Source organism: Monodelphis domestica, chromosome 1 (assembly GCF_027887165.1).
Source record: "Monodelphis domestica isolate mMonDom1 chromosome 1, mMonDom1.pri, whole genome shotgun sequence".
Lineage (NCBI taxonomy): Eukaryota > Metazoa > Chordata > Mammalia > Didelphimorphia > Didelphidae > Monodelphis > Monodelphis domestica.
Genome location: NC_077227.1, coordinates 114,895,990 through 115,472,705, shown reverse-complemented (window position 1 = coordinate 115,472,705; position 576,716 = coordinate 114,895,990). Strand labels below are relative to the sequence as shown.

General features: G+C 39.8%; 5 protein-coding genes and 2 long non-coding RNA genes across 28 annotated transcripts; 3 read left to right on the top strand and 4 right to left on the bottom strand.

The window, feature by feature from the left end:
• The first annotated feature begins 15,288 nt into the window (after nt 1–15,288).
• Nucleotides 15,289–27,957, top strand: LOC103105164 (uncharacterized). The gene is made up of 4 exons (XR_460426.3): nt 15,289–17,040; nt 17,418–17,531; nt 24,846–24,896; nt 25,591–27,957. It is a non-coding gene; the product is annotated as an uncharacterized LOC103105164 (long non-coding RNA).
• Nucleotides 27,958–138,142: 110,185 nt separating this feature from the next.
• BTRC (beta-transducin repeat containing E3 ubiquitin protein ligase) lies at nt 138,143–337,577 on the top strand. 13 transcript variants are annotated; one of them, XM_007479150.2, is made up of 15 exons: nt 138,143–138,377; nt 202,852–202,959; nt 244,966–245,043; nt 255,708–255,797; nt 292,665–292,896; nt 301,705–301,891; nt 307,490–307,586; nt 308,188–308,325; nt 308,798–308,916; nt 310,130–310,379; nt 310,900–311,018; nt 313,509–313,619; nt 315,572–315,650; nt 319,816–320,008; nt 332,955–337,577. In XM_007479150.2, exons 1-14 carry the CDS (start codon nt 138,330–138,332, stop codon nt 319,975–319,977), a joined length of 1,818 nt encoding a protein of 605 aa, XP_007479212.1. In that variant the 5' UTR covers nt 138,143–138,329; the 3' UTR covers nt 319,978–320,008; nt 332,955–337,577. The 13 variants fall into 13 exon arrangements, with proteins under 13 accessions (XP_007479212.1, XP_007479206.1, XP_007479205.1 ...); XM_007479146.2 differs by lacking the exon at nt 202,852–202,959 and adding an exon at nt 205,978–206,036 and having other exon boundaries at nt 138,241–138,377; XM_056805186.1 differs by lacking the exon at nt 138,143–138,377 and adding an exon at nt 138,457–138,474.
• On the bottom strand, nt 248,196–252,522 carry LOC130455492 (uncharacterized). Its single transcript, XR_008913496.1, has 3 exons — nt 252,137–252,522; nt 249,188–249,358; nt 248,196–248,841 (listed from the first exon to the last, which is right to left on the bottom strand). It is a non-coding gene; the product is annotated as an uncharacterized LOC130455492 (long non-coding RNA).
• Nucleotides 337,578–352,872: 15,295 nt separating the features above from the next.
• On the bottom strand, nt 352,873–372,409 carry LOC103103159 (uncharacterized). Of its 4 annotated transcripts, XM_007479140.3 has the most exons (9): nt 371,293–372,409; nt 370,971–371,022; nt 369,600–370,617; nt 367,250–367,402; nt 364,988–365,129; nt 363,075–363,211; nt 362,842–362,943; nt 360,203–362,601; nt 352,873–353,096 (listed from the first exon to the last, which is right to left on the bottom strand). In XM_007479140.3, the coding sequence occupies exons 1-8, from the start codon at nt 371,366–371,368 to the stop codon at nt 362,476–362,478; spliced, it is 1,806 nt and encodes a 601-aa protein (XP_007479202.2). In that variant the 5' UTR covers nt 371,369–372,409; the 3' UTR covers nt 352,873–353,096; nt 360,203–362,475. The 4 variants fall into 4 exon arrangements, with proteins under 4 accessions (XP_007479202.2, XP_056661117.1, XP_056661128.1 ...); XM_056805139.1 differs by lacking the exons at nt 370,971–371,022; nt 371,293–372,409 and having other exon boundaries at nt 369,600–370,955; XM_056805150.1 differs by lacking the exons at nt 352,873–353,096; nt 370,971–371,022; nt 371,293–372,409 and having other exon boundaries at nt 353,881–362,601; nt 369,600–370,955.
• A 4,926-nt stretch (nt 372,410–377,335) lies between these two features.
• Nucleotides 377,336–386,796, bottom strand: POLL (DNA polymerase lambda). Of its 6 annotated transcripts, none has more exons than XM_007479137.3 (9): nt 386,664–386,796; nt 385,076–385,213; nt 384,029–384,326; nt 383,705–383,834; nt 383,019–383,336; nt 381,696–381,869; nt 381,130–381,258; nt 378,599–378,767; nt 377,336–378,265 (listed from the first exon to the last, which is right to left on the bottom strand). In XM_007479137.3, the coding sequence occupies exons 2-9, from the start codon at nt 385,185–385,187 to the stop codon at nt 377,901–377,903; spliced, it is 1,695 nt and encodes a 564-aa protein (XP_007479199.1). In that variant the 5' UTR covers nt 385,188–385,213; nt 386,664–386,796; the 3' UTR covers nt 377,336–377,900. The 6 variants fall into 6 exon arrangements, with proteins under 6 accessions (XP_007479199.1, XP_016281393.1, XP_007479197.1 ...); XM_016425907.2 differs by lacking the exon at nt 386,664–386,796 and adding an exon at nt 386,572–386,633; XM_007479135.2 differs by lacking the exon at nt 386,664–386,796 and adding an exon at nt 386,238–386,614.
• On the top strand, nt 386,684–411,615 carry DPCD (deleted in primary ciliary dyskinesia homolog (mouse)). Its single transcript, XM_001369748.4, has 6 exons — nt 386,684–386,817; nt 394,051–394,131; nt 399,111–399,235; nt 399,468–399,601; nt 410,941–411,043; nt 411,293–411,615. Exons 1-6 carry the CDS (start codon nt 386,754–386,756, stop codon nt 411,395–411,397), a joined length of 612 nt encoding a protein of 203 aa, XP_001369785.1. The 5' UTR covers nt 386,684–386,753; the 3' UTR covers nt 411,398–411,615.
• A 922-nt stretch (nt 411,616–412,537) lies between these two features.
• On the bottom strand, nt 412,538–549,143 carry FBXW4 (F-box and WD repeat domain containing 4). 2 transcript variants are annotated; one of them, XM_001379156.5, is made up of 9 exons: nt 548,603–549,141; nt 536,665–536,760; nt 531,043–531,228; nt 530,426–530,558; nt 523,702–523,796; nt 434,935–435,000; nt 414,224–414,364; nt 413,546–413,687; nt 412,538–413,342 (listed from the first exon to the last, which is right to left on the bottom strand). In XM_001379156.5, exons 1-9 carry the CDS (start codon nt 548,938–548,940, stop codon nt 413,226–413,228), a joined length of 1,314 nt encoding a protein of 437 aa, XP_001379193.1. In that variant the 5' UTR covers nt 548,941–549,141; the 3' UTR covers nt 412,538–413,225. The 2 variants fall into 2 exon arrangements, with proteins under 2 accessions (XP_001379193.1, XP_007479195.1); XM_007479133.3 differs by lacking the exon at nt 434,935–435,000 and having other exon boundaries at nt 548,603–549,143.
• Between the last annotated feature and the right edge of the window lie 27,573 nt (nt 549,144–576,716).

Genomic DNA, 576,716 nt, shown 5'->3' with positions numbered 1-576,716 from the left:
ACATAGAATAGAGCACTTGAGTTTGACTTTAAAGGATTAGTAGTCATTCCCGCTTCTAAAGGGAGTGAGAGGATATTTCATGCTTAGGGAGCAATGGAAGTTGGAAAGTTTAGAGCTTTTTCCAAGTACAGTATGTTCTAGGGACAGCAAGTATCTCAGTTTGGCTAGAACATAGAATAATTATTTTAGGGAGAAGGTATGAGATAAGCCTGGAAAGGCAGAGTGGACCAGATTGAGATACCAAGGAAAGAATTCAGAACTTTACTTGGTAATCAATAGGGAATATTTTTTTAACAGCTTTTTTGCAGTAGGGAAATTAATTTGGCCCCAGCATAAAGGGTAGATTAAAGAAGGGGGAAAAGAAGGAAAGACTTGTTTAGAAGCACTAAGGGCCTAAAATTGAGTAGTAGCAATGAGAAGAGTTAAGTAGGTAGGGTAGTAGTTCAGTGGATAAAGCACCAAGGCCTGGAGTCAGGAAAATTCAAATTCCTGAGTTCAAATCTGGTCTCAGCTACTTCTTAGGTGTGTGACCTTGGTCAAGTCACTTAGCTCTATTGGCTCCTGTTCCTCATCTATAAAATGAGGTGGAGAAGGAAGTGACAAACCACTGTAGTATCTTGGCAAGAAAACCCACAGTCAAACATGACTGAAAACAACTGAATGACAACAAAATGGGAAAAGAAGTCAGGGCTGGCCTATTGGAAAATGACTAAACAAATTGGAGTATATGAATAGATGTATAGGGTTGTATTGTGCTCCAAAAAATAATTAATGTAGAGTTCATAGAAGTATTGGAAGATATAGAGCAAAGTAAGTACAAATAGGAAAACAATATATATTGATAACAATTTAGAAATAAACACAATACCATGTAATTGTAACGAACAAATTTAGCCCCAAAGATGAGAGGAGAAAATATTCCTTCCTCTTTTTTGGTGCAGAATTAGGGAGACTATGGGCATGGAATGGGATATACTAACAGATTTTACTGCTGGATTGGTTCGTTGCTTTACCCCTTCATTTTTCTTTCTTTTGTTTGTTTGCTTTGGTTTGGTTTTGTCACAAGAGTTGGTTCATTGGGTGAGGGAGGTTTATATTAAGGAATGAAGGTGATATAAAAATAAAAGAACCCATAAGATAATTTTTATTAAGAAGTCTGGGAGAGGGATATTGCTGAAGCAAGCATGAAGGAACCTGGTAAGTGCTTGGATTCATTTGTTCTATTGTTTATTCATTCAATATATATTAAATATTTCTTTTACCTCCTCTTTTCTTTTCTTATTTATCTTATTTAGCAACATCAGTACATTTTGTAAATGTTAAGGTTCTAAAAGGATACTTGTTTCTTCTCTCCTGATAGCACTTAATTGTTATATAGACCCCTGATTATTAGCTCAAATACATTTTCTCTTTCTGGGCTTCTCTTGACTCTTGTATTTGTATGTGAAAGTTCCTACTCAACTCTGGTCTTTCACCCCGAATGTTTGAAAGATCTCAACATTAAAGATCCATTTTTCTCTCCAAGCAGAATTGTACTCATCTTTGCAGGGTAAATTATTCTCAGTTGTAAGCCTCTAGGTTTTGCCTTTTGTAATTTTGTATTCTGGGATCTTCATTTACTTACATGATCTTGTAAAGTACTGACTCTGATTTCTTGGGTTTTAAATGTTTTCTTTCTGGTAGGTTGCCATATTGAAAGTTCTGGATTTGGTTATAATGTTCCTAGTATTTCTCCTTTGAAAAAATTTTCCCCCAGAGATGGTAAATTCCTTTCCCCCCTATTTTACCCTCTGTTATAATAAAACTAATATATTTAATTTACAATTTCTTAAAATAGTATCCAAAATTTTTAAATTATGGTTTTGGGGACTCTTAAATTAATAATTCTTGACCTGTTTTCTAGGTAGTGTTTAATAGTATCTACTTTACATTTTCTTTTACATTTTCTTTTTTTTTAAACCTTACCTTACATCTTAGAATCATTACTATGTATTAGTTCTAAGGCAGAAGAGCAGTAAGAGCTAGGCAATGGGGGTTAAATGACTTGCCCAGGGTCAACCAACAATGAAATATCTGAGGTTAGATTTCAACCCAGAATCTCCCATCTGTGGTCCTGGTTTTCTATCCACTGAGCCACCTAGCTGTCCTCTCTTCTGTATTTCCAATTCTTTGATTTTGTTCTAATATTTTTTGTTGTCTCATGGAGTGATTGATTTCTTTTTGTCTGTTCTAATTTTCAGAGAGACCATTTCTTGGATAAGGCTGATCACTTTATGTTCCAAGTTATTTATTCTTCCAATTCTCTTCTCCTGAGCTTTTATTTTATTTTAAAATTTCTTCCTTTATTTCTTTTAGGTATTTCTGAAGATCTTATGAAAAACACATTTTTTCCTTTTGGTCTCTGCTTTCAGTTTCTCTCTCTCTCTCTCTCTCTCTCTCTCTCTCTCTCTCTCTCTCTCTCTCTCTCTCTCTCTGTCTCTCTCTCTCTCTCTCTCTCTCTCTCAACTTTCCTGGTCAATTATTTTATTGGGGAAATTCTCTATAACAATTTTAACCCATGATTTTAAATTTTTAGAAAATGTTTTAGATTTGGAAAAACTCAGCATTCTTTAGTCAGCTTTGCATTTCCAGAGTTCTTATGGAAAAGAAAGCCTACCAAAGAACAGGTTGTTTTCCGCAGAATAGTGACAGGTGAAAAACAGAAATGGATGATTAGCAGAGAATTCTTCCTTTGGCGTCAACATAGCCAAGGGCAACCGTTGCTTCAGTGCCTTCTTCATTCACTTCTTCAAAAGACAAGTAGACAGTCTGGGATGTAGAACCTTCTCTGGTTCTTGGCATTCCAGATAAATCTGCCTTCCCACTGATGAAGCACTCTGATAGACTCTGTGCATTAAATCTGAGTCGAGGTTACAGGTGTTTTCCAATTTGAATTTGTGCTCATGTTCATGGACATCACTAGAACTTAGATTTTCAGGTAATATTCATTCTTTCAGCCTTTCAGACTGAGCTACTTTTTAATCTCTTTCAGGCCAGTGGAGTCAGCCTCAATATCATCTGTCAACAGAATGATTATGCTCAACTCCTTGCTCTTGCAAGGAAGTTGGGTCCCTCAATGTAACCACACAACTTCTTTTTCTGATGACATCATTTCCACTGATCTTTTTTTTCCTTTCTTGTTTAATATAAATGATACATCAATATAGACACTGGATCAAATTTTTCCTCCCAGTTTACTTGAAATAGATGGCATATACTAGCACTAGTTCAATTAAACTAGCAACTGCATCTCAAGCCAACAGCTGTGGAATTATATCTTCTTTTTAATCTTTGAAGCACTAGTTAGCCTCCTTCCTTGCATCTTCTGAAGCATGCTGAAAGTGAGCAGTGGCCAGGTCAGTCTCATACAGTTTCTGGGTAGAAGTCAAGAATTTTGAAATAATATTGTAAATCTGCTCTCCAAATAATAGATTAGAAAATTTCAGATGGGGTGCAGCTGGGTGGCTCAGTGGATTGAGTGCATAGAAATGGGAGGTCCTAGGTTCAAATCTGGCCTCAGACACGTCTGAGCTGTGTGATCCTGGGCAAGTCACTTGACCCCATTGACTATACCTTACTACTTTTCTGCTTTGGAACCAAGGCATAGTATTGATTCCAAGATGGAAGGTAAAAGTTATTATAAAACAAATTTCAGATGGAGGAAGTACCACATTTGTCAATAATATGTAGGTTCTGAAATTTTGAATGAACTTCATCAATAGTATGAAAATTAAAAGTCTTTAATATTGGGCAGCTATGCTCTCTGTGGATCCCTAAAATACCAGGGCCAGTGCAGGGAAAATACAAAATAGAGAAAAGAAGAGATTTATTTTTGGATTGGTTTTATCTAATACCCTTTAGAACGCAATAGCAAAATGGATATTTTGTGGGACAGCCAGGTGACTTCCTGAATAGAGAGCCAGGCCTAGAGATGGGAGATTCTGTGTTCAAATTTGGCCTCACACATTCACACACTTCCTAGCTATGTGATCCTGAACAAATCACTTGCCCCTAATTGCTTAGCCCTTTACCCCTCTTATGCCTTGGATCTGATACTTAGTATCAATTTTAAGACAGAAGTTAAGATTTTTTTTAAATGGATGTTTGCCAAACTCAATTATTTCCTGGCTTAATGTGGGTCATTATCTGGATAGACAAAACTGGACAGGATATTTACCTTTCCTACAACATATTCTCCGAACCTAAGAACCAGCTCATATAAAACCAAATCCTAAAATAAAACAATAAATAAACTAATGTGAAAGACAGTATGCTTTGATCTGCTACTGACTCCAGCAGTTCTTTTTCTAGAGGTGGATAGCATTCTTTGTCAGAAGTCCTTCAGAATTGTTTCAAATTGCTGAGAGTAGCTAAATCTTTTACAATTGATTTCTGTTACTGTGTATGATGTTCTCTGAGTTCTGCTTGTTTTGCTTTGCATCAGTATATGTAGGTCTTTTCCTACTATCGTGCCTTCTATAATCAGAAAGCTACCTTACTCTTCTAAATTGGGTTTTTGGAATCCCATTGTATCTATAATAATTCTTCACATCCTGCCTTAGCTCTGAACTGGGAACGAAGAGCCTGTCAAAGCCAGTCTCTGATCCCATGCTGCAGGGTAGTTACCCCTCCTTGGTCTCAACCTGAATTATTTGGGTTCTGCCAGTGATTTCTATCTCTCAGAGTGGAAACCTAAATCGACCCTTAGAATGCTGGTGTGTTTAAGCCTCTTCTCAGATCTATGAGGTTCAAAATCCTTATGATATCTCAAGACAGAGTTTTAGGGACCACAGAAGTTAACCCAGTCAGACTTAGTCAAGTTGCTGCCACGCCTGTTTTCTTCTAAAGTTCAAGCTATGAGTTTTCAATCACCCTGGAGCTTTGTGGGAGCCCCCTGCTCTTGTTGCCTCTGCATACAGAATCTTGTAGGATATAAGGATCTCTGATACATCTCTGTTTGCACTGGGATACTTCTTTCTTGTTTGCCTGTGCTGGCACTGTTTTTTTCTGGTGGGCCCCTTTTCTTATTGCCTATGGGTTTCTTAATTGACTTGTTATGCAGTTCTGGAGTGGATGAAGTCACTTATTGTAGTTTTTCATGGGATTTCTTAATCATCATTTGGTCTGAGAATATTTTTAGTTTTTACTAGAATATTTATAGAGAAGTTAATCTATTTCCATTCAAGTGGTCATCTTGACTGGAAGTCCATATAATGATCATTGAAGTAATGAGAGTAAATGACATCAATTTGTCTATTCAACAAATTATTTTAAACATATGCTGTATGCCAGTGACTGTCTTAGGTTCTAAGTATATAAAGATAAAATAGCTCTTGACCTCAAGAGATTTAAATATTTATAACATTTTGACAACTGCATTTTAATATCATTTCTTTTGTACTCCTATATATTTTAGTTTATGCACTTAAAAGCATCTGGGATAGGTTCCATAGACTTTACCAGGCCTCATGACACAAAAAATTCTGATTTGGAGTATTAGAGTTATATAAATTTTGCACACATACTTGTGACAGTTCATGCAAGTCTTCCTAGGTTTCTCTGAATCCATCTATCTATTCCATCTTTTTTTAAATGATAATATTCCATTATATAATGTTACCCAATTAATAGACACTATTTTGTTATTACTTCTTGGCTGTAAGGGAAAGTAGCTCCTTTAAATAGTTTTAGACCATATTCATTTAGTCTATATTAGTCCATATTATTATATTTAGTTATTTTCCTGGGTCTTTCTGAATCAGAGGTTCATAGTTTAGTGACTTTTGTAGTATAGTTTCCAACTGCTTTCCAGAATTGTTAGACTACTTCATAATCATTGATAGCATTACAAAGAGTAGTTTCTTTTGAATGGCATAAAATTATAAAGGGTTGAAGAGAGAATGGATGGAGACAAAGTGGAGGCATAGAATGAAGACAACTTTTAAAAGAAAGTTGTCCAGAAATGGTAGCTGGATAGATTAGCAAGGTTAAAAAAACCTTGTAGTTAGAACAGGAAAGAATTAAGAATGTTTATAGGCGAATGGGGGAAAGCCAATGGCAAAGGTGAAATTGAAGATCATAGAATCTTAGACTTGGGGGCAATCTTAGGGATCATCTAATCAACATATATGTACTTATACTGTTATACAAATATTCTCAAGTAGATAACTACTCTTCAGTTGAAGATCTATAGCAAATCTACTTACTACCTTCCAAGGCAACTTGTGCCACTTTTGGATAACTATAATTGTTAGGAAACTTTTCCTTACATATGCATCTTCTAGTTCTTCCCTCTGAAGAATATGGATTCAAATATCTATGTGACTTTGAACAAATTAATTAATCTGCCTGAGCTTCAGATACTTCAACTATAAAATGGGAAGGGAGGGTGGACTACTTTCCTTCTCATTGTAAATAAATGTGTATAGTCAAACAAAACAAATTTCACATTGACCATGTCCAAAAAACCCCCAAACAAACCATAAGTTCCAATCTGCACAATAAGTCTAGCACTTCTCTTTCTGAAGGTGGGTTACATGTTTCATCATGAATCTTCTAGTATTGTGGTTGGTCATTGTGCTTGATTAGAATTCTTAAATTATTCCAAGTTGTTTGACTTTAAAATATTAAGCATTCTCTTGTTCTACTCATTCCATTCATCATTAGTTCATACAAGTCTTCCCAGGTTTCTTTGCAACTATCCCTTTCATCATGTCTTATAGCACAATAGTGTTCCATCATGTTTATAGACCATAATTTGTTTGACCATTCCCTAGCTGATGGGCACCACCTCTAGTTCCAATTCTTTGCCATTGCAAAAAGAACAGTTAAAGATATTTTTATATGTCCTTAGTTTGTTTTGCCTAGGATTCCCTCCTTTAATCTACTCTCCCACTTATTCTCTCTCTCTCTCTCTCTCTCTCTCTCTCTCTCTCTCTCTCTCTCTCTCTCTCTCTCTCTCTCTTTCTCTCTCTCTCTCATACTCAAGGTGATTGGATTTGATGGCTTTTGAGGTTTCTTCCAGGTTCATCTAGCTTTTAAGGTTCCTTCAGCTCTGAAATTGCTTCCAAATCTAAGATTCTATGCTCTTCAATTTCACCTTTGCCATTGGCTTTCCCCCATCTGCCTACAAATAATCTTATTTCTTCCCAGTTCTAAAAAAGAAGTCTTTCCTTGACCTTGCTAATCTATCCAGCTACCCTATGCCTCCAGAGATCTGTGGTCTCTGCATAGCAACAGTTTCTTGACTTTCCTTCTCACTCAACTCTTCTAATCTCTTCTTCAAGGCTTTCCCTTCTGATCTGATTTTCCAATGGACTTGCCTTCTCTTCCTCCTACCTTCCCAAGCAGCAATGCTTCTCTCCAAAGGGAATGAGTAATCATCTTTGTGCTACTCCCTCTGGTGGACTGAAAAGATAATGAGACCCCAAAGCTTATATTTGCACTAGATAATGCCCTAGGTCTCTATCACTGATATCATAAATTTAGAGTGGAAAGAATCCTTAGAGGTCATCTTGTCCAACTTTCTCATTTTACAGAGAAAGAAACAGAGATTAAGGGATGGGAAATGAGTTAAGGCCACATAGTAAGTGGCAATGGTTTGAACTCAGTTCCCCTGACTCCTGATCTGTCGCCTAGACCAGATACCCTCTCTCCTGAAGAAGTTTGATCCTCCACTCTTCCTCATAGAAATCCCAGCAAATAGCAGTGGCTTCCTTCTTCATTGCTCCTATCCCCCTTATTTGGGGATATGGGATTCCTAATCATTACCTTTCAGGCTCTCCAGTCTGCCCTACTTTCATAATTCTATTCACTTTCTGTTAAGACATTGACAACGAGGCAGCGATCACCTTGACCTGCAAAGATACTGTAGACATCCCCAGAGCAAGGAAGATGATGAATTCAAAACCAAAAACCCATATTAGAATTCCTTCTTGTATTATTTATTTATTGTTAAACTGTTACCTTCGATCTTGGAGTCAATACTAAGTATCATTTCCAAGGCAGAAGAGCAGTAAGGGCTAGGCAATGGGGGATAAATGACTTGCCCAGGGTCACACAGCTAGTAAGTGTCTGAGGTCACATTTAAACCCAGGACCTTCCTGATTCCAGGTTTGGCTCCATATTCACTGAGTTGCCTAGTTGTCCCATCTTGTATTATCTTCATATTACTATATTACAAAATTGATTTTAGAGGCACATTTCAGGCTTTGGGGAGCCATTTGGGGTAGTTTTCTCCCAGGCAGCAACACTCTGAGCACTGAAATCTCTAGTTACAGCTCTGCTTGGTCTCCCATTCTTTCAGCATCTTGGTTGCCCTCTTCAATCAGGGATTCTTAACCTGGGGATCCATGAACTTGTTAAGAACATTTCAATAACTATATTTTGATATAATAATAACCCTACATGTGGCATTTTACACATTTAGAAACAACATTCAAAGGGGGAATCCATAAATTCTCACCACACTATCCAAGGGTTCCAAGACACAAAAAAAGGTTACAAACCTTTGTTCTAGCTGTTTTCCAGCTTGTAGGAAACCTTCCTGAAACATATTCAGAAGTAAACTTCTGAACCTCCAGATGTGGAGAATAGAATATAGTTGGGGTTTTTTCCCTTTCTTGGATTGGGCATTCAACTAGGTGGTTCAGTGGATAGAGAGCCAGACCTGGAGTCAGGAAGGTGCTCGATTCAAATTTGACCCCAGACATTGCCTAGTTGTGTGACCTTGGGCAAGTCACTTAACCCCCATTGCCTAGACCTTACCTCTCTTCTGCCTTGAAAGAGATACTTAGTATTGATTCTAAAACAGAAGATAAGGTTTTGAAAATATAAAATATAATAATAAAAATGCAGCCCAAGACCATAAGCTCTTTTGATGGCCATTTCTTGCTCACTATAACTCATATTAAATTCATGGATCAAATGAAATAATATTTGTAAAGGACTTAACATAGTGCCTAGCATGTAGTAGGTACCATATGAATGTTTTCTCCCTTCCTTTATGGTCTACTATAATCAATGATGTGCTGGTAAAAGTTTAACAACCAGCTGGAGGGAGGGGAAAGTCTTGTGAAATCCTTATTCAATCTGCATTAACATCTTCTCCACCACTTTCTTAAGTCTAGACAACTCAAAGCAATAAATCAAATCCCTGAATTGTAATGTCTGGTGATTCCTGAGATTAAAAATGCTTGAACTGAAAATTTAACAATTGGCTCTCCTGAGTCAGTATGAGTTGGCTCCAGCATACCCCGAGAGATTACCCCAAGATTTTTTTCAAGTGAACTGGAGAGAATTCTATGAGAGGGAGGCAATGGATGAGAGGAAGAGGGTGACTTCCGAGGAGAAGAGTGGAAAGATAAAATGGGGTAGAGAAACCAATGCCTAGGGCAAAGAGGATGTTCAGAGCTTAGGCATGAGGTGAATATTAGCAACTAACTCAAGTCTCTATGCTATTTCTTCCATTTCTCCCCACCCCATTTCTCTATCCCTGCTACAATTTCAATCAATGGTCCCCAGGCTGATTGCCCTCTGCTTTTTTTTTAATCCTCACCTTCCACCTTAGAATCAATACTGTGTGTTGGTTCTAAGGCAGAAGAGTGGTAAGGGCTAGGCAATGGGGGTCAAGTGACTTGCCCAGGGTCACACAGCTAGGAAGTGTCTGAAGCCAGATCTGAACCTAGGACCTCCTGTCTCTAGGCCTGGCTCTCAATCCACTGAGCTTTTTTGCTGCCCTACTTTAGCCATTGATAGGCTAATGATTTTAGCCATGTTTAAATAGGATGTTCCTGTCCCCCCCCCCCCCATCTGCCCAGGCTAGGATGATGATGATAACTAACATTTATATAGTGCTTACTATGTGCCAAGCATTTGCTAAGCACTTTATGAATATTATTTCATCTGATCCTCACACCAACCCTGGGAAGTTGCTGTTATTATCCTTATTTTACTGATGGGAAAATTGAGGCAAAATGAATTTCTCAGGGTCATTTATCTAATAAGTGTCTGAGTCTGGATTTGAATTTAGGTCTTCCTGACTCCTGACCTGGTGCTCTATCCACTGTGCCACCTATCTAGACACCATGAGCAGAATCTTAGAAATCACTTCCATTATGGACCTCTCTCCAGTCTCCAAGGTTTCAAGCCCAAGTGACTGTCGGGATGGTGGTGCCATTGAGAGAGATGAGAGGGGCAGCTAAGTGGTTCAGTGGGCAGAGAATCAGATCTGAAGACAGGAGGTTTAAATTCGGCCTCAGGTACTTCCTAGCTATGTGACCCTGGGCAAGTCATTAAACCCCAGTTGCCTAGCCTTTGGTGCTCTTCTGCTTTGGAATTGATTTTAGTACCAATTCTAAGACAAATGATGAGGTTGTTGTTGTTGTTGTTTTCTTTAAGGAAAGAAGGAAGTAAGAACAGGTTTGAGAGTAATGAGATGAATTCTAAATATGAATTGGAAGTGCCAGCCGGAAAGGCAGGTGGGGAAATCCTGTAATCAGATGAAAATGTGGGTCTAGGGTTCAGAAATAAGTTCCAGGTTAGAATGTTGCTTTCACAGTCATCCACATAGGTTTAGGTATCAAATCTTTCATTTTAAGGAAGCCATGGGTACATATGAGCTCACTGGGGGAGGAAAGTTGGAGAGAGAGAATGGAGAAGATTAGGGATGGAACCTGAAGGTATACCCACAGAAGAGGAGGCAATATTGAAAGATGAATCAAATGTCAAGCAGATAGCTTAGAGGCACCTGACATTTAAAGCTTTCTATAGCACAGGCAGCTAGGTGACATGGTGGATAGAATGACAGTCCTAGAGTCAGGAGGTCCTGAGTTCAAATTTGACCAAAGACACCTGCTGTGTGACCCTGGCAAGTCACTTAACCCTGCTGGCTTAGGTTTCTCATCTGTAAAATAAGGAGAGAAAGGAAATGTTGAACCATTTCAGTATCTTTGCCAAGAAAACTCCAAATGGAGTCACAAAGAATTGGATATAACTAATCACTTAACAACAATATGGACCCTATACACCTTTCTAGTCTCGTTTTACATTTTTCTTTTCTTTTTAAATCCTTACTTTCTTTTTTTTAATTTTTAAACTTTATTTAAATAATTTCAAATATTTTTCCATGATTACATGATTCACATTCTTTCCCTCCCCTCTCCCCTAGAGAACAAGCAATTCCACTGGGTTTTACATGTCTCATTGATCAAGACCTATTTCCATATTGTTTTTCCAATAGGGTGATCTTTTAGAGTCTGCATCCCCAATCCATCAAACCATGTGACCAAGCAAATGTTTTTCTTCTGTGTTTCCACTCCCACAGTTCTTCCTCTGAATGTGGATAGTGTTCTTTCTCTTAAGTCCCTCTGAATTGTCCTAGATCATTGCATTGCTGCTAGTAGAGAAGTCCATTACGTTCTCTTGTACCACAGTGTATCAGTCTCTGTGTACAATGTTCTCCTGGTTCTGCTCCTCTCACTCTGCATCAATTCTTGGAGGTTGTTCCAGTTCACGTGGAATCCTTCCAGTCCATTATTCCTTTCAGTACAATAGTATTCTATAACCAACAGATACCACAGTTTGTTCATCCATTCCCCAATCGAAGGGCATCCCTTCATTTTCCAATTTTTTTTTTGCCACCACAAAGAGCGCAGCTATAAATATTTTTGTACAAGTCTTTTTCCTTATTATCTCTTCAGGAGTATAAACCCAGCAATGCTATGACCAGATTAAAGGGCAGGCAGTCTTTTAAAGCCCTTTGGTCATAATTCCAAATTGCCTTCTAGAATGTAAACCCTTACTTTCTTTCTTAGAATCAGTACTATCTGACACAGAAGAGTGATATGAACTAGGTAATTACAGTTAAGTGACTTACCTAGGGTCACACACCTAGGAAGTATCTAAAGCCAGAATTGAACCCAGGACCTCCCATCTCCTGGCCTAGTACTATGTACACTGAGCTACCTAGTTGCCCCCATGTATTCTTTTTCTACTTAAATTGGTCTTCTAACTATTCTCCACCTCTTCGTTGCATGTCTTTTCCCAGGCAGCCCTCATTTCTAATATATCCCCTTCCCTCTCTCTCTAGCTTACTTTGAGGTAAAATTCAGGTACCGCCTCTGATTGGAGACATTTCCTGATATCCCCAGTGACTAATTCTATTTTCCTCTTGAAATCATATTGTGTTAATTTAAATATATTTTGTAATTAGTTACATTCGTGCATGTTGTACTCCCAACTCCTTGAAGGCAGGACATTTTTTCTTAGGCAAACAGTTAAGTGACTTGCCCAAGGGTCACACAGTTATTAAGTGGCTGAGACTGAATTTGAACTCAGATCTTCCTGTCTCCAAGCCTAGCATTCTATCCACTGTGCCCCCCAACTACTCCATCTATTTAATTTTGATATAGTATCTCTAGCATAGGGTTTTGTAGATAGTAGGCATTTAATAAATGTTTGTCAGATTGAATTACATTAAATTGAGTTGAGAGAAAATCATATCTGGGAACCCAAGGGGAAGAATTCAAGAAAGGGGCTGCCCCCTCTCCAGTGCTGAATGTTGCCAGACTTCCCAAAGGGAAGGAAAGCTAACTTGTGCATGGACAGGGCAGGAGCTGGACTTTGAGGAATAGGGGGAAAGAGAGAGAATTTGGAGATGTTTAGCTATCTATCAACAGGAGAGAGAAGGGAAGGGAAAGGGGCCATGGGTGTTGGGGGTTGCAGAGAATAGGACTATCAAGCCTGTTTTGGGCCCAGGATTTGGAGGGTTGGGGAACCAGACAATTGGGGCTGATGTCTTTGGCGCTGCAAAAAGAACTGCTGGGGGGAGGACCTCAGGGATGATCCTGGCCTCCCTCAGCAATCAAACCAAAGGACAAAGCAATAAAGACAAGTAATATACTGGGTCCCCTTCCCAGCCTGCCTTTCTCACCTGGGTCACTGGGGGCCACACAGCAATAAGTCTAGACCCATGAGAAGACCCTGGGGATTCACCCCACTGCCACTACAGAGCAAGGGGCTCCACACTAAGCATTCAGGAAATAAAACTAAGCCCCAGGAAAAAAAAGGAAAGCATCCCTGCCCCTCCTCCTCCATCTCCCTCTGATCTGGAAGTCTTCTGGGCTGTCCTGGAAGACCCTAGTCCAGGTTTCCCTGCATTTCTACCCTCTACTCCCAGGTTCTGAGGGCAAAAGGGGGTGTCTATTAATAAGCCACTGGGGGGTGCACAACTGGTATCTGAGGAGAGACTCTCTTGCTGGCATATATGCAGACACTAGCACTCACGCACTCATATGCAGACAGCCACATACAAAGCTGAAAGTTTCACAGCACAGTGGAATGAATACTGACCCTGGGTAACCTTGGGCAAATCATTTGCCTTCCCTGGGTCTCAGTTTCTTCATCTGTAAAATGAGGGGGGAGGACTAGATGGTCTCTGAGATCTGTTCTAGATCTATGGAGGTTTTGGGGAGAGTGAGGAAGAAGTCAGGAGAACTAGAACTATGATTTCATTGGTATAGGGAAATTCCAGTAAGGAAACTCCCTTCACCAATGCAGACCAATGCTTTCTCTGCATCTTATAGTCTTATACACTTACTTGATAGCTGAAGAGGTTATGTGACTTCCCCCAGATGACATAGCTAGCATGGATTGGAGTCAGAACTTGAATCCAGGTTTCACTAACTTCGAGGCCAGTTCTCTATCCCCTGTCCCTTGCCAGACACATGTCTCTTATATCTCAATGTGATTATATTTGTTAGATATAGTGACTGAACATCCACATTCAGCATTGAACATTTGCCCAGTTATATGGAGAATAAAGAGATGTGTTTGAAACCGATCCTGTTGCTATTAAACTTCCCATCTTGTTGGAGAGGAAAGGCAGCACTCAGAGGAGGGAGCAATCACCAGGGGCTTTTTCTGTTTGGCCAGTAGGAACTTAGGGATTTTACATGTCTGAGATTTGATGGGAGCAGAAAAGATGAGGGGAGGACAATTTCAGGAATGGGGAACAATGAAAGATAAGGCTGGGAGAGGAGGTTGAGACCAGGATGTAGAGGCCCTTGGATGCCAGGAGAGGACCATGGAAGATTCTTTTTTTTAAATCCTTACCTTCTTAGTTTCAGTTCTAAGACAGAAGGGGGGTAGGGCTAGGCAATTGAGGTCAAGTGATTTGCTCAGATTCACACAGATAAGAAGTGTCTGAGATATGATTTGAACCCAGGTCTTTGAGACTTTTAGCCTGGCTCTTTATCCACTGTGCTATTTAACTGCCCTTGATCATGGAAGATTCTTGAACATAGGAGGAGGGAGGTGATGTAAGCTTGGCTCTGTGATAGAGTAGAGCACAAGAACGCAATGATAAAACACACATACTCATATTTTTGTTTCCACCTAGAAGCACCTGTGAAAAGTAACAGCATGAAATAATTCCCTACAGGAGCTTTTGCAGATCAAGAATGAAGATCTAAAGTCTTCCAGGCCTGAAACACTCCAATCTCAGCCCTGAAGTCAGCTGTGCCCCTCCACCATCACCACCTCTATTGCCCATTTCAGCTCAGTACGGATTACTGGGGGAAGAGGAGTAGAAGGGGAAGAAAAAGGTGGAAGGACAGGGAATGGGGCTACCCTGGGCCACAGAGAGAGAAAATGCCCAGAAGACTGAATCAAGGAGACCAACCAAAGACAAAGTGTGGCCCCAATCAGACAGGAAGAGCTCCTTACTCTTGGAATTTCTCTTCCTTCCTGTTGTAGTAGAAAGACCCTGAGCATAACTTTAGTGATGGGTCCAATTCAGTTAACTGAGCAATCAAAAATGTTTATTAAACATTTACTTTGTGCCAGACATTGTGGCACGTGTATTTAGCAGGATGTGTGGATCAGCATGTATGTACACAGGAATATATATTTACCTATTTGTCTTTAGGTGGGGTGACCAGAATTATCCAAACAAATCCACTATTTACTCAATTAATCAATAACATTTATTGATCACTATATGCTGTGGCAGGGACTTGTAGACAGAAATTGAAAGAAAATAGTTCCTCCCTCAGGGCAATTACATTGTATAGGTGGGATACAATGTATACATATTTAGTAAATATAAAATATATAATAACTAAATACAAAGATATCTGGGATCTATGATGCGAAAGCACCAATGGGAGGGAGGGCAGGATCAGAAAAGGTTTTCTGGAGAAGGTGGCGCCTGAATTGATCCTGGAAGAGAATTAAGGATTCCAAGAGAAGGAAGATCATCACAAGTATGATGGTATAGGTTGGGGTGGGGGTGGGGGGGAACAACCCATGCAAAAAGGCAAGGGCATGGGGATAGAGAATAAGCCAAAACACTTTGTATTTTATCTTACAGGCAGTAGGGAGCCAATGAAGTTTCTTGAGCTGAAGAGTGTCACAGTCAGATCTATAAAAGAAAAGAGAGAAGGATTATCTCCCCTGCCTGAGCCTTTCAGTTCAAATCCCAAAGAGGAAGTTATATCATGAGTGATAATGTTTAAAGAGTATTGTAATTCTTCCCTACCATCCCAATGGAAACCTATTTACAAACTCTCCTAAAAAAGAACCTTTTATTAAAAAGTCACCAGTTTCCTAACAGAAAAATTCTCAAAATGGAGGTGAACAAAACTAGAGTGTCCTCTCCTGCCTTCTCCCCCGAAACAAGTCTTTTTCCTAAAAAGAAAGATACCCTGCTCAGGTAGCATTCCAAAAGTCCCATACCTCTTTTCAGGGCCAGGGTTATTTTATGAATAATTTATTTGGGACCATCTGGCCTTCATGCCAGAGGTTGGAATGGTGGGGAGAATTGAGTGTAACTAAAACAAATTAGGGATTTGGGGAACCTCCTATGGGCTTAAAGAAGGGGCTGAGTGGAACAGGATGTATGGTGTTGCTAAGGCACTAATACAGAAGCCATGAAGAAGAGGAGGTTTGTTGAGGTTTCCAGTTCTGTGTGTGTGTTTGTGTGTGTGTGTGTGTGTGTGTGTGTGTGTGTGTGTGTGTGTGTGTGTTTTGGGGATAGGAGGCAGGCAGGAAATACCAGTTCTGGACTTTTTCAGCTTGGGAAACTCCATTCCTTTTCTGTGATTCATGGAGAGAATCTAAGAGTGGGAGAATTAAAAGAGAAGGGGCAGTGGTGGGTGGAGAGGGTGTGAGAGCATCGAAGGGGTAGGATGCAAGTCTTGGCTCCTGATCCCTGTAGACAGCTGCCAGAACATGAGAACATCTTAGCATGGCTGCCACCAAGCAAGGGTTTGAACGTTGGCAGCTGAACCACTAGAACTGTGGCAGAGAGGTCCTCCTTCAGGTAAGCATTCATTTATTATCTTTGTAGGTGGTACAGTGGATAGAGCACTGACCCTGGAGTCAGGAAAGCCTGAACTCAAATCTAGCCCCAGACACTTAATAGCTGTGTAAACTTGGGTACCAGATTGCCTCAGTTTCCTCATCTGTAAAATAAGGATGAAAACAGTTCCCAAGATTGTTGTGAGGATCAAATAAGATAATATTTGGAAAACACTTAGCACCATACATGGCACATAGTAGGCACTATATTAATCATAGCTATTATTGTTATTATCCACTTAAATCTCCTTCATGCACAAGTATCTTTGTGCACACTCATCTATACACCTATCCTAGAACCAAATGGAACTTTCCCAGGCAAAAATCAGGAGTGTTGCAGGTTGCATATAGTCCAGAGTGTTTGACCCCTCCCAACTGCCCCATACCAACCTCCCTGATTAACCTCTCAGAATTGGTCAGCAATTCCAGGATCCCTCCTATGAGGCAGAGAATTCCTCAGAGTGGCTGTCCCAGGCTCCCTCTGACCAACAGTCTTAGAATCTACTCGAAGGTTCTCCCTATATTTACTTCTACTGATTTTTCCGTTTTCTCGTTTGAGGTCCAGCAAGGCATTCCTCACTTCTCTTCGCCCCTGATTCAGTTGGAGGATTTCTGAGCAGTGAGGATGCTCTAGGGATTTTGGTGAGTACAGACCTTTCCCTCTTCTACTTAGGCAGCCTCAATCCTCCAGATGCCTTGAAACTCTCCCAGCTTCTCCCAAGTATCTTATCGGCCCCTAGGGTTTGGGTTAGACCATCATTCTACTCTTGCTCTGGTCCAAGATACAAAGCCAAAGGGCCTTAGAGGCATCTAGATGAACTCTCTCATTTTCTAGGCCCCTTCCTGTACAGGCTGCCAGAGTGATCTCCCGAATGCACAGCTTTAATAATATCATTTCACTATTCAAACACCACCAATGGCTCCCTGTTGCCTACTGACTAAAACCTAAACTTCTTGGCCTGGCATATGAGGTCCTCCACAAACATGGCCTTAATCTACCTTCTTATATCCCATTTTAGGAATATAACTGAGTCTCTCAGAGGATTTAAGGAAGGAAATGACTTTGGGATATACAGTCCAAGTCTCTCAAGTGAAAAAACTGAGGTTCCAAGAGGCTAAGTGACTTATCCAAGGTAAGTGATGGTGGGAAGATTTGATCCCAGTACCTCTGAGTCTAGAACTGGTTAGTTCTCTTTCCTCTGTACTTTGATGCCCTTATTTGAAATTGGCTTGAAAACAGATAGCACAGTGGGTAAAGTGCTAGATCCAGTATTTTTCAAACCTCAAAACACTCTATATAAATGCTAGCTAGTAAGCAGGGTACCAGGACATACCAGCTAGCTGTCTCTTCTCTCTCTCCACACTTATTTTATTCTCCCTCGAAGCCACACCAGCATGAGGCAGGCTCCCTTCCTTCTTTTCCTAGATAACTGTCTGCCTCCTTCAGTCCCTAATTGGATATGCTCAATCTAATGTCTGTGTAGCCCAAGTTATGCCCAAGTTATCAGCAGGGATCCCCACTCTCTGTCCCTAGGAGTCACCTTGGCCCAGGTTTATCTCAACCTCACCCATCACCCCTTACCCTTAACCTAAAATGAGAAGCAGTATAGGGGGCAGCTAAGTGGCACTATGGATAGAGTGCCAGGCTTAGAATCAAGACTGGAGTTTAAATCTGGCCTCAGACAATAGCTGGGTTACTATGGGCAAATCACTTATCCCTCTTTGCCTCAGTTTCCTCATCTGTAAAATGATCTGGAGAAGGAAATGGCAAACCACTCCAGTATCTTTGTCAAGAAAACAGAGAGTCAAAGAGTTGGATACAACCAGGGATCAAACAATGATGACAATAACATGGCGTAATGAAAGGCTTAAACTCAGAAGAGCTGGGTTCAAATTTCATTTTTGTCACTTGCTTTCTGACCATGGAAAAATATTTTAAGTCTTCTGAACATCAGTAGTCCCAACTATAGAACACTTACACTAAAGTCCTATTCCAATGCTTCATCATTAGGTGAAGATGACTATGGGCTCTTGAAGGTAAGCCATTGAAGTACAAATTCTGAGAGGTAACATCAAAGGTATTGAATAAAGACTTAGCCTTGTCATATGAAGCTCAGTCTATTAACTTTGATGAGGTCCTTCACCAGAAAAGTAGTCACCAGGTTTTTTGATTGACTGATTCAAGAAATTAATAAAATTCCCCTTACTTTGTACATGGAAGCAGTATATACATAGTATATACATAGTATACATAGTATACACATAGACACATATATTGTACACACACACATATATTAGGAGAAAGAGTTTATTACTCTTTCAATAATTTTTCAGTTGCATCTGTGGCCCCATTTGAAGTTATTTTTTATGGAAAGATACTGGAGTGGTTTGCCATTTCCTTCTCCAACTGATTTTACATATGAGAAAAACCAAGGCAAACAGGGTTAAATGACTGGTGTCATACACATAGTAAGTGTCTGAGGCTGGGTATGAACTCACAGAGAGGAGTCTTCTGTTTTTTAATATGAAATATTTTCATTTTTTTAAAGTTTATTTAATTAATTTAGAATACTTTCCCATGATTACATGATTCATGTTCTTTTCTTCCCCTCCTTCTACCCCCACCTCTTGTGGCCAACAAGCAATTCCACTGGGTTTTACATGTGTCATTGATCAAGACCTATTTCCATAGTATTAGCATTTGCATTAGGGTGGTCGTTTGGAGTCTATATCCCCAATCATATCCCCATTGATTCATGTGACCAAGCAGTTGTTTTTCTTCTGTGTTTCTACTCCCACAGTTCTTTCAAAAAGGAGTCTTCTTGAGACTGCAAGCCCAGTGCTCTATTCTTTGGAAACATCTAACTGCCCTAGTGAAAAAGGTACTCACACTAATGAAATTGGGGATCTTGGTGATGTAGTAGATATTATTCAGTTGTTTTTTCAGCTGTGTCCAACTCTTCCTGATCCCATTTGGAGTTTTCTAAGCAAAGACACTGGAGTAATTTGTCATTTCCTTCTCTGGCTCATTTTACAGATGAGGAAACTGAGGCAAACAGGGTTAGATGACTTGCCCAGAGTCACACAGTTAGTAAATAGTGTTTGAGGTCGTCTTTGAACTGACCCAGTACTTTATCTACTATGGCACCTAACTGCCCTTAAGATAGAGCACTAGAATGGAACCTGGAAGACTCAAGTTCAATTTCTTCCTCAGACACTTACTAACTATGTGATCATATGTAAGGATATGTAAGGCACTTAATTCCTCTAGCCTCAGTTTCCTAATCTACAAAATGGGAGTAATAATAGCACCTACATTACAAGTCTACTGTGAGAATCAAAAGAAATGATAGACAAAAAGCACTTAAAGCACCTTAAAGCTCTATAGGAATACTAGTCATCATCAGTGCTATTAGAAATATTAAAGCCTGATATTTGAGAGGCAGCATGGCAGAGGAAATAGAGCTGACACAGAAGTCAGAAAGACCTGGGCTCAAAGGTCACCTCTGACCCAACTGACTGTATAACTCTAGATGGGTTTTTCAACCACTCAGTGCCTCATAGTCAAAGCGCAGATGCTGGTCAGCATTGAAAGGAGTTTTCCCCTGAAGAATTCCTTGTACCAACAAATTCACAAGTCCAGCTCCCTACCCTCCAAACCTCATGAATCTGTCTATACATCTTTCCCTCTGTCCAACCATCCATCCCTCTATTATATGTCTACCTGTCCATCTTTCTGTCCAACCATTCATCAGTCCATCTATTTATCTATCTGACCGCTTGTCTGTCCATATATCTGCTCAACCATCCATTCCTCTACTTATTATCTGTCTTCCCATCTTTCTGCCTAACCAACCATCCCTCTGTTATTTAAGTGTCCATCTGTCTGTCCAACCATCTATCAGTCCATCTATTTATTATCTGTCCATTTGTCTGCCTGTCTGTCTGCTAAACCACCCATTCTTCTATGTATTATCTGTATTATCTGTCTGTCAGCCCATCTTTCTGCCTAACCATCCATTATTTAAGTGTCCATCTGTCTGTCCAACCATCCATTAGTTGATCTATTATTTGTCTATCCCTTTTTCTGCTCAGTCACCCATTCCTCTAATTATTATGTCTGTCCATCTTTCTGCCTAACCATCTGTCCTTCTATTATTTATCTGTCTGTCTATCTGTCCAGCTGTCTGTTCCATCATCCATCCATATATTATCTATCTATTTATCTATCTTCCTAACTCACTGAAAAAACATTAATCAAATGCTACTTAGATGAGTAGTTATTGTTGCTGTTGCTGCTGTTAGCATGAGGCTGCCCCAATCTTCCTGTTTCAAAGCTCAGTCACTATATCAGGTCAACACTGAATGCTATTTCCTTAGCTGAAAAACACCTGGAGCTCTGACTGAATTTGCAGGGCAGATGGAGATGATACTGTCAATGTCTGTGTACAGCCTGAGCTTGAATAATGATTGGGACTTTCCTGTGTCAAGTAACAGGAACCACCGTCTTTCCTAATGGTCTCATTCTTCCAGTATCTTCAACATACATAATAGCCAGACTGGAGAAAGCCTTGTCCTGGGGGCCAGGAGATTGGATGCCACTCCTTAGTTGTCACTAACTTGGACACGTCTTGTTCTCTCTATGAACCTCAGTTTCTTTGTCAATATAATCAGGAATTAGTGGCATTGGCCTCTGAGCCCCTATCTAGCCTATACACTCTCTATTTGGGGGGGGGGGTTGCTTGTTTTTTTTTTTAATTTTTATTTAATTAGTTAATTTAGAATATTTTCCCATGGTTACAAGATTCATGTTCTTTCCCTCTCCTCCCTCCACCCCCTCCCATAGCTCACAAGCAATTCCACTGGGTTTTACACTGTGTACAGCTAGTGTTTGAGGCCAGATTTGAACTCTGAAAGAGAAATCTTCCTGATCCCAAGCCCCAATGCTCTATCCACTGAGTCACTAGCTGCTACTACAATCTATAGTTTGATGATTTCAGAAGCCCATTGCTACAGTTTTGCAATTTCCATAAAACCACACAGAGAGTAGCAATAATGGATAAAATTTCCCCTAAGGAAAAGGGTGTATGTGATCCTTTATATCTTATCTTTTTGTACCTCAGCTTTCTGTGGGCCTCAAATGGAAGAGACAAAAAGAATTGACAACATCAGGTTGGCATTCGTTGCCCCAGATACTCATGGCCAAGCTGTTCCTTTCTTTTCCCACTTTGGCCATCATATTGAGCTCTCAAACAAACAAAAAAGTCCCCAAAGCATATCTGGACACACATATGCAGAATCACATGGCTGGAATCTGTTCCTTAGTCACATACTTAGTCCTTTACATCCAATCATTGCTGAGCTCCCAGCCTGTGACAGAAGGCTGACTGCAGGTGGGTTCCTCTAATCTTCCCACTTAGTGACCTTCCTCAACTCATTACAGACCAACTGAAACCCCAGACAAGAAATGTTCAAACTTGGTTGCAAAGAGAAACCGTTGGTTTTTAGCAGAATGTTATGTATTGTCCAATTACTACCCCACATGCAGAAATTTCCCTCACTGTCTAGGTTGAAAATTCCTGTTAAAGTTCAACTTTAGATTGACCCCACTCAGCAATGATTGGCCATGAAGGTCTAAGTATGTGACGGAAGACTTCAGTGGGGAGAAGCCTTCCCACTTGGAGAACCTTCCTGGCCACAGGTATTTATTATTATTATTTTATTAAAATCCTTACCTTCCACCTTAGAATCAATACTGTGTATTGGTTCCAAGACAGAAGAGTGGTAAGGGCTAGGCAATGGGGGTTAAGTGACTTGCCCAGGGTCACACAGCTAAGAAGTGTCTGAGGCCATATTTGAACTCTGGACCTCCCATCTCTAGGCCTGGCTATCAATCTACTGAGCTACCCACTGCCTCTGCCACAAGTATTATTAAGCAAGCTTGCTATGTGCCAGGGATTGTGCTAAGCACTGGGTGTACAAAGAAAAAGGAAAACTAGTCCCTGCCCTCAAGAAACTTATATTCTAAGAGAATAGATTGGAAGGTTGTAAGTGACAACAAGGCATACAGGAGAGGGTAAAACCAGGTTTCAGTAGAAAAGAAGAGGTAATGAGACCTCAGGGAGCTGTACTGCAAGTTAAAAGAAGCAGAAGAGGTGGGTCTCCTGCTCCCAGAAAACTAATTAAATAAGGAGAGGAGGAACACCATTCAAAGTCAGTTTCTGGTCCATTAATTGGGTAGAGTCTATGGTTATTCCTGCTTCCATTTATTAAACTCATGTTTCTGATACTGTCACAGCTATAAATGGCATAAGTATAAATTTTCATTCATTTAAAAAATATTTATTATGCACCTACTATGTGCAAAGTCTTGCATTCCCCAAAGCTGTGGTAAAGAGAAATGTGTAAGACACAGGCTCTGCCCTCAGAAAATCCACATTAGTACTATTGTTATGAAAAATGATGAATGAATAAAAAACACATTAAATATTAGCCTAGTGAGCAGCTAGGTGGCACAGTGGATAGCATGCCAGGTCTGGAATCAAGAATATCAAATCTTCCTGAATTCAAATCTGGCCTTAGACACTTACTAGCTATGTGACTGTGGGCAAGTCTCTTTCTCCTGTTGACCTCAGTTTCCTCATCTGTAAAATGAGCTGGAGAAGGAAATAGCAAATCACACTACTATTTCTGCCAAGAAAATCCCAAATGGGGCCATGAAAAGTCTCACATGAATGAAAACAACTGAACATCAACAAATGAGCCAAGTGCTGGGGATATTAAAAAAAAAATTCAACAGTCCCTATCCTCAAAGATCTTATGTCCTAATAAGGGGAAATAACACATACAAGGGAGTAACGGCCAGGGAGAAATATCTTGATATTTTAGTTTGGGAAGTCTTAGGGATGGTGAGTGGAGCCATAGAGGGATTGATTGGCATATGACTTCTCCAGTGGGAGTATTGATTAGATTGAAACTGATGGGGATGGGGGTTAAAGGAGAAAGGGAAATGAGATAAGGTATGTGATAAGGTTCTTTTAAAAATTAGTAGTAGTATTCATCCTAAGATAGAAGAACAGCAAAGGCTAGGCAAGTGACTTGCCAAGGGTCACATAGCTAGAAAATGTCTGAGGTCAAATTTGAACCCAGGACCCCCTGACTCCAGGCCTAGCATTCTATCCATTGTGCTACCTAGCTGCCCCTAGGTTCAAAAGAGAAAGGGTAGCTGGGTGGCTCAGTGGATGGAGAACCAGGCCTAGAGATGGGAGGTCCTAGGTTCAAATCTGTCCTCAGACACTTCCTAGCTATGTGACCTGAGCAAGTCACTTAACTCCCATTGCCTAGCACTTATCACCCTTCTGCCTTGGAACCAATACATAGTATTCTAAGACAGAAGGTGAGGGTTTTAAAAAACTGATGATAAGATTCAAAAAGTTCATCAGTAGTCAAATCTGATAGCAAGATGGCCAGGGAATAATGTGGTAAGTGCTCTGATCAATGCACAAAAGTGGAAATTGAGAAGATGTAAAGTCCTATTTACATCTGGTTAAGAAGGAAAATAATGAGTTTTGAAAGACTTGTTTAATTATATCAGTTATGGCCAATTCTTCTGTGAACTCCAATTGGTATTTTCTTGGCAAAAATACTGAAATGGTTTGCCATTTATTTCTCCAGCTCGTTTGACAGATGAGGAAACTGAGGCCAACAGAGTTAAGTGGCTGGCCCAGAGACACATAGCCAGAGGCTAGATTTGAACTCAGGTCTTCTGACTCGGGGCCTATCCGTTGTCCCACCTAGCTGTCCTTCTGGAAGATCAGTTGGAGTCTCAATAGAGAAAAAATAATCCATAGGAATTTGAGTCATAGAGTACATTGGCCAATTTGGAGAATAAGACTTTATAGAAGTCAACCTATATATTAGATAAATTAGATTAATCATTAGATAAATCATAGCCTTTCAGGTCTTGTCATCTAAAATCTTAAGTTAGACTGCATGATCTTTAAGATCTGTCCAATTTTAAATCCTATGAGATACTTAGTCACATGTTTAAGGTAGGTTACAAAATTGGAAAGCTGGAGGCCCTTTAATATCAGCCCAAGGGGCTGGATGCCATTCAATAAGAAATGGGGGGCCCTTGAAGATTTTTAAGCCAGGGAATGATGCAATCAAAGTTGTACATCAGGGAATTCTGGCATCCTGTCCAATATGAGACTTCATCTATAAACTGAAAGGGTTGGACTAAATGACCCTCCAACCTTCATCCTGTGATTGCCAGATGGAGATGCTGGTGGTACAGAAATCAAGTTCTTGCAGGACTCCACGAAAAAAGTGATGAAAGCCTGAGTTAAGGTGGTTCACTCGGGAGAGACAGAGGACAAGAGGTTTGGGAAAGTACTGCTTGGTCCTCTGAACAATAGTAATGGTCTTTTCTCATTTATAATGCTCAGGTGTCTGGTTTCCAGGAGCCCTAGGACACAGGAACCAAGGAGACTGCCCAGGTAATGGGGTCCTTGAAGAGTACAAGGGAGTGACTCTCCAGTTGGATAAAGCTATGGTCGGTAATTCAGAGCAGGAAGGCTAGGCAGCCTGGAGTGAGGGTGAGGAATTGAGTTTGAGTACCATCACAAAATGATGCTGAAGCCCTGAACATCCCCTAGGGGAATCTGCTAGAGCAATTTTTCATCATCCAGGCAAAGAAAGCCTAGATAAACAAAATCCCAAGATAATTAGAAATTCTCCTAGCACCCACAGAATATGAGAGCCAAAAGGGATATTATGTCCTTCCAGTGAACTCAGGTAGATACTCTATTGGGGTACACAGACACAGATAGGGTATCTGACATGGATATTACTTTATATTATGAGTTTTTCTTTTTACATCTGAGTCCTACCTCCCCAAACAAACCCCGAGTTTCCCAGGGCCAGGTGTTAGATCTGTTCTCTTGTCTTCACCACCCCCCAACTCCTAGTCCATGGCTGGGCACCAAGCAGATGATCAGATAATGGCTGAGGATCCAAGTTTGACTCAGCTCTAACACTTATAATCTATATGACAGAACAATTCATTTAGCTGTTTTGGACTTCGGGATTGTTATTACTGTTGGGTTTTGTTTTGTTTTTATCCATAAAATGATGGAGTTGGAATAAAAAATACTTATGTTGATTTCCATTTCTATTTTCTACCCTTTGCAGGTTTGTCCATATCTATCCCTCAAGTTCTGTCTAAGCAACACTGATGACCAGAGAGGCCTGCAGCCCTATGTCTGTCCTCTCTTCTATTTTCTTGCCCTGTTGCCATTGTAGGAACTCTTTATGGTGCTCTGTTGGACAGAAGAGGGTAAGGTAGGGAGGGGGCTGAGTCTCTGTGTTCAGTGGTTCATGTAGGATAATGGGGCTGAGAAAGGACCTTGATTGCACCCCATCTCAGCATGCTAAAAATCCTATCAGTGGACAGTTTAGCAAATAGGATGTAACTTGTAGAATAGAATATGCATTCAACTAGGAATAGACAGGCAGATTGTAGAATTATGTAGAATTCATAGAATTATGAATCTCAAAGTTAAAAGGGGCCATATAAACCTTCAGGTATGGTCACCCTAGCCCATATCCTCTGGAATACCCATCACAGCTAGTCTACCTAACATTCTGAGAGCTTTCTTGTAGCTCTCTTGACGTTGCATGAATAAAAGGGATCGTCATTTTCAGAGGAAGAAATGGGTTCAGAGGGGGATGGTGATTTTTGAGATTTCATACAGGTGAGCAGAGTATAACTGTTATTCACACTCAAATCTTTGGACTCCAGTGTTCTTTGGAGACTTCCTAGTTTTTATCTGACTATACCATTAACAGTCAACTACTTTATTAGAATGTAGACCTGGGTACTAGTCCCATACCTACCATCCATTGGCTCTGTAATCTTGGACAAATCAAATAACCTCTTTGAGCTTCAATTTTCTCATTTGGAAAATGGGAATAAAATGGACTGCCTGTTCTGTCCTTGTTATGTTAAGTGATCTAGAGGAAAGGTCCAAATACATTGGGTTGATCCCCTATGGAGGATTTACCAGAGGACATGGGTAAGATCAGGGTAGGGTGAAAGAGTATCTGTACAGATCTGTTGACTTATCTAAGAAAACCCCATCCTAGTTATTTCATAGGAGTGTAGAGAATGTAAAATGAGATTAGAAAAAATGCTTTGTAAACAACATAGGTTACTATATACTCACTGTCTACCTGTGATATGGTGTTTGGATCACCTCAATTCAGTAAACGTCATTTAACCTTTGACTCCAGGTAAGGAGTAGAAGGAACTAAGTAAGGAACTACCCTAAGTATTGAGGATACAGAGTCCAAATGGAAATGGTCTTTGGTCTCAAGAAACTTACATTCTACTAGATACCAATATTAATAATGATTTTAGAGAAGAGTAAAGAGAGGAAGATGATGCTCTGAGGGCTTTTAGCTTCATACTGTCCCAACAAGTGTCTCAGGGAGCTCTGGAGAAGGAGGGGTTGGCATCAGTGGGACTCTGCTTTGAGACTCTAAAGTAATTACAGTTTCTCTGTGGAAGCTAGACTCCTCAAGGGGCCAAAGATTAAGTGACCTGGAAGGATTTCCTCCTCTGAGTCTTCCCCACTCATCTCAGGGAACAAAACAGTCCCCATCACAGATCCTCAGCCCTTGGGGTAACTTCTTATGGAATGAATGAAGCCCTGTGCTTTAACAACATGCTTTGCCAAGTCAGGGTTGTGGGATGGATTCATGGTCTTGCACTGGCAAACATGGCGCACTGTCCTAGAATTAACCATTCTTAGGTCACCTGAGTTCAGGAGAACACAAACCATGGCTCAGGTCAGGAAGGAATAATGGACTTCGGCACTCCCTCCCCAACTATGCCTGCTTTATCCAAGACTGTTTCTACCTTTGGTTATGAAGACTCGAGTTTAAGCTCCCTTATTCCCTCACTGACCTGGCCTAACCACCTTTGTTTCTTCAGTGATTGCTATATTCCTCAGTAAGTCAAGAGAGGGGGTCAGGGAAGTAGGGCCACATATCCAATACGGAAAAGCATGGATTGACACAAAAAGGAATCTTTGGTTGGGGATCCTTTGGGCTTCAGGTATTCCCATTTCCTGGAGTCCTGTATCTCAGGAAAGGTGGAGCTTCCCCTATATCTTCCCCCATGGCTTGTTTCAGGGTGACTTCTTTGTCTCCCTCCCCCAGCTCCTCTCCCCATGTCCAGAAGGGAGGGAAGACCAGATCCCAGCTAATGCTTCCAGAAGGACAGGACAGGATGATGTGGGGGAGAGAAAAGGGGAACAGAAAATGAAGGACAGCTTTGTTCTGTAGGATTAATGAAGTGGCTTCCAGGACTAATAGCCCATTTACCAACATCTCCTCCTCTGCCTCTCCCCTCCCAAGGTAACCTGTGGCCGCAGCCCCCAACCTCCCGGAGCTGTCTTTCAGCTAGCTCCACTCCAGCTTCTTAGGGAGCTGAGAGAGGGAGAGAAAGAGAAAGGTTGTTAAAGGTCTCTAGTGGTGGGAGCTCCCCCTTTCCTTCTCCTCGATTTCATCACCCCATCCCTCCAGGCACATGCTACTACCCCCATCCTGACCCATCTCCATGCATGGTGTTCAATTCTAAAGCTGCTTGCTTGCTTGATCATTGTTAAAGCGAAAGGCATAAGAATTTTCAAGGAAGGGGAAAGGTAAGATCAATATTAGGTGGGGGGCAAGGGGAAGGGTTTGTGTTATCACAAGTAAGGTAGAATTAATATCACGGGGGAGGGGGAGCGGGAGTAAGATTAACACTCTCAGATCATCGCGGGGACTTGGCTTCCTCTCGTGCCTCAGAGCCCTCCTCTGTACATATTCCCCATTCCCTAGTCCCCACTCCCACTTCCCAGCCTCGGTCTCTGCCTCCTACTCCTCCCCAATAGAACGAGCCAGAATCGGGATAAACAGTAACTAATTGGATTAGGAGCTGATAATATTGTTGACCTTTCTTAATGGTTTGCTTGGCTGCCTTTCCACCACACAGAGGCTTAATTTTATGCAAGACTCCGTGTATATGTGTGTGTGTGTGTGTGTGTGTGTGTGCGTGTGTGTACGCGCGCGCTTGTGTGCGTGCGCGCGCTCTCCGGGGGTGATATGCAACCCCTGTTAACCTCAGAATAAAATGGGCTGAGCTTCCTCCAGTCATGCCCCCTACGGCAGGAGCACACACAAATACATATGCGCACAGCTCCACACAAACGCACATGCAAGGTACACGCCGGCCAGCACTCATTTACACTCCTATCCATATGGCCCGCTGCGGACACGAATCCCCCCACCCTTCACCTCCATATTTGCATTCATTCAATCAGTCTCTACGTCTTTTTTCTTTTCTGTCTGTCTCTTCCTCTTTGTCAGGCTCCAGTAGTCTCTGGGTCTTTCTGGATCTCAGATTCTGGTCTCTGACTGGATCGAAGAGAAGAACCTGGAGGACTGGGGGGGTGGGGGGGAGAGAGAGAAAAGGGAAAGGGGAAAGGTTCAGAGGGGACAGAAAAGGTACCAAAGAGGGGAAATTGAAGAGGGAGGGGAAGGATAAGGGGAAGGGAGGGGAGAGGGAGAAAGATAAGGAGAGGAGCGGAGGGGGCCGCTGCCAGTACAGAGCAGATGTTGCCGCTCCGCGGATGAAGCTGTTAGTGTGAGTGGAGTTTCTGGAACGGTAATTAGCAGAGCCCTCATTACCCTGGCGGAGCCGATAACGCGGAGGGGGAGAGGGGCCGACATCAGGGTAATGGGGAAGAAGGGCCATTGAGGAGCTGGAGCCGCGCCTGGGACGGGCTCCGCTCGCAGCTGGAGCCGGGGAGGGGGGCTCTGAGCCAAGGGTGGAAGGCGAGATGAGAGCAGCGCTAGCAGTGCCGCGAAGCAGCTGTGAGTGGCGCGGTGGGTGACCCCGGGGAAGGGGGGGCGGGAGAGGCGGGAAGCTCAGCACAGGAATGAAGAGGTGGGGGGCGGGGGCACCACCGCAGCAACTCGGGCGGGGCCATGGCGCGTGGGGAGGGAGGGGCGGGGGTATGGAAAGGGGGTGGTTGGTATGGGAGGAGTGAGTAAGTAGCTCACGTTAAATAATAGGTTTTCATCCATTATCTCCTCCTATCCTCACCACAAACCCTGGAAGATCATCAGGGCATGTATTATGCCATCCATTTTGCAGATGAGGAAACTGAGGCTAGGAGACTTGTTCAAGATCTCATAGTTAGTGGCCAAAGGCATTAATGGAACCTGGTCTCTTGCCTCAAAGAGAGGCTAGTTCGCATTTTCTGCATCTTTTTTTTTTTACTTCCTGGGAAGGGGTGGTATTGGGATTAAATAAGAAAGGGAAGCACAGAGTAGAGAAGGGGGTGAGGAAGCAGAATTTTCAGAGAAAGAATTCAGGAAACTACTCTGTCCCTTGCTCCGGGCTTCAGGATACAGTCTTTGGTTGGTCTCAGTGCTTCTTTCTCTTAGAAACAGCAGAACAGGTCACAGTAGGATTGTTGCCAACAATCAGGCTCTTCTCCCCCACCCCAAGATCCAGGAGGCCTAGCCTAAAGAGGGGATCATTTTATGTTGGGCCCTCAGGAGCTAGAAAAAGCCCACATTTAGACTTGGTTGACCATCTTCTTTTAGGGGAGTCATTGGCTTTGGGTCCTTCCCAGAACCTTGAAAAGGGATGGAACTCAAAATAGGCATCCCTCTTTAGTTTTTCCACCAAACTTTGCCCACATTTCTCCTCTCTTTCCCTCTCCCCTTGCCATTCCCAGAAAGATGGGAGGCCCTTCTTCAGGTTCTGTATCAGCAGTTACACCATCCCAGTTCATTATCTGTCTCCCTCCATTTCCAACTCTTAAGCCTCTCTGTAGTAGCTCTCTGGTTATCTCCTTTGCATAAGCCCAAATTTTCTAAATTTAGGCTTCCAGAGGGACTGTGGCCTATTCTCTTGTCTCCCCCAGAGAAGGTAACCCAGGACAGGACACAGCTGGAGCTCAGAGTATACTTGCTCAGCACTGCTTAAGGGAGGGCCCACACACAGCGGTTTTTGCAAACGATTCCCAACCTTTGCTTCGGTCCTTTGGCCCAGGGCCCAGGAGAAAATAAACCAGACAAGAGAAATCCCTCTGTTGTTTCTCACCATCCCCAAACTCACCTCATTGCCCAACTCACACACACAGAATTCCATTTCCAACGTGTCCTTCTGTGAGTTCTTGGTTTTGTTACTGGGAGACACAAAAAACACTGGACATGAAGTCAGAGGACCTGGGTTTGCATCCCAAAGTACCTACCAGAGTGACTGGCTAGACAAGTCACTTTCCCTCTCAGGGTCCCAGTTGCATCATCCATGATTGGATTTATACCAAATCTCTAAGGTCCCTTTCAGCTCTAAATCCTAAGGTATAATTCTCTTGCCTGAGACTTCTTTTCTTCCTCTTAGTTCTGCTGCAGAAGGATAGGGAAGACAGAGACATCCAACCATCTCCCATCCTAGACTTTTTCATGACTTCAGAGTCGACCTCCCCTCTTTTAGGCCACTGGGGTCATGGTGGGGGTGAAAAGCCCTTGAGAGATGCCACAATACCCCCTCTGAGCTGGGCTACATGGTAAGGGAGGGGTTAATGGGGAGAAGATGCATCAGAGCAGGAGGCTCCTGCCTCCAGCCCCCCCCCCCCCCCACTCCTCTCAGTTGCTGACTCTTCCTTTTTGTTCAGGCTGACAGGGAGCACCTGGTGTGCTCTGCACAACAATATTGTTCATGCCTCTCTCCCTCCCTCCAGCCCCCCAGGCTCCCAGCCCCCAGTCCCATCATCCCCCCATAATCCTCCCCCTCCTTCTCCCTCTTCCCTATGCCCTCTCCCACCCCCACTCCCCCTGCCACAGGCACAGCGCCCGCAGCGTCTCAGGAAACACAACATATGCTGTCATGAATGTGAAAATGTGGCCTCTTCATTCATGGCCCTGCTTGCCCCTGGGAGGGAAGGAAGGTCAAGTGGGAAAAATTACCATCCCCTTTCCAATCTGATCTGAGTCCCCATGAGAGGCAGAGAAGGGAAAATAGATTTGCCCAATGATGGGAGGGAAGGAGCTCTGTGAGATCAGCTCTTCCATTTCCCCCTCCCCAAAAAATATTGGGGCAGAAGCAAGGAACCTATAGCAAAAGCCTTGCATCTTTCAAGATTTCATTTTCTCTTTCATCTGGTCTGGGGGTGGCAAAGCCCCACCATTCCTTTGTATCCATAAGGAATGGATTTCCAGTAGGCAGTTTGAGGAGGTTCTGAGGAACCACTTTTCTCTGTGCTTAGGCACTTCCTCTAAGGCACTGCTGGGTGTATCTTTTTCCAGTAGTCCAGGTTTCTTAGGGGGATGGGGAACAGGGTGGTAGTGGAGGTGGAGTTGGGTTTTCTTTTCATCCTTGGTGAGTAGAGGGTACCTGGAATTTGGACATAAACCCATTCACCCGGCATTCATTCCAGTCTTTCTCCATCTGTTCATTAGGACTATGACTGAAGGATCACAAGAGTAAGCCAGGTTGAGGCAGAGTGCAGGGAGATAATTGGATAGGGAAGCACCAAGAAGCTCAAACATCAGCCTTATGGAGGCAGAGTGTGTCTTTTTTCTTGGACTGTGCTTTTTTTGTTCTGTTTTCCTAGACAGGCTTGGGGGACTGGTCTGCCCCTCCCTGCACCTGTCTCCCTCACAGAATAAGGGAGCCCAAGGGATGGGTATACAAGAGGCAGAACAACGTCCAGGAACAAGACCAGACGAGAGGGGCTGAAGACTGGACAAAGGCCTAGAGTGGAAAAAAAAGTCAGGACCCCTGGATTCTCTGCCCAACTTTTCCCTAGAAACACTCCTTCCTTCCCCGGGTTATGATGTGCCTCCTTCACCTCCCCCCTCCTTCTGCCTTCATGCTGAGGATGCAAGAAACTCTGAATGAGAACTGTGGTCTGATTCAGAGCTTTCAGCTTTCTAAGCAAAAGGCCTTGTCCAGCTGAAACACCAACTCGGCACCTCCATTCCCATTTTCTGAGTCTCCAAGCACTTTACTGAGTTTAACTGGCCCTCCCCCACTGATACTCACCCCCCCTTTCCCACCCCAGCCCCTGAAATCTGCCGCCTGGGCACCATCCCAGCCTCTCCTGGTGTGTTTTCTCTGTTTCATTATCTGCTCCGGGCACCAGGGACGCCAGCACCAAAATTAAAACAATAACTAAGCCAGAAGTGGACCCAGCGGCCCCTTCGCCCCTCACCCCGGCCAAGAAGCCCACAGATGCATCCAGAAAGGAGAAGGGGGAGTGACCAGGGCCCTCAACATGCCAGGGCACCTTATTAACCCTTTGTCCCTTGTAAAATAACTAGAACTTTCTTGGGTGGGGCCCTTCTCCCAGACTGAACTAGTGTGCCTACCTGATAGGGACTCTCTGGGTCACTGTGAGAACCCAGCCATGATGTCCGTGGACTCCAGACCTATGTTAGCTCCTTGGTCCCAGAATGATTTCGAATGTGCACTAGGACACAAGGGGGGGACTGTGGAAGCAGGGATGCCTGGCCTCCCAGAGGATGCTTGAATCATTCCTTTGTGGCCCAGACTGTCTCCTACCTATGACCCATTCATGGAATAAGAACCATAAGTGGGGACACATCTTCCTGCTCTTCCAGAACACGTTAGACAGGGACAGTGGGATCATAGAGCTCTGGGACGAGCTTGGCTAGGATGGAGTCGGGCAGCTTCAAAGCCACCATCTTCAACACTTCTGGAAGACTTTGGGGGGAATCTATGAGCAGGGCCTAGAAATTCTTGGCTCTGTCAAAGAATGGTTCATTCTCTGATCCTCCAGCTAACACTTTCACGGTCTGTAGATTGGGCCTTGCTAGTATGGCAAGGATAGGAATCCATCCGTTATTACAGTGCCCTTTTCCCCCTCCCCGTACTGGTCTGGGTTTGAGAATTGGACGGAGGCGGGAGGTAACCAATAAAACTGCTGAGGCTGGATAGAGATTTGCTTCCTTCAGAGGCAAGCCCCAGGAAGGACCAACCGGGATATATATGCCTTTATATGAGAGTTTTCCCTCTCCTTCTGGCTCCAAACAGTCTCAGAAGCAGAGGCGCTCCCTGGCCTGTGATGGCTTTGGTTGAATTTGTAATCTGGGGCATTGATCCAGGCCCATCTATAGCTGATTGTTTTCACACGTGACTGTCACATTCCTTTAATTTCCATCCAGCTTGGAGGTTTGCATGACAAGATACGGCCTCCGCGGGAAGAGGTCACTCACCTCTGACCAGGATATAATTGGAAAAAGAAGGTCATTGCCAGCTCTGCGTCTGACAGATCAGCTCCCCTTCCATTTGTCTCAAGAGCTGTGTAACTGTGCCCCCCTCCAATGCACAATGAACTATGCATACAATGACATCCGCAGGAGGACACAAAGCATAATGGGGTGTCCACACGAGGACAGGACACTCAATGACACAAATGGCAACATGTACATAGGATCCTCCCACACCAAGACAAAGACACACAAGAGCACGGTACACAATGACAAGCAAAGCAATGACAGAGAAACACAATAACGGATACAATAACAAACACAATGACGAACACCCCCACATAGGGACACACTTAATGAGACATATACAAAATGACATGCACAGACAAAGCACACACGATGCTAGGCAATTTGTCTTCCCCAGAGCAGATACTGGGGAAGTGTTCTGTGGTGTTCCTAATAATGAGTGACATACACAATGACTCTGCACACAAAACGACATGTAGATGGGATGACAGACATGAGTGCAGGATAACAATAGCTAATATTTCTAGGATGCTTCCCAGAAGTTATTTCATTCGATCCCCCCAGAAGTCCTGGTCATGGCTCTGGTTTTATGGATGAAGAAACTGAGGTTCAGAGAGAGAGGGAAGGAGGCACCAGATTATAAGCATCAGGGCCAGGATTCAAATCTGGGTCTCCTTGACTCTCTTTCCACACCTCCTCCCGATGCCTCAGGTTCATCTTGGAACCTCCACCCAGCCTTCTTGCATCCGAAGGAAGATTTCCTCCTTCGTCCGCCCCTATATCTCCCCACCTCCGGACCAAAGGCGGCAGAGAGAAGGAGACACTTGTCCCTAGTCTAGCGATCTGGAAGGGGGAAGGTTTTGGTCCGCTTTCGGCTGTGGCTTCGTGCATAAAAGCCGCCGCCCCCTCCTCTGTTTTGTCCCAGTCCTGGGCATCTCCAAGTGGGGCAGACTCAGGCCGGGGTGAAAAGGGAAGTGGAGTGAATCACTGCGCGGACAACGGCCTCGACTGGACCAGGCAAAGCAGCTCTCAGCACGGCCTCTCAGTCTCCTTGTCCCAGGCACTCGGACCCCTTCTGTGAATGGTACGGGAGTGGGAGAAGGGGGCAGGTCTATGGCACCCCCGGCTGCCTGTCTCTCCTGTCTCACGGTTCCCGGCTCTGCGCCGGGGATAGGGGGTCCTAGTGGTCCAATTTCCTCCTCCCTCTCCCGAACCTGGTGCAGGAGGGTAAAAGGTGCCCGGGGATCCATGGTGAGAGCATGGGGCCGGGCCGCCCCCTAGTGGTTCGAAGAAGTCGGACCAGGAAGAAGTAGTTGTGGTTCTCCCGGGCGGTATAGGAGGGCAGCGGTCACTGCAGGGTCAAACCAACCTACTCCTGGTTCCTGGACCCCCACCCCGCCAGCTCCGGCAGTCCGGGAGGTGGCATAGGTGAGATGCCCAAAGGCTGGTTGCTCTCCCCTGGCGGGTCGCCCATTAGGTATCCCAGTATCGATCTGCCTCTGAGCAGAGGGTCCCCGTCCATCATCCCTCTCTCCTTCAGTCTATGACCCCTCCCCATTGGGATTGGGGGCAGCGGCGGAGGCCAAGGTCTCCAGAACCCAAATCCTTGCCCCACGTACTCAGCACCAAGGACAATAACCAAGAGTAATTAAAGCCGAACGCTCGCTCGGCTTCGGGGCCAGGGCCCGGGTCCCAGCGAGCAGCAAACCGTACTGCCCAGTCTATAGCCACCCCGCTCTTGCCTTGGGAGCCCCCTCTCCGCGCCTCGGGAGCGCTGGGGTTGAGCTGCGCCTGTCCTATAAATCCACACATAATTCTCTCCTTTCCTGTTCAACTCAAGAAAATGAACGTGTTCGGCTGTTTCTGGGAACCCGGAGGAGGGACCGCTCTAAATTCACCTCTGATTGAGGCTGAGCTGAAAATCATTCGGCTCGCGCGCCCACTCCACCAGCACCCGGGGAGGGGGATTCGGGGGTGGGAAGGAGTTGGAAGGGGGTAGCCTGGACACGCGCACGCGCGCGCGGGGACCCACACCAGGCCGCGCGCACACACGAAGGCAGGCGCGGGTATATAAATATCTCCGGCTCTCCCCAACGCGGGGCAGATTTATTCCGCTGCCAAGCCTGCAGAAAATTGACTTGTTCATGGAGGCGGCTGTTGACACATCACCGGGGGGAGGGTTAGGGGAGAAGCAGCGGCGCCGGCGCCTCCATTATACGATAATGTAATCAGCAGTGTGCGAAATGACTGCGCGCAAAATAGCATCGCTGACATTTATATTAGAGGATATTGATGGCAGGAGCTGTGACCGCATCACTCTGCCGCCCGTTTCCTCGGATTGACACAGGAGCCTCTTGTTGGCTCTCTCTCTCTCTCTCTCTCTCTCTCTCTCTCTCTCTCTGTCTCTCCCTCACCCCCTGCTTCTCACCAGCTCAGTCTTTGATCTGTCTTTCCTTTTTTCTCTTTTTCCTGCCCTCCTTATCTCCCGTTCTCTCCATCATCATCCTTCTTCATTCATCCCGAAAATGTTTATGGAGTGCTTTCTATATAGACAGCATTGTGCTTCTACCCACTCCCCTTTCTCTCCTTTCCCTCCTCCTTTCCCTGTCCTTCTCTCTCTCTCTCTCCCTCCTCCCTGCACCCCCCTCCTTCCTTTCTCCCTCTCCTTCCTCTCTCTCTTTTCCCTCCCCTCCTCCCCCTCCCCGGCTCAGTAGCTTTGCTGCTGTCACTGCAGATAGATAATTGAAAAATGGGCCTCCCCTTTGCAGCCAGCAGGAGTGGTTCAGGCAGTTACCGCCGGGGTTACCTACTCCATCTCAGGCCTCGTCTCCAAAAGAGATTCCGAGGAAATTGGATTTTCCATGGATGTTTTATTCGGGCAGAGGCTTTAGTATATATAAATACAGGCGAGGAGGCCGAGGAGGCAGGGAGCGAGGAGAGCCAGGCTGAGCGAAGAGAAGAGCGTACTGCTTGCTACCCAGGCAGCTTGGGGAAGGCAGGCGATGGATAGGGAGGTGGGCTGGTGCTTCCATCTGGAGATCAATGCTTTTTGGTCTATGATTTCTCCCTCATCATCAGGGGTTGAAAAGGTTAACTGGGCCTTTGAGAACCTGCCTCAGGCATGGAAAGTGTTGCAGGGAGAGGAGGGGGCGGGTAGTGGAAGGAAAGAAGGAGGGGGAAAAAGGAAGGGAGGGAGAGAGGAGAAAGATAATATACATAAAATGTGTTACAAAGGAATCAAGCCTACAAAGCCAGAGTCTTTAGCACATTCGGGGTGTATGGGGGACCAAGAGAACCCAAGGGGGGGGTAAAGGACAAAAAGAATAGTAAGAGAGGAAAGGAGAGATGGATACAGGGGGTGGGGAACAGTGAGGATGGGGACAAAGAGGTCAGGAGAGGGGAGAAAGATGATGTGTAATAGGGGACAGGGATGAGAACTGAGAGATGGGAAAGAGGAAAAGGAGACAGAAAGGATAAAACAAATGGAAGAGAGATTATAGGGCCAGAGGTGGCAATGGGGAGGCAGAGAATCACAGTAGAGGTTGTGGATAGGATAGTTAGGATAGAGATCCTTCACTCCCAGTAGGATAATAGAGAATGAGTGAGTCTCTGGGATCTACCTTGCTCATTCACCAAATGAAAAGAAAGAAGCCCAGAACTCCTGCCTTGAACCTGGGTCTGAGACCCAGACCTAGAATACGTTGTCCAGGAAATAGTCCCCAGCCTGGAACACTCTGGAAAGCAGTGTCCAATCCCTCATCAAGCAATATTCCAAGTACCTTTATTCTCTTCCTTATTTTCATATTGTCCTTGACCTGGTTTCTGGGATATAATGGTAAGAGCACTTCATTTGGGGTCAGAGCTTTTGTTCCCAGAAAACAAGTTACCTGTATGTGTAAACTTGCCACCTCATATCTCTGGATCTTAGTTTTCCCTTCCTTGAAATGAGAGGACTGACTATATGCTCTCTGTAGGCCCTCCTGGCTTAAAATCTGTGACTCCCCCCCCCACCCCCCCCCCCCCCCCCCCGTTCAAACTGTTGAGAGGCCAGTAGGGATTGGACAAAGCACATAAATCCTAGGTCAGAACAGTGCCCAAAACAAGGTCCTCCAACTTCAGGTTTAGAAGAATTGGAATTAATCCTCTCGTATTTATTGAGCTTCAGTGTTCTATTGTGTAAAATGGGGTCAATATCACTTACCTCACAAGTATGTTTAGAGAATCAACTAAAAATAATATAGGTAAAGAGAGAAGGGGGAGAAAGGGAGGAAAGAAGGCAGGAAGGAAGGAAGGGAAGAAGGGAGAGGAAGGGAGAAAGTAAACAAAGCAAGGAGGGAGAGAAAGAAAGGGAGTGAAAGAAAGAGGGAGGGGTAGAGGGAAAGAAAAAGGAAAAGGAGGAAGGAAGAAAGGAGGGAGAAAAGAAGCAAAGCAGGGAGGGAGAGAAGGAGTGAAAGAAAGAAGGAGAAAGGAAGGAAGGAAGGAAAGAAGGAAACAAGCATTTATTAAGCCTCTACTCCTAGGAGTCTACTCATAGGGACTACTCTTCGTCCCAGGCACTATGCTAAACACTTTACAATTATTATCTCATTTGATTCTTTACATTTTAGTAAATGACAGATATTACCATCCCATAATATATCTTTACATTTCTCTCATAACTATCCTGGGAAAAGCAACATAGTCCTTTTATCATTTCAGCCCAGGTCTATGCTCCTCTCCATTCCCCCTATCCCCCAATCTAGGTCAATTCCTGGACAAATTTTCCTTTCCCTTCAACCAGTTAGTTGAAGCAGACACATGGAAGTGTGAGTAGATCCATGAAAGCTGATCCTCAGTCTCTGTGGTCCCTATGGAGATGCAGGAAGTAGGGGCTCCACATACTAGGCTTAGTGGGGAGAGGTGTGATGGTTGGGGGATGAGGGTATCTGATGTCACCATAGCCACCATTAGGGTACAGAGTCAGTAGCTTCATGTCCATATACTCCATCTCTCCAAATATGGAATTTAGCAATTTGAAAGGAGAAAGTGGAACAGCCTGGGATGGGAAGAAGTGGGGGAGGGGATGTGTGTGTGTGTGTGTGTGTGAAATTATTAGGAATATTTGAACCTCCCTAACTTCAATGCCCATCATGATAAATTTATGTTTAAGATAATTTTGTCTTGTGAATCTGCATTGATAGAAATCTTAACTGACAGAGAATCTGAGGGAGTAAATGGGACTAAGACAGGAAGGCCTGTTGCCAAACTACTACTCCTAAAACATAGGTCTGATCATGTTATTCATCTGCTCAAGAAGCTTCAGTGGCTCCCCATTGTCATTAGGATAAGGTACAAATTTCTCTATTTGATACTTCAAGACCTTCACCATCTGGTTCAAGTCTATCTTCTGAAGCCAATTTCAAAATACTCACCCTTGTGAACTCTTTGGCCCTAAATGCCCAACTCTAATTGGTTTGTCTTCTTGTTATTCTCTGTTCAGGACACTATCTCCCTCCTCTGTGGCTTGGCACAGGCTGTCTGCTATGTCTGAAGGGGTCCCTTATGGCTCAATTTAAGTGTTCCTCCTCCAAGAGCAACTTATCTTAAACATAAATTTATCATGATGGGCATTGAAGTTAGGGAGGTTCAAATATTCTTAATAATTTCACAATTAAAACTCTGCCCCTTAAATCACTACTTTATTTCATGTATATCCTATATTTGCTTTGTGAAAATGCCATGCCTCCCTCGGGGGAGTAAGCTCCTTGCAGTCAGGGACTCTGCCACTTTTGATTTGGTAGCCCCAGCACTTAGCACTATGCGTGCCACATAGTGGGTGCTTTTAATATGTGTTTATTGATTGATGGATTAGGCCTTAGCCTCCTGACCAGTTTGTCTCCTCTGCTTCCCTAAGCCAGGTAAGTGAACAGCAGAGGCTTTCAAACAGGAAGAGAGAGTCCACCTCTGACAAGAGGCAGGAGCTGCAGTGACAGTGATGTGAGAGCTTGAGGGAAAGATGGCATCACCACTGAGGCCATATGTCCACCAGAGAGACTAGCCCCAGATACTAGCTGAGAACCACAGGTGAAGTAGACAGCTAGTGAACAGGCTTCATACAGAGTGAGCCAGACAAGGAGAAATGGGTCAAGAACAAGGACAGGATAATAGAACTCAAAGGGGCCAGAGCTCTCAGGAGAGGCCTGATGCCAGGTCAGCACAGAAGAGTCAGAACTGGGGAGGGTTTGGGGCTAGGGAGAAATGCACTCAGGACAAATGCAGCCACTGAGGATGAGCTGGAACTATATTCAAAGGAAAGACCCTCGGTAATGGGTCTTCCTAACCCTGATGGTGCTACCATTTCAAACATATTGTTGCTGATGTTCAGTCCTGTCTGATTTTTTGTGACCCCATTTGGGGTTTTCTTGGCAAAGATACTAGAGTGGTTTGCCAATTCTTTTTCCAGTTCATTTCACAGAGGAGGAAACTGAGGCAAATAGGGTTAAGTGACTTGCCTAAGGTCATGCATACCTACAAATGTATAGATACATAAGTATCTGTGTTCAGATTTGAACTCTGGAAGATGAGTCTCAGGAAGACTCTAGGTCTAGGGTTCTATCTATCGCACACTGAGCTGCAATTCAATCATAGCCCAGGCTAGAAATAGGTTCCTTTCATTAAGCCTCTAATCTAGGTCTGCCAGTAGGGAAAAGGAACTTGGGGCTTAAGCATCCTGTACTTATACTCATTGATTCCATCAATAGCTTGGCTTGAATTTTGAATTTAAGAATCCTGTACTTTATAAACTCTCCCTGTTTCCATACTTTTGTGTGACTATTTTTTTAATAGCACAAGAGCTTGGAGTTAGAAGACCTACATCCAATTCTAGACTTTTCTGCTAATTAGTCCCATGCCATTTTGGACATGTCATTTCTTTTTTCTACTCTGATTTGTTTTTTCATCTGCAAAATAGGGATTCCTATCTTACCAACTTCATAGAATTCTGAGGAAAACACTTGATAAACTGAAAGATGTTAAAAATGGGCTACTCTTGTGCCTTGTGTTTCTTAGTCAATGTTTCTCCTGAAAAACTTGAACCCAGTCTTTGCTCCATGAATATCATGGTTTTCTATCATCTTCAAGGTTCCTCCCCTTCCCCACCCTGAAAAATCAATCAGAGGGCCAGAGAGCCCCAAGGATATCTGCATGCTTCTCCAGTAAGAGGTGAGAGAATGGAAGATAGTATATCGAACAGGGACCAGGGCAGCTCTGGATCAAAGGTGGGTAGGAGGTGAAGAAGCTGATTAAGAAGATGGGTTTTCCAAACTGATTGCTTGTCAACTCCAGGAGTGGGGAGGGAAAAGGGGAGGGAGACAACAAGAATCATTTAACTTTGGAAAACTTATGTGGAAATCTTTTATTAAAAAATATATATATATATAGTTTTTAAAAACGGGTTTTGAGGATGGGATTCTTTCCTCCTCTGCTCTAGGCTCAGGAAAGAGATGGCCCTTTTGCTTTCCAAGGCCCAATTCTTCTACTTGTACCTTTTATCTCATTACTTCTTGTCTCTTTTATGAGTTTGTCTCCTTCATTATCTTTCCCCCCTCAGCTTTGCTTTCTTAGTTTTCCTTTTAAACATCTCCAACCATTTATTCTCAGTCTTCTTTGCTGGATCATCATTTATAAATGAGTGAACCCCTGAATTTTGTCCTTTGGCCCTTTCCTTTTCTCTTTTCTCTCCTTTGATGGTCTTATCATCTCTGCTGCTTGAATTGTTCCTCTTAATGCAGATAACTTACAGATCTATAAATGCAGTCCTCATTTTTCTCCTGAGTTGGAGAAATCACCTTTTGAATGTTGGTCTGGGTGTCTCGTAGGTATTTCTTTTTCTTTTCTTTTCTTTTTTTAAGAACCCTTACTTTCTGCCTTAGAATCAATATTAAGTATTGGTTTCAAGGCAGAAGAGTGGTTATGGCTAGGCAATGAGGGTTAAGTGACTCTCCCAGAGTAATACAGCTAAGAAATATGTGAGATCAAATTTGAACTCAGGACCTCTTGTCATCTTCAGGTCTGGATTTCTATCCAGTAAGCCACCTAGCTGCCCCCTCTTAAGCTCAATATTTCCCAAACAGAATTCATTATCTTTCCCACAAAACCCATACCTCTTCCTAAATTCCCTTTTTCTGTTAAGGGTACCACTATTCTTCTGTCTTGTCCCTTGGATTTGTAATTTCAGTTATCCCTGACCCTTCACTTTCTCTTATTTCCATGTATTGCATGTACCAACCCATATTGGTACACTATCTCTCCTGTAAGTGCCCCTCCTTCCATTGACATTTAACTTAGTTCAGCCCTTGTGTCCTCTCACCTAGAATAGTTCAATAATTTCTTCACTTATCTCCCTGACTCATCTCTCATCTCCCATTCATCTTCATTCAACATAGCAACCGAAATTAAAATGACTAAAGCATAGGTCTGACTTATAGTTATGTCATTCTTCTGCTCAAGAAACTTCAGTAATTCCCTATTCCCTTTAGGATAAAGTATAAATAGAATCCTATTGTTGGTATTTAAAACTCTACAATCTAGTGCAAAGCTCTCCTTCTTTACTGATTTCACATTACTCATTGCTCATGCACTCTACAGTCCTGCCAAAGTGGCATACTTGTTATTCCCTATACATGATATTCCTTCTCTGGCCCCGATGCTTTTGCACAGGCTGTCTCCATGCCTTGCATGCTCTCTCTCCTCACCTTTACTCCATAGAAACTCCAGCACCCTTAAAGTTTGAGCTGAAATAATCCCTTACACAAGACCTTTTCTGCCCCACCTCCAAAATTCCATTATATTTGCTTAGTATACATTTTATATTTATTTATCTGTGTGAATGTTATTTCGTCTTAGCAGAATATTAGTTCCTTGGGGGCAGGGGCTGTTTTTACTTTTGTCTTTGTATCACTCGTGCCTAACATATAGACTGTACCATAATATAGAATTTACCCAGTAAACTGAATTGATTCGAATTGGAGTGAGCCTTGGGAAAGAGAGCCTTGTGGCTGAGGATTAGATGAAGAATACCTCACATATGTCACTCCTCTATAACCATCTATAACCATCAGGACTCCAGGATTCCATTGACTCCTACCTATCATTCAGGACTAGAGCCTCATCATCCCCTGATGAAATATGTCATTTCCCCCAACTCTCTTCCTCTTGCTCAGGAATGCTTATCAAATCAACATTACCATTGCCATTCTCAAGGATATAAGACCCTGCTACATTATGGCTCCATTCAGAATTTGAATTGTAGACTACTTAGGATGAATTTCTCTTCTCTGGTCACCACTCCTGGCTTTCTTATACATATCCATATCATTTTCGTACCTTGAATACCCTCCAAAACCTCCATTCTGTTGTTAATAATTTGCCCTTCAAGAATCAGCTAAATTGGGAATTGTAGCAAATTTTCCTGAAAAGGGTTTGTTATCAATGCTATATAAACAGTTAATAGATATATATCTATATTTTTAATTATATCTATCCATATCTATCTATATATCTATTACCAAAATCCATTCCCCAATAGAGAAGTAGTCAAAAATATGAAAAAACTTCTCAAAAGAAGAATTGTAAACTATTAACAACCATATGAAAGAATGATCTAACTCACAAATTATATGAGAAATGTATAAGAGAATAACCTTGAAGATTCATCTTATACCCTGCAAATTTGGCAAAAATGACAAAAGATGGAGGGAGATGTTGTGGGAAGATAGGCACACACTAGTGGATGTACATATATTTTGGAAAACAATTTGCCATTATGCAAATAAAATAACTAAAATTCTTATAACTTCTGACTCAGAGATTCTGTCACTAGACTTATACCCTCAAAAGGTCATTGATAAGCAGAAAGTCCCAATATACATTAAATATTTATACTAGCACATTTTGTGATAGCAAAGAATTGGAAACAAAGTAAGTGTCTGTCGATTAGGGAATGGGTAAACAAACTGTGGCATATTAATATGATGACGTATTATTGTTCCACATGAAATGAGTAAGGTGATAAATACAGAAAAGAATGGAAAGATTTATATGAACTGAAGAAGAAGAAATAAACAGCCAAGAAAACAATATACACAATAACTACTGTAATGTCAAAGGAGAAAACAAGCACAAAGAAAATTCAAAAGTGAATGTTGTCAAACTAAAAAAATAATCATGGACAGAAAAATTAAATGTGAAAAGATACTCCAGCCTTTTGCAGAAGTGAGAGATCTACTAATGTTGCCTCTTGCACATATTTTCATATTTTTTCAATGTATTTTTTACTTATGGGGGTGGTTTGTTCTTAAAAATACTTGCTATATGAGATGACTCTGAAAGTAAGAAGGAGAAGGAAGGATACTGGGGAAATTAGACTTCAATAAAACCTATTTCAAAAAATAATCTGGCTTTCCTGTTATTCCTGGTTCCTCCTTGTGGAAATTCCTCTCTCTCTCTCTCTCTCTCTCTCTCTCTCTCTCTCTCTCTCTCTCTCTCTCTCTCTCTATATATATATATATATATATATATATATATATATAATTAAATTTTTATATATATATATATAAGTTTAATTTTCTTGTTTCTCACCCTCCTTATACCCCCCCCCCCATAGACTGTACACTCATTAAGGGCAGGGATTGATTCTTATCTTTGAATCACCAGCATAAATGTTTGTTAAATTGAATCAAATTGTATTGTAACATTCTGCCCGGCTGTCCTGAGTCTCTGCCAAGAGGAAAAAGGTAATGAGCTGCTATTCCTCTTCCTATTTTATACCTACTCTCTATAGTATCTAGGCTGATGAATATACATAGGTATTTTTATTTTTCTTTCTCCTTTTTAGTTGAAAATCTTTTAAAATGGGGCAGCTAGGTGACTCTTCTGCCTTGGAACCAATACCTAGTATTGATTCTAAGATGGAAGATAAGGCTTAGGGGGAGAAAAGAGAGTTCAATTCTTTAGGAGAGGGTAAATAGGAAGAGATATTGAAAATCATAATAAATTTTTAAAGTAATCAATCTTTTTTTTCTAAGAAAGGGCAGCTATTGAGACCACTCAGATGTTTACAGGGGACAGGAACAAGAAAGTAAAACCCAAGACTTCAAACATCTATATGAAAATCTACAAAGTATAGATAACCAGCAAAATGAAGTAGTGATACTAAAGCTATCCCATAAATTCTGAAAGATTTGGTTCTTGGTGGGATAAGTACCATAATTGGAATATGGCTTAGAATGGGTATATCTTTTTCAAAGGGGGAATAGTGAAGGAGAAGCATCCCTGTGTGGGGGCACATCAGAGAAAGCCTATAGAGCAAGAGTGAACTCTAGAGAAAAATAAAAATATGGCTGGTCTGGGAATCCTCCTTAAAATCGAAATTCTAAGAAGAACTAAATAATCAGAAGCAGAAGCTACATGGGTGGAGGGTACTTCCAGTGTGATAGGTCCAGCAGTGAAGTGAACTTTCAGGGTGAAGAGGTTTCTGTGGCATGGTAGAAGAGGTCTGGAGAGTTGGGAGTACCTCCTGGAGAGGAAAATGGAGAATAATCTGTGGTATAAGTAAAGAGAAAAAGGGATCAAGAGTGTGTATAGAGGGTTTGATCTTGACAAGAAGGACACTCTCTTTATCTGAGCCTGGAATGAAAGAAAGGATAATGGGGGGAAGATATCTTGAGGTAGAAGGGAGAAGAAGGGTACCTCCTTTAGGTCTCAATTTTTTTTTTTAAGTATGAGGAAAGCTTCTCAGCTGAAAGGGTCTGTGAAGAGAGAGCAATAGGAAACTTGAGGAGAGACAAGAAGGTTTGGAAAAGCCATCATGGAATAGAGTGGTAGATGAATTTTTGAGGAAAAGACTGCTGTTCTGATGGCCCAGTTGAAATGTTCTTGTTTAGCCATATCTGACTCTTCATGATCTCATTTTGGGAAGAATTCTTGGCAGAAATACTGAAGTAGTTTGCCATTTCCTTCTCCAGCTCATATTATAGGAACTGAGGGAAATAAGGTTAAATGATTTGCCCAGGGTCATACAGCTAGTAAGCATCTGGGGCTGGATTTGATCTTCTGAAGCTGAGTCTTACTGACTTCAAGCCTAGCGCTCTATCCACTGTATCATCGAGCTGCCCCTAGTGGAGATTAGATAACATAAATGTGTAGCAGACCCAGACATCCTGGTTTGGTGATTATCTCCAACTCTATTCAGCAGTATTTGAATAGAAACAAAAGAAACTGATTGTGGGAGTAATCCAGGATTGGGGTTCCAAGGGGGTAAATGATGTAATGGCCTCCTAATTGCTATCTCTGCTTCCCATTCTCTTCCCCTCTCCAATCCATTTTCCACAGAGCTGCCAAAATCATCTTCCTAAACACGGGTCTAACTATATCATTCCCCTGCTCAGTAATCTTCAATAATTCCTTATTGCCTCTGGAATAAAATATCGAATCCTCAGCTTGGCATGTAGAGCCCTTCACAGTAGGACTCCAGCTTCCATTTCCAGATCTCTTGTATATTCCTTCCCTTCACTGACTCTCTGTTCCAGTCTGGCATACCTGCTATTTCCTAAAATGTATTTCATCTTCTGACATCTGTCTTGGCCTCCAATCCTGGAATACATTCCCTTTTCACCTCTTTCTCTCAGAATTTTTAGCTTCTTTCAAGGCTTACCTAAGTCCTAATACCTCATACAGAAAGCCTTTCTAGATTTCTGTAGTTCCTGGCATTCTTTCCCTCCTCAAATCCTGTTGTATTTATTTCTATTTAATAGTCCCATTTCCCTAGAGAATGTAAACTCCTTGAGAGCAGGAATCATTTCAAAATTTTTATCTTTGTGTCTTCGAGATATAGCCTAGTGCCTTGCATTTAGTTAATATATTTAATAAGTGTTTGTTCAGTTTGGGAGTGGGAGTGGGACCAGACATCGACCTGACATCTCTAGAGTTAGGGAGAATTGGGTGGGGAGCTAGAATGGAAAGACTATGAATCCTAGACCAATGAATGGAGATAACAGTGGAAATTCATTCCCCTTTCTGCCATGGCCATTCCCTGATCAGGGACTCTATAGCTTGTTGAACCACATTCATTGGACATTGAGTCCACTCCTGCTTCCTGTTTCAGCAATACATTGATCTTTGTTTGAGCCTCAGTGAATCACAGCTTACAAAATCTGAGCTCTCCCATTTATTGGCTAGGTGACCTTGAGCAAATCACTCGACATCTTGGGGATTTAGTTTCCTCATCTACGAAATGAGGTGGTTGGACTGGCTAATTTTTATTTCCCTTTTTGTTTATCTGAATTATTGTCCCTTGAGGGGTGACAATCTATAAATCACTAAAGGATCCTTAGAGCACTGCCTGCTGGGACTTGTAGTTTTCATGACTTATATCTTCTGGAATTAATGGCAGCTTCCTTGCACCCCCCCCCTTTCCTTTCATACACTGATTAGGTTGGACAAAATAATCGTAGTATGTAGAGCTAGAGGGTTGGAAGAGACCACAGAGATCCTCTCTCCTCATTTGATGAGGAAGGATAAGGAAACTAGCGACCCACTCCAAGTCATATAAGTATTAAGTAGCAAATATAGGAGCATTTGAATCTAGGACTTCCAATTCCAAATCTAGTACTTTTTACACTAACTATGCTCTCTCTATTCCTTTCCCCCATTCCCTCTCCATATTGTTATTCAGCCATGTCTGACTCCATTATATCTCCCGTTTTAGGCACATATTTATTCAGTCATTTTTCAGCTGTATCTGATTCTTCATAACCCCACTTGGGGTTCTCTTGGAATAATTTGCCTTCTCATTCTCCTGCTCATTTTACAGATGAGGAAACTGAGGCCAGCAGGCTTAAGTGACTTGCCCAGGGGCACACAGCTAGAAAGTATCAGAGACCAGATTTGAACTCAGGAAGAGGAGTCTTCCTAATACCTGGCACTCTAACCACTGTACCATTCAGCTACCCTGCCTCCCATATGCCCTCCCCTTTTAGAAGTGGAGTTAATAGCAACCATAGCATAAAGAAAGATCATAAGCCTGGAGGTTAGTTCTGCATTCTAGTTCTTAATTCTGCCAATAACTTACCTTCTGTCTCAGAATTCAGGACTAAGCATAGTACATAAGTACTAAATATCTATTATCTCTGTTACCTATATATAGGTAAACAGGTAGAAAAGAGGTAAAGGACCAGGCAAAGAGGTTAGGTGACTTGCCTAGGGTCACATAGTCAGGAAGTGTCTAAGACCAGACTGGAATCCAGGACCTCAAGTCTATGTCTGGCTCTCTAGCTGTTGAGCCATGTAGCTGCCTCCTCGACCAATAACTCTTCATTTGACCTTGGATAATTCACTTTCCCTTTCTTAGCCTCTATTTCCCCATCTGCAAAATTGTGAGGTTTAGGCTAAATAATTTCAACGTTTCCTTCCAGCTCAGATAGTTTATAAAACGTTGAGTAAAATTGTCTTTTTTTAAACCTTCATGAAGCTTGCATTTTTGTCAGTGGGAGGGAGTAGGTGGGTCCCTATCTCATCCAAGCTAGCAGCAAGAGTGTGGGGAGCCTGAGGCAGAGAGCCAGCTAACTTGGTTTAATATCACTCACTTCTGCCTCGGCAATCTATCACAGGGAATTACTGATGGGGCCTCCGGGGAATCGGAAAAGGATAGATGCAGGCTCCTTATCTGAGGCTCTTTGCAATTAGGGATTTCAGATCAAGCAGAGGGAGATAACTTTGGGGTGGGCGAGATAGTTAATGAGCAGAAGACAAGAGAATAGTCCTTATTAGGGCCCAGGAGTTAAATGAGGAAGAAAGACATGGAATAGGCTGCTTCAGGGAAAAGAGGCTTTCCTGATTGAAACGTGGAGGTGCTCTTTGTACCCTTTTTCAGAAAATGAGGAGAGATTTTTATTTCATCTTGCCCTCTGAGCCCAGGCCTATCACCCTATCTACTTTTGTTTCTATTCATAGTTTCTGTAATCAGGGGCTTGGCATCTGCTTTGGGCACAGTGGTTTATATGACTATAAACCTGCAAAGGGCAGCCAGAGTTGGCAAGGGATTGATAAATACCAGAGACAAGCCTGCCAAGGTCAAAATGCCCACCCCAGCCTCACAGAACTGCCCTTCCCTTGGCTGCTGAGATGGATCCTCCTTCTTATCCTGGGGGTAGAAGGGGCCACAGAGGTCCTGCCACGGGGTCCTGCAGAAAAATCAGTCTGAGAGTTGCTCCTTGAACTTGAGGTCAGTCTCTAGTTTCTTCTTTGCCTTGGACCTCAGGCTCTGTCCAATTAGCAATTTGGAACTAAGCAGAAAGGAATAATTCTTCTTCTGCCCTGTGAGGAGCATCAAGTCGCAGGAGGGAGGGAGGAAGGAAGACAGGAAAGCAGGATGTTTCAGATGACAAGCAGATCTTGACTCCCAGGGTTTGAAGGGTGCAAGACATGGACTAGGGAAAAATTAAGTGTGGGGACAATCCAGGAGAGCTTGCAGTGTGTTTTCCCAACAGTCATGAGAAGCATGAAGAAAGGAGGGAAATAAGCTTGTACTAGAGTTTGGAGTAGATGGCATTAATGTTGTAGAGAAGAAGCAAGTAAAAAAGAAAAGTGTAGGGGGCAGCTGGGGGTCTCAGAGGCCTAGAGATGGGAGGTCCTGGGTTCAAATATGGCCTTGAACACTTCCTAGATGTGTGACCCATGGCAAGTCACTTAATACCCATGGCCTAGCCTTCACTGCTATTTTGCCTTAGAGCCCATACACAGTATTGATTCTAAAATATTATAAGGTAAGAATTTTAGAATTTAAAGAATAAATTAAAAAAACAAAAACAAACAAACAAAAAAGGCTGAAGTGACTATGATAAGAAGGAATTCCATGGACTTAAAAAAATCCCTTACTTTCTGTCTTAGAATCAATAGTGAGTATTGGTGCCAAGGTAGAAAAGCAATAAGGATCAGGCAATGGGAGTTAAATGACTTGCCCAGGGTCACATAACTAGGAAGTGTCTGAGATCAGATTTGAACCCAGGATCTCTCATCTCTAGCCCTGATTCTCTATCCCTTGAGCCATCTCACTGCCTCTCCATGGACTCTTAGAATGTCAGAGTTATCTCACAGGTAGGGGGAAATGACTTGCCTATGAACCCAAGTCACTGGGGACAGAGGAAGGGCGAGGACATGGGTCTCCTGACATCTACCTGGTTGAGTGTTCTGTCCATTATGATACGGATTCAGGTATGGAAAGGGAAGAGACAGAAAACCCTGCCCAGACCAGAAGCGATGGGAGCTGAGTTGTTGTCCTCTCCCCAATAGCCCTGCAGGAAGTTGAGAGAGGAGACAGGACTGAGAAAGCAGGAAAGACACCCTGGCCACCAGCTGCCTTGTTTACTTAGGCAGCAGGGGCAGAGGGAGGAGAGAGCTCTGTATAGCTCCCTCTCCCACACCTGCTTGGGTACCACTGTGGACCCATGGCTGGGAGCTTGGGCTGGAGAAGCGGGTTGTGGGCTAGTATCACCAACACTCCTGTTTTCTATTTCTAGTCTAGTCTCTCACATCCCAGATTCATCCCAATGAGGGAGAGGGCTCTTTACAAAGCCCTAAACCCCTTCTTCCTGTTATCTCGAACCCTTATGTCCTCATTCTCCTGCTCTGCCCCTAGCCTCACTCCACACTGTTTTCCTTCTCTCTCTTGGCTGTCTCACTCACTCTACTAGGTTCATTCTCCCCCTAAATCCACTCCCTAGCCCCATTTCCCTATTGATCCCTCCTTGGTACTACAGTTGAACTGGGTCCTGTATCTGCTGATTCAGTTACCTGGGGCTAACAAGAAGCAGATGTTGGGGGGGGGGGCAACTGGGTGACTCAATGGATTGAGATCCAGGCCCAGAGATGGGAAGTCCTGGGTTCAAATCTAGCCTCAGACACTTCCTAGCTGTATGATGCTAGGCAAGTCCCTTACCACCCCCACCCCCCATTGCCTAGCCTTTATCACTCTTCTGCCTTACAACCAAAACATAGTATTGATTCTAAGGCAGAAGGTAAGAGTTTTAAACAAAAAAAGTGCTTATCCAAGAACACATATAATCCAGATTGAATTCCTTGTCAATTCCAGGAGGTGGGGAGGAAGAGAGGAATATGGATCCATATAACTATGGAAAACATGTGGAAATTTTTTTAAACCCTTACCTTTCATCTTGGAATCAATACTATGTATTGGTTCCAAGGCAGAAGAGTAGTAAGGGCTAAGCAGTGGGGGTTAAGTGACCGACCCAGGGTCATATAGCTATGAAGTACCCAAGGCCAGAATTGAACCCAGGACCTCCCATCTCTGAAAATTATTTTTAAAAATTTTTTAATAAAAGTGATTATCCAGCCTTCTTTTGAAGGTCCTTGGGAGAAGGTCCTTGTCTTCAAATAGAAACTTATTCCAAGTATGGATAGTTCTAATAATTTTTTTAAAACTCTTACCTTCTGCCTTAGTATAAAAACTAAGTATTGGTTCCAAGGCAGAAGAATGTTAAGGGCTACACAATGGGGATTAAATGATTTGCTCAGGTCACATAGCTAGGAAGTATGAGACCAGATATGAGCCCAAGACCTCCAGTCTCTAAGCCTTGCTCACTATCTACTGAGCCACTTAGCTGCTTCATTAGCTCTAATTATGAGTAAGTTTCCCCAATATTCACTTTTGAAACGTTCCTACCCTGAACCCACTGCAACTCCTGGAACCAAATTCAAGAAGGCAAATTCCTCTGCAAAATGCTTTGTTTAAACTTTGAAAGGCCATTAGAATATCTAGTGTTATTATTAATAATAGTAATTATTATTAATTAGATACAATTTTCATATTCTCCCTACCAAGCCTTTTCTGGAGAGGCTAAATACTCCCAGTTCTTCCAAATCCATTCTCTTATGGTATAGTCTCCAGGACTATCATCTTACTTTGAATTCTCCAGCTAGGGAAATTTCTCCTCACAATCTTCTTTAATTTTCTGTAGCATTTCCCATCTCCCTTCTCAACCCCAATGAACTTTGCTGATTGGCCAAGGAGAAATGTTAGGGGAAAACCTTTAGCAACCACTTTTTCCTTAAGCTGTTTGTGGCAGAAGAGAAAGAAAGCCCCTCTCTGAATCTGTGCCCAAAAGCAAAAAGAAGGGGCAAGAGCAGTGTCCAACTGGCTGATGGGAGTCTGATCTGAGACTAATGAGACAGAGAGTTGAGTAATGCAGCAAGGCTTTATATTGTGGGAAGGGAGAGCAAGGGAGGAACCCCAAACCAGTAGGTGGCTAGGGGTTTCCATCTGGGTGGAGAAGGGGGCAATCTTTTATAGGGTGGTTGTCTGGGATGAGGTAACCTGGGTTGTCTCTATTGGGCAAAGTTGGGGTACTTGTGTCCAGTTGATCGGATAGCCCTAAAGGGGTTGGGATCCTGGGTCTCTGGGAATGGGAAGGTCTCAGACTTGATGGTCAGTGATGTAGAAGGTCATTTGTCTAGGTCTGACAGGGAAATCCTGATGTTCTATCAGATTTTGCTGGGGCTTTGTCTCATGGTTTGGACAGGTACTAGGGTGTAGGGGGGCTATTGGTCTCAGCAGGGAAGGGGGGAAGTGGAAAATGAGTTTTGATCCTATGATCTATCAAGCAGGGCTAGTACTCCAGACCTGTGGCACCTTCTTACTGCCTTTATTTTTAATATATGAAATTCAGGAACTAAGGAAATGCTCCAAAAGAGATCAGATCCACTTGGGTACAATCTAATATTAGTTCTGCAGCTTAACCCTAGATGGGTGGTTAGGAATATTGTAGTTGGGGAGATGGGATGAGGGGGTGGGAAAAGGGAAGAAGAGCTGACGTGTTCATATGTAATCCCAAAAGCACTTGGTGTGGGGCTAAATTTTTGTTGTGGCCTCAGGGTCCTTTGGCTTAATGAGAAGTTAAACTCTGGGTAAGGTGACACTGGGGAATGGGTAAGGTTAAGGGATCATAGAGGGTCCATTTACTTGACTCCCTTCTACTAATCCAGTCCTGTGGAGCCAAAAAGACAAGATAAACATTCAGGGCCATTTCTCAAGAAAATCACAGATCTCTTTCTGAGGAAGGGAAACTGTGAAGATGGGAAAGAATGTTAGGAATACATTCATAGCATCCCTCAAGGTCAGCCAATTTGCTACCCCCAGTCTGTGTAGAGCCCTGAGGGAGGGGCAGTTCTAAAGGGCAGATAGGGAGAGGGGCTCCCAATGGTGCCCAGGCTGAAGTGAGGAAAGACATGTCTTTGAAGAATTTGTGCTCACTTTAATTTAGGTGTCAGAACATCAAGTAAGAAACTTTCTGAATTATTTGTCCATTTACTTTTTTCCTTCCAAACCCTTACTTTCCATCATAGAATCAATACTGTGTATTAGTTCCAAGATGAGTTCCAATTAGTTTCACCAGAAGAGAAGTAGGGCTAGGCAATGGGGGTTAAGTGATTTGCTCAGGGTCATACAGCTAGGAAATGTCTGTGTCCAGATTTGAACACAGGACTTCCCATCTCTGGGACTGGCTCTTAAGCCACCTAGCTGACCCCACTTACTTTTCTGAGGAAGTGTAGATGAATAGCTCCAAGAAGTAGAAAAATACTTCTAAGTTTGGAGTCCTGAGAGCAGAGTCATTCTGTATATTCTGAAGAAAGCTTCCCTGGACCCTTTTAAGGATCAATGGAATTCAACTTACCTAACTCCAACTGGGAGACTGAGCCAAGGCTTAATGGGTGTCTGCCCACATGGAGAAGTGGAGGAAATTGGGAGGATAGTAGGGGAGAGGCTAGGGGGAGATCTCTGGGGAAAGCTAAAGGTGGGGTAAGACTTTGGGGGAATATGGGAAGTATCCCTTCTGTCCTTTCAGTTAAGGGAAAGGTAGCACAGGAACATCAGAATGGCCCCCAAGGGACCAGCTCTCAGCCCAAAATGTCATCTCTGAATGGGCTGTCACAATATATCACATCCAAGAAGCACACAAGGGTAATCCAAAGGTGTGAATCAGTAAAAATGAAGGCAGTGACCTAGTTTTGCCTAAACATTATACTTCCAGCCTTAGCATAATATGAATTTAATAAATGTTGTTGAATGAAAGACAGGATTGCCCATGATCTTGTCCCTGGCATTCCACAGCCATTAGGATTGGGGTAAAGTTCTGTAGTGCTCACACACAATGATGACTTGCTTTAAATTGTATTGCCTTGGACTTGTGTTTAATCATTCAGGTCCACACTAATCCTTTCAAACAATCCCTAGTCCTCCCAGCCAGGTACACTGTAAGAGAAATCAAAACCCAAATTCTGGACCTTTAATCAAAAAGGAAAGGGGGCAGAAAAGAAACCAGCACTCACATCTAGGGATGGGATGTGAGTGGTCCCAGGGAAAGACTCTGAGTCAATATTCTACACATTTATCTAGTCTTTAATTCCTCCATGAATGAAATTTAGTACCATATAATAATTAACATAGGAGCCATAGATTTTTCTCCTCTTGACCTGGAAGGCACTATGAGGCACTCTGTATCTGTGAGGAAACGGGGAGACAGTGTATCTTGTGAGCCCAGTCCAAGGGGACATCCCCAAGTCTTGGTGTTTGCTTTGTTTTAGATAATCCAAGATGTCTAGAAATGAACTGAGAGTTTGGAAGGCTTGAAATGGCAGCCTGAGACATCTTGACCTGAGATGCCAGCATACTGAAAGATAGAGGTGGGGGGTGTAGATGTAAATAGAGATAGAGGGATGAGGATGGGGTTGGAGGGATAGGAAGGGAATGAGGATATGAACATGGGAATGAGGCTAGGGATGACTTTCTCTGGACAGTAGAAAGATTTGGGGGAAATCTTATAGACCTAGCTTCAGAAATTGAATTGGGATTGAATAAATAATAAACAACAACAACTAGCATTTATATAGCCCTTTAAGGTTTTCAAAGCACTTTTTTAAAAGAAGAAACATGCCTTTATTTTTCTATATTATTCATTTTTGTAATAATCTTTTAAAACCCAAACCCCAAATCATAATCCCATGTAAACAAGTGATAAATCATGTTTTCTTCTGGATTTCTACTTTCACATTTCTTTTTCTAGGTATGGATAGCATTCTTTTTCATAAGTTCCTCAGAATTGTCCTGAATCATGTCATTGCTTTTAGTAGCAAGTCAATTACCTCTAATCATCCCACAATGTTTCAGTTACTATGCATATTGTTGTCCTGGTTCTGCTTATTTCACTCTGCATCAGTTCATGTAGGTCTTTCCAGTTTTTATAGAAATTAATCAATCCATCATTCCTTATAGCACAATAGTATTCCACCAGCATCATATACCACAATTTGTTCAGCCATTCCCCAATCGAGGGACAATCCCTCATTTTCCCATTTTTTGCCACCACAAAAAAACAGTCAAAGCATTTTCCATTTATCATCTCTTTGAATCTTTTTAATTATCTTGTGAATCAGGTGGTAGTCTTGTCCCTATTTTATGGATAAGAAAACTGAGGCTGGGAGAGGTTGAATGATGACCAGAATCACACAGCTAGAAAGTTTTTAAGGCAATTTTCAAACCTAATAGGTCTTCCTTCTTTCCTTCCTAATTCCTCCAGGTCAGGAACTCTATCTTCTATTCCACTGCCTCCTGGTGGGGGAAAATAAAGCTGACTGAAGGAACTTCTCTTGGACTGTTGTCCTGGAATGTACCTGGAAAAGGGAAGCTAGTTCAAGGGAAGTAACAATAATTCCGATTTATGCAATGCTTCAAGGTTTATAAAACTCTTCCCCACTAAGTAGACTCTAAATGATCACTCTATTGCAAATATTAATAATATGGAAATAGGTCTTGATCAATGATACTTGTAAAACCCAGTGGAATTGCTTGTTGGCTATGGGAGTGGTGAGGGAAAGAATATGAATTATGTAACCATGGAAAAATATTCTAAATTGGTTAATTAAATTAATTAATTAAAAAACTATTCCCCACAACACTTTGTTGCCTTGACTTATTAGGTAGATAGTTTACATTTCATCATGTCCTTTTTTCACATAGGAAAATTTGGGTTTGTAGAGGTTAAATGACTTGTGTATGGTCACACAGGTTAATGTTAATGGTTAAGAGTTAGAATGGAGATCAGTTATTATGTAACTTCAAGTCTAGCATGTTTTCTACTATATCACTCTGACTTTCCAGGGTGGCTAATAGACTGGGATTTGAGTGACTTCAAGGACAATATTTTTTACTTGAAACTGAAGTAGGCAGAAAGAATCTTATTTCAGTAACCAAAAGAGCTTTTAAGGGAAGCCTAGTAGGAGTGGGCCATGGGGATGAAAAAGAAATAAGTAATGAGAGGAATGGGAGTTATTGTCCCTCTGCCTCTATATCTTTTTTCTAACCCTTGTGGGTGAACCATTAAATCTCTGTCCAGAGATTTAACCCTGCCCCAGATTCCAAGAGCAAACTTGACTTTTGGTAGATGGGATATAATGAGAATTTCTCTGTCCACATTGAGTCAGTCTCCTGCCTGTTGTCATTCATCCTTGGTGGCTAGCCTCCCAGGACACTAGACCTAGCCTCCCAGGAATTAGATCCCTGCCCCAGTGCCCCAGACACTTAGTGCCTGGTGATTGGTTCCTGACTGAGATTTAGGTCTCTTGCCTACCCACTGGGATAGCTCATCTGCCTGGACATCATTAATGGTTTTGGATTCTGCTTCCCTTGTAGTAAGTGTAATCAGTGCTAGTCTACCATTAAACTAGCCTTGTCTTTTATCAATAGCCAGTCACCATATTTAAAGCCCCTGAACATACTCAACCTGTGTCTCAGTCTCCACTTCCTACCTACAGGTCTTGTGGACCCAGGGCTCCTTCCAGTCCTTCACTTCTGGAGTTTAGATTATGTCCCCTCCTCCAACTCAATTCCCCTGCCTGATCCTTCTCTGCTCCCCACCCCAGGCTCCTAGATTGCAACTTCCAACCTGGGATTCCCTTTGTCTTTTCCAATTTTCAGTTCCTCTCTCTAGATGATTGGGCTATTCCCATAAAGACATTTTCCTTTTATCTCTTTCCTCTCTGTCTCCCTCCTCCCTCCCTCTCTCTGACTCTCCATTTTCTTTTTCTTTTTTTTTAATCTATTTCCGCCCTTCTCTGTGTTGTCTCTGTTCTTTCTCTCTCCTCCCCACCCCCCATGGAATCCTCAGGGAGGTAGTGTATACTTGTATTTGATCCAAATTTTCTCCTTTATTGCAATTTTTTTTTCCAAGACGCAGATCCCAGTCCCTGCCTAGTGGGACCACAAATCACAGCTTCCTTTTGGGACAAGAATGGAAGGAACTAAAGGAGCCCAGACAGGATCACATCCCTACATACTCTGAGATATACTGAAATATGGAGAGAGGGGAGAGAACACATCTAGGGGGGTAGGGCCACACCTAGGGGGAGAGGGAGGCTATCTGGGGAGTAGAAGGAGGACTTCAAAGGGTACAAGTTTGGGGAAAGGGGTCAGAAGGCTGAAGGAATGGAACGAGGATGGCCCAGGCATGGCAGAGAGGAGGTGGGGGAGGACTGGAACCGCCCGGGGTGTGTAAACGCTGAAATATGGCCCCCTTCCAGCCCCTGATGGGGTGGGCTCCTGCCTGCCCTCATGCACATTCATAACATTCAAATTTATGCCGTAATCTCCTCTCCGCCGCTCCATATGGATGAGCCTTTGATGGGTGTTTCAGTTTATGGGACGCACCCAGCCCGCCGCCAGCCCGCCCGCCCATCGCCCCCAACCACCGCAAAGACGGCTCCACATAATTGACATCGGCAGATTCTTTCATTATACAAGATTTAGCATCTGCTCCGGATCGCTCGCTCCCCGCTCCCTCCCTCACTGGCTCGCTCCCTCGCTCCTCGCTATAGATGACTTTTCCCTGCGCTTCCTATTATCAATTCAAATTAGTCCCATTCCCCAGCCAGCCCGGTGACAGTGAGGGAGCGGCAGGCCCGTAATGGCCTCCTCAATTATTCAGGTCCAGTTAGGCCAGGCCAGGCTGGGAGAGCTGGGGAGAGCCCCCCACTTTCGACCTAGAACCACCACCACTACTGCCTCTACCACCTTGGGCCTGGGTCTGTTGTAGGGCATATCAGGAGCGGTCTCGGGGGGAGGGGAAAAGATAGGAGGGGCCTAGTGAAAAGAGAGGAGAAGAGGGTCCCGGGGGCTTTCTTCCCCCTAGTTTTGGACCCACCCACTTTGGTCTCCCAAAAGTTGCTGTTTGGAATGGGAGCAAACTCTTCATCCCTTGCCCCCACAGAACTTCTGAGCCTTCTGGACACTTTCCCCCTCATCCCCAGCAGTCCCAGAGGCCAGGACAGAAACAAACTCCCCCTCCCCCCACTCCCCACCCCCCACCCCCAGCCTATGATTTGGTCTCTCAGAACTTAAAGAGATGGGGATCAGGATGGAGAAAGACAGAGAGATAAGCTGAGGAAGATGGTGAGAGATGCTGCCTTAGAAAAGTCTCTAAAGGGCCCCCCAGCCTGGGACTAATATTACTGGAAAAAGGGCATTGGGGATTAGAGTTTAGTTTCACTTAGGTCAGGGCCACCCACCTGTGAGCTGCTGTGGTCTAGCTGCCTCTGAGCATTAACACCAACTTTCAGCAGCTGTCCAGGGACCTCTCCATGAAGGGTTGCTGGCCAGAGCCTACTGGAAGGTAGCAACATCTGCTAAGTCATTCTTTATCATTTCTTCATCTCCCCAGCTATCTCAAACTATACCACTTGGGTCCCCCACCCCACCCTAACTTACTTACCCTTGGGTTCAGGAGCAGAAAAGGGTCTCAAGGAAATCAAGCTGCAGACTTAAGGCTCGTTATCACAAGAGACAGTGGAAAGAGCGCTGGATTTGAAGCCAGAATATATAGGGTTAGGTCCTGACTCTCCCACTTACTAGCTAAGAGACTGGTATGGTGAGTGAGATCCCAGGAGCCCCTCTTCTGACTCCTGCTCCGGTGGAGGCATCATGAGGTAGAGGAGAGGACCCTGGATCCCCAGTCATTGCTTCATTATTCAAGTTCCTATTCTGCTACTTGTTGTCCATGTGAAGTTATCTTCCCCACCCCTTTGAGCAATGGTTTCCTCATATTGTGTGTGTGTGTGTGTGGGGGGTGTTAAGTTATCTCAAAGATTTTTTCCAGTCTTAAGTCCTATGGTCTTTGGATCCTGGGAGACTGTCCTCAGAAAGCCTGAAATGGAGGGAGGACATCTGATCAGTACCCATCTTTCATTTTCTCAGTGATCCTTTTCTTCTGGTCTCAGGGATAGGGAGGTCAGGACAGTGGAGGCTCTAAGACTGACCAAGAGGAAAAAAAAAAGGAGGGAATGGACTGGAATGAATCTCACCTTTCCAGAGGTTGTTTCTTGAGGGAAGGGCATAAAGATATTTGTACCCTGAAGGGGGGATCAAACACCTGTGTTCTGGTATAGCCAAGTGCTCCTCTCCCTTCCCCCACCCCCTCTGCTTCATGTTCACACTCTGTCCAGCTGGGCCAGCATATAATCTCTCTCTCTGTTCTACATTCCTTCCCTCAACCTGGCCCCCCCAAATTCCTGTTTGGTCACCCTATGTCCCCCAACGCCACCCTCTACTAGGCCACTTCCCCTAGACTCTCATAAACCCCCCTTCTTATACCCAGAGGCGCCGACCCCAGACTTTGCCCTGCCCAGATCAGTTACCCAGGCGGTAATCCCTAGCATTTGGGGGGAGGAGGCGGGCAAGGATCAGAGCTGGCATAGGGGCCAACATGTTCCCGCCCAGTGGTGATGGATTACTAGGCGCCTCTCCCACGCTTGGTTTCTCTAGAATCAAAGGATTCCTGTGTCTGATCAGATTTACCCAAAGTCACAGACGTGTGGGGCTTTCCTTCCCAAGGCAACAGCTGGAAACAGCCCTAAATATGATTAATTAACACTGTAAAATCTCGGACACAATTAAGATTTATGTCTGGGAGAGTGGGGGATGGGGATGGATTATAGTTAATGTGACTGGGGCCCAGAAGTGTGATCAGGATCCCAGGGCAGATTCTGACCATCAGTGGTTATGATTATACAATGTGGCTTTATCTCAAGACCATAGTCCCACACCCAGCCTGGACAGAGAGTATACCATTCATTCTTCTATCCCTGAGCCAGACATCTTAGCACTTCTCTGTAGATAGTTTTCTGTTTACCCCAATCTTTTAAGCTACTTAGGGTTGGCTCTTGACCTCATAGCACCATAGTTCTTCTGTGCAGAAGTTTCATACTGTGTTCCAGAAGTCTCTGAAAATATTGAAACGTCTTAAGAATTCTTTTCAAGTAAAAATTCAAGATGTCTCTGAATTCCTTAATCCCCTCATGCCAGGACTGGCCCATACCTAAATCAAAAGTCTGAAAATGATGGGAAAACCAGACAACTCAGGGTCTATAATGGATAAATTCACAAGGAATATTTTCCATCCTTTCAACACCTCTATTTCCTCCTCAAAGATGGCCCCTCTCTTCTGTAACTCTTTCTCATTGACAGGGAAGCCAGTGTCAACTTGGACTTCTTAAATCCCAGAGCACTGGGCCCTATCCTATACCCTAGGTGCCAATTCCCAATAGGTAGGGTGGTGGGGTGGGAAGTGTGAAGAAAAGGCAAGCAATTTCAGGAAGCCCTTTTGTAAATACATATGTCCAAAGATAAAAAAATATTTCCTACTAGAATATTCAACTATTCATGATGCTGGAGCAAAGCAGGAGTATGGATAATAAAAAAAAAAAGCCCACAATCCAAATGCAGGAGTTGCATGCAGCCCCTCTGGAAAGAGAAAAGAGTATCTGCCTCTCTAGCAATCTTAAAATCAAGAGTTGGGGGCAGGACAGCAGCAGAGAGGAGAGAAGAGAGTATCCCAGGACAGTAAAGATACTTGGATAGAAGATAATCCCAGAATCCAGCCTCCTATTAAAAAAAAAAAAGAGGTAGCTCTTGGGGGTTGCTTAATATCCTAGCAACCATGAGTGTACTAATTCATCCTCTCCTCTGGTGAGGGCCTTCGTATAAAATTTAAAACACAAACAAGCAAAGACAAGTTTTCTCCCACTGGAAAAAAACACTGAAAGTTGCCATGTAAGGACCCTAGATAAACTCCCAAAATGTAATTCTCAGCCCAATTCTCTACATTCTGGGCAAAGTTCGATACTGGCATCCCCCAAATGATGTTTCTTTGGATCATTTTTCCTCTACTCAGAATTCCTTCTGGGTCCCATGTCTCAGTCTCCACAGATTTAGGTAAAAGGGGTCCCTAATTCCTTCAAGGTAACAATACATATCAGCTACAGATCAGCCTTTATTTTGCTTGATAGAATTTGCAGAAAATACATAGAGGACTCACAGTAACCCATAATTTATCTGTATAATTCTCCTTCATTGAATCCCATCTACCCCTGGAAAAGTCTTCTAGATTTCTAGTGCTCCTCAGGAATTCCCCTTTCTGAAGGCTAGGTCTCAGGACTCTTGAACTTGGAATTCCTAAAGCAGCAGACCTATATCTGGTACTGCTTAAGAATTCCTCCTATTACCTCCCACATCCTACTTTCTCTAGAAGGCTGGAATCTAAGAGCTTTTGTCCAAAAGGCTAATGCTGCCCAGGAAGTACTATTTCTCTCTCTAGGAGCCTGGGTCCTGGAAATCTCCAAACTCGAGGTTGTTAGAGGGGCAGCCCTGAGGCTGCTACTGTCAAGGACCCTCCCCCCCCCAGGCTGTGTTCTAGAACTGCTCCAGAATTTAGCATTGTCCAGAACTTCCTCTACTCGTTTTTTCTCCAAAAGCCTGGAGTTCAGGAACTCTCCATGCCCAAGTCCAAAACTCCAAGAGGAGGAACTTTCTTCTACAGACACATGGTTGAGAACCCATGGATATGCCATATGCCTCTGCCCAAAGGCAGCCATTTAGGAGATCCTGGAAGTCAACTCTGTACAGATGAAACCACCCAACCCCAATCCCAACTCAGATTTACTCTTAGTTCTGCTGCTGAATAGACTGTCCTTCAAAAAGGGGAGAAAGAGCAAACAGACCCTAAAGGCTTAGTGTTTCAACTGGTACTTTTTTATAGGTTCAGTACAAAAGAGTACAAAAGACCCTCAATGGCCCAAGCCAAACATCTTAGCCCCAATTGAGGAGATAAAATTTGAGGCCCAATCATAGCCCCACCACCTTGTAAGCACAAGTTAATGGAGGAACTCTTTGATTCCTACAAACTCCTCCACATACACCACATGAAGGGAAATTTTTCTCTGTTTTATCCTGAATCTTTATATCTTATACTCTTGTAGGCATGAGATGGGGGAGAGGCAGTGAAGGACTAATATTATAAAGCTCACTTTCCCCACATATAAGATCTGGTATAGAGGAATGGGGCAAAGGATGAAGCAACCTCACAATCTAGAATCTGAAGGTCAGTGACCTAAACCCTGGACTTTCAGACTAATAGACCAGACCTTGAGGAGGGGCTTGATGGACCTAAGACATATGAAAGGTCTTGAGGGGACAGAGTCCTCCATATAATTCTGCTTCTATAAAGGGGAAAATGGTGAAGGACATACATACATTATAACATATGGAAGTGCAGTAAAGTTCAGAGAGGCTACAGAATCAATATGCTCTTCATGGTTTTGAAAACTCAGAGTCCTTTCTCTCTTCACCTACCCTGGCCTTCTATGGAGACATAGATGGCAACTTAAGGACCTTTCCTATGACCTGGTGTTTCTGGGAATTATCCCTACAAACACCCTAGAATTCCCCCTTTACCAAACCATCATTGATAATCAATTTATTAAGTTTACTTAATTACTATGTGCCAGGCACTGTGAAATAGTGAAAAGAAACTGGGATCGTTTCCTTTGAACCTTGTGACTCGATCATCTTCAAAGCCCTATTTCACAAGAATGGAGAGGCTGAGACTCTGGAGATGCCAATGTGGTTACCTGTTCTCATTTTTAACCAAATGTCCTTTCCCTCCATGCCTCCCTCCTTCATCATACACCTATATGCTATATAGCAAGGAGCCAAGGGAGAGAATGGGTAGACAGGCAGAAAGTGGGAAGCCTAGAACACTGGTAGATGAATGAATAAGATGGATTAAGAATAGGTATCAGCAGGTGACAGAAGCTGCAGGTACTGGTTAAAGTGGGAGAAACAGATTTGAAGACTTTAGGGGGGAAAATAACAGCACAATCTTTTCTTTTATCACAGCCTGTGCCTAGGTACAAATGCATGCATATATATATATAGAGAGAGAGAGAAATATATATATATATATATATACACATATATATTACAGACAGTTCTCACTTTACACAAATTCACATTATGGTAATTCAACTTTACATAAAGAATCCTGAAAGAAATCCACATTCTAAAAAACCCCCTTTGTTAACTTTAATTTATAGTATTATGCTCTCTCTCTCCACTCTTGCCCCCTAGCTAGATGCCCAGAAGTCTCCCGATCCCCTAAAAGAAAACAAAAAATTTTAAAGCCTCCAAGTCAAACAGAAGCCCCATGCTTAGTACCTTATGCTTAGTGTCCACCCTCCCCACTCTGGCTGTGTCCTTCCTCTAGGTCCCTAAGTGGCTAGCCATGGATTCTGAGGGTTCTTCCTCCTAATCTCCCTTCTCTCTTCTCTGTCCCCAGCCCCAACAAGTCCTTGAACCATGTGCTGGTCCCCTCCATCCATAGACACACAGCCCCCTTCCTGACTTGCTCCTTCCTCACATCTGAAAAATAGTCCATTTTAGGTAAAGCTAGAATTATCTCTGTGTGTGTGTGTACATGTGTGTGTCCTTTATGTATGCCTTGGATGAATCATAAGGTCTCTACATGTGGTGAATGCCTTTGCATGTGTTGGTATGCTTCCACCAGTGTTAGCATCCTTTTCTAACATTAACATGCCTTGGAGCATATCTGTGTGACTCTACTAAATGTGTTTACATATCTCATGTTTCTTGGCATCTCTGTTCGGGGTCTAAAGTTCCATCTATGACCTGGGATGTGAAGGTCACAAAGAAGGAGTAGAATATGAAAGTGGAATCACATAGGAGGTATCAAGAAATAACATATTTACATTCCATGTGCCTGAAGGAAGTCCTAGGGAGGGACTGTGGAGTGGTAGGGCCTTCTGAAACAGATGCATTCACAGGTAGAAATGAAGAACAGAGTCACCATAAGACCCTGGAGTCAAGAAACAGGCCACAAGCTATTATTAATATCACTTCTGAGACCAAAAAACAGCAAGGGCTAAGCAATCAGGGTTAAGTGACTTGTCCAGGGTCATATAGCTAGGAAGTGTCTGAGGCCAGATCTGAACCCAGGATATCCCCTCTCCTGTCCTGGCATTCTATCCATTGTACTATCTTGTTTTCTCCAATATAGTCATTCTTTTTTTTTCTTCTTTTAAACCCTTACCTTCCACCCTAGAATCAATACTAAGGGAGATGGTAAGGGTTAATCAATGGGGGTTAAATGACTTGCCCAGGGTCCCACAGCTGGGAAGTATCTGAAGCCACATTTGTACTCAGGACCTCCAATCTCTAGGAATGAGCTATTCAGCTTCCCCCAAGCTAGTCTTATTCTTGAGAAACATTAGGGATCTCTTTGGGACATCCTTCATCTGAGGGGGAGACAAGTTCCCTCTCCCCTCCTCCTAATCTTCCCTTCTCCGTTCCTAAATATGATGCCACAAAGGGACTGCCAAAGAATTCACATGGATGATAGGAGGCAGACCCCAGTCTTATGTTTGGATTGGGACCTGAATGAGAAATTCAAAATGGAGAGAATGATGGCCCTTTTCCCAACCCACCTCCTGGGACCTCTCTTCTGTGAGCCTGGGAACTGAGAGACACTGGGAACCATGCCAAGCTGTTCCTCAATGCTTCTCAGTTGGTGTCTCCCTACCTCATCCTCCTCCATCACCATCCATATGTGGTAGGGAGGTCATCTGCTTGGGGATGCTCAAACCCTGCCCAAAACAACTCTTAAGGCTGCCCTTTCTTCTTCTGGTTTTGATCCTCATCTGGCTCAGGCTCCTTGTCCTGTCCCTGAGCCCCCTCCAGCTCTCCCCTTTTTCTCCCTCTTCTCTTCGGGATCTAGCTGTGTCCCGTTTGGCCCGGAAGTTGACCTCCGGCTCTCTCTGCTGCACCTTCTTCGAGCCTGTCTCCTGTTTCAAACTCCAGCTCCAGCTTCTGCTCCATCTCCTGCTTGGTCTCTAGCTCCAGCTCCGGCTCCCTGCTCTGCTTGCTCCAGGCTTCTCCCTACTGAAGAATTATGTAGCATGAAGCAGCCGCCACCATCTTGAACTGGCAGTGAACTTTGCTTTCTACATATAAATACAGATAGCAATCACACCCCAATCAGCGCAGAGGCTTCGGGGCATCATCTCAGCAACTCTAACTTTCCCATTACGATAATGTGATTTTCACTCAGTCTATAATATCACCAGCCATGAATAAAGCAACTGGCTCCTTCTCTGTCTCTTTCCCTCCCTCTTTCTTCTCCTCCCTCCTTTTTTCCCTCCCTCCCTCCTCTCCCTATCCCATCTCTCCCCTTCCCTTCTCTATCTCCCTCTCTCTTTCTTTCCATCTCTCTTGGAGGCAGACTCCATGTCTCTAATCTCTCTGTCTCTCCATCTCTGCCTTTGCCTCTGTCTCTCCCTCTGGGGCTCACACTCCCTGCATACTAATGAAAGGGGCTTTGCTGCCCCCCACAGCTCCACTCCTCTGCTCTGCTCTGCTATCATCTGCCTTTGCCTGAAGGTGAGGGAATCCAAGGGGTGGGGGCTGCATGGCTCCTGGGGGGCAGGGGGAGGGCTTGGAGTTCTCTCTTCTTCCCCTTCCTTCTCCCATTTCCCCTCTGCCTCAGCAGGCTGAGTGGGCTAAGTCATGCAGGTAGGGCATTATGGATGTTGGTGAGAGATGAGGACATTGTCACTGGGGGCCAGGCTTGGATTTCTCTCCCCCCGCCCCAGTAGATTTCATTGTGGGACCATGGAGGAGAGAGGAAGGAAGGTGGCCCTTGGAGACCCTTACCTGTGGACATTCCAGCTGGACTATGATTCTTACTCAAATCTTCACTGAGTGGCTGGCCCTGGTCATCACATGATTTGGAGACCAGAGAGAAGGAAGAGGAGATACAAGCAATCTTTGCTCCCAGGAATCTCACAATATGGCCGAGGAGTCTACTCTGCCCCCTTTCTTGTCCAAAGCACCTTGACCCTCCACTTTCCTTTCGCTCCTCTGAGTGCCACTCCATGGCACTGACCTTGGGGGAGAGGGATGCTGGGGTCTCTAATCACATCCTCTGCAAAACAGTGAAAGGGAGCCTGAAGAGTTAAAGTGGGGGAGGTGCTGGTGTGCATACGTGTGGAAAGATATAATAAATGGGGCATATCTCTTTTAGGGAAAATTATTCTCTTCTGGGTGATGGGAGTCATTATATGACTTTTGATATCTTATAGGCTTTAGAATTGGAAAGGACTTGAGAGATTATGTAGTCCAAAACCCTCCATTAAAAAGAACAACAAACCCTTACCTTCTGTCTTTGAAATAATAATAAGATTCTGTTCCAAGGCAGAAAAACAGTGAAGGCCAGGCAATTGGGGTTAAGTGTCTTATCTAGGGTCACATAACTAGGGAGTATCTGAGAGCAGATTTGAACCCGGGATCTCCCATCCCCTCTAGCTCTGTATCAAATGAGACATCTAGCTAGCCCTGAATCCATCATTTTACAGATAAGGAAAGTGAAGCCCCAAGAAGTGTTATGACTTGCCCAAAGTCATACAATTAGTAACAGAGCCTAGATTTCAACTTAGGTCTTCCATCTTCACCCTACCAACTTACTTCCACTGTGAGGGGGAGTGGGATGGTGATTCCTTTTGTCCATTTGGAAATATGTGGGAAGAGACCAAATCTTAATGGTGCTTAGAGTGGAATGTCAACAATGGCTGATAACTTTGGAATAGATTATTACACCTAGCAAGAGATTTTCTCCAGGTGTCCAGATAGAAATGGAGATCCAGTTCAGTGGTGAGGGAAATTTTTTTGAGGCTGAAACAAAGGGGAAGTCTCCATGGTGGGGATGCTTTCTGAAAAAAAAAAATAAGCCCCTATAGGGTACAGAAGCCCAAGTCCTTATAGGTTTGGGAGTTGGGCACAGCATTCGTAGTTGATCCTTCTGCCCTTTGCCTGCCTCCACCTCCATGGTAATATTCCTGTAATTTACTCTTGTCCTTATGAGTAGTTGCTAAGAAAAACAAACTGATTCTTAAATAAGTAGCATAAAAGGGAGAAGTTCAAAAGGGACTTAACTTTGGAGTCAGATACAAACAGTGGTGGTCAAAGGACACTAAAGAGCAGGATGTGACTGAGTCCTGAGGGGTTGGTTCAGGGATTAAATGAGCAGAAGATTTGGAATACTGATCCATGGATTCAGATACATGGAAGTTTTCGAACTTGCTGAGAAGACCCTAGAACCTAAGGCAGCTTTTTTTCCCCTTGGGATAGATGCAATTCCACAAACATTTATTAAGACACCTATTATATGGAAGGCACTGGATGTTCCATAAAGATAAGGGGAAATATATATGTATGTATACATTTTATATATACATATAGGCATATACACACACATATGTGCATATATATTTAAAACCCTTTGCACAGGGTCACACTGCTAAGAAGTATCTGAGGCTAGATTTGAACCCAGGTCCTTCTGACACTATATTCACTGAGCCACCTGGTTGCCCCTCAAGGAACATATATTCTTCCAGCTAGCACACAGCATATATACAAATAAGTATGATACAAGATAGCATATGAAGCCTTTTAGTTTATTCAGCTACAAAATGCAGAGAATCATCCCCGCTCCTCCTTGAACACTGCCTCGAAAATAAAGAAGAGCACTAAGAAAGCTCAGATGTCCTGCCCCTATAATCAGCACTGCCATCATACACAGGAATATACCTAAGGTCAATCCAGTAAGGCTTACTTTCCTACCATAATAGGACCAGATGTTAGTCAATAAATATTTATCAGGCACCTACTCTGTGCCAGGAATTGTGCTAAGTGCTAGAAATACAAAGAAAGATAAAAGACTGTTCTTGTTCTCAAGAAGCTCATAAACTAATGGTGGAGACAACATGAACACCACTACATACAAACAAGTTATACACTTGGATAAATGAGATATGCTGAGAATAAGGATAAATGAGGACCAATAAATAGAGGTGGGCAGCTAGGTGGCTCAGTAGATAACAAGCCAGACCTGAGGATAGGAGGTCCTGTGTTCAAAATCTAGCCTCAGACACTTCCTACCTGTGTGACCCTGGGCAAGTCACTTAACCCCAATTGGCCAGTCCTTACCACTCTTGGAGCTGATATTTAGCATTGATTCTAAGACAGAAGTAAGGGTTAAAAAATAATGAACAGAGGGAAGGCACTAGAATTAAGAGGAGTCAGGAAAGGTTTCTTATGGAAGATGGAATTTTAGCTGGGATTTGAAGGAAGCCAGGGAAGCCAAAAGGGAGTTAGGAGGAGGACACAGTAGTAGATCTTTTGGGTCAGGTTTCCTCTAGCAATAAACATATAACAAAGTTTCTCATCTTGTTTAAGTACAAAGTAAGCCCAAACTTTTCTGCAGAGCCCTCTAGGCAGGGTAGATTTGGGCAGGTTTGATATCTCAAGAGATAGACAGAGGAGAGGCAATGGGCAGGGATACCTTTCTGGATATGATGCTCATTTGGTCTCCCTTTCCTAGAGGCAACAGTGGATAAAGCATTAGACTTGAGTTCAAATCTGCCTTCAGATACTTTTCTAGCTGAGTGACCTTAGGCAAGTCACTTAACCCCACTTTGGCTCAGTTTCCTCATCTATAAATGAGGATAAGAACAGCATCTACCTCCCAGAGTTGTAAGGATTCAGTGAGATAGTATTTTTTTAAAACCCTTACCTTCCATTTTAGAATCAATACCGTGTATTGGTTCCAAAGCAGAAGAGTGGTAAGGGCTAAGGCAATGAGGGTTAAGTGACTTGCCCAGGGTCACATAGCTAAGAAGTGTCTGAAGGCAGATTTTTTAAAATGTGGACATTTTATTTATTTAATTAATTTAGAATATTTTTCCATGGTTACAAGATTCATGTTCTTTCCCTCCTCTTCCTCCACCCCCCTCCTGGAGCCAATGCACAATTCCACTAGGTTTTACATGTGTCACTGATCAAGACCTATTTCCATATTATTGATATTTGTACTAGGGAGATAATTTAGAGTCTCCATCCCCAATCATATCCCCATTGACTCATGTGATCAAGCAGTTGTTTTTCTTCTGTGTTTCTACTCCCACAGTTCTTTCTCTGGATGTGAATAGTGTTCTTTCTCATAAGTCCCTCAGAATTGTCTTAGATCATTGCATTGCTGAAGCCAGATTTGAAGCTAGGACCTCCCTTCTCTAGACCTGGATCTCAACCCACTGAGCCACCCAGCTGCCCCCAGAGTGTGATAATATTTGTAAAGCATTTAGCACCATGCCTGGCATGTATAGTTGCCATATAAATGCTTTCCCAAGTAGGCTATATTCCAGAAGAAGCAATGCTTAGCTCCTGAGATCAGCCACACATTTGGAGGACTTTTCTTATGGAAGGCATTACATATGGAGGCTGGGTTTGATATGGGTTTGAAGTCAGAGGACCTGGATGGCTTTGCCACTTACTATTTCTATGACCTTGGATGAGTTAATTTACCTTCACTTGGACCTCAGTTTTCTCATTTTAAAAACAAAGAGGTTGTACTAGACTTTTTTTTTTTAGACAAAGAGTTAGGTGACTTTCCCAGGGTCCCACAGCTAGTGTCTGAGGCTAGATTTGAACTCAGGAAGATAAATCTTCCTCATTCCAGACTCAACAGGGATAACCCTGTGCTGTCCAGATGCCCTTTGTACTAGACTTTTAAAATCCTTTCCTGCTCTAAATTTATGATCTTGTGATATTTGTGCCTGTGTGTAAGTGAGACCTAGCTCATCAGCCCATTTCTTGCCTTTAGAGGCATTTCTGGGTCCATTTCTTGGGCCACTCAGCTCCTATGCCCATGATGGCAAACCTATGACATGCATGTCAGCACTGACATGCATAGCCATTTTTGCTGATACGTGGCCGCATATAGCTGCATACAGAGAAGTATGGGGCCTCGTGCCAAGAAGGACGTTTTTTTTTCTCGAAGTGACGCACCACCCAAGTTATGCTTGATTTTTTTTGACGAATTTTGACATACCAGGCTCAAAAGGTTGCCCGTCACTGTCCTATGCCCTATATGTGGGTAAGGAGGAGGAGATACTGCTGTTTGGGGTAGGCCTGCATTTCTTTCTGATGCACTTTCAAAATCTACTTATGAGTCCCATCAAGACCTTGGAAACAGGCAGGACAGATGAAGGCCTGTCATTAGATGTGATGAGCAGAAGACTCCAACATCCTGGCCAGTCATTGCTGCTATGTTCTGTGTCAGCACCTTGGTCAGGGTACCATTGGCCAGGAGCTCTACTCTGCTGCCTAGATATTTCCAAGTTTGGTGAAATGAGGCCCATCTCTGCATCTAGTCTTCTGCCTCTTTCATCTAGGGTAAAGAGAATAGGGAAATTAATCCTTTGCTTTTCAGTGTTCTGACACTGGTTGCCAGCGAGTGGGCTTGGATCTTTGGCATTTGCACTAATATGTGCCACACATACCAAAAGAAGTTAAATAATTTATTTCTACAACACAGCCACTTATTATTGTCACTTATTATTGTTCAAAAACAATAACAGTTCCCATTTATAGAATATTTTAGGGCTATTATCTCTTTGTAAGTTCTCTCTCTCTCCCAAATCACCTTAGAAGTACTTACTTGGGCTTATCTTGTATCCCTTTCTTCCACCAGAATAATGTAAACTCCTGGAGGGCTGGAATTGCCTCAGTATTGCCTTGGATCCCCAGGACTTTCTTTGTACACTGTAGGTGCTAATAAATCTTTGCTGATACGTTCTTTGGGGTGGCAAAAAATTAGAAAATGAGGGGATGCCCTCCAATTGGGGAATGGCTGAACAAATTGTGGTATATGTTGGTGATAGAAAACTATTGTGCTCAAAGGAATGATAAACTAGAGGAATTCCATGGAGACTGGAACAACCTCCAGGAAGTGATGCAGAGTGAGAGGAGCAGAACCAGGAGAACATTATACACAGAGACTGATACATTGTGGTATAATCGAACGTAATGGACTTCTCCATTAGTGGCAATGCAGTGATCCTGAACAACTTGGAGGGATCTACGAGAAAAACCACTCTCCACATTGAGAAGAAAAACTGTGGGAGTAGAAACAACAAAGAAAAACAACTGCTTGATTACATGGGTTGAGGGAATATGGTTGGGGATGTAGACTCTAAATGAACATCCTAATGCAAACATCAACAACATGGAAATAGGTTCTGATCAAGGACACAAGTAATACCCAATGAAATTGCACGTTGGCTGCAGGAAGGGTGGGTGGAAGGGAGGGAGGGAAATTTTGTGATTATTGTAACCAAGGAATAATGTTCTAAATCGACTAAATAAATTAATTCAAAAAATAAAATAAAAATAAATCTTTGTTGAATCACATTGAATTCGATTCTTCAGATGATCCCAAGAGGTAGCAAGAGAAACTAGAAGAAATACCCCAGAAGGAAGAGGAATGCTGACTGCTTGAGTTCCCTAGACAGTGTTGGGTTGATGTAAAGGAATTGGAGCCTAGGTCTTGTGAACTTTTTCCAGACATTCTGATCTTAGTCTAAAGTGTAGAGGCAGCTAGATAGCTCACTAGATAGGGTGCCAGGTCTAGACATGGGAGGGACATTGGCTCAAATTTGGCCTCAGACACTTTCTAGCTATGTGGCAAGTCATTTAACCCCATTCATCTAGTTCTTGCCTTCCGTATTAGAGATGTTACTAAGACAGAAAATAAGGATGAAAAAAACCCCAAGTATTTAAATTAGGAGCATATTGTAAATGCTTCTCTGCTTTAGAGCAGGGGCAGGAGATTTTCACCTTTTTTGCATCATGAGCCCCTTTGGCAGTCTAGGGAAACCTGTAGATCTCTTATCAGGCTTTGTTTTATTATTATTTAAAAAAATTTTAACCCTTACTTTCTGGCTTAGAATTGATACTAAGTATCTGCTCCAAGGCAGAAGGGAAGTAAGGGCTAGGCAATTTGGCTTAAGTGACTTGTCCAGGGTCACACAGCTAGGAAATGTCTGAGGCTAAATTTGAACTCAGGACCTACTGTCGTCAGTCTTGGCAGTCCATCCACTGAGCCACCTAGTTGTTCCAGAAGAATGTTTTTAATAGCATAAAACAAAATATACGAGATGGCAAAGGAAATAAATTACATTATATTGAAATAGTTATCAAAATATTTTAAAAAACAAATTCACAAACCCCTGGCTTAAGGTTTGTTTTTATTCCCTTTGTTTCATTATAAAAATTCTGTTTGTAAAGTGAAATACTCATGTATTAAACACTAATACAAAGTTATTAAACATTTATTAAATCTAGCTTTTCTTGTCAGGCACTGTGCTGGGCACAATAAAATAAACTGTCAATAAAAGAAAGACAAAACCCAGCTCAACAGAACCAAAGAGAAAAGGTTTTTTTCATACAATCCATTGGTGTTCCAGTATGATAGCAATAATAGAACTTGGACAGCAAACTATTCCATCTCCCAACTCTGAGCATCTTCACTGGCTGTTCCCCATGCCTGGAGCTCTCTCTTTTCTTATCTCTGCCTCCTAGTTTCCCTGACTTCCTCCAAGTCTCAGCTAAATCTAGCCATTTATTTTTTTAAGAAAGCCTTTTCTAGACCTCCTTAAACTTACTGCCTCCCCCTTCAATTATCCTGTTTATTTTGTATTTATCTTATTTGTACATTACATGTTTGCATGTTGTCTCCCAGGCAGATTGTGAGTTCCTTGAGCACAAGGATTTTTTTTTACCTTTCTTTGTATCCTCAGAGCTTACCATGGGACCCAGCACGTCCCAGGGACTTAATAATGCTATTTGACTGAATTGATTGAATGCTAGGGCTGATGAAGAATAGGACAACCCCCCCCCCCAAAAAAGGGGAGGACCTTGGTTAAAATTGCTTCCTTCCCAACTAAGCTGTTCCTTCATACTCAAGTCTCTGCCTTTTGAGGAAGGATGCAGGTGGGGAAGCTGCTTGTGAAGGATCCATTCCTGGGCTTTAGCCCTCAATGATCCATAGTCACCCTCTCTGCTCACAGAAAGCTCATCCCAGAAAGGTCACCTATTGTTATTTTCTAAATTTCCCTGATCATTGATCCTCTTCTAATTCAGAGGCTTCTGGGCTGTTCCAGGCTCCCCAAATCTTATATGTCCACCCCATCTTAATTACACCTTTCTTAGCAATGCTACCATCTCTTGCTGCTTGTCTCTTTACTTTCTACCATTTACCTTCACAGTTACTAGTCATAAGAGTATTATTCTAGTATTTGTTTACAAAAAAAAAGAACTTCATGAAGAATCCATCAAGGTAAGGTGATCAGAAATTTACCTCTTAAAGTCCTGGGAAATACACATCAAAAAAAAAATTCATCCAGTTCTAAAAGTACCTAAATTTTCTCCCTAAACTTTAACTGGTTTCCTAGACTGACATGACCTATCTCTAGATCAAGAATATTAATTAACAACAAATCTCTTCCAGAGCAGCTAGGTGCTTCAGCAGATAGAGAGCCAGGCCTAGAGACAGGAGATCCTAGGTTCAAATTTGCCCTCAGACACTTCCTAGCTACAAGGCCTTGAGCAAGTCACTTAATCTCAGTTGCCTAGCCCTTGTCACTCTTCTGTCTTAGAAATGATACTAAGACAGAAGGCAGGGGTTTTAAGAGAAAAAAGTATATTCTCCCTCTACTTCACATCTCAGCTCCAAATTTATCATTGAAGGTTCCCTGAGTGGAGCTATGACTTCCACCTGAAACTGGGGGGAATGGGTGGGATGGGAAGGGTCTCTGAGGGTGCCGGTCAAATTTCTTCCTCTTCCTCTACTCCTCATCCTCTGGTACTCAACACAGTTTCCCTTAATAGATGTTTATTGTTTGATCTTCACTGACTGGTGATTTTGGATCTCTTCAGTGTCCCTTCCTATGGAAGAAATTCATAATTGAATTTGAATTAGGGTTAGCCCAGACTTCACCAGCCTCTTTCCTACTGTCAACAAACAGACATCTTGAGAAGAAAAGAAAAGAAAACCTCACTCAAACCAATCAACACACTGGTAATTTTCTCAATTCTCCTCCTCTCAGCAAAACTCCTTGAGAAAGCTTCCTATAGGAATGTCTCTACTTCCTCTCCTCTAACTTTCTTCTAAACCCTTTGCAGTTTCACTATTGACCTTATCATTCAACTGGAACTGCCTTCTCCAAAGTTACCAGTGATTTCTTAATTACCAAGTCTAATGGCCTCTTCTCAACCCTCATCCTTCTTGGCTCCTCTTGACAGTTTGATGTTGCTAATCATCTCTTCTTGGTTATTCTCTCCTCTGTAGATTTTCATATCACTACTCTCCCCTAGTTCTTTTCCTATTTTTCTTTGTTTTTTTTGTTCTTTTATTTTATTTATTATTGTAATTTATATTATATTTTATTGTTCTTTCTCAGACTCTTTGCTATATCTTTATTGATGTCATGCCCACTAATGGTGGATATCCCCAAAGTAGGTATATGTCTTGGACCATTTTCTCTTTTCCCTATCATCTCACTCAGTCATCTCATCAGTTCCCAAGGGATAAATTATTATCTCTATGCACATGACTTCTATATCTATTTATCCAGCTCTAGTCTCTATTGAACCAGTCTTCAGTTGGCTTTGACACACCTCACGTTGGATTTCACTGTTAAACTCAAAATGTCCAAAAGAGAACTCATTGTTTTCCCACCAAAACTCTCCCCTTTCTAGGTTCCATACTTCTAGAGAGGGCTCAATCAGCCTCCCAGGTTCACAACTCAGACATCTTTGGGTTTTTTTTCAGCCATGTATGACTTTTCGTGACCCCACTGGGGCTTTTTGGCCAAGATACTGGAGTGGTTTGCCATTTCCCTCTTCTGCTCATTTTACAGATGAGGAAATTGAGGTAAACAGGTTACTTGTCCAGGATCACACAACTAGTAAGTGTCTGAGGCCAGATTTGAACTCATGTCCTCCTGTCTCCAGGGCCAGCATTCTGTGTCACCTAGTTGCCCCATTGCATCTTTGATTCCTCACTATTACTCATCCCACATATTTAATTCATTCAATTCAATCTTATCATTTCTACCTTTCCAATATCTTTGATATATATCCCATCTCTGCACTTGCATAGTTATTTCCTCTTGCCTACACTAATATAATAACCCTCTAATCCAGGGGTCCCCAAACTTTTTATATAGGGGGCCAGTTCCCAGACCCTCAGACCATTGGAGGGCTGGACTATAAAAACCTAACCCTAACCCTAACCCTAACCTTAACCAGGCAGCAGTATACACAGTGTGGAATCCCCTCCTCCAGATCACTGCTCACCATGCTGACATCTTCCATTGTGCAGCCACATAATCCTTTGCGTGGCACCTCATCCTAAGGCGCCACGCAAAGGATTATGTCACTGGAAGCAGTACTATACATGAGCGACGCCGCACTTTGCAGCACCACCACATACAGTACTCCTCTCAGTGACCACCAATGAAAGAGGTGCCCATTCTGGAAGTGCAGTGGGGGCCAGATACGTGGCCTCAGGGGGCCACATGTGGCCCACAAGCCATAGTTTGGGGACCCCTGCTCTAATCCTTCTCCCTGCCTCATCTCTCCCTGCTCCAGTCCATCCTCCACTCGGCTTTTTCTAGGTTGACCATGTCATTCTGCTATTCAACAAACTCCAGTGGCCTTCAGTTACCTCCAGGATCACATAGAAAGTTTTTTGTTTTGCATGTAAAGCTCTTTACAACATGGTCCCCTTTCTAGCTTTCCAAGTCTTTCTATTTTACTCCCCTCCTTGTACTCTGTGATTTAGCTACACTAGCCTATTTGCTCACTCACACTCAAACCTCCTCTTTCTCTCCATGCCTTTGCTCTTGTCCTCATGCCTGGAATGCTCTCCCTCCTTAACTCTGACTTTCCTTGGATTCCTTAAAGATTCAGCTCAATCTCATCTTCTGCTTAGACTCTTCTCTGGCCCTCTAGCTGCTACTGGTTCACCTCTGAGATCACCTTCCAAATACTCTGGATATATCTTGTATGTATTTTGTCTGGGGATGTATGGGGTGCTCATAGAGGACTAGCACCTCTGGTGTGAGCGTTTGCCGAGTCTTTTTCAGGGCTGCTCTTCCACCTTTGGTGTCTATCTCTCACCCAGCTCTCACCTGTAGCTCCAAGAAGCTATAGTATTTAAGCTGCCACACCCTGGTAAAACTGTCCCACCAGATGGACTAAACCGGGTTGAGAGCAACCAACAGTTAGGAGGAGTGTCTACCCCAAGTATGTGAAGACTTCCCCTGATGGAAAGGGTGGATTAAAACAATTTGTTCCAATGGCCATGAAGGAGGCTGAAGTAGGTTCCATGGAGCTCCTAGAGCTTGGTCAGATATAGCAGATGCTAAGATCATCCACTGCGTCCCAGACCATGATCAGACTTTTGTACTGGACTTTTGATGATTATGGAAGAGAGTGAAGCTGTTGACTTTATGGAACTCTACCTCACTTAAATCCAATTCATGTACAAGTCAAGACCACTCAGTGATGTCACTGGTTGCCTTTGAAACAAAGGAGGAGCAATGATATGCCTTGGGTTTACCTGGTTATTTATATGGTATCTCCTCTATTAGAATGTGAGCTCCTTGAGGGCAAGGACTTTGTCTTCTTCTGTATCCTCAGCTCCTAGTACAGTGTCTGATACATAGTGAATAAATACTAGTTGATTGAATGAATAAATGAAGGAATGAAGCAGCAACCTTCAAAGGGTCTGAGGTCTTGGACCACTTTCCCTTCAATTACTAGCTACAGGAGAGTCAGAAGTGCCCCCTGGGCTCTCAGATGCACTGAATGCCAGGAAAATAGATGAGATAAAAACTACATCTGCTAAGCTGTTTCTTACTCTGGGGCTCATCTATGTGTAGTCATGGTATGTATGCATATTTGGGAGACTGTGCAGAATAGGGATGGTACAGTGGTTCTGGATTCAGAAGACCTTGGTTCAAAACCCACCTCTGACATTTAATACCTTTGTGACTTTGGGCAAGTCAATTCCCATCACTGAGCTTCTTTTTCCTGATTTGTAAAATGAGGAAGCAGGCTCCAATGAGCTACGATCCTCTACTCTGTCCTGTACAACCACTGTGTGTGTGTATGTGCCTCCTTCATCTTCCCTGGACCCAAACAAAGGTGTATCTCTGTGGGTGTTTCTGCTTATGTGTTAGAGTAGGGGACCCATGGGAATAGGGAGGGTTTGGGGGCACACGCATGTGTGTGTGTGTGTGTGTGTGTGTGTGTGTGTGTTTCCAAATGCTTGGCTTTTTTCAAAATGGCTTAAAGCAGTGCTGTCATTTACGGGGTTTAAAATGTCACAGTAGTGCCCGTGGGGAGGCAGGGGAGATTAAACTGCAAACAGTGAAGGTTATAGATGACGTTTCTGGTAGTCTGACAGGCCAACTCAAATGATGCTGCACTTTAGCAATCATTTTAAAACAGACACACACACATGCGCGTATATGAATACACACACAACCAATCATCTCCCCATCTTTTAATGGCATATTCGGAAGGCTAAAGAAAGATAAAGTTCCATGCCTAGAAAGCTACAGTTCTGCTTTCTAAAACCAAGATTTTCTTGGGTTTTGTATGCATGTGTTTTGTCTCTGTGTGTGTGTGATATTTGCCTATATATGAATGCCCCAATGACTCCCTGTCTCCTCTGTCAAAACCTGACTGCAGACTCTTCTCTCAGAAAGATTTTCTAGAATTAACCCTCCCCAGTCACAGACTGCCAGAGGTAGAAGATCAGAGACTATCTACCAGGGGTTCTTAGCCTAGGGACCATTAAAAATTTCATTTTGATAGCTATATTTTAATTTAATTGGTTTTCTTTGTAATTCTATACATTTTATTTTATGCATATAAAAACATTATCCTGGGAAAAGGTCCATGAGCATCACCTGACTATCAAGGGGATCCATGACATAAAAATGTTAAGAGTTCCTGGTCCAAGCCAAACCCCTCATATTATAGAGGAGAAAAATGAGTTCCTGAGAATGAAAATGATTTGCCCACAGGCACTGGGTGCATTAGCACCAGAGTCAGGTCTAGAATCCAGGTCTTTTGACCCTCAGGCCAAGGCAGTTTCCACTAGACATTCTTCATGATTGGAGGTGCATTCATCACGCATATCTGTGGACTCCTGTTTGTAGGTTGGCTTTTAACTAGTCTGAGAGCCATTCCTGAGGGCAGCGATTGAGTCCTCCTGCCTCACCTGGGAAGTCTAGGAAGCCCTAAGCTCTGATACAGTGTCCAAAAGTCCTAAAAATTAGAGTTTGGCAAATCTGATTGATCCTATGTAGTCAGGAAGTCAGTCAAGTGATATTTATTAAGTGCCTGCTATATGCCAAGCTGTTTAAGTACAGGAAATGCTTGAGCACAGGTCATACAATGGTCAAAATGAGACTGAGAGGCAACTAGGCAACTAGGATAGAGAGCTAGGTCTGGAAATGGGAGGTTCTGACCTCAGATACTTCCTACTTATGTGGCCCTGGGCAAGTCACTTACTCCCAATTGCCTAGTCCTTGCTGCTCTTCTGCCTTGGAACTTATATTTAGTATTGACTCTAAGAAGGTAAGGGGTTAAAAAAACAAGACTGAAGAAGGGTAGGACCAGCCCAACCACATGGAGACAAAACCAGTGAAGCAAGCAGCTCTTCATTCCAGTTTGTGTTGGGTCACATTAGTCTAGAAGATTTAAGAACCTAAATAAACAGAAGAAGGAAAGGGAGGACAATGCTAAAACTGGCACTGGGCAACCAGGGTTCTACTTCAGATGCTGGTGTTATGGGGGCCTGATTTCTTTTTCTAGTGGAGCAAGCTTCTCTAATTCCAAGTACCCTACCACCTCCCAGTCAGCTCTGTTCCCTGGCCCTGAACTACCACCTACCCAAACTGCAGGGTCTCATCACACCTCTCTCAGGGAGCTCTCCTAGGAAATGTGAGGAATTGTCCTGCATTCCCATCCCTCTTACATCCCCAGGCTAGGAACCTGCAATAATGGGTCCCACAAATCCAACGTGTTGGATCATGCCAAAGGAGCTTGCAATTCAATTCACTGGCCATTGCTACCCCACCCCACCCCACCCCTTCCCCCAAGTAAATTTAGTCTTGTTCTCTCCCTGGTCATTACCCTCTTCTGCCCTCCCTTTCCACAGTGCCCTCTGAGAACCTCTACCTTGCAAACAGTGAAAAGATTTTTGGATATAATTGGTAAATGGGTCAACTAGTAATTATTAAATACACACTAAGATGTGTCAGGCACTGTACCAAGTGCTGGGGATGCAAAAAAAAGAAAAAAGAAAAAGAAAAAGACACTCCTTGCTCCTAAGGAGCTCAGGCTCATGGGGAGGGGTGGGGGCAACAAAATGCAAACAACAGAGAGATATACAAGATAAACTGAAGATGATTAATAGTGGGAAGGCACCAGAGGAATTGGGAAAGGTTCTTGTGGTAGATGAGATTTTGGCTAAATGGAGTGAATCTTGCTTTTCCATTTCTCTAGGCCTCAGTTTCCTAATATGTATAATGAAGAGGTTGGGCTAAATGACCTCCATGGTCTCTCTCTGCTTTAAGTCTACAATCCTGTAATGGTAGATCTCTTGCTTTCATATACCTTCCATCTTCTCAGTTAATTTGTTTTCTTGTGGCCATTATGGTGCCTTCTTCTGATCCCACATCTCCTGGTACTCTCTCTAAGGTGTTATACTCTTTCTCTCATATCCAGGAGGGCAAGTTGGCATCTTTTTTTGGCTCCCCATGGCCACACTGAGGTTCTCCTTCTGCCACCCCTGCACAGCAAAGACCTCTCCTTTCAAGTTCACACATCCTATCCAAACTCTTTTCATTATCATCCATCTATAGACCTCCACGTTACTCTCTCTTCCTCTCCCCTACTCCATCATAAGCTCAGGACCTGGTTCTCAGTCTTCAACTCAGCCCCTCATAACCTGTCATTTGGTTGGGGTTTTTTCCAGAGACTTGAGGATTCTCACAGTTGGCAATCATTTAGCAACATCAGAAGAATATTCATGTTAAAAGGTGAGCCTCGGTTTCCTTATCTGTTGGATAACTGTTGGACTAGATGATCTCCAAGCTTCCTTTAGCTCTAAATCTATGGTGCTTGTTCCAAGTAGGCAGAAATAGCTGAAGTTCCTCTGGAGTTCTTAAGAGCAGCTTCTAACACCAAAGGAATTCTACTCTAGCTCCTCTGTTTATCCTCATCTGCCCATCTTGAGATCATTATTTGCAGAGGCATCTTGGGTCTGTTTACTTTAGTGTATTTATTAAAGGCTCTAGTGTCCTTTGTCTAGCTCAGTATAAAGCAGCAGAGGCCCCGCTTTCTTAAAGCTCAGGAGAGAACCAATTTCCCGGGTTGCAATTTACTCGTGTGTTTATGTATTCAGCATTCATTTCTTCAATATGGGTGCGGCTTCGTTTCCCAGAACCAGCACAAGATGGGGACCCAAGGCTGGTGAGGAGGTGGAAGAAAGTGGTTCCTTTTGGGTGAGTATTTTATCTGTACTTTGTACATTATTAAAAGACCCCTTAGTTAAAATCGGGGGGGGGGGTGGCTAGGATCCTGAGTTAAATTGAACACAATGATGGACTATATTAGCTAGATTATGGTATGCCAGGGAATGAAGACCCCCATGGGTTACTCCACCAGTATGTGCATCACTGACAGGTATGGCAGAGGGACAATGACACAAGCCCAAAATCGAAGAGAAGGTTTGATCACATTTGGGAAATGACACAGTGCATCTAATGATTCTGGATTGCTCCCTGCCACAAAAGCCCATCTTTTTTTTTAAAGCAATAATAGTCCACCAGTGATGCTCTGTGGCTCTGAATCACAGAATACCACAGTCTCAAAAGACTGGTCTCAAAATTGCAGGTGACCCAAAGGGCAATGAAGAGATGTGTGGTGAGTGTAAGTAGGTTGCTTCATATTACCAATGATAACTTGTATTCAGTAAATATAAAAGACATTGTCAAGGACAATGGCATCTAGGTAATACAGTGGATAGAGCACTGGCCTTGGAGACAGGAAGATACAAATTGCAATCTGGTCTCCGACATTTACTATCTGTGTGACCCTGGCCAAGTCATTTAACCCTTGCTTTCTTTTCCTCAAATGTGAAAAGGGAATGATAACAGAGTCTATCTCACAGGGTTATTGGGAAGAGTGAATAAGATAATATTTATAAAGCACTTAGCTTAGAAGAGTACCTGGTACAGAGCAGACACTTAATAAATGTTTATCCTTCCTTCCATATTTATGTAGAAAAGGAGGAGGGTTGATCACATAATTCGAGTCAGGGATGATAGATGGGCAGCCTGAGTTTTGCACTGGTGCTCAGGAAAGAACCAGAGGAAAAGATCCATTGTGATGGGTAAGTTCTCGGAAGGACTTGTCTGTGGACAAGAACTACACAGGATGAAAGGCCATGGATGAGTTACAATGTGTACTGGTGGAAGGAGATCGTGGATCCATGGAAATATGAAAATATGAAATGAACACCATAAGTCATCAGACAGTTTCTTGCTTGGCTGATTGTAAGCCTAGAGTTGGATGAATGAATCAATAAGGTTGATTGAGAAGGTAGGATAGAGAGAAAAAACCCTGGGTCATGATAGAAGCAAAGTCACCTGAGGCCATGAAGGGATTTGTTTTTCTTTAAAACTCTTAACTTCTTTCTTAGAAGGCAGAAGGGTGGTCCCAGGTCCTCCTGACACCAGGCCTGGTGCCCTATCCATTTGTGCTACCTAACTGCCCCATACCTCTGAACATTTGTGTGTTCTGGGCAAATCATTTAATTTCTTTGTGCATTAGACTACCCCCTAAGCTTTGCAGGAAGCTAGTTTCCCCTACTGTAGGGTCAGGAACATCTTCATGGTACAGCAGAGTATGTGTGTATGTGTGTGCATGTGTGTACAAATCAGCAAACATTATTATTTATTAAGTGCCAGGCACTGTGCTAAGCACTGTGATAGTGGTAGTAGTCAGGATTTCCAATATTTCCTTTTATTCAATCTTAGTTTGAGGGCTGGGGAGCCAAGTGCTAGGACATTTTCCTAGGCTAGTAAGTTTTCCCTTTATCTGCAAGGTCAGCTTAATTGGCAATAAGGATCTTGATCTTCCTTGCTATAACTAATAGTTGGCACCACTCATGATCAATAAGAGCTAGAGATTCTCAAGCTCCATTCTCCAGTCACCTGAAATCACCATCCCATAGTTTATGAAATGCAGGTCTCCATAGTAGCCAATTAATGTCAGAAAATGACCCAAAGGCTCTGATGTCAAGAAAGGAATAAGGAATGGCAACCTCCACTTCACTCCTTCCTAGCTCTACAGAACTGGTCTTGGCAGAAAGGCAGCCACGTTAGAGAAAAGAGTATCCCTGAGCAGCATGAATTTCTGGTCCTGGGAACAGGGAGGAAGGCCTTTTATACAGTAGTGTCCTGTAGTATCCCTAGGATCCCACATATTCTGCTGTTCTGCTCAAGGACATAAGAATGTACACCCAGAAGGGATGCCCAAGTTTGGATCTTGACCCCATTTACTATGCCCTATGAGAGAAGAAATTCTAGGGGAAGTAAGTGACAATTCTCCCTTCTCTGTGGGTCTTTAAATAAGATTTAAAGGGGAAATATGTGAGGCTAGAGTAATGGAAGACCTCATTACTTGTGTTCAAGACTCACTTGAATCCTTTCTGCCCCATCTATCATGGGTAGAAACATTTAAAACATAAAAACATACTCTTTAAAAGGGAGAGTTTGGGGGAAAAAGGGGGAAGATCCAAATAATGACAGAACTATAGGTACGTTCTCAGGAGACTGGCAATCCTAGGGTCATGTTGGCAAACCTATGGCACATGTGCCAGAGTATACCATAAGGGGCTATTGCCTTCTCCCTCTCCACATGTACTGAGGACATTTCTTACATGACCTGCCCCTCTGCCCAGTAGCCCAATGGTAGTACTTCCTCCCTCCCTTGTCTGGAGTAAGGCAGGGAGCTCACATGTTGAATGAGGATGCAGTTTGGGCACTCGGTTTCTAAAAGGTTTGTCATTAGTGTCCTAGGGCATTGTCTCCACTGGTTCATCCATCTCCATCTCTAGCATCTAGCAGATTATCTTTCCATATATGATCATAGACATAGACTCATTAGAGCCAGTATGAGCATTTACACCTTGGAAATTAAGGCTTGATTTATTATTTTGTTCATTGTCTTGACTTAAGAAAGTGATAGAGGAAACCTCAATAATTCATAGTAAACTTAAAAGCATTCCCAGTAACTATTTTGTTTTTTTTTTAATTCTTTCAGTTTCATGTAGAAACAATTTTTGACAATTGTTTTCTGACATTTTAGGATTCAGATTTTCACACTCCCCACACCCTGCCCCAAGTGTCTGTGTTAAGGCAGGAGCACCCCAAACCTGAGCCTCTGGATGGCCAGTCCATTACTAATCTGAAAAATCATATCCAAATTACAGGCACAACTCACTTAATCTCAGAGTTGAAAAGGACTTACCTCAGTCATTACCTGAACGAGACCCCTCTACAACAAACCAAGTAAGAGTTTGTCAAGTCTTTTCAGGAAGGCTTAGTGTGGGAGACACCACACAGCCAGAGGCATTTCATTCTACTTTTGGATAGCTCTAATTTTTAGGAAGGCTTTTTTCCCATCAAGCCTGAATCTCTTTGCAAAATGGAGCCCTGCTCTTGGGAAGTATATGTGGGGAGTGAGGGGCATCAGGGGGAGGGTTCAGAAGTATGCTAGAAGGCTCTGGAGAGCCAAATGTTAAATTTTTGGTATGAGCATCTACACTTTGGAAAATGGCAAAAGCTACAAATCAGAGTTTGATATTGTTTGATTATCGAAACTTACACAAGTGATGGAGAAAATGTTCAAAATACAGATTAAACTAAAAAGTTTTCTTCTTTTTTAATCGGGAGAGCCATTTGTTAAACTCTCAGCACACCCCTGGTATGAGAGAAAGAGAACACTAGATTTCTGCTTGCTAAATGTGTACTCAAATAATGGCAATAAGTCACTTACATCTATGTAGCCTTTACAGTTTATGAAGCATTTTCCCACAATCGTCCCATAAACAATATTTACCCTTCAAAGTTATCTCTCCCTTTATAATTTTGCACCTTCTATATTTTCTCATTTGATCCTCACTACACTTCACCTATGAAGTAAACAGGGAACATATTGTTTCCATTTTACAGATGGGAAAACCAAGGTTCAAAAGTTATTTCCCCAAAGCCATTTAGCTATATAGTGCTAGAGCTGGGCAAGGCTTGCTTCAAGACCAGGTCTTCATTTGCTTTTATACATTAGTTGAACACAGAGAAGGTAAATAGGTAGAAAACCTTCCCACCTGTTTGGAGCGGGGACATTGGGTGGCCCTAACTTCCAAAGTTCCCTTTTACAACCTTTGTTAGTGATGGAAGGATGGGGGTGGAGAGGAAGGGCACAGTAAGAATGAACTATGAAATGCCCTCTTTGAAGCCAAGGAAGACTCCAAAAAGCTTCCTACCAATGGTGTGCTGGTAAATGTTTAACAATCAGATCTCTGAAAAAAATGATGCCTATACATCGCATTCTTAAGTGCAATCTGCATTATTAACCATTTTCTCCACCATTTTCTTAAACCTAGATAATCCACAAAACAATAAATGAAACTTAATTTTTAGTACTTTTTTATTTTTGAGGGATAAATGCTCACATTGTAAATTTAATAATCAGCTCTCATTGAGGTAAGAACAAACTCCAGCACACTCTTGCCTCTAACCCAGAGGACTACCTAAGAATAGAAGGAGGTCTCATTGGTTATCTTCCCAGAATTTCCTGGGCCTCTCTAGGTGGCTCTAGATTCCTTACCCTCTCCCCTAGAAAGTGGAGACAGTGACCCTAATCCCCCACAGTGTAGAGGACAAGATGGGGTGATCCAGGACTGGAAAGAAACCATTAATGACAGATGTATCGGATTGTCCAAAAGACAAGGGGCTTCCCAGGGATTACTCTGTCTGCTCTCAGCCCACCCCAAGCTGCCTAGGAATAAAATCTATGTATATCTCTCCCTAGGCTCCAGTGCGGGGGGGGGGGGGGGGGGAAGAGCTGTCAGGAGGCCCCCAAGGTCAGCAGGGGCCCTACAGCAGCCAGCCCACCCCCAGCCATCCTCAGGGGCTACCAGCTGCCTGAGGAAAGACTTGTGTTTGAGGAGGGATTAATGGAGGGTAAGGAAAGAAAGGCTAGTGTCCCCTGGAATCTGGGTTAGGGCAAAAGCTGAAAGCAGAGGAGCCTGCTTCCTCTCAGAACCTACCACTCCTATGTAAATTGGCTCTTACAGACACCAGAGCTTTGGGGAAAGGGTGGAGGGGCAGAAGGCCACTGCACACCAGTCCAAATACCTGGGCTGGCCTCAGTCCCCACATTCAGCTCACTGCATGGCCTTTTTCTTCACTTGGCCTTGACAGGGGACTGGAAAAGAGGAGGGGGCAGGGGTGAGAATGGCATTTGCCCCAGCTTCTCTCTTATAACACTGGCTGGTCACAGGACTGTGAGGGACCCACCCTGGTGGGATCTGGGCACAATGAAGCAAAAGCCCAAAGCTGGGACATAAACAAAAGAGAGCAGTTCACTTGTCTAGGATCAGAAAGTTAAATTTTGGTAGGTCTTTTAACCAGTTACAAAACATTTTCCCACAATATTTCCATAAACATTAGCCCTTCAGAATTATCTATCCCATCTCATTTGATCCTCATCACTTAATAAAGGCTATTGACTGTTTTCCCACTACTTATCCTATGAATAGTGAATAGAGTGCTAGACTTGGAGCCAGGAAGTCTTGGATTCAAATCCCACCTACGACACTAGCTGTGTGACCTTTAGCAAATCACAACTCTTCTTAGGTTATCAATTCCTCATCTGTAAAATGTCAGGGCTGGAATAGATGTCCTCTAACTACCCTTCCTTCTAACCCTTAACCCAGGATCCTATGAACCCATAGTGGGAAATGGAGTAGGACCTGGGTTGGGTGCCTATGTTTTGAGGGGTGGGGGGATACCCTATTCTATTTCTGCTTTCTGCTTTTGAGGCTGATGTTAGGAAGCCGGGGAAAGAAAGGGAGTCAGTTGACTGAGCCACCTGGCCCCTGGGGGTGTAGACCCCGCTGAGGGGGGCGGGTTGTCCCGCCCACCTCCCCCCATTTCTTTTTCATAACCTTGTGACCTGCACTGTCTGGACCCTGTTCGTCTTGCTTTGAGCCAAAGCTAGGGGGAAGATTGGAGACGGAGTGGAGAAGAGGAGGGGGGAGAAGGGGGGTGCAGAGGAGGGGAGGGGAAGAAAACCCGGCAAAGTCAATTGCAGAGTCTGCAAGGTGCGAGGCAATCATCGGAGCGGCTGGTGAGCTGGGGTCACTCAGTAGTGTTCACATCAGGGTGAAATCCTTTCAGCTCTTCTCCAAACCCCTAGTGAAAGACAATCAGGCTCGCTGTCACCGAGCTAATTCTGTCTATATAAAAGCAGTAATGAAATTCACGGCAGGATTACCCTCTCCATCCAATGGGCCATCGCTGTGGTGACATATCTCTCTTATTGCCCGAATGTAACACACCATCTAATTTACGTCGTGTAGCGAGCAGGAATGAAATGTTCATAAAGAATTGCTGCATCTCGTCACCTTAACTGCGGCCCGGGGCTCTGAGGCATCTGTCAGGGAGAGGAGTGCGAGGAGGGAGGGGGGCAGAGCCGAAGCCGGGGGCGTGGCGTTCCGTCGGGTGGTTGTTCCTTAATAGGGCTGGGTGGTAGAGGCAGAGGGGGAGGGGGAGAGCGGCTGGGGAGGGGAGGACAGAGCCGGGAAGAGGTTGGATTGGGGAAAAGGGGGCGCCGGGGGCAAATTAGTACCCGAGAGGGTGAGTCTGGAAGGGCTCTCGGTGTGTGGTTGACTGTGCAAGCGAGTTCGAGGGGAGCCGAGTGGGATTTGGTCAGAGGATTGAACCGCTAGTCACTCTCTTGATTAATATCGCAAAGGTTCTTGGTTAAATTCCTCCACACCCACTCTACCCCAAGCTTTAATAGGTTTATGGGGTACCCTCTTGGCTCCCTCTAACTGGGGACGGAGAATGGGGCACTAGGTCTCCCATGGGAGAATGGTGGAAGGAGGGAGGACTACCTGAGCTCCCCAGTCTGGTGGTCTATCCTGCTTCATTGCTGGGAGAGAGGAAAGAAATGCCAGGTCCAATGGTAGCCCCATATTCCCTGATTTGCTCCTCCCCCTTAGCTGAACCACCCCCACCCCACCCCCAACGCTCCAAGGAGAAGTGTCTGATTCTTCCAGGGCCATGGGCTCTTATTATCCAATTCTCCCTCAAAATAGCTCAGCCACCTTGGGAATTTGACTTTAATCAGGAAACTTCTGTTTTCTGCTGAATACTAATCTTTCCTAGCCTCTGGTCTACATTTGGGTAAGTCAGTCATTAATTAAGCGCTCACTAGTCACTGAGCTAAGCACTGGGCATACAAGGATGAACAAGAAAGCCAGTCCTTGGTCTCAAAGAGCTTACAATCAAATAGGGGTAAGCAAGGCACAAAAAGAAGCTAAAAAGTGGTGGGGGTGGAGGTGAGGTACTAAGTATAGGACATGATGAAGAAATCCTAGGATGAACCTGGACCTAGAGGGAACTCATAAACTCCCATACCTTCTTACTTACTCTAGTAAGGGCCTTTAAGGTGCAATAAACTCCCCCCAACCCCATCAAGGTTTTTTTCAGATATCTCTGAGTTGGTCTATGGTAGGGGTGGGGAGGGCTGAGTAGGGAAGAATATACAAATATACAGAAACTTGTCCATGTGTCTTCATATGTAAACTGAGCCATGTTCCAGTGTTCTCTATTAGGTCCTTTCTTCATAGGTATACATATATACGGCTGTAAATAAACTTTGGCATTTGTATATGTCCAATCCCAATTTTCAGTTATGGCACATGGATATATCACATGTACACACTTTTATGTGTTGATTTGATTATGTGATGAGGGGATCTTAACCCCCCACCAATATACACACACATGTATGTTAGCATATATGAGTAACTGTGATTCTCAACCTTTTTGTGTCATGGACTCCTTTGACAATTTGGTGAAGTCTGCAGATACCTCTCGAAATAATGTTTTTAAATGTATCAAATAAGATGCAGAGGGTTTCAAAAGAACCTAATTAAGCCAAATATAGTAATCAAACCATTTTTATAAAAAAATTAAGACTCCAGGTTAAGAACATTATAAATCTATATAAGCAAATGTGTTTGGGTCCATTTGTGTATCTTGTTAGATGAATCTCTCACTAGCCTTTTATTTTGCTTTGTATTTCTCTTCTCCCCTTTCCCTTCATTGCCTACCACCCCTTTACAACTCAACCATTTCCAGCTCCCATGAAGGAAGTTTCCATCCTGGAAAGTTGGCTATATATTAGTGTATTCTCTATCTTGACCACTTTTCCCAAAAACTCTGTGGCCTGAACCTGAGTGGTTCTTTTTTTCTTTATTAAACACCCAATTTGCCCCCTCTTCAGCTCCCCTTCATTCACCAAAAGGCTTTCACTGGGTCAGAAAGACAAATTTTTCCATCTTCTTTCCTGATTGGTAGTTGGATAAACAGAATTTGGAGGTCCCATGGAAATCCCTGGTGTCATCCAATAAGATGACTTGAGGTGAAGGTATTCACCATGAGGGCACCATATTACTCCCACTCTCTCCAGGTAAAAGGAGTATCATGCCCATCATAGATACATAGGACTTGTTCCTATTTAGAATGACCCTCAGGGAGAGGTTCCTAAAGCCCCATTCCTCCCCTCTCTCAGGTGTTTCTCTTTAAACTCGTTTTTGGTACAGTAGATGACATCTTTCCAGTCTTCTCTGAGGGAATCTCCCATCTCTTTCTCCCATATATTCATTCCCTGCATTCAATCAACCTTCTCTTCTCTTGATCCCTAAATCCTAACTCCTTCAACATGATTCCAGATGGCCAACCCTCCAAGGTGGTAATAATTTCTGTGGCTCTGCTAGCAGTTGACATTCTAAACCTGACTCCATTGGGGTAGATGCTGTGGGTAAAGTGAGATGTCATCCAAGCTGTACACTGAACATGCTGTGTGTCTGTACATGTGCACACACGTGAACGAGAGAATGAGAGAGAAAACACAATGACTTCACAAAATCCAGGTACTCTGGAGTCAGTCTGAGCTTGAGGCTTAGGTTTTTATTGTGCCATGCACCTATGGGGCTGGGATTAGTGCTGTCTTCAAAGTTAGTTTTCTGTTTCATTGCTTTCTTACATGACCTGGAGAGAATCAGATGGGAAATGGCAAAGTTCCTTCCAGTGAACCAAACAAACCAGAGGAGTGGATGGTGGGGCAAATAGGAATCAAGCTTGACTGTGGAATTTCCTCATTTTCCCCCACCAAAGAGCAAAATGCTCCACAGATGGTTCTTTTATCTATTACTACATAACTGACAAAGCAGATCTTCAAGCAAGCAGGCGGTCGGAATTCTCTGGGAGAATAGATTCCAAAGTGCAAGTTTGGATTCTGCAGTTCACCTATTCGACTTTGAACAGGGACCTTCTCTGTGTCTTGATCTCTCCATCTGCTAAATGGGAATAAATAATCTTTGCTCTATCCCAGGGCTGTTCATCTGTACATACTGACTTACTTGGAAAACATGTTACAGAAACAAATTTAAATTGTGGCTGTTCCTATTCTGCTTATGAGTTAGGGGGCTAGTTAAATTCCTGGGTGGGGTAGTTAACTATATTCTGGTCTCTGGCTCCAGTCTGTACCCTTAATCCTTGCCAGCTAGTTTGCAAGTCTGGGCTATTGGCTATTTGAAGGACTGTTTGAGTGTATAAGCAAGTATCAACACAATTGGAGAGAATGCTCAATTTGGAATCAGAACTTGGTTAAAAAATCCCCCTTTGCTACTTATGAACTGCATGATCTTAGATCATTTAACTTCTTTAGCATCCTGCTTCTTATAAAATGAAGACACTGAATTAGATAACCTTGGAAATCCTTTCTAGGTCTTATATTTTAGGATCCTAAAGGGGGAGAAAAACCCAGCCCCACTCTAAGGTACTAACTGTCCCCTTGGTATCTTGGTTGTAATTATTATTAGCTGGGTCCTTCCAGCTTCTTCAGAACAGCTTGATTTATATATATACATTTGCCCTGTGGTTTAAAACTACATGAGTTTATGACACCATAAAATATCTAACTTACTTAGACCAGGTGATGAGGAAGTGGTATCTGGCCTATGGTCTGGGTTGAGTTATTCCAGAAAATAGGAATCAGGTGAATATTCAGGCAGCTAGATGGCCTAGTGGAGAGTTCTAAGCCTAAAGTCAGGAAGAAAAGACAAGTTCAAATGCAGCCTCAGATATTATGGCCTTGGGCAAGTCGATCAAACTCTGCCTCAATTTATTAATCTGTGAAATGGGGATAATATTATCACCTACCACCCACCATTGCTGTTGGGACTGAAGGAGGTAATATTTGTAAAACACTTTGCAAACTTTAAAGCACTACATAAATGCTAGCTATTATTTAAAGAAAAAGACAACGATTCCTATAAAATGTAGATCATTTCTATGACCCATCAGGTCCTTCAAAGCCAAAGACTATCTATTTGGTGGTCATTTTATTCGGATCAGATCAGGGACCGTCTCTGGTAGATCAGGTTATATTCTCTGGTAATTTGCAGAGATGTGTAATTATTCTGTAGTTAGTAATTGTTCACTAAGTAAACCCTTGGTGTAGTTACCATGTAAGTCAACGGTATTTACAGGATATTTTTTCTGCCTGTAACTCAAAGCCTTACCGAAACAAATTGGAATTGCCTTCTGGAGGCCGTTGTTATAAATTACAGACCCAACATCTGTCCACATCTGCAATGTCTAGACAGCCTGTCTCAGATACAAGCAAGAGGGAGACACACACACACACACACACACACACACACACACACAGAAGGGAGAGAGAGAAGTGAGGAGTAGCAGAGGGAATCTAAGATTGACAGATTTTTCTCTTCAGGTGTTTACACAAATAGATCCCACATTGACCTCTGAAAGTCGTTCAAACCTTCCGCCAGCCAAAGTCAAGTCCTGATGAACTCAGCCCTGGTATCATCGCCTTCTGGAGGAGTGTGGGAATGCAGGTGCTCCAGTGTGGATATCGTCTAGGTTCTGAGGGAGCCTCCCAGGCCTCTGTGGAGTCCTGGGAAACCGCCTTCCCAGAAAATATCCCCTTCTTGCCCAACTCTATGGAAACGCGAGTGCAGTGATAGATTGTGGCCAGGTTCAAGGAGAGCTTGACACATGGCAAAGCCAGCTCCCACCGTCTCCCAGGCTCTCCCCCACCCCCACCCCACCCCCTACCTCCGGAATCTTACTCCACCTTGCTCAGCTTTTCTGGGGAAGGCACTCAGATGTCTACCCTTCCTGTAGTCCCTCTCCTGCACCCACGATAAGGAGCCCTGCCCGTCAGCTGAGTGATTGTATTTTTTTACAGTTCCTAGCACAAACCTTCTCATTTATATGTAAAGCAGCCATTAGTCATAGCTCCGTTCCCACACACTGCCTGATGTACAATCACATTTTGCAGCGGATGAATCTTTCCACACAGCTGCTCTGCTATGAATAATCCGTCCTCGTGCCCATAAATCAGAAAAAAATCATGCACCTCGTTCGCCTGATCCTTACACAAAGTCATATATTTTACATGAGGACGAGCTAAATATTCATGAGTCTTTAAAAGCCTTTTTTTTTCTTTCAAAGGCACTTGTTGGGGTTGTTTTCTGCTCTTGGGGAGATTGGGAGGTTGTATTTGGGAGAGTAAAGGATTTTTTATGTAAAAAAAAAAAACAACCCTGAGAAAAGGTCCAGACCACCTCCCTCTCATCCCCCCCCCCCCCAGATAATCCAAGAATGGTTTGTCCATTAAAAATTCAATTTTAAAAGTTAAAAAAAAAAAGATCTAGACACTAGGACTAAAAATAGGAGAGATACTCAATTGTTGGAGCTAGGTTAAGTACAGTTTATGGACTAGATGACCTCATACCGACGACTTGTAGAAGGGCTGAGTCTGACGCCTTCACTGTGGGTCATATGCACAATAGTCTACGGAGAGTAAGGGCAGAAGTGCCCAGTGAAGACATGGACCAATGTCCAGAGTCCAGGCACTAAAAGCAGGCTTCTTAGTCAGGTGGGAGGTATAGAAATGGTAGGGAGAAGATGGCTTGAGGGAAGGAAAATCAGGTGTCAAAAGGAGAATAGGTAAAAGACAAGGCTTTAACCATAGATGTTACTGTGGCTTGTAAGTACTTTAGATGACTAACTCCCATCACTTGCCCCCTCCCATTCCCTCTGTCCATCTTCAGCTCCTTTCAGGCCCATTTTCTCACAACTGGTCACTCCCCCCCCCCAAATCCAAAGCCCTCGCCAACACCATGAGAAGGAGAGGTATAGTGGGAAATACCTCTGAGTGACAGGATTTAGAGATCATGTAGTCTGCTCTTCTCATTTTACCATTTCCTCAGAAGGGAACTTGAGTTTCAGAGAAATTAAAAGACTTGTGTAAAATCACAGAGATTGTAAATAAACACTCCCAGGATTCAAGACTGTAGAGGGGTCTCTCAGGGCTTTGCTTAGCCCTGGAAACACACATGGGCTGGCAGGAAATCAAAATGTCTGCTTCTTTTAACAATGATGAAGACAGGGGTGACTAGGTAGCACAATGGATGGAGAGCCAGACCTAGGGTTGGGAGGTCCTGGGTTCAAATTTGACCTCAGATATTTCTGAGCTCTGTGACCCTTTTCAATTTCTTAACTCCATTTTCCTAGCTGGGATCCTTCTTTCTTAGAATGGGTACTAATACAGAATGTAAGGAGTTTAAAAATAATAATAATGATAATAATGAAGATATCTTGGACTCAGGAAAATTTCACTTGGAGGAACTCAAAACACTTTCATAACCATCATAATGAGATAAGAGGAAAACAACTTTTGTTCTCTCCATTCAACAGATAAAGAAACTGAGGGGAAATTATGATAAGTTACTTTCCTGATGTCATATTAATGAAATCAGCACATATTAAAACCGTGCAAGGTTCTATGCTGGCACTGGAAATAGAAAGACAAAAACCAAAGGAACAATTTGTCCTCACAAAGCTTACATTCTCTGGGAAAGTTTGCCAAGTGATTTTGATGGGGGGAGGGAGTCATAGGATCATAGATTTAGAACTGACAAGTCCTTAGAGGTTATGTAGACCTACCTTCCCATTTTAGAGATGAGGAAGCAGACCAAAAAGGGTAAATGGACTCACCTTCTTTCTACACTGATAAATTATCTCAGTTGAAAATCAGGACACTGTTAGGCAGGTGTTATTCTATTTTACAGATGATGAATTGAGGCTGAGTAGTTAGGTGACTTTTCTTTGGGCATATAGCTATTAAGTGTCAGAGGTAAGATTTGAACCCTAATCTTGACCCTCTCTACACTGCTCAGAAAAGTACTGCCTCTGGAGAGCTGGATGTAGTAGCTATAATTCAGCCTTAGCTACTAATTCTGATTTTGTGTCCTGAGCTCTTTTTATCAGACCTCTGGGCATGGCCTGGAGCCCAGGGCCCAGTTTTCTTTTCCAGTCTTTCCCTAGAGATACCAGACTGGTTCCTCCTTTTTTTCCCTCCTGCTTCCCCTATTTTGTGTGTGTGTGTGTGAACATTCAGACAGAATTAATCAAAGAACTGCCAGATAGGAGGGAAAAGTCCAAACATTCACAGATGGCAGATCCGCAAATTTAATTTAAAATCATTCTTTATTATCCAAAATATTAAAATTAAAGCAATAATGCCCAAAGGAATGCACAGATTAAAACCCCCAATGTTTCACAGCCTCTTCCTCAGGGGGTCCCCAAAACACTGAGTGAGAAAGCTTTGAAAAAGAAGGCTGGAGAGCACAAGGAAAGCAGCAGCTGTAGATCATGGAGCCAAACGCTCAGTGACTGACCCAATCAGCTTCACTTAAAGCCAAACACCAACTGTTTCATTTGCAATTAATGATTGCCCCAGCAAATTAAAGTGCATAAAGTCATCACACAGAATCATCATATTAGAAGACACACAGCAGTCACAGGTACCTCTTCCCTGGCATCCATATAATGTGATTACCTGGTTGATTCAGGCCCAGAGATTTAATTCTGCAAAACATCTTGTATCAAATTTTTATATTCATAAAAATACAAAGATCTTTTCCCTGCCTCTCTCCCCCGCCCCAACACACACACACACACACACACACACACACACACACACACACCCTCTCTGTTCTCCCTCTTTATTGCCGCCAGGCGGCAGGCTCATCAGACACAGATTCCATGTTTGGGGACAAAGTGCATCTGTCAGCATGAATCACATTCTTGTACCACCCCCAATTCTGCTCCTTAGGTAGCCTTCCTTTCTGAGCTGTAGACCCTCTTTCAGCTTCTTTAGGACAATTAACCAGGATTCACCTTTGCCTAGGATTCCCAAAGTGGGGGAGGGAGCCTCAGGTACTGGGGGGTCATCTCCCTTGAGGCAGAGTTGTTATCTTCCTCACTTTTCAGAGGACAAAACTGAAGACCAAAGAAGAGTTAGGCATCATTCACAGTTTGGTTACTGTTGCCACTGCTTTAGCTGACCAGTCATAGGGTCAAGAATGTCAAGTTGGAATGGACATTAGAGGTCATTTCGTTCAGCCCCCTGGCTTCACAGATGAAGAAACTGAGTCACTGAGCTGTTTAATGACTTTCCCAAAATCACACAGGTAGGATCAGAGCTGGGATTTGAACAGAGATTCAGACTCTAAATCCAGGTCTTTTCCTCACCTCAATGCTAGAGTGATTTAACTTAGTCATCAACGCGGTGATCAACAAGGTAGGCGAGTTTATCATTTCAAATTCTTACTCTCTTTAAACTAAAAATGTTAAGTATTTTGAAGCCCAAGTTATTTTGAAATAATTTGTTAATCTTTTGTTTTGAAATCATCTACATTTCCCAATATATTCCTCCCTTCCCCTCCCAAGGAACCTTTCCTCCTAACAAATAAAAGGGGGGTTGGGAGGGATCAGGCAAAACTAACAAGCAGAGAGAAAAAGTCTGACATTGTATGCAATTTTCCAACACTCATAATCCCCCACCTCTACAAAGAAAGTGGGTTTGGCACCTTCTTATATCACTTCTTTGGAACTTACTTTGGTAGTTATGATTTCACATGCTGAGCTTTTATTGTGTTGTCATTCTTTTCATTAACATTATTGCATTTATTTCCATATCAGATTACTTCACTTTGCATCAGTTCATACATCTTCCCATGTGAAACCCAAATTCTTGACTCTCATTGACTTTCAAAATGACACTGTCTCAAGACATTTTAAAAAATCACAAGCAATTTGGAGGGCGGGTTTTCCCCATCTTTATTTTTTTACTTTCTTCAGAATCTAGCATATGGCCTTACACAAAGTAGGCACTTAATAAATGTTTGTTGAATTGAAAAAAAAATCACAAATCCCTATCAATGCAAGGACAATATACTTTCTTATTTGCTTACTTAGGTATTTGCTCTTTCTGGGTTCTAAACTCTGAAGGCTAATTCCAGTGCTTAAAACCAAACCATCAACAACATCATGACTGAACAGCTGAGCAACTCTGAAAGTCTGGTTGTTGAGTTCATTAATGGAACTGGCTTTTCTTACTGGAAACTTACTTTTCTTATTGACTTAATGGAAGTCACTTTCTTACTAGCATTTGTTTTGTTATTTTTTAAAACCCTTACCTTCCATCATAGAATCAATACTGTGTATGGGTTCCAAGGTAGAAGAGCTGTAAGGTCTAGGCAATGCGGATTAAGTGATTTACCCAGGGTCACACAGCTAGGGTGAGTCTGAGGTTCCATTTTAACCCAGTACCTTCCTGACTCTCAATCCACTGAGCCCTCTAACTGTCCCTTGGCATTTATTTTAGACCTTTACCTTTCCATCTAGCCCCTTCTGATTTTGGGAAGGATACTTGATTAGGTGCTGCTATTCTTGGCACATGCCCTAACTTGGAGCTTTCAGGTTCTCAAATACCTGCCCTCCGCCCTTTTTTTTCAATGCTTGGTTCAATCAAAATGGGCTCAGCTAATAAACATTGTATTGGCCCCTAGATTAACCAGCCTTAAGGGTTTCATGGAGATGTGTTACACTTTTCAATTTTTGTACAATTAAGCTAATAACAAATAATATTGACAAATAAACCACCATAGCTGGGAGCCTCAAAGACCAGCTTAAAACTGGAGAAAACTTTCTGCACCTGCCTGTAGAGACCAGTTGGGAGACAAATACAAATCTCACCTCCTGAGGCCAGTGCTATTTGAGCTGTAGGGAGAGGAACTGACATCTCAGAAAAAAGTGTGGAGATCCTTAACTTTGGTCATTTCCACAAAACTGGAGTATCATAGAATAATGTTAGAAGCAGTTTTGAATACCTAGTATGACTCCCTTAATTTGCAGATGAAGAAACTGAGACCCAGAAAGGGGAGATGATTTGCCCAAGTGCCATATCATTTTAATGGCATGGTAAGGGATTTGTAATTTCCCCTGACTTCCCAGAATCCATGCAGGAAAAGTTCCAAGGCAATTAAGTTTGCTTTCTCCTTTAAGATAAGCATTTCAACTGAGATAAACCCTATGATTTTATGAAATTAGCTCTGGTTTGAAAGAAACGAGAGTGGAAGTAAGTCTTCTAATTACAGTAGGAATTCACCCTCAGAACTGGTACCATGTTGGAATTGTGGTGCCGAGGACCAGACATGTGACTGCCAGTATTCAGGGAAAAGTGTGTAAGTCTAGTAGAGTTATTTTACAAGGGGATTAAAATGTTTGCAGCCTCATAGATGTTTTTAGTTCTAATTGTAAAGCCTACTTAAGTAGAAACAATTGAAGAAAGGGTCAAATGGAAGAGAAAAGCCAAAAGGGGAAGAGATCTGTAAGACAATGTCAGGATAAAAACTCCTTACCTGTATTTAGATTCAGGTTTAGTGCCAGGATTAATAATCAGGATTTATATAGCTTTAGAATCTTGTATTTTGATCCTGATGCATCATCATCATCATTATTATTATTCCTTTCCCTCCTTCCTATCTTTCTCTTTCTTCCTTCCCTCTCCCCCTCCCCTTCTCCTCTTCCTCTTCCTTCTCCATAGAATGGAAGAGTGCAACCTAGACTCATGTTCTACCTTTTCCAATAACTACCAACTCAATGACTTACTGAGTGTTTGTTTCTTCATCTACAATGGGGACTAGATGATTTCAAAATTGACTTTCAGTTTTAACAGTATGTTTAACTACTAGGTGGTGGGAATAGCTAATTACTCAATCCAGTTTAAAAAAAAGAGGTTGGGGGGAAGGAATCTGGGTCCGGAGGAGTCCCATGATAACTTGATACCCAGTTTGTGGGAAGTGCTGAAAATGTTCTATGCTCTACAGTTCTCAGAAAGTCAGTGATAATTTTTTCCTTCAGCTCTATCCCTCTTTATAGGATAGTGCTCAATTATAAGGAGTATGTGGATTTGTGAATTTACCCAATTAGAAATCAGTCCTTCCCTGCTCACTGGCAAACCCTGCCACCTTCCCCAACTTTCTATATTTCAGAGAAATTTAGTAACATGATCTTGACATAGTGGGGTTGATTATTTATCAATGAACTGATAAGTAAATAAGGCTAGGGACAGGACCTATGCTTTTATTGATATAAAGGATACCCAAGTAAAGATAACTTTTCTCTTACAGTATAGGTCAAAACATTCTTTGCAACTTAGAATATTACAAAATTACCCAGTAATGAAAGGGTAAGTAACTTGCCTAGGGTAACACAATTGGTATGTATCAGAGGTAGGAATTAAATCCAGGTCTTCCTGAATTTGAGGGTCTCTCCTAATCAACTATGTCATTCTGCCTCTCAAGCAAATGAACAGTATATAATAACAATAAGACAATGCATAATAAACATCTACCAAGTAGCCATAAATCTAATGATCTCTGAGAGCTGAGGGCCTCCCAGGCAGCACAAAAACTGCTTCAAACCTTAGAAGTCTAGATTTCCAATTTGGAATCTTCGTGGGCAGGTCTCCTGGGGTTTGGATCAGTTACGTGACTAGATTACTACAGTATAGGTATGCACAATATGAGTTAGAAAAATGAGGCAAGTTCCTGCATTTAATGGAACAGGTTTTTTTTTTCTTTTTATAAAATTTTATTTTTTCCAATTACACATGGAAACAATTTTTGACAATTGTTTTCTGACATTTTAGGATTTAGATTTTCTCCCTCCTTCTCTGAGATGGGAAATAGTCTAATATAGGCAATATCAATATTTTCATTCAATACATATTTCCATACTTCCCATGTTGTGACTGAAGACACATCACACATCCAATAAAAATTCATGAAGGAAATAAAATGGAAGATGGTGTGCTTTGATCTGGAAACAGATTCTAACAGTTCCTTCACTGGGTGTGGATAGTGGGTTTGTTGTTTTTTATCATGAGTCTCTTGGAGTTATCTTGGAACCTTGTTTTGCTGATAATTTAGTACTTCCCAGTTGATCATCATGCAATATTTCCGTTACTGTAAAATGTGTTCTCCTGGTTCTGCTCACGTCACTCTGTATCAGTTCAAATAGGTTTTTTCAGGTTTTTCTGAACTCATCCTATTCATTGTTTCTTATGGTGCAATTGTTTTCAATTCCAATCATATACTACAGCTTATAATGGGACAATTTTTAGAATCACAGGACTCTGAGCTCTTGATGGATTATGTCAGGGTACCATTCCAAGCTGCATTCCATTAGCATATGGTCTCTTATATCTTTGGTGTTGGTTTTTTCCCTGATCTTAGACAAGAGTATTTTTTTCCTTTTAAACCCTTAACTTCTCTCTTAGAATCAACAATAAGTATGGATTTTGAGGCAAAAGAGTGGTAAGGGCTAGGCAATTGGGGTTAAGTGACTTGCCCAGGGTCATATAGCTTAAAAGCATCTGAGGCCAGATTTGAACTCAGGACATCCTATCTCTAGGCCTGATTCTCCATCTACTGAGCAACGCAGCTGCCCCTTAGGCAAGAGCATTCTGAGACAAATTCAAAAAGCAATCTCATGAAGTGCTACCAGCTCCTAGGAGAGTCACCAGAGCAGTAATTTCTATCACCAGTGGCTATGGCTGGAGAGGGGTCCATAACCTAAGGATGGCATCAGTTTCCCTTCATAATGGAGAGAAAATATGGACTCAGCAGAGGTACAGACCAGAGCCACCACCAAGTAGGGAGCTATACATACTTTTGTCATTTTTGTTCAGTCATTTCAGTCTTGTTCAACTCTTTATGACCTTATTTGTGGGTTTCTTGGCAAAAATATTGGAATGGTTTGCAATTCCTTCTCCAACTCATTTTCAGATGAGGAACATGAGGCCAACAGGGTTAAATGACTTGCTCAGGGTCACACAGCTAGAAAGTGTCTTGAGGCCAGATTTGAAATCAGGAAGATGATTCTTCCTGATTTCAGGCTCAGTGCAGAAGTACCCCCTTTTCAAATGTGTTCTCTACATTTGTGTTTCACTAACCTTGTATTTTAACTGTGAGTCTAGAGATTTCTGGGTAAACATGGTGGCAGTCTAGACACAAGACTTGTCCTCTCCTCAGCACCCACCAATATAGAACTACCTCAAAAGACCAAAAAAAAATTCATAAGAATGAAGAGACTCTACAGTAGAGTGCAGAAATGAAGGTACATGGGATTTGGGCATTTCCACACTATAAGGGGGTAAAAAAGCTCCCACCAAAACACAAGCTGATCTACCCTCCCCCACCCCACCTATGAAGCCAGAGTCAGAGCCAGCATGCCAGAATTAGTGAGTGATCAAGGGGCACCTCTAGAGTGAGTAAGGAGCACCTCTAGATCCTTGGCAGCTGAATAAGACCACCAAAGACCTACCCCTGACAGCAGCTACACCTGAAACCCCAGCAGGCTGAAGAGTGCAGACCGTGGGTGCTCACAGAAAGATAGCACAGAGAAGGGCAGCAAACAGCAGAAGCTTAGGAGATTTGAGAGCTTACCTCAGGCAAAATCCTTACTCCTTAACTCCATACACAGAGAGCCAGCCCATCTCACTCAGATTTCTGATGAAAAAGGGAAGGAAAAACCTCCACAATTATGGCAAATTGTGCCTAGGAACAACAATCTCCCTCCAAGAAAAACAAAAAGAAGGCATTGACCCTGGAAAATTTTTATGGAAGAAAAACCCAGGCTAAAGAGGAAATAGAGGAGGAAATTCAAATAAATACACTAAAACAATCCCCCCCCCAATGGAAAATGTCCACAAGCTCTTGAAGAATTTAAATTGGAGCTTAGCAAAAAGATGGAAGTCTTCTGGCAAGAAAAGTGGGAAATAGTTCAAAGAGAAAATAATAGTTTAAAGGACAAGAATTCCCAATTGGAGAAACAGCTAGAAGCCACAAAAAGCAGGATAGACCAAACTGAAAAGGAAAACCAGTCTTTAAAGACCAAAATTAGGCAACTGGAAGCCAATGATCTTGCAAAACAACAAGAATTAATAAAGCAAAGTCAAAAGACCGACAAAATAGAAGAAAACATAAAATGTCTCTCTGAGAAGATGACAGATCAGGAAAACAGAGCAAGGAGAGACAATTTGAGAATCATTGGTCTACCTGAAAAGCCAGAAATAAACAGAAATCTTGACATCATACTACATGAAATCATCCAAGAAAACTGCCCTGATGTTCTTGAATAAAGGGGGAAAATAGACATTGAAAGAGTTCATAGAATACCCTCTACACTAAATCCTCAAAAGACAACTTCCAGGAATGTAATTGCCAAATTCAAGAGCTTTCAAGCTAAGGAGAAATTTTTACAAGAAGCCAAAAAGAGACAATTCAGATACCAAGGAGCACCAATCAGGATCACATAAGACCTGGCAGTGTCCACACTAAAAGACCACAAGGCCTTGAACATGATATTCAGAAAGGCAAGAGAATTGGATCTCCAACCAAGGATCACCTATCCATCAAAATTGACTATATATACTTCCAGGGGAAAGTATGGGCATTCAACAAAATAGAAGATTTCCAAGTATTTGTAAAGAAAAGACCAGAGCTAAGTGGAAAGTTTGATATCCAAACACAAAGATCAAGAGAAACATGAAAAGGTAAATAAGAGAGGGAAAGGGGGGGAAATGTTTTTTTTTTTAATTCAAATTTTCTTCTTGAAGGACTACAATTAGATCAAATTATATATATTAATATATGGGGTAAATGTTATTTGTAACTCTCAAAAATTATATTCACTATTATAGTAATTAGAAGAATCGTTCACAGGAAGAGATTGGGGTAATAAGTGCTATAAGATGATATGCAAAAAAAGAAAAAGGGAGGTGGGGAATCGGAGATGGCATCAAGAGATACTTGAAGAAATAAAATAAATAGGATAATTTTTATTACACAAAGATATGCATGGGAAGGGGAGGGAAAGAATACTTTTATAAGAAGGAGAGGAAGAGAGTATTAATAGGTAATACTTAAACCTTACTCTCAGTGAAATCAGTTCTGAGAGGGAAGAGCATCTAGATCCATTGGGGTCTTGAATTCTATCTTATCCTACAGGGAAAGTGAGAAGGGAAAACTAAGGGGGAAGGGAGTAAAAAAGGGAGGGAAAGAGAGGGGGTTGGGAACTTAACAAACCCTAAAAAAACAAGAAGGGAACAAAAAGGAAGGGAGGGGATTAGGGGGATTGATTAAAAGTAAACCACTGGTTTAAAAGGATATAGCAAAAGAAGAAAGGACAGAACTAGGAGAATATATCAAAATTCTGGGGAATATACAAGTAACAATCATAACTTTGAATGTGAATAGGATGAACTCACCCATAAAATGAATACAAATAGGAGAGTGGATTAGAATCCAGAATCCTACCATATGTTGTCTACAAGAAACACACCTGAGGTGGATAGACACTCACAAGGTTAGAATTAAAGGTTAGAGCAAAATCTATTGGGCCTCAACTGATAGAAAGAAGGCAGGAGTTGCAATTATGATATTTGACAAAGCCAAAGTAAAAATAGATCTGATTAACAGGGATAGGGAAGGTAAATACATCCTGATAAAAGGGAGTATAGACAATGAGGAAATATCAGTAATCGACATGTATGCACCAAATCGTATAGCATCCAAATTTCTAAAGGAGAAACTAGTGGAATTGAAGGAGGAAATAGATAGTAAAGCTACAGTAGTGGGAGACCTCAACCTACCACTATCAAATTTAGATAAATTAAATCATAAAATAAATAAGAAAGAGGTAAAATATGTGAATGAAATCTTAGAAAAGTTAAGAGTTAATAGATGTATAGAAAAAAAATAGGAACAAAAAGGAATACACAGGGTACATTTACAAAGATTGACCATGTACTAGGTCATAAAAACATGGCAAACAAATGCAGAAAAGAAGAAATAATAAATGCAACCTTTTCAGATCATAACACAATAAAAATAATGATCAGTAAGGGTACATGGAGAGCCAAATAAAAAATTAATTGGAAATTAAATAATATGATTCTCCAAAATCTGTTAGAAAACAAATCATAAAAACAATTAATAATTTCATTGAAGAAAATGACAATGATGAGACATCCTTTCAAAATCTATGGGATGTAGCCAAAGCAGTACTCAGGGGAAAATTTATATCCCTGAGTTCATATATTAACAAATTAGGGAAGGTAGAGGTCAATGAATTGGACATGCAAATCAAAAAACTTGAAAGTGAACAAATTAAAAATCCCCAGAGGAAAACTAAATTAGAGATCCTAAAAATTAAGGGAGAAATTAATAAAACCAAAAGTAAAAGAACTATTTATTGAACTAACTTTGAGCCTACTCTCCCTGGGGGACCTTGTAAGAAAAAAATGTACCCCCAGCATTTATGAGAAAATATATTGTACCAATTGCTCCTGTTATCCCTTCTCAGTAGATTCTTTTTCAATAACCTAATGGAATTCAACTGGATGATTTTTAATAGGGAGCACACACTGATGCAGGATCAGAAACAACAGTATGACAATCTCCAGATCCTGAGGATTATCCCTAGAACACTAAGAATAGCAGTAGCTGCTTTCTGAGGAACCCAGTCTACTAGCCTGAGTGACCATTTGGGGGGGGGTCTCAGAGGGAATGCTACATAGAGAAAAAAATAAGTGAACCCAGGAAAAAGCCTTGGGTAACATCTATAGTTAGTTGATGTGACATAGATGAGGATACAGCAAAGGTGATTGAGGAGTGACCAGAAAAGAGAAGAACTAAGAGAGAGCAATGTCATGAAAACCCAGAGAGAAGAGAACCTCTTGGAGTATTCTCAATAGTATCAAATGCTACAGAGAACTCAAGGAAGATGAAGAATGAGAAAAAGCCATTAGCTTTCATAATTAAGAAATCATTAGTAACTTTAAAGGAATGTTTCAGTTAAATAAAGAGGTAGGAAACCAGATTGTAGAGGATTAGAGAGAAGAGAAGGTGGGACACTGACTTCAGACACATTTTTTCAAGGAGTTTAGCTGAAAAGGGGAAGAGAGATACAGGACAATAGCTAACAAGGATAGAAGAATTTAGTCAGAGTTTTATTGAGTAATCTTGGGCATTTATAGTAATCAGAGTATAAGAGAGTAATTGGATTCAATGGTGCAAAGAACAGAGAGTGAGTGGGGAAGGTGCAAGAGGAGAAAAAACTCAAGATTCCAGTGAAAGAACAGAAGCTGAGAGAACTCCAACTACTTCTTCACTTCTTCAGCTGGGAGCCTGAGAAGCAGACCTTCTAAGCTGGGAGGAAGCTTGGATCTCTCTGGAGATCAACTGCTTTCCCTTTAAACCCCTGAATATCTCTCACTCAGTTTAAGATATTGTATACTGGGACTTTGAAAAAAGCTGACTACAGAAGAATCCTCTCTCCAAAGGTTTATTCCCTCTTCCCTCCCTAACTTGTCCTAGCCTCTAAGACTCAAGCTAGGTAGCTCAGGAGCAGAGACCAAACCAGCAACTGACCAGAAGAGAGTTTAAGGCCAAGAGCCTGAACCCCAAAAGTTTGGGGGGTCTGTCTGCCAGTCAATAGGGCTTCCTGTTTACCCACTTTCCTCACCTGACACCCCTACCTCTCCCTTATCATGTGTGAACCCAATTAAAGTATCTATTACTTAGAATCAGGTCTGACTAGTTTTTGATAGTAGGAAGGGGGGTAGAAGATTTGGGGAGAACCATACCTCTCCCCAAAGAGGAGGATTAACTTAGGATCCTAGGGACCCAAACAATCAGATTCAAGGAGCAATCCTCTCTCCTAGGCTAAGGAGCAACCCCAGATCTTGGTAGGGAAGTGACAGTTGGTGTATGTGAGGGACCCAGAGGCAGAAGAGTCCATCCTGCCTCTTGTGACTGTGAAAAACATGGTTTTTCAAGACTGTGAATTGCCAAAACTGTAAAAGATAATTTTAGTGTCTTGATTTTTATAAAAAATAAGTGGTCGCCATGGGAAAAATTCCCAAATATGAAATACCCAAGTCAGCTGGGTTTTATGGAGATTTTAATTAATATAAATGAAGGAATTAAGGGAAGGGAGAGAGACAGAGTAAGAGGAAATAGTAGGAAAAGGCCTAGGCCTAAGCCTTAAGAGAGACTAGTCAGTCTTTTATCCACTCACCACAAGATTTTTACCAAGCAAAACTCCTACTAAGTTCAGAGATCCAGCTCTTCCACACTAACTCCAAAACTCTTAATTCATCCGAACTCTCATTAAGTGGTTCAGACAGCTCCTTTTAAAGAGAAATTTCTCTTATGTCACCTCCCCTAAATTTTCACATCTACCAATCAATCACAGTAGACGTTTTCCACAGGACTGTCCATTCTTAATTCACATCTTCTTTTGTTATCACCTTCCCTGAGTAGACTAAAACTTCACACATCTTACTAAGCTTGCCCTTTGTAAGTTGCTTGAACTTTTAGTGATTAATTTAACCTTTATAGGTACTTAGTACCCTTTTGTATTAGATCTAAAAATAGACCTAGCTTAAGGGTTTTTGCTTCACTATAAGTATGAGTTGGAGATTTTCATTGTTCAGTAAGGAGTTTGCAACTTTATCTTCCCCTAAGGTAAGTATGGGTGGAGTGATGCAAAGTTCCCAATACATTCCTGATCAAGTACCTTCATTTGTTACAATAAGGGAATAGCCTTAACCAAATGTTCTAAGGTAGAGTCTGAGCAGTTTTAAGATTCACACTCTCAACAATAGCTAAGACCAAAAGGGAAGGCAATGTGTCATCTTACCAAAGCTTATCCCTCTAGTTCTTAATCTCCACCTCCCAAAACCATTCTCTAAGGAGACATACTCCTTCTCTCAGGGAGACAAGGTTGGGTTACTTTCCCCAAAGGGAAGAGAGGGAAAGATCAATCTCTTCCCCCTCTCCATTCCCTCAACTGTCTCTCCATTTCCTCTCTCTGTGTGTATGTTCCCTTCCTGGCTGTAAATTACAAGAGAAAGATAGAAACAGAGAGAAAAAGAGAAGGAATAATAGTAGGAGCAGTCTTCTGGAGATGTAAATGGTTGAGATCAAGAGTACATGTAAATGGGGCCCATAGAAGGCTCAGTGGATAGAGAGCCAGGCCTGGAGATGGGAGGTCCTGGGCTCAAATTTGACCTCAGACATTTCTTAGCTGTGTGACCCTGGACAAGTCACTTAACCCCAATTGCCTAGCCCTTACCATTCTTCTGCCTTGGAACCAATACCTCATATTAATAAGAATTTGAAGGGGAAATAAGAGCACGTATGAAAAGGCTGGCCTTACCAAACAGAAAGACCATCTTTGTGTGGAAAGTGGAATAAATGGGAGATAGTAGGGGATAATTTGGGGGGAGATTAAAATAAGAAGAAAGGAAAAAGCATAGAGCTTGTATTGAATGGGAAAGGGTTTGTCTTTCAGTGAAGTGTGAAGTGAGGTCTTCAACTGAGAGAATGGAGTGAAGTAGTGCTATAGAAAGATTGACAGGAGAAAAGAGGGTTTCCAACAGCCTTTGTGGTTAGTGTGTAGGATAGGCAATCAAGTAAAGAGGAGTAGAAGGGTTGTCTTACTACAGGAGGGACTTAATTGAAATTAAATAAATTTATAGAAGAAAAAAGTCAGTACAGTTTTATGACTTCCTCCAGCTTTTTCAATATTATATAATTAGGAACAAAAGAGGTAGATAGTGAGAATAATCCAGTTAAGTTTTGGCAAGGTAGAAATAAAAATAGGACAGTGAGCAAGGGATTTGAGAGTAGAAGATAGTACAAGGTACAAAGTACCAATCAAGATTGGGAAAGGAGAGTGTGGTCAGAACAGGGTGATGAACTGGGAAATTGTTGAGGAGTGGAAGGATTTGAGGTCATTGTAAGGAAGTAATAAAGTATAAGGAGAGATGGAGGTAAAAGGTTACGATCAGATAAAGAAATGTAGTTCTTGAACACAGAAGTAGAATGCATGAGGGTGATGGAAAGGTTAAGGATATGACTCTATCCCTGTGTATAGCTGAGGTGGAAAAGAGATGAGAGTTGAGTAGATGAAAGAACTGCAAAGTTAGGGTGCTTTAGGGAATATCAACATTTAAATTAATATCCTAAGTATTAATTCAAGAGTTGAGATAAAGAGTTTATCAATGAACCAGGCACAAAGTATAGATGATGTCCTGTGAAATGGTAGATAATTTCCATTGGAGTCTGAGTTGAATTAGATATTTTGAACCTATAAGAAGAAGTTGCTGTGATTTTAGTAGAAGTATCTGGAAATGACAGTGGAAAGCAAGAAGTATTTCAAGTCCTCCAATGGAACCAGTATGGGGTGGAGGCAAATTTAGAGAAGGTTCAATCAGTACTAGAAAGGATGATCAGAAAAGTACTATAATCTAGGGGGAGTCAAGGATAAGTAAGTACCAGAAGATGGAAGGAACAAGAGAGGAAGAGGACTACAAAGAAAGGACATTAGTTAATTATAGTAAGGGCATTTCAGAGGTTATTGCAGAAGGGATAGGTGATCTGGAGTGGGACACTGGTGGGGTAGATAAAAATGAAGGACTATCCAGTAGAAGTTAAGAGATGTATAAAGATGAGAATTTAAATTTTAACTTGAGGCTTTTACTTCATTGAAAAGGGAAATAGATTTGACAATTGAGAGATCATTGGTAATAACAAGACAGTAAGATAAAATTTGAGAGATATTTACTTCTTTGATACATTAACAAAATGGAGAAAGAGAAAACCAATTACTTGAGCATATAGTTTTTAAAATTCAGAAAATGAACAAATTAATAATTGTCAAATGAACACCAAAATTTAAATTCTAAAAATCAAGAAAGAGATAAAAAGAACTTAAAGCAAAAACACCATTGAGCAGGTAACTATGCTGATTTTTCTTTTACAAAGACTAATAAAGTTTATAGAGAAGTCATTAGGTAATTTGATAAAAGAAAGAGGAAGATGAAAAGAGATATATGAAGTGAGAGAAGAAACTAAATTAACAAAATTTTGAAGGTGGAATTAATAATGAATATAGAATAAAGAAGTTAACAGAAATCATTATATTTAATTAAATGCCATCAAAATTGAAAACTTGAACTGGATAAAATCTATTTACAAAAATATGAAATACCCAGATTAACAGAATAGGTAGAAGAGAATTTAAACAGGGAAATCTCAGAAAGAGAAATTGATGAAGTCACTAATTACTTGTTCCCCTTGTAAAGGGGAGAAAAACTGACTCAAATCAATATTTGATCAATATCAATATTTGATCAATATCAATATTTAAGAACATATAATACCTATGCCACATAACCTGTATAGAAAAATAATAGGCACCATACTGAACTCTTTCTATGAAGCAGATATTGACCTGCTATACCAACCAGATAGAATAAGGCAGAAAAAAAAAACTAGAGGCCAAGATCACTAATGAATATTGATGTAAAAACATGAAACAAAATATTAGCAAAGATGCAACAGCAATTTATTTTAAAAATTATTCTCTATGACCTGGTCATATTTATACTATGAATTCAAGAATGATTCAACATTAGGAAAACTATAAACATAATAAATCATATTAATAACAAAAATAAATGTTATGTGATTATATAAGTAGATCTAGGGGGAAACTCTTTAACAAAATATAGCTCATATTAAAATTATCTAAATAAAAGGACTTTTCCTCAATATGATCAAAAAGTATCTTTCTTTTTAAAAAAATGATATTTATTGATATTTTCTATTTCTTACACCACCACAGTATCTAATGTAACCCTTTCACTTGCCCTCCCAGAGAGCCATTCCATGTGACAAATAGTATTTTTTTAGAAAGAAAATTCAGCATAACTGATTCATATGTTCAAAAAGTCCTAGAACATATACAATATATAACATCTGTAAAGCTCCCACCTCTAAGAACTGGTAAGTTAAGAATATTTTCTTCATTTAAGTCCTCTTTGGTCTTTACAGTTTTGTTATATTTAATTTTGATTTTTTTGGTATCTCATTTGCTTACTAACTCTTTTTTTTTAACCTTTATTTCTGTCTTAGAATTGATACTAAATATAGGTTCCAAGGTAGAAGAGAGGTAAAGGCTAGGCGATCAGGATTTAGAGACTTGCCCTGGATCATACAGCTAAGAAGTGTCTGAGGTCAAATTTGAACCCATGACCTCCTGTCTCTAGGCCTAGCTTTCTATCGACTGAGCCATCTAAATGCCTCTTTGCTTAATTCAGTCCTCATCAGCTAATACAGATCTTTTCATGCTTCTTCATATTCTTCTCATACATAATTTATTACAACACAGTAGCATTTGTATGATAGTTTGTTTGGTCATTCTCCAATCAATAGGCATCTACTTTGATTCCAATTCTTAGTTACCACAAAAAGTAATCCTATTATTATTTTTTAACATATGGGGACTTTTTTCTCATCAATGACTTCTGGTGAGGGGAGCCTTATTATTATTATTATTATTATTATCATCATCATCATCATCATCATCATCATCAAAGGGTCTGGACATTTTAGGCCTTCATTTTCATAATTTCAAACTATTTTTCAAAATGTTTACACTATTTCAGAGCTCCGCCAGTTATGTACTGAGCCTTTCTTTTCCATAATTCTTCCAACCTTGACTGCTGTCAATTTTTATCATTTTCGCAAATTTTGTAAAAGCTCCAGGTGGTACTGTGAAACCTCAAAGTAATTTTCATGGGCATTTCTCTTATAGAGATTTGGAGCAATTTTTTCACATGGTTTTGAAATATTTACAGTTCTTTTGAGAACTGTGTCTTTACATCCTTTGACCATTTATCTACTAGGGAATCACTATTAGTCTTATGGATTTTTATTAATTATTTATGCATCTTATATATCAAATCCTTATCAGAGAAATTTGATATAAAAGTTTTCCTTCTATTTGACCACTTCCCTTCTTCTGCCAGATGCATTAATGGTGTCTATGAAAAAGCTTTTCAGTTTCAAGTAATCAAAGTTATCTATTTTATCTTTTGTAATTTCCTCTATTTCTGATTTGGTTAAGAATGCATCTCCTACTCCAAGATGGAAAAGGTATATGATTTACTTATCTTATAATTTTTTAATGGTATGATCTTTAACATTAAGGTCACATATCCATTTAGAATATATTATTGAATGTGGAATAAGATGTTGGTCCAAGTCTAATTCCTGCTTTCTAGTTTTCCAAGAAGTTTTTATCAAATAGGGATTTTTTTCCTAGATAATTTGTTTTCTACTTCATCAAATACTCGGTTATTGACTGCTTCTGATTCTTCCTTATCAAATCTCTTCCACTGACTTATCTCTACTTAACCAGTACCAGATGGGTTTTTATAAATTTTATCTTTTTTTATTCCAATAACAAATTTACACATAAGTTTTCCAAAGTTATATGATTCATATTGTCTCTCACCCTCTTCTCTCCCCACTCCCAGAGCTGACAAGCAATTCCATTGGGTTATACATGTATTATCACTCAAAATACATTTCCATATTATTCATTTTTGTAAGAGTAATCTTATAAAACCAAAACCCCAAATCATATACTCAAGCAAACAACTGATAAATCATGTTTTCAACTGCATTTCTATTCCAACAGTTCTTTCTCTAGAGGTGGATAGCATTCTTTGTCATAAGTGCCTCAGAATTATCCTGGGTCAATCCACTGCTATTAGTATCAAAGTCTATCACATTTGATTGTCCCACAATATTTCATTTACTGTGTATAATGTTTTCCCGGTTCTGCTTATTTTACTCTGCATCAGTTTATGGAAGGTCTTTCCAGTTTTTTCTGAAATCATCCTATTTATCATTCATTATAGCATAATAGTATTTGATCACCATCCTATAATACATTTTGTTCAACCATACCTCAATCGGGGGGATGTTTCCAATTCTTTGCCACCACAAAAAGAGCAGCTATAGATATTTTTGTTTCCAATTCTTTGTGTAGCAGTCCACACCTATATATGGACAAGGGAAACAGTTAGAATGTAAAGACTGTCTTAGAAGAGAGCATGCTCAGTCTTGCGCATGGCTAGTAAAGCCTGTTGACCCTTGATCCCAGCTTCCCCCAGGTTAGGCGTGAAATCAGGTTTCTTTGTGTTCACCTGGCTAAGACAAACCACACCTATACCTTGTCGTTAACCAATGATAATCATCCCTATGTATTGTGTACATTTGCATCTCAATGGTAATAAATAGGAGCTCCACAAAAGGCCAGCTCTCTTTGCTGTATCACCTCTCACTTATCTCTGTCATTCCTGGAACTTAGCCTCTGGCTAAGCTCACTCTTTAACTTCCTCTCTCTATCTTTTCTTGTTATCTTTCTAATCCTTATGCCCAAGTGGTCTGGATTTAGAGTATTCACTCTAAAAGACTGGGTTTTCCTCTCAGCTAATCTCTATACTCCTAGATCCACATATTGTTGATTTAGGACTGCTTAGTGGTATCATGTCCTCTGATAGCTAAGTAGTCGGGGCTTTCTGTGGAGCTCCATTGTCAAATATTACGTGTGTGTCTGCCTGTTTCTTGTCCATCTCCTCGACTGTAGTCCTTCCCCAAGGGCAGCTTTCTATCTTTCCTTTCGTGGGAAGGCTGTGGGCCGGCCTTCCTGCTTTACTTTGCCACCACAAAAAAGTGCAGCTATAAATATTTTTGTGCAGATAGGTCCTTTCATTTTTAAACTATGTTTTATCTCTTTGGGATACAGACCTAGTAGCGGTATTGCTGGGTCAAAAGGTATAGTAGTAGTAGTAGTGGTAGTCTCTCGGTGACCGAGAATGACGATTGTTTTTGTGCATTATCATCTATTGATGTACCCTCATGTGGCTTTGGGAGTCCAAAGACTGGGGCGCAGAGTTTGTGGCACACGGGGCATGGGACGCCAGTTGTTACGGGAGGTGCGGTTGTGGCCTGGTGTCGGCATTCACGCGCAGCGGCAAGACGTTGACGTCGCTCATTTTCAAAGGTGGTGGCGGCATGCTTAATGTGGTTTCGCCAGATGCTTTTGTCAGAGGCAGAGAGTTCTAGTTGCTTTGGTGTCATGCCAGCCCACTTCAAGTTTGACTTTAGCTGATCCTTGAATCTTTTCTTTGGTCGGCCTTGTTTCCTGGGTCCAGCTGACAGTTCACCATAGAATACCTGTCTTGGTATTCGCTGTGGGTCCATGCGGATGACGTGTCCAGACCATCGTAGCTGGGTTTTGAGGACCATGACTTCGATGCTGGTGGAGTTGGCTCTGTCGAGGACTTCCTGATTGGTGATTCGGTCCTGCCATTGGATCTTCATGATTGACCAGAGGGAGTGTTGGTGGAATTGCTCCAGCTGTTTCATGTGCTTATGGTGTCCATGTCTCACAACCATACAGGAGCGAGCTGAGGACCACTGCGTTATACACTTTGAGCTTCGTCGCAGTGCTTACACCTCTGTGTTGGAGGACTTTGGAGCGCAGCCGCCCGAGTGCCTGGCTGGCCTTGTGGATCCTGGCATTAATCTCGTGGTCTAGGGGCCCGTTGTTGGTGATGGTGCTGCCCAGGTACTTGAAAGTGTTGATGTTAGAAAGCTGCGTGCTGTCGATTGTAATGCACAGCTGGTTAGTTGGCCTCCCTGGTGCAGGTTGGAACAGCACCTCTGTTTTGCTGAGACTGATAGTCAGGCCAAACAGTTTTGTTGCTGTAGAGAACCTGTCCACAATGGTTTGAAGATGATTTTCTTGGTGGGCCATGAGAGCACAGTCATCTGCGAAGAGAGCTTCCAGGATGAGTCTCTCTGTTGTCTTTGTTTTTGCAGACAGGCGGCGAAGGTTGAATAGTGAGCCATCCAGTTGGTATTTGATATAGATGCCCAGGTCTAGATCCATCACAGCATGTCGTAATACTTGGGTGAAGGATAGGTTGAATAGTACCTGAGCGAGAACACAGCCTTGTTTCATGCCATTGGAAATGTTGAAGCGATCGGAAGTCTCTCCACCAGATAGGATTTCCCCTGTCACGTCGACATGAAAGAGCTGGATCAGTTTGACGAATTTTGCTGGGCAACCAAGCTTGCTAAGGATCACCCACAATGCGTTCCTGTTCACTATGTCGAACGCCTTTGTCAGGTCTATGAAGACAATGTAGAGACTCAGATTCTGCTCAAGGCATTTTTCCTGCATTTGCCTCACCGTGAAGACCATGTCAATGGTGCTACGATCTGGTCAGAAGCCACATTGTGATTCAGGCAGGTTCTGCTCTGAAATAGATGACAGGAGTCTGTTGAGTATAACATGGGCGAGGATCTTTCCAGCAGTGGAGAGTAGTGAGATGCCTGTAGTTGTCACAGGCTGCTTGTGCACCTTTGTTCTTATATAGGGCTACGATGGAGGCATCTCTGAGTTCTGGGGGCATGTCTTCCTCTTCCCATATGCTGGTCAGCACTATGTGGAATGCCTGGAGAGCCTTTCCATTTAAGGCCTTGTACACCTCGGTTGGGATCCCATCTTTACCGGGTGCCTTGCCTGCACTCATTTGTTTAATGGCTTTTTGGACTTCCTCTATTGAAGGAGGGACGTCAAGTTGTTCAATGGTGCGGTTTTGGGGGATCTGGTCAAGGGTGCTTTGGTTGACTGAAGAGGGTCAGTTGAGAAGCTGACTGAAGTGTTCTTTCCACCTGTTGCTGATGTCTTTTTTATCTTTTATTGAGAGTGTCACTGTCAGAGGATATCAAGGGAGTGGTGGTGGGTTTTAATGGCCTATAGACAGTCTTGAGGGCAGTGAAAAATTGTTTGTAGTTTTTTGTATCAGCAAAGTGCTGGATTTCTTCTGCCTTTTTTTCCCCACCATTGGTCTTGCATCTTCCTGATCTCACACTGCACCGTGGCTTGGAGAGACTTGAATCTGTCCTTTTTAGAGCAGAGTTTGGGTTATTTTGCCACTCCATAAAGGTTTTGTTCTTTTTGCTCAATAGGTCTTCAATAGCAGTGTTGTTCTCGTGGAACCAGTCCTGGTGGTTGCGTTGTTTGGGGCCTAGGACTGCCTTTGATGTTTCCTTCACTGCATCTCTGAACTGGTTCCATTTCTCGGTTGAGCTTCCAGAGAGTGGTCCCTTGGCAGACAGCTTGTCGTTCAGGCAGGACTGGAATGTTTGCAAATAAGATGGATCTCTAAGACAACTCACATTGTAAAATGCGCGAACTGTCTGGGCATGTTTTATATGGCGAGGCACAATGCGCATTTGAAGAGTCGCTCTAACCAATCAGTGATCTGTCCAGCATTCAACTCCTCTCATGGATCTGGTGATCTTTACATCCTGGATGTCTCGCGGGCATACAATGATGTAGTCAATGAGATGCCACTGTTTTGATTGTGGGTGCATCCATGTTGTTTTATATTTGTTTGCCATTCTGAACACAGTGTTCGTGATGGTGAGGTCAAACTCTGAGCATTTGCTGAATAGCAGTAGGACGTTGTTGTTCATTTTGCCCATTTGCTGAGCACTCCTTTCCATCTTTCATGGTCCTGGCCAATGCGGGCTTGAAGTCTCCCAGTAGTATCAGCTTGTCATTTGTGGGCACTGAATGCAGGACGGCACTCAGGTCAGAGTAGAACTGCTCGATGGTCTCCTCTGTGCTGGTCAGTGTTGGGGCGTATACGCTGATGACTGTGGCATACCGGTCTTTGCTGAGAGACAAACAGATCTTCATGAGCCTCTCGCTGATGCCCACAGGCAAGTCTGGCAGCTGTTTGAGCAAACTGCTCTTGATAGCCAGGCCAACACCATGGATTCTGTCTTCATTTGAGGCTCTACCTTTCCAGAAGAAGGTGTATTCAGTGGTGGGTTCGCTGAGTGATCCCTCTTCTGGCAAGAGGGATCACTTCTGGTCAAAAGGTATGCATTCTTTTAAAGCTCTTTGGGCATAATTCCAAATTGCCTTCCAAAATGATCAGATCAATTTACAACTTCACCAGCAATGCATTAGTGTCCCAATTTTGCCACATCCTCTTCAATATTTATTATTTTCCTTTACTGTCATATTGGACAATCTGCTTGGTATAAGGTGGTAACTCAGAGTTGTTTTAATTTGCATTTCTTTAATCAAGAGGGATTTAGAACATTTTTTTCATATGATTATTGATAGCTTTGATTTCTTCATATGAAAACTGCCTATTCATATCCCTGGACCATTTGTCAATTGGGGAATGATTTGGATTCTTAAAAATTTGACTTTGTTCTTTATATATTTGAGAAATTAGACCTCTATCAGAGAAATTTGTTATAAAAAAGTTTTCAAAAATCCTTCTCTGCTAACACTTTATAAGGTTTTTTTTTATTTTTGTTTTGTTTTTAAAACCCTTACCTTCCATCTTGGAGTCAATACTGTATATTAGTTCCAAGGCAGAAGAATGGTAAGGGCTAGGAAATGGGGGTCAAGTGACTTGCCCAGGGTCACACAGCTGGGAAGTATCTGAGGCAAGATTTGAACCTAGGACCTCCCATCTCTAGGCCTGGCTCTCAATCCACTGAGCTACGTAGCTGCCCCCATAAGGTTTTTGACATAAAAGAATTATACTTTGTCATTGACTTTTTTGCATCTATTGAGATAATCATTTGTTTTGATATGTTTGGGGTTTTAATATGGTCATACTATTTTCTTTGTAATGAACCATCCTTTCATCCCTGGTATAAATCCTATTTGATCATAATGAATGATTTCTTTTTTTTTTATTTTTTAAAATTTAGAATATTTTCCCATGGTTACATGGATTCATGATTCCCCTCCTGCCCCCTGCTCTTTCCTCCCCATTTCCAAATCTGACAAGCAGTTCCACTGGTTTATACATATATAATTGTTCAAAACCTATTTCCATGTTATTCATATTTGCAGTAGAGTGATCTTTTAACATCAAAACTCTAATCAGATCCCTAACAAACTATGTGATTGATCATATGTTTTTCTTCTGCATTTTTGTTTCCACAATTCTTTCTCTGGATGTAGATAGCGTTCTTTCTCATAAGTTTTTCTGGATTGTCCTGGGTCATAGCATTGTTGCTAGTAGACAAGTCTATTACAATCGATTGTGTCATAATGTCAGTCTCTGTATACAATGTTCTCCTGGTTCTGCTCCTTTCGCTCTGCATCAATTCCTGGAGGTCTTCCAGTTCACATGGAATTCCTCCAGTTCATTATTCCTTTCAGCACAATATTCCATCACTATCAGATACCACAATTTATTTAGCTATTCCCCAATTGATGGATAATTTTTTTTTTTGCCACCACAAAGAGCACAGCTATAAATATTTTTGTACAAGACTTTTTCCTTATTATCTCTTTGGGGTACAAACCTAGCAATGGTATGGCTGGGTTAAAGGGTAGGCATTCTTTTAAAGCCCTTTGAGCATAGTTCCAAATTGCCCTCCAGAATGGTTGGACCAATTCACAACTCCACCAGTAGTGTATTAGAGTCCCAGTTTTGCCACATCTCCAACATCTGTCACTTTTCTTTGCTGCCATATTGGCCAGTCTGCTAGGTGTAAGGTGGTACTTCAGAGTTGTTTTAATTTGCATTTCTGTAATCAGGACAGATTTAAAACACTTTTTCATGTGCTTATTGATAGTTTTGATTTCATTTTGTGAAAACTGCCTATTCATAATGAAGGATTTCTTAGATAAACCACTTCAGACTGATAGGATTTTGTGTAAAAGATGAATCAGGGGCAGCTGGGTATCTCAGTGGATTGAGAGCCAGGCCTAGAGACAGGAGGTCCTAGGATCAAATCTGGCCTCAGACATTCCCTAGCTGGGTGACCTGGGGCAAGTCACTTGACCCCCATTGCCTAGCCCTTACCACTCTTCTGTCTTCTGGAAGGTAAGGGTTTAAAAAATGCTGAGTCAATGTTCATGAAGGATATTAGTCTATGTTTTTTCTTTCTGTGTTTTAGCTTTCCCTGGCTGAGATATTAGAGCTATTTGTTTCATAAAAGCATTCTGGTAGGATGCTTTCTTTTTCAATTTTTGAGAACGATTTGTGAAGTATAGGTATGGAGTTGTTCTTTAAAAGTTTAATAGAATTCCTCTCTGAACCATGAGGACCAGAAAATTTTCCCCTCCCTTTGGTAGTTCCTTTACAGCAAGATCTATTTCTTTTTGTGAGATTATTATTTAAGATCTCTATCTGGTCTTCTGATTATATATTTTCTACTTTTGAAAGTATTCCTTTATTTCTATTGTGTACTTGGCTTTGTTAGTATATATTAATTGTGTATAATATATTCTGATTATTCTATTTATTTTTATGCTTTTTCTATGGTTTCAATTTGATTATTGGGTATTTTGATTGGATTTTTGATCCCTTCTTTTTAACTAGATTAACTAAATGTTTATCTGTTATTGTTTTTTTCTAAAGGAACCAGCCTTTAGTTTTAATTATAATTTCTTTGATTTTTTGTTTCCAATTTATTTCCCTTCTCATTTTTAATCTCTCTCTTTTATGTTTAATTAAGTTTTGTTTATTTGTTGACTTCCTCATTTAAAAATGCACATTTGCTTTATTAATTCTCTTGTTTTTTATTTTGTTAATATATGATTATAAGGATATGATTTCCCCCCAAAACTGTTTTTAATTGCATCGCAGAAATTCTGATATCTTGTTCTGTCATTTCCATTTTATTTTACATGTTATTGTTTCTAAGATTTGTTCTTTGACCCACTCATGATTTAATATTTCATTGTTAAGTCTCCTTTTGGGTCTGTATCTTTTTGTTTATGGTCATTGAATCAATCTCTATTTTTATTGTGATATAATCTGCAAAGGATGTTTTAACTATTTCTGTTCTTTTACATTTTTTGCAATATCTCTATGTTCTAGTATGTGGTCAATTTTTGTGAAAGTTCCACATGGTGCCAAGAAATAGTTATTTTTTTGTGTTCTATTTAAAAGATGCTATATTTTTTCTTAAGGAATTTGTTCAATTTCTTTTTTCACTTTTGATTATATTTGTTAGATTTATTTAAATCTGATAGAGGGATACTGAAGTATCCTGATACAAAATTATCTTTTTAAAACCAAAAGCTAGCATAACTTATAATGGACAAACCCTGAGAGGCTTCCAGATTAGATCAGGGTAAGGCAAAGCTTATTGTCTTCATTTTTATTTGACAGTCCTAGAAATGCAGCTATAATCATAAAACAAGAAAAAGAAATTAAAGGAATAAGCATAAATAAAAAGGAGGTCAAATTATATCTATTGATTTACTTGGAGAATTATTCTGAATTGCTATAATATTTGAACAGTGAATAGCTATTTTATGTAGCAGCAAACAAAACAAAATCCACAAAATTATGTTTTTCTCTATTATGCTACAGGATATGTAGTAGATATATGTACAGGATACAGGAATGAGAAATTACTCTCAAGATTATTAAAAATGTATCAAATATCTGTAATTTACCTACTAAGATACACATAGAATGTATACAAACTATAAAGTAGTTTTTTCAGAAATTAAAACCTAAACAACGAGCTATTTAATTTTCTCCCAGACTTGCAGTATCATCAATATTTCTAGCTCTTGGTTAGGACACTCATTCTACCAATGCAGATTTGAAACTATTTTACAACTTAAAATTTTAGAGAATTTTCTGTCTACCATATTGAAAGTTTAAGTGACTTGCCTAGGATGACATGCCCAGTATGTGTTAGAGGTAGAACTTGATCCCAGGTCTTTCTGATTCTAATCCTCGCTCTCAATCCACTATGCCAGGTTGTCTGTCTGTAAACATCAAAATACTATCAAAATGACATTATTGATCTAGTATTATACCAGTCAAATTACCAAAATGATATTTTCTATAATTAATAATAATAAAATGTTTAAATCAAAATTTATTTGGTGGAAAAAAGGAAAGAATGTCAAAGGATACATTAGGGGTGAAATATAAATGATTTAATACAACTACATCTCAAAACTAGATTATGAGTCAATAATTTTCAAACTCTTTGATTCATCCAATAGAAAAATACATAGCTAGGTCAATGTAGATAATAAGTAAGACTAAGAAACAAAACACTCTACCCAGTGACATAACCTATAAGGGGAGAATCTTAATTTCACAAGAACTACAGGAAGAGCTGAAAAGAAATTTAGGAAAAAATAAGTTTAGAACAATATCTCTCTCCATACTAAAGTTCAAATGGATAAAATTATATCAAATAAAAAGTTGTGTCAAAAGGTAGAAGAGAATAGGTAACATATTTTGTAGTTTTAAATAGGGAAAATTTGTACCCAGAAAAGGAATAGTAGAGAAATTAAAAGCCAAAATAGATAATTACAATTATACCAGTCAATGAAAAAGCATTTATTAGGTGTTTACTATGTGTATGTGGTTGGCACTATACTAAGAGCTAGAGGTGTAAAGAAAGGCATAAAATAGTACCTGTTTTCAAGGAGTTAGTGGAGGAAACAACATATAAATACCTAGATCTATACAAGACAGAGAGAGAGTAGAAAGAAGGTAATCTGAAAGAATAAGTCACGAGGAGCTAGAGGGTACAAGATAGGTTTCCTGTAGAAAGCCATGCTTGGGAAAGGGTGGGGAGGGGAAGCAATATTGAGAAAAATACAGGAATCTTACAAGAGAGAGATTAGAAGAGTGTTCCAAGCATAGGGGACAATCAGTGCCAAGGCACAGAGGCAGGAGATAGAGCATTAAGTATGAGAAATGGAAACAACAACAATAGGATTAGACCATAACATGCACGGAGAGGATGATGTGTTAAAAGGATGAAAAAATAGGAAAGGGCCAGAATATGAAGTTTTAAATGCTAGAGGACTTCACATTTGATCTTAGAAGTAATGAGCAGCCACTGGAATTTATTGAGTGGGCAGGTGAAATAATTAGACCTATGTTTTAGGAAAACCACTTTGGCAGCTGTATTGAAGATGAATTCGAATGAAGGGCTTGAGGCAAAGATTCCAATCAGAAGACTATTGCAATAGTTCAGGTGAGAGGTGATAGGAGTCTGAATTTAGGTTATGGCTCTGTGAGTGGAGAGAAGGAAACATTTATGAGAGATGTAGAGAAAGGAATGGCAAGATTTGGTAACTGAATATATGGGATCAGTGAGAGAGAAGATGTCACTGAGGAGGGAAACTGAATGACTAGGATGATAATAGTCCTCTGGATAATAATAGGGCAATTGGAAAGGTGGAATAATGAGTTCTATTTTACATATACTGTATTTCAAATGCCTATGGAAGATCCAATTTGTTTTCTGTGGGCAGATGATGATGTGGTCCTGGAGCTTAGAAGAAAGACCATGACAAGATATACAGATTTCATAATCAAATGAATAGAACTGATCATTAAACTCATGGGAGTTCACCAAGTGAGAAGTATATAGAGAAAAGAGAAAAGGGTCCATGACAGAATCTTGGGGGGAAACCCCAAATAGTGGATATAACAGGAATAAAAATCCAGCAAAGGACTCCGAGGAGTGTCAGATATCTAAGACGAAGGCCAAGAAAGCACAATGTCAGGAGAAGGTGTTCAATATGTGCTACAGAGAAGTCAAGAAGACTGTGTTGAAAAAAAGACCATTTACTTTGGAAATTAAAATGTAACTGGGGTCTGGGCAAAAAAAAACTGAAGGGTGTGTGTGTGTGTGTGTGTGTGTGTGTGTGTGAGAGAGAGAGAGAGAGAGAGAGAGAGAGAGAGAGAGAGAGAGAGAGAGAGAGAGAGAGAGAGTCAATGATGATCATACTTTTGTAAGAACATGATGATATGGAATGAAAAAACCCAGTTTACACCATCTCTACTTCAGAACATATGTAGGTTTTCTATAACTGCTTCCTGTCCATTTACTGTGTGGTAATGAAAAACATTTTGACTGGCTAGTGAACTGGAAGAGAGTGTACATATGATAGGCATAAATAGGCCAAATACCACTCTTTCCTGGTGGTGATAAGATAAAGGCTACTATTAGCTTCTAAGTAAGGAGAGAGTGGTCTAATCATGAAGCCATGAGCACAAGGCTCATTTTTTTTCTATCCTCTTGCTCTTAGGTGAATGAGCATTGGAGATAGAGGGGATGAGGCTATGCCTATAAATTTACAAATGTTAAAAGATCCACCAGAAGGCCAGCAGCCATGTCTCAGCATGCATGAGCTGACCCTAAGGAGCAACTTGCTAGAGACCCTGACCAGCAGTGAATCCACCCAGTAGTAGAGACAGCAAACTCTGTAAGCACAGAAACCATTCATTAGTTTGGCACTTAGCACAGTTCCTGGTGCATAATAGGCACTTAATAAATGTGGATTGATTGGTTGTGTGTATAGGGATTGGTAGAAGAAGTGTGGAGGCTATGAGTCTATCAAAGAAATTATTGGTAACTTTGGAGAGAATAGCTTAAATTGAATAATAAGGTAGGAAGCTAGATTGCAGAAGGGTTAGGAGACAGAAAAGTAGAGTCACTAAATATAGTCAGCTTTATTGAGTTTATCTGAGAAGAGGAGGAGATATATAGGAAGACAGGATATAATGAGGGTTTATTAAGGATGGAAAAGACTTGGTTGTGTTTGTAGGCAGTAGGGAAGGAGCCAGGAGATGGAAAGAGACTGAAAATTAAGGAGTGTATATGATAGTGGAAAATTCTGTTAAAGAGGATAGAAGGGTTTGGAATCAAGGTTATGTTTAGAGTAGGATTGACCTGCCAAGGAAACGTGTCTCCTGGTTATTAGGGATTACTTAAAGGAGAGAGTGGGAGATATCAGAGATCTGTGAGATGAGGAAGGAAGGAACTCCTGTTGAATGGTCTCAATTTTTTTCAGTGAAGAATGAGGCAAAGTCTTCTGCTCAGAAGGTATGGGAAGGAGGTAGTTTGGGAAGAGGAGTTGTAAGATTACCTTGCTGCTGTAAAGGCCCAGTTGAAATTAGCTAGCATACATTTGTAGTGGGCCAGTCAGCTTTTACACAAAAGAAAATTGATGTAGTCAGCCTCGGTGAGGTGGGTTGGGATTGGGGTGGGGGGAGGGTAAGGGGAAGATGTAGATATGAAAAAGTCTTTGCAATAAATATCCCTGATAAAAAGTTGGACATACAAAATCTATAGGGGATTGTGTCAATAGTCCAAAAGACAACTAGTAAGAAGATTCAAATGAATAGTTTTCAGAAAAAAATTACAGCATAGCAATAATTACCTGAAGAAATACTATGTCACCAATAATTAGATAAATTCAAATTAAAAGGACTATGAGACATCTCTCTCCTCATATCCAGACTAGCAAAGATGTTAAAGATCTAAAAATTCATTGTAAGAGAAGACAGACATGCTAATTTACTACCGGTGGAGTTTTAAATTGGTTTTACTATGCTGGAAAACAATTTGGAATCAGACACAGAAGGTTAAATTGTTCAAACTCTTTGACCCTGAGATTTTGCTGCTGAGACTATGTCCCAAAGAGGCTATAGACAGCAAGAAAAGACACATATGTACTAAAATGTTCATATGAGCATTATTTGTGAAAACAAATAGCTGGAAACCAAATAAATGACCAACAATTGGGGAATGGCTAAACAAATTATGTTTCCTGGGTGTAATGGAATATTACTGAGCTGTGAGGAACAGGCAAAACACCAGCCTAAAACAAATTGCCACTTTTCTGTATTTATATTTCGACTTCTTTGGGTCAGAAATAGTAAAAGTGAAGAAAAAATAGTATATTGGGTTCACTATGAATTGTGTCAATTATTTTAAAAACTCAAATATAAGATTTGAAAGTAAATTGCTCTATAGTAGAGAATCAATAGTTTTCAAGTATTTCTCAAACATTCTTTTATACTCAAATAAATAGATAAAATAAAAATTCAAGGATCCAGAAATAAATGACACAAAATAGGTTCTTGATATTACTCATCTGTATTTGTATATAAGCTGTAAATGCTAATGAAACTTTTTCAATATTAAGTATGGTTATGCACCATTTATCTGGAGGTCTGGCTTAGACCATATACCACATATTTTTGAACCCATAAAAAAACAAGTTTCTGAGTAGAAAATAGCAACCAGACAGGATTTCCAACTCAGTTCATGAGAGGCAGAATAGCAGTGAGTAGCGATAAAAGTGGGAGGAAACAGACTCATGAGGACTATCAAAGCACTGCAGTCTTGGGCAAAGAGCTCTACTCTGGTCACTAGCCACTATAGACTTCTCCACTGCTCTGCAGTATGATAATGTGTCCCTGAATCACCAAATATTAAAAGAATCTGTGATCTAATCAACAACAGTTTTTCCCTCCAACAACACAAATCACAACTCATCTATTGCTGCCTATCCAAGAGGACTTTTGTCCCTGTCCTGTAAGTTTGCCACAAGGCATCTGTACCCAACCTGCTGCAAGTCTTGCTCAATTTATATTGATATCATAAGGATACCAATGAAACACAAAGGTTGTCTATGGCTTATCCCTACTTATGAAGTGACTAGCCCATCTTTTCTTTGGTGACCCTTTACTTGTAGCATCTTATAACAAGGTATATCCATCATACACCTCTTCATTGCCCTCTGGGTTATCTTTAGTTTCAATTCTTTGAAACTGCAGTGTTCTGTGGTTTTCAAACATACACCAGTGTCACCAGTAGGATATTGGTATTTTTAAAAATATGAATTTGTGTTCTAGGGAAAAGTTTGGAGTATTTAAAAGAATTTGCAGGGGCAGCTAGGAAGCAGAGCACCAGGTCTGCAGATGAGAGGACCTGGGTTCAAATATGACCTCAGACACTTCCTAACTGTGTGACCCTGAGCAAATATTTAACCCCAATTGCCTAGTCTTCAGCAATTCTGTTTTAGAATTGATACTTAATACCTATCAATTCTAAGACAGAAGGTAAGGGTTTAAAAAAAAAGTATTTGGCAGTTTTTCAAAAGCAATCTGGCTTGATTTCCTTCTATTATTCAGTTCTGAGATTAGTTGTCTAGTTGTTGCAATGTCTGTCCATGATATGGAAACTATTGGAATAGCTTTTTCATTGTACTTATTATACCTGCATATCATAATCAAGACAATATTTTTCATCCACTTGATTTTTCCTATGTGGATAGATATATCAAAATCTGTAGGGATTATGAATCTCACCCAAGAGGTTTTTCAGTGTTTGGGGGCTTTATGCAATTATCATGTCATTTCCATTTTAGCATGATATTTTCAAGTGATGATGTCAGATGCTTTCAGTTAGGATGGTACATAACTTTGCAAATGATTGTGCACTCAGTGCAGCCCCTGAGACTGAAAAGAAATAGAGTATGGATCAGTTCTCTGCTGCTTGTGCTAATTTTGGCCTGACAATTAACATAAAGTAAACAGAACAGAAGAAACAGAAGTAAACAGCCAGCACCATACTCTCTTTACATGGAACCATCAGTTATATAGCAAATGGAGAAATTGTGAATGCTGTGGATAAGTTCACTTGTTTTGGTAGTATACATTCCAGGGATGATGAAGTTAACTCATGCATTATCAGACTAGCTCAACTTGGGAGGCTCTAAAGGAAAGAATGGAAGAGAAGAAATATTGGACTGATTACCAAACTGAAGATCTACAAGAATTGTTGTGCTGATGTCATTGTTGTATGTCTGTGAAATCTGGAGAGAATACCAGCACCGTGCAAGGAAACTGAATCATTTCCATTTGACTTGTATTGGAAAGATTCTGAAGATCACCTAGCAAGATAAGGAACTGGACAATGAAATCCTTTTCTCTAGCTGAAGTGCCAAGCATTCAGACTCTACTACAAAGAGTACAATTCTGATGGACTGTCCACATTGTTCCATAGGTTTGCCTAAAAGGCTGTTTTACAGGGAACTCATATAAGGCAAAAGCTCACACAGACGTCAGAAAAAGCAATACAAAGACATTTTCAAGATCTATCTGAAGAACTTTAGTATTGATTGAGAGACATGGGAGACACTGGCACAGACAATCCTGCATGGTATGCCCACAGCAAAGGAGGCATTCTGCTCTATGAGCAAAGCAGAGTTGCAGTAGTTCAAAAGAAATATGAGATGTGCAAATTTAGAGACATCTGCATCCAAAATGTTCATATGGGTTATTTGTGCCCAATCTGTGATAGAGCCTTCTAAGATTGTGTAGCAGCCCAGCCCTAGACGTTGTGGGGAAGCAAGGAATGTGAGTGAGCACATGGCCATTATGTGCATGGCAATGAACTTTATTGCCAGCATGGCTGAAGTTTAGGCGCGAAACCTTGCTTTCCTGTGTCCCACTCACCTGAGGAGTAAAACCCCACCTTCACCTTGTCATAGGTTGTATTATCCAATAGGGGTACCCCAGATAACTCATCCATATGTATTGAGGTATCATATAACTGTTCAATATGTATTGAGCTGGCATGACTATAAATAAACCAGCTCCACTAAGCTCCGCCCACTGGTTCAGGATTCCTGGGTCTGGCAAGTAGCAACTTCTCCCCTGTCCCTCTTCTCTATCTTTCTTACTAAGGCCTGGTCCTTAGACCAGGCCTGCCTTACTAAGGCCTGGTCATTAGTCCAGGCCTGCCTTACTTCCTCTCTTTCTCCTAATGCTATCTAGCATTATCTACCTCTTGTAGTTCCTAGTCTCCTTTCCATCTGCACTAGCTCTATCCTCTGACCGGTACGGTGTTAAAAGAGGATCATTGGGTGGTTTCAGCCTGAATATTCACACCCAGTGGTCGGAGCTTAGCTGTGGCTCATACAAATAATATTCGCCTACTGACTCGGTTACTCACATCTCTAAAGTCGGCCCGTTCACGCCCTTCGCGGGTAAAAATCTCTTCTCTATCTCTATCCTCTCAAATTCTTCTTCCCCCCTTGCAGCCTCTTGCAGGCCGGGAGGTTGCATTCTGGCGCCCAGACGTGCCTAGGCCCTGCCCCTGGCATTTTCTCGTGGCATTCTACCTTTATTTCTCACAGCGGTTTGGGAGGGCGCGCCCCAACACGTGAAGGAATTCTTCAGGCTCGCGTGAACGACGCCAAAAGACGATTCCCTTCAGGTCTGGAAAAAGGAAGGTGAGTTGGTCTCAGAGATGGGTTTGAATATTTCCTCCCACGCAGGCTATATACGACTCCTCATGTCGTTAGTGGAACAGGGAGGTAGGAAGGTCTCCAAAGCGCAGATCAAAGCCTTGCTACAGGTGATTCAAAAGGCTTTCCCAGCCTTCCCAGCCAAGGGGACGCTAGAAGTTGCGCAATGGGACCTAATCGGACAGTCTTTAAAGGACTATCAAAAGGAAGGTAACAGAGTCAGGAAGACGGTATTTAACACCTGGTCAATTATCAGAACCATTCTAGAGGATTTAGCTACTAGTACCTATACTGCAGGGGAGAAGGAATTTCCACAGACTCAGGAATTAAAAAAGCAGGATTTCAAAGGCACTGCTCCTGAGGAGACTGATGGGGGAAGGGAAGGAGAGCGTTCAGAGTGGTCTAGGGATCCGCCAGAGGCCCCAGGCTATAGCTGGAAGAGGAGTAAAACAAAAGAGTCATTTGCAACTCCAAAGCTGTATCCTTCCTTAGACACTCTGACCCCTCCCCCTCCCACTCCTCCACCAGACTACGGGTTGGCTTCACGAGTCTCCCTCGTGGCCTCCCCACCCCCACCTTGCTCACCTGAAGTTTCTAAGCCTTATTCACCCAGGAATGAGCCGATCTCGCCTGCTCAAATAGGCAAGGAAGGCATTTCTGCTTTCCCAGTCAGGTATGTAGAGGACCCTGAGGATGCCAACAGACGCATTGCCCAGCATAAGCCCATAGACTGTAAGGTCTTGAAAATGCTCAGAAGCAGCGTAGTGAAAAACGGGGCAACCGCGCCATTCACACTAGCGCTCCTCAGTAACCTGGCTCAACAGACACTCACACCGGCTGACTGGTACCTGGCAGCCGAGTCCGCCCTCAGTGGAGGTGACTATTTGACCTGGAAACTGAAATTCCATGATCTATGTTCCCTGCAGGCCTCCGAGAACAGGCAGGCAGGAATCAACGTGCCCTTTGAACAATTGGTAGGGCAAGGAGAATTCGAACCTGTTGCTAGGCAAATTACAGCGACAGAGCAGATTTTTAGCCAGATAGCCAGTGCGGCCACTAGGGCATGGAGAGCCCTACCCGGGAAGGATTCAGAGCGCTTGTATACAGAGATTATCCAAAAGCAGAACGAATCTTTTGCTGACTTTGTGGATAGGCTCAGTACAGAAGTCCGCAGACATATCCCTCACGAAGATGCAGCCAAGGTTCTCATTCGGGACCTTGCTTTTTTAAATGCTAATGAACAGGCCAGGACAGCTTTAGCTCCCATTAAAGCTACAGGGACCCTGACAGATTTTTTAAGAGCCTGCCAAGACATAGGCATGGGTGAGACACGAACTGTTTTAACAGTGAGTGAGCAGCAGGGAATGCTCACAGGGCATTGCCATGCATGCGGCAGGAAAGGTCACTATCGTAAAGCATGTCCAAATAGAAGACCAGGAAAGACTCCAGGTATCTGCCCCAAATGCAGAAAGGGCAGACACTGGGCTTCCACGTGCAGAGCTAGCAATAAGCGAAGTCTTCCCAACACAGGATCTAACACCCAGTTAAACTAGACTTCGGGCCAGCCTTGAGCCCAGGAGCAAATCAGGGCAGGACCATGAGGTATTCTTTTCGTTTCCCTATTATAGCAACCGAAAGCATAGTATTGAAAGAGAACTCAGAACCTACTTGGATTCCAGCTAGCTTTCGTTTCCCAGTACCTCAAGGTGCTAAAGGGTTAATACTAGGGGACCCTGACCTCATTGCAAAGGGTTTAGAAATCTTTCCCACATTGTTTCAGGATAAGGAGACCGATGGGCTCCACATCCTGGCTGCTGCAAAGCCAGCATTTTGCATTTCAAAGGACAATAATCTAGCCTATCTGACCATATTCCCTGAGGCTGATTTCTCTCTAAAGAGCAAGCTTCAAAAAAGCAGCCTTGACTCCACAGCCCATGGATTGTTTTGGTCTCAAAAAGTGACTCAGGATAGGATGATAATGTCTTTGTTTGTAGAAGACAGGGTTATATCAGGCATCCTGGACTCTGGAGCAGACATCTCGGTGATCTCTGCTACGGATTGGCCAGAGTCATGGGAAGTCATTGAACCTCACCAGAAGTTAATAGGCATAGGCACTCCTGAGCACATTCTCCAATCAGCGAATTCTTTATCGTGGTCTGATAGTGAAGGACATAGAGGTACATTTAAACCTTATGTACTAGATATTGCCCAATCTCTGTGGGGCAGAGAGGTGATGTCCGCAATGAACATAACATTGACTACATCGGACAAACTGCACACGGAATTTGTGGGTGCGGCTAGCGTCGCTCCACTATTTGCTGACCCTATCACATGGTTAAGTTCCAAACCCATTTGGATTAACCAATGGCCTATATCTAAGGAGAAATTAGTACATTTAGAGGCCATAATACAGGAACAATTGAGATTAGGTCACATACGAGAATCAAACAGTCCCTGGAACACCCCGATTTTTCTGGTGCCAAAGAAGGCAGGGAAGTGGAGGCTAGTCCATGATCTTAGGAAGATCAATGAACAGCTAATGGACATGGGGACAAGGCAACCGGGATTACCTTCCCCGGGTCCGATTCCTATAAACTGGAAGCTGATAGTTATAGATTTGAAGGATTGTTTTTTCAATATCCGCCTGTCCCCACAAGATTGTCACAGATTTGCATTTTCTGTACCCTCAATAAATTATGGTACTCCTTTCAAAAGATTCGAATGGCTGTGCCTTCCACAAGGCATGCGTGTAAGCAGCTGTTTATGTCAGAAATATGTAGCACATGCATTAGAAAAGGTTAGACTTGAACACGTGAATTACCATATAATTCAATATGTAGATGATATTCTGTTAGCAGCGCCATCTAGTGGCGAAGTGGAGATATTGCTCGCAGACGCCACCAAAGCTTTAACGGCGGCGAATCTGGTGATCTCTAAGGAAAAGATTCAAACCACGCCCCCTTACAAGTACCTAGGAACACTAGTGTATGATCAAGAGATCCGTCCACAGAAAATTGAGATTCGTAGAGATTCCCTGAATACGTTGAATGATTTCCAGAAGTTATTAGGTGATATTAATTGGCTCAGACCTTTTCTAAAAATCTCTACAGGACAGTTAGAACACCTGTATGCCACCTTAAAGGGAGATGCTGCTTTAACATCCCCTAGAACGCTGTCTCCCAAAGCGGAGGAGGAGTTAAAGGTAGTGGAAGAAGCGGTATCAAAAGCCAGAGTGTATAGAATTGATCCATCATTACCTTTAATAGCGTCTGTTCTACAGACCAGGTATACTCCCACAGGTGCTTTACATCAGGATCAACACATCATAGAATGGATTCACTTAGCCAATCAACAAACTAAATCCCTCACTAGCTATCTAGAACTTATCATTTTGCTGATAACTCAGATCAGAAAAAGGGCAAGACAATTAACTGGCATAGATCCTAGTACAATTCATGTGCCTATAGCAAGAGAGCAAGTTCAGAATTTATTTGCACAGTCTTTGCCATGGCAAATTGCTTTTGCAGATTATACAGGACAGATAGATAATCACATTCCTGCTAATAAGATACTGCAGTTTGTAAAATTGACTCCTATTATTTTTCCAAGAATGACATCCATGCATCCCCTTGTAGATGCTGTGAACGTTTTTACAGACGCATCAAAACATGGGAGAGCAGGAGCTGTAGTCCAGGATAGTACAATGTTATTAGACACTACTTATGGCTCTCCACAAAAAGCTGAATTAGCTGCAGTTCGCAGTGTGCTAAGGGATGTAGTACAAGCTTGTAATATAATCTGTGATTCATTATATGTGGTTAATTTGGTTAATTCGCTGGAAACAGCAAAGATTAAACCTGTACCTGATGAAGAGTTATATCTCTTGTTCCGTACCACCCAGAGGGTGATATGGCAGAGGCAGAACAAATTTTTTATAACACATATTCGTTCACATACTAACCTCCCTGGTCCTCTCTCGGAGGGAAACGCTAAGGTGGATACCTTAGTGGCATCTGCTTTTCAAGATGCAGTTAGATCACATTCTTTATTGCACCAAAATGCAAAATCTCTCAAATGCCAATTTGACATTACTAAAAGACAGGCACAGGAGATAATCCAGCAATGCAGCTCGTGTGCCCAGTTCTCCTCTACACCTCTTCCCCCAGGAGCTAATCCACGAGGACTCAAAGCTAACCAGCTTTGGCAGATGGACGTGACTCAATATGCTCCTTTTGGAAGGTGGAAGTATGTGCATGTGATAATTGACACATACTCAAGGGTCATATGGGCCACGGCACAAACGGGAGAAAAAGTTTCTCATGTCATTGCACACTTGCTGGAAGCATTTGCGCATTTGGGCATTCCAAGTCAGATAAAAACTGACAATGGTACTGCATATACCAGCAAAAGGTTTGCAGAATTTTGCAAACTGTGGAATATAAACCACAAAACTGGAATTCCAGGTAACTCCACTGGTCAAGCAATAGTGGAGAGAGCTAACAGGACTCTCAAGAACCAGATACAAAAACAAAAAGGAGAGTACCTGACAATTTATGAAGGTGACATCTCTAAACCCAAACCTATTATTCCTAACAAACTGTTAAGGATAGTACTTTTAACTCTCAATCATTTCTCCATCCCAGAAGGGCTGAATGCTACACCTATGCAGACGCATTTTGAGTGTCATGATACAATGGACACGGTGCAGCAGCCCTGGGTTTTTTGGAGATTGCCAGGAGACAAAGATTACAGAGGTCCGAACAGGCTAATAACGATGGGTCGAGGATATGCTTGTGTTTCCACAGATAATGGAGAGATCTGGACTCCCAGTAAGCATCTCAAACCGTGGAAGGGACCGCTTCCAGATGCAAGGGGAGCAGAGGAACAGGCTCACCAGTCTAGCACCGCACCGGCTGCCCGAGACCAGGACGAGAAGCAGACGAGCATCGCTGCTGTCTCCAGTCAGCTACCTGATGGTCAAGCGCAGGGCACCGGGATCGAAGGCAACACTGGTGAATGCACGCACTCTGAACACTGACATTACATTTACTCTGATGGCATTCACTATTTTGACTTTGCTGAACATCTGTCATGCTGAAGTCTACTGGTCCATCGTGCCCAAACCTCCTATTTTGAGAATGTTAACTTGGATGGACAAGCCCCCTCTGGTATATGTTAACAACACGGACTGGCTACCACACCCTATTCTAGCCAAACGTGTTCCTCTAGAGTCTGAAGGGGCTCTGTACAATTATTCAGGATCTACTGTGTATCCTCCATTTTGTATGTCTTTTAGAAATTCGTTTATTGGTAATTCTTTCTGTGTACCACGCAGACAGCAAGCGTGGATTGTCAAAAATGCTACTGACAACAGTTATGTAGGGGTTGGCATGGGTGTGATAGGAATGGGAGATGAGTTAGCACGTAAGACGTTCCAACCTAAACACCCTGCTAACAAGTACCTATGTCCGAATCAGATAGGTACGGTACAAAAGGAGTTGCCATGGACAGATTGTTCTGTCCGAGTTCCCAGAAAGGTTAAGATGCCGGCAACCACAGACTTTAACATTTACAATTGGGCACCCAGGTTACGTTGTGGTCGCTCTGAACAACTGACACGGTTAGACAAATACACTGACTATGAGAAATGGCACATGCCATGTCAGAATTTTCAGAAAATTGAGGACTTACTAGAAGTGGACATGGCTGGTTCTAGACTTGCTATTGAAGCAGGTCCTATACAGAACACACAGTGGAAGATAGTGGCTGCCACGCAGCCGATATACAAGTTTAAGGTCAAGGTGAAGAACTCAGGACTTGATCTTGAGTATGACAGTCACGTTAATGTCACAGCATGTGTTTTTGCTCCTTATGTAATGCTAGTAGGTAACAACCTACGAATTTTTAAAAATGACCAAGGTCTATATGAGATCAACTGCACAAAATGCCGACTACATCAATGCCTTAGTCCTAAACACCAAGATTCATATGTTGCTATCATGTATCATCCACCTTTAATGTGGGTACCTGTCAACTTGACAGAGACGTGGGCATCTACGCCTACTGTGCACATCATTCAAAAGGCATTTAACATGGTTATACATAGGTCCAAGAGAATGATCTTTGCAGTTGTAGGAGCCGTAGTCTCAGTAATTGCCATGATCACATCACTAACCACGGCAACATTGGCATTAACTTCCTCTATCCAGAACCATGAGTTCATACAGGAAGTGGTGTCTAACTCTTCCAAATTATGGCACACTCAGCAGAGTATTGACTTAGCTTACAGAGATGAGCTGGACAGTTTAAAAGATGCTGTGTTTTGGTTAGGTAAAGAGGTTGAAGCTTTACACACAAGGATTACTTATCCCTGTCATTACAATCAAACGGGTTATTGTATTACTCCGTTGCCATATGATAATGTGTCATATGAATGGCAACTGGTCGTTCAGCACATCAAGGGTGCTTGGGGAAGTCATAACAGCACCTTGGACATTATTAAGTTGCAACAGCAGATCAACAAATTAGACCAAATTGTATATGAGAATGAAGCTGCAAATATAGCTGCAAATTGGGAAGCAACTTTATCTTCCCTAGATCCCCAAAATTGGTTTGGTAGAGCTAATTTAACCAGCATTGGTACTATCATTTTATTCATATTATTGGCTATTGGTTTGATTATACTTTGCAGCAGAAGCTGTAAAAACAGAGCCTACATTCGAGGCATACTGCCAGAATTGGCACGGTCTTATCACACTAGGCAATTGGTGCCTGAAAATGTTGAATTGAACACAACCGTTTTATGAAAGACCAGAGTATCATGATACTTTACATTCCAATCTTTGATATATACTGAGAAGGTGAAGGCATGTTTGTTATGTCACACGTCTGTCCCTCCTGAATTGTTCAGAGAGGATGTTTTTTCTTTAAAGGAATCTCTCCCACCACACAATCAAAAAGAAAAGGGAGAGGAAGCTTATAGAGATCAGTATTTCTAAGAAATCTTACAGAGATCAGTATTTTGCTCTAAGATCAGTATTTATATTTTAGAGGAAACTTTTTAAAGTCACTCTTGATTGATCAACCTTGATTTTTTCTTTTGCACTATTAAGGCCAGAACTTTAAGCATAAAGAAGGTACTGTTAATGCTCTGATCCAGAATTATGAAGGTGCCAAGATTTCTAGTAGTACAGTCACCTTACGGTCAGTAAGCATGAGAACATGACAGAAATTGTTAATTTTCAGTTGACCATTCTGGAGAGTGATGTCTGATTGCATGCAACGGGAATCATGATGAATACCAGACAGCCTAAGCCACGGTGATGCATTTTCCATGTGAAATGGATGCTTGAAGTTGGGGAATGCAGAGACATAGTGCACTGACGCCCTCAGTCACTGGATGTCCTGGCATCGTCCTTCCAACCAGTTTCTTAGGTGGCAGGCATCTGGCAGTGAGAGCGAATAGATCCCAAAGATGCAGAATCAGTTCCAGAGAAGGAAAGCATTTATCCTTCAGGTCCAGAGGAGGTCAGTTTTGCTAATCATGATGAGATCTGACAGCTTCTCATGGTTCTGACTGGTGAAGAGTGACGTAGTTAACTGAAGCACCTATCTTGTCAGACGGAGAACTTCTACCTCATGAAACCAGGATCAGTGTTATGGAAATTATTTTTCTCTTTGACATTCTATATTTTATATAATTATTTTGTTAAGCACATAGATAGAAAAAAGGTTCACACTTGATTTTTATATTTGAGTTTTATAATCGGGTTTGATTTTCTCACTGTGAATTGTTATGATTGTGCACCAGTGTGTTTATATTTAGCGTGTGTTGAGTTACATTTTGATATTACTCTATTCATTTGTGTGTCAAACAAAAAGGGGGAGATGTAGCAGCCCAGCCCTAGACGTTGTGGGGAAGCAAGGAATGTGAGTGAGCACATGGCCATTATGTGCATGGCAATGAACTTTATTGCCAGCATGGCTGAAGTTTAGGCGCGAAACCTTGCTTTCCTGTGTCCCACTCACCTGAGGAGTAAAACCCCACCTTCACCTTGTCATAGGTTGTATTATCCAATAGGGGTACCCCAGATAACTCATCCATATGTATTGAGGTATCATATAACTGTTCAATATGTATTGAGCTGGCATGACTATAAATAAACCAGCTCCACTAAGCTCCGCCCACTGGTTCAGGATTCCTGGGTCTGGCAAGTAGCAACTTCTCCCCTGTCCCTCTTCTCTATCTTTCTTACTAAGGCCTGGTCCTTAGACCAGGCCTGCCTTACTAAGGCCTGGTCATTAGTCCAGGCCTGCCTTACTTCCTCTCTTTCTCCTAATGCTATCTAGCATTATCTACCTCTTGTAGTTCCTAGTCTCCTTTCCATCTGCACTAGCTCTATCCTCTGACCGGTACGGTGTTAAAAGAGGATCATTGGGTGGTTTCAGCCTGAATATTCACACCCAGTGGTCGGAGCTTAGCTGTGGCTCATACAAATAATATTCGCCTACTGACTCGGTTACTCACATCTCTAAAGTCGGCCCGTTCACGCCCTTCGCGGGTAAAAATCTCTTCTCTATCTCTATCCTCTCAAATTCTTCTTCCCCCCTTGCAGCCTCTTGCAGGCCGGGAGGTTGCAGATTGATATTGGTCTGATCAGTAACAGTTGGACACACTATACATTGACCCTGACATAGTGATATCATTTTGGTCCTCTTAGAGTACAAGGGGTAACAAATAACCAACGAGCCATGCCATATCCAAACAGAAACATCTGGGAAGAACCCATTATCTGTAGAGAATCCCATGACAGTTGGGAACAGTAAATCCCAGTTTTATACTTTTGATAGTAATGATCAGATAATAGAACAAAATTATCTCTATCATTTTATCTTTCAGGGATTCTTGTGTAAATCTGGCAATTGCATGGGAAATTTAGCTTAGATTTTAAGGCCAAGATTGCTATTTGTTTTGTCTTTTTATTTATCATACAAAGTAAAGCATCTTTTATGTAATTGATTAATAAATGCTTTTTGGTTTGTGTAAGTATATGCTTTTCACCTTAAATATCTATCTATTTAGATATAGAACACAGTTTAGCTTTATTTTGTTGTGGGAGGGGCAGTGTTGAGAATTAGAAAGTGTAGATACAAGTAGAGCTGAACACAGACAACTGAAGATTAGACTTAGTCCCTAAGTGGGTAAATTTGACTAAGCAACTTCTGCCCCTGAGAAGTGCTTAACCAAGAAGGGGAAAGGAAATAGCTGCAACAGTGGAGTAACAAGATCTCTTAGACCATACTTTCAGGAGAAATATCAAATCTCTCAAAAGTAGTATGTGCTACTACTCTTTCTTTCTCTGATTCACTTTTCAGTTGGTTTTTGCCTTATCATTCCATTAAAACTGCTTTCCTGGATATTTTCCTTTTGACCTAGTGATTTTTGTGTGTGTATATTTTCCTCCCTGACCGGCCATATTGTACTTTATTGTGAGACTAAAATCTTGTCAATTTGTTTCTTATTTGCTTTCTAGTATGCCCATCTGGCTTAGCCTAAATCTGTTAGTGAAGGGGAAAGGCCCGTAGAGGACTATTTCTCTCTTGAATCTAGTGCACACTATTATTTGGCATCACCCCCTGTGAAGATTAAATTTAACTCTCCCCTGATTGTGAAAATGAAATTAATTAATGCTCCCCTGATTATGAAGATTAAATTGTAACCCCTGCCTATTTTTAGATTTAATCAACAAAAGTATAAACACCCTACTTAAAAGTTGAGTGGGGAGATCTGCCCATTTTTAGATTTAATCACCAAAGGTGTAAACACCCCATTCACACTTGAGTGGGGGAGATCTGTGACCCACATGTACAATAGTGGGTGATGAATCAGAATCGACTGACTGCCTCCTGGACAGTCCTAAAGCAAAGCTTCAGCTGTGATTGGTAAACATAAAATTAAGGGAAGGCACAGGAAGTAACGCAAAGTGTCTTTAAAAGGGAGTAACAACTTCCTGAGTGCAATTCTACTTGGAGTTTTTACTTGAAGTTCTGAGTTTGAGTTGAGGCTGGTGAAGAATCTGCTGACTGGACCTCAGACCCTGGTTCCTGGTGAGGCTGTTATTAAAATCTCTTCCTTTGGACTGACATGTGGTGATTGAAAAGAGCTGACTCCTTTCCTGGATATTTTCTGAAGAAACTAGCCTCAGGAGAGACCTACCTCTTGAGAGAGACTTCCCCAAATCCTTGACTTTGTCGAGCCCTCTCCAAAGGTAAAGACTAACTCTTCCTGCCCGGGTTGAGCTAGGGGCTGGGAGTAAATTACTTAGTGCTTAGGCTAGATATCTTACTCTATCCTCTCTCTGATTTTCACTCTTCTATATTTTGTAAATAAATTGTAAATAAATCTCTTTGGAAATAATATAAATTAATATAAATTTGGAATAAATATAAATTAATATAATTATAAATATAAAATATAAATAAAATTAATATAAAGTCCTGGTGACCCTATATTTAAATATAATCCAGTCCAAACTTTTTAATAAATAATCCCCTTTCTCCCCCTTATACCCTGAAAGAAAATACACTTTAGGATTGATGAACATGGAACCCCTTTTTGATCAGCCCTGCATGATACACATAACTCATTGGTTTTACTCTTCAGAGTAGAAGGCTACTCAGGAATTAAATGGTGGAATTTTTTTTCCAGAACTCACTACTTTAGGAAACGCCCTGAACTTAGGGTCACCTGAAACTTATGGTCACCAATGAGATAACCCCCAAAGATGGCTCTTCCCAGGAATTTCCCTTCTTTGGCTAGAAGGCTAAATGTTGAGATTATATAAGCAGCCCAGAGAATTCCCTTTCTCTCTCTCCCATCTTCAACCTGCCACACAAGGGTCTAGAGTTCCTGAACATTGTCCTTAAATTGCACTTTTGGTCTGAGCACCTAACTCTGCCTTTGCTATGTACTTCTATAGGAAATCTATCAGTAAGCTGGTTCCTGTCACCTTGAGTTGAGAATATTAGCTTTCATTGATCTCTTTTTTCCATATACCTGCAAGAGTATATAACTACTTCTACCCCAAAACAGCCATTTCTAGATCTTGATAAAGGGAATGGTTTTTCTTCTTCCTGGAACCACACCTGCTCTTCTGTGTACTAATCTCTCGTTGGCACAGGAGACTGCAAAAATGATGCCTGAGTGACCTGATGGGACTATTAGCTTTCTTTTATAGACAATAGAAATCAGAAACTCCTCCTATAAGAATTAATCTTCTTGAATTCCAGGTAGCCAATCATCTTGGCAGTAGCTTCTGTGTCCTCTAGGTACCAGTGGGTATGTCCCACTCTCTGAAGAGAGGTTCTACTCAGATTACTCCCAAGGGTTCATAACTTATCAAGTTGATGAGTTGGTGAGTTGAGAAAACTCATCAAATTCATCAAGGACTGCTCTAATCATCCCCTCTTCTACAGTCTTGCTTTAATTCACCAATATCATATATACATACATATGGTATATATATTTATATGTCAGTGTCAATGTTGGTCTTGGGCTTGCCTTTAAACAGGGTTATTTTGTCTTAGGGTAGAACCAAATTCCAAAATGAGGCCTTCCTAGAACTTAAAATCACATTAAAAATAGCTAAAATACCATGGCACTCTGACTTACTGTAGTCTCACGTATTTCTACCACATAAAGTCAGTTCACAAGCAGCAGTTTGGCTTTTGATCAGAGCTGTACACTTTGGTCATGAATCAGGTATGGCTTCCCAGAACTAGAAAGCTATTTCTAGTGGCAAGACTTGGCCTGCTTTGGGGAATAGAGACCTGAATCTTCAAGGCTGGGTGATGATTTTCTTCCAAGGACAGGGAAGGTATTTAGGCTGGTAAACCAAATGATGCCTAAGCATTCAGTTGCCTTCTCACAAACTTAATCTTAAGTGGATAACAATCCTTTTGATACAGTACAGACTTATGAGGTTTCGAAGGTATCCAGACCCCCAAACCTGAGTTTGAAGAGCTCTTAATAAGAGTGACATGGTCGCCATCTTGTGATAAAGTCCCAGGGCGAATTCCCCAAGCTTTCCCCAGTAACCAAGGTGACACATGCACTTCCGCCACCCAGAAACCGAAAAACTACATTTCCCATGAGACTTAATTTCAACTTCAGGTGGGCGGGCCTCCCTGGACCACTCCCCGTAGGGAAATAGCGGAGCTGGTCTAGCGCAGGGATTGGTGGGTGTCGCAGTTCCTCTCGTTGCCCCGCCCTCCACCGCGATCAGACCGAGAACTACCTATCCCGTGAGCCCTCGGGCCCGCGCCTGCGCGCGGCTGAGCCGGTTCTCCCTTGCCCCCCTGCCGGTACCCGGAGAGGTAGGGAGAGGGCGGGGGGAAGGAAGAGGAGGCGGGATCCGGGAGCTGCGCTGGCTGCGGCCTGGCACGAAGGGGGCGGCCCTGGCGGAGCTGAGACCCAGCGGCCCCCGGTGACTATGGACCCGGCCGAGGCGGTGCTGCAGGAGAAGGCGCTCAAGTTTATGGTGAGGAGAAGGCGCGGGCCGGGGAGCAACTGCGTTGGCGGCGGGAATAGCAGCCGCGTCGTTCTCGGCTGCGGCTTGGGCCTCGGCCGCTCGCCTGGTGAGGGGGCAGCGAGACTGGGGTCCGGGGGCGGCCGCAGCGGCGGGGGCGGTGGCCGGACGGGTCCAGGCAAGCCGGGAGCTGGGGGCCTGGGCCCGGGGAAGGGGGGGGGGGGGTCGAGAGTAGTAGCTCCGCCATCTTGTGGAGGAGAGTCCCAGTGACAGCGGGGTCCCGACGGAGGGGGGCTGCCGGTGGCGCGCGGGGCGACTGAGGGGACAGAGAGAGCGGGCCAGTTCCTGGGGAAATGGAAGGTCGCGGGGGCGGCCGGGGGCCGTTGTCGGCCAAGCCGCGCTGGCGACTCTCGTCCGGTGCGGGGGAGGACAGGTATTGGGGGGCCGAGTACTGGATGGAGCGGGAAAGGCCGGACGCCAACGGCCGCGGGGCTGCGGGGAGTTAGCCGGGCTCCCGGGGAGGTCTGGGGCAAGGGGGTCACCAGAGACAGGGGCACCGGCACTCGGGAGCCCTGAGCTAGCCAAAGACAAGTCAAAGACAGGAGCTAGTCTCCGAACGAACAGGGGTGGGGATTAATATTGTAACGGAACAAGTTGATGATCTCTTAAGTAGTGAGGATAGTATTGACCAGAACAAGGTCAGCGGCGAAGGGGGTGGGGGTGAGGGGTGCGGTAGGACAGTTTAGAGGCTACTAAGATTAGGGATAAATGCTTACTTCGTGGGAGGAAAGGCAAGGCTTGGACATTCTCAAAAAGGACTGAGTCGTGGAGACTCTTCCTAAGTGTTGCAGAATGAATTAGGGAGTGCTGGAGTGGAGAGAGGTTAGGAAATACTGAAGAAAAAAGGAGTGGGACTGTGGAATGGGAAAAGTGATTATTAGATCTCCTTGTCCATCAGAGAGTATGGGATATATTCTTTGTTACATATTTCTTTAACTTTGTGTCATGCTAGACTTGTGCTGTAAAGTGTTAGGTCAATTTTGGGTGGTTTAGCATTTGAGGCTTTTAATCTCATTGCTCTTGGCTATCCCACGTACAAAACTTCAGAAGTTAACATCAGACTTTGTAGTTATTGCTGAGGAGTGATAATGAAAAAAAAGAGTATAGATAGACTTTATTTGAGTTTACTAATTGGTCTTTAGGAAATCAATACTATTTACATGAGTTTCTAATTTTTTGAAAATTGAGTTTGGAATACTATCAGCCCTAACCACATTCTTTGAGTGAGTAGTTGCTATTTCCAGTGTTGTTTCCTGGAATAGAGTAACAATAACTATAAATTAAAATAACATTAACTTAGTAGATAATAGACTGAAACATTTTTGTTTTGTTTCAATGCATTCTAAGTGATTTTGTAACATTTGATGAAAGTTCATTTGATGGGAACTTATGCTTTTACACAACGCAATTAAAAATTATTTAAGAACATAGAAATCAGTTGATAACATCTAAAAGTCTTTCATTTTGCAGATATAGAGTAGTGAACAGAAAACTTATATTTACAGTTAGAGAATATGGAAGTCCTGGCTCCTTTACTTACTACCTATTTGACCTTGGGCAATCTTGAACTCAAGTTTTCCCATCTGTTTACAGAGAAGGGGCTGAACTAGATGAACTTTCATTTCCAAATCTATGAGCCTATGATACATTTTATTTTTACTTTACAAGGCAGGAATTATATATATATATACACATCTGGCCAGCTTATAGTTTTTAAAGTTGGGAAGTTAGTCATTTAGTTTCTGTTTTCTCCTTAAAGGCTAGAATCTTTCTATCAACTTAAGACATTTTAAAGAAGTAATATAATTTACAGATCACAAACACATATTATGAGATCATCTACTTCAGACAGCAATCTAAGAACATTCTCTATTACTTGGTCTCAGTTCTATGCCAAAGGGTAGGTCATGTTAAGTTGTGGCACCTGAATTAAGTTAAACTCCTAAATATGAACTAGAATTGATTATACCTTACTTTATACCTGTCAGGGTGCCTAATACTATTAAATTGAGTCACTTCCCATGAGATAATAAGCTCTTTGGACATGTGCTCAACTTCTGATACTTTCCTTTTGGCACTACCAGCCATTGTGAGTTTTGCCTGAAAGGAAACCCAAGTGGTCACCAAGATGTAGAATAGAGACATACTAGAGCAGAGAATGGAGACCTAGAAATTTAGTATTCTAGTTGAGGGCTGTAGCAAGCAGTCTTTTACATGAATCTGGGTAAGTCAACTTCTCTTTGATCTCATTTCTCATTATGAGGTCTTTGTTTACTAGTTCTAACTTTTGAGCTCCCTTAATGATTCTGTGCTTCCAAAATCTTAAAGGATGTGAATGTAATACACAAGAATTTAGTCCCAATGTTATGCGTACTAAAATTAGTGGGAGCATTCCATAGAAAAATTTAAAGACTTGATTTCAAATTCTTGCCTTCAGCTACTCTGGAACCTTGGGCAAGTCATTCTTTGAGTCTCAATGCCACTATGTGTAAAGTAGAGATTTTAGATTAAATCTTTAAGGTGTCTTCCAGCTCTGACATCCTGTAGTTCCTAAAGTATCACTTTGAGCAGATGCACAGGACTTGGCTCATAGTAGGTGCTTAATAAATACTTGTTGACTTGAGTAGGAGAATTTTAAGACAGAAGAAAGAAAATTTCACACCGTTAATTGTTACTTCAAAATAATTAAAATGCAAATGGATTTAAGAAATGTTTAGATAAATTTGTGAGTGATAGATCTGTAATGTAGTTTAGGAATGTATTGTTAAAAGTTTGGAGAATACCTGTAATCTAATGAAGTAAAGGCCAAGAACAACCACCATGTTACAAAGCTATCATGATGTCACTGTCAAAATAATGGTATGGGTATATTTTGGTGCATGATATAAATTCATATATCTTCTGCATGATGATAGTCAACAAGCCTGACTATGAGGAATTTTTATATATTTTTATAGTAATAATAGCTAGCATTTATATAGCACTTTAAAGCTTGCAAAGTACTTTACAAATATCTCATTTCATCCTCACAACAAACTTGGGAGTTAGGTGCTTCTATTATTCCCATTTTACAGATGAGGAAACTGAGGCAGACAAAAATTTATGTGCCATGTATAGGATTACACAACTGGTAAGGATCTGAGTCCAGATTTGAATTTGGAACTTCTTAACTCTAGGTCTGGCACACTATTCATTAGGCTACCTAATAGCCTCCAATACTCTGCACTGGGTAATCAGGTTTATTCTCTCTTCCCTCATTCCTTTCCCCAAATGATGAATTATTTAAAACCATTTTTGCACAGATATTATGGTTTCCATATTTTAATAGTTAAATTTTCATTGAAGAGCTAAAATTGTAATATTGAAAACTTTGCCTCCAAAGGTTAAAAATGAAATTGACAATTTTACACAAATTTAAAACCATGAATATTGTTTTTTTTAGAGAAAATTAATTACAAGAAAACTTTATCTGTACTCCTGATATTGAATTGGTTGTTACTTATCTGAGGTCTAGACTGAGGTTTAACTTTTCTTCCTTTATGAAAGGTTTGCCACAGATGAATGGTTTAAAGTTTATAAAGTGCATGTTTAACCTCGTTAAGGAAACATTGTTTTAAAGCACTTTAGAAGTACTAGTTTATAGTAAACCAATAATGGTTTTATTAGGAGTCATAATCAGAGCAGATCCCTAGGTACTTTTACAATTTGTCAGGAGGAAAAAAAAAGAGCCCTTCAAGAAAGCTATAACAGCACTGGAAAAGAGAGAGAGGACAGTTGACATAGAAGTGTGTAGATCATCCATTTAAGAGCTGGAAGAGATCTTGGAGGTCATAGGATCTTTTTTTGTGGCCTCCTCACCCGCTTCATTTTATAGATGAGGATGGAGAAGCCATCATCATCACTTAATGTTTAAGTGACTTGAGTCACACAGACTAAGTATGTGTGCCTGAGGTAAGGCTTGAAAATGATAAAAGAAACAGAAGCCAGCCAGGCTCTGTGGGACAAACTTAATAAAACTTAGAAACTTACTAAGACTTAGAAAGACAAGCCAAGAAAAGATAAGATTGGCTTTTTAAAAATTGCAATTATGAATAAGATGAATGTGAAGTTCACTAAATCCCCAAAATTGAAGTCATTTTAGATCAAGTATATATAATTAGGGTACTACTTATCCTAAAAGGTAATGCAGACTGAAAATATAAAGAAATTTAAGAAAAATTTAGATAAATTTCAAGTTAAGCTCTACTGGTTTATTAAGGAAGTTGGAAATATTTATAACCTTTGTAGGTTGAGGCCCTAAAAAGCAATCATGCATTTCAAAAGCTACATAATATCTTTAGTTCCATTATCAGAGAGAATACTAAAACTAGATTTCTGCTGTTTGTTTGTTTTCTGTAATGATAGGTACCATTGTTTAGGATTCTTTTGTATTCTTAGTGCACAGTAATTTGCATATACTGGGTGCAAACTACTTGGGAAAAGCAATAGTGGTTATATTTTGTAACAGTAGTGGAATTTCATGTATGCTTTTACTGACATCAACCTGACTTTCTTGGACCAGATAAAACTAGATAAGAGTTGGTTTCCTCCACTAAGTTATTTTTCTGTCAGTAGGGTACCAGATTTCATGCCATACACATAGTATTTCATTGCTTTTGTTGTGTTTTTAATTATGTGGTTTTTAAGAATAGATATTACTCCAAGGAGACATGCAAAATTGTATCTTTTAAAGAGCACACTGCAGTGACTGTTGTAGATATTACAACAGCTGTTGGTGTGGGTAAATGAAGCCTTTCAGGGATTAGTCATATTCTGTGAAATAAGGATCAGTTGCCTGAGATTGTAAAAGAAGGGATAATGCAAAAGAAAGTACTGCAGAAAATGAAAAACAATGCCAAGAACCCAAACTGTTGTTGTAAACAGCCTAATTAGTCCTCAGAAAATAAGCAATAGAGGGACTTGATAACTGGAAGGCTTGTTCCTATTTCTGCTAACATACTCCAGGCTTTGTACTATCTTACCTTTGATCAGTGTTTGTTCTTCATAGCAGTGGTTAGCTATTTTGTTTCTAAACCTACTATTCTTCCAACTTGAGGGTTGGTAAAGAGTAATTTTTACTTAGGAGACTCACTTTTTCATTTAACTCTATGCCAAAATTGTTATCAGGTAACTAATATCTAGACATCTTCCTCAGACTAAAATATCTATTTGTCAGAATGTTTTGGATATTATTTATCTCCATTGGTCTGGAAGTCATGTCTCCATTATGGTAATTATGATCTGAGTTAGCTGAAAATTGAAAATATTCTAGAATTACAGAACTTCCCAAAGGGAGCTCCAGCATCATGAACTTGTACTATACCTCATGTGATGAAATGTTAAGAAATTTAACCATGAGTTGGAAATAAAGTTTTCTGTGGCAAGAGAACCAAACTGATTTAAATGCCTTTGAAAATTCATGGCCTGTAATTATGCATAGACGCGGAAAAATGAACTAACTGTTCATCAAAAAGTACACTTATTATCCAGTGTGTTAAGTGTGGTTTTATAATGATGAGTTAAAGAATATATTAAAATCTTTTGAACCCTTACAATCTCCTCTTCAATTCCCTACTCCCAAAATTGGAGGGGAAAAGACAAGACAAACTTTTGTAATGAATGTTGTATTCAAGCAAATACTAAGAGATGTAAAAAAAAATAGTTGTAGTTAAAGGACATAATTCATGTTAAGAAGCTTTTTTAAAGATGTAAAAAGCTGTAATATTTGTTTTTTGCCAGTTATATTCATCTGCCCTAGCTAATCTACACAACAGTGTTGTAGATGTCAATAAATGTATTGAATAAATGATCCAGTATGTCTTTTTGTTGTCATTAACTAGTTTAAGATGCTTTTTTGTGATGGAAATGACAAAACTTCATGAGTTTAGAAACATAGTTATGTCTTTACCCATTTTGTCTAGCTTTCATTATTCCGAATTAGTGAAATGGATTATGATGTCCAGAGATTAAGGGAATTGAAAGACTACTCTTTTTTTTAATTAAAAAAAAATTCTGAGTTTAGCAAAAATACAACAAATAAAACAAGCATTTCCATTTGCAAAGTACATGAAACCTCAAATCTATTTCTTACCTTTTCCCTTTTAAGTATATAAGAAATTTATTGTGTGATTTCAAAAGCTGTCATGATTGTTTCCTTCTTCTCTTCCCTTCTGTTCTCTAATGTGTATTTTAAAAAATATTCTTTATTGACCCTCTTTTATTTGGCAACTCTACCATTTCTATTTCTCTGCCCCCCCCCCCAAATGGGAAGGTGAAGATGGGCAAAAACACTTGTAGCAAATATGCATAGTCAAGCAAAACAAAATTCTACTTTGTTCTTGGCCAACAATATGCATCTTATTATGTACAAAATAAATTTCTTTGCAAGGTAAAAAAGTAGATTGAAATTTAAGCAAGTGATTAAAAATCACCAAAGATCAATCCTCAGCCATCTTGTTTCTTTTCTGGCTACTCCTGTGTAGTAATCTTCTTGATCTGCAATGGTTGAGAATTTACCAAGAGATCAAGAAAATTTCAAACATTTGAGAAATTTCTCTCTCATTAGTCTACTAACATCATAATAATAGACTTCCTCCTTCTTACTTGAAGAGTTCCTCTCTTCCTTTGAAATACAACTCAAGTACCTCATTTTACCCTTCTACAAAAAGTCTTTCTGATTCCTTCAGAAACTAATGACTTCCCTTCTCAAACTACCTTGTATTTAATTACTTTGTTTTTATATTTATATTTTTTCTGTATAAGTTTGTATGTGCCCTTGTTTTCTTTTTTTGCTCAAATGTAAGCTTTTTGTGGGTTGGAATAGTTTCATTTATTTTATTTGTATCCTGAGGGCCTAACATAATACCTGGAATGTGGTAGGTGCTTAATTAATACTTGTTGATTGATCATCAATAATCATGAAATTAGTCAACCTTACTGATTTCCTTTTTTATTCTCTTGCTTGATTCGTGTTCATGGCTTATTGTGTCTTTTAAATAAATTTGACAAATTCTATTGGGATATCGAGTCACATTTTTCCTATTTTTGTAGTTTTCATTTACTATCCAGATTTTTTTCATTACTAAAGTGGAAAAATGTGTAACAGAAGCAGATCTCTTTCATAAACTCACATCCTCCAAAATATTTAAAAATACTCCTACATTATTTAAATTTTTTTTAGTTATGTTCAGAAATATGAGTAGAAGAAAAGAAATTTTCTTTGTTAGAAGTCAAGATCACTAAGGGTTTTATTCATATGAGTTCAATCTTATTATAATAAATAAACTCCAAAACAACAGTTATCATTATTTACAAGTCTTTTTGTAAAATAAAAGAATTTCTAAATTTTAGTTATTTGCAAACACTATATGATAGTTTTTACCAAAATTCCACCTTTATAGATGAAGAGTAGAACAGTGTAAGTACATGTCAAGGCTTAACAACTTGCTCTTCACTCTAACTTTTGAAGAAGTCATAATTACTAATATGACCATGAAAAATAACAGCTCTCTGGAATTGATGCCATCTATACTTTCTTAGCCAATCAGGGAAAAGATTTTTTCCTTAGTTAGCAGTATAAATATCTATAGTATTTGAAGAACATAGGGCATGGTGCAAGATTTTAAAGATACCATTGTTATCTACTCTAACAAGAAAAAATGAGAAATTTGACTATGGTACCTTTCTGGGTCTTTATCTATCTTCCATTGCTGGCAGAGACCTTTTTAGAATTCATTTTTAGTGACTGTTGGCTTGGGCACAGTGTAGTACTGTAGCTCCTTGAAGTCAGAGACTTTGTTTTACTCATGTTTGCATCTCCTCTAGTGCCAAGTAGAGAAGAGCACTTTGTACATTGTAGGATCTTTAGTTCAATTCCACAGATATCTTAAGTGCTCATGGTATGTAAGACCCTGTAGGTGCAAAGAGACAAAAATAGTGCTTACCCTTGATGAGTTTACTTTCTACTGGTGGATCACACATATGCAAATAGAAGAAAAGGTAATTGTTGTATGTATGTATGTATGTATGTATGTATGTATGTATATGTACGTACTATATGTGTATATGTGTGTATATATTCGTAAATAAAATACACAGTGTATGTGTATAGACATATATACAGAGAAAGTAATTTAAGGAGGGAAGAAAGCATTAATGATTAAGAGTAGAGGGTCCAAAAAGAGGTTTGTGGAGGGAGTGGTACCTGAACTTAGCCTTGAAAGAATAAAGATTCTGAAAGGCAGAGACAAGAGAAGTGCATTATGAGCATAAAATACACAGGTAAAGATAGAATGAGTTAGGGTCATGACAGTGTCACAGAGTATTAGATTGAGAACTGGCAAGTAACTCAGAAATTAGGCTTAGAAAAGCTTAGTGACTTGCCCAAGGGAGTAAATAGCTGAACTAGAATTTTAACTCGGTTCTCTGTCTTCGAATCTAGGAAGATTATTTTGGTAACTGTGTGGAGGATGAAAAGGTGAGTAGGGAGACATTGAAAGCAGGGATACTTAATTGATTAACTAGTCCAAGAGGTGTTGAGGGCATCTCTAGGGTGGTGGCTATGATGAAAAGAGGGATGTAGACAGAGGGAAGACACAAGAATTATATCAGTATTATTAACCTTACTAACAAAGAGGATGATAATGACCTCAACAGAAATAAGGAGACTTAGGGAGAGAGTGAGTATTTAGGGCAATATGAGTTCCATTATAGATGTATTTGAGAGATGCCAGTGAGAAATTGAGGTGGAAATGTTCAACAGGCAGCTCAATATATTAGACAATCATCTGTGTAGAAATAATTTAATCAAAGAGAGCAGGTAAGACCACCAAAGGAGATTATCAGTGTAAAGACTTTGAGGGGATAACCTCGCTTAGGGGGCATGGATAAGATGAGCCATCAAGGGTGCAGGAGTAGGCAGTCATACATCTGAAAGGGCATTGAATTGAATCTGTTTTACATCAGATGGTTGTTTTTCAACATCTTAAAGATACTCTATGATGGTATGATTGATAAGGTGTGAATATGAATAAATTAATTCCTTATAATTTTTGGAGTAAAGACCAGGTATAAGCTATAGGTTTTATCCCATTAAAACTTCTGTTCAGTTATGATTAAAGGTATTTTATAATACCTTTCTTTATAGTGAACAACTGATTTTCAGTTGTTTGTGAAACTTTCATCTCAGGATTGTGAGTGTCATCAGAAGTTGCAGAAATAATCACCCCAGGATTTCAATGTATGGTTTCAGTTCAATGATATGCTGTTGAAGCATGTACATGCATGTATGTTTCTATGCACTCACAAGCACCCACACATGCACACACACATCAAACATACCCTTGACTTTGAACTACATTGCATAATTTGCTTATCTCCTCGCCAGCAGGGATCCCTAACCTTTTTTATGTAATGGACCCCTTTGGTAGTCTTGTGAAGTCTATATTTTTAAATACATGAAATAAAATTCATAGGATTATGAAGGAAAACAATTATATTGAAATATAGTTATAAATTGTTTTAACTGACACTGGGTTGAAAAACCAGTAGTAAATCTGATAAAGGCCAGAGTTAAATTTTATTATAGAAACCCTATCCAAAGTCAGAATTTTCATATCTCTTTCTCCATTATGTCACTTTGTTTGACATCATCAATCAGTGACCTGGAGGTCAAAAACCACTGAGATGTGCAGGTATAGACAAAGCGACATAATGGAGAGAGAGATTCCTTTTACACAATAAGATACATAAAACTGAACGATGACATTGAGGTTCCTTGGTTAGGCAGCACATTTTCTAATTAAGCAGTAATTATCATTGAAGTATTACAGTAAATCAAAAAGGCAGACAGATTGAGAAGAGGTATTATTTATTAATCCAGTGACAAAACAAAACAAAAAGGCTATAGCTGTGGTATTCCCTAAACTGTTTACTGACTGTTGATCTATGGCAAAGATTCACTCATCTGGAAGGTATAAATTTAAAAAACAGATTCCTAACCCTTTGTCTTGCACCTTCTACCTCAGACTTTCATTTGATTCTTGATTCTCATTCTTGAAAAACTAAGTCAGCCACTGTAGAAGGGAAAACTGTCCAAGTTAGAGAATTCATCTACATTACCATTTTAGCTTCAGAAACAATACTTTAAATTTCCAAGTGATGGAGAAATATTGGACCTATTCAAATACCCCATCAACAACTCAACCCAGTCCTACTGATCATTGGTTGGCCCAGCAGCACATCTGACAGAATAGACTCAGAATGAAGTCACTTTACCTACATTTAAGTAGTATTCCTCTAAAAGCCTTTTGGGGTGAATGAGCATTGTTGTGTGTTTGGTTTTGAAAGGATGGCAGCAGGATGTGCAGATCATTGTTTTCCTCCAAAGTTAGACTACTTCACATACAGGGAAAGATAACAAGCTCAAAGTATTTTAAGCATTTCCTGGACTGAGCTTAAATGGATGGCAGGAAAATGACCAGAGCACACCTATGTGCAAGGTGGGCTGGAGGGGCAGGATAGGGTTTTTTGAGCAGACTTTTAGCTGGCTTCAGGTCCACATCAGAGGCAGATAGCAATAAGACAGAGAATGTGAAAGTATGGCATGCCCTTTTTAAATACTGATCTTCTAAAATAGAGGCCAGAAACAGTTGATACAAAGAAATGAGATGAATATAAAAGTTCTTGGCAAATTTATGAGGCACATTAATGATTGTTGCAAGGTTTTGATATGAAAGAATTTGTGTAGTCACCTGAAGTTTTGTATAGCCAGTCCTAAACTTTTTCTTTAATTTCTCTGCATAAATCTGTTTGGTTAAAAACCTCCCTCCTAGATTATAAATTCCATAATGGCAGGGATCTAATCATAATTATTTCTGTATCCTCCAATGCCTGGAATAGCATTTTGTATGTAGTAGGAACTCAATAAGGGATTGCCTATCTCCCCAAAATTACCTCATCTGTATTTTGTATGTATTTATACATGAACGCCTACGTCCTTTTCTCCTTCATATAGAATAGAATGAAACTCCTTGAAGTCAGAGAGTATACTTTGATTTTTGTCATTGTATCCCTTAGCATTGTGCTTAAAACAAAGCAACTGCTTAATAAATGCTAAATGAGAACTCAATACTTAATTCAATGAGTATGTATTGAGGCCCTGCTTTGTACAAGGAGCTATATTCTTTCCACACCTCAATTCACTTTGTCTATATTGTTTCCTATAGAAAATTGAAAACAAGAGTAAGTTTCCATTTAGGATACTGTTGTAATAGTTCCCTGAAAGATGTTTTGAAGGCTCTTTTAACAAGTCTATGCTAGTGACCTGATAATTGTGTTTGTGGCTTTTTTTTGAAATGTTCTGAGAGCTTGTCAGCAAAATATGAAGTAGGCCTTGTGGCAGTGAAAGATGGAAAAGAGTGACTTAACAACATTTATTTGGTCCTGGTGGCCTTGATTTTGTTTGATATTGATTGAGCCTCGAAGCTTTGAATAAAGGAAGCAAGAGTATAAAGATGAGGAAAAGTTATATATTACTTTTTTAAAATGTGTTTTTAAGGTGAAATAACACCACCCTCCTCAAGAGTAAATAATTACTATAGTATTTTGGACTTAGCTTTAAGATCATTAAAATGATTTTGTATCTTGTTACAGGGAAGTTTATCTAGAGAAAAAGAAGGTATGAGTTCAGATTTCTTTAGAAAGCTTTTTTTTAACTAGCCCCACCAAAGATATCTTAAATTTTAAGGAGACAAATTTATCATTGATTTAAGGCTTTATTTAATGCCAAATTTAATTAATTAATTAATTTATGCATGAATTTAATTATTTATTTAATGCCAAATATAATGAACATGAATTTTAGACCAAATACTTGAAAAAGATGTATTTTTTATGTTCTTAATAGACCCTCTGATCCCTTTTAAAATCAGTATATTTAGTACATTCACACTCAAAAACATGGAGTATAATCTCAATATTTTAAATTATTATAGAGGTTTATAGTTGTATGTTTGTCTTAATGATATTTGTCAATTGTATTTCACTCTAATATTTTAAGGATCTATACCTTCGTCATTGTTAGTATTCTGTGAATATCTCTTAGATATTTAGCAGATTGTGTTTGAAAAAGCTATTATTTTTGAAAAAAGTTACTGTCCTACATTCAGTCTAGTGATGAGCATCTCCAAATTTAGCTAGGCTGGTCCTCAAGATAACAACTGTTGTTTATCTGTAGGTCTACTTTTCCAGCTTATTTAGACCTTCTAGACAGCTTGTGCTCTACTAGATAGTCTTTGAGAATCCAGATCCATCTCCATTCTTTGAATGAGTCATTGAATAGGTAGAACTTGGGAAGAGAGGTATTGGTCGTAACTGTGAATTATTGGATATTGAGACATTGGTCAGGAATCTATATAGCTCTTAGTTAAAATAACATACCATAGTAGATGATGGGCTTTATGAATCAGGAAGGCCAGAATTCTAATGTTTTATACTTAAAAAAGCTGTGTGACTCTAAGCAATCTCTCTGAGCCTCAGTTTTCTCTTCTTTAAAATGAGGGACTTAGACGACTTCCAAAGTCTCTTCCAGTTCTAAATGTGTGATCCTATAAACATTATTCCTTTGGGAAAATATGATTTGTTTTATGATACAGTAATTCAAGGGGGCTTCAAAGAGTACTTATGAGGTGGTTTGCTCAGTGTTGGAACAAATTACTATCTGCTAATGCTCCTTGAATTCTATGTTATTTTCATTTGATTCCTAATAGTAATTACATTATGAAATGAGACTAAGGTTCTCAAAACCCTATCTAGTTAATTTAATTTGATTCACCTTAATATAGTTTGGAAAAGATAATTTTCAGTAAAAAAAATTAACATATTACTAAAATTTTTTTGAACAAATTAGTTGTAATAACAGTAAATAATCTCATTCTCATTCTTTTTTTTCTGACCTTTCTCTAGCCTTTAAGTTTATGATCACTTGCATGATATTCTTTTGCATGTTTAGCAGGTAGATATTGATTTTTAAAATTTAAAAATCTTTTTTGTTGATTTCTTTTATTTCCAAATATATCCTTCCTTTTCCCTCTCCAGAGAGCCATTCCTAATAACAAGGAATTTCTTTAAAAAAAGGAGGAGGAAGAAAAGACAGTTTGGCTTAACTAATCAACTCTTAGCTTCCTCTTATTGTTTATGTACTTTTCCATACCCATAGTCTTACCACTTCTCCAAAGAAGGTGGGAAGTAATTAAACCAATCAGATGACCTAGAAAAAAAGCAGCCCATGTCTTTAAAGGTTCTTCATACCTATCCATATTCATGCATTAGAGTTTGAAAATCAAAGTGGATAACAAGTATTTTGTTAGTGAATTGGAAAATAGAAACTTTTTCTCCAGTTTGTGTCACTTGATTCTAAGCAGTCATCTAAATCTGGTACTTACGCTATTTAACACATTCCTGTATGCACATGCTATTGGATATTAAAAAACTATAGGAGTTTTATGTTATAGCTTGCCCTTGGCCAGCTTTAAAAATCTTTTAGGACATTTCAAGGTTCTTAAGTGTTTTAAAACAGAATCTTGTGAATTAAAAAAAAAAAAAATATATATATATATATATATATATATATATATATAAAGTCACCACCAGACATTAATCACTTATTGATGAATTGTGGCTATTGTTCATTTCCTCATTTGGATCCCTATTTCTTTCGTTGTGTTGTGATAATGTGCCCATTACCATGTTGGTTTTGCTTTACCATTTTTCTTTGACGAAAAGGGGGGTTCTTTTTTGGAGAGTAAATATTGGGAGAAAAGTGTATATTGGTAAATATGTTGTGGAAAGAATAAAAAAAATCAATAAAACTTTTAAAAATGTAGCTACAGTATATAACTATATATTGTATGATCAACTGAGATGTTGATTAAATGTCTTATAAATTATACTATATAAGATTGCATAGGATAGTAGATTTTTTTTTTCCAAAGAAGCTGCTTCAAATGGTTCTGTTAAGTGTACAAATGTTTCTGATGATTATCTTTTTAATTAAAATGAGAAATCTTTGTTTAAAGTGGCATTCGTTTTTTACGGCCTGTTACAGTCTCCGTAACAATCATTTCTTAAGTCTGAACGTTTTATTTCCAGGAATCCATTTATATAAAACTATGTTTAGACTTAATTAAGGAACGATTCTTACAAAGCTTGTAAATAGCCAGGAAAAAAGGGACCGAAAATAAAACTGACATTCACACTTAACAAAATGATTGTTACAAGGTATGTAATATGCTATAAAAATACAATAAAGCCCTTTTTATAAGAGTTCATATTTTTCTATCCTTGTTTTCAAAGGTATTTAAGAAAAATATCAAAGCTCTACAAAGTGACATCTGTTTTGTTGAATGGACTAGTGACAAGTTCAGTTGTCTTTAATTGATAACACAAAAAGCTATACCTGTTGTGTTCATCTGAATTGTGTTTAAAGTATTTTATGATCAGTTGTGTTGAATTTAGACTTTGATGTTATATCACAAAGAAAGAACTATACTAGGAATTAGAAGAACTACATTTTCATTCTGGCTCTTCCAAGAAAACTAGTCATGATACCTTGGGCAAAGAAATTTCTCTTTAAAAGCATTAATTTCTTGACTTAAAAAATACAGATTATAAGACAGATGCAATGAACATTTATTAAGGCTTATTTGATATTTATATATAAAGTTTATTGATCAGTCAACAAACATTATGTGCAAGATACTATGTATGTTATGTACTGGGAAAATATGGAGCAAAAAAAGTCCTTTTCCTTGAAAAGTTAAATTTTAGTGGAAGACTACATACAACATATACATATATAGAAATGTAATTATGAAGTCATTTGAGGGATATATATATATATAGAGAGAGAGAACACTAACAAAGAAGAGAGATGACTTAGGAAATATCCCTGTAGAAGGTGAGATATTCAAGGAAGTTAGGGATTCCTAGAGGCTGAGGGGAGAATGCATTCTTAACCTGGGGGATAGGTAGCTTCCACCAGAAGAGTGGAGTTGGGAGATGGAGCCATAGGATTTAGAACTGGAAGGGATCTTAAAGACTATCTAGTCCAGTAATGGTGAACCTTTCAGAGACCCTGTGCCATGCCCCCCTCCTGAGACCTTGTGCCACAGACCCAATAACCACCCCCCCACTGTCTTACCCCAGAGAGGTGAGGAAGCACTCCTATTGGGATGCTGGACAGAGAGGCAGTTGAATTGAGGACATTTGTGGAGAGGGGGAGGAGAGTGACCTGAATGCTCTGTTCCCCTCCCAACTCTGCTATATGTGAAGCACTCCCATGGGGCTGCTGGGCAGAGGAACAAGTAAAGTGAAAAAAATGTCCTTAGCACAGTGGTGAGGGGGAAGGGAGCATCACCCCAAATCCCTCTGCCTTTCTAACAATGAACTCTGGCAGGCAATGGCTCACATACCCACAGAGAGGGCTCTGCATGCCTTTTTTTGGCACATGTGCCATAGGTTCACCATCATGAATTTAGCCTAATCTCCTTATTTTGCAGAGGAGGAAATTGAGATCCAGAGAGAGAAAATAACTTGGCTATGGCCATATAGGTAGTAAACAGCAGAGCTAAATACTCTGATTCTGAATTCATTTTTTTTTCAATGTACAATGCTGCCTATCCCATTTCCCTCTTAAGTGTTCTGTTCATCTTAGATTTCAACTACTGTGTCTCATTCACAAATCAGGGGAAAATATCTCATATGTTCTGATTTTTGGTTCAGGAATCATGGCAACTAGAATGGGACACTTCCAAGAGGGTTGGGGAGAGAATCAGAACGGTTGGTATCCCTTTGGACTCTCATATTTTTGTTTTCAATCCTGTCACATCTCAGAAAATTTACAATCATGTAAATAAGCAATTTGAGTGGGTCATGATAGATACTTGAATGGAGGTACACTGTGTATCTTTCATATAATTACTCCCAACAAAAACCTGAAATTCACATCAAACTGAATAATGATAAAGAAATCCAGTGAGAGAGGACATCCAGGTGGCTCAATAAATTGAGAGCCAGGCCTAGAAACTTGAGATTCTGGGTTGAAATCTGACTTCAGATTCTTCTTAGCTGTATGACCCTGGGCAACTCACTTAACATCCATTGCCTAATCCTTCCACTCTTCTGCCTTGGAACCAATACACAGTATTGATTATAAGGGGGAAAGTAAGGGTTAGAAAGAAAAGAAATCTAGTGAGAACCTGTAGAGACTTTCTATACCGGAATTGTGCAATAAAAGTCAGCCAAAAGCCCATGATCAATAGAAAATGAGACTCTCAAAACATTATTATAGGCAAACAAGCTTGTAACTTCCAAGCACAGAGACTGTCCAGAAAGGTTGTAACTACAATGCTCTTTGCTCTGTCTCTAGTGGTATAAAGAGTGGAGGGTTTCCTTAGGAAAGCCCTAGTGTCAGAAAGTCATAAGACTTCTGGAAACCCACAGGGGAGATTTTGGAAACACTGGGAAGTGTCAGAGCTCAAACCAGGACAACTTTGGCTCAGTGGTCCTTTGTACTCTCTCCTGAGATGCCATAGAGGGATCTATAGAACCAACACTTTGGACCTTGAGGATCTCCAACTCTGGGAAGTAAGTCAATGCAGGAACCCAAATAACCTAGATGAGACCAAATAAGGCCAACAACCCCGTTCAAAAAAAATCAAAGAAGGGGGCAAAGCCTAACTGGGATGAAGCTTCAATTCAGAAGCTGTAGCTAGAGAGAAACCACAGAAGATAACAGCCAATATAAAAAAAAAAATTATTGTTGATTTAGAGGTGCTCAAAAATCCAGCCTAGAATGAAGTAACTCCATAATAACTATAAGCAGAGACTCAAAAGGAAAAACACCAAATTTCCATAACATTACATGGGTGTCTAAAAAAAATAGAGCAAGAAATTTTTTAAAAAGAAAAGAAAGCTCTTAAGGAAAGAATTTGAAGGAGAATAAATAGCTCAGAAGAAAAAATATCAAACCTTGCTCAAGTAATAGACTACCTGAAGATTACATTAGAAGAGACAGAAGTCATTGATTTTACAAAACAAAAATATGAGAAAATCAAAAGACACCCCCCCCCCCAATTTTAAAGAAAAGTGACTAAGAAAACTGACTTGGGAAACAGGTCAAGGAAAACTATGTTTTTTTTTTTTAAGTCTCTGAAAAACCATGTTTAAAAAAACACAAACAAACCTGGATATACTATATTTTAAGAAAGCATAAATGAGAACTGCCCAGATCTAGTAGAACCAAAGGGCAAAGTGAAGATATAATCCATCTCTCACTTTCTTCAAGATATTAAAAAAAAGAGTCAAATCCAAAATTCTAAAATCAAATAAAAAATATTGTAAGCATTCAGGAAGGAGGAGTTCAGATACCAAATAACAGCAGTCAGAACCACACGGTTTCTATTTTAAGAAGAGAGAAGAACTTGAAATTCAGTATTATATGAGGAAAAAGATATAGGCTTACAACCAAGAAAAACTTACCCAGCAAAGCTGAATATAATCCTATAGGAGGAAGAAAATGGATCTGTAATGGTTTTGAGGACTTTGAAGCATTCCAGTTGAAAAGACTAGAGCTGGGTGGGAACTTTGAAATTTAAGCACGAGTCAAGAGAAACCTAGAAAAATTAATTTATTTGAGCATTTGGAAGGGGCTGTAGCATGATATATATTGGTTTTTACATTTTTGTTTCACTAATAAACAATAAAAAATGTTGTCTCTCTTTCCTGTCCCTCCCCTCTCCTTGAGAAGGTAGGGGAAGTATGATAGATGATATACTACTGTCACTGTTCTGATTTAAGAAGAAACAAATGTTCCTTCAGAATGCTAATGTTTTTAAAGAGTGCCAAAAGGATAAAATAAGAAAAATAGAGGCAATGGACTGGTTCTGTTCAGCAGATTTAAAGAGAGTTAAGAAAAGGAAATGTAAAAAGAATATATTCTTATAGAAAGGAAGAAGAGGATGGAAACTGCTATTTCTTGTAATTAGAGTATGAGAAGAACATTCTAAAATGGAGGAGGCTATGGGGAGGAGGAAGCATCAGATAAGCTTCACTCTTATTTAAATTGAACAAAGGAGTGTTGAGTGTGGAAGAGCACACAAACACACACAGATTGGTATGGAAATATGTCAGATTTAGAATCAGAAGGAGGAAGGGGAGGTGTCATTTACAAAGAGGATAATCCTGAGGAGGGAATAGTCACCAGCAAAATAAACTTCCTAATATTCAGGAATAAAAATTAAAAGTGTAGAAAATAACAAAGAATTGGAAACTAAAAGATACCTATCAGTTAGGTTGTGGCTGAACAAACTGTAGGATGTTTTACATCCTGTCTAGTTGTCTATACAGGCCACCTACTCTACTGTCTATTTTCTCTCCATCAGAATAGCTTCTTTTTGTGTGGGACTTTCTGACCCATGTATTTGGTTGCTAGGGAAGTTAATCTTATCAACTTTGAAATTCTGTCCTGGGACTGAGCCAATTCAAATGAATACAAACCTGCCTAGCCATATGATAAACCATATCTAGTGGCTCCAGGCAAACTGTGTTTTATAGTTCTGTCCACAAAAGCCATCTTGCTTTGGAAAGAGCATGTCTATAGATTCTCCTCTGAATAAACTCATCATCCCTATGGCTCCACAGACCAAAATTCCCTGCTTAGGCCTTTATTCCCCTGTGTTGTCTCCTTTTATTGCACTGTAAATTCCTTGAGGGCAGAACTTGTTTCACTTCTTTTATTTTTATTCCTAGTGCTACTTAGCTCAGTGCCTGGCACACATTCATTAAGTTTTTTCATAAATTGATCCATTGTTTGATGTTTTGGAGTAAGTATCTTAAAGTTCTTTCTTGTGACTGGTCTCCGGGTTGACCTATTTTGTTTTATGTTTGAATCAGTGCTTGAGGTGAGGTAGAGTGGGGTTTGAAAAAGAAGGAAGGGACTTGCTCAAGGTCACACAAGTAGTGTGTGACACATTATCATAGGACCATAGAATTAGAGGTAGAAGGGACCTCAGATGTCATCTAGTTCATTCCCTTCCCTTTGCAAGTAAGAAAGTTGGGATCCAGAGAAGGTAAATGACTTGCCCATAGGTCACACAGATAGTTAATGGGAATTTAATTCAGAACCTCCTATTCCAAATCCAGTGTGTTTTTACTTGTGTCTGTGTTTAATATTAATTTCATAATTGTGGTCCTCAGCTTTTAGAATCAACTTTGCCTAGCATCTTCCTAGGATTTCTCCTGGTATCTGCCCCTGTGTGTCTATGGAACATTTAGAAGGGCAAAGCCACAGAAACAGATTTGGCCTAGTCCAGTTGGAGATTGAGTATCAGCAGTCAGGTCCATTTCCCCAGAGTAAGGCCAAACAGGGTAAATGCAAATTTTCTCCTCTTCCTTAAAGAGCTACGCTGTGGGAGAGTAATTTGATATTTTCAGCCTGGCTCCAAAGAGAAGGACAAGCAGCAGTGGCGCTGGAGTGGCAAAACTGGAGTTACAAAGGAGCAAATGCTGACTAGATGTTCATAAAGGCACCCCAATCATTAGAACTGTACTAAAGTGTAAAGGGCTACCTCATTAAGGTAGTGAGTTGCCTATCATTGGAGATCTTTGCATGACTACTAGATGGTTACCTGCCAGTGAATGATATTACATAAATTTCTGTACATGTATGAATTGGAATATATGATCACTGAATCTAACTTTTCTTCTACCTCTGAGATTTTCTCAAACCATCGTATTTCTTTTTGCTTTACTCAAATTTCAGACAATAACGGAATCTTGTTTTGTCCATAGTAGATGAATAAAATTGGCTTCCCATTCTTCTTCAAAATTAGTTTAAATTCTACCTTTTCCAATAAGCCTTTCCTGTTTACTCCCTACCCTTAAGTGCCTTCCCCCTGAGATTACCTCCCATTGATGTTGTATACATCTTATATGTACATATATGCTTGTATGTTGTTTCTCCTTCATTGAGATGTGAGCTCTTTATGAGCCTGGAAATGTTTTTGCCTTTTCTTATATGGTCAGGGCTTAACATAGTGCCTGGCACATGGTAAGCCCTTAAATGTTTATTTGATGACTAATTGATCTTAAATTCTTTAGGTGTCATGAATATTATATGAATAATTATTGTAGAAATTTTAAGGTTTTGAAAGCATTTTAATGTACATTTATCTCATTTGATCTTTACAATAACCCTGTAAGTTGTATACTACAGGTATTATCATCCCTGTTTTGTAGATGAGGCTGAGGTATACAGAAATATGATGACTTGACCACTTAAGCTGTAAGTCTTGTAAGATCACATTTGAGCCCTGACATCTTGATTTCCAAGCCAGCATGTTTTTCATTCTCAAATGCAGTTATTAATAGTTATCATTAGTGTTTTGTCTTTTTTTCCCATTTAGCTAGTTAAAATCCTTTATTTACGTGACTTAAGGCATATGTCTCATATTTTTATTTTTAATAAAAAGTATATTTAAAATACTATTTAAAATTTGGATTTTATTTTTTAAAGATTCCTGGCACATAGTAGATGGTCCCCTCTCATTGTCTGATTGGAGAAAATGGAAGGTGCATATCAGAGAGCCCCTCCTAGATCCTTAATTTAAGGAGTGGGCCAGGTCAGATACCACATCACTTCCCACATGGACTTCATCATTGTCTCTCCAGAAACTCATCTTCTTGAAAGATCAAATCGGCTTTGAAATACATATGTCCTCAATATTTCCCTGGACCCTTCCCTTTCTATCTATAGGACTTCATCACGCTCTAACACTGGGTAACCTCTCCCTTCTCCCCAAATTCTTTTCATCTTTTTACGTGTTCTCTTCCCTCATTAGATTGTAAACTTCTTGAGTTCAGGAACTGTCTTTTGCCTGTCTTGGTGTTTCTAGCAATTAGGACTGTGCCTACCACATAGTAGGTGTTTAATAAATGTTTATTGGCTGACTAATAAATGCTTAATAAATTGAATAACAAATTGAATAGAGACCATTTTTTGCACTTTTGTTTATTTTATATATGACTTTAATATTTGATTCCTAGTCCAAATCATAGCCTTATGAACTTTGTATTATAATTTCTGTCTCATTTGACAACCAAGCCATTAGTTTTTTTACATCTTATTTTTATTGACCCCCTTTTTTTTTAAACCCTTATCTTCCATCTTGTAATCAATACTGTATATTGGTTCCAAGTCAGAAGAGTGGTAAGGGTGAGGCAATGGGAATCAAGTGACTTGCCCAGGGTCACACAGCTTGGAAGTGTCTGAGGTCAAATTTGAACCCAGGACCTCCAGTCTCTAAGCCTGGCTCTCAATCCACTGAGTCACCCAGCTGCCCCTTTTGTTTTTAAGACTTTTCATTTCTGAATACATCTCTCTCCAATATGTACCCAATAAGCCAACCCATGTAAAAATTTTAAAGAGACAAAAAAAAGTTAAGCAAAATAAACCAACAAACTAACCATATCTGACAGTATAAAATATCCACCTTTAGTCTTCTACCTCTTTAAAAGAGGAGAGATGTATATACATTTTTGTGATTCATCATGACCAGACTGTTCATTAGCAGACAACAAGTATTTATTAAGCACCAATATGTAACTGTAGGAGGAAAAAAGAAAGGCAAAACACAGTGCCTGGTTTCAAGGAGCTCACAGTCTAATGGGAGAGAAAATATGCCAGCAAGTATGCACAAACAGTGTACTGAATAAATTGGAGATAATCTTAGAGGGAAGATATTAAAATTAAAGTGGACTGGGGAAGGCTTCTTACTGAAGGTGGGACTTTAGCTGAGACTTTAAGAAATCCAGGGATGCAGAAAATTCCAGGCTTTGGGGACAGCCAATGAAAATGCTAGGAATCGAGAGGTGGAGTGTCATGTTTGAGAAGCAACAAAGAGGCCCACATCTCTATCTTAGAGTACATGCAGTGGGATAAGATGTAAGAAAACTAGAAAGATTGGAAGGGACCAAGTTATGAAAAAGCTTTAAAAGCCAAACAGGATTTCTATTTATACTTGATTCTGTAAGTAATAGAGAGCCACTGAAGTTTACTGAACAAGGAGTGTGTGTCATGGTCAAAGCTATGATTAAGACAGATCAGTTTGAAGAGAAGACCAACCCAAAGGCTATTGCAGTGTTTATAGGCATGAAGTGTAGAGGGCCTTCCTTCACCTAGGTAAGTGGCAGTGTCAGAAGAGAGGAGGGGCCATGTGGAGAGATGTGCGAAATGCCAGGACATGCAGCTGTTTGGATATAGGGAATAAGAAAGACATCAAGAGGAGTTAAGGATGATGCCTTGGTTGTGAGCCTGGATTATTGGGAGAATTGGTGATACTCACAGTTGTAATAAAGAAGGGAATGTTTGGGGTGAAGATAAAGAGTTTAGTTTTGGACATGTTGAAGTTAAGATGTCTGTAGGATTTCTGATTTGAATGGTAAAAAAATAATTGGAGATTCTTTCAGCTTCATTTTTTAAAAATCTGTAATACTGTTGTAATCATTATGTATGTTCTTTTCTTCATTCCACTTTAGTCTGTATAAATTTATATTAATCATCCCATGCTTCTTGGAATTTTTCATTTCTTATAATAATTGTCCATTACATTCATATGCCACAATATATTTAGTAGTTTCCCAAGCATTAGGCATCTCCTTTGTTGCAAATTCTTTGCTACCACAAAAAAGTGCTATTTTGACTATTTTGCTGTATTTATCTTTTTCTTTTTTTCCTGTCTTTGACCAAATAGCAATGGGATTTCTGAATTAAAGGATACAGACAGTCTTCCTTTTTTAACAGAATTTGGTTAATAATTGAAGGGGACAAGGATTTTTTTTCCTATTTACATGTTTCCCATGATGTAGGTATGGAAAGGGGTAGATAAGTTAATAGGCCACCTCTTCATTGGCTATCACCAATTAAAGATGTCTTGAGATGTTTAAGGGAGTGGCTGAATAATGAGTTCCTAAAAATCTGTTAAGCTGCTTGACCCAGTTCAGGTTGTCCCTTGCCCCAAGAGAGCAATGGAGATCTATATCACTTTTATCAGTTATGATGCTACTAACCAATAAACCTGATATAATCAATAAACTTATATTCTTGAGGCCCCCCCCCCCCCCAATAAGAAGGATATAGACATTTTGTGCACTATTAGCATGGGATCTTCTTTTTAAAGAACTTTATCCTAGACCGGTTTTGCATATAGTAATTAATATACTAGAAGGACAATATTTAGTGTGGAAAGAGTAGTTTACTCTGGATTTAAATTCCAATTCTGCCATTTACTATCAGTTTTGTGAGGTAATATTTTATAAAATCTAAAGGCAAGACATAAATATTGGTTGCCATTATAATGATTGTTTGAATTGAATTGCTTACTAATTTTTTCATTTGCCAGGCCTTTTCTGTCTTTCTTAGCATTTCAGTCTTCTTCTGCTACTTCCAGTTCACTAGAGTAGATACAGAATTATTATAGAGGGTAAAGAAAGATGAAATTCATATTTGTAAATTCTGGCATTTTTCATAATATTTGATAAATACTATTGTGGAAGGAAGTCATTGAGACAGTTGATTAATCTTTAGAGATCATAGTATATTTTCCTTTTTCTGGTGTCTTGGTGCTTGATTACTGTGGCTAATTAAAAATTGACTGTATTATGGAATAAAAAATCATAAATATAGACCACTTTTAAAAATTCCATTTATACATTTGGCTCTTGAATATAATATAGATTTCAGTTTAGTTGTCAGTATGGGTTTAAGTATTTTAAGTAATGACCCCCTTCAAATACTACATTTTCAGCAACTTGACTCCATTAAGCATGTGCAATTAAGAAAGCAAATGGCAAATTTGCTAACACATCAATGAAATATTTTCATTTTTGACATAGAAAGCAAAATTTGGTGCTTTTTTGCCCTCCCCCTCCCCTAATAGAAATACTATAAACACCAGAGAGAATAGGATGACCTTAATATTTGCTTCCCAGACTAAATCACAGCCTTGAAGCAGTTATTTCCTACTGAATAAAAAGTTTAATTTCACGCCCTGATTAGTGCTAGTACGTGCAGGTGGATATTTATTTTATGCAGCTTAACTGATCTGCTTTTGCAAATTACTTGCCAGTCAGCAGGGCTATAATTTCTTATGAGTATTTGGTGGTAAATTATAGTTCTCATTAGTAAAGTATAAAAAAAATTGTGTGAGGAGGTGGGGGTTGAAATTAGCCATCAAGCTTTGACCAGGCCAGAATTTTTCTAATGGCTTTATTGAGAAATGCACAGATTTATTGTAGATTACCACCTCAAAACACTACATGAAACAGTTTTAAAAAGAAGAAAAGATTGTTCTCAAGTGATTTGAAAATCCACTCAGAACCAAATGTTTAAAGCTCAGATTATTAAAGTGTTGAGAGAAGAAAGATTTTTCTAGTAATAGTAAAACTGGAGATATTACAGTAAATATTGGATAGGACTAGGACTAAAATGTAAATATGCCTAGGATATGATTTGTTAATGAAACCATGAAACTTTTGATACTTAGAGGATTGAATTAGTGATACTTCTTGGATTGGAAGTAATGAAGTTGCTTTTCTTGAAACCTACATAAATTGGAAATAAGTATATGAAATAAACAACTACTGGAAGCAAAAAATTAACCTCCATAAATAAGTGGGTCACTTATTCACCTTCTTCCTTTCACTACCATTAGTGGAGGGAAATATTCTCCAATAGAAGTGTAGTGAATATATTCTAGTCTCACCCTGAGACCTCTTCATCTCTCCTTCAGGGTTTATGGGGAGCCTTTGAAGAACAAAGAGAGCAGGGCCCTTGGGGAGGTTCTCTTTTCTATTGCCCTTAACTTAAGCCCCTACCAGTTGTATTCCTTTCACAGTTGAGTACCAGTGATTAGTATCTCAATTCCATTTTATCACTTAACATCAATTAGTTTTTACAGAAGAATACTTAACTCAAAGTTATAGCAAGAACAAAAGTATAAATATTTCTCAGCATCTCAAGGGCATATTCTTCCATATATTATTTAAAACCTCTGGAGAGAATGGGCTCACTCTTAGCAGTTTTTGTATGACTTTGGTCCCACCAAGTTTATGTCCAGTTATAGCACGACTGCTGGATGAATATCTATCTCAGCTCTCTGGGCTGAATCTGGAAAGTTGTACCTTGTTCCTCAGGGCATTGGTATTGGGTTGGTTACATAACATAACATGGACTACTGGAGTATCCTGATCTTTTGAAAGCCACCAATTTGGAGCCTCCAAACTTAAATCTCCTTTATCTAGAATAGAAAAGAACAAATGGCAATACAAAAGGACTGAGATACTTTCATGTTACCACATGTTGGTCCAAGGCCTCTTTTCCTTATAGTATTCTTTCTCATCAGACATGCTCAGCAAAAGAAACGAACAGTTTGAAAGCTAACAGTTGAATAGAATGAAACCACGGATTTTGAGGCCTTTCTGAATGTACCCTAAGTTATAGTTCCTTAACTCTAGCCAAAGAGGCTGTCCATCACATGGTTATCAAACCAGAACCATTTACAGAAGGACTACATATGCCCTAAAATCTTTCCAATGTATTTCCATTGAGTGTCATCACAATTTTCCCTGAAGCAGGTTTTCCATCTTTTCCCATGAGGGAAATGCCATCAGAAGTGCTCTGTGCATTTTCCAGTCCCAGTTACAGATAGCAAGGAAGGATGAATTGAGAGCTGGCCTTAGAGTCAGGAATGCTCGAAACCAAGTCCTATCTATGACACTTTATTTTTAACCTCATGAGTCACTTAATGGCTCTTGAAACCACTAACTCCTCAAAGACTTGAGGTTCAGCTCAAGTACCACCTCCTACAAGTAATTTTTCCTGATTTCTCTATTTGTAAGTATCCCCTTCCATGTTACTTTGAATTTATCTTTGTGTATCCATGTATATATATTTTATATTCACTTAATGTTGCTTTCTGCCAGTAAGGAGAAGGAACAGTGGTAGAGTTGTTTTGATCATAACTTCCACAGCTGGTGGGAGTTAAAGAATGGGAGATGTGCTCACTTGACAAGGAAGGATACTGATGAGATTGTGGAAGAGGTGGCTTGGAAAGAGAGAACACACTTAGGGTTCAAAATAAGTGAGGTATTTATTTGTCAAGTGACTGACATGACTTAAACTGGAGAATGCCCTGAGGAGGATAATCCAGATGGTGAAGGGCCTAGAGAAAAGAAAACACTCAGAGGTGATATTATAGTTCCAGACATGACTTTAGCAGTGCTAAAGGGCAGAAGTTCTAGAGATCACAAAATTTTGAGAAAATTGGAAGGGACCTCAGCAGCTATCTAGTCCAACCCATCTTTAAAAGGAATTACTTCTATAAGATAACTGACAAAAAGTTGTCTAGCCTCTGCTTGAAGACTTCTGAAGAGGAAAACCTGCCTCCTTTTCTCTTGTGAACAACTTAAACTATTAAGAAATTTTTCCTGATACCAAGGTTAATTTGGCTTCTTTGCAGCTTCCACCCATTGCTGCTGGTTCTGCCCTCTGGGGCCAAATCATACAAATTTAATCACTCCTCCACATGACAATTCCTTAAATCCTTAAAGACAGCTATAATGTCCCCTCTGAGTCTTTTCTTTTCTCCAGGATAAATGGTCCCATTTCCATTACCGAATTCTCTTATGTCATGGGCTCTAGGCCCTTTACTGTCCTGATTGTTCTCCTTAGGATGTTCTCCATTTTATTACTTACCTTCAACCATGGTGTCCAGAACCAAACATAATACTTCAGAGGAGGTCTGATGTGAGCTTCTTACTTACTAGTACTAAAAGATGTGCCCCCCTTTTAAATTGTAAAAGCTATGTATCTCTTAATATAACCTAAAATCATATTAATATTTTTTAGCTACCACATCACAGTCATTTTAAACTTGCTGTCCTCTAAAACCTTCAGATTTTTTTCAGAACAATTTCTGCCTATTGAGAACCCCCATCTTGTACTTGTAAGTTCTTTTTTTGAATTTTTGCATTTATCCCCACTGAATATCACTTTGTTAGATCTGTGACTTTCATCTACTCTTTATTATACCTCCCAATTCTGGGTCATCTATAATTTTAATGAACATACCATCTTTGCTTTTGTCCAAGTCAGTGATGAAAATTAGAGGGCAGCTGGGTAGCTCAGTGGATTGAGAGCCAGGCCTAGAGACAGGAGGTTCTGGGTTCAAATATGACCTCAGATAATTCCTAGCTGTGTGACCCTGGGCAAGTCACTTAACCCCCACTGCCTAGCCCTTACCACTCTTCTGTCTTGGAATCCATACATAGTATTGATTCTAAGACAGAATTTAAGAGTTAAAAAAAAAAAGGCCAAACAGCACAGGGTGAAATCAACATTTCTGGAGTACTCCCCTGGTATCATTCTACCACATGGACAATGATCCATTAATACCTCTTGAATCTAGCCATCCAAGCATTTCTGAAAATAGCTACTTATATTATTGTCTAATCCAAAGAGGCAGTTAGGTAGCATAGTGGATAGGGCACTGGACTTGGGAGTCAGAAAGACCTGAGTTCATATCCAGCCTCAGATACTTACTAGCTATATGACCCCGAATAAGTCATTTAATCTCTGCCTCGGTTTCCTTAACTGTAAAACAAGGTTAATAATAAGGCCTGTTTCCAAGATTGTCATGAGGAGCCCAGTGCTTAGCATGTGCCATTGTCTTTTCCTACTTTTGTCCTATGAAATACTTTGAAAAAAGCTTTGTTAAAACATGGGTAAACCAGTGGGCATAGAGACACGAGTTTGTAATCCTCACCTCTAGGAAGGGGCTGATTAATCCATTATTTTAGAAGTTCCAAGCTGTGGTGAGCTAAACTAAGATAATGAACCACTGGAGTGGAGGAAGTATCAGCTTACCCAAGATGAGGAAAACAGGTTCAAGTCAGAAATGGAGCAGGTTAAAACTCCTGTGCCAGTCAGTAGTGATATTGAGTCTGTGAATAGCCTTTGCACTTGCAACCTGGGTGAGATGGGGAGACCCAATCTTTTTTTTTTTTAACTTTAAATCCAAGGCATTTCTCATCTTCTAGTTTAGTAATCCTATTTTAAAAAAAAGGAAATGTGGTTTATTCTGGCATGACCTGTTCAGTGAAGTCATAATGCCTCTTTATAATCACAGCTTTGCTGTCTAGCTGTTTACTATCTTTTTCTTTAATAATTATTTTAGAATTTTCCCTGGAATCAAAAGCATAGGTTGCAGACTTTATTGTTTTTATCTTTTGAGGGTGTGGTGGGGAGAGAGGGATTTGCCCTTCTCCAATCTTGTAGTATCTCTGCAATTTCCCATCTTCTTTCAGAAATCACTGACTGTGAATGAAACAATCACATCCCTCAGTTCTTTCAGAACTTGAGTACATAATTCATCTGGACCAGGTAACCTGAATTCATCAAGGGCTGTTAGTTACTCTCTTCTTATTTATCTTGAGCATCAATTCCCTGTTAGTCATTTTTGAAAGATGAAAGGGCTAAAAGAGTTAAAATTCCTAAGGAATATTTCCTGGTAAGGTTATCTAGAAGATGTCAGGGTAAGTGAAAAAAGAACACTGACTGTAGAATCATGACTTTGTAGCCAGAGAGAGAAGCTCTTTTCAAATCCTCCCTTTGTGAGCAGTCCCTTTTAACTATCTGGGCCCCAGTTTCCTCATCTATAAAATGGAGTTAAACTGGCTGGTCTCTGACCTCCTTTCTAGCTCTAGATGGATAATCTTCAAAAAAAAGAGCAGTGTGCGGAAATAACATTGATATTTGTGATGCAGATTCCAACCCATCCCATATCTGTTCATCCTGTGACTCTACTTCGTCCAAAAAAGAAAGTATATTTGTATGGGGATACTTTTTACTCACTGTCCAGGTCTACTGAATAACATACTCAACCCTCACTATAGCCAGAAGGTGATCTAGACAACAGGGTTTTGGTATGCTGTGTAAGGGTTAAAAATGGTTTGACTAAATTTATGAGTTAAAAAAAGTTATTGTGGTCAACATTTATAAAAATTAAAGTTAAACTATGAGTCAGTAGGCTGTTAAGTAGCTTTATTTATAGCAAGATAGATATTAAAGTGGAAATATAGGAAGGAGGGAGAAGATATCACTTAGCTAAAAATACCCTAAGTCATAATCCTATGAATTTGAATCCGCCAAAACTCACTAGTCCACGAGAGTGTTTCCATTCAGGTGTTCCAACAAGCAAAAACTAATGCTGAGCTGCAAAAGCTACAATCTCTCACACCAAGGAGGCAAGAGTCTCCCCTGAGTAAGCATCTCTCTTCAGCCCATGTCTCCAATGCAGGAAGCCCAATCTTCACCAGAATCCAGAGTCTGGTTCAGGAAGCCAAAACCTAAAGAGCCAAAAGACACTGAAAACCGCAGAGAACCTTCAGCACACATGAGACCAGGACCACCAAGAATCCCACTAGAACTCAGGCTCCTGAGGCTAAGAGCCGCCAAGAATACCTGAATATTCTTCAGGCTACTGCTTATATACATTTTTCTCCACCCATCAGCTCTCCTCATATCTTAGGAATCAATCACAGCCTTTTAATTTGCCTAGCATTGCAGGGGAGGGGGGCAGTGCTTGTGGCCTTTTAGGGTGTGAACTTTATTTGTTAGTGACTCACTAAGTGTTAAGAAGGGGTACTTTAAGTTCTTGTTTGATTAAGTATTTTACAAAGGGAATAAAAATTCCCTTTCATAGATGAGAGAGGTTAGATTTTACCATTTCATCTACTGGTTTGAGTGCCTGGGTGAGGGTTAAGCTATAATTGTCTTAAGGATCCTATGCCTGCTGGAAAAAGGGAACAGTTTGCACAGCCATTAAAGACTATCAGTGGAAGGGATGATAATGGGTGAAGGGATTTGACTAGCATTTGGATATGGTGGGGAATTTAGTATCATCTAGATGACAGGCCCACTACAAAATAACACAACATACTATGTGCTAAATGTAGACCAAAGGCCATGAAGTGTAGAGGAATATGCCTTGGTCATTTCCTAGATGTGAAATCTTGAGCAAATAACTTAATTCTTCTGAGTTTCTTTTTTCATGTGTATTATGAAGGTAATAATGTCTATATTATCTACATATAGAGGTGATTCAGGGCATTAGAGAGAGTCCAAAACACCTAGGTTCAAATTCTGCTTCTGACATAGATTATCTATAACTCTAGAGGCAGCCCTCTAACATTCCACATTGCTTAAAGGTAAAGTGCTTCATTTAGGTTGTTAAAGAAAATACCTCATTGAGAACTCTTTATTGAGGAAAACAGAGATCGGGTTAAACAATGTAAAAACATCCATCCACCTTCCAGGATTGTTGGAAGACAACCTAAAGTTACGTGCAAAATATTCTGCAAACCCAAAAAAGGTCTATGCAGATGGCATAGGTTAAAATAGAAAAATATTTGGTTTTGGTCATTTAAAATTTAACATCTCTTTGAGTGACTATATTTTCAAAGCATATTATTTACAAGACCTGTGAATCTTCATCATAAATCATCATTTTGAGAAACCAACAAAATGCTGAGTGTGCCTGTTTGATAGTGTCAGGAAAAAATGGTGCAGAGATGACTTGGCTGGTGGTTATCAAAGTCCTACTGGAACATCTTGTTCTTAATTATCTCATTCCCCCTATTCACTCAGGCACATAGCCATAATCTATCCCTGTCTAGGATGATGGAATTTTACTTGTCAGGAGTATATGGATGGATATACTTAACTGCTTTAGTTGCTGCTACCCTTTGAGTGTTTCTGGGGACCTTTCTGCTTTGATCAGTTGTAGTCAAAGAACAGTATAATGAAGCAAATGGCCAGTAAGGGCAATCTAAATCATTGAATATGTTATACATTTGGGATGCTTTTACTTCTATTTCATATCAACTATAGATGTGATTCAGTCATTCATATTTTGCAATTCTGGTAGTTCTGGACTGTTTGTCTTATATTCATCACTGCTTTTCCATTTCTCAAGATTTTGGTTTGGGCATAATGTCCAGCCTCACAGGCATAGTCTAGAAGTGAACCCTGATTATTTAGCAGCATTAATCCTCTTGGCTTGTCTAGTTCTACATATTTTCAATATGATCTAGGAAAATAAAATTAACACTCACCATACTAATGTAAAAAGTGCCTCACTTTTTGTTAGTAATAGCTTTTATGTAGTATTTTATAGTTTACAAAGCATTTATATGTATTTGGTATGTGTATTTTGGATCTCACATAAAGTTAGGTAGAGACATTACATAGACCTCAGTTTTACTGGAGGAGCCAGAGTCATATAGGAGGTGATTGACTCAAGGTAACCCATCTAGAAATCACCTTGATGAAATTACTGGTTAAGAATTTTAGGATGAGGGTTTTCTCAGTCCTCATTCTCTTTGACCTCTGAAACCTTTAACATTGTTGGTCACACTCCCTCCTTATTAGTATTCTTTTTCTCTTCTGGTTCTCCTTCTATCTGACTCCATCTTCTGTCTCTTTTGCTTGATCCTCAGCCAGATCACATTCTCTCTAAATAGATGTTGGTTACTTGGAAGGATTTGTACCATCCCTTCTTTTCTTCTTTCATACTTGTGTTAAGGGTCAAATTTTGGGGACAGGAGTTTGAACAAAAGCCAGTGTACAGTTTATTAAATGCAAAACACTTAGTTTATTATTAGGAAAATATGGATAGGAAATAGGAAGAAGGAAAATGAAAGTAATCTTACAATAGCTTACCTCTGATCCCAATCCTAACTAAATTTCTCTAAAAAACCCTAATTCTATCTGCCTCAGAGGGCAGTATCTTCTACTAGGCCAAAGTCCTTGCCTACTCTCCTATTCTCTTTATGATAATATAACCACTATCTATCTACCTTATCTACCCAAGTTAACTCATAATCAGTAAAGCTATTAAGGCCTTAATTCAATTCTCTGTCTCCAACCAGAAAGAGTGCTAGCAGCATCTCTCCCCAGAGAAAAAAAGCCCTTTCCAATAGTCTGCAACTTATAAACCACACTCAACAACACCCTTCTGTCACCAACTGCCAAACTGCACAGCAGGAGGTCTCTTACTGAAAAATGTTATTGCTCCTTTTCCTCTTAAATATAAAAAAGGAGAAATTAATAAAAACTCTCTTAACATATCCCCCCTGAGCTCCATTAGGAGACCTGTCTCCCCAATGGATCTTTCAAATAAAACTATCCTATACAAGAAGAAGTAAAGAGAGAAAGGGAAAAAAAGCAAAACTATTCTTACAACCTGCAAGTCTCAAATAATATACAATTCCAATATTTACATTTACATAATCACAAAATTCAGAAATAACCTTACAATTATTATATACACAAAAAATAAACAAGAACCTTATATACACATTATATACATCTACTATATCTACACATCTAATATATCCCCCTGAAGTGAATCTAATCTCTATATACATTTATATATTTAATATATTCTACTATATTCTACATCTAATATATCCCTTCTGGGGTCATTCTTGTTCAACAGTTACAACACTTTACCATTTACTTATCATTTAGCTAATTTTAACTTTTTCTATAAAAGTATATTATATCTATAACTTTTTTAATCCTATAAAAGTATTATTATTTACATAGAACTAATAAATCCTATAACATAATATATAACAAATAAAAAATAACATAACATAAATTATATACTTGCCCATTACATTCCATTTCAAATTTTTATGTACAAGAAACTTTTATTTAAACACAAAGTTCAGTATCCTTAAAATAATGTTCATTTGTAGTAATCCTTGTAGTAATCCAGTGTTTTTGTAAATATTGTCCCATTTGTAGTCTTCTTCTTGAATTTCAGTGTCCTTAAAACCATTGTTCAGTTGTATTTGTAGTCTTGTCCTCCATAAAACAGCTAATCATTTTCAACAGCAAGTACCTTTTCCACGTATGAACATGCTGCTTTTTCTTCTGTCTTAATGATTGTTGGTGTTGTCAAAAGTATCTGGAATAGACCTTCCCAGGCTAGTTGAGTGGCTCCTGTTCCCTGAAAGTTCTTCATATAAATGGTATCCCTGGGATTCAAATCATGTAATGAAAAGTCTAAAGGTCCAGTTTGCACTATTGCTCCTAATTCTTGTATTTTCTTGATCTTAATCTGCAAATTCCTAATATATTCTGCGATTGTCGTGTCACCAGCTAACATTGAGGCATAAACAGGGCTAAATGTCTTTGCATGCATGGGTGGATGTACAAATAACATTTTGAATGATGATATGTGCAAATCTCCTCTTGGTCTAGTTCTGAGGTAAAATAAAGCTAATGGCAAGATATCAGACCATTTCAAGTGTGTTTCTGTAAATAATTTACCAATCATTGTTTTTAGTTCTTTATTCATTCAGTTAGGGCAACTGGTTTTAAAATAGTCCTTGACTACTTTGCAACAGTTTGTTACAAACTGCCTTTTCAATTTTCTAATGTCTCTTTCTCTTGTTAAGTCAATGTCTATGTATCTTCGTCCCAGTTCTATAAGTTTATCTTTGAACTGTGAAGGATTTGGGGGTAGGAGTTTGAACAAAAAGCCAGTGCGCAGTTTATTAAATGCAAAACACTTAGTTTACTATTAGGAAATTATGGATAGGAAATAGGAAGAAGGAAAGTGAAAGTAATCTTATAATAACTTGTAATTATATCCCTGATCCCAATCCTAACTAAATTTCTCTAAAAAACCCTAATTCTATCTGCCTCAGAGGGCAGTATCTTCTACTAGGCCAAAGTCCTTGCCTCCTCTCTTATTCTTTCCATCTGATAATATAACCACTATCTATCTACCTTACCTTCCCAAGTTAACTGATAATCAGTAAGGCTATTAAGGCCTTAATTCAGTTGTCTGTCTCCAACCAGAAAGAGAGCTAGCAGCACAATCTCTCCCCATTTGACTCAGAGACAAAAAGCCCTTTCCAACAGTCTGCAACTTACAAACCACACTCAGTAACACCCTTCTAACTGTCATCAATTGCCAGGCAGCACAGCAGGGGGTCTCTTACTAAGAAAGAAGTATTTTTGCTCCTTTTCCTCTTAAATATAAAAAAGGAGAAATTAATAAAAACTCTCTTAACACTTGGTAAACTCATCAACTCCTTAATTACCATCTCCATGATAATGATTCTTAAGTCTGCCTCTACTGTTCTAACATCTCTGTTGACCTTTAGTCTTACATTTCCAACTTCCTTTTGGACATCTTGAACTGGATATACAGTAGACATTTTAAACTCCACATGTCTAAAACCAAACTCATTTTCTTTGCCCCTAAACATACTTCCCCCCTCAACCACCTTCTCTATTAGTATCTCCAGGGTTGCAATCTATGAGTCATCCTGGGTTCCTCAATATCTTTTATGCCTCATATCTAATCTGTTGCCAAGCCTTGCTGGTTTCATTTTTGCAACATCTCTTGAATATGACCCTTCTTTCTTGTGACACTACCACCACCTGGTACAGATCCTTATCACATCACGCCTACCTCATGGCTCCCCTCACTCCAATCCACCTTCCATGCAACCACTGAAGTGAATTTTCCTAAAACACAATTCTGATCATGTCACCTGTTGACCCCCATTCAACAAATTCCAGTGGTTTTTTATTGTCTCAAGGAACAAATACAGAATTCCCTGGCATTCAAAGCCCTTCATAGCCTACTCTCCTACCTTCCACCCTAGGCTTCTTACACCTTACTACCTGATTTGCGCTCTGTAATCTGGTAACAGTAGCTTCCTGACTGTTCCATGAACAAGATAGTCCATATTTCAGCTCTTGCTGTCTGTCATGCTGGTCTCATCATATCCACTTATTAGCTTCCTTTCTTCTAAAATCCTATCTTCTTACATCTTTTTTACAACTAAGAATACCTCTTCATTCTAGTGCCTTCTCTCTTTTAATTATTTCCTATATCCTGAATACAACCTGTTTGTATATATTTGTTGTCTCTCTGCTTAGGTTTAATGATGTTTTTGAGGGCAAAACTGTCTTTTGCCTTTTTCTGTGTGTGTGTGTGTCCTTTGTGCTTAGCATAATGTCTGGCACATACTATGTGCTTAATAAATGTTTATTGATTGAATGAATATCATGATTTAGAATTATAGAAAGTCATAGCTGGAAGGGATTAGTTAATCCATCCACAGAACTTTATAGATCAGTAAACTGAGATTCAGAGATGTTGGGTGATTTGCTACAAGTCTCATAGCTACTTAGAGGCAGAGCCAGAACTAGCAGAATATTGTCTATTATATTGCTTCACTATTTAAAAGGTCCATGCTTTTATGGATGTTGGATACTTCCTCTATTGATGCAGATTACAATTACATCATACCTTTAGTGGACAGTGTTCTTGAATTGCTGTAGCTAAAAATCTCATGCTAGACATGAATGTAGGCAGCCAGGTGGCAAAATAGATAAAGCAATGGGCAACTGGCCTCAGACACTTACTGTGTGACCCTAGGCAAGCCACTTAACTCAGTTTGCCTCAGTTTTCTTACCCGTAAAATGAGCTGGAGAAGGAAATGACAAACTACTCTAGTATCCTTCCCAAGAAAACCCCAAATAGGAGCCATAAAGGGTCAGACATGACAAAATGACTGAACAACAAGAAAATCAATCATTTGGTGGTGAGGCCTATGCCTCACTATTGCCTCAAAATTCTTAACATATCAAAACATAGATGTCATTATAAAAATGATCCTATCATAGAACCACTCTGGAACCTGTCTGGAGAACTCCTAAAGATCACCAGCTAGTTGGAAGATCACACTTTGAGAATCTTTGGTCTGGGTAAAGATTTGCCTTATATATCACAATAGAAATTGACCAGTAAAGGAATTGAAAAACATTCATCTATTTTTCATACCTTCTCTTCACTTTTCCTTCTCTTCTACAATTTCTTAATTCTACTTAACTAGTTATAGTTGTAAGAACACTTGGATTTTAAAATTCTATAAATAGCCTTTGGTCATATTTTAACATGCTTTCTTAGTGTGTTCTTTAATGAAAAAATGTAAATTGAAATAACTAATAAATTTGATCTCTACATAATATTTTTGGGTTATGGTTTTAAAAATTGAATAGTAGTTTTAGTAAGAGCTTTGCCCTAAAAAGAATAACTAAACCTATATTTTATTAATTAGTGTTTTTTATTGTGTTTAATTTGATTTTTAAAACAACTTGCACAGTAAAGAGGTTGGTATTTATCCCATATTGTAAACACAGTTCCAGCTGTGCCTCAAATATTGAAAGCCTTGAGGGTTTGTAATAGGTTTGGAGAAAACAAAAACTATGTTCTGTAATTTGAAGTGCTTTAAAGTTTTGATTTGGGTTGGGGGAAAAACATAGCATAGAGCATGAGAGAAATGGCTGCTTTCTTTAGACTTGATTACTTTGAGACAAATTGATAATTTCTTCTTTCTTTGGTACTAAACATTACGTTAGATCTCTTCCCACTTGCAGGGAACTCTTCTTCCCTGTAGACAACAGAGATATTCCTTCTTGATCCTGCTACTTGTCTTAACGTTCTGAGAGGACACCACCCTGTAGCCAAACCCCTAGTGATACTAATAACCTTCCTATACTTATTTGGCAATGACTAACAGACTCCTCCTACCAGGTCATACCCTGCCCATTCCATTAAGTTTAAACCCCTGGCTGTCATTATATATTCTCTGTTTTCCATTACCCACTACCTGTTCCTGTAATATTATAATAAGGTAACATAATATTACATATAAAATATAAAACAATAATACAATAAAAGTAATATAATATTACACAATAATATTAATTAAATAATAACATTGGAATAATAATAAAATAATATTAATAATATAATAATGAAAACTACCTATCCCTCCTTTTGTGCTTTCTGGTATACATGCATATGCCAGAGAGATAACAAATTTGCTTTCCTCTTAAATCTTTCCTTTTTTACTCTTTTCATCATCTGGATTTCCCTGAGACCTGGCTTTCTTCTGATGACAGCCTCCACACTCTTTCCAGCCCTGTTGTCACCTTCCCTCATTTCCTCCAACTCATCAGTTGAGATAGGGAAATTGGAATACTCCTTACTCCCTATTGCTACTTCTAGGTTCTACCTCTGTCTCCTTCATTTAAGGACCTCTCTTCCTTTGAGGTTTACTCAGTTCATATCTGTTACCCAATAAAAGTTCTGGTAGCTGTTGTCTACAGATCTCCAGGGCATTCTCCTTCTTTCCTCAGCTCTTTCAGTACCTGGATCACAATCTTTTTCTCCTCAAGAAACATCAACATATCAATTCTTCAATTTGCTCATTTCCCATTACCCTCTCCTTCACCTTTCACACAAAAATTGATAATACTTTTATTCTTGCCATCACCCACAAATAGTCTGCTTCCATGTTTATAAACAATGAACCTTGATCTGATGACAATCTATCATTTCCACCTTTCCATCTACGTTGCAACCCCAAATCCTATTCCTTATCTTCACCATGACCTCCACTTCACTCAGCTTCTTAGTTCTATCCCCAGCCATCACTCTTATACTGTCTACATTTCTCCCTTCTTCATCTTGATTCCTTTGTAAACCATTTCAACTCTGTACAGTCTTAATTCTCTTTAATTCTATTCCTCATCAAAACACTAATCTTGTCCTGTCAACCTTCAGTCCTGGATTATTCCCACCATCTTCTGCCTTTGTTCCTACTGTTATGCTACTGAATTAAAGCTGAATGAAATCAAGAAACTCTGCTCACTGGACCTACTACAAATTTATGTTACCTAATCTCAACTGGACCCTCACTGCAGCAAGGCAATCATTTTAGATCTCTCTAATTGACTCATTTTCCCATTCACTAGTTACTTTTTTCCAAATCTTTTAATTTCTCCTCAAGCATCCTGTGGCTCCCTTGTACTCTCTCTTGTACTCTCTCTGCTGAGAACCTTGCCTCATATTTTACTAATAAAATTGAGGTAATTCACTGAGAACTTCCTCTTTTCCACTCATATCTTACAGTTGCCTTCTGCCACTGTCTCCCTGCATCACTGAAGTAGCCCACTTCTTTGCCAAGGCAAACTCTTCTACTTGCACAAATAATTCTATTTAATTCCATCTTCTTTAATAGATTCTTTCCTCTGTCATTACTACTGCCTCGCTTATCTTCCATCTCTCCCTGTCTACTAGCTGCTTCTCTACATCCTCCAAATATGTACATGACTCTCATCTTTAAAAAACCCTCACTTGACCTCTCCCTTCTTGCTAGCTGTTGTTTCATATTTTTCTTCTTTCCTTCCTAAACTACTTAAGGCATTTTGTAATAGGTGTCTCCGTTTCTTCTCTTTTCACTTTCTTCTTAACTCTACAGTCTGGCTTCCCAACTCACTGCCCAACTAAAATTGCTTTCACTGAAGTTTCTAATTATCTCTTTAAAAGCCAAATCTAATAATCTTTTCTTAGTCTTCATGCTTCTTGATTTTTCTATAGCCTTTGATGCTATTGCTCACCTTCTTTTCCTTTTTCCTTTCTCATTTCTAGGTTTTTGGGACACTGCCCTCTCTTGGTTCTCCTCCTACGTATCTGATTTCTCCTCATCTCTTTTGCTGCATCTTTATTTAGGTCATTCCTGCTATCCCTGTGTGTCCTATATTTTTCTTCCCTGGGCTTTCATCTTTTTTGCCTCTATAGTATTTTGCTTGGTGATCTTATTAGCTTATATAGATTCAGTTATCATCTCTGTGCTGATGATTCTAGATCCATCTAGCCCTTTCTGTTGACTTCAGCCTCCTCATGTCTCTTGACTTTCCTTTAGATATCTTGAACTGGATGTCTTGGAGACATCTTAAACTCAGCATGTCCAAAATGGAACTCATTACCTTCCCACCAGTCACACAAGCTTATAACAAAGGTGTTATTCTTGTTTCCTCATTCTCACTCCCCATATCCAATCTATTGCCGAGACTTGTCAATTTTATCTTTCTAACATCTCTCATATATACCCCCACCCTTTTTTTCTCTGACACTGCCACCACCTTGATGCAGGACCTCTTCATTCCTATACTATTTCAAGAGCCTGTTGGTTGGTCTCCCTGCTTCCATCTCTCCCTACTCCACTCTATTCTGCACTCCATTACCAAAGTAGTTTTCTCATATATCCCCAAACCCTTACTCGATAAACTCCAGTGTCTCCTTATCTCCTCCAATATAAAATATAAAATTCCTTATTTGACTTTTAAAACCCTTTATAACATGAACTCCTTCCTCCCGCTCCCTCCCCCCCAACTTCTTATTCCTTACATTCTCCTCCTCTCCCTCTCTCCACCTCCATAAATCAGTGATATTGACTTTCTTGATAATCTTTGCTCAATGAACTTCCTCTCCCAGGTATTTTCACTGATTGTTCCCATGCCTGGAATTTTCTCCCCATCTCTCTACTTCCTGGCTTCCCTTAGGTCCCAGCTAAAGTCTACAGAAAAACTTTTACTGTTGTCCAGTGATTTTAATACCTTCTCACTGTTGAATTCTTCCAATTTCTACTGTATATAACTTGTCTGTATGTAGTTGTTTACTTGTCTTCCCATTCGACTGTGAACTCCCTGAGAGCAGATACTATCTTCCTTTGTATCATCAACACAGTTCCTCTTTAGTAACTGACTAGGTCAAATTTACTAGCAAAAAGAACTCTTAGTAGTAGAAAGCAATATATACACTATATGTACAACCTCAGCCTTCTATTTCCTAGGGTAAGATATTGCTATCTTGAGTCAATCATAACAAGAAATGGTAAGTGAAAATTGTACTCTATTGCAGTTTCACAACATTGGGTTCATGTCTTAGTGTATTCTCATAATTTTTTATCATAACTTTGATTAAGTATGAATCATTGTTGGATCAATGCCATAGGCTGATGGGATATTTCTTTAATCAATAGTCAAATTTTGGTACTTGATGGTTTTAGAACTAGTCAAATTTGGTATTCAACACATTTTGATGAGAAAAATTACCATGGTATTCAACATTTGCCAGACACTCACAGTGCTTGCTAGAATCTATTGGTGTCATGATTTCAGGAAGGGTATACCTGCTCTAGCCTAAATAAAGGATCACGTGCTAATTTGGTAGCATAAAGAAAGCTCAACACTAAGTTGCTGCAGGACCTTCAAGTGAGTAGCAACAACTAGTGGCAGGAGTGGTAGTATTTTCTCCAGGTGAGAAGGAAGCAAAGGAGAATATCCTTGCTTCACTAATTTAGAAAATGTGTGCAAAATAGGTGGAATTGCAAAACTTTGTTGAAAAATATCCTGATAAAGCCTTAACTAGCAGAATTGTAAGTTTGTTAAATGACCATACTATTTCCCACTTTCCATCTCTAGGCCTGGCTCTCAATCCCACTGAGAAAACCAGTTTTTAAAGTTGTATGATATAGAGAACATAGTAAAACTGAAAGAAATAATTTTGATAACATCAAATTCAAAAAGTTTTGCTCAAACAAAACCAATGGAACTAAGATTTGAATGGAAACAACAAATTGAGGGGGAAATTTATAGTGTCTCTGACAAAGGCTTCATTTCTCAAATATGTAAAGAAATGAGTCATATTTATAAGAATTTAAAACATTCCACAATTGAAAAATGGCCAAAGGATATGAATAGGCAGTTCTCAGAGGAAGACATTAAAACTATCTATAGTCATATGAAAAATTGCTCCAAATCACTTTTGATTAGAGAAATGCAAATTAAAATAATTCTGAGATACTACCTCACATATATCTGATTAGCTAATATAACCAAAAAGGATAATGATAAATATTGGAGGGGATGTGGGAAAATTGGGACATTAATACACTGTTGGAACTGTGAACTGCTGCAACCATTCTGAAGACCAATCTGGAACCATGCTCAAAGGGCCATAAAAATACCCTTTGATCTAGCAATACCACTACTGAGTCTGTATCCCAAAGAGATCAGCTATAGGGGAAAAGGACCTACTTGCACAAAAATACTTTTGGCAACTCTCTTTGTAGTGGCAAAGAATAGGAAACTGAGGGAACGTCCATCAATTGGTTAATGAATGAACAAGTTGTGGTATATGGTTGTAATGGAATACTATTTGTACCATAAGAAATGAGGAACAAGATGAGTTCAGAAAAATCTGGAAAGATGTATTAACTGATGCAAAGTGAAGTGAACAGAACTAGAACAGTACATACAGTAACAAAAATATTGTACAATAATCAGCAAAACAAGGTCCCAAGATAATCCCAAGGAATTCATGATAAAAAATGTTCTCCAAAACCAAAGAAGGAACTGTTAGAATCTGATTGCAGATCAAAGCATGCCATCTTTCACTTGATTTCCTTGATGGTTTTTTATCATAAGTATGATGTGTATCTTCTGTCACAGCATGGGAAATGTGGAAATATGTATTTCATGAAAGCACTTGTATAATCTATAATAGACCATTTACTGCCTTGGCAAGGGAAAGAATCTAATTCTCAAAATGTAAAAAAAAAAATTGTTAAAAATGGTATATACATGTAATTGAAAAAATAAAAGAGAGTAAAAATATTAAATTGCATGGTAACATTTATAAAAATATATAGATTTGACTCCTATGTTTATATTAATATTAAACTTTTTTAGAATATCATATATCTTTAATAAACAATTCACACATGCAAAAGGGGGAAAAAAACTTTCTTTCGTTTAAAGCTTATTTAAACTAAATTAACTACTGACCTTTGAGAAATATCATTTATTTAATTCTTATCTTCTAGAGCTATCATCCTCTCTAAAGAAGGAGAGTATTTGATTAGTTATTAGCTGAATCCTTACCAAAGTTAAGAAAACTACAGAGTCGCACTATAAAGGGATGGGTTCTTATACAATTAAATCCCAAGTAGATAGTTCAACTTTTATGCAGGTATCAAGCTAGCCAGAACCCATTTTTTTTCTTGTCTCATTTTCCTCATCCCATCTCCCTGATGGTTAGAATCATATATACCAAAGATTGATGACAGACCTGCTATACTTTGTTCAGGCTATCAAAAACTGGTGAGGCAGTTTCTTTTTCCAACTACTGCTGTCTCAAGTTTCTTTCACTGGTCTTGACCTTATAGTTGCTTATTTTTCCAAGTTAGAGAGAATCTCCCAAGAAAGATATGTTATCCAATAATTTCCTTTATATTTTCCTACTATTTGCAAAATCTTTTATTCATAGTCTAAGGAAATGCAAATTCTAATTTTTTTTCTTGAATTTTAGAAAAGTAGCAGATTTCGTTTTGCTTTTTTAATCTTGTAGGAGTTTTTTAATGTAGTTAAAGTTTATGCTTTAATTAAAATTATTTTCTTATGTGTCATTAATGCACAGACTAATGATGTCTGAACATAGCCCAAGTTACAGATTATTTTCTCATCCCTTTAGGGTAGATATACATTGTAATTTTAGAGATATTTGCATCATTTTGACACCTATGTCCTTAGCCATCAATTGATCAAAGCATTGAACTACTATGTTTAAATTATTGAATCAAAATAGCCCTTTTTAGATATAATAGTACCTGTCACATAATAAATCAGTACCATAAAAGAATTGTACCATGTCCCAAAAGTCTTAGTACAGTTTCAAGCTATTAAAGACTTCTGGGATACCTATATTTAAAAAAAGAGACAATTTTCATATTCTAGCCTGGGCTATGATAACTGGAATTCATTTGTTTGGGATAACCCCAGTTGATTTCTTCAAGTTTCATAAAATATATTCTTCTATATGGAATCACTATGATAGAGAGAGATACTATTGACAGGAAAGATTGACTTTAAGAATTTAACCTTCAACTTTTGAAGATTTTCATTCAAGATCTAAAAGATTCCAAAAACCAAAAAGTTGCAATGTCAAGGTGTGGTTCTCTGATGAAGTGGCAGAGAATAAACTGGCAATACACTGGAGTATTTTTTTTTCATGGAATTTGACCTGTCTTAGAGTTTAAACACCATGAACTTTGATGATTCTTAATAAATTACTTCAGATTATTGCAGTAAAGTATCTGGTTTAGAGATAACCATATCTTTGATTATTTACATATATTTTATGTACATTTACCAACAGTTCAAAATCATATTACAATAAATTATTTTGGAGACTGTACACAAAATGTGTCCAGTATTAATGACTTTGGTAGGTGCTATCAGTTTTTCAGTTTTAGCATAATGAAAGTCCCTGCCAAAAGGTCCTTTTCCTAAAAGTCTTTTATTTATATTAGATAGTACATCATATTTTTAAAATTCTAATAAAAATTTTATTATTTGGCTTCTTTATGGGGGAATCCAATGTCCTTGAGAACATAGACCTAAAATAAAGTTGTTACATATTGTAGAAAGCCAGAATGATTGTGTTGTTATGGCAACTAAAATGGGGGAAATGGATGCAACATAGAATAGCTGCATCTTTGTTGTCATAGCAACCATAGTTGTGAAAAATGATTAAAGCTAGCCCTGAAAGGATATATTACACTTTTAGATCATTGGAAGTAAATAGAGTAAGACAAGACAAGGAATTGGTTTTAGACAAAAGTTAGACCACTTGGGTACCACATGATAAGTTTCAATGAATTATACATTGTTGTCTATCAGACCATGATAATATAGAGAAAAGCTAAAAGTTATCACTTTATATAAACTTGAGATATTTAGAAATAAATTAAGATTTAAAAAAAATCTCTGCTGATGAAAATACTTTAAAAAAAAACAACAATGAAATTCTTTCTTTCTCTACTGCACCTCCCAGTGCATATGTACCTGAATACATGTTAACACTTTATTTTCATTCCTTTCCTGTCCTGTACACTCCCCCTCCCTGGCATCATTTTATTCAAGTGTTGAACTGCAATGTCAAGATCTAATAGTCTGGCATTTGTAATGCAACATTATGATTACATAGGAACAATGGTACAATTTTAAATTATAAATCCTCTTTAGGTGAAAAAGAATCATTTTAATTGCATATCTCACAATTTCACTGTATTCAAAGCTTCTTAATGCTTATTTTATATTCCATTATTTTTTTCCCTACCTCTACTTGCCCATCAAACCAAAATATTAATCTCTGAGGAGTAGAGGCATGTTAGGAATAAACCTAATGAAAGCCTTGCTCTTTGTTCAGCATCTGGCTGCCTTGAACAGGTTTTCATGGTAATGAAATTGTCCTTACTGTATTAAGAGTATTGATCTGCTTCTGGGTTGGTACCATTAGAGAGAAATATCCCAGTAACAATGTATTAATGTGATTTAAAAGCAGTTTATATTACAGATGAGGTGGCAGAAGATGGAGTTCTGCAAGACTGGACACATACTATAAATATCCATAAAACTGACAATTTTAGCTAAAAATTGTGGTGCCAAAATTTGCATACTTTCAGTTTCCTTAAACTGCAGATAATAGTTGAACACTATTTGAGCATGAGTTGCCCACACTGTCATTAACCTCAGCCCTATAATAGCAGGTTTTTGTATTTAATGTGCTTGTTGTTGTAGCACACATAAATAGGCAAAAAGAGATACTATTGAGAGGAAACATTGACTTCAAGAATTTAACTTTCAACCTTTGAAGAAGATTTTTATTCAAATCCAGATATTTTGTCACTTGGAAAAGGAGATGGGTACATACATTTTGTTAAAACACACAACTTTGTCTTTGTGTATATCCATATATTTTTAAAATATCCATATATTTTAAGCGGCAGCAATTATTTTGATACTATATATATTTTTCTTTTACATTCTATTAGAGAAAAGCAACCACTTTTATTTTTAAAGGATGTACATTAGAGAAGGGATTAACTTTGAGAGAAAAAACAATTCAGAAAAAGAACAATGTAGATAAATGTGTTTTTTGCTCTCTCGTCTTATTCGTTAACTAATGCCATTAGTAGTAAGATGACTTGCATCAAGCAACAGTCAGACAAATTAAACTGATAGCTGTCTGAAATACCTAACAAACATTTCAAGGATTCTATTAATGAACTGATACTTATTGAGAAAATTGAAAATTTAAAGCTGTCTTAAAGTTTCTTAAGGTCCTCATTTCCCATTATCTCTAGGCATTTTTGATACACAAAGGGATATAATATAATGTATAGAGCTGAACCTCTCTATCTCCCACTTTACATAGGAATAGAATTATTGAACCTGAGTTTATATACATCTTTACCAATGTTTTATATTGAGAATTGGGATGTGCCAATTTCTAGATTAGTGCCTAAAAAGTAGATAATAAGCTTGAAGGTAGTAATACAATTACAATTTACTACACCCAAAACTAAATTAAATAATTCACTACTTTCAGAAAACAGATAAAGAAAAATTCACTTGTTTGTCACATTTTGCTTTTTGTTTTTTCCAGAAACATTCCTTTTGGATATTGTAGTGAATATGTAACTTTCAATATAATGTCTTGAGAAAAAGATAAAGAATTTTTCATAACCACATCTCGGGAAGTGTCCTTACAACATTGCAAGCTAGCAGATAAACAATAAACTTATTTTCAAACTAAATTTCACAAAATAGGAGAAGCCAGTGTTCATTTCTATTAAGGAACTTAGATACTTGGTCTTTTGGAACAGAAATCTATTTCATAGCTTTATTTTTTCATATTTTTAGCTGTCATTCATTTGACATTTTGCAAATATGCAAACATACAGCTGTACTAAGTATCTTCCCCCTCCATTACTAGACTTTACCAAGAAAGACTATAATATAGTTTTTTTTATATAGGCTTTTACTTTTTTTTAGCAAGCAAAATAGTAAATGTACATTGAATGTTAAGTAACTTCATTGACTCAAAAGAAATATTTAGTTCTAAAGAATTTGGGGGGCATTGTAGTACCTGAATTTATGTGACATAAAGGATTCTTTTCATGAGAAGAATTTCTTGGTATATTTTCTCAATATTTGTCATAATACCTTGTTAGATGAGATTACCATGTTCTTCCATTCCACTGAATCTTCAAGGAGTTGTATTCTTCCAGGAAAGTCTATATTTCTGCTACCTCAAAAGAATTTGCCATGTGGGCTCTTTCTACCTGAGAAATGAGTATATCTGGGAAATGAATGTCAAGAGTTCTGATCTCTCCCATAGCCACCAAGCCTGACTTTATTGCTATGTAGATTATTTATACGACATTGAACTTCATGTTTTATAGCAACTTCTATCAACAAACAAATCCTATGTGGAAGAAAAAAAATAATGAAATCCTTTTGTAAAACTATAAACCTACTTTTTTCCTTCTTGCTTCCTGTTAACTTCCAAGTATTTTTTCTTCCCCAAATACATGAAACAACAACTCCTTACATTGAATATTTTAATTCTTTTACAATTTTGTATATAGGTTAAATCCTGTTAAAAGAAGTACTATTACATCAAAATTTGCTGTTTTGTATAGCCAAATGATTCCCAGTCTAATTATGACAAGAGAGGAGTTTTTGTTCAGGCTCTTGGAATATGCTGCAAGTGGGATTTAACCCATATTGGACTTGACAAAATTTCAGTGCAACTTAGAATTTGAAAAGTCACTCTAGAATTTGTTGCAATGGGATTAGAATTGTATTTAGTAAAATATTCAGGAGATATATAGTAGGCAGAATTAACCCTGACATCTTTACCTTTTTATTCTTGTCAACTGGCAATAGCTTTTTTTAATGGGTGGAAAGTATATTGTGATTTCTAGTCTATTTTGTATTTGTGTTAGAATTAAGCCTTTGGAAATCAGGGATTTCTTAGAAACGTGTGGAAATTTACTTAATCTTTAAGAAAGATTTTTTTTAAGTATTTGAAGTTTTTTTTCTTTTAGGTTTATATAATATATCTAGGTTTAGTGTTATTATAGCCAACTGTCAACTAATATTGAATGTCTCTTAGAAAATTTGACTTGTGTTTAGCTCCTTAAAAAACTAAAACAAGGCAAAAATATTTTATTGAAAAATCAGTAACTGATAGAATATCTTTTGGCTTTTGCATGTCCATATGAATGAAAGAAACAACTCAAATCTAAGTGTTCACAAATATGAAGAAATGGTAACCTGATATCAGTGTGAAATTGTATTACAAAGATGATCATCCTTTATAGTGTTGTTGTCTTTTGTCAATCAACTTCTGAAATTTTTTGTTTTCAGAACTGAAGCTGAATGTGCCAAAAACATGTTGATGGAAAATTATAGAAAAATCTATGTATTAATTTGCTTTGGGTCATTTTAGTCTCTATGGAAAATTTATAATTAGGAAGGCCTTTCGAATTCTGTGTTCTGGTCTTACAGGTACACAACTACCCTCTGTCTGATAAATCAAGATTCATAGGTTAAGGCAGTTTTTTTTTGTTTTTTGTTTTTTAAGTATATTATTTACACAATTCACTGAAATGGCTCCTTTGGAACTTGGGTGACTCTCGTATGTAATTATGTACTTAGTTACTCCTGCTATACCCAGCAGTAGAAATTCAAGGAAGAATAATTTACTGCTTACGCATAGTTATTAGAATATTAAAGCACTTGTTTGTTCAAAATTCCAGTTTATTCAGAGTATTGTTTGAGTAACTACATATTTAATAAACAATAATGAATGAAATTTATTTTTATTGGTGGCCAAGTTAGAATTTTAACAATTCTTAATAAGTATTGGTGACTATGTCTCGGTGTTAAAAGAATTCCCTTCTTTCTATCCAAGTTTTGTGAGGATAGTGCAGTATGTGGAGGGAGGAGGCAAAGCTAGAATCTTAAAAACCATTTTGAACAAGATAATATTTTTACATATAATATCCCATGATGACTTCTTTGAAGAGCAATATTTACTTGTGATATATGAATTCAAATGTGTGTATTTTTAATCTTATTATGTTGCATTCCTAACTTCAAAACCTATATTAAAATCCATTTTGTAGATTTAGTGATAATATGATTTGGCTTAGTCAAGACCTGAGGTGGCTAAAATAATGTCTTTTTCCTCTCTTCCTAACTCCTCTCTACCCAAAGTGCTGTGTATGTCCTAAGGCCAAGTTGGAATCTGAGATGACTGCCTCCTGCCCCAGGACAGACTCTGAATGTGGAGGGTAAAGGTGACTTGGTAAAAGAGATGATGTTTAACCTTTGACCTTCTCTGCCTGTGAGGGTCTGAGGATAATTAGAAATGTGGTGTATGTGGAGTACATTTTGAAGTGGGTCACTTCATAGAGTGAGTATGGACACCCAGAATTTCAATTATTGGAACTGTGATTTATTAATAGAAACAAATAAAGAATCTACCAGCTGTGACAGCCTTCCCTAGTGGAAGCTGTCCTGGACTAGCATTATGGGATAATTTATATAGGTTACAAGATGCAAAGTTATTTCCTTTCACATATAGGTTCTTATCTGACAAACAAACCATATCACCAACACAGGAATGTGAGGTCAGTGATGAGGGGACAATCCTCATATTTATTTAGGGGTTGTTATTTAGGGGCTGTTTATTTTCACATCTACTTAATCACTTAGCCCTAGTTAGCTGTATGTTATCTTGCATTCCATCCTGACCACTTTGATATTCCTGAAATTCCTTTGTTTCCTGCCCTTCCTAATTCACATCCCCAAGCCAAGTAGAGCCTGGTCTGCTGCCTGCATAAGCAGCTTGACCTCCTGGGGAGAGGGAAGCTGGGTCTGTTCCCTAAAAATACAGGCAGGGATTGATCTGCTCTATCTACTTCAATTTTATTATCCTCCCCTTTTGGGACTACTTCATTCCCTTCTCTTCTTGTTCATGAGTCAAACCCTTGATTCATCAGACAGAGGAGAATAATGTGATCGTAAGATCAAAAGCTTAACAGCCTGAAGACACTGTCGGATATAGGTCATGAGACAGTTGATCAGGCAGGGTCCTATCAAGAGGCCCACTATTACTAATATGAGTGGTCCTGCCAAGGCTGTGATCAAAGTAGTCAGCCAAGGAGACCAAGAGAAAAGACTAGAATACCAGTTGCTGGGTTGAGTATTAATCCATTCCCTCTCTTGTATCCTTCCCTGGAGCAGGGCTAAAGATTCCTGTATAACCCCAGAATGATTAGCATAGAAACAACAGAATTCTCTCAATGCCACGCAAAACTCACCCTGCTTAAAGAAAAGAAGATCCAAACTCCACCTGTTTTGGAGAACCATCTCTGCCAGGGAGGACAGTGATTTTTCCAAGAAATTAACAGAAGTTTCCAATTCACTGCGGTGCAAATCAATCTGGTGAGAAAAGGACTGGAGATTTTGGCTTCCGTGAACCAGGGCTGCGGTGCTTAAAGCTGCAGTTTCTCCTATACCCAGCCCTACCAAAATTGGAATGAGAATGGGCACTCTACAATGCCAGACAAGGCCTACCAGGTGTTCACCAGTCTGCATCCCTTCAAAATGTTCTCTACCACCTTCTCCTGAATAATATTAACCTGGGGAATAATAATTACGGGGTTACCTACAACATCCTTTGTTCTTATGGTATGAGGGGATAGACAAGACATGAGACTCGTGGTACAGGCCAATCATGTACCAGGAAGGGCTTTCCAGTACCAAATCTCATAGGGATCAGAGGTAGGTGCAGTGACAATGCTGAACAGAGTCAAACCTTTGACTCTGTACCAGGTAAGGGTATATAGTAGGAGCAAAGGAATTTTCCTGCCTATAGTTTTCCTGAAAAACCTATACACTATGGGGGTACAGTGTCCCATGCCGTCTCATCCCTCCTCTAAATAGTTAAGGGAAAGGGGACGAAGGTCTCAGTATTCTATCGCTTCTTCAGAGCTGAGAATGGTTGTAGAGCTGTCCCTGCCTAGTGTCAGGAGAGTGGTATTGGCTGTAGGCAATATCCAGGGCTTCAGGCTGGAATAGTTGCCGAGGTTACAGTGGCATCTGGGTGACTCCCATGAGTGCTTCTACCCTAGAAGCAACTAGAGAAGTGACAAGGTTACAAATGCAAGGTCCACATATCCCACAGGGAAGTAGCCAAAACTTGAACAGGGAGGGAAAGGCTGTGAACACAGGGTTTTAGGGACATGTCCTCAGTGAATGCCTGGGTCCTAGGTAGGTGGGGACCTGTTTGGAGATCTGAAGGATGTCCAGCGACTGCTTCCCCTGATTGGCAGACAGGTCACAATGGGGGGAGAATTAGCCCCTAAGATAGAAGTGTAGAAACCAGAACTGGGGCAAAAACTAGAACACCAGATAGAAACAGAGGAAATTAGTACAATAGTAATTGATATTACACAGTTGCATGTGGGTATCTTAGCCAACAGACTTCATCTTCAGAAATCATCTTCTGACAGGAATAGATCCCTTTAGGAAATCGGATTCCTGAATTGTCTGCAGAGTTGGTATGTGATGTTTCTGTTAAAGAATATCCTTTTGCAAAGTACACTTTAACTATAAACATCTATAAACACTTGAGTAATAATATTTTACAGATGAATTTCTTTACCCCAGATTCTGGGGGAAATTCAAGAAAGCTTTGAGCTATATTTCCAAGCTCAAGATCCAAACCTCAACTGTGGTAAATTAAGACTACAAATACAAGCCATCTATTAATAAACTTCACCTACTTTTCAAAGTGTGTTCCCTAACAATTTAAGAATTTTCAATTATTAACCTAATAGATTGTTTGAGGAAATGGAAACTTTAATTTTACAATTTGCATTATGTGCTGATTATGGAAATTTGTCACAAAAGAGAAGACAGATAGGGAAAGCATTTCCTCATGTCCCAAGGGACACATAGTGAGGACTTCATGTACAGGCCAAAGCTATCACTGGCTCATGCCATCATAGTATCACTCAAGGATTAAAAGCCTAGATGGTCAGAAAAGGTCCATTCCCAGGTGAGCCCAGAATATGATGTAGCAATATAAATCAGAGCTGTATCGTCTCTTGGAACTAGGCCACCTGAAAGACTTAAGACAAGGCCAAACAGGAATCACTTCAGGGTAACTGTTCAGAGAAATTAAAGAATCATTATGTGATTTTCCAACAACACATACACTAATTTCAGAAATTATCCCTAGGTCAGGGATCCAATTATAAGAGTAGAACATCTATCTATTCTCTTTCACCTCCCCATGTATCTCCTTCTCCCTCTCGCTTTCTTTCTCTTCCTTCAAAACCCTCAGCTTAAAAAGCAGAGCAAGACTTCCATTCTTCCTTCACAAATCTGCATACTCAAACTTTATGGATTTCAGATCAAAGTCCCTTTCTTCTGAATTCAAATCAAACATACCTTACCAACTTCTCTGACTTGCTTTTACCATCATAAGTCAAACAAACATTCCATTGGTATCACTTCAATTGCTAATCAGAAACCCAAAAGAATTCTGATTTAAAGGATTACATCATTTAACCACTGCATCTTTAGCATAGTGCTCATCAATTATAAATTTCAGTTCATAGTACAAATTGGTAAACTGAGGTAACCACTGAGTATTGAACAAAATCTATGGTACAGTCAGGTTTACAATGAGCTTTTGTTTACATCCAAACAATACTTAAAACACATGTTTTAACAGCAACTCACATAACAGTCGTAAAATTCTGAGCAAGCATTTTTCACATATATGCCATTTTTAACATCCTACCCACTCCTTGGCTACTGTTTGTGACATATATCTTTATACAGCTCAAAATGTAATCAAAATATCAATCAACATATTCCCAAAGTTCATGTGAGGTAACTTATCGATTACATATCATTCGACTCATTTTATCATTCTGGACATGGAATGTTTGCACTAAGATTCAAACAGCTTCAAACAAGCCACTTGGTCAGACAGGGCTGGAAACGTTTGCTTGCTTGAGCATCTTAAAACCTCTGAAATATACAATTAAAATATACTCATCTTTAAGTTCTATCACACAGTGGTTGTCAACTCTGTGAGGTCCCTATTTCGGTCCTAAGTATCAGTGTGGAACAAATTATAAGCACTTCTTTCTCCCTCCTCTGTGCAAGGATGAGGTTAGTAGCTTCTGAGCAATTTGTCCTAAGGCTGCTTGGCTTGATTTAGGTTTTATTAATTGACAACTGTCCCATCCTTCTTTAAGAAGTGAGCTTACTAAATCTGGCCTCAGCCACTTCCTAGCTGTGTGACCCTGGGCAAGTCACTTGACCCCCATTGCCTACCCTTACCACTCTTCTGCCTTGGAGCCAATACACAGTATTGACTCCAAGACGGAAGGTAAGGGTTTAAAAAAAAAAAATAAAAAAAGAAGTGAGCTTACTACAATTTAAAATTTTGAATGTTAAACCCCCTTCATAATAATTTATTCTCAGTGGATTTTAGTTTGAACTCCACAACTTCCAAATAACATTGGTTAAGTCCTTTAGCAATCTTGCAGTGTGTAACAAAAATGAAGTTCAAAGCATTTACCTCTATTCCTCTCAAATCTCTGTCTAAAGTAGAATAGAACCTCCAGTTTAGTTGTCTTTTAGCTCAAAACATTGCTACATGCCTGATTAAATTCCATCAACATCATTCCAATTTATAATTTGTTGTATCTATTTCACACTAGAATTCATAGTATCAACTAGTATCTCTATCCATTACTCTTATTTCTTCTGGTTTCTCCTCTTTACCATTATTGTAAGTAGAAGAAAGGTACTATACTGAATTGCATTTAATACTCATGACAAACCCTTCTTGATTTCAGGGCTGGTCAAATGTGTCTTGTTAAGGACATACAGTTTGCATATCATGTACCCTTAACCTTTTTAGGTGGAAAATTTAATTCTCTCCATAGTACAAATGCATATATGTTCATCTCTAGATCACAAATTCCTTTCTATACATTGTGCACATTTAAAAAAAACAATTCATATAACCTTAGCAAGAGACAACACCGTTTAGAAATTCCTTCTTTTGCAAAATACCAAATTCTTAGTACTTGTATTATTATATCCCATGCACAGATTAGTCACTTCTTGTGGGTCATATGATTTCTTATTGCTAGTTCTGACAGCACATACATTAAAATAACATCTGATTAGAAAAATCCCAAGTTTAAATTCTAGAATAAGTTCTTCTCAAAAACATAACTTTTTCTGGGTGACTTTTACATCTATAAAGTAGCCAGTACAATTTCTGTCCTTGTAGATTAAAACATTCCCTCTCTGTGTCAGGCTAGCTATTAATCACATTTAGACAATTCTCAAATTCACTGAAATCATTATGTATTGCAAGATCTAACAAAACAAACCTCTAACCATGAGTTTTTGTGTTCAATAAGATCTGACTAACATTTCACTTTTAACTGACAGTTACCATAATACATGAAATTACATTTGTACCATATCAAAATCATTAGCAATCCTCCCAAGTTGCATACATCAACCCTTAGAATTAATCTTAAGTGAAAAATGCCTCTAATTGTGGAGTAAAAATCTCCCTTTTCTGCTCTGAATTTTTCTCTTTTTCGCTCTTTCGGGGGCCCATCCAAAGGAAAAAAGGGGAAAAAAATAATTGAACAGATATTTGCTTTTGTCCCCTGTTGAGAATTTTTGACTGTGGTAAATTCAATCTTGCAACTCCCCCATTTTTTTCTTTTTGTGAATGTCCAATTTAAGAATGCATAGAGAAGAGACTGTGACAAAGACAACGATAAACAGAAACATACAATATTGTGACAAGCATGCTTTGAAAGGAAAAAATCAGTGTTTTAGGATCCATTCTTAAAAAGAAATATTTGCAAGGAGAAAAATCATTAAAACAATTTCAGCGTACTGCCCCTTTAACAGAGGAGGCTGTGCTAAGCTGAGCTACTGCAATTAGCCATCTGATTGACTGAGCTGACTTTCTTGTTCTCTAACTTTCCCTGAACTCTACATGCTGATCTATCTAAACTGTCTCTTTTTGACTGTGATTTCTAACAAAATGCCCTTGTAGTATCTGGACAAAACTACTATCTGTTCCCAATTGGGGTTGAAGGTGAGCTGTTCATGAGGCTGACTGGGTTTCTCAAGGAAGGAACTTTTAAATCCCCTCCTATTCAGATTCTCTCTCCTGCTTGGAAGCTTGCTGCTGGAGCAGGCACAGCATCTCCTTCATAGCCTGCCCTGTTGGGATATAGCCAGTTGGGATATAGGGGAACAGCCACCACAAAAGAAATTCCCCTTTGTGAAACTGCGTCTTAAACTCTTTTTGCCTCTTCCTTTGTTTAATCTAGTCACACAAAAACAACAAAGACTCAACAGAAACCTATAGGACACACTCTCTCACACATTCATACACCTTTGAACCCAAAGGTTCCCCAGAAGTCACTGAACGACGTCTCTTTAGTGACCTGACTGTGGGATTAAAGCTGCGTCCAGCAACCCAACAGCCTCTACTGAATCCGGATTTACAGAACAGAACAGAACTCCATGGCCAAACAGTACACCAGGCCAAAACAGGACTCTAGGGCCCAAACAGAACTTCAAGACAGAATCTTCAAGCAAACAGACTCCTAGAGTAAAACAGGCCCTGGGGCAAAACAAAACAGGACTCTAGAGAAACAGAACTAACTTAAAGAACAGAGAAGATGGTTCCAAAATCAGCTTAAATTTTGTCTGAGATGTCAAACAACAGAACCAAGAGCAGGCTCCAGAGAAGGCACCATTTGGTTCCTTGGATTTCTGACCCAATTCCTCAAGGGAGTTGGAAACGACATAATCTCCAAGTCCACACTCAGAAACACCCCTGAAGGGGATAAGGGTTCGAGATTCCTTCACAGGCTCTGGCTTAGCAAAAGCTGCCCATGTAAGATTTGGGGCCCCAGCCATTTAGCTGTATGCTGTGAGCCTAGAGATCTCTCCCCCACTCAAGCACACATACAAGTATACATTCACAGCATCCCTCTCTGAAGTCCTTACCTCCTGTTCCTGGAGATTGAGATCTCGCTGGGGCCTCCAACTGAAGTGGATCACTTCATAGAGTCTGGACACCCAGAATTTCAATTATTGGAACCGTGATTTATTAATAGAAACAAAGACTCTACCAGCTGTAACAGCCTTCCCTAGTGGAAGCTGCCCTGGACTAACATTATGGGATAGTTTATATAGGTTACAAGATGCAGAGTTATTTCCTTTCACATATAGGTTCTTATCTGACAGTCAAACAAACCTTATTACCAACATAGGAATGTGAGGTCAGTGATGAGGGGACAATCCTCAGATTTATTTAGGGGCTGTTTATTTTCACATCTACTTAATCTCTTAGCCCTAGTTAGCCATATGTTATCTTGCATTCCATCCTGACCACTTTGATATTCCTGAAATTATTTTGTTTCCTGCCCTTCCTAATTCATATCCCCAAGCCAAGTAGAGCCTGGTCTGCTGCCTGCATAAGCAGCTTGACCTCCTGGGGGGAGGGAAGCTGGATCTGTTCCCTAAAAATGCAGGCAGGGATTGATCTGTATCTACTTCAATTTTATTATCCTCCCCTTTTGGGACTACTTCAATTTCAGAGCTCTTTGAGGGGAAATTAAGGAGAGATGAAAAAAATTACCATAATAATGAAATTAAAGCTTTTCAAGAAACTGGAATTCAATAATATGCCTTATTTATTTATTTCATTTTACAGGTGAAGGGCCTATGGCCTAGAGAGGTCACATAGATAGTACCCTTTCCCATGTTTTATGCTTTCTGCCTCCTTAAGATCTTATCTTCAGTGGGTATTGTACAGTGAAAAATTCTTTCACCTTATCTTCTATCCTATAATCTATAATAAGTCTAGGTTTCTTGTCCAGGGTCTGACCTAGGATCTGACCACAGATTTGAACCCAGGACCTCCCATCTCCAGGCCTGCCTCTATATCCCCTGGGGCACCTAGCTGCTCCTCTCTATTCTTTTAGCATGGAGCCTCTGCCCTGCCCCAGGCCCCAGTGTCAACAGATCTCTGTCTCCCTAGGCTAACCTGGCCTGGCCAAAGGACTCATTATAACTTTCTCTGGATTTCCCCAACAAAATTTGATCTAGATCTGTTTGGAAGAGTTGTGGATGCACTACTTCCTGCTCTTCTGATATCTTGGCTATATCACAGTAAGCTTCTTTTGAGCAATAATTATGTTATTTTTCAACTTTACATATTGAGTATTTAGCACTGTACACTACACATTGCATCAATCAAACATTATTTATTTTTATTAAAAATGCACTTATAACTATCTACTAGAGAGAAAATGTCTGATACTAAATCAAATATGGTAGGAACAAAAGAGAGATCCAAACATTGTAAATGCAGTGTAAAAACATTTAAGCCTTAATCTCCTGAGCACCAATGTCATATCAACTACTATCCTATTGGATATTTTCAAGCTAGATTTTCCATAGACATCTCAAAATCAACTTGTCCAAAACAGAATTTTTTATTCCTCCACATCCCACATCCAACTCCTTATGAATTTTCCTATTTCCATGAAGGATACCACCATTCTTAACAGTCATTCAGATTCCCAATCTCAAAATCATCATCTCTGAGAAAGTTTGTCAGGAACTATATTGTGAAGGATTTTATTAAATGCCAGGACTTCATATTTTTTTCCTAGAAGCAATAGACTATTGGAGATGATCAAATATGGAGGTAATGATCAGGCCAAAACTTTAAGATCCCCTTGGCCACTGGATGAATAGGAGACAAGGAGACCAATTAGGAGGCTATGATAAAGTCTAAGCAAAAGGGGATAAGGAATTGACGATGGTGATAAGAAATGGGAATGGATTTGAGATATTTTAGACAATATCTGGCAACTGACTGGATATGTGGGATGAGAAAACATAAAGAGTAGTTTCAGAGATGATCCATTTGGAGGAGTTGTGGATGCACTGCTTCTTGCTACTCTGACATCTTGGTTATGTCACAGTAAGCTTCTTTTGGGCAGTAACTTCTCTAGGCCATAGGCCCTTCATCTGTAAAATTAAAAAAGTTGGACTAAATGACCTCTAAGGTCTCTTCCAGCTATATATCTTTGATCCTAAGATCCTTAGAAGGATAGAACTAAATATAAAATAAGTAATCAGTGCATACAAATGAAGACAAATCACTCACTTTGATAGAGTGCTATGGGGTTAGGATCTGAAATGTTTAAATGTTTCAATCAACTTCCAACAGTAATTGAGTTCAATTGTACCATTCTTGTTCACATACTTAATTTGAGCCTTGAAGGGTCAAGTCTTAAAGAAAATGATTTGGCTTTGGAATTCTTGCTTTGTAAATCCCTAGAGCTGGCTTTTAGGTCATAAAACTAGAGAACATATACTCTGACATATAGTTTAACTGAGCCAAAAATGAAGACTCCTTAATGCAAACAAATAGTTTCATGGCAGTTGTTATGGTAACCAAGATAAGGCTGTGTCCAAATAAATCACTGCCAATAACCCTCATTCGTGAATGAAATTGAAGATTTTATCCTAAACCAGGAATATACTCAGAGCTCAAAAGCAAAATAGGCTCTTGATCTTCTAATCTACTACTAGTTTAATCCTCCTTAAATACTATTTCATCCAGTCACTACCCAGTTCAAAAAATTTTAGTACTTTTCCTACTGTTTTGAATCTTGACATCTTTCTGACTTCATCCATAACATCTATTTATTATTGTAGCCAATTTCCTCTGCGTAATAATTAATCATCATTGTTTGTTATTCCAGCCATTACCAGTATATTGTTTCTAAATTCCTGTAATAATACCAATAATTTAACCCTTAATCATAGATTAATTTACATTGTTTGTTTCATGTGCATTGATCTTTTGTTTCACAAAAAGATTATGAGATCTTTAATGCAGGAACCAAATCCTGTAATTCTAGTTCAAAATAGGCATATAATAGATATTAAGCAAATATTTGTTGATTGAATTATTTCCTCTAAACAGAAATTACCTGCTGGTAGTAATCTTCCCAAGACCTCTTTAAGTTGTTGATTAGCAGGGACATGAGGAGGTTTTATCATTCAACTTTCCTATGGTAAATACTAAATAACCCTTTCCTTCCTTCCTTCCTTCCTTCCTTCCTTCCTTCCTTCCTTCCTTCCTTCCTTCCTTCCTTCCTTCCTTCCTTCCTTCCTTCCTTCCTTCCTTCCTTCCTTCCTTCCTTCCTTCCTTCCTTCCTTCCTTCCTTCCTTCCTTCCTTCCTTCCTTCCTTCCTTCCTTCCTTCCTTCCTTCCTTCCTTCCTTCCTTCCTTCCTTCCTTCCTTCCTTCCTTCCTTCCTTCCTTCCTTCCTTCCTTCCTTCCTTCCTTCCTTCCTTCCTTCCTTCCTTCCTTCCTTCCTTCCTTCCTTCCTTCCTTCCTTCCTTCCTTCCTTCCTTCCTTCCTTCCTTCCTTCCTTCCTTCCTTCCTTCCTTCCTTCCTTCCTTCCTTCCTTCCTTCCTTCCTCCCTTCCTTCCTCCCTCCCTCCCTCCCTCCCTCCCTCCCTTCCTCCCTTCCTCCCTTCCTCCCTCCCTCTCTCCACTACTGCTCTAAATCCAGTCACCACATAGCTACCAAAAGTCTTTCTAAAGAACAGATCTAACCATACTATTCTTGTGTTCAAGAATCTTCAATAGCTCCCTATTTGCCTCTAGGGTAGAATACAAACAACCTTTCCTTGGTATTTAAAGATCTTCTCCATTAGGCTTTACTTACTTTTCCAAGTGTATTTCCCATTCCTCTTTCATTTTCCTGCCAAACCTTTTGGTTCTTGAACTTATTGTCCCAATTCTTGCTTTCATGCCTTTACATAGGCTGTTCTCCATGCCTGCAGTACTTTCCTCATCCTCAAACCCATCTTCTACATACCTGCTAAAGTAATTTTCCTTAAGCCCAGATCTGACCAAATCACTCTACTATTCGGTAATGTCCTTATAGACTAAAATAGAATCTGTTTGGTTTTTAAAGTTCTTTAGCTTCATTAAATATCACTTCCTTTTTCCACACTCTATAGTCCAATCCAGTTGGCCTTCTCTCTGTGTGCCTTTCACATGGTATTCCATCTCCTATCTCTGTGCTTTTGTATTCCTTGTCCCTCCTGCCTGAAATGCCCTCCCTCACTACCTTGACTTCTTAGAATCCCTAGTTTCCTTTAAGGCTTAAACCTTCTACCTAACTGCTCTCTTTCCAGTTGCTTTTACCTCTCTCTTTTCAAATTATTGTATTCTATCTATCTATCTATCTATCTATCTATCTAAACTCTTTGAGGTGAGCCATTGTTTCAGTTTTGTCTTTGTATTCCCTGAGCCTAACAGAGATAGGTACTTAATAACTACTTGTTGATTGATTGACATGAAAATATTTATAAAACAAATAAATTAATGTTTGTATTTTAGAAAAATCACTTTAAAAATCTCTTCATTTCAAGATTCTTTTTAAAAATACACTTCTTGTGTGAATATCCTAAGTTAATCAGTTTGATAGGGGATAGGAGCTAGACCCAAGTAAGTATATAAATGTTGAAGATGTAATAAAATAGTGACTACATTTGATAAAATTAAGAAAGACTTTATAAAGCAATATGATAAACATGGATTGGCAAAGAAAGAAGGTGGAAGGCATTTTAAGCTTCAGACAGGGGGAATTGTGTGCACAAGAGTGCATGGGCTTCAAAAAAGTAAAATGCAACAGAGAATGATAAGCTAATCAGTTTACTGGAGCAGAGAAGACTAATATGAGATGAGTTTTAAAGAATAAGACCAAGTTTAGAGGTTGGTGATGGTGGTCAAGGATTTAGCGTTTCAAAAAATAAATAACATTACCATAAATTAGTTTGTTTTACTAATTTTTAAAAACAGATTTTATAGATTAAAAAAAAAAACCACATGCCTTTTTGTGTCTGTGTTCCTCTCCCTTTTCCCAAGAGGCTATATCTTTTTTTTTTTTAACCCTTATCTTCTGTCTTGGAATCAATACTGTATATTGGTTCCAGGCAGAAGAAGAGTGGTTAAGAACTAGGCAATGGGAGTTATAAGTGACTTGCCCAGGGTCACACAGGTAGAAAGTATCTGAGGCCAGATTTGAACCTAGGACTTCCCATCTCTAAGCTTGACTCTCAATCCACTTAGCCACCCAGCCCCTCACCCCAAGAGGCTATTTCTTATAACAAAGAATTAAAAAAAAGAAAAGTGGAGGGAAGATTTGAAAACTCATCAACACCTCAAAAAATATATATATATCATCATAAATTTTTATACAAGAGAGTACCATAATGAAAAGATGCTTGAGGAAGATTATTCTAGCTGCCTCCCAGATCAGATTTACAACTATTTCAAAGAGTTCAACCTACAATCTACACAAGAAAAATCAAGATGATAGACTATTGTTCTGACTTTGGTTTTGCCTTTGGAGGGACAACCCATCGAATTTTCATACATCAGTGTATATATTTCGTAAACAGACACTGCAAGTAGACAGTGGTCTGCAGTCAGAATTAAAATCAAGAGGAAGAAAGTGGGATAGATTACATTTTGGAAAGTTTTGCAGATTTCTCTCTGGAAACAAACCAAAAACCTAAATCGACACTATTGTCCTTCTAATAAACTTTATGTCTACAGTTATAGAGTACTATGAGTTCTAAAAAATTAAAGTTGTGACTCACCCAAAGGATAATGAAAAGACTTGGTATATGTTAGTCTGAAGCTGTAATATAGGGACTAAAAGGAAATAAGGAGGATGTAGGGAGAGAGGGTGAAGAGATTGTTCTTCCCCTCTCTTTTGGGGGGAAAGAGCCAAGTCTTGTCTCCTTGAAGAGGGAGTATATCTCCTTAGATAATGGTTCTGGGAGTTGGAGGACAAGAACTGAAAGCCTCAGTAAGATGACACAATGCCCCACTTTGAGGTCCAAGCTATTCTTGAGAGGCAAGATGAATTCTTTTGCCTCTGGTTTTCTCAGGGACACCAATTGCCAATTCCCTTCAAGACCTCAAGGCTACTCCACAGCCAAGGAGAGATGTTTATTCCTTGGGTCTGGTAGTTTTGGATCAACTGTGATCCAGAGGTTGACCCCCCTTTTTGGGGAGAGGTATGACCTTCCCCAAATCTTTAGTCCCCTTTACTATTATTAGAAATTGGCCCAGACCTAAATCTAAAGTAGCAGATAATTTATTTGGGTTCAAACAGGGAAGGAGTGGTAAAAGTATGAAGTAGGGAAAATAGGTGAACAGGAAGCTCTACAACTTGCCCACTTTGGCAAATTTACTCTCCAAAGTCTTGAGGTTCAAGGCTTCTCAGTCTTGATCCCCCTTCTTGCCAGTTATCAGTTGGTTGCTACTCTTAAGCTAACTAACTTGAACCAGGAGTCCAGGAACAGATAAGGGAGAGAGATATGGAGAGTTCGATCTTTGAAAGGGATCTCTGTGGACAGCTTTCTTCAAAGTCCCAGTCCACAATATCCACTGATGACTTTGATTGCTGTTATTGAGAGTTGAGTGAGAGGTATCCAGGGGTTCAGAAAGAAACAATTGATCTCCAGAGAGACACAGGCTTCTTTCCAGGCTAGGAGAACTGCCTCTCTGGCTCCCAGCTGGAAGTGTGTGAGTGACCAGTTGGAGTTCTCCAAGCTTCTGGTTCCCTCCTGGAACTTTCAGTTTTTTCTTCTTGCTCCTCCCTCACTCTCAGCAGCTGATCTCTGTTAGAAATTGCTCAAAGTGGATTATTTCTCCTACGTTACAAAGCATAGGATCTTAATATAGAACTGAAAGAAAATTTAAAGTCCATCTGTTTCGTCCTCATACAGGTAATAGTAAGCATCCAGAAATTTAAATAAATTGAAAATGGTCACATAGAAAATAGAAGAGCCAGGATTCAGATTCATATCCTGTGTCAAACCCAGCAATCTTTCTGATAGACCATGCTCTTCTTAAACCCAGAAGTTGCATGCAGAAAGTGGTAGAAAAGATATCATTAGAAAGATGATTGGAAAAGATTGTTGTGTGGGCTTTTGTATAGAGAATTGGCCTCAGAATTGGGAAGAATGGAGCTTAAGTCTACCTCAAACATGTATAGGCTGTTTGATTTTTTTTCTTCTCAGTGCCCCAGGAAACTCCAAGGCAGGCAATACAGAGAAGGTGCTTATATGTATTGATAAATGAAGGCCTCGTCAGTCAACTCAATACATTGATGAAATCATTGGTCTACCTGCCTATCTTCATGCCATCCTCAGTCCATTACTGGAAAAGGAGGTGTATCCAGAGTAATATGGGTAGCTCATATGCTGCACCGGTACCCCTATATATTAAACAAAAACCTAGAAGAGGTGGTTCTTAATCTTTTTTTTTGGGGGGGGGTCATGGGTCCCTTTGGGAGACTGGTGATGCCTGTGGATACCTTCTCAGAATAATATTTTTAAATGTGTAAAATAAAGTTCATTATTATCATATTGAAATATTTATTAGATTGGTGTTTTGTTTTTAAGTTCATAGACCTTTGGTTAAGGAAACCTGACCTATTAGAAGGCTTTTAGCATGTTTAGTGTATATCCTGCATGGGGTATTCATGAGAGAACATGGAGTAGAGTTAAAGAGAATGAGAAGAGATAAATGGATTGCAATTTTCACCACTGAAAGGAGTATCCACCTGTAGAAGATCATAGTATTGATGGATGGTATTCTGGCTGTCTCCTTTAGAAATGATTGAGTGAAGAAGGACTAGAAACAAGGAAGTCAATTAGTGGCTCAGGGGTTAAGATTGCTCTTGTCTGGTAAATGTTTTTTATTCTTTAAAATATAGGATCTCAATATTGCTTCCCAGGGATTGATGCAGCATATCATAATGGAAGTATCACAAAGCCATAGACTTGAATTGTAATCCACATTTCATTACTTACCTTGTGACCTTGGAAAAGTCACTTAACTTCTAGCCTCAGTTGTTTCATCTATAAAATGAAGATAATAATACCTTACCAGCTTTGAGATTTATAATTTTGTAATTGTGAAGAAAAACCTAGAATTCTTATTAGTTCTTAAGTATACCTTTGCCTTCTAACTTTATGTATATGCCAATTTTAGATGGTGTAGGTCATATCTATTAAATTTCATTTTCTAATGTTAATAGTAATATTAGTTTAGTGTAAGAATAAAGATAGAAATAATAGTCTAATGTAAACTTAGAGTTTTTACAAAGCTGTTGTTGAAAATAAGAAATGTTAAAGGTCATCATCCTTGAAAATTCCAAATATCATTTAGCACAATTTATGGTAACTCATGTTTTTTTTTTAATATTTCCTATTTTATACACACAACTATCAGATAATTGAACATGATTAAATAATAGCAAGATATTAAGTTTATCTTCCGGACAAAGATGTCCTCTTTTTAAAATCTGTATTGTGGCAAACTATAGAGAGAAATGAAGCATGTTAAACAACTCAATAAAGGGCAGAATATTTTGTAAACCTCTAAGGCAATAATAACATTAGCATAGTGGAAAGTTTTCCAAGTTTTCCTGGACCATTTGATACTGAGAATACTCTAAGATATATCTACTAGTATTTTAACTTCTTTTTAGTTAGGGTTTTAAATACTAGAAGCAGCTCTGTGGGGGCTTTTTGTTATTGTTTTCCTTCTGTTTTAGTTGTTTCTTGGCCCCTTTGTGTTTTTGATCCATCTGGAAAGATGAAGAGGCAGCTGCTATGGTAACGATGCATTTTGGTTAATGAAGAGCAGAGTAACTAAACACATAAAACACATGCAAACTGTCACAGAGTTAGTTACTGTCACTGCCCCCAAGGTTGTTGCTAAACTTTCTTTTCTTTTTTCCTTTCCCTACCCTCTAAAAAGGTTAATTTTACTAAAGTGTTTTGTTTTCTTGCTTTCTTGATATTAAAATGCTACCATGGGCCATGCCCCTTTTCTGCTTACTTTGCAGAATTGTTCACCCTGTGTTACGTTACGTTAGTGGTGCATAGAGAAAGAGGGTTGATTAATTGGACAAAGATGTAATTTTTCTTCAAGCAAATACTCAGTGATACAAAAAAATTTTGATTAAATATTTAATTTTTTGGACTAGGCCATCTTTTGTTCTCATTTTCCTCTCTTTTCATCATCCTTCCTTCTCTCTCTTTCCTTTAATTTCATTTTCCCCCAATCCCTTCCTCCTTTCCTTCCTTTGCTATTAATGACCTTTCGGACTTTCTTGGGGACAGGGTGGAGTAGACCAATTAGTAGTAGTAGTTTCTTGAAGATATTTCTGTCCTGAAGGCCAGCTGTAACTGTATTGACACAATTCAGCAACGCCTTTAAAGTTCCTATAATCTGTGCCATCCTGTCTCATACTGTCCCATCTCATAGTTGTCCTCTCTCTGCAGTGCTCTATGCCCAGGTCTCTGTGGCTGGGCTGCTCCAGCCTGGCGGACAGCATGCCTTCGCTGCGATGCCTGTATAACCCAGGGACTGGCGCACTCACAGCTTTCCAGGTACTTTCTCTGTCTCTGTGGGGGGGACGGGGGGATGTACACGGGTGTGAGTGTGCCTGTCTCTTTTTTCACACTCTTTACTGACATTCATTTTATTCTTCTTCATATCTTAGGTATTTCTCATGTCATGTGATATGCTTCTTTAATGATCTTTTCATGTAGATCCAGATTTTTACAGTCTAAAACATTTTCATTCCATTGATTAAATATGATTGATTTGCCAAAATTGACATTGACTTGGCTATTGGTTCTTAGATCTGTAAGAGACTGAACTTTAAGATGTGTCTTAGCAAATAACTTCAATGTATAATGTTTTCTCTGAATCTACATCAAGCCAATTTTTAGAAGTTATCCATTAATTATATGAAATTGACTGAATAACTATCTTTTTCTTATGAACATTCAGGGTATATAGTGTATTGAACCTTCTGGTTATTATATTATTACTATGCATTCCTATTTAAGACCACATTAATTATGCTTTTAGTTAATAGTACTGGTTTTGTGGTTACAAGGCCTAAAAGTCCATTAATATGGTCTGGAACTTAAAACAATGTAGGTGGACTAATAGTGGTCTTAATGCTAAAGGAGGAATTCCTTTGAGGTTTCCTCATCATTAAGCCCATGGCAAGTTGATGTGTAAGAAAATTGAAGAGTAAGAGTAGAGAGAAAGAGGCAGATAGGTCAGTTTTATTTTGATAACTGATGTTTAAGATGCATGTACACAGTTGAGGTGAGAGTGACATTTAGTTGGTATTCTTGGCAAATAAAACTATAATTTTTACACTCCAAGTTTTGGAGAATTTTTAGACAGCATTTCATTATAATATGGTAATTGTTGACATCTTAACCCATGTATGGCATAATTGATCTTAAAGAACTTTCTAAGTAAGATAGCAGTATATGAAAATATATTATATCTAAACTTCAGATATAGTGAAGAAGTCAACATTGTGAATGAGAGATTTTGCATTGTTATGCTGTCTATGTAAATACTAATAATTGTTGCTCTTTAATTGTGCTATTTTAGTGATGATAATTTTGCAAGGTTCTGTTTGTAATCATTTAATGTTGAAATAAATACTAACATTTGTTGTTGTTGTTTTAGTCCTAGACTTGTGATTTCATTGGGGTAGGGAGCTCCTGGTGTGGAAACCCCCAAATACCTATAAAGTAGTCAGTCTGCAACTGGTTATCTTAGAGAAGCTGCCTGAGGCATTGAGAGGTTTAGTACCACATACTGTCAGAGGCAGAATTTGAACCCAGGTTTCCCTGAGGCCACAGCTAGTCTAATCTACTTTTCAGTATTCAGTTTCAAGCTAAGCAACCTTTCAATATTAAATTTAACTAGCTTCATAAGTGATTCCTAGATTTTAAACTATATAGATTCATATAATCATGAGATGTTCTTAAAATGTTTTGAACATGGAATAATATGCCTTTATTTGGGTACCATATTACAGATGTCAAAGTATTTTAACATGCATGGTTTTATTTTCATTACAATTGAGGTATTGTTATTCCTGTTTTTAATAAGAAGCTGAGCCACAAAAAGGTTAAATGATTTGCCCAAGGCCATGTATCTAGTTGATGATGGAGCTGAGCCCAGAACTCTGCTCTAAACAAATATCTTTGATACAGAACACCATGGATATTTAATTTACACAAACTTTCAGTGTGGTGCTCACCAATAGTATCCTCCTCTACATCCTTAAGACCATCAAATACCATCCCCAAGAATAATCATTCTATGACTCATATTTAGCTTGAATATAGACTAAACTTTTTACATTTTCCCAAATAAATTTAGCCTCTGTGTGCCATGTGTTGTATATACTTGGTGGTTTTCGTTTGCTTGTTTATTTTTTAATGTATGCCTGCCTATTTTTTTCCCTTTTTCCTCTCAGCTCTTATTTTAGGGATGTGACCTCTATTTGGACCTATATAGTATCTCCCCTCAGCACCAGGTTTAATGTTGTACACATAGTAAATATTCAATAAATATTTGATTGATTCATATAACCATGTTATTGAATCATTAAAGATAATCATATCTAATTAAAAAAATGAAAATTGCCAGAGGCAAAAACCAACGTAAATTAGAATTTAACTTAAATATACTAAGGTACTCTTTAAGTAAAAATTTAGGTCTTAAATGGTTATATATAGGTGAATAGGAAAGAACACTGAATACATTCAGCAGTATTGCTAGCGTCCCATTTCTAGTGTGTCTTAACAAGTTACTGGGTACCCATAGAATATATAATATTTACTAGCACAGAAGTATGAACTTAACTAAATATTTTGTGAGAAAAGATTGGTTTAGAGGCTGTGCTGTTAAGTTGAAATATGAATCATCTTTTTTCCCCTCAGTAAAGGGGACTTCATAAGAAGTTTAGTTTGATTGGAATCAGGGTACTTATTGCTTGAGATATAGAACAAGAGACAGAATGCCATAGGTAGAATGGGGCCTGGGAAACTTTTCTTGGTGTTTCTGGTTTGACAAAATTTCAGCCTGTGGATAGTGCCAAATACATAGTGAGTGTTCAATAAAAAATGTTAAGTGAGGGGGCAGCTAGGTAGCTCAGTGTATTTAGAGACAGGAGGTCCTAGGTTCAAATCTGGCCTCAGGCACTTCCCAGTGTGTGACCCTAGGCAAGTCACTTGACCTCCATTGCCTAGCCCTTACCACTCTTCTGCCTTGGAACTAATACTTAGTATTGATTCTAAGATGGAAGGTAAGGGTTTAAAAAAAAAAAAAGAGTTAATTCATTCATTTTCTAGTAAATGCTACTTTCATGTTAGAAAATATTTTTCTTAAAATTTTAGAGAACTCTTTGTATCACCGCTATTTCTTTTGGTGATGATGAATTAGAAACTATGTAGGAGAAATAGAAAAATATGTTTGAAATAATAATTTGCACTTTAAAAATATATATATGTGTATATAATATAGATATTTGAGGCTAGTGTTTCATAGTAGAACAAATTTTTTTGCATTCATTTTCCTTCTTTTAGGAAGCAGGGAGCATCCTGAGAAGATTTTCAAAACTCTTTCACTTATGGCAGTAGAAAAGGTACCATTTGAGAGAACATTTAATCATTGTCAGTTTGTCTGGTTATGTATATCCAGAAACCCAGACAGGAATGACAAGATTAGGATATTAATTGCTGAATTAATGACATTTTAGTGAACATTCTGATAAATAACTCGCAGATTATTTGGTTGGGTCCAATGTAGGCATGCTTTCATTTTCTTTTATGCAAAATGTTCTATGCAAAATCTGTGGCTTAGTTATTTTTTGTTTCAGATTGTGTTTTAGATAAAGTATTGTTTTTCTCTCCCCAGCAACTGATGATGATTTCATCATCAGGGGCTGCTGAGTGGCTCAGTGGATTGAGAGTTAGACCTAGACACGGGAGGTCCTAGGTTCAAATTTGACCTAACTGTGTGATCCTGGGCAAGTCACTTGACCCCCATTGCCTAGCCTTTACAATGCTTCTGCTTTAGAACCAGGATGTAGTATCAATTCTAAGAAGGAAGGTATAGGTTTAAAAAAGTGAAGAGAAAAAAGGCATTAGGAAATAAGCAACTAGAAAAGGTGGAATAGCTGAGGAATTAAAAAGAAATAGCATTTTTCTTTGAAAGATGAAATTTCAGAAGAATTTAATTATAACAATAAGGATATGAGTAGATATGATATTTTAGGTGGTATGAGTTGGCAGTAAATTTCAATAGACTCTTGGACTATAGGAAACATTTGCTGTTTCCTATAGCTTTAGTTATCCAACAGAGTTCAGAATTGTTAGGGAAGAGATGAATTCAGGGGAGGAAGCATACTTTAAAATGCTGGCAAATATACACAGTCTTCCTTCCTAAGCATAAAGTGAAATGTTGAATCAGCAGTGCTTTGAAAACTCAACATTGTTATGCTTGAGATGAAGGACATAAAAATACCAAGAATTACTTTTGGAATTTTTGTTGTTTTAGAATGGAGTAGTAGCAGAGAAATGATTAAGGTAAGGGTTAAAATCTTTTTATATTGTTATAGTGAAGATTATTTTGGCAAAAAGATTTGCCAAGCATAGCTTGATCATAATCAGTAAAACTCATTTTCAAGGTAGTAAAATAATGTTGTCCAGTCCCATGGAGTTTGTTAGGATTTGACCATATATGTAGTCTCTTTAGACAAGGACCCTTGTGGCTTCATATTGACTTAGAAATTTTCTTTCTTGTATTTCTCATTTATGTTTTAATCTTTTGGGGGCTGAAGTAAAAATTATATGCCTGATCATGGCTTTCAGGTAGTCCAATGATTCTCAATTATCTCTCCTGGATCATTTTCTGGATCAGTTGTTTTTTTAGAGGTATTTCATATTTTCTCCCATTTTTTCATTCTTTTGATTTGATTTTATTGTTTGCTGATGTCTCATGGAGTCGTTATCTACCATTTGCTCAATTCTAATCTTTAGGGAGTTATTTTCTTCCTTGAACTGTTGTTCTTCCTTGTCCATTTTACTAATTCTACTTTTTAAGAAGTTGTTTTCTTCATTGAACATATATATATATTTAAACCAAACTTTAAGACTCTCATTTATTTCCCCTAATTTTTCTTCTCCCTCTCTTACAATTTTATTTTTTAAACTCTTTTTTTTTAAACTCTTCCAGGAGTTCTTTTTGGACTTGACATCCTTTCACACTTTCCTTTGAGACTTCACATGTTTCCACTTTGGCATTGTCCTCTTCTGAGTTTATATTTTGCTCTTCCCTGTCATAGATGTAACTTCTTATGGTCAGGTTTTTTTTTTTCCTTTGTCTTTTGATAATTTTTCCAGACTTTTTCCTGACCTTTCCTATATATTGAAGTTCAGCTCTGTTCTTGGAGTGGAATACTATCCCAGTTCCCCCAGCTGCTACAAGTGCTGGATTAAGCTGGATTCCACTCTCCCCACTGCCAATTCCTCTGGTTGCTGAGTATGCTGAACTGCTTTCCCCTCTTACTCCAGTGATAAAGAGTTTTTCCAGCTGTCTTACATTATCTCAGGCTGAAACACTGTTTTACCCTATCTTTTGTTGGTTCTGCCTCTTGAGAATTCATTTTGAGGTGGGTTTTTTGTTTCTTGCTTTTTTTGGTGGTTATTGGAGGTGGGTTTTGGTGAACTTGGAGCCTTTTCTACTCTGCCACTGAAAGTTTTTGACCAGAATTTGTACTAACCTCAACTTGAAGCCTCAAATTTGTTGATATGCACAAAAGAACACTGGGAGAAAAAAGTGTTAGTGGTACTTTGTGTATAGATGCAGTTGTCTATTCTCACAAATAGATGATGATAATGAAATACTGTTCCAGAGGTTATAAGTTGACAGGGATGGGAGACAAACTTAATAACATCACATAAAGATATTGGCCAACACTAGTAGTTTTTGCATGTGCGCACACATGCTCATTTATATATCTTTAAACTGATTCCTTCATTCCTTTGTATTTTTGTGCATAGGAGCTACATAATGTTGCATCCTATAGCTGAAAATTATTCTGGTGTGTTATTTGAGATTGAGTCTAAAAGAAAGCATATACTTGAAAGATAATCTTATTTTTTGTTCATGATCTTATATTTCCTGATTTATTTGAAATTCAATCCTCAGAAGTGTGGTGGGAGTTGACAGGGGCCAGGGACTGCATAATTTGAAGGCAATGGAAAGAGCCCCTTTCCTTTGGCATCCAAAGACCTAGGGTGGTACAGTCCTGGCTCGTCTTGGAACTCTGTGATATTACACAAATCAAGCAATCTCTCTAAGCCTTAGTTTTCTATTCAGTAGAGTGAAGGTGGTAGTGCCTTCCTCTGCTGTCTTGTAGAATTGTAAGGATAAAACTTCAGTATGTCAGGGATAGTAGGTACTGACTCCACTGAAGCAGATCAAAATTTCTCTGAGCCATAGCAAACAGTCCTCATGAACTTCATTACCTAGTGACCAACTTGTGGTGATGTCTAGTCTCTATGGAGGAAGAGCTGAGAAGAGATCAAAGGGAGGGAGTGGGCCAGGGGCAAGAGTACTGAGGAGATATGAATTTCAGAGTTAATGTGATCTTATAGGAAGAGGAGTTTCTGAAGATAGTGATGAGGTCCAGGAGAGCAAGCAGATGGGAAATTATAAAGTGATTGGCTTGGGCCTGTTTCTTAAATAGAGGATCTGAGAGGAGCTCTCCCATGTTCACCCCCTATCTTTTCCAATCAGAGAGAGAGGGGGTGTTTTTAGGACTCAGCAAAATTTATACTTGACCGATATAGCCTTTGAGAACCTATGATCCTTTCACTTGGATTATTATAATAGCCTTTTGGTTGCTTTCTCTAAGAATAATTATGATCATGATGATGAAAATAATAACTAATATTTATATAATGCCTATTGTATACCAGATACACAATAAGTTTTACAAATATTATCTCATTTGATTCTCACAACAATGTTGGGAGACAGGTGCTATTATTATCATTCCCATTTTATAGTTGAGGAAACTGATACAGATGGGTTAAATGACTTACCCAAGGTCACACAGCTAGTACATGTCTGAAGCAGATTTGAATTCTGATCTTAACTTCAGGTACAGTGTTCTATCTAATTTGTTCCCTAGCTTCCTTATACTTCTTTTCACTCAAATCCTTCTTCTGCTCCTCTGTTAAAGTGAGTTTCCTATGGCATAGGTCTAACCACATCACCCCTCAGTCTACTCCACTGGTTCTCTGTTACTTCCAAGACCAGATGTAAAATCCTGGCAGGCTTTTAAAGTCTTTCACAATTTGTACTCTTCCTATCTTTCTCATTTTCTTCCACATACTCTACTTAGTCTTACTTCATCATCATCTTTCCTGTTACTTGCACAATATACTTCATCTCTGGAGTTACCTGCCTTTTCCCTTTCTGTTTCCTATGCCTGGAATGTTTTCTCTCCTTCCCTTTACTTCCTGGTTTTCTTAGCTTCCTTCTAGACTTAGCTTAAATTCTGCCTTCTTCAAGAGGCCTTTCCCAAAAGCCTCAACTCTATTAGAGCCTTTCCTCTTGAAGATTACTTTCCATTTACACTGTCACATATCTTGTATAGACATTAATATGTTATCTCCTCTATTAGAATGTAAGTTTCTGGAAGGCAGAGCCAGATTGTGTTTTTGCCTTTCTTTTTTGTTCCCAGGCTTTAACACAGAGCTGGGCACCTGTAAATGTTATTAAATGCTGGATGATTGACTTTACAGAATTGCTTTGAGAATTAAGTGAGGTAGCATATGCTTAAGCAGTTTATAAATTTTAAAGCCCATATATGTCAACTCTTTATAGTTTTATAGATGAAAACATAACATTATAAAATGCCTATAGTTTTCTGGTAAAAGGACAGTTATTAGAGTGTCTTTTCTTGCCCTTTTGCCATCCTGTGTGAAGAATAGTGTATTTCTAGCTAATGCAGCTATGACAGTAAGTATATTTCCAAACAGCTGCTGTCTTCTCAGTGACCTGTATCTTGGGTCCCCTGCTTTGGCATATTCTTATATACTGAGATATATAACTATTTGTAAAGAGTCAGTATAGTACGGTGGAAGGTGTGCTGGCCTCGGAGTCGGGAGAGCTAGATTATATCCTGACTCTTGACACCTTACTAGTTGTGTAACTGGGCAAATTGCTTCCTTTCTGAGCCTCAGTGTACTCATTTGTTAAGTAGGGATAATAGTACACCATTTATATTAAACAGTGGCTATGAGGAATGCACTCCATAAAATCTAACTTGTTATATATATATATATATATGTACATATATATATATAGTTAACAATTAGGAAATACTCAAGTTCTTTTTTTCTTATGGTGGTACTAATTAGTTCTGAAATGGCCCTTTCTCTTGTCCTTTTCCCTTATGACCAATTTATGTGCTTTGTAAGATGACTCCCTGGGACTGAGATGTGCAGTACATGGTTCTGGAATAAAGCTTCTCTTAGCACCTTATTCTTACTATTTTTATTCAAATTCCAATTTCCTAGCACTTGTCATAAAAATCCTTTGAGCTTTTTGTTCTTAACCAAGTAACTATAGATTATTTCTTCATTTAGCATTCATTTATCAAATATTTAAGTCATGTTTACTATGGCTAGGTACCATAGGTGGATACAGGGACTGATGTGGTATAGTCCCTATCCTTATTGAGGCTTATATTCTAGTAAATGGTCTGCAAGGCTTTGTATCCAAAGGCAATAAGAATGGAGAGCTTCCCTGGAAGTTCCTAGAGTAGTCAAAAAGTCCCAGATAGGGATCTCAGGCATGGGGAAGAAGGGAGTGACCATCCCAAGATGCACAGGCCCAGGGCTCTTAACACGTATTCTGCCCTGAGATGCCACAAAACACCTTGAAGCTCCAGTACTCAAAGATCCAAGGAACCTAACCCTGGGAGATAGAGCTTTACAAATATTATTTCATTTAGTTCTCACAACAATCTTGGATTTATGACAACTCATTTGACCTGAGTTGGGAATAAGCAAAGGTAACCCCGGTCCCCACCCAGAAGCAAAGCAGATGGTAGAATCTGGCTCTGAAATAGTTCCAATTAAGGAAATAGATAAATCAAAAAGTCTGGCCTGTATTAAAAAAAAGAGAGAACCAGAGATATCCCCCAAAAGGAGGAAGAACTCCATAACAATTCCAAACAAAGATTTAAAGGAAAAAATGGATTTTCCACAAAGACTACATGAATACTCAGAAAAAATTAAGGAAGAGATGCTCTGGAGAAAAGGATTGGAAGGAGAATAAATAGGCTAGAAGAGAGTGTATTAAACTGTACTCAAGTACTGAACTCCCAGAAAACTAGAATAGATCAAACAGAAATCAGTGACTCCATAAATTGTAAGAGGTGGAGTATTGTAAGGGACATTAGCAAAGCCAGTTAGTTTGGCTTTACTATAGAACAGTGATGGCGAACCTTTTAGAGATTGGGTGCTATGGCCTGCCCACACCAGACCACACCCTGCCCCCCCCCCACCACCACCACCACCAAGTACTGGGTGTGCCCTACCCCACACTCCTTACCCTACATGGGAAGGAGAAAGCGCTCCCATTGGGCTGCTGGACCGTGGGGCAGGGGTGTATGAAAAAAATGTCATCCGGCACAGTGGAGAGGGGGAGGAAAACAGCTGCTCCCAAGTCCCTCTGCCTTTCTAGTAACAAACTTGGAACGGTGGTGGAAGGGGAGTGTGTGGCATGTGTCTACAGAAAGTGCTCTGCATGCCATAGATTTGCCATCATTGCTATAGAGCATGTAAAAGAGAAGAATATGGATTTAGTCTGGAAAGGTAATATGGGACCAGGTTTTGAAAGCTTTAAATGCCAAATAGAGGAGTTTCTATTTTATTTTATTCTGGAGATAGTAGGAGGCCACTGGAACTTATTTAGTAGAGGGATAGGGGTGACATGATTGGACTCCATTTAAAGAAAAAACACTTTGGCAGCTATGTGGAGGATGGATTAGAGAAGAGAAAGGTTTATGGCTGACCAACCAGAATGCTATTTCAGGAAAGAGATACTAAGGACTTGTTTTTAGGTACTAGCAGTGGGAATAGAGAGGAGATAGAGCAACACATGCTATAAAGTACAAACCACAATATTTAAATAATAGAATATAAATTCTTTGGAGAGTAGGGATTATTTCATTTTTTTTGGATTTGGTCCCCATGACCTAGCACAGTGACTGGCACATAATAGTTTCTGTTGTTGTTCAGTTGTTTTCCAATTGCATCTGACTCTTTGTAACTCCATTTGGGGTTTTCTTGGCAAAGGTACTAGAGGGGGTTGCCATTTCTTCTTCCAGCTTATTTTACAGATGAGGAAACTAAGACAAACAAGATTAAGTGACTTGCCCAGATTTGCACATCTATTTAGTGTCTGGGGCCAGATTTGAACTCAGGAAAACTCCTCACTCCAGACCCAGTACTCTATCCGCTGTATTAAATAAATGCTTATTGATGTTTGGAGATTGGATATTGAAAGTAAACAATAAAGAAGAGTCAAAGATGACACTAAATTTTTGATACTACGTGTCCAAAGGCATGCATGGTAATGAAAATGATAGAAATAGTCAAGTCAGGTAGTAAATTTGATTATAAGGAGAAAACAATGAATTTTTAGGGACTTATTAAATTTGAGTTGCCAAAGTGACATTACCAAAGCCTGACCATCTTTTTCCCCTACTCTGTAAGCTTCAGTGATTCCATATTTCCTCTAGAGTCAAATACTAATAGTTCTTTGTCATTTAAAGCTAGTTACAACTTGACTTTCCACTCTTAGTATATTTAATGTTACTCTCCATGTACTCTACAACCCAGCCAACTGGTGGTCTTCCACATAATATTCCATTTCCTGTCTTCAACTCTGTATGGGATGCTAAGACCCCATGTCTAGAATGTACTCAGCCCTTAACCTCCCCTCTTCGCGTGCCTAATTTTCTTCACATTTCAGCTGAAACATCACCTTTTATAGTGTATCCATCCATTACCTTGTATTTATTTTGCTTTTTTATGATGAACAAAAACCTAATTTTGTCTTGTATTTTTTGTGGAAAACTTGCATATTACTTATGGATGTTCCCTTTCAGACCCCATCTTTATGTACATATTGTTTCTTCTAAAGTTCTATGAGTTAGAAACCTTTTTCATTTTTTGTATTCCCACTGCCTAGTATAGTGTTTGGCATTATTAGGCATTTACTACATGCTTACTGATTGATTAATAAAACATCATGTTGGAGGTACCTGGGAGACAGTTTAATGAAGGTCAGGCCAGGCCAGTATGCATTAAATTCAGATCTTATGTTTTGTAAAATCATATAGGGAAATGTTCTTACCTCCTAGACAAATTTTAGGCGAGTTTCAGACTTTTGTCTGACTAGAAGGGAGAATCTGCCCTTATCTTATATTTTTCTCATTTTCAGAAATTATATTGCTATATTGACAACCAGCCTTTCAGGAAAGATAGAAAAGTAAATGTTTATAATTGTGATTATTATTGTCTTTTACTGTGCATGGATCCACAATCACTGAATGTGTTTATTTAAGTAATACAAAATTTCAGTTTAACATATATATTAAGTATCTATTGTGTATAATACTTGGTTTTGAGGATACAGAGATTAATCAACACAGTCTCTACCTTCAAGGCAATTAATTCTTTTAGGAAGTGTAAGATGAGTATACAGATAACTATAATACAAATTACATAACTACATATGAAAAGTCAAAGTCATTATGAAACAATTAAGGAGGAAAAGATCACTTGTACCTGATAGAATCAGGGTAGGCTTCATAGTGGACAGTGGAGATAGCACCAGAATTATTCATGAAAAAAAAGAAAGATTTCTACAGGCAAAATTATGGGAGAAGTATGTAGTTTATAGGTGTTCATTGGTGGATCATTTATTTTTGACTTTAAAAAAATAAAATGTTTCACTGATGGCTTGGTGAGGTCCTTTGAGGAGAATTGGTAAAATGGGTACAGGAAACCAACAGCTTGCAAATAACAGTACTTGACCAAAATCTGTTTTGTATTCCCTACTCTGATTCTATTCCAGTAGTTCAGGAAATGTGCCTGTGGACTATTTACAGTAAGATTATAAACTGAATCATAATTTCAGTCAATAGAAGCCAGAGCATGTGGCTCCCGCACCCCAGCTGGTAGTAAGCTCTCCCCAGGTTTATGAATGTAGTTAGATGGCCCCCAACTGTTTACAAGACAGCAGAGGTGAGCTCTTTGATTGACAAGTCAGAAATGCATTAGATCATTCTCTCTGCCAGTTTCTGGTTCACGCTGTTAAAAATGTCAGCCTCCAAGTTTGAATGGCAGCCCGAGGGCCTTAGAAGCTTTTTGTTTTCTGAGATGGAAACACAAATTGGATGTGTGCCTGAGCGCTTCATCCTGGGCTGTAATTTCATCTTTTAGCTAAGAACCACAAGGTACATGAGCAAAGCACCCTGTAAACAATAATACTGGGGAAAAAAAATAAACAAGGTCGTGTTTCTGGTACGTTGATCTGCTGGTGTCCTGACCTCTATCACGTTGAACATCTCCACTCTGATTGCTGTTCCCTTTGGCATTACAATGAGAGGAAGAGAGACTGACATAGGAGGAAGAGATTTAAAGTTGCAGCGTCGTTGCACATTCCTTGTATTGGCTATGAAATATTGAAGTGCCAGAATGTGACACTTGGTTTTTTAAGCAACCTTCTTGTTTGAGGTGTTTGCAAGCTCGCTCCTTCTTCCTCTCTTTGTCTGCTTTCATTGATGGGGTTGGAAGTAGTTGCCTTAAATGTATGAAAAGGGTCACTGTTAAAGAGGAGTGGTAGTGATGGAACCAGATCAGCCTGGCAGTGAGGGGAGCATATGCGTAGTCATTGTGAGCAAAGTGAACAGGAAGGTAGGCTAGGGCAGTCGGGATCCAAGTTCATAGAAGAGTCTGTACTCTGGGATAAGGAAAAGTCCACAAAAGAGAGGTGGAACCTAGGTCTAGTGCCTTAATTTTGCAGGTCAGCATGACAGGTTCCAGTTAAACAGGACATATAAGACAGTGTTGAGAATCACATAAAAATATATTTGGAGACTATTCATTTCTGTAATCTTATTATGGCCTTGACATTTGGCTGGTTGTATAGAGTTCTTTAACTATACTTTAGCATTAAAAATATTTTAAGTTTTATTAAGTGGGTTAAGGACCAGGCACTAGGGAGAATCAATTTGGTTGCCGTATTTGTTCATTTTATTGATATGCTTATGGTAAATCTCAGGAGGAAATACTAAACAAAAATTTCACTGAAAAGTATTGAGGAAAAATATTTTCTACTAATATTTTAATGGCAGAATGCTATTGGTAGGTTGATAAACTCATCCAAAATATTTTTTGCTGTCTTAGTAGTGTTTTGTTGTTTCCCAGATCAGTGATTTCTCTCAGGTAAGGTGCTCCTTCTAACACTGCAGATAGGCACTTTCTCTGCAACTTCGTTTTAGAGACTTGTCTAGGGCATTGAGAAGTTGAGTGATTTGCCCAGAATTATGCTGCCAATATGTATAAGAGAGAGTTCTGAGTCAACATTGTGTCAACACACTAGCTCCTCATTCTTTATTTTAAATTCAAACTGTTCCTTAGTGGATGCCTTGTATATGACACTTGAAGTCAGAATAACTTCTTTTGACTGTTTTGAATCACTGAAAAATGGGAATATGTGGTAAAAATAAAAAAGTATTTAAATTAGCATTTACAAAAAAATTTTAAGGGCAATTACACATTTAGCTTAACCCTCAGTTAATATGATAGAAATGAAATGTTTCTTATTTATTATGGCAAAATAAATTGAAAAATATGATCATCTTTGGTATTACACTGTTGGAACTATTTAGGAACTATTTAGTTCCTATAAAGTTGCCTGAGACTCATAAAGCTTAAGTAACTTGACTAAGATAATACATCTAATAAGTGTCAGTAGAGGGATTTAAATCTTCCTGACTCCAAGTGCAGAAATGTCTATATTAGGCCATCTCTAAGGCCATACGAGATTCATAATAATTTTTCATGATATTAATGTGTATGTGATATATGATTTAATGTTTACAAAGTGCTTTATGTGCCTTCTTGTTTGGTCTTTATAATAACCTCATATAGCAGGCAGTAGAAATAATACTATTTTATGTATGAGGAAACTATGGTTCAGAAAGACTAAGTGATTTTCCATTGGTATAAGAAGGTCATAGGATTATCAAATTTAGAACTGGAAGAGTCTTTGAAGCTCATCTGGCCCAGGTTCCTCTGATAGATAAGGAGATTATAGCCCAGACGTAGTTAAATAGCTTTATTTAGGCTCTATTGGTAGACTTCAAACCCAGGCCATCCCAGAGGACATTAGAACCTTAGTCCTTGAACCCAGGTCTTTTAATTCCATGTCTAGTGCTTTCCATTAAAAAAGGAAAAGGGGAAAGACTTGACAAAGGTAGGTGCTCCTGTCCTATGCAAACTGAGGTCTTCATGGACTAGAGAGAACGGAATTCACTTAGTTGTATTTGGTTTCCATTAAATATTAAACTATATTTTTAAAACAAAACAAAATGAAATGGATAGTGAAGTTGATTTTACATATAGTTTTGGACCCTACTGCCTAATCTCATTAGATAGCATTCATCTTCTGGCATTGTGTAATCCAGCCAAATTGGCCTTTCTTCTGTTTATCTCTCATAACACTTCATCCCCACCTCCATGCTTTTACTCTGGCCATCCCCACCATTGCCTGGGATGTACCTCCTCTTTACCTTTGCCCCATAGAGTCTCTTGCTTAAAGAAGTAGTTCAAACACTGTCTTCTATTTGACACCTCATTCCCCTAGTAAAGATGAATTTAGAGTTGTGACTTTAAATCTATATTTAAATGGTTGCCAAATAAAATTCCCAAGGTAGTCTGGAAATTTATGGTAATTTAATTAATATAGAGGGAAGGAATTTAAGGAGAAGAGAGAGGGAGAGGAAAAAGTTAATTTAAACTGCTCTGGCTCAGGCTGAGCCAGGCAGGAGTTAAAGGCCTTGGCCAAAGGGGCCTCCCTGAGCCCAAGGGAAAAGGAAGTCAGTCTTATCACTCACCACAAGACCGTCTCAAGGAAGCTGTCTGAGTGAGCTCCTCCAGGCTGAGTTCCAGGATTGAACTGGCCCAGGCTGCTCACAGGAAGTGATCAGCCAGATCCAACTTTCCGGGGAAAGAGTTTTGGGGAGACCAAAAAATCCCAAATATATAGACCTTTCACCCATGTGTCTCCACCTCTAAATTTTCACACCTACCAATCACATCAAAGGCTTTCTCCAGGACTGCCCATACTTTTAGTTCTCACCTTCTTTGATTAGTTTATATCTTTTGAGCTACTTCACACTTCTTTGTTAAGTTCACCTTTTGTTAGTTTTTTGTGATTAATTTAACCTTTATAGTTACTTAACACCTTTTTGTATTAAGGTCTAAAAATAGACTTAGCTTAAAGTTCTAGCTTCACTATAAGGTGAGAACTGAGTACCTTCATTGTTCAATTAGGAGATTACAACTTTATCTTCCCCTAAAGTATGTCTAAGTGGGGTGGAGTAATGTAAAGTACTACAAGACATTCCTGATTCTGTTAAAGAGAGTGTCTTCATTGTTACAATCAGGAAATAGCTAAATCAAATCTTCTAAAGTATGGTCTGAGTAGGATGGAGTAATTTTAAAATTCACACCCTCCATCCCATACTATTTTGTCTTTAACTACTTTGTACATATACATATTTATATATCTATTAATTCTATATTTACACACACATGTATATGTATGTGGTGTGTGTTTGTGTGTATACTTGTTTTCCCCCATTGACTTATAAACTCATTACAAGTAGGGTTTGTTTATTCTTTGTGTCCCTGGCACACAGTAAGCAGGCACTTAATATTTATTGAATAATAGATTTTCATAAATTGAATTCCAATTGACTGATTTTTCCCCCTTTTTTGGTAGAATAGCTTGTACAAACACCTAAGAAGTTTAAAAAATAGTGAGGTTTATATTTTTGTGGAAACTCATCAGTCACTCAAAGAAATAGTATAAAGCCAGATTTTTGGTACGTACCTGTAATCCCTGCTCTGGGGAAGCAGATCCTGTTAGATCTCTTGATCTTGGGAGTTGCTGTATTAGAGCTAAATAAAGTCATTTGAGTGTTCACATTGTTTAGCACCAATATGATGAGTCCCCTGCATGTAAGGACATCAGAGTATCCAAAGACCGACAAAACCAATCCAGGTTGGGAAAATGGAGAAGGCCAAAGTTTCCACACTGTTCAGTATTAGTGAGATCAAAGAATAACTACACTGCCAGTCTAGGTGAGATAGACTCTGTCAAGCAGGTGATCAAGGAAGAGTACAAAAATGGAGCCACCAAAGTGATTTTCCTGAAGTTCAGGTCTAACCATGTCACCTCCCTAACCATTGTGATACCATAACACCATTAAACTTCAGTGGCTCTCTTTCACCTCCAAGATCAAATACAAAGTGCTTTGTTTGGCCTTCAAAGCTCCCTTCTGTCTTTCCAGTCTTCTTACACTGTAACTCCCTACCATTTATTTTTCGATTCAGTGGTTTCCTGGCTGTTCACTGAACTAAAACATTCCATCTCTGCTCTCAGAATTTTCTTTATCTGTTCCACCAGCCTGCAAGGCTTAATTATTTCTTATTTATCCTATATATAGCTTGCATTGTATATACTTGTTTACATGTTAACTCATTAGATTATAAGCTCCTTGAGGTCAAGGACTATCTTTTGGCTCTTTTTTCATCTCCAGCACTTGGCACTTAGTAGACACTTTAAAAATGTTTATTTATTGAGATTGATTGATTGTAGAAGGTCATCATCTTTTCCTATGAAGGAATGCCTCCCGTGGTGTCCCTAAGAAATGGTCATACATCCTTTGTTTAAACACTTCAAGTGATTAAAAGCTCCTGCTTAGTCATTTCTAATAATTAGAAAAAATATTTTTTCCTTATATTGAATTGAAAACTAACCATTCACTGGTCCACATTATGCCCTATACAGGGGGGAAAAAACACTTATTAAGTTGCTGCTATGTGCTTGGCACTATGCTGCACATTAGGGATATAAAAATTTTTAAAAAGAATCCCTGCAGTAAAAGAGTTTACGGTGTCTACTAAAAATAAGCTTATTCCTCCCTCCTTCACATGATAGCACTTCAGATACAATGTTTGAAGACAGCTGTCATGTAACTCTCAAGTTTTCTCTTTGGCAGGCTAAACATACCCAGATCCAATATGGTTTCAGGATCTTATACCATTTTAGTCACCCTCATCCAAATGCATTCCAGTTTGTCATTGCCCCTTTTAAACTGCAATACCAAGAATTCAACACAATATTTTAGCTATGATCTGACTAGCTCAGGGAGTGAAACCCTCTCTTCTTTGATCTCATCGTTATACTTTTGTTAATGCAACCTTAAATGGAATTATTTTTTTTTACTTGCTACAGCATACTATTGACTCATTGAGCCTTTAGGATAACAAATAAGAGCAGCTTACATTTAATATAGTGTTTTTGAGATCTAAAAAGTATTTTCCTCTCAACCCTTTGAGAAATGTTTACTTAAAAAAAAAAACCTATCCTATTGTTTAATAAAGGACATATATATCTTATATATCTACCTAGCCAGCCTGACTTAATTTCACCTGTCTCATTCTTTCCAGAAAGTAGAAAGGTCTAAGTATTTTGACATGGCATGTATAGTAGCATATCAAAGTTAGTCCAGGTACTTTTAGCTTCAGTTTCTGAAGATTGTGAACATCTGCTTAGAGATATTGTGGAGCTCCACAATGCACTAATTGAATTACTCTCTTCTGCAGTTGCAGACTGCACTAATTGAATTAGAATCAGCTGTGTGTGGAGGGGAGCGACATAGAGAGAGACAGAGAAAGAGAGATTGTAAGACTGAGGGGGCATGCCTGATCACAATTGTGAGGATATGGAATAAGCAGAGCTCAAGCCTTAGGGGAAGAGAAGATTGTGGGAGACATGACTGATGGTGTGTACTGTGCTGCTATCTAATGGCAGTATTTGGAACTACATGGTCTCCAGGGAAGGTTCAGTTAAGTAAATCAGTCTTCGGTGTGACCTAAGGCTAATATCCAGTTTGGTTCAGAGGGCCCTAGATTATATTTTTGGCATTCTAATGTTAAGAAGAAAAATCATGAATAATTTTTCATTTTAAAAATTAAGATATGTTTCATAATGTATATAAAAATTGATTGTAGAAGAGGATGTTTTTAACTTTAACTTCCCTGCTTAGTTTCATTTTCATTGTTTAAAAAAGGAAGCAAACTGTCTATAGGCTTAGTTCTAATTATTTTAGAGTTTCAGATGGACAATTTTTCTGATTTTGTATTTGTATGCAGCCAAAACTAGCTATGCAGAAGTGAAGGAAATAAAAACGGCATTAGTTTTAGATTTGATTTTTGAATATTAAGTGTAAAATACTTGTTTGATTTGTTTCTCAATACAAGAAAGAGCAGTTAATTTAAAGACATCCCCAAGCATATTATTCAAGAACCATATATAAAATACTTAAAACTTTAGTTTTTACCAGGTCAGAAACTCCAGAATCTTTTTGCTCTACCTCAGAGTACAGAATTTAATCAGAAACCTGGGGGGAAATTAATGAATCACAGCAACAATGATTAGCATTAGCAAAACAGCATTAGCAAAAACCCAAATTTTTCCTACCTTTCAAATTATTTAAACCTATTGCTTAGAATTTCCTAAATCAAAACTACAAATATTAATTATAGAAAAATTCAGTATTCCTTCTCATGTCATCTTCACTGTTATTCATGTATATCATCTTGAACAGTTATTTCAAAGCATTCCTGTTTTTTAATGTGATGATGTTGGGCTCTCAAAGATTTTTGTCCAAATATATTTTCTAGAAAGACATTAAAATTTGTAACAGATTTCCTGCTTCTGAGCGTTATAAGAGTTTTCGGTTAATTTCATTTGGTGCATTTTGAAATACCACGTGCTCAAGTTTCACTGAGTAACCTACCCAGATACAACATTGCCTGTATATCTTGAAAAGATACCATTGAGGGTCTTTAGTAAATCTTTTCATTTATTAAAATAAAGGTATTTCATTATCTATTAATTACCTTTTAGGGCAATTAATTAACATAGACTAGTGACAAACTTATGTTCACATCATTTATATCTTATCATGTATTCCATGGAAACCTATCATAATAAAGACATTTCACCCTCCATTCCATGCATATAAGTGAGCTATGACATTTTGTTCCATGATTACAATTTTGGTAGTTAATTAAATAGTATGCTATAGCAGAAGAAGCTCTGGACTTGGACTAAGAGTCAAGAGACATCTAATCCTGTATGCCATTCTTTCTTACCTGTAAAAATCTGAATTTTAGCTTTGATGATCTCTAAGGAACCTTGTAGCCCTAAAACTCAATAGCAAACTAGAAGAGAAAGCTAGCATCTCTCATAGTGCCTCCTTCTGGTAGTTCGTGGATTTTTAATCTTTGTTGTCTCAGCAATTGATTGTGCCCACTTGTGGTTTAGTAGTTAGCTCAGGGCTTCTTTACAAGACTATAAATGGGAAAGAATCCATTGCATACAAGGTATGAAGTGCTTCTTTTAACAATCTATTTCTAGAACCTAAATTGTCCTGGGACCAGCTCCTGATATAAAAATTCATAGAAACCTGTTTTTCACAGAGTGTGGTAACTCCTTGCCATAGTGCTGTAGTGTTAAAATTCACATTGGCCAGGTTGTTCTGTAAATTAAACACTGACAGCTACCCTCAGGGGAACAGCCAATGTATTTATGATGATGTGCTGATTACACAAAATACACTGCAAGCAGAAAACAGCTGCAGAGAACAAACCTCTTAAAAAGAATACAATTACAAATAGCACCCTCAGTATTTCTGGTGGTGGGAGTAAAATACAGCATGCTAATGCAGGTTCCTTATTCTGCCTGAAAAAGGAAAATCTGAAGGAGATAAGTTAAATTATGGTTGAATGCTCATATGGTCCAACATGGTGGTGAACAAATTTGGTTTCTGAAGACATGGGTATGAGTGCACAAATTTAACTGATTTTTTTCCCCTCCTTGGGTTTTATTAGCTCTTTTCTTACATGCAGTAAGGCATGGCCATAAAATGTGAAAATTCTGAATTTTTGTAGAAAATTGTGCAAAACAATTAGGGGGCAAGTGTCTTAAGTTGTGTTTATAGTCCTGATGTTAATAAAAAAAAAAATTTTAGGAGATATCCATTGGCATTATAAGGTTCCTGCATTAGTCTTCTGTCTAAGAAATTAGGTTCAGTTTTCAGTGAGATCTTTTGAGACATACCCCTAGAATTAAAGAAAAATGGGCCATCACTCTAACTCTAGCAAGCTTTCTTTCTTTTTATTTCTCATGGTTTTTTGTTGTTGTTGTTGTTGTTGTTTTCTGGAGCATAGTCTTTCTGGATACCAAAATGTTGGTTAACCTGGTTACCAAGTAACTTTTGGAGAAGGTCTCAAAAATACCCCCTGTTCATTTTCCATTGTTTTTATACAACTAGGCAAGAAGATTAGCATACAATTTGTTTCCTTTGCTTGAGAACAGGTCTTCCACATTTTAGGGTGGAATCTATAAAATGTCTTTCAAGTCCTGAGTATACAAACTGCTGTTTAAATTAGTAGAAAATGTTTGCCTTCTAATACATGAATTTACTCAAAGCCAACATGAGGTATATCATAGGAACATAGTGATTGGAAACAGTTCACTTCACCTATCTGAAACTAAGAATCTGTATATGGATCACTAATATGTAATAATTGACTATTATTGGTCAGACTCTCTGCTTTTAAAATCAGTTTGAAGTCTCCTGGAGTTGTTTTCTTGCTTTGCTGATATAAATCCCATGTGGCAAAGGAGTTGTGTATAATCATTTTGCTTTAATCAATAGAATAATTGATAAACCAGATAAGATTTAAACTGATTATAGTTCCAACGGAAATCCCCAGAGGCCTTGGACTCTCTTAATTTTGACATGTGTGTTGTGTACCCTGAGGATGAAGTGCAGTTTGAATTATCTGTTTTTATTTGCCTAATGAAGGGGAGGGTGTTAAAGTCAAATGTTTAATTAACCCAGCAATGGGCTGCGTTGTCACTTACACACAGCTGATTGAGATATCTCATGGAGAATACTGAATAGGAATGATAATGTGGCACTGAGACGGAAGATTGCTTTTTCAATCCATTTGCTGGGTCACTGCTTTGAATGTCTTATTGGATGAAAGGCATTCAGCCTGGAGAAAAAATTCAGCATTTAAGTACATTTTGTTCTCTTCTCTCTCCCCCTTCCCCCATCCTCTTCTGTCCCCTCCCCACCCAGAAGTTAACTAAAACAGATATGTTCTAGGTTTAATAAGCCATTGATATCCTAGTAAGAGATCAGGGATGGTGTATCTCAATAGCTAGCAGCCTGAAGCTGTATAATTTCCTGTGGAAACATGAAAATCCTACTAGCCCCAAGATACTCTTAATTGTGAGCTCTTTGTCCCCTTTACCCCTTCTCCCTTGGCATCATTGTGGGGTTGTCTTTGGTTACTTGATCTCCTGCCTTTTTTGTATTGCTTGCTAGATGTGCAGCTGCCTCTAGGGCCACAGCCAGACCTTTCTTCTCTTAAAAGGCAAATTCTCCTCAATCATGTTATTGCCATTTCATGTGGCTAGTTTCAGTTAGGTAGCATTTCTGATCAAGTGTTACAGTGACACATAAAATACACAGATTAAAAGACTTAAAGCATGAGGTTTTTGTTTCTTTTGCTTCTGCTTTCAAGTAAATGGACCTTGTATGTTTTAGCTTTTCTTTTGTATGAATTAAAGAACTAGGCTAAGATAAATCCTCTTAATAGCCCACTGTTGAGGCAAATTTCTATTTCTTAATTTAGTTTCCACTGGCCACTCTTAAAAGTGCTTCACAATTCTTCCATCCTTTAGTTGTATACTGAGTGGAAACTGAAAAATAAAAGCTTCTTGTGACTTTGTGTTGTCGTAATTCTTATACCTGTCTTTACAATCTAGAAAATCTAGTCTAGGAATTTACTGTCCCCCCCCCCTTTTCTTACAGGCTTTTGTATTCCAAAGAACATGGTAGGAAGAGGACACATGATTGATTTTTATGTGTGTCTGCTTGAAAGTGTGGTCTGGGACATGTCTGCTATGGGGAGGGGGGCATTTACAAAGCAATAGAAGCGAGCAGCTAGTGTTGAGGCTCAGGTTGGGCTTATAGGTCAGGTCATATCAAAAGAGTAGCTTATCTTGAGGGATGCAAGTAATAGACCATATATAGAGGAGCCATTTCAGGAATCATGTAGGTCATTTAATTATCCATCGTGATTGAGTGTCTAATGCTCTTTTGGCAATTACATGACCTCTGTTATTCTGGAAACCTTTCCAGGCCCTTGTGGGTCAAATGACCCTCCAGTCAGTGCTCTCAGACTTCATTCTGCTCAAGAGGAACATGGATGTTGGGAGCCACTGGCATTTAGAAATGGCTATACTTTCCTCACCAACCACTACTCGGAATAGAATGTCCTTTGTGCAGCAGGCAGTGATAGGCAACTGTTTTTGAAGTCAACTATTCCCTTGTTGTTTGCAGGATCAAGAAGTACATTGACTTAGACAGGAGAGAATTGAGGCAACACTAACCTCAAAACCAAAACTGGCTAGTCCAGTCTTCATAGGCCCTTTGCTGCAAGAGCAAGTACAATAGCATTGAAATTAATGTTGTTTGATATCTGTCAAATCAATCAGCCATTACCAAACCCAGCAGTTAGTGAGGCAGTCCTTTTTCATGCTATAACATAACAATAACACTTGACAATAGCTAATGGAAATAACAGGGCAAATGGCATTATGGATAATAGTATATTTTACATGCAGCTCACATTAAAGTCAGTCCAAACAAAAGCATATGTTAAGTATATACTTATATACTATATTAAATGCAATTAAAATTATTGTTTAACAAAGCAATAAATAAAAGCTATTTTTTAGAAAGTTGAGATCAAGCCAAACAAGCCAAAAACAGGGCAGTTCTTGAATATTTGAACTCTTTTATTCCCTTTTTAATTAATCAGGTGTGTTATTTGTAAGAAATCAGCCTCTAGTCTTTCATTTCTGTTGAATTTTAATATTAAATTGGCATGTGTGAAGTTCAGATATCTGCTGAAAACGACACAGATATTTTGTTTATAATTGCTATAGTCACTTATGCACCTTTTGTTTTAAAAGACTTTAATTTTTAAAAAAAGACTAGATGTATGATTCTGCTTAATTTGCCAGAGGAATTATGATCCTGTGTAAGAATGATAATGTATAATTAAATGAATCTCCTTGCATTTGAGTAGTCGGAGACAATACTATGTATCAATGACAAAAAGGGGGGGAAATTTATATAGAAGCCAAAAACTGGAAGTGTGCAACCATACTATAGCACATGCTGAAGAGATAGAAGGATATGAATAAAAAGATGGACTTTGGATTATGAAGATTTGGGTTCAAAGTCAGCCTCACAAACTTAACTAGCTGTGTGACCTGGACAAATCTCTTTAATTTCTCAGAGCTTTCATTTTCTCATTAGTAAAATAGAGATGATAGCACCTACCTTAGAAAGTTATTAATGAAACTCAAAAGAGGTAGCATATATAAGATATTTAATTACTGCATAAATGTGAATTGAAAAACATCAATTTAAGATCCTAAATTTAGTATTGCAATTATATCTGTCCATCCATATTTTTGCTTCTAAGCAAAACTCATTTGCATTAGCATAAAAAGGAACAATTCCCAGTACTAGACAGAGGATGATAAAAAGCCTTTTTCATAGTGCAAATAACCTATAAATACATTTTTTCATTAAGGGTTTGGAAATTTATACTGAAATTAGCTGACCTCCATAATAATCTTATAAAAGTACTGATGTTGAAGTTTGGTAGACATCCAAATTAATCTATTAATTAATCTATTGAATATGAATGTGTGAAAAATAGTAGAAGTGGGTTGGTGTTTAACCTCTCTGCCCAACTGGCTATCAGAACTCTTAAATAGAAAAGCTTTATTTAAATTTAAAAACCTTAGCCAGGGACTTCATCATGTCCTAGGTGACTTGCAAGCACCCAGGGAATTAAGTGGGGTTTGTTTTTGTATTTATGAAATGAAAAAAATTTTAAACCCAAAGTGTATTAATTATAGTAAAAATAAACATAGCACAGATTAAAAGCCCAGAATTATACTCCCTCAAAAGAATAGTAGTAGATCTATTTAGCATTAAGAGAGTCCAATTTAAATTGCTATAAACTTCCACCCACTTCTTTTTTTACTCATCAGACTTAGCAAGTAAAAAGAGGGCAGCCAGGAATAGAATAAAGTTGAGTGTTTGATTTTAAATAGGTACACCACTGTTCCTATAAGATATGCCTTTGAGACCAAGTTGGTCTATGTTTTCGGCTTTTAGAGGCAAAAAAAAATTATATGGAAATCATTGAGAAAAAGGGTAGTTGTAACTTGAGAGACCAGAAAAATCACTGATACTGTTATGAGCAGAAAAAGCGAAAGTCAGACAAATTGAAGAGAGTGATTGAACAAGGCGCAGTAGTACAATTTAAGCACACATTTCTAAATTCAAGTCTTTCGCCAGTTAGGTTTTTAGAAGTTCATTTAAGTAGTTGGTGTGATTTACTCATTCCAAAATTTGAGCACACCTGGAGGAATACAACTTGCCAATCCTGGGAAGAACCTTAGAATTGTTTCAGCCACTGCTGAAAGGTAACTGTAAATAGCAAATCAGGGAAAATAGCCAAAGTGGTGAATTGGTTGATCATTAAGCAGAAAAGATATTCAGAAACTAGGCTGACAGCATAAATAATGATGCTGCAGAGATAAAAAGGATTTCAACTTACATCCTAAGGGTTCTATAGTTTTCTACCCTGTTATGAGGAATCAAGCGATGTCTGTGAGTTACAAAAATAACCAGATGTACTTATTAGCAGAAGCAAATGTTTGCCTCTTCATCCTCATAAACCTATATTTAAAGGATTTCTGGATGAGATGTTTGTATAAATATGGCAACCACAAAAATTAGAAAACAAAGGGAATCTAGCAGAAAAAAATATAATGTTATGCTTTTAAATCATTTAAATAATTGCATGAATTTAAAGGTGATGGGTTAATCAGATTAAGAGGGGGTTGTTCACAACTTAGGTGAGCTTGGTCACCTTTTTTCTATTTTCTAGGCATTTTCACATCTACTTCCACTCCAGATCCTTAGTGAGATTGTATTAGCTACAGCTCTTAAATAATAGTACAAAGTAATGCTAACTTTTAAAAAGTTATGCTGGTATCCCTAGTCTAATTATTTGGAAAAAACAGGGGGGAGAGCACTTCAAAAATGCCTCACTTGCAAGCCTGTTGAAATTATGATGACAATAAGCCACATTATTTTTTTTTAAAATATATTTTATTTGATCATTTCCAAGCATTATTCGTTAAAGACATAGATCATTTTCTTCCCCCCCCCACCCCCCATAGCCGACGCATAAGTCCACTGGGCATTAGATGTTTTCTTGATTTGAACCCATTGCTTTGTTGATAGTATTTGCATTAGAGTGTTCATTTAGAGTCTCTCCTCTGTCATGTCCCCTCAACCTCTGTATTCAGGCAGTTGAATAAGCCACATTATTATGGATAGACTTAGTTAGGTGACTGCTTTAGAAGGTCAAGGAGAATAAAGTATAAAGAACCTATTTGGTAGGGAAAGTTATATGTTTTGTGGTGTGTTTGTTTTATAAGTAAAAGGAAAATCCTTTTAAGTTTCAATGGACTTATTACTTACAGTGTGGAGCCAATTAGATTCATTGCAGGCTGGTTTTCATATGGAGTTCTTGTTACCTTGATGATCATATCTTTGACTAAGAAGTCACAAAGTTGAATTTATTCAGACAGCTTTGTGATAGTCTAGTCATACAACCAAGAAAGACTTTAATTTCCCTCATGACTTTATAGCATAGTTAAAATGTTTACCTATCCCTATGCCTCAATACCTTCATTGTGAAATATTAAAATATTGTATTGAGAAATTCTTTGACTTTAACTTACAAAAAAGAAAAAAAAGAACCTCAGCTTTGGCCAAAACTCATCACTGCCTCATAGGCTCCCCTCTTCTGTCCTTCCTAGTAAAGCACCTCAGAGCTTTAGGGGAGCTTGTTTATCTTTAAAGAACAAGGGGCAAGCTTTTAGGGACTGAGCTACATGTTCCAGTGTAATAGGCACCAATGCTGTTTGACTTGAGAAACAGTTGATCTCTTACATTAACAGCTCATGTCACTGTAATAGGAGCTACAGTTGTGGCTGCTCACAGTTTATTATTTTAGCTTTGAAATAACTGTTAGTACCATACCAAAATCTCTGGCCGTAAAATTGTATATTGACCATCCCCCAGGATCCGTAAGTAAACAAGGAGATTGTGTGACCAAGTAGTTGTAACCTAGGGAGCATATTTTGTTTGTTTTGTTTTTAAATAAACTAAGAATCTATCTAAAAATCACTTAGGTTTCATGGATGCTTTGGTTCTGTACATTTGTTGATCTAGCAATATTAAATGTTTCAGTTTTGTTATTACTGTTTGTGCCCAACTCTGATAATAAGCCATAGACCCTTTTAAAAAATTCTTTAATATTAAGAAAGCATTTAGTTTTCTTTTAAAAGTGAATTATTTACATTTTAATTACTTAAAAAGCCAGAATCTATACCACTTTCCTAAATACAGTAGTTATTGGAATTGTCTGAAGAGTTTGAATTGTATTTTCTAGTCCTAAATATTCATCTGCTTTTATGAAAAAACAATTCCAGTGTTAACTTTTTCTGTGCCAGCATCCTTTTTAGCAATGGAAGAATCTTATAGAAAAAATTGTAACAACTGACATAATATTTGTAAAGAATAGATCATTACATTTCTTTCATCTCTGATGCTATAGTGGTAGAAAGATCCAGTGAGTTACATACTTTAAAAAAATCTTGAAGGACCTAGGTGATTCTCCTACTACATTCTTCTTTATTGTGGTATAGCACTAACAGGCCACCCAGCATTTGCTTCACATTTATACTAAAATACATGCATATATCAGCCAGCGCAGGCATAATTGGTTGATAGGCAGTCATCTATCTGGGGAATTCTTCTAAATACTGAATGTGTCATGTGCTATGACATGACGTATTTGTAATATCAGTGAATACAGAAAGCACTTTCTGTATTAGCTATAGGTGTTGAAGCAATAGTGTGTTTTGAGGATGTATGCTGTGCAAATTCTGGCGTGTGAGGTAATGACAAGTGTTTGCCTGCATAGACAATATATTTTTCCCCCTGAGGTCCCCACACACCTAGTTTCCCTCAAGCTCATCATCTCTGTCAGGTTAATCAATAGGCACCGTATGGCAGAGGGTCAGTAATCAGTGTCATCGTGCCTTTAAATCGTGTTGAAAATTTGCTTAAAGCCTGGGCCAATTAACATCGAGATGATGAATGGATGGGTAGATGGGAAGAGCCTGCCGCTCAGGGGCTTTGTGAGAAGGAGATGCTCAGCTGTTGAGCAGCAGACACCAGCGAATAAAATCAGCCATTCATGTGAGCTCAGTCCACCCACTCTTAATGATAATGTCAATCTAGCAAAATATATACACATTGGAGTTGTCACGAGTTCATAAATCAAAGGAGTTTGTCAAAGGCATTCAGATTAACGAGGCAGCAGCAATAACAAGTCAAATTTGCATAGAGAATTGCTTGAATCTCGGTAAATTATGATCCTGTTTTTCATTTGATTATTTGCTAATGTCTCAAGAGGGAGAATGATTATATTAGCATGCAAAATCTACTCCAGAAGTAGAAATCTGAGGTATAGAAGACCACCACACTATGACAATTAATCAGTTTCTGCATACTAGCATAAATGCACAAGGCCCAGAAATGAACTTCTTTTTTTTATTATTATTTCTCCTTGCTACTGATCCAAATGGTTCAGCTTGACAGAGACTTTATATTGCTTTAACAGTGTTCTGAATTGTGCCTGCAGGCAAGACATAGTTATGCAGCTATAACCAACCTATCCATCTGCCAACCAGATTGGAATTCTCCTATCCAAGGCTTCCATTAACCCCCACTGACAGCTCCAAACAGGATTAAGAATTTGGAAGCATAAAAAATAGTTGTTCTTTGCATATATGCACAGTCCCTTTGCATTTTGAGAAGGGCTACATCTGTACTATTTTATAATTAGCATCGGACAACATAGCAGGGGAAAAACCTACTAGGCAGAATTTTTTGTTTTCTCTGAGGGGAGTAAGGCAGTACCGATGGGAGCCCTGTCCAACTGGTCATCGAATGGAGTGCTTTCTTATATCTAATTCCTAGTATTGTACTTGGATTGGACATATAACCAAAAAATATTGTCATCCCATAAAAAACCTTTTAATTTTAGACTCTTAAAGATTAGAAGTATAGGTAGGCTTTGATGTAATTTTGCTTTAATAGATCCGCAAGAACATAAATACATAAGATACATAAGATGATAAATATACTGGCTAAGCATTGTATATGAAAACAAGTGAAAGAATGGTGCCTTATGAAGATACTTCTGTATCTCCTTAAAACAGAACTCTAAATAAGCTTATTCCATCAGCTTTTGACCTTTTTTTTGGTATAGGATTAATTTTATAACTTAAAATTAAGTATATTAATTTTAATATTTTTAAGTGTCTAGCACTTGCACAGGTCCTCAGTGTTGATTGAATAGGTTGCCTTTTTTTGAAGAGCATGAGTATGTGTGAGTGTGTGTTCACCTTTTCAACCTTGAAGTGAATTCTCATTGTACAGATTGGAGAACAAATGTTAGAGATTATTATAACTGACTCAAAATTACAAAGTGATAGGGAGCAAAATATCATCTGTCAATTTCCCAGTCCAATAGACTATCTGCATTGATAATTAAATCCTATATTCTTTTTTCTTGAATGTAATGCCTTTTTGTGTTAATTTAATTATTTGTTCATAATCATAGTATACAGAAGTTGACTAACTTTGCCTTATGGTGGAAAATTAAGGTTTACAATGGACTTCTTCAGTGAAAAGTAGAACACAAATGACAAATATTACTATCATATGATAATGGCTCTGCTTAATTTTATTTGTAACAATAGCCCAAGTACCTACTTTTGTTTTAGGACCCAGAAATATAGACAAATGGGGGGAAAATCCTTTCCCTCAAGGAACTAAACAAATTAACTGACAAATGAGTAAAAATTAATTTGAAGAAGAGGCTAGGGGTTCAGGAAAGGCTTCCTGTAGGAGGCGGCATATGAGCCCAGCCTTAAAGGGCACTAGGGATCCTAAGAAGCTGAGGCGAGGTAGAGTATTTATTTAAAGCATGAGGGAAGCCCTTCAAAGGCATAAAGGCAGATGTTATGATAAGATCATGGAATAAGTAGGCCTATCCCTTTAGAAAGGAGAGTGAATGAAGGGATCAATGGGAAATTAATCCTGAAAAGCAAATTGAAGTCAGATAGTCAAATCAAGCAAATCAACAAGCATTTATGAAGTGCCTATTATATGCTTGGCAAATGGGGATACAAAGACAAAAACAGCTTGTACCCTCAAGAAGCTATGTACAAACATGATATTTATGTGTTTGTGAGATATATGAAATATTCTGGGAGGACTAACAATTATAAGGACTAGCCATGCCCTTTTCAGGGCTACTCATCCACATTTGGTATCTACCATTCACTCAACTCTGACCCAGTTCCAAGAAGCTATAGCATGTCCAGTGGCCACACTGCAGCAAAAACCTTTCCAGTGGGTGGACTAAAACAGGTTGAGGATAACTGAGAGGCCTCAAACCTGTCAGGGAATTAGGGGAATGTCTGCCCCAAGCATGTGAAGACTTCTCCTAGTGGAATGGGCAGATGAGAACAATTTGTTCCAATAGCCACAAAGGCAGCTGAAGCAGACTCTATGGAGCCCTTAGAACTAGGTCAGCCTTCAGAGATGCCAAGGTCATCCCAAGACTTCACCAGTCATTCTGACTTTTGTCTTGCCACTGAAATTCAGTGATTCTAAAGGAAGATTTGAGCCTGGTAACTTTGTGCAACTATTTCATTTCAATCCAATTCTTGTGGAAATCCATACATCATGCTGTGTATATGTATATATGCATATAAATGAATATATGTTGTGTGTGTATATATGCATATATGAGAGAAAGAAGATGCACAGGAAAGTCTTTTTGTAAAACGTGAGATTTTAACTGAATCTTGAAGGAGACCAGGGAATCCAGGAGGACAAGATGAGGCTGAACATTCTAGAAATAGAAGACAGCTAGTGAAAGTACCCTGTTTCAGGAGATAGAGTGGCAATACAAGGAACAGCAAGGTCATTGTTACATTGTCAGTGGATCTTAAAGTATGTGAAGATTGTGAAGAACTTTAAATGCTAAACCAAAGAATTTCTATATTCTAGTGTCAATAGGGAGCCTCCAAAATTCTTGAATAAGATAGTCAAACTTAGACTTTGGAAAGATTGTTTTGACAACTGTACAGAGGACAAGTTAGAAACAGTAGAGAATGAAAGCTCAAAATCCAGTCAGAAGACTATAACAGTAGTCTAGAGGTGATATGGATCTCAATTAGGGTAGATGGCCATGAGAGGAGACAAAGGTAATGAATGTTTAAAATGTTGTAGGCATAAAGTTGGCAGGACTTAGCTACTAATTGGATATGGGGGGAGGATCCAGGGACAATGGCCTCCTAGCTATTCACTTGCAAAGTACTCTATATTTCTTCTTCTAGCATTTTTTCTGACTGTCCCCAATTCCTGGGGTGTGTTCTCTGCCGGATGATTTCCTAACTTCCTTTAAGTTCCAACTAAAACCCCTTCTTTTCTTGGAAATCTTCCCCTACCCCTCTTAATTCTAATGCCTCCTCTCAATTAATTTTCTTGTATACTGCTTGTTTCATATATATATATATATATTTTTTTAATTTACTGCTTCTCTTTCTCGTTAAATTGTAAACTTCTTGAGGGCGGGGACTGTCTTTTGCTTCTTTTTGTTTCTCAGTAATTAGCAAAGCCTGGCATACAGTGGGCCCTTAATAAATGTTTATTCATCTAGTATGTGTAGAGTTGAGGATCACTATCAGGTTGCTATTCTGGTGACTGGAAGAGATACTTTCAACAAAAATCATGAAATTGAAAGGAGTGATAGTTTAAGATAGATGATAGTAAACATAGATTTATTATGCAGTCAGCTCTTTTCCAGACTGTACTAAGGATATATAGGATACAAAAAAGACAGAAACAGACAGTCCCTGCCCTCAGGGAGTCAACTTTTTTAAACCCTTTTCTTCTTACTGTCAATTCTAAGACCAGAGTGGCAAGGGCTAGGCAATCCAGGTAAAGCAACTTGCCCAGGGCCACAGCAAGGAAATATCTTGGACCAGATTTGAACCCAGGTTCTCCAACTCTAGGCTTGGCACTCTATCGCTTTGCTACCCAGCTGCCCCAAAGGAGATCACATTCTAATGGAAAAGAAAACATATAAATAACTTTATATGTAAGAGGGTGTGTGTGTGTTTGTGTGTGTTTGTGTGTGTGTGTGTGTGTGTGTGTGTGTGTGTGTGTGTGTGTGTGTGAATACAAAGTAATCTCAGAGGAAAGTGACTAATAATAATGTGGGATAACAGGGAAAGGCCTCCCATAGAAGGTGGAATTTAAGCCGAATCTTGAAGAAAGCTAAGGAAGGCAAAGGGTAGAGGTAAAAAGGGAGAGAGCATTCCAGGTATAAGGGACAGCCTGTGACAAAGCAAGTAGTCAGGAGATGGAGTGTTGTATGAGGAACAGCATGAAGGCTAGTATAGTTGGATATATGAAGATAGAATATGTGAAGGAGAATAAAGTATAAGAAGAGTAGAAACTCAATAGCAAGGGTCAGGTTGTGAAGGGCTTTGAAGGCCTAGTAGAGAATTTTATATTTAATCCTGAAGATCATAGGAAGCCACTGGAGTGAATTGATGGGTAATATCAGAGCTCTGCTTTAGGAAAATCACTTTCGCAACTAAATGAAGGAAGATTGGGGAAGTAGAGAAGCTTAATGAAGGGAAACCAATGAGAAGGTCATTGCAGTAGTCCATGAAAGAGATAGGTGATAAGGGCCTGAACTAATAACTTGGTGTTAGCTATGTGAGTAGAGAAATGGGGCTATTCTTGAGAGAGCTTGTGAAGGAAGAAATGACAAGACTTGAAAATGAATTGAATGTGTGTGAGGGATAAGAAAAGGATAATTGCAATTTCAAGCAAAGTGACCGGGAGGATAATGATACCCTCAACTCTGTTTTGGACATGTTCAGTTTGAAATGGCTATGGGATCTAGAGGTAGAGATATCTAGTGATGATTTGGAGTAAGAACCCTAAAGAAATTAGAATTGCATGTGTGTCAATTTAAGAATAAATTACAAAAGTTCATAATTGAATTCATAAAAGTTAATGAACTTATTTACCAAGAATGAAAATATAAGTAAGAGAAGAGAGCCCAGGATGGAGTTTTGTGGGACACTCACTATTAGGGGATAGAACAGAAGTGGTGGTCCACCAAAGAAAGTAATGGTCAGATATAAAGAGAGAGCAATATCATCAGAACTGAGAGAGAAAAAGGAGTCAAAAATAGTTGAACCAATCATTGAAAAGAGGTCTCATAAAGGACAAGACTTGAGAAAGACTGTGAAATTTATTATTTAAGAGATCATTGGTAATTTGGAGAGACAGTTTCAGTAGAGCTATCTAGACAGCTTGACACTAAGCTGTCATGTGGTTGGAATAAACTTTGGCAGTGAGGCAGAGGAGATGAATAACAGAAAAGTAGAATTTAAGTTTTGTTTTGTTTTTTTAAATGTGGGGGTCTTTTGGGCATACAAGTAGGTGGCAAGGAACAAACTAGTTGATATGGAGAGATTGAAGATAAGAGAAAGAATGACGATTTGAAGGAGGAAGCCCCCACAGAAGCTAGAAGGGAAGGGACAGGGACATCTGAAGGATTAGCCTGTGAAAAAAGAAGGATCACTTCTTATTGAGTAACCTCAAGCAAAGGAGGGGAGAATGGGAAATGATATAAAAGGAATCAGAGGCAAAGCATAGGTCAGAAGACATAATGTATGACTATTTTCCTACTCCCATAATGTGATGGTGTAAAGGCTTAGAGCATCTGCTCTGTGTGCAATAAAGAATCAAGGTCGGATAAAAGAGTTCCTCCATATGAGTAAGTGGGTCAATTTAACTTGTCTTTCTATATAGTCTTAGAATGGTCCATGGAAGGGGTAGCTGGGTAGCTCAGTGGATTGAAAGCCAGGCCAAGAGATGGGAAGTCCTAGGTTCAGATCTGGCCTCAGACGCTTCCTAGCTGTGTAACCCTGGGCAAGTCACTTAACCCCTATTGCCTAGCCCTTACCACTCTTCTGCCTTGGAACTAATAAACCGTATTGATTCCAAGACGGAAGGTTAGGGTTTTTAATTTTTTTTTTTAAATGGTCCATGGAAAAAAGCAGGGAAGAGAATGGAGCCAAGATAACAGAACAGTAGGAAGCAGAGTAGACTCTCTTCCAGGAAATAACTCCAAACTCTAGAAAATACACTAGACCAAATCCTGATGGTGAAATTCAGAAAAAGTCTCAGTGAGTCATTTGTCCAGCCCAGCTCAGCATAATGAGACAGACAGGGAGGTCTGCAGGGGTTTTGGTTCAGGCCAGAAACACACTTCACATGGAGCACTCCAGTGCCCAAGGAGAGGCTTGCGCCAACTAAAGAGAAGATCCCAGACCCATACCAGGGTACTGGTGCCAATTGGCAGCTTTATCATGCACTCCAGGGCAAATTGAAAAGAGGGCCTGCATACAGTGGTAGTTTTCCAGGTAGGGAGGCTCTACAGTAAGACAGTAAATTAAGAAAAGAAATTTAGAAATCAACAACAGCATTGAGGCTCAGACCCTAATCACTGAGCAGTCTCACTTAGGACAAGAACTCCAGACCAAAGAGGAGTATGCAGTTCTTCCACTCTGAACCAAAAGAGCTTTCTAACTGTCTGATAGAGCTGAAACAGTAGCAGTCTAGTCTGGCTTGGACCCATACCTAGGCCAAGAACTTGCAGAGCTTAGACCAGGGGATCCAGGAGGGAAGTAATCAGACTTTGCCCTAAATCAGACCACTCTGAGAGCAGTGAAAGCTTACATTTTCCAGGCTGCCCCTGAGATCCTGGAATAATAGTACCCCAAGAAAACAGAAATAGGACCAGCCCATACCTTCCCTTAGAAGTGCCACAGAGCCCCAGCCCTAACATTAAGTCTAAAGTCTGAAAGAATGAGCAAGCAAACAAAAAAGCATCTCTACCATAAAGAGCTATTGTGGTGGCAAAGAAGCTTAAGACATAAATGTAGAGAAGAGAATGATCCCAAAACATCTATAAATAAAGCTTTGGGAGAAAAAACACAGATTGGGTACAAATTCAAATAGAATTCCTGGAAGATATGAAGTTTTTGTTGTTTTTAAGTTTAAAAAAAAACTTTTTTAGAAATGGAATGAGTAGAATTGAGGGGAAAACATTTTAAAAATAAATGCTAGCTATGGAAAATTGGAAAGGGCCTTAATAGCTCATAACAAGATGTATAAAAACTTACCCAAGCAACAAACTTACTGGAAACTAGAATATATATATATATATATATATATGAGATGTCTCAAAGTAAAAACAACTGACCTGGAAAACAGATTGAAGAGATAGTATTTAAGAATAACCTGATTCCCCTCTCCCCCCAAAAAAGAGCCTAAACATATTTCAGGAAATGTTAAAAGAAAATCGCTCAGATCTCTTAGAACCAAAGTAGGAATAGAATTGACCAATCACCTAAAAGAAACCTCAAAATGGAAACTCTCAGGAAATGCAAAAACCCTGAGTTTCCTATCAAAGAAAGGCAGAAAAAAATGAATTCAAGTACCAAGAAGCCATTGTCAGCATCACATTTGACTTAGCAGTTATCCTCATAAAGGAGTGGAGAACTTGGAATAAGTTTTCTACAAGGCAAAAGATAATTAATAACTAAGTATAATCCCAAAGAGGGTGGGAAATAGATTTTTAATGAATAAAGGACCAAACAAGGATAAATTACTTATTCAAATATAAAGAGATATGTGTGTCCCAAACATCATCAATAGGGGGTCAAAGAGGGAATTCCCCTTAGCAAGACCTGAGAGTGGTTCTGTTTTGCCTTGATCTTAAGAATGGAAAGAGAGGGAAAGAAAACACAGATAGAAGAGAAGAGAAAAATTGGAGGAAACTCACAGAATCAGGATATACAAATAGATATATCTGTCCAAACAAGAAGGAAGAGATGAGAGGAGTGTCTGACACTTGAACCTCACTTTCATTTGAACTGGTCAAAAGAAAGAAGAACACATACAGACATACTTAGTTAAGTACAAAAATGCATTCTACTCAAGAAGGAAATCGGAAGGAAAGAAGAGAAAGGTGGGTTCCATAAATTGGGGAATTGATGAATAAATTACGGTACATACATGAGATGGAATACTGTTGTGCTGAACTCTAGTGTACCATGTTTCCAGAGGACTAATGATGAAACACGCTACCTACCTCCTGATAGAGTAGTCAGTGAAGGACTCGGCATATAGAATGAGACAAATACACTTTTGGACATGGCCAATCTAGAAAATTATTTTGATCAACTATACATGTTTGTAATGGGTTTAGTTTTTCTTGTTTTGTACTCCATTGAAAATAGGAACCTTGCTTGGGGTGTGAAGGTGAGGAGGTGGATTTTTGATGATTAAAATAACTGTGTGTATGTATGTACATATATATGTAAATGAGACCAGATATAGCAGAAGGATCAATGTGAATAAGAACTGAGGAAAAGCCATTTGTGGTACAAGCAATGCATCTACTAAAGTCCTTGCCACATAGGATATTTTTTTCCCCTAAAGGTAATGAAATTGTCTTTAAAACTTAGAAGTCTAAGGTTCAAACTGTTGGTTTAGCTTCCTAGTTGCCTGAATACAAAAACCAATACAAGATTAGTTGGAGGCTCCTTTGGTTTGACATACAATTCTGACCAGTCATCCATCATCATAAATGTGGAGGGAGGGGAACTGTGTCCAATTAAACCAATACTACATCTTTTCTGAATATCTGGTCTATGCTATTGTTAAATTTTTTTCTTAATGTTTAAAAGAAAAGGTAAGGCAGGAAAATCCACTAGTAGATAACTGAAGATATCAGATAATCCCTTCAGTGGATTACATGGAACATAGCAACAGTTCTAAATCATCAATTGTCCTGGTTACCCTTAAGAGAACTTCCTCTTAGCTATCAAATGTGGTTTTGTTTTCCATCTGAATTTGGGATAGACACTTTGATGGAAGCTTCTTGGTTATTGATTTGTTTATCCATGTTCCAGCTAAGTAGTGAAATGATTGCTTTGTCTTCTAAGAATTTCAACTAATCAGCCTGCCAACCAATCAATCAACAAGCATTTATTAAAGATCCACTATATGCCAGACACTGTGCTCAGTGCTAGAGATACAAATACAAAATATGAAACAATCCCTTCTCTCCAGGAAGGGGGAGAGGGAGGGCTAACATACATAAATTATTCAGAATAAGTATAAAGAAATAGCTACAAATGAATAAAAAGTAGTGAATTACAAGGTAGTTTGGGAGGGAAAGGATAAGAGTATTTGTGAGAATAAGAAAAGACTTCTTTGTGTCTTGAAGGAAGAGGAAGATTCTGAGACCATTCTAGGCCATGGGTGGTACCATAGAAAGCACCAAGACTGGAGATGGAGTGTCCTGAGAGAAACAGAGAAACCATTCAGCTGGATCATAGAGCACAGGAGTGGAGTAATACGCCAGAAGTGAAGGACCTTCAGAGCTACACAGTTTACATAGCTAGTAAGCTTTTGCAATAATCCAGTCAGAAGATATTGATAGTTTTGCACTAGGATATTAATAACCGTAGGGTTACAGACAAAAGGATGGGTAAATAGATGAATATGAGAGAGATTTTGAAGGAAAAATTGATAGACCTTAATAACTGATCAGATTTCATTGGTGAAGAAGAGGAATAAATCAGAAATGAACCCAAACTTTCAAGCCTGAGTGACTAGGGAAATTGGGGGAGGAAGGAAGTGGAGTTTCAGATATGTTGATTTCAAGTCTTCTGAACTCTTATACCAACTGTCTCCCTTTTATTCTTTTATTCAGCATTTCTTTCCTTGCCTTCTGTCATTCATTGAACAAACAGTTCCATGTTCTTGCTTCACAGAAAATATTCAAAATGCAGTCTTAAGATCTGATGATATATTGTATTTCTACCAATGGCATGTGTTTGTTTACCCATGCCTTCTCAAACTTCAACAACAATGCTAAAGTTATTATAGCCCTGAACACAGTTAAAAGTCTAACTCTAAATATTTATAGCTGAAATGTTTCTTTCTGCCCTTTTGCCAAGTTTAATATATATATATATATATATATACTATTCAACTAGAAAATAGTGGATTAATAAAAAGATTATTATTTTAAAATAAATTATTATTTTATGAAAGGTGCAATTAGTTCTGGCAGATTTTAATTGTGATTTAAGTCCTAAAAAGTTACTTTGATACCTTTATATATTTTGGAGTTACCCTGGTTTCTTTTAGCAGAACACAAGCTTTGGGAGGTCCAACCAAGCTGAAAAGGCTTTGAACAAGGGCCTGATGATGATGGTTTTCTATGTCTCTAAGCTAATCACTGTTGACTGTAAGATTTTTTCAACCACAACTACTCTTTTTTTTTTTTAAGTATATTTTACCAATACCTTTCATCCATACTTCACAAACACAATTCTTGAAACACCATTGCATAAGTTACTGAAGAGTTTTATGATTTGCATCAGTGAAGAGTAGTGAAACCACATATTTAAATTATTGACATAAGTTTATCATTTTAGAATTCCATAGAACTCCTATAGGATAGTTTACTATAGAGATTTTTACTCTACTTTAAGTGTTGGAACTTTCAATTTTATTCTTTTATTGGGATCTTTCTAAAATGCATTTATGTACCTTTCTTATGTGTTGCTTTCTTAGAGTATGTTAGTCTTTTCTTGACTCATAGTCATAACTTTGAAAATTGGTTACTATGATATATGTAACTGAAAAACAAAATCCTTTATTTTCTCCCTTATGCCCTATAAATTCCCGAAATGTATTAGTTGGGATAGTTCCAGAGGAAAGCATGGAAACATTGAAGGTGTGACTTTTGAGTTGCAGTGCAGATGGCTTTTTGTAGGTAGCTGAGGCCTTGGAGATCATTTATAGGTGGCTATTTGGTATATGCAAATGTATAAGAGCTGGTCTTTGCATTCCAGGGTTGGTGATATTGAGATTGTATATACACATGATTATATATACTGTAGAATTCCAAAAAGGGTCTCTCTTTCCAATCCCTACAATACCCTACATACACAAAGAGAGAGGTCTCATCTCATCAAAGTCTATGATTCTTCTATACAAGTTGTTGTTTGCCCTTCCAAATTGCAAAGCTGGTCTGGTTTTTGTTTCTTCATCATTGACTTATTTCTCCTCTGCTGTCAGATTGTCTACTGCTTACCTTTCCCATTGCAATTAATAATTGCCACCATTACTTATTTTTGTCTGTCTTTTCAAACTCTTATTTTCTCCACTTTTTTCATTTCTTGTTTCTTCAGTGTCCCCTTTCCCCCCTACATTTCTCTGCTTTTGGTGGTGCTTTTTGGGGCAAGTATAAAATGCAGGAATAAAATCTCATCATGCCAAATAGCATTAAAAATCAGTATTATTTTTATGTACTGTTGGGTGATCCATAGGCAAACTATTTTATTATAAATTTGCTCTAACATTTTCTATGACCCTTTTTTATTGTTAACTCTTTATAGTAAAAGCACTTGTGTATTCTTTGCTTTGCTTTTGGGAGTGGGGGAGAGGTGTTAATTAAGCTAGTCATTCTGTTTTCTTGTTCTCTTGTTACCCATTTATACCTCAGATAACCTTCCATTTTTCATTGACAGGTTCTAATTCCTACTCACCAAAATCAAACAACACAATGTACAAAATATTAGAAATGTGAAGTAAGAAAATAGAGATATATAGGACATCTCTTCCTTGTTCCTGTTTAATTCAGAACACTTGTTTTCACATAAGTATAGAGAAACTGGGCATAAACTTTCCTTTAATCTTGAGCATCTGTAGATTATAAAGTGTTTTGGTTATTACTAAATTTCTTTAAAACAAAACATCTTTCCATTTCAGTTTGCTATAACAGAATTTTACCAGTATGCAAATACACCCAAAAGTTTGTAAGTGCAAGAGCCTTGGTATTCAGTTAACTAGATTTGAATTATCTGATTAAAAATGATAATGAGGTTGGACATAGCTAGATGTCTCAGTGGATAGAGAGCCAGGACTAGAGATGGGAGGTCTTGGGTTCAAATTTTTTCTCAGATACTTCCTATGTAACCCATGACTAGTCACTTAATCCCCATTGCTTGGCCCTTACTGTTCTTCTACCTTGGAGCTGATACTTCAAATAGATTCAAAGACAGACAGCAAGGTGTTTGTTTTTTAATGTTACTGGACAAATTATGGTTTGTGATTATGATGGTATATTATTGTGCCATAAGAAAGGATGAATAGGCTAATTTTTTAAAAACTTGGAAAGATCTACATGAAGTAATGAAGAATGAAAACCAAGAGAACATTATATAAAGCTATGGAATTAATAATTGAAGAATTACTTATGAATGTTGACCTTAAGAGAATGAACTAAAAAATGGAAACATGAAAGACATAAAAAAAAATATATATATATATATATATATGTACACACACACACACACATACACACATACATATAGATTGGGTGCTACCTTCTATGGTGTGAGGAGAGGAAAGAGGAACTGAGACACCCAGAAATAAATTCTATTGAATAAATAATTTTTTAAGGAGAAAAATAATAGGTCAGCTTGGAGGTTTGTAAATAATTCCTTATAAATTAGATGTTGCAGATATTAGCTAAAGTTTTATTGTATAAATTGGTTTGTTAGGATTTCTTTAAAATTGCATATTTTTTCAAAAGATAAAATACACAAATGATATAGGTATAAACTTGACTTTTCCTTTTCTATATACTCCTGTATTTGTGGACAATGTTTTCATTTAGCACTCTTTAAGTAATAAGCATAATCTTTATTGACCTTTTAAAATGATTAGTAGACAGTAATCATTCCTTTACTTGATATGGAGAAAAACAAAAATCTCAAGTTCCTGGACTCTTTTCCAATGCTTATGATAATATGGGTTTTTTTTTTTTTGTAATTTTAACTTTTTAAGGATCATCATAAATTAGAGACATCATATTTAAAACATCACAGATTTTACTTCCAGATAAGGCATAGGAGTTTTTGTATCTACTCAAAAAGAGCATTGGATCTCTAGAGCTGTTGTAGAGGTCCATGCCCAATTCATATCAACTTTCAGGACTCAAACACTCTTTAAATGGGAATTCTTAACTTGGGATATGTGACCTTGTTTCAAAATATATTTTAATAACTATTTCAGCATAAGTGGTTTCTCTATGTATTATATTTTATGTTTTTAGAAACATTATTCTGAAAAGGGGTCCATAGTCTTCACTAAGCTGTCAAAGAGATCCAGAACTCAAAAAAAGTTAAGAACCTCTGCTTTTGAACTAGGATATATATGCTTGACTTGAAACTCTCATGAAAGCTTTCATAGAGACTTAACAATCAGAATTGATTTTCAATTCTGGAAACAAAATGGTTTATAATTAATATTGAATAAATGATACTGCCTTAAAAGAGGATAGTTCAAATTTTAGTGCTATAAATGTAGATGCTACAATTGTTGGAATTTTATCTATTTTCTAGTTTACAAAATTTTCTTGACCTGAATAACTCAATATAGCTATTGTTACTTAAGAACTTTGCTTTAGAGGAAATTTTATTTAGGTATGTTTTCTTCCTAAGCATATGAAAATTCCCGTGTCATCCCTTTTGTTTAGTAATGGCAAATGCCAAAAGTTTTTATAATTTACAAATCAATTCTCAGATTTGAATTAATGAATTAATTGTTGTTAATAGATTATTGTGTCCAACTTGTGACTCCATGGACCAGTTTTTTGGGGTTTTCTTGGCAAGCATCCTGATATGGTTTTCCATTTCCTTCTCCCAAGTAGATCCCATTGTTTGGCAATCAGAGATTAAATGACTTGCCCAGGGTCACACATCCAGGAAGTGTGAAGCTAGATTTAAACTCAGTTCTTCCTAACTTCAGGCCCAGCACTCTGTCTGCTGACCCATCTAGCTGTTTCCTATTGAATTAATATTGAATTAATTTTGGCTTTCTGTAATTAGCCCTCTAGGAAAGAAAGGTAAAAAGAGCTAAGAATTTAGACCTAGTTTTAGGGCCTAGAAGAGCCAGAATAAGTCATTTATATGATTTGGGTAAAGTTTGAAGAAAACTGCTCCTCCTGCAAATTATTGTCCTCTGGAGGCATTGCTTGCTTGTAACACAGAGATCCTTACACTGAAGACTTGACTTTTCATAAAACAAACACCTATATGCCATGAAAAGCTAAATTTTATGTTAAAAACATGTATTCAAAAAATGTTTTAAAATACCCCTCATAAAAATAATATCCAAAAGTACTCACCAGCCTCCACCCTCACCACCATTGTCTAGTTGACTGGTTTCCTATTTTGCCTATTCCTAATCGCTGCTCTGCTCTGAGACCCAGTCTTAGAAAAATATATAAAACTAAATATTGAAATTGGTCATTTATTTTTTTTTCTGATAGCATTTGGCATAGTCAAAAACCAGTCATTTGAAAAGGGTCATACAGAAATTTTTTTATCATATTTTAAATGTTCATCAGATAGGCCTAGACTATTGTACCTATTTGCATGTAGTACCTGCTACATGAGAAGGAGATAAACCTTACCTATGATAAACATTAGTCACTATGCAGTGCCTAAAACATTTGTGAAGCCCATCCTCCTCCCAACATCCACACTGTGTACATGTGTTTTTAATATGTGTGTCTCTGCCTGTATTGGGACATATGTTTATATACATATGTGCACATGTATACATACAAATAATTAAGCACATAGATATAATGTTTTAGCTTGAAGAATGATAGTTGTTATTCAGTTTCCTCCCACAGAATAATGTTGGAGATGATGAGAACTGAATTAAAGCTTACTTTCTTTCACAGAATTCCTCAGAGAGAGAAGACTGTAATAATGACGAGCCCCCTAGGAAGATAATACCAGAGAAGAATTCACTTAGACAGGTATGAAATTCAGTCTAACTTTAAGTACACAAATACACACACACTCCAATAGCAAAAAACAAAAAGCAATCCTCAACTTTCTCTTATCTGCTCTGGAATTAGAGTTCTTAGAACTTAGAATGGCAAGAAATATAAATATATGTGTGTGTGTATATATAGTTTTTCTAGTTTTTGCCTTTTAAAAAATCACTTGCTAATATCAGTGGTGAACACGTACATGACAGTCAGTTTCTTACATGTAATGAAATCATAATGAAAGTAAGATTCCTTGTGCAGGAAAAAGAACTTGATTTTTTTTCCCTTGGGCATAGTCAGTATTTTGCTTGATTATAAAGTCATTTATATCATTTATATCATTTGTTAACAAACCTGACAGACCTAAAGTGGAAATAACTTTTTTTTAGTTATTGGTGTTGCTTTTTCTCCTCTCCATCCCATTTTCCTCATAGAGTCAGAGAGGGGAAAAGGTAGAAAGAGAGAGGTGAATATTTAAGTTGTATGTATGATGTGAGCATCATAGATTCTCCATGTCTTTTTTTCAGTTTTCTTCAAAGACATACACATGTTACCTGTGAAAGTTTAGTTTTGTGGTGCCCTTTTTACAGTAATAAGAAATTCTGAAAACAACAAAGTCACTATGGTCAGAGTGTCCCAAGGGCTGAAAGAAATGCTTTGCTTCTTGTACTGTCTTTCCTTTGTACCAAATGAATGTACCAATCGATTGCTTCCAAAAGCCAAATTTTCTGTAATCTTAGCTTAGATGACCACCTACTTGTGTGGTGTATCTCATTTTCATTATAACTCTTCAATTGAAGATAGTTTTCAAGGGGTCAGCAGAAACCAAAAGGCATCAATAGCTCTTGTATTTCCCTCTTTTTCCATCTGTCCAACTTCTCTCTCTCTCTCTCTCTCTCTCTCTCTCTCTCTCTCTCTCTCTCTCTCTCTCTCTCTCTCTCTCTCTCTCTCTCTCTCTCTCTCTCTCTCTCTCCCTCTCCCTCCCTCCCTCCCTCTCCCTCCCTCCCTCCCTCCCTCCCTCCCTCTCTCTCTCTCTCTCTCTCTCTCTCTCTCTCTCTCTCTCTCTCTCTCTCTCTCTCTCTCTCTCTCTCTCTCTCTCTCTCTCGTAATGGCACTGTTCTGGGCCCTAGTCTACATATAGATATAAATGCACACATATATACACACACACACTGTAAATTTATGGAATTTGCATTTATCATATTTTATCTACTATGTATTTAAATTCTTTTTCAGTAAGTACTGTGTTCCATTTTGTAAACAGATTGCCTTGATGGAATTGGTTCAATTTAGTAAGTTTTGGAGAGATTTTTTTAAAAAACTAAATATTTGTAATATTGATATTGAGATAGATTGTAACCTGGTCACTTGAAGGTGAAAAGCTATTTATCCCATACATCTGAGTAGAAGTACTTTATTGAGTTAGATAAAATTAGAGGTGGGAGCACTGTAACTATTATACAGAAATAACTGTCAGTTAACAATGACATGAGAAAAAAAAGTTTTGGCAACTTTATTTAAGCTAACAAACGAATTTTCACTCTGCAAAGTTATAAATTAATTTTAATAGGCTGGTCCAGATGGTCCATTTGGAAAATGGATAGGCTGATCTGTTGAAAATTAAACTAAATTTATCTCTCTCAGACTTCAAACTGAAGCAAAAGAGAAAATCGTGCCCATTAAGTCCAGCACATACAGATGGACCAGCAGGTCACACATGGGACTAATCTGATTCATTTAAAAAATAAATGCATGAGTTATTGAATTATTTTACAGTTGCAAGTTGTGTTGTATGCAGTATTTGAAAGGGATTGAATGGCTTTTTCTGTACTTTTTTTTAGCAGCTTTTTCCTCCTCCCCTATTTAATTCAACAACTTCCTTACCCACCCTCTCTCCAAATGACTTTTCTAATACCTATCACTCAGTGTCGAGATCCAAGCACTAGAGATTAATTAGGTCGTGACGCTTTTCCCTCCTCCCTTCTTTGTCAAGGGTTTTTATCTCTATTCTCTTTATGAAGAGCATGAACTCAGTGTTCTCCGAAAGAGAAATGGCCTTTAGAAACAGGGAAGTAAGAGATCCTCCTGGGGCTCTCAGAGCCTTTTAGCTCCTGGGTGTTTTAACAGCTCCATGAATGCAGATTTGTAAATTTATTGCAGTGCCATCTGGTTTTTTGCTCCAACCAGATTACTGTTGGCTTGTAGCTGTCTATTGTGGTGGTCACTCCCTAGGAGCTTGCCCTCCCAATCTTAGAGATGAGTGATGAATGGCAGGGGTCAACATAAGCAGGTCACAGGGCAGCTGTCCAGGACTGCCCTGAACTTGATTACCCCACTGTTGTGGTTTTTGTTTTGTTTTTAAAGATAAGGCATAGTGCAGGTTGTTTAAACTCCCCCTTCCCTCTCTTGAATGGAGTAATAATGAAGTGCCATTTGCTGTTATTGGTTTGTTCAGCAGTCAAGCTCTGTTGGGGAAAGATGTGTCAAAGGTGCCTTGTGGGCTAAGACTATGTAAGCAAGATATGAATCACATAAGCTGTATTTCAAGCCAACCCCCTAACTTGGTATTGTTGATCCAGAGTATCCTGATAGGATTTCAGGAACCTCTTCTTGCCCTTTTTCAATATATGATCATAGTTACATTATAATCAACTTGTACCATTTTTAAGCTAAACATAACATTTTCAAATATTATTTGAAGTTTTTTAAGATCTTTGAGAAAGGGCCATTACCTGTGATAATCTTGGGCTTAGTACTGTCTTTTTTATCCAGACAAGTCATTTTGTCTGCCTTATTTCTTGTTTCATTTCTAACAGCAGGGAATATGTGAAATAGGAAAGAGAAGCAACATACTCTTATTGGAAATATCTTTTCACTTTTATAAACTTCACTTTTCCTTTGATGCCAAGAAATATGGATTACAATATGACATGAGCTAGCCAAAATTTTCTTTCTACTTTTCCCCACCGAAGTGTTAAGTCAAGAAAATGTATCTACCTATTTTTTTAGTTTTTTGTCTTGTCTACAAACAGGGGAAAAGCCTGAGGAATATATATTAAAGTACAAGTTACCTTATGAAAATATGGCTTTATGAAAGATTAGTTCCTCTGTTGCTTTTGTAATAGTGCTAATAAGATCTGTCAGCCCAGCCTTTCTCTGTAATTGAGTAAATTGTGACCGCTGTCGAATCCTTCCTCCACCCCCCTGCCCTTTGTATATGTGTCCACTTACCATCTTGAGAACGTGGGCAGTGATAAATAAAGCATTCAACAGAGTTCTCGAAACTCTTTGAAAGCAGCATGATGCCAGCCCTCTAGTTATATTTCTTTAAGTATTTACGTTTTTCTGTATTCTTTCTCTTGTGTGGCTGGAACCCTGGGGATGCAAAGCCATGAGAGAGGCCAAGATGCTAACAAAGTAGCTGTCCCCCTTGTTAGCTAGTTCCTTTATTCTTTAAAAACAAGATAAAAACCATCTGGCTCAGGGCATTACATTTTCCTCCCCCATGCACCTCTATAGAAGGAGAGTTCACCTGCAGTGAGGGTTTACATTGATTAGGGAGGGAGCAGTAATTCAAGCCTCCATCCTCTTCAAGGATACTTTGCAGTCTTTAAAGGTGCTGACCCACTGAGTTAAACTGTCAAGGGAGGATAAAAAAGTAGCTTCATCCCAGGAGGTAACAGCTGCCAGGTTTTCAACACCTTGCACGCTGCTGGAAAAATGTCACAATTGTCAGCAGAAAGAAAAATGACTTAGTTGTCATCTTCTGTTAATGACAGGACCCTATAAAAGAAAGGATTTAAACCTTTTAGAAACAAGGAGTTGTTTTCCCTGTTCTTCCCTCCTCCCTGCCCCCCATCTCCATTAAAATTTTTAAATCTTGGTCATTCCAAGTAATCAATGCCTTGGAATGACTCCATAGAAGCAACAACAAGCAAGTTACATGAGTTTAAATAGCCCACTGTAAGCATGGCAGTGCAGTGGGCATAGCTCTGTTACACAGTTGGATGAGTAAGAGGAAAAAGTAGCCCATCACCAGCACACAAAATGACATTATACTGTGTATTAACAAAACAACAACAACAAAAAAAGTCAAATTCATAAGCCAGTGAACTGAAAGAAAACATACTGTATTTCTGCTCTTTGGAGGACAATTTGTTTTCAAGCAGCATCCAGATGGGTAAATACCACGACATTTCTTTTTTGCAAGAGATCCAGTTCTTCCTTTTAAAAAAAAATCTAGCAGCATTTACTTCATTTAATAGCTGTAGTGTTTGGATATGATAGCATTCCCTTCTTTCTGATTTGATTGATGAAAAAAAACCAAGAATTTAATGAAGTCTTTGATATCAGGCAGGAAGATTTTTTCCCTATTTGTTTTAGGTTAGTCATTTTAATTGTGTTGAGTAATTAGAAGGTACACACAGCCAAGGGAGCTTTGTTATGATAATTGCTCAAGAAAAACCCATTCCCTATCCTATCTACCATTGCCTTGTGTTAAAGCATTTTCTCCCTCTAGTGGTAATATTAAGGACTTTGGCTTGGCACTAAGCAAGGTGTAATTGCAATATGACAAACTATGCTTAAGGGACTCTCCTGTAAATACTTTAGTTTGGGTTTTGGCATTATTTCATTATATATATTTTTCTTTAAAACTTGCAGATTTGTTGTTGTTTTTTTTCCTAGAGTGCATTGGGCTTCTGATAGGGGAAAAAATGCCTGAGATGTTTATTAAAAAAAAAAACAAAACTCATAATGCATTCTGGGTAATGTTTTGCAGCTTGACTTAATTTTAGTCATCTATTTTAATTACCTATTTATAAAAATGCTTTTGTATTTGTAGACATTATTTAATACTTTGGCAGAAGTACCTCATTTGAAATAAATAAATAAATTGCATTTATTTTAAATAGTTCATGTAAAAGACCTTAAAGGTAATTAATGCAGGTCTCCTAAGTGAGACAAAAGTGATCTTCCCAAGTCTGATGAAGTGATTTGTTTATATAACTTCTCACTTCTGCTGTATTCTTTAGAGTCTAATAACTTTAAAAAAAAAAAACATGGCTGGCAATTTGTGCCTTGCTACAAAAACTCTTCAAAAAGAAGCAATTTAATAACCAGCTTTCTTAAAATTACTTGGAGAAAGGAAGACTGTATAGGGGCTTGGTATTTTTGTTTTATTTTTATTTCAGTGTAATCATTCTTTGATAAATTGTGTAATCACAGACTTAGTAGGGAAAAATATTATTGAACTCCTGGGTTGCAATGACCATAAAAAGTATATTTTCATACAGAATCTTGAGCTACTGTATATAAATTATAAAAGAAATAGCATTTATGCTTGTCAAAGTCCATATGGACATTATTCTCTTTTATATTCAACACTTAATCTGGACACCACATTTTTTTTTAACAAAGATTTTTATACATAGCTGCATAAGCCCTAAAACAGCCTACCCAAGCCCTGCATTTACTGAAACAGATTTGGTGACATCTTATCTATGTGATATTTTTAAAGACCAGTTCTTCTTGCCTGAGATGTAGCTTTGTGTGTTTGTTTTTTCTATATCACATTCTTGCTCTTGACATAATTGGATGCCATCATATATCTGTGAGGTTCCTCCACCCCTATCTCTCACCCATTTTCATTATACTGTATCTTGTTTTGCTATAGGGTTGCTTAACAGACTTCTGAAGCAGCTCTTTGCAAGGTTAAAAGAATGCAGCCTAGTAACAAGTTTGTGTCATTTTAAATATATACCTTCTAGTAAATAAGGAGAAGTCTGGCAATCAATCCCTTTTAGTGTGTTATATGTTTCACCTGACAACTAAACCTTCTATTGATTAGCCATTACTTTGTTAGATAATCCTATGTCATTGAATCTATTGTAAAAAATTAAACTCTTTAAAATGTTTTACCCTAGCAGCAGTGGGAAAATTGAAAACTTGTTCAGAATTACAGCCTGCTTTCACAGAGAAGGTAGTTTTCAGCAAGCAGGCATCTTACCGGTTTATGCTTGCGTGCTTTATATGCAATATAAAACCTTATTAAAGTACTCCAACGCAGAATTCTCTGCCTGCCTCTGGTTCAGAAATGAAGCCACCTTTTCAAACATTGCAATAGTGCAGAAACCTATCTTGCCTGAAGCTATTTTGAGTATTGACTGATTTGCGTTCCATGCAGAAGTGTTCTTGCAAATAGTAAGACATTGGATTTATGTACCCCCTTTTCTCTATTAAGACCAAAAGGCTTCCACAAGTTTTAACTTATGGATCTTATGGTTTTCTTATGAATAGACAGGATCAGTACACCCCTTTACAGAAGGAACAAGCAACCATAAAATAGTTAAGTATTTGCCTCTAGTTTCACTTTGGTTAAAGCCCCCCACTTCCCATGCAAGAGAAAGAAATCTGCCCAATGTTCAAACTACACAGTTTCCTTTCAAAAAAGTAGCAATTTGGGAAGAAAACAAAATAATCCTTAACAATTTATTGCTTGCTAAGACTTAAATTTCTATTTCAGTTCCTTACAAAGTGTTAATGACCTCTCATGTCTTAAAAAACAATCCAGGGATCTTTGTGGTTTGTATTTTTTATGGCGCAGTAAATGTTTGTTGTGTGAACAGTTGCAAAAGAAATATTGAACTCCGAGTACAAAACATAAGTTCAAATGCTCTGTTATCATTTTTAAAATATTATGTAATAACCAGATTTTTAACCTTGAAATTATATACTTAATAAAACAATTGGATTGAAAATGTAGGTGAGTAAATTCAGAAAATATTAACTTGACTAAATTGAAAACAAACTTGATGATGATGGCATAGTAATGTAGCTACATACCTTCTTTCTTCCCTAGAGCTTTCTTTCTCTTAATTCCTGAAAGAATGAATGAATATAAAAAGGGGGGGGGAAGCCTACTCCCTTAATTAATGTGAACTATAAGAGGAGTTCATCTGAGTCTCTATCTAGCATTATATGTTAAATGAAAAAATAATTATAACATCCACGCCATCTTTAGATACAATAGAAGAACTGTTCTGGCATGGGCCAGAGTCGTAATAATGTACAAACTCACCACATGGTATTAATGTTTCATCTTTATCTTCATTTGCCATTCTGCAGTTCTGATGTATATCCTGAACAGCAACACAGTCATGCTTAAGTGCTGATTTTAGTATCCTGACATCTTCATTATGAACTAAAATTAACCTATCAGATTATTTTCTTTGCCCCATCTTAATTTGAACCTTATCCTTTCTAACAAATTGGAGGCTTAACATATATCATACCCTCCTTTGGAAGATTTCATGACCTGTTTGTTTATCTGTTGTTTGTCAGAAGTATTCTCTCCTATTTCTCTGAACTATAAACTTACTTCTCCCTCATTTTAAAAAGGAGATAAAATAATAACAACAGGCATTTATATAGCACTTTAAGGTTTGCAAAATACTTTCCACACACTATCTCATTTTATCCCCTCAAAAACCCAGAAAAGTAGGCATTGTTGGCATGATTGGCCCTGTTTCACAGACAAAGAAACTAAGGTACAGAGAGTATTGTGATGCCCACATGATCATGGAGACAGTGGCAGGAGGGGGATTCATCCCCAAATATACCCCTGAATCTCATCGGATGCTCCTCTACCATACCCCAACTGCCTTAGAAATCAACAGATTGTTCATCTGTCTAGGTTAGAAATTACTTTGTATTTAATATAAATCTACAGAAAAGATTGTGAACTAGAATTTTTAAAACTTAGAAATCCAATATTATTGGAAGAAATAAAAAGATGGTTTTTTTGTTTCATTAAAAAACTTGGAGGGTTTTTTAAAGCACTGCATAGGGAACAGCTAGGTGACTGTGAATTGAGAGCTAGTCTAGAGAGAAGAGGTCCTATTCAAATCTGACCTCAGACACTTCCTAGCTGTGTAACCTGGGCAAGTCACTTAACCCCCATTGCCTAGTCCTTACCACTCTCCTGCCTTGGAACCAATACACATTACTCATTTAAGACAGAAGGTAAGTATTTTTTTTTAGGGGGGGGGGAGGGATACTGTATAATTTCCCAGAGGCAATTCAACCTGCTTTCTTCTTATTCAGTTCAGGTCCTGTTCATTGTCCATCTGCTACATCTAGCTAAGAGCTACATTCTAATAAACCAACTTTATGAGCTCTTCATCCAAATTTATATCTTAATCTGGACAGTATGCATTCTTCATCCCCTTGATTTCACCTGTTAGGCTAGTTTACACTGAACTCTTGAGTGGTTATGTACCTTACTTAGTAGGCACTTCAGTGTTCTGGAGCTTAGTATAATTAATTTAAAAATAGTATCTACAAAGAAAAATATTTGAAAGATCTAACAGTTTCTAAAGAATTCTCCTTATATTGAATTCTGTGCTGGAAAGTCTTCACAATTAATTCTCCAGACTCTTTGGCAGCAATATGTCCTCTTCTTTTATACCTCAATTGATATAAATAATTAGCAAACAAAGTTGTTTGTTACATCTTTCAAGGAGTCTTATATGATTTTGACATAAGTATGAGAGAGAGATACTTTGTGGTAAGAGAATTACTTCAGAATTATTTTGCTCTAAGAATTGAATTCTTTGTTAGTAATCAGATTCTAATGCATCATGGAGCCTCACTATCTCAAAAAAAAATTTAAGTTTTTGAGTCATCCAAAGAGCAACAGAAGAGACCCGTGGTGAACAGTGGTATTAAACTCAAAGAAAAAAGGATCCGTGTTGGGTGGCATATTGACCTAGAAAACCTCAATTTAGGATTATCTATGTTGTATTATTATTTGTTTTCATAAACAGTTTCCCAATTACATTTTATTCTGGTGAATCTTTGAGGTTGAGTTGACACCTATGGAACACAAAATTGGATCTTGGAGTCATAAATTCAGCACTAGAAGAAACCTGAAAGTCCATCCAGCAAACCTTTTTTTACATATCAGGAAACTAAGGCCCAGAGAGCTTAAGTGACTTACCCAAAATCACACAAATCAGCATCAGAGGTGGAATTTGAACCTATGTCCTCTAATTCCAGAACTAGTGCTTTTCCATTGTAACTACCATAAAACTTATTAGTGAATTATGCAAGAAAAGCAGCACAAATGATATCATCAAAGTGATGTGTTACCAGAAAAAAGAGATAAACTGATCGTGTAACAAGAGCAAGGGATAATCAATGGACAACTCATATATTCCTTCTGTATCCATTCTGTGTCGTATTTAGAGGAAGTTTTCGACTTTGATGAGTAGGCAATTTTGGAGGATCATAGAGTCATAGACCTAAAGCTAAAGGGTTTTGCAAGAGTTTATCATGGACCAGAGCTCCACAGTCTGAAAATGCATGGATGGATTGAAATCTGTTGTTGGATAAATCACCCGCCCATATCATCAACTTTGCTTTATTAATTCTTGCTGTTTTGCAAGATTATTGGTTTCCAATTGCCTGATTCTGATCTTTAAAGACTGGTTTTCTGCTATAATCTTTTGATTTTCCTTTTTGATTTGGTCTATCCTGCTTTTCGTGGCTTCTAGCTGTTTCTCCAATTGGGCGTTCTTGTCCTTTAAACTGTTGTTTTCTTTTTTAACTATTTCCCACTTTAGTTGCGATAAGGTCCAATTTAAATTCTTCAAGAGCTTGTGGCCAATTTCCATTTTTTTGGAAGGTTTTGCTGCATTTATTTGTATTTCCTCTTCTGCTATTTCCTCTGTAATCTGGATTTTTCCTCCATAAAAAATATCTAGGGTCAACACCTTCTTCTTGTTTTTCTTGGTGTGGGAAGTTGTTCCTGGGTACCATTTGCTGTTACTATGGTGGTTTTTCCTTCCCTTTCCAGTCAGAAATCTGAATGAGGAGGGTAGGCTTTCTATGTATGGAGCTAAGGAGCAAGGTTTTTGCCTGAGGGCACCTCTCTAGTCTCTGCAGCTTCTGCTGCTTGCTGCCCTTCTCTGCCCTATCTCCCCACTGGCGCCCAAGTTCTGCACTCTTCAGCTTGCTGGGGTTTCAGGTATAGCTGCTCTCAAGGGTAGGTCTTTGGTGGTCTTAGTCAGCTGCCAAGGATCTAGAAGTGCCCCTCACTCGCTCTAGAGGTGCCCCTTGCTCACTCACTCATTCTAGCAAGTGCTGGCTCTGACTCTAGCTCCATAGGTGGGGTGGGAGAGGGTTGATCAGCTTGCATTTTGATGGAAACTTTTTCACCCCCTTATAGTGTGGAAATACCCAAATCCCATGTACCTTCAATGCTGCGCCATACTGTAGAGTCCATATGAATTTGGGGGTTTTTTTTGGCCTTTTGAGGTAGTTTATATTGGTTGGTGGTGAGGAGTCCTGCAGCTAGACTGCCACCATGTTTACCCAGAAGTCTCCCCACCCATATCATCAAGATCATAACTCAATCAAAGCAGTTTCCTCAGCAACTTTCAAAAAAAAAATATGCTTCCAACATATACTCCCATTAATTCTTGATCCTGACAAATAATTGTGACTTACAGATATAGGTAAAGGTTCATTGTAAGTGAGGCATAAAGTAAAGGCAGAATTTCTAAAACTATTTCCCTTATACCAAATGTAAAGGTTCATAAGGTGAGTAATGTTTCTGTATTGAAATTTTTTCAAAAATCTTTTTACAGACCTACAACAGCTGTGCCAGACTCTGCTTAAACCAAGAAACTGTATGTCTAGCAAGTACTGCTATGAAGACTGAAAATTGTGTGGCCAAAGTAAGTAACATGGAAAACCAATTAATAATATGCCAATTGCTATCCATGAGAATTATTTTCATTCTGTGTAGCTGTAAACAAAAGTTACTTTAGGATTGCCTTTTTTAGAAATTATACAACTGAACATCGTTTCTCTGTCATGTTGTTCTGTGAAGAGTTGCAGCAAGTTAGGTACAAGAAGAGGGGCTTTCCAGTGCTTCAACTGCAATGGAATCTGTTGCAAGTGTTTTATGACAAGAATTGTTTCAGATGAACTCTCATTTATTTCCTGGATAGTAATTATTTATATCCACAAAATTAAGGTATGACCCAAGATGGGTAGGATACTATATACTAGCATTTTATGAATTAACTTAAGATTTTAATGCATGGAAAAGTGAAAAGTATGTTTAAAGGGAGAATGAAGCCTAAGATGAAAGAAATTATAATCATTACTTCACCATCTTTTGTTATTTATTGAGTCCTGCTGAAAGAACATTGCATTTGATGCTTCTGGTCTATGTAGACAAGTTATGTTTAACCATGCATATAAGCTACTTCTTTCATGTATGTAAATTACAATAGCTATGTCATACATGATAGTTTTTTTAAGTTCTACATGAATCTATTTGTAGCTGAAACTACCTCTGCCCATCCTTTGTTGAAATTCATTTACTCCAACTTTCTTATTGCTGTTTCTTCCTGTCTCCCATAATTGTATTTTAAACACCATTGTTCTAAAGTGTATATGTACTGTCCCTGGGGTAGACACTGAGGTGATCCTAGATACAGATATATAATGTTCTTCTATCTAGTATTATTCAGTTTACATTGTGGTCCATGGTTTAGGAACTTCCTCTGGCCAGCTGTTTGACCTGAATTTGGTTATGTTGGCTCTTTCAAAGTGAAGTAAATTCAAGTATCATCTCTTTTAGAAATTGAAACAATATTTTAGTGTTTTTGTTTGTTTAGCTGACTTTTTAATATGGAGTATCTGTAAAATTATTGCCTTTATAGCCATTTAGGGATCTGCTGCTGTTACAACACTTCTAACTTTAACTACTTCATTGTATTTTATATCCAGACCCTCAGTTGTATTACTATTATTATTAGAAATAGGACTGATGTCATGTAGTCTGATTCTAATGCTCCAAAATCCAAAGGCAGAGATATTTTGTCTGTTTTTACTGATACAATTTCTTCAAATTATCCAGAAGTCTGTGGGCAGGATTACCAAATGAACATCTAATGTTTATACTCAGATTAGCAATTAAAAGGTAGCCTAAGGAAAATGTCAGAGAACTCTCTTAAAGGTTCATCAGTTAGATTTCTCTGAATGGTTTCTTTTAAAATGTGGAACATATGACTTTTGTAAATTATCCTTTTATTTACAATCAATTAGAACTAAAAAAATCATATTACAGCACCCCATCCCCTATTCCTGATCAATTTGGTTATATGTTACTATGTTTGAAGAGAGTTTTATTTTTAATTTCTGGATTATGTTACACGTAGGGTCTCATCACAAGTGGGTGACTTCTGGCTAAACAAGGTAAAATCTTAGCATGAGCACAGATCCAAGGACAGGGTGACAATTTTAATGAGTTTTATTGAGAGCCGGCCAAGTGAGCATCTGTTCCTTTTGTTTACTCCATACTTTGTAAGCCAGGATCTCCAAGCTAGCTAGTTATGTTGGTGTGTGTCTGTATAGTGTGGTTTTTTTCCCACCCTCTCCTTCAGTGGTGCATGGTTAGAAATATTTTGGCATCTGGTACAATGGCATAATTTCTGTTCTGCTCTTGGGTGTGGAAATAAGTTTTCTCATCGATGCTCAGCATTCTGACTCATTCCCAGATGGTGACCTTCTCATCCCTTTCTTGCCCATTTTAGTCTTATCCTTCCATGAATCTCATTTGGTATCTCCATTAAATGCCCAAACTTAAATGTAGTTCTTAGAGTTGACTATATAATAATTCAATAGAGTCATCAGCCTACTTAGATCCAATATATTTGCTCTGGATCCCATAAACATCTTCTGGTTATATCTAAACCGTTTTCTGTTGGTGCTTATCTAACTTGTATCTCTTCTTGGTCCTGACCATCCATTTTGGCTTGTTGCTCCCTGTTCCTTGGCAAAAAAAAAAAAAAGAAATACAGTTAGAACTAACTTCTCCCTTATATCAATTCAAAGAGTACCAGAGTATTGAAAACATTTCTTCATTTTATTTACAGAATATCTCATATTCCTTTGGAAGAGTTAGTGTAGAATCGATGTTTCCAAAGAGATCAGTCTTATCCATCCTACTTACTATTTACATTAAGCAATAGCATAATCTTTGAAAAAAGATAATCCTCCATCTCATTGTAGGGCTGTACACAGATATTATTTCCTAGTGTATAGCTATTTTATTGTATATCTGCTTTTATTAACTTGGTTTAAATATTTAAATTGATTCAAATTATGTCCCAATGTGCCTTAAATGTGTTTCTTAAGCCACTCTACTTTGTTGTCTTTACTCTCTTCCATCAGCTCCCCATACAAACCTTTTATTATCTTAGTGTTAGCCCTTTTTATCACAAAAACTAGTTCAGGGCAGCTCAACTATGATGTGAATGACATTGGTGCCTTAAATATAGCTCAAAACCCTTGTTGAATACTTCAGCTTTCCTTTTTAGTGTAATATATATACATACATACACATGTGTGTATGTATATATATGTATGTGTGTGTATATATATATATATATATGCACTACAAACCTTTGTTTCAGTGCAGAATCCATCATTAATACTTTTCAGGAACAATACTACTATATCATTCTGAAGTTATAGCATGTTTCATCCAAGATTAATTTGCTGACATCTTACTCTTCTAACCAACTTTTGAGAAGAATCTTCATGTTCATTTAGAATATGAAAAAACTCAAACAAAAGATTATAAATGTCACTTCAAACTAACAGTGATATTTAGACATCTTTGATATTACAGATAACCTAAGAAAAGATTTAAAATTCAGAAAGGGGGTTAAACTCACTTTTGTTCATATCACTTTCCTTCCATTTGGAATTGAAAACATTGAAATCTTTTGCTACAAAACCTTTTCCTCTTACTAATTATAGCACTATAAGTCAGGAAGGAAGTATTTATTTTGGTACATGAGAAGAGTGGTGAAATTATTGTAGCTTTAATTAGATAATCATTATTGACTGTCATCTTAGTCTTTAAAACCCATAATTGTAGCATGTCTAGTGTGTCAACAACCTTGATGATTTTTTTATTAGTAAACTGAAAACTACAAATTTCTTTGTTAAAGTTGTCATTTAAACAGTTTCAGCAAAATATTGCAAAAAAATTTAGTTTCTGCCTTTGCCTTACTCTACTTAAACATATATACACAAAACAGATTGAATTTAGTTGTCACATGTCTGCCTGGATTTCTGGCCTCAATACAGAATTTCTCTGCCTCTTTATGAGTTTGAGATAAACCTTCAGCAATGGTTTGTAGGGTGGTTTTTTTTTCCTTAGTCTGATAATCTGTTTGCAACTGACTGAGACAGAAAAATGTGATGTTCCTTTCCACTCACTCCAGATTTTGATAGAAGACTTGTTTTATTTATTTCCAAAATTATATCCGCAGGAAACAAGCTGTTTAAATTCAGATTATGCTGAAGCAAAATGGTCCTGGTATGAGAAGCAACGTGCTGTTTTACGAGCAGAGAGTCCCTTTTCTCATAACTGATTGATAGTAAATATTTTCCTGAAGAATTATTGCCAACCATGAACAGTGCAACTGTTTCACTTTTTTTCGTGCTACTTGCTGTACCAGCCATTGTCGGTAATTAAGATCTACAATTCACAATGCAGACGTTTGCACTTCCTCTGGGTCTGAGCTATTTATAAGGCATTTCAGCTGTTCAGAGTTTCTTTTGAGTTTTAAACTACATGTTAACAGGCTTCTTTAATCTGCTTTTCCACAAGTAATATGTCAGGTAGTCCTTTCCACACACAGACACTAACAGGTTTAAATGTTAGCACTATTGTTAATGTGATAGGATTTAACCATAACATGTAGAATACCCTTTTTCTAAAAATTCTGAAGTTTAATGACTCAGCTCTCACTTTTCAGAATTCTAAAAAAGCATGAATGAAACTTTAGAAAAGCCATTTTATTGCCTTTCAAATTGCATTAAAGTTAATGAGTATTATTAGCTTCTTTTGCTAATGAGAAAATTGTGGCATAGAGGTTGTGACTTTGGCATTGAATTGATAATTCTTCTGAAGGTGTCTTCACTTGGCAGGAATTTATGTGCACCTCTGAGTAAGAATGCATGTACATATTTGTGTGTGCATGTGTGCGTGTGTTCACTTATACCTTCCTATTTTAACTATATCGGTACAATATAGCTAACTTGATGACAGGGATTGTGTCTTAGCCAAACTTTATATTATCTCCAGCAATAATAGAGTGCTGTGTTCAAGGTCAGTATTTAATATGTGTTGAATCAATTGAATGAATGGATGTGCCATATCTCTAGGAATAATAGCATATGAAAATTTTTAAAAAAATTAATGCATGCTTGTATGTGTCATGGGGGGAAAGACAGCCATATACCGTATTGTTTGGGAAAATGCTGAAAATGGCAGAATTAGGTAGAAGTCTGTCTCAGCTGAGGAAGACACTGAGCCCAAAGGCTATCCAAGTTGTACCCTCAAATCAGAGTAACTGTACAAAACAGATTCTCTCAGCTACCAGCACTCATTGTTAAACATAAAACAAAAAAGAAACAAGAAGCAGAAAGCTGTCAGTAAAAGATGTTAAAAACTTTGCCTGGAGCAGCGATCAGTCTAGCTGCCTCAGTGCCCCAAGTCCAGCTGTATTGATTCTTCTTGTTGGCATACCAGCCAGCATCATTGCTGATCCTCCAGCAGAGCAGTTCTGCAGAGAAAAGGAGAACTCTTGATTTCAGTGCTGATTACTTGGGAATATGGACAGAGGCATTCAAGTGCAGTTTTGTTTGACAAAATCTACAATTTTATGTATTTCTTTGAAATGAACTCTTTATGAACCTCTTTGGGAGCAGCAGCAGCTTGATGATTGAGGAACCACTGGCATATCTGATTGAAGTACCTGAAGATGCTAAAACCAGTCCAGATTGAAATCTTAGCCAAGAAGCTAAGAAAATCAAGCCTGTAAGTGGGTTGATCTGGATTAGCATATAATGGGTCTCAATATCTTTCCCCAAAAAAGGAGAGGTGGAGAGAAGGGGATGAAGCAGGAAAGTTCTTCATCAAGAATTTACTGCAGCATTGCTCATTGATGCATGTTGGATCACCCGCACGGAGAGATCACATGGCTCTTCCAAAAGTCAAACGATCAATTCGCCTCGTTTTGGCTCTGTACTTAATGCACAAACAGTGCGATCTGCGGGGCTGTAATTGCATTGTTAGGGCCAAGGAACAAGCCTGTGCCTTTTCAGCAGACAGCTGGCAGGGAGAGAGGCATGTTGTTAGGAAAGAGAGAGGCAAGGCAAATAAAATTACTGCTAACGCTCAGAGATCGGCAGGAGTCCTACTTGCCTAATCTTACCGGTGGGAGCAAGCGGCTGTTGTAATCCAATTATAGCAGCATAAGCAATTTGTTAGACACTCCGCATAATGTAACAATTTCCCAATAAACTCTGACTTGTAATAACGTCGGCAAGAGCCCGCATAAATCTACCCGAATGGTGGGGGCTGGAGCGTTCGGCTGGGGGCTTGTAATTGGCGCCATCAGCACGTTTTGCGGAGTGCAGTATGGTGCAGTCTTTTAGTGCAGGAATTTTAAGGAGAAAAGCATGGCACACATTTCTCAGAAAAAGAAAAGTGGCCATTAAAAGGGGAACAGCTAAGAAGGGCACCCTTGCCCTTTATATAGAAAACAAATGAGAGGAAGCCACACTTCCTACTGATGCTAAGTTAGAGGAGGGGAAAGTCCTTTAAATACCTTTTTTTTTTTAGGGGAGTCATTTTCTACTCATTCATTCCCCATTTCTCCTTCCCTCCCCCCATGGAAAAATTGCTTTTTTTTTGGCAACATTAGTAAACGTGTTGACGTCTGATAACAAAATGTGCATAGGTTTGTGTAGAAATTTTGACTTAAATCTATTTTCTCATTAGGGGTGTTAGCTTTTAAATCACAACATGAAAATATTTTTTTTCTTTAGTTCATGATGGGGGGGAAGATTTTGTAAAAATGTTTACTTACCAAAATTCCAAGCCTGTTAACTCTTGTTTTGCTTTTTGTTTTAAATAACATGTTACTGAGAGTCTGTAGTTTGGTTAGTCTACTTTCCACTATTGCATCTTTTCATTTCTCTAAAATATTAAGCAAATTAATAGTAACAAAGCTTGTAGTCATGCTTGTTGAAAACATAATAGAAAAATTAAGACTGCTAGTTGAGAATAGTTCCTGAGTTAATACCACAGAAACAGTTTTTGTTCCTGAGCCATATTGTACTATTTAGAGAAAGTGTTATATTCCAAGCAAAATTTAATCCAGCAGTTATTTATTGCACTCCTACTATGTGCAAGGCACAAAATAAAATCATCTTTATTGATTTATTATTTTTTCTAGTCACAGAATAAGATTTATTTATGTGAGATCTAAGAGGTATGAATGCTCATAGATTTAAATTAATAGGCAAAATTTTCAACTATGGATTGCATAATCACATGTTATATGTTTTCTGGTGCCTAACCCTGTCCTTTTCTGCTGTTAATTTGTGTCAAGAACCAAGCTTCTAAGATAAAAGCAAGATACTTTAAACATCCTGTTGTTGCTGTATTATTACAATAAATATTTACTTTCAACATAACCATTTTTTTCTATTGGAGCAAATGCCTTGTTTGACTCAAGCTACATCAATAAACTGCAGTGCCCCTAATAAAGCCACTCAGTGTCTGGGTTTAACTAATGGCTGATTTTCATGGCTTTGACAGTGAGCTGTGTGCGTTATTTTCTCCTGATATTGTAAAAATAATGAGAGCAAATTAGAACAATCAGTTTACACAGATAGCTCCTGATTGGAGGCGATGGGCAATATGGCAGCAGGTAATCCATCTTCGGGCTCCTGTCACATTAACTTCAGCAGTGTGAAAAGATCAGGTGGGGTAAGCGGGGATCCTGCCCAATCGGAACACTGAAATTAATGAGAAGAGCATTGTTCTGTGATCAACCTTTTAATTAGCAAGACTGGAGACAGAGGGAGTGATGAAGACAGCAGCACAGCTGCACAATACCAGACACAGTTTCAGAAAAGGAAAAGGGGGAAAAATCCATAGGTTTTAAATTATCTTTTCCATGTCCCTTGTATACAAGCAGTGTGTCTTCATTCTAAATCTGTTTACAGAGTTTCAAGAAATGCTGCCTACTCTCCAATTTAATATACCGTACATGGCTCCTGCTAATCAGCTCCTTCCATAGGGTTTTCATTTAGGAATGTTTTGAATACCATCAAAGCCCTGTTTTGGTTTGTACTTTGGGGTTAATGTTTTGCTCTTTTTAAAAATCAGAAATGGGACTATAAATTAAGTTTTGATAAAGAGCTGCTGGTCTTCATTTTGAGTTTTTTTTTTTGTTTTCCTTTTTAGCAGCCACTGGTGCTGCTCTCATTTAGGTAGCATCAGAGTGATTCAGCTTCATACATGGGTGCTGCTGCCTTAAGTTGTTATAATAGAAATGGGATACAGTTTACCAAACTACAACATATTTTAGTTAAGCTCCTTTTATTTTTATTTGAAAGTTCATTGTTTTTCCTATACCTGCCAATTTTCTAGTACTAAATGACAAGTTGTTTGATAATTTTGTTATTTGATATAGTGAACATGACAAGATCAAATCATAGGTATTCAAATGAAGATTTTAAAATTACACTAGTTTTAAAAAATAAAGGCTGGCTTAACCAGCATGTAGCTCAATTTTATTAAAGTTATAATCATTTAACAGTCCTGCTAATATTGAAAATTGTTACTTACAGCAGCAATAGAATTTAGGAACTTGATTTAGCAATAGAATTTAGGAACCTAGTTCCTTTAATACAAAGTTAGTGGCCAAAATGTCCAAATCCAAGATTACTACTGTGTGAACAGTGTGAACATTGGCAGGATCTTACTGTGGATTTCTGTCAGACTGTGATCTTAATAGACTTTTACATATTGAACTAAATGCTTTAAGTAACACCTAACACAGCAATATTAGTTGTATTATATTAAATTAACAAAAGATAGGCATGCAAATGGGGACCAAATGGTGAGATTTCTTTCTCATGTATACCTGTAATCATCTACAGAAGACATGTAAATAAAAATAATGTTAATATGTAAAGAGTAATACCCTGATGAAGCCTGTCTCTGCTGAAGACAAAAGAGAAAATAATAGGCTTAAAGGGTAATATGAACTATTCAAGTTAGTTATAGAACTTTCCTTAAAGTAGTTGCTATCAAAGGAAGTTGTACAATCATATCCAATCTTGTATCTCCTAAGATAGTAAATTTCAGAGACTAAATCCACAGTGCTATTTTTTGTCCATGGCAAGGCTTAGTAGAACAGAAGTACTTCACTGCCCCCTAGCCAAACAACATTCCTAGTTAATATTGTTTCTGAAATGATGTCAGAGCTGAAGCCCAAATTCTGTTGGCCCCAGTGAGCTCTTCTTGAAAATGCTTCCTTAGTCTGTTCCAGTGTTTTACAATTTGTATTATAATGAGAAGTAATACTAGCTTATAATATTACTATTGTTACTAGTATAATAATTTCCTTTTTTGTTCTTAAGGCATAAATGTACATAGCATACAAAAAAAAGTTTAAATCTGCTTGATATTGTTTTTCTTACTCCCTGCTTTACATGCCTAAATTTGGATTACAGATTTAATTCTTTATAATAGTTTTTAATGGATATTTATAGAGGCAAACATCTTCTTCAGTTCATTGTCAATCAGTTTCAAAAACTCATTACATGTGAGCTCTCGTAATAGTTATATTCCAGGTCCAAATACATCACCTACAAAGTTGGTGAAACCTGAACCCTCTTTTTGAACTTTTTAAGTATTAGTGAACGTGTAAAGTTTTGTTCTTTGTGACAGTGCCTTGATCTTATAGTGTACACGAAATTTAGACTTTAATAACTGTTTTCTTCTATACCAGGTTTCCACAAGAATGAAATAGTGCTCTTTTTCTTCCTTCATTGATGCTAAAGTTTCACTTGATTCATTTATCCCACCTGTGTTCTTGCTGTTATGACTTTTTTTTTCCGCAGTGAGATTTACTTTTCAAAGTAGTGTTAGGGGTACCTTTTTAGGTTTATAATAGGTCAAGACATTCGTAGAAGCAGATCCAGTTGACTATAACTGCATAGCTCCTTTTTACTCCCTAACTGAGCTACAATTACAAAGTCACAGAGTTCATCTATTAGATTGAGCCTTAGAAGAATTTTCACCTCAGTTCACCAAAAGCAATTTTGAGTGCCTGCAAAGGGAACCACCACTCATCTCTCCTTGAGGTAATTCCACATTCTTCTAAGAAAAATTTTCTTCTTCCTCATTGATTTTTGTTTTGAGACATGTTAACCTTTGAAAGAATATAGACAATTAGATAATTGTCCATTTCATTCTCACCCACCTTTGGACTTAAAATCTTTCCTTCCCTTCCCCCCCATTTTCACCAAGAGCCCGAAAAAATGTTGGAGACCCTGTATATTCTCTTTAAATTTAATTCTTGACTCCATACTAATCAAGGACCTTAGCATTTTTTCTACAACACTTTTGCCATAAGCAACTTCCCTTCTCGTTTCCCCTTCTTTGAATATTGTCCCATATTTTCAGCATATGAAACTTCTAGATTTATTTATCCAGTAATTCCATTATTTGACTTGAACTACTTATTATATAATAATCCATCTTGTAAACCTAGTCTTCTGTTCTCTACGGTTTGACTTTGACTATTCTTCTCTTCTCCCCATTGTTCTGCATATTTGTACAGGTGATGGTTACTGTTGTGAATGCCTAAGAGTGATTAGCATAAGAGAACTGTTGAGGATTACAATTCAGCTCCCCCTGCTTTTAGTGGAGAAGTATTCTAGAGGAGCTTTTCTACCTTTTCAAAAAGAAAAAAAAAACTCATTATGCCCACTCCAGCATGGTCATTTGCTTTTAAAGATACATTTCTTAAAACTCCTTAGACCTTGACTGGGTACATCAGACACAAACATTTTTTTTTCCATCTGGATGGTTGAGTGATTGAGTGGAAATTGTGACATCAAAAGTATAGCTGTACCTCAAAGTTCCTACCTGAACAGGTACAACATGTAGGGCATCTGGGTAGAGGAATAAGTGATACTACATAGGTCTTTCAAATCATTTTCACAAAGCAAATGTTCACAGATGTTATTCTAATGTTCATTTTAAGTACATTGAATAATCTGTATTGAAAAGACTAGAAGTCTTACTGTTAAGGTTAACAAATTTCATGCCCAGCTACATAGAAGCATGCTATATACATTTGCTCATGTGAAGAATTAAAGCCATATTAAGTTGGAATTTTTAAAAATTGCTCATGCAATGAACCTAAATTTAAATGTTCTCTTTATCTTGAGCTTTATAACTCAATTACTGATTTCTTCTCTTCTTATTTGTTAGCAAAAAAAAGAATGAGAAATTTAAACTGAAAATATTTCTACTGGGGGCAAGGGGCATGTGAAAGAGGAGACAAAAGAAAAAGGAAGAAAGCCAGGTTTAGAAAGAAATGGTTCCTACAGTGTTAACTATGGAGTCTGTAGCGTGACTCTAATGGAATATCATGGCAGGGGGTATAATACTGTAAATAAGATGAATATGCCACTTGTGGATTAATGGGCAACCTAAAGAGTGGCTTTATTTACATCTGTGTGGGGTTTATTTGTAGTTTATAGTGGGTTTTTTCCCCTCTTTTTGTGGAGGGAGAGGGTAGGTTAGTATTTGGATTCAAGTCTTCATAATCCTGAAGGATTAAGCAGTAATGTGGTTTTTTAAAAGAGCACATCCTTTAGGTCCTGTTTTCTGTGTTTGTAAGACTTAGCAGCTACATTTTTTGTGTTTTGTTTTTCATAGGTTGAAAAGGGAATTTTGTTCACAGTAACTTTTTACCTGTACAGTTCTTTAGAGGATAGGGATTCGTTAGGATATGAAGCCTTGAAACAGTAATTTATTGCATTTTATGTAAAAAAGGAAAGCACAAAAGGTAGAAATGTCTGAATTATAATGGGTTACATTTGAGAGGAAACAGTTTTGTAAAACTGAAGGAAAAATTTATACTTTTCAAAGATAGGTTTGGAACAGGACAGATTTAATTGTAGCCAATCTGTGTACAATACCCAACATTAGAATATGTGTGAATAAATGATTACTTGTTTGAGGTTTTTGCAAAATCAATTGTTTTAATGAATTTTTCATCTGTATTGTTTACTTTTGAAATTCTAGATTAGAAATAAATATCTTTCCCTATTATTGTATCTTTCCTAAGTATATTTCATTTAAGAGTCATGTGTTTCTGAGTATGCCTTCTAAATATCCTACATGGAAAAAAAAAACTAAATTTGCAACAACAAATATATACATATATATATATTCACTAAGAATTTGTGAATAATATTCTGAAATTAAAAGTAAAATAGGAACAGCTAGGTGATTCAGTGGATTGAGAGTTAGGCCTTAGAAACAGGAAGTCCCAGGTTGAAGTTTGGCCTCAGATACTTCCTAGCTAGATCACCCTGGATAAGTCACCCCCATTGCCTAGCCCTTACTACTCTTCTGCCCTAGAATCAATACACAGTATTGATTGTAAGAGGGAAAGCAAGAGTTTTAAAAAACATACCAACCAATTTTTTTCAGCATATAAGTCTCACTAGAATATAGTACCTTGAAAGGTCAGGTTAAATGGAAAATGAAGTTATGTAATATTTACTCCCTAAATTAAAATATAAAGAACATCACTTTGTGTTGTGTCCATAACAACTTGACTTAAAATGCAGCAACCATAGCCTTCAATATTTCCTAGCTGCATGGCCCTGGGCATGTCAATTAGCCCCCATTGCCTAGCTCTTACCCTTCTTCTGCCTTGGAACCCATTCACAACGTTGATTCTAAGATGGAAGGTGAGGGTTTAAAAAAAGAAAATGCAGCAACCATCTATGTTGAACCTGACAGGCCTCTGAAGACCACAGAAAATATAATATATGGTAATCAGGAAATTAATTCCTACTCATTGTTATAACTTATTAAACAGTTAGCCAAGTTTAGAAAATATTTACATACATGTAGCTAGCTACTTAAGTCCCAACACTCATTTTTTATTTGTTTTTCTTCTCTTACACTTGTAGCATATTCCCTTTTACCATTCACTTAAGAGATCATAAAAATTAAAAATACCTTAATTAGCAACCACAAAAAAGTAAAACTGTTAATTGAACCTTGTAATTTCTAAGAGGAACTGTCTGTTATGCTCTCCTTTTAAGGCTTTGATTGTATGTAATAAAACTGTTGCTTAATTAATGCCAGTGTTCTGAAGCCTTTGGATTTCACAAAATTGAATGAAGTGAAAGAGCCAAGAGACAAAATCAAATGGCTTTTCTATCAATGTTAATTTAGGTTTGTCATTCTTGTTCTAGATCATGAATTACAGCTTCAGACATGTTTCAGATGGATTTCAAGAGAAGCAGAACAGTCTTGTCTTGGGAAACATGATTGGGCATCTTAGTAGGTTAATGAATTACAATTTCCAAACAGTTTCTTATCTCCCCAGTGCTACCCATGAAAAGAGCATGGCAGTGTTATAATATCCCAAGGGGAAAATACAAAACCAAAAATTGGATTATTTTGCCTGTTGGCATTGATTCCTGCAGTGGGAAATCAGAACTGAGGTTAGGGTTAGGGAATTCAGGCTTTTGAAATTGTTAATTGACAAAGATGTGGTCTATCTTGGTATCTAAGGTTTAAGAAAAAAGGAACTCAAATTTAGGTACTAAGAACTGTAGGGGAAAATGTGCAAAAAATATGCCCTAGAAACAGTTTGGTTTGTGTTAGAGGCAGCTTTTAAATAATATCTGCATAATAAATCAAAGTAGTTAGAGTATTATATATTTTTATATTTTACCTCTTAGTGCCAGAAATGTTGCTAATTTTTAGAATGCAGGCTTTTGAAGAGTTTAAAACAGAGATATCCCAAGATATAACTCCATACAGGACTAATCTCTGCTAACCTCTGTTTTTCCCCCTTTGATTCAAGGAATTTATTAGCTGCTTTCATATTTGTATTGATTTTAAGAAGGCTGTTGGAATGCAGTGTTTTCAAGAAGGAACAGATTTGAAATTCAGCAATGAAAAACAAAGTACTTTTCAATTTGGAGCTGCAGTGCCAGAGTGATTGTGCTGTAACCTTTAAACTAATTGCAGTCTTGGAGGCTTCTCAAATGGTGGTCATGATCTTTCTAGATTAGGTGGGATTACTACATCATTTTTTAATGATATATTTTCTTGAATAGTTAGTGAAATATAAGCTTTTAGAGTGGAGACATGTTCAGTGGCAATTTCAATCCCATTGGTTCAAGGTCTCTGTAGAAGAAGGAGTCTACAAGCATATGAGAAGAATACAGCTTTCAATTTGAATAGTCTTCTATTGTCCAGGGGGGTATATAATGCCTATAAATACTTCCAGCAGAATGGATAGAACTAGGTTAAGTGTTTACAGACATACCTTTCCATTCTCCCCCACTGAAGAGCAAGGTTCTCCTAACACTGACCTACTTTACTCCTGTATAGTGCTATAGGTGCAGTGATTTTGTGGCAATGAAGAGAAGAATAAATGAGGAAGACTGGTAGCATCTTTTAGTAGGAAGCATTTGGCAGTATGTTCCTTTGTTGGTAGGGCATAATGTTGTAACAAATCATGAATAAATATTTCGAATTCTATAATATTATAACAGTTATAACCATTTTTAAGTTCCTTTTTTAAGTAGATATTTCTCTCCTGGCTTTGCGTATTGTGAACTTTACAAAACTGGCTTAGGCAGCCCTATTAATTATTCATATCATAGCAACAATTAAAGCAAATTAAAAATAAAAATCTCCATATTGCAGTTAACTGTGGGCAACACCAAACTGTGTCAGCTCTATAAGGGCCTGTGGTGTTTCTTTAGTTAAAGGTGCTAGAGGGAGCTCTAACCTTCTTCAAAGGAATAGCATAAGGGACCGATTGCCCAGTGTTTGTATCTGGCCACAGAGCCACAGCTGAAAAAAGAGGTTGAAGCTCTGCCATCATATAAACCTGTTTCTTTTATTAGAAATCCCTATTTCTGATATATATTGGAAACATAGTCTAAAGCTACCCATTGCAACCAATCAGCCTTTCTTCTCTCCATCTACACTCCTACATTGAATATAATGAAGGTTCTAATACAGTACCTAGGCCCAGGTGGATGCTTATTAAGTTGATAACTTTGTTCCATGGCATAGACCAAAACTCTTAGATTTTGACCTAACTCCTTCATTTACTATCACCCCCTAGCTTTGACTTCCCTTTCAAGATCATTCCTCAACATTAAAGTCAGTAACTCGATTCAGTTCAACTAACATTTAAGTTCCTATTTTGTGCAAGGGAGTGTTCACTGTGCATGGTGATATAAAGACAAAGTAAAACAATCTCAGCTCTCAAAGAGATTACATTATATTGAAGAAATGCAACATGTACACAAATATGTAACTGTAAAGTATATAGAAAACAATATAAAGTCATTTCAGAGAGAAGAAACTGTTTAAAAAAACAAACAAAATGGGGGCATCAGAAAAGGCCTCTTGTAGGAAGGAATACGTACCTGAGCAGTCTTGAAGGAAATGAGGGATTCCAAAAGGCAAAGGTTAGGAGTGGATGCTTTTCAGATATGGGGGACTACTTATAAAAAAACATAGAGGAAACAACTAGCAGGCTAATTGGACTAGGGTGGAGAATACTAGAAAGGAAGCATTATGAAACAACACTGGAAAGAGAGGAGGAAGGAGGCGAAAGCAAAATTGTAAAGAGCCTCAAATGCCAAGATGAGGATTTTATCCTAGAGGTAGTAGAAAGCCATTAAAACTTTGAATAGGGGGACTACATTGTTGGATCTGTGTCTGACAATCAGTTGAGTAGTTGTGTGGAGGATGAATTGAAGAGGGAGAAGACTGGAAGCAGAGCAGCTAATGAAAAGCCTTGTTGTGGTAGTTCAGGTGAGAATTGTTAAGGGCCTGACCTGGGGTAAAGACTGTAAGGGAAACTAGGAGGGGGAAATTGTGAGTGATGTTGCAGTAACAGAATCTAGGGAACTTGGAAACAAATTGAGATGAGAAGGAAGGGAAAATTCAAATGTAACACTAAAGTTGTAACATGCAGCTCTTGATACCCACTTTTACACACCCACCATATTAGTTCAGGCCCTCGTCACTTGGATTATTGCAGCAAATCTCTAATTAATCTCTGCCTCAAATCCACCCACCCATCCCCATCCATCTTCTATGTGACCACCAAACTGATTTTCCTTGAATGCAGAACTAGCCATATCAATCCTATTTAATAAACACTGGTGGCTCTCAATTGCCTGTAGGTTAAAGTACCCTATGTTTAGTTTTTAAAACCCTATACAACTTAGCCCCAACCTATTTTTTCCAGTTTCATTAAATGTTTCTGTTCATCTGTACTCTGCAATCCAGCTAAACTGACCTTCCCTTTTTTCCTTTTCCAAGTCAGTTTCTCCCATCTCCATGCCTCTACACTTGCCTCTCTTTTTCCCTGGAAAGCACACCTTCATTTGACCTCATAGAATCTCCTTTTTTTATTTCAACACATAGCTTTAACATCATATAATATGAAACTTTTCATGATTCCTGCCCCCAAATGTGCTGCCAGTATTCTTCCCTCCCTAACTACCTTGCAATTATTTATATTCCGTATCCATTTCCACATGTACTTGTTTCCCCATTAGAAAGTAAGTTTCTTCAGAATAGAGTTTGTTTCATTCTTTGGATCTTATGTCTAGCACAGTGCCTTGTATAGAGGAGATGATTAATAAATTCATATTGATTGATCAGCTGGGAGGATAGTGGTTGTTCTTAACAGAAATGGAGAAAGTGATATGGGTTTCAGAGAAAGAAGTTGTTTTCAGTTAGAAGAAACTAGGAAACTTCATATGCAATACTCAGTATTAAGTCCCCTATCAAGTGGTGCTGAAATTATAAAGACAAAAGTTGTATGTAAGACATATAAAAGACAAAGACATATACAAATTATAAAGACAAAAAAAAATTTAGCTGTTTCTACCCTCAGGGCTTATCTTCTAATAGGAGCATGCAACATGATAGCAGATAAATACATACATGAAAATCTGAATTGGAGGGAGAAAATATTAACAATTAAGAGTATCAGAAAGTTTCCTGTGTTATGTGGCACATGAGTTGAATCTTGTAGTAAGCTGGTTATTCTGAAGGTCTAAGGTGAGAATGGAGTGCAGTATAGAGGTATAGTTCAAGCCTGTGCAGCAATATCAAGGTAGGCAATGAGGTAGTACTAAGTTCAGAAAGCAAAATAGTTAGCAGTCTTTTAAGGAGCCAGGTTCTTTTCACCATCTTTTAATCACAACTCTCCAACCAATACAACAGGCCTTGTCAACTCCTTTAAGGTCAGAAAGAGGTTCAGTGAAACCAACAACCTCCAAGTAGAAGGTTCCCCTAACTGGTATCTTTTTGTTGCCACTGCTTTAGGAGATTAGAAGAGATTTTTTTTTTTTAGACAAAACTTTGACCCTGGGAATTAATTACCTTTTCTCTTCCTTTTTTTCATGTTTAATGGCATATAGTTCCTTATCGATGCCCCTATAGTAGCTCATATCCTAATGCTTTGTTCTAATAAAACAGAGAAATCAACTCTTATGAGGTATACAGCCTTCTTAGAACAGGGCCAGTGAATCTTCAGGTATCATATGCAGATTCACTCATTTACAATTACAAACTTATATTATTCAGTTTGTTTGACCCAGCTTTGCAGTACTGATCAGTCTTTTCCAAGTGTTCTGAACTCAGCAACCAGCATCTCTAGCCTTAACTCTCAGAGTCACTATCTTTTCTTATTAATGGTAAGTAGTACTCTACTGTTAATCTTAAACTGTAGCTTAAGCACTCCTGTACACACACTCTCTGTCTCTCTCTCTCCCTCCTTCTCCCTCTCCCCCCTCCATCCCCACTTTTCTGTCTGTCTTATCTTTTTTCTATACCTCCTTGTACAAATGTCTTCCTCTTTTTCTCTCTCATCCATTTTTTTCCCTCAGTCTCAATTCCTCCCACTTGACTTCAGGTTTAAACCACTATCCACAGAGCCACCTGAAACCTGACTCAGCTGATGTCACATGAAAATTTCCTGACTAATCTTTCCTCTGTTCTAGGTCCAAAACCAGCTCAGCTCCCTTGAGCTGAGCCTACAGCCTTGATCAGCAGGTCATGGGTCCTTTTTTCTTTCTGAAATTACAGTCCTTCTACATGTGTCAAATTTTCTTGACTATTTTGGGTGGCATTAGTCTGCCTGGATAGAATGGAGTGCATGTTAGCTATACATAGTAGCATATTTTAAAAATCTATTCTATTCACTTAGCTCCTACATTGTCAGTTTAACATTCAACTTGAAGTGTAAGCAGACTTTAAACATAGGAAACATGGATTTGTACCCAGAGAAGGGTGCAGTGACCAGGTCAAACCTGACTTGCCCTTAACTAATGTGCTTCTGGGTGCTTAAAAAAACCTCTTTCCCCTACTCCTTAGATTATAACCACACTCTACTTGCTTTAGCATTAAAAATATTTAGTAGGATATTTTAAGGGGGGGTGTGTGGGTATAAATATGTTTACATATATAAGATTGTAAACATTACATATATACATATATAAAATCACAGAATCTGAAAACATGTAAGGTCTCACTTTTAAAGATCTTGTTCTTTTTAATGTTAAATTCTGAAGAAATTTTTATTTAAATCCTTCCAACCAAAATATAAGGCCAATTCTATGAATAACTGGCATGTTAAGTTGTACAAAGTGCTTTTGCCTTCATTATCTTGTCTGTTTTATCTATGTATCTATCAAATCAATTTCATATATTCCCACAGTTAACATGTCATTGTGTACATGAAGTCCCTAGACATCCTTTGAGGTCTCCAAGATCCACATGGCAGACAGAAGCAGCCTTATGATCCATAGTCATGGCCTTTGACCAAATGATGGGAACATCCCAATAGTTTCATTGTACCTGTCAAGTCCTAAAGAGAGGGCAACATTCGTTTTGAATGTTGAATTTCTAGGACATTTTTATCTAAAGAACTAAAAGAGTAGAACAGGGCCCCCCCCCAAATATGCAACAAACTCAAACAGTGATCACTCTAGTAAAAAAAAAGATTTGGCAAGAGAAAAGAGTAGGAAAAAAGGAGGCACAGCATTAGTAGAAAGATGAAATATATTGGCCCATTCCCTTCTTGGGGCTTTAAATCCCATCGTCATTGCAAGACATAGGAATAAGCAAGAAGAAGCAAAAGGGAAGCATAGAGGCATCTCTGTGCATAAACACTATCTAGTGTTGTGGATTGTCTGAGTCCCTTTTGGGATTTTGTTTTTGACCAAACCTGACATTCCATTAGTGTGGGAAATTCCTGCGAAAAATCCTACTCCACCAATTCAGATCAGCAACTATTCTATAACATAATTGTTTGAATTATAAAATCATGGGGTAAGGTAGAAGGGACTTCAGAAATCCTCTGAGTCCCACCCCTCTCATTTTATAAAGAGGTTAATTGACCTGCCAAAAAGTCATCACAAGCCAGTTTATGATAGAAGGAAAGGAAGAGAGGGAAGGAGTTAGAAGAAAACTTTTTTTAAGTGCCTACTATATTCCAGACACCCATAACAAATAGATACTATTATTTTTTGGTAATTTTTTTCCAGTTGCATGGAACAACAAACTTCCATATAAGTTTTCCAAAGTTATATGATCCAAATTGTCTCCCTTTCTCTATTTCCTCCACCCTTCTGGAACTGGCAAGCATTTTTCTCTGAGTTATACATGTATTATCATGTAAAACCAAAATTCCAAAACAAAAGCCCAAATAAACAAGTGAAAAATTATATACGTTCATCTGCATTCCAAGTCCAACAGTTCTTTCTCTGGAGATGGATAACATTCTTTGTCATAAGTCCCTCAGAATTGTTCTGAATCATTGTAGTGCTGAGAGTAGCTCAGTCTGTCACAGTTGACCATTCCACAATATTGCTGTTACTGTGTACAGTGTTCTCCTGATTCTTGATCTTTGGTCCTATATATTGATTCTTCTTTTTGTCTTTCTTTTAACAAGAAAGAACCTCTCAGAATCTATTGTGTGTTATTTTGTTCCAAGAAAACAAAATTCTTCAATTTGTATTCCTCACTACAAAATAAAGTAATTATTGTGCATTGTACTGACAGGAAAGTTTTTGTAGAGCTGTTTTTAGTTGAAAGGCACTACAGCTACTACAGCCCTAAGCAAGACCCACACCCTGGTGAGGCAGAAAGTAGTATAGTAAAGAGGAGGCTACCTTCACAAAACACATTTCAGGCTTTGAGAAATGGCAGTATCTATAGGGAAAGGCATAATACCCTTCTCTAAGCAACAGTAAAAACATTACAGTGATTCTTATTAGTATCTTTCTCTGACTCCCAATTTTCCCTTCTCTCCACATCCCCAGTGTCATTGGTGGGATTTTGTCCTATTATGAAAAAACTTAAATGAATCCTGCTTTTCTTAGAATTTTTTCTCAGAAAGACCCAGATCTGCCGTCTTTGGTCTCATGAAATCCCATAAAAATGATGCCCATGTGGGGAGAAATGTAAATAACCTTCAGGCAAAATTACAAGGTAGCAGAGTTTTTCTGCCAATTTTTGAAAGAGAGGGGTGCTGATGACAGCTAGAATTTGTCTGGTTTCTGCCTTTGCTCCTTCTTTGCTGATTCCCAAAATGAGAACAGAAATTCGGAAGGAAGCAAAATGCTCTCAATAGCCTACAGGAAGTTTGCTTTCCTAGTAAAACTGAGTAAGGTTTATATAGAAAACTAGAGCAGTGCCCTCAAGATCACCAGTCAGGTTATCTTTCTTTTTCTCTCTCTCTTTTCCCTGCCTCCCAGTTAGTTTGGATGTTACAGGAATGTATTTTGACAATATCTTTGAAAAATTGCCTAAAAATATTGAGATACAAATATCTCTGCTACATATTGATACTTATGGAGGGGATCATATTCTGAGTATCCTCCACTTTTATTCTCCTTTAGTTATTATATGTAAGGAAAATTCTAATCCATTACTTTCTATTATGTCTTTTGGGAGATGATTTTTAAAATATTTTTGTATAACAAAAATATTTAATGCAACTTTACTACATCACGATGTTCAGGTAGATTGGTTAAAGATATGGCAAGTACAAGCAACGTACAGAACTACTTTGTGCCCAGAGTGAATGTGATGATGGCCAAGTAAAAGATGGTGACTAATAAATTGCATTTCCAGTACTTTTTCCCCTATAATTGCAGAAGCAAGTGTTTCACCATCACTTTGACCCTTTAGATTGAAAATCAATTCAACAGATTTTTATGCAAAAATATGTGTGATATTTTGAGCCCTTAAGGAGTTTATTATAGTATATTTGAAATATCATGAGACCATATTTGGTGAGACTGAATAGCAACAAGTGTCAAATATATGATACAAACAGAATGTACCAAAGATAGTAAGCTATCGGGAATACTCTACAATGTAGGGGGAAACAACAACAGAGGCACCCAGAAATTAATAGGCAAAAAAAAATCTAAGAAAGGAACAGACAATAAAACTAATTTCCTTAGGAGGTTCAATATAAAAATACACAAAGACCTAGTAATGAGCAAGGTGACATTGGGATCTATCCTACTGCAAAAGAAAGCAAATTAGGAGAATGAGAGCCATGTGCTTCTAGAAGGTTCTATTTGGATACATGTGTGATATTGTTAAGTGTTCTCTTTCCAATAACACAAATTAAAAATCATCTATACCTTTTCATTCTGGGCTCTCATCCAGTCCTCTAGAGGGAGTCATCCATCCAGCAAGTTAGGGATATCCTTCTAGACCTGTAGGCATTGCATGGATACTCATGAAACATGTTAGCTGCCCTTTAAGTATTCCTTAGTGTCTCCATATCCACTTCTTTTTCTAGTTGTCTAGCTCTCTCATGGCAACCCCTTGTAACTCCTGGTTGCCAATAAGTTTTAGCCTATTACCCACCATGCACATCTTCCTTGCCTTTTTGGTAGTCCATAACTTCTGTTTTAAGGACACTTGTAGCCATGCCACATCACTGAAAGAATATTGATATAAATAAGATGTGCCTTGTTTCAAAGACAAGCTTAGTGATATTAAATGTACTGTTGAGTTATTCAAAAACAATACAACCCATTCTGGTGGTCCTTTTGAGTTCTGAACCCATATCATTGTCCATTTGCTGTATCAGTCCAAATATATTTACAGATAGATCAGCTCCCATACAATTACACTTCATAGTTCAGTCAGTAGACTTTCTTCATCCACTTGGTTTTGCATGCATGGATAGTTAGACCAAAGTCTCTTAAGTGTTTATGGATCACATTTAGAATGTTCTGTAATGTTTCACGACTTAATATTATCAAGCCCTGTCTCATTCAAAAGGAATAGAATCTGTAAAAGGATAGAAGAGAGAAAAGAAAAGGGATGGGACAAATAACATTATATATTAAACAGATTTACTCATCTGAGGAAATCCAGAAACCAGGAGAGTTGGGGGGGAGAGTGGGGAGAGAGAGGAGGGATACATGGTAGAGGCCATTTGGATGAAGCTCGGTGGCAGAAATATAAATGATATATATGATCATTAAACTATGCCAAGACTATCTTGAAAGGGAAAGGAATTAGGTAAGTTTGGGAAAAATCACAAATATGTCACAAAGGCATAATATGGTAGAAATAGAGGGCTTGAGTTATATGTCCTGAGAAGAGTGTGTTCTCTCCCTCATTTCCCTCTTCTCCCTCCCTTCCACCTTCCATAATAATTAATAAATTATTGGCTTGCCTTAACAAATTTATTCTTCCAAAGGCAATCAAGCTAACAAATTAATATCGGTTCTGATGGGGATCAGAAATGATGGGGACCTTAGAAAGAAATAATTTCAGTTTAGGATTTGTGATAAGAAGAGGAAAGCAAGACATAGTCTGACTTGCACCTTAGATTTTAAGAAAGTGTATTTCAAAGGACTCAGAAATACGATAGATAGATGCAGTCATAGATTACAATTCTACAGGGGAAGTCAGCTCAGGAGAGATCAATCAATAAATTCCTACCAGAAGATGAAAAAGATAAAAATGGAATAGACCTTGTCCTCCAGAAGCTTATATTCTTTCAGGAAGACAGCCTGAACACAAATAAATACACATAAAAATATACAAAATAAATACAAAGTAATTTTCTTAGGTAGGGAGAGGAAAATAGTCATGTATAAGAGAATGCTTGAATAGAGTTCTGAAGGAAACAAGGAATTTTAACTGGTGGGGATGAAGTAAATGGATAGCTGGCACAAAGGCATAGTTAGGAGATGGAGTGTCATGTGTGAGGAACAGCAAGAAGGATAGTTTAGCCCCTTGGAGTATGAGAAAGGAAATAACATATAAGGTTGGAAAGCTAAGTTGAGTCCAGGTTGTTAAGGACTTAAAAGCCAAACATGAGAGTTTATATTTGATCCTTTAAGCAATTAGGAACTATCAGAGTTTGAGTATATAAGTGATCTGATCAGAGTTGGACTTTTCAGAAATCACTTTGGCAGCTGTATGTATGATGAATACAGAAGGGAGAGAGACTAGAAGCAGGAAAAGCAATTAGAAAGCTATTAAAATAATTGAGTTGAGCGATAATAAGAGCTGGAACTCAAGAAGTGGCTGTGAGTGGAGAGAAGAGAATGGATGCAAGAGATGTAGTGAAAGTAGAGGGGAAGTCACAAAAACAGTCATGTCACAGTTTTCAAAATGGCAAGAGAATAAATTCGACAAATTATAAACCATTGAGTTTGACTTCAGTTTCTGACAAAATTCTACAACATATTTTTAAAAGATGGTCAGTGTAGGGGTAGCTTAGTAGCTCAGTGGATAGAGTCGGGCCTGTAAATGGAAGGTCCTGGATTTAAATCTGGTCTCAGACAATTCCTAGCTATATGACCTTGAGCAAGTCATTTAACCCCAGTAGCCTAGTCCTTACCCTTCTGCCTTGGAACCAATACTTAGTATCACTTCTAAGATAGAAGGTAAGTTTTGTTTGTTTGTTTTTTAAGACTGTGAACATCGCAGGGGCAGCTGGATAGTTCAGTGGATTGAGAGCTAGGCCTCAAGTCACTTGACCCCCATTGCCTAGCCCTTACCACTCTTCTGCCTTGGAACCAATGCATAGTATTGATTCCAAAACAGAAGGTAAGGGTTTCTTTTAAAAAAAAAAAGGCTGTAAACATCTGAAAAAGGTAGTATTGATCACACATATCCAGTGTTATTTCATCAAGAACAGGTCATGATAAATTAATTTTATTTCCTTTTTTGACATTATTACTAGCTTGATAGACCAGGGAGAGCTGTAGATAAAAAGTCCAACCCAAAGAGTAACAATAACTATCATCTTAGAAGAAGGTCAGCAATGGCATTTAGGGATCCAAGAATCTATACTTGACCTCATGCCATTTTATATTGCTACCACAGACTGAACAGTATGCTGTACTGGAAAGTCATCCTGTTTGTCTCAGTTTTTACATCTATAAAATGAGCTGGAGAAGGAAATGACAAATCACTCCAGTATCCCTACCAAGAAAAATCTCAAAAGGATCATGAAGAGACAGACATGACTGAAAATGACTAATAATAATAGTATACTTATCAAGTCTGCAAATGAGACAAATCTGGGAGAGCTAGCTAACAAATTGGATCTATTAATATTCTTTTTAATAGGGATACATGTAAAGTCTTATGCTTGGGTTCAAAAAACCAACTCACGAACACAAAATGAAAGATGTATATCTTTGCCTAAAAAAGACCTGGAGGTTTTGTGAATCATAAGCTAAATATGAGTCAGTTTTGCCTAGAAAACATATTCTTACGCTGCATTAAGAGTGATAATCTTGTCCAGGACTAATGGTCCTGCTATACTATGTGCTGATCAGATCACATGTGGTGTATTGTGTTAGCTTTGAGCATCATTCATTATGAACAAATATTGATAAACTGTAGAGTATATAGAGAACACTGTGAGGATGGTAAAGTTTCTTAAGATCCTGCCATACATGAGAATCGTTTTAATTATCTTAGAGACGAGAAGATAACTTGAGACAGAATCTGATAGCTGTATTCCAATATTTCAAAGGCTGTCAAGTAGGATTAGCCTTATTCTGCATAGCCTTCAAGGACAGAACTGTATGGGAGTGTCAACATGGAATCTAGAGGTCCCCGCATTTGCAGCTTGGAGGAATTTGGTGATTCCCCAGTTTATTTAGTTTGGAGGTAGAAACCCCATGTTTTGACCTTGTCACATGAGAATTCCTCCCTGAGGGAAAGTCCTACTTTACTGGTCTCAGGCTAACAAATAGACCTTGAGTTATAGCACAGTAGGTAGCATGTCAGCCTCATAAGCCCAAGGTCCCAAGTTCGATCCTCAAAAGGGGGATGTTGTACAATGGGAGAAGCTTCTATAAGGCAAAAAGAGGCATCTGATGGGATTAGCCATCCCCACTCAGAACTAACTCAAGGTCTCCAAACTAAATAAACTAGGGATCACCAAATTCCTCCAAGCTGCAAGTGCAGGGACCTATAGATTCCACGTTGACAGGAGCATTGGGTAGAATTTGAAGAGAGGCAAATTTTTAATATAAATATATAGTATGTAAAGATATAAAATGCATTTTAAAATTGGAGATATCCAACAGTATAATGAGCTGCCATAGGAAATAGTGAGTTCCTTCTCACTAATTTTTGTTGGCATTGTCCAGTTATATCCAACTCTTAGTGACCCCCATATACCACATAGCACACTAGATTCTTCTATTCCCCACTATCTCTTGTAGTCTGTCCAAATTTATGTTAATTGTTTCCACTATCTTGCCCTTTGTTGTTTCCTTTTCCTTTTGCCTTCAACCTTTCCCAGTATCAGAGTCTTTTCCAGTCTTGCCTTCCCATTATGTGGCCAAAGTATTGCTTCAGCTTCAATATTTGACCTTCCATTGAATAGTCTGAATTAAGTACTGACCAATTTGATCTCCTTTCTGTCCAAGGGACTTTCATTGAAAACCTTCAGGCAAAGGTTGGGTTACCAATTGTTGTTGATATTATAGAGTAGATTATTGTGAAGGAGTACTTTAACTCCTTCAAAATGGTTAAACTATCTAAATGGCTTCTGAAATCACTTTCTACTCCAAGATTCTGTGATGTTTCTGACTTAATTTTCAGGATCACATTTAACTTTGTCTTCAGTAGTATGCTAAGCCAACATTGTAGTGTTAGTACTTAAGAGGAACTCTCTAAGCTCATCAATAAAAGTTTTATTCATTGGACATCTGTATTATACTCCGGACATTAACTTGGTGAAGAGAAAAATACTAGACTTTACTCCAGAAAATCTATAAATTCAGTAGCATTGAGTACATTAGGGGTTTTAGTCCCAGCTAGATTAACTTGTGTGATTTTGAGCAAGTTATTTTGATCTCTACTTCTAAAAAACATGCTGTATACAAACCAAGTTTTTCCTGGATAAATTAAGAAAACAATTACCCAAGAATTCCAGAGAGAAATGACTTCAGTCCCTTGATGTTCCAAGGGTTATTAAAGTTTTACCTGCAGATAACCAAGACTTCAGAAGTCACAAGTCATTTACTTCATTCAGTGCAGCATAGAGAGTCCTGTGCTGCCTGCCTCAAAGGATTATTTCCTGCCGCATTTAACATGCATTAACAAGCATTTGGAAAGAGCTGAATTTCTTGTAGAAAGCTGAGTTGGCTTCTTGAAACACCAATCCAAATCTTCTTTCTTAATCCTGGTTTTAGGTGCACTTTCCAAAGCTTTCTTCAGTGAGCAAGTTCTACCTATGTGTTAAACTTCCTTAACAGCTCATTTTGTTGTTGTTTTTTTAATAAGAATCAATAGTGCAAGGAGAGGTAAGAGCCTTTTTTTCAATTTTACATAAACCTGACTTTTCATTTTTCATATGTATCAACCTCTGCTGAATAATGATAGTCCAGCAAGGCTTTTGTACTTTTCTCTGGCAACTATAGGTTCTTTCACTATTATTTATAGAAGAAGTAAACTTCATAAAGCTATGCAAAGGGAGGATATAGTGGGGGAGAGAAAACTCTTAGTTTAAACTTTCTCCCATAACAGAAATTTTATTTTGGTAATATTAACATCATTTAACATCCAGATGAGCAACCTCTATCAGAGAAAGTTATACAGAAAGAGCAACCAGATTCTGGACAATTAAACTTTATTAGCCTGCCTGAAACATTAAGTAGTGGTTTAAGAAAATAGTTTTTCATCTCCTCTCCCTTTTGATGTTTATTGTTTAGCAGTGTGGGAGAGAATCTGTTTGTCCAACAAGTATTACTGCTGTTCCACTTAAATCAGATGGTCTTAGTAATATTCAGTATGTACTTATGTACTCATGTTTTCTGTCCTCTTACCCCATAGGGCCCAGATTTGTCATAGATTATATAGGTATAGTCACATCAGCATGTAATTCTGACTTTCCGAAACCAGCTTCTGGCTCTTTTTCTCAGGTTTTCTACAAGAAATGTTCATAATTTTGCCTACTATAATGAATTCAATGACTGGAGGAGGACTCTAACGAAAGGAAAGTTAGTCATTTTTATATTCTTTCCTTTTGTCTATAACCTTGGGTCATACACAGTCAAACTGAATTTAGACCCATTGGGCCTAAGATGTGACATTCATTTAACAATTATAAAATAAATTGCTTTAGCTTTGATGTGTTTGACTGTCATATTGTTTGCCCTCTGTGATACATGATTCACAAGTAAATAGGGTGTTCATGAAAACCATTGAAGTATATTTTCTGATCAAGAAAGCCAAGATCTCATTGTGGCTTTCACTGGTCATTGTCCAATATTCCAATGGTGGACCTAGATCATCTAATTTGCTTTTTTTTTTTTTGGTAATAGTTTGCTTTTACTTTTATTTTTCAAGTAGCAGATACTTTTTTTATCTTTGTCCCAGTACCCTCCCCTACCCCCCCCCTTTTTTTTTGCTCAAAGAAATGTGAGGAAAAAAAATTTTTAATCTGAAAAACAAATCCCACATTCCATAGCTACATAGTCCAACAAAATAAATCTCTACATAAGCCATGACAAAATACATATACATATATAGAGATCTACATTGAGACATGTCTTAATGTATTTTAAATTCATCACTTTTCAGTCACAAGTGGGTGATATTTCATCATCATTCTGTTGGTCTTGTGATTAATCATTAAATTTATCAAAATTCTAGTCTTTCAAAGTTGTTTTTTCTTTATAATATTATCTAAATTATTCTCATAATTCTGCTCACTTTGCTCATATCAATTCATCAAGGTCTCAGCTTTTTCTGTTAATTTCATCCTTTATTATGACACAGTAATCCATTTTATTTGTACACTACAGTTTATTTAGCTATTCCCCAATAGAATACCTCCCTACTTTCCAGTTTTTGTCTACCATAAAAAGAGTTGCTATAAATATTTTTGTACATATAGATCCTTTCCTTTCTCTGATTTGGGGGGGACACTATTTGAACCTTGTAGTAGCATAGTTGATTCATGTGTTTGGTAACTATGGAAATATATCCAAATTTCTTTCCACAATGGCTGAACCAATTCATGGTTCTGTCAACAGTATACTAGTATAGCTATTTTCCAACAACCTTCCAGTATTCTTTTCCTCTTTTGTCATTTTTGGCAGTCTGATAGGTTCATGAGGTTGGACCTCAAAGTTAATTTTCATTCATTTCCTTTCATATTTAATTCATTTTTAGTGATTTTAAGTTTATTTTATAGGATTGTTAATAGTTTGGATTTTCTTCTTTGAAAACTGTTCATTAATATATTTTCTTTAACCATTTATCTATTGGGAAATCACTCTTGTGAACTTTGGAAATAAGATCTTTATCAGAGAAACTTGTTGTAAAGGGTTTTTTCCCTCCTCAGTTATTTAATTTGTGCAAAATAATTTTTAATTTTATATAAGCAGAATTGTCCATTTTATCTTGAGTGAGCTTCTTGTTTGCTTACTCATGAACACTTTCCCTTTCCATCTGAAAGGCAATATCTAACCTTGCTCCTCTATTTATAATGTGTTTATATATGTCATGTATCTTTGGAGTTTGGCTTGGTATATGGTATGAAGTATTAGTTTAAACCTAATTTCTTCCAATTTTCAGTCTACTGTTTTAAAAATCAAATAGTAAATCCTTCCTGCAATAAGCAGGGTCTTTGGGTTTACTAAACAGTATGCTACTGTGTCTATTCATTTCCATATGTTGTATACCTAATTGGTTCTATTAATCAACCTCTCCACTTTTTTTTTTTGCCACTACCAAATCATTTTCATTTTTATGGCTTCATAGTATAGTTCAAGATCTGAGATCTGGTACTAACACCCTTTATCATGGTTTGATTTGTGTCTGTGAAATAATTGGTTGATTTCTCTCTGAAGATAAAAAGAAACAAAACCATTTGACAAATAAAGTCCTTGGGTAAGTGAATGTAAGTGTAAAATAATAAACATTACTGAATTTTCCTATTCTCTTACTTAGAAGTTAACAAAATGGTGACCCACCAAGGCCTGTTGTGTAGTTCTCAGACACATTATCATTAAATTATTTCAAAATTCCTTTCAACTTCTGCCCTTTGCAAAGATCCAGGTTATTTTTTTCCTAGACTAGAAGCCTTAGAAACAACTCTTAGATCTAATATTTATGTTTCTTTTGCATCATTAGGGTAAGCAAGCCTGAAAATTTAGACTTATCAACAAGGTTGTTTTAGGGCTATTATATTCTATAAATAGCCATAGAAGGTCTTTGTTAAGCAAAGTACACTTGGCTATTTCTAATTTCTACTAAGGTTGAACTTAGTTGTTTATGGTGACTATTATATCTGCTGTCCTTGTTAGCCATTCACCATGAAAAGCATAAAACTTGGTTTCCTAGTTAGAATGGTATATGGACAGATAGCAAGCCAGGGATACCAATTCAACCTCAATTAAATTTTAAACTCCTGCATCCACATACACATTTAACAATAAGACTGCTGTTACAACTCTCTCAAATGGGTAGTTTGGATAGGAAAAGTGAAACAAGATTTCAGACTAAGTATTTTTGGCTGCATGATACTTTTCAGAATAGAGAAGGACATTAAAAGGGTTAAATAGTGTAGTCAGTGAATGATTTTCTAGCCCTGGGGTTTTTTTGAGATGCCAGAGATCTAGGAATTCTTCAGTTAATTGAATTCTTCAGACATGGGCCCATGTTCTTTGGAAAATTTCAGTGCTGCAAAATTCTCTTTTGCATTGGCCCCAGTTGATAGCTTAGGCTTTAGAAGTTCAGGATATTTTTAAAAGGAGTTTATCAGTTAATTTTATTGCCTGCTAGAATATTTTATATGCCAAACCTAATCATGATTTAATCATTTATGTTACTTTATTTTACTTCCCTACTCCTCCATGCAGATATTCCTCGCTGAGATTTCACTATGTTGTTTTTTTCATCTTGTGAGCAAAGTTTGAACAGTACGCAGAAACTTAACTGCCTGGAGTCTTTTAAATATAAGTAACACGCACCCAGTAATAAGCTGTCGGTTGTTTTTTTGCTGCCTGCAAAGAAACATAAACACAGCGCTCATTTCTGGCAGGTTTTTACTGTCAGAGTTTCTCCTATTATATTTATCTTACAATTTGCCAGGGGGTGAAGTTATTAAGTTTTAGCAGCAGCCATCGATCAAGTTCACAAGTTAACACGATAAAGGCTCTGTGCCGCTCCGATCCGGGGAAATGATGATCCTCACTCGGTAATTAACTAAATGAGAAAGTTAAATCTTACTTGAGAGCTGGGAGAGATGAAAGAGAGGTGTTTGTCAGTTTCTCAGTGGAAATTAGAAGCAGTTTTCTGCAATTCCCTAAGCTGCTGCTCTGTCATATTTTACATAAGCACTGGGAAAACGTCTTGTAATTAGTGCTGTCATGGAGGATTTTTTTTTTGCTGAAGGATGTTGGAATAATTCATTAGATTATCAAGAAAGGCTTGTGTCCTGAAATGATTAGCACAGTGAAATTTAAACCATTAACGATAACAAGTTTAGAGCTTGCTGCAGTGCAGAGACACCCGGGGTATGTCTGTGCCTATTTCAATCATTTCTTATAATTAAACATTATGTCCTTTTTTTTTCCTTCCTTCACTAGGACCCATCCAAAAATCCTTTTAAGGTAGCACTGTCTAGATCAGTGAGTTTACCAGCCTTGGAGGTGTGAGTAGTTAGTAGCTATAATAATGCAGCAGTAAATTAAACCACTGTGAGTTTCTTAGTTTAGAACAAAAGAACCTATCACCCTGGAAGCTATAAAGTTGCATGAGAGAGCCCACTAAGGAAACAACTGCCTTTCCTTTGAAACTTAAACATTTTAGGTACCTGTCCCATCCCTTTGGCTATCACAAAATCTAGTAAAAAATTAAAATGATAACATTGGTTTTTTGGTTTTGTTTTTTAGTCTTAAAAGGTTTTTCCTCTAATAAGTCAGTAGGAAAAAAGATATTTGGCAGACTGTTCCAGCCTTTATCATCTTTAAAAATCCCATCTATGGCAAGGTAGTTATATGTTCATTTCCTAATTTTTTGTTTATTTTTAAAAAGTAGGAAATTATTTTTCTGGTTGATTATTGAAAATTACTCAATGTTAATTTAATTTGAACAGTCCTTCTTTAGACACCTCCCTGTCTTCTACACTCACAAATCAGATTTGACATTGCCTATGAGTTTACCTAATACATAACCATTTGTAGTAGGAGCTATTAAAATATTAATGGAGTGATCTCACAGAGAAAACTGATGTGTGCTTCTATGGAAACCTACACTACTTTCTTCAACATATCTCTTCTCTGGCAACTACTATTTCTTCCATTTGGGTTGGTGGGGAAAATAATCAATTCCTTTAGATTATCATCTGTTTTTAAGAATTGAAAGTTGTGAATATTAAAGGACATAAACCCACTTTTAGGTCATTGTCCTTCCTTCTGTATATCTAGTCTAATTCACTCTTTTGCTTTAACCTTCCAGTCTTTTTGTATAGATATCATGAAGGAATGGTCTAGGAGTTTGTATTCCACTAAAATCTCAAGATCTTTTTAAAGTAAACTAGAGGCTAGTCAGTACCTCCTCCATGAATTTGATTTTTCAACCCAAAGTGTAAGATTTTATGTTTACCTTAATTAAATTGCAACTTATTCAGTTCAGTTCAGTGTTGTAGCCTGTTCCTATCTTTCTGTGTCCCGACTTTGTCGTCCAATGTGGGAGTTGTCTCTCCTAGGTTTGTGTCATTCTGCAAATATAAGCATGTCATGCATACTTTATGAAGCTTGGCTTTTCCCCTGTTGTCACTTTCCATCCAGGCCTGTACTGAAAGAAAGAGGGTTGTGGTTACTAAACCATTGTCATTAATTTGGTTTGATTTTGTTTTGTTTTGTTTTTTCAGTCAAGATCTGGATGTGTATATTTCATAGGTGTAGGGAGCTCCTGATGAGAGGTGGAGATCAACTTTGAAGTTACCTGAGAAACTGAGATTGTGAAACTTAACCAAACGCAAACCATATATATCTCAGATGTGACCCTCCATCTTCCTGATTCTGCAATCAGTTTTCTATCTATTATGCTACACTGCCTCTCTGTTGTTACTGATTTTTGAACAGTCATAGAGATTAGGAGATATATCAGAGAACTGGAGAAGAGCATTTGTTCCAAGTTTGAAAAAGATAAAGTCTAGAGTCTACAAACTATTGGCCGCTGAGAATGGCTTGAATATCTGATAGAATTCTAAAAAATATCATTAATGGTTAGTGAATACCTGAAAGAAGAAGCAGTGTACAAACTCCTTCATCAGTGTCATGACACACTAACCTAATTTATTTTTTTTGAAAGAACTACCAGAATTCTCTAGTGGACTACTCTTAAAAGAGAGTATTGTGCTATAGTCCTGTGCTGTTTATAATTTTTACCAATGAGGAGTTAGAAAAAGAAACAGGTCCATCCATCATTCAACAAGTCTTTGTTAAGCTCCTAAGACATCCTTATCAAAATTGTAGATGAACCAAAGCCTGGAGAGACATTGGACACAGAGTTCAGAAAGTTCAACAGGCTACAATATTGGGCTTAATCTAATAAAGTGCTATTTAATGGGGGTAAATGTAAAGTCTTCCACTTGGATTGAAGAAATTCAATTCATAAATACCAAGTGAAAAAGTCATGGCTATTCAATAGTCCATCTTTAAAAGACCTTGTGATTTTAGTAGAATACAAGCTTAGCATCAACAGCTTGATTGACGGGGCCATCAAGAAAAGTCAGTTTGTTCTAAGGTTACATTAAAAAGCATGCCCAACCTCAGGCAGATAGTGGTCTTACTTTGTAGTCCATGCTGTTCAGCCTACATCCTAAGTGCATTTAGCTCTACTTACTGCATTTCAGGAAGGACATTGATAAGCTCAATTGTATCCAGTAGAGAGCAACTAGGATAAGAAAGGTCTTGGAATCCTGCTATATAGGAGAATGGTTTGAAGAAAGAAAAAACTTAGGGAAGGACACAATTATAGGATCATAGAGATAGAACTGTAAGGGACTTCAAAAGTTATCTTGTCTACCCCACCACCAATTTTACAGATGAGGAGACTGATATGTTGGCCAATATGTGTTTAAATGATCGAATGATATTTAGTCAACCCTGACTACCCCATGATGGGTCTTTTATTTTCTATATTTGACTTTGAACAAGTCACTTAACCTTGTAGGACCTCAGTTTCCTCATCTGTCAAATAGGGGCATGGGACTTGATAAACATTAAATTCTCTTCCTGTTGCAAATGATAGGATGCTATAAATCCACAGAATCAGCACCCTTCTTTAACAATGGTAGAAGAGTTCTATTGTTACAGTCCACAAGTCCAACCCATTCTCTGCTCTCTGTAGCAGGACTCCAGCTATAAAAAAATTCTGTGATTATTTGGAGTATGATGTATGTAGTAGTTTAGTAACCCTTTGGCCATAATCTTTGAACGCTGCATTACCCAGGGCAGGGCTCCGAAAACTATGGCCAGGTGGACAAATGCAAGCTGGTTTTGTAGGTTTGGGAATTAAAAATGGATTTTACTTTTTTTTAAATAAAGTTTATTAGTTTACTGACTATACAAAAACAGGCTGCTGGTGGGATTTGGCCCCCTGGCATTCATGAACCCCTGATCTAGGGGACAGCTATATAAATATTTAACTTCTAATTTGTTTACTCCATCTAACAGCTGTGTTGTTGTTTTCTTTACGAAGGTATGTATTGATTGTAAGAAAAGAGAAGGAGGAGATATGTAGTGGAAGGGAGGGAAGGTTGACAGTCAGAGCAGATAGTTACTGTTACCATTAAAGCTGAGGCATTTTGTCAGCTTTCCTGGGGACTTCCACACAAGTGGTTGAGTCATCAGGCTTTTGCTGGGGAAGCCAAATCAATTCTACCACCTCTGGTAACTATTACCCTCTCACACACACAATCTAATATATAGCCTGTTGGTTTCTTAATAACTGAACTTTTTCATTTTGCCCTGGTGGGTTTTCAAAAGTCCTCAAATTGAAATTTTGGGGGTTTATTTTTTAACTGTAGACTATAGCTTTTTTTGCTACATTTACTTTATGTATTTAAAAAAAATTGTGTAGGGGAATATTATAGACCTTTTACTACCAGAAATCTTTATGTAATATAACTTCTTTTTGAAAATTAAATGAGATAATCCATTCTTTTTAGATATAAATAAAAAACATGGCATATTATACAATAAGTCAATATTCAAAACAGCATAGCTGACCTACCTACTCACCCTAACTGCTTGATCATATGTAAGACTGTTTCATTTGCAGTCATCATTAGGTATGCATATCATATCATTTCACAGGGCATATGTTCTGTCCTGAAGATGGAATAACTAAAGGTCTAGTGCCAGATAGAAGGAAGTTGGAAAATTAATAAATTTCTTCTGTTAATGCATTTTCATTTAAGTGTTATGCTTTAGCTTATTTATCACAGGTGAATATATAACCTGAACTTGTTTCCCTGTTGTGACACTCATACAAGCTTGTAAAATCCCAAAGGTTTCATTTGTTAATGATACTGATGGCTGATAATCAAGGTATAACTCCATAGGTAAATACATACCTAGTTTGATGTAGAAACAGCATATTTCTTAAATTGGCTATTTGTTTCTAACATTCCCTATTCCGAATTGATTTTTCTCAGGTAATTATGAAGTCTAGATTGTACCAAACCCTTACTAAATGCATACTAAAAGCATATCTCTGTGCTAGGTCTAGAAGAGATGCAAAGTTTAGACAGGACATGGAACCTGCTCTTCATGGAACTTATGGTCTAAAATGCAAACATCTTTATAAAAAAAAGTTTTTGTTGATATCCTTTGTTTTTTACATCACTTAAATTTCTTTCAATATCCTTCTCCCAGAGAATTATATTCCATATAATAAGAAATACATTTTTTTAAATAAACCCTTACCTTCCGTCTTGGAGTCAATATTGTGTATTGGCTCCAAGGCAGAAGAGTGGTAAGGGCTAGGCAATGGAGGTTAAGTGATTTGCCCAGGGTCCACACAGCTGGGAAGTATCTGAGACCAGATTTGAACCTAGAACCTCCCATCTCTAGGCCTGGCTCTCAATCCTCTGAACCATCCAGCTGCCCCCAGAAATACATTTTAAAGGAAAAAAATAAAAAGAAGAAAACCAACATAGCCAATTAATATATTTTTAGGAAAAACTCAAAATATATGCAGTTTTCTACATTCACAGACCTCCCACAGACCTACAGAGGAATTAGAAGAGGTATCTTCTCATAACTCTCCTTTGGGGGAGGGAGTTGGGCCAAGAGAAGTGAATAATCATTTATATTATCTCATTTGATCCTTGCCACAACCCTGGGAAATGGGTGCTATTATTTGCCCCATTTTACAAATGAGAAAGCTGAGGCAAACAGAGACTAAATGACTTCCTCAGGGGTCACACAGCTAATAAGTGCTTAAAGGCACTTTCGAACTCATGTCTTCTTGATTCCAGGCCCTGGACTCTCCATTGAGCTACCAGCTTCCTTGAGGCCATTTGTTCTTTATAATTTTTTTCCAACATTCTCTTTTCATTGTTTTGTACTTATTGCTCTTTCCATTTACATTGTTGAAGGCACTGTATATGTTGCTTTCTTGACTTTGATTACTTTCTCTATAGCCAGGTGAACTATACTTTAGCAAATATCTTCTCTAAACCCTAAAATTAGTATTGCCTTCCATCTTATGCCAAAGAGCTGCCAAAATAACCTTGAAAAGTTTCTTGATTGAAACATTTAAAGAAAATCAAGCTTTCTACAAAGGTGATTTCATGTTAAAGGCATATTATGAGATTTCCACATACTAATTCTAATGAAATTATTTTTAATACTGCATGTGATTTTTTTAAACCCTTATCTTCCATCTTGGAGTCAATACTGTGTATTGGCTTCAAGGCAGAAGAGTGGTAAGGGCTAGGCAATAGGGGTTAAGTGACTTGCCCAGGGTCACACAGCTGGGAAGTGTCTGAGGCCAGATTTGAACCTAGGACCTCCCATCTCTAAGTCTGACTCTCAATCCACTGAGCTACCCAGCTGCCCCTTACATGTGATTTTAATGATAGTATATGCCACAACTTGAAATACTTTACATCATAGCCTATAAGAACCTAGTGTCACTTCTATTTGCTGTCAAGCATTGTGATGAAGTTTGAAGGCATTCAGATACCCAATCTAGCAACAGAATGGATGTGTCATATGAGGAGCAGCTCAGAGAGACCCATCATCAAAAGGCTTCTAGCTAATCATCTATTTTAGCCAGAGCAAACATAAAAACGGTCTACCAAAGTTCAGAGGGGTTGCAGTTTAAATCAGTAAAAGCCAGTAAAAAGTATACTCAGATTGACAAAATTGTAGAGCTTTTAAAGTCTAGAAATGGGATTTTCCTAAAAGCAATAATGGGGCTTTTTTATTTTGATAACTTAGTTGAGATTTGAGTTTTTTTATCTGAAATTCCTAGGAATTTCAGCACAGACTTGTATATATACATTGGTCTTTATACCCAAAGGTTTTCTTGGTTTACCACAAAGAAAATAAGTATTAAGAAGTCTCTGCTATATCTTAAGGTCACAAAGATAAAAACAAAATTATACCTTCCAAATATGTTTCTTTCCTATGGCCTGTTTACATGCTTTTTCTTGGCTTGGTACATATAGTAATATAAGCAATTGCTTATTAGGTATGGTCTTCCTCATGCTCTTCCAGACAATGACAATGTGTAATAGTATCTGATCACTAACAAAGTGGTACGATAAAAGATGAATCATTCTGGCATTTGCCTAATTCATGCCTTCCAAAAGATTGTAACTTCCCTGAATTTTATTTACTAAAGTCCTATATTTCTTTTTATTTCCCTTCTTTAGACAAAACTTGCCAATGGCACCTCCAGCATGATTGTGCCCAAGCAAAGGAAACTCTCTGCAAGTTATGAGAAGGAGAAGGAGCTGTGCGTCAAATATTTTGAACAGTGGTCAGAGTCTGACCAGGTGGAATTTGTGGAACATCTTATATCCCAAATGTGTCATTACCAGCATGGTCACATAAACTCATACCTCAAACCCATGCTACAGAGAGATTTCATAACTGCCTTGCCAGGTATGTCAACTAGTTTTTACAAGCCATCTGTTTTTCTGTAGGATCGGCTCCATTGTCTTTAGTCTTAAAGAAGAGTTTTAATATCATTCTAACTGTATGGGTTCTTATCAGAACATTTTCCCTTTTTAATGTATTTAACTTCTTTTTAAAATTGTCCCTTTTATTTGAGCCACCTCAAAGCAAAAGTATAATAAAGAAATATTCTTAAAATAATGTTTCCTTTATCCTCTCTATATACTTTTCATTCACCACAGGAACCCTTTATACTTAAATAGAACCCTTTCTTAAAAGAGGTCTTATCTGGCATATCTAAGCAACCCTGGCTTCAAGTTATATTTGTTGTTGTATATTAATAATTTATTTTTATAAGTGATCAGCAACATTATAAATTCTAGGATTGAATAGGAAACATTTTTAATTGAGAATCTTAGCATTGTACCTCAGGAGCCTTGTTGTAAAGTTAAATATGTGAACTCTAGGTTTTACAACCTCAGTGTGCTTAGTAACCAACTAGCTATTGAAAAACTATATAAATATGTAGGCTGTGAGAGACTCAGAAATCTTTTTTTCCTTTTGTGGTGAGTGCTTAATGGCAGTAATCTAGTATACCAGGAAAACATTATTACCTTAGGAAATGCTTCTCTTATGTAAATATAAGAATTAGAATTCTTAATTTTTTAAAGAAAAACTAATATTTAAGGCTTTAATATATTTCAACTACATTCTAGAACTAATTATCCTGAAGCATTATATCTTCTATGAAGAAGTTTTTCAACCCCAAAACTTAAATTCAAGCAAATATATTTTAATCATATCTTGAAAATAAACATTTTATTACTGAATTTGTAAATGTATCTCTCATCAAATAGAAAAATAGATTTTTGCTGACTTTCAGTAGGTTTTATACCAATATGGGCAAGCAACTTTCTTTAAATGAATGGTGATCCTGTGTACTTCATTTCTATCTTTTGCCATAGACACTGAGATAAATGCTACCATCACAAACTTAAACTTCCAGGAATAGAATTGATTAGGCATATGCCATAGCACTGCTACTATGATCTAGAATGTATTTATTTACCAATATAAAAAGTATTAAAATGACCTAAATATAATGCTCCTTGTTAATTTAATGGATTTATTTGAGTTTTAAACTTCACAAACCTTATGGAGGGGTAGTCAGAAAAGGGTATTTGATCAAATAAAACATGGAAATAGATCCCTGAATATGTTTCACAAGTTTTCTTGTGGCATAGAATGATGAAAAGAAAAAGATGCATGAATCCAATTGAATTGCTGCCTCCTTGTACAAATTTTTGTATCTATATATTTTATAATACATATAACTTTTATATCTTTAATTTTTTTATAATGAATGAATGGTATTAAGTGCTTACTCTTTGCCAAACACTGTTAGCACTGATGATACCAACACAAAAATGAGACAATTCCCTGCTAAAGAAAAAGAAAACACATACATGGGAGTGGTAACCAAGTAAGGGAGTTATAAGAGACCAATAGGGCCATCCATTGGCATACTTTTTCAGAGCCCACGATCTTGCTGATTTGATTAAAATAAAGTAAGGAAAAGCATGCCCCATAGAATCCTGATGGAAAATGACTAGGGTGAAGGTGAGGTCCCATGGGCTGCGGGAGCTTAGTGGCTTAGCTCCTCTCAACTGTGGTCTCTGATAATCCAGTTAGGAGGGTAAAACACAGCAGTAACAGTAGAAGCAAAAGAGTTAAAAATCCCCAAATGGTTATAGACTTGTTGCCTTAATAAAAATAAGGTGATGGATGCATCTGACTGTTTATGTCTGAATATGTGCATGTGGCTCTGACAAGCAAAAATGCATTGTGTTTCCTCTCTTTGCAACTGACAAATGTGGGTAGCATTCTTCTGGTCTTTATAATTCATTAGAATTGGAAGTGTTTAAACACCTTTGATTGGTGAATGATTTGAGCATGTCTGTGCAGGCTTATGCTTATGATCCAGAGGAATAAAATATACAAAATGAAGCTTAGTTTCTCTTTTATTTAGGAAAAGTTTGTGCCTGAGGGAGTTGGGAAAAGAGAAGGCTCCTCTGAACTATGAGTCTGTGGAAAGCTTCTGATGTGACCTATAAAGAGAAATAACTTTAAATGTCCCTGTCTCACTTGTGAATTAGAACAGTGGCCAAGAGGTTTATTAGTGCAACCATACTCTTTTATAGGCAACTATTCTTCAGAATCCTCAGTGCAGATTAGGATTGAATGGGTAGTAAATCATTTTAATGGCAAGACCTATCCAGTTTTTAAAAACCAGAATAACCCTATACACACACACACACACACACACACACACACACACACACACACACACACACACACACACAGAGTGTTCTTATTCTTATCCTAGAATATATTTACTGAGATGCTAGCAAAATTATTGGCCAGTTTAACAACAGATATTTATTAAATACCTTTGTGGGCCAAGCATTAGAGATACAAAAAAAAAAAACTACAGTTTGTACCTGCAAGGAGCTTATGTTTTAGGAAAGGGAAACAACAATAATGATAATCATGGGACTCAGAGAGATCCCATGAAGGATGTGGACATTGAAAGGTGCTAGAGATGTCAGGAGTCAGAGAGAAGGAGGGAGAGCATTCCAGGCAGGAGGACCAGCTGGTACAAAGAGGTAGAAAATGGAATGACAAGTATAGGAAACAGCAGGTGAGTTGGTTTGGATGGAATGGAGACAGCATGTGGCAAGGAATGAGAAATCACTCTGAAAGATAGGTTGGAGTAGGATTTGTAAAAGGCTTCAAATACCAGAGGAATGGGTTTAGTTTTTATCCTGCAAGCAGTAGCCACTGAAGCTTCCTGGAAAAAGAAGTGATGTGATCAGGCATGTGCTTTTGGTAATATCATTTAGCAGCTATAGGAAGAAAGGATTAGGAACGAGTGATTAGAGACAGGACAACTAATTAGGAGGCAATTATAATGGTCCGGGTAAGATATAAACTTGGGTAGAGGACCAGTGAGGAAAGAGAAGGGGATAGATATGAGATATAGCAACTCATTAAACATGGACATTTCCAGGTCACATCACCAAAAAAGTGAGAGGCTAGACACTTCTCCAATCCTTTTTGGGACTTTAAATTATTTTGCTTCTGCTGCTGCTGTTCTCCAATCCTCATAACCTCTCTAAAACAAGCATTATGTGAAAGAGATAAAACAACTTCAGCTTTGTTCATGATCTAAATGAGAAATTTCAAATACATATCCCACAGGCTTCATACAACCTACAATACCCAAAAGTGTGACCCAAACAAGATTATAATATAATTGGGCAATATTTAACAAAGTTCATAAAAATGCAGTAACATATAGACAATATATGTAGCTTTCTAAGTCAACATATAGTTCACAGGGATCGATCCTTACGTATCCTGTAACAGAACTCTTCTCTATCTTCCATCCTCCCCACTTTTGTACCTTAGGAGATCAAAAGCCAGAAACTTGTTCTGACTGGAACTGCAGCATAACAACACACTTTTCTTCATTGTTGTTTAGCCAGCAAACTACAGAAAAGAAAAAAACAGACAGTATATATTAGACTTCAGCAGGCCTGGAAAAAATGGAGAGAACCAACATCCACCTATGGCCAGTTCTGTATTCCCCTGCCCCAGAAGATATTTAGAGCAGAAACTGAGGCTGGTGAAATTTGAATTCCCCAGTATGGGAGGTATCTAAGATAGCTCAAGTCCAACCCCTGATGAGATGCTATCAAAGAGGGGAAGGAGTCAGAAAGTGAGCATCAAGGGAAAAGATTAACAAAGATCTCAGGAAAATAAAACTTTGTTAAAGACTTTGAGCACAACCAGATAAACCAATAGAGATTTTAATTTTTAAAAAGCAGAGAATATGACCCCCAGATGAATTAAACAAGTCCTGACATCCTATAATAAATATTGCAAGACAAAAGAAAATGAACCAAGACCTGATGAAGCAAAGAACCCTTTGGATTCCTAAGAGCATAGAACTAAAGTAGGATTTTCCCAAATAGTTGGAGAGAAATGTAAATTATGAATAGAATTTATGATCTTTATATAGTAAGAATTGGCAAAATAGAAAAACTAACAAAGTGGCAAACATCACTAAAGAAACAGGATAGAAGAGAAGCAGAAAGCTATATTATTAAAAGAAAGCAGCATTTCTATGAAAGCAAAGCATATTGATCTTAAGAAGTGTGTAAAGAAATAATTTAAGGATTATAGTTATCCCAGAACAAAGTAGCAAGCAGCTAGGTGGCAGCTAGGTCCTAGGCCTAAAGTCAGGAAGACTCCTCTTCCTGAGTTCAAATCTGGCCTCAAACACTTACTAGTTATGTGACCCTGGACAATTCATTTAACTCTGTTTATCTCAGTTTCCTCTTTTGTCAGATGAGCTAGAGAAGGAAATAGCAAACCACTTCAGTATCTTTGCCAAGAAAACACCAAATGGGATCACAAGAGTCAGACACCATTAAAAAACAACTGAGCATGACCTGAGACACTTCCTAGCTATGTGACCCTGGGCAAGTCACTTGAACCCCATTGCTTAGCCCTTACCACTCTTCTGTATTGGTTCTAGGATGGAAGGTAAGAGTTTAAAAACAAAACAAAACTGAGCAACAAAAAAGAACAGTGTCAATTGAAAGAATCCACAGATTCACTCCGGGGGGGGGGAGGGGGGGTGGAGATTCTGTAGTGCAAAATCTAAGGCACATAGTTTAACAATTTTTTAAATTTAATAATTTCAATGACAATAAATTTTGCAAGCAACCAAAAGAAAATCCTTCAAATATAAAGGAAAGGAAATTTGAAAAACCCACCAGAAACCACAGGACAGAATGAAATATGTTCCAGAGAGCAAAGGAATTCAAAATGCAGCCCAAGTCAGTCAGTAAACATTTGTTGAATGCTTCCTATATGCCAGACAGAGATTATGCTCGCAAGGAGTTCACAGTCTAATTGGGAAGAAAACAAGCAAATAAATACAAACAAATAAGCTATCTAGAAGATGTATATAAAATAGTTAACAGAGAGAAAGTATTAAAAAAAATTAAAACCCTTACCTTCTGTTTTAGAATTGATACTATCTCAATATCAATTCCAAGGCAGAAAAGCCATAAGGACTAGGCAGTTGGGATTAAGTCCAGGTTCACACTGCTAGGAAGTGTCTGAAGCCATATTTGAACACAGGACCTCCTAGTCTCTAGACCTGTCTCTCTCTCTATCCACTGAGCTACCTATTTGCCCCAGGAAATGCTTTTATTCTTTCAGTCACCTGCAGAGATTGATTTTCTAAAGGTGAGGTTTAACAGAAAAAGGGGAATAGGAGGCAAGAGCCTAGAAATTGTTTTGAAGAGGGAACTCAAAATAGATCACCTTAGAAGCTTTAGTTCCATGAAGTCTAGAGGCTAAAGAAGGAATCTATAAGGATGAGGGCCTTGAATCAAAGAATGAAAGTTTAGAATAGAAAGAGATGAGAAATAATGAAGCTAATAAGAGAAAAATTCATATTTAGAAAAAAGGATGCTGGGAATGGATGGATGAATAGAAGGAAAGGAAAAAAGTTGGTTAAGTGCTTCCTTTGTGCTAGTCACTTTGCTAAACACTGTACAAATATCTCACTTAATCTTCACAACATCCCTGCAGAGTAGGTGCTATTATTAATCCTCATTTTATAGTTGAGGAAACAGAGGGAGGTGGAGATTAAATAACTTGTCCACAGTCACACAGCTAGAAATTGACTCAGGCCGGCTTTGAACCTAGATCTCCTGACTCCAGACCCAGTGCTCTCTGGACTATGACATCTGGATACCTGTGACAGAAGTTAAAGAGTTGAGGATGACTGTAAAATTGCAAACATGAATTACTAAGCAAATGGTATTGCCCTCAACAGAAAAAGTGAGGAGCATTAGAAAGAGAGATAGATTGGGAATAGAAGACAACCTGGTACTGATGTCGAACCAGCATTTGGTAAGGGAAAACTGGAACTCAAGGAGAGAAATGAGAATTTAACACGTAGATTTGAGAGTCTTCTGCATAGAAATAATCATTAAGCTTGTGGAAATCAATGATGAAATAAATGACTGAAAGGAGGCATAGAAAGAAGAGAACAGAATTCTAGGTTAGAACTGTAGGATAGAAACCACAGATATGAAGTGAAACATCAATGACAGTCCACCAAAGGAGACTGCGAAGAAATGAGGAGATGACAGAAGAAAAACCAATAGACAAGAAACAAGACAACAAGCATTTATTAAGTGCCTGCTGTTTGCAAGGCACTCTGGGCTGGGAAGACAAAGAAAGAAAAAAAAAATCAGTCCCTGCTCTCAAAGTGTTCAGTCTGTTGGGGAAGATAGCATGCAGCTAACCATGTAAAATAAGATAGAGAAAGGGTCATATATATTTTTTAAAAGATAGCAACAGCATTAAGGGGGGGAATCAGTAAAGGGTTCTTGTAGAAGGTGGGATTTTTAGCTAGAACATGAAGGAAGCCCTAAAAGCCAGAAGGTGGAAATGAAAAAGGAGAGAATTCCAGACAGGAGAAACAACCAGTGAAAATGTAGTCAAGAGATGGAGTGTCTTGTTTGAGAATCGAGGAGGCCAATATCACTGAATCAAAGAATATGTGGGGGTAAGAAGACTAGAAGGATAGAAGTGGGGTAGGTTGTGAAGAGCTTTGATCACAAAATTCAGGATTTTTTTTTGTTTATCTTGATAGTGATAGGGAGCCACTAGAGTGACTAGAAGATTGATATATCAAATTAACTTGACAGCTGAGTGGAGAGTGGGAGAGAGACTTGAGGCAAGGAGTCTAATTATAAGTTGATCGCAGTAGTTCAGGTGTGAAGTTATGAGGGCCTGCACCAGGTAAGTGACGGTTTCAGAGGAGGGAAGGATCAGACAAGAAGGTAGAATCAATAAGACTGAAACAAATTAGGTGGGAAAGAGTGAAGAATCAAGGATGCTGCCTGGTACCTGGGAGGGTGATGGTACCCTCAATAGTAATAAGGATTTTAAAAGTCTATGAGACTTCTAGTATGAGATGTTCAATAGATAAACAGAAATGTGAATTTGGAGGCTCAGGAGAGAGGTTATGACTAGATAAGTTGATCTAAGAAACCTCAGCATAAAAGTAATAATTGAAGCTATGGAAGCTAAGATTGACAAGTGAAATAATAGAGAGAAGAGAAGAGATCCTAGGCCAGAGCCCTGGTGCTCACCCACATTTACCAGGCATAGTATAAATAAAGACACAACAACAGTGAAAAACAGCAGGTCAGACAGCAACAAAGAAAACCTCCTTGGAAGTGTTCTACTACAAGAGAAAATAGACTCACAAACGGGTGATTGCAGAGAAGCATGAGAATTGAAAAGAGGCCAGTAGATTGGGCCAGTAAGAGAACACTGGAACTTTGGAGAGAGCAATTTTAGTCAAATAATGAGACTGGAAGCTAGACTGTAGAAAATTAAGAAGAGATTGAGGAAAGTGAGAGGAAGTATCTACTATTGGTGACCTTCTCAAAAAAAAGTTTAGCCAGGAGAGGAAAGTGAGATATGGGACAATAACTAACAGGGAGGAATGGATCATGTGAAGGTGTTTTGAGGATAAAAGAAAGTCATGGGCATGTAGAGGGAAGCAACCAGTAGACAAGGAGTGACTGAGCATAAGTAAAAGAGTAGGGATGATAGTGGAAGCAATCTACAGGAAAAAGTGGGACAGAGGGATCACTTGTGCATAGTGAGGAATTTGCCTTTCAGGGCTACATTTTCATGTGAAACAAGAATGAAGAGATGATGATGACAAAAAGCATCTTAGTGATGATATATGGTGAAGAAGAAAGGAGAAGAGGGAGCTCTCAACTAACTGATGGTCTCAATTTTCTCCCCATGAAATAAGAAGCAAGATGCTTAAGCTAAAAGGGTGGGATGGGGGATGGGGCCATGGGAGGTTGGAGCTGGGTGTGTCACAGAAATTCAGGGTAGAAAGTATTCAAGAGGAAGGTGTGATCCATTGTCTTTTCATTTTTAGTTTCTTTTGTTGTGATATTAGAACACAGAGACTATTTTTCTGAATATATGTAGAAAAATATTTACAAACTCTTTGTACTTTTGCTCCTTCTTCCTCCCCCACTAAAATTTATCTGTAGATGGTAGGACTGTATCTTGTCAACCATGCTACTGACCTGCACCTATGCCCCTTAAAGAGGACATCCCTAACTTGCATCTGTATTTTCTTTATCCCCATCTCTTATCACTCCCTTATTGTCCCAGTTACCATAATACAAAGGATACTAACTCCACAGATGTACCCCCTCTCCTTGGCACATTTTAAATATTAATGTTTCGCAAAAGAGCTTTTGCTCTGCTATAGAAAAGAAATGAGAAATGACCCTAATATAGTGATTTTGGGGATCTGTATCACAGTTTGAGATGCCATCCATAGAACATCCCCATCCCCTAGTGCTGAAATCCATATAGATAGATGTGTATTGCTTTCTGGATGCCTTTTTATTTTTAATGTCTTGGGGGTTTTGCTGGTTGTTAGCTTTAACTCCCTTATCCAAAGGAAGATGGAAAATATTATTTATTTCTATAACTGTATAGAAAAAAATACTAACACTCATTTCATCCAACTCTGTGTTTCAGAGAGAAACTGAATCACACTAGAGGCAATGGTGTGTCTTTACAGTAGACCGAATGCTTTTTTGTCTTCAAAGGACCTTTTGAAAGGGGGGAAACATTTCATATTCCCAATGTTATGTTTTTTCACAGCTCGAGGTTTAGATCACATTGCTGAGAACATTTTGTCATACCTGGATGCCAAATCACTATGTGCCGCTGAGCTTGTGTGCAAGGAGTGGTACCGAGTGACATCAGATGGAATGTTATGGAAGAAACTCATCGAGAGAATGGTCAGGACAGACTCTCTATGGAGAGGCCTGGCAGAACGGAGAGGATGGTGAGCTTTTTCAACTTTCCTGCTACTACAGAGCTTCAGGTACTGGGCATCTATAGCCATTGGAAGCCAGGTGGTGCCTCTTGTTACATGGCCCAGTGGCCCAGCTTGCTTATAGCAAAAATAGGAAAAGAAATATTTTTTCCCTTTCAATTCAATAGTTTTTCTTTGGGCTAAAGTTTAAATGATATAAAGTATGATGCAAATGATGCAAACCTGCAAATAAGAACAAAGAGTCTGCTCACCCTTTTAACTGATATTCTGTAGTCTCAATATACGTTAATATCTAAGAGGTCGTCTAATCTACTCATTCAGCAGAGAAGAAAACTAAGTCCTATAAGAGATGAAGTGATTTGGCCAAGATCACATAAGTAATTCGTGACGGAGGCTGGATTTGAACTCATGTCCTCTGGTTCCAGTTTTCTCAGGATAGTTCATAGTTTAGTTGCAGAATGCCATTTAGGGGGATTATCTGGTTAATAGGCTAAGAGCCTTTAAACAGTCTGTTTCACCAAAACGTCAAGCTGCTGCATTAACATAAGAGTAACTTTTCTCTAAAACTTCCTTTCTTTGGGAAAAATTACCCATGTTTAATTTTCTGTCTAAGGGTATTTCTAACATATTGATTGTAATAAAGCCAAATATGAACATTTCATAAACAAGATAAAAATAGCACCGCATGCATTTCAGCAGGTATGAAAATGGTGTAAGCTTACATGTTCTCATGTGTCCTAATTAGCATTATCACTTGTTTATCTTGGATCATAAAAAGATGAAAAATTGTTGAATATGAGGAATACTTTTAAAAACCAAGGCTCATCTGAGAATATTTCTGAATTACATAGAACCTTTTTTGATTGAAACTCAGTATTTAAACATATTAAACAGCTAATATTTCAGAAAATTCTTTTCTTTCCCTTGTCAGGAAAATTTCTCACGTAACCAAGAGCAAATTTCTAGGCATTTTTTTAAATCAAAAATTGTATTTACCAAGGTTACACTAATATTTATTGAGATTTTATTTGTGATTTCCATAATATGATGACTCTTTACAAAGCTTTTGTTTTCATAAATAACTATGCAATAGAAATGAAGATTTGAATACTGCATGAGACAAAGCAAGGGATCTATAATAATAATCAAGAAATGTCATTAGTACCACCAGGATCAGGATGGCAAATAGGGAATTCTATTCAGTAGTTACTTATTAAGCCCTGTTACATAAAAGGCGCTAGTCTAAATACTGGAATTGCAAAGCCAAAATGAAATTATCCCTGCCTTCAGTTCTTTTGACCTAATGTAATTGGTTGCTGTGGGGCAGCTAGGCAATGCAGTGTATAGAGCACTGGACCTGGAATCAGAAAGAGCAGATGTGACTTCAGACACTTACTAGTTAGTTAGTTGTGTGACCTTGGGCAAGCCACTTAATCCCTGCCTAAAACTGAAAAAAGCATTGGTAAGCTGTTCCAGTCCCTTTGCCAAGAAAATTTCATGGGTGATGACAACAAAAGTTGATTGTTTCCATAGTAAAATTTCTGTATACTGATATTCCAAATACTAAAAATTCCACAATGAGAAACTAATTCCCATTCTTTTAGGCTAATACCACTGCAAGCAGTAACACTTTAAAACTTATTTTGAATTATTGACATTTCCATGTGAATGCATAAGTTTTCATTAGGATAAGGAACAGAAAAGGCTGGAAGAAAATAGGTCACTAGGGGAAGTTGGAAACACCAAAAGCAGACTTCACATAATTAATCATTGTACCCAAGGTCTGGTCCTGAATAAAGCAATTTAATTACAGTTGCAGCCAAACAAGCTCACTGGAAAATGTGTTTCATGCCTTTTCCAAGATATAAAATCCAAATTCTAACCAGTATTTAATACCAGATATGTGGCTGCTGCTCCTACACACTTTCTAGCTATGGAAGATTAACCCTGTCCCTACTAGTTTTGTCTTTTAGAGTTCTAATTTGATCCTTTCTTCATCTGCTACCTCCCTCCTAACTTAAGGTTCACCTATGAAATTAAAACTATTTTGATCATTGCATCAAAACTGTTCACGGATAACTAGGTAGTACAGTGGATAGAGAGCCAGGACCTGGGTTCAGATCTGGCCTCAGATATTTCCTAGCTGTATGACCTTGGACAAGTCACTTAACCTCATTGCCTAGCCTTACTGCTCCTCTGTCTTAGAACCAATATTTGGTATTCATTCTAAGGCAGAAGGTAAGGGTTTTTTAAAAATGTACAATATTGCTATTAACATCAAATAACTTCCATCTCTTCATGTTTTCTTTCTCCCTCTCATGATTGATATTTATGTCTTTCCTTCTCACTTCCTTTCTTGTATTTTATTCAAGCTTCCTTGAAGGAATTGTAGTTTTCTCATCTCTTCCATCACTCCCTTCTCCCTTTCAAATGTCCCCCAAAGCTCACCATTTCATTGACACCTTTTAGTGCCATACCTTTCCCTACATTCTATCTTTGAAGCTTTCTTCAGATCCCTCCATCCAAATAATAAATATAAACTACTAATGAAGCTTTTGGCCCTAAGATTTAGCTTTCTCTCAGCAGTTGTCTTTTACATCTAAATGGATTTCTTGGTTGGCCTTAGATTGTAACCCCCTTAAGGCATGAACTCTGTCATTTTTCTGCCTTGTACAGTGCTGAGTAGTCTGTGCTCAATAATGACAGGTCTTAAAGTACAATAAAAGACCACTTGGGAAAAGCCCCATTTTCTTAATCAGCAGGCCACAGTTTATGATATCACTTTGCACTTAATAGTTAACATTTATCAAGTACCCACACTCTCATAGGTACTAGTGTTTCACATAGATAGAAGTGGTCCCTATTGTCGGAGAACTTAACTTCCTAAAAGGATGCAGAAACCCCAACAAAGGAGAATACACACCTAGATTTTTTTAACTTCCAAATGCCCTTTTCCCTACCACTTTTGTTGGCTGTTCAGATGCTAGATGAGAAGTCATGTCTTTAAAAGAAAGAAATGGGAATAATGAATTATATTAAGTATGTTCCCGGACTGTTGTAGAGCAATCAAGCATCATCTAGCATGAAACCTTACACATGGTATGGATTCATTGTTTTCTCAGTGAATAAATGATGCCCTCCTATGGGGATAATCCAATTGTCCACAAATGCATAAGAAAAAAAAAATACAGCCTCTAAATTGGAGCATTTTGCAGCAATATATTCCCTTTGCTCTACCTAGGTTGACTTTTTTTCTCAGTGATGATTTGAAAATGTTAGTACCCAAGCTCTAGATGTAAATTGATGCAGGTGTACAAGTATCCTCCTTCCTTAATGCCTTAAAGAGCATCAGGGCATGTGGAGGTTCCCGTGAGATGCCTGAGTGTTAGGTGCTAGGAAATAAAAATGAAGACAGGAGTTTATTTGGGGTGTGATTGGCATTTACCAGTTTTGTAAACTCTTGTTTCAAAACTATGATTGATTTCTATTATAAGGAAGCAATTGGTTCACCTTTGACACATTGATAAAATTACTTTTTCTTTTTTTAATATTTTATTTTTCTCCTATTACACATAAAAATAAAAATTTTTAAACCCTTACCTTCTTTCTTAGAATCAATACTGTGTATTGGTTTCAAGTACCCACAAGTCAGAAGTGTAGTAAAGGATAGGCAGTTGGGGTTAAGTGATTTGCCCAGGGTCACACAACCAGGAAGTATCTGAGGCTAGACTTGAACCCAGGACCTCTCATCTCTGGGCCTGACTTTCAATACACTAAGTCACCTAGCTGCCCCCTAAGAACAATTTTTTAACACTTTTTTTAAAGTTTTGAGTTCTAAATTCTCTCCCTTCTTCTGACTGTCCCTTTCTTACTCCCTGCCCTCCCCATCTCTGAGATGGTAAACAATCCAATATAGATTTTACACGTGTAATCATATAAAACATTTTAGAACTACTTTTTCAAGGAGGCACAAATTCAGCCAGAATTTGCCCTTAAAACATGTCCCTTTTATGCCTTTCTTTTTGTAAATATATGCCTTCTCTACCATCTTTTTTTTTTCCCAGATAGAATCATTTTGGCCTCTTCCTTGCCAGTCTAGTATTCTGTATCAGCCTAGAGATAATAGAGCTAGCTATCTTCCTAACAGGAAATTTTCTCAACTAATTTTCAAGGTGTATAATAAGGAGAGGGCAGGGGAGAAATACTCCTGGAGACATTGAACAATTAATTACATTATAATGGAGCTATAGAGGGAGGAGTGGATGACTGGCCCAGAGAAAACAGCATTTCTCTAGTGCCAGGATTACACTCAGAGGTATTTCTGCTTGTCTCCACTTTGCAAGGCATTGTGCCAGTCATAACAGCAGTTAGTACGCCCATAGTGGGGTTTACTAGCTTCCACACCGTGTTTGGTGGGTCCTTAACTTCAGGATGAGGAATTAAATTTTTTACACAGCAGGAAGTGATTGCCATTTACTGAATTTTTTTGTAGCAAAGATCTAGCTTGGGATATGAGTATTGCAGAGATGTGCTGTCATAAGGAAGGAGATGCTAACAAATGTTACTTACTAGAATCAAGCAAAGGCAGGAAAACACAGGGGTGTGTGTGTGTGTGTGTGTGTGTGTGTGTGTGTGTGTGTGTGTGTGTGTGTGCACCTTGTGTGTGTGTGTGTGTGTACCTTGTGTGTGTGTGTGTGTGTGTGTGTGTGTGTGCACCTAGCTGGAAATACACCTGTGTAAGGGCTGATTTCTGCCTTAAGACTTGGAAATATATAGCCTGTAAGCATTTCTCTTCATCTTGCCTCCTACCTGCTGTTAGATACTCCTGTGACTCCTCCCCCCTTTTGTTTTCTCTTATTGTAAACTGAGTTTCTGCTTTTAAAGTATATCCACATTGTCTAATAATGTGGGTGACTGAGTAGTCAAGGCAGCCCATCCCACATGGGTAAGGACCTAGAAAAAGTATCCTCCAGAGCTATAAGTCTTATATTAAGTTATCTATTGATAGGATCTATTGATCTTGATGTCAACTCTACTTAGTGTAGAAAAGACTGTTGACCACACATCTTGATTCTCATCTGTATCCCCATGACATATGATATATTCACCAATGGAAACATCATTTTCAAAAGAGAAAAACAATATTCACCCATTGGAATAGTAGGTAGAGTAGCATGCGAACTCTACCAGTGTTAGATTTATCTCTGGACATTCTATAGTTATTCTGTAATCTTGCATGAGAAATACTTGTAGCCAGCCATCTATTAAAGTAATGAAGAGCTATACAGCTCAAGATTTCCACTATTCATGGCCTTAGAAGTAAGCAAAATATACTTCATTTGTGTATTGTTCTTGGCTGAAAATAACCCTGCTTTAATAGAAAGCAAATAGCTGCTAATTGGTCCCTGTAAATAATGCAAAACAGAGTCAATGCCGCCTCAGAGTTATGTACTTCTTGGCTTAGAACTTCTAGAATCAAGATTACATTCAAACATAATGGGTGGTTTTGAGGATCAAATGAGATGTAAACAGTACTTTGAAAAAAATACAAAGCATTATATAAATAAGAGGTAAAAATATCATTAATAAATGTTTCTCATCTTTTAGGGGACAGTATTTATTCAAGAACAAACCTCCTGATGGAGTTGCCCCTCCAAACTCTTTTTATAGAGCACTTTATCCTAAAATTATACAGGACATTGAGGTAAGAATCTGTATGGATTCTGCATGGGTATTTGTAAAATATTAATCAAAACTGTTGGTTTGCTACAGTAATGGACTTGAGCTACAGGATATAAAATTCATTGATTTGAGTTAAAAGGAAATTTTCTTATATGATTAAGATTCATACAGTCTAGAAAATCATGAGCCAGATCTTTAATCTTAACATCACCGCCTGTTAACTAACATTCTGATGGTGTTTGATGCTTTTATCTCCTATAATGGTGAGATCTGATAATAGCCCCTGACAGAAAATTTAAAGTTAAATTCAGACAATATTAACAAAGTCTCATCAGTAGAGAGAGTCAATATATACAATGCTGAACATACGTGACCTCTTTTGGCAGGGTCAGTTTCTAAAGTCCTAGAAAAATTAATCTCTAGGAACTATCATAGATGGAAACATGCTATTAAAGACTTCTAAAAAACAAATTTCTAATTTTGAGGAACTCATCAAAAAGTGTGAGGTGTGCAGTCCCTGCTTTTCTTTGTCTTGACACTTTTGCTTCTGTGACATCAGGAGAGAGAAGTCGAGTGATTTCAATTGGCCTAATTGCTTCAATTTTGTCACCTATCCCTCACAGACAATAGAATCTAACTGGCGCTGTGGAAGGCACAGTTTACAGAGAATCCATTGCCGGAGTGAAACTAGCAAAGGAGTTTACTGTTTACAATATGATGATCAGAAGATAGTAAGTGGACTTCGAGACAACACTATCAAGGTGAGGCTTCTTAAATGCTCAGTTAGGAAAGTTAAGATAGAAAGGGCAGTCATTGCCCAAAGAAATTCTGAACATTAATGATAATAACATCTGAAAGGCAGAGGAGAATTTTTAGGACTTTGAAGTATATGTCTTAGCCCTAAAGTGTTTTCTTCATAAGTGCATTTACCAGAAGAACCTGTATAAATCTGTCAGATCCAGGTAGATGTGTTCTGCTTCATCCCAAGATGGACTTTCCTTTACAGTGTGACTGGTCCTCCAGTAATAGCATGCTACCTTTGTTCCTCACTGAAACAGATAAAAATCTGTTTGTAATGAAACCACAGTTACTAGAAGTGATTTTTAAACTCTAAGCTTTACCTGTGGAAAAAAGTATAAAGCTAATGTAACTCCAAACTAAGCACTGCCATAATAAAACTTATAAGTCACTGCAGCAGAGCCCACTGTCTGTACTCCTTGTTTGCCTTCCTAGATCTGGGATAAGAACACATTGGAGTGCAAGCGAATCCTCACAGGTCACACAGGATCAGTCTTATGCCTTCAGTATGACGAGAGGGTGATCATAACCGGGTCTTCTGATTCCACTGTCAGGTATAAGGGGCCAAAGACAACTTGTTGAGGTTTTGAAACCTTTCCCTTCCATTCTTCTTTTTTGTTCTTACTGTCATAGAGATTTAGTTAATATGCACATATTGTCAGGAACATGTTTCTAAAACCACATCTAATGAACAATATAAAGTCATAATATAAAATTCTAGAACTAGAAAGCTCATTCCAAAAACAAATTGTACAATTTTGCGTTTTTGTACATTTAAGAAAACACATTCTAAGGCATATAGTTAACTATTTATACCAGAAAATAATAACCTTCCACTCTATCCATGTGGTATTTAACTTGTCATCCACATGGCAAAACAAAGTCATTCCCCTAGAAAAATACTTCACAGGAATTATATGTCCATAAGATGAAGCATTGGTTTCAAGTAGTAACAACCATAGTATGGCAGTACACCACTACAGTTTAAATTTGTATAGGTGAGTGATACTTTCTTCTTGCTAGCCCCTCCCCTGCCATCCCTGCAGTTTTTAATTGCAAGCTTCACTAAGGGAGAGGGCACTCAATTTCCAGAGGCGTTAGTGATTTGATGACATAGCCATTATGCTGCTGGAGTCCAGTGTAGTTTGAGTTCTGGGTACCGACAGCACTGCAGGAAACCTCTGTAAGGAATTTTGCCTTAAGCTAAAGGACTTCACAAACATAATGCATCAAAAGTAGCTTCTTTTTTTTAATGGGAGTGGAGGGCCTAGTCATCTACATTATTAGGCACTCTTGAGTTAAATGTTTACTATAGCAAGTTATCATGAGATTAAGTGATCTGTTGGCCTAAACCACCTTAATCGTCATTGTCATCAACATCCAATACTTATTGAGCATCCCTAGGAGGAGATACTTTTAAGGATTATATTATTCAAAGAATAAGGAAAATAAATGTTTCTTATGGGTGTGGTCAAGGGAAGAAAAGAGGACATACAGCTATTCTATAAGTTTAAATAGCATTCCAAGCCTTTGGATTTGTGGAAGACAATTCTTTATCACCACCTCAACACCCACACCCACACCCACACACATATCCCATTGTTCATCACAACCCCTTTTCTGAAGTCAGTCTCGGGGATTTAAATAAAGACTACAGTAGCTCTTCATCACAAAAATCTTATGAACCTCTATGTATGTTGTTGAATGAATGATAGTGTGAACTTCACTTCCATCCAAGTTCACCTGCCAAACACTTTTTTTCTCCAGAGTATGGGATGTAAATACAGGTGAAATGTTGAACACACTGATTCACCATTGTGAAGCAGTTCTTCATTTGCGTTTCAATAATGGAATGATGGTGACATGCTCCAAAGACCGTTCCATTGCTGTTTGGGATATGGCCTCCCCCACTGATATTACCCTGCGAAGGGTGCTGGTAGGACATAGAGCTGCTGTTAATGTTGTGGACTTTGACGACAAATACATTGTCTCTGCATCAGGAGACAGGACTATAAAGGTAAGAAATTCTGAGTACTGTTAACCTGGAGACCAGTCCTTTTCCAACTGTTCCTCAACTTAAAATAAGGGAATTTTACCTGAAAACTTTATCAAAGACAAGTTCATGTTTAAATGTCACATCAAGATAACTTGCCAGCTAATATAGGGACTGACCCAGACTTAAGTGAAAATGAGATTGAAAATAAGATATATCTTCATTGATTTTAGATGCTTCATTGCCATGATGTTGGTGAGTATGGTATGGATAGGTATAAGTTTAAGTTCAAAAAACATCTGTAAGATTGAATTAGCCTCACAGTATACATTTATTTGGGAACTCCTTAGGCCATAACAACCAGATGCAAATAAGTTCTAGATTATTTTGAATCTAATATCATGCTACCTCTTATTGAAAAGATGACCATGCCGGCAATACTAGCTGTTGTCCTTGTGGCACAGGACTTGGGCTATATCATACCTGGAATTTACCAATAAAAAGCCACAAATGAACTATCAAATAATTTTTTTTTTGGTCTCAGGTATGGAACACGAGTACTTGTGAATTTGTTAGAACCTTAAATGGCCACAAGCGAGGCATTGCCTGTCTGCAATACAGAGACAGGCTAGTAGTAAGCGGCTCATCTGACAATACTATCAGGTGAGTAACAGATAACCCTTTCAGAAAAATGATAACCCATTTTGTTCACTTATTACTATGGTTTCCTGGATTAACATATTGTCCGAGTGTCAATGATGGCATCTTGTTTTAATTTTATTCTTTTTAGAATAATTTTTTAAGTTAAAAATTGATGAAAGATTTCTTTAGTTCCTTGCAGGATCATGGAATATTCCTAAGCAGCATCAGAGAAATAATGTTTTTGTTGATGAGCTCTTTCCTAGTAATTAAGTGTTAAACCTCTTGAATGAAAGGAAAAAAACTCTGAACTTCAGAGTGCTGGATGGAAGTTGGGAGTCCTTCATTAAAATTACCTCTGCCTGAGGTTAAAAGTGCCACCCAAAGCCAAAAGTGGTGGCCTATACCTGTAATCCTCCTACTGAGGGTGGTGGATCACTTTAGCTCAGAAGTTCCAGGCTACAGTAAGTGAGGGTGCCTGTGCTAAGTCAGGCACTGATATGATGAGCCCCTGGAAGTGAAGGGAACATCTGGTTGGCTAAGGAGGAACAAACTAGCATAGATCAGAAACAAAACCAGTCAAAGTTTCTATGCCAAACAGTAATGGAAACAGACCTGTGCAAAGCTGTTGTATTTCTGGCCTGAGCAAGTTAAGTAGACCCACTTCCCAAAATAAAATGCAAACCAAGAAGCCAGAGGTTCCTTCTCTCTACCATTGCTTTTTTCATTTTTTTAAACTCTCATCTTCCATCTTGGAATCAATACTGTGTATTGGTGCCAAGGCAGAAGAGCATTAAGGGCTAGACAATGAGGGTCAAGTGACTTACCCAGGGTCACACAGCTAGGAAGTGTCTGAGGCCACATTTGAACCCAGGACCTCCTGTCTCTAAGCTTGGCTCTCAATCCACTGAGCCATATAACCTGCCCCCTACCATCACTTTTAGCAGATTTCTGTTCCCCCTGAAGAATTGATATAGAGAATATGTCATCCAAACACTGCATACTTTACTGGCAGTTTGATTTTTTTCCTCTTTTACTGAAGATACATGTGTTGAGATTTATAAAGAATCTGGAGATTGAAATATTGATTTGATGTTCTCAACTCAAAGATATTGACACAAATATAACTGAGATTTTGGAAGATTCTTCCATTTGTTTCACTTTCCGGGGGGAAATAGGGTAGTCATCCTAACTAATGGAGTTGGTTCACTTTACATATAATTTGATAGATTAAACTTAGAGTATGCAGCAATTTAAATGAATTTTGTATACATAAACATACATAAACACATAGGTGTATATATATATATATCTTAGGGAAGTTCTGTAATTTTATTTTTAGTCAATTTAGAACATTATTATAATTTAATTTTATATAAAGGCTTTCCTCTTTATACTACAACATGGAGGAGCAAAAAAGTCAACCCTTTTATATAATTAAAACTAAATCATAGGTACATATTATAGATACTTTGCAAAAGAAGGAAATGGTTGGTCTACATTCTCATTGTAGGGTTTTCAGAAGGCATTACCTGCATTCACTTTCCAGGCAGCCTTATACACATTTGACCTTTTTATACCTAAGAGAACCAAACTGTAAGATTATATACTATAGTGTAGCTGCCTAGTTTGTCGGACCAAAAGGAAATATAGTTTATTAATAGCACTAAAAATATTTGCATTCATTGTTTTTGTTAGCTGTCAATACTGTTAGGGTTTGGTTTAAGTGAGTGTTATTTTTCGAGGGCAAGAAGATATCTGTAATATTGTACTAGCCTTAAATTTAGAAGAAAAAAAAAGTAGATATTAAAACTATTGAATACCAAAATACAAAGGTAGGAGGGGACTAATATTACAACTCAATAAGGATAAATAAAACTCATGTTTTTGATACTGGGTGAGAGCAGTAGAGAAAGTATTCTTGTTTTCTAATAACGAAAACAAGCATTTGCTTTTCTAAAGTGATCTTAAATTATAAAAGCCAGAGTTTTCGAAGTTATCACTATGGTGTATTTTTAAAGCAGCAAAACTTACCTAGTAAATTTCAATACTGATGTAAATATTAATTTCTAAGTAATAATAAGTCACAGTATTCAGAGATGATGCATAGACATATGAAATTACTGATTTCACTGACTTTTTAAGTTTCTGAATGTAATTTCTAAATGTTTCCCATTCATCCCTTTTTTGATGTATCAACTCCTAAACACTGGTTTCTATATTGCATAGAATAAAACCTTCTGATGTTCTCTATTTAAAAAAACAAAACACAAACAAACATATAAGATTGAAAGCTTTGCAGTGGTATGCAACTACCTGGGAACTTCTCAGGCCATGATAACCAGATGGAAATAAGTCCTAAGCTATTCTGAATCAAAAATTTAAAAAGGTGATTTTCCTTGTCATTCAGTAGTATATCCTAATGCTTATTTTTAATGTTTATGGTAGATGAATTTTTATGATTGTAATCCAGGTTCTTTGAAATATGCTTGAGTTTCTTACTCTCTTTTTCAGGTTGTGGGACATAGAGTGTGGAGCATGTTTACGAGTGCTAGAGGGCCATGAGGAACTGGTTCGCTGTATTCGATTTGATAACAAGAGGATAGTCAGTGGGGCCTATGATGGGTGAGGTTTTCAACAAGATTAAGAAAATCTGCCTCCCTCTATCCCCCTACCTTAAGGTATTAAAGGTAGAATTATTCTCTAGCATTGGGTTGCTGCTTCCATTATAGGGTATCTCTTTGGCTTAGTGTCTTTATCATAACAGTCCCATGTTTTATGGGATCCTTTGTCCAAAGCTTATTCTGTCACCCCATTATTTTAGTTACTTGGCATGACCATGTATGTAATTTATAATGCAAATGAAAGCCTTAATAGCAAATATAAAAAAGACTCATTAACTAAAGCAGCCATTGTATTAATAGAGAGTAATGAGAAGAGCAGTTCCCTGCCAAGCCTGAAACACAGAAGAGGTCAGTAGTTGTGAAATTTGATTGATACCCCTTTGCATTTAGCCTTCTTCAGGTAGCTTCCAAAAGTAACCCTCTGTTTTCATCCATTTTAACTTATTCAAATATTTCAGGAGTTAACTATTTCCCTACTGCTTAGATTCTTCAATCTGATTTCTATAAGTTATAGAACTCATGCCCATCACATAGATTGTTTGTCAAATACTATGCACTCAGTAAATATTTAATTGATTAGACTTATAAAGGGACTCTTTGTTCCTTCTACACTAGGACTTCATTTATGTGACCAAGTACATTCTGAGACCCTTCACATAAATTGGAAATTGTACATAACGGCAAATGTCATTATTCAATAAGTATTTCTTACACAAACAAACTTAGGTACCTTAAGACTTTTTTTTTTGGCTTATCAGAGCTACCAGCATCACTACCGTTGTACTTTATGAGCTTCATTAGTAACTGAATAATGCTAATAAAAACAAGGAGAAGCACTGCTTTGATGCAGACACAACTTGTTACAAGCAAGAACTTCAGAAAAAGACAGATGTGAAAACCAATGTTTGGTACACAACAGTGTAATGACACACAAATGAGTGTGATTGGGTGAACTGCTATGAAAAGTGGCACAGATTTAGCGTACATAATTTAAATTTTTATTTTATGTGTTTTTCTACCTTTATTTTTTCAATTACCAGTCGCATATAATCTGAATTTATGTATGTTGAGTTCAAGTAAAATGAGGTCCTACTGTATTTAAGTTGTCTGACTGAAAAAGGCTACAGTTTAGTCTTAAAGACATTTTTTTTAATATCCATAGAATAAGGAGCAACATTTCCTTAGATCTTCAGTTGCTTACACTGATGATATCAGTCCAGTTGCTAATGGAGTAGTTGCTTATCCCTCTATGTCAGTCATCATCATCACCCCCATGGGAAATTGTTCATTAGTTTTAGCATTCTGGTAGATTCCAGATGTTAGAATCTAAGGCTGTTTTCTCTTGTTGCTCTACCTTCCCATTGCCAACCACCATTCTTTTTAATTTTGTCCAGGATTTGCCTTGAATGTTCATTATAGGTTCCTTTTACATGAAGAAGCATCTTATGACTGATGATGATTGTTAGACTTTTTCATAGTTAAATCAGAATAAGAGAGTACACAAATATAAACTCTAGGGCTTTTAAGTGATTACCTATAATTAATGCTATATTATGAATCAGCCAGCAAAGAGGGAAGCTAAAAGCATAAATTCCTGGGTTCTAATTAAACTCTTGTATCACCAGATGCCTGATGTCAAACATCTCTTTTTTCACCTCTTCAGGTTTGGTGTAAGCTTTCTCTCTATCCAAGACTTATTTAGTGAAGCTCTCCTGTTCTCATTTTTTATGTTAACCACATACTTTTTGCCCAGTTAAGCTCTACTGAAGAGTGAATGCAAAAGCCACGTCTTGAGAATAGAAAGACTTATATGTATTCCCATGAGCTAAATTTATCAAATAAGCTCTGTCCACTGTAAATGTTTGTTTATGTGAATCTCTGCTGTTCCTCTTACTTGTTCCTTAATGCCTGTAATGAAAAATTTCTGTTATTGTCATTTTGTTTGGTCCATAGGAAAATTAAAGTCTGGGATCTTGTAGCTGCCCTAGACCCGCGTGCTCCTGCAGGAACTCTCTGTCTACGAACCCTTGTGGTAAGAGCCTCATTTGGGGTCAATAATTAGGAAATGAAAGAGTTGGAAATAGAGATGTTTATGTACTGTGGTACCTTGAGTTGGATTTGATAGCCAGAACTTCATAAAGCCTAGGACCAAATGACAAGGCAGCGCAGACATGACAATAAAATATTTTTATGTAGTGCCTTTCATCCAAAAGTGCATGGAGTGGAATGTGGCAGCTGTTTAACAGCTGCACAGCAACTAAACACAACAGTTTAATACAGGAAGTGAATAAGAATTCTGTATCCACTAGAAACTACAGGGGGTACTTAGGGAAAGAGAATATAATTACCCAAGTTGGAACATGTCCAGTGTGTGAGGACCAGCACACCTGCTCCAACAGAAAGTGCCGTGGGAATTGAAATGACCTCCCCATCCCACCCCACCCCCCTTCTCTCTCTCTCTCTCTCTCTCTCTCTCTCTCTCTCTCTCTCTCTCTCTCTCTCTCTCTCTCTCTCTCTCTCTCTCTCTCTCTCTCTCTCTCTCTCCCCCTCTCTCCCTCTCTCTCCCTCTCTCTCCCTCTCACTCACACACACACCCACACCACCCCATCTTAGTTCAAGTACCTCTGGCAGCATGACTCCCTCTCCCTCTTCACTTTTCCAAGGTTTTCAAACCCTTTCCTCCCAGTTTCACAGCATTGCATTTGCAGCATTTGAAAAGCACTGACTCAGAAGGAAATGTATCACCTTCCAGAATCACTAGCTTTACATTCTGTTGTTTGACAGATGCTTGTATTGGGAAAACATAATGGCCTTGAACGTAGGATAAGAGAACTAAGCTGGAGATGAAGACTCTTTCATACATTTGAGAACTTAGAAAAGCAAGAACCTAGAATATGATATTCTATGTTCTAACTTGACCAACTCATCTCAACTCCTTTTGGGAAAGCATAGGTCTCAGGACCTGCCTTTTTGTTTACTTAATATCTATTCTCTCAGTATCAGCAATTTTCACCTGCATGTGTATGTGTGTGTTTTTCAATCATGCTTTGTAAACTTCTTTACTCTCAGTGGTAAACTTAGTTTTCAGGAAAACTTGGGTTTAAATCCTACCTCGAATTTACTACCTCGGTGTCTCTGGGCAAGTAATTGTTCTCTGTGTCTCAGCTTCTTTACAAATTGAATGTTTTGGATTCAATGGTCCCTAAGGCCCCATACATCTCTAAAATCTGTGATGTTATGATTCTATTATCTACATATTATTTTGGCATCATTCAACAAAAACTTCCCTCCAAATTATTCTTATGCTTTAGTCCTCACAAATGAAATGTATTTGTTATCTCATTTTAATTGGGTTTAACCATATAACATCCAGTGATTTCTTATTTTTAAAAACAGGAGCCCCCATCCCACCCCATATTTTAAAAGGTAACCAAATGACTTGTTCCCTAATAATACTCTATTATTATAAGATTATGTATAGTTACCTCAAGGTTTACATGGGTCTAATGACGCCATTTTTCTCTCGATACATACTATTCATGTAGTTGTGACTCCTAGGAGACCATAGAGCCACAATAGAAATACTAACATAAGTGAGACCTATGTCCCATATTGAAATAGATAAATCTCCTGTAGTGGGCAGTTCAAAGAAGAGAAAAAAGAGGAGTGTGTAGGTTGAAATGAGAAAGTGTTCCCACAGAAAGTGATATAGGCCATATTGGTACAAAGAAGATAAAAAGAGCTCATTTGTATCTTTTTAGAAGAAAATCTTCATAAATATAGAGTCATGATGTTCTAGGAGAAAAATAAATTTTTGAAGACTTTCAGAACAGTAGCAGCCACTAGCAAACAAAGAGAATTCCTTTAGAAATTCAAGGCTAGGGCTAACTAAGTGGGTCAGTCAATAGAGAGGCCAGGCCTAAATTCAAATCTGACTTCAGATGCTTCCTAGCTGGTGTTGGAAGGGAATTTCTCTCTCCATTATGTCACTTTGTTTGATATCATCAATCAGTGACCTGGATGTCATTTACCACTGAGATGTGTAAGTATAAACAGCCCCTCAAATAAAGGAAGTTAGAGAACCAAATAACCAACGAGACAGGAAACTGATCCCATGAGCACTACCCACCTGGGCAGTGCCAGGCAAATTAAGAAACTATGGTTGGTTCCTGAGATGTGATGGGGAGAACTAGTGGGTGGATAAAACTGTTTATAAGGTCAGACCAGGAGGTCTTCTGTGTCATCTTCTGGCTGGAGCTAGGAACCTGAAGGAACCCTTGTTGATGAGGATCTTCAGTCTATCATGGCAGCCAATAGAGTAGTAAGCTAAGCAACTCTCTAACTCTCTCCTACCTTTCCCTCTCTTTACTACTGCTACTTTAATGTAATAAAGTTATTAAAGCTACTAGCAGCCTCATAATTTAATTTTAAATATTACACTGGGTGACTTTGGCAAGTCACTTAACTCCAGTTGTCTAGCCCTTGCCACTCTTCTGTCTTGGAACTGATACTTGGAATCAATTCTAAGTCAGAAAGTAAGGGTTTTTTAAAACAAAAGTTCAAGACATATCATTCCCTTTTAAGACCCAAGACATCATCTTATCTTTTTTCTTGACCATAACTTAAAATCCATTTGGGTGTTCCAGTAAATAAAATGAATTAATTATTTGCTAGATGTTTGACTGAGCTCTCTGAGCATGGGGAATTGTAGGTTGATAGTGGTATATATAAAATAGTTACCTTTCCCCACTCAAACCACCAAGAGCTGGGAAGGGAAGAGAGGAAGATTCCACGAAAACAGGCATCCAGGCATCTTCTGGGGATTTACTGTTCTTATATGTTTCAGGAAATGCCCTGTGATGGGTTAGCATATCAGGCCTGTTAGAAGTGCAGTCATTGAACAAGTAATTAGGGGGAAATAAAATAAAATTTAATAAAAACCAAAAAAACAGCAAAAAGAAATACAGTTATTGAACCAATCCTGTGAATGGTGACTTTTGAAAGCACAGAACAAAACTGACTTTCGATGAACTTTTTGTCATTTTTAAGAACAACATTAGTGTCCAATGAAAAGACAGGAGGAGACTGGGTTCAAGAAATTTGCTTTTTAAATATACAAGACCCAGTAGTAATGGGAGAGTGAGCCAAAGCATGGTTTTTAGAATTGTCACTAGCTCTAGCTAAAGGGCAACCTTCAATCCATTTTCCCCTCCGTCTTTGTTTCACATAGCCTCCAGAATAAACCCAGCTCATGCTGAAGATAGGAGACCTCCTACTGTTTGTGTTCAATTTTCAAACAGTAGGAGCAAGTCCACAGATAACAAATGCTCTCTGCAGGCCAGTTCACTTTTATGTTTTTCCCTCTCCAAACAGAAAAGTCACTCCACAAGCTTATAGCAGCTTTTGAAGCTGAAATAAAATAGTGTAGTTTTCCATGGAGAAATTTTTTTTGGTCCCTCCTTTTTAATTTTGGAAATCTAGACCGTTACTTTCTAGCCCAAAACAACAAGGGGGGAAATGCCCTTGGTAGTCAATATTCACCAGCGCTTAGTTTTTGAGAGAGAGAGAGAGAGAGAGAGAGAGAGAGAGAGAGAGAGAGAGAGAGAGACAGAGATCTATGTCAGTTTATTCCCAAAATGTAAATTTATAGTTGAACAAAACTATAGTGAATCTATACAAAAAAAGAAAGGCCCTAGGGTGACATATCCTATATTTTGTCTAAATTTTATATTTTCCATGGTAACTAATCTTGTGCTCTCCACTATGTAGGTGCTTAATAAATGTTTGTTGAATTGAGTTGAAAATAGGTAGGATAAAATAATATAATATTTTTACTGTCTGAACTCTAGAATATTGTTCTGATCAAGGTTTATTATTACCAAATCTTCATCCTGGTTTCAGCTGACTCGAATCCCAATTAAATCCATTTTTGTGTGTCCTTAGAACTGGTAGTGAAGAATCATTCTTGGCAGGTGACTTTGGATGTGCTATAGCATTTTCATACTGCATTTCTATCCCATTAATCTGGATCAGTCCAAGCATTTTTCTCTTTCTTGGTTAGTCTCCATTGCTACTTCTCCAAAAGGGATCAGGGAACATCTTGTTGAAGAAATAGAGAAGCCTACTGCCCAGATCCTTGAAGAAAGCTCCAATGGTAGGCTATAAAACAATTTAGAATTTTTGTTTCTGCTATTTAGGAGCATTCAGGAAGAGTTTTCCGACTCCAGTTTGATGAATTCCAGATTGTCAGTAGTTCACATGATGACACAATCCTCATCTGGGACTTCCTAAATGACCCAGCTGCCCCAGCTGAACCACCTCGATCCCCTTCTCGAACATACACCTATGTCTCCAGATAAATAATCATACATTGACCTCACACTTGCACAGGTAAGAAAAACAGTTGTGTATCTAGTTCTGCATGTGAATATTAGTAAGTGTGGTGGGACAGGAAAAGCACAATTTTTTCCTGAGTAACAAAAAGACTTGTGGCTGCCTTATCCAAGACTACCTTTAGTTAATGTAGTTTTTGTTCCTGCTGATTCCGGGATTAGAAGAATCATTCTTTCCTCTGGAATGTTTTTATACCCTGGACAGAGTTTGGGATACATTCTGCAATCTTTAAACCAATGATACCTTTCCCATTTTACTATATTTTAAATGGAAGTCCCACTTTGGTGTGGAGTAAGTAAGCTTGTAATGATTTCCAAATGACCAGAGTGAGAAATGTATGCTGTGGTGACATCTAAATAGTGTTCTGAAGAACAGTGAAAAATGTGGGGGGAAAGGCAAGGATAAAGGTAATGGGATAAGGAGCCTTTCACAACACTGATTTTTATCTGTTCCATATTGTAAATCAGTAACCATTTTAGGAGAACTACCTTTTTACACTTATCAAATGATTTGGAAGTCTAGAGGAAATGTGCTGGTTTCAGAGTAAATAGAAATGGGTGCTGTCTGGTTCTAAGTTCTACTACTAATGAATTTTGTGACCTTAGAAATCTTTTTAATTTCTCTGTGTTTCAGAATGCAAACCTATATCATTGAGCTCTAAAAATAAAATAAAATTTTTATTTTGAAACCCCTTGGAAACTAAAACCCCAGGGTTTTGGCTTTGGCTCTTTTTGTATTGCTTAGTTTAAATCTGGTCATGACACATTATGACAGCAGGAAAAATTTTAAACAAGTTTATATCAAACATTGTAGAGCTTTAACTCTCTTGAAATTATATGCTAAGTATAGGCTAGCCATGTTCATTTGGTTCCCACTAAGATCCTGGTTTATTAATACCATTTTATTACAAAAGCCAACTTCCAAGACACCTTACTCTCTCCCCTAATACACCTTCAAATTAGGGCAAGGCCTTATTGCCTTGAAATTGTTCATTTTAGGAGACTTAAGGAAGACCCCTCATCAGTCATTTCCAGCCTCTCCTGTAGGCATGGAAGAGTTCCTAAAATAACAAAATCCAGGTTCTCAAAAATGCTGTAGATCCAGCTCTTCTCTGATCTGGAGTTCATTCAGACATTTGAACTTGTCCTGAATCTGGAAGTACTGTCTTCTAAATAAATTAACTAACACTATATAACTCAACAGTCCCTTCAATTACCTAAAAGTATACTCAATCTTCTTGGTTCCCATAACCTAATACTTTACTTCATCTTCACACAGGGAAGGTCATATCCACAATTGTCTCACATCAACCACCAAAAATTTTACAATTGTTTTAGCACATCATAATCTATCATTTCATCACCCTTCCTAAACATATTCTCCATCCTCATCAAAACCTCTGACTTCTCCACATCTCTGTACTCTCAGGCTACTATCCTTCATCTAATATTTTTTCTCTTGCTTCGTAAACTCAGCCTTGTAGTTCAGAAGTGGCAAAACATCCAGCAAGAGTACAGGAACCAATTAAAATGTAATTGAGAAATGTTTAACAAAATAAATAAAAATACAGTAAAATACATAGAGTTAATTTTTGTTTTTTTAAGTCAATATACAGCCTGCAGAAATCACTTTTTATTTGAGTTTAACATCATTGTTGTAGTTAACCACTTCAAATCTCTACTATCCTCTACTTTTTTAATCCCTTGCCTTTTTGTCCTGTCCTCATTCCTTGCCAGACCCCCCACTCTTGAGTAATCACATCATTTGCCTCTTTCACTTGTCTTCATGATGGAGGAAATCATAAAACCAAACTAAAACCACTACAAATTTATGTTATCTAATCTCACCTGAGCCCTCACCACAGCAAGACAATCAATTTTACTCCCTTCTTTTGCACTCCCCAGAGAGACTATTCTAAACCTTTGCTTCTCTTCTCACATCTCCCACCCCATGTCCTTATTCCTTCTTCAAAATTAAGGAACGTTGACTTTTGCTTAAAAAAATAGATTCTTCACCATTAATTTTGTCTTCTCTCCTTCCATCTCTACATTTCAAAATCCCTCGACATTATCCCTCATTTGTCTTTGCTTTTACTCTTTTTTGGCCCTTCTCTCTAAGATCATCCCCTCTACATGTACCACCTTTTCTATCATATCCTCTTCCCAGGCATTCCCTCCCATCTTCAATGTCACTGTAGAAGTAGAAACACACAAGAAAAACAACTGTTTGATCACATGGATCGATGGGGATATGATTGAGGATGTAGACTCTAAGCAATCACCCTAATGCAAATATTAATAATATGGAAATAGGTCTTAATCAATGACACATGTAAAACCCAGTGGAACTGCTTGTTGGCTACGGAAAGGGGATGGGAGGAGGGGAGGGAAAGAACATGAATTATGTAACCATGGAAAAATATTCTAAATGAATTAAATAAAAATTTTCAAAACTCTAATCCTCAATGTCTCCCTATATACTAGTTTTCCTTACTTTATGCAAACATGCTCAAGGCTTCCCAATCTTGAAAAAACCATTGCTAAACTCTACCATCTCCTCAAGCTGTCTTCCTGTATCTTTTCTTCCTTTCACAACTGAACTCCTAGAGAAAGTGGCCTACCCCTATTGTCTTTACTTCTCCTTCTCTCAAAAATTTCTCAACCCTTTGCAGTTTGACTTCCAAAATAAGAATATTTTTGGACAAAGCCAAAATGGGGATTTGTTGCGTTTTACTATGTATATTCATATTATTCATATAAGAGTTGTGCTTTTTTTTTTTTGCCCCACAGTGTGAGGGAGGAGCTGAGAAAGAGAAAATAAATATTTATTAATTGAAGTAGCTAGTGGCTCAGTGGAGAGTATGAACCTGGAATCAGAAAGATATGAGTTCAGATTTGACCTCAGACATTTACTAGCATTGTGACTCTGGGTAAATCACTTAGCTTCTATTTGCCCCAGTTTCCTCAACTGTAAAATGGAAATGATAGCACTTTAGAGAGCTTTTGTGAGAACCATATATTTGTTATTTGGGGTTTTTTAAAGACATTTGTCACAGTACTGTAGATAGTAGATACTATATAAATGCTTATTCCCTCCCAACTGAAAAAATAAAGCATTCTTCAAAAAATGTGGCTTCTGAATTTGTTACGCAACTAAAAGTGCTCTTTTCAAAGTTACTAGAGTTCTTAATTTCTTAATTCCTAAATCTGATGATTATTTCTGTCATCCTTCTCAGTCTCTGCAGCTTTTGAATATTGTTTGACTATTTTGTCTTCCTAAGATACTCTCTTCTCCCTGAATTTTTCTGACAGTTCTCTTTCTGGTATTTCTCCTGCCTGTTTGACACCATACCTTCTCAGTCTTCCTTGCTGGATCTTCATTCATGTCCCTCCCATTAACTGTGGGTGTACCTCAAAGCTCTGTCCATGACCCTTTTTCATTTTCTCTCTACATTCTATCACTTAGTCATCTACGATGAATTCAATTATCATTTCTTTGCAGATTGTTCCCAGATCAGTAGATCCAGTCCTAGTCTGTCTTCTGAGCACCAGTCCCACATCTCTAACTGACTATTAGACTTCTTGAATTGAGTGTCTTAGGGACATTTCAAACTCATTATGTTCTTCCCATTCCTTACCCCTCTTCCAAACTTAACTATTTTTGTTGAGTGAAAGTGTACCAACCACACTTCTAATCACCCAAATTCTCAACCTAGGCCTTGTCTCGAACTTATCATTTTCCCTTACCCTATATAATCAAATTAGTCAGATGTCAAATCTTGTCCTCTATACATCCACAACATCTCTCATGTCTGTCCCCTTTCTTCTATTTATATAAGCACCCCTCCTAATTCAGGATTTCATCACCTCTCTCTACTTCAGTAACCTACTGATTGGTCTCCCTGCTGTCTCTCTCCAAACCATCCTTCACATATTCCCTTCATTCCCTCTATTAGGATCCCTGGTTTCACACAGCTGCCAAAGTGATTTTCCTCAAGTGAAGAGTTGATCATAGAGTGTGCTCCATTCAGTAAACTATTGGTTCCTTATTACCTCTAAAATCAATTGTACTCTACTTTGGGGGCATTTTTAAATCTCTTCACAACCTGGCCCTTTTCTCCCTTTCCACTTCCCATATTATTTCCCTCCAAACAAGTTTGTGTTCTAACTACCTTGCCTTTCCTCACACATGATGTCTCATCTTCCCTTTCTGTGCTTCTCTAAAGGATGTCTCCCTTTACTTGGAATGTTCCCTCTCATTTCCCTCTATTAGGATCCCAGGCTTCCTTTAAGAATCAACTCAAAATGCCACTTCTGAATAAAACCTTTCCCATTCCCCCAGCTATGAGTGCTTTTTCTTCTGGGATTATGTTATATCCACTCTGAATTTATCTTATATCTACCTATCTATTTACATGTTATTTCCTTCACTAGAATGTAAGCTCCTTGAGGGCAGAGACTCTTCAATTTTTCCTTTGTATTCCTAGTGGCTAACTTGGTAGAAACTTAAATGGTTGTTGATTTTTTAAGAGAGAATAAGAGAAAACAAGGCTGTCAGAATGAAAAATGAATATGGTAAATTCATAGGAAATAAACAGAAAGTAAAATGATCAGAAATGGCTATGGTCAACCAGGAAAAAACAGGGTTTAAAGAAAATGGATTAGGATTAACAGAAGTATAAGATACTCAGTTTAGCAAATTAGGAAACACACTCCTAAACCCACTCTCAGAGAAACCAAGCTAGCCATAAATTAAATTTTAAAAATTAAATTTAAAAATTTTTGACCCACATTGATGTATAAGTGAATTATGTCAAATACTTAAAGAGCATCTCTATGGTACAGAAATTGCTCTCCAAAAATAGAGAAAGAACATTCTACCAAACTTTTTAATGTGACAGATGTGGTTCTATTATCCACATTAATCTGCCCCAAGAAAAGCTTTGACCATGTTACTCCCTTCAGCTTAAAAACCTTCAATTATTTTAATAGCCTTCACTGCCGTTGAGATAAAAGCAGTCTAGCCAAACTAGACTACTCTCTACACCATCAGCATTCCATGTGCTTTCCCACTTTTTTCTTTTGTTCATGGCACTCTTTTCTTCCTGGAGTCTTTTCCCTCCCCTTCTATTATCAGAAAGAATCTTATCCATCCATAAAAGGTTCTGTTCAAGTGCTATCCTCTTTATAATGCCTTTCCTCTTCCCCTTCAGCCAGACATGATCTTTTTGCACCCCCTGAACTACCGGAATACTTTGTTTCTATATTCCCACCTTCCATATCAAAGCACTCAGTGCACATCTGCTTTGTGCTATGTGTGTGAACACATGTCATATATCTCCTACTTGATAGTAAACTTCTTGGGAAGAGACACTATCATAATCATTTTTGCATCAAATTAGGGGGTCTTGGTAGTTTTGTTCTGAATTTAAACTCCAAAAAATATAAAAACACTTCACATATAAAGCAGATCAAACTATAAATTGATAGCACATAACTTTTTCTTTTTAAGTATGTCACCCTGAAAACTGTCCTGTTTGTGTTTGCTTTTGAACTTTTATTCTGTTCTGCTTTGCAGGGTGGGCAATACCTAATGAACTGAAGTGTTTTTTTTGTTTGTTTTTTTCTGAACTTACACACACACACACACACACACACACACAACCAAAACAAAACAAAAAAAAACAATTTCCATACTCAACAGAACACAGAAAGAAGAGTCTATATGAGATTATAAAGCTCCATGTCAGACCCCTTTTTTAAGAACATATCATAAATTTGAGACATCAGTTTCAAAACTCTTCTGTTTTAATAACAAAATTCATCTGGAGGAACAAAAAGTGAAGACTATCAAGAGAATCAGTGAGGGGAAAATAGGAAGTACAGGAGCAGAGCAATACCAGATCTCAAACTATACTACAAAGTAGTAATAATCGTCAAATCAGAAATAGTGGTTGATCAAAGGAAGAGATTAGGTATACAATATGCAGGAGCAAATGAGCACAGTAACCTAGTGTTCGATAAATCCAGGGATCCTATCTATTGGGGTAAGAACTCACTGTTTGACAAAATCTTCTGGGAAAACTGGAAGGCATCTGGCAGGAACTCAGTGTAGACCAATATCTCACACGATACACCAAGATAAGTTTTTAAACCTAAGGGGTGATGTGTTATAAACAAATTAGAGGAGTATGGGAAAAGTTAGCTGTCAAATCTATGAATAAGGGAAGAGTTCATAAACAAACAAGATAGACAGTTTCACAGGAGATCAAATAGATCATTTTGATTACATAAAAATTAAAAAGTTTTTGCAAAGACCAAACCAGTGCACCCAAATTTTTAAAGAAAGCAGGAAACTGGCTGGAGGAGGAATGGATTTGTAGCAAGTTTTTCTGATAAAAAGTCTCATTCCTTAATTGATAAATGGTCAAAGGATACAAACAGATAGTTTTCAGAAAAAGAAATCAAACTAATCAATAGTCATGGGGAAAGTACTCTAAAGAACTAATACTTTGAGAAATGCAAATTAAAACAACTCTAAGATACCACCTCATACCTATCTGATTGGCTAATATGACAGAAAAGAAAAATGACAAATACTGGAGGGGATGTGGGAAATGGGGACACAAATGCACTGTTGATGGGGTTGTTAACTGGTCCAACCATTCTGGAGAACAATTTGGAATTATGCCCAAAGGGCTATTAAGTTGTGCATACCCTTCGACCCAGCAATATTACTACTAGGTCTGTACCCCAAAGAGATCAAAGAAGAAAGGAAAAGAACCCATATGTACAAAAAATAGCAGCTCTTTTTGTGGTGGTCAAGAATTAGAAACTGAGGGGATGGCCATCAATTGGGGAGTAGCTGAACAAGTTGTGGTATATGACTATGAAGAAATAACTTTTGTGCTATAAGAAATGATAAAGAGATTGGTTTCAGAAAAACCTGGGAATATTTATATGAGCTGAAGATACTAAGTGAAGTGAGCAGAACCAGAACAATGTGTACAGTAAAACAATACTAATGATAATCAACTTTAAACTTTAGTAATAACTAATAGTAATAACTAATTAATATAGTGATCCACCACAATACCAAATGATTCATAATATAAAATGCTACTTACCTTCAGATAGAAAACTGAGACTCAGAATGCAAATTGAAGCACATTTTTCTTTATTTTCCTTGACTTTTTTTCCCTCAGAACATGGCTAATGCAGAAATATGTTTTGCATGACTTCATATCTATAATGAGTATTGTATTCTTCCCTTTTTAATAGTTGGGAAGAGGTAGAAGAAAGAAGATAAATTAGTACTGAAAGGAAAAATTAAAATTAAAAAAAGGAAAGAAGAGTCTTCAGGTCATGATAGAGTAGGGGCTTGAGAGGCTGTTTTGATTCTTTCTGAACTTCTTTGCATTCTTTAATTTATTTTAATCTTATTTTATTTTTCTTAGTAAGCAAGAATCTTCCTTTCACCCTCCCACCCTAGCCCCATAAGTACAAAAGGAAAACAAAACCCCCTAATACAAACAGACTAAAGCAAAACAAATCCCCAAGTTGTCTGTGTCCAAACAAACTCATTCTGCCCTCTTGAATCCTTTATATCTCTATCAAAAGGTCAGTGGCATGTTTTATCATTAGTATCTTGGAACCATTCTTTCTTGGTTTGTGTCTTGAGCATCTATCACCATATTAGTTTTCTTTGGTAGGATTCATTTTGTTTACTTATTCTTTAAGCCTGCTTCCTGTCTTCAGACTTTGTTAGGGCCAAGCTCCACACGCTTCTCTATTACTGCTTTCTTGGGGTATTAAATATTGTTACTCAAGAATCCCAGGGACAACTCAGATTGGGGATCTACAAGTTTTTAGTACTCCCAAAAATGGTCTGATTAACTGCAAGTTCTTGACCTGGTTAAGACCTAAACCTCTGCAGGCTTCAGACTGGTCCAAAAGCTGTGATCCCTATACTGCTCCTGGGATCTGAACCACACTGCAGCTACCCCTTAACCTGAAATGCATGGGCAGCTTGGTAGTACAGTAAATAGAGAGCCAGGCCCAGAGTCAAGAAGACTTGGGTTCAAATCAGACCTCAGACACTGCCTACCTGTGTGTGACCCTGAGCAAGTCACTTAATCTCAATTGCCCAATTGAATTGATACTAAGACAGAAGAAAGGGTTTTTAAAAGAATATGAAATGTCATCCCTTGGAAGAGGTACTCTCTCTTGTCTACCCTATTGGGAAATGAGCAACAAAGCTACAAGATGGCTCATGTTCTGTCACCATACCCCAGGGTGGGTCCAGGATCTCCTCCTACCCTGGTGACCAGTTTCTCCTACATGCCAGAGTATTCCACATGGCATCTCCTGGCTAGACACCATCCCCAATAACTCCCACCTTCTCTGTCTCTATGCTGGCTTCAGCTAGAAAAATGACTCATGATTTTTTTCTTTAATTTCCTCATCAAGGATGCAGCATCAGGAGCTTTGAGGAGAGGAGAGTTATGCCACTATTTTGCCTCTGCCTCCTCTTCTGTGCATTTTTAAAAATATTTCAGTGGCCTTCTTTTTTGGATATCATTATTGTTCCTTATTCCCCAGCCCCACAATTAAAAACCAAAAGATTATAACAATAAACACAGTCAAGCAAAATGAATCCACACTTGTGTCTCTCCTATTCTTGCTGTCCATCACCTCTGTGTCAGAAGGTGGGTAGGATGCTTTATCATAGTTCCCTAGGCCAAAAGCTGATCATTGCATTGATCAGAGTTCTTAAGTCTTTCAAGTTTGTTTTTCTTCACAGTGTTACCTTCTTTGTATGCATTATTCTATTTCTGTGCATTTCGCACTATCTGGTTTCTCTGAATTAGTCACTTTTGTCATTTTAAAGCACAGTGTTATTCTCTTTTGTTCATGTGCCTCAACTGGTGTTAACTATTCTCCACTGTCTAAGAGGCAGTCTGAGGCACACCCTCCCCCTTAGAGTCCAGTAATTTGCTTTTCTTTAATTGTTCTCTTCATCCTTTCTTCAGGATCTGGAAGTTAAACAACTTCCCTTCCAGTATTATCCTCCTTCTTTAATCCACTTCTCTATTCCCATTTATCCCCCTATTGAATTGATATATTTCTACACCAGATTGTGTATGTCTGTTCCACCCTCTTTTGTCCAACTCTGTCAGAATCAAGGTTCACCTAGTGCCTAGTCCCCATACCCTTTCCTCTACTTCTGTACACTCTTGTCATGCATCTCAATTATAAGAAACATCCATTTCCATCTCTGTTCTTCATCTTTGGTACATTAGTGTATTCCTTTTACCCTTCCTTCTCAAACACTCAGAACAAAACAACCTCCAGAGATCTCTGCTTTTACTATTTAATTCCCTCAGTCCCCTTTAAAGATATTAAAGTTCTAAAAAGACTCACTTTTCTTCTTCCTTCAATTAGAACATTAACATAAAACTACTTCTAATTGCCCAGATAAGTTTACTTTTCTGGGTTTCTTTTGATTCATGAGTTTTACTCAGCTCTTGTCTTTTCTTTAGGATATCTTGATATCTTCTATCCCTTTAAAGGTGTTCCTTCCCCCCCCATAGTTACAAATCTATATCTTCTGCTTTTTGGAATATTATTAAGATCTTATCTCATTTCTAATAGATTCTGCTGTAATCCTGATTGTGATTCCTTGGTACTTTAATTCTTCTTTCTAAAGACTTTTCCTTTTGTGATTACTTTCAGGAGGTGATGGTTTTCTCTCCAAAAGAGAGAAAAATTATAAACCAGATACTGAACTCATTGAGGAAGGAAAACCTCTGGGAATCTGTAGACGGCAGATATTACCCAGGATTATGATTGGTTGGTAGATATGAATAGCCTCAACTTTAAAGGAAGAGCAGTTACTGACCAATGTAAGAAGAGGAGATCCTGGAAATGACAATGGGAAGCACAGAGTAGGAAGGGAAAAGATTTGGGGTGAAACAGGCATTTCAGAAAATACATCAGAAAGACTGGGTGGTGTTTGAAACTTTGAAGTGGAGGGTTGAAGGGGATGGTAATAAGGAATTGAATAATGGGATAGGGGTTGTAGAATGTTCTAGAGGGGTTCAGAGATGTGAAGGGAATGACTAGATTCAGGAATGTTCTTCAACAAGTGGAGTGCATGCAGCAAGAGATGGAAGACACCAACCATTCTGGAAGGCAATTTGGAACTATGCCCAAAGGGCGATAAAGGACTATCTGCCCTTTAATCCAGCCATAGCACTGCTGGGTTTGTACCCCAAAGAGATAATAAGGAAAAATATCTGTACAAAAATATTTATAGCTGTGCTCTTTGTGGTGGCAAAAAATTGGAAAATATGGGGATGCCTTTCAGTTGGGGAATGGCTGAACAAACGGTGGTATATGTTGGTGATGGAATATTATTGTGCTAAAAGGAATAATAAAGTGGAGGAATTCCATGGAGACTGGAACAACCTCCAGGAAGTGATGTAGAGCAGAACCAGGAGAACATTGTACACAGAGACTGACACACTGTGGTACAATCGAATGTAATGGACTTCTCTACTAGGAGCAATGCAATAATCCAGGACAATTCTGAGAGACCTATGAGAAAGAACGCTATCTACATTCAGAGGAAGAACTATGGGAATAGAAACACAGAAGAAAAACAACTGCTTGATCACATGGGTCAATGGGGATATGATTGGGGACGTAGACTCTGAATGATCACCCTAGTACAAATGTCAATAATATGGAAATAGGTCTTGATCAGTGACACATATAAAATCCAGTGGAATTGTGTGTCAGCTACAGGAGGGGAGGGAAAGAGCATGATTCTTTTAACCATGGAAAAATACTCTAACTAATGAAATAAAATTTTCCAAAGTAAAAATTTTTTAAAATAAAATTTAAAAAAAAAAAACAATAAATAAATAAAAGGAGTAAAAGGAATGATGAACTGGAGGAATTCCATGTGAACTGGAATGACTTCCAGGAATTGATCCAGAGGGAAAGGAGCAGAAAGGGGAGAACATTATACACAGAGACTGATACATTGTGACACAATCAGATGTAATGGCCTTCTCTGCTAGCAGCAATGCAATGATCCAGGACAATTTTGAGAGACTTATGAGAAAAAAAAATGCTATCCATATCCAGAGAAGAATAGAAACCCAGAAGAAAAACATGTGATCGATCACGTGGTTCAATGGGTTACAATTGGAGTTTTAATGTTAAAAGATCACTCTAGTGCAAATATGAATAACATTTCGGAAATAGATTTTGAGCAATGTATATAACCCAGTGGAATTGTTTGTCAGCTCTGGTAGTTGGGAAGGAAGTAGAGGGAACTGTAGATCATGTACCATGGAAAAATATTCTAAGTTTAAAAAAAAAAGACATTGTCAGATAAGAGGCTCTGCTTTAACTACTTCTTTTCTCTGAAAAGTAGAGATTAGATAGGAAAAGAGTGAAGCAGAAGATGAAATTGAAATCTAAACAGCAAGATAAAGAAGCCTTATTTATGATTTCTTGAAATGTTCTAGACTTTTTTTAAAAGTATGTCTTTTAGGGAATACTGTTTCTTAAATTCTGTCCACCTGTTTTGTTTTGTATCTTCAGGTCAAATTGTTTATACCAAATACTTTCCTTGGTTTCTTTTTTCAGTCTTTTGACTTTGTTTTAATCTTTCTTGCCATCTTTTTTTTTAACCCTTACCTTCCTTCTTGGAGTCAATATTGTGTATTGGCTCCAAGGCAGAAGAGTGGAATCCACTGAGCTACCCAGCTGCCCCCTTCTTTCTTGCCATCTTGTCAAGCCAATGAATTCTGTTTCATCTATTCTAGTTTTCAGGGAATCTATTGAGTAAATTTTATCATTTTCCCTTCTAAGTTATTCTTCTTTGAGTTATTTCCTCCAGACCTATTTCATTTCTTTTTTATCCTCTTTCATTTCTTCTAGGTATTCTTATGATCCTTATGAAAAAATCCATTTATTTCCTTTTGAGTTTCTGCTTGCAATCACACTTCTTTTTGATACTGGTTGGTTTTCCTTGATTTATTCATCTCCAACTTTCTTTCCTGAATTGTTCCAGAACCAGATTCTGTTTCCTCCTTCTTATGTAAGTGATGTGGTCAACCCTGCTTGGTTTCACAGGGGGAACACTGCTTTAAATTCTCCTTCCCAACTTTAGGTCTCTCTGGATCTTTGAGGTTCAAGGTCCTTTCTCTGTCATCTCAGGACAGTGTGTTAAGGACCTTAGTGCCTCTGGTATCACCATAGTCCTCATCTCTTTGACTACCCTAGATTTTAGGGGAGCCTTCTGCTATTAATGCCTCTCCACACAGAACTTGGACATGGGACTGCTCATGCCTCCGATCTATCTTCTCTCCTGCTAGAAAGCTATTCTATACTATAGCTTAATTTGCTAGCAGCCCCCTTTTTTTCTAGCTGACTTCTAATGTAGTTCTAGAATGGGAGTAGTTACTTACTTTAGTTTCTTATTGGATTTGTTTAGCATTATTTGGTCAGGTGCAAACTTCAGAATTTTCCTGAAGATCCATTTCCCATTCAGGCAAACATCTTGACTAGAAGTTCTTGTATCAAATTTTTTATTGCCTAAGACAATGCCTTATGTGGTAGGTTTCAAATTTTGGATAAATGAGTTGGCCAATATTACTGTGACTAAGTACTTTACACTAGACTAGACATGGTCCTGGGTCTCACTGGGTACAAATAGCAGCAGTATTATCATGTGCCAGACCTTTCACATATATCCTTCAAAATTAGTCTTATCTATAGTTACAGTTGCTCAATTGGAGTGTGAAGTTAGGGAAGCTTTCAGGGCTTTTACTTTCAAGTGGAAGCCAAGTTAATGTTTGTTGATTCTTGTATATATTTGATGAAAATGTTGGGAAACAGAACTAACTCTCTTTCCTTTTTTTTTACAGGACTCATTAAAGTTGCGGTATTTAATGTATCTGCCAATGCCAGGACAAGCAACAACAAAAACAACAACTATCCAGTTACCCAGGACTAGCTGAGAAATGGGGCTTTCAGACTCATGTTTGAACAGAGTTGGCCTGCAGTCGACCCAGGATGGTCTGCTCAGCACAGCTGACTGCTAAAGTGCTGCTATCAGAAGATGTCTTTTATCTTTGGTGAATGATTGGAACTTTTAAACCTCACCCTTCCCTATTCCTTCTTCCTTTTCCCACTACACCTGTTTCCCCCTCTTTGGTTGCAGGCACAGATGACCTATAAATATATTTAGTGTTTTGCCAGAATCTCTGTTGCTTTGCTCTTAAGCAGAAGAACCAGTGCCCCCTGAGAGAGCCCCTTCTGAGGGACAGGAGGATGCTGCTTTGAGCTACACAGCTCAGCACCCTCTGCAGACTTTTGAGCTTTGGGAGCATCCAGTACCTGACTGCCTAACCACCATTAATGAAGAAGAGGCAAAAGTTTCCGAATGCCTTCTGGGGCTGTCCTGAGTGAAAGAGTGTATGTATGTGTGCGTGGCATTCTTGTGGTTTATTACCACTTGGCATATCTGGTACATTAATCCAGGATCTCTGTTACTTCCCTTCTCTCACTTTCTTTCTCTCCTCCCTCTTCCCAGTTCTCTAACCACTTAGAAAGAAGATTTGTGAATGTCCTCAGCATGCATGAGGTAGATCAACTAGAAGACACCACACTGGAAAGGGTTAAAAAATTATTCAGATAAAGTGTCCAGGCCAAGATTTTGCTTCAGGTTATCCCAGTAGGAGAGTCTTTAGTGGATACTGAGCTTGTAAAAGTGGTCCATAGGAACTAGCACTCTTTACCTCCTAGGCTGGCCCCCATCTTTGTCTGCCTTTGTTTTTCTGGACACAGCAGTCTTCCCGATTCCATGTAGAGCATTGGAAGGAGGAACTGATTGCATTTCCTCTCATTAACAATTAGATGTGTAATAAAAGCAATTGTACTTCATCTTAAATCCCTCAGACTACAAAAAAGGTTTAGAGTGACCAGGGCCAGTCCCTTGGGTGCATTCAGCATAACAGCTTACTTCTGCTCATATCAGGGTGCTGAGCATTCAAATGGTAACATCTTTACAATAATTGTGAACCAAGTAGTTGAAGAAATATCCAAGAGGGAAAAGATGATCAAGATTGCTTTGGGGCCAATAAATGCCATCTCCCCCCTCCCCCAAATAAAATCTAATCACTTTAACTTTGTATTGCAGAATCTGCCTATGCTCTTTTCTAAACCAGGTACTTATACATAGGGTTGAGCTGCTGTAAAAGAAGATCAGGCTGAAATCTGGGAAAGAAATTTCAATTAATTGAGGGTATTGGGATCGTAGTAGCCATTCTTCCCTCTTTTCCTTTCCCTCCCCACCCATGGGGTCTACACACAGGTTTCTCAGGCAACTAGTTGGTAATGTAAATGAATGGCCCTCATTGGCATCCTGAACATGGCTGCCAGGCTGCCATGTTGGATCACATATGTGGCCCTTCAGAGTGTTACCGAAGACACTGGGGATCACAGAAATTTACTCTACATATTCCCAGATCTCATAATGTGGAATGTGTAAACTTTTATGAACCATAAAACTTGGCTCAAAACAAGAGGGGCAAAAAAGGCCCCATCATCACACTGTCCCTTCTCAAGTTTCTCATGGAAGCTTGGCAGGCAAATCCATAATTTCCATTTTTAATTACAGCTGGTTGAAAAAAATCAAACAGCTTCTTAGGTAACACAGATAGCCTGAAAGTCAGGCAGAATTGGGAGTTGATTCCAGAAGCCCTTAGAAACCAGGCTACAGTAGAGAGAAGGGGCATCTAGCATGTCCCCTGGAGGTGTGTCTAAAGATTGAGTATTGATAGAAGAACTGGATACATGTGTATATGCTTTTCCCTTTCTCAGTATATCAACACCCTTATTCTTATTCCAGGGCATACAAAGAAAAATAATTTTCTAGCACAGTGACTACAAATGCTGCAAAGGTTGGTTTCCTAGTCAGTCATTATTAGGGTCCCTTGTTTTGGGGTGACTTTTTAGCTAATTGGTCTTTACCCATGCAGGTGAAAAAGAGGTATCCACTCCAAAATGCATATATTTAAAACACTGAAATAAAGGGATATGGACTTGTAGCTTTTGCAAAGGTAGTATACAATAGCCATAACTCTACTAGCCTTCTGCTCTATGCTGCTCTTTACTACAGGGGAGATAGTGAGTCATAATTAGTACTTGAGGCTTGACTCGAACCCCAGGTCCTTTTAAAGGTATGCTGTTTTCAAGACATTTCAAAGCCTATTTGGAGTACACCATAAAGAAGCTTCTAGCTTTTAATGAGATTGAGCATGGATTCAACAACTTCAGAGCTGTTAGCTCAGAGAAGGTCATTCATTCCATGAACCATCCTCTCTGCTGATGATGGAAAAGGGAATGAAGTTAAGTGGCCTGAAAAACTTGAATCTCACATTTCTGAGCTTTGGGGGTCATTTACCAGTGCATTGTAGAAGAAATAATCAGGTAAGTAGAAGTTCATTTCCAGAGAAGGTAAACCCCACTTACCATCTCTGCATGATTTCAACAGGAATTGATTTTCACTAATCCCCAACTGGGCTAGAATAAACATAGGGTCTGACCTTTTTAAAAAGAAAAGAGAAAAAGAACAAAGAAAGTCTCTTAACTGGTTCAAAGGAATGATGGGAAAGTAGCTAAAGAATGAAATACCTCTGTTGCAGATGTCCTCTCATAAATATGTAGGACTCTGGTTTCTCACACTTTCTAAAATTCTAAATTTTAGAAGATTCCTTCTACTGAAGATAGAATGAGACTTATTGAAAGGGGAGAGAGTATTGGGGAGTGAGAGTGAGTGTGTGTGTGTGTGTGTGTGTGTGTGCGCGCGCGCGCGCACATGTACATGCAAGCTTGTTCTTTTAACACAGCCTGAACTGCCTGGACAAAGGTATACCTTGCCACAAACATGCATATTTTCAGTGCTAGAAGAACTTAATACTTTCAAGTATGCAATTTAAAAATGATTATAAAGGAATCATGGAAGTAAGAGTTTATTTTAATGCAGCTGTCCCATGGCAAAGTTCTTTTAGATAAACCCTGACCTTCTGAGAAAGACACTAAAATTTAATCAGTGACAGATATTCATGTCTATGGTTGTCACAAATGGGAAAACCTTGAACCTCTTATTTGAAGGGAGTCTGTAGGTGCTCCATTTCACTCTTCTGCTTGTGTCAAAACAAATTTCATCTTTTGATTTGGTATGATCAGAAGCTGAAGATGAAAGAAACAGAAAAAACTGTAGTTGACATTTATGTGATTTAACACTTGTTTTTTTAAGGGAGGAAGAGATTTTTTTCAGGAGGGGAAGTTGGAAAGAGTTTTCTCCCCCTTGGATTGGATTGGACATATAGGCCCTTGTAAAACTTGATTTCATATGCCTTAGCTAAGAATTGTCAAGTGGGAGTGATCTATACCTGAATCATGTGGCCTTGGGGACCCCATTTGAATCTGTAGCAGCTGAGTGGCTTATAAATGGAAAGGGAAACTCCTCCTGCCTTCACTCTGCTGAACACTGCACTCTGGTCACTATTTCCTGATCAAATTCAATTTCACTCTAACTTTTTTTCCCCCACATATTTGAATTCCTAATGCACCCAGGTTATGTTAACAGGTTTACCAGGACCTGAATTTCTCTCCCAAAAAAAAATTGATCTACCTTTCCTTTCCCTCTCCCTATTCAAACCTGACAAGGGATGCCAGTGTTAGAGGTATCAAGTCTCATCTTTGTGGGCTTCATTCAGCATATCTGAATCTCTTCCCTCTCTCCCTGCAGCCTGTTTCACTTTAATTGTACCATAAGATCTTAGGAAGCATGAGCTGAGTTTTGCATTCCTTCGTATCTTTGCTCATTGCTCATATAACCAGAATTTTGGGTGCTAAGGAGAGAATGTGGTAATCCACGGGTATGGCTATCTGATTTCCAAGTGGAGTTCTGGAACCTCACTGTTGGAAGTTTAGCTCATAAGACCTGAGACTTTCCAGAAAGAAAAAAACCGAACATTGTTTTCTGACCAATACAGTTGGCGATTCAGCTTCTTTGGGTAAATGGGGCTTTTCTCTCCGACTATGAATGTCATTGTATTTTGTTCCACTCCCCGCCCCACCTGGCACCTCTTGACAAAAGAAACCTATAGTTTGCTAGGGTGTCCGGCTTGTGCAATCACCTCATCAACTCTGTATTCAGAAAAATACAACCCAAATTGGTGAGAGAATAAGTCCAGCCTAAGCTGTGTGGAAGGGGGGCTGGGGGTGGGGGGATGGGGTGTCAGATGGACTGGAACTGTGAGGATGGGAGGTGTGAGGTTTCCTGGGAGATTTTGGTTTGTTCAGCTCTTTGTTCTCTAGACTCACGTAACAAGTGCTTTGACTTTTGTGATTATGTTATGGTGACGTGTAGTTAATGTACTAATATGTTCAAGAGCTAGGATCATGGTAATAGAGCGTGTTTTTTTAACTGTTTGGGGAAAAAAGTAACTTAAATTACAAATATAAGATTAAATTGTGAATTTGCCAAGTGTCTTGTCTCTTTACCTAGCCATAGGAAGGAGAGCAAAATTGAAAAACAGTACAAGTTATTTGAGCAATAATAATAATAAACAATAAAATAATTAGGCATTCTCATATGCATGTAAAACCCTCAAGTGCCAAAAATCATTGGTGGCCATGGTCCTGGTTAAAAAGCTGGCCAGTCTGTACTCTACGTTCTCCTACACACATTTGCTCTGCATCGTAGCTGATCATCTTACCAATAGGCAAGAGAGTCCAATGAGCTACGAAGAATGACAGAACACTGGAGCTCCTCTGGGCAGTTTGATGCAATTCCTAAGAATCCCTTCTTTCCCCTCCCTGGTGGACAAAGACAAGCCTCTCCTCACGGATGCTGTAAGACTGAATCTGATAGGGGAGTTCCTTCTGGATTCTGTACTCCCTTAGAGGAAATGTGTGGTTTGTTATCCATTCCCCTTTCAGGATCATAAGGCCCCACCAGTATGGAGAAGGGCTTTTTTCCTTCCTCTTACTGCTCCCATAGGAGAGTATCCCTGTACCCCCGGGAGCTTTAATATCAGAGGCTAGGGAGAAGGGGATATTTACTAGCCTGATGTGCCTGAGCTTTGGGGAGAGCGAACTTCATTCTTCCAGCCCTATCCATATCGAGCCCCTCATTCCCCAAAAGGGCCAGGATCCCCAAAGCTGCCTTTGTAAAGCCCTCAACACCACTTTCTTCATTCTCTGGTCTGGGACAGCAACCTTCCCCCTTCACAAGTGCTGCTGTCATAAGCAGTGATGGGGGGAGGGGGTACCCCCCCCTTCCTGATTGGCTCTTACCAATTAAGAGCATTTTATTAGGCTGCTAATTAAAGGCACTTCGTTAGCAGCAGGGGAGGCTGGGTGGGTGTCGGGATGCTGATAGAGTTGCAACTGAGAGAAATTGTTTTCCTCCTCCCATCAACCCTAGCCTCTCAGGACCCCCCTCAGTCCTGAAGCTGCTTCTTCCACCCGACAAACCCTTGGCTTTCAATTAGCAGCTCTCGGGGGAGCAAGGTCATTATTATGGGAGCCCACCCCCTTCCCAGGCCCATGTGGACTTGGGAGGATTGGGAAACCTTTCTCATTTGAGACCCTCGGGAGGGAGGCAGAGTGGAAACTTTAGACCATGTAGTGAGAGTCAAGGAGGATTTTCCCGGTTAGATCCAGGGGAGGCTCAATGAGTTCGTTGGTTCACTCTTCATTCCTAAGTCTTGGCTATTGACCCTTTATCTCCCTCCCAGGAGCCTTTTAGCTCTCCCAGAGTTTTATGGGGGAGCAGAGATAATCTATGGATTATGGGTGGGCAAAGAGAGGATTAATCGTTGCAGACTCGGGGTCATAACTAGGGCCCCGTCATTCTGTCACATCATGTTGAGTGTCATTTACATGGTCCCAGTCAGCCATAGCATCTCAGCACCCCAGCGTGTCACAAAGTCCGGCTCTCCCTATTACTCAAGTGGTAGTGACGGTCCTGCACTGAATTAACTCAATCCTTGTCTCTGTATCCTCTCCAGGGGGAGGCATTCAGAAATTTTAAAAGATTTAAAAATGGGTGTGGATGATTACATTTTCTGCCTTTTAAGGATCCAAGTTGACTGCTGGGGAGAAATCCCCTATGGGTACCACCTCCGAGGGGGCAGGAATCCGTTGTGATCAAGAGCATTGACACCAGCAATTGAGGGTCACCCCGAGGACAGCCCCAGCCCCCTCGTCCCCCACCCACCCCCCACTACTGCCACTTAGCCGCAGAGTTAGCACCAGGGAGCTGGCCTGGGAGGACAGATTTATGGCCAAGCCTAGCTCTCTCTGTTTAACCCGCAGCCGACTTGGGCTGCAGACACTAAATTAGATTGTTGACAATTAGAGAGACTAATGGGAGCTTGGCCGTCCCCGGAGCCAGATAGCCCAGCAAGGCCGCCCTTTAATAACCACCGATCATAGGCAGGAAGCCCCACTCGCTCTGGTACAAGCACACAGGAGCCTCACAATGGGCAAGGCTGGGCCTCGGCTCCTGCATTCCCAGCCCCACAAATCACCGCTCCACCACTCGCCCCCATCAAAGCCATCTTGCTCTTCCTGTGTCACTAAAGTCAGAGGACCCTGGTTCAAATCCTGTGCCTTGATGCTACCCATGCGGCCTTGGGCAAGTCATTTAAGCCTTCCTGAGCCTTGGTTTCCTCCTCTGCAAAATAAGATCATTGAAATCGATGGTCTTTGAAGTCCTTTCCAAATCTAACTTCATGATCTCGTCTCAGTCTCCTCTTTCTGTACTTACTCATGCCGGCGCCCACTCCTCTTTGCCTCCCCTGCTTCTCCCCCTCTCCCCTTCTTCCAGCTTTCTTTCCCCTTCCCCTCCTTGGTTGAATCGAGGGGTCTCCATCCTTCTAGTCTCCCAGGGCCTCTTCTCTTTCTCTCCTCCCTTTGTCACTTCTCCATCTCTTCACCTTCCATCCATGCCCATCATCCGACACCTCAGTCCAATAAACCTTCCAGACTCAGGTTAGGCAGGGGGGGGGGGGAGGGGGTTCTGGAGCTCGGGCTGGGGGAGAATGTGGGGTACGGGCTATCACAGGAAATTCTGAACATGCCAAAAAACAGGGCGAGCCAAGTGCCAAGGTGAGGCTGGAGGGTAAAGAGCCTTTCTGGGCCTGGCGAAGTGGAACCAATAAAGGCTGGAAGAGGTGATGTTCAAGTTTGGCCTTGAAGACGAAGTGGGCATTCCAAAAAGGCAGCAAGAGAACGTCCCGGGACCGCGGAGGCTGGAAGCTCCGAGTTGGGCTGCCTCCTCTCCCTCCCGCGGGCCTTTGTCTCTGAGTCGCTTGTTCTTTTTTCACCTTTTCTCTGCACCAGATCTGGGGTTCTTCCCTTCTTTGGCAGCCACATGAACCCTCTTCTCAACGTTTTAAGATGCACAAAACATCCTGCCCGGCATTGCACAGGGAAATGACGACATCGAAACACGGTCATCAAAATGTGTTTAAAACAAGCGCAGGACCCCCGTTAATCCGCCGAACTCGGGCAGACTCCTCGGTGTGCCGCAGAGCGGGCACCCCGCACGCTCCGTTTGCTGTTGACTGTGTCGTCTCAGGGCGGGCCTCCCGCCTCGCCTCGTCTGCAAAGGCCCCTCGTGAGTGTGGCCCGGTCCGAGTGGCCCTGCCAGCTCCTTACCGGCCTCACCCTCCACCCCCTTGGCCTGGCCAGCCCCAAAAGCCCTGGAGGAGGGTTGAAGTCCTCCGTCCGAGCCTGATCCTTCCAAGCGGGGCAATGGGGTAAGCAGGGAGGAAGGGGTGGGTGGTAATGAGGTTGCCGTGAGTGGCGGTGTGGGGGGAGACTCACATTCACTCAGGCAGACTCATAGCTCTGTCAGACTGATTGGTCCTGAGCGGAGGCGCAAACGGCCCCCCGTGGACACGCTGAGATTGGTTATAAAATTACAGGCATTTGTTCTGCTGTCAGGGCCCCCTCCCTCCCTCACGCTCGCTCTGTGTTCCCCCACCTCCAGGGCCGGGCCTCGGGCTCCAGGGAACCATCCAGGGAAGTGGGAGAAAGCTGGGGGCTCCCATCTGTCCGCGGCCCAGTATAAGGGGGAAGCAATGGGGGGGGGGGTCTTCCTGTTTCCTGTGGGCCAAGCAGCCCGCCCCCACCCCGTGACGGCCTCCAGATCCCAAGAACAAGGTTGCTCGCCAAGCCTAGATCCAGGGTCACCTGGAGGGAGGAGAAAAGGCACAAGATGGGACCTCCTTGGCTCCCTACCCTGTTCTTCCCTGTCCTTGGCTACACATTCAGCCCCAAGAGGGAAGGCCACACGGGCACAAGGCCAAAGATTTAAAGGGGGGCTGCTGGGTGGCTCAGTGGAGGGAGAGCCAGTCCCAAAGACTGGAGGTTGTGGGTTCAAATGTGGCCTCAGACACTTCCCAGCTGTGTGACCCTGGGCAAGTCACTTAGCCCCCATTGCCTAGCCCTTACTGCTCTTCTGCCTTGGAACCTATACATTTTGGTGAGGGTTTCAAACAAATGAAAAAAAAGATATTTAAAGAGGTAGAATGTAGAGTAGAACCTGCCCCTAAGGCGAGGCTCTGGATAAGTGCCTTCCAGAGAAGGCACTTCCTGTATAAAATGGGAATAACCAGCTAAGGGCAGGAAACCGGCCTCACTTCCTCCTGCCTGGGTGTTGATTCCACATGGCAGGGGTTTCCACCGGATCTAGCAAAGCTGAATCAGGGAAAGAGGGAGGGAGTTCCCTTGAGGTGGGGGTGCTCCCTGAGAGCCCTGATTGGCATTTTCCAGAAACGGCTCTCTGGGGGTCAAGGGGATAATTTGGGGGGGGGGGTGATCTCCCACCACTCCTCTCTGGGCTAACCTTCCTGTCATTCATCATCCATTCCCAGCTCAGAATTTATTTGCTGTAATTACATCTTTAATTAGAGCTTTAATGGCTCATTGTTCACCAACAATGATGAATCTGTATTTTCCTTCCCTGCTTCCTCTCCACCCCCCCAAGGGGAGAGAGGGACCCCCTCTGCGCAGAACTTCCCTCCTAGGAGAAGAAGCAGCTTCAGCATTCCCCTCTCCAGGGACTGTTATTGTGGACAGGCATGTCTCAAGACACACGTGGGTGTCCCCTCAACCCCCCCCCCCCATTCCCAGTTCGCCAACCTAGAGTGTGGCGCACTGAAGCAGGAGCCCTGAGTTCAAGTCCTGCTCCTTACCCTTAGAGCCACATTGAGGGAGTTAGCCTAGACGACCTCTCCTTCCATTCCAGCTCCAAGTCTACGATAACCTCCGCTGCCAACAGGAACAGTCCTACCAGCTCCGTCCTTCAAATGTGACTTTCCCCTGCCTTCCCAGCCCTCCTAACCCTCTCCCTTGTTCTCCCAGCCCCCTCCTGCTTTCCTGTGAAGACCCCTAAACCCTTATTCCCTTTTTCTGAACCTGCTGCGTGTCCCACATTTCCAAATTCCTCTTCAGCATCGCCATCTGGTTGTCCTCTCGACGGCTCAAGTTCAAACTGTGCAAAGCCATCGTCTCCCTGCTGGAAGAAGCCACCGGGCCCCTGGCCTGGGGTCCAAGCCAGTGCCGTTCTCCAGCCTCGAATGCTGGTCCTCTGCTCTTCTGGGGCTGCTCTGGTCCTCCCTGGAGCCTCCCACACCCCCTCACAGCCGGAAAATGGAAGGAATCTTGTCAGCTCTCTCTTCTCCCTCATTCCACAATTCGAATCCCCTCCCCATGAGCCTGTGATTCTCCCTCCCTGGCTCCAGACTAAGAAAAAGGGGATGTCCTACTGGCCAGTGTTGAGCCCAATACTTGTACCCTTGATCTCATCCAATCCTCCCTTCTCTAGGAGTTTGCCCTTAGAATATCCCTTCTTTCCTGTCTTCAGCCTCTTTGGCCGCTGGCTTCTTCCCTGGTCCCTAAGGCTGGAAAAAGAAAAGACTTGATCCTGGTATTTCCTGAAACTATCCTCATCTATTCTGCTTTCACAGCTAAATCGTGTGTTCGTGTGTCTATGTGTGTCTGTGTGCACGTGTGTGTACACTTAACTCCACTTCCTCACATCCCATTCCTTCGAAACAGGGTTACTCCTTAATCTCTTAATTGTGAAATTTAATGTATTTCCTCAGTCCTCATCCTTGATTTCTCTGGCACATTTCCCACTTTGGGCCGCCCTCCTCTCATCCTGGATTCTCTCTTCTCCCTGAGTTTTCATGATAGTGCTTTCTCCGGGTCTTTACACAAATTAACTATTTGTCAAATATAAGCCTTAGTCACAAAGAGCCATCCGGCTTAAATAAGAACCTGACCTAGCAGGGAGGCAAAGCCAAGATGGCAGAGTGGCAGAAAGAAGTACAATTGGCTTTCCATCTCTCAACAAAACTTCTCCAAAAAGGGCTAGAAAATACACTAGAACAAATCCAAAGGGGGAAATAGAAGGAAAAGTCACAGTGAGTCATTTTTCTAACCCAAGTCAGCATAGGAGAAGAGACAGACATGTCAGTGAAAACTGGAGAGGATTCCATCATCTAGGGACCAAAAGATAATGGAGGCTAAGCACCTAAGATTCCAAAACCATGCTGGGGCATCAGAAGCCAGCACACAGGGTGAAGGAATGTGTGCCAACTGGCATCTCTGTCCCTTATGCCCTAGTTCTGGGTTCCAGATCCAGAGCAGACTGAGAAGAGAATCTGTGCAAAGGGCTAACATTCCAGTCGAAGAAGTAGTTATAGGTTCTAGCCTGTGTATTGAGCAAGAACAAATCTAGAAGCAAACAACAGCTGTGTGGCTGTAGCCCCAGAAGAGCTGGGGGCTCAGCTCCAACTTCTAACCCAACCTGAATTCTGCAGAGGAATAACCAGAGCAGGAACCCCAGAACAAAGGGAAACCTACAGTCCTGTCACCATAAACAAGCAGAGCTTTCTAGTTGCCTATGATAGTGGCTGAGCCCTGGAAGCTGCAGGTTACTGGAACTCCAAAGGAAGCCATTCCATAGGCCTTTTGTTCAGATTCAAACCTAGGACAGTAACTTGTAGCACTCAGGCCAGGGGAGCAAGAGTCAGACTTTGCCCTAAACAGACTGATTTGAAAGCACTGAAAATATGCAAGTCCCCATCATGAGCTGTCCCTGAAATCATTAAAAAAAAAAAACAAACACTCGATAACAGGGCCAGACCACTCTGACCAAAAGTACATAAAGTCTAGCCCAAAGATAGTCGAAAATCAGGAAGGAGACTGGACGAATTGGGGGGGGGGGGGGGACAAGAATCTCAGTATAAAAAGCAATTATGGTAAAAGGAATGGTCAAGACACAGTCCCAGAAGAAAGAATGACTCCAAAATATCCAGATGCAAAGCCTCAAAATAAAACATAGCTTGGGGAAATTTTTCTACTAAAATCCCTGGAAGAGATGAAGAGTTGTTGAGTTATAATTTTTTTTATGAAATAAGAGTGTTAGAGGGGGGAAATGGAAAAGAAATGAGAGCTATGGAAGAAAGAACTGGAAATGGAATTAACAGCTTAGTGCAAGAGGAACAAAACCTTATCCAATCAACAAACAGAATTAGAATGAACTAAATAGAAACCAACTTCTCCATGACATAATGAGAAATACTGAAACAAAGTCAAAAACTATTTAAAAAGAAGAAAATGTTATCTGTCTTGAAGCAAAAAAAAAATTGTTTTAATAACCTAGAAAATGGGTTGAGAGAAAATTTAAGAATCCTTGCAATACCCAAAAACCATAATGAAAAAATATATACATAAAGCCTATGCATTATATCTCAAGAAATCCAAAAAACTGCCCAGATCCCAGAATCAGAGGTCAAAGTAGACAGAAATAATCTACTGGTCACCTCCTGAAAGAAATTCCAAAATAAGAACTAGGAGCATGATAACTAAAATATAGAGCTTTCAAGTCAAAGAAAAATATTATTAGAATATAGAAAGAGTTCAAGTACAGAAAGTCCTAATAAGGAACATGTTATTTATTAGCAACCATCATCCTAAAGGAATGGAAAGTTTGGAATACAATATTCTAGAAGGCAAAGGCTTTTGGACAATTTACCCAGCAAAATGGGGAGCAGCTAGGTAGCACAGTGGATAGAGCACACCAAGTCTGGAGTTGGGAGGACCTGGGTTCAAATTTGGATTTGGACACTTTCCAGCTGTGGACCCCTAGCAAATCACTTAACCCCAATTGCCTCTCTCATACCACTTTTCTGCTTAACAACAACAACCTTATCTTCTGCCTTAGAATTGATACTAAATATCTGTTGCAGTTTTTTTTAACTGCACATAATGTTATAGGAGGGAAATGGATCTTAAATGAAATGCAGTATTCCTAAGAATTTTTGATAAGAAGGCTGGAACTGTGTAGAATCTTTGATGTGTAAACATTGGAATCAAGAGAAACAAAAAGGTAAACATGATTGAACAATGACAGAAGACTAACAAGGATAAACTGTTTCCATTCTAATATGGGGAAATGAACCCTCTCATCATCAAAGATCATAAGGGGAATCTGATAAAAGGAATATACAAGGAGACAAGGTAAAGGAAGGTTACAGGAAATTCTCTCACATAATCAGGGTGTCCAAGTAGAAATCTATACAAACAAAGAGGAGGGTTTCAAGGGGAATGGCTGGCTCTGGAATTTCACTTTCATCTGAACTGATCAAAGGAGAGAAGAATATACCTACTTACACAGTTGGATCTAAAAATATGCTACACTCAACAGGGAAATAGGAGGGAACCTAGAGAAGGAAGAATTAGAGAAAAGTTAGACTAAAGAAGGGGCTTAGTCCCAAGCAAAATAAACTCCAAGAATGTGCAAAAATATTTCTAGTTCATTAGAGGTGACAAAGAATGAGAGTCTGATAAGTGTGCCCATCGACTGGAGAATGGCTAAACTAATGTGGTATGTGTGGTGGAATACTGTTCTGCTATAAGAAATGATGAAGGAGATGTTTTCCTGAGTAACCTGGAAAGACTTTATGAACTCATGCAGAGGTTGGGTTTGTTTGTTTGTTTTTAACTCTCACCTTCTGTCTTAGAATCAATACAAGTATTGGTTCCAAAGCAGAAGAGCCCTAAGGGCTAGGTAAGTGACTCATCCAGAGTCTTGGAGCTAGGAAATCTCTGTTCAAATTTGAACACAGGACCTCCTGACTCCAGGTTTAAGCCTCCCAAGAGCCACCTAGCTGCCTCCTTAGCCTCGATTCAAAGACAGAAGGGAAGTTCTGTTTTGTTTTTTAAAAGAACATGTATTGGCAGATTGATCTTAATGTCTTTGACAAGATACTGAACTGGTAGAACAGGGGAATGCTGTCTACACTTTTTTAATCAATGACTTGGATAAAGGCAAAGCTAGCATGCTTATCAGATTTACAGATGACACTAAGCCAGGAATGATAACTCACCATGAATGACAGTCAAGATCCAAAAAGAACTGTACAGGGCTAGAATATTGGGTCAATTCTAATAAAATGGAATTTAATATCAGAATAAATATCATCTTATATTTGTATTCCAAAAATTACTTCACCAGTGTAAAATGGGGAAGGTTTGATTAAACAAAAATTCAGAAAAGAACTGGAGAGTTTAGTGGATGATACTCTCAACATAAGTTACATAAGATCAAGATGACAACAAAACAAGTGAAGGAGAGCTGCTTCTACTTTAAGAAAGATATAGCTCAAAATGACAGCAAAGGGAAGTAATGGATGCTGGAGGGGATGTTGCAAAGTTGGGACATTAATTCATTGCTGGTAGAGTTGTGAATTGATCCAACTATTCTGGAGGGCAATTTGGAACTATGCCCAAAGGGTGATAAAGGACTGTCTGCCCTTTGATCCAGCCATAGCACTGCTGGGTTTGTACCCCAAAGAGATAATAAGGAAAAAGACTTGTACAAGAATATTCATAGCTGTGCTCTTTGTGGTGGCCAAAAATTGGAAAATGAGGGGATGCCCTTCAATTGGGGAATGGCTGAACAAATTGTGGTATATATTGGTGATGGAATACTATTGTGCTCAAAGGAATAATAAATTGGAGGAATTCCATGTGAACTGGAACGACCTCCAGGAATTGATGCAGAGTGAGAGGAGCAGAACCAGGAAAACACAGAGACTGATACACTGTGGTACAATCGAATGTAATGGACTTCTCTACTAGCAGCAATGCAATGATCCAGGACAATTCTGAGGGACTTATGAGAAAGATCACTATCCACATCCAAAGGAAGAACAGTGGAGCAGAAACACAGAAGAAAAACAACTGCTTGATTATATGGGTCAATGGGGACATGATTGGGGATGTAGACTCTAAAAGATCACCCTAGTGAAAATATCAATAATATGGAAATAGATCTTGATCAATGATACATGTAAAACCCAGTAGATTTGCTTGTTGGCTATGGGAGAAGGCAGGGGGAAGGAAAGAACATGAATCACATGGGAAAATATTCTAAATTAATTTAAAATTTTTTAATTAAAAAAAGAAAACTATAGCTCCTAGGAATAAAGGAGGCAATGGTCCTTCATTCTACCCTTAGGAGACCACATCTGGAGCAAGGGAACAAGCAGAAAGGTGAAAAGCTTTAAGTCAATGCCATGGGGACCAATGGAAGGAACTGGATATGTTTAGCACAGAGAAGATTAATGGGGGTGGAGAACATGTTGGCTATCTTGAAATATTTGAATAACTGTTATATAGAAAAGAAATCAGACTGGCTTTGTTTGGCCAGAGAAACTGGAAAAAGTAGTTGGAAGTTCCAAAGATACAAATATAAGTTTGATGTCAGGAGAAGCTGTTCACCAATTAACACCATTCCAAACTGGAGTAGGGCTACCTCAGGAAGAAAGCAGTAGGTTCCACCTCACTGAAAGGCTCGTTCAGAGGCTGAATACGCACTTATGGGGCTTGACGTACTTTCGGAAGTATGGCTTGGCTCAAATGGTCATTGAGGTCCCTCTGAACTCTAAAATCTGGTCATTCAGTTATTCTGCCCCTGGATTAGACTCTAGGGAGGTGGAGGAAGGGAAGCAGGTGGTACTTGGTGCCAAGGATGCTATGAGAGTTTGGGGATGGGACCTGGTTAGCATACTCCTAGCCGTCCCCTCCCCTACAAAGGGACCTGTCAATCCCACATTAGCCACCAGATGTCTCCATATAACACAGCTTGCAGTTAGGGCAGGTCTCAGGGTCTCACAAACCCTTCTGGATTTGGGGCAGAAACTGAACAGGCTCCCCCTAGAGCTAGCAGGTGATTGGACAGATAGAACAGACACAGGGTCTGACAGTCGGCTCAGCTGATCCCAGGCTCCCTCCAAGAGAGCAGCCTCAGTTCCAAACTTCTTGAAATCTGCCTGAGCCAAGCACTAACAAGGAAGCCTCAGCCTCTCCTACCCTTAGGAGCCTGCTCATAGCCACATTCTAGTTCTAGCATGAAGATATTTGTCGGTTGTGATTTTGCCATCCAACGTATTAGCCACCTCTCCTAGCCTGATGTAATCTGCAAATCTGATGAGCCTGCTTTCTGCAGCCAAAGCACTTTGGAAACTTTGAAGCACTGCATAATACGATTACCATTATTACTATTGATTTCAAATGTTAACTAGTCCAGGACCAAGGACAGGTCCCCCAGGCACTTGCTAGAAGTCACCTTTCCAAATTAATAGTAGTCCAGGAATGACTACTCTTTATGTCTGATCAATCAAGCCATTCCAAATCCACCCAATTCCCTTACTGTCTAGCCCTCCTGTCTCTATCCCAACCTAAGGAAGTTCTGAGATGTTGTCCCTTGGATAGACTAGGAAACAAGAACAAAAACTAAACCATGAAGTCTTCAGCCAGGAACATCTTGGGGCCCCATGAGAGAAAGGCTGAATCTTTCTTTAGTTCTCCTCCCCCAAATGTGTACACTCTTCAGTTTTTACCCACTTCTAATATTCACTCCATCCAGGAGGAAAAGGTAACAGAGGGATAGGAGATCCCAGTTAATGTGTTGGGGAGGGAGAGAGCTCAACATGACCTGCAGAGAATTAGTGAGAGGAGGACAGAAGCAAAGACATGAAGATTGGCCCCACTCCTGAGTAGGTAACTCAAAAAAGTCAAAGACAAAAAGGAAAAAAAAAAATATATATATATATATATCGAGACATTAGTGGCAGGAGGAAAAAAGACTAAAAGGCCAAGAAAGTGCCTGTCAGCTGGGAAATAAGTGAAGAAATTGTGATCCAAGAATGTAATGGAATATGCTTACACCAAGAAGTGACAAACATGAGGGACACACAGAAACATGAGGGAACCTGCAAAGTCAAAACACCACACTCAAGTCTTATTATAATATAAAAAAGAACACCAAAATAACCGAAGAACTAGGAATCAATGCAGTGATCAAACCTCTACTAGCCTTTGAGCAATCTGTGGATTCAGACTGCCTCCTTTGATTTAGAACCCCTAGCCTCATCCAGGACCCTTTCCTGAGTAAAGGCTCATGACTACTGAATGACCAGAGAATGTTTATTCATAGTTTCCAGTCTGGGTGCCATTGAGCAGGAGGATGAGAGGAAGGGAAAGGTGTTAACTGAAGTGGGGGAGAAGGAGTGAGGAGAAATTTCTCACTGGAGGTGGGACTTATACTTTGAAGGGTAGGAACTGCAGTGATCAGCCCAGAACAATTCTGGAAACCACATCTTGAGGACAAGCTGGACCTGTTTATTTGAGGGGGCAGCAGAGTGAGGGGAACAGTTCATAACTGCCATAAGATCGGCTCTTCAGAATTAGGGACATTTATCCCGGAGAAGAGAAGAACCAATGGGATATGTGATCATTATCTTCAGAGAGTTGTATAGAATGAACTTTTCCCATTGATCTCAGCCACACTGATAGGCTCAATTCTCATCTCTACAAAGATGGCTCATGAAGCAGTAAATGCCGCCCAAAACCCATATCACCAAGACTGTGCTACACATATATCTCAACCCCACCTTGTCTACAAAAGAACTTGGCATCTTCTCAATTAAACCTGCTTCTCCTCCAAAAGCTCTCTTTCCTTCCAGGGCACCGAAGCTCCTAGGTTCATAATCTCCCAGTCAGCCTGCACTCTTTCCTCTTCTTCCCCCTCCTTTCCCAATCCATTGTCAAATCCTGCAGATTCTACTTCAACATTCTTTCCAAGGGCAGCTAAGTGGCACAGGAGATAAAGACCTGGGAGTCAGGAAGACCCAAGTTCAAGTTTGTCCTCAGACACTTTCAAGCTGTGTGACCCTAGGCAAGTCTACCTCAGTTTCTTCAACTGCAAAATGAGAATACCTATCTCTCAGAGTTGTTGTGAGCATAAACAAGATAAAATGTTTAAAGTATTTAGCACAATAGTACATGCTTAACAAATGCTTGTTTACCTTTTTTTTTTTAAACCCTTACCTTCCATCTTGGTTCCAAGGCAGATGAGTGGTAAGGGCTAGGCAAAGGAGGTTAAGTAACTTGCCCAGGGTCACACAACTAGGAAGTGTCTGAGGTCACACTTGAACCCAGGGCCTCCCAACTCTGGGCCTGGCTCTCAATCCACTGAGCCACCAGGCTGCATTCTCCCTCCTTTTCTCCATTCACATAGCCATCACTTTACTTTATTAGATTCCTTGAGGACTATGAACTGTTTCATTTCTGGTTTTGTAGGCATAGAGCCTTGTGTAGAACTGGACACTCCTCCTCCATTCATCCTCATAAGATATCCCCTGGAATACATATTCTCACCTTACCTCTGACTCAAAGAATCCTTCAAGCCTGAGCTCAAATGTTACCTCCTCCTTGAAGCCTTCTTTGTCCCCCCTCTAGTTCTTAGTACTCTCTCTCTCTCCTTCCCTCCTAAATTATGTACCAGCTCGTATCCCCTAGTATAATTGTCCTTCATATAGGGTCCAAGTCTGTGAAGAGAATTCAGGATTCTGTTAACTTGGATGGAGAAAAAAATACTGTCTTTTCTTACTAAGCTTTCTTTTTTTTTATGATTCTGTGTGATTTACTAGAGGCATTTAAAAACTCAGAGTGGAGTTCTTGAAGAAAAGCATCTTGGGATGCTTGGGATCAAAAGTTCTAGTCCTGGGGCTCTGTCTAGTCTCTATCATGTCCCAGAAGCCACTCTGCTCTGGAAGTTTACTTTCTCCCCAGACTTCTCACATTGAAGATCATTCCTCCCACTGTGGTGGTTGACTGGGGGTTGATTCCTCCCACTCTGATTGACTGATCCATTCCTGAACCTCCATTTTTTGAAAGCTTCAAGACCAGCCTTTAATATCTCTTCATTTATTTCTCTCCAGGCTTCATTCCTAACTCTTTGGATTTTCTCTACCATATCCCCAAGCCATAAAATAACTCTATTTTATGTGCTATCTTCCCCCATTCAAATGCAAACTCCTCAAGGACAGGAACTATCTTTCTTTCTACTGGTATTTGCATTCCAGAGCTTAGTACCATGTCTGGAATGTTATTACATTTATTGTATTTAATGTTATTACATATTGATCTGATGGACACAATGACCAAATATGATTCCAAAGGACTTGGTAATGAAACATGCTTTTCACCTCCCATAGAGAAATGATGGATTCCAAGTATAGATGAAAACATATGTCCCTCCCTCCCTTCCTTCTTTCTTTCCCTCTTTCTTTCCTTCCTCCCTTCTTTCCTTCCTTTCTTCCTTTCTCTCAAAACAAAATGAGAATTTGATTTGATATATTTATGAGAGGCTTTGTTTTTATTGCTACCTCAATGGAAGGGAGGGGGGGAAGAAAGGGAGAAATTTGGAACTGAAAATTAAATAGAAGTGTTTTTTTTTGTTTTTTTTATTTTTAAATCAACTGAAAATTAAATAGAAGTTTAAAGAAATGCTTGTTGACTGACACCAACATCATTGTCCTTGGGTATCACCAGACTGCCAAAGGGATTCATGATACAAAAAAAGAGTTAAGAACCTGACCCAGTAGTCTGTAAGCTTGGAGGAAAGACTATTTCTTTTCTGATTAGGTTCCCACAGTGCCTTGCCCATAGATGTTGCTTAATGTTTGTTGAATTGAATAGAATTATGGAATTGACAGAGAGACAAATTTCTGTTCCAGAATAAAGAACTCTAGTTTGATACCCCAAGGAGGGTCAACGATAAGAATAAAGGCCCCACTTACACCAAAACACCTCACTTTTCATAGTAGCAAAGAAATGGAAAAAGAAAGATGGGGGAATGGATGAACAAGTTGTGGTTTGTGAAATGAAATAGAATATCATCATTCCATAAGAAATTATGTAAATGATGACTACAGATATCAGCCAGGTTTCATAGGCTTCCTGCCCAGAATTAGCCCTGTAACAGATTAAAAAAAAAAAAAAGAAAACTCATTCAGTCTTTCTTGATAGCCCAGAATTCACCAGTTGGTGACATGTTTGGAACTCAGCTTTCTGAAACTGTGTCTTAGAATCTCTTGGGAGAGAGAAACCAGAAGCTGTAACTAACAGTCATGCTGATTACTCACTATGTGGGAGGAAGCACAGACAAGGTCAAATGGAACCCCCAATTTCTAGATGCCCAGCTCCTTTGACTATTCCTCTTCAATGAACTTCAGATATAGGCAATGCAAATCAGAAGCCAAGAAGTGACCCTTCCCTAATCCTGGCAACAAAAAACAAACACACAGAAAAAAAAACCCACCTGATGCAGTCGGTATTATACATGGTGATGCACAGAGCAGCTTGGCACTTCCCCTTTCTTGTTAAATTAAAACTCATATCTTTGTTAAGTCATTGGACAGTTTATTTTCCCTTTGGGAGGAGATGCTGATTGAGTCTTAGCTCACACTGTCAGTTTCCTTTCCACCAAACTCTTCTATTGCTCACTGTCTTTTCATTGGTATTATTTTGTCCTTCCATCTTTATAAAAAAAGAAAATTTGGTGGTTGCTAAATCCTTTTCTGGTGTGATTAATGCTGGCCCAAGTCAAGATCTGGAGAGAATCTCTATAAAGGGACAGAAGACACATTTTCATTTCAATGAGGCAGAGTCAGGAGGACAGGAAGAATCAACAGACTCCAAACACAACAGATTGTAAGTCCCTGAAGGCAAACTGTCTCTTTCTGGCACATAGTAGGCACTTAATTGATGTTTATTGAATTGGAAATCCAAAATGCAAAGGAGAGAATCATTGAAATACCCCTAGTCGCTCCTCAGGTGGGGAATGGCTGAACAAGTTGTGGTATATGATTGTGATAAACTACTATTGTCCTATAAGAAATGATGAACAAGATGATTTCAGAAAAAGCTAAGCATCAATGCAATGATCCAAGACATTTCTGAATGTCTTATGAGAAAGAACACTATTCACATCCAGAGAAAGAACTGTGGGAGTAGAAAAACAACTGCTTGATCACATGGGTCAATGGGGATATATTTGGGGATGTAGACTCTAAATGATCTCCCTAATGCAAATATTAATAATATGGAAATAGTTCTTGATCAATGACACATGTAAAACCCAATGAAATTGCTCATTGGCTATAGGAGGAGGGTGGGAGGAGGGGAGGGAAAGAACATGAATCATGTAACCATGGAAAATTTTTCTTAATTAATCAATAAAATTAAATTTTAAAAAAGAAAAGAAAAACTAGGAAGACTTATATGAACAGACACAAAGTGAAAACAGAACCAGGGGAACAAACACTATACATAGTAACAGCAATCCTGTTCAAAGATCAACTGTGAATGACAGCTATTCTCAGCAAAATAATGATCCAAGACAATTGATGAAGTCTGAATGGAGACATATTTTTTTAACTTTATTTTTCTTTTTTGGTCTCTGTTTTCTTTGACAACATAAGTAATATGGAAATATATTTTGCATAAATTGCACATGTGTAATCTATGTCAAATAAGCAATTTTGAGAAAGCAAGCAGGAAGAGAGAAGGGAGAGAGAAAATTTGAAACTCAAAAAACTTTTAAATGAATGTTGAAAATTGTTTTTACATGTAATTAGAAAAAATGGAAAAACAAAAATTTCCAAAAGAAAGAAATCATAACCCTGAGCAAGTGCAAATTTCCATTAACATGGATATGTGATGCTAAATGTATAACAACCAGGATTCAGGAAAAGATGTAGATACCATGTACTTTTAAGTTTAATATGAATTATTAACATTTTCTCTATCACTTTCTTAAGTCTACATAATCAACAAAACAATAAATCAACAACCCTGATTTATAGTGTTTATCTATTTCCAAAGAGTAAGTGCTCACACTGAGAATTTAACAAGGAGCTCTTGAGTACCCCCCTTCATAAAGAGAAGAGATTAGTAACATAGATATGACATCTGTATATATGTGCTTACACACATGTGTATATAGTACATATGTGTGTGCATATATGTTGATGTATATAACACATGCATCTTCATATGGATACCCTGACCACCTAGACCTAGTAGACATAAACCTTTAAGGCTAGAGTGAGTATGAGTCAAGCCCAAGAAAGAAGAATCTGTGCCATGTAAGGGGCACCTTCCCACTAAATTCCTTGATATAAAAGAAGCATTCCTTAAATTCCTTATCTAGATGGTGTTTGCCTGGCATAAGACTACCTCCTTCCATCCAAGTTGCTGGCGAGACAGCCTTTAAAGGGAAACCTTCTCCCCCTGCCCAGTGCTACCCTTTGGGGACTGGCCTCTCAAGAAGCATGGGAAGAAATCTATGAACTGATTCAAAGTGAAGTAAGCAGAGTCCAGGAAGACAATCTACACAATGACTAGAGCAATATAAATGGCAAAGAATAATAGCAAAACCCTGGAAACTGGAAGCTGTGCAATTATAAGGACCATGAAGAGATAGGAGAAAGGTACCTGCCTCCCTTTGGTGAAAGGGTGAGGAGCTGCTCTGGTTGACTGACTCCTTGGTAGTTTAGGACCAATAATGGAATGAAATGAGGCACTTGTTGGTCATTTCCCAGTTACCCAAAGGAGGCTCACTTAGCCATAGCAGAAAGCCATTGAACAATGATGTTCAGTGAGGACAACAGACACAGCTTTATTGTGTTCATCAAGATGCTGTTCCATGGTCAAATGCCTGAGAAATAGAGCCGAAGCCTTGTGTGCTCAGATAAACAAACAAAGCCAATTCAAGGACCTGAGCCAGTCCCCCTAGCCAGACAGGTCTCAAGAAAACACTTGATTAGCTGAAGGATTTGACTTCATTCTTTTCTACAGAATTAGTCTTACCCAGTGTGAGGAAGGGCTTTGGGAAACAGGAAGCCTACATGGCAGGGTCCTAGGAAGTATTGTTCCTGGGAGGGCATTAGACTAGATGGCCTCTGGGCTGCTTTCCAGTGCTACAGAAGAGCCTGGAAACTATGCAACAAGAACTTTGAATCTGTTTTGGAAGACCCAAGTGCAAAAGAGGTACAGTGGAAATATGGCTAAGGATGGGTGGATCAGAAAGACTCCTCCTGATTTCAAATCTAGTCTCAGACACTAACTAGATGTGTTTCCCTGGGCAAGTCACTTAACCTTGTTTGCCTCAGTCTCCTCATCTGTAAAATGAGCTGGAGAAGGAAATGGCAGACCACGCCAGTATCTCTGCCAAGAAAACCCCAAAAAGGGTCACGGAGAGTCAGCCATGATGAAACAACTTAATGGCGGTCAAGTACAGAGTTCCATAAACAAAGGAAAGAGAGAATGTGAGTAGAGCAAAGGAGCCTAGGTGCAAAGTACTAAGGCAAAAATGGAGGAGAGAAGGGACCACTTTTAGCTAGGGAGACTCACAGTAATGACGATAGACATCTGTATCGCATGTAAGAACACAGAAAGCTGGAAAGGTCCTTAGAGACTGTCTAGTACAACCCCTCCATTTTACAGATGAGGAAACCAAGGCCCAGAGAGGTGAAATTACTTGTCCAAGGCCACCTTGATAATGCCAAAGGCAGGATTTAAACCCAGGTCTTTGAACTCTAGAGCTAGTACTTTTTTTAGGGCAAGATTTTACCAAGCAGAGAAAGGGAAAGTGGGGTAGGGGTAGAGTCCATTCCAATCCTGAAGACAATGAGCACCTAAATTTGGCTAGAATGAAGGCAGCAGCATGAGATCATTCTGGAAAGATTGGCTGAAGCCAGATTTTGGAGGGCCTTGAATGGCAGACTGAGAAGTTTGGATTTTACCTCCTAGGCCATAGGGAGCTACTGAAGATTTTTTAGCCAAAGAGGAAACATGATCAATGACCTAGTCTGAAGGCTGCTTGGAAGGTGACTTGAAGAAAGCTCCTAAATGGGAAGAGAATGGAGGAAGGAGACCAGAGAAGAGGCTATAAATAAAGTGAGTGAGAGGCTGCCAGAGGCTGATCTACCAAGTGGTGGGTCACTGATGGAAGAGGAGGGGATGGGCGCAAAGGGCATAGGGAAGCAGAATTCCCCACATCTTTTGATGGGAAAGGGCGGTGTAGAGGGCAGGGAGGGAGATGTCATTGGGGGTGAGGAGGAAGAAGGTGACAGGAAGAGGATCTGGGCTCTGAAATCCTGAAAGCCGCCCCTCCCTCCATGCAGGCAGTGCTAGCCTAGCCTGTGCCAGCGGAAAGCATGCGGTAAGTATGCACCGCATTACATATGTATATTGGAGAGTAAATAACCCCAAAAAGTGCCTGTAAATAGACTCCGAGTTTATCCTTTATTAATGAGGCGCCAGGCGCCTGCTGTGTCAGAGCAGCGAGACTTTTGTAATATCAAAACCTAAATTACACATCCCAGGAATGCGGGAATCACTCCCAGCCTCCGCCTCTCCAAGCCTTCAGTCCTCTCTTGAGGCAGAGGCCGGACTCTGAGGGGGTCAGAGGCCAGGGGGTCCCCTCCCGTGGAAGCTTCAGTAGGAGATGGGGATGGGGCTACCATCTTCCTAAAGCTGCCAGGCTGTGGCACGGCTCATCCCAGCCTCCAACCTTCTCCCTGTCCATTGTGAGCCATTCAGATGGGTTTGGAACATGGGGGAGAAGCAGAATCCTCATTCGAGGGGGCTTTGAGATCCTGAGCACCAAAGTCCAGGCCTGGATCCTCTGCAACAGCTTTTGGGCTTTTCCTGGAGGACTTTGGGATTTCACATGAACAGACTCTGGGAAGGCTTGGGGCTCCCTCACGTTTGGGTCAGGGACTCCTAGAAGGCCAACAGGAAGTCCAGATCCTGCAGCTCCAACATCGGTCTGAGCTCCCAGAAGGGCTCTCCTAATCTCTCCAGGCCTCTCAGCCACACTGAACTAGAGGCCAGGCGAGGTCTCAGACCCCTTCCCTCCCCTCCATCCCAGCCAGGGGAAGGAGCTGGCCCTCTGTGCCACCGTTACCCCAGATCCGAAGCTTTTCTTGCCCTCTTTCCACACTAGAACCTTCGGCAGGCTCTGGATTGTAGCCCAGGCCATGAGCGTCATCAGCCCCAACTTTGAGTCCTGGGAATCTGACTCAGGCCCCGCAGCATCCCGTCAAGGAACGATGACCCCGGCTCCTTTCCTGGAGCCGCCCCCGGGTTCCGAGGCCTGGGCCCGGGACGCCAGACCCTGGGAAGGGGCGATGCCCGGGTCCCGGACTCTGGGCCTGGCCCGGGCTGCATCCTCGCCAGGATTTACGGCCTGGCCTGGACAGGAGGCTCCCGGCGGCCCTGGCTTCGTGTTGAGTCTGTCCCATTATATGGACAGTTGAGTTTAATAGTCACTTTGTGCTCGGAGCCCCTGGTACAGAGCTGCGCGGCGCGGCACGGCCCAACACCCCCTCCGTTCTTGCCACCACCCGCCCGATCCCCAGCCACCCAGCCCATCCACACAGTAAATTAAAAATATGAATCACGTCTCCCCGCTGCCTCCCCAAACGCTCGTCTTGTCAGCCTCTGTGTTCTCTTCATTTGTATTACCTTAATTTAATGTTAATTATGGTCTTCATTTACAAGGAACAAGCAACCCGAGCCAACTCCCCTCCCGCCAGGGACCCTCCCCAGCTCCTGCCCACCCCCGCAGCCCTACCTCCCCCTCTCCTGCCAGGGCCCTGCCCACTGCTGGCCCCCATTCCCCAGGGGAAGGAAGCTGGGGCAGCACACAGAAGGGAGACACCAAGAGATAGAAAGGAAACCGTGCGGAGTTTGGGGGGCCTGGGCAAAGGAGGGTAGGTGGAGGGAGGCCAGGAGGTTCCCTCTGAAAAGAGTCTGAGTGAGAAGGAGGCCGTGGCCTCACTCAGAGGCCCTACCTCATTCCCAGCCAGTTCTACCGTCTCCCCTCAAAATGGAGCCTCCACCAAAAGGACTTTGATGGCCATCTGAGGGCTCTTTCCAGGAGCTGCTCTTCCCCTCTAGCCAGGGACCCCTCGTGCCCTCTGAGAAGGCTTTCTTGGTGTCCTGCCTAAACTCTTCCTGCTCTAGGCCATTCCAGCGTCCCATGACCCCACAGAGATGGCCACTCGGCTCCCCAACATGGCCGTGAGGACAGGACCCAAAGGCTGCTTTCACTCCCACAGGGCACGTCCTGTGACCGCCACACTACTACGGGACTAGACCCAAAGCCTGGCCCGTTCCCTTGCCGACAGCCTCCAGTGGTGACCCTGGGGGGAGGGGCCTCTGGTCCCACACTTAGCCCCTGCCCCGCCGCCTCCTCAGCACCCCAGAGCTTTAAAACCCTGATGTGCTGCTGCCTCCTGGTATGTGATTGTCCCACTTTGCCTTAGGGAAGCACACCCACACCCAGTGACCGACTTAGCTGCCTCAGTGAATGCTGATCACACAAGTCTGGATCACCTGCACTCACAGGGACATCAATGACAAAGACGCCTGGGGGGGGGGGGCAGAGAGAGACAGAAACAGAGCCAGAGCCAGAGAGAGGGAGGAGAGGCAGAAGAGAAAGACAGACAGAGAGAAACAAAGGAACAGGGAGAAAAACAGAAACAAAAAGAGAGAATCAGAAAGAGGGAGGGAAACAGAAAGAGAGAGGGAGAGAGAGAGAGAAGAGAGGGAGAGAGACAGACAGAGAGACACAGAGAGAGAGAGAGAGAGAGACAGACAGACAGACAGAGACACAGAGAGAGAGAAAGAGGGAAGAAGAGAGAGAGAGGGAGAGAGATACAGAGAGAGGGAGGAAGAGAGAGAGAGAGAGACAGACAGACAGAGACACAGAGAGAGAGAAAGAGGGAAGAAGAGAGAGAGAGGGAGAGAGGGAGAGAGATACAGAGAGAGGGAGGAAGAGAGAGACAGACAGACAGACAGAGACACAGAGAGAGAGAAAGAGGGAAGAAGAGAGAGAGAGGGAGAGAGATACAGAGAGAGGGAGGAAGAGAGAGAGAGAGAGACAGACAGACAGAGACACAGAGAGAAAGAGGGAAGAAGAGAGAGAGAGGGAGAGAGGGAGAGAGATACAGAGAGAGGGAGGAAGAGAGAGAGAGACAGACAGACAGAGACACAGAGAGAGAGAAAGAGGGAAGAAGAGAGAGAGAGGGAGAGAGATACAGAGAGAGGGAGGAAGAGAGAGAGAGACAGACAGACAGAGACACAGAGAGAGAGAAAGAGGGAAGAAGAGAGAGAGAGGGAGAGAGGGAGAGAGAGAGAGAGAGATTGCATGTCCTGCAGTTGGAAATATAATGGTGACAGATGATGACGCCCAGTGAGTGTTGGGGAGGTGGAGGAGGGAGCCGAGTGGCAAACCCTCCTTTCCTGGGTTTTTTGTGTCCGACACCCTCTGCAGCACCCCCACCCCGCTCCCTGGATGCCAACGGTGCCACGGACGCGGACACGGCCACGGACGCGGGGGAAGTGATGACAAATGCCCGTTATCAGCGAACGAGGCCGATGACAAATGTGCGGGCTCCGCGCGGCCCCATTAGGCTGTAATAACCGGAGATGGATGGCCCGGGCCCCCCAGCTCCCCTCCCAGTCTCCCCCGCCCAGTGCCCGCCCCCCCTCATCCCTGTCCCCTCCCGAAAGACGCCCCCCCTCCCCGAGCCCGCCGCTCCGCCCACCCCCTTCCCTCAATTAGGCTGTAATAACCAGAGATGGATGGCCTGCTCCCCCTCCCCCAAATCGACTCGGGCTTAGCTAGAAGAAGGGGGAGGGGGAGATGCGACATTACCAATCACAGATGGCGGGGGGTTGGTGGGGGGACATAGAGGGAGACAGGGAGACAGACAGAGAGGGAGGGGAGAGACTGAGAAGAAACAAAAACAGCAATGGCGGGGGGGAGGGCTAACAATGCTCATTTGTGCACGCAAACACACACAAACGTCCCCACATGCTGACCTCCCCCCCCATCACCTGAACCCGCGCCCCTGCCCAGGGGGAGGAGTCTGGGTAAGAGCCACGCCCTTGTTCCCCCCGCCATCCCCACCCCACTAGAATGAGTGTTGGGCCGCCTCCTGGCCCTGGAAGTGGTCCGGGAGGGGAGGGAGCTCTAAAGGTAGGGGCAGGGCCCTTTCTAACCCCGTCGGAGCAAAGAATATTGGGAATAGAATGGACAAGACGGACCCCCAAGGTGAGGCCACGTTTGTCTCCCAAACTAGAGTTCCAGCTGGAAGGCATCGGATGCAGCCCAGGACTCCCGACAAACCCTGGTTTGCCCCCGGGGTCGGGAGAGGCCTCTCAGGGCCACCCCAATCCAGCTCCCAAACCTCCGAATCCTCTCATCTGACTTCCTCCTGCCTCCTGCCACGGCTGTCCGTGCTCCAGGGGCCCAGCTCAGAGAGCCACTGTTCCCGGAAGGGGTCTGGGGAACATCCCAGAAACCCCTGGCTACTCCAGGGCTAAAATCTGAGGCAGGGCTGGAGGTGCCAACGGAAGAAAGAGAAGACATCTGCCGTCCTCCCCCAATAGATGGCTCTGACTAAAGGCTGGGGGGCGCTGGGGGGGGTCCTCCAACCGGCCTGGTTAATGGACAACAGCCAGGCTCCCCCTCCCGCCACCCCCATTCTGTAGTGCTATTGACCTGTCATTAGTTATCCTATATCCAAGGTCACCGGGGCTGGTCCAGCCATAAATCACCTGCGGTGGGGTGGGGGGCTGAGAGGGAAGGTGACAGGCACGGGAGAGCTTCAGGGATATTGGCCAGGACCACTGGCCTTGGCTGGAAGAGAGGGGGCAGGGGGCCCTCATCGGCAGAGCAGGAGCTGGGACCCCCGACAGGAGCCCAAAGCAGCTCTCCCCCACCCCCATCTCTGTTGCTTTTTCCTCTATCTCCCTTTCTTCCCTCTCCCTCCTGGTCCCTCTTTATCCTCATAGACCTTCTGAAGCTAGCCTAGGTCCGGTGCCCCATCGTTAACGTGTTTTGTCTGAAGGAGAGGAAGAGGCAGAAAGGGGAAGGGCCTGGTTCCAGTGGTCAAGCTCACCTTGATCCCTGAGCATCGGGAAATGGGGACACAAAAGGGGAAACTGAGGCTGAGAGCCTGGGTGGCTCTTCATAATCTCTAGCTCCCCTCTTTCTTTACTGTCCTCACCCTGGGGGAGGAAAGCAGGGCTGGGAAAGAAGCTCCTCCTCCATCTGAGCCTCTTCCTTGGGGTCAGGAAGGAGAGGGGGGCCTCACTGCAAATCTGAGGGGGGAGGGGGGGCCAGCACACTTCTCGTGCCAGGAGGGAGAAAGTCAACCCCACCCCCGGCAGTAACTGGCCACCCCAGCTCAGAGGCACAAGCCAGTGTCTTCTTCGGTCCTCGGGTTCCCTCTGCTGGCCTTTGCCTGAGATGCAACCACCCTTCCCTGCTCCCCAGCCAAGTCAGGGGATGGGAAAAGGGTGCCTCCCCCCCCCAAGCCACCTGACCCTGGATCACGGGTGTCTTTGCCCTTCCAGCCATGCCCACACAGACCCCACTTTCCTGTCCGATACTCGCCTGGGCCAGGGGCGGGAGGGATGGCCAATATTTCTGCTCTTGGATAAATCCAGGCCTGAGAAGGAGAGGGGCAGCGTCTTCCAAATAAAAACAGCACCGAGGTGGCCCCCAGAGCCATTCCCTTCTCTTCAGGAAAGCTCTGGTGCCCTGCCTTCCCCTAGCACTTGTGTGAGGAGGTTAGAGGGGAGCAAGGAGCCCCCTCCCCCAGTTCTTGGATAAAGGACCCCAGGGCCTGGGTGGCTGGGCTCCCAACGTGAATAAGGAAGTTGTGGCCAGCAGGTCCCTGAGCAAAGCCCTGAGAATGACCAGAGTGTTCTCCTTGTGTGAGGCAGATCTGTGGGGGATAGACGCTATCCCTGGGCATGCCTGGAATCAGGATCTTGGGTCCCACGGAAGCGGGGACAGTCTCCCTACCTCAGCATCCCCTTCTGTGAAATGGGCAGTGAAGAACAGTCTGAGGAGGCAACTCTAAGAGGCTGGGGTGCTTTGGTGCTCTACAGTGCTGTTCCCTGAGGGCTGGCCTTTGTTCACAGGGTACAAGCCTGGAGAGAAGATGTCCTGGCCTCATCCAGATGCTCCTCACAGTCGCCAAGGTCCTCCTCCAGCCACCTCCACATTCTCTCCAGCAAGGCCTCTGTGGCTCGAGTGTCCTCCTGTCCCCAGGGAGAAGAGGTCACTCTGGAGACTGCCGGCCTCTAGCTCTTCCCAAGGCCAGGCCTGGGCCGCTTTCCCCTTCCCCCTAGGAGCCCTGGCTCCTGTCCGCCTCTGCCTCACTCCCAGCACCCCCAGGGAGGCTGGGGAAATGCCCGGGGAAGGAAGGGCACACGGATGTGAGTGTGGCGTCTCCCTGGGGGGCTGGAGGGAGAGGAGGGTGAGGGAAGGGCTAACAATACCTGTGGCGTGTTCCATACCAGCCGGAGGGCGTTTCTCAAAGTCTTCCTAAAGAAGTACGGTCCTTCATTGCTGCTGAGTCCACTGGGGTCAAAACGGATTCCCTGGTGGGGGTGGGGGGTGGCAACAGCTCAGGAAGCGGGCAGGGGGTCTCCCGAAGCTCCCCTTCTTCCTGGCCCTCCCTCCCTCAAACCAGGGTTGGAGAGTCAGGGAGGACTCCAGGAGGCAGCTGTACCTGGTGGGTATGGAGCAGGGCTGAGTTCACTTCCTCCAGCTGCAGGCCTTGGTGTCGGCAGAACTGTAGGAACCTCAGGACCTCCAGGAGGCGCTTCAGTCTGTCCAGCTGCTGAGCCGCTGGCGGCCACCCCACGGCTAGGGTGCGGGAGACAAAGCTGACGGAGGGCAGAGGAAGCCCCGGGTTCCTGGACAGCCCAAGAGCCCCCCCAAGGTGGCCCATCCGAGCCCAGCTTTGTTTGGGGGGCCCCTCCTGGAACTGTCCCACTTTCCAAGTCCTTTGGAGACTTGTGGAAGGAACCGGCCTCCACTCTCAGTTCTTCTTATCTAACAGCCAGGGCAGAAGAGATGGGAAAGTCTCGGCTCTGGCGTCAGAAGGCACAGTGGAGGGGCAGCTGGCTAGCCCAGAGAATGGAGCACCAGGACTGGAGGTGCTGGGTTCAAAGATGGCCTCAGACGCTTCCTAGCTGGGTGACCCTGGGAGAGCCGCTGTTTGCCCAGCCCTTGCTGCCCTTCTGTCTGAAAGTTGTTACAAAGACAGAAAGTAAGGGCGTCAAGCATCAATGAAAAAAGAAGCCAAGTGTGAGTTCCAGTTCTGCTCTCTCCTAATCCAGGGAGCCGGAAGGAGTCTCCCCGCCTTCCGTGAGCCTCCTTTAGTATATGGGAATGTTTGCATTGGTTCCTCCATCTGTTGGCTGTGAGGACTGAATGAAACAGGGCGTAAGTCTGTACCTGAGGACCTACAAACATTGGCAAGCACCCACTGTGCTCTTATTTCTACTATTATTGAGGGGTTATAATGGGGGCTAAGTGACTTGCCCAGGGTCACACAGTCAGGAAGTGTCTGGGTTCAAATGTGAACCCAGGACCTCCTGTCTCTAGCCACAGAGCCACCTTACTGTCCCCTCTACTGTTATTCTTAAATTGAAACAGACCCATAGAGGTCAAAGGACTTGCCCAGGGCCACACAGAGACAAAGCTAAAGACATAAGAAGGTCCTTCGTTGCTGCTGAGTCCACTAGGGTCAAGAGATTCCCTGATGGGGCCACGAGGTAGCCCAGTGGGTAGAACATACCAGGCCTGGAGTTGGGAGAACCTGGGTTCAAATGTGACCTCAGACATTTCCTACCTGTGTGACCCTGGGCAAGTCACTTAGCCCCAGTTGCCTAATTCTTCCATCTTGAAACTGATTCTAAGGCAGAAAGTGAGGGTGCTGGGAGAGGCGGGTGGAAACAGAGCTCAGGGATGGGGAGGAAAGAGAGGGGAGAAGCTGTTTCACATCTTCCCTTCTTCCTAGTCTAGCCATGACTAAAACCCAGAGCCCTTGCCTGCCGGTCCCAATGCGCCTAGACCAGATGCTCTCAAAGGCCCCGGGCTAAAACTGATTTTAAAGACAAGCAAAGGGGCAGCCCGGTGGCTCAGTGGATGGAGAGCCAAGCCTACATGATGGGAGGTTCTAGGTTCAATTTTGGCCTCAGACACTTCCTAGCTGGGTGACCCTGGGCAAGTCACTCAACCTCCACTGCAACCTCCTAGTCCCAGTATGGATTCTAAGCCAAGGTAAGGGCTTAAACACAAAAGCAAGGCAACAGTTTCTCTGGAAAGGAGGGAACACGGAGCAGAGGGCGGGCACCCTGAACTCTGTCCCGCTCCCCAGCTTCCTGCTAGACTGGCCATCCTCATAATCTAGAAAGGGGCCCGGAGGCTCAGAAGGGTCCCCAAGCCCTTGTGTGATGGCCGCGGGGCAGGGACGGGAAGGGGAGGCCTCCGAGGTCCCGGGACCCCCCCTGCAGCTCCCTCGGTGGGCTCGGAAAGCACCTGGAGACCCTCCCACCCCCCAAGCATCCCAGGGCTACGGCGTAGGGGCTCCGCCTCCTCCCAAGCCTTCAGGAGTCCCCTCCAACCTCCCCTTACTCAGAACTCCAGGGTCCTCCATAAGGTAGAGCAGGGAGCCCTGTCGGTCATAGAGAACAGCGTAGGGCACCAGCAGCCCCGGCCCGGGGGGGAGGAAGAGAAAGTGATGGAGCATCTTCTGCCAGTCCGAGACCACGGGCACCTGGGGGGAGTCACGAGGAAAGACCCGGGCTGCCATTCCTGGGGCGGGATCCCAGAAAGACGCCGGGGTCGGGGAGAGAACTGGGCCTAGGAGAGGAACTTCCCCAAGCCCTTTCGGGGCAGCGGGGAGCCCCGGAAGGCTCTGCCCCAGGCAGGCGCGGAGGGGCAGGAGCCTCCGGCTGGGACCTTAGTCACCCACCAGCCCCACCGGCTACTCCAAGGCTAATCATAAGCGCTACCCACCCCCTGCACCCCCTCCTCCCGGGGGTTAGGGGCGGGGGGGGGGGGCCCGGCCAGAGTCTGCCGCTCTAACCCGCTGCCTCACCCCCAGCCCCCTGCCCAGGGTAAGAAGTCTGTCACGGCAGCATTCCCCGGGGGGCGGGGCTAGAGAGTAAGGGAGGGGCCGGCCGTGCTCCCCACTCACCCCCACCCCCGCCCCATCTCCTCTTTCCTCCCTCGCGCCGGTGCGAGGAGGAAAATGAATGAGAATTTATCATGATTAGGCAAATCCGGCAGGGGCGCGATTCCGGGGGAGGCTAAAAAGATGAATTTCAGCGATAAAGTTAAATAAGGACGGAGCGCCCCCCCCTCCCCTTCCCCCTCCGCTGATCGCTCTTCCCACAATTTATGAGCCGATTAGGCGGAGGCTGCAAGTTCCTGCAACTTCGCTAAGCGGCCCCGCTGTTCCCAGCAAATTAATTAACCGCGGGCTGCGCCTGGCAACGGAAAGGAGGAGCCGGAGCGGCAGTCCCTGCCCACCCCCGCGGGCGCCACCTCGCTCCTCACCTCCCGGACTGCAGCCCTTCGGCCACCTCGCCCTCCAAGCGTTATTGTAGCACCTGGTCCCCAGGGGATGAACCCCTCCCGGCCAGGGCCTCGGGGACAGACACTCGGACACGCTGCACCCCGCAGCGAGGCCTGGGGACAGGGAGTCCTGGGTTCAAATCCGATCTCAGACCCGTCCTGGCTGTGTGACTCTGGTCAAGTCCCTTAACCCCCATCGCCAAGCCCTTAGCGCTCTTCTGCCTTGGAACCAAGCCCTAGTATTGACTCAAAGACCTGTCAACACGGAAATCCAGGGCTCTAGGGACAGACCGGAAGTAAGCGGTTTTTTCAATCCCAAACACAAACTGTATCGATATCCATCCGTGGCAAAGGTCATAGCTGGCGGGCCTTCAGAGAGCATCCAGTCTACAGCCTCACTTTACAGAGGACAGAAAATGGTTTCTGACAAGTCTGGGCTCTGGCCGAGTGCAGTCGGGCTTCTGAGCTCATCCCCGCCCTAGAATGGCTCTCTTCGTTGCCAGATTTAAGGGCTTTTGCCCAAGCTTCCCCCTCCCTGACCTCTGGGTCAGACGCATTTGGCCCCCTCCCCCTCCTCCTGAACCCCTTCTCCTAGGGGCCGGCTCCCTCTGCCTCCCTGGCTGGATCTCCATCCACACCCGATAAAGCCCTCTTTTCCCTCCATACTCTCTCCCTTGGTGACTCCAGGGGGCTAATTATCATCCTTCAAAGCCGCCTGACTCCCACTGGCCCGTCAGCTGCCTTGCAGACATTTTGGCCCGCTGTTCCATCCGTATCCCAACATCCATGAGTCCAAAACAGATCTAACTATGCTCTGCACACAACAAATGCTTGACTGACCCACCTGGCATGGTGATCACACACATACCGTCTCTAACACATGCATATACACACATGCATGTGTCTACGTACAGGGCACCTCCGTGGCACAGTGGGTAGAGCACTGGGCCTGGGATCGGGAAAGCTCATCTTCCTGAGGTCAAATCTGGCCTTAGACACTTACTGCCTGTGTGACCCTGGGTAAGTCACTTAACTATGCCTTGATTTCCTCATCTGTCAAATGATCAAGAGGAGGTGGCCACTACTCCAGTATCTTTGCCAAGAGAACCCCAACTGGGGTCATGAAGAATCAGACAGGACTGGAGTCACCAAACAACAACCACCACCAGGACCACTTTCCCAGCCTCTTCATCCCCCTGCCAGCAGGCTGTGTGTGGGAAGCCTCTCTGCCTCCCATTGGAGTCAGGCGGCATAGCTATAAAGTAGGCTCTACACGGGAGTTATGGGCCTGATGGGTCCTCAGACCCGCCTTCTTACCTTCTTCATCAGCATCCACTCTCCAGTAACACGGTCTCGCACTCGGAACCAGTGGTTGCTCAGCTGGGCAGTGACAAAAAAGTGGCGGCCCAAGGAGTAGTAATAGAAGAGGTTGGAGCCAGGGAATGCCATGCCTAGCTTCCGACCATTCCTCTGCAGAGGGAGAGAAAGAAACAGGTGGGGATGGAAGGAGAGACAAAGGAATGGGGACAGGCAGACATAGCCCTACAGATTGAGACAGAACCATGGAGGGAAGGAGGGAGGGAGAGGAACCTGAGTCACAAAGAAAGGGAAACACACACACACATTTATATATGGACAGGGGCTGCTAGATGGCACAGAGGAAAGGGTCTGGAGGCAGGAATGTACAGCTCCAGTTTGAATCTGGCCTCAGACACTGACTAGTTTCGGGATCCTGCATAAGTCACTTAACCCTGTTTGCCTCAGTTTCCTCATCAGCAAAATGAACTGAAGAATCTCTGCCAAGAAAACCCCAAATGGGGTCAATAAAGAGAGAGATGGGATTGAAAATGAACTGAACAAAAATATGTGGTCAGAGAGAAAAGGGAGGGAGGGAAGAAAAGCGAAAGAGGAGAAATTGAGAGACAAAGGCAGAGCTCCTGAAAGAAATGGGCTAATAATGAGGCATTTTAGGGACGGAGAGATCTCATTCAGACAATAACGTGATGCAGTGAAAACTGCGCTGGGTCTGGGAGGAGGGTCTGGGCTTGCCACCTACCTGCGTACAAACTCTATTACCTCTCTGCCCTGCAGAATTCCTGGCTATAAAACGAAAGGGTTAGGCTGGATGACCTCGAAGGGAAGAAAACCCCAAATGGGTCAGGAAGAGACAGACACAACGGAAAATGACGAAACCATAACATGGATTCCAGCTTCTGAGGTTCTAGCACTGGACGATTTCTGGGAAGGACCCGACACTGCTCAGGGGGCTGAGGGAGAAGAGGTATTTGTATTAATACTAAAGCCTAAGAAGAGGGATGGGTATGGAAAGGGAACATGGAGAAACAATGGGAGTTTGTGATGAGAAAACTAACTTTTAAAAAATTTCCTTCACTTTACTTTTTTTAAACTCTCATCTTCCTTCCTAGAACCAATACTATCAATCAATACGTGGCCCTGCTATTTCTGTTTAAGTTTGGCGTGGCTGAACTAGAATAGAACCTTTCGGCAGGCTAGATTTAAGCTTGGAAGTCACCCAGATTTCTCCTGTACGCATTTCTGATCAGCTCTATTTTGACTCGATTTGTCATTTCATGCATGTAGGGAAATCACTGTATCATCTTCAGCAAATTATTTCCTGTTCTTTGACTTAATAGACTTAGAGAGTTGGCTGGGGGCACTGAGAGGTGTAAGGAACTTGACTAAGGTATGACAGTATGTGTCAAAAGCAAGACTCGAACTCAGATTTTCTGTCCCTGAGGTCAGCTCTCTGTCCACTTTCAGGACTGCTTCTCAATTCATGTTAAATTTAAATATTATTTCAGAAATAATATTTTCCCCTTATAAATAAAGATCCTTCCTTACACTCGAGATAGCAGGCTGACATTGATATGGTAAAGGAAAGGCATGAGAAGCCAGGAACTACAAGCATCTTCTGGTGGTGACTTTCAGATACAGGCAGGATGTGCTGGAGCCACCTAGTCTGCCCTGCTCGTGAGCTGATTGTTAAATGTCCAGCATTTATGCCTCAGAAATTAACAATTACTCCAAATCAGGTTTCTTGTTTTGCTGATTTCCAAACTTAACAAAATGTTTAAAATGAAGATGAAACTTAAAAGCATGTGAATATGCTGTTTTCCCTCCAGAAAGCCCAGTTGTTAAACATTTCCCATCACACCTCTGTATGGCTCTATTTAGCTTGAGTTCAGCAAGAGTGTGGTAGACTAAGAGAAGAAGGCTGACTGGCATTTGTAGAGAGCCTTCCATAAAATGTAGCCCCAGATACTTCCTAGCTGGGTGACCCTGGGCAAGTCACTTAACCCCAATTGACTAGCCCTTAAGCTACTCATCTGCCTTGGGACCAACACACAGTATTGATTCTAAGACAGAAGGGAAGGGCTAAAAAAAAGTGGCATTTGGGGCTTTAACGAGTAGGAACGGCCCCAACAAAATGAGGTCCTGGCACGTAGCAGCTAGTTTGGACTCCCTCTTGCAAGCTGAGATCTGAGACTTCACAGGCAGGGCTAGGAGCACAGACAGCCTGGGAAGGACCTCACTGCCGGGTAGGACTGAGCAGTAGATGGGGTAGGAGATGGCAGACTTCCAATAGAGGGAAGGTAGCCTGTTCCAGGAGGTAAACCAGCCCCCAGTAACCCCTGAAGGCGCTCACCATCGTAAGGAAAGCCACACGCAGGCCGGAGTGTTCCTGGATACCAGCAGTCAGGGTAAGGCCACCAGTGGTTAGGGCCAGGCCAGAGTCCAGTAGGGAAAAACTGTGGCCGTCACTGTCCAGGAAGAGGCGTCGGAGCCATTCCAGAAGCATGCAGCCCGCCTCCCGTACCTGGCGCCCATAGCTCTCTTCCACAGAGGGCTTCGGGGAACTGACCCAGCACTCCTGATCAGCCTTTGGCTTCTGAAAGTCTGTTTTGCAGTCTTCTCCCTTTAAACTGGCTCCCCTGTCCACCGATCCATTCTCCCCCTCTCCTGCGTCCTCTCCAGGTCCCTCTGAGGATACTCCCTCCTGCTCCTTTCCCTGAGGTCCCGCCCCAGGATCCAAGGGCTCTCCCTGCCCCCCAGGGATCACTCCTGTTGGGTCCTTCCTGATCATCACGTCCACAGGCCAGGGACAGGCCCATGGAGGCTCCGGTGCCTCCCTGTGTAACGCAGAGGAGTCAGTAGGCAAGGTCCAAGGTTTATCCAGAGCCCAGGGCAGAGTAGTAGGAACAGGACCCAGTCTGGAGTCTGAGCTCAGACTCCAGGGGGCTCCTGCCCAGGAATGTGCTTGACCCCAGGGCTTCTCAGGTGCAGGGTCCCCCTTCAGTGGCTTCCGTGTTTCCAAGAAGATGGCCCCACTGGTACCCAGACTGAAGGGCAAAGTGGATGTGAGGCTCAGGGCTTTCGAGCCAAAGGTGCCAGAACCGACCCCTTCCTTCTCCTGGTCCTGTGAGGTGGGACTCCCAGGCCGTGAGGGAGCAGGCAAAGGAGGGCCAAGGATGCTCTCAGTCACTGGGGTCCGAAGAGTGAGTGGATGGGAGTGCATCCTCCCAGAGGGCAACAAATCGGCTGTGAGGTCCATGTCACTCTCCGTGATGACGGGGGAGCCAGTGTCTCTTGAGGCCGATCCTGGGCCAGGGAGGTTCAGGAACTTTGGGGACGATGGTCCCTCTCCCAGTTCACTGTTCCCAGGTCTGGTGGGAGAGATCCCAAACTTCTGGTGAATGGCTGCTCTGGGAAAGGGGGAGCATTCCTGACCATCCCAAGGAGGACTTGGGAGAGCCTTGAAGGCATTATTACTTTGGGGGTTGGAGGATGAAGCATCCATCTAGAGCCCAGACTTTTGAAGCTGCATCTCCACCAGCCACCCTCCAGCCTGACATTAGTCATCCCAGCCTATGACTCCCTGGAGCCCCAGTGTCAGAGGTTGGGGTGGGGGGAATACCCTGAAGAGCTACCAGGGTTGATTCCTAGGGAAATTCAAGGCCCCATATTCCTGTGGGCTCCATCCCTCCTGGGCTTCCTGAGGTTCACTCTCACAACTCACCGGCAGAAGTTGGACGGGGTATCTTGGTCTCCCTGGCTCGGCTCCTGAATCCCTGCGAGTGGGAGAGGCACATGATGGGACAAAAGGCCAGGATCCCCAACTCTGTGTGCTCCCTGACGTCTTGGCCCAACTCTGGGGACACTGGCGAAGCTTGCAGTCATCTCCTCCAACTCCCTCAGCCTCTCTCCCCTACCCTGCACCCCCCGAGATGGGACCCTTCCCTTTTCTCTCTCCTTCCCACACCCCAATATCCCAGGATGAGGAGGGAGATTCCAGCTGTCCAAAGAAGGCTCTGAGGAGGGGGGTGGGGGGACATCCTTACCTATCTCCAGGGGCTGGTCGGCCCTGGACTCAGCCAGGAAGCATTGAATACTGCAGGATGAGGGGGGCTCCATCATCCCAGGGCAGGCTACCTCTGCCTCCTCCCAGGCTCAGTGGGATGGGGGAGCTGCCCAGGCTGAGCTGGGCAGTGGATAGAGGCTGACCACTCCCACCAGCCCAGGGTAGAGGCCCGCTAGGCCCCTTGAGACAATCTGAGAAACTTGTGTCAGGCAGTCAGATGGAAACTGAAAGTAAGAGAATCAGGACTGAGCATGTGCGGGCGGGGCCTGGCTGGGGGCCCAGACTCTCTGGGTCAGACCTGGGCCCTCCTCCCAGGAAAGCACTAGGGCAGCCAGAGCCTGTCCCTGCCCATCTCAGCCTTAGGGAAAGGGTAGGAGACCCACCATGGTGTCACTGGGGCCATTTTATAGGCCTCCATGGGCAAGGGGACAGCTCTCCTTCCCAGGCCCAGCCAGCTGGGCACCATCTCCTGCCCCCTCCTATCTAGGACTCCCCCAAGGGTCATTCTTGGGTGAGGGTACAATGACTCCAAGGAGAGAGAGCTGGGATGTATGAAGGGGGTGCCTACACTCTCCCTATGGTTGGGAAGGTCTGGCCACCAAATGGCTCTGGTAGAACCTTGACTGCTTTTGAGTGAGAATCAAAGGGCAGACAGGTGGAGAGGGCACCTGGAGTTTTTCTCTTTCCATCTTCCTCACCTATCTGTTCTCTTCTGGCTCCCTTCTGACCCTGCTGGGGCTCACATCTGAGACTGGGGGACAGGGACCTGAGATGGGAGAGGCTAGACCAAAGGCCTCCCCCCCCAGAATCTGAGGGGGTCACTAGGTAGGGGGAGCCAAGGGTTTTTCCCAGGGCCCCCTACCTAGGGCTGCTGCCACTGGTGTTCTGCCTAAATGTCCCCCATTCAGCAGTGGAAATTCCCTCTCTGCATCCCATACCATCAAATGTCCCCTCAAAAGGTTCCGGAATCAGTTGGGAGATCCCTGGGAAATGCCAACCCCAAATGGTCTAGTATATTAGGCATGAGGGCAGAGTAGGGAAAGGGGTCTTCCAACTAACACTTATTTCCTGGGAAGCCTAAGATGGAGAGCAGAAGAAGAGCACCTCAACTTGGGAATTGTGGGCTCACGCTTCCTTTTAGAGGATTCCCACCCACCCCCAGCTAAAAAGGTTGGGGTGGGAACATAGGGTGAGAAAAGGAGAGCCCCCAGGTGAGCCATGAGCTCTGGGGCAGCATACCTTACTTGGGGTGGGCTTTTGGGGGCATGTAAGCCAGGAGGGGAGTATAGGCTCTCCTGGGCCAGTCCTCCCCTACAGTACCAATGGCTTCTACTCTAGCCTAGAATCTCCCAGAAGCTGGGCTGCCTGGTCAGCCCAGCCAGGGCCATTGATAACTGAAGAAAAGGCTCCATCCAGTCCCCAGCCTCCAAGGCAGGAGAGCCAAGGATAATGTCTGCCTTCCTGGTAATGAGGGGTCTTCAGAGTCCCTCCACCATTCTCAGAGGTAAACAGGCCATTGCTGCTGGCCAGCAGGGGTCACTTTAGAGCTGGCCCAGAACTTGCAGACTGGCTAATGAGAAGGATAGAGGAGAGTATGGAATGTACCCCATCCCCCGCAGGGGTCAGCATTTCACAGGTGTGCTGCTCCCTGGGGCATGAAGCCCATCCTTGGTGGCAGGGTTCCCCATCCAGATTGGCTGGGAGTGGAAAGTGGCAGTTTTATACTGGGAAATCAATCGAGGGCCCCTCAAAGGGAAGGCCTCACCAGGGCACCTGGTCAGCATTGGGGCCCAGATCAGGGAGAACTTGTCCCCTCATAAAGGACTTTTTAAGGCTCTGGGCACTTTGATGAGCCGCATTTGGCGGGTTAGCACTATGGTGTGAATGGGGCCACCAGCCACCTTTATGGAGGTGGGGCCCTTTTGTTCCTACCCTTTCATGCTTCCCCCCCTTTGCTTCTTCCCCGAAGATAGCTCAGGTTTCAGGGGCCCAAAGTTGCGGGAGTTGTCGGGGGATGTTTGACTATTCCCTTACTCCTGGAATGCTAGGTGTCCTGAGGCAGGGATTGGTATATATGGTTGCCACCAAGCAAGATAGGAAAGAGAGAAGAGTCTTTGGTCTGCTTTCTACTTCTCCCAGAGGGCAGGGACCAACAGAAAAGGACAGACCCTCTGGGGTCCCAGAGCATGATATCCTCTAAGTGTGACCCTCAAACCAGGACCTGAAGTGTTAACCACCAATGTTCAACCTCCAGAACTCCACAAACATTAATTAAGAATGTCCTTCGTAGTCGTATTCTTTTGCCTCACCTTCCCTCATGCACAGCACCTCACACAGAATGGGGACTCAGTTCTGTTGAATGAAGATGTTTGTTGAACTTTAAATAAACTTTGGCTGCATTGATATCAATCTAGAGTTCGGTGCTCTGGAGCACCTCGATGTGGAACCAGAGTTGGAAGGACAGACTTGGGACAGTTTCATGAAGAAGTGCTCAAAAGATTATTGGTGAATATCTAGAAAAGGGGACAGGTAATGTCACCAAGAATAACCATGGCTTCAATGCCAACCATCCACACAAGACCCTTTTTTCATAATTGTTACTAGAACGGTAGATTCCAGAATACTTTAGTTTATTTATATTTCAGAAAAATGTGTGACACACACACACACACATACACACGCTATGCTATTCTTTTTTTAACTCTTACCTTCTATCTTAGAGTCATACTAAGAATTAGTTCTAAGGCAGGAGAGTGGTAAGGGCTAGACAATCAGAGGGAATTGACCTGCCCAGGGTCCCAGAGCTGGGCAGTATCTGAGGTCCCATTTGAATCCAGGAGCCCACTTTAAGACTTGGTACTCGATCCACCAAGTTCCCTAGCTATAACCCCCCCTCCCCATTCTATTCTTGGTGACATGATAGAATAAGGCAAAGATGATGGCATTTTAACACTGTGAGCACAAGAGGGAAGAAGTGTGTCTAAACAAAAAAGACTGGGAGAACTTAAGTGAACAGCTATCTTCATTATAAGTAAACAGGGAGACATAACAACCAAAAAACCAAATGTTGAGGCAGCTAGATAGTTCAGTGGTTAGAGCCAAAGCTGAAGGCAGGAGGTCTTGGGTTCCAATGTGGTCTTAGACACTTCCTAGCTGTGTGACTCTGGGCAAGTCATTTAACCCCAGTTGTCTAGCCTTTACTGACTGCTCTTCTGCTTTGGAATTGATAGTTATTTATTTCAAGGCAGAAGGTTAAGAGTTTATTTTTTTTTAATCAAATGCCATTTTAGACTGCAGTAAAAGGGACATGATAAAACAGAACACAGGAAGTGAGCCACTTTTCTCCCCTTGTCAGAAGCACCTAAAGGATTGTGGTTGGCTCTGGGAAACGCTTTTGGAGAGGATGGTGACGACAATGGCGACAACGACGACGATGACGACTTGGGCAGAATCCCAAGAAGACTAGGATGGTGAGGAATCTCAGGTTTGTGTTTGAAATAGTTGGCAATGTGTAGCCTAAGAGAAGTCTTGGGGGTGATGAGCCAGCAGTATTGAAATGGCTTCCATCTGACTATTGGAAGGAATGTCAATCAAAAGAGGGACTGGATTTTTCTTCCCCCTTGCTCTGCCCCAGAGGTAAACCTAGAACAATGGATAGAAGTTGTAGAGGAAGATTTAGACTCTATGCAAGGAAAAACCTAATTAGCTGCCCCAAAATGGAATGGACCATCTTCACTCTATAAATAAGAATTTATTAAGCACCTACTATGTGCCTGGCACTCTGCTAGGCACTGGAGATACAAGGATTGAGTGTAAAACAATTCCTACTTGTAAAGTGCTTACATCTGAATAGAGGAGACAGAGTTCAGTACAAAGTAGTTTGGAAGAGAGGGCAATAGCAACTGGGGATGGGGATCAGGAAGGGCTTTATGAAGAGGCTGGAATTTTGAGCAGTTTTAAAGGAAGAGAGGGACTCCTGAGGCTGAGATAAGGAGGGAGTGTGTTCCAGGGATGGGGGATGATGGCCTAAAACAGAACCTTGGGAAACATCCACAATTAAGGGTTATTAGATAGATATTGTCTCTCTCACTTGTTCAGTCTGACCTCCTCTCCAAGACCCCACTTGGGGTTTTCTTGGTAGAGATAATGGAGTGGTTTGCCATTTCTTTCCCTAGCTCATTTTAAAGATAAGGAAATTGAGTCAAACAGGGTTTAAATGACTTGCCCAGGATCACACTGCTAGTGTCTGAGATCAGACTCTGAACTTTTTTTTAAATTTTTTTTGTCTTTTTATTCTTGGTGCCTCAACAGTTCAAATGTTTATCTCACACACACTGGCCATTCCTCTTATCATCCCATCTGGACTCATACTCTGATTCTTGAACTCTGAGCTCTGATAGGGGAGCTTCTGCCATACTTTGCCCAGATGAAATGAAGAGGAGTCTTTCTGATTCTGAGCCCAGTGCCCTACCCACTGCATCACTGAGCTGCCCTCTCTCTCATTAGGGATCTTCAAATAAAGCCTGGGCGACCACTGTTTAGGAATGTCATAGAAGCAATTCCTTATGAGACCCTGGATTGGACTAATAGGAGGTGCCCTTTGACTTTTTCTTTTGATTCCAAGGCAGAAGAGAAGGGCAAAGCTATTGGAATTAAGTGACATGGCCAGGGTTACCCAGCTAGAAAGTATCTGAGGCCAATTTGAACCCATGACCTCCTATCTCTAGGCCTGGCTCTCTATCCATTGAACCACCTAGCTGCCCTCGTCCTTGGACTCCCAAGATTCAGAGTAGAGGTGGTAAAAGGACAATTGCAGAGTTGCTATCTTCAGGGTCAGAAGGACTATCTCAGAGGAGGCTGGACTTACTCCATGCAGTTCTAAAAAGCTAAACTAGGAACACGGGATGGAAATCACAGAGGAAGATTTTATTTTGACTCCAGGAAAAATTCCTAACAATTAAAGATATCCCACCATGGAAGTCCAACATTGGAGGGTTTTTAGGTGGCAGATATTCTACAAATAATAACTTATATTTCTGTTGTGCTTTCAGGTTTGAAAAAAGCTTCAGGACAACCCTAAGAGGTAGACCATCTTCATTTTATAGATGGGGAAGCAGAGGCCAGGGATCTCACAAGTAGTAAATGGCAGAGCTAGCACTCACAATCCAGGTCTTTAGCCTCCAGACCAGTGCTCTTCCCACTCCCCAAGTGATGCTACTCTGAAGTAACTCTGGCAAAGGGTATTCTTGAACTGAGCCAGGGATTGGATGAGGCAATTCTACTGCAAGTTTCCCAATCTCCTCGCCTAGCACAACTCATCTAGCACAACAAGGCCAATTTTTTCCTAAAACATCTTGCTTGTTATTCATTATTTGGAAAATGTTAACACCTCCCTATTCCTACTGCATCATTTCATCTGTCTCTCCTCTTTTGAGGCTTTCTGTGGACATTGAATGTTTTTCATATTCCCCCAAAGAGCTGCTCTGCTCCAACCATGCCATTCTCTGCCTGTGCTCATTAGGACTATCTCATTTCTCCTGATGTTGTCCTGTCTAGAACACCTCACCTTTCCCTTCTTCCCCCTTCTTCAAGCTTTCATTAACCACTGGAGTCCACAGGGATCTCTCCTTTCTTCAAACTCCTAGTGTGCTTAGTTGATATCACATGGTTTTGCCTATAATTATTTGGTTTCTTATGTGTATCTTTTCTCCCTAACTAGCATGGGAGCTCCCTAGAGGCAGGGAACCCATCTTTTCCTCCTTGTTTCCCTTACAGTTCCAGCAGAGGACAGGTAAATACATATGATGGATGGGTTAAGGAGCTTTACCACACCCCCACACCCCCCAATCTCCATCACTTAGCCTTAGGGGTTCCAATTCTTGAGTCAACCTGAGCTGACTCTGTTCCTGTCTTGGCCACTGGTATCCCAACAAATTCCCTCAAGGTGATCTCTCTCCCCCATCTAGGAAATTAGGCCCAGAGAGGGAGTTGCAGGAAGCACAGATCAAAGACACCAAAGGATATAATATCTAACGGATTTTACTGTTCCCTCAGTCTCTCCTTCAAGAAGCACAGCAAACATTTCAGCTGGGACACCCTCTTTCTCTGCCTCTACAGACACATAAGAAGCAAGGAAAAAGAGGAGAGCCTTCCATGAGGCAAGTTGACCATTTGTCAGAACCATCACCTTCTTGGCAAGAGATGCTCTGTCTTTCTGGTACTTGAGTGGAAGTGGGTTGGGAGGTGGGCATGCCTGGGTCCCCGGCACAGGAAGTGGGACAGACTGCATGACAGCCACCTGCTGTGCATCAAACTGGGACAAGGGGAGGAGCAAACCACAATAAAAACCAAAACCCAGCATAGTGCAACAGTGAGACATGAATATGGCCTGCTCCTATGGCAAGGCAAATGGGAGAAAGCAACGATTCACAGTCGGAGTTCCCGGTCCAGTTAAGGATGGTGACCACACTCTGGATCTTTACCAAGGACCCTGAAGGCGAGCAGGAGAAAAGGCCATGGGTAGGGGCACGTGTGTCTATGTGTGTGTTTGTTGGGGGAATGATGGAGAGAGTAGCAGGGGTAGAGGGCTCACCAGTCCCGCTCAGAGGGCTCACGGTATGGCAGACCCAAAAGTTTGAAGACATCCTTCTCTGTGGGGGTGGGCAATGCTCGGCCTGGCCCCACCTTGACACCATGGCCATCACGAACGATGGCAGTGCTGAGTGCATGCTCTGACAAGCTCATGCCCTTTGTCTTGGCCAGTGCCCTCATGGAGCGGTTAAAGTAGGCAGAGCCAGTGAAATACAGTAAGGCACAGGCAAACTCACTATAGGGCACCACAATGATGTCCAAGCGCCGGTGGTGCCGGCCAGGCCCTGGCAACTGGCACACGCCCAGGTACTTCTGCTGCTGCCCATTATCATCCTGGCTAACCAGGTCATCTGTCAGGAACCCTGTGCCAGGACAGCCAGGAAGAAAAGGGAATTAGGAGGTGGAAAGAAGAGTCTAAAACCTCCCACCAACTCTAATCTCTTCTCTCCTTGTGCTCTGAGAAATAAAGATCATCAGGAGCACAAGCCTCTTTGAGAGAGCCCCAGGAAGGACAGTAACCTGTCTAATGTCATATAGCTAATCAACTCAGGACTTGAATCCAGACATCCTGATTCCCATCTCGGCCTCTCTTGGATCAAATCTTGTTCCCTCCCCACTTGGTGCCCTCACTTCTCCCCAGGCTTCATCCTTTAAAAGGCCTTCTGGCCACACCTGGAGCTCCTGGCGCTCCATACCTCGTTTCCGAAGGGCATCCAGGAGCTGACTGAAGATCCCCTGATGAGAGCGTCCATCTGGGTGAGTGACCAGCACATCGACATCCCCACACGTTGCCTTACCCCGGCGATAGGAGCCACATGCCACAGAGAGCAACCCAGGATTGAGGGTATGAGCTGTCTCCCGGACCTGCAAGGTGCAGAAGCAGAGAGGTAGGAGCAAACCACAATAAAAACCAAAACCCAGCATAGTGCAACAGTGAGACATGAATCAGGTGCCTATCCCTCTCTGGGCCTGGGGCATTCATAACTCAAGGTCCAAGAATGGTCCCAGGAGGGCAGGTGATAGGTTGAGAGAATAAGGAACGGAAACCAGGTGCCCTTGGGCAGGAAAATGAGTAGACAGGAAGTGGGTATAGGTCATCTTTTACCTTTAATAAAGAAAAAGATGGCAATGGGTTAAATGAACAGGTGAAACTGAGATGAAATGGACATTAGGCCTGACTAAAAGAAAAGGGTCATTTCCAAACCCTCCTTTTAACTACTGGTTCTTTTACCTCAAGGTTCAGTTCAACTACCAACTCCTCCAAGAAAACACTTTTCCTGATTCCTCCGGTTAGCACATACCTCCCCATTCCTATATATTTTTTTATGTTTATTTTTTGGATTTTTTTTATCTAGGAACATATCATATCTCTCTAGTAGAATATAAACTCTTTGAGAGCAGGGACTACCTCACTTTTAAATATTATTGGGCCTATCTCAAGGGAAAGGAGAAAGAAGTGTAATTCTATCAAAAGGCCTCTGAAGCAGACCCAAAGCTTCACATGGTGGGTCCTAAATAAATCCTTGCTGACAAACTGATTTATTTAGCACTGTAACACATTACTGAGGGAGGCTGTAGAGTCAGTCCTCTACAATTAGTTAATATTCTCCCAAATGTAACTAGGGGGATAGACTAACCTAGGCACCCACCCCCCAGTTTCTACAAATGTAAAGGTTAGAAGAGGGGAGAAATATGAATGGGAGGGGGGTCCAGGTGCCCAGCATCCAGGGCCCAGTCTTTGAAGGGGAGGGGGGGAGAATCTATACCCTATCTCCTTATGGCTTGAAACAAGGGGTGATTTTCAACCCTAGGATTATCCTTCATTAAGGGGAGATAAACTCATTAGATTCCATCCCAGAGCCACTGAGATCTTTCTCATGCAGATGGCCTTCCCACCTTCTCCCCTGGAAATGAAGATTTTTGTGGCCTTCCAATGGATGGAACCAGGCCTCCTTGGTTGTCTCCTGACAAGAGGCATCCACTAATCCCTTAATTCCCTTCTTGGGCCCATCCCAAGGGAAGGGAGGAGGGATCATAATTCTATCAAAAGGCCTCTGAAGCAGACCCAAAGCTTCTGTCTGTTCAAACAGGGAAGAGAAGTGCCTCTGATCTAATCTAAGTCGAGGGGGTGAGAGGAAGGGGGATGGGAGAGTGTATTCTTTATGCCTGGGCACCGTGAATGAGTGACAATGTCAGCACGAATGGTTTTGCCACTGTGATGGATGGACAGAGGGATGACACAAACTAATCTTGTGCCTGTCCCCAGGGGTCTCCCCATCCTCACTCTATGCCCCACATTGTCCCTCTTGTCTCCCATAGAACATTCTGTCTTTAACGGGTTTTTCTGGCCCTGATGGTCAAAGGGCTTGAGGATGAGAGAAGGAAAGACAAATTCAATTCAATTTTAAAAAACGTTTCTGTGTCTATTGTGTTCAAGACGAAGCGCTTATTTAAACTCAATCAGAGGCAGCACTGCCATGTCACCCAACCTTGCCCTACCACTAAATAAATGACTACCCCAATGATAATTTTGCCCCAAATCAACCTCCAGTCTAACCTGAACACAATCAACTTCAGATACAAGCCTACACTAGCCTTACCCTAAGAGGAAGTATTGTTCAGTACAGAGTAACTCTGGCTTGGGACAGGTACCTAGGCTTTGGCCCTAGCCCCATCTGTCATTAATAGCTTGGTCACTTTGGCATACTTTCCCCAGAGCTTTAGTGCCTTCTCCAAGCAAGTGAGACCAGACCCTCTCCAAGGGCTTTTACATGCTAACTCCAGCCTTCATCCACCTCTGAGCTAACCTTCATCTTCATACACATTCTAAGCCTCAGACCTTGAAAGAAGACATGGAGATAAAGGCAGTGTTTGGAGATAGCCACACCGCCCATGAGCAGTGTGGAGACGCGTCTTCCCCCCTCCATGTCTGTTCTCTCTCCCTTCCTTTGACCTGTAACATAATATTGTGGATGCTTCCCATTTGGGTACTTTTAGGAAAGCCAAAAGAGACAGTGTGCTCTCCTTCACTCTCACATTTAGGTCTCTTATGACTCCATTGTCTTTCCTAGCTGCCAGATTCTTGCCTCCCAGCCTCCTTGGGCAGAACTCATCATGGCTCATGGGGGAAGGAAGGAGGATACATGACCTACTTTGTGTACTTCCTATGAAAAATCTGTTCCCTTCCCCTCCCCACCCATTTCCCCAACTTGGGGTTTCTGCTCACAGTTTTCTCGATCTCTGCTGCCTCTTCCCTGGGTATGCGCTTGAGGAAGTCCTCATAATGCTTTAAGCCAATGGCCTGCTGAGTACTCAGGGTGGCCTGACTTTGAATGTCCTCCAGAGTCCGGAAGCCCTGAAAAAGCCAGCCATGCAGGAGGAGGTAGTAAGGTCCCAGGACCAGTAGCACTCAGATCCACTACTTGAAAAGGGTCCCAGAATCTACCCAATCTCAGGGGAAGGACTGATGGGAAAGCAACCCTAGGAAAACAGGGTCAGTGCTTAGAAAGAAACAGGAAATGTGGAATCTTTTCTTTCCCAGGAAGGAAATAATAGGAAGCATCCTGAGCTCCTAGGGAACAAGAGCCTCTGGAGCAGTTCTGGGAAATAAGGAAGGGGACAAGATAGGAGAAGCAGGTTCAGATAAACTCTGACCTCAGAGCTTATCTGAGGAGAGAGTCCATTTGGATTTTATGTTTCCAGCAAAAGCCAAGTCTAAATTGCAGCTCAATCAAGAGAGGTCACCAACAAGGAGCTCAATAGCAGTGGGCAGGGGGTGGGCAGAGTAGTGACCTGCTGGTACCACATCTGGGCAGTCTTGGCTCCAACTCCCCAGATGTTGGAGAAGAGCTCTAGGATAGGTACACTGTCACTGATATGGTCCAGTTTCCGAAGATGACCACTCTCAACAATCTCCATGATCTTCTCTGCCATGCGCTTTCCAATCCCTGGGATGCCACAGGCTTCCTATGGAATGTGGTAACAATGATACAAGAAGGATGGTAGAAGAGGCAAAGGGGAACCTTGATCAACAAGATACACCTGTGCTGGGCTGGGGTGCTTCCTGAAGCTTAGGATGGCAGAAAGCTGCACAGTTATGTAACCCTAGAGTTCAGAGTTAAATATAGGGTAATAATTATAAGGATAAGGAGGCTTCAGGAAGAGGTACTGATGAAATCAAAGGAGAAAGATGCCATGTGCATTATGAAAGGCCAGGACTGTCTCCTACCACTTTAGTTTGGGCCCTCATCTCCTCTCACCTAGATGACGGCAATGACCGTCCTTCCTCATCCCACCAGTCCATCATAGACCCTGCTACCAAAATAACTGTCCTTCAGTGCAGATTTGACCATGAGATTTCCCACTCAACCAGCTCCAGTGACTTCCAGTTGCCTCTAGCATCAAACATATGATCCTATGTTAAGATTTAAAAGCCCTATACAATCTGGCCCCAGCTCCTCTTTCCAGTCTCACTAAATATGGCTTTCCCTCCCATGCTCTGCCAATCTAGCCCATCTGGCCTTTGCTCCACTCCTCATCCATTACCCTCTCTTCCATCTCTCTTCTTTTGCTTTAGATACCCATCCATCCTCTGTGTCTGGAAAATCTTCCCTCTTTTTCTCAACTCACTCCCTCACTCCCTTTGAGATGTAACTCAAGCACCAACCTAAGTCCTTCCTGATCCCCTCACTTCTGGGCCCTCCCTCCTAAACTACTTTGTACTTTGTACAACAACTAGTTGACATGCATTTTTACTTATTTACTTCATGTTTTTGCTATATGTATTTTTACATTTATTTTCTGACTTTCCTCTTGGAAGTAAGCTTTCTGCAGTAGGAATTGTTTTATTCTTTGTGTTTGTATCTCCAGTGCCTGGCACGCAAAAGATGTTTAATACTCTGTTGAGTGGCTGTCTCCTTGCTAGTTGGAAGAAGACCCCTTCATTCTCCTTCCTGAGCCCTAATCAGAATAGGCATTCCTCAATGGGAGGGTTGTTTCCTTTCCCTCAGAATGAAGTCCTCACCCTTTAGATTACTGTTCCCTGTGGGTGGGAGCCATGACTCCCTTCTGAGACACTGGGCTCTGCCCCTACCCTGAGGTAATCGGGACTCCTACCTGGTAGGAAGAAACAGGCTTGGGAAAGCTCTTGAGGGCATTAATAGCCTTGGAGTAGCCTAGAGTCCGCCATCTGTCACCTTGGACAGCATAGGCTTTAGCCAGTACTTCCAACTTCTCTGTTATGTGAAGGTTGTGGTTGGTCATCTTCTGACTAGAGGGTTGGGCACACACCCACTTTTCACTGAGGTTAGGAGCCAGGCTGGGCTCAGTGTCTCCCTCAGGGGTGCTTGGGTATCGGCCAGTGATCAGGGCTTCCAGGTCATCAGGGGTAACCCGTACTTCTTCTTCATCACTGTCTTCATCATCAGAGTTAGCCTTGGTACAGAAAGAACAAACATAATTAATTCCAGCCCTCCCCCTCCCTTACTCTTCCCTCTAACTGGGGCATCTCAAGGGCAGAGGTCATCACTACACCATTAGTTTGGAATTTTCTTGGGTTTGGGAGTTGTCTATTCTCTCTCAGATACAGACTCTTCCATCATTTTGGGGACTCCAAGAAGGGAGGTATCATGTTTCCCTCCATCAGAGGCACTCTGCTCACAGCTCTGCCTCAGGTCAGTGGTGAGATGGTACATGGTTTAAATCATGAAACTCTCCAAACTATTTTCAGGCCTTTACCCTGGGGCATAGGCTAAAAGATATTCAGTTTCCTGAAGGTTTCCCAGTTTCCTATAGCACCTAACCTGTGCCTGGATGCCCAATCGTGAGTGTGGTTCCTGGGGTGGGGCCAGAGGAGCAACAGAAGAAAGCCCTGCCTGGGCTGAAGTTCCAGAGGGCCCTGGTTGGAATGATATGTCTGCCTTGTCCAGGTACCTGTAGAGAGAGTGAAAAAGCAGCATACTATGCCACCACAGTTCTAATTTCCAAGCTGCACTGAGACCTTTCCTGCCCTGGGCCTTAGTTTGACTATTTTTCCAATGGGGATAATGAAGTCTGACTTCTCCAAGAATTAGCAAAAAACCATGGATGAGTGGTACCTTTGGATGAAGCAGTGAGACTGGGCTCACCTGTTAGGAATGAAGACGACATGGAATCCATCAGTGTCCACCAGTTTCTGCTCCTTCAAGCATTGGCTCAGCCATGCTGACTTCACCAGCTGGGCCCCAAGGGGCAGCTGTGGTAGCTTAAGGAGGCGGAGGGCTCGCTCACCATCCACAGTTTCATCCACCACAATGTGAGTGATCCCTGGGGCCTGAGGGGAGCATATTTGGCCCCCATGCTGAATGATTTGCTTCTCAAAGATCTCTGCCCGGGCTCGACCGATGCCCACTGGTAGCACGTGGACTTGAAGTGGGCTCAGCCACTCTGCACAAGAATGATTCCAGTTCTCATCATCACCTGCCCTCTCCCTTCCATAGCTTCAACTCAAAGGATGGATCAAAGAATGAGCAGGGTACAATGAAATGATTGCTGCCTGTGGAGTCAGCTAAGATTTGGATTCAAAGTTTGCTTTTTACACATTCCTTGTATAAGAAGTCACTTAACTCTATGATCCTGAGTTTCCTGACCTATAAAATATCCCTTACCTATATAACAGAGCTGTTGTGGGGCAAATGCAAAGAGTTGTTTGTTATTATGGAAAAACTCCCTCCTTTCTTCCTCTTCTGTTGTTCCTCTCCCTAAAACTGCAGCTCAGAGCAGCCTCCTCCAGGAAGCTCCAAACTGCCAGTAGAATCCTGGCCTTGAACTCTTCCAGAATTACTCTAGCAGAAAGAATAATTGACATTGTCTTTCTCCAGGAGTCTCCCTGAGGGCACAGGCCCTTCCCAAGGGACCCAGTTCAGAGCTCTGTTCCTCAAATCCTTTTTAGGCCTCTAACTGTACTATTCACAGGGCTTGGGCAAGACAGCCTAAATGAATCCAGGGCCAAGTTTGGGGGGAAGTGGGTTACAATAGGTAATTCTCTAAGGGATAAGTTGGAAATCAGGGCTTCCTTGCATAGCTGACTTTAGACACATTCAATGTGGGATGGGGGAGCAGGCTGGATGACACACGGAGAGACAGAGACAGAGAGACAGAGAGAGAGAAAGACAGACAGAGAGACTAGGGTTCACCTCCAGCTTCTGCTTTTTCCTTCTTGGGAATCTTTAAGAGTCCGCTCCCATCAGAGGCGGTTCTCATTTTCTTCCGTTTGGGAAAGGCCTTCAAGATCCCTCGAGGCTCCATGGCTAGGGGTGAGTCTGGCCCCTTCTCTTTGAGGATAAATTAAGACAGAAAAGTAAGAGAGGGAGGGCCAGGATTTCCCCTCTTTTGCCCTGGAAAAATCAGTTAAGTTGGTTGGTTGGTTGTTGTCCTTAACTTAAAGGGGACCAAAATGACAGCACTGGTGATGTCTTTTGACACTTACATAAATTGGATTTAAATGAGGCAGCTGTATAAAGCTGTTGGCTTCATACTCTTCCAAAATTATTTAAAACAGTGAGATAAGGGAACTGTCCTAGGACCTATCCAGGAATTATAAATGAATGAGGCTTTGGTCATAGCTGCCTGGGGCAGACTTGTTGTCTTACCTCTAAATTAGGTATGGACCACTGAGTAGTTTTTCCAGAGAGGAGAATGTGACCTGTCCTTGAGGGAACTTGACCCAAGCACAGGGCCCTACCTGACTCCTAATTCTCAATATCTTTACAAAGTAAAGGGATGGAAAGAGGTTATTCAATCAGGAAAATGAATACAGACAGCAAGGACCTAACAATCTCTGTATAACACAAAAAGGGCAAAGTTTGGAGTAGGCACCAATGTTCATATTTTGTTTAAAATAACCATTATTACACATGGAGAATATAAAGATTTTTTCAAAAGACCTTGTTTTTTGATTTGGAATTTAAGGTTCTAGGTACAAATTCCAGTTCTACCCTTATTACCACTTGTAAACAGGTGAAACACTGAACATCTTCAAGTCTCAGTTTCCACACTGTTCAAATGAAGAGGTTGGACTGGATGACTCCTGGGGTCCCTTCCAGCTTCTAATACATGATCATACAATGGTAATACCAGGCAGATATTATATGAAAGGAACTTGAGTGGCAAGAAAACACTTTTAGCTTGGTGCTGGGAAGAATTGCAAGGAGTTTGGGAGACATTTGGACAGCTCCCTGATGCTGGGCTTTATCCTGATGTAGAGGAAGGGCCTGGGCTATCCTTAAAGTGGAGGCTCAGGGGCATTATTACTGAATGGGACTTTTCCTAGCTGTGAACTCGGGCAAGGAACCTTACCTCTGCCTGCCTCAGTTTCCTCAGCTGTGAAATGGAGATATCTGATCATCCTCATTAGAGTAGCACCTACCTCCCTGGGTTGTTGTGAGACTCAGATGACATAATATGTGCCAGGACCTTGATACAGGGCCTGGCACACAGTAGGCTCTTAATAAGTTCTTCCTTCCTGGGAATATGGGGTGGGAGGGCGGTGCTGCCCGCACGCGATGGGGGCCGGTCACCACGTGAGTGCGCTGACGCCGACGACCCGCAATCCCCACCCAGAAGCTGGAATTTCTCGGTCAGGCAGGGGTGGCCACTGCAGGCCTGGATTCCCGGGAAGCAGGGCGCTCACCCTTAGGTCGGGGCTCTTTAAGTGTCCCACCCCTACTCTGACTCAGGAGTACTCAGAAGGCTGGGTAGGAAGGGGGGGGGCACCACTCCTACCTGGCTGGACGTCTTCCGGGTCATCCGGAAGCGGCCCTGCGGCGGTGGTTGCTATGGCATCGCCGGGTCGCGCAACCCTAGGCAGAGAAGATGGCGGTGCCGGGCTGGCTGGAGAGGTTGAGGGCGGCGGAGAAGACGGCCCTGTTGCAGGACGGTAACACGGGGACAGCACCCCAGACCCCCAAAAGCCTGGGCTCGCTTTCCCCGCCTTCCCCCACGACGGTCGTCCCGGCTGAAGCCAGGATGGAAGCCGGCTTTGGACCACCCCAGGGGGACTGGGGGTCTGCCGTCGAACCCCGAGGCCTCAGGGCGGGCGGGGCCTGCAGGGGGTGGGGCGGGCTTGGTGCCCGGACTCCCTTACCCCTCCCCGGTTGTTTGCGAGTGCTGTTCCCTGCTTTTGGGTACCCTTGCCCCACTCTCTAGGATCTTTGTGTGACCACAGAACCTTCTAAGTCCTCGGTCCTCTGAGTCTCCGTTTCTTTATCTCTGACGTAAGGGGGTTGGCCTAAGTGAGCCTGCAGCACTACACCGAAGTCTGTGCTCTAAGGACCCCAGGAACCGGGGTTGTGCAAGTGAGATAAAGGCCCTGGAGAGGTCGGAGTAAAGTGCATCTTTGCCTGTTCTCCTGCCCCTATTGCTGTCCTTGATACCCGCTCTGGGCTCTCCTTTGAACTAGGAAGAGAGGAAAGCTTGTAGCAATGTCCACTACACCAAATCTGGTTGTTGTCACTGTTGCTACTGGGATCGTGCTTAAGGAGTGAAGCTTGGCCTGGTGGTCAAAAAAAAGACTTTTGGTTCTTTGAAGAGTTGCATCCTAGCTGTAGTCAGCCCAAAAAACCCAGAGGATACAATTTCTGCTTCTGTGTGCATGCCATCTAAAACTTAGTTCCTGGTTCTGGGGAGTTCTAAACCCTTTCTAGAACAGGCCTTCACGTTTTATGCCTATACTATGCATTTGGGAAGCAAAAGGGGGAAGGGGGGAGCACAAGCAGATTTTCTGATTCACTTAGAAGTAATGTATGGTACCCTAATGCAGTCAAGCACTTAGAAACTCAAGTCTGACTTAAAATACTTAATGGCATTGCTACTAATTACCAATAGGAACTTGGTCAACTTGCTCACTTCTCTTTTTCTTAATTTCATCATCTAGAAAATGAGGGGGCTGGACTAAATGGTCTCTAAGGCTCCTTTCAGCTCTAGATTCACATGATTCCCTTATTTTATAGTGGCACAGGGTGTTAGGATTGAGGTGGCATACATGCTTAGGGGTGGTGTGTTTTCTCAGGGTCTTTTATAGGCAGGAATAGGCAGAATACTTTCTTTATGAGCTGCTCAGAGGAGGTATTTGGCATATAGGGTTAGTTTCCAATGGACACAAACTGTCCTCCCCAAGAATGTGGTGGAGGGGTAGAGGAAAAGACCAAGGCACTGTCTATCTCATCCTAGTGGAAGAGCAATAAATTTCATTTTTCCCAAATATTTTATTTTTTTCCAATTATATATAAAAAAGTTGACATTTAAAAAATTTTGTGTTCCAAATTCTTTCCCTCTTTCCTGCCCCTCTCATTGAGAAGATAATATTGTATGATATATATGTGTAGTATGAATCTTAAAAATTCTCAGACCCTACTTCAGAACACTTGGTTAAGACCATTCCCCACTTTAAACAATGAAGGGACTTAGTCAGGAATGTGAGAACTCTACTCCACCCATACTTAAGCATACTTTGTATCATGTAAAAAATATTTCTATATGTCATATTGTAAAAGAAAACACAACCACTTCCCCCTAATTAAAGTTTTTTTTTTAAATATACTTCAGTCTACATTCAGACTAGAAGACAGTTCTTTTTCTAGTAGTGGATAGCATTTTTAAAAATATATTTAGAATATTTTTCCATGGTTACATGATTCATTATTTTTCCCATCCCTCTTCTCTCCCCGCCTCCCAGAGCTGACAAGCAATTCCACTGAGTTATAAATGTATCATTGTTCCCTATTTCCATGTTTCATATTTGCAATAGAGTGAACTTTTAACTTCAAAATCCCAATCAGATCTCTCTCCTGGTTCTGTTCTCTACACTTTGCATCAATTCATATAAGTCTTTTGAACTTTTTCTGAAATCCTGAAGTCATAAATTTGGAATCAGAAGAGTCAAGTTTGAGACCACTCTGCTATTTACTACCTTTTTTGACTTTAGGCAAGTTGTTTAGCTTCTGTTGGTTCATAGATAGGTTTAGTTGTCGTCTTTTATTAAACAATTCTCAAGTCCAGCTCCAGTCTCTTGAGCTACAATCCCACATCTCTCTCTCTCTTTTTTAAACCTAACTTTCCCCATTAAAATCAATGCTGTGTATCAGTTCCAAGGCAGAAAAATGGTAGGGGGTAAGTGACTTGCTCAGGGTCACACAGCTAGGAAGTGGTTGAGGTCAGACCAGAACCTGGGACCTTTTTAGGAGTCCCATATCTCTTAACTGCACATTTGATGCCTTTACCCAGATGTCTTGTTGGCATCTAAAATGTAAAATGTCCAAAATTTAATTAATCTTCTTCCAGAACATCTCCAGATATTCCTGTTTCTATTGAGGGCATTCATTCTGCTCATAACTTTAGTTTGTTGTTGATTACCGAGAACCTTCATTCCTCTTTCTTCTCCTCATGCTTCATATCTAATCATTTGTAAAATCTTGTCAATTCCACCTCAACAGCATCTCATACATCTATCCCTTTTTTCCCCCACAAAGCTACAACCCTCTGGGTTCTGATCTGATCTCCAAATTAGGCTTTTGATCTCTAGTTTCTACCCTGTCCAGTCCATCCTCCATGAGCTGGCACCCTAATTTCTCTATGGATGCTTAAACTTTTTTGTAATAATGCATCCCTTCTCAGAATAACGTTTTAAAACATATAAAATTACAGAGGAAAACAATAATATTGAAATGTATTTGTCATGGACCCTATATTCAGAACCCCTCTTCTAAAGCATAGATCTGACTATGTTCTTTTCTGTCTTCTGTTGCCTCTAAAAATAAATAAAATTTCTTAGCTTAGTTCAAGGCCCTTTATAGTCTAATTCCAAGCTGCCTTTTTAGCTTTATTTCACGAGTCTCCTTCACACACTACATTCTTGACAAATTGGTCTAAAAGCTGTTCTCATGAACTTGGCCCTCCATCTCCTGCTCAGTACATTCACACAAATCATCCCATTTATTTGGAATGCATACTTGGACATATCTGCCCACTTTTCCTATATCACTCCTTCCTTTCTCAGCTAAATGCCTTGAAAAACCTATAGCTAGTACCTTCATTTCTTACTCTTTTCTAAACTTTTCTGCAGTTTGGCTTCTGACTTGATCATTTAACTGAAAACTTCTCTCTTCAAAATTACCAAAAATATCTCTCTCTTTTTTTTTTTTAATTTTACCTTCTGTCCTAGAACCAATACTAAATATCAGTTCTAAGGCACAAGGACTAAACAATGGGGGTTAAGTGACTTGTTCAGGTTCACACAGACAGGAAGTGTCTCAGGCCAGTTTTGAACCCAGAATCTCCCATCTTTAGGCTTGGCTCTCCTGGGTGCTCTCTTCCCATCCCTTTTAGGTGAGCTAGAGCTAAAAGAGCTCACCTAGCTATTTTAATTCCCATGTCTTTTTATCTCAGTCTTCAAAACCTTCTTGACCTCTCTGCAGAATTTGGCACTATTGACCATCTTCTTTTCCTGGATAGTTTTTCTTTTGGTTTCCCTTACTCTGCTCTCTCTTGGTTCTCCTATTTCCTGTCCATTAATTCTTAGGGTGCTTTGTTGGATCTTCATCAGTGACATACCCACTAAGTGTAGTTGTCCCCCAGGGCTCTGTCTGGGTCCCCTTCTCTTTTTTCTCTAGACTCTCACTTGATCTCATCAGTTCCCCTGGATTCAGTTTTCATCTCTATAGAGATGATTGCCATATTTCTTTATCCTCATCTTTCTCATGAGCTCCAGTCTCCCATCACCCTATTAAACATTTCAGACTGAAAGCATCTCAAATTCAATATTTCCAAACTAGAATTCATTATCTAATCCCCTGTAGCCCATACCTCTTATATACTTCTCTATTTTTTCAGAGATACCATCATCCTTCCAATAACTTGGGTTTGCAGCCTTGGTATCATCCTTGACTCCTTTCTCTCACTCAGCTACATATCTGATCAGTTACTGAATTTTATAATTCTTTTTCTATATCTTTTAACTATATCCCCTTCTCTTCACTCACAAAGTTCCTACTCTAGTTCAGGCCCTCGTTATCTCTTTCTTAAAGTGTTAAAATCACTTTCTTTTTTTAAACATTTACCTTCTGTCTTAGAAATTGATACTAAGTTTCAGTAAGGGTTAGGTCAGTGATGGTGAACCTTTTAGAGACTGAGTGCCCTGCCCCTCCCCTCTTACCCCACACAGGGGAGAGAGAAAGGGTTTCCATTGGCCTGTTGGGATGAAGGGCAGGTAAAGTGAGGAATAACCTCAGTGTAGGTGAAGGGGTAGAGGGGAGTGGCCCAAGTGCTCTGCTCCCCACCTTACCCCCCTGTGTGCTCCCATTGGGCTTCTGGGCGAAGGGATAGGGGATGTGGAAAAATGTTATCAGGCACAGTGGAGAGGAGGAGGGGAGCAACTCCACCCGAGTTACTCTGCTTTTCTAGTAACAAACCCAGGGACGGGTGGCTGAGTGCCCACAGAGAGCGCTCTGCATGCCATCTTTGGCACCCATACCATAGGTTTGCTATCACTATGGCAATTGGGACTAGGCAATTGGGGTTAAGTGACTTGTCCAGGAAGTGATCTCTGGACTTATAGTTTCTCATATCCAGACTTTCTAATTGGACTTCTTCCTCAGGTCTCCCACCCTCCCCTCCTCAATCCATCTTCCACCCAGGTGCCAAAGTGATTTTCCTAAAGCTAGGTCTGACCATGTCAGTTCCCCCTCCCCCAAATAAATCATAATTGTTCCCTATTACCTGGAGGATCCTCTGTTTGGCATCTAAAGCTCTTCACAGACTTGCCCTTCAATATTTTCCTAATTTGTTTTTGTACTTATTACTCTCTTTGTGCATTTTGTGGGCCAGCCATACTAGCCTACTTGCTGTTACCCCAAGGCTCCATCTCCTGAACTAAATACTGCTAGTGTCTGGAATGCTCTCCCTCTTTGTAGAATCCTTTGTTTTCTTTAAGACTCAGCTTAAGTGCCCCTTTCCACAGGAGACTTATCCTTGTTCTCCCAGCTGCTAGTGCCTTTTCCATCCATCTACTTTGTATTTATCTTTTTTTAATGTTTTATCTGTATTTATTTATTTATTGCTTTTTAAAAAAATTTATTTAGTCAATTTAGAACATTATTCCTTGGTTACAAGAATCGTATTCTATCCCTCCCTCCCCTCCCTCCCCCTTCCTGTAGCCCACATGCAATTCCACTGGGTATTACATGTGTCTTTGATCAGAATCTATTTACATGTTGTTGGTGTTTGCATTAGAATGTTCATTTAGAGTCTACATCCCCAACCATATCCCCTCAACCCATGTAATCAAATAGTTGTTTTTCTTCTGTGTTTCTACTCCCAGTTTTCCCTCTGAATGTGGATAGTGTTCTTTCTCATAGATCCCTCCAGGTTGTTCAGGATCACTGCATTGCCACTGATGGAGAAGTCCATTACATTTGATTGTACCACAGTGTATCAGTCTCTGTGTACAATGTTTTCCTGGTTCTGCTCCTTTCACTCTGCATCAATTCCTGGAGGTTGTTCCAGTCTCCATGGAATTCCTCCACTTTATTATTCCTTTGAGCACAATAGTATTCCATCACCAACATATACCACAATTTGTTCAGCCATTCCCCAATTGAAGGGCATCCCCTCATTTTCCAATTTTTTTTTGCCACCACTAAGAGCACAGCTATGAATATTCTTGCACTTTGTATTTATCTTGTATGGACTATTTATTCATGTTGTCTCTACCTTTAGAATGTAAGCTCTTTAAGGACAGGGTCTATTTCTGCTTTCTTTAAAAATTTATTTTATTTTTAGTTTTTGTTGATTGATTTTTAAAATCCTTCTATCCTTTGAAGGCCTAACTTGTGCCACTTCCTCTGTGATGCCTTTCCTGACCCTCTGAGTTGTAAGTGTTTTTTTCTCCTCCAAATGATCTTGTGTATAGTTATTTGTTGAAAGCAGGGACTTGTTTTTTGTTTTTTTTTACTTTGTATATACTGCACCTAGTATAATGCCTCATATGTTGAGGGGATTTAAAGAATGTTTGTGGAATTGAATTGAATCTATAAAACTGAAATAGTTGGACTAGGTGATTTCTTTGGTCCTTTCCTGTTGGGTTTCCTATAATTCTATATGGCAAGTGGGAATTTTGGTGATTGTGGTCAAAGAGACTTGAGACTCAGCAAGCATTAATTTGATTCCTATGGTGTATACTATGGGCTCTAAGAGGAGAGAGAATGCTGATGAGAAGACATAGCCTTTATCTTTGTGGAACTTGCATTCTAACTGGAAAGACCAAACATTTAGAGATTAGAAGAAACTCTCACACAACTACCCTGCAGTAAGTGTAACTGTAAATAACAGTACTAATTAGACACTCTACCCTCCTGTAGAACCTGGAAGGTTTGAGTGCCCAGAGAGCAAATTCAAGCTGTCTTTGAGCCCCAGATTACTGGAGAGAGTTGAGGGAGAAAGTGCTTGCTTTAGGTGGCTGTTCAGAGGAGTGGATCATGTAAAAAATGTTGTCAGGTGCTGGAAAGAGGGGGAAGGGAACAGCTCCCCAGTACCAGCTTTGCCAACTTTGGCTGCTTGAGGCAAAGGCTAGAGTAAGGTGGGGGAATTAGGTTAGGGGATTGTCTTTCAAACTGGATCTGCAGTTTATAGTCAGTTACCTAGAACATGGGAGGTTATGGACTTACTCAGGCTCACACATTCTGGAACTTGTACCTCAGTCTCTCTGGTTTTGAGGCCAACTCTGCTCACTATCATATCATGCTGCCTTTAACCCTTTAACAGTGTACAGCCAGAAGAACTGGGATCAAATCCCACTTCTGATATTTGCTTCCTTTGGCTTGGAATGTGTAGTCTTTTAGGTGTCTTCCAGCTCTAGACCAAAGATCCTAAATATAAAAGAATTTCCAAGAAAAGCAATAGGGACCAAGGGATCATAACCAGACAGGACAGTCTTCTCAAAGAAGGTGAATTAGGCTTAATGCAAATCTCTGAAGGAATGATAGCAGTGAATTAGAGAAGTGGTAGCTGGACAGCCCCTGGGGAGGAGCATTTGTAGGTACCTTTAACAGGCCACCTGGTGGGAATGACTCAGTAGGGGAGGCTTTTATACTTGGTTCTTTGTGTACATTTTGTTTAGGAAAGAGGAAAGTGCATTACCTGTTCCCTGATGGAAAGGAGATGGCTGAAGAGTATGATGTAAAAACCAGTGAACTCCTAGGTAAGTGAAAGGACCTCCTCCAGGTAGAGGGGGCAGACAGGGCTCATGGAAATCCTAGAATCAGCCTCTCCCTTGGTTCTGAGGAGTATCTCAGTGTCAAGTTCTGCTCTTGGAAGAGGCTGAAGCTATTGGGGCAAATTTAACAGCAATTGCCCCAGAATTTCAGAGTAAGCTTTAAAAAAACAAACAAACAAGGCAAACTGTTAAGTGACTTGCCCAGAATCACACAGGTAGGAAGTATCTAAGGCCAGATTTGAATCCAGGTCCTCCCAACTCCAGGCCTGGTACTCTATCCACTGTGCAACCTCAATGCCCCCCACAGTAACCTATTATTAAATAGCAAGATGGTGCCTAGGATCAGAGCAGGGTATGAACTCTGTCTTGTAGAAAGCCAAAGGGAGCTTTTGGAAACGGACCACTAAGGCCTCTCATTTTCCTATTAAACCCTGGCCTAGCTCCCAAACCTCTCCTCTCATGGCCCCATTGGCATTACGAATTTAGGAGTGGACATCCTGTCAAAGGCCAAGCCTTCTAGATAGGCTGAGCAGGAAAGGCTCCATTTGGTCTGACTCTCCCAAAGAACTTTTATTTCCAGCCTTCCCATTTTCACCAATTAAGCCTAATTCCTCTGAACAGTCTCAAAAAATATAGTCTAATGATCTTATTTCTGGGGATTATTTCATTTATCCGATTTCTCTTCTGGGTCTACATATTAACCAGTGTCTTGAATCCTGAAGTTTGTGCTGTCAATGTTTGACCTAGAGACTGAGCCTGTCAGCACTGGGAGTTGGTACTTGGATTCTGATTTCAGTCCCTTTATTAAGTTCCATCTGAAAATGCTAAGACCTGTGATGGAACCACAGGATGGGTTATTTTCTTCCTGTGTCTGATTGACAGCCAGTATTGGATAGGGAATTTCTTTCTCTTTTTCTGACAGCTCATAAATGTCCTGAGTCAACACAGTGGATTAAACTGACTTGTGTTCTATTCTCTAGTCTTAAATATGTGTCCTGCGCATGTTCGGACCAGGCACAAAGTGTGGCTCCCTCCTTATTATGAATAGCTTGGGCTCTAGTCCCAACTGGTTTAGTCTGCTGCTGCTATTAAAAATCTTGATGTGTTTAGCATATGACACTGATTCAGTGGAAACCAACACAGTAGTAATATCCTCCCAATGCATTGTAATTTATAGTACTCCCTAGGGCTGATAGCCTTGGAATGCCTAACTGGGGAGAACATATGAAAGTGAAAGGTCACGTGAGCTACCCGCTGCCAGGCCAGCCTGCAGACCACTCTCCCAGCTCAAGCTCTTAGCTTCTGTCTCCTCCATGTGGAGCAAATCAAGAAACCATAGTTTGTGCAGTGAATGTACAAATCCTAGGTCCCGCTTGGATACAAGATTAAAATACAGCTGTAATCGGGGTCCTTTAAGCCATATAATTTTAGGCTTATCATGTATTATTACTTATGCTGGAGGGTAGAGAAAGGAGTGGGTACAGCATCCAGACTCCAGAAAAGGAGAACCAGTTATTAAAGCTTATCCAGAAAGTCACTAGGAATCAAGTATATTAGAGTCCAGCGTTCTTGAATCTGGGCCACCCTTCCTCACACTTCACACTTTGCTCCCAGTTCCTTCCAATCCCCAAAGTCCTCGTAGGGGTTTTGTTAGCTCTGTGGTCTGGGATCTTTGGCTGGGATCTTTGGCCAACTCCAGAGCAGCAGAGCCTGCCCCTTGGTCACTCAAGCTTATTACTACCTGCCCCACCTCCCTCCCAGGGCATTCTTTGTTGCCTTTAAGCTTAAAAATCTAAATAAACTCATAATCTAGGGTCACTGGTTCACATGGCCAATGGAAATGGGCTATAAAGAGGTCCCCATGACAGTGAGACCTTCCCTCCTCTTGTCAGCTTCTTATGCAGACTTGGTAATAAGCCAGACTAGTCTTCTGGCAGAAATGCCCAGAAAGTAATTGATAGCATTTGTCTGAGTGAAACTTTATGTTAAGAATCTTTATCTTGGGGGGCAGAACCAGTCTCAGAGATGGGAGGTCCTAGGTTCAGATCTGGCCTAGATACTTCTTAGCTGTGTGACTCTGGACAAGTCACTTAATCTCCATTGCCTAGCCCTTACCACTCTTCCATCTTAAAACCAATAAATAGTACTGATTCTAAGAGGGCAGGTAAGTGTTTAAAAAAAAAAAAAGAACCTTTATGTTCTGTTGGTTTTTACCCTCTTTATCATTTTTACTCCCAGCCCTCTCAACTCCCACTCCCCAGAAAGGTACATCTTTATTCCCTGAGGGGAAAGTGAATGTCCACATCACCAAGATCAGAAATCACCAAAGAGGACCTGACTGCAAAACTGTCCTCTGCCTGAGTATATGGCATTTGTTGGCTACTCAGCCTTGGGGTCTTACCACCAACCTAACCATTCCAGGCTGTCAGTGGAGAATTGTGTGCATCTTCAACTCCAGGCATTTCACCAACCTCATAAATGACCCATGCGGCTCACTTCAGCCTCCTTTGGGACAGGACGTGGCAGCTGTTTAATAGTTATACAGCAGCAGAGCAGAGTTTTAGGGAAGAAAAGAAGAATCCTGTCTCCAGTTTACACTGCAGGGAGTATTTAAGAACGTGGAATGTAATTATCCAACTTGGAAATGGGCCAGGCCTTGGAGCTTTGGGGAGAAAGACTTTTGGGACTGCCACTTTCTATCCCACCTGAATCGTGGAGCTATCAACAATCAGTTTAATCCCTTAGATTGGATCATGCCAATTCTGAAGAAATATCTGGGACACCCTCCCCCCCTCCCCTTGGCTCCCAGGCTCTAAATCACTTGCATCTTTCTCCTCAGATTCTTTGAGGTTCATTGAAAGTCTCCCTTCCAAGGTCTGGCCCTGCCTTTTCTGGGGATTGGCCTTGAACACACTGGTTTGGCTTTAACATATAATCAAATCAGGGTGACAGCAGGTGGAAAACATTCTTTTATTACTGTAGAAACTGTCCTTGAATTCAGGTACAAATAGGGGCAAGGGATGGGAAGATAAAGTGTCTGTGTGTACATGTATTCATGGAGAGGATGAGGACTTTACTGGAGTCATCCCTAGATCTTCTTATCTTAGGAGGCAGGGAGTAGAGTGATTTCCTGCTAGTTTGCAGCAATAGATTTCATTCTCTTGGTGAAAAAGGCTTGTTTGGGAAAGATGAGAGAAGCAACTAGGAATTCCAAGTTCCAGTCACAAATAGCTTTTGGGTCAGTATTGAAAAGACCAGAGTGGGGCAGCTAAGTAGCTTGGTATTTAGAGCACCAGGCCTGGAATTGGGAGGACTGAGGTTCAAATCTGACCTTAGATACTTCCTAGCTACATGACCCTGAGCAAGTCACTTAATCTTAATTGTCTGGACCTTGCCACTCTTCTGTCTTAGAACTGATACTAAGACTGAAGGTGAGGGTTTTTAAATAGAGAGAGAGACCAGGAGCCATGGGAACATGGTATTCCCTGAAGCAAATTAAGAAGAGTGGATGGGAAAATCCTGGGTTACAATACACTATGTGACTGTCTAACATACTATATAATAGGAGCATTGACTTGTTCCAGCATTGTCAGGGAATGTTCCCTATAAGGGAATGGTATTTTCCAGACAACTACCACTTCAATGCCAAAATTGCTTTCTTTTAAATTTTAAAAAGTTTGGTAAAAATGCTTCTCAGATGTACTTCCCTACTTTATTTTGCAGGGTAGTGGATATAACTTTCTTGAAAACTCAAGGTCAAGAAATCAGCATTCTTTGTCAATGTCTAATGACCATGGGCAAGTCATTAACCCTCTCTAGGCTTTAGTGATTCTTTGGGTCAGGACTATTCTATATGAGGGAGGGCATTTGAGAAGGAGGAAGGAAGTTGAAGGATGAGACTTCAGCTTCTTCATTTACAAAATGAGGAACTTGGAGGCAGTTAGGGAGCACAATGACTAGAGCTCCAGGCCTGGAGTCAAGAGGCTCTGGGTTCAAATGTGGCCTAAGATACTTCCTACCTGTGTGACCTTGAGCAAGTCACTTAAACCCTGAATGCCTAGCCCTTGCTGCTCCTCTGTCTTAAGAACTGATACTATGCTATACATAGACTAAAGGGGAGGGTTTTTTAAATGAGGGATTTAGATTAGATCATATTATAAAACCATAGATTTAGAACTAGAAGAAATCCCAGCGATCAACTAATAACACCACCACCCCATTTTACAGATGAGGAAATTGAGGCACAGAGCTATTAAGTGACATGTCCAAAGTCCCAAAGAGAGTAAGTTAACAGAACTTGGATTTGAACTCAGGTCTTCCAATAACAAGGCTTCCTGTTAAAAGACCACACTGCCTTTCTGTCATGAAGACTAGATGATCAATAAGGTTGTTTGCAGTGCTGACATTTTATTATTTTTCTGTTATATAATGATGTCCCCAAAGGCTGTGGAGGTGTATAGTTGGCTCCAGACTACTTCTATAGTCCTTATATCTCTTCCCTTATCTGTTGTCAGCCATTGTGTGGAGTTGTTGTCACTTTGTCTTCCAAGAAGCAGGATATCTACAGTGCCTAATCTATTTTACTCTCCCCAGCTCCAGTACACACACACACACACACACACACACACACACACACCCTGCCAAAGTGATTTTCCTAAAGCTCAGGTCTGACAATGTCACCCTCCATTCCCCCCAATAAATTCCAGTTGTTACCTGTTACTTCTAGGATCAAGTGTAGTAGGCAAGGAAGAACCTGAGGATAACTGCCTTTCCTACGAAGCAAAATTTGATTCCCTAACATGAAATTTCTTAGGTTGAGGGCTTCCTGTAGAGTCAGTAATAGTTCATTATAAAGGGTTATCACTTCTGGATTCTTCCAGCACCAGAGTTACATTTTGATATTCACTCATAGAGTGAGGGTAGAACCCTTTCATCATGACTTAATTGCTTTCTTTTCTTTCTAGTTAGAAAGTGGCGGGTGAAGAATGCCCTGGGAGCTATGAGTCCATGGCAGACAGAAGTGGGAGAGCCAACAACCCCTGGGGGTGGAGTCCTGGGATCAGAGCTCATCAAGGAAAGCAGTTCCAATGTAAGTCTCTCTTAGCTAGTAGGATAGCTAAATATTCTAGTATTCCTATCAGGGCTGGGGAGGTCATTATTCTGGGGCAGGGGCCATAGACTAGAATGTTGTCAGTGGCAGTAACAGGTAGAAGAAGCTGGATGAAAAGCATCTCTCTGTGGGTGCCAGAAGTAGGGAGGTTTGGAGCTAGATTCTTCTCTCCCTGTGTGGAATGTATTATGAAATGGATTGCTCTCTCCAGCCCATCTTCATGCGGAAGGACACAAAAACAAGTTTTCAATGGCGGATTCGTAATCTTCCCTACCCCAAGGATGTCTACAGTGTCTCTGTGGATGCAAGTGAGCGCTGCCTCATTGTCCGGACCACTAACAAAAAGTAAGTTGCGTGATGAGTGTGGGGTGGGCAGGCTAGAGAACATATATGTGGCCCTTATGAATGGCCACTGCCTTCAACTGGGATTTCTCCCAAGGAGAATAGAGGACTGTAATCTTCCTGGAGGAAGGCAACATGGTATAGAATTGAAAGGGCATGGGATTTAGAGCCAGAGGACCTGAGTCCAAGCCATGCTGCTACCACCATTTAACTGCCTATGTAATGACCATAGATGATCCATTTCCCTGCCTTGGGGCTCTTTCGTTTTCTGTAAAATAAGAAAATTGGACTTTTCAACCTGCAGGATCACTTCTAGTTCTAAATCTATATCCTTTGATTTGAGGAACCGAAACCCCAGCATCATCTTGAAACTAAAAACCTTTGGCTTCCTGGGCAGTGCTACTTGGGAAGTTATTTACAAATTAACTGGTCTTAACTGCTGGATTTGTGTTTTCTAGACTTTTGGGGCTTAAGTATAGTCATAGTTTTGACTTTTTTTTTTTTAAACCCTTACCTTCTGTCTTGGAGTCAATACTGTGTATTGGCTCCAAGGCAGAAGAGTGGTAAGGGCTAGGCAATGGGGGTCAAGTGACTTGCCCAGGGTCACACAGCTAGGAAGTGGCTGAGGCCGGATTTGAACCTAGGACCTCCCGTCTCTAGGCCTGGTTCTCAATCCACTGAGCTACCCAGCTGCCCCCTATAGTTTTGACTTCTTAAGCGATCCCAGTATAGTACACATATTATAGGAGCAGTTTGTGATAATTCTGATCAGTGATGAACTGGAGAGTGGAGAACCTGGTTCCCCTCAAAACCGAGGACCCATCTCACTGGGCAAGACCCTTGTTAAGTCAACAAGGACTTAGTGTTGGAGGGATACAAAGAAAAACAAAGACAGCCTTTGCCTTCAGGGAGCTCATAGTCTAATGGAGGAGCTAGAATATATGTAAATAGGTAGAAATAAGATACACGCAGAATATGTGGAAGGTTAACTTTATAGGGAAAGGCTCAAGCAGCCAGGGGCAGAAATAAACTGAGAAAGACCTACGACAAACAGTGGGATTTAAGCAGAATCTGTAAGGAAACCAGAGAGAGAGACTAAGAGTCAGAGGCAAGGAGGCCCAGAGACAAGAGAGGGGTCCTCAGCAAACAAGTTGATATGACCAGTCCATAGAGTGCCCAGAGGAGATTAAAGTGTAAAAAGATAGCAAAAGTAGAAAAGGACCAGATTGTGAGGAGCTTTGAATGTCAAACACAAGATTTTATGTTTGGTCCTGGAGGTAAAAGGGAGCCACTGGAGGTTATTGAGGATGGTGATATGGTCAGATCAATGCTTTAGGCAAATCACTTTGGCACCTTTATGGAAGGTAGGTGGAGTAGAGAGAGATTTGAAGCATGTACACCATTTGGACAGCTATTGCAGTAAGTCTGGGCAGGAGATGATAAGGGCCTGAACTAGAGTTGTAGCAATATGAGCAGGGAAAAAGGTATGTATGTTAAAGAGATTGTCAAGGTAAAAATGACAAAATTTGGCAAGTGACTAGATATGAGGCAAGTGAGGAATGAAGGATGGCTCGAGGTTCTGAACTTGGGTGACTGAGGTCACAGTAGTACCCTTGAAAGAGAGAAGGAACTGTGGGAGGGGTATAGCTCTGAGAGGAAAGATGAATTCTATCCAATAGGCATTTGGTGATGCAGGGCTAGCTATTTTGATTGATCTAGAGATTATCATCAAATCCATGGGAACTGGTGGGAAGAGGAAAAAAGGAAGGCCCGAACAGAACTTTGGAGGTAGCAGGCACAGTATGGGTGAAGGTCCAGCAAAAGAGGCTAAGAATGATAGACAGTTAGGAGGAGAGCTAGCAGAGAAAAGGGAGAGCAAACATAGTATGACCCTCTCTGACTAAGAGCCCTTTCAAGTCAGCAGGCTTGAGGTGGAGCTGGTATTCTTAAGGCCCTGGGGGTAGTGGGTGGGTGGATGGGGCTCTGGAAGTCCAGTCAAGAGATATGAAGTAGTGGGCAGCATGGTGGTACAGTGGGTACAGCACCAAGCTTGGAGACAGGAGATCCTAGGTTCAAATCTGGCCTCAGACACTTCCTGGCTGTGTGACCCTGAGTAAGTCACAATCTTAATTGCCTGGTCCTTATTGCTCTTCTGCCTTATATATAATACTTAGTATCAATTCTAAGACAGAAAGTAAGGGATAGGAAGTAATGATGCCTCTCTCAGGGCCTTTCTGCCTAGGGAAGATGGGCCTGGTGTTGTTATTTGATATATTTGGGGGGTGGGCATTGGGAGTACAATTGAGAGTTGTTAGGGGAGTAGAAAGAAAGAAGAATGGGAGGTGCTAGAATCACTGTTTTTCTTGGGCTTCTGTCACGAGCTCCCAAAGAAAAGTCTCAAACTGGTTAGTCCCATTTAGTAACTTTGACAGAAAGCCACTGACCACAAGAGATCTGTTCCCAAATCCATGCAGTGCCTCAAGAAAGAGGAGACAAGGTCCATGCTTCTATGTAAATATCATCTCAAGGAACTAACACATGAGAAATCAAATGAGAAGTTGAGGATGTTGAGACTTTAGGTCTACAGTATTTGCCTTTCCTCAGCCCACATGTGGAACCCATCATTTGAACATCTATTCCTTTGGCCTCCACCAGAGCATGGGACTCTTCTCAGAGCTTTGGCATCCTTACCCTCCCTGTTAGCCAGTCATCTGAGGCTTTTTGGCTTGGCCACTGGATTCAGCTTCCTGGCTTGCCTTCATAGGCTACTTCTTTTTTTTTTTTTAAGCCCTTACCTTCTGTCTTGGAGTCAATACTGTGTATTGGCTCCAAGGCAGAAGAGTGGTAAGGGCTAGGCAATGGGGGTCAAGTGACTTGCCCAGGGTCACACAGCTGAGAAGTGTCTGAGGCCAGATTTGAACCTAGGACCTCCCGTCTCTAGGCCTGGCTCTCCATAGGCTACTTCTTAATATGTCTCCATACATACATAAGACTGTAGTCAGGGAAAAGATCCTATGCTACTGCCCATGCTCTGGCCCTCTCATCTCCTTAGAATGCCTGATTCTTCTGGCCTCAGCTGGTCAACAATGGCTAGTTACCTGCTTTCACTGGGGCATGGAGAGATTAATGAATTAATTTCAGGCTTATTGCTGCATATGTAGCCAGTGGCCCCAGTGGTTAACTCTTCCTATAAATACAAAGTCATAATAATAAAGGGTTTGTGTTTATGAAGCACTTTAACTCCACAGATAAAAGGCAGTTTATTCCTTTTATTATTCTCATCATTAACAGGAATCTATGTTTGAAGTGGAATTTAGCAATTCCAGAAAACACAGAAATTGCTTTTAGGAAAACAGTGTGCTCTTCAGTGAGTATGCCCTGATGTGGAAGGCCCTAGTTCTAATGAGGGAACAAAAGTGCTTCTGAAAGCACTTGAATTTGCTGCAAAGCAATTCCTGAAGCCAGCTGCTGCCTCCTTTTTCTCCCCCAGAGGTCACTGTCGAATACAGATATAAAGCAGAAATGTGATTACCAGGGAAAGAAAATTATTTACCTAAAAAATACATGTTAGGGCTGTGTCTGCAGCAGGCCCAGCCATAGGTGGCGCTCTTGGCCAGAAGGAGCTCTACACATTGGTGGATGAAGCACTCGGAATAGAGACAGGCCTCAGACATCTCAACTGGCCTTGGCCAGGGGTCTTCTCAGGGCACCAGGAGGAGCTTCAGTGAAATTGTAGACCTGACATGCAGAAGCTTCTTGTTTGAAGCTGATGACATTTTCAGCCTGCCTTTGGAATGATGCTTTCTATATATTCATGCCTCCCTGCTTTGGGGAGAGTTAATGGTGTGTAATTGTGAGCTCTTTCAAGATAACCTTACAGCTAACAGTTCATTTGACTTTTTCAATCTGGTTAAGCAAGTGAGTACTGGATTGGTGTCCCTACAGTCAAACAAGTGAAGCAGCCTGCACAGAATCACAGAGGAAATTCATGGGGGAGCCAGAGTTAGAGCTAGCATTATTGATCATCTAGTCCAACCTCATGGTTTCCAGATGAGGATACTGAAGCTTACAAAGGCCTCTTATTACAAAGCTGATAAGGGAAAGTAAGAGGATCTGAGCCCCCATCGACCGATTCCACTGCTCTTCCCATTACACTATTCTGTTTTCTCTTATGTCGTGAATATGAGCTTCCAGGAAGGAGGAGGTAAATAGCCCCTCTGTACCATTCCCTAGTCAGACAGTCCTGGAGTATTGCTTCATTTTAGGGTATAACAGTTTAGGAAGGACATTATTCAGCTGGGGAATGAGGTGAAGTACCTTGAATTTGTCATATAAGTATCCATTAGAGGAACTGGAGATGTTTAACCTGGGGAAGAAAAAAAAAGACTCAGGAAGGACAGGAGAGCTGACTTCAAGATTGTTAAGCACCTACTTGGTGTCATATGCTAAGTGCTGGGGATAGAAAGAAAGGTAAAGATGGTCCCTGATGTCAAGGAGCTCACAGTCTAGTGGGAGAGACAACTGTATTCAAACAAGATATAAACCAGACAAATTGGAGATGATTAATAGAAGATACCAGCTTTAAGGGGGCTCAGAAAAAACTCCATATGAAGTTAGAACTTCAAGCTGAGACTTGAAGAAAACCAAAGACGCAGACGCGAGGAGGCATAGTCTTACAAGTAAGGAGTGTAAGGAAAGCCAAAGGAGTCAGTGGATTATAAAGTATAGGAAGGCAGAATTTGGTGTTCAGAAACCTGAAAAGGTAGGAAAGGACCAGTTCTGGAAGGCTTTAAAAGACCAACAAAAGATTAATCCTGGAGATGATGGTTACTGAAGTAGATTGAATTAGGAGGTGTTCTAGTCAGATGGGTGCTTTAAGAAGCTCAATTTGACAACAAATTAGAGGATAGGCTATAATGGGCAGAAACTTGGGACAGAAAGACTAACCAGCAAACTTAATTACAGTAATTTGAGAGTGTGAGGATGATGGCCTGACCCACTGGTGGTGGTACCAGGGAAGAGAGGGGAACATATTCAAGGGATTTTATGAAGATAGCAATGACAGGACTAGGCAAATGATTGCATAGAGTAGAGTGGATGAGGAGTCAAGGATGACACATAGGTTTCCAGCCTCCCAGTGATTGGGAGGGTGATGGTACTCTTGACTGTAATAGGGAAGTTAGAAAGGGGGAGGGTTTAAGGAAAAAGATAAAGATAATAGGAAGTTGGAGATGTAAAACTAGAGGTCAAAAGGCATATTATGGCTAGAAAAGCATATTTGAGAATCATCTGCAAAGAGATGCGAGTTGAATTCATGAGAGCTGATGAGACCATTAAGTAAAACAGTATAGAGCCATGTTGGTGAAACTATGGGACATGTGCCAAAAGGGGCTGCTACCTTCCCTCTTTCCATGTGCCTAAAAATGTTTCACACATGACCCTTCCCTCTGCCTAGTAGCCTGATGGGATCACTTCCTCCCTCCCCTGACTGGGATAAGGGGGGTGGGGAATTTAGGGTTATTGTTTGGGCACTTGGTTTTTAGAAAGTTCACTGTCACTGGCATAGAGGGAGAAAATATGAGAGGGAGCCTTGGGGGACACTCACAGTTGCTGATGTGACCTAAATAAAGATTCAGCAAAGAAATCAGAGTGGCTAGAGAGGAGAACCAGGAAAGAGCAATGTCTATGAAAACCTTGAAAGTATCAAGAAAAAGAGAATGATCAAAAGTGTCCAAGGCTACAGAGAGGTTGAGTAGTGTGAGGATTAGGAAAAGGCCATAGATTTGGCAATTAAGATATCATTAACTTTGGAGAGAGTAGTCTTAGCTAAATTATGAGGTCAGAAGCCAGACAGCAAAGAGTTAAGAAAAAAGTGAGAGGAAAGGAATGGAGGAATTGGTTATAGATGACCTTTTCAAGGACTTAGCCAGAAAGAGGAAGAGAGAGTTAGGATGATAGCTGGCAGGTAAAGGTTTTTTTGAGGATTGATGAAACAGACATAAGTGTGTTCATAGGATGGATGTGTTTGTAAATGGGGAGAGTGGGGATAATAGAGGGGGCAATCTGCAGAAAAAATCAAGATGGAACAGCATTACTTGTACCTATAGAGGAGTTTGCCTTGGAAGGAAAAGGGCCACCTCTTCATGTGAAATAGGGTAAAAGAAGAGAAAGCAATGGAAAGCACCTGAGATGAGATGGGGAAAAGAGGGTGCTCTTGGAAAATGTCCTCACTTTTTTTTTTAGTGAAATATAAAGCAAAGTTCTCAATTGAGAGGGTGGGTGGAGAGTGAACCATGGGAGATTTGAGAAGGAATGAAAAGACTTTGAAAAGCTAAGTATAGCAGTATAGGATAGTAAGTCAGTTGAAGAGATTAGTAAGGTAAAATAATTGGTTACCATGTCAGAGGGAAGACCCAATTGAGATGAAATTAGCATAAATTTGTGGAGGACCCAATTAACCTGTTTTTTCTCTATCTACAATCATGTGAATCATGTAACAGCAGATGGTGGAGTGAGCCAAGGCTGACATTTGGCAGGGCAAGCTCTTCAGTAGGACATGGGTGCAAGAGACTCAAGCAAAGAGTTGAGCTAACTTACCAAAGAGCCAAGATGGGAAAAGGAGAAGAGTATAGCCAGTGCAAGTGTGATATGACCTGAGAAAGAAATGAGGAGGTCACAGTAGGATGAAAAATAGCTTTTGGGGTGATGGTGAGAAGATGAAGGAAACAAGAAAAGAAGAGGTTTAAAATGGAAGCAAGTGTGTTACGTATGGAGCAAACATTCCAGAGCACAGTGGAAGGGGTGGGCAGTATTTTGGAGGATGGTAGAAGGGCTATACTGTGGAAGGAAGGATTAAATTGGCAAGGTTCAACCCCCGAGGACAGAGCCAATAGCAATGGGGAGAAGCTGAAGTTAGGCTTGATAACCTGAAAAATTCCTAGTGGGAGCTGCCCCAAAATGAAGTAAAAGCCTTCATTTGTGGCATGGCCCCACTCCCTGGTGGTTTGCAAGCAGAGGCTGTGGTAACTACTTGCTGAGCATACTCTAGTGGGAACTCTTTTCACTCTATTGGGTCCATCTGGATGACTGCTCAGATCTCTTCCAACTCTCAAATTCTCTGGTTCTCTGTTTACATGAAAATATCCAGTACAAGTGACCACATTTGATACTATGGTACAGTATCCTAACCTAAGACTCCTCTGCCTCTCCACCAAGAGGAAAGGGGCATATTTCATTATAACTTCATAGAACTCGTCACTCGTTTTTCCATTAATCAGGAGGTAAATTTCTTTTTAGTAATCTTTTCATTTGCATTGGCATAGTCATTGTATAGATTCAGCCAGGCTATAGATTTACTTGGAAAAAAGAGCAAAGCTCTGGCACTTGTGGTATGAAGAAATGGAATTCAGATGTTTCCTGGTGGCCTCTGTCTGCTCTCTACTTGTCCTCAGACCCGAACATTTGTGCTTGTTTTCAGACCTATGTTGGTAAGCATTTATATATGCATGTTTGTGGACCTCCGAGTGTACAAATACGTATCTGCACAAAAGGGAAGGATATAGGTCAATTCAGGGGCATGTGAATATGGGAAGTGGTGTAGAAAAGTTGTGTATGTAGGACTGATGGACAATTGTGTGTATGGTCAGAAACATGTTAGGGCCGAGTGTATGTATGTATGCAAGAGGATGGGTGAATCTGCCTTTGCTGGCCTAGTTGTATTAATGGTTCCTGGAGGTGCTGGACTTTAGTCTAGTGAGGGGTGGGGTGGGGTGGGGTGGGGGTAAGTGTCCTTCACAGACTCTTAGAGTTATAAGATAAAATCTACTCATGTTATAGAGGAGGGAAACTGGGGCTTAGAAAGGGGTCATAAGACACATGGTAGAAGAGCCAGAATTGGAGCCCAGAGAACCTATCTTGGGAGATCAATTCATTTCCTGTTTTACCAGTCACCCCAGAGTTCTTTGAGGGGTCTGGGATCTAGAGAGGCCTATGTTTGAGAAGGGCTCCTTAGTAAGTGCTGTTGTGGGTGTCCCTGTGTGAAGATTATCTCACCTCTTCCTAAATAGTAAAAAAACCAAAACAAAACCCGGAAATCATAAACCATGCCATGAATGTGGGCTATCACCTCTTTCTCTGGGAAGTGGCAAGCTCTCTTCACTCTACAATGCTTAACATTCCTTAGCTCCATTCCAGCTCTCTTCCATTGGCCATCAGCCCCATCTCCCTACACTCTGACGTTGGTCTGGGAGCCTCTAAGATGAGAGGAAAAAGGCCAACCAGGGTTTGAAGAAGGCAGCAGTTGGAAGTGTGCATCTATAGACCCAGCCATCATATTCCAATCTGAGAGTATGTACAGAGCTGTCCTAATGCTCAGGGGGTCTTTCCCATAGGGGCCTTGTGTAGGGGCCACTAATGGCCCAAATCTAAATCCTGCTTCACTTGACCACCTAATTCCCAAAAAGACTGTGCCAGAGCTAGAAGTCAGGGGCCCTAGAGCCCTTTACCTTATGGCTAGCAGGATGGGAAAGCCCAAGTTTGGCTCGTCTGATAATACCGAAGCCTCGTTTGACATGTGTCCTAGTGTAACTGCTGATTAGAAAAGTCACATGCAGTTCTTCTCAGATCCTCTGGGTGAGCTCCAAGTGCCAGGAATCTGAGTCATTTTAAGCCTCCCTACAGAAGAACCCCATGCCCTTACCCAGTATCCAGTGCCACTGACTTCCTGATGCCTGGTTTTCTGTGTGGCACCAAATTCCCAGCACAGAGGGTCTTGCAAATTCAGTTTTTTTGTTGAATTGACCTGAGATTAAGCTTTCAAGGTAGCCCTAATTTCTCTTGTGTCTTCATTCCCATTTCCCAAATCCCGACAGAGGCAGAAGGAGCCCTGCCTTCCCATCCGTGCATCCAACCAACCCTGGGGACTGGGCCTGTTTCTCTGGGTCTTAGCCTCTCTTTTCTGTGTACTGCTTTTTTGTGTCTGTTGGTAAGAAGTTAACACTTCCTTAACAAGTCTTTGTGTTCCTCTAATCTCTGCTGTTTAACCTTTGACACTTCCCTATTATCGGTGTCTGCCACCTTTCCTCGGCCCAGCCCTGTGACCCTGTAGCCCCAGGCTGAGGCGAGGAAGAGCTGAGGAGAGAGGGAGGCCAGCATTCCACCCCTGAGGGCAGGCGGATGGATCGGCTTTCTCCGGGCAGAGCTTTGGAAAATAAACTAAAGGTTTTGTGCCATTAGTGCCTCAAAGCTGGTTTGCAGAGGAAAGGAACATCCCTTGTTCCTCTCCTTTTGAACTGTCAGCCTTTAAGTAAACACACTTCCTCTTTAGTCCTTGCGGTCGGTTAGGGAGAGCCCTGAGGAGGAGAAGGCCAGGGACCCTCCCCTGACCCAACCCGGATGGGGGGAGGGGGGAGGTAGAGCAATTGTAGCCAAATGTACCTGTACCTGGTCATCAAGGCCTTTGAAGTGCTCCCTGAGAGAGTCAGCTTCTCTGCCTCCCCCCTCCGCAGGTTACTACCTGCAGAGTGCTCCTGAGGGCTTCTGGGAAAGCAACAAAGGGCCTCTCTTCTCCCCTCCCCACCTCGGCATTCCAGGCTGAGCTTCTGGGTTCTAGCTGGCCAGGACAGGCATAGACTGATGGCAGAGGTTGGGGCACTGGAGGTGACCACCAGTGGGACCCCAATACCACATACAAACACTTGGCATATGTAACTTTAATTGCCTTCTTGCTGTTCCTCAAACAAGTTTCCTATCTCCAGTCATTTTCATCGCCTTCCCCCCCCCAATACCCTCCTCATTTCTGCCTCCTGGCTTCCTTCAAACCCCAACTTGAGAAGACTTTCTTCATGTGGGTTACCTCACTTTATCCTGTATCTTTCTTATCCAGAGGTTGGTTTTTCATGTTCTCTTTGCCTGGCACATTGTAGGCATCTAGTATATATTTCTTGACCTAAGTTACTATCAGTAACAAGCACTAGACCAAGGAGTCCTGGCTGTGTCATCTACTAGCTGTGTCCCCTCAGGAAAATTTCTTTACCACTCTGGGCTTTTCTTCTATAAAATTACATCAATAATGATCTCAGATGTCTGTTTTGGCGATAACTAGTCTTAATACTCCAATTACAGTCCTATTCCTCAAGGTATGAGGTGGGGATGTAGAACAGTGGGGGGAGGGGGGGCGGCTGCAGAGAAGCTGCCTCTCTCATGTGGGTGCCTGAGTCACCAACCCTCAGAGAGCCTCCATTTCCTCATCTTTGGGAATAGCCTTCCAGTTATCAGCTAGTGTCAACCAAAGGAGAATGAATAGCTTAATGACCAAGTAGCATATCCTATTCTTGGGGAGACTTAGGCAGAATTATTTCAGGATTACATTTTTTGACAGTTGGAGAGTCCATACAGGTAAATAGGCTCCAGCAAGGAAAGTCAGAAATTCCAGAGAAGAGGAGCCATTTGGCCATGAAGATAATTATCCTTTTGGAAATAAGATTTTTATTCATCAGCTAGGTGATGAAATGGATGGAGTGCCTGGCCTGGAGTCAAAAAGATGAGTTCAAATCCAGCCTCAGGCACTTAATAGCTACGCCATCCTAGGCAAGTCACCTGACCTTGTTGGCCTCGGTTTCCTCATCTGTAAAATGAGCTGGAGAAGTGGCAAACCACTCCACTATCTTTGCCAAGAAAATCCCCAAAAAGCATCACAAAACTGAATATGACTGTACAACAACTGAAGTTTTTTATACTTGATTTTGCCTCTTGCTTTGTAGACTGGCAGGATCAGATGTAGACCTGAGGCCTAGGAGTTATCAAAGTTCTGCTGCCAAGAAGCCAGAATAGTATGATGAAAATAGCACTTGATACTGGCCTATTTGCATAATCTAGTTATAGCCTCACAACCAGCCTTTTACCTACTCTGGGTGATTGGTAAGGAATATAAAGGCCCGAGGGAGGTGCCCAGGATGCTCTTTGGAGCACCACAGGATGATGCCTGGGAGAGAAGAGAGGGGTCTGTGATCTCCCAAGTAGGAAGGGTCCTAGGGAACTTGGGCCTGATTATGGAAAATGGATTTTGTGGTAGGGAGAAGGGAGGGCCAGGGAAGGCTGATGTTGAATATAACTTCTGGGCCATCTAGGATTCCACAGTTACAGTCACTTGGCTATGTCTGCTGCTGGCATCATCAGAGTGGCCTATACTTTCTTTTTACCATTTTTCCTTCCTTGGGCAAGAGTTCAGCCACCATTCTCCCCTGATCTAGGGCTGGTGAGCAGTACCGGACACCCAAGGTCCAAGGTCTTGGGCCATCTCTTCTCTCTCACCAGGGCTTCCTTTCTATGTCAACATCCAATAGGTACTACAAGAAATTCTCCATTCCTGACATGGACCGATACCAGCTTCCTCTGAGCAGCTCTGCACTGAACTTTGCCTATGCCAACTGCACTCTGATCATCACTGTAAGACCCACCACCTGATTCAGTATCCTTTATCCTTTCCCCTTTCCTCCCCTGAGCACAAAGATCCCTGCTTCTGTTCTGATTTAGGGGTACAATAAGTAGGGGTGAGTTTTGAGAGGAGTATGGATTACTATCTGGGGGGGCAAGTATGTGCATCATTATGGAGATGGGTAGCAACTGTTGGTTCATTGTGTAGGAAGGGTAAAAGGGTTTTCATTCCTTGTCCTGATTTATCCCTCTCACCCCCAGTATCAAAAGCCAAAAGAGATCCTAGATGCAGAGGAAGAGTTACAGAGAGAGCTGAAGAAGGTGAAGACAGCCAATGGCCAGAGTGGGGATTGTAAGACCCAGTAACTAGGCCACTCTGTCTGCAGACTTCCTAACTGGAAGTCTTTTGGGTCATTTCCATAAAGAGCCCTGATGAACAGGCGGTGGCTTTATCCTTAGCTGAATGAAGACTTCGCTGGGTTTCAGGATTTATCGCACAGATAAAGTTGAGCCTGAAAGCAGGCTTGATTCCTCCCAGGTCTTCTAGGTTGGCTGATTTTCTGAGTAAAGATGATTTGAGTTACCATTGTTCTCAGTGGAGCATCTTTTCACAAAATCTCACAGAGACCTCAGAGGCCATCTCGTCCAACCTGTACCTGACCAATAATTTTTTGGGATCACGAAGATTAGTCGCCTTCTCTTCCCCAGTATGGGAGTTTCAGCCTAAGTCACAGCCCCTGCCTTGGCCTTAGGTCTTTAGATGTACCACTGGGCAATAAACGGGGCCACCTTGTGCTCTCTGGTATAAATCTATTGGGGAGGCCTGGGGGGGGGGGTTGTCATCCCTGTCTTCTCCCTGCACACTCCATCCCCAGCTCAATCTTGTATAATCAGCACGATCTGACCTCCAGTCATCTTGGGTTTCCTGAACTGGCCCAATGGCCAAAAATATGGCAAGGATGAGAGGAAATTCTTTCTGGATTTTTAACTTTATAAATGTGGATGTAAAATCAAGGTTGATGCTTGAGGGAAGCCATCCCTGTCCAGTAGAATTTAACAAAAAACACAACTCTAATAGTAGGAACACACAAAGCAAGGACCAAGTATCCTTCAAGCCCATGAAGGAAGTTGTATAACCCTGACCAGTTGGAAATATGGGTTGATGGGCAGAGTTGTAGTGTGTGCTAGACATACCCTCACCCCAAGTTGGGATGGGGGTGGGTGATAACATAAAGGCTTATCTGTAGAAACACTAAACACACAGAAGCTACAGCTCCTAGAAAGGGTATATTGAGAGGAATGGAAAGGAGATAGTAAAGAACACAGGACATGATAAAAAGTTCTACAAGAATGGTACCTTTCCAGCCCAGTGTCACTGAGGACATTCTAGGAACAAGGTGGAAAACGGTAGCTGAGAATTATGACCTAGATCTAATTTTCTACCCCTAAAGCAAGCCAAATCTCAATCTGTAGTTCCCTCTACAGGTACTAAGAGAGGTGCCAGCATCCACATCAACAGCTAAGGTTTATTTAAAAAAATAAATTAAAAATATAATTTCCCATAGTACCCCACAAAACAGGGCCAGGCCAGAGAGACTGGCTCAGAAATCAAACCAGCTGAATCTCCCAATGTCCTCTGGTCCGCCTAGGAAGCTCAGGGTCTGAATGCTTTCTGAAAATTGAGTCCTACTCTTCTTCCCTTCCCAGGGGCCTGGGCTTGTTTCATCTATGTGTGGTCCTGATTGAGGACTTGAAGACAGATCCCGTCCAGCAGGAAGGATAGTTAGAGAAGAATAGTTAGGATACATGGGATAACAGGTCATTTGGGAAGGCTACGAAGGTTTCTTTTTGCAGGCTGATCACAGAGGTTCAATGCACATGTTGGGGTACTGATCGCCTTGCCCCAAGGTCCTGCAAAGACAGAATCCCCAGTCCAGACCCCACTCTCCTAGGTTTGCAGACTCCAAAGTGGCTGGCTGGCTGGCTGGGTATGGACACAGGAAACAGCCCTTCTCCCAACTGGAAGCATCAAAACTACCAAATGCCAGTGGTCTTTGGTTTAAAAGCACAGAATCCGATGATCACAAGATCATTTGCTGCTCTCTTCAGGTCAGGTCTGGGTAGGATGATGCTGAATAGGCCGTCAGCCTAGTCTTGTGTGGGGAGGGGTCAGTCTACTCTCAAGGGCAGGCAGTCACGGAGTCTTGAAGTCAAGAACATGGAGGGCAGAGGCTACTGCTGCATAGAGGTGAGTAGTGCTGAAACGGAGGCAGTAAACAGGGCTGCTGGTTGGAGATGACAGCGAAAAGGCCTGCAGAAAGAAAGAGAACTTAACAAGCCCCAGTGAGTCTGGTGTCCAAGGATCCCTCAGCCTCCTCCTCCCTGAAACAACCCCTTGCAAGGAGCTGTTGCTGGGTCTGAATTGTGACCATCCTATGTGTGGGGCCAAGGGAGAGGCCTGGACTCCTCAATGTCAGCAGAGATGAAGTGGCCAGAGGGAGCTGAGATACTCACATGCAGGCAGCCTTTCTGCCGCCGGTCCCAGAGGCGAACGACACCGTAGTAGGAGGAGCCGCTGGCCAACATGTGGTTCCCGTCACTCTGCACACAGTAGAGGGCGCTGTCGTGAGGCTCCTCCCACTCCATTACACATTTCCTTTACAAAAAAGAAACACAGGAGATGGTCAGGGCACCCCATCACCAAAATCCACTTATAGACTCGGCACCGAGGGAATTTGAAGCCTCTTTGAAGCCTGGGAATGATAAGTTTGAGGCACATTCAAGAAAGACCTAAATGTCCTCTAAGAGATCTATTATTACAGGAAGAAAAGAGACTTGGACCCAAGTGAGTTCAGAGGAAAATGGCCAATTAAAGAGCCAGTGATGTCTGCTAAAAGGAGCAGGAGATGTGCCTGACCTTTGAGGCAGACCATACAGTTCTCCATGGCACGGCCTTAATGTTGGCCACAGAGTCCTGGGCCTGGGAGTGTGACACTAAGGTGCCCAGGAGTGGTAACATCAGTCTTAAATGAAGCCTTTCCTCACGATGCCTGAAACCCCCCAGAGCTTTGTGTTCTTGGCCCCAGCTATAAATATGAGGAGAGCAGTGGGAGGAGAAAGCAAGGGATGGACTAGAACAAGAACAGTACAGACCTTACTCCTGACCCCACCGCTCTAGGTGTCTGTACTCACTGGGAGCTGGTCCGGATGTCCCAGTATCGGATATAGGTGTCATAGCCACAGGACAGCAGCGTAGAGGGGGTCTCATATAGCACGTCCAGCACTCCAGCCCCTCGGTGGAAGTCTCTGCCCAAGTGTGTCATCAGTTGCCCACTGAGGAGACATTGAAGAGAGAGATGGGAGGGAAACGTGTCCAGAGTTCATTACACAATCTCATGAGGCATCCACTAACTTATAAATCCGGGAATACCCCAACCTTCATAGGCCTGGAAATCACAAAAACTGTCCTCTTAGAGCCTATACGTTGGAGTGAGGGTGCTCTGTCTTTCCCAGCGAGTTCTCCCAGAAGAAGCAAAGCAAGCACTTGGCTGGTTTGGGCAAGATGATGAATTAACTTTACCTCATCCCAAACCCATCTCCCTGCCATAATGACTAACCACAATTTCTACACCTGTACCGGGGCCAGAAGATACTGATTAGAAAACTCGGCCCCAGTCTTCCTTTTTCCTCTGCTCAGGCTCTCTCACAACCCCCTAGGAAAGTGCTCAGATGCATCAGGGAGGCTCAGCCTAGCCTCAGTCACACCTGCTTGCCGGGCCGCCTGCGGCCCAGGCTGACTCCATCTCGGGACAATGAATGGGCTATGCCAGAGAGGTCAGGATCTCCCCCCACACATGTGATTATTTTATAGTCCTTGATCCTATGGGTCACAACAGCTCTGAGCTGCCCAAGCCCAATGCCTTAATTCCTCCCTGTAATCTGGGGCTCAAACCTCGTCGGGGATAAAGACCACACAAAGGGAAAAGGGGAGTTTCAGGAGATGGTAAAACAAGTAAACACCTTTGTATCTGGGGAGAGAAATCGCTGAGAAAACAGCTTAGCAGCAGGGCCCTGTCGTTCCCAGCTCAGAAGGCAAAAGCCCCCCAGCCCCAGCCCTGGCCCTGGCCTGGCCCCCAGCCTTCTCTCTGCAACAGCACGCCTCTGTGATCACAGCTCCTGGCCTGCTGGGCCCAGCCCACTCCCCCACCCCTGCTCTCCAGAGAGCAGATTACAGGGAATAACAATTTCTTTGTGGCTGTGTAATTCCCTCCGTGACCGCGGCAGTGGGCAACCACCTAGCCCCTGATGCCAGACCCCTAGCAACCATTTAGGGAGGCCTGCTGGTCCTAACAACGCCCCCCCAACATCAAGTGCACCTGTTAATCCCTCCCACCCTGGGTTAGTTTGGGCCGCCAGGCTACTGGGTTTTGTGTTTTTGCAGGACAGGAGAGGAAAAAAGGAAGAGCTGAATACTGAGGGCTCCTAACTCCAAAAGTCCCTAGGCCCAACCCATTAACTCCTTCAGGGAGACACTGAGATGTCCTATAGGATATTCACACCTGCAAACAGGTTAGAAGGATTTCTAGGCTTTAACCTTTGGAGGGTAGGAGAAGATACAGAAACTCTGAGAGGAATGAGATAAATTCTATTAAGGAGGATGAAAAGCAGGCTAGAACAGCAGAGTGTCTAAAAGGAGATGGGGTGTCCTCTTCTGTAATATGCTCTGACTGCAATTCTTCCAGACTCAAAGCACAGAATCTTAGCTCCTTACCCTCAGCCATACTGCCCTTAAAGTTTAGGAACTTAGGACCAATTCAGCAAGTCCCCTTGAATCCAAAGACTTCCCTCCTGCTTAGCATCCATCCTAAGAGGCAGGAACACTAAAGAGGGGACTTTCCTCTTTTGTACTTCTGGTGACCCAGGGCCAAGAGAGAAACAAGTTTTGGGAGCCACTCAGTACAAACGATGCCACTGCCCAATGTAGAGACTACTTGGTAAAGAGACTTCTCAAACCCAAGGGCTCCTATGGGGAGTCCAGAGCAAGGTTCAGTGAGAGTCTTGTCCCATAAAAGCATCGCCTAATTTGATGCAGTTCCTTGGCTGGGACTGGGAGCCTGTTTAGAGGCCGGGGATGTCTCAGTTGACAATTCAGCTGCCCCTACTCTCGTAGGATTGCTTGCACAGAGGCTCCCTGGGGATGATGCCACTAAGGTTGGAGTAGCGTGGGGGGAAAGGCCAATTCTCCCTCCACCCTTGGGTTTGGGTCCCGTTTGGTGTGCTCCTCCCCCTCTCCACCTCCCATTAGTGAGGTGGTGATGAGTGACTGAGGGGCTCTCTCCTTTAATCTGCAGAAGTAATTTCATGTTTGTTTGTTTGAAAGAGAAGATGAAAGGCTATGGGGTGGGAAGCAGGCTTGGAGGGGTAATTGGGGAGGGGGGGGAAGCAAAGCCCAGCAAGGACTGACTCACCCATTCCAAGGCATTGGAATCCTTAGATGCCCACTGAGGTAAGTGAGGGAGATCAGTCAGTAAGGCAGCCGAAATACTACATCCTCACCCAGGACCATGACTTTATGGAGATGTCATATATTTAAATGGGTCAGAGATAAGTGGGCATCAAGAAGCAGCTAGGAGAGTTGGGACTTGGGCATACAATGGAAGTTGGACTGTCCCTCTTACCTCCTTGTCCCAAACTGGAATATCGGCACTGGGGGCCCTAGGAGTCAGAACAAGTGCAGAAAGTACAAAAACACTGTGAACCCAGTCCAAAGCCAGCTGCAGAGCCCCCAGAAGGCTGGGGAGTGAGAGGTGGGGGGCAGGGCTAGAGAACAAAAGTGGTCAGGCTAGAAGTTTGTCCCCCTTTTGCACTTGGGTTCTCTGAATTGGCCACACACACTTCAAATGGTCCAATAAAAAGATACAATTTCTTTTACCTTCTTGCACCAGGACTCTCAAAGTTCTGTTGTGCGGGTGCCCGTGAGGTTAAGTTCAGAGTATAAACGGACACATTGGGCTCTGGGAAATGGCCCTTCTCTTCAAATAGAGCCCCAGCAGTGCCACAGGCCTCCTGCTGGGGCTTTGATTTGGGAAAACAAACAAAAATGGCACCGTAGACACCCCTCCCCTCTATGTTCCCCCCATGATCATCCCTACCATCAATTTTAACTATAAAACCACTGTTGGCTGCTGGGACAGAAGAAGGCTAAAGGATGGGGGAGGGGGACCGCCCTGACAATGGCCCCAAACTTTGGGGAAAAGGGGACAAAACAAGCTGTCTGTCTCCTTGTCTTCTCTCCTCCCAGGCTTCTTTTCTTAGCCCAAGTATGTTCGTGGAAAAAACGATTAGATTGCAATTTGTATAACACAGTGACCCCCAAATTCAGACATTTCACCCCTTTTCTCTGCAAAGAATGTCAAGAATGCTCCTCAGCCTCTCACCAGCCATAGGAGGAGGAGGGGAGGAGGGCTAAGTCCTTGGCTTCTAGCACCACTTGTGTGGGAACTGGGCAGCCATGCTGGAGCCCCTCTGGGTTGGGGGTAGGGGAATGAGGGAGAGCACTGGGGGTCTGCTTTAATGGAGCAGACAAAAACCTAAAATAAAATCTGGATCTTAAGGCAAACAAAGCCATCTGCTTACGTTAGGTATCTGGCTAGTATGTGAGGGGGGCTCCCCATTCACCTCCTTTTCTCTCTTAACCACCAATTCTCTCTCGACCCAGGGAAAGATAAAGACAGATTGGACCATGTGTGTGAGCCTGATGAATGAGGCACCAGCTAAGGGTTAGCTCGGATAGAACCTTCTCTTCCCTCCCTCCTTGTAGGGCACTATTCTTTTAGGGGCCTAAGAAGTAACAAAGGCAGATGCTAAGTTTTACTTTTTCCTAGTGCCTTCAGGAGCCTCCTCAGAAAGAGCATCAGAAAAAAAGGACCATCACACCCTATCCTACCAAATCACACTACAGCAAGAGAGAGATGGGCTGGATCTTAAAGAGAATATATCTTGACAGCCAATCGCAGAGGACAGAGATTTGAAAAATATTTGTAGTGAAAAATCTTCACTTCAGGATAAATGGGGGCATACCTACTTAGAGGCAAGGGGCTGGCCCTAAAAGGCCTATAACCTGATAAACAGCTTTTCAACATTTACTGTCTCAGTAGTAGAGCAATTTGGAGAGGTCTACAGAGAACTGGGTCCCACAGGGAAACCTGTACCATCCCTACTACTCTAGCAATAAGTGCTTATGAATGGATAGCCCATGCAAGGGGGAAGGGGGAAGCCCAATGGTGACAATAAGGTACTCCCGAAGACCCCCAAACCAAAGGCTTCCTCAAACACAAACTCCAGTTCTTTTCCAAAAGATCCACTCCCTATTATTCTAGTTTAGTTCTGCCTCAAAACCACACACATATCACTGAAAAGTTTCTGCTATTGTACTAGCTCCCTGACAAGAGAGCTGCTCCTCTCTGGAAGCCCACTTCCTACAGGAAGCTTTCTTGTACCAAAACTTACTTGTTAAAGTAACTCAAAATTCTCACTTCTCTCCTGACTCAACCTCCCATGCATTTACTCCTTGCCTTGTTTCTATTTTTGCTACTTTCCCCCTCTTACCAAGTTTCTGCTGTCATTTTCAGGTTCTCTGTCTGAGATTGTAAAACTCTATAGCATCCCCATATCTCACCCACCCCATGTGTATTTAGATGCAATAAGGCTTCTAGAGATTTGAATGGAACATCAAGTCATCTCCCCAATAGGCTGAAGACCCCAAATGCCCAACATTAGCGAGTAGATGTCCCGCAGGCACAAGATGTACCAGCTGGGTGGTTAGGAGGAGGTGCAGGAGAGGGAGCACTGACGTAGGATTAGGAGCTCTGAGCTCAAGGTCCAACTCTGCCACAAACTATTTGTGTTGACTGTGAGCAAGTCCCTTAGCCTCTCTGAGCCTCATATTCCTCATTTGTAAAATGGGAATAAAACTTGCCTATTATGGAGTGGTTAGGATAAAAGTGCTTTATAAACTTTTAATAATCATGATAGCTAGCATTTATATAGCACTTTATAGTTTGCAAGGCATTTGACAAATAGTATCCTTTTGAACCCCAAAATAACCTTAGGAGGTAGGTCCTGTTGATATCCCCATTTTGCATATGAGGAAACTAAGGCAGACTGGTTAAGTGATTTTCCCAGGGTCACCCAGTCAATTAGGGTCAGAGGCTGAACTTGAATCCAAGTCTTCCTGATTCCAAATCTGCCTTCTATCCACTGTGGCACCTAGCTGCTTACTGAATTGTGGTATTTTATTATAAATTATTATAATGGGGCAGCTAGTTGATTCAGTGGATAGAGAGCTAGGCCTAAAAATGGAAGGTCCTGGGTTCAAATCTGGATGTACGATACTGGGCAAATCACTTAACCCCAACTGCCTGGCCCTTACCCCTCTTCTGCCTTGGAACTGATGTTTGATTTGGTATTGATTCTAAGACAAAAAGGTAAGGGTTAAAATAAATGAATTAATATAATATTCATTTGATAAAACACTTAGTACCTACTGCTATTAGGGTACCCAGAGGGACTAGAGGGACTTCCCCAATGTCACCGATGAACCAGGGTAGCCTAGACTAGAATCCAGGGCCAGACTGCTCTGAAAGATGATCACAGAGATGGAGCTCCACAGACCTGAAAAGCCAGCTGGTCCAACTCCCTGATTTACATTTGAGGAGGCTGAGGCTCAGGGAGGTCAGTGACTTGCCTAGTCACATGGTGGTGTGTAAGATGGACTGGGGGGTATGCACTGCTTGCTTAGCTGGGCACAATCCTGGGCTTCCTGGCCTTTTATAATTTATTCCAAACTGGAAAAAAAATCAAGCCCACACACCTCCTAAAAGGTCTAAAAGTTCCTGCAAACCTGACTTCCTCGCTCATGAGCCCATTTTTAAGCCTCTCTCGGTTCCTCTGTATTAGCTCTTTCACTTCCCCTTGACCCTGCCCAAAGCAGTTCTGACTCTAGGCTCTGAACACCTGAAGGAGGTGGATGGGGGAGGGAGGGCAGCCTGGTCCTAACTGCAGTAATTGGATGGAGCCCCCTGCTCTCCATTTCTGCATAGGGGGCAGAGACAAATGGAGGCCAACAAAGACCCGGCCCTCCTCCCAACCAGCCCTATTCCTAGGGATCGAAGAGCCCATTACTAAAAACACAGGCACACACACACATACACATACATATACACGCATACACCAGCACGCACGCGCGCACACGTGTTCAGACACAATGGCTCAAAGGCCAAGTTGTGAAGCAGCCCACTTTGTACTGCTAACAAGGGGAACGTAATTACAGGAAGGGGGCAGCCGGGCAGATAAAAGGATACAAAATTTCAACATCTGTTGCCATAAAGGGATAAGGAGAAGTGAAACGGCAAAGTATCAGTTTGGTGTCAGAGCCGGCAAAAAGCCGATTTCAAAGAGTTGAGGGAAGAGGGGACGGGGGGAGAAAGAAAAAGGAGAGGGAAAAAAGGAAAGAAATTACAGGGTTCCTTAAAGAGGTAAAAAGAAAATGAAAAAAGCTGTTGTCACTAATACTTTCAAAGGAGAGGGCAGGTACTTTAAAGAGGGGCCGTTCCCCTAATCACTCTGAGCAGAGGCAGAGGCTGAGGCCTCCCGTGCATGGGGACCCAGGGGGAGGGGAAGAGCTGGAAACAGCTCCTGCCCCCAAGGGCTATCCGGGTAATAAGGCTATCCCAGACCTTAGGGGCCCATATCCAGAGCTTCAGGCCTTTGCTGTTCTCTCCCAGAGGAGGGCCCACCCTTTGCTTTCCAACCCACCTTTCTTGACCATCACTCAGTGACCCATCAAGCAATATGTTCCAGAGTTTAGTCCACTAAGACTACCTTCTGAGGTAGAGAGGGAGAGAGAAGGAGCATGCTGGCCTCAGCTCCATCCCTATCCTCCCAAAACATTGGAGAGGAGAGGAAGGCACAGACTCCATTTCTCCTCACTCACTCAATCAGGGCTCACAACTAACTTAGGGTAATGAGGGAGGAAAGGGAAAGAACCCTTAAGTGACTGAGAAGGGAACACATTAAGACTCAAGGGAAGATGAGAATGGCAGTCTGTCTCTTCCCACTAGGTGAGCCCAGAGTAACTGACAGTCCCACATCTGGTCCTCAAAGAACCGAGGACCCTAAGACAGAAAGTGCATTCTGAGAAAATGAGGAATATAGGGAACCTACAGGCCAGCTGGCTGACCTTAAGACTTAGAGCAAGTTGTGAGTACAAAAGCCAGTACAGCTATCTGCAGACCTAGAACAGAAAGACTATTTGGATTAAGATTCATGAATGTCCACAATTCAATTCTGATTCAGAGACTAAATGCCTACTATGTGCAAGGCATACTCAAAGATGAAATAAGGCACAGTCCTTTTGCTCAAGGAACTTTAACAAGGGGGTTATAGCGTGGATGCAAATAAATGCATCATAAGAACTCTAATAAAGTCTGAAAAAGGAATGATCACTTGAAGCTAGGTGAAGGGACAGGAAAGAAATCAGAACAGGCCTCATGGAAGAGAAGATACTCTAGCTGGCCCTTGAAGAAAAGAATTTCAATAGGCAAGGATGAAGAGGAAATACATGTGTATTCTAGGCACTTAATGTTTTGATATGAATTCATAAAGACTGGAGTCCTTGGAGGCCAGTGCCAATATGGCTAATCTGGGATATAAAAGCTCAGGCCTTGGTCCATGATAAATGATATCTGATCTTGACCAACTTGACGAGCTGTTTGTGTTCCTTTTTCGAAAAGAAAACAAACCCAAGTTCTAAGAAAATGTGTGGACAGTACAAGAGGTGCAGGCCATACCAATACTTTAATACTACACCTTCCATGAGGCCCATTATATGTATTTTACATTTCTTTTTGGGCATACTGAGCATTCAGAGGGCAGTGGTCAAGATTAATAGGTAGTGGATAAGGTGCCGGATCCTCCACTTATCTCAGGACATAATTAATCCAGGATTTTGTTCAAATGTGACTAGAGGAACAGGAGATGATGGGTTGATTCCTAGAGATTCTCCATTTAGCATCTCTAGAATAAGATGGTTTTGGTGAGTCCTTCTTCTTCCTGGGATAAAGTGATTGGTTTCCCCGTCAAATAAATATACACTCTTGAGGTGTTGTAATAGCTACAATAGCAACCAATGGCTGATATTGCCTGAAGCTAAGGAGATCAAGGCACAAAGATCATTAGCTTTAAATCCTTGGGGAGTGTATTTCAGCCTCAGAGGTGGAGCCACCAGACCACCTACTTACTTACTCATAGGATCAAGAAAGCCTACTTGGGATCATCCTTTCTCCCAATCCCAGACCCTCAGGGTCTAATGTCCAAGGGAACACAGGCAAGTCAATTGGTGATTCCCCAAAAGTTCAGCAATATCCACACACCAGTGATCCCAGCCCCAGGACAGATGAAGAGCTGAAGATCATAGGTAGACATGTCAGGAAAGAGACAAACAAACAAACAAAAACAAGCTCTACTTTCTAATCCAAGACATCAAGGGCTACCTAGCACTAATGGGGGCCAAAAGAAAAAAGAACCAGCTGTGTTCCAATATCTACATTCTCCCTAGTATTCTTTATGCACCACTGCCCTAAAATTTATGGGAAATCCCCAGAAAATAAAGATAGAGGAATAAGTTGACTCAGGAGTTTGTGGGGTCCCTTGTAGTCTTCAACTCATCTATTGGACAGGAAGTACTAGAACTTGGGGGTGAGGCTGTTGAGAGCACTGTTGGTCATCAATGGAGACCAAAGAGTAAACCCCAATCAGCCCTGACCCTTGCTAGATGTGTGATCCTAGACAAACTATTTAACTTTTCTGGACCTGTTTCCCTGTAATAATAATGTCCTTGTGATAATATATATATATATATATATATGCACACACACAACTCAGATCAAATTTCTTGCCAGCTCCTAGAGGGGGAGAGACAATTTGATCATATAACTTAAGAAAACATATATAGAAATTACTATATGTAATTGGCAAAATAAAATATCTTTATAATAATAATGTTCTTCCTCCCTCAACCATAGAGTTGTGAGGAAGACTCTTTGTAAACTTTAAAAGGTCTATGTCCTCTTCCTGCTTCTATTCATTCATTCAAAAGCACTTGTTAAGCTTCTGTTCTGAGATAGACGCCATGCAAGACTCTGAAGACAGAAAGACAGAAAGGCTTGCTTGCTCTCAAGGAGCTGATAGTCTCTGGAGAGACAGCATGTACACAGATACATAAACTCAAAATAAACAGTGAATTCTGGAGAGAAAGAAGCAGCAACCAGATAACCTTCTTGCAAGAGGTGGCTCTGTGCTGGAGCTCAGAATAGGGAGGAAGTGTGTTCCAAGAGCTACTATCATAATGACAAAACATAAATGCCCTGACTATCTTCTATAGACTTTATCCAATTCCACAACCCCATCTCATTTATAGCTCTGTCCATCATTCCTCAGTCAGTGGTGAGAAGTTTTAAGAAATAAGAAACTGGCAAAAAAAAGTACCCTGGATCCTAGAACAGGCATCTGGCAAGAGAAACCCTGCTCAGAGTAGACCCTTCCTCCTTTCTACACCACCCCCCTTCCAACGTACATGAAAGGAAAAATCCAGGGGCTCCTCACATTTCAACTGTGACAGGTTAAAAGCAAAGAATCCATCCCACACTGAAGCCAGAGCAGCCGGCCAGGTCTTGCCGGCAATATTGTTCCACCTTTCGGATTGGCCTGTCAGTCAGGCTTTGGCTTTATTGAAAGATCAAACTCCATCCTGCCTGTTCATTACCTTAATCCTATTTTCTACATGGCTTTATTATCTGTTTGGGCTTCTCTGGGAAAGGCAGCTACAGACAGTCACCCTGTCTCTGTCCATCTCCCCCCTCCCCCTCATGCTTAAACCCCTAGACAGCAAACACCTCCATTAGGACCCCAAGTCCCAAGGATACTTTCTGACTCTGGTGTTCTGGGCCAGAACTTGGGGGAAAGTTAGGACTAGTGAATGGAAATAATGTAACCTACAAGGTAGCACCAGAGATCCAGGTGTCAGAAAGTCCTCTAATCTGAAGAAGACTCAAAAGGAATATACTTCATTGTCTAGTCCCAAAAGATTTTGATATGGACTCATATTCAGTGTTCTATGAATCTGGATCAGAAATACAGATTTTGGGGCCAGTTTGAGCCAGGATGCAATTAGCTTGCTTTCTTCTCAAATTTTGATTTATTCATCTATCCAATAATATTTATTGAGTACCTACTATATGCAAGGTTCTGGGCTTGTTGCCATAGGTCACGGTATGATTTCTAAAGTCTCTTTTGGTTATAAAATCTATTGCCCTTTGATTCAGCTAAAAATATAGAATCTGAGTTGAAATTCAACTTGGGGTGTGGTAAAATAATATGTGACGTTTGGAGTTTTCTGTTTAATTCAGGGTTTTGGACCTTCCACTATTAGCTTCTACTATATTTATGGTATCTGCAGACCGTGGGGGGAATGTTAACATGATCATATCTGGCATTTGTGAACTAGAAGGGTCATCAAAGGTGCTCCTTCACATCCCATTTTCATGAATCTGTCTGTCAAACAATATGATTTTCTCTGCAGCTGACAGTCAAACTCAGCTGACAATCCAATCAGGATTTGCACCAGAGTCACTAGAAATGAAAGCCAAGCCATCTAGCCCCTTCAGCAGGCCTTTTCCTCCTTGTCTCCTGCTCAATTCAGAAACCCAGAGTTCCACAAGAGCAATATGGGATGATTTACACCCTTTCCTGTTCCACTCTTCTTGTTGATGAATAAGATTGAAACTACTCATTAGTCATTCAATTTCTAGCACCTTCCAGAAACTAAGATGTCTTATTTATAATTTTAAAAGGCAACTACGATACAAGAATAAGCCAAATTGGGCAGGGGGGGGGGGGAGAGCCGGGGGGACACTGTTGCATCAAATATGTGTTATGGGTCTAGTAGTCATGATACATACAGAAATAACAAAAATATGTGATATTCCAGTGGGCAAGTGGTCAAAGGATATGAATAAGGGATAGGAAATGGACCTGTAATTTAAATGACAGAAAGAACTCTCTAGGTGAGGAAAATTCCATCCATTAATACAAATCAGCACTTTTTCTAATACTTAATCTTAGGGAGCTGTCCAAACTCACACCATTATTATGTGTCATACTGACTTCAAAGCCAGTTCTCTCTGGCCACTAAGCCACACCATCTCTCATCATGAGCAAACAGTTCTCAAAAGAAGAACTGCAAACTATTAAAAGACAATATGAAATACTGTACCAAATTATTAGGAGTAATGCAAATCCAGATAATTCTGACTTCTAACGTTACATGCAGCATGATCAAAGATAAGAGTCTATGTTGGAGGGATTATAGAAAAACAGTCATACACAGTAGACCTATGAATTAATAACAGCTATCATTTATATAGTGCTTACTATGTGCCAAGCGCTTTACTTATTTATTATTTTGAACCTCACAACAACCCTAGGAAATAGTTGTCCTTCTTCTTCTTCTTCTTTTAATTAAATCAGGAAACTAAGGCAAAACAGGGTTATGGGACTTGTCCAGGGTCACACAACTAGTACATGTCTGCGGCTGGATTTGAACTCAGGTCTTAATGACTTCAGATCTAACATTTTATCTACTGCATCACCTAGTTGAATTTATCCAGTCATTCTGAAAAGCAATTTGTAATTATGCTAGGAAAGTGACTAAAATGTTCATATTATTTGACCCCATGGGACTACTAAAATATAATATACTCCAGGGCAAGTCAAAGATAAAATGAAAGATCCCATAGAAAGCAAAATATTTTTAGTATATTTGTAGTAGGAAAGAACTAGAAATAAAATATTCATCTCTTGGGGAATGGCTAAACAAATTATGTCACATGAATGTAGAAATAAAGAACATGAAGAATACAGAAAAGCAAGAAAAAAGCATGAACTGATTCCAAATGAAATATGTAGAACCAGAAAAATCAATATACACAAACACTATAATAATGTAAGTGGAAAGAAGAAAAAAATGTCAAAACAGAACACCTAAATTTTAACGAGCAAGTTTGGTCCCCAAGAATAGAAATGGGAATGCAACTGCCTCCCGTCTCTCAGACTTTGTATAAAATGTCAGGCACAGTTCATCTGTTGGTTCATTTTATCACACAACTTTTTTTTTCTTGTTCATTTTAATTCTTTATGATGAGGAGTGGCTCTCTAGGTGGAGGAGAGGGAAATATTGGAAAATGAAGACTAAAAATATCAAATATATTTTTAAAGAATTTTACAGGGTTTGCCATTATGGGGTGGTTGTGGCTCTAAGCATCTTGCTTGGAACAGGTGGATAGGCTGGGTTGGAATGAAAGGTATATAGGGAGTAGAGAGTAAAGGAGAAGAGAATACTTAGAAGAAGTTTCACATCTGTACTCAACAGTCAGCCAGCAGGACTAAAGTTCATGCTGATTATACTGACCTATACTGACCACAAAGCTATGACCAGCTTAATTATGTTTTCATGGACCCTAAGATTGCAACTCCACATATAGAAGACAATTGGTGGAACCAATAATCCAATCTTCAGAATTACTACTTTCCTGTCAACTTCCTTAAGTTGGAAGGTTCATTCTTTAATTTCCTAATCAAACATGTAGCATTCTCCTAGATGACAAATTGCCCCCATCTCATTTGCCCCTCACTCCAGACCCAATCCTTCCCTCTGACATACTACATACTCTTCTCCTTTTTCTTTTGGGGAGAACCCCAAGTTCCTTCTGCTAAAGAGCAAAGCCAAAGGCCTTTCCTTTTTCTACCAGTCAAGAGAGAGGCATTTCCATAGCAATGAACAAATGCAACTTGCATTTGATTATGGAAAAGCAGATTTTAAGGGTACATCCAAAATACAGAAGCCTTCCTATACACTCTTATTGGGATAGTCACTGCTGACTTTAAAGCAGTGATGCCTGAAATAGACTGTCCTAACCATCTATATCTAATTGGATCCTGAGAAAGCCCTTGACAAACAGCAAGAACCCTTCAAATGTCAAGTGACTAGTACTGCATTGGTAATGACATCTTCTTAATAAAATTAGGGGTTGGGAAAAATAAGAGACCTATATTCTATTAACAGTTATAAATGACACAATTGAAAAACCTCAGATAAGTCATTGATTCATCCATGTATAAACCATCTTTCTAACTCACAGTGATGATGTAAGGAAATATGAGGGAAAGGCCATGAGTGACAACTGTAAGGAATGAGCTGAGGGAAAGAGGATAGTAATGAAATAGATGGAGAGCAAAACAGAGAAGAAAAAAGAAGGAATAGGGCCAGTAGTCTTAGCTCTTGGAGACAGTCATATATGTGGTAAGTGCCTAAAGGAAGGGAAGATATAATGGAGAAATCTAGGGAAAAAAGAGAAAATCAAAAGGAGATTTTACAATGGGATGTGTTAGATAGCAGCTGCTCCAAAAAGATATCTGAGCTAGAGCAGGTCAGAAGAAATAAGGAGTAAGAAAGAAAGCTTTGAAAGTTACATGCAAAATGTGTTGTAGATGTAAAAAGAAAACCAAATGCTACATAATAGATTTGCAGTTTCTTGTACAAGCCTTTCTTTATATTCTATAACAGATGTGTAAATGCTTGTTTTATCTGATGTTCGAGTTCAAAATAAAAAAGAATGAAAAGAAAAAAATTTAAGGTCTCTAAGAGTAGAGGGCAGCACGAGCTACAGCAGGAACAGAAGATGGAAGCAGTGCTAAATCAAAGTCAAAATAAGTTATCTAAATGGGAATTTGGGGAGAGTTGGGAGTCTAAAAGAAAGGCATCATCATGGTCCTGAGATATTGGAATTAAACAGCTTCTCATGAAATACTGGCTTCCACTGATACAGGTCAAGGGAAACCTTTCGGTGGTCAGCCCGAGTCCTTCTAGTTAGCTGGAGCTCCCTACACTGAAAGACCTGTTGAGATCTGGCCTATGAAGCTGTACAAAGATCTTTTTTCCAAAAGTTCTAGTCTGACTGGATTCCAGAGATCTGAAGTCTTAAGAATATCCTTAGGCTTTTGGCCAAGTATGGTGTAACTGATGAACTTTTCAGAAGCTCCACTAATCAAAGTAGTATTATAGCTCCTTTCTCCCCCTATGCATTGTGGTCTTTGGCTTCTCAACGTCTCTCTGATACTGGGCCACCACAAGTGGATCTGTCATCACTATGATCCTCCAGACTGGTTTGAGGCCTGACTCCAAGTAGCTAAAAGACATTAGGGCTCATTAGGGGCCCCTTTACATCTAAATTGAACTGTATAATTCTAAAACAGCAAGCATTAAGACGTCCCTTCCCTCTAAGGTAACAAAAACACAAAACAAATTTCTCAGGGTTCTCCCAAGCTCTCTCTGGACAAAAAAGGCACAAAATTTCAGAACCAAGAGACAAAGACTTGCATAACATATGGAAGGGACAATGAGAGTAGGTCTGATAGTAGGATGCTAAGTAGGCACAGGATACTTACAGGAACAATCTGGATAGGAATGTCACCCAAAGCAGATAATGTTTAAGAAACATGATGGCTATATCATAAGGGTGTCTTCAAGAAGAAACAGAATATGTAATAGTGACCATTTATGCAATGTAAGCAGTCATATTGACCATAGAGTTGTGGATAAAGAGCATGAACATGGCAATTTTTGAAAGAAGAAACTTAAGCTATCAACAGCTATATTTAAAAGACTATTCCTCTCTTTTTGTGGTAGCAAAGAATTGGAAATTAAAGGAATGTCCATCAATTGGGAAATAGCTGAACAAATTATGATATATGACTGTAATGGAATATGACTGTGCTATGAGAAATGACTAGAAGGATGATTTCAAAGAAACTTGGAAAGACTTACATGAACTGATGCAAAGTGAAGTGAGTAGATCAGAAGAATATTGTACACAGTAATAGCAATATTATTTGATGAACAAGTGTGAATGACCTAGCTATTCTCAATAATATAGCAAGTGACCCAATACAATAATTAAAAAATGTCATCTGTCTCCAGAGAAAGAACTGATGGAATCTGAATGCAGACCAAAACATACTATTTTTCACTTTCTTTTTTGTTTGTTTGAGATCTCTCCAACAAAACTACTACTATGGAAAAATGTTTTATATGATTGCAAATGGAAAATTAATATTGAATTGGAAAACAATTTTCTCTACTTGGCCCTTCCAGAAAAACAATTTGATTTTAAAGCTCAAACATTCTTTACCCTAGGCTATGAACCTGGGTTGGGTCCTCCCTTCTTTTATCTAGATCTTTTGTTACAGTAGAGGATTACAGAGCTAAAGGCAAGACACTGGGCTGGTTTTTGTTACTGGCAAGGTGGGGACTTGCTCCTTATTTATCTGTAAACAAGAACTCTCTAGGGTAATGAAGTCAGTCAGCTCTAGCCACAAGATGGATCAGCCACATAGTGAGGAGGAAAGGGTATGTTGGTGTCCTTCAGAGACCTGCCTCTTCCTGTGATGAATGGTGAGGGAGAAGTTGAAGTCTCTGAGGCTACTTCCTGCATGCCTGTTTTGCAATCAGAGATGCCCAGGGGAGGGACCAGATGATGACATCAGAAGGGATATATATTGGCTTGGGACATGAAGCCACTCTCTTTTTTCTCTTAGTTGCTCAGCTTATACCTCTCAGGCCCCACCTTCTGTCCCCACTCAGTTGTGTGGTATCTTTTTGGATTGTGAATGGAATCCACTAGCTAGTTAGAAATCTTAAACAGTCTTTTAATGAGTTAATATTTTAAAATCTAAAAAAATTCAGCCTCTAGGGAATTTCTTTCATTAAACACTGCACATTTATATGGGGGGGGGGAGCAAGAAAGAATTTGGAACTCAAATTTTAAAAAAAGAATGAAAAATGGTTTTTACGTGTAATTAGGGGAAATAATAAGTATAATAATAATAATAAAAAGACTGTTCTAAGCAACCAGAAACAAGGAAATTGTATATTACAACCATGCTGAGGCTTCACCTTAAAGCAGTAGGGACAGCTAGGTGGTTCAGTGGATGAGAACCAGACCAGGAAACAAGAAGTCCTGGGTTCAAACATGGCCTCAGACACGTCCTAGCTACATAACCCTAGACAAATCACTTAACCTCAATTGCCTAGCCCTTGAAGTAGGTGTTAAAAAAAATCCAGTTCAGCTCAGGATGCAATGTTGAGTTATGGGGGTGTACAAGTCAATTATCAAAAGAAGAGAAAAACACAACCAAAAACACAAGGAAAAAAAATTCAAAATAGGCCCTTATATAGGTCCAATTTAAAGTAATTTCTATCCCACAAGTCTGTAGGACAGAATGCAATAATATTTTACTTACCCATTTGTAGCCAAGACTACAGGAAGTTGCCATAATATAAGAAGGAAAGGAACTAGAATTCTATTTTGGTAGGGAACTTTCATTCCCTCGTCTGATTTTTTTTTTCATTCTCAGGGATATAGGGAGCCAGCATGATAGTCAAATTTTGTACTTGTAGGAGTACTTCGCAAAGAGTGTAGATACAAGGAAGTCCTACGACTTCCTTTGGAAAGCATCACAACCTCGAGTCTCACATTAGTATTTCCTGTGTGCTCTTTTTGCACTCTTCAGGTTAAGTCTGTGCTCCTTGTTTTTATCCCATTTCCTGGAATCAGATACAAATATTAATCACAGTACCATAATATTTTATCAATAAATGGCAGGTTCCCATAGTTTAAAGCTTTTAGGTACGCATTGATATTATAGCAAGAATATATATATTAAACTTGTATTACTGCAAAAAAATATTATATTAATTATGTGTACCTTTAGTACAAGAAATGAGAAAAAATCAAATATTCTAATCAAAATAAAAGAAAAGCAATAATAAAAATAAGGAAAAAATCAGGAATTCAATGTGTTCTCAAAAAACAGCATCCACTTGGTCAATGGATTATTATCTTCAATGCATATGATAGGGTACAGTCAATCAGTCTCAACAGAAGATGCTTTCTTCACATGTGAGCAATGAATCCAAGAGTCCTTCTCTCCAACCTTTATAGATGTTGGAGTAGTTAACAATATTTGAAATGGTCCTTCCCAGGAAGGCTGAGTTGCTCCAGTATGCTTGAAATTCTTAATATACACTTTATCTCCTGGGTTCAGGTCATGAAGAGAAAAGTCTAGTGGTCCAGCTTGTACTGCAGCTCTGGATTCATGAAGTTCACGCAGTTTGTGCTGTAATTCCTGTATATAGGAAGCAATAGTAGTATCTCCCCCTAATGGTGATGTATATGCAGGGGAAAAAGGGTTAGCCTGTATAGGCGGATATCCAAAAAGCATCTCAAATGGTGAGATGTGTAGGTCTCCTCTAGGCCTGCTTCTAAGATAAAATAGGGCCAGAGGAAGAATTTCAGGTCATTTTAAATGTGTCTCAGTGCATAATTTTCCAATCATAGTTTTAAGTTCTTTGTTCATCCTCTCAACTTGGCCTGAGCTCTGGGGATGATATGGAACATGGAATTTGGGAGTTATCCCCAAGCAAGAATATATCTGATTTAGGACAGAATCAGTAAAATGACTTCCTCTATCTGAATCAATACGTGCTGGCAGTTCAAAGTGAGGAATAATTTCTTTTAAAAGTACCTTAGCAACAAAATCCACTGTGGCTCGGGTTGCAGGAAATGCTTCCGTCCATCTAGTCAGTTGATCTACAATGACTAGACAAAATTTATAACGTCCAGCCTTTGGCATTGTTATGAAATCTATCTGTAGATGCTCAAAAGGTGTGTAAGCCAGAGGATACCCACCAAAGGCTTTTCCACGAAATGCATGTTGGTTATATGCTTGACACGTAGAGCAGGCTGAACACACTTTAGAGGCTATAGTAGTTATACCAGGGGCTATCCATACTCTCTTAACAGAGTCCACAATGCCCTGGGTACCAAAGTGACCATTTTTATGAATAGATTGGCAAATCTGGTGATAGAAACTTCTAGGGAGCAGAGGTTTTCCTTCAGATGACACCCACACTCCATTAATTTGTTTTGCTTTGAATTTTTTTCCCCATTTTTTCACTTCCTTTTTATTATAGGAAAGTGATAAATTTAAATCATCAGTGGTTGTTAATGTTCAAATTAATTCAGGTCCTTCTATGACTGCCAGCTTTGCAGCAGCATCTGCTCAATCATTTCCTCTAGAGACAAGGTCAGTGCCACCTGTATGGGCAGAGCAATGAACCACAGCTAGGGCTTCAGGCAGCTGAAGAGCAGAAAGAACTTCATTAATAATTTCTGCATTAGCTATAGATTTTCCAGCTGAGGTTAAAAATCCTCTCTGGAGCCATAGCATTCCGACTGAGTGACAAATGCCAAAAGCATATCTAGAATCCATATAAATTGTTGCCTTTTCATCCTTGGCAATTATACAAGCGTGCTTCAGAGCTATGAGTTCTGCTCCTTGAGCACTAATGTTAGAGGGTAGTGAAGCTGACCATTCAGTGGCAAATTCTGAGACTAAGCTCCAGTGTAACGTATGCCATCCCTCATAAAAGAGGAACCATCAGTAAATAAGATCAGATCTGCAATTGTCTAAGGGAGTGTCCAAGAGATTATCTTGAGGCTTTTCTGCCATGGACACCAGTGTTTCACAACTGTGTAATGGTTCTCCTGAAGTTGGTAAATCTGGAAGCAAGGTGGCAGAGTTAAGAGTAGTACAATGTTTCAAGGTAATGTTTTCGCTATTTAACAAGGTTATTTCATACCTTGTAATTCTCTGATCTGAGAATGCCTGTGTTCTATGCTTTAGCAACAATGCTTCTACCTCATGTGGGCACTGTAAAAATGGAGACTTGAACCTGGGACTCCATTTCCCAGGAGTCCTTGCTAGCTCCTAGAATGTCCTCTAATATCACTGAGATTTCCACCTGGGAGAGGTCAAAATTTCTATTTAACCTGGCTGTAAAGGCTACTGGGTCTCTTTTCCTACTTCTGCTTCAGAGCACGCGCGGCTCTCCACCTAGCAGGCAAGATGTGAGTGGTCGTGAATAGGCTCTCTGGGCCTAGCATGTGCCTTTCTTACTTGTATTTTCCTAAATTCCTTATCTTAAATAAACCTCTAAAAATATAATACTTCTAGAGAGAAACTAATTTCTGCTTGCCTCAGTTTCCCCCCCAAATTTTAACTCTTACAGTTTCTTTACAGCACATAATTGTTAATGGACATCCATCCCAAAACTAGATCAACAGTTTTTGTCACTAGTAAGGCTGTAGCAGCTACTCCTCTAAGATATGGTGGTGCTCCTGATGCTACTGGGTCCAGCTGGGCAGAATCATCTTCTTTAGAACTGATACTATCAATTCTAAGACAAAAAGGAAGAGTTTATAAAAGGAAGGGGGAAAAAAAAGAAAATGCCTGGAGCTGAGAGATTAAATGTCTTGTTCATGAAACAGCAATGAGCTCAGTATCACCAGAGAAAGGTATAAAAAGCCTGGAAAGGTAGGAGGAGGCAAAGTTAGGAAAGGCTTTAAATGCCAGAGTCCCTTGTATTTGATTCTGGGGGCCACAAAAAGCCATAGGAGTTTATCAAGAAGAGGGTGACACGAGACCCACATTTTAAGAAAATCACTTTAGTGGCTGAATGGAGGATAAACCAGAGAGAAGAGCGACCTGAAGCAGGCAGACCCACCAGGAGGCTAGTGCAGTAGTCCAGGCAACAGGCAATGAGGACCTGTACCAGAATGCACCAGTTTGGAATGGGGGGTGCCAGGCTAGGATGCCTTGTAGGAGCCTAAGGGAGAAGGGTGGTGTCATCTTCTACAGTAACAGAAGATAGCACAAAAAGGAGGATTTAGGGGGAAGATAATGAGTTCCCTTTTGCATGTAATGAATTGAAAATGTCAACTGGACATCCAGTATGAAATGTCTGAAAGGTAGTTGGTGATATGAATAAGGCACCCATTTTCTGATATGGCCAGTGGAATGAACTGTTTTGCTTGACTCTATTTATTTATTATTAGGAAGAAAGCAATCACTCTAATGGTAGGGACAGAGAACAGCCCTGAGAAATAATGTTATAAAAAGGGCAAAAATTAAATATCTAAAAAAGGGAGAGTACTAAACTTGAGGCCAAGCAGAACTGGGTTTAAAATCCTGGCTATGCCATTTATTAGTCCCATGATATTGGGACAGGCCCTTAAAACTTCTGAGGTTCAGTTTCTCATCTATAAAATGCCAGGTTTTGCCTGGACTACCTCAAAGGTGCCTGGTGGTGACATTCTACAAACCTACCAAAGGAAAAAGTACAGGAGAAAAGCAAGTACCAGAGAAATTGAGGAAGAGGGCAAGTTAGAAAAATGTTTTCACCAGTACAATGAAAAAGACGAACAAAAAAAATTAATCGGCTATAAACACATTATAGGTTAAGAATACTTCTTGTTCTTTATAATTATTTTCATGTGTTTGTAGTAACTTGGGAAATTTCTTCTCATTTAAAAAAAATCTGTGAGGATAAATGGGGATTGTGTGTACACAGGACTAGGAGGTCCTTCAGGAGAAAGAGGCTCTATAAATCCAAGCTGTTATTATAATAATAAATTATAAGCCCAATTATTTACATATTATAAATTATCTCAACAGTCTTCCCAACCAAACAGTTCCATGTAAAGAAGGGTCTGTGGCAAAGGCTGAGGACATCATGTCTCCGAGACATGAGGCCGTCCCTGAACCATCTCACTTGACATAAAGGCAGAATCAAAGAGCACTTGGTCTTTTTTTTCCCCATCTTCTTTGACTCCCATCCCCCAATCCCTACTGCTGAGGGAGGCATAAAACTCAGAAAATTCTCTTACCTAGTGAGGTCCCAGATTCTTAGGGGTGAGACATGTCCACAACAAGCCGTCCCTGTCACAAAGGAGCTGCCAAACAAAGTGAGAACACAGTCAGGCCCAGCTTGTTGGAACTTGTGGCAAAAAAATGGCAACACGATCTGAAATGCCTTCCTCATTCTCCAAGGATCTTGGGGTCAAGCTAGAATTGGAAGAGCAGTACAGGAATAAAGAGAGAGGTTAGGGAAGGCTTGTGGGAAAGGACACCATTTTTCAGGAGCACAGAGCTCAAGAGTGGAAGTTACATCCATCATTATAGAATTTCCTCATCAAGATTACTTGAAAGCAGGATGGTTTGCCTCAGCTTAGATTCTCAATCAGACAACACTGCAGCATGCATGTAACAAGATAGACTGATATAACTTTCCAATGGAAATCCAGTCTGCGCACTTGGGAGAGTATGAATTTAGTTCCAGTTCTTTCCGTTTCCTACATGAGGCTAAATAAAATGCAATCCTCATCCTAATTATACTAGTGATAACTTCCTTTTATACCAACCCCATGGGGGGGGGGACATTCATATTTTTAGGGTAAACAGGTACTCAATGGGCTTGAGAAAACAGTAAAACAACAGGGGAAAAGTAATAAGTTGAGAAAACTAGAAGTGATGAGAATGAAAAGGTTTATGTGAAAGGCAAGAAATATGGCTCTGTTTCTTTGTTTCTCTGTGTCTATGTTTCTGTTTCCAAGTTCTAAGTCTAAGTGCCAGTTTCACTGGTCTGGTGGCATAGATGAGGAAGCAGAGGCCCAATGTGTAAACCTGGCTCCTAACAGCCCTTGGCTTTGAAATTATAACTATAGCAATTCTTTTGTGCAATGTCTCTGGGCCTGGCTGCTGTTTGGTTACATGACCACAGGGCAGGGAAATGGGGGCAGCCAGAGCACCAGACATACAAAATTAAATAACAAGCAAAAACGTTGAGAGCAGAATCCTGAGTTCCTGAGGGCTGTGTCCCTACACGTCTGGCATTGGGGAGAGGTCTGGACACCAGTTATCCAGGTCCTGGCCGGCACTTGGCAAAGAACAAACAATGATAATGATACCCTGTTAACACTGTGGGGACAGCAGTCGAAAAGCACCCAGCCCCAGCACCTGCTGCTCTCTGATCCTACAGGCTTGATGGGGGAGATAAAACTCTAAGAACAATCTGGTAAAAAGCAACAGCTCTGGAGGGCAGGGAAAGAAGTGATGGGGTAGAATATGGGCAAGTCATAGATTTAAAATAAAAATTTCAGAGTAATACAATTCAGTTTACTAGGACCTAGCCAGTAAATGTTCTTGGGCCATTCTTATCCAATCTGTTTTCCTTCCTGAAGCTAATTCCTCAGGCTATGAGGTATGTATGCTACCATTCTCCCAGCCTTCTTAGGCCAGGAATTGAGAGTACATTTCAGGATGAAGGCACTAGAGCTACTACAAAGTGAGGAAAAATACAGGCATTCTAGTTACGCTTTCATTGACCCCCAATCTAGGAAGTACCCTCCATCTGGGGAGCACTCTCTGAAAGATGAAGCCCCAAACTACAAAGCCAACGAGGTGTCATGCCCCCTTTCACTTCCCTGCTCTGACATTTTTCACTTTAGTGTAATCCATTAATAACTGGTAAAGCCAATTACCTGGAGTTGGAAACATAATAGCTGCTTGGAAATCATTCAAGCAAGCAATTGGGCTCTTCAGAACTTTGAGGGGGTGGGGAGAAAGCCATCAGAGACACAGGCATTTCTTAAGAAGGCCTGTAACAGACCTCTGACTGGCTATAGGTCTAAATTAGTGACAAGGTAAGTCAATAGGGAGGGAGATGGGAGGAACCTGAAACTTTAATCCCTGCCACTCCAGCAATTCTGACCTCCTGGCAGGCCTGTGGAAAGGATTTGAAGACCATCTCTCCATTCTCCTTTCCTCTTCTTCATCTTGTCTACTCTACCCTGATCCTAAGAACAGGAAAAGTCTCCAAGATTCATTGTGCTTAGCATTTTCTTCTATTGCCAAGGCACTCTGCAAAATTAGTGATCATCTTTCCAAATTCAATTCTCTTCCTAAGTGGCCCCTCTGCCCTTTGTGCTTCTTACAAATATCTGCAGTGGTACTCCAAAGTGACCAATTTATTTCAATATTCAGTGGATCTGTGATCTCATCAATATGGGGAGAGTTATCACCAGTCATTCTGGCTCCAGGACAAACAGCACAAAAGATACCCTTAAATGAACTTTAAAGGCAAATTCAACTGATTAGTCCGTGGAGAGAAAGGAGGGAGTAAATCTTACAGACAGAATTTGGCCCTGGGTACACAAGAATCCTGGGAAGAAAGGAGAGGTTGGGAGGGGACAGGTTCCAAGACATTAGCTTCTGTAGACAGAGAACCCAGAGACCACAAGGGACTAGAGCTAGGGAGAGGGGTTGGGAACAGAATAAAGGCAAGAGTCTCTCTGAGAATGTAGAAGCCAATCAGAAATTAAGGAAAGAAAGTACTATCACCTTGTAGTTTCCTTTTTTAAACTAATTATTCTAATGCTAACTAGGCACTATATTTTTGAGTTTTCAAATGAAATTGTTTTTGTAAAAAATAGCTATATGGTACCTGGCACGTAGTAGGCACAAATTCTTATACCTTTCCCCTTCAACCTTCCCCACATCTTACTGAAAGCAATACAAATGCTGTCAGAAACTTTTTAAATTTCAGTACAAAGGCCTGACTGGCTCCATCCTAATTACACCTCCAATTGTGGTTATTTCCAATGGTGCAGATTACAACTCATCCAAGTCTTCCATTCCTATATGTCAATGTCTTCCCATAAAACCTCCATGGGGGTCCACCCAATGAGTTCGGGGCCTTCTCTATGCAGTACATACACATGTCCTTCTATGCACTCCATTCACATTTTCTGTTCACACACATCTTTGTTGATACCTTTTATACTACTTTTTTAGTGCAATTTTTTAATGATTTTTTTAAAAAGTTAATTAGAATGGACAATAGACTTATTAAGATGACAATCCTGACTACAGTTGGCAACAGATGTTGAAGTAGAAAATTCAGATGCCACAAAGCAAGAAAGAAACCAACAGGAATCATCATCATAGCTACACAGGAAGGTTTACTTTTTACCAAATTTCTTAATTCCACCACTGGCAAGTGGTCCCTTCCCAGCAGCTTTTGCTTTTGACTCTTCCAGTTTTTTCTGTTCTTTTTGGTTTTTGTTTGAAAACTATAGCTTCCTCATCCATTTCCTTGATTTGCTTCTTGGGCTGCTTTATTGTCTCTCTCAAACAATACAATCTATTCACACACCCATCCGATTTCTCTACCCTGCCCTTTAGGTGACCCATAATGTTCATTCTTTGAATACAGTAATAATATTCCAAAATTTCATCACCAAAATACTATTGATATTAAAGGAGAGTTTTTTGTTTCAAGGAGAAGACTAGATTGACTCATCAAAAGCACTGAGCAAATTCCCCAAAGCAATCTGATCAACTTTGTTCCTCCAATTACATTCCCGGCCCAATTCCTTGACCAACTGTACTGTTACAATAGCTTAAAGCATGTTATAGAAGAGCTAGACAAGAGGCATTCTCTGTTCCCTTATTTATCTGGTTTTCCTCTAAGATAGTCTGGCTAAACTCTTTTGAGTAACTGTGGAGCTAGCCTCTTCAGGAAGCTCTGCCATGTTCTAGGGCTCAATGAAATAAGCACAAAAAGAGTTCATCTACAGGGAGTCCCCTTTCCATTCCACCTCTGTGTTGGAGAAAAGATCACAGAATCTAAGACCTAGATCTGGAAGAGCCTTTAGAAGGAATATAATCTCCTTATTTTTCAGATGAGGAAACTAGAGAAGTAAGTGACTTGACCAAGATCACACAGTAGTAATTGGCAGAGAACACATTTGAACTCTGGTGTTGGAGTGTCACATTAAGTATTCTAAATCCAGTGCTTTCTCTTGTACTGTACTGCCTTCTATCTTTCATTACAGTAGCAAACATTTTTTATCTTTAAAAGTATGTCTGCTATTAATTTTCTAGGGAATTACAGAATTTTAACATAAGCATAGATGATACCTCCTTGAAGAGGAATTTTTAAGGCAATTCTCAGAATTACTTCCAGGGGCCTTTTTCTTGGACTGGCAATGTCTCCAGTCTAGGAGCCTCTTATCCCATTGGCAAGCTCTTCCCTAAACCTCCATTTGAGAAAACACCAACTATACCGCCATCCCTACTTTTCAGTTCTCTTTTATGTGTTGCCTATGGCCATTAGAATTTCATTTCTTTGAGGGCAAGGATTATCTTCCTTTTTAAAATGTTATTCATATTTCCAGCCCTCAGAGCAGTGCCTGACACATAGAAAATATGGGCAAGGCAAATGGGGTTAAGTTATTTGCCCAGGGTCACATTGCTAGGAAGTGCCTGCTAAATGTTTTTTTAAAAAAGTCAACAAACGGAGGCATCATGGTATAGTAGATCAAGAACTGACACATACTGACTCTGTGATCCTGGGTAAGTCACTTAATTTTTCAAAGTTATAAGCAATTCTCTAAGACTATGACAGAGAAAAGATACCAGGAAATTCACATTTGTAGAGGGAATTCCTCATCTAGGAATTCTCTATAACAATTAAACCTAAGGAGCTCCTATTCTTATCTCTAATCAACAACAATAAGCACAACAGGATCTTCTCAGCTTTGTTCCTTTCAGTCAGTTGTTTATATGAAAAGATGTGATCTGCTTAAACTATAATTTGTGAAAGCCTTACTATGAGTGTAGATTTTTCTCTCACAGATTTTGTAGAAATAAGAAAGTAGACAGTGAGTTAGTAGTTACTGGTACTCAATTTTTTAACTGCCCCCCCCTCCTTTTATTTTGGTAGTAAAATCATCCATGATTTTCCCCCAAGGATTTGGCATTCTTGCATCTTTCAATTATTTTAAAAAACAACTTCTTAGTGCCCTCAAAACTATATTGTTTGATATGGACCCCCTCCTCCTCTGGGTGTAACAGGTCTGATCCAGCTACTCTGTTTTCTTTAGAGCCATTTTTTTTTACTTCTTTATGTTGTACACAAATCTAAATGTCACAAATGGAGAAATTAAGTCATTTAAAAAATTTTGACAGATCTTTCTATCATTGTTTATCTGCTTCTTGTACTCCCACTTATCCCTCCATGCTCCCTGAATGGTATGGCTTATATACCTGGATCTCATGCAAAGGTTTCTCTAACCCTGTCTGTCTCTTCAACACTTCTTGCTGTTTTTATGACATAACAGTAACCATTCATAATCTTCTACCACCTTCCTTCATAAGATTTTCACAGACAAGTTTATAGTCTAACTCTTTATTATCACAGCTGTCTACTTAGCCAAGAGGTTGAGTCTTCATTGACTGAGGAAGTAACTAGGCTCTCTTGGTAGTGACTAATTTAAAGGTACGTTTAATGACTCTTTCTCTGAAACAAAAATAATCTCTTAATATCAATATTCTTCTAGTGATGCTATATATCTAGAAACCGTGGACTACCACAATCTCCCAAGACTCAGAAATACTTAAGAAATGCTTATAGTCTCATGTCTGCTCCTTTATCCATTTTGCATTTGTAGGGCAGGGCCAAGTTGGAGTCACATGCCGTAATAACATTTAATAGTCAGGAAAGAACCTTTTTTTAGAGAAACTATAAAAACTGATCTAATCTATCTAATAGATATATAATATATAATATATAGTCTTAGTTATATAGTTTATAGAGTCATTGATCTCAGATTCAGAAAGAACTCCACATAACAGTTAGTACTTGAAACAGGAATACTTTCTACAATATCCCTAATAAATTGTTATCTGAACTCTGCCTATCTGAGACAGTCAATTCCAACTTTGGAAATGTCTAATTGTCTTAAAGCCCTCATTCATATGTACCTGAATCTGTTTGTCATTTCCATTCATTATTTCTAGTTCTTTCCTATGGAGTCAACCTCTCTCACATGACAACTCTTCAAATATTTAAAGCCTTCAATAATCTCCTTTCCAATTCTACTCTAACCCTAAACAAAGTCCTCTTCCTTTAGATATTTGAGTTCCTTCAACTTATTCATGTGAAATGGCTGTGAGACTCTCCTTCCCCTACTCTCCTCTAGCTAAACACAGACCACTTTGTCAGTGTCTCCTAAAATGCATTAGCCAGAAATAAACACAAACCTCCACATGTGATCAGTTGTGGCAACAGTCTATACAGCAAGTATGAGAAGTTACAAATGAGAACTTTTATTATTCAATAAAGAAAAGTATTAATTTTCAGAATCAGAAACAAAGGAAGATCCTCAAACTAAGAATGCTAAGAAAACAATATTTGTGTTTAAAAGTCAACCCCTTAGAAAACAGATCGGCCTACCTATTTGGAAAGTGTTTTGGAAAAATTCTAGTACTTCCTATTTGCAATTATTAAAAGTTGGGTTTTATTTATCAGGAAAGGGCATGGAATGGATTAGGAATTGGACAGTGAAACTTTCCTTGACCATTCCAATCTTCCTTTCTCTGAACTCCTACTATTTGGTCTATATCCATGTTGGTGAACCTATGAAAAGCATGCCAGAGCATGCCAATGGGAGTTGCTCCCCTCCCCCTCTCCACCGTGCCTGAGGACATTTCTCCCATCCTCTGCCCAGCAGCCCAATGAGAGTGCTTCCCCAATCCCTTGTCTGGGGTTGGGGGTGGGGGAAGAATCATCATATGCAGAGGTTGCAGTTTGGGCACTCAGTCTCTAAAAGGTTTGCTATCACTGGTCTATACCATACATTTTAGCATTTAATATTTATTATTTTGTATCATTCTGCTTAATGTGTCAGTTTTATCTTCCCAACCATCAACCAATGAGCATTTATTAATACCAGGCAACTGTGATTAGAGATAGAGATACAAAAAGATACTTTAAAATAATTTAAATAATGTTTTATAAGAGGCTATCATATAACTACCTCATTTAATCAAAGATAGAAGTTATATCTTATCTAACCACCCTTTCTCTCTCTGTGCAAAATCCAAAGCTTATCCTAGCTACTCAATAAATGTTTGTTGATTGATTAAGAGAACAAACACATATTGACATTTTCACTCCTCTTAGGAGCTATCTATAGAAATTTTCTTTCCCAATGTAGCCAAATTAGGGTCTAAAGCTGCAGAACAAAAGCACTTCCCTGAGAAAAGAAAGTACAGGACACATACAACTCATGAGACCCAGTGTAACTAGTCTATCTCAAAATGGAGAAACAATACATTCTCTGCTAAATAAATTGGCCAAGAGATAGATCCCAGTGTAAGTATCTGCAAGAATTCAAAGCCTACTCCTGGGCCAGGAATTTGGGTATCTAGGGCTTGAAGGGACAGACCTTCTATCTCTAAAGAAAAACATAAGACCTTTAAAAAACTCAGATCTGAATGATACTGAAATGACTCAAAAAGGGATGAGCTTGGGGAGAGTAGGGGGAAGGGTGTATGACAAAAGGAATATACTATAGCCATCTCAAGCTCAAACAGGGTTTGAGAAAAGGAGACACAATAACCTGAGATCAGTGGGGAAGAGACAGATAATAAAAACAGTTGGCTTTTCTATAATGTTTCTACACTTTGTAAAGCACTTTACATGCATTATTTAATTTGGTCTGCTACAATTCTGTAAAATGGGCAGACATTTTGCAGATTAGGAAGCTAAGGCTCAGAAAAGGCAAGTATGTTACCTAAAGTTATAATGCTAAGGAAATGATGAAATTTGGACTCAAACCCATCTTTCTAACTCGAGGTCTAGTACTCTTTTAGTACATTGTACTGGGTTCTAAAACTAGTACATACATTTTGTTTTTAATAACCACTTCCCAATGAATGGCTGCCCTTCTCCTGTAAATGTTTCTTAAAAAGTTAAATAATAAAATATTGTGACTGCAACTGAAAATAGTATACATGTATTTCTTGTTAGATGGTAAGATATAAGGGAAGAAGAATGGTAGAGATATAGAAAGAATGGTAAGTTGATAGCAGGGAGGCTGGTAGAGGTAGCAGAGAAGAATAAGGAGAGAAAAAAGATAGCAGAAAGAAAAAGAGGTGGTAAAAAAAGAAGGTAGAAACAAAGGATGATGGTGGGAGACACAAAGAACAGAATTTGTGAGGAGAGAGAATGGTGAGAGAGGACAGATGGATGAAGGGGAATGGGAAAAGAGAATAAGGGAAGATGGTATGAAAGAGATAGGGTGGATAGTAGGAAAAGATGGAAAGGAGACACATTCTCCTAGCTGAAAGTGAGAGGTGGTACAGTGGTACAGCATGGTACAGTGGAAAGAATACTGGACTGGGGAAGCTGGAAAGACCTAGATTTGAATTCTATCTATGAAATTTACTAGCTGTGGCCCTCAGTGAATCATTTTACTCCTCCCCTTAGCCTCCATTTCTTTAGCTATAAGAATGCCTAAAATGACTGTTTTGGGGGTTGTAGAGATCCTGTATACAAAATGCTACATAAATATCAGCTCTTTAGTCTTTTTCATCCTCTGTTTGTTCATAGCAATTTGAATTCTTGTATTAAGTATTTCCCATATAAGTATCTATATGTCTAACTATATGGTAAGCTTAAGGAGGTTAAGAACTGCCTTAATTCATTTTTGCATTTTTGACACCCAACACAGGTGTTTTGCTTGTGGTAGACACAATAAAGTATTTGTTCAAATGAAAATTATGAGGATATGGATGGAGAGGATGAGAAGATGAGAAAGGACATAAGATGAGGTGGTAAATAGCCATCCAAAAAGGCAAGAAGTGGTTGATCTTCCTAGAACTAAGGGAGATTTAGAAGCTTAAACTGTGAGAGGATAGCAGTTGCCACTGTGGCCTGGCCTGCTGCAGTGTGCAGTGCCCCAGGCTTGCGTAGCCTTCAAGCCCATGCTGACAAACTTTGGCAAGGAAGGCCACCAGAGCTGTCAAATCATTCACCAACATGCCCATCAAGTGTATTCAGCTCTCTCCAACCCACACTGGCATTTTAATTACTGTTGGGTAAACTAATTTGTACAAATGAAGGTAACTCTGCCTAATAGAATATGCAAGCTCTCTGACCTCTGACAGGCACTGACACAAGATACAAAGGCAGCCAAGGAAGGCTTTTTATCTGAGCCTTATTACTCTCTATTACTCCAATTAGTCAAGCTCCAGTGCTCCTAATTGGGGGAAAAATTGCAATTAAATCAATTTTTGATGGGCTGCAAGTGGGCTCCTGAACCGCCTTGCCTGTGAAACACTGATATTATAGCAGCAAAGGTCAAAGTCCTCATAGGCACCTGTGGGCATCCCCCCCCTTTCCCTCTGCCCCCTCCTCAAATACCTCGATGAAACCCCTGCCCTCCTCAGCACGGCCAGTGAGGAAGGGGAGGAGGGAATCATTAGAACATGTCAGGTCTTATCGCTGCCGCTAGTGTCCGCTAACCCCAACAGTTGACATCATTATGGAAGGTAATTCCCAAAGCATGAATGTAGTGCTAAGGTCACACAAACTCAGTGCAAGAGGAGGGGGATGGTGATGAAGCAGCTACAACAGTAACAACATTGTGAGGGAGGGATCAGCAGAGTGGGAAAGAGATGATGACAGAGAAAGAATAAGGGAAAAAAACAAAGTCCTTTATTAGTCCCATCTTGAGTTGACCACCACACTAAAGGAAAGGAAAACAAATATTTAGAAGGAAAAAAACGGGGGGTGGGATTAAGAGCACTGGGCTTGGAGTCAGACCTAGGTTCCAATATTTCCTCTGCTCCTTGTTATTTGTGTGACCTTGAACAAGTCACATCCCATCTCTGTGCCTTAGAGTCTTCATTTATAAAATAAGGCATTATTACATGACCTCTCAGATCCCTTCCAGTTCTTCATATTATGAACTTTAGTTAAAAAGTCCTGTTCATGCACAGCTGAGAAGGCTAAACCTGAGATACTCTTTGTCAAGGACCAAACAAAGGAGACTTCAATGGTCATAGGGAAACAGACTACAACTATAAAGCAGCTTCAGTCTCAAAAGAAAAAGGCTGGGAAGGGACATGACTTAGGAAGTAGATGGATGGGTAAACATGAGTCTATCTCTTAAAGTGAATCAAATCCTCAAATATTAAAATTAAAGGGTTTCTTTGAAGCTTGAGTAGAAGCTCTTTTTTGTGGTAGCAGAGATATGAAAACTGAGGTAATATCTATCAATTGGGTAATGATCAAATAAGTTATGATGTATGAATGGGATGGAATACTATTGTGTTCTAAGCAATGATAAATGATGTGGTTTTAGAAAAATGTGGAAATATTTTTATGAACTGATACAAAGTGTAGTGAGCAGAACTAGAAGAGGAATATAAACAATAACAAGATAAACTTTGACATAAAGTCTGATCAATATTATGACCAACCACAATTCCGAAAGACTCATGATGAAACATGATACCTAGCTCTACATAGAGAGGTATTAGACTAAAAGTGCAGATATTTTTATTAATTTTTTATTTTAAATATGAAATTGGGAGGGGAATTATGAATTGGGAATTTGTTTTGTTTGACCCTACATGTTTGTAGTGCTAATGGTCTCTCTCAATTTCACAAGGGATGGGGGAACACTAAAAAGTTGAGGGGAATTCAAATCTTAAAATAAAATAGAATTAAAAAAAAAGAATTTGAGAAGAGTAAGCTTAGGATAGATTATAAAGTTCTGTTTAACACAATGGATTATAAAATCTTCATTACTTCAAGAAGTGGTACAGCTAAAAACAAAGATTCAAAATTGATTTAGATGTATCTGAGGATGATAGAAACATGGCTCAAATAAGTTATCAAAAAAAGAAATAGGAGATCTCTAACTTGTCAGACTTCTGTCCTAGATAGACTACAGGTCTGACCCTGGGTGGCAATGCTGGAGTGGTTTTTTGTTTGTTTTTAATTTTTAATTTAAAGATATTTTATTTTCCCAATTACATGTAATAACAATTTTCAAAATGGGTTTTCCAAAATTTTAAGATCCAAATTGTCTCCCTTCTTCTCTTCCTTCCACCCTCTTAGAGATGGTAAACAATTCGATTTGGGCTATACATGTATTATCATACAAAAATACTTCCATATTGGTCATTGTTGTAAAACAATATGAATATAAAAAAACAAACCACAAAATAAAACCATAAATAATGTGAAAGACAAAATGCTTTGATCTGCTTCTGAGTCCAACAGTTCTTTATCTGGAGATGGATAGCATTCTTTATCATAAGTCCTTCAGAATTTCCCAAGATTATTGTATTGCTGACAGTAGCTAAGTCTTTCACACTAGATCACTGTACACTATTGCAGTTATTGTGTATGATGTGCTCTCAGTTCTGCTTATTTCACTCTGCATCAGTTCATGTAGATCTTTCCAGCTTTTTTCTGAAATCATTCTACTCATCATTTCTTACAGCACAAGAGTATTCCATCACCAAAATATACCACAATTTGTTCAGTCACTCCCCAACTGATAGACATCCCCTCAATTTCCAATTCTTTGCTACCACAAAAAGAACTGTGATAAAAATTTTTGTACAAGTAGGTTTTTTCCCCTTTTTTAAAATCTCTTTGGTATACAGACCCAGTAGTGGTATTACAGGATTAGAGGATGTACACAGTTTTATAGCCCTTAGACATAGTTCCCAATTGCTCTCTAAAATGGTTGGATCAGTTTACAACTCCACCAACAATGCATTAGTGTCCCAATTTTGCCACACCCCCTCCAACATTTATCACTTTCCTTTAATGTCATATTCGTCGACTCATAGGTGTGATGTGGCATTTCCTTAATCAAGAGTGATTAAAAACATTTTTTCACATGATTATTGATAGCTTTGATTTCTTCATCTGAAAATTGCTTGTTCATATTCTTTGACCAACTGGGAATGACTTGTAGTCTTATGAATCTGATTTAGCTCTCTATAATGCTGAGAAATGAGACCTTTATCAGAGAAATTTGTTATAATTTTTTCCCCAGTTTGTTGTTTCCCTTCTAATCTTGGTTACATTGGTTTTGTTTGTAATGCTGGAGTTTTACAGGATCTCTCATGATTAAATTACTGGCCAATGATGGGCACCTAGAAGACTAAAATCACACAGAGTCCAGCTATTTCTCAGCCCACAAAAACTAGCCCCTCTAGTCAGGTTTTTTCCAGGATTATGAATCACAATAAAGAACCCTCCACTGAGCAAGCTAAGCACCTCCTTAGAAAAAGCCTGCACTGCACACAGTGACAGAAGGTTTAGTATCCTGTTATTCCATTTAGAAATAGTGATTTAGAGAAGGAACCATAGAGCCATCTAGTCCTAACCCCAAATTTTAAGACAAGGTCCAGAAAGGTTAAATGATTTGCCCAGCATTGATAGTGATAGAGGTGAGATTTCTAATCCCTTGTAAGATGTTCAAGGTATAGGATCCTTTGCAACATATTCTAGGCTTATACTCTATCATTAGGGGAAGGGGGTGTAAAAATAGGAGCTGTTTGCTTTTTTTTTTTTAATTCTTAGCTTCTGTCTTAGAATTAATACTGAGTGTTGGTTACAAGGCAGAAGGGTGGTAAGGGCTAGGCAATTGGGGTAACATGGCTAGGAAGTGTCTGAGGCCACATTTGAACCCAAGACCTCCCATCTCCAAACCTGACACTCTATCCACTGAAGCACCTAGCTGCTCCTTGTTTTGTTTTGAACTATACAATACAAAAATAAGAATGCTGTGGGTAATAAATAAAGATTTGTTGGGAATCCTTTTATTCCCAAATACCAGTTCACTCTGTCTCCTTTACACTTGTAAGTGTAAAGACTCAATGTGCTCAAGAAGCAGCAAAGAGAGAAACAATATTATTCATCTGAAAATTGACAAATGATAGACTAACTTTATAGCCAATGGTAGTATATCAAATTATGTGCTCTAAATAATCTGCAAATTCTCCTCCTATATCCCATTCCACCTTTGTGACCCTCTTGAAGATACCTGGCTACAGGATGGTATCTGGACAGTGTCTTTAGAATGGAAGACTGCCTGACTACCTATGAGACATCTATACTCTCACTCTAAACTGCCCCTTCAGGACTATCTAACTACATGCTATTTCTCCTGTGATAAAGGATAACAGTTTGGCAAAGCCAACTAGGTTAAGAATCTGTGTATTGTATTTATTTCTTGTATGATTGTATATTTCTTTGTGTACTTAGCTAGCTAGGAGTTTAGGGGGTTACATAGAATTCTGAGGGTTGGTTTCCTGAAGGGGTTACTGAAGCTGCACCAGAGACCCCGGCAGTCATCTTGGGGCAGCCATCTTAAGAAAGAAAAAAAAAACTATTTTGATTGTTTGAAATTTATTTGTGTTGTCTTTAGTTTATGTACAATATACATTGTAGCAATAATCTTACAATGGAAGCTGGCATGTCTGTAGACATGTTTAGCAACGTACTGTTTCTGTTCTTCAATTATTTTCTGCATGTACCATATTTTGTATTTGTGATATTCCCTAATTATTGTCATTATGTGTTTGCTATGGACTATCTGAAACCCCTAATGGATTTTAAGCTATGTGACATTATGGCTTATGTACCCTTGGCTATAGTCTGTGCCTGTGTGGTCTTATAAGTCTCGTGCCTCTGTGTGCCTATGTGTTAAGCGTCTAAAATATCTGGTGACCTGGTTTAGAAGGGATGACATGAAGATGATGGTCACGCAAATGAAATTCCAACTTGATACCCTCGAGCACTTAAACTTAAGTTTAAGTTAAACCACACTGTGATATTGAAATCACCTTAAAAGACTGATATATATTAATTTAAGGTCGCCAAGGAATTCAGCTATGTAATTCCTAAATGAAACACTCAAGTCAACTGCCAATTTTTTTTATGGTGTTTTAAAATTACAAACAGGAGGAAGAAAGTATTAGAGGCAGAGAGAGAGGGAAAGAGGAGAGAAGGAAAGAGGGCTTAAAATACCCACTCTGCTCAGGCTGAGCCAAAGCGGGCCCAAGGCCCTGGATAGCCAAGGCAAGGAATGAGATCAGTCCCCTATCACTCACGTGACCAAACTGAAGAAAATAGTCCGTGGGCTCCTCCAACTCCAAGCACCAGCCTCCAACTTAAAAAATATGACCCAAGGCTTTGAATAAGATACCAACAGAGTAAACAATAATGGGAAAAACTTAAATAGCCTAGATAAAGAGGAAGCAGCAGGAATAATTTCTTTGTGCCCACTTAGAAATATGCCAGTGGTAAAACAAAATGAAGTCCATAAAGTGAAAATACATAAGAGATTTCCCCCAGAAGATCTTGAGTCTATCAGGAAGAAAACACCACTTTTTAATGACAAACCTAATAGGGTGATTAAGGAGATGCATAGGGCAATTGATTTGTATGATCCAGACTTCAATGATTTTGCCCTACTGATGAAGATTCTGACTAAGAGAGAAAGAACCAAATTTATTCAGGAGACTAAAATAAATCCGTTATTGCAATTCTGGCCAGAGGATTTGAAGTTAGATACATCTGAAGAGGAAGTTTATGAAATGTTAGTAGAGGCAAGAGATGCAATTCTGGAGGTAATGTGAAGGTATACCAAAAGGCCCAATTCATGGTCAAAATTTGAGGCAATCAAACAGAAAGTCTCTGAAGCTCCTGCGGTTTTCCTGGAAAGGATAACCGAGGTAGCTGAAACTTTATTGGGAATGGATTCCCTGGAAGAGAACTCAATTGCACATATTAAGAGGGCCGTTGTTAAAAATGCTGTCCCAAAGATTAGGCAATTTTAAAAAACAAATTCCCCTGACTGGGAGGAATTAGAGTTGGATGATCTACGGAGGAAGGCCATATATTTGATTACAGACTCAGAGGAAAGGAATGATGACAGGGATACTATTGTTGAGGACTTAAAGAGGAAATTGAAGGAAGCTGAATGAAAAGCTAGAGAGAGTGAAATCAAAGAAATAAAAGCTATGGCTGTGTTAAGATCTGTACAGCCAAGGTATACTAATAATACTTATAAACCAAATGAGAGGAGATCAGGCCCCAGATGGTGTTTTTTATGTGATCTCATTGATCACCTGTACAGAGACTGCCACTTTAGGAATCAGGTTAGGAGACAATTAAGTAATGGGTATAATAGAAACAATAACTGGAATAGTAATAATTATAATAATACTAGATGGAATGTAAATAATAACAATAATCAAACTCGGTATACCACTCAATGTCGAAATGCCTGTTGCCAGGGACAACAAGCACCTGATTTAAATACTATGCAGTCTTGGGTAAATGCTGGAGCAAGGCCTAAATATAGCCAGTTTGTAAAGGTTGACCAGAGTAATAATAGTGTCTTATGAAGGTTTGCCCAGGGAACATATGAGAATGAATCAAGGAATGAATGTGATATAATTGCAAATGAGTTGAGGACAAATGAAAATGGGAGTAGTGAAAATAATATAGGTGGTAATACAAATGAATTAATTGAATCAAAGGATATAGTTCGTGTAAATAATTGTACAGAGAAAGAACATTGTAATATAAATTTAATAGATAATCCTAATGAACGTATAAGAGAAATTAATGAAGAATATAACCTAAATAATAATAAGGAAATTGTAAATGGGAACAATGATACTAAAATGAAGAATTTAAGGACCAATGAGAGTAATATAAAAGCTGATGAAGGAAAATTCTGGGAAAGTCATGTAATTCCTGCAGATGTTGACTTGGAGGGACAGGAAATGACTGAGCTTTACACTGATGTTACTGTGCTTGCACCAATTCTTGAAACATTTCAAACCCCAAATAGCACTGAACCCTATGTTTTGGTAATTATAGGATATCAGATATATGATCTTTTGGTGGATACTGGAGTCAGTAAATCAGTTTTGCAAAGTCTTCCTAAAGATTGTAGAGCTGTTAGTACTATGAAAGTGATTGGAGCTACTGGAAAACCAGAGAGAGTAGCTAAATTACAACCTAAAAAGATTACCCTTGGTCCATTAAGAAATTAATTACATAATAAATAAATAAAATTAACTAAGAAACTCATCTCAAAAGGCCAGAGATTCTTCCCAAAGCTTTGTTTTACATACATATGAGGCCAAGAGCAGATTTCCATATACCATTTTATGAAATGCTCTTTGGACATGCTCCACTACAAGCAAAAACTTGTATGACAGTATTTACATCTCTCTTAGGAGGAGATTGTTAACTTGCTTCTTACTTAAGTGCTTTACCACAAAGACTAAAAGAATTACATGAAATGGGAGTATTAATTCAAACTGGTTCTTTGGATTATTCTCTTCATAATTATGAACCAGGAGATATGGTATATGTAAAAAATTTTGCTAAAACATCAGCAACTTAGGAAAGTTGGTTAGGTCCTTACACTATTGTGTTGGTTTCTCCATCTTCTATAAAAGTTTTGGTTAGAGATTCTTCGTATCATTGTTCACATATAAAATTAGCACATGGTATAAATAATAAAAATGTACAAATCACTGAAGAAGAAGGAAAGAAAGAGATTGCAGAAAGATAGAATCATCAGTCAAATTAAGTCTGCAGTCAAAAAGATGAGTAAGGAGGGGACCATTCCTGTGGAAGAGGATAGAAGAGGACAATGCAGATGAAGAGGAGAATTCAGGAATTAGTGGACATTGATGAAAGATTGAGAACTTAAAATTTAAAAGACTTTGTGAAATTTGCAATGAAGAGGATTACAGGATAAATGGACTAATGATTGTATACTTTGGGTAATGTATTACAGTATATAATAACATAGCATTTATTCACATACAAACACAAATATATTTCCTGCTATGGAATTGCAGAAGGATATTCAAGAGGAAGGAAGTAGGGGTAAGTATGTGGCATACAACAGTAACATAACTCTTATATAACAGTAACATTGACATTTAAATAGAAAAACAACATGACATAGCAAAAGTAACAACATAAAACATAAACACGAAACAAACATGGTTAGATTACATTGAATCACTACTTAAATGAGTAAAATAATGTATAGTTAGGATACTAACAGTGTTATGATTAGCTATAGATATGTTATTTACTAACAAAATGTAGTTACATACTTAGATTTAGTTTAGGTATAGAAATTTAGATAGAATTATTTTGAAATTAGGTAAAATTAATTAAGATAAGGTAAGAAAACTAGATACTGCCTTGCACTGCATCATACATTACACAACACATACAACATATGACATCACATATCAAACAAAATTATAAATATGTAAATATATGTAAACAGGGTGTATAGTAGGATTGTAAATTAATTGTATTATAGTATATGTAAATATGTAAACTATGTGTAAATATGAACTATACATAAGTGTATATATGCATGTGTATAGCATAATGTATATATTGTATGTATTACTATATGTATATTTATGTAAATTATGTACATAGCTCACTGTTGCATGTATTTGCATAAGTGACTTTATTGTTTGGTTTAATTTTCATTGTAAAACTTATGCAATGTGTTTATTGTGATTTTCAATTTTTTTTCTCTAAGTTTAATGTTATTGTATTGCAATACTAGTACATTGTTCTGTTTTAGCTAATAAGAATGTTTTAAGTTTGATATTTGCAAGGAAGTTATGTTCATCTCTTTGATGTTATTTGCTGTTCTGATTTGGCTTCTATTTGACTTTTGTACTTGTTCATTATTTACTTTGTTTTCCTTTTTCCCTTGTTACAATTCCTTAGAATAGGTATGGGTAAGTTAGAGTAAGATAGTTGAGTGTAGGTTGTTTGTTATTTTGGGTAGATTTCTTAGTTTAGGTAACTAGTATTTTAGATTGTGCACAAATTCAAAAATAGTGTTTCCAACACAATTCTTGATTCGTGCAATAGGGGGGAATTGTGATAAAGAATGGAAAGGTTTGCAATTTGCAAAACTGTGCAAGAACTAAAAAGTATAAAAAAAGTATAAACCTAGGTATGATTGACAGTGGCATGTGACTAAGGGTCACCTGGGAGCCTGAGCTGGGGGATCTGGGAAGACTCCATCTTGCCCCAACAGACTTTTCTTCTGGTCTCCTGAGGAAGTCAAGACGAAGGTCTGAAGAGGGATCTGAAGAGGATTTTCCTTGTGTTGAACTGAGGAAGGATTCCTATATCTAGCTGCTGGCAGCATTTAGTCTCACTTGGACATCAGGACTTGCTTGGACATCTAACAACAATAGATCCTGGCTCTAACTGTTTTTTTGGACCTCTGCTGAGTAAGATTTGGGAACTTGGTTAAGTTTTAGCTTAGTAAACTAATTAGCATAGTTAGTTAGTTTTTAAAATAAAAATAAGTATAAGTAAATCCCTAAGTCCTAATTCCTTTCCCTTCTAAAACAATAAAGTAGATTTTTCTAAGTTTTTTTCTCTTGTGTTTCCCTTATCCAAAATCCTATCCTAACACTCCCCAAACTATACAGGGAAGAATCTACTGGTAAGAACTATATCTCACACCAATTTGTATCCCCAGAAAACATAAAGGCAGCATTCAACAAATATTTGATGAAAATGATGATAGCAATAAACCTAAAGCCTAAATTGGTTTTAATTAAAAACAAACAAACAAGCAGTTATCATACAAGGCAGGCAACTTGGACTGTTAAGTCAGGATGGCTCCAATGACCAAAGCAACCATGTGAATTTCCAATATTGAAGGCCACAAATATTGTCACTGGTTATTTGGGATTGAAGGGGAGTAGTATCATGCCCAAGGCCTTCATATGTGGACATTTCACACCATCAGTAATAAGCTACTGAAGTCTTTCAAGAAGGCACATAATGATTGGCTGTTCCTAAAGTACTATACAAGTGTTCATTTACAACAGGGTTGTAGATAAATCCTAAGCAGCTGGAACTTAAAACAGAGTGGGGTTGAGGGGAAGCAAGAAATAGTAATATTGAAGAGAGAACCATTAGGATTGACTCAGGTTCCACAAACAAAGAGTGGAAAACAGATCTGGATCTGAAAGCCACATAGATAAGCTGTACACACACTCAACAAGAAGTTTTCTTTAAAATCTGATTCCTGGGGGCAGCTGGGTAGCTCAGTGGATTGAGAGCCAGGTCTAGAGACAGGAGATCCTCGGTTCAAATCTGGCCTCAGACACTTCCCAGTTGTGTGACCCTGGGCAAGTCACTTAACCCCCATTGCTTAGCCCTTACTACAACCAATACACAGTATTGATTCCAAGATGGAAGGTAAGGGTTTTAAAAAAAACACAATGCTCCAAGGGGACTGAAAACCAAATCTAACAATAGGACAGAGCTAGGGAACCCTCCTCCTGGATTCAATGTAAAAAAAAAAGCCTGAATTCTAGAACACGTAGATTTAAGGGGAATGAAGGAAGGTCCCAGGACACCTTTCCCACACACAGTGCTGAACTTCCAGGGGTGGCTGAAATCTATGGTCAGGCAAGGGTGCTACTCTGGAGGGAATACCTTTCTGGCACAGCTTTTCCAGGCTCAGGGCGTTGAACACAGGAGGCATAGAGGCAGCTGGAGGAGAAGCTCAGAGCAGGAAGCCTGGGCTCAACCAAGACACTCCATCTTATGCCCCTCCCTTCTTGAGGTTTTGGCCTGAGGGCACATCCAGCTTTGCAGACCAACGCTGCCCTGGCTCAATCTCATCAATAGGGCAGATAAGAAGCCTTCAGAGGGCAGGGAAGCTCAAGCTCCAATACCCCTCCCCTATAGACTGCTCTGAGTGCCTTGCTGACTAAGCTCCAAGGGCAAAGGCTACAACCACTACAGGCAATAACCTTGAAAACAGGGTGAGAAGCCCAGCTCCTTTTCAGCTTCTGCTGTCAGCTGGGGAAGATCTGACTAACCTGATCAGTCAGTAGAACAGAGAAGAAGCCCCTTCAGGACAGAACAAGCCAAACCCACAAATCCAGCACATAATAAGAGAAGCAAGACTACAGGTAACTATAGGGGGGAAAGAAGGGGAAAATATGAGTAAACAACAGAAAAAGAAAAAAGAAGTTATAATCAACAACTTCTATATAGGCAATAAACAAAGAGCAAATGGAACATAGGAGAATCAAGGAACACCAAGTAAAAACACAGAAACTCCAGTGAATTGGACACAGACTTTGGAAGAAAAGAAAAAACAATTAAAAGAGGCAAAAGACAACTGGGAAAAGAACTTAAAATGCAAAATACATCATCTGGAAACAGAAAATAGTGTCTTGAAAGCCAAAATTAATCAGGTTGAAAATGAGGCAAAGGAGAAGAAAGATGACCTCCAAAGAAAATCAGAACAGAAGAAGGGTGATCAAAAAGCCCAGGATGAAATTCAGTCTTTAAAAACTAGAATCCAACAACTAGAAGGAAACAACTTCACAAGGCAGAAGGAAACAATAAAACAAAATCAAAAGAATGAAAAAATTGAGAAAACTATGAAACACCTCATCCACAAAACAGAAGAGTGAGAAAACAGGTCAAGGAGAGACAACTTAAGAATCACTGGACTACCAGAAGATCATGACGAAAGAAAAAAACTGAACATCATTCTACAGGAAATTATCCAAAAAAATTGTCTTGACATTCTAGAGCAAGAGGGAAAACTGGATATTTAAAGAATTCACAGATCACCTCCTGTACTTAATCCTCAATTGACAACACCCAGGAATGTTATAGTCAAATTCAAGAACTACAAGACCAAGGAAAAAATATTACAAGCTGCTAAGAAGAAGTCATTCAGAAACCATGGAACCACAGATAGGATAACACAGGTTCTGGCTGCATCTACATTGAAGGACCAAAAGGCATGGGATATGATATTCCGGAAAGCAAGAGAACTAGGTCTACAACCAAGAATCAACTACCCAGCAAAACTGACTATATTCTTACAGGGGAAAGTATGGTCATTTAATAAAATAGAAGTATTCTAAGCATTCATAAAGAAAAGATCAGACTTGAACAGAAAATTTGATGCCCAAACACAGAACTCAAGAGAATCACCAAAAGGTAATTAAGGGGAAAAATTTAAAAAAAAAAAAACTTTTTTTAAGGGACCCAATAAGTTAAAATGAGATGTATCGCTATACGAAGATATTGGTAACTCTTAAAAAACTTATCACCTAAGTAGCTAAAAGAATTATACTTAGATGGAACAGTGACAAACTGCATAGGATGAAATGTCAATACGTGTGTGTGTGTGTGTGTGTGTGTGTGTGTGTGTGTGTGTGTGTGTGTGTAAGTAAAACTAGAGGCAAAAAAGAGCTTAATGTTAAGAGAAATGGAAAGAGGCAAAATGGGGTAAATTTATATGTCATAAAGAAGCACATGGAGGGAATGGGGGAGAACACCAATACACTGGAGGGTAAAGAGGTCAGAGACAGGAAATAATTAATTCTTATGTGCATTGAAATTGACTCAAAGAGGGAAGAACAATCATATCCATTGGGGCAGAGAACTGAATTGCACCCTATAGAGAAGTAGAAGGGTAACAAACAGACTGGTGAGGAGGGAAGTAACAGAAGGGAGGTAAAGTGTGAGTGTGGAGGTATATTAAAAAGACCCTAAAGAAAAAATAAGAGGGGGAAAAGAAGGGAGGGGGGTAAGGGAAGCAAAATAAGGGTGGGAAATAAGGGGGGATGACTAAAAACAAAACACTGGCATGGAAGGAAATAGTGAAAGAAGAAAGGGCAGAACTAGGAGTGGAAATCAAAATGTTGGGAAATACACAGGTGGTAATCATAACTCTGAATGTGAATAGAATGAATTCACCCATAAAACGCAAGGAAATTCCAGAGTGGATTAGAAACCAAAATCTTACCATATGTTGTCTACAAGAAACACACATGAGGAAGGTACACACAGGGTAAAGATAAGCAGATGGAGCAAAATCTATTGGGCATCAACAGAGAAAAAGAAGGCTGGAGTCACAATCATGATATCTGACAAAGTCAAAGTACAAATAGATCTAGTCAAAACAGATAGGGAAGGTAATTACATCCTGATAAAAGGCAATACAGACAATGAGGAAATATCAGTACTCGACATGTATGCACCAAATGGCATAGCATCCAAATTTCTAAAGGAGAAACTAGTGGAGCTCCAGGATGAGATAGAAAAATTATACTAGTGGGAAACCTGAACCTCCTCTATCAGATTTAGATAAAACAAGCAAAAAATAAATAAGAAAAGAGGTAAGAGATGTGAGTGAAATCTAGGAAAAATTAGAGTTAGTAGGTATGTGGAGAAAAATAAATAGGGACAAAAAGGAATATACTTTCTTTTCAGCAGCACATGGTACATTCACAAAGATTGGCCATGTACTAGGGCGTAAAAACATTGCAAATAAGTGCAAAAGAGCAGAAATAATAAATGCGACCTTTTCAGATCACAATGTAATAAAAATAATAATTAGTAAGGGTACATGGAGAGGCCAATCAAAAATTAATTAGAAATTAAATATTATTCTCCAAAATTGGTCAAAGAACAAATCATAGAAACAATTAATAATTTCATTGAAGAAAATGACAATGATGAGACATCCTTTCAACATCTATGGGATGCAGCCAAAGCAGTACTCAGGGGGAAATTTATATCCTTGAGTTCATATATTAACAAATTATAGAGGGCAGAGGTCAATGAATTGGGCATGTAAATTTAAAAAATTGAAAGTGAACAAATTAAAAATTCTCAGATGAATAATAAATTAGAGATCCTAAAAATTAAAGGAGAAATTAATAAAATTGAAAGTAAAAGAACTAATGAATTAATAATTAAGACTAGAAGCTGGTATTTTGAAAAAACAAAATAGACAAAGTACTGGTCAATCTAATTTTAAAAAGGAAAGAAAAAAAACAAATTAACAGTATCCAAGATGAAAAGGGAAACCTCACCTCTAATTGTGAATCTTAAAATTTCTCAGACTTGTGAATCTTAAAAAATTCTCAACTCTGCTTTGGAACATAATCTTAAGGTTATGGTTAAGGCTATTCCCCATTTAAACAATGGAGGTACTTGATCAGGAATGTATTGAGAACTTTACATTACTCCACCCATACTTAGGCATACTTTAGGGGAAGATAAAGTTGTAAATTCCTTACTGAACAATGAAAAGTACTCAACCCATACTTAAAGTGAAGCAAGAACCCTTAAGCTGGGTCTATTTTTAGATCTAATACAAAAAGGTGCTAAGTACCTATGAAAGTCAAATTAATCACTAAAAGTTCAAGCAAGCTTAGCAAGAGGTGTGAGGTTTTAGTCTACTCAGGTGTGAATTAAGAATGGGCAGTCCTGTGAAAACGTCTACTGTTGACTGGTAGATGTGAAAACTTAGGGGAGGTGACATAGGAGAAAATTCTCTTTAAAAGGAGGTCAGAAAGGCCTCTGAAGGGAATTCAGCTATAGAACTGAATTGGAGGCTGGTCTCTGTCTCAGTGGCTGAAAGGTAATTCAGCCTTGGAAACTGAAGTGGAGCTTCCTGAGCTGAACTGGAGGGTCTCTCTGAACACTAGAATCTTGCTTGGGAAAAATCTTGTGGTGAATGGATTAAAGACTGACTGATCTCTCTCTTAAGGCTTAAGCCTAGGCTGGCCTAGCCCTTTTCTCATTGTTTCCTCTTACTCTATCTCTCCCCTTCCTTAATTCCTTATTTGTATTAATTAAAATCTCCATAAAAACCCAACTGACTTGGGTATTGAATATTTGGGGATTTTCCTATGGCGACCATTTTATTTTTAATATAAAATCAAGATGCAAAAAATTATCTTTACAGTTTTGGCAATTCAAAGTCTTGAAACCATATTTTCTCAGTCACAGTTTAAGACAACCACTCTTTTGTCTATAACATAATGAAGAGGAAATTAAGGTAATCATTAAAAACTATTATTCCCAATTATATGGCAATAAATATGACAATCTAGGTAATATGGATGAATATTTACAAAAATATAAATTGCCTAGATTAACAGAAGAACAAACAGAATGCCTAAATAATCCCATTTCAGAAAAAGAAATTGAACAAGCCATCAAAGAACTCCCTAAGAAAAAATCCCCAGGACCAGATGGATTCACAAATGAATTCTATTGAACATTCAGAGAACAACTAATCCCAATACAATACAAACTATCTGACAGAATAAGCAAAGAAAGAGTTCTACCAAATTCCTTACACGACACAAATATGGTACTGATTCCAAAGCCAGGCAGATCAAAAACAGAAAAGAAAACTATAGACCAATCTCCCTAATGAACATAAACACAAAAATCTTAAATAGAATACTAGCATAAAGACGAGCAAGTAATCATGAGGGTTATTCATTATGACCATGTAGGATTTATACCAGGAATGCAAGAGTTGTTCAATATTAGGAAAACTATTCACATAATTGACCATATTAACAAGCAAATGAACAAAAATCACATGATTATTTCAATAGATGCAAAAAATCTTTGACAAAATACAACACTCATTCCTATTGAAAACACAAGAAAGCACAGGAATAGAAGTGCCTTTCCTAAAAATAATAAACAGTATTTATCTAAAACCATCAGCAAACATCATCTGCAATGGGGATAAACTAGAAGCCTTCCCAATAAGATCAGGAGTGAAACAAGGATGCCCATTATCACCTCTATTGTTTAACTTTGTACTCGAAACACTAGCAGTAGCAATTAGAGAAGAAAAAGAAATTGAAGGTATTAAAACAGGAAATGAGGAGACCAAGCTATCACTCTTTGCAGATGCTATGATGGTCTACTTAAAGAATCCTAGACAATCAACTAAAAAGCTAGTGGAAATAATCAACAACTTTAGCAAAATTGCAGGATACAAAATAAACGCACATAAGTCATCAGTATTTCTATATATTTCCAAAACATCTCAGCAGCAAGGATTAGAAAGAAATTCCATTTAAAATCACCTTAGGCAATATAAAATACTTAGGAATATATCTGCCAAGACAAACACAGGAACTATATGAACACAACTACAAAACACTTTCCACAAAATTAAAACTAGATCTAAATAATTGGAAAAACATTAATTGTTCATGAGGAGAACAAGCTAACATAATAAAAATGACAATCCTACCCTAACTTATTTAGTGCCATACCCATTGAACTACCAAAAAACTTTTTTACTGAATTAGAAAAAACCATAATAAAGTTTATTTGGAAGCACAAAAGATCAAGGACATCCAGAAAAATGCTGAAAAAAAATTGTGAAGGAAGGTGGTCTAGCAGTACCAGATCTCAAACTATACTATAAAGCAGTGGTCATCAAAACAATTTGGAACTGGCTAAGAGACAGAAAGGAGGATCAGTGGAATAGATTTGGGGTAAGTGACCTCAGCAAGACAGTCTATGATAAACCCAAAGATCCCAGCTTTTGGGACAAAAATCCATTATTTGATAAAAACTGCTGAGAAAATTGGAAAACAGTGTGGGAGAGATTAGGCTTGGATCAATACCTCACACCCTAAACCAAGATAAACTCAGAATGGGTGAATGACCTGACTATAAAGAAGGAAGCTATAAGTAAATTATGTGAACACAGAATAGTATACATGTCAGACCTTTGGGAAGGGAAAGATTTCAAAACCAAGCAAGACTTAGAAAGAGTCACAAAATGTAAAATAAATAATTTTGACTACATCAAATTAAAAAGGTTTTGTACAAACAAAACCAATGTAACCAAAATTAGAAGGGAAATAACAAATTGGGAAACAATCTTCATAACAAAAACCTCTGACAAAGGTCTAATTACTCAAATTTACAAAGAGCTAAATCAAACCATTGTCCAATTGATAAATGGGCAAGGGACATGAATAGGCAATTTTCAGTCAAAGAAATAAAAATTATTAATAAACACATGATAAAGTGTTCTAAATCTCTTATAATCAGAGAAATGCAAATCAAAACCACTCTGAGGTACCACCTCACAGCTAGCTAATTGGCTAACATGACAGCAAAGGAAAGTAATAAATGCTGGAGGGGATGTGGCAAAATTGGGACATTAATGCATTGCTGGTGGAGTTGTGAATTGATCCAACCATTCTGGAGGGCAATTTGGAACTATGCCCAAAGGGCGCTAAAAGACTAGCTGCTCTTTGATTCAGTCATAGCACTACTAGGTTTGTACCCCAAAGAGATAATAAGGAAAAAGACTTGTCCAAAAATATTTATAGCTGTGCTCTTTGTAGTGGCAAAAAAAATTGGAAAATGAGGGGACGTCCATCACTTGGAAGGAATATTGTTGCCGGGGATTGTAGTCATTCTCTTCCATTTCTCTGGATCTGAGTTGCTCCTGGCCTGCTTCTCCTACAATATGGCTGTGGGAGGGGCAGAGGTGAACAGTGATGCAGCTGGGTTCCTCTGGTTGGCAGAGTTTGCAGGGCAGTCTATGAGCCAACAGTTGCATGAATGGCTATTCTAAAATTCAGAGAGGCTCTGGCAATATGCCCCAGAAAGTTGATGGAAGTTTTGTACAAAGGATATCTCTCAGATGTCCCAGAGAGGTAAAACTGGAAAAGAACCTACAGACAAATAGGTGTACTTGTCTAAAACATGATAACTTGGGTCAGAGGGCCAATCACTATAACTGGTCATAACGCATCCTAAACTAGAAGGGTCATTATTAAGGACTATTCCCTAAATGAATATGGGAGGAGGGAAGTGAAAGGGGAAGAATTTTAAGAAAGGAGATTCAGCTCCCTTCAATCCAGCCTGTCTGCCACAGTATTTCCCATCATCAGCTGGCATGGGGTAGGAAAGCAGTGCCTGCTACGCATCGTAAATTGTACACAGAGGGGCTATAGAGGCTGGCTGCTAGGTCCCTGCAGACAGCTGTCAGAGACCCTTGACAGAAAGGAGGAAAAAAGAAGAGGTTACATGTCTGTGTAAATGTGTATGTACGGAGGCCAGATAAACATGAAACTCTATTGGCCCCTCTACCCTACCTTTCTATCAAAAAAATTTACAACCTCCCCCTCCCCAGAGGAAGAAATGTTTCATTCTATAAAGAATGCCAGCAACAAATTTGTCATACAAATGCAGTTAATAATTCTTAAGCTGAGCCCGTCTCTGTACTGGGAGGCCATGAGGTCCCCAGAACCCTAGTGTTGGCTATGTAAACTGAGGAGAACATTGTAGGGACAGTGAAAAAGCCATCATTAGGTTGGAAGGGCTTGAGGTGTGGGAGTCGCCTATGAAGGGTTTGTTTCACTATAGGATATACAGGAAGAAGTCCTTCAAGGTTCATTATTTCCAGATTAGTTTATTTTAGCTAGAATCATCCACCTTAAACTTAATTGCTCCCAGGAGATAAACTCCCATGTTCAAAAGCCAAGTCTCCTACCATCAACCTGTTGGCTAGTTTCCTGTAGAAAGCCCAGACAGTCCCATCACCACTTCTGGACTCTACTCTAGTTCTCTCACTCACATTGTTCACCAAGTAGGACTCTAGTCCAAATGTTTTCAGAGGCCAGTTTCATTGCTCTCAATCCCTTGTTCACATTTGTGACTGTGTCCTTTCAGGCAAACGAGGTATATGAGAAGATGGACACTCTTCTATAAAGGCACAGTCACTGACAGATGAGGACTTATTTATGTAGAAGAACATCAAGTGAACGGGAAAAGTGATGAGACACTCAGGGTATACTTACAGAGCATGCAGGCAGGGAAAACTTTTCCAAAGATGTATTGTTAGAAATTATATCTGGTGTACTACCTCACACCTAGCAGATTGAACAAAATGACTGCAAAAGAAAATAATAAATGTTGAAGAGGATGTGGCAAAGTTGGGGCAATAATGCATTGCTGGTGGAGTTATGAATTTATCCAACCATTCTGGAGGGCAATTTGGAACTATGCCCAAAGGGCATTAAAGGACTATCTGCATTTTCATCCAGCCATAGCCCTGCTGGCTTCATACCCCAAAGAGATAATAAGGAAAAAGACTTGTACAAAAATATTTATAGCTGTGCTCTTTGTAGTGGCAAAAAAAAAAAATCAGAAAATGAGAGGATGTCCATTGATTGGGAAATGGTTGAACAAATTGTAATATTTGTTGGTGATGGAATATTATTGAGCTGAAAGGAATGATGAACTGGAGAATTTCTATCTGAACTGGAAAGGCCTCCAAGAACTGACATAAGAGTGAAAGGAGCAGAACCAGGAGAACATTATGTTCAGAGACTGATACACTGTGGCACAATCGAAAGTAATGGACTTCTCTACTAGCAGTAATGCAATGATCCAGGACAATTCTGAGGGACTTGTAAGAAAGAATGCTATCCACATCCAGAGAAAGAACTGTGGTAATAGAAACCCAGAAGAAAAACATATGACTGATCACATGGTTTGATGGGGATATGTTTGGGGATTTTGGCTTTAAATGATCACTCTATTGCAAATATTAATAATATAGAAATAGGTTTTGAGCATTTGATACATGTAAAAGCCATGTATATAGTTGTACAAAATAAATTTCTCCATTTTCCATGTTTCCAGGAGGAAAAAATAAAGGAAAAAACTATGTTTCAATCTGGACTGTGAATCCATCAGTTCCCTACTTGAAAGTAGATAGCATTTTATATCATGAATCCTTTGGAACTGTGGTGGACCATGGAATTGATCACAATTACTAATTTGAGAAAGGGATACTTTAAAAGACAGATGCATTATAGATATTTGGTAGACCTGAAAGGAAAGAAAAAATAATCTTTCCTCTTAATCCTAGTTTATTCAGTCCCTTCCCCACCAATAACATACAAAAGTCCAAAAAGCAAAAGGAAAAACAAATGTTAATATATGAAATAAATACTCGAATATTCCACTCTGGTTATTTTGAATAATACACAGAGGGAAAAGGTGCAGAACATAAAAAACTAACACAAGTAGTGCACTGAAATTAAAACACAAATAAATAATCTCTCTCCTTTAGTCTAGATGAATGTTGAATTAATAGGTTGGAAATGAAGCATAAAAATATCAAAGTCCTTAAATGGAAAACCACATTTAGGATCAAAGAATAAATTAACAAAAATCATAATTTTTTCTATTTTTATTATATATACACATATATCAATTTGTAGCTTTTCTTTTATTTTTAAAAAACATTTTTATTCCTTATTGATAGGTTTTTCTTACATCATTATCATTGCCCAGTGAGACACCCACCCCAATAGAAACCTCCCTAATAACAAACATAACTACTCTTCATGTGTGCTTCTATAAATATGTTCACTAAACTTGGGTACCTCAAGCTTAGGAAACCACCAAAATTCAGCTACATGAAAAGGCTACCAATAGCTAGCAATCTGAGCCAGAACTATCGTCCATTTCTTCCCCCTGTTCCTCTTAGTTCCATTCCATGTCCCACACTCCCAATCCTCTTCCTGTCTTTGCTCACCACCAAACTCTCCTCTGGGCACCAACTCGGGATTTTTTTCCCCCAATACTCCGCATCGTCCACTGTTAGCCTGTAGGCACCAAATTCCATTGCTCAAGGCACCATGGTAGGTAAATAACTAACTGGGCAGCTTTGTTTTACAGGAAAGAGCTATCCCTCAATGTTTGATTTCATCTCTTTGGAACACTGGAATAAAGGCCAAAAACATCAAGAGCTAAAGGGGAATGTTAATGCCAGGGCAAGACACCTGACTATGCCATATGCTCATCAAGCACCTGACAAGTAGATAGAACAGGGATATGCACACAGCTAGTGATCTCACCCATACAAGCACAATATCAGTAGTCTTCTAATATTCAAGGATACCTTCTCCATTTTCCAAAACTGCTGACAAAAATCACCTAACCTGAACTAACTTTTCTTGAATTCCAAGAGCAAACTAATACCACAAGAGGAAACTCTTAATGGTGATAACATTGTTGTCAGATACCAAAAATGTCTATCACAGTCCAACCTGAAATATCTTATTTATTCTCTGTACTTTTAGTTCATCCTCCTCCAATAAAACCCCTTCAACAACTTTACTAGAATAACATGGAGAGAAAGACTGGTGAAATTAGAATTCACCTTCCAAAAAACCAGCACAAGTAGCAATAGGAATTTTGGATTACCAGTTGGCCTATGTAGAAAGCTATGCTATGAATAAAGTTACAGATCTACTTGTATTTGGTTTCTATAAAGAGATGATCCTTGGGCTAAATCTGATCTCACAAAAAAGACACCTGTCAAACTTTACCTCCTATCTCACAGACAAGACAGCTGTTAGACTGATCCATCCCTACCTCCCTACCACCCACCTCCTTCCTGTGGACCAAGCTTTCTCCAGGATAGAATACACATATTACATATTAACTCCCACAGGCAACATAGGCTCCCACTATGACATACGCTGACCCACATAGATGACACTCATTGTCCACTGTGTATACACACAAAACAGGACAAGTTAAGAGAATGGATTTCTGGTGAACATGTATGTCCACACAGCCTCATAAGGGTCTCTTTTTACATTACTGATTTTTTTTAAAGACAGTCCAGGTGTTAAGCACTAGTGATTATTCTTCTTCTCTTGCCTGCTTCTTTCCCTCCCTCTGCCCTCCCTCCACAGCGCTTTCAGGCCACACAATGAGAAGGAGGAGGAGAAACACTTCTATAGACGAAGGCGTTTTGTTGTTTCATCCCTGGGGGGGCTGAAGGGGGGTCAGTGGGAGGAGAAGAAGGAGGGAGACCCACAAACAATTTCTAATAAGCAGTTTCTGTCCTCAAAGCTAAAATGATTTTCTTTAATTGCTCGGTGGGAACAGTTTATTGTGGGGGTCTCTTCCCCCCTAAAAGTCTAATTGACTTATTGAAGTTTAACAGGGGCTTTCACCTGGAGAAACTGGCAATTACTCCCCCCCATCCCACACTCATACCTGGGCTCTCTCTACAGGGGGCCTTTGTTCCCCTAAATACAGCACTGACACAAATGTCCCCAGCAGCAGGGGGAACAGAGGGAAGTGGTAATTTTCAGCCCAACGCAATTAGCCAAGGGCCTTTCAGCCTTTTCCGTGAATGGTGGGGAGGCTTTGGCATGTGGGAACGGTGGGTTAGGGTCGGCTCAGTGCAGGGCAAACAAAAGGGGCCTCTGAATTGGGGCTCGTGGTGAGTCAGGCCAGGAGTGGTGGGGGTGGAGGCAGCTAGGGTCTGACCAAGCAAAGGAAGGTGCCACTTGCAAAACTGTTTGGCACTAAAAATCTTCACTCTCCCCAATCCTATCTTCCAATTTGAGACTGATGGTCCCAAAAGACTAGGGTGGTGGAGGAAGGAAAAGGTCAAAAGGGTTGCCTCATATCTATCTTGAACCCAAGTCTTGAACTTCTGATGTGAAGAACAAGGGGAAAAGAGGTGATTCAAGTATGAAGTGGCCAAAGGAACAGGCTAAAAGTCCGAGTTAAGCATGTAATTGTAACTGTCTTTCTCTTCCTAAAGAGCCAAAGTCTTGGGTTCACATTACATTTTATACCTTTAGACTTACCTTAGAGCCAACAGCTTCTGGGAATGAAATTCTCTTGAGAGGTGAAATGTCAGGCTGAAGCCTCAGGAAAGACAACCTAACCTCTGTTACAATCACTTCTGCTAATATCCATACTGTCCAATAAGGAGATAATGGACTAATAAAGAGAAGCCTTATGGAAGAAATAGCTAAAAGCAGCACTCATCACTTGCTGTCAGCTGTGAGATATAACAAAGAGAGACACTGTTTTTGGTCTAGGAGAGTACACACCAAGCTACGGGGGACAGCTCATTTTGGACTGTTTTTGGATTTCTTCTCACACAGTCCTAGTAGAAGTTTTATTCTAGACTTGTTTCACAGGAATACAGGAGATAAAAGAACTGCCTAAGATAACAATGTGGCATGGCAGAAGAAGAAACAAACCTAGAGTCAAAGAACAGGAATGTCTATCCACACTTTACTACTATCTCAATGCCCAAATTGAGGCACATAACTTAATTTCTCTGGACCTTGGTTTTCTCACTTGCAAAATGAAGGTGTTGGATTAAATTACTTCTAAGGTATCCTTGAGTTCAGTTAAGCTAGAACTATGACTGTACAAATGAGGAAGAGAGAAACTGGTGGAGTAGCAAGAAGTAATAGTGAACTTCCCTTAGCTCCATACAAATCTAGAAAACATGCCAGTCCTTATCAGGAAATCAAAATTGAAGAACAAATAACACTAAGACATTTTTCTGGCACAGTCAAACAGGCAGAGCAGCATACAGACACCAGAATGAGGTCTGGCCAAGAACATGCTCTAAAGGAGCATTCCAGCACAATGAGAAGCTGAGCACCAAGACAAGAAAAGATCCCAGATCCAGCACAGAGGAGCCCATACTCAGGTAGGTGGAAGGAACTGGGGCCAAATGGCACTTTCATTGCACATTATTCAGCTCTAGGTTGTAGATCCAGGGAGGACTGAGGGGGGAGCATACACATAGGAGAAATAGCAAGTCAACACGATTAATTCAGTATTTACTATTGTGATAGGCCTTGTGCTAAGTGCTGGGGAGCCAAATATGAGCAAATCAAAGAAGACTGTATTCTAATGGGAAAACAGACACATAAAAGAGAGCAGAGGGATCTAAGGACAAGGAGATTAGAAGTACCTAGCCCAGGAGCATATTAGAAAATGTCCAGGGAAGAATGAAGATATGATTAGCATGGGCCTTCTCCTTAAAATAGAGGTTCCAAGAGGAGCCAGGCAATCAGCAAGAGAGGCTTGAAAGGCATGGGTACAATGTAAGAAGTAGTCACAGGTGGAGTGATCTTCCAGGGTGAAAAGATTTTTATGGCATGGTAGAGAAAGTTCTACGGAGAGGAGTTGGCAATGTAGCCTGAGAAGAATGAAGTCCTAGCTTCATTCAAACAAGTGGCCACCTCCTTAAAACAGAGGTTGAAGGCCTGAGACTGTGTACTGAACAAAGAACAAGTTCAGAAGCCAAAAGCAACTGTGTGGCTCAGTCTTCAGGAGTAGAACAGGGTCTCAGCTCCAGCTTTTGGCCTAGTATGAAACCTACAGAGGAATCAGAATCATTCTTGAGAGTCAGAATTCAGGACCAAAAGGAAACCAAAAGTCCTGTCATGCTGAATCAGCAGAATTTTCCAGCCAGCTGACAGTGGCTAAGTCCAACAGGAATCTACTGAAACTTCAAATAAGTTAAGTCCATAGACCTGTTTTTCAGACCCAAATCTAGGCAAGCAATTTAAAAAGCCCAGACCAAGAGGGCAACAGCAGCAACAGGACCAGCCTAGACATTCCCTCCAATAGTAGGCCAGAAGAATGAGCAAATAAAAAGAAATAATCTTACCATAAAACGTTGTTATGGTGATAGATACAATCAAGAGACAAACCCAGAAGAGAAAAAATAACTCCATAATATCTTTAAGCAAAGCCTCCAAGAAAAACACATCTTGGACATAAATTCAAACTAGAATTCCTAGAAAAAGAGAAGCAAGAGTTTTGAAATTTAGTTTTAAATGCTTTTAAAAATGAAATCAGACTATTAGAAGAAAAATATTGGAGAAAAAAATAAGAGCCATGGAAGTACAAATTAGAAAGGGAATTAATAGCTTGGAACATGAGGTATAAGACCTTGCCCAAGCAATAAACTCTTTGAAAATTAGAATGAACCAAACAGAAGTTGCTAAGAGACAAGAAATAGTAAAGCAAAATCAAATGACTGAAAAAAAATTAAAGAAAATATAAGGTTATCGTATAGCAAAAACAAATAACCTCGAAAACAGATCAAGAAAAATTGAGAATTACTGGAAAATGTGAAAGCCATGACCAAAAAACTCCCTTGATATTACATTTCAAGAAATGATAAAAGAAAACTGCCCAAATCTCTTAGACTCAAAGGGCAAAGTGGGAGCTAAGGGAAGAGAGAAGAGAAAGAGAGAACATAGGATAATACTCCTATATCTTCATTTTTCTGCACATGCATAGACATGCATATATGAGCACACACCCCAACAGTGCAGCTAACAACTTGGAGACACCTGCAAAGAAGCTAAAATGTTTGCAAAATCATGGCTAAGCTCTCCAACCAAAACTTGTCTTGTGTTTTCCTACACAAGGACTGTTACTTCTCACCATGCAATTTGTCTCCTACCCTTTACTAACCACCAACCCTGCCCTGCTCCCACCCCTCACCACAAACCCATTCTAATTATTTCACCAGAATATCAAGAAACTGGGGCAACTAGGTAGCACAGTGGAGAGAGTACCAAGCTTGGAGTCAGCCTTGATGCTAAATCAAGCCTCAAACACATACTAGCTGTGTGAAATTGGGCAAGTCATTTAAACCTGGTTGCTTCAGTTTCCTCATCTATAAAATGCGTTGGAGAAGGAAATGGGGAAGGAAACTACTCCAGTATCTCTGCTTAGAATTCCCGAAATGGGGTCATTAAAAGTCAGATACAACTGAAAAAAGACTGAACAATGAAGGGGGAGGGGGAAGGATCCATTCTACAAGAGATACTGAAGATCTTAGGTTTATTATTTCACCAGAACAAGATCTAGTACTTCCCCTTTCCACTCCAGACAAGGAATGGAAGTAGGCAGGGATACCAATTTTTATTAATTTATTCAAGGTAGCAGATTGGTTTAGTGGGGAAGATAGTTGGAATCAAGAGATCTAAAGTCCCAGCTAAGACATGAGCTATGCAACTCTCAGCAAGTTATTTGACCTTTGTGCCTTAGTTTTATCACCTCTAAAATGGGGCTAATGATACACTTACTCATGGCAATGTTTCTTTTCCTTTCTTTTTTTTTAAAGCATTACCTTCCATCTTAGAATCAATACCAAGTATTGGTTCCAAGGCAGAATAGTAGTAAAGACTAGACAATGGGAGTTAAGTGACTTGCCATGAGTCACACAGCTAGAAAGTGTCAGAGGCCACATTTGAACCTAGCACCTCTCATCTCCAAATTTGGCTCTCTATCCACTGAGCCACCTAGCTGCCCCCTCTTAGAGATGTTTCAAGAAAATTGTTTTGCAAACATTAAAGCATTATATAAATGTCATTACAAATTTAATTTATTATTTTTAATTATTCATTCATTCAATAGGCAAATAACTCATAAAATGGACTCAGCTTTCAGTTAATCTACCCTAAGAAATATGGTAAAAAGGCAGAGAGGCATGGAGAGAACTCTAAAAATGTCCTAAGAATTTAGTGTCCTCATCTGTAAAATAACTAGATTAAAGGATCTGTAAGTTCCCTTTCAAATTCTAATTGCATGGCTATTAATGAGTATGTAGCCAAATTTGCCAAAACAATTTTCCTAAGGCTCTAGTATTAGGAAGGCTTCCCATGTCTGACCGTGACACTCAGGGTCAAAAAAATTCAAGGGCTTCTTATTGCCTCTGGGATAAAATACAAATATTATATCCTGGCACTAAAGGCTATTTACAACCTGGTTCCCACCTACCTTTCCAACCTTGTTTCATACTACTTGCCTTCGAAAAACTAGTTTGAACAAACCAGCACTATCAGTTAGCTCTTCCCTAAACAAAATGCTCCAACACCTTCCTCAAGAGCCCTCTTTGTTGCCTCTAAGAATACTTGTCTTCCTTCAAGGATCAGCTCAGGTGCCATGCCCTCTGCTCTCTGTTGTAGATGTTCTCTTCTATTTCCTCAATTTTTCCTGATACTACACTTACCTTTGTAGATTCTGTATACTTTCTTTACAATGCAAACTTGAGAGAAGGGAGTGTTTCTTTTGGGTTTTGTTATCTACAGTGCTAAAGAAACTAAAAACCAATTCAAGGAAATCAACAAATTAGAATTTCAAGGAACAAAGAAATCATGGACTATGGTTATCCAAAGAAGGTTTCATAGAGGTGATAGCACCTCCTGAGTTAGGTATTGATGCTAATTTGCATGAGCAAAAGTTCTAAAGCAGCAATGAGTGTGGCAGCTACAGAGGACAGTAAGGAAATGGGCCTGCCTGGAGTTTGAGGAGTTTGACTGGGAGTTTTGCAGTGGAAAGAACAAATAGGTTAGGAATGATGAGACTAGGTTCAAATTTCAATTTTACCATTTACTAGCTGTGTTAACTCTTGGCAAGTCACTTTACCTCTTAGAATATGTTACATTATCTTTAAGACTAGTTAGACTTCCATGTTGGGAATTAAGGAGAAATAGAGTTGAAGAGGAAATCTGGGGACATATTATGAAGGGTTTTTTATACCAGAGGTTTGAATTTCATCTAGCAATAGGATGATATTCTAGGTTTTCTTTTGTTTTTTTAAACCCTTGCCTTCCATCTTGGAATCAATACTGTATATGGTTCCAAGGCAGAAGAGTGGTAAGGGCTAGGTAATGGAGGTTAAGTGACTTGCCCAGGATCACACAGCTGGGAAGCATCTGAGGTCAGATTTGAACCTAGGACCTCCCTGTCTCTAAGCCTGGCTCTCCATCCACTGAGCTACCCAGCTGCCCTCCTAGGTTTTTTAATAGATAAATGAACAAAAAATCATCCTGAGGTCATAACAAGACTCTCCCTCCTTCAATATTAAGAAGCAGGGAATGTAATGAAGACAAAAGCTTACTTAGCCCATCTTGGACCACACTCTGACAACAGAGCTACTGACCAGTTGTAGGTATGACGGAGAATTGTGTCACAGAGTAAATTCCATTTGGCCAAAAGATCTTGAGCCAGCTGGCTGCTGCCAGGGGTTCATAGAGCGCTGAATTTAGCTTGAGTTCTATCAAGGCCCCTGTAGCCTTTTGCTCAATTCTCTCTCCACTTGCTGTCCCTACTAATCACTCTGCTTATTGAAATTGCATAAAACACCATTGCCAGAAATCTCAAGATGGGGGGGTGGGGTGCACAGGTGGTTCTCAGAGGAGATCCCTGGGCTCCTGAAAGCATTTCCCCCTGCTAGCCCAACAAAGCTGGGGCTTGTTGCTGGTCAGGGCTCATTTGTTTGCTCAGGCCCAGAGAGAGGGGCAGTCAGGGGAATGCTAGCCAGTTTACACTTCTAACAGTGGCCAGCTCTTTTGCTGAGGTTCTCACCATTTGGATCAGTAGCCTGAAGTCAGCTGGAGAAAGTACCTTTTCACTATCTACCAAAAAAAGCCATGGGGAAAAGAAGAAAACTAAAAGGATTTTGTTTGTTTCCAAATTTGATTTGAGGATGTCTGGATGGTTTAAAAAGAATTACAAAAGGGGTTGTTTTTGCCATCCAATTCATTTAAAGTAGGATCTGAACTTTAATCAGTGGACAGTGATCTCACTATATCCACCAAAGAGTGTACCGTTTGGGACCTAAAGCCTAATAAGGTTGTGATAGATTTTGTGTCTGAGGACACAAGACCAAAAATTTTCAACCAGAGGATGAGTCAGTAAAGCATATATGATTCTTCCCATGTTGTCTTAGAATTACCTTTAAAATGTACTTTAGGAATGAATCATCTTCATCCCTTTTTCAGTTATCTATAGATCTCCTGGTCTCCAAGCCATCTAGTTTGCATCAAGTACAGTGGATTTGGAGCAATAAGATTAGGTTCAACTTTCAAGTCTACCACTTACTAGCTGGATCATTCTGGGCAACCACTTTACCTCTTAGGACATGTTACCTTACCTTTAAAACAAAAGAGCTGAATTAACAGAACCCTAAGGTCCTTGCCAGCTCTGAAGTTCCTACAATAAGGTAGGACTGGAGAATTAGGAATGTAAGAGCCAACTTTTCCTCTCAAATGGAAAGAACTATCACTCCTACCCTCCTGAGCTTGTGTTCCTACAAATGCCCCTGCATTATTGGGTGAATCCCCAGACTGCTTAGACTGTCTCATTATTTCTAGAGCAGAAAGTCACATATCTCCAAGTTCAGCCTCCTTTTTGAAGCTCTGATTAGCTAACTGGTGTTTAAACTATGACTGAGTTTGATCTCAGTCATACCTTACTGGAATATAACACCCCCTTGGTTATCTTATTAGGTGGTCCAATTGTCTCTATGCAGATGACCTTTAATTTTCTATGTTCAGCTTTAAGCTCTCCCTAGAATTCCAGTCCTATATTACCAGCCATCTGCTGCACATCTCTACCTGAATGACAATAGGCATCTCAAAAGAATATACAAAAACACAGAGGAAGCAGGCATTCAATAAACCTCATTCTTCTCTGAAAAGACAAAAGAGGATTGAAAACACACACAAAGAAAAAAATTGATGCAGAAATATATCAGAACAACAGGGAAACAAATAAGGATAAGGTAGAGGGTAATTAAGAGAGGAGGTACTACTGGGGAAGGAATGATAAGAAATAAAACTAACTTTTTTTTTAACTCTTACCTTCCAGGGCTAGGCTATGGAGGTTAAGTTACTTGTCCAGGGTCACATAGCTAGGAAGTATCTAAGGCTACATGTGAACCCAGGGCCTCCCTTCTCTATGCCTAGCTCTCAATATACTCAGCCATCTAGCTGCCTTCTACTAACTAACTTCTGATGTGGAAGGGGGAATCAGAAGGAGAGTTTTAAAAAAGAACTAGAGTCTAAGGGGCAGCCTTAGAGTGTCTCTTAGACAGTGCTAAATTATTTCAAAGAATCCTGGATAATAAGAATTGATGTGGAGTGAAGTAAGAAGAACAATTTATACACGAATAACATTGTAAAGAAAAACCATTTGCAAAGACTTAAAAACTCTAATCAATGCAATAACCAACCAAGTATCAAAGAACCCATGAGAAAGCATGTTACCTATATCCTGACAGGTAATAGATACAAGCTACAAAATAGACATTTTTGGACATGGCCACTGTGTGGATTACTTTTGCTTTACTGTCCTTGTTAGCAAGAATTTTTTTCTGAAGTTTTTTAAATGGGAGAAGAAAATTGAGGAGGCAATATTAATGCCAAAAAAAAGAGGGCCACTAATATTTTTTAAAATAATAGAAGACATAGGCTATGGGGGAAGGGGGGAGAACATGAATCATGTAACCATGGAAAAATATTCTAAATTAATTAAATATAATTTTTCGATTAATAAAATGATAGAAGAGCTTCAAAAAATGTTAAGATAAAAAGGACAATTTTGAAAGTAGCATGCAGAACATATATATGTTTCTTTCTAAAAAGCAAGCAATATGAAATAGATTCATGGTTTCATAAAAAATCCCTTTTTTCTGTTCTGCTCTATACTTGGAAACATTCTTATTTAGTGTCTAAGTCCAGAATAAAAATACATTGGGTTTTTTTTTTTTAAGACCCGGGTATTAAAAAAATCAATACCACTGCTTAAATCCACTGAATGGAATTTGGCGGGGGGAACCATCTGGCAGACATTTCTTTACCTCTTAACCTTATGGACCCCTTTCTATCACCAAAAGTTGTAATACTGGGATGGAGAGAATTAGCAAAGGTCTTGCATTTGTGGGGTACACATGGGATTTGAACATAATGTAAGATATGTTGTCATCACACTTTCCATCAGAACTTCGGCACTGATGGTACTCTGTCAGAAGATAATAGGGGGCTCTCTTATTTCTTAGGATGGTCCAAATGGGAAAAGTTTGAGGCATATTTTATAGATCTTAGGGATCTGGGCAAATAAAGAAAAAGAGAGATTGACAGGCCACATGGATTGCCTAGTGACCTCTAGGTTGGAATTCCTCCTCATTTGTCCTAGAGGGCAAGTTCTAACTCAAATTTATGTAATATGTAATATTTTAATATTAATTATTTTAAACAGTTTTTTAAAATGTTGATTAACAAATTCTTCCCTCTCCTAACTGTTGAGAAGGTAAGGAATGTGATATCAAGTATACATGTAAAATGATGCAAAATGAAATAATTGTATTTCAATCTATATCCAGCCTCCATTAGTCCTTCAGAATTATCTTGGATCATTGTATTGATCAGAATAGCCAAGTGACTTGCAGTTGATCACTGTATAAAACTGCTATTACAGTGTACAATGTTCTCAGACATGCATACTTTCAAACATTAAAATTTCATGAAGACTTCGGGGACATCCTATATATATCTAATAATCATTGGGACTTCTGATATCAATATGGGGCTCTTCCAGTCACCAGAACTCTCTTGTACTGAAGAAGGAATGGACAGCAAAGTGGCTCAGTGGACAGAAAGTCAGGACTAGAGAAGAGGAATCCTGGTTTCAAATCCACCCTTACTTAATAGCTGTGTAACCTGGGTAAGTCAATTAACCCCACTGCCTGGCCTTTACCATTCTTCTGCCTAAGAACAGATTCTGAGATGGAAGGTAAGGGTTTAAAAAAAAAAGGTACAGGGAAGGGAATGAGAAAAGGCAGCATAGACTCCTTTCTCTTGGGAATGATAAGAAAAGTGATCCCTACAATTGAGGACAGCATAAATCTGTGCTAGACCTTATGTAGAATATTAAAAAAGAATAAAATATCCTTCAAGGAACACTCAGTTTAGATAACAGAAAATATATATGAAGTCAATCTGAAGTAGCCTGATATGGTTCAATTTCCCCCCTACTTGACTCTGGGTAAGAATACGAGAAAGGGGATAATAGACATTTAAGGGTTTTTGTGAAACAGAACGTCAAAATTGGGTGAAATTACCCTCTACCTTTACTGGAGCTTCCTTTGTGATACTTGGAGGATGCAATTTGAGGTCCTGGGGTTCTTGAAAAGATCAACTTCAAATCCTTAGAAGCAAAGGCTTCCTTCTTCTCATTGTGTGTGAAAATCATATTTCAAAAAATAATTAATTTTCCATGGCCCAACCACTGTAAGAAGGGATAACCTCACAAAGAAGTAGAAATAGTTCTCTTCACTTTTGCTGCGGCTGTGAATATTCCTCAGTCATCTTCCCTCAACCTCCCAACTCTATTACAAGTATATCACAATTAAATCCAAAATCTTATGTATGCAGCACAAGATCCTTCTCCCTAACTCATTGTTCTGCAATATTAAGCTTTTCCTTAATTGAGGAAAGACCACCACTATGTCTACCTCCAGCAAAAAAACATATCCTTTTTTTCCTTTATATTTTCTTAAGCACCCATCTCACTTAGCTCCTCCCTGTCCAATTCCCTGTCTTTGGCGGCACTACAAAAGATGGAAAGACAAAAAAAGCTCATGGGTTGGCTGAGGGCAGGTTAGAAAGTTAGGATTAGAAAGGTTACAGGGAATATTGGCTTTCCCCCATGGGTGTCTCACCAGGACCCAGCATGAAGGGCACAGACAGATCATAACCTTTAAATGCAAACTTGATGGAGAAGAGAGATGAAAGCATTGAAACAAATTAGATACGTCTATAGGGGGTGCTGAACTGGAGAAAATTAGCATTTCTTACTAATTGGAGTGCAGGGCATTTCATTATAAAGTTTCATTACAAGGGGAAGAGTGCAAAAAACCTCTGGGGAATTTCATCAGCTGGTATTTTTTTTCCTTTAAAAGTAAAATGTAAAAAGAGGAGAAAAGAAAAGGGAGAACTGAATTTTGGAAAAGAGGAGGGAGTAAAGAAGTATATTCGTGTCTGAGTTTTTGTAGTTACCAAAAATTCTGCATGTTCAAGGACTTTAAAGTAGAAATTGGGATAAAAGGAAATGCCAGTGAAGGACAGAGAGATTGAAAGCACAAGGGAGGGAGCTTTTATTTATTTAAGGAGAGAGTTGGTCAGATGAAGACAACAGAAAGGTGAGGGAGACCAGGCAACATAGCTGTAACAAGTCTTCTGGAGAGGTTCCAATCTGCACAACAGGACCAAAGGTTTGTGGCCCAGATGGAGTCATATGCATCTAGAATTATGGAAGTTAAACTTATAGAATACATTGCCTTCCTTCATGGGAAAATTACTGTACCTTGAAAATGTGGGACCTGAGAAAAACTCTCATTGAAGTGGTTCTAAAAAGAAGCTCTTTACCCCAAATGGATAATAAGGAAAAAGACAAGAATATTCATAGCTGTGCTGTTTGTGGTGGCAAAAAAATTGGAAAATGAGGGGATGCCCTCCAACTGGGGAATGGCTGAACAAATTGTGGTATATGTTGGTGATAGAATACTATTGTACTCAAAGGAATAATAAAGTGGAGGAATTCCATGGAGACTGGAACAACCTCCAGGAATTGATGCAGAGCGAAAGGAGCAGAACCAGGAGAACAATGTACACAGAGACTGATACACTGTGGTACAATCAAATGTAATGGACTTCTCTATTAGTAACAATGCAATGATCCAGAACTATTCAGAGGGACATATGAGAAAGAACGCTATCCATATCCTGAGGAAGAACTGTGGGAAAAGAAACACAGAAAAAAAAACTGTTTGATTACACTGGTTGATGGGGCTATGATTGGGAAAATAGACTCTAAATGATCACCCTAATGCAAATATTAATAATATGGAAATGGGTCTTGATCAATGACACACTAAACCCAGTGGAATTGTGCGTCAGATATGGGAAGGGGATGAAGGGAGGAGAGGGAAAGAACATGAGTCTTGTAACCTTGGGAAAATATTGTAAATCATCTAATTAAATAAAATTCTAAAAAAAAGGAAAAAAAGAAAATGAAGTCCCCCCCAAAAAATTAAAAAATAAAAATAAAAGAAGCTCTTTATGCAAGAGTTCTCCAATAAATAGCTTCCCTAATAGTCATGGTTCACACAGAACTGAGAGGAAATGATACTTGAAGAGTCAGATTTTATTATGATACCATTTTTGTTAGCAGATAGTTTCTTCCTAATACTGGGGTCCCCCATAAATTTGGAGGCTGAATCCTGAGTGACTAACATTATCAAAAAAGAATGTCTGGAATATAAACTTTTATGGTTTCTCCACCAAATGCCCAGATCTTCTCCTCAATTATAAATCTATATGCAGTCTTCTTGTGTTGGTAGGAATTTAAAATGACCTAGAGTTGTTTTGTTGGCTGGAAGACCCAGGCCACTAATGGAGGGAGAAAGGCATTTTCTCTGGGGAGAAGAAGCTATGACAAGCTGATGGATGAGCCTAGAAACTTACTGAAGTGGGTGCCTTAAGAAATTCCAGCAGTCCATTCCAAGCCCCTCTTCTACCCATTCTCCCTCCTTATAAAATGAAATGGGGGAAATCTCTCTACTCCCCCCAAATAAAAGGGAAGAAATATGGTAATCATAGGCAGCAATCAAAAGATCATGAAAATTAATACAATAGCCAGTACTGCTACTTTTATTTGTAGAAATGGGTCCTCATTTCTTCCTCACCCCAGCTGAACTTATAAATGTATGTATTTTACATAAATATAGGTATCTATGTATGAATATGTCTAAAGACAGGATTTTCTGTCTTTATATATCTCTTTGCTAGTCAGGACTGGAGCTTTTTAGTAACTTGCTCTAATGTATCTGATCTTACCCCTCATTTAATTTCTATGATGTTCTTTCTCCAGGCACAGTAATCTTAGTGGAGACTCCTAGAAAGTTTGTTTGTTGAGATGTTAAAAGTCTCTAAGCAGCCTCTGCTATTCATAGCCTGGACTAGGAAAAAGGAACAGAGACCCTAAAGATAGTGAAGAAAATACTTTGTGGAAATAAAGAAGGCAAATTCCTAAGAAGGCAGTAAGTTGGAGGAAATGCCTTAGCCTTTCTCTGGAGAAGGGTCAAATATGGAGCTGAAATGCCATCAACTCATTCAACTTTACAAGCATTTATTAAAACCCTAATAGAGATTTGTGCTACCTATCAGCAATACAAAGGCAAGAAATTTTTAAAAGTTTGTACCTCAAGAATATTACATTATATTTTGAGCGTGCACGCACGCGCGCGCGCGCACACACACACACACACACACACACACACACACACGTGTAAATGCAAGGGGACCTGAGAAAAGAAACACTAATAACTGGGCAGAGACTAAGGAAGGAGGGAAGAAATAGCACTTGGACTGAAGCTTAAAAGATTCAAAGAAGTGAGGAGAAAGAAGTGCATTCTAGGCAAAAGGAATGGCTTTAGAAAATGCAGTAAGGAGATAGAATACTGAGCTCAGTAGTTCAGCCTGGCAGGCACATAAGAATATATGAGGGGAAGTAATATGAAATAAGGTTGGAAAGGCAAGTAAGAAGCAAACTAGGGAGGACATTACATGCCAAGGTTATTCCAGAGACAATAGAAAGCCAATGAAAGTTTTTGAGAGCAGGAAAGCTACATGGTCAGGTCTTTCCCAAGGCAGATTACATTGGCAACTATGCAGAAGAAAGGTTGAAGCAGAGATAGATTGGAAGCAGAGACCAGTTATGAGGTTTATATAGTGGCAGAAAAACATATGAGAGCAAGAAAGCATGACTACCAGCAGGAGCTTTCATTCTTCCAGATGGAAGTTAAGGCAGAACTGCTGGCCTCTAAAGGTAGATGCCACAATCCTAATTCTATTTAGAGATCCTTACATCTTACTCCAAGGAAATTTACTGTCAGAGAGTCAATTGCTACTGTGTCCTGAATCACTGTAACAGCACTGGCGCCATTCATTACTATTTAGTGCCCAAATAGATAAGGGCCTCCACTAACATCAAGGCTAATATCTCAGCATTTACTCTTCCCTAGACTCTCTGTTAGAGAACTCTGGAGGTTGGGGATCCTGTCATGGCCCAGCTCAGGAATCAGATTTAGAGGCTGGCTTCCTTGCCCTGGAATCTCTTCCCCCAAACCTACTCCATTGTTTGGAATCCAGCCTACCCTATATCACTGTAACAGAAAGATGATTCTCCATTTAACACTGAACACATGGGAATTAACATCAAGGCTTTTACTGCAGCACCTATTCCTTTATTCTCTATCTTTGGTCCTGGAAGAATAGAGCTTTAACAACTTCCTTCCCTACATACATATACATTTATCTGATGAACAGAAATGGGAAGGCTCTTCATTGCATTCTACACTAATTGTGTAGAAACTGTATTTACTCCACCCCCATCACCACATAACCTTTCTTTCTATTGAACACAGAGGGAATAGATGTCTAACCTGACTGCTACGTACAGAGGTACTCTCTACCACACTCTGCCTCACCAAAACATTTGGGGAAAGCAACAGACCTATACAACTATTGATCATGAAGGCATAAAACTATGCCTATAACCGTAGCTTTAAACAGTAGGCATTTTGCAACAAATACTTGTCTAGGAGTCAAACATCAAGACTAACCAGAAGCCAAGTATGCACGCCCCACATGATACAGAGAATGACTGTGCACTAACCTCTACCATCTTGGGAAGAGGCAAAGGAACTAGTAATGAAATGTGAGTTCAAGCAAGTCCATAGGCACTGGATCACCAGGTATTGATTCAATATTATTGAACACTCTCTCCAGAAAGGAGAAAAAAGAACTGATGCTACCTTTATCACCATAGGTCACTGGATAGTTAAGAGTCCCATTCAAATGATACTTCTTGCTCTATGGACAGCCAAATCCCACCTTCTGCCCTCTTAATTTCTGTGATGCAGCTGCCAGCTACCCTGTTCTGCCATCTTCTTCCAGTCTTCTAGAACCTCCACTCTCTAGACAGCCAAAACAGATTCTTAGAGGCATCCACCTTCCATACACCATTCCTCCCATTAGTCTGCTTAGGATTTCTTACCTTAGTCTCTTGAAGTTTATAATCTGCACTTCAATGCTCAACTCTGCAACCTACAGTTATAGGATTTAGAGTTCTAAGATCTCATCTACTCTAAACCCATCATTTTACAGACAACAAACCCATCACATTTATATAGTACTTTCAGTTTTACAAAGCACTTTCATCAGAACTTTGTGAGCAAAGTATTATGATTCCTATTTTAAAGATATAGGAACCTGAGGTCCAAAGAAGTTATATGATTGATCATGGTCATGTTGATAATAAGTAGCAGAGACAGAACTAAAATCCCAATCCTCATCTTTCTCCCATAGATCATCACTCATGTCCTACATTCTTATTATAAGAATCTCTTAAGACTCTGTCCTGAGCCCTCTTACCTTCTTTCTATATATTCTCTCTCAGTGTTCTTATCAGGTTCCAGGGTTTTAATTATCATCTCTATGCATGACTCTCAAATCAATATATCTAATCCCAATCTCTCCCTGATCCCCTACTTCTACATTTCCAGCTACTTGCTGAATATCTCTATCTGAATGCCTACAGTCATCTCAAAAGTCAACATGTCCAACATGGAACTCATTGTTTCCCATCTTCCTCCCAAAACCTGCCTCTTCTGCTAGCTTTCCTCCTTCTATTGAGAATACCACCATCTTTTCAATCACTGAAGTTCACAACCTCAGAGACATCATTTATTCTTTCCGCCCCTCAGACACTATTTCAAATCAATTGCCAAGTCTTGTCAATTTTACAGCCTCTCTTGCATCAGGCTCCTTCTTTCCCCTCACACAGCCACCACTATACTTCAGATCTTTATTACTTCTTGCCTAGAGTAGTATAACAGCTTCCTAATTGGTCTTCCTGCTTCCAATCTCTCCTCTTCTTTAATTGATCCTACAAATGGCTACAAAAATGTTCTTCCTCAAATCCAGATCTGACCATACTACTTCCTGCTCAAGCATCTTCAGTGGCTACCTTTTTTCTCTAGGATTCTCTTCTTCAGATTATAGCCTGTCTTTCTAAACATAGCTTACATATAATTGTTAGCTTCTCCTTGTCCAGTTCTAATTCTTAATACATTGTTTTCTTCTGTGAATTTCTGGATCTCTTTTTCTATTTGTATGATTTTTCATAATTTTATTGATTTTCTTGCATTGCTCGTATTTTTTCCCCCAAAGGGTCAAATTGTTTCATTGCTGTATGGGAAAATGTCATCTATGGCCTTTAGGAATAACATCATTGCCTGGGTATTTTGAGAGACGTGTATGAGGGAAGACTTGAGGTTGAGGTGAATGTAATGGAATAAGCCAAAATAGTAATGGAATAGACCAAGAAGAGGTAGGGGGGAAATGGCTATCTCATATGGAGAAGGAATGAATGGAAGAACTGCCTCAGAGAAGGGGAAGAGGGGTGGAGGGTTGTTACTACAAGAAGTCTACTCTTATCACACCTGGGATAAAGAAAGGACAACATATACAATAAGAAGGGTAAAATTTTTCTTAATGCATAGAGAAACAGGAGGGAAGATGGATAGAATAAGGAAGGGATCAGAGAGGGGAGTACATATCAAAAGACAGGGGTTAAGGTGAGGTAATAAGGAGGGACTCTTAGGACAATATATGGGAGGGATTTTTAGAAACAAACTCACAGGGTATAGTTATAGGGATAAGGAAAGAAAGGGGAAGGGGAAAGGAAAGGGACAAGGGAGGGACCTTAGGAAAATTAGGCCAATTGGGAACAAGAAGGGCAAAGGAGTAGAATAAGGGAGGATTTGGGGAAAAGGATGTGAACTAAGAGGCACTGGTCAAAGGAAATTGGACATCTGAGAAGGGATATGGTGGAAAGAAAGGAAGAGGACAACAGTGAAGAGGAAAAGAGTAGAGGGAAATACAAGTTAGTAACTATGATGTTGAGTGTAATGGGATGAAGAAGATGGATACCAGAAAGGATCAAAAAACAAAAAGACCTAACAATGTGTTGTTTACAAGAAACACACTGAAAATGAGAGACTATTGAGTGAAGTGAGGGTCAGAAAAAGAATATACTATGCCTCAGCTGATCTAACGAAGGCAGGAATAGCAGTCATAATCTCTGACAGAGTTGGGGCTAAAATGGATATAAATGAAGGGATGAACAGGGTAGTACCTATATTATGTTGGAGGAGTATAATAAAGCATTATCAATATTGGATCTGTAGATACTAAGTATTAAAAAAATCCAGATTTTCAAAGGTAAAACTAAGAGATACAGATGGAAATAGATTTAAAAAAAATAATAATTGTAGGGGGGTTTTAATTTTCCCCTCTCAGAACTTGACAAAACTGGACCCAAAAAAAGGGTAATGAGATAAATACAATTATAAGTTAAATATGGTAAAATATCTGGAGAGCCCACATGCATGTGCATTAGGTTAGTAGTAGATCTAAGTTTGAGCGTGCACATAATCCAAACATAGTTTCTGGTGAGACAACAATGGTTTAGAGAGTTTAGGATTTGAGCATATTATTTTAGGATCTGCATCTGTTTCTGTATACAGGAATATTATATTTAGAGGAAAGGAATTTAAAAATTATATTGGGAAAAGAAAAAAATAATTGTCAAACTATGGAGGTAAAGTCTGCATTTCTGAGAGGTTGTGGCATAAGAACAAAAGTTCCACTGGGTATGAACAAACTGGAAAGACTTAGTTTTGGGAAGTGTATTGTCCTGGCAACAGATTGTGTCTGCTGTCCACAGCTCAGTCTAGCTAAATATGGTCCTGGTAATTTTTGTTAACTAAGAACCAAATGGGTAAAAGTGATCAAATTAAAAGCTGATAGGAACATGGAGAAACAGGCCTAATATTATACTACTATAGCAGCTGTGAGTTGTTTTTTTAGAAAACAAGATGAAAATATACATTAAGAACTATAAAACTATTCATGCTCATTGACCTAGTGATTCTGTTACTAGTGTTAGGTGATAAGGGCACTATTGAGAGAGTAAAAAGTTGTGTATGTATAAAAATATTCATGAAAGCTTTGTTTGTAATGACAAAGTAACTAGAAATAACACAAATGCAATCAATGGGAGAAATGACTAAATAATGGCAATTTAAAGAAAATAAGGGAAATATATTAAGAGACTACATGAATATGAATATATGCAAAGAGAATAAGAATACTACATACTAAGATTACATTAAAAAAGCCCCAAAATTAAGAGAAAAAAGAATCCAAGCAAAACAAATCCAAAGGAACCTCAAAAGTAGAGAATGTTTATATTAGCACACATATATAATTTATATATTTTTAGACAAACTGAAAATAATGTGGAGTTTGAGGTTTTACATACAATTTTTTATGCATTTGTTTAGTTAAAACTTTTTTTGGTGGTGGTGGTGATTAAGTATATAATAAAATAAACAAAAGGGAAGCAAATCTTGGAGAGTGACAATTAACTAGTGGAAGGAATCTAGGTAAAGCACAGGACTATTAAAAACTGTCATTCCTGAGAAAACTAAGAGTTAACTGCCCTTATTTTATTTTATAAACTCTTACCTCCTGTCTTGGAATCTATACTAAGTATTAGACAGAAAGCAGAAGAATGTGTAAGGGATAGGCAATGAGGGTTAAGTGACTTGCCCAGGGTCACACAGCTCTAGGAAGTGTCAGAGGCCATTTGAACCTGGAACCTCCTATCTCCAAGCCTGGCTCTCTATCCACTGAGTCACCTAGCTGTCCCCAAATTAAATACCTTTAAAGAAAGATTCCATAGAAAAGATATTCTATGGAGAAGATATTTGGAGATAAGTATGAATTCCTAAGAGGGAACTGAGTGACTTTAACTTTCACTCTTGATGAAAACTAAACTAACTTAAATTATATTCTATGGAGAAAAGCATTTAATTTGGCATTGAAAAGAACTGAATAAAATGTTATTCTAAGAGAACCTGAATTAACTTTTGTTCTAACAAGAACTAATTTATGGTTCCAGGGTTCTGGAAGAGTTGACAATTGATAATAAGTATAAGAAATTCTGGTGGACAACTTCTTTCCTCTACTTTTCCAAAGCACAGAGATGACTTTGGCTACAATCTCCATCACAGCTAATACACATTATTTAAATATTCTTCAGTTTTCTCTACTATTAGTTACCTTTAAAAATTATATGGCCAAGAATGTTTATCTAAGCTTTTAAATTTGGGGTATGGAAGTGAGAGAAATAACCTGCTTGAGAAGAGACCTCCCTAGTTCTCTTACAGCAAGGGAACCAACCAATTCATTAACTCATTAATTAGAGAAGTTTTCACATTTTAAATAATTTCAGAACATACTCCTTAATTGCCTTTGAATCTAGAGAAGTAAAGAATAAGGTAATGAGTTAGAAGCAGTCTAAGGGGTATTGGGCCTGATATATTTGTCAGGCCCTTAGATGAGAGACATTCCTTAAACACTGTATCACAATATATCTCTATCCCAGAAAAGTGTTGCTAAATGAGAGATTTTATCCATTGATAATCTCAACATCTGAATTGGCTAAAGTTGGCTACAAATAGTAGGAAAATAATGTCTGTCAAACTGAATAAGGAAACTAAGACCCCAAACCCAATTTTAATGATTTGCCCAAAGTCATAGGGTTCTAAGCAGGTCAAGTGGTCTTCTGACTCCAAACCTAATGTTTTTTTATACTATACCATGTTGCCTTTGGCTTCTCCTCCTTAATGGGCTCCTAGTCAAGTCTCACTTACTCTAAGCAAGCTTCAGCCTACAGCTGAGCAAAGTGCCCCTGTCAATAGGGATGCCAGGCGTGTGTCCATGTGTCCTACACGCCTCATTTTAGGGGCTTCTCACAGCAGTCTATACCAAGCACAGGGGTGGGCGACACTTTGCCAGCCAGAGCTGAAATTTTATTCCATCTTCCACTGGCTCCTAGAGCAAAATACCTTCAGTAGAGAGAAGCCATCACAAGACAAAGCATTATTATTTATAGAGGAAATCCAAGGACCCCCCAGTCTGCTCTTCCCAACCAACTCAAGCCTGCATTAAAATCAACACTCCGTGAGCACACGAAGCTGACAGGGCAGAGTGGGGAATGTACACTGTATACAAAGATCGGGCTCTCTGGGGACGCAGCCTATTTGTCTCCCATGTTAGCTCCAAGTGACTAAACGCAGGGTGGGAAATAACGCTACAGCAGCAAGAGTACTGGCCTGGGATTGAGTCTCTGGCTGTCTTTTCAAAGGGAAGATGCCTCTGCCCATTTGGAGAATATGAGCATTGTGTAGAGAAATGTTAATGTATGCGCCTCTGCACATTCCTCTGGTAAGGGCAGGGGCTCCCAGCACAGAGCCCCCCCTTCTCCTTCTAGTTCAGGCGGTGACACACTCTGCACATGCCACCTGGTTCTTCCCCCAGGCCCTGTGTATATGTGAACGGTGGGAAGGAGCCTGTTGAATGCTATGGCTTCATTGTGCCCCAGAAAGAGTGGACTAATTACTGGCCTAAACTCCAGAGCAACAAGGGAAAGAGCAGAGGCCAGTGGGGGAGATAGAGTGGGAATTAGGGAGGTGAAGGAAGGGAAAGAGAAAGCCAGGAGATTCATTTCAAAGTTTCTCCAGCAATTTGGGGGTGGGGAAAGAAAGGCTAGGCTTGATGTGAAATCATACAGAGGTCAGGGCTGGGTCTCCCACCCTTGTGAGAAAGTGGTGAATCGGGACGGTTTATCAAACGATCATTTTTTCTTTTGAAACCAGGAGGCAGCAGCTTGGACAATTCTGCAGATGTGCTTGATGAGTTAGGGACAAAAATGGCCCTTCTCTATCCCCCTCCTCCCCTCCCCTCTTTAAGAGCTCCCATCGGGGGTTGCTTCTCCCTCCACTGCCTCCCGGGTCCTCCCCTCCCTTCTTCAGTGGTCAGCTGAGACCCCCACCCACTGCTTGCTTTTGTACTCTTGGCCTTTGGACATACTGACAGGGGCCTTTATGAGACCCCAATCAAGACCCCCATGTCACAGGTACCTAGTAGAGACACCAGACCTTTTCAAACAAGGGACAACAAGGAAAATAGGCTGGCCCATTGTCTCTCTGCAGTGCTAAGTGAGATGAAAGCAGCCCGCCACCCCTCCCCATAGCCCGCCTGCCAATCACCTCCAGTTATTAAGGTCACAATGTGTAAATTCTTTTGACCTGCACCTAATCAAAGATTCACCGGCCCTTTCAAATAGGAATGGGGAGGAGGGGAGAGATTCCCTCCCATAAACCCAGTAGACCCACCCTCAATAAAATTTCTCTCTCTGATTCCTTCCTTGATTCCCATCCCCACCCCCTTCACTTCTCTGCTATCTGCCCTTCTCACACCAGCTTCAGATGGAAATAACAAGCTCCAAGAATTATCTCCACTCACCCCCCAAAAAAATCCTAACAAAATCACATCTAAGGAGGTCCTGCAGATTTTCATTTTCTTTCCTTTAGACAGAAAGGCAATGGTATACAAATAGGCATAGCTACTCCCAATAGGCCTAGGATATGACCAAAAGCACACTGACTATGCATCACCCGCCTCTCAGACAATTAGCAATCAAACTTCTGATGTCATTTCTCTCCAAATAGAAAAAGTTTATTCTGTCTCTCCTTATTGTGCTGCTATGGCTTTGGTCTGTGCATACAAACAAAACAGGAAAAATTGGTGAAGGAATTAATGATGCTGCTGCTTTTAGATTCAGCAAATAACCGTCCAAATCTGTGGAGAGAAAATAATTCAACAAATCTGCTCTTAGGGAAAATTTTAACAAGAGATTAAGACAGAAATTGAGAAAAGTCAGAGAGAAGGGGAAAACACATTATGGTTTCTTCTTTCCTTGGAAAACAGGAATAAACATATGTTTTTTAAAAAGCAAAATACTCTCAAATCACAGGAATTCAATATTAAGACTATGGATTTTTTAAATGGACTTCAAAATGAAAAAGTAAAAGAATAGAAAAACAACAAGCAAGTCAATTTAAAAGTTTGGATTTCCAATAAAGTGTTCATTTGCCCACCATCATCTTGAAACTCTCTCTCCCTTGGATTCTAGGATATGGCAGACACTACTGTTTCTCTTCTGGCTGTTCCTTCTATCTCAGACTTCCCCTCTCAAGGTTAACTAACTGTGGGCCCTCTGCTCTCCTTTCTCTATACTCCCATACTTTCCTCATTTTCTCCATTTCTAAAGCTTCAATGATCATTTAGATATTGATTCTTTCCAGCTCTGACTTCTCTCCAGAGCTCTAAATCCACATTTCTAACTGCTTCCTAGACATTTCCACTTGAATATGAGGTTGGTAATTCAAACTCAAAATACCTAAAGAGCTCCTGGTCTTTCTCTTCAACTAGTTGTCCCCCAGGCTCAGTCTTCTCTAATTCTACACCAACATTCTCCCAGTAATCAAGACTAAGAATCATGAACTCATCCTTGAATACTACTTTTCCTTTCCCTTACTTACTTGGTCAGGAAATCCTATTGATCTTCCTTATAACGATGCATGTGTTCTTTCTCATTCTCATATTATTATAGTTCAGCCTACATCACATCAGGCCTGAATTACTGTCAAATCTTCTTCAACGGACTCCTATCTCCAGTCTCCCCCTCTAAACCATCAATCCATCCTGCTAAATGCTATGGGATGAATCTTCCTAAAACAATGATCTGATTATGTCACTCCCCTACTCAAAGAGGATCTCCAGTGCTTCTAAAATGTATCTTAAAACACTTCTGTCAAGCATATAAAACTTTTCACAATTTGATCCCAGTCTACACTTCCAGACTTATCACCAACTATATTTCCTCTACAGATGCATTTATCATACACTACCAGGAGAATCAGTACAGCTTACTGTAATAGTTCTCAAATTTTTTTTTTTAAATCTCAAGAGCTCCTTGTACTCTCTTAAAACTTATTGATGATCCCAAGAAAAAACTTTTGCTTATATGAGTTATATCTACCACTTTTTACCATATTAGATATTAAATTTGTTTAAATTTTAGAACATTTATTAATTCATTTAAAATAATAAATTCATTTTGTGATAATAGAAGTAATATTTTTATGAAAACTTATATTTTCCAAAACAAAAAATGTAGTAAAAAGACTGGCATTATTTTACATATTTTGCAAATCTCTTTACTATCTGGTTTAATAGAAGACAGCTGAATTCTCATATCTGATTCTTCATTCAATATGTTGCAATATGTCATTTTGGTTAAAAATCCAACTTTATGAAAACATGTATTTGGAAATGTGAGGACTACTTTTAATAGGTAAATAACATTTTAGTATTACTATAAAAAAGGTTTTATCCACACAGATACCCTGAACAGATCTCAAGGATCCCACTTTAAAAACAGTTCTTAACTTGCAATCCTTAGCACTAAGCTCCAAACCATACTTGCTACATAACTATGGAGGAGTCTCTTCACCTCTCTAAAACTCATTTCTATCAGCTGTAAAAGAGTGACAATATTTTCACTGCCTGCCTAGAGGTTTTATCAGGCCAACATACTAAATTTTGAAGAGCTATATGAGCAGAGACATTCAACTTATTTGTCAGTACATCAAGAATCTTTGACATATACAAATCACCACTATCTAAGGCTCAGAGAAGTTAGTTACCTTGCTCATGTACACATAGCAAGGGAGAGATGTAAGATCTGAATCCAGGTATTCCTGACTCCATGTTCAACATGATATCCATTATGCAAAGTTGATCCTTTCTTGCAGCTCTTTGTCTACCTGTCTCATTTCCCCAATTAAACATATGTGATCACATGTATTTATTTATTGTTACATTTTATTTAAAATTTTATTTATTTATTTAAATTAACTTATTTATTTAGACTATTTTACCAAGGTTACCTGATTCATATTCCTTCCCTCCCCTGTTCCCTTCCCCCTCCTAAAACTGACTGATCACATGCATTTAAACATCTATTCTAGCATTTTTCAGCTTCCTTCTTTCCACCCATTTAGGATCATATTTGATAGGCTCATAGATGGATAGTTGAAAAGAAACCCAGAAGCCATCACCTTCATTTTATAAGTAATGAAAATAAGACCCAAGGAGGTCATGTGACCTAACCAAGGTCATATAGGTAATAAACATAGATGTAGAATCTGAACCACTCCAGAACCACTACCTTTTGTGCAAATGTCTCATCTCTGATATTAAATAAAATATTTGGTTTACTACTTAGTATCAAGAACTAAGAGGGAGCAGAGATGTCCCTTGAGTTATCTGACAGACATTTTTAATTCAACTTGATAGGAACAGTTTTTCATTGAGCTTCTCCCAGAACCAACCTTAGCAACTCTCAAAAAGTAATTTCCTAGATCCATGTTGGCAAACCTATGACACATGTGCTGGAGAGGGTTGCTCTCCTCCCTCTCTCCACTGTGCCTGAGGATATTTCTCATATCACCTGCGCCTCTGCTCAGCAGCCCAATGGGAACGCTTCCTCCCTCCCCTGTCTAGGGTAATGGGGTAGCTCACATGCATGTGAGGGTGCAGTTTGGGCTCTTGGTCTCTAAAAGGTTTACCATCATTGTCCTAAATCGCCAGATACTACTACAAAGAGGCTGAATCTACAGAATTTGAGAAATCATTGGGCTAATTTTTCTACTTTCAACTGTAGTACATTCTCTACTTCAAGTACTAACCACTTATGAGGTGTAAAAGAGCAGGGAAAATCCAAAAGAGCCACCCGTTGTACAAATATAACTTTTAAATCTACTTTCATATGTTCATTTATCACTTCTACAGATGTTACTAATTTTACATTCAGACCAAACCACTCAAACCTAGAAAATGCACTAGACCTAGTTCTGATAAAGAAATGAGAAAAAATTACAGTAAATAATTTTTGCAGCCAAGACCCACATAAGGAGATAAAAAGATCTATGAACACTAAAAATAATATTTACCAAGAGATTATCACATGGAGCATTCCAGTACCCAAGGAATAAGAAAGGATAAAGACTGTGCAGGAAGTCTCTGAGCTCCCTAAACTGGTGTAGAATGCAGGAATAAGTGACACCTGGTAGTTCTGTCAATCACTACTTGGAGTTGCAGATGCAGGGAAGACTAAGACGGTAATATGAATCAAGAGGTAGCAGTCACAGAACCTAGGTTAAGCTGTGTACTGAGAAAAGAAGTTCTGAAGCAAATAGAAACTATCTAGCTCTGATTCTGGGAACAAAGTAGGGGCTCACTTCTAGCCACAAGCCCAGCTCTAGTCTGTCATGGAAAAATGAATTCCAGACCAAAGAAGAACCTGCAATGCTGTTGGTCTGAACTAGCAGAGCTTCCCAGCTGGTAGAGTCCAATAGCAATCTATTGTAATTTCTAATCAGGAACAAGCCTACATGCATGTCACTCAAATCCAAATCAGGTCAGGAATTTGCAAATAGCAACAAGCAGATTTGGTTCTGCCCCCTTTGGGAGCACTCTAAGCTTATAGGTACCCAGTCTGGCCTGTCCCTTAGATCCTAGAATAACACATTACCACCAAGACACAGCTAGTATTTTTTTGTTTTGTTTTGTTTTGAAATTGATTCATGACACTATTGAAATGAAGAATGGAACCCAGATACAAAGACCAATCATAGGAATGGATGTCAGTATGAACATAAATCTAAAACTGTTAAAGATAAAAAACACAGCGAGTCTAAACCCTTGGAAAACACTGAATATTTAAGGAAAAAACATTCAATACTTGTGTCAAATAATTTACTTCTAGATATACTACTTGTAATAAATCTAAAGTTAAATCTAAGAAGAGGGAAGCACTTATAGGAAAAAAAATCAAGGCAGAGCTAAGGAAGAGATATAAGTGGAGGGAGTAGAAGAGCAGGTCCATCTTGATAATTTTTCCTTAAAAAATAGCTGATGCATATTGGGATACTGAAATTTCATAAAATAATTTTTGCTTGTGAAATTTTAAATGAATATATGTGGGAAAGTGCTGTCTCTATCACAGGTAAGATTTTTTTAAAAATAAAAACCCATACCTTCCTTCTTGGAATCAATACTGTGTATTGGTTCCAAGGCAGAAGAGTGGTAAGGGCTAGGCAATGGGGGTCAAGTGACTTGCCCAGGGTCACACAGCTGGGAAGTGTCTGAGGCCAAATTTGAATTTAGGACCTCCCATCTCTAGGCCTGGCTCTCAATCCACTGAGTGACCCAGCTGCCCCCACAGGTAAGGTTTTAATGACTGGAATTTTCATTTGTGTAAAAGTATATTAAGAGATAAAATATGACTATTGTTGCTTTATGGGTTGCCTACTCATCATACTCTCTTCCTTTGGCCACCTTCTACCGGGATTTGATCTCATTATTTGTATTCCAGAATTCTATTTATTTTAACTCTACCCTTGTGTTCTGTCAGATTTTTCTCAGCTTCTTGCTTCGCCTAATACTGATAATTTTTTCTCTGAAAAGCAGTAATGTTCAACTAAAGTGAACCACTGAGTCTAGTTCCAAAATGTATCAATAATGTGTAACAGTACTTTATGTTTGCTTTGACTTCTTTGTCACATGGCACAAACCCTTAATCATAGAGAATAGGTTGGGTAATGATTTAAAATGTCCTTTTCTGATATTAAAATGAATGAGATTTACATAAAATCAAAATAGCTTTAGGAATTAATATTTCAGGTCATACATGTTGGGTTAAATTCTCAAGATGTCTATAGTATTTATTGAATGTTTATTTTATTTTTTATAATTCCACAAAATTTGAACGTTATTCTAGGAATGAAATTATCCAACAGTTCATTTTAGTTTCACTCCTTCAGAATTTCATTTCTCATTTAAGGTACACTAAGGGGGGGAGGGGAAAAATCTACTGGTAACTTAAAAGAAACTCCAAAATGAGAACTCACCAAAACACTGTAACCAAAAACCAGAGCCTCCAAGTAAAAGAAAAAATACTACAAGAAATTAGGGAGGAAAAAAAATTCAAGAACTAAAGAGTTACAGTCAAGATGATACAAAATTTAGCAGCTACCACAATAAAGGAGCAGAGAACTTGGAATATGATATTCCAGAAGGCAAGAGATCTAGGTTTACAGGCAAAAATAACTTACCCAGCAAAACTGAATATAATCCTCCAGTGAGAAAAAAAAAAAATGGATCTTTAATGAAAGAGGACTTTTAAGCATTAAGATCAGAGCCGTATAAAAACTCTGAAATAAAAACTCTCTTCAAGAGAAGAGGAGAGAGATGAACACATACTAGAAAAATAGATGTCATTTTGTAGTTCCCCAATGATCATATTTATGGACTCGAAATACCAAGATTCAACAGGTCAAACTGGGCAGAGTATGTACTGAGATAGTTTGTTTAATAAGCCAAGGTAGCCTTTCAATCAATAAACATTTACAGCTTATGCTAAACACTGGGGTGAAAAAAAAAGCAAAAATGTCTTCCCCTACCAAAAGAGTTTGCAATCTAACAAGAAATACAATAAGTAAATAATATGAATACATAAAAGATACAAAGTAAATAAAAGGCAAGAAAGACCAGAGAAGACCTCCTACTTGGGCTTGAGCTGATGATTCTTGAAGGAAGCTAGGAAAACTAAGAGCTGAAAGTGGGAAGGAACAACATAGAGGATATTCAGGGCAAAGACATGAAGACAGAAGTAGTGTGCTCTGCACATGAAATAGGAAACTGGCCAATGTATTTGGATCAGAGAGTGTGTGGTATAAAAGGAGACTAGAAAAATAAATATATTATAAAGAGCTTTAAATATCAACCAGAGGACTCCAGGTAAAAGAGCCACTGGAGTTTATGGAGTCAGGGGCAGTGGGATGTAATATGGTCAGATATATATTTTAGAAAAATAATTTGGGTAACCGAGTAAAGTATGAATCAGAATAGAAAAGACAAGTCCAATTGGAATAGAAGGCTACTGCAATAGGCAGGACAAGAGTTGATGAGCATCTGAACTAGGGTGGTAGCTGAGGAAGAACAGAGAAGGGGACATTAAGAGAGATGTATAAAGTCTGATTGGATATGTGTGATGAGTGAGGGGTGAGGAGTCAAAGACAACACTGAAGCTTAAAGTGTGAATAAAATAGGGGTGCCCCTGGACAACAGGAAAGTTAAGATGGGAGGGCTGAGGGGAGGAAGGGAAGCATAATGAATTTTGTCTTGGACATGTTGGACATGAAATGTTCATGGGCATTCAGTTTAAGATGAATAACTGTAGCTCAGGAGATAGACAAGGGCTAGATATATAGCCACAGGAATCATCTATACATGTAATAACTGAACCATGAAAGCTGATATGATTATCTAGTGAGATGGTATAGAGTGAAAAGAAAAGAAAGCCAAGTATAGTCTTAAGGGAGAATATTCACAATTAGCTCCTTTCTAGAAAACTATACTTCTAAAGTTAGAGGTAGTCTTGACTTCACAAAAAATAATAGGGTTAGAGGGTGAGAAGCAGAAGAAGGAGAGAGATAATTCAGAGACATGGCTAAAGATCCTTTTTAAAACATTGCACTAAAGTCAAGATATGATGTTTAAAAGTAGAACAGAATACATTTTTTGCTTTCCCTGTTCCCTTCTGCTATATACATTTAAATAATGTGTGCAAAGTGTTTGGGGATGCTCAGACAAAGGGAGCCGAAGAAGTACAATACAAGGCAGTAAATCCAGCAACAGTCCTTGGTGCAACATGGGTATACACATGTAGAGAAAATACTATCACTAGGGCACTTTTATACTTGTACAGTTTTCTATCTATATTGCCTTTGGTAATCCTCCCTGATGTCTCTTTGCCTTTCTCTCACGGTTTCTCACCCAACTCTATTCTCACAAAGAAGACAAAGTCTCATGCTTCTAACACTCACCTTCTGTCCTATGGGCAAAGGAAAGGTCTGCACAGCATTTGATGAAAAAAAACAAGACACCAGCACTGGGAGCAAAGGAAAATGTATTTAGATGAGTTTCAAATATATATATATATATATTAATTTTACTTTGGATGGGGTGGATAAGGAAGGGAAAATCACAGGAGGGAAAACCCCAAAGGGCCCTGCTGTTCTACTCTATGAAACTTAGATTGTAATATTAGGATTTTAAGAGTAAGATAAGGTTAAGCATTTCTGCTCAGAATGCTTTAAAGCCTCTCTAAAGTAAGGAAGTTACTGCCTATTAAGGTGAGCTCCCTCAGATGCACGTGGAAAATTTTGTTCTCCTCCGTCAACAAAACGCACATTGAGATTTACTGAAATTATTTGAGTTTAGACAGGACTGCTGTTTTCCAACCCATCTCTTCCTCTACCTCCTCCTGGTCCTGCAGTGAAAATCAAGATGTTGCACTTAAGATACCATTGTAATTGTTCCCAGGATAGAGATCTGATGTCATCATCAGTAGATTATGACTTTGCTGCAGGAAAGGCACAGAGAAGGCAGCAGGGTGGGTTAGAGTGGGGAAGGATCTGAATTTCAGAACAAACATACTGAAGAAGGATCACAGAAAAATACCAGCTGGAACTTTTTAATTTCCCACAGTGTTCTCTGTCATTTCTGAAAAATTTCCTCTTTCTGAAAAGCCCCCTCTGAGAATCTCTGACATTCTCACCTTCCCACTAGTAACCCACCTGCCCTATTACACCTTTTCTTGTGCCCCATATATGTTTTCAATTTGCACAGTAAACTTTGAAAAGAGGAAAGCTTCTACAAAAAAGCAATTTCCTGGGCCAGTCACTCTCCATACAGTATTCCCTTTGCGATGACTGCAGCTATCTGGATGCACATACTCTCCCTTACTTCCCTTTACCTCTCCTTCTGAATACCCTCTGCAATGGAATATCTAAGCAACTGTCTTCCTCTTACTCCTTTCTATCCTACATGGACATCACAGATTGTCTTTTATTACATCATTGCAAAAGATGGGGGCAAAAACAAGCTAGGAAAAGGCAGTAAGACTTATGACTCTCAATCTAATACAGTATCCCCGACACAGAGAGAACTTCACTACAGCATGCACTCAAATATACATACATACACATATGTACCCCCAAGACAGGAAATGAAATCCTAGCCCCAAAGAACTCACAATCACAAATTCCCAAATGAACATAGCAGAGAGAGGTAGCTAGGGAGGCACTGAGGTTAGCAGATGTCCAATTCACAAGCACAGGTGATCTTTTAGAAGTGGTCTAAAGAACAAGTCAAAAGCATTAGGTAGTTTGTTGAGGCATAAATGTGCCCTATACATATCAGATATGTAAGCAAAAATCAGTATAGTAAAAAATATAATCAACCCAAATTGACAATCTATGATCCAGTAATACCACTACTAGGTCTGTATCTCAAAAAAGATTTTTTAAAAATGGGAAAGGACCTATTTGTACAAAAATATTTATAGCTGCTCTTTTTGTGATGACAAAGAATTAGAAACTAAAGGGATGTCCCTCGATTGGAAAATAGCAGAACAAATTGTGGTAATATGATGGTGTTGGAATGCTATTGTGCCATAAGGAATGATGAGCAGGATGATTTCAGAAAGAGCTGGAAAGACCTCCATGAACTGAAGCAGAGTGAAGTAAGCAGAACTGGGAAAACACTGTACAAAGTAACAGCAACATTGTGGAACGTTCAAATATGACAGACTTTGCTACTATCAGCAATACAGTGATCTAAGACAATTCTGAGGGACTTATGAAAAAGAATGCTATCCGCCTCCACAGAAAGAACTATTGGGGTAGAAATGCAGATGAAAACATATGATTTAGCACTTTTTTATTTGGGTATATGTTTGGGGGTTTGGATTTTATAAGATTATTCATTTACAAAAATGAATAATATGGAAATATGCCTTGTATGGTTATACATATATAATGCAGATTGAATTGCTTGCCAGCTTTGGGATGGGTGAGGGAAAAGGGGGGCAGACAATTTGGATCATATAACTTTGGAAAACTTAGGTGTAGATTTGTTACTAAAATAAAAAAATAAAAATAGTGAAATAAGGTTAGAAAGATAAGCTGGTACCAGATTATGTGAAGATACTTAAAACCCAAATTAAATAGTCTAACCATTTTGGAAAACAATTTGAAATTATTCTAGGAAAGTGTCTAACATGTCTACACCCTCTGACACTGAGATAACACTGCCAGTGGAGTCAAAGATAAAAAGAAAGGGTTCCATAAAAAGCAAAATATTTATAGCAGCACTTATAGTAACAAAGAACTGGGAATAAAGCAAATGCTCATCCAAAGGGGAAACAGGTAAACTATTACTAATGAATATGCTATACTATATGTACTACTGTACCAGAAGAAATTATACATAATTTCCCTTGATGCTTCAAATCAAGAGAAGTATGAAAAGAGTGGGGAAACAACAAAAACAATAACTACAACAGTGTAAATGTCAAGAACAGTAATAAAAATTGAAACTAAACACTATCATAACAGCCAACCTTGGCTCCAAAGAAGAGCTAGGAGAATATACCTTCCTCCTTTCTTTGCTATGGAGACAGAATATGGAATATAATGCTGAACTTCATTGATGTACTGATTAGTTTTACTGAACCACTTATTCTCTTTCTTTTTTCCTTTATTAATAGGGATGGCACTCTAGAAAGTGAAAGGGAAGGATATATTGGGAAATAAAGGTGACATAAAAACAAAAGGTAATAAAGATGTTGATATAAAAGCATTTTAAAATAACAACAAAATTCATCTGGAAGAACAAAGGTCAAGAATATCAAGGAAACTAATGAAAAAAAAAAGGTGAAGGAATGAGGCCTAGCAGTACCAGATCTCAAACTGTACTATAAAGCAGCAATCATCAAAACAATCTGGTACTGGCTAAGGAATATAATGGTAGATCAATGGAACAGATTAAATATACAATATACAGAGAAAAATGACCTTAGCAATATAGTATTTGATAAACCAAAAGATCCCAACTTTTGGAATAAGAACTGTTTAACAAAAACTGCTGGGAAAATTGGAAAATAGTATGATAGAAACTAATATCTCACACCCTATACTAAGATAAGGTTAAAATGGATATATGATTTAGCTATAAAGAATGATACCATAACCAAATTAGAGGAACACAGAATACCTGGAAGATCTTTTAGAGAAGGGAAGAACATATGACCAAACAAGAGATAGAGAACATTACAAGATGTAAAATGAATAATTTGTATTATATTAAATTAAAAAGCTTTAAAAACTAATCTAACCAAGATTAAAAGAGAAACAATGAAATGGGGGGAAAACTTGTATAACAAATTTCTCAGATAAAGGTCTAATTTCTCAAATTTATAAAGAACTAAGTCAAATTTATAAGAATACAAGCCACCCCCCAATGGACAAATTGTCAAAGGAATGAACAAGTAATTTTCAGGTGAAGAAATCAAAGCCATCAATAATCATATGAAAAATATTCTAAATCACTCTTGATTAGAAAAATGCAAATTAAAACAATTGAGGTACCATCTCACACCTATCAGATTGGCCAATATGGCAGTAAAGTAGTAAATGCTGGAAAAGATGTGGCAAAATTGGTACACTAATGCATTGTTGGTGGAGTTGTGAACTCATCCAACTTTTCTGGAGGGCAACTTAGAATCATGCCCAAAGGTCAAGAAAACCCTTTGATCCAGTAATGCTACTACTGGGTCTGTATCCCAGAGATAATAAAAAAAGAGGAAAGGATCTATTTGTACAAAAATGGGCATAGAAGTTCTTTTTGTAGTGGCAAAGAATTGGATATCGAGAGGATGTTCATCGATTGAGGCATGGCTGAACAAATTATGGCACATGTTAGTAATGGGATACTATTTTACTATAAGAAATGATAACAGCAATATTGGATGATGATTATCTGTGAAAACTTGGCTTCTCTCAGCAATGCAACAATTTGGGAAAATCCTGTAAGACTTAGGACAGGGAATGCTATCTACCTCCAGAGAGAGAACTGTTAGAGTCATCTTTCACATTGGTGTATCTTTGGTTTTATTTTGAGGTTTTGGTTTTGTATGAGTTTGCTCTTATAATAACCAATATGGAAGTGGGTTTCGCATGACAATAAAAAATTTTTTTTAATTTTTTTAATTAAAAAAAAAGAAATTCCTGCTCTATAATTAAAAACATTTCCTTCCCCCCTTCTAAAAAAAGTGTTTTATTCAGTGATTAGGAGCAATGTCAATCATCTGTATACTAGGAAGATAACTTTGACAACAGTCTGGAGGATATATTGAAGAGGCAGGGTAAAAGATAGTAGAGCCAAGGAGTTAGAAGGTATTATAATAGCCAGGTAAGACATAAGGAGGGCCAAAATTAAGAAAGTGGCAGTGGCACTGGAAAGATGTAGACAGATTCAAGAAAACAATTTTAGAAGTGAGATTAGTAACTTAACTCCCTATTTTCTTGCCATTCCCTCCCCAGTCTTGCAAGCCTACCTTATTATCATGTGAAAAACCTTTTAATTCCTCTTCACCCCTTCTATCCTCCATTCTGGAACTATGAACCATAACTAAATCAACGCTACCAGAGTTCCTGGACAGGACATGTCAATCTGTTCCCCTATGGTCTCTTCACTATCCCAGTAACCTGAAGGACCACAGTGCTTCTCCCAGCTACTACATGTGGCTTTGCCTATCTACTCCATTAGAAAATGTAAAATCCAACCATTCTGGAGGGCAATTTGGAATTATGCACAAAGGGTGCTAAAAGACTTGTCTGCCCTTTGATCCAGCCATAGCACTGCTGGGTTTGTACCCAATAGCGGTAATAAGGAAAAAGACTTGTACAAGAATATTCATAGCTGGACTCTTTGTGGTGGCAAAAATTTGGAAAACGAGGGGATGCCCGTCAATTGGGGAGTGGATGAACAAATTGTGGTATATGTTGGTGATGGAATACTATTGTGCTCAAAGGAATAATAAAGTGGAGGAATTCCATGGGAACTGGAACAACCTCCAGGAAGTGATGCAGAGTGAAAGGAGCAGAACCAGGAGAACATTGTATACAGAGACTGATACACTGTGGTATAATCAAATGTAATGGACTTCTCCATTAGTGGCAATGCAGTGATCCTGAACAACGTGGAGAAATCTATGAGAAAAACCACTATCCACATTCAGAGGAAAAACCGTGGGAGTAGAAACAGAGACAAAAAACAACTGCTTGAATACATGGGTTGAGGGGATATGGATGGGGATGTAGACTCTAAATGAACATCCTAATGCAAACACCAACAACATGGAAATAGGTTCTGATCAAGGACACATATAAAACCCAGTGAAATTGCACGTTGGCTACAGGAAGAGTGGGTGGAGGGGAGGGAGGGAAATAATGTGTTTATTGTAACCAAGGAATAATGTTCTAAATTGACTAAATAAATTAATTTATTAAAAAAAAAAAGAAAGAAAATGTAAAGTTGGGGCAGCTGGGTGGCTCAGTGGATTGAGAGTCAGGCCTAGAGATGGGAGGTCCCAAGTTCAAATATGGTCTCAGATACTTCCTAGCTATATGACCCTGGACAAGTCACTTAACCCCCAATGCCTAGCCCTTTACCACTCTTCTGCCTTGGAACCAATACTTAGTATTGATTCTAAGACAGAAGATAAGGTTTAAAAAAAAAACAAAAGAAAAATAAAATGTAAACTCTTTGAAGGTAGAGATGCCTTTGCTACTATATTTGTATCCCCAACACAAAGCATAATGATCTGCACACAGTTATGTGCTTAATAAATACTTTTTTGTTTATTTATTCTAGGAACTTGGCAATTGATTGGTGATAGGAGGTGAAAGAAAAGTCAAAGATGCTTTGGGCCTCTTGGGTCTCATTCTCGACTCTTATAAAAATTAAGACTATTGTATTACCAGAGTATAATGTGTAAGGGTAGAGGTTTCTATTCCCCAGTCCCCAATTGATATAAATCAGAGAATTTCAAAATAGCATGAATGAATCAATCAAAAGTATAAAACTAGGTATGAATAAGTCCTTAATCAATTTGAGAGGAATAACTTGTAGGAAATATCTTCAGATTGGTTGAAGAAAATCTGTCAAATCTCTTAGGGCTATATATAATACAGCAAATCAGTCTAGGAGTTCAATAATCAATAGCTGTCATCAAAGCAGTCTAAAGATGGCTGACTTTAAATTCAAGAGCTAAGAATTCCAGTTCCAAAAAAAAAAGTTTCCTTTTTTTCCTCTCCTCTCTTTCTCTATTTTCTCCTCCTCTTCTTCCTCCTTCTCTTCCTGCCCCCCACAACTCTTCTTTTGCAAGAGAGAGAAGTATGGCTATGGACTGGAGAAAAGTATCAACCCTGGGTGAGAGCTATACCCAAGGGAACCTGATAACACTACAAAGGGAGAAAAGGACTTCTAGGAGCCAGGAGTTGTGAGGCACCCCTTCACCACTTATGTCCTCTACATAGATGTTTTACTTTATTTTACTTGACGTTTGAGGCCACTATCCCCAGGGACCTTGGATGTGCAAGGGATGAGGGTACACCTCCCTAACCCTCACTATTTAGGGGGAATATCTTATATCAACTACTCTTTTTATACCTTCTCGGTAAGTCTCTTTGCCATAAAGTTAATCGAAGCTACTGGCTGATAATCAATGGGAAGTATAAAGCATAGGGGGTGGAAGATATGCTGAGCCAAAGTAATAGAAACCCTAGACCAGTGATGGTGAACCTTTTAGAGACCATGTGCCATGCCCCGCCCCACCCCACCTCCACCCTCCCAGAGACTGAGTACTGGGGAAGGAGGGGGGGACTACCAACACCTTATCCCAGACAGGGGAGAGAGAAAAGGAGGGGAGTGGCCTGAGTGCTCTGCTCAGGGGAGGGAGTAAGTGCAGAGGAGCAAGGAGATGCAGTGGAGAGGGGGACGGGAGCCATTCCACCAGAGTCCCTCTGCTTTTCTAGTAACAAACTCTGCCAGTGATGGTGCACATGCCTAGAAGAGAGGCCTCTGCATGCGACCTTTGGCACACATACTATAGGTTCACCATCATGGCCCTAGACTGTTAGGATTATTCCTAGAATACCAAAAGAAGTAGTTGTTAGCTCCCCGAGTGCCCAGGTAAAGAGACAAATAATCCCAGAAAGAGTATTACATAAAATGAATGACAAGAGTGTAATTTCTGTTATTTGGCCTCTAAGTGCTTAACCAAACATCATCAGATGTTCTACATCAATTGTTCTACAGGATATTCACTAGAAGAAATAGAATATCATTATACACTGCTAACCCAGGAGACCGAGTACCAGGATTCCAGTGAGCATGTAATAGGGATACAACATTCATAGGACCTTGGTTTAGACAGAAAAAAAATAAGGAACAGAGTTGACCACAAAGAGAAATTCACCTAAGATGGTCATATAGCTACTCAACTACTGAAGAGTCAATTATCTTCCTGCTGCTATACATCACCTTTCTTAATGTCACACCCTATCCTTGACCATCCTACTAATCCTCTACTCCTTTTAACACACACACACACACACACACACACACACACACACACACACACACACACACACACACACAGCCAACCTAAGTGGCTAAATGCAGTATTTCATTAAAATTCTTCTTTTGAGTCTTCTGAGTGTCATGAATAGCAGGTGGGAAAACCTTTTAAAATATATGAGTATTCTCTTGACATGGTCACTGGAATGGATCTGTGTCATAAGTCAGATTGAGTTGGAAGTTTCCGCTCTACCATCAGGTCCCTCTTTAACCTTGACAGATCAAACCCCACGCCGAATCATGCTGCAGAGATCAGTTTAGTCTCTGAGCCAAAGGTCTTCACAGTGAGGAACCAAAGCCTCCCTGACTGTGCCTCTGCAGACCCTTTGCTCCATATTAATCACCTACCAGTAGAATTTGAATGCCAGATCTGCAACCTGAGCCTCACAAGCACCTGCAGAGGGGTCATGCTGCCATCTCCCTACACTCCACATGGTCAGGTCCCCGTAACAAGAGGATGTCCACCTACTGATTAAGTTACCTGGAACAGAGACTAAAACTTCCATGAAGAGTGGAGGGTTCAGCTTCATGAACAAAACCAAAATCACTTATAGGGAAGTCCTACATCACCAGAAGAAATCAGAAAGTGTCTGCAGTGGTGGCTACTCAATCTCCTCACTCTACAATCTGATCAAAGGATTATGAGATGGGAGAAACGTTAGAGTTCATATGACCAAGGCTCTGAAAGGAGAAACTACCTCCTCCTCTTCCTATGACTTTGGGTGAAATTTCAAGTAATGCGGCCATAATCAACCAAGGTTTAAAGAGAGACCATGCACTAATAAAATGACTTCATATAAACTCATTTGGAGCTCATGAACCACTCATCACCCAAAATTAAAGTGTGGCTGATCACAATACATCCTCTTAGTACTGTCTAAACGTTCTATGTGAAAGGAAGTGCAGAGGTAAAGTTACTCTGAACATCTCAGACTCCAAAAATCATGGGAAACATATTTTATTGATATTCAAAATAAGTAAATCATGATAGCCCTTCTAATAAAGGAATGAGGAGATAGATTGTGAGCACAGATCTTAAGCATACTATATATATATACATATGTATATATATATATATACACACATACATGCTTAACTTTCATCTCATAACAACAGCAGCTAAAATTTATATGGCATTTTCCTCCTAATAATCTATGCAGTAAGTAGTAAGAGTGTCATGACTTCACACACTGATAATTGAGAGAGTATCCAAATGAGGGAGAAGAAAATAGTGAAGAGCCTCAAGATATGCCATAAGATTGGCTGAAAGAGACATGACAACTGACTTCTAGTATTATACGGGTTGTTATATGGAAAAGAGAATAGGTTTTTTCTGTTTGGCCTCAGAGGACAGAACTCAGAGCAATAGGTAGAAGTTATATACATAAAGTTCATATAAGGGAAAAGGTTTTGATATGAGAGTTGTCCCAATGTGACTTTGCCCCTCGGTAGAAATCTCTAAGCAAAAGCTTGACAGCCACTGGTTTAGTGTGACTGGATGACTTGCAGGGTGACTTTTTATTCAGACCCACTCTGAAGTAGACTGCCTTGGAGGTCTCTTCCAACTCATATTTTTTAATCATATTTTAAACATGAGGAAATTGAGGTCCAAAAAAATTAAATGATTTGCACAGGGTCAAATATGGCCAGTCAAGTAGTAAATCTGGGAAATAAACCAAAGTTTTAACATCCACAAGACCTGTGTTCTTTCCACTGTCATGCACACAGGTAGGCTCTAAGGGCCCCTATCAGAGAATCAGCTGAAAACTTCTGGTAGAGTCCATTTTCAAGTTAGATGGAAGTAGTGAAGCGTTTAGACAAATCTAATTGGAAGAAGAGGGTGATCAACAATCAGAATTCTTCATCTTCAAGCACTTCAACTCAAGTCCTAAACTATCTTATAAAAAAAAGTATGCTACAGTTAGCATTAACAATTCCCTTCATAGTGATATAGCCAGCATCTATAACCAGTGGCCTTAGTGCCACATAGAAAAGACAAAAAAAAATAAAAATGTAAGGTAGAGATTGGAACCTGTGTATTTTATGTGGGCAGAGAAAACTGCAAATTGAAGAGGAGATAAAGGGCCCCAGCTCAGCTCCACCGTTTCAGGATGAACACTCATATCTGCTCCCTCCTGTACCTTTAGGAATTCCCTTTGAACCTCAGGCTACAGGTCTGAATTAGGGACAGGGCAGGGATTACAATTACACACTAACTTGGAAGGGGGGATTGTATGTGACAGGCCATGAAAGGACTCGGCCTATAAAGCTCACTGGAAAACAAACCCTTAATTTAAATGTTAATGAAAGTGCTGAGGAGACATCAGAGGCTTCCACTACCTAGTGAAGAACAGATACACTAGCCTCAGAATTTATGGTTCCCCTTCACCCTCCCACCTCCCTCTCTGCTTCATCACCCACTGAAGTTTAAAGGGAAAAAAAAACTAATTTTAACATTAACTCCACACTTCCACCCTGGGATGCAATTGCTAAATTATCTGTCGGCAGGACAGTGATCAAAGGTGGAAAAACACAGGCATACTGCAAAACCCCAGCAAAAGTCAACAGCAGCAAAGGCCGGGAAAATTACCTTCCTCCCCCTGATGGGAGGAAAATGGAAAAAAAGGGAGAAGCCTAGAGAGACACTTGCAGATAGAGAGACAAAGAGACTGAATCAAGGGGAAAGAAGTAGTTTGATCTAGGGGAAGATACTATATTGGAGTCAGAGGAATTGGTTTCAAATCCTGACTTTTGACAGTTACTCTGTGTGACTGGGCTCTAAATCTAAAATTTTGAAACAGAAAATAATAGGAAAAAAAGACAATGGAGAGAAAGATGGAGGGAGAAAGGGGCAAATTGGGAGAGGGAGAGACAGAGACAAGACATGAATTTCAAAGGTAAGAATAGGAGCTTGGGAGAATGCACCTGCCTATAGGGAGGGGGAAAGCTAACATGTGTTGAATTTGTATACAGAGTAACACTGTGCAGCTGCCACTGTTTTCATTTTGTGGTTTGTTTGTGTTTTAATCACCTCTTTGCTACTCTGCCAGCTATACCAAAGAAGGAATCAAGCCCCAGCATCAGTCCCAGGCCAGGAAGGGTCAAGGTGGCTGTCTCAGCCACAGAGCTCCTCCAGAAGCAAGTACTTCTCTGGGATGAGCCAACAAGAAGGGTGAGTCAGGAATGCTCAGTACCCACACTAAAGTTCACCCAATCTCCATTCTTTACCCTGGTATTTGAAGGTCTTCAAAGTCTCAGGAGAAGTGAAGCACATAAAGAGGAGTATTCTGTCTGTACTACAGTATATCATACAATCTTGATTAGTGGGCCCACAGTCCCTAGCATGGATTACAACAGGATTGTGACCTATGAGTTTTCTTCCTGCAGCATACTGGATTCAGATTTAATTTAATCTTATTCTGTTTAGCTATAATCTCAATCTGATACTAACTCAGCAAGATATAAGGCTTTCTTCTCCAAGCTCTCAAAGATTCTCTTCCATTAGAACTCCCCTTCACTCCTGTAAATTATTACAAATAGATATAAAGCCCGATCTCTTCACCAGCAAATGTAGGCAAAAGCCAGTAGTTCAAACCTTCTTAAGGGAAAAAGAAAAAAAAAGTTATACAAATCAAGATCAAATAACTCCACTGGGAACCCTAAAAATCCAACTTGAAAGTTTGCTGCTTCTTTTTCCAGTCTTTAAACCATTGCCAACATTTAAAAAAAAAAACTACAGCAACAGTTAGGTCTCACTTTTTTTTTTAAGTTATATTCCAACAAAATGGTGTATGCCCATAAGCACACATACACATACTCTATAAACTTTGTATTTCTGAAGACATTGCTACTGGACATAGATACCTTGCTTTCCCCAGAAACCCTCAACCAAGCCAAAGAGTACACAGTGACTGCTTTTCTTTCCAGGCTCCCCCCTTACCTCTGGAAGAAATGAATCAAGAAGGAACAGCAACTCTAGAGAAACCCCCAGAGGCCTCAAATCACTCCACAAATCTGAATTGGTACATTTCATGAACGCTTGAACTCATCCCTCCATGCCCTCAAAAAAAACAAACACATGAGCCACTGCAGTAAGCAAAAGTTACACAAAATTATATTATATATTTAAGAACATGACTAAATCTCTACACCTACACCACACATATATTTCCCTAATGACACAAATTGGATATAGGCCCAAGGAACTGAGAGAAGGGATTAAAGCACAAGTGTATTGGGAAACTTTCCTGACCACATTTGCTCACATGACACCAAGTACTATCCCTAAATAGGGAAGTGACTGGACTAAGTGGTTCTATGTTCTTGGAGGGAAACAAAGAATTAGAAAGCAAAGGAAGGTGAAGTTGTGGGTTCCACTGCCCAACAAGAAAAAAAAAAGAATAGCTAATTAACATAAGTGGGCATTCCCTAGCACAGTCCTTTAGGAGTTGATGAAAACGGTTGTTTGGTCAGGGAGTTCTATAGGCTGAAGAATTTTACTGATTCATAAGACAAGTACAGTATAGGAATTTGCAGCAATTGGGGGTTTGAATTTCCAAAGTCCCTTTGCTCCTCTTTCTTATACCTTAATTCTACAAGACCCTCAATCCTGACTGCCCAAAATTTCTTAGCATAGACGGCTACTGGCAAAAGACCCGCAATGTGTAGTTGAGTCTCAGATATCTGCCCCAACTCTATACGGCCCTTCTTTAGGAACATAGCAGGGCCAGGACCCAGGCTAACAGAGAGTGTGCACTGATCCAGCAGGCGAGGGAGATACTTGGTGGCCTCTTAGCCTAACCCCTGGATGAAGTATCAGGTTCCTTGCCTAAACTTCCCTTTATGCCACAGAATGATACTTATTCTCAGAGATTGTACATTTCATGATGACAAGTCTTTAAGTAAATTCTACAAGGCCGACTAATTGATATTCCCATTCTATTACTTATTACATACAAACATGCCCATGTCTCCCCCATCCTCAAAAAAATCCCTACTTGATCCTTCAATCCCAACTAACAATATAGTCCTATATCTCGAGCTAAATATTTTTAAAAGACTGTCTATAAGAGATAGTTCCACCTCTTTCACTCTCTTCTTAAGCCCTTACACTTGAGCTTCTGACCTCATCAGTTCAACAAAACTGCTCTCTTCAAAGTTACCAATGATCTCTTAATTGCAAAATTCAGTGGCCTTTTCTCAATCCTCATTCTTTGTCCTCTCTGCAGCCTTTGGCAAAATTTTGATCTCCCTCTTCTCCTTGATACTCTTCTATCTAGGTTTTTGTGATACCACTCTCCCCTGATTCTACTAACAGACCATTTCTTCTCAATCTCTTTTGCTGAATCTTCATATAGATCCTGTCCTCTAACGGTCAGTGCCCCACAAGGTTCTTCACTGTACTATTTCAATTGGTGATCTCATCAGCTACCATGACCAACTCAATGCTGACAATTCTCAAATCTACATATTCTGCTCTAACTTTTCTGTAGACCTCCAACCTTGCATCTCCAACTGCCTTACAGACATTCTCGAACTGGATGTCCAGTAGACCTCTTAAACTCAATATCTCCCAAACTGAATCTTGTATCTTTCCCTTTTAATTTTCCCTGACCTCTTAATTTCCTTATTACCCTTGAAGACAACATCATCCTCCCAGTCCCTCGGGCTCATAATCTAGGTGTGATCCTTGACTCCTCATTACCTCGTACCCCTTTCCCCAATACCTAATCTATTGCAAAAGCCTTTCATCTCTGCAACATCTCTTGAACATGTCTTCTTCTCTTCTCTAACCCTGACCTCACTCTGGTGCAGGCTCTCATTACCTCACACCTGGACTATTACAATAGCCTTACAGGGGAGTGTGCCTGCCTCAAATCTCTCCCTACTGCAATTGAACTTCTCACAGAAGTGAGTTTCCTAAAGTGCAGATACAACCATATTATACAAACATTCCCATTCAACAAGTTCCAGTGGCTCCCTATTGCCTCCAAAATCAAATACAAAAAGCCTCTCATAATGTTCAAGCACTCTCTTAGCTTTCCAAGTCTTCTCATATCTTATTCTCTACTACATATTCTTCATTCCAGTGAGAATGGCCTCTTCACTATTCCATGAACAAGACACTTCATTTCTGCTATGAGAATTTTCTCTGGCTGTCCCCAGTGCCTGCAATGCTCTTTCTTCTCATCTCTGCCTACTGTATTTCCTGGTTTCCTTTGAGTCCCAACTACAATCTCTTCAAGAGGAAGTTTTTATTAACCCCCCTCTTAATTCTAATGCCTTCTCTCTTTTATTTATTTGCTATTTGTTCTGCAAATAGTTTATTTGTATATATTTTTGTTTGTGGTCTCTCTCATTAAGATTATGAGCTCCCTGAGAGTAGGGAATATCTTTTGCTTCTTTCTCTATCCCCAAGCTTTGGTATAGAACCTGGCACATAGAGGTTGCTTAATATTTATTGACTGCTGCAGGGGGCAGCTGGGTAGCTCAGTGGATTGAGAGCCAGTCCTAGAGACGGGAGGTCCTAGGTTCAAATCTGGCCTCAGCCACTTCCCAGCTGTGTGACCCTGGGCAAGTCACTTGACCCCCATTGCCTAGCCCTTACCACTCTTCTGCCTTGGAGACACAGTATTGACTCCAAGACGGAAGGTAAGGGTTTAAAAAAATATATATTTATTGACTGCTGACTGTATGAAAAGTTAACTACAGGAACAAAATTATCCACTTGAAACACAACTGAGAACCAGGAAGGAAATTTTAAAAATGTCACTGAGCAGCTAAAATGCATGTCACAAACTCCATTACCAAATCTCATGTACTTTATCATATAAGAACTCCTCAGGTCCTTCCCTGGAGCTCATTCACCCTTACTTTACTGCCTTACACATAAGTCAATACACATTACACAGAAAAATAATAATAATGCATTAATTTCTTTAACATTTCAAAATGCTAAGCATACATAATCACATTTGACTTTATAATACTAAGGAAGATATTCTACTAAAATATTTGTTATTGAATTTTACTTGCATTTATAATGAACAAAATTATCTAGTTTTCTCACTTATAGCATATCAGAAAAAGAAAATCAGAAAGACATCTCAATCAGAGGTAAATACAGAAGAGCCATCCATTCTAGGTCTTAAGATCTTACAGGATCTCAAATTTAGTAGGTAAAAAAACTATGACTTTTCAATTATTTTAATTCAATTCAATGAGCACTTGTTAAATTCCAACTACTGGTATTTGAGTTGATTAAAAGGGATAAGTGGGGGCTGACATCAGCAGAAAAGGCTCTATGTAGGAGACAGAATTTAAGCTGGACTCTAAATGATAGAACTCCACAAAGGGCTGGATACAGGAATGAACCAATCAAGCAGCTTTTGTGGAGTCAGGACTTCAGTAGTAGAAGATGTCTGAGCCATGGAACCCCCAGGGACAGAGCAATCATTAAGGCCAGGGCAGGGGCAGTTTCATTTCTGTCTTTTAATTATCATTGATTAACATACTTCCTGGGATAAAATAGGAGCTTAATAAATGCCTGTTGACAGATTTATTCCTTATTTACTGAACACTGATTATATATATAGCATTACTACATGCTATGAACATGAATTAACAAATATTAATCACCTACTTTATACAAAATATATATTGTAAATACTAAATATATAGACAAACTTCTTCCTGCCCAAAGCTGTTTAACCAGAATGAGAGCAATGGATTCTGAAAAAAGGATAGAGTAATAGAGGCCCATTTGAAATTCATTGTCTGCCTGTTCTCAACTAATAGTACCCCAAATGAGGTTAGGCTGAGGGAATCATATTTAATACTCTGGGCAACTGAATGTGCAAGCCAAGAAAGCAAAATAATTCTTGGACAAAATATGTTAAAAAATAAAATGAAGATTTTCAGTTCTCAGATTTTATTTAAATGATCTTGAAAAAAAAAAGTAAGGAGCATAAAGTTACTCTAGAATCCTAGACCTCTTCCAACCTAGGATGGCAATCAAAGTAGCACAATCCTAGACATAGAAGAAGCTTAATACCTGCTGAATACTTGCTGAATACCGTAATCAATCTTTTTTAAAAATTTTATTTAGTCAAATTAGAACATTATTCCTTGATTACAAGAATCATAGTCTTTCCCTCCCTCCCCTCCACCCACCCTTCCCATAGTCGGCATGCAATTCCACTGGGTATTATATGTGTCCTTGATCAGAACCTATTGCCATGATGTTGATGTTTGCACTAAGATGTTCATTTAGAGTCTACATCCCCAACCATATCCCCATCGACCCATGTAATCAAGCAGTTGTTTTTCTTTGATGCTTCTACTCCCACAGTTTTTCCTCTGAATGTGAATAGTGTTCTTTCTTGTAGAACCCTCCGGGTTGTTCAGGATCACTGCATTGACACTAATGGAGAAGTCCATTACGTTCTCTTGTACCACAGTGTATCAGTCCCTGTGTACAATGTTCTCCTGGTTCTGCTCCTTTCACTCTGCATCAATTCCTGGAGGTTTTTCCAGTTCACATGGAATTCCTCCACTTTATTATTCCTTTGAGCACAATAGTATTCTATCACCAACATATACCACAATTTGTTCAGCCATTCCCCAATTGAAGGGCATCCCCTCATTTTCCAATTTTTGGCCACCCCAAAGAGCGCAGCTATGAATATTCTTGTACAAGTCTTTTTCCTTATTATCTCTTTGGGGTACAAACCCAGCAGTGCTATGGCTGGATCAAAGGGCAGACAGTCTTTTAGTGCCCTTTGGACATAGTTCCAAATTGCCCTCCAGAATGGCTGGATCAATTCACAACTGCACCAACAATGAATTAATGTCCCAACTTTGCCACATCCCCTCCAGCATTCATTACTTTCCTTTGCTGTCATGTTAGCCAATCTGCTAGTTGTGAGGTGATACCTCAGAGTTGTTTTGATTTGCATCTCTCTGATTATAAGAGATTTAGAACACTTTTTCATGTGCTTATTAATAGTTTTGATTTCTTTGGCTGAAAACTGCCTGTTCATGTCCCTTGCCCATTTATCAATTGGAGAATGGCTTGATTTTTTGTACAATTGATTTAGCTCTTTATAAATTTGAGTAATTGGACCTTTGTCAGAGGATTTTGTTATGAAATTTGTTTCCCAATTTGTTGCTTCCCTTCTAATTTTGTATGCATTTGTTTTGTTTGTACAAAACCTTTTTAATTTGATGTAATCAAAATTATTGATTTTACATTTTGTGACTTTTTTCCAGCTCTTGCTTGGTTTTAAATTCTTTCCTTTCCCAAATATCTGACAAGTATATTTTCTATATTCACCTAATTTGCTTATGGTTTCCTTCTTTATATTCAGCTCATTCACCCATTCTGAGTTTATCTTGGTATAGGGTGTAGGATGTTGATCTAAACCTAATCTCTCCCATACTGTCTTCCAATTTTCCCAGCAGTTTTTATCAAATAGTGGATTTCAGTCCCCAAAACTGGGATCTTTGGGCTTATCATAGACTGTCTTGCTGAGGTCACTTACCCAGTAATCAATCTTTTGAAATTAAATTAATTCTTAAAATCTAGAGAGGCAGCTGACTCATTGCAGGGTGGGATAAAGGGAGAGGGGAAGGTTAGTTTTTTTTAAGGAAAAGATTTTTTGAAAAGTAAGGACAAGAAGGGAGAGAAACTGTCATCTTCCTGTGGTCTGTGGGTGGACTCCCTTTGCCTCATCATTCATCAAGGCGAGAGAAAAGGAACCATTACATTAGTGACACTGACAGACAGCACTCAACAGGGAGGGTAAAGGAGAGGAAGAAGAGGAGGTGTCCAGCAAAGGCAGACAGGAACAACAAAAAAAAAAGGAAAGAAGAGAAGTTAGGAATGCTAACTACAAATAAATCACATAGACCTCGATCTGAAAAATCCAAAGAAAACTGCAGAAAAGTCATCCAAGACATGACCAGAACAGAGTAAGGATGAAAGATTACTATCTTACCTGGGGAGAATGGTGCATCTGTTAAAAAGTAACCGACCACTTTTCTGTCTTTCAACCCTAAATTCAATGTTGATAATTTTCCTCATTCTCTCTATGTCTCTCTCTCTGTGTCTCTCTATCTGTCTGTCGGTCTGTCTGTCTCTCTCCCTCTCTTTCCTCTCTCTCTCCCTTCCCCTTCTTTATCCCCCCCCCCCAGATCTGGAATTTCACTAGCAGAATAAACTTCCAAGCAGATCAACAAGTATTCTGTAACATATAGCCTTGAAAAATTGCCTGGGACATTGAGAAGTTAAATGACTTGCCCAGGATTACAGAGAACTTGAACCCAGTTCTCCAAATCAATTAATCAATGTTTTACTATGGTTCAGGACTGTGCTATATGCTGGAAGACTCTCAATAATAATCTAGTGATTTCTTTTTAGTGCTAATTTTAAGTTTTCAGAGCTTTCTTTTATACCTTTTTCTCATCTCATCCTCCCAGTGACCTTATGAGGTAAGATATACAAAAATGATATCCATTTTGTAGATAAAGAAATTATCCTAGGTATACTTTAATAGTGTTTTAAATTTTTAAATTTTTTTTTTTTACAGATGACTTTTGCTTTCACATTTCACTCATTTCCAAATATATCCCTCCCCTTGGCTCCTACTCAGTAAGACATCTCTTGTTAAAACAAAGATTAAAAAAGAAAGAGGCAAAAAGGCAGTTCAGCAAAACCAATATCTGACAGTAAAGGCACTATTCTACCACCACAGTCTCCCACATTCAACTTGGTTTGGCTTAAAGATTCTGAGCGGGACTTCCAGGTAAGCATGGCAGCAGAGTAGACACGGCTTGCTTCCTCTTCTCAGACCCAACGACATAGACAACCTCAAAAGACCCTCCCAAAATAAAAAAAAAAAAAAACATCCCCATGAGAACAGAAAGACCCCACAACAAGGCAAAGCTCTTAAGGTAGGTGGGATTCCAGCATCTCCACAATATAAGGGAACAAAAAGCTGACCCACCCTCCCCTCCCCCACCAAACAGCCGGAGCCAGAGTTAAAGTCAGCATGGCCAGAATCAACAAGTGAGGGAGGGGTACCCCAGGACTGAACAACGGGCAGCCCCAGGTCTGGGAACCTGAATAAGATAAGGTCCTTCTCCTGAGAGTACTAACACCCGAAACCCCAGCAGGCGGGCTAGGGGAGCACAGATATCAGGCTCCCAGAACTAGTGTGCTATAATCACCAAGTACGCGAAGGGATCCCCTGACATGAGCAAGGGGCACTTACAGGTCTTGGGAGTTAGCTAAGACTACCAAAGACTTTCACTTGAGAGCACTAACTCCCAAAATGCCAGCAGGCAGGGGAGGGCAGTCCCTGGGCTTCCCTAGGAAGACAGCGCAGCTGCAGAGAACCTAGAATCAGCCTGAGAATAAAGCCTTGCCCATTAGAACCTTATACTGAGAGCAAGCATTACTCATTCAGATTTCTGACTGGAAAGGGGAGGAAGAAAAAAACAAACAAAACACAGAGATGGCAAACTGTACCCAAGAACCCCAACACCAAGAAAAGCAAGAAGAAGGGGGGTGACTTTGGATACATTTCATGGAGGGAAAACACAAAAAAAGAGGAAATAGCAGAAAAGGAAGCGCAAACAAATGCACCAAAACCTTCCAAAAGAAATGGAAATTGTCCACAAGCTCTTGAAGAATTTAAATTGGAAGTTATTAAAAAGATGGAAGCCTTCTGGCAGGAAAAATGGGAAATAATGCAAAAGGAACTCAGCAATCTGAAGCACGAAAACTCACAACTACAGAAATAGCTTGAAGCCTCAAATAGCAGGATAGACCAAACTGAAAAGGAAAACCAGGCTTTAAAGGTCAGAATCAGGCAACTGGAAGACAACGATCTTGCAAAAGAGCAAGAATTAATAAAGCAAAGCCAAAAGACTAAGAAATTAGAAGATAACATAATATATCTCACTGACAAGGTGACAGACCTGGAAAATTGAGGAAGGAGAGACAATCTGAGAATAAATGGCCTACCAGAAAAACCAGAAATAAATAGTAATCTTGACATCACAATACAAGATATCATCAAAGAAAACTGCCCAGAGATTCTAGAACAAGGGGGCAATACAGGCATTGAAAGAGTTCACAGAACACCCTCTACACTAAATTCCCAAAAGAGAACTCCCAGGAATGTAATTGCCAAATTCCAAAGCTTTCAAGCAAAAGAAAAAATCTTACAAGAAGCCAGAAAAAGACAATTTAGATATAAAGGAATGCCAATCAGGGTCACAAAAGACCTTGCAGTTTCCACTCTGAACGACTGTAAGGCAAGGAACATGATTTTCAGAAAGGCAAGAGAGCTGGGTCTTCAACCAAGAATCAGCTATCCATCAAAATTGACTATATACTTCCAGGGGAAAGTATGGGCATTCAACAAAATAGAAGATTTCCAAGTTTTTGTAAAGAAAAGACCAGAGCTCTGTGTTAAGTTTGATATCCAAACACAAAGAGCAAGAAAAACTTGAAAAGGGAAATATGAAGGAAAGGGAAAAGGAGAAAAATGTTATCTTTTTCTTTTATTCAAACTCTCTTCTATAAGGACTACATTTATATCAAATTATATATATTAATATGTGGGGAAAATTATAATGTGTAACTCTCAAAAATTGTATGCATCATTAGAGTAGTTAGAAGAATCACGCATAGGGAATGATTGGGGCATTAAGACAATATGGAGAAAGGGGGGGGTGAAAAAAAGAAAAAGGGAGGGGGTGAATCGTTGATGGTACTAAGATATACTTCAAGAAATAGAAAAAACTAAATAGAATAATCTTTCTCACACAAAGATACACATGGGAAGGGGAGGAGAAGAAATTTCCTAGAGGGAGGAGAGGAAGAAAGTGCTAATTGGTATTACTTAAACCTTACTCTCAGTGAATTCAACTCTGAGAGCTTAGAACATCTAGATCCATTGGGATCTTGAACTTTATCTTATCCAACAGGGTAAGAGAGAAGGGGAAATTAAGGAGGTGTGGGTGGAGGGAGTATAAAAAAGGAGGGAAAGAGAGGGGGGAGGGGAAGGGAAAAAAAGGGAGGGGCTAGAAAGGGAAGCATATCAAGGGAGGGGACTAGGGGGACTAATCTAAAGTAAATCACTGGTTTAAAAGGTTATAGCTAAAGAAGAAAAGCCAGAATTAGGGGAGGATATCAAAATGCCAGGGAATCCACAAGTGACAATCATAACTTTGAATGTGAATGGAATGAACTCACCCATAAAACATAGACGAATAGCAGAATGGATTAGAATCCAAAACCCTACCATATGTTGTCTTCAAGAAATACATATGAGGCGGGTTGATACTCACAAGGTTAGAATTAAAGGAAGGAGTAAGACCTTCTGGGCCTCAACTGATAGAAAGAAGGCAGGAGTTGCAATCATGATATCTGACAAAGCCAAAGCACAAATAGACCTGATCAAAAGGGATAGGGAAAGTAAATATATTCTGTTAAAAGGGAGTATAGACAATGAGGAAATATCACTAATCAACATGTATGCACCAAATGGTATAGCATCCAAATCTCTAATGGAGAAACTAAGAGAACTGATGGAGGAAATAGACAGTAAAACCATATTAGTGGGACACTTAAACCAACCACTATCAAATTTAGATAAATCAAACCAAAAAATAAATAAGAAAGAGGTAAAAGATGTGAATGAAATCTTAGAAAAATTAGAGCTAATAGACATATGGAGAAAAATAAATAGGGACAAAAAGGAATACACCTTCTTCTCAGCACCACATGGCACATTCACAAAAATAGATCATACACTAGGTCTCAGAAACATGGCACTCTAATGCAGAAAAGCAGAAATAATAAATGCAACCTTTTCAGATCATAAAGCAATAAAAATATTGATCAGTAAGGGTACATGGAGAGCCAAATCAAAAATTAATTGGAAATTAAATAATATGATACTCCAAAATTGGTTAGTTAGAGAAGAAATCATAGAAACAATTAACAATTTTGTTGAGGAAAATGACAATGGTGAGATATCCTTTCAAACCTTATGGGATGCAGCCAAGGCAGTACTTAGAGGAAAATTCATATCCCTGAGTGCATATATTAACAAAATAGGGAGGACAGAGATCAAGGAATTGGAAATGCAAATCAAAAAACTTGAGAACGAACAAATTAAAAACCCCCAGAAGAAAACCAAACTAGAGATCCTAAAAATTAAGGGAGAAATTAATAAAATTGAAAGTGATAGAACTATTGCACTAATAAACAAGACCAGAAGCTAGTACTTTGAAAAAACAGACAAAATAGACAAAGTACTGGTCAATCTAATTTAAAGAAAGGAAAGAAGAAAGGCAAATTAACAGCATCAAGGATGAAAAGGGGGAACCTCACCTCCAATGAAGAGGAAATTAAGGCAACCATTAAAAACTACTTTGCCCAACTATATGGCAATAAATATGCCAACCTAGGTGATATGGATGAATATTTACAAAAATATAAATTGCCTAGACTAACAGAAGAAGAAATAGATTTCTTAAATAATCCCAAATCAGAAAAAGAAATCCAACAGGCCATCAAAGAACTCCTTAAGAAGAAATCCCCAGGGCCTGATAGAGTTACAAGTGAGTTCTATAAAACATCCACAGAACAGCTAATCCCAATACTATACAAACTATTTGACATAATAAGCAAAGAGGGAGTTCTACCAAATTCCTTTTATGACACAAACATGGTACTGATTCCAAAGAAAGGCAGGTCAAAAACAGAGAAAGAAAACTATAGACCAGTCTCCCTAATAAATATAGATGCAAAAATCTTAAATAGGATACTAGCAAAAAGACTCCAGCAAGTGATCAGGAGGATCATTTACTATGAGCAAGTAGGATTTATACCAGGAATGCAGGGCTGGTTCAATATTAGAAAAACCATCCACATAATTGACCACATCAACAAGCAAACCAACAAAAATCACATGATTATTTCAATAGATGCAGAAAAAGCCTTTGGTAAAATACAACACCCATTCCTATTAAAAACACTAGAAAGCATAGTGAATAGAAGGGTCATTTCTAAAAATAATTAACAGTATGTATCTTAAACCATCAACTAACATCATCTGCAATGGGGATAAACTAGATGCATTCCCAATAAGATCAGGAGTGAAACAAGGATGCCCATTATCACCTCTATTATTTAACATTGTACTAGAAACACTAGCAGTAGCAATTAGAGAAGAAAAAGAAATTGAATCAAAATAGGCAAGGAGGAGACCAAGCTATCACTCTTTGTGGATGATATGATGGTCTACTTAAAGAATCCTAGAGAATCAACCAAAAAGCTAGAGGAAATAATCAACAACTTTATCAAAGTTGCAGGTTACAAAATAAACTCGCATAAGTCATCAGCATTTCTATATATTGCCAACACAGCTCAGTGGCAAGAATTAGAAAGAGAAATCCCATTCAAAATGACCTTAGACAAAATAAAATACTTAGGAATCTATTTCCCGGGACAAACACAGGAACTATATGAGCACAACTACAAAACACTCTCCACGCAACTAAAACTAGACTTGAGCAATTGGAAAAATATTAACTGCTCATGGGTAGGACGAGCCAATATAATAAAAATGACCATCCTACCTAAGCTTATTTATCTATTTAGTGCTATACCCATTGAACTTCCAAAAAAAAAATTTTACTGACTTAGAAAAAAACATAACAAAGTTCATTTGGAAGAACAAAGGGTCAAGGATATCCAGGGAAATAATGAAAAAAAAAATACAAAGGAAGGTGGCCTTGCAGTCCCAGATTTCAAACTCTATTATAAAGCAGTGGTCATCAAAACAATTTGATACTGGCTAAGACACAGAAAGGAGGATCAGTGGAATAGACTTGGGGTAAGTGTCCCCAGTAAGACAATATATGACAAACCCAAAGAGCCCAACTTCTGGGACAAAAACCCACTATTTGACAAAAACTGCTGGGAAAACTGGAAGACAGTGTGGGAGAGATTAGGTTTGGATCAACACCTCACACCCTACACCAAGATAAACTCAGAATGGGTGAATGGCTTGAACATAAAGAAGGAAACTATAAGTAAATTAGGTGAACACAGAATAATATACATGTCAGACCTGTGGGAAGGGAAAGACTTTAAAACCAAGCAAGACATAGAAAGAGTCACAAAATGTAAAATAAACAATTTTGATTACATCAAATTAAAAAGGTTTTGTACAAACAAAACAAATGTAACCAAATTGAGAAGGGAAGCAACAAATTGGGAAACAATTTTCATAACAAAATCCTTTGACAAAGGTCTAATTACTCAAATTTATAAAAAGCTAAATCAATTGTACAAAAAATTAAGCCATTCTCCAATTGATAAATGGGCAAGGGACATGAACAGGCAGTTTTCAGCCAAAGAAATCAAAACTATTAATAAGCACATGAAAAAGTGTTCTAAATCTCTTATAATCAGAGAAATGCAAATCAAAACCACTCTGAGGTATCACCTCACACCTAGCAGATTGGCTAACAATGACAGCAAAGGAAAGTAATGAATGCTGGAGGGGATGTGGCAAAGTCGGGACATTAATTCATTGCTGGTGGAGTTGTTAATTGATCCAACCATTCTGGAGGGCAATTTGGAACTATGCCCAAAGGGCGATAAAAGACTGTCTACCCTATGATCCAGCCATAGCACTGCTGGGTTTGTACCCCAAAGAGATAATAAGGAAAAAGACTGTACAAGAATATTCATAACTGCACTCTTTCTGGTGGCCAAAAATTGGAAAATAAGGGGATGCCCTTCAATTGGGGAATGGCTGAACAAATTGTGGTATATGTTGGAGATGGAATACTATTGTGCTCAAAGGAATAATAAAGTGGAGGAATTCCATGGAGACTGGAACAACCTCCAGGAAGTGATGCAGAGTGAAAGGAGTAGAACCAGGAAAACATTGTACACAGAGACTGATACACTGTGGTACAAGAGAACGTAATGGACTTCTCCATCAGTGTCAATACAATGTCCCTGAACATTCTGCAGGGATCTAGGGGAAAAAAACACTATCCACAAGCAAAGGACAAACGGTGGGAGTAAAAACACTGAAGATAAGCAACTGCTTGACTAGGAGTGGAAGGGACATGAATGAGGGGAGATTCTAAATGAATACCCTAATACAAATACCAACAACATGGAAATGGGTTTGAATCAAGGACACATGTAATACCCAGTGGAATCATGCGTTGGCTGGGGGGGTGGGGTAGAAAAGGATCTTTGTTTCCAAGGAATATTGTTTGAAAATGACCAAATAAAATAATGTTTAAATTGGGGAGGGGGGAGTTGATATTTAATGGAAATAGGTCTTGATCTATGACACATATAAAACCCAGTAGAATTGCATGTCAGCTTTGGGGAGGGAAAGAGCATGAATCATGTAACCATGGAAAAATATTCTAAATTAATTAATTAAATAAAATTTTTCAACTGAAAAAATGATTCTGAAAGTTATATATGAAATAACTAGTGGCAAAACTGGGACCAAAACCATGTCTCCTGACTCCTGTGTTAAGAAAATTTGGAAAGACAAACTCCCTGACACCTAAGGATACTCTCTTGAACAGCTGAGAAATAAACTTCTGGGAATGAGAATGGTACCACCCAGGACAAGGAAGATCTGAAGAAGTTTTGTGGAAAGCTCTTAGAAAATAAAGAAATCTGCTTCTGCATAAGGATGAAAAGACACAAATTCCCACATGTCTTTTGAATGAAACAATAGGAAAAGCCCAGAAGTCCTTATTTCAATTCTTCAAGAATTCCCCATTTCATTGGTATGGAAGTTCCATCCACTAATGTCAATAATAATTCCTCCATATATGTTTTCACAGAAGTGCAATGAACAAAAAAAAAAATCATCATCTGGTGACGGGTCCTCTAATAAAGAACCTCTCCAAAAGCAAGTTTTTAGATGACAGACAAATAATCACTACCAGGACCCATACTATTATCAACCCTAATTGAGATGAAACATTGGAACTAGAATGGAGAAGGAAGCAAGGTGAGATTTAAAATGGTTGAGGTCTTAAACTGTAGTGAGTTAAAATGGTGGAAGATATAAATTGTGATAGATATAAGAGAGGGTGAGTAAATTTGACTGCAGAAATATGTTTCACTACAGTGTCTTGGTTTTAAATCAAATATAAGGTGGTCACCAGGGAAATATTCCCAATTATTCAAATACCCAAGTCAATTGGGTTTTATAGAGATTTTAATTAACAATACAATGAGTAATCAAAGAAAGAGAGAGTAAGAAAGGAATAAGTATGAAGGGCCTCAAGCCAATATGGCCTAGACCTGAGTCTTAAGAGAGAAATCAGTCAGTTTTTTAACACTCACCACAAAGTCTGTCTAAACAAGGATTCTAGTGACACCAGGCCAGCTCCATCTCAGCTGACTTCACCAGAGAGCCTTCCAGCCAGAGACTGTTCCAAAGGGCCTCTCTCCAGAGCCTCCAGAGGGACAGAGTCCCCTTAGAGGAGCTCCAGCGAGACCTCCTTAGAGATTGTCCTCCAAGAGCTTCCCTTCTCCAGAGCCCCTCTCAAGAGATTCTTCCCAAGTGATCCTCATCAGAGATCCTCCAAAAGGATTTCTCCAAAAGGATATCTCCTCAAGAGATTCTGCTTTTTCTTATATAGGGGTTTTTCTCCCATGTCACCTCCCCTAAGTCCCTACATCTACCAATCACTGTAAACGCTTTCCAAAGGACTGCCCATCTAAATTCCTTCTAAGTCGACCAATCTTCTCAGTAAGTCTGAATGAGAGAAAACACAGCTGAGTCAACTAATCTCATCAAGAGAAAACTTGCCCAACCCTTTTAGGTACTTAGCATCCCATTGTATCAATTCTAAAAACAGGCCTGGCTCAAAGAACTCCTTGCCTTATTATAAGCATGGATCCAAGTACTTTCATTGTTTAGCAAGGAGTTTTCTCTCCTAAAGCAGTCTTAAGTACGGGTAGAGTAGGGGTCCTCCCATAGCAAGGAGTTTTCTCCCCTAAAGCAGTCTTAAGTATGGGTGGAGTAGAGGTCCTCCCATTTCTGATCCTGGCGAGTTCTCACATCAAAATGGAGAATGTTTCTCAGTAGGGAATTTGTTCCAATTAAGAATTCCCCGATGGGGAAATTTTTAACATTCACAAGTCTGAGAGATTTCAAGATTTACAGCAAATATCTGAGAAGAGTGACTGCAAAGAATATCACATAGCCTGTGAAGATATTCTTATATCTAAGATCTAACCTGAAATTCTGCCCAGAGAAAATTGGTCATCTGAAGAACTGGAAAATGCCATTTCAAGAAACATGAGTCAGCTACCAGAAAGTCTTCTACTCTTTCTCCTTTTTCCTTAAAAGCCTTACCTTCTTATTTAAAATCAATACTAAGTATTAGTTCCAAACAGAAGAGCAGTCACAGTGAGGCAATGGGGTTAAATGACTTGCTCAGGGTCACAAAGGTAGGAAGTATCTAAGGTCACATTTGAGCCCAGGACCTCTCCATCTCCAGGCCTGGTTCTCTTTCCACTGGGCCTAGCTGATTGCCTCTTCTCTTTTTCAAAGAAAGAGACTTTGGAAAGAAAAACTTACTAAAAGGAAAAAATTACAATACTAAAGATGATCAGGACCAGGAAAAAAGCAATAAATCAATCAAGTAAATTATGGCCTATTTAGAACATACCAGTGTGATCAGAAGCAGTAACTCCAGAAGAGATGACAAAGCTTCAACTACTGTAATAGGTATGAGCTTGGTTTGTACCAAATAGCCCATAACTAGGTCTTTTATCAAGGTCAGACTTGAATGTGCTGGCTCAAATTGATATTCAGCCTATAATAATTACCTATTTGTGAGGGTAGTACAATGCAACACAATTGTTTACCAGATACTATATTATACTTCAATAGCAGGTATATATCTTATCAATTGGAATATTGAGATATGGGGCATGCTTTTGTCAAGGGTATCATTCTTGTCCATTTAAACCAGCCCCTCAGAATCAAACAGGTTTGGTACTACATCTCCAACCCTGAAGAGCTTCATCTGATCCCCCTGGACTGGTATGAATCTTGACATATCAGAGGACAAGTCAGTCAGCACTCTACCTCCTAGAAACTATCTCCTCTCCCCAATTCCTTGCAAGTATCTAGCCAATGGGATCCCAAGATGAGCTATCTGACTTGGGGAAAAGACAGTATCAAGGAAGACTGAAAGAGAACAGACATCGTTTGCCCATTTTAACCCTATACTCCCATAATGAGCCTTTTCTCTCTTTCCTGGTCTTTCCTTCTCTCTTTCCTAAGACTGCCAGAATAATTTGTTCTAAAAGCGACAGGTTTATAGGTTAGCCGACACCTTCGCTCTGTGGAATTTTAATTAACTTCTCCCATGTCAGTATGCTAAAGAACGGGGTCTCCATTCTCTGGGATCAGCAGCGTGTTTCAGGCCCTGCTATATCAGCCGTCAAATTGAAGAATTAATGACGTGGCTAATCGGCTCTAATTCTTTGGAAAAAAAAATCTGAAAGGAAGCTGTGGAAAGAAGTATCAGGAGGCAAAGTAAAGACTCTATAGAATAAAGAGGAGAAGGTTGAAGGGGGATGGGGAAGGAAAATTTCACTCTTTTTATTTGTTTTGTTTTTGTGAAATTCACTCTAATAAAGAGAGTAACCCAGGCTTTGAGAATAGCAGTCTCTTTTGTCTTACCATCTATCACCTGGTAGGGGGTGGGGAGAGAAAGATGCTAGGTAAATATTGTGACAGAGCAAGTGTGGAAGAGCGTGTGGTCCCTGCTGGGGAGAAGGGATACTGGGGGCCAACTCCATGAGCCTAGGGGGGCCCTGGGAAGGAGGTGCTAAGGTGACAACAAAGCCCGCCTGTTGAAAGGCTATGCTGAAGAGACTCAATTTAGCCTTAAGGGAAGAGACAAATCCAACCAAGATATTTGCTTCAGAAGCTTAGGTCATTTAATGCTACAACTGCTGATGATCTTAACCCCTACAGACATATTGTAGGATTAGAGCTCCAGAGGTCTGGGAATCTTATCTGGGCTCAGTTTATAAACTTCTTTTCTATAGTGGTCTTCTTTCCGGGGGGGGGGGGGGGGGGGAACCAAGATACAAAATTGAGACTCAATAGTTCCTATCTTTCCTCTTCTATATCAACATTAGACCAAATACTTCAGACTGCTGAGACTAACACAAGGAAAGCTTGTGAATGCCACATTTCAAAGATATTAAGTCTTCCTGCTAAAACCTCAGAGGCCCCAAAGGAACATTTTGTCCTTCTATGTCACACCTTTAGCATCTTTACCTTGATTATCCAGTCAGGAGACTCCTGAGGAAGATGGTTCTCTGAAGGACATCTTAACCCCAGATTAGTGTTTGGGATATTGTTTCAGACATTAGTTCTCTCCTATTAACCAGGGAGACTTTGTAACTTTCAAAGGAGAGCCACTCAACACAGCCTTGTAGACACACTCACAATGTGTCCCAAGCTGCCTTTCTTACAGAAAAAAATAAGACAGAAGCCTCATAGGATAAGATTTTTTTTTAAATGTGCAATGTTTACCTGAGTAAAGGGCTGATGGCGATGGACCAGACTCGGTCTTCAGTCTGTATGGTGTGTAAGCACTGCCCCAGCTGACTTGAAGATAGAGACCATACCTAAAAATATAAAAGAAATGACTGCTCTCACTGCCTCTGCCTGGAATCAGGGTGTGGGCTGGGGAGCAGGTAGGGATGTCAGGGAATATAGGTAAACTATTGCAGAGTGTTCTCTTGATCCTCCAAAAACTGAGAACTCAGGACATAGGATGAAAATTACCAATACCCTCACCAATTAATCCCTCCACCCTGTTCCAACCACACATCACAAAAGCCCCAACTCCCTGGAAGAGACTATACTTTTGACTCTATATTTCTTCCAAAAAAGCTATACTTTCTAGAGAATCTAGTTATTGTCAGAGTCTAAATGTCACAATGATCAAAACTGAATTATTCCAAATAAGTAGCTTGATGGTATTTACCATCATCATTCTAACTAGAGTTTGTGAATTTCCACTCTCTCACCCCTCACTATAATTTCAACCTACTTATACACAGAGAAAAATAAAGACAGGCAAATAGAAAGACAAAAATCAAAGCTGGAAAGGTGGCTGTGTTTGTTGTTTATTTGTTGATAATGTCTAGAATCCAATACTATTCATGTCAGCAGGGAATTTAGCACCTAGAGTCACCAAAAGCAACAGAGAAGCTTAAGATTCCATATCTCCCACAGGTTAAAAATATTGCTTGGAGCACACTATCTGGTCCCTATCAGCAAGGAATGTACATTAGCAGCTACTATGAGCTTAACACTAATCAACACTCACAGGGCCCTCTCAGGATTCAATGCATTTAGAAGTTTCCCATTAAGCACAAGGTTACTCTTCCCCAACCCCACCCCCCAATCTGAGAAAAGATACACACAAGAACATAAGCTTCTACCCAAATAGAAAGGAAAACCACAAATGAACAGGGCTGTCCCCAGGCATCAGGCAAAAAGGAATCCCAAGGTAAGAATATGAACCAACTGACCTCTTAGCATCTCAAAAGGGGAATATGCTAAACTCAATCAGGACCTTAAATGGAAGAATATAAAGAAAACATTCTTTGAGGTTTGGGAGTAGAAGTGGTGATAGAGATGATCCTTGTCTCTTTAATATCACATAATATCTCTTCCATGCTCGGAAAGGAAAATATTTCTTAAAAAAGAGATTTGGTAGGGGAAAGAGAGAGAGAAAAACCTAACCTAGAAAAGAAGAAACAATAAATACTGTGCACTATATTTAGTCATCCCTTCTCTACTCTGTGCCCTGCCTGATCTATCTACAGTCTTTTTCATTTCTGGAGTAACTAATTTCTGTTCTCCACTTCAAATATACCCACTATTCAAAATGTAATCATATCTATTCCTATTACTTCTCCATGGAGGAAGGCTGTGCATTCAGCTTTGAAATGTCACTGCTTCAATGGTGCTAGCCAAGATAACTACTTCCAAAGAGAAAGGTTCCTCAAAGAGAAATGGCCCAAACTTCATTTGGAAATCCTCAAAGAGGCAGTATGGTGCAGGTAAAAGAATGATTTGGAGACAGGGCCAAGTTCAAAATGCCAGTGATCTTGGGCAAATCATTTAATCTTTTTACATCTCGGTTTCCTCATCTATAAAATCAGGAGGATCCACTGGATGACCTCTAAAATCTCTTTCAACTACACATCTATGATCATATTATTCTTTTTCAAATAACAGATGAAAAGTGTCATTCATTTTACAAATGCTTCAATCATCCTTATTCATCTACTTCTCATCTTTTTTTTTCCAATTTAAACATTATTTTATTTGGTCATTTTCAAACAATATTCCTTGGAAACAAAGATCCTTTTCTTTTCCTCCCCCACTCCCACCGCCCCTCCCCTTGTCAACGCACAATTCCACTGGGTATCACATTCTCATCTTTTTAAATGAGATAAGGTAAATAATAATAGTGAAAAATTACGATTAAGTAAAAGATTTCCAAGAACACAGGAAGATTAATACTCCCCAATTTCTCAACAATTTCTTTAATCTGAGAAATAAAAACCTAGACTACAAAAGGAAATCTACTTGCTACTGGTACTACTTGTGAAAATAGAAAATGCCCTTCCAGTGTATTCTGAACCGAATCATCACCTAGGAATGTGGGCATCATAATCTTTGGAGGACGAAAGATAAGACTATTACATCTCTAACACTTTCACCCTTGCCTAAGCCTGAAAAAGTAACCCCCGACTTAACAGCATAAGTGGTCTGACTTCATTCCTTGAAACACACAAATATCAGGGAACTTGGCACATTCTCAGGATGGAACTTTCCCATGCCAGTACAGCTCAGCAAAAGCCCAAATTAATCGACAAGTTTAAAACTAGACAAGAAAAGAAGTCTCCCTTTTCTTCACATTTTAATTACCAAAAAAAAAAAGGCATTACGGAAATATGATGGGATTTTTCTTCTCTTCTATGAAAGAATGCTCTTCTTCCATAAAAAGGAATAACCATTTTTATAGAAGTATCTCAGAAAGATAAATAATTACTACATAAATATCTCTGAGGTATTAAAGACTTAAAAGTTATTAGAGAGGCAGCTAGATAATACAATGGATAGAGCACTAGGTCTGGGAATTGAGAGGACTTGGGTTTCAAACTGACCTCAGATACTTCCTAGCTGTGTGACCCTGTTTGCCTAGCCCTTTCCCTTCTTAGAGTAAGACAGAAAGTTAAGGTTTAAAAAATAAAATAAGCTATTGGAAATCTATTGGTGTGGTTGTAAAAGTAGAGATATTATGATTAACAATGGTGTTCCTGCAATGAAAGGGTCAGTAGTGGTTGGAACTGGGATGTTATTTTATGTTGTAGTTTGTCCTTCTTTTTCGAAGAGAACCAACGACATTGAAGAGTGATGTCTTGATTCATGTGAACTGCATTCAAGTAAGGCAAAGTTGCACAAAATTGTCAGCTTCTCTCTTCCCGTTATTGAAGTCCACTGACAAAAGTCAAGATGACTGTCAATGCCCCAGGATACAATGGATGACCTTGGCATCTTCCATGTCTGACTGAGCTCTAAACACCCCATAGTACCTGCTTAAGGAACCTTCATCACTATTGGAACAAACTGTTCTTCACCCATTCCACCAAGGGACGTCTTCACATGCTTGGAGTAGGCAGTCCCCCAACTCACCAACTAGTTTGAGGCCTGTTGGTTAACCTCAACCTGGTTTAGCCCATATGCTGAAACAAGTATGCTAGTTTATTGGAGTCACAAGTGAGACAAGTAAGAGTTCAGCAATTGGTAGAAACCAAAGGTAAATGAGCAGCCCTGTAGAGAGCTGGGCACCCCCTCACAGTAGAAACACTAGTATTCCCTGCACGCCCTGGGACATAGACTGGCTGAGCTTAGGTCAGTCAAATGAAGGATGGTAGAGAACAACAACTAGACAGACAGATACAGAGCAAGCATTAATTAAATGCTAACTATGTACACTAGTCATTGCGCTAAGTAAATACCATGAGAAACAAAGACTGTTGTTCCTAAACTCAAGAAGTTTACATTCTACAAGCAGAAGGCACAACATGAAGAAGAATTGAAGAGGGGAAGGAAAAGAGAAGAGACTTCAATGAACATTACTTAAGCACCTGCTATGTGCCAGGCATTGTGGTAGGTGCTAAGAAAGAAGAATTCAAAAAAGAGCAAGAAGGAATGAGAAGAGATATAATCCAGGAAATTCTGATTACTCCAAAACTCTTGAGTAATTACAGAATGTCAGCATTGGAAGGTACCTCTGAAGTCACTGAATGTAATCCATATCTAAACAGGATTCTCACCTTTAACATCACTAACTGTAGTTATTCAATTTCCATTTACCAACCTCCAGTGGTAGTGTTAGGGACCTAATGTGTTACCTATTAAGGTAACACATTCTATTTTTAGAAAGATCTCATTACTGATAGGTTTTTCCTTTTAGCAAGCTGAAATCAAAACTATAGTTTTCACCATTACTATTAGTCCTACCCAATGGGTCTCAATATAACTATATTCCCTGTTCCACTGAATTTCTGGCCACTCCTTTCCAATACTGATTATACCTTCTCTCTTGCCACTTGACACTAGACTTAAAGGAGGGGGCATACTCCTTTCTCCCTTATTAACACTTCCAGATTTCCTTTTTCCACCATCATGCAAGCAAATTCCTCCTCTGAGGTTTGCTCTATTCAGATGTCACCTAATTCAGCTCCTAAAGGCAATTATCTAACAGCTCAAGGAGTTTAGCACATGGCTCACAGTGTCCTACTCTACCTCAATCTCCCTCCACCTTGTGTTAAGGGACTTCAGTATTCATTATGATGCATCATCAAACATTTTGGCCTCTTAATTTCTCAATTTCCCAAACTCCCAAACTCTTTCATTCCATCAGTCACACACAGGGAAAGTCACCTCCTTAATAATCTCATCATCAGTCAGAAGTGTTCCACTTCTATAATAAACAATTCTGAAATTTTTTTATCTAAGTATAACCTCTTTCCATTTCTCTTATGCCTTACTTTTCCTAAACCTCTTTGTTCTCAATGGCCACTAGTCCCTCTACCTCTCAGGATACTTCCAAACTGCCAATCCTGCTCTACTTTCATTTTCCTCTCTTCCCAAACTTGAAGCAATAGTCAATCAGTTCAACATTCCACCATCTTCTACTTTTGAATCCCTTGTTCCTTGGTCCCATCACCACTAATCCTTTGCCAAACCCAAGCTCTCACATATGAGATACACTCACTCCCATTTCGCCACTACTTCTTGCCCCATTTTCCTTCAAAGCTTAGCTCAAGCACCATTTTCTGCCTAAAGCCTTTTCTGATCCTATTCCCCCATCTAATAAATGCCTATTTATTGACTGATTCCTAACGACTCACAGATATCATATCCTTGCCCTCAAAGTATTATCTTCTCTAGGCTAAATATTCCCAGTTACTTTAACATAGCCTCTTAAAACATATCTAGTCCTTTCATCATTTTAGTCACTTCCTATGGAAGTACATTAATTTGACAAATTCCTAAAATATAGCAACCAGAACTAAACAAAACCCAAGATATAAGGAAAGGGAAACAAAGTAAAGAGTAAGAGGTCATCCCTTCATTTCATTTAGTTTGTTTTTTGACCAGCCCACTATATTAAGGTCAATGAACAAGTATAAGTCTGGATAACATTATGGGATATGATTTCAAGGGCAGGTAGATAATATCTCTAATATATATTTTAATTAAAATTATTACTCATTGTATGATTTCTCAAAGATCTCAGGCCTGTGCTTGTTTATGTGACTATCTCACAACAAACAATACAAAAAGTTTAGGAAAAGTTTATATAGCTAGAGATTCCTATATTTGCCTCCTTTTTCAAGGTAAATTCACTGATATTCCTAAATTCTGCAAGTATTAGATGGGCAAGAACTGATTTCTTTTATTTTTTAATCTCCAAAGCCTAACACAATGATTAGCACATAGAAGGAGATGCTTTAAAATGCTTGTGGAAATGAAATAAACACCAGGAAGCATTTCAGTTGTTTTTCAGCTGTGTATGACTCTTCGTAATACTACTTAGGGTTTTCTTGGCAAAGATACTGGTGGAATGATTTGCTCTTTCCTTCTCCAGCTCATTTTACCCATGAGGAAACTGAGGCAAACAAGATTAAGTGACTTGCCCAGAATCACACAGCTAGTAAGTGTCTGAGGCCAGATTTGAAGTTAAAAAGATGAATTTTCCTAACTCCAGCACTCTATCCACTACATCAGCTAACTATCCTCCAGGAACCACAGGGAATCAGAAAAGTTACTATGTAAAGGCAGTAATTTCTCTCTTCCCTATTCCATTCGGTTGTATGTCTTGGAGCCCTATTTGCTGACACAAACAACTATCTCACTCTGTTAGTATTATGAAGCCTACAGAACTCCAAGAAGACAAATAAGATCCTATTTTGCCTCCTGAACAGTCAACCAAATTGTCAGCAAAAATCCATCGGCGAGTCTCAGAGGACAAAAATAAGCATAGATGCATAAAGTTTAATTCCAAGGTAGGGCTGGTGGACACAGAAGCAGGGAAACATATCTCCACCACTGGTGAATGAGAATCTATTTGGTCAGGAGTTGGGTATCCTCCTAATTTCATCCAAAGGTGTAGTAAGAAATTTGGTGATATAAGAATATATAAAACCTTCTCTAAATGCCTCTCTATCACCTATTAACCATTACCTACAAAGAAGTAACAAAATATTATCACCACCAACCTGATGGTTTGTAAACAAGAAAATAAAAATTAGCCTACCCAAAAGAAAGTGAGTTGGAGAAGGAAAAATTTTAAATAATATTCTGAGGTCAGAACTAAATCCACAATCTTGAGGAAATTCAATGAGAAGAAAATCTGACCAGTCTGTCCTTTTAAAATTCACAGCCCATTTCAAGTGAGTGGCTACCTTCCCAACCACAGTCGGTTCCTCTGCTGGTCCAGCTGGCTGGGACACAACGTGGCATGACTAGCAGCATAGCAGGCACACATAAGTGAGCTCTTTATTATGCTCTCCACACTCTTAGCCAATCCTAAGACTCAAGATCCCTTTCCACCCATTTCATACTTTGTTCCTTACACACACACACACACACACACACACACACACACACACACACACACACACCAGCAATCACAGGCATTAACAACATGTAGGCAACAACTCACCTTTGCTGTTCTATCTCTGGAGCCACTCACAATGACACCCCCTTGACAGTCCACACAGTTCACCTCCTGCTCATGAGCTGAGAATTTGATGCTGAAGGTGCCATTAACCTTATGAAGGCCAATTTTCCCATCTCTAAAAGAAAAATTGAGAGACATCTTCATACATAAAATAGCCAATTATGCCCACCGCAGAAAGATAAGAGAGCTGCACAACCACCCCAAGACTCCAGTGGCCTGAACCTCCTGAGTATATAGAGGATTATTCACAATAAGACCCTTTACCCCTAGACACCTTCACCTATTTAGTATATTTGGGGCTTAAGTAAAAAAAATCAAATTATCCATTGTTCAGCATAAAGAATTGCAAAAAGCTGTTACACTTTGTTTTCAAGACTCCCTTTTTCTGCCCCTCTTTCTTCTTACCATTAACTTTAGATAAAATATCTCTAAAGAGCTCTGCTTTGGGAAGAGACCACTATTTCTTTCTCTGTGGTCTTCTCCCTTAACCTTTCATGGTAGAAAGAGAAATACCAAAAGCAGGTAAAAGGACCTTAAGTTACTCAAAGATAGATCTCAGTTGAGGGAAAGACAAGGTTAGGAAGCAGAGGAGATCTTACCCTCCTCCGCTGACAACATGTGAACTAGCCAGCACAAAACGGCACACATCCTCCTCGTGACCAGAAAAGATGGCCAATGGCCGGCAGTATAAGCTGGAACCATCTGGACAGAGCTGGTAGGCCTGGATGTCTTCAGCTTGGGAGAGGTACAGGCAGCCACCCTCTAGCTGCATCCAGGGCATCAGACTGTAGACATGTGAAGCAAGAAGCTATGGCTCAACAAGAATATATAGCAAATAAACCAACAGTGCCCCTTGAGAGAGACTAAACAATCCTCCCTTTAGGAAGGACCTATGGAGATGAGAGCCCCCATTCTTCTTGTAAATAACTACCCATCTAAGACAAATAAGGAAGAATCCTCAGGGAAGACAAGCTGGTTATTGTTTGTGATCATCCCCCCAAAACACTCATTGAAGTACCATCTAGGAAATTAGAATAGCTGAATGTGAAATAGCACTCTCACTGCCTCTTCAAAGGAATGAGGGGCAGGGAGAAGGATTGTCTTAAAGGTATATGATGACCTCTACCCCAATACCTAGATATATGCTATTTTTAAGAGACAGGGAGTCATGAGTATAAAATATTGAAAAGGCCATCAAACTGTCTTTTTTTTTTTTTTTGCTATGTTAGATATTTCCTTGAAGTTTTCCTCTTCTTTTTTAAAAACCCTTACCTTCCATCTTGGAATCAATACTATGTATTGGTTCCAAGGCAGAAGAGTGGTAAGGTCTAGGCAATGGGGGTTAAGTGACTTGCCCAGGGTCACACAGCTGGGACGTATCTGAGGCCAGATTTGAACCCAGGACCTCCCATCTCTAGGCCTGACTCTCAATCCACTGAGCCACCCAGCTTCCCCCTATGAACTTTCCTTCTTTTTAAAACATTATTTTAATCATAAGGTATGGATCCTAGGAAAGGATGGGAGGGGGGAACAATACAATAGGAAATAGAAGTGATATAAAAACAAAAGTATCAATACAAATTATGTTTTAAAAGAGATTAGCTTCAAAAGCCATATCATTTTCTCCTAGATAGTATTACAGTTCTGAATTAATACTTAGCACCCTGGGATTCTTAGTAGAAGCAGGGACAGAAAGTTGTTGTTAGCAAATACTGGTAATTAGAAGAGAACTTCCAGTCAGATGAATCAATTATTTCCCTGTCATTTTGTATCCTCTAACTCCTGAAGTTAAGGTGCTTAGCTGCGACATCTTCAGACTCTAGTCCCCAGTCTTTTCCTATCAAGAATAGTGAGGACAGAAGGAAAGAAAGAGAAGAGGGAAGGCGGTCCCTTCCCTTTCTCTTCTTATTGGTGTAAAAACTCCCTTTGTCAGTGTAATGCATAAACCTATTTAAGAAAGGATGCTAATGTACTGATAAGATAGCTAGATTCTGACTAGGGAGATAGATCTGCATTTCTGTGGACAAGTGTGACAATAGAAAAAGACAGCTACAGAGGATACAACTGTGCAGAGGCTACAAAAAAAGTCAGCTCTCACAAAATGGCTGATAAAGCAAATCTATGAATAGTTAAAAGATCCTCTTTGAGTCCTACAGGAGGTAGAAGGGTTAGAAACCTCAAGTTAGTCCCATGGTACTCAGTAAACTGCTCTGAAAAAGAATATGGCCAAGCACTAAGAATACTCACTAATGATGTCTAAGCCCCCTTCCCTACCACCTTGCCTCATCTTACCAGGCTCACTTCAACAAAGTATCTAAACAGTGCTTAACACATAGCAGGTGTTTAATAAAAAGTTTGTTGATTGAGATAAATATGCAAGAGACTACTTTCCTTAAAAGCTCTAGTGTTTTACAAATCCTAAGTAAAGAACAGACAGTGAGCTTTCTATCCCTCCTCATTAATACAATTGCCATGGGAATGAGAAAAAGTTCTGCAAATTGACTTGACGGGCCATTAAATGCAGCTTGGATGTCTACTCACGAGGTTTTTACAAGTGTTTGCATATATTACACCTACCATGTGTTGAGTATATAGAGAAGTCTATATTTATACAAATCATGATGTACATTTGTGCCCAACATCTTCTATATAAATAGAGTCTATCCACATGGCTGATAAGGATAAATGAGGGACCCAATAACCAGAAGTTTACAGCAGCCTTGTAAATAACTATGTACTCTTATAGAATAAAAATGGGGTTCATGTCATGTGCATAGTGAAGACTCCCAGGGAGAAGCAAGATGGTAATTGCTTGTGATTTATTTGCCAAACTGATTAAGTTCAGTCTAGTGTGAGCAGGAAAAAACATTCCAGGGACAGAAATCCTGATGGATAAAGCAACTTACTTTCTGGTTATTAAGAAGCAAGGGTGGCAATAAAGTGTCAAAGGATATGAAGAAATGATTCTCAAAAGAATTAGAAATTATTAATAACCACATGGGAGATTACTCCAAATCACTAAGAGAAATGCATTTCACAACAACCCTGAGGTTATACCTTACAGAGTAAATTGGCAAGGATGACAAAAGTTGGGAATAGTCAATATTGAAGAGGCTTTGGAAAGAAGGGCACACTAATACACAAGTGTGGAGCTTAAATTGGTCTAATCACATGGAAAATAATTTGGAATAATTTTTAAAGTGATAAAAACACCCTTTGACAGATTTTCCTGCTAGACATGGTCCCCAAGAAAGTCAAAGACAGAAAGAAAGGTCTCATATACACTAAAACGTTCATTGTAATACTTTTTGGGATAGCAAATAACTAGGCAAAACATAGGTACCTATTGATTGGAGGAAAGGTAAGCAAACTGTGATACATAACCTATACAAAATCTTTTCTTAACCACCCACCCTATTAGGTGCCTTCCCCTCAAAATCATCTTAGGACTATTTTGTATGTCTCCTATATATGTATATATTGTCTTCCAGAGATGGATAAAGATATTAATCTTTGAGGTAAAGTTGTTTTAATTACTTTATTTTACTTTGTATCCCTAGTTGCCTACCACTGTGACTGGCATGAAACAGAAGCTTGTTCATTGATAGTTTGATTAGAATATTATTGAACCACATGAAGTTTTTGATATTGATATGAAGCATTCAGAGAAATGTGGGAAGACTTATATGAACTGACCCAGTAGCACTAGGAGACAATCTATAAGTACAACAAAGTAAATCAGTGTATAAAATGAAACTGAATGATGTATAATTGCAATAACAAAACTTAACTCCAAATAAGAAATGAGAAAACACACCTTTGTACAGAGATGGGAACTATGGATAGGCTATATATAATATCAGATGTAGTCATATAGTTAATGTGTTGATTAGTTTTACTAAGTAGTATTTTTCTTTTTCTTTTTAATCTTTGTTATAAGATTATCGGGCTAGAAGGCATAGTGGATTTAGAGTGGCAGACCTAAAGTGAGGAAGACTCATCTCCCCAAAATAAAATCTGGCCTCAGACACTGTGTGAACCCAAGCAAATCACTTAACTTCTGTTTGCCTTAATTCGCCAGAGAAGGAAATGGTAAACCACACCAGTATCTTTGCAAAGAAAACCCCAGGGATAGTATGGTCCACAGGGTTATGAAGAATCTGACACAACTGATCAAAATAACAAAAAAAAAATGTGCCAGGCACTGTGCTAAGTGCTAAGGATACCAAAAAAAAAAGAGAAAAGATAGTGCCCACTCCAAAGGAACTCTAAAGAGGGAGACAACATGAAAACAACTAGCTATGAACAAGATATATATGGAATAAAACAGCAGAAGAAAAGCACAAGTAGGATTTTGGACAAGACTTGAAAGTAGCCTAGAAAGTTAAAAGGCAGAGAATTGATTTCAAGCAATGGGGATCAGCTGTGAAAATTCCCAGTCATAAATGGAGTGTCTTATTCCAGGAATGGTAAAGAAAGCTGCAGAGTATATAGAGCAGGGAAAGGGCATCAAAAAGACTAGAAAGGTAGCAGGAGCCAGGTTACAGAGGGCTTTAAAAGACAAAGAAAGGATTTTATATTTGATCCTGGAGGCAATAGTGAGCTACTGGCATTGGCTGAATAGGAGGGTGACATGGTGAAACTTTTGTTTTAGAAAGATCACTTTGACAGCTATGTGAAGAACAGACTGAAATGAAGACAGGCTTGAGGCAGAAAGACCCACCAGCAGATACTGCAGGAGTCCAGGTAGAAAGAGATAATAGTCTATACCAGGGTGGTGGCAATGTCAGAGGAAAGAAGGGAGTGTATATAAGATATTGTAAAGCTAGAACTGACAAGATGTAGCAAAAGGAAGGGGGGGGGGGAGAGAGAGAGAGAGAGAGAGAGAGAGAGAGAGAGAGAGAGAGAGAGAGAGAGAGAGAGAGAGAGAGAGAGAGAGAGAGAGAGAGAGAGAGAGAGTTAGTTAGTTAAGAATGACAGGAGTGTGTTAGCTAAGAATAGCATCTGGGGGGCAGCTGAGTGGCTCAGTGGATTGAGAACCAGGCCTAGAGATGGGAGGTCCTGGGTTCAAATTTGGCCTCAGACACTTCCCAGCTGTGTGACCCTGGGCAAGTCACTTGACCCCCATTGCCTAGCCCTTACCACTCTTCTGCCTGGGAACTAATACACAGTATTGATTCCAGGACAGAGGTATAGGTTTAAAAAAAAAAAGAAAAAGATTGACACCTTGGTGGTGAGTCCCAATGACTGGGAGAATGGATGTGGAAAAAAAGCATCAATTACTTTTTTTAGAGGCAAGAAGAACAGGAGATATAGATCTCCTTGTAAGTTATCTTTCACTATAATGGGGATATTTATCATCACCATTACCATTATTATAGATCATGGCAATGTATCCAAGAGGATTTAGAGGCAAAAAGAGAAAGGACAAGTTGCAAAACAAAAGATTCCTTCCTACAACCTTTGCCTTAGGATAATCACCTTATCTCCTTTAGACACAGGTACATAGCATTTCTGAATGGATAACAATAGTTCTCAAATACTGTGTTAATCTCCTCTTGGAAAAAAAAATACCAATATCCTTCTGAAACTATACCTACCAAGCATAAATGAGCTTGGGATTTCTATTCCCTATCCCTATTGATCAACTAACAAGTATCTGTTGAATGACAGCTATTCCCAGCATTATGGTAGGTACTTTAAGAGATACTAAGAGCAATGTATAATCCTGGCCTTCTAAAATTAACAATTTAGCTAGAGAAATAAAATTAGCTTATGTAAAACAATTATAGAAAAATGACTGCTTTTTAAAAAGTGGCACTGTTAGCCATTTTCCAACCTGTTCCTCAAAGTACAACTTCTACAGTCTTGGTAGCAATATGTCCAAGTCATTTACATTCTATTTTGCCTTTTGACAAAGCAGAGTGGGAAGGAAATATAGAGGGGCCCAGCAATGAAGGCAGAAAACCTGTTAGTGAAAGACAAACGACAGTAAAACAAGATGGATCTGGTTACTAGCTTCATCATTTACTGTTCAGTCTTTCTTCTGGCAAACTAGTAAGGAACATGTCTGCCCTTTTGGACCCCTTCTGTGGGGTTCTCAGCCTTCTTGACAAAAAAAAAGGCCAGCCAAACTATAACCAGGTCGTTTTTTTGTATTCCAACATGACCCCATTAGCCTGAGCTCCTAGAAGCTCTGAAAGAGATAACAGGGTACTTGCTTGCGTCTCCACTTGAGCAAAGTTCCCTGGCGGCATCGACCTCGTCTCCAGTTCTGTGAGACCTTCACCCTTTCCTTCACTGGAATGCTGGTCACCCTGCACAGAGAGGAGGGGATAAACAATGTAAGTCACCAAAGCCTCTTTCTATACTCGGAAAAAATTCCCCAGGATAACCCCAGAAGGACTTGAGACCTCCCAAAGAGATCTGGATTTAGGTACTAATAATAATGTAAAGGAAAACAAAAAGGAAAAAAACTCAGAGCTCTGATCAATTCAGTGACCTCAAGACATATATTGGGCAGAGCCAGTGTGTTGGTTTGTTTTACTTATATTTCTTTGTTACAAGGGAGGGTTCTAGTTGGAGAAGAGTCATTAGAAAATGTGTTAATAAGACATATCATTTAAAATAACAATAAATAAATGTAGGAGCTAATAACTATGTAAGGAAAGGTAAAATAAAAATAGGAGGCGGCAACAATTCAGGTTTGATTTTCACAATAATTCTTTGAGGCAGGTAAAGCAGGTATTAAGCCTGGTTCTGGTTTTCAGATAGGAAAAATGAAGCTTGACAAGGTTGTCTCAAAGCTATAGAGATAAAAATAGGTGGCAAAACCAGAAATAGAGGAGTTTAGTTCCTTTAACTCCTTGTCCAATATTCCTTTGATTATTGAATATTGCTGCTTAAGTCAGACTTTCAACTTTCAACTTTTCTTGTTTAGAAAAACCCGTAAGTTTCATATAGCCTTGAAAGAGAAAAAAATAATTTAAACAATAGAAATGATTTTTTTTTTTCTTAAAGGACAGGCACTTTCTAGATAAGCAAGCACCTGGATGGGGCACTAGTGAAGAGAGCACTAGGCCTGGAGTCAGGAGGACCAGAGTTTAGATCCACTTTGTAACCACATAAGCCTGGGAAAGTTAATTCTCTCTCAGCCTCAGTTTCTTCATCCAATCATCAAATGAGATAACATAAAAGTGCTTTCCAAACTTTAAAGTGCTATATAAAGTTCATTGTTATTGTTATGATTATAACTAATAGTTCTTATTTGGGTATGGCATGCTAAATTAGGACAGAGAACATACTCTAAAAATACTTTAGCAGAAGTTATAGCCTTCCTTATCTCTACCCTCTACCTCAATGAATATTGCCATCTGGCCAACACTTCCTCAAAGGTTAAGAAACTCCCTTTTTCCTCCTCACTCAGGTCTGACAGAAGGAAACTATGAGCTACAGAAAAGGCAAGTGCTATTTGGCCTAAGGAAAAGTTTTCTTATCCCCTTTCCCCAACCCCTAAATTTAAGCTGTTCCCACCAAGGGTACTTTAAGCTTTTCATTAAGGAATTTGGTTTTTATGTATTAAAAAAATAGCTTCTAAAAAATGACAATTTTTGTAAGCTTACTTCTTCCTCCTTTAGTCCCAAAGTTTTTACATGTATTATTTCTCTAATGAATAGTTAAGTATTCTCCTTACACCTATAAATAATTTTACTGAATTCATCTCCATCAAAATCAGAGGTAACACTGTAAAATCTCTGAAAACCAGCAAAAGAAAGATGAGGAGAAAAACAGTAGGAAAAAAAATCTGCAAAGATAAGAGCAGGGGCTCCTAGGAATTCAATGAAGACTTTGCTCAGACCCTTGAGATGCCCTCCAGCTTATTTCTCCAGAACAGTTATAGGTGTAAAAGTTAGGAGAGCCAACAAAAAAATGATTAGTCCCCTGTAAATAAACATCTCACATAGCTGTTAATGCACGTCGGAATCTCTAACTTGGCCTCCGGCTTGCCCGGATTTCCATTTTCCCAGCCCTCCTCCTTTAGCCTGGGGCTCATTTTTCCACTCCTGGTTCCACACCCCCACCCCCACTCCCTCTACCACACTTTCCTGCACTTAGTCACCATTATAATTTGACTGCATTCCTGTGCACATAACCTATTTTAAACAAAAACAACACAACACAATGAGTTATCTAGCTACTTTAAATTTCTACAACAAATGAATCTGCTTTGGGGTAGAAATTAATTAGGAAGTAATCTAGAGTTTCTCCTTTCTTTTCACAACCTCTAGTCTCTCTTGTCTTCTCCCCAACACCCCCCTCCCAAAATCCAAAAGCAAATAAGCCTAGCCTACCACATATGGTACTAAAATTGAAATACAAGCAAAGGGCATTGACTCTAATTATGTAAAAGTAACTTAATGGGTGCCAGCAAAGAAATATATGATTGAAAAGGATGGGTTGCTTAACAGAACTGAGAAAGGCCTCCAGCATGTAAATGGACCACTTTTGCAGAATTTATGGGAAAACATGGACAAGAGTCCCAGTGAATGGGCAGGCACGGATAAGTTGCAAACTATGTTAGCAATAATAACCACCCTCATGAGATTATAAATCTACTAGAATATGTAGATAGAGAGCCACAAATATGGATATATTCATATGTGAGCATCAATAATTCAACAATCTGTTTTCAGAGATGTGAGGGACTGAATAAATTCCAACTTCTCTACCTCAATAAACAGTATGATATGGCAAAATATTCATCACTTGAAGAATTTCTTCAAACTTAGCGAGGCAGGTTCCAACCTCAGCTCCACACTATCAAAGTAGGCCTTTTTGTTCGGTTGTGTCCAACTCTCCATGACTTCATCTGAGATTTTCTTGACAAAGACACCAGAGTGCTTTGCCATTTCCTTCTCCAGCTCATTTTACAGATGAGGAACTGAGGCAAACAGGGGTAAGAAACTTGCTCAGGGTCATAAGGCTAGTAAGTACTCTATTCCCTGTGCCACCTAGCTGCCTTTACATATTCACCAACGTCTACTCCAATATTTCAAGACAAAAAGGTTGTCCTATATCCTTAAAGTCTATGACAGTAGACTGCAAGCCCTGGCAAGCCCTACCAAGCTGGAAAAGTTTCTGGTATAGGCCCAGTAACAAACTTTATATCTCTTGTCTAAGGAATAGCCTAGCCAAGTATGAGAAGACTTATCATGAGGATGATCATATAATGATATATTTTTCAGTTCCAGCAACTCTTTAAAAGTCGTCTACTAAGTACTCTCAAAGTACTCTCACTACTAAGTTATAAAAGGGTTGTACTCCAACCAACTCCAACTCCAACTCCTCTGATGAAATTATAGGTCTTTAAAGTGCTACTATATACATGAAGACAGAGCTTTAACTAGAAATTTTGTTACGTAGAGCAAACAGCATTAACTAAAGTCCTCAAATTAACAATATCCAATTGAATAGGAAGATTTGAAGATGCCAGCTCCTCATAGAAGTCCTAAAACACTACCTCTTAGTGACTGAAATATAACCTTGAGATGCATAGACATCCAAAAAAAGGCTCATATCCCTGGCTTCAACTGCCTAACCCCTCATTTTCATTTATTCCCACATTAAAGTCCCCTTTCCCTTATAGGGACACCAAGAATCAGAAGGAATCATTGGCTATATGTAGCTCATAGGTTGATATTATTTAATCAATTTTGTTCTTGAGATCTAAAGTGAGAATGTACAACAAGAAATTAGTTTATCTAAGAAACACCCTCATTTTACAGAGGAGTCAATAACTCCCAGGGGAGAAATTATTTGCCCATCAGGTGATGTAATTTGCCCATGGTCATTTAGACAGTAAATCAGTCAACCCTAATTTTTAGGTTCAGACAGCTAGGTGGCACAGAAGAGAAAGCGCCAGACCTGAAGTCAGGCAGACTTGAGTTCAAATCTAACCTCATACACTTACTAGCTATGGGACCATGAACAAGTCATTTAACCTGTTGACCTCAGTTTCCTCATCTATAAAATGAGCTGGAAATAGAAACAGCAAACCACTTCAATATCTTTACCAAGAAAACCCCAAATGGGATTACAGTCAGCAAAGAAAATAAGGTTGTACGAGGAATGCCTGTGTCACACATAGTCATCACCTACCATAGTTGGGCCTCCCAACTATGACACTACCATACCTACCCAGACCTTCCCCTTCAGCTGGGTCATAAACTTTGTTCCTAAACTTGAATGACAAAAGTCCTGCAGTATCTTTTCTGGACTGTAAAATTCATCCTCTTTTGAAAATCACCTTTGCAGAAAAACCTGGAAAGACTTTTATGAACTGATACAAAATGAGGTAAGCAGAATCAGGAGAATACCAAATACAAAAACAGAAATATCTTACAATGATCAACTGTGAAGGGTAAACGATTATCAGCAAACTTCCAAGATTTCCACAAGGAATTCATTATGACAAATGCTTTCCACAACCAAAGAAAGATCTATTGGAGTCTGATTACAGATCAAAGCAGGCCACCTTCTACTTTATTTCCTTCATGAGTTTATCAGTAATATGTGTCTCCTGCCATGGCATGGACAAAATGGAAATATGTATTTCATGAAAGCACTGGTATAATCTATATCAGATTATTTACCTGAGAAGAGAGAGAGGGAAAGAGAGAATATGAGTTGTAAAATGTCAGAAAACAATTGTCAAAATTTTTTTCTACATATAATTAAAAAAAAGAAGAAGAAACTCACCTTTGGTCTTTGGGACCAAAGGGGAATAGGAATAAAAACAAAAACCAAAGGGGAATAGGAATAAAAACAAAACCTGCTCATTTCCAAAAGGGAAGGACTGACTAAGAACCCACACACTTCTTAACTCCATAGAATGACACTGATCTGGGACTTTCTGGGAGGAAGTAGGACCAAGATTGGTACCACTAATCTTGTCAACAATGGTCTATTTTAAAATTCTGCTGTTATGCCACATATTAATCACCCAAGCAGGTCTCAAACTAAATGACCCAGGACTCAAATTCATTCTTTGGCTCTACCAAGCTGGTTGGGGGAATAGAGAGAACATATGCCAGTTGCTGTACAAAAAGGTTTTAATGTCTTCAAGCATTATGATAAAGTCAAAAGGCAAGATAGGGGATTAATGAGAACTTCCCTTTTAATACATTGGTTTTGTAAGGGAATTTCCTTCTCCTTCCCCATGTACATTATTAGAGTATTTCTTTACCTCATCATACCTTCCAAAATGAAAATTCAAAGAAGCCTGAGTCAGGTTCAGGTATTATGTAGGGTGGGTGGAATAAGGAGAACTGGAAAAAGAAAGGCACCTGAGGCAGAGCTAAAAGTCAAAAGTCCATCATTCATTACAATGAAACAGCTTTCCAGGAAAAATATCTCAGTATAGTTACTATAAAACATTTTCATTTCCCCCTCCTTCATATTACCATCACCTCCCCCCCCCCTTCATCCCATCCCCAAAATCCCACAGCTTGTAGATTTCCTCTCATTCTTGGCAGTTACCAGAAGAAATATAATACCCCCTGAGGGTAGCTCTCACCAGCTGCTTAAGAGGGGAGGGGGAAGTATCCTTCTATGCTATCACTAGAAGAGACCAACCCCAGACTCCTTCCAAGAACATTATAATCAGTGACCATTAGCCCTGATGTCAGGGAGCTATTGGCAATTAGGTCCCCAGAAGTGACACCATCCCTCAGTCCCAAAAAAAAAATCTGTTTTCAGTCTGAGTTCTTGTTCTTTTTTTCCCAGTTTGCACTTTCATACAGAAAGCATCTGTCTCACTCTATTTCTAACCTGACAGGGCAGCATATACCTCTTCCTAACAATTAGTAGTGAGAGTAACATTTACTAGGTTTTTAAACCAAGATTCCTAATCGGTTAATATTTAGCAAAGTGACATTCAATATCATTCTCTTCACTTCCAACATCTTGCTTTTCAGATGGCAAGAGAACAAAAGCCCCAAAGTAAATAGTACTTCTGTATCATCTCTTCATCCACCTACCCTCAAACATATATAGACACCTAACACCAATGAGAGAATATTCTTCAGCCTCTAACCACAGTGAAGAAGAGCAAGACATCCAGTTAGCCCTCAACCCCACAGCAAAGACCACCAACAAAGAGGTTCAAGAGTGTCAACTGTGGATAGAGGCAGTTTCTCTATGCTAGACAGAAACTGAACAGTCTCCTGCATCATTTCCCAAAGGCAACAGCCAGAGTTGAGTGAAGACCGTGAAAACTGTACAAGAGCTAGAGGAGAAAATATAATGTAAGGAATGATTCTGAATCAGGGGCAAAGGAAGGAGGAGGGATGAACTAGGTGACCCCAAATGTCTTTTCCATCTCTAACTCCTATGATTCTTTGACCTCCAATTTTGTGCTGTGGACAAAGAATGGAAAGTCAACAGACACAGTGATGTTTTGAAAGTGCCTGGCAGTCTGCTCTTGTCATTTAGGTGCTGTCTCTTGTATTTTTCAAGGTGTCTCCCAGCCTTGTCTTCATTTCACAGTTGTCACCTTTCTCAGTAGTCTGAGCTCATGTCAAATACCAAAAAAAGAAAAGAAAGAAAGAAAGGGAAAAGGAAGAAAAAGAAAGAGAAGGAATGTGCTGGCAATTAATTGTAGATTTAAGAAGGACAGGCACGGAGACCAATTGGGTGGCCTGGCCTTTCTGGGAGGGCGAAGTGAACAACCTAGAGGCAAGTCAGATGAAATGTGGCACTGGCTTGTAAGCTAAGACAAGGTTGGTCAAACATTTCTCAAAAGATAAAACTCTTTATTCAGGTAGTCTTCTGTTTGTTTGGAGATGGTTGCTGGTCATCTAGAAGGGAGCTGGCTGTCTTGGAGAGGAAGGAGCCCTGCTGTTTGTTATTCAATGTGTCTAACTAATGATATTTTTATTGACCTGAAGTCGGAATTGAATCTGAACTAATAATGCTTACAACTAGACAGGTCTGGTCATGAGAAAGAGTCTTCTTCAACTTGGAATTGAACCAAAACTTTGGATCCACTAAGAATTCAATCTTCTAACAGGCGACATACTCCTAGGCAAATTCTGAAATACAGGGAAAAATCTATTATCCATTAAACAAGTTTATTCTTTGGTTGGTTGGTAGATTCTATTGTGTTAAAATGTACAGGGATTTTTTAAAGTCTTGTCAAAGGATCTTCTTCATATGGACATATTATGTAAATACTTTTCCTTCAAAATTTAACCTCCTATCTTCTCCATAGCTCAAAAAAAAGTGAGAACTTCATTTCTCCTAAATTTCCCAAGCTTTTATGGAAGTCTAGTTTCAAGAATAATCTACCTGTGTACACACCTCTTTTGGTTTCACCCCAGATCAAGAGTTATTATTCTGAATCAAAAGCCAAATCATTTTCTGAGTTATCCTAGGGTTTCTGTTTTTAACTGTAAATGGGAGATAGGAGAGAAGGAGGAACACAAGCTAATAAGCTTCTACATAGTGAACACTCAATTTTTCCTTATTCTAGACATTTCCTCATAAATTCACACTGGGATCTCAATAATAAAACTACCATCTTGAGCTAAGATTAATAGTATTCAAAAAATAAACTGAAGATGGAGAGGAATTTTTAAAATAGTTGGGATTCAGATATTGGGTACAAAAGAGGATGGAGAGGGGCAAGTAGGTAACTCAGCAAAGAGAGAGCCAAGCTTGGAGATGGAAGGACCTGGGTTTACATCTGGTCTCAGATATTTCCTAACTATATAAACCCGGGGCAAGTCACTTAAACCCAATTGCCTTCTTGTGCCTTGGAACGAATACACATTATTGATTCTATGATGGACTGCAAGGAATTTTTTTTAAGCTGGAGAAAGAAGATAACTGTCCCCATCTTCTTCAAAAAAAATCATAGTTGGAAAGAACCTCAGAAGGCATCTACTCCAACCTTTGCCTGATCAAGAAATCCTGACAAGTAGTCATCAACCTTGATTTGAAAACCCCTAGTAAAGAGGAAACCACCATCTCCTGAGGCAGTCTATTCCACTTTTGGACAGCTCTAATTGTTAGGAAGTTTTTCCTTACACTGAGCTGAAATTTACCTTTCTGGAACCCACTGCTCCTAGTTCTGCCCTCTGGGGCCAAACAGAACAAGTTTAATCCTTCTTCCACATGACAGCCTTTCAAACACTTGAAGACAGTCATCACACTCCCCACCTGAAGTCATTCTTTCAGCTAAAAATCCACCAATATGTAAAGTTAACTCATTTTTTGTGGGGTTTAAGGGTTTCAATTTACTGCTATTATTCTGAAAGTAAGGAAATGCTTTCTAAAGTTCAGGCTTTCCATAATTGAAGAAGCCTTAAGGTGGGTTTTTTCCTCAGAATTTTAAAAAAGGCCTCCTCCCAAACCTCATTTGCTCTTGGAGGTACTTGCCTCACTGGGCTATTTCCTGCTTTCACAGGTGTATTGTTTTATTTATTTTGAGCATGTAAACCAAACTTTGCTTTTATTAACTCACAGAAACCATTAAATGAGGCCTTTACAAAAAAAAAAACAAAGACAATATACCAACTCTGGTTGAACTGGCCCTCTTCAGCAGGTAAAGTCAAAAAGTGCTCAGGTCATAGAAGTTTGGTGACTTATCTGGGAATCACTGGTTAGATTTAAATTTTAAGTAGCCAGCAGTCCTCTGTATTTTGATATAGGAAAGGAAACTTTGTGCTGGGTTTTTTTTTTAATTGCTCTTAGGTTCAATTATTTTAAAAAAACAAACAAACACACAATGCTTATCTGTGTCCATCTCTTCACTCTAAACGTTAATCATCACTGAAATGGATACCCCAGTCACAAAGAGGTCCACACATTCAGTCTGGGTGCAGGAATGAATGAATTAATGAATGAGCACTCCAGATAAATACAGTTTAGTAATCTTTACCACCCAACAGTTAATGTTGTTTTTTTTTTAATGTTTCATTGATGTTTTTGGTATTTTTTTGGCACAACCAGTGCCTAGTAACAAACCTATTCTCCTACTCTACATCTTTACTCAGTTCTATCATACCTGTCTTGGAAGACTGGCCTAGCAGTTTCTAAAGTATCCTAAAATGAAGCTATATCGACTTATTTAAAATCCCAATCTAGATTGTTAACTGTTCAGTGTTTCCAGATACAAACTTTGTTCTTCCACCTGTTTCCTTGGCCCCCTATTATGAACTCTGGTTAAGTTTCAATTTCTGGTTCTCATGCACTAAAACCAAATTGATTTCCCAAATTCCTTAGGGAAAACTTAAAAAGCTGCTCATAAGAAACATTTCCTTAGCTTTGATTATTGTATTCAAAATATTTCTATTTCCCAAAGTTTCATAATACCATCAAAAAAGGACAATTTCAAGCTAGTGGGCAAACTTTCAGTGTTCACCAGGGAAAAAAATCCACATATGAGGGATGTATGACCAACAATGTTCACTATTTGGGTAAGAGGCCCAAAAGGAGGCAAATTATTTGTTTCAGGTTTAGGTTTTTGTTGTTTTTTAGGGCCCAAAATGCCTCTAAGCACAATAGTAAGGCCATTAACAAATCAAAAGGAGTCAGAGCAGTTCATCTTAATCAGCAGAGCCATGATCAGTTAGAACAACCAAACACCTACTTTGCCCTGGGCCGGAAGGTCAGTAAACCAGATCCTTTTGTGTTTCCTTGGGGCTGAGAAACAGGGTACCTTAAGTTGAGGGCTCCAGCACACAGATACCTCTTCAGCATTTGAAGTAGCTCCATGTATCCCAGTTAAAGAATCATGGCAGGTGAGAAATTAAGCACTTTGATAATGTCCCTCTTCCCACCTTCTAGAAACATTCCCAATTCTCAACTTCACCTGAAAGGCTAACAAAAAGAGACAAGACACTTAAAAGTTATCATATTGAACAAGACTGAAAGTTTTGGTTTCCTGCCATTAAAAGTTATTCATTTGTCCAGTCTTCAAGAGAAAAATGACTCAATGTATAAACCAGCTGTCACACTTTATCTTCACAGAGGTATGATTCTCACTTCATACTGAAAAACTCAGGGAAAACCACAAGCATTTTCTCTCCAAACAAGATAACCACCTCTAGCAGCTTATCATCCCTTCTGCAGCTGTCCAGAAACAGACCACACTGACAAAAAAAACTTTCCCCACCTGTTGTAGCATATATGACTTTTCCCCTCAACCTAGAAAGGAGCACTGACCTTGCTCTTGATCAAATGCTATATTAATACAACTTCCCTGGGAGACCAGAGATACTTCACACTAGGTCACAGGACCCAGCTAATAAATAATATAGACATAATCAATGCCCAGACTCTAGCACAGTATCAGGCACATAGTAGGCATCTGCTGAATAAATAAACTATAGCATTTTAATACTGGCAAAGTTTATTTGACATTCACAATAACTACACCATATTAGTCCTCTCCCCTCAGAAGTACATTGAATAAGAAAAATAAATCTAGCATTTTCAAGCTATCAATTAACTCCCTTATAGAAGAGTCAACCTTTTCCTTAGGTTGGGCTCAAATCATTTTAGTCAGCTTTCCTTATGGGTATTCTTCAAAGAAAATATTTTAGTTATGTGGGTTAAGGGGCAATTTCAAAATGACCCCCACCCCTCTCCAATTTGACCAGCCCAACTGAAAAAAAAAAACAACATACATCTCCATTTTCAGTACCATTTAGTCCATGTATATCTAGGTAATACTTTTTCCAATTATAGGTCTCAGAATTCCATTCCTTCTGCCCTTTCCTCCTCAGGATAGACAAAATTGCAATGAACATCTCTTATGTAGCGTATGTATATATACATAACCAGTCCTAGACCACAAGCAGGCATCCCATCCACCTTCCTATGTCCTATTTGGTACAGAAGTATGACTCAAAAATAAATTTTCTCCTTCAGAGTTCTAGCAGCTTTGCCTATTCCTGGGACCAGAAGGCAAAGCAAGATAACTCTGGAAAACTTCTTAGGCTCCAGATTCCCAGGGCATAGCCCTCCTGCAGCCATTTCTCCACATCTGACTAAATGCTCTCTGGTTGTGAAAATCTTTAAGGGTTCTTTCTTAATCTATAATTACATTTGTAATACTAAGAAATAATAACACAGATACTTTGCCTGGGACCCTACCATGATTTGTAAGAGTCAAAGACAAGGGGATGGGGGAAACCAGAGCCACAGAGCAGGGAGCTAGTCTATTCAGCTAGGCCCTGCTTAAGACCCTAGTCACTTTAAAACATACACACACAAGGAGGGAAGCATTGGGCCCCAAGTGCTGGAACTAGACCAATGTGAGGATCTCTCTGAGAGTAGGTCCTAAGGGACCTTTTAAGTTCTGGGATAATCTAAGAAAGAAAAGATTATTTTGAAGTAACCTCAGAGAGGATATGTTGAAAATCATCTCACAAAGGATTATTGGGGGGGGGGAGGGTGCATGTAAAAGAGGCAGTTATTTAGGAGGAACTTAGTTTAACTACATTTAAAATGATAGTGCATTGTGGGTAGAGGGCTGTGTAACCCTGGGTAAGTCATTTAACTAGTCTCTTTCCTCATCTGTAAAATGGTGATACTACCACCACCTACATCCCTGGTTGTTGTGAGGATAAACCTGAATGACATTTGTTTGGCACTTCTCAAACCTTAAATAACTATATAAATGCTATTGTTGTGTTGTCCTCATCTAGAAGCATATTTCGGATGGGGTTTCAAAGAAGGGCTTATTTGGGGGTACTGTCAGAGGAAAAGAATGTAAATGGTTCCTGAAGAGTGGATGAGGGAATTCTCAGGGAGATGTTTTGAGAAGGTCTTGGGGCACATTTGATGCGTTCCCTGAGCAGGTTGTTTTGAGAAGGAGTCCCTGATGAGGCTAGTGGGGGAAGGGTAAATCTAGGGGGCTGAAAGGGGGATCACAGTGGGAGGCCGTTTCTGGGACTCTGAATTTCGGGGAATGACAGACACACTAAGGAAGACAGTGGGGCCTGGCCCAGGTGGCTCCCTAGCGACCACATCCCACCCACTCCCGCCAAACCCAGCAAAGGGGGCGCTGCCAGATTAGGCCCTGCGTCCCCGCTCTTTCCCCGGGCCCGGGCCCGAGCCCGAGGCCAGGCGGGACGGGGTGGGCGCGCTTACAGGTCGGTGCCGTGCCGAGTGAAGCCAGAGTTGAGGCAGGCCCGGGCAATGGGGCGCCAAAGCAGGTCGCGGCTGGTGAAGCGCTGCAGGCGGCGGGACACCTGGCCCAAGCGGCCCAGGGCCTGCGAGTCCAGGTAGGAGCAGATGAGCAGCAGCAGCTCCTCCGGCAGGCGCCACAGCGGCGGCCCCGGACCGGCCCCGGGAGGCCAGGCCTCTACCTCCTCCGCCTCCTCCGCCCCGGCCCCGGCCCCAGCTGCCGCCTGCCCCGCCTCGGCCTCCGCGTCCGTGTCGGCGTCCGCCGCCTCGCCGTGGGGGCCCGGGCTGCCCCTCCTCCCCATGAGGCCAGAGCCCAGGGCCCGGCCGACCCGCCGCCGCCGCCGCCGCCGCCGCCGCTCACACGGAGCCGGAGCCCGAGACAGAGCCCGAGGCCGAGTCGCGGCCGCCGCGGGGGGAAGGGGAAGGCGAAGCCATCCTGGCCCGAGTCACATGGGGCGGCTAGAGCCCGGGCCGTCGCTGCCGCAGTCGCCGCCGCCTGTCAATCACCGCCCCCCCGCCCCCCAGCACTGGGACTCCGGGCCCTTAACCAGAGGGCGGGGACTGGGCCCCGATAGGCAAGGCCCTGCCCAGGTGCAAACCCCACCCCCACCCCCACCCATGGACACCTTCCTAGGAAGGACGCCCCCCAGTATGACCCCTGGCCCCTCAATCGCCCTTGGAGGTGACCTGGTGTGCGTGTGTGTCTGTGTGTGTGTGTATGTCGGGACAGGGGGAGTGGGAACTGGGTGGGGAGACACATCCATTCCACTACTACCCTAAGCCTGAAGCCCCAGAGGGTAAGTCTGTGCTGTGGTCACCCAACTTCTCACACTGCTCTGCCAGTTTCTGGTGTTTTCAATATTCCTACTCCCCCCAGCTGTAAGCTCCTTGAGGACAGGGACTATCGTGTTCATTCACTTTAGTATCCCCCACAACCCTAGCACTGGGCATTGGCTTCACAAAAAGGACACTTTTAGAATTTAATGAATTGAATTAATCCTTTGGGCAGAATTCTCAGATCTGGTCCAGGTTATCTTCATCTGCAAAGCTTCCTAAATAGGCTTTTTGGGGGTGGGATACTGCAGAGAAAAGGCCTAGGAGCACAGAGATCAGAATTTTTCAGACGCAGTGATCTGACACCCAGAATTTTTAATCTTCTCCACACTGCCACTGGTAACAAAATTAGGCAAAGCCAAGAAATTTACCGAGGTCATATAGAGGAGGTGAGTGAATTAGGACTAAAGATCATAGTTTGGTTGTTATAAGACAATGCTAGATATTTGAAAGGGTTGGTATTATCTGCTTTTTTGGTTTTCCATAGATTTGGAATCAGCTGCATCAGAATTATTGTATACCTAAAAATGCCAATGCTCCCAGAAAGATTAACTTGGAAAACAGCCACATTTCCATCATGGCACATCATTAGGCAGCTAGTCAGAATACAGCCTTGGAATCTGGCAGTGTCACAGGCTCAGTTTTTGATCTTGGAGGGGGGAAAAAAACTAAACAAAAACTTTAGCCTTTCAGTGTCCTCAATCTGTAGTGAAAATAATACCTGCATCTTCCTTACTTTGGGAGGATAAACTAGATGATCCCTGTAAAATGCTTTGAACTCCTCCAAGAAAATTCCAAATAATCATCATAGGTCAAATTCCATTATAACATACCTTTACAACAAATCCCTTTTGCATTAGAAATGGTTATACAAAATCCCAGCCCAGAAGATTGTCTCTTTATTTAAGACAATATTCAATACAACAAAATTTCAGTACAACCAAAGAATTTAAATAAACCCTTGGAGACTTGTGAAGAAATTTGACATATAGTTACAAAGCTTTGGAGATAGGATCCCTTCAAACTGAGGCAAAGACATATATTAAGATATATATTTATGTTAAATATGTTCATATTTCCACAATGTTTTATTATTATTATAATGGATTTTCATATAATAATACAGAGCAACACATTCTTATTGTGCTAGAATTAGTGGCACAGGAAGAATATACAGTCTAGTTCACCAAGTCATGATTAGAAGAATATAGAGTCCTAAATTCCAGGGATCCATTCTACTTATCTTTAGGAGAAAATGGCCATCATTTTTAAAAATCAGAATTTTCCTGTCTTGTTCTTACAAAGCAAAAAAAAAAAAGTAAACCTTTTAGATTAGAATGTGAAATTTCATTATTTTTCCAAGAAAGGGCAATTGTGTTCTATAAGATATGAAAAGACTACAAGAAAATGTCAATATAAGCAATATTTTCCCTTTAACAAAGTACAAAATTTGTATAGGTATCAAAAATACTTATTACATACAAAGAATAATTTCTCACAGTGAAAAAAGATGTAATATCTATTTTGTTTCAAAATTTCCCTCCTCTCCTTCCTAGTCCTTTACACCCAGTTGAACATTTATGGGTTCTGTCAATGAATTTCAAGTCCTTATTCTATAGCCAGCATTGTAATATGTAATGAGAATGGGAAGGGGGGAAAATCCCAAATATGTGCTGTGGCTTAGTCCCCTCAAAGCCTTGAAAAGTTTGTCTTACCTCAAAGAAATACCTAAGAAATTTCACCATGAATTTTTCCCTCCTAAAATCTCATGGGTTTAAATCAAACTGAGAAAAGTTTGTTCCCTCCTCCAAAAAAGGGTTTTCTTTTGTTTTGTTTTTTAGGGGATGGAACATTGGAAAAAATAATGTGGCTAAAGATCTTGTAACAAAAATAAATCGGAACTTCTATTCAGGGAATTTCCTCAAAACAGTTATATTGTTGGTGAAAGTAAACATTAATATCTTGGGGGGGAAAAGTACTTTAGCCTCAAAATTTCTCAAAAAAAAAAAAGATGATCAATTCTCTCTCTTGCTGTCTGTCTGTTCCTCTCAACTTTCTCTCTTCTCCCTCCATCTCTCCTTGATCTCTGTCAGTCTTTCCTTATCCCCCAAATTCCAGATTGCACTAAATTTAACGAAAGTGAAAGAAAAAAGAAAACTAGCTCTAGGCTCAGAAAACTTTGATTCACATTTTAACTCCCCCAGCAAACTAGAAACAAAACTTGAACAAGTCACTTACCCTTAGAGCTTAAGTTTCTTCATCTGAAGAATGGGAATGATGATCTCCATATATCCATATATCACAACCAAATAATGAGAATGAAATTAGACAATATATATATATAAAATACTCTATCGTCAGCTATAAAGTGCTATTAAAAAGTTTTTGATAATCTTATCTGCTTTATATAACTTAATCATTTTGTAACTTTAATTAATTAAACTCTAAACATTGAGCTTATTAGAATTCCATGGACATGAAAGGTATAAAAATCAAACTAATGTAAATTTCATAACAGGTTGTTTTAAAATACTTAAAAGTATTTTTACCAGTGTATATAAAATTCTGTTATATTTTAGTATATATAGATACAAAGTTTCTTTTCACAAGCATGTGGATACACATTTAGAAAGTATTGATGTTGCTGTTGTAGGTAATAAATATTGTATATTTATGTAAAACTTTTCATCCAATAATCTAAAATCAATCAATAAACATTAATTAAGCACCTATTATATGCCAGGTAAGGAATGTTAGGTTATAGTCATTATGGTTAACATTTTAGGGTTGGGTATCAAGCCAAATGCCACAGTTTTCCTGAAGTTTTCTAGTGCTTAGCACAGTGTTTGGAACACAATAGGTCCTTAAATGCTTTTAGAGAGGCAGCTAGAAAAATAACATTCATCTGGAAGAACATAAGTTCAAGAATATCAAGGGAAACAATGGAAAAATATGAAGGATGGTGGACTAGCTGATATTAAACTATACTATAAAGCAGTGGTCATCAAAACAATATGGTACTAGCTAGGAGACAGAAGGGTGGATCAATAGAATATACTTGGGGTAAATTACCTCAGCAGTCTACTGTTTAATAAACCCCAAAATCCCAGCTTTTGGGATAAAAACTCACTATTTGACAAAAACTATTGAGAAAATTGGAAAAGAGTATGGCAAAAATTAGGTTTAGATCAATATCTCATACCTTATACCAAGATCAGGTCAAAATGGGTAAATGATTTAAACATAAAGAGTGATATTATAAGTAAATTAGGGGAACACAGAATAGTTTACCTGTCAGATCTATGGAGAAGGGAAGAATTTATGACCAAACAAGAGATAGAGAACATTACAAGATATAAAATGAATAATTTTGATTATATTAAATCAAAAGCATTTGTACAAACAAACCCAATGCAACCAAGATTAGAAGGGAAGCAACAAATTGGGAAACAATCTTCATTACAAAAACCTCTGACAAAGGTCTAATTACTCAAATTTATAAAGAGCTAAACCAGTTGTACAAAAAAATCAAGCCATTCTCCAATTGATAAATGGGCAAGGGACATGAATAGGCAATTTTCAGTTAAAGAAATCAAAACTATTAATAAGCACATGAAAAAGTGTTCTAAATCTCTTATATCAGAGAAATGCAAATCAAAACCACTCTGAGGTATCACCTCACACCTAGCAAATTGGCTAACATGACAGCAAAGGAAAGTAATGAATGCTGGAGGGGATGTGGCAAAGTTGGGACATTAATTCATTGCTGGTGCAGTTGTAAATTGATCCAACCATTCTGGAGGGCAATTTGGAACTATGCCCAAAGGGCACTAAAAGACTGTCTGCCCTTTGATCCAGCCATAGCACTGCTGGGTTTGTACTCCAAAGAGATAATAAGGAAAAAGACTTGTACAAAAATATTCATAGCTGTGCTCTTTGTGGTGGCCAAAAATTGGAAAATGAGGGGATGCCCTTCAATTGGGGAATGGCTGAACAAATTGTGGTATATGTTGGTGATGGAATACTATTGTGCTCAAAGGAATAATAAAGTGGAGGAATTCCATGGAGACTGGAACAACCTCCAGGAATTGATGCAGAGTGAGAGGAGCAGAACCAGGAAAACATTGTACACAGAGATTGACACACTGTGGTACAATCAAATGTAATGGACTTCTCCATTAGTGGCAATTCAATGACCCTGAACAACTTGGAGGAACCTATGAGAAAAACCACTATCCACATCCAGAGGAAACACAGTGGGAGTAAAAACACTGAAGAAAAACAACTGCTTGAATACTTGGGTTGAAGGGATATGGTTGGGGATGTGGCCTCTAAATGAACATCCTAGTGTAAACAACAACATGGAAATGGGTTCTGATCAAGGACACAAGTAATACCCAATGAAATTGCGGTTGGCTGTGGAAAGAGTGGGTGGAAGGGAGGGAGGGAAATAATGTGATTATTGTAACCAAGGAATAATGTTCTAATTTGACTAAATAAACTTATTCAAATGGAAAAAAAAAGAAATCAAAACTATAGATAATCATATAAAAATGTTCTAAATCCCTCCTGATTAGAAAATTTAAAATTAAAAAAACTCTGAGCCAGGGCAGCTAGGTGGCCCAGTGGATTGAGAACCAGACCTAGAGATGGGAGGCCCTAGGTTCAAATCTGGCCTCGGACACTTCCTAGCTGTGTGACCCTGGGCAAGTCACTTAACCCCCATTGCCTAGCCCTTACCACTCTTCAGCCTTGGAACCAATACACAGTATTGATTCCAAGATGGAAAGTAAGGGTTTAAAAAACAAAACAAAACTCTGAGGTATCAACTTATACCTATCAGATTGGCCAATATGACAGTAAAGGAAAATGATAAATGTTGGAGGGGATGTGGTAATAAAGCACAATTTCTACTCCCACAATTCTTTCTCTCCATCTGGATAGCATTCTTTCTCATAAGTCCCTTAGGGAAGTCCTGGATCATTGCCTTGCCATTAGTAACAAAGTCAATTACATTTGATCATTCCACAGAGTTTCAGTTTCTGTGTACAACGTTCTTCAGGTTCTGCTCAATTCACTCCACATTAGTTCATGGAGGTCTTTCCAGTTTATATAAAAATTAAATGGTTTATTATTCTTTAGAACACAATAGTATCCCATCACCATTAGATTTGTTCAGCCATTCCCCAATGCAGGGACACCCCCTCACTTTCCAATTTTTTGCCCCCACAAAGAGTGCAGCTATGAATATTTTTGTTCAACCCTTTTTTATTATCTCTTTCAGGTACAAAACTATTAATGGTATTGCTATATCAAAGGGCATGCATTCTTTTAAAGTCCTTTGGTATAGCTGCACTTTTTGTGGTGACAAAGAATCAGAAACTAAAGGGATGTCCCTCAACTGGGGAATGGCTGAACAAATTGCAGTATATGATGGTGATGGAATACTATTGTGCTGTAAAAAATGAACAGGGTGATTTCAAAAAGAACTGGAAAGACCTACATAAACTGATGCAGAGGGAAATAAGCAGAACCAGGAGATCATTATACACAATAACTGCAATATTGGGGAATGATCAAATGTGACAGACTTTGCTATTAACAGCAATACAACGATCTAGGACAATTCTGAGGGACTTATGAAAAAGAATGTTATCTCCCACTAGAGAAAGAAAATATGATTTATCACTTGTTCATTTGGGTATATGATTTGGAGTTTTGGTTTTATAAGGTTATTCACTTATAAAAATGAAAAATATGGAATATTTTTTGCATGATAATACATGTATGACCCAGATTGAATTGTCTGTCAACTCCTGGAGGGCGGAGGGAAAAATGGAGGGAGACAACATGAATCAACTTTGGAAAACTTATTCATAAATTTGTTATTAAAAAATAAAATTAAGATAAAAAATAGTAACAATAAAAAAGAGAGAGGTAGCTAGGTGGCTCAGTGGATAGAGAGCCTGACAACCAGATGTCCTGGATTTAAATCTAACCTCAGAAATTTCCTAGCTGTATGACCCTGGGCAAGTCTCTTAATTCCAGTTGCTACTTACTTAATATTAATCCTTTTTTTTTGGTTTGTTTTTTAAACAAACGAAAATACTGTGTATTGGTTCCAAGGCAGAACAGTGGTAAGGGCTAGGCAATGGGGGGTCAAGTGACTTGCCCAGGATCACACAGCTGGGAAGTGTCTGAGGTCATATTTGAACCTAGGACTTCCCATCACTAGGCCTGGCTCTCAATCCACTGAGCTACTCAGCTGCCCCCACTTAGTATTAATTCTAATCCAGAAGGTAAGGCTTTTAAAGGGGGGAAAATAAATATTTGCAGATTGAAATTAGTATGACAATTAGACAAGTTCCCAGGCTATTTCCAATCATTCAGAAGCTATTTATTTCAGCTACTTGCATGGAGTCAGATCCTAGGGTGGAAGCTTTAGAACTAGAAGCTACCTAAGAGGATGTCAGATTCAACCTTCTTGTTTTCCAGAGTATAAAACTGAGGTCCAAAGAGTTTAAGTTCTTTGACTAGGAACACACAGAAATTAAATGATCTGGGTCTTTCAGACTCCAAGTCCAAGGTTTTATCCACCAAACCACTCTGGCTCTTATCTTTGAGTATAAGGTTGCATTTGAGAATAGGGGAAATAATCAGAAAAGGTAGGAAAGGAGCAAAGGTAGGAAAGGTATTGTGTGCCATCGTCATTGTCATCGTATCTAAGAGAAAAGGTAAGGGTTTTTAAAAAATGCCAATCCTTATTTTTCCAAACACCACAGGAAAATAATCAAGGAACTGAAATAAAGGATAGTCTGCCAGCACCATTTCAGCTTCTCCACTAATCAATGAACTTGTAGACCAGCTCTATCCTCTCCCCACTTCCTTAAGCTAGGCAGTGACTGCTCATCCCCTCAAAGGCCCTTGATCTTAAAATGACTCTGCACCTGGCCTAACAAAGAGCTCTGTTTAAACAAGCAACCTTCCCCCTTTCACCAAGCCCGAAAATGTTAGCTATGCCAAATGATCTAAAAGAGAGACAAGTGGGAAAAGTGATGAACCTACAGTCAGGAAGACCTGGGTGCAGACCACATCTCCTACACTGATTAGTTAAATGATCATGAACTTAAATCCTCCAAGACTCAGTTTTGTTTTGGGTTTTTTTTTCTGTAAATCAAGATAATAGTAACTGTGATATTTACAAGTTTATTTGGAGGCCCAAATAAGATCATGTATAGAAAGCTTTGCAAACCAAAGCAGTATCTAAATGTCAGTTAATTATATAAAAGGACAAATTTGAAATTTCAAATCCAGGTCCTTACCAAGGGTTTTTGACAAATCATTTGGATTACTCCAATCCTATATTCATCTATAAAATAAATATATAAAAATAAATAAAAATCTAGTTCTTAACATAATATGTGAAAAAAGAGAAGTCAATAGATGGAAGGTAGTCATCCTGCCTCTGCCACTTACACGTAGCATCTCAAGGAAGTCACTTAATTTCCATCTGCTAGTTTCCTCATCTGTAAATGAGAGGATTGTATTAGATGCTCTCTAAGATCCCATATAATTCTGAGAGCCTATGATCTTATGTCTTAAAGACAGGAGGTTGAGAGGCCTAGCAGTGAATTTTATTATAAACATTCTCAGTCTCATATGAAGGATAGAGTCAATTTAAGATATTTATTTTACTGAAAAAGACTAAGTATGCCAATTTGGTATTTAGTATCTTCTAAAATTCTGTTAGAAATACTGCTATCTGATTTATCATTTCCTATATTCTAAACTCTATAATGTACCTAGCAAAAGGTTCTACACATAATAGGAAGTTAAAAAAAAGTTTATCAAATGCATTAATGGATGAATGATTCTGTTCTCAATTATTAAGGATGCATTATTTTCTTTGACAGACTTAAAGAAAAATCTATTGATGCCAAAGAAAATAACCAGAAAAAACTATAAATACTTCAATGATTCAAAAGATTGCTGGGCACCTACTTTGAAATAGATCAAACTCTCCTCCATGACTAAAATAATTCATCTAGTAGGCAGTATATATATTTAATAAAAATCATTTTCCCCAATAACTTTAAGAATACTCTTTTGAAATCTTATAATAAAAACTATTTACACATAAAAGAATAGTATTTCCCAAGTTTTATCAATTCATGATATAATGAATCCATCCAAATCCTGTCCCTGCAAATGCAAAGGGAAAAAATAGGTTCAAAGTGGTGCCCAGTGACCTTCCTGTGAAATACCCCAGTAAAAGAATAAACCTGTATTTAAAGTCTCCAGTCATCCAAAGTAACAGCTGTGCTAGAGGAATCCATTTTCCAAAGGAGGGGATAACATCACCCCAGGACATAATACTGACTTCACAACTGTGAAAAAAACAGACATCCCCAAGCATCAAAGTCATTTATTTTGTTCCTTAAGTGTAAATACTACTAATGGTTTGGTGATTGTATTTTTAAAATAGGAAGGTAGAAATAGTTAGAAGGTGATCAGATCAGTTTTAAAATATCAACTCAAACCACATTTAACAAGCAGATTCCTAAGAAATGTTTGATAGTTGAATAATGCCATCATTAGTCAGGCTGATTCATACCAGGGGAATAATGCATCTTTGTGTCAATAGGCAGTATTTAAAGTGATCTTGAGCAAAATGTGAATTTCACCATTAGCCCTGTGCTCTAGGAATAAAAAACCCTACATTGCTGTGTGGCACAAGAAGGAAAAGTTTATAAAATACCTTCCAGAATAAAAAAATGCTCTTTAAGTTCTTGTAAATGAAGCTGACAAAAAAAGATAGCAAGAATGCCAAGTCCTAGGAAAGTTTCCAAGATCATGAGGGGATTTAAATTATTGCTTTAATACACTGACCAGTTAATTTTGGAAAAGGATGTTTAAAAAATAATGACATTACTATATGAATAACTCATGGCATAAAGATAAATTATTTTGGATAAGAGTTAAATTTCAGAGTTTAAATTTTCATTTAAGCATTTTTAACTCCTCAAAGGAAAGAATAATTTCCTTTTATTAAGCAAACAATCCTGTGAAATCAGTAGCACAAATCATTAGGGCTTGTTGATTGAAGGGAAAAAGGACAAAATATAATACATGATGATCATTTATAGTAATTAAGATTTAATACCTTTTTTGCCATTGCAGTCACACAACTAGCAGAAGTTTGAAACTTGGTCAGAGTAATGCTGAAACAACAAAAGGTACTTTGAACTCACCTAGTGTATATAACAGCCTTGGGGGGTGAACAGGTTTTGTGAATGACAGCCAACTTCCCCAGATTAAAAGTCATTACATCATTTTGAACAGATTGTGAATTGTATTTACTTCCTAAATATAAACAGAAAACTCACTCAAAGGGATTGAAAGAAGGCCTTTCCTTTCTAAAGGAGGCTCATACTAAAGTACAAGCAAGTATTATACAAAGTAAAACATGGTATCAAAATAAGTTGGATCAAAATTGTACTCTATTACTGGTTTGTAGACCCAGTGCAACTAGTTAAAACACATGTCAATATTAGTGCTACACACACACACACACACTTTTTTCCTGTACCGGTCACTCAAAGAAGACTAGGGCCTATCTTCTAAGAAGAGCTAATCAGGAAAAAGGTATCCAGATTTGAAACCCACCATAGGCAGCAAAGAGAGAAGAAATACAGGCAGGATACAGGGGAGGGAGTATTGCTCCAATGGCCAGGAATCTCGACCAGGTTCAGCAGTTTGACCTGGAAATGAAAAGTGCAGCCTGAGTCCTTTTTCCTCTTTGGAAATGAGAACTTCTGGCCAGAAAAATTCCAGAGTATATGGAACTTGGCCAGACCACCTGCTCCCCTGACAATGGCCGCTGGACCACCAACTCAGTGGCTTCAAAGTCAATATAACTTTCTTCTTCCTTGCAGAGAAGCCTGGACTAATTTACCAAGAGAGAAGGGTTCATTTTCCAGTGCTGTAGTTCAAGATCTTGGGAGGAGAAAAAGAAGGCTGAAGACAAATCAGAAATCAGGCTGAGGTCAAATAGCCATTATAGCCATCTCAGCCCTTAGAAAAATGGAACCTCCTTTAGCTTCCATGAAAGCTCCCATTTTACTTGGTAACTTAGAATTGCCAAGAATAACCCTTGGCCCAGAGCTGTTCTTCAGTAGGCTTATGGCCTGGTCTACCTTTTTAAAAGTAGGAAATAGGATAGGTAGGCAGATTCTAGGAATTCAGAATTCTAGAGTCAAATTTATAATCTCTCAGCATCTCCATCTGCTGGACCACTCGATAACTGGAGAGGCTCCATAACAGGAAAGTCCCACGGCTTTTCTAAAGAACTGCCAAAATAAGATTTTATTTTGTGAAGGTTAATTAATGAATTACAAAATTCCCTACTTTCCTGGCTTCAATGCTTAAGAAGTAATTTATGAACTCCCAGATAAACTGGTATTTTATTTTTGAAGCTGGATAGATGAAGGATGTTCTAAAACTCATTTGCAGTTTTTACTTTGAAAAGTTTGCATGCACAATCCATTGTTTTGTTTTGTTTTTAAGAAACCATAAATGACTTGTAAAGTTTAGTTCAGGGTGGAATTTTTTTATTGTTATAATACCATAACTTTAGTAATATTTTATTTTGTTCCTCAATTATGTGAAAAAAAAATTTTAACTTCAGGGTTTTTTTTTTAAGTTTGAGCCAAAATCTCACCCTCTCTCCTTCCCTCCCCCTTCCCTGAGATGGGAAGCAATCTGATACAGATTTACATGTGTATTAGCATAAAACATCTTTCCATCAGTCATTTTGTGAATGACAACTTGAACAAACTAGAGAAAAGTGAAGAAATAAAGAGAAAAATAGTATGTCTCCATCTGTATTCAGACTCCTTATCAGTTCTTTCTCTGGAAGTGGATGACATTTTCCATCTTGAATCTTTGAGGATTGTCTTAAATCACTATATTGCTAAGAATAGCCGTCATTCATAAATGCTCTTCATATGATATTGCTGCTATTGTGAACAGTGTTCTCCTGGTTCTACTCACTTCACTTTGCATCAGATCTTATAAATCTTTCCCTGTTTTTCTTCAATCATCCTCATTTATTGTGTCATAATAGTATTCCATTATAATCATATACCATATCTTATTCAGCCATTCCTCAATTGATAGATATCCTCTTGATTTCATTTTTTACCACCATAAAAAGAGCTGCTATAAATACTTTTGCACAAAGGAGTCCCTTCCCCTTTTTAAAAAAATCTATTTGGGATACAGACCTGAATCAAAGGGTATGCACAGTTTTAAATCCCTTTGGGCATAATTCCATAGAATTATTGGATCAGTGTTCTAGTTTTCCTACAACCCCTCCAGTATCTACTATTTTCCTTTTCTGTTATATTCACCAATCTGAAGTGTGAGATGGTACTGCAGAACTGTTTTAATTTGCATTTTGAGTGATTTAGAGCATTTTTTATGTAATTTTATATAACTTTGATTTCTTCATCTGAAAACTGTCTATTCATATTCAGGGTGGGATTTTTTTTATTTGAATATAACCATATTTCCTCCTTTTTTAGATCCATATTATAAGAACATTTTAATCTTTGTTGTGTCTGTGTGTGTGTGTGATGTGAGAGAGAGAGAGAAAGAGAGAGAGAGAGAGAGAAAGAGAGAGAGAGAGAGAGAGAGAGAGAGAGAGAGAGAGAGAGAGAGAGAGAGAGAGAGAGAGAGAGATTGAGAGAGAGAGATGACCAGGAAAACCAATATTCATTTCTAACAGAACCAGAAGGAAAAATGTCATTATAGAAAAGATTAACTTGTGTTAGGGTTGGAAGAAGGCAAGAGTGTCACTGGTGGGAGAAGAAACTTCTCTGTTCATTTTAAGAATAATGTACCATACAGAAAATGGATGGACAAATGAATTTGAAAATTTTAAGTAAGGATGTAGATGAAAGCTGTAGTAGGAAGCAATTTCAAAGGGGTTCAGAGAAGTCATTGTGAGTAGCAATAGCTGAATTAGACATCAGTTGTCCCCCAAATTCTTAGTGATAGAACTAATAAAGAAGAAATGGGGCTGGCAACAGAGGCCAATTCTGAAAGTATTAACCTGCTTAATTTAATGGGAAAATGGCATCAAGGACACAAAGGCTTTGAAAAGGAGACTGTCTAATTACAAACAGTTTCATAAGAGAAGAGGAATGGGGGATGATACACAGTACCCAGTACTCTAAGAGAGATTTGAGCTATGATAATAAATAAAAAGGAAAAGAAAGATTTGAGAAATCACATGAAGAACACATTGACAAAACTGGCAATCCCCATGCTGAGGCTGCAGAAAATAAGAAGTTCACAATCTTGGGTTGTGAGTTTGAGAGAAGCTGTTAATATAATTAGAGTCAAGGAAAGAAGAGGAATTCATCTCCCTGCACTTGAGTTGGCAGGGAGGAATTAGACAAAACCTTGAGAATTGCCTGAGTTTAAGATTAATTAAGAGGAAAAAAAGCCGCATATAGTAAAATTGTCATAGTTAAACTTAATAATAACATTGTAGTCACCACCCCCCCAGCACCTAGCACAAGACTTTGAACACAATAAGCAATTGGATAAATGTCTGTTGGATGAATAAATGACTCCAGATCTTGTCTTCTCCAGTCCCTCCATCTGTCTCCCCCAAAATCCAATATCATTGGCAGGCACTGAAATACTGACAAGAGAAAGGGGATTGGAAACTATATACCCTGTTTCTAAGCACTTATTAATTGGAATCCCATGAAATCCAAAAATTTCCTTAGAAGTTCTTGTCCCCTGTCATATCTCAAACCCCTTAAGAGTAGTCCTTTTCCATTTTCTTCATACATATATGGTCATGGTGTAAAATCTTAGGAGTCTCCTCTGCCTCTGCTTATTTCAACAAGGATTGAATGAAAGACTTAGGGGAGATGTGATTGCTACATTCAAATACTTAACGGGCTGTGAGACAGAAGGATTAGGCATGTTCTGCTTGGTGCTTACAGACGGAAGAAGGACCACCAGGTAGAAGTTATAGGGAGGAAGATTTGACTTAGCATATGGAAAAATTTCTTAACAATTAAGCGATCTAAAAATGGAATGGGCCACCTTTGATGGTGGTAAGTTCATTGCAGTTCTTCAGGCCAAGGCTGGAAGACCACTTTTCCTGTCCTGTAGATGGAATGCTTTGGCTGATACATTAGACTCAGTGATCTCTGAAATCTCTTCTAGCTTTATGATTCAATTAATATTTTTCAACTGCCTCGTGTGTGTGATCTGAAATGTAAAATTTAGATAAGATCATTTACCCTCAAAGAACTTACAGTCCAGTAGGGGGCCAGCTCCCATACAGGAGTCAAATCCCTCTCAAAATCTGAGTTTTCATTAGCGTACCTCCTTCTTTCTGCACCACAGATGAAGGTCCCAAGTCTTCTTTGCCAGAGATGGAGTTGTAATCAAAAGACTTGGACTTGAAATCTAACCCTGCTACTTGCCATGTGTGTGTCCTGGGAGAAATCATTTAAAATCTCTGGCTCTAATTGCCTCCTGGCCTCTGAGCTTCCTTCCAAAGCTATGATAAATGTTTGTTGATTGATCAGTCTTCTCACTAAGAAATCAAATAAAGGACTCGGACTAAGATCAGCCCTTTCCTTTCTTGATGTACGTTATCTGTATATGTGTACCGATGATAAGCATGCTGTATGATGAGCTGCCCTGAATTAGCCAGGCTGGGCTTCAAGTTGTTCCTGTTTGGTAGAACCTACCAGAGTTTGTGTTCCATCAGCAAAGCCTCTGAGAATCCAGGGTCACCCTTACCCCACGTTGAGGGGAGGAGGGTGGAACTTTAGCGGGGATATAATACTATCTAAAACATATACCTATATATAACACAATATATAACTATAACAAGTAAGTGTGTAAAAGAAGTATAAATAAAGTGCTGTGTGAGGTCCAAGGGAGTGGAAAGGTCATTACCAACTAGGAGGAGGCTCATGGAAAGCTTCCTGGAGGAGGAGGCATTTGAATTGTACTTTTTAAAAAAGGTAGGAATTTAATAGTGAGGTTGGGAGGAGGGAAAGGGGGTTCTTAAGTTCCACAAGTAAGAAGGATAAACTTCATTTCTGTAATCTTTTCTTTAATATGGGCAAGACAATGGAAAACTTCATCATTGAGAACCTACTGAGCTTTAACTCCTAAACTAAGGCAGACTTACCTTTCTGAAGATCTTTGGGTAATTAGCTGCACGGTAGGGATTTTAAGCACACACACAGTGGCCATCAGTTTTCCTTTCTGGGCCTCCAGGGAAAGCTTTTCGAGGGGCCCCCCAGCTCACAGCCCGAAAGAAACATGCTGACCAGGCACTCCCTGGGTGTTGTGGCAGCAGGGGTGACAGGGTGTCATCCAGAGTCAGGCCAGTGCTGAGAAAGAGAGGCCTTATTATTTGATTCCCACTTTAACCACCAAGGAGAGAATAGGAAAAGTAAAAGAACATCTCTGGGGAATTAAAGGCTAATGTTATCAAGCCACTCCGAAGTCTGCAAGTGTACCTTCAAATTCCCTCCCCCACATAGCCTAAAGGAGGGCAACAATTTGAAATTGGTTTGTTAAAGCAAATTGGTTTGTTAAATCTTGGCAGCACACACACACACACACACACACACACACACACACACGCAACAGCCTGAAAGACCATTCAGAGAACTCTGGACTTTGAGGACAAGTTCCCCTTTAGGGGTCATTCTTTGCATTTTCTCTGCCCTAAATTTCCCCCTTCCCTTCAAGTCCCAGGCAGGCAGGCTGAGCCTTTCTTTTTGAGTTTGGTTTCCAACCCATTCTTTTGTACATTTCTGGAATTTAAGCCACCTCAGTTACAGGCTACTTATCTGTAACACCATTGCTTTGAGGGATTAAAGCAGGTTTCTTGTAATACACTTAGATCAAGAGTTATCTGAGTTGAGAAGAATATCCTGTTTGAGTTGGTGATGGGGAATCTTTTTATTTTTTTTTATCTTGAGTTGTTTTGATTTCCCTGAGAGCAGTAATCTTCAGCAAGTGATATTTTTAAAAAGCCCCAAACACGCCACAAAACATTCCATGTGATTTTAACTCCTGAATGAGGTTGGGCTGGCTACCTGAGTGATTCTCTCTCTTCTCTTCTTTGGCAGAAAGGATTAGAAACCTCCACAGAACTTGCTCTCCATTAAAGTGGAGTGCTGTTCATTCATTGGCAAGAGGTGAATTGTTTTCAGATTACATAGGAGAGTGTGTGTGTTTCTTTCCCACATCAAAGACTTGGATGGAAGCTGTTCTGGGTATTGCCAGGGATGCAAGAATTGGTGCTAAAGTGATTAGCAAAATTGCTTTCCTGCAAAAGAAGCACAAAACATTACCTAGGGATTAGAGGAGGAGGAGGGCAAGATTAAAGGTGATGTTGAATTTTGGGTGAATATCTTATCCATCTTTTTCAAATCATGCTTCAAGGATTCTGTTTGTTGGGCCCCTCCTGAAGGAAAACCGAACAAATCAAAGTTTAAAACCCACTTTCTCTAGGGTTTTTGTGCATAGGGATGCTGACCAAGAGAAAGCAAACTGGGAAAATAACTAGCATGGGCTCTGCTGTCACCCTCAAAAAACAAATGCATTTTTGCTGCATTTTGTTACACATGCCCTAAAAAAGGTTACTGTTCCTTGTTTCCACAGTCCTTACTTTGTCAACCAGGGAGGTTCAAAGGCCCCGAATTTTAAAAGGGTTTTGCTGAGGCTGTTTTAAATTTTGCCATGAATAGCGTAGTATTTCTCTTTTAAATTTCTCTTCTACTGCCAATTTACCCAGTGTATAAGGGGCAGCATAATGCATACTTTGAATAGTGAAGGAAAGGTCTTAGAGTAGAATTATCTACCTTCCCCCAACCCAGAACTGAGGTTTGTATTTTCAGTTACAGCCTCAAAGATACCCAGTCACAGCTCTGCTAAGTCATTCTACCTCCATTACCACAAATCCAGCTCAAAGCCCACCTCTTCCAGGAAGCCTTTTTGACTAAATCAACATGATTATTTATTCCTGTCTTCATTTCCCAGACCTGAGGTGAGATAACCCAGGACACGGTTATGTACATGAAACAGTTCACTGTCCTGTCTTTTCACATATTGTATCTCCTTCCCCCACCAACAAAAGTCCCAAGAGGTGAAGACTGTTTCTTTTGTAAAGACAAGACTGCCTTTCCCCCCCCCCCCTTTTTTTTTTAATCTTTGTATCTCCATCATCTAGCACAGTACCTAGGCAAGTAATAAATGTTTGGGGAATTTAATTACCTTTGCTTCTTTTTCAGGAACGGGTTAAACTTTGTTGTATCCAGTGAGCATTAGGAGGCTCTGAGTTAGAAGGTACCTTTGAAATTCTTTCCTAAAAAGCACTCTAAAAGTCTCGGATTTGACCTCCATCGATATAATTGTTTCTTTCTTTCTACAAGTTGATTATTATTGGAAACTGCAGGCTCGTCACAATGGCCACTGCCTACTCATGTATATTTCTTCTCTAATGTCTAGATGATGTTTTTGCATGTACACATTTTTTAAAAAGGTTCCTTAAAAATTGAATGAATGAAAGATATCAGTGATACCTTGCCGTTCAGCGAGCCAAAATCATCCACGTTGTTTCTCTCTTCTTTGCCGGACCGATTTTTTGAGAAGTTCTGCATCCTTTTCTTATGCTGACTGGCTAATGTAATCTTTTTGTATGTCCCATGTTGTGAGCACTCAATTAGAAAACTACTTTCTTGATAGTCTGCCCTATGCATGAGTGCACGTGCATGCGTGTGTGTGTGTGTGTGTGTGTGTGTGTGTGTGTGAATTTGGCAACGTTCTTTCCTAGAGGTTACCTATTTGATGTCCCATCTTTCCGGGAGCTATTGAAAACAATCATTTTTTATTTGCCTTTCCCCTCAGGGTCCCATAAGGTCACTGGACATAAGATAGCTGTGAAATCTGACATCGTTCCAATTTAAATGCTTTAGTCCAGCAAGAACAAGATTTCTGTTGCTTCGCTGTGATGATTGCCACAGCCAGCCAGTTGCTAAACTTCTCCAACCCTCCAGGCTTCAAAGCTGGCCATCCTTGATCTCACTAAAGAATGTTTTTGAATTCTATGTCCATCTAGTGGTAGCCTGCAAAGATCTACTTTGCTTTTTCTTTCTTTCTTCCTTTCTTTCTTTCTTTCACACTTGATCAGTGAGATTCTGTTTGTGATGGGGGTTTTGCCCCCCTTGGTCTTTAATTCTTTCACAGGTGGTTTCAAAGTGTCTGTCCTCAGCTACTGCTTTCTATAAACAAGCAGCATTCAGAAACCACAGTTACTGATGGCTTCCCTAACAGGACAATTCTTGCTTCACTTTGAAAACAGACTGGTTTGTGGGACAGTAAAGTACAATTCTTTTTTTAAAGATGAGATTAGAGCCTGGTAGTGGGGGTGGGGTGGCTAGAAGGAGAGGAGGTTTTCCAGGGGGAACCTTTGTGTTATAAATAATTTTTGTTAATGGAAGGGCTTCTGTATTTCTACAGCTGGCTTATACTTTTGTCTGAGGATGACATTCAATGAGATTCAAAGAGTGGGGGTGTTATAATTTTGTTCTTTTCAGTCATAAATAAACTGATTTCCAGCATTGCAATGCTGAATGTTGGCAATTAAAACCCAGGTGGTACATATTGTGGTGGTCGCCTTGTCTAGGTCAGCAAAGAATTCTGATGAGCTATCCTGGCCGAGATATATCTTATCGCTCCCCGCCCCCCCCCCCCCCCCAGGACCTAAGATCCCTTCCCAGGGAATAGCTCCCTTTGAGGATTCGGAGGGAATAAGAATCTACCCCTTATCTATTGCATTTGTTGGTCTTTGGTTGTTTTCCTGTCCATCCTGAAAGTTGGTGGATTAATAGGTTTAAACTGCTCTCACCTAGTTAGGAGAGAGATGCTAGGTAAAGGCTAAGTTTTCCTTCTGTAGATCATAACAGACCATTTTCCAGAACTGCAGCAGCAGTCCATGCCTCATCCCAGCCTATTTTAACTTTAAGCAATCTGTATTCCAGCCAAATGGGACTCCTAGCTATTCCCCCACTATGTATCTTCTACCTTCCCGAATTCCTATAAGCTATCCCTCATGCCTGGAATGCACTCCCTCCCCATATCTGCTTCTGAGAATCCTTATCTCCTTCAGCTCTCAGCTCAGGAGCCCTCTCCTCCATTTAGTCTCTCCCTAAGCCCCTTGATGAACTCCTTCTCCCTCTCCCTCCCGTCTGTCTCATTCTCTCCAAATATTCCTAGAGCACTTCATCTGGATATCTCCTTTGCCCTTATAATTTCCCACTTTGTTGATGCTGTAATGTGTATGCAGTGCAATGTCCAATGTTGTATAGATCCAATAGAACAGCCACCCCAAAGGGCAAGGATTGTTTTGCTGTTGCCTTTGTATCTCTAATACCAAGTTGAATTGAAAAGATGAGTAATATTTGTATATCGTTTTTACAGTTTGCAAAGCGCTTTACAAATACTATTTCACTTGATCTGCAAGGTAGATCCAGGTAAGTACTATTATTCTCACCATATTATAAATGAGGAAACTAAAACAAATAGAGGTTAAGTGACTCACCCAGGGTCACACAGCTAGTTAAGTGTCTGAGGTCAAATTTGAACTCAAGGCTCCCTGACTTGAGGTCCAGCAATCTATTGCGCCACCTAGCTGCATCTAAACGTGAACATGTCTGGAACCTAGAGAAACCTCAGAACCAAGAAGGTATAGGATGAAATAGAATGAGAAGAATGACCATTTGGTATCTAAAAAGAGACAGCACTATTACATATTTAAAAACAAAAATTAACAAAAACCTACAATACACCAAAGATGCTAAATTTCCTGCACAAAAAACTGGGGGTTTAGGATAGGGAGAGAAAAGGGGATAGCTGTTTCCTAAGGTTGAAAGCCTCCATATAACTTAAAGAGTGTGTATCTTTAGCTTAACATTCTCCAAAAAGCAGCCTGCACAGCTTCAGTCAAAAGGAAGGTTCTAAGATGTGATTCTTGATGAAGACTTGCTTCAGGGTCATGTAAAAGGGGAGTAAAAGGTTTAGTTCCTTTTATCTTGCCCCTTTCTCTCATTTTTGGAGCCAAGGGCCAATCTGAATATGGATTCCTTTGTTTATTACTGAAATATGTAGCCATCCCTGGACACTGTAAAAGGTATTTAAACATTAGATTGATCTTAAGAAGGAGACATAGAGCAGACACATACCCTGTTAGTGGAATAGTCTACAGGTAATCAGTAAGGTGTTTGATTCTACCTAACCTAGATCCCTGAATCTAACCTCAGTTATAGTCTTTGAGCATATCATTTTCCCCAAATTGACTTCATTCATAAAAATAAAACCCTTTAACCTTGATCTCCAAGAGTCTGGACAATGTAATCTCAAATGACCTGTTTGTTCAGCAGCCTTATGTTCCAATTTTTTCTTCTGGTCTTGAGCTATGATTTCATTGGTATAAGTGTGTGTGTGTGTGTGTGTGTGTGTGTGTGTGTGTGTGTGTGTGTGTGTGTAATGAAAATTCCTTCCACCAAAGCAGATCAAAAACTGTTCAGAAGCTTAAAATCTTAAAGCTGCCTGGGGCACTGAGAAATTAAGTGATTTGCCTTTGTTCATACAACCAATATGTGTCAGAGGCAGGACCTGAACTGAGGTTTTCCTGATGCCCCAAGCCCACTCTCTAGCCACTAGGAAATGCTACTTCTCTCCATATTCTCATGAAAAGCCAGCATTTTAACCAGACCGGTAGACTAATCGTCTTTCGGGGAAACTTGATAATTAGTTCTTTTTCTTTGCTTGTGCCAGGAGGCAACTAGGTGGTGACATCAGGAAAACAAGTTCAAATTCAGCCTTGGACATTTGCAAGCTGTGCCACTTTTTTTTTTTAGTTTTGGAAATTTTTATTTAATTAATTAATTTAGTATATTTTTCCATGGTTACAAGATTGCTGTTTTTTCCCTTCCTTCCCCCATCTCCCTCCCGTAGCCCATGCACAATTCCACTGGGTTTTACATGTGTCATTGATCAAGAACTATTTCCATATTATTGATATTTGCACTAAGATCATTTAGAGTCTACATCCCCAGTCATATCCCATGGAACCATGTGATCAAGCACTTGTTTTTCTTCTGTGTTTCTACTCTCACAGTTCTTTTTCTGGATGTGGAGAGCACTCTTTCTCAGAATTGTTCTGGATCACTCCATTGCCACTAATGGAGAAGTCCATCACCTTTGATTATACCACAGTGTATCAGTCTCTGTGTACAATGTTCTCCTGGTTCTGCTCCTCTCGCTCTGCATCACTTCCTGGAGGTCATTCCAGTCCGCATGGAATTCCTCCACTTTATTATTCCTTTGAGCACAATAGTATTCCATCACCAACATATACCACAATTTGTTCAGCCATTACCCAATCAATGGGCACTCCCTTATTTTCCAATTTTTTGCCAACAACAAAGAGCTCAAGCTGTTTCACTTTGGACAAGTCATTTAATCTCTCTCTGCCTTAGTTTCTTCATCTATACAATGGGAATAGTAACAATAATGATGGGAATAATAATGACACCCACTTCCCAGGGTTGTTGTGAGGACAAAATGAGATAATTTATAAAGTATTTTGCAAATCTTGAAGTGTCAAATAAATGTTATTCTTCTGTGCTGTTCTAGTCTGTGTGAACTCATACCCATACTCACCTACTTTCCTTTCTACCTGCCTATCTCAAGTCTACCCATTTTTCAAAACTGCCTCGCTCTGTGAAGCCTTTTCCTAGCTCACAGTGATCAATAGAACAGAAGTCCTTTCTATACTGATCATTTGATAACATCCTGTACTGTGGCCTGGTATTATTATCTTTTGTTCTGTATCCCTCTTCTTGGCACTTCAGCGAGACTGTGAACTCACTGAGGACAAGAACTTTATCTTGTATTTTCCTCACATTCAGAGTGCAAGGTCTTATACATCAATAAATATTTAATGACTAGAGCAGGTAGGTGGTTCAGTAGACAGAGAGCCAAGCCTGGAGAACAGGAGGTCCTGAGTTCAAATTTGGACTCAGACACTTCCTAGCCATATGATCCTAGACAAGTTACTTAACCCTACTTGCCTAGTCCTTTCCTCTCTTCTACCTTGGAACCAATACACAGTATCAATTCTAAGACAGAAGTTAAGGGTTTAAAAAAATCTAATGAGTGATTGATTGGTTTTTTCTATTCCCTCTGTACCCTGCACAGTCATCCACCAATTCCGCTGCCTCCCAAAGTCTGCCCTGAGTCTAGATCTGTAGCAAAGATTAACTTCTAGGAGACTCAGTAGAGATGTGTCCAGCTTGTGTATTTTCTCTGTAATGAATATGTGTGCTTTCTGGAGCATCATTTCTTTTTTTTATTTTTTTGGAAAATTTTATTTAATTAATTAATTTAGAATATTTTTCCATGGTTACAAGAATCATGTTCTTTCCCTCCTCTCTCTCCACCCCCCTCCCATAGCTGACACACAATTCCACTGGGTTTTACATGTATTGTTGATCAAGACCCATTTCCATATTATTGATATTTGTACTAGGGTGATCATTTAGAGTTGGAGCTTCATTAATTCATTTTTTTAATGAATTAATTCATTCATAAACTAATTTGACTACAAAATATGAAATATATATTGATAAAAATCAATAAATATTAGCCCATGAGACCTGAGAAACTTCTAGGATAAAGAGGAAGTTGGCAACATTTTTTAATAAAACATTAAGCATATCTTAATAAAAATTACCACATTTAGTCATTATTTTTAAGTTTGCATACTTCCACAAATTCTGCATACCTGGATCACATGCCCTCCTCAGCTCTTCCTGTTGAAATCTTCCTTTGAGATAAGCTAAGCTTAGGTATCTTCTTCCATGAAGCCTTCCCTGATTTTCCTGTCCCTGTCCCTATTCCTAGAAAGTGATTGCTCCTTCCTCAAATATTCAAAGAGTATTTTATCTGGAACTTTTCTTTGCCCTCATCACATTCTGCCTATCTAGAGGCAATAAGCATAGGGGAAAGCATACTGGACTTGGGTTCAAATTCCACCTCAGTCTTACTAGTGATGGGACCATGGACAAGTCATTTGTAAGCACCTTAAGGACCACGCTCCGTTTTTGTCCTTATATCCTCAGTGCCTTATTCCATGCCCTACGAATAGTGAATCTTTAATAAATTCCTGTTACATTGAATTGGATATTTTACAGGGAGAAATATTCATAGTATCTTAGATTTAGAGCTGGAGGGACCTCAAAGGTCATTTGGTTCAACTCCTTCTTTTTATTAAAGAGGACAAATAGGCTCCAAAGAGGTGAAAAGACTTATCCAAAGACATAGGAGGTTTCTAAGCTAAAAATCTAGGACTTGAACTCAGGTCTTTGATCCCCAAAATCCACATCACCATCACTTCCCAAAGACCTCCCCTCTACTAACACACTATGGTGGAACATTCCCTTGTGACAAAAAAGAGTACAATTAATTAAAACTAATAAATATATTAATTATTTCTGAAAATGTTTGTCTTATTCAGCACCTAGAGGCCACCACTTTCTCTGCTGAGAGGCAGGAGCCATACTACACATAAGCCCCTTGAGAAAAGGGACCACTTCTTTTATTTTTTATGTCCTCAGCACATAATAGGCACTTTATAGAAGCAGGTTGGCCGATTGATCAGGGGTATTTCAGTATTGTCTCCTTTTCCATTATGGAGGTCATTTTGTAACTTGTTCTCCTGGTTCTGATTACTTCGCTTTGCATTTATTCATGTAAGTTTACTCCTTTCCGATAATTGTGTTTTTTTATGTGTGTTTTTTTTAATAATGCAAACCTATTCCATTCTGTTCAAATGCTATAATCTGTTAAACCATTCTCCAAGCACTGGGCTCCTGCTTTCCTTCCCATTCTTTGCTACTACCAAAAATACCGCTATAAATGTTTTTGTAAATATATTGGAACTTTCCCTTTGTCTTTGACCTCCATAGTCTACATTCCTATCTGAGCTATTGTAGAATCAAAGGATATGTACAGTTTAATATGTCTTTTTTAGTATAATTCCAAATGCTTCTCCAGAATAATTAACCCAATCCATAGTTTCACTGACAAATGTTAGCCAGCATCAACCCTTCCATCACTGACTTTTTCCCTTTTTCACCTTTACTTTTTAGCTGCTGAGGCAAAACCCTAAAGTTATTTTAATTTGCAAATCTCTTATTATTAGTGATTGAGAATGTTCTATCTTACCCTTGTTGATAGTTTGCATTTCTTCTTGGAAAGCTGCTTGTTCCTATCTTTTGACCATTTATGTATTGCAAAATATAGTTCTTGTCCACATATCATTTAAATCGATTTCCTATATGGCTTCAATACTAAATCTTTATCAGAGATTTACTACAAAGTTTTCCCCTCATCAAAAGATTCTCCATTCCAGTTTTGTGGATTTTGTTCCTGGAAAAATTAAGTCTTTGTAGTTTTTATATGGTGACAGCGAGGTAGCACAGTGGATAGAGATGGGAGGACCTGGGTTCAAAACTAGCCTCAGATACTTCCTAGCTGTGTTAGGCAAGTCACTTAAACTCAAATGCTTAGCCTTTACCACCTTTCTGCCTTAGAACCAATACTTAACATCAATTTTAAGAGAGAAAGCAAAGGTTTTAAAAAAATAAACACAGTCATACAATTTTTATGTGATCAGAATAGTCTATTTTCTCTTTTGTGATCACGTCTGTCCCCTGGTTTGTTAAGAAATCTTCCCAAAGAAAGCATATATGAATTGATACAAAGTGAAGTGAGCAGAACCAGGAGAACACTGTACACAGGAACAGCAAGGCAATTCCAAAGGAACTATGATAAAAACAAAAAAAAAACCCTACTATCTCCAGAGAGAAAACTGATGAATTCTGGGTATAGATTCAAAAACACTTTTTCACTTCCTTTATTTTTCTTGTTTGCATGTGTGTGTTTCCTTTTGCCACACAGATAATATAGACATTTGTTTTTCATGAGTTCATATATTGATATGTATATATTGATATATTGCTCGCCTTCTCAAGGGATTGGAGGAGGGGTGGGAGGGAGGAAGAGAATTTGGAACTCAAATGTTTAAAAAAGGAATGTAATTGGTAAATATTTAGTGAAAAAATTTTAAAGAATTCTCCTCAGTATTTTGATGTTATAAACTTTTGTACCTGATCACATATCCCTTAGGAGCTTATTGTAGTAAATTCAAGATGTCAGCATAAACCTGATTTCTGCCAAACTGCTTTCACTTTTTCAGTGATTCTAGATAAATTAAGAATACTTTCCCCAGTGGTCTATGTTCTTGGGTTTACTGGATTGCTACTATGTTTAATGACTATCAGGTCTTATCCATTTTGTTTCATTGATTAATATTTTTTGGGGGGTTTCTTAACCAGTATCAAAAAGTTTTAATAATGACTTCCTAATATTATGCCTTGAGATCTAATAATGCTAGCCTTCCTTCATTTCTACTTTTTTTTCATTATTACCTTTAAGGTTCTTCCATATGAATTTTGTTATTTTATTTAGTTCTATAAAGTAATTACACAGTAGTTTGATTTACATGGCACTAAAATAATGAAGCTAAGGTAATATAGTAATTTTTCCTTTTTTTAAATCATAAAAGTTTATTGGTATCTTTCATGTTAGTATCAGCTGTATTTACTGCTTTATTTCTTCTTCCAACTCACCCCTTATTATGAAGTTTTTTATTTTAAAAAAAGTTAAGCAAAACTAACCCACATAGCAAGGAAAAGTCTCATATCTTCTTGGAGCCAAACTTGGTCACTATAACTTTGCAGCATTCAGTTTAGGTCATTCTGTTGAGATTGTGTTCCTGGTTCTGCTTATTTCAGTTTGCATAAATTCATTTGTCTTTCTTGCTTCTCTGTAGTCATCATGTTATTGTTTCTTATAGCATATTTCTTTTTTTTTTTAACCCTTGCCTTCTGTCTTAAAATTGATACTAAGTATCAGTCAGGGCTAGGAAATCTGGGTTAAGTGACTTGCCCAGGGTCATGTAGTTAGGAAGTAGCTGAGGTCATATTTGAAACAAGGGCCTCCTGTCTCCAGGCCCAGCACTCTAGTGACTGAGCCACCTAACTGCCCCCTTTTTTTCCTTATAGCACATTTCCATTACATTAAAGTACCACAATTTGTTTAACCATTCCTCAATCAATGGATATGTTATTTTGTTAGGATAGTCATTTTTATCATCATCATTTATTACTATTGACCTAACAATGAACAATGAATCTCTCTAATTGGCATCCTTTATTTCTAGGTAGTAGGAGGTGCAATGAATAGAGAGGAAGACACTGAAATGAAGGAGACTTAATTACCTTCTCTTCATCTTTTCATACTCTTATTGTGATATTATCTTTGACTCTTTTTTTGTTCTCATATTCAGTCATTATTTGAGTTCCATCATTTCTCTCTGAAATATCTCCTACCTTTAGCCTCCCCTCCTTTTTTGTTTTAATTTTTAAATTTATATTAATTTTAATTAATTAATTTTCCTTTTTAAATTTCAATTTTTTCCATGGTTCCATGATTCATGTTTTCTCCCTCCCCACTCTCGAGTGAGTTGACAGGCAATTCCACTGTAACCTGCTCTCCTTTTAAACAGATACTGCTCTAGTTTATGCCTCCCTCACCTCTTGATTATTTAATCTCCAAACTGGCCTTCTTTACCCCCAGTCTCTCTCCTTTTCCATTCTTTATATAACTGCCCAACTAATCTCCCCAAAGCATCCCAGCTCTGACCAAGTCATTACCTTGGTCAAAATCCTTTTGTGATTCCCATTTGCCTCTCTCATAACTCCGTTAGCCTGGCATTTAAGACTGCTGAACCTGCCTGGTACTCACAGCTTTGCATCCCTTGACTTGCCAGCCAGGGACCATTGGCTCAAGGGCTTCCACTTAGAGAAGGGACTCAGCACAGCTTTCTCCCCTTCCCCACTAGTTATGCTGCTTTTGGATTTCTTTTAAATTCTCCATGTCCCCATAGGAAGGAGCTATCCTTTCCACCAACTCTCCTGTTAGACTGTGAATCTCTTGAAACTTTGTTTTTAGCTTTTAGCCCAGAGCCTGGCTCATATATGATAAGTACCCCAAAAATGTTTAGGACAGCTAGGAAGCACAGCGGCTAGGAGAGAGGAAGCTGTCACTCTCTGAGTTCAAATTTGCCTTACTAGCTATGTGACCTTGAGCAAGTCACTTAACCTGTTTGCCTCAGTTTCCTCATCCATAAAACAAACTGAAGAAGGAAACAGTAAACCACTCCAATTTCTTTGCCAAGAAAACTCCAAATGGGGTCACAAAGACACGGAAATGATTGGGAAAAAAATGACCAAACAACAACAACAAAAGTTTGTTGTTTGAGTTCAACTCCAACACCTAAAGCTGTATGACCTTGTACAAGTCACTTAACCTTTACTTGCTTTAGTTTTTTTCATCTGCAAAATGGAGAAAAGAATACATAACCTATAGCTCAAGGTTGGTGTGAGAATAAAATGAGTTCCTATTTATAACCTGCTTTTTAAATCTTAAAGTACTAATATACATTTACCTGTTCTAGCAACATTTTCTCATGGAACCCCCAGTCACATCACCTGGAACATCAGGATTCTGCAACTCAGTTTGGCATAATAATAATGCCTCATTATGGGGGGAGGAGAGGGTTGGGGGGCGGGCCAGGAGAATGTTTCCATAGCATTTCATGATTCGGGAATCAGGGATGAGATTTCAACCCTCCAGCAGCCTCTATTTTTGGGAACAGCCAGAGGGAGGGAGGGAGGAAGGGAGAGGGGGAAAGACTTGCCTCTGCCTGAGCCTAAGAGAGTGAGAGAGGGAGTGTGGAGGGAGGGGAGGGTCGGGGAACTTTCTTTGAGTATAATTCCAAATTGTTTTTCAAAACAGTTGAATCAATTGATAGTGGCTTTGGCTGAGAATCAACATCAAAACCCAGGCCCCCGGTGGGATGGCTTTCTTCACTCGGACCCCCTGGTGACATTGTGATTAACGGCAGCCCAGACCAGCCCCCAGAAAGGTTTGCTAGTATCAGCACCCAGTCGACCTGCTTCTGCTTCAGGAGCCAGGACTCTGGCTAAGGAATTCAGTTCAC

Coding starts and splice junctions, on each gene's coding strand:
- BTRC (XM_007479150.2), top strand. CDS start 138,330: ATGGACCCGGCCGAGGCGGTGCTGCAGGAGAAGGCGCTCAAGTTTATG. Junction 307,587..308,187: donor AAATTATACAGGACATTGAG/GTAAGAATCTGT, acceptor TATCCCTCACAG/ACAATAGAATCTAACTGGCG. Junction 313,620..315,571: donor GTCAGTGGGGCCTATGATGG/GTGAGGTTTTCA, acceptor TTTGGTCCATAG/GAAAATTAAAGTCTGGGATC.
- LOC103103159 (XM_056805139.1), bottom strand. CDS start 370,751: ATGGATGCTTCATCCTCCAACCCCCAAAGTAATAATGCCTTCAAGGCT. Junction 363,212..364,987: donor GGAGGACCCTGGAGTTCTGA/GTAAGGGGAGGT, acceptor CCCGCACCCTAG/CCGTGGGGTGGCCGCCAGCG. Junction 362,602..362,841: donor TGGTATGGAACACGCCACAG/GTATTGTTAGCC, acceptor CCCTGGGGACAG/GAGGACACTCGAGCCACAGA.
- POLL (XM_007479135.2), bottom strand. CDS start 386,292: ATGAGGATGATCAGATATCTCCATTTCACAGCTGAGGAAACTGAGGCA. Junction 383,835..384,028: donor GTCGTCTTCATTCCTAACAG/GTGAGCCCAGTC, acceptor CTCTCTCTACAG/GTACCTGGACAAGGCAGACA. Junction 378,768..381,129: donor CAGCAGAGATCGAGAAAACT/GTGAGCAGAAAC, acceptor TGCACCTTGCAG/GTCCGGGAGACAGCTCATAC.
- DPCD (XM_001369748.4), top strand. CDS start 386,754: ATGGCGGTGCCGGGCTGGCTGGAGAGGTTGAGGGCGGCGGAGAAGACG. Junction 399,236..399,467: donor TCAAGGAAAGCAGTTCCAAT/GTAAGTCTCTCT, acceptor TGCTCTCTCCAG/CCCATCTTCATGCGGAAGGA. Junction 411,044..411,292: donor ACTGCACTCTGATCATCACT/GTAAGACCCACC, acceptor TCTCACCCCCAG/TATCAAAAGCCAAAAGAGAT.
- FBXW4 (XM_001379156.5), bottom strand. CDS start 548,940: ATGGGGAGGAGGGGCAGCCCGGGCCCCCACGGCGAGGCGGCGGACGCC. Junction 530,559..531,042: donor CATGTTGTCAGCGGAGGAGG/GTAAGATCTCCT, acceptor TTTTTCTTTTAG/AGATGGGAAAATTGGCCTTC. Junction 413,343..413,545: donor GGCAGAAAGGCTGCCTGCAT/GTGAGTATCTCA, acceptor TTCTTTCTGCAG/GCCTTTTCGCTGTCATCTCC.